A 533387-nucleotide genomic window follows, 5' to 3' on the forward strand; every position below is an offset into this window, starting at 1 on the left:
TGTGGATGGTCCCGAGTGGGGGCAGTGAGGGGCCGCTGGAAAACGTGGAAGGTCCCGAGTGGGGGAAGCGAGGGGCCGCTGGAAAGTGTGGATGGTCCCGAGTAGGGCAAGTGAGGGGCCGCTGGAAAGCGTGGACAGTCCCGAATGGGGGCAGCGAGGGCCACTGGAAAGTGTGGATGGTCCCGAGTGGGGCAGAGAGGGGCTGCTGGAAAGCGTGGATGGTCCCGAGTGGGGGCAGCGAGGGCCACTGGAAAGCGTGGATGGTCCCGAGTGGGGCAGAGAGGGGCTGCTGGAAAGCGTGGATGGTCCCAAGTGGGGGCAGCGAGGGCCACTGGAAAGCGTGGATGGTCCCGAGTGGGGACAGCGAGGTGCCGCTGGAAAGCGTGGAAGGTCCCGAGTGGGGGCAGTGAGGGGCCGCTGGAAAGCGTGGACGGTCCCGAGTGGGAGCAGTGAGGGGCCGCTGGAAAGTGTGGATGGCCTCTGCTCCCTGCCAGCGCAGTCACCTTAGCAACCCCAGTGCTCGCGCTTCAGCCTTTGCGAGTGGTGTTCCCGAGACCTGCGCCTCCCTCGTGATGACTCCAGGCACGTTGCCTAACATAGCAGAGCCTCACTCTCTTCCTAAGGGGGGCTCCTCGTTCTGACGGCGACACACGGCTGTGATGACCGAGAAGCGGACTTGACAGGCACCTCTGTTGGTCTTGCTGATTCCCATCACATCTGCTGCAGTCAGGCCCTCTCGGGCTAGAAATCCAGAGCAACATTTTAGAGGCAGAAAAAAATTGGGACCAAGCTGCACAGCAGTATTTGGGGTCCGGAAAGAGCAGATTCCCCACTCAGTGCGCTCAGTCGCATCCAGCTCTGCGTCCCCGTGGGCAATAGCCCACCAAGCTCTTCTGTCCACGGGATTTCCCAGGCAAAAACACTGGAATGAGTTGCCATTTCCTACTCCAGGGGATCCTCCTGACCCAGGGATCGAACCTGAGTCTCTTGCTTTCCCTTCACTGGCAGGCAGACTGTGCCACCTTATCATTTATTTATTCTTCTTTTAAATTTCACGTAGAGGTGATACACACAGTATGCACTCTTTTCTGACTTATTTCACTTAGCAAACCACCCTCTACATCCTTCCATGTTGTAGCAAATGGCAAGATCTTTTAAATTTATTTGTGCATGAGCAGTACTCCACTGCATTTACGTGTGTGTGTGTGTGTGTGTGTGACTTCTTTATCCATTCACCTATGGGTGAACATGTAGGTTGCTTCCATAGATTGCCTATTGTAAATGATAATGCTTTGAACTTTGGGGTGCATATATATTTTGGAATTAGTGGGGGTTTTGTTTCAGATAAATATCCAGAAATGGAATTGCCGGCTCACATATTAACAGCAGTTTTTAAGTTTTGAGGGATCTCTATACTGTTTTCCACAGTGGCTGCACCAATTTACATTCCTCCCGACGATGCACAAGAGTTCCCTTCTTTCCACAGCCTCACCTGTTTCTTGCCTCTTTGATGGTGGCCATTCCGACAGGTGTGAGGTCATACCTCATTGCGGGTTTCACTTGCGTTTCCCTGATGATTTGTGATTTTTTGACATCTGTATTCCTTCCGTGGAAGAATGTCTATGCCTCTGCCCGTCTTATGATGGTGTTGTTTTGATGTTGACTTGTGTGAGTTCTTTTATATTTTGGTTATTAACCACTTATTGGATATATTGTCTGCAAATATCTTCTCTCGCTCAGTAGGCTGCCTTTTCATTTTGTTGATAGTTTCCTTCACCGTGTAAATGTTTTTTTGGTTTGATGTAGTCCCATTTGTTAATTTTTGTTTTTATTCCCCTTGCCTGAGGAGCCATTTCCAAAAAAAGTATTGCTAAGACCGATGCCAAAGAGTGTACTCCTTGGTTCCCTTCTAGACGTTTTATAGTTTCAGGTCTTCTTTTAAGTCTTTAATCCATTTGGAATGTGCTTCTGTACATGTGAGACAGTGGTCCAGTTGACTTTTTGGTGTGTGGAAGTCCAGTTTTCCTAACACCATTTATTGAAGAGCCTGCCTTTCCCCCACTGTGTATTCTTTCTTGCTCCGTCATAGACAGATTGGCCGTGTAAACGCGGGCTCCTTCTGGGCTCTCTACTCTGGCCCCTCTTGCTGACCTACATGTCTGCTTTTGTGACAGTCCCTTACCGTTTTGATTACTGTAGCTTTCCAGGATAGTCTGAAATCAAGCAGCGTGGCACCTCTGCTCAGTGCTCTGTGGTAACCTACATGGGAGGAGGTCTAAAGAAGAGGGAATGTACGCATGTGACTGGCTCACTTTGCTGTGCACCAGAGACTAACACAGCATTGTAAAGCAACTATATTCCAGTAATTTCTTTTAAAAAAACATTGGCTATTTCGTCTTTTGTGTTTTTATACAAATCATATATATATCTGTTTGTTTGTTCTTATTGTTCAGTCACCCAGTTGTGTCCAACTCTTTGGGACCCCATGGACTGCAGCACACCAGGCTTCCCTGTCCTTCACCATCTCCTGGAGCCTGCTCAAACTCATGCCCATTGAGTCAGTGATGCCATCCAACCATCTCATCCTCTGTCATCCCCTTCTCCTCCTGCCTTCAATCTTTCCCAGCATCACAGCCTTTTCCAATGAGTCAGCTCTTTGCATCAGGTGACCAAAATATTGGAGCTTCAGCATCAGTCCTTCCAATGAATATTCAGGACTGATTTCCTTTAGGATGGACTGGTTTGATCTCCTTGCAATCTAAGGGACTCTCAAGAGTCTTCTCAAACCCCACAGTTTGAAAGCATCAATTCTTCAGCAGCTCAGCCTTCTTTAGGGTCCAACTCTCAAATCCACACATAACTGCTGGAAAAGTCACAGCTTTCACCACAAGGACTTTTGTCAGCAAAGTAATGCCTCTGCTTTTAATATACTGTCAAGGTTGGTCTTGGCTTTTCTTCCAAGGAGCAAGAGTCTTTTAATTTCATGGCTAGTTCTGTGAAAGATTCCATTGTTATTTTGATAGGTATTGCACTAAATCTGCAGATTGCTTTGGATAGTATGGTCATTTTAACAATATATTTTAAAAAATTTATTTATTTGTTTGTTTTTTACTGTCCTGGGTCTTTGCTGCAGGGTCTTTCCTCTGGTTACAGAGCAGGGGCTCCTGTCTAGCTGTGGTCACAGGCTCTCACTGCAGGGGCTTCTCCTGTTTTGGAGCATGGGCTCCAGGCCACGTGGGCTTCAGTAGCTACAGCACATGGGCTCAGCAGTTGCAGCTCCTGGACTCTAGACCTCAGGTTCAGCAGCTGTGGTGCACTGGCTTAGTTCCTCCATAGCATGTGGGATCTTCCCAGACCAGGAACAGAACCCATGTCTCATGCATTTTTAGGCGAATTCTTTACCACTGAGCCGCCAGGGAAGACCCATTTTAACAATATGAATTGTTAAATTAATCCATGCTCCAATCCATGACCAATCCATGCTCCAGTCCATGCTCCAATCCACCCTCCAATCCATGACCAATCCACGCTCCAATCCGTGGCCAAAGTGTATCTTTCCACTCACTTGTGTCCTCTTCGGTTTCTCTCGTCAGTGACTCACAGTTTGCAGAGTATAAATCTTTTCCCTCTTTGGTTAGATTTATTCCTAGGCATTGAAACAGAAACAGTGAGAGAATTTATTTTGGTGGGGGGGCTCCAAAATCACTGCAGGTGGTGACTGCAGCCATGAAATTAAAAGACATTTACTTCTTAAAAGAAAAGTTATGACCAACCTGGAAAGCATATTAAAAAGCAGAGACATTACTTTGCCAACAAAGGTCCATCTAGTTAAGGCTATGGTTTTTCCAGTGGTCATGTATGGATGTGAGAGTTGGACTGTGAAGAAAGCTGAGCGCCGAAGAATTGATACTTTTGAACTGTGGTGTTGGGGAAGATTCTTGACAATCCCTCGGACAGCAAGGAGGTCCAACCAGTCCATCCTAAAGGAAATCAGTCCTGAATATTCACTGGAAGGACTGATGCTGGAGCTGAAACCCCAATACTTTGGCCACCTGATGCAAAGAACCGACTCATTGGAAAATACCCTGATGCTGGGAAAGATCAAAGGCGGGAAGAGAAGGGGACGACAGAGGATGAGATGGTTGGATGGCATCACCAACTTGATGGACATGAGCTTGAGCAAACTCTGGGAGTTGGTGATGGACAGGGAAGCCTGGCGTGAGTCGGACATGACCGAGTGACTGAACTGAACTGATTCCTAGGTATTTCATTTCTTTTGGTGAAAATAGATACACTGATAAACTCTATGCCAATTAATTTTGAAAACTTCAGTGTAATGGTTGGATTCCTAGAGAAATACGTTTTCCAAAATTGACTCAAGTAGAAACAGAAAATGAAAATAGTTCTATAACCATTACAAAACTGAGTCACTAAATAGTCCACCTTCATCTGAAGTGGAGAATATTATTACACACCCGCTATCGTCTATTATACATTCGTGGGTTACTTTCATCTTCTAGGTTAAATGCCCCCAAAGGGCAGTTAACTCAGGTTTTATCACCAGAAAGAGCTGGTTCAAGCTTTGCCCATTTTAGTGGCTTAGTCAACAAATATTAATTTAATTAGCTGAAGCATCAAGTTTTTTAATAAAATTAACTAGTGTTCTCATTTCTTGTTTATCCCTGTCTTCTAGAGCCTTAAAAAACAAAGTGTTCTCTCTCCAGTCTTCAACATGGTGTTATCTTGGAAATGTCTTTGTTTAAAGAACAACAGAGGGAACTAGCTTCCTGTTGTCGACCCCACCCGCAGTCAATGGCCCTGAAATTTAACTTCAGTAGCTATTGCTTTGCCTTAATGTTTATAATTTCAATATGAAATATAAGCACACATACATGCATATTTATGCAAAAATAACATTAAAATGTGACCTTGGTTTTTATAGACTTACTAGCACTGATCTTTTTCTTTATTCTTTAAATTATTTTTTATTGGAGTACACTTGATTTACAATGTTGTGTTAATTTCTGCTGTACAGCAAAATGACCTAGTTATACATGTACATATATCCCTATTTTTCAGATTCTATTCCCACATAGGTCGTTAAGGGGCTTCCCAGGTGGCGCTAGTGGTAGAGAACACGCCTGCCAAGGCAGGAGACGTGAGAGACCCGGGTTCAATCCCTGGGTGGGGCAGATCCTCTGGAGGAGGGCATGGCAACCCACTCCAGTATTCTCGCCCGGAGAATCCCATGGACAGAGGAGTCTAGTGGGCTATAGCCCATTGGGTTGCAAAAAGTCGAATACGACTGAAGCGACTTAGCACGCACATAAGGGTCATTACAGAGTACTGAATAGTTTTATCTTTAATATTTGATATTTTGTCTGATCTATGGTATCTGTGGAACACTGATTACAATGCTGGGATCTTTCAAAGCTGTCATATTTGATTTCTAAACTTGCAAACAGTTCCTTCACTCAACTCCAGGCCTAATACAGTGAAGTGAGTATGCTAAAGTGGGTCAGAAAGGCTTGGAAAATTCTAGGCTACCCATCTGGATTTCACCATATTTTGATATTCTGGAAGTGGTGATGCTGGGTACCCAGGAATCAGAGGACTGTTCTTGATTGAGACACAGGTCTTACTCAACTCTTGGGAAGGTGCACAGCCTTTCCTAAACAAAAAGAAGCAAGAAATCAAGAGAGAACAGAGGTCCTTCTGACACCCGTGCGGGAGGGGGATCACAGAAACGACAGGTGACGCTGAGCTGTCAGGAGCATCAAGAGCTCAGTTTCGCCCTTTCTCTGCGTGAGTGACAGCGCGCCTTAGAATTACAGATGAAAGGTATTCAAATAGTCTGCAAGCCAATCTGGACCACGTGCCTCCTGGAAACGAGAAGGTGTACCCCTGGCAGGAATGAGAGGGCCTTTGCCAGCCGGTGCCCCGGGGAAAGTAGGTGGCACTCAGCGCCACGTGCCCCGTGCTCTGACTGACACCCTTTGCGCCTGTGAGAAGCCCAGGGCTTCCTCACGAGGACTGCAGGAATCCGGCTGCGTGCCCTCCGTGCCGCCCTGGCCGCCGGCTGGCCCTGGTCAGCCCCGGTCTGCTGCACACCCCGTTCTCCCCTCCTCGTCCTGCCCACGAGGACTGCAGGAATCCGGCTGCGTGCCCTCCGTGCCGCCCTGGCCGCCGGCTGGCCCTGGTCAGCCCCGGTCTGCTGCACACCCCGTTCTCCCCTCCTCGTCCTGCCCACGAGGACTGCAGGAATCCGGCTGCGTGCCCTCCGTGCCGCCCTGGCCGCCGGCTGGCCCTGGTCAGCCCCAGTCTGCTGCACACCCCGTTCTCCCCTCCTCGTCCTGCCCTTCGGGTTTTCCAGATGGCGTGTCTGGCACCCCTCTTTGTGTTTTCGGCGGACCCTTGCCTCCAGCATCGCTTCCCCGTGCACTGCATTTTATAACAGAGTTAGAGCTAGTTTAAAACCTGAGTGGAAGTCTCGGTGTTGAGCCAGAGCCAACTTTACTTCGAACTCAGGGGAGCTCAGTGGTTGCTTTAAATGTTCACGTTTGTGTTTGTACAGGACTGGGGCCTCTGCAAAATAAATCTTAAGACGGAGCTCTCAGGGTCACAGATAAGGTAACTTGGTGTTTGGACATGGTAAACTGTTCACTCCTGGGTCAGAATCTGAAAGGTCAGTTTCAGCACAGATATCCTATCTGTAACTTATTGCTGGCAATCATTTAAAATGTTTTCTTTTGTTTCTCTCTTCTGTGATCTTCCTTTGTCATCAAATCAGCTGATACATAACAAATATTTTGATGTAGAAAATTTCAGTTGTATTCACAATATTAGTTTTACTACCCCACCTCCAGTAATTAATCTACATTTGAAACAGCAAATAACTGTCTGGTCCAAACCAAATTACCTCATTGGTTTTGTTTTTATCTTTACTGACCTGACCTAGTGGCAATAGGTTCTAGAACATGCCAGGGTTCTAGAACATAGGATCCAATAATTTACACAATCACGCTTTATTTTAAGTCCCTGTTAACCTACTGACCATTAGACTATTTTCTTTTGTTATAGTTTCATTCATTTTGATGGCTAATCATAATACTCTTAAACAGCCTTTATTGCTCTGAAGCAGAGGTCACTAAGTTACCCTGGATTTACTTCTTATATAAACTGGTAAGTCAAATTAATTAGTTGAATTTACATTTTATTAGTCTGCGAATCAATGACCTCACTTGCCTTTTCCAGGATTTCTTTAATTATTATCTATTGAGTCATAGTGTTTGCTGGACGAGCACTTAACACATCTTTGTGATTTCACTGACTTCATCTCTCCCTCCCCTTCAGAAGCGCTTTGGAAAGTAAGATGAATATGTCACATATTAGTTTAGTTTTTCTTAAGTGTCTTTCACATGCATAGTGGCAATAAAAATACAGGTCTACAATCTGTCATCTGCAATTCAGGAGTCTAAAACACACTGGAAAACTATTTTCTGTGTGTTTGTTTACCTGCCATTTGGAGGCAAACCTGCCGTGCTCCCAAAGTGACAGACAGCCGCACCTGCGCTGGGCAGGTGGGAACCTCCTCCGGCTCCGCCCGCGATGCTCAGGGTGCTGTCCACACGTCTGTGCTGGGAGCTTTGAGAACTGGGGCCTCGGGAGGAGGTCTGAATTTGACACTCATGAAGTTCCAAGGGTTTGGGGTAAGGGTTTACAGGCTTATATTTCAAAATAAAATTGAATCTGAGGTTTTCTAGATGGTGATCATGTTGGGTTCGTTTTAGTATAAAAGACGAATTGCAAAAATTCGGTCAAGGTCAAAATCATTTCTTGAGCTATGATAAGATGCTGATTTACTTTTTCATCATTTCGGAAAGGGTTAAATAGTTTTAGGAATTCAGAAATTCTCAAATAAGAAAGTGTTTACTAAACAGTATTTCCCCCTGGAATTAGGGCTTTGTCTTTAACTGACAATCTTACCTCCTTTCAAGTCAGTTGATGGCAGGCACCAGAGTGACCTGCATTGCATCTGAGTCCCCAGGCGAAGCCACCATTCCAGGAACAATGGAATGTTCATAGAGGGAAAAGAAAAAGGAAGAAAATGCCCAAACAAACAATGTGTACCTTGGTTATTTCAGATCCAGAGGCGGGACTAGCCCGCGTGAAGCTCTGAGGGGGAACCTCTGACTTTAATCCCCCCAGTGCTTCTCTCCTCAGACCCAAAGCCCTGTCTTCCTCTGGAGCAACGCGATGTTTCTTAGCTGGTGACTAGTTCCTCCTGAGGGTTGCCGTCCAGTGATGATGTCACCTTAGAGAAGACTCCATCTAGGGGACACTTACAGAGTCAGACATGACTTAGCGACTGAGCAACAGCAATAGGGTGAAAGCCGATGCTTGGAGAGTCAAACACGCGTCCTCAGGGGATGGACGCGTGACGGAGGAGGGGCAGAACCAGGCGGTGCCTGTCGCTTCCTAGTGGCGCCGCCTGGCACACACGGAGCTCTGCCGCGTCACACCTGCGCTGCCTTCTGGACATAGATCTGACTTGTGTTGCTTTGGTTTTTCCCTTTATACATGCCTTAAATGTGTGTGTGTGTGTACCAAAAAAAAAAAAAAAAGACGTCCTTTTCATCATAGGGGACTGGAATGAAAAGTAGGAAGTCAAGAGCTTCCTGGAGTAACAGGCAAGTTTGGCCCTGGAGTACAGAACGAAGCAGGGTAAGGTTGACAGAGTTTTGCCAAAAGAATGCACCAGTCATAGCAAACACCCTCTTCCAACAACATAAGAGATGACTCTACACATGGGCGTCACCAGATGGTCAACACCGAAATCAGACTGATTACATTCTTTGCAGCCAAAGATGGAGAAGCTCTACACAGTCAGCAAAAAAAAAAAAAAGACTGGGAGCTGACTGTGGCTCACATCTTGAACTCCTTATTGCCAAATTCAGGCTTAAATTGAAGAAAGTGGGGAAAACCACTAGACCATTCAGGTAAGGCCTAAATCAAATCCCTTATGATTATACAGTGGACGTGAGAAATAGATTCAAGGGATTAGATCTGATACAGTGAAGAACTATGGATGGAGGTTCATGACATTGTACAGGAGGCAGTGATCAAGACCATCCCCAAGAAAAAGAAATGCAAAAAGGTAAAATGGTTGTCTGAGGAGACCTTACAAATAGCTGAGAAAAGAAAAGACTTGAAAAGCAAAGCAGAAAAGGAAAGATATACCCAACTGAGTGCAGAGTTCCAACAAATAGCAAGGAGAGGCAAGAAACACTTCCCCAGTGATCAGTGCAAAGAAATAGAGGGAAATAACAGAATGGGAAAGACTAGAGGTCTCGTCAAGAAAATTAGAAATACCAAAGGAACATTTCATGCAAAGATGGGCACAATAAAGGACAGAAACGGTATGGACCTAACAGAAGCAGAAGATATCAAGAAGAGGTGGCAAGAATACACGAGAACTATACAAAAAAGATCTTCATGACCCAGATAACCATGATGGTGTGATCATTCACCTAGAGCCAGACATCCTGGAATGTGAAGTTAAGTAGGCTTTAGGAAACATCACTACTATGAATAAAGCTAGTGGAGGTGAAGGAATTCCAATTGAGCTATCTCAAATCCTAAAAGATGATGTTGTGAAGGTGCTGTGCTCAATATGCCAGCAAATTTGGAATACTCTGCAGTGGCCACAGGACTGGAAAAAGTAGGTCTTCATTCTAATCCCAAAGAAAGGCAATGCCAAAAATGTTCAAACTACCACACAATTGCACTCACTTCACATGCTAGCAAAGTAATACTCAAAATTCTCCAAGCTGGGCTTCCACAGTATGTGAACCCAGAAATTCCAGATGTTCAAGCTGGATTTACAAAACGCAGGAGAACTAGAGATCAAATGACCAACATCCATTGGATCATATAAAAAGCAAGAGAGTTCCAGAAAAACATCAACTTCTGCTTTATTGACTACGCCTTTGATTATGTGGATCACAGCAAACTGTGGAAAATTCCTCAAGAGATGGGAATACCAGACCACCTGACCTGTCTCCTGAGAAATCTGTATGCAGGTCAAGAAGCAACAGTTAGAACTGGACATGGAACAACAGACTGGTTCCAAATTGGGAGAGAAGTGTGTCAAGGCCGTGTATTGTCACCTGCTTATTTAACTTCTATGCAGAGTACATCATGAGAAATGCCGGGCTGGATAAAGCACAAGCTAGAATCAAAATTGTTGGGAGAAATATTAATAACCTCAGATATGCAGATGACACCACCCTTTTGACAGAAAGCAAAGAGGAACTAAAGAGCCTCTTGATGAAAGTGAAAGAGGAGAGTGAAAAAGCTGGCTTAAAACTCAACTTTCAGAAAACGAAGATCATGGCATCCCGTCCCATCACTTCGTGGCAAACAGAAGGTGAAACAATGGAAACGGTGAGAGACTTTATTTTTCTGGGCTCCAAAATCAGTACAGGTGGTGACTGCAGCCATGAAATTAAAAGACACTTAGTCCTTGGAAGGAAAGTTATGACCAACCTAGATAGCATATTCAAAAGCAGAGACATTACTTTGCTGACAAAGGTCTGACTAGTCAAAGCTATGGTTTTTCCAGTACTCATGTATGGATGTGAGAGTTGGACTGTGAAGAAAGCTGAGCACTGAAGAATTGATGCTTTTGAACTGTGGTGTTGGAGAAGACTCTTGAGAGTCCCTTGGACTGCAAGGAGATCCAACCAGTCCATCCTAAAGGAGATCAGTCCTGAATATTCCTTGGAAGGACTGATGCTGAAGCTGAAACTCCAATCCTTTGGCCACCTGAAGCCCAGAACTGACTCATTGGAAAAGACCCTGATGTTGGGAAAGATTGAGGGCAGGAGGAGAAGGGGACGACAGAGGATGAGGTGGTTGGGTGGTATCACTGACGATGAGTTTGAATAAACTCTGGGAGTTGGTGATGGACAGGGAGGCCTGGTATGCTGCAGTCCATGGGTTCACAAAGAGTCAGACACGACTGAGCGACTGAACTGAACTGATATATACCTATATATTTGCATGCATGCTGAGTCACCTCAGTTGTGTCCGACTCTTTGGGACCCTGTGGACTGTAGCCCTCTAGGCTCCTCTGTCCATGTGATTATCCGGGGAAGAACGCTGGAGTGGGTTGCCATGCCGTTCTCCAGGGGATCTTCCAAGCCCAGGGATCAACACCAGGTCTCTCGTGCCTTCTGCACTGGCGGGAAGCTCTTTACCACTAGTGCCATCTGGAAAGTGCAAATATGTGCGGAAGTCCTTTAACCTTGCTTTAATGGACTGTTTCAAACGATTCAGTGAGCAAGGAGGGGGAACGGTGGTTTCCAGCAGGGAACTTGGCCATGGAATCCAGATCAGATAGGAACCCTTCCCCAAAGTTAAACTATTATTCTGAAGATCCATGCCTCACGCTGTGTGTGTGCTTCACCCAAGTTCCATCATTAGAGGAAGAGGAGGTGTGTCAGAGAAGCCCAGGTGAATATCTGACTTCTGTCACTTCCCGTCTTCATTTTCACTTGTCTTCCACATGCTAGCAGATTGCCATCTGTAGAGTCAGAGCTGCTCTCCAACCTAGTGCCAGGGTTCACTGACGCAGTTGCAAATTCAGGGCATGACGATGGCTTTAGACAACAAAAGGGCAAGAGGACATGCATGCAATGCAGAGCTTTGGATTCATAAGTTTATAAATGATGTTCTTAAACTAGTTGGAGTATTTAAAGGAGCTCCTTTATTTTTGTGTAGTTGTTTACAAATGGAATATCCAATAATTGGGAAAGAAAGACCATGTTTAATACCACGCTGTTTCGGTGGTGATCTGTAAGAAGCTGTGAAAGAGTCCGAAACTCCTAAGTTATTTTTCTCTACATAACAGGTTCACAGCATACCCATGTTTGACTTGCAGGCAGTCATAAGATACTTATAGTTTAATAGAAAAGAGAGCCACAGAAAATGGTTTAAATAACGTGAGTGACCAAATCAGAGATCTATGCTCTGTGTGCAAAGCTCAAATGAAGCCTTAGGAGGGGAGTCAGATGAGCGCAGGAGGAGAAGCGTGGGCGGCCTGCATGGAGAGGAAAGCCTGACCCCCGCTGACAGTCTGCGTGGAGACAGGGACACCCGGCCTTGGAGGGCAAGGGGATGAATTCAGCTGTTGGCCGGGGCGAGCCTGGGAAAGATCTCAGCCCCCAAGTCTCCAGAAGTGGACGCACCCTGCACATACCTTGCCCGTGTACTCATGAGACGCACAGAGTTAATAAGACATGTTAAGAAAGGAGACGTTTGGAGGAGAATAGAGGTCCCTGGCAGTATTCTGTATCAGAAAGAGTACTTAGGGTTTGTGGTGGTCACGTGAATCTCAATAGGGCTTCTCTGGTGGCTCCGTGGTAAGCAATCTGCCTGCCAATGCCAGAGATGAGTTTGCTCCCTGGGTTGGGAAGATCCCCTGGAGAAAGAAATGGCAACCCATTCCAGTATTCCTGCCTGGGAAATCCCATGGACAGAGGAGCCTGGCAGGCTACACATGCATGGGGCCTCAGAGAGAGGGACGGACACAGCTGAAAAGACTGAACGACAACAAAGACAAAAGCATCTCCATGGGACTCTTTCCACACGTGGGCAGACTGTCCTGTGGCCATTTTTCATAAAGGTGTAAATTGTGCATATTCTTATATTTCAAAAGTACTCATTTTAGCTCAGAGTAGTTACACTTTGAAATCTGATATTATCTTTCTGTGCCTTTATTTCATTTGTATTGCTTGTCACTAGACTCAGTTTATTTCAGTCTCTCAGTCGTGTCCGACTCTTTGTGACCTCATGGACTGCAGCACACCAGGCTTCCCTGTCCATGACCAACTCCCAGAGCTTGCTCAAACTCATGTCCATTGAGTCAGTGATGCCCTCCATCCATCTCATCCTCTGTTGTCCCCTTCTCCTCCTGCCCTCAATCTTGCCCAGCATCAGAGTCTTTTCAAATGAGTCAGCTCTTCGCATCAGGTGGCCAAAGTATTGGAGTTTCAGCTTCAACATCAGTCCTTCCAATGAACAGCCAGGACCGATCTCCTTTAGGATGGACTGGTTGGATCTCCTTGCAGTCCAAGGGACTCTCAAGAGTCTTCTCCAACACCACAGTTCAAAAGCATCAATTCTTCAGCACTCAGCTTTCTTTATAGTCCAACTCTCACATCCATACATGACCACTGGAAAAACCATAGCTTTGACTATATGGACCTTTGTCGGTGAAGTAATATCTCTGCTTCTTAATATGCTGTCTTGGTTGGCCATAGCTTTTCTTCCAAGGAGCAAGAGTCTTTTAATGTCATGGCTGCAGCCACGATCTGCACTGATTTTGGAGCCCCCCAAAATAAAATCTGCCACTGTTTCCACTGTTTCTCCATCTTTTTGCCATGAAGCGACGGGACTGGATGCCATGATCTTAGTTTTCTGAATGTTGAGTTTTAAGCCAGCTTTTTTCACTCTTCTTTTTGGGCTTTTTAGTTCCTCTTCACTTTCTGCCATAAGGGTGGTATCATCTGCATATCTGAGGTTATTGATATTTCTCCTGGCAATCTTGATTCCAGCTTGTGCTTTTTCCAGTCCAGCGTTTCTCATGATGTACTCTGCATATAAGTTAAATAAGCAGGGTGACAATATACAGCCTTGACGTACTCCTTTCTCGATTTGGAGCCAGAATGTTGTTACATGTCCTGTTCTAACTGCTTCTTGATCTGCATACAGATTTCTCAGGAGGCAAGTGAAGTGGTCTGGTATTTCATCTCTGGAAGAATTTTCCACGCTTGTGATCCACGCAGTCAAAGCATTTAGCTTAGTCAATGAAGCAGAAGCAGATATTTTTCTGGACTAGAACTATGCTACACTAGACTGCTGCTGCTGCTGCTAAGTCACTTAGGTCGTGTCCGACTCTGTGCGACCCCATAGACGGCAGCCCACCAGGCTCCCCTGTCCCTGGGATTCTCCAGGCAAGAACACTGGAGTGGGTTGCCATTTCCTTCTCCAATGCATGAAAGTGAAAAGTGAAAGTCAAGTCGCTCAATCGTGCCTGACTCTTAGCGACCCCATGGACTGCAGCCTATCAGGCCCCTCCATCCATGGGATTTTCCAGGCAAGAGTGCTGGAGTGGGGTGCCATTGCCTTCTCCGCTACACTAGACTAGAAATATTCTAAATTGGAAGAGATGGAAAATTAGAGACTGACCCAGGTGAGTGAGAAGGAAGCCCATATTTTGGCAGAAAATGAAGCTATTAACATAAACCTAATTTTGGCATCTTCAACATGTTATTTAGTCTTTTTAATTTTATCAAAATTATACATTCACTTAGATTTTAAAAAATCAAGCAGTTCTCCAAGGTGAGGAAAATTATATTCATTAGTTATCCCATCCTTAGAAGTCGCCACTTACAAGTTTAACCATTTGCGCTTATGTTTGGCTATAATTCTATTTGCCCTTCTGTTTCTGAATTGTATTCCTATTGTGCTTTGTTTTTGGTTTGCTTGTTTCCGGCTGAGATTCACCGACTGCCTTTCCAGATTTGAAGACTAGGCTTAGCCCTCTCATCCACATTGTAAACACAGCAACAGTCCCCACCCAAACTCCAAAACCATTAGACCATAATTTTGAGGAAAAACTGCCCAGAGTTTACTTTATAATTGTTACAAAAAGTATTCAAGACTGAGGTTTGTAGGTACAATGATTTCATGCCCTTCTTGCACACTTGTGTTTATTAAAACAGTAGCATAGTCATTCTCTTGGCTTGTTTACACAGCTTGTTCCCGTTTATGATTCAGGTCCCAGCACTTAACAGAGGATGCTCTCCCCATCAGGCAAGCCCGGCCTCCCATCCTCCTCTTGGAATGCCCCGTACAGGGTCCAGGTCTTCCTGATCCGTCGTGGGCCACCTTCCCTCTAGGCTTGAGGCCCTGAGGTTATCCATGGAGCTGCATTTGTTATTCTGTTGTGAACTCCTTTATCCTCTTCCTGAGTCAAATCCCTTGCCCTTCTCCTTCTCTGGTTACCACTTCAATTTGGATGGAGCCCATCCTGCAGTAGCTTCATAAGAAAGAGTGGGTAGAAAGAGGCTAATCATTGGCACTCGATCAGGGTTGAATTTGACTGCTTGTAGCAGAAAATACACTTCTCCTCTTACACTCACAGAGTTGAGGTGTTATTTCTGGATGTCACACGGCAAGAAGCACAGGTTTGAAGCTCAGGTCTGGCTCAGGTCTGCTATGTCGTCAAGGAGTCCAGTCCAGGCTGTGTCTCCATCACGCCTCCTCTGCTCTGCCTCCAGCCTCAAGTCTGTGCTCTGGGATGACGGGACCCAGTCTTGTCCTCACCAGCTCTGTCCTTTCATCTGGAAGGGGGAGGAGAAACCTCTCAGCAGCAGACTTCGGCATGCATGTCACTGGCAGGTATACGCAACATAAACATTCCTAGTGCTGGGGTTGACTTGGGGGCGCTTCCCTGTTAATAAGGAAGACAGGGGATGGGCAGAGGCTTATGATCAATGAGGCCGACTGCACTTGGCGTGTTTACAATTGTTTCCTATTCTTACGTGTGTTAGGTTAACTGGGTAGAATTCGAGGCTGGAAGGCGCCTTTCTTCAGAATTTTGGAAGCGTTTTCTCTTATGCTGCCGCAGAAAAGCTTGCTGGGCGTCAGGCTCCCGGGGCTTCTGTGTGAGCCCCAGTGCCTTCCTGCGTGTTTTGGAGTTCAGGGTTGTGTGTCTTCCTTCCGTCGGTTTGGGTCCTCACTGCAGCTTCCTCATCTGTGATTCAGTGCCCTCTATGTGTGCGTGAAAGTGTTAGTTGTTCAGTCATGCCCAGTTCTTTGTGACCCGTGGACTGTAGCCTGCCAGGCTCCTCTGCCCATGGGATTCTTCAGGCAAGAATACTGGTGTGGGCAGCCATTCCCTTCTCCAGGGGAACTTCCCTGACTCAGGGTTGAACCCAGGTCTGCTGCATTCTAGGCAGATTCTTCATCATCTAAGCCACCAGGGAAGCCCCTTCAAGTGTGGGCATATGTAATTTTAGTTCTTGAATAATAGACTTCTCTGTTATTATTCTCTTTTTCTGAATCTCCTATTAGCCAGGCATTGAACTCCATGTATGAATCTTGTAATCATCTTATCCTTTTTTCTTTTATTTTACATCTATTTTTTTTAGTTCTACTTTCTAGGAAGTTTTAGAAGATTTTCTTCCAACTCTCCTATTGGATTTTTCGCACATGCTATCAAATTTTAATATGCAAGGGATCTTTCTGGCTCTTTGAGTCCCCTTCCTTTTCATACCAATTCTTATTCTTATTTTAGGTAAGCATCATCTTGTCTTATTGTCCTGAAAATATTATTTCTTGAACTTTTCTTCTGTAACTTTTGTCCTATAAGTTTCTGAGTTTTTCCTTCCTTGTGTTTGGTTTTGTATCTGCTTTTCATATTGGAGGCTATTCGCAGACGTCTGGAAATCCTTGCCCTTGAAAGCTGATCTGAAGGTCTGCGTGGATGCACAGGCTTGTGGTCGCCCAGCCACACGTGGGCTGGTCTGGATGAACGGCTTCCAGGGAAGGTTCAGAGGTGCCGTCAGCGTGTCTTTGGAGACTCTCGGTGTCCTTAGGGAAGAGCCTACAGAATTCCACCTGCGGTGTTCCGGTCCATCTGCCTTGCTTCTGAGAAGGCAGTCGGGGGACTCACTTCCCGTGTCTGTTCTCCTCCGGGCCCCCAGGCTGTCTCAGGTCTGTGCCAGCCCCCTGAGACCTGGGGCTCAGCCTCTCTAAAACAAGCCTCCAGGTCTCTGACTCGCTGGAGAGTGGCCATCGGGGAGGAGACAGAGCTGCATGAACACGACTGCTTCTCAACTCAGACAGACTTCCGGGAGATGCCTCGGACCTCAGCCCGCTTCTGCCCTGGCTTGCAAGGTGCATGGCCCGGATCCCTCCAGTCTCTGGGTCCCACCTCTGCCCACCTCTGCGCTGTCTGTGGAGGGTCGTGGACCGTGGGTGTGGGTACCGCTGCCCTTCATCCACATGCCTTTCTGCTTCTGAAACCTCATTGTCTTTTCTTCCATTTCACTGATTTGTTTCCTTGGGGTTAAGCCTTCACATGATCCCTTTCTATCACTTCTGTGGGCTTTCAGAGGAGCCCACAGTCAGCCTGGTTTAACAGGGTCCGGTGCTGTGATAATGTTAAAATACACAGTCCTTGTTCCCCTGCTTCCCCCCACCCTTGGCACGGGGGACAAACGTGAAGCATTTACTGACATAAGAACCATTTCTCCCAGCTCCAGCATACAACCAGCAAGCCTAGGAGACTGGAGAACAGCACTCAGACGACAGTCCCCAGATCAGGAAGCATCGCCGGCCAAGTATATTGAGAAACGGTGGCACTGAACATAACAAAAAAACGTATGACGACAGAGGATGAGAGGGTTGGATCGCATCACCGACCTGATGGACATGAGTTTGAGCAAGCTCCGGGAGTTGGTGAGAGACAGGGAAGCCTGGCGTGTTGCAGTCCAGGGGGTCGCAAAGAGTCAGACACGACTGAGCGACAGAACTGACCTGACCTGAAAATGTCATTGCCTACGAGAGCCTGACTGCTGCCATTCATCCTCAAGAAATGAGCATCTCCTGGGCAGTCTAAGTCTGTGGGCTTTGGTCCACCTTCAACCCTGGGACCCGCTCCTCTTTGCCTTCCAGATCTGCGGTTCTAGATGTTCCTGGCTTCACATGTCAGCTCTTACTGTTTCCAGGAGGTATACCCACCTACCAATGATCTGAAAGCACTTTAGACACTTCTCAGGTGATTTAGCAGATTCTACCTGAGGAGCGAAGGCCGCCTGGAGACTCACACGAGAGACAGCCTGTGACGTTTGTCATAGTGTTTGCTGTCACACGAACAATAGGTCAGACTGCTGCTGCTGACAGATCTATTGTTAACAGACAATTAACAATAGATCAGACAATTAGCAGACTGATCAAACATTCACTCATGTAAGTTCTGAAGAGATGATCTGAAGGAGTCCTGAGGAGTGGTAAACTCATTTAAATAGAAAATCAAATAGCATTTCTGATAGTAGAGAACTGCTCATTATCTACCCTAAAGCTCACATGATGGTCATAGAGGACCTGCTTGCGGCTGGGCTGTCTGCCTGCTTCACTTGTATAGAACTTAGCTGAGGACAGCTGGGCAGACATGAAAGCCCTCCAAACGGCCTCCTGAAATGGTAAACATGTTTATCTGAAGCTTTTAATCATAAGAGGGTCTTTCAAACTCCCACTTGGAGTCAAGTCTCCTTTATTTGCACACAATTCAAACACAAATGTTTATCTTATTCTAAAACTGTATAAATGGGAAGAGAAAAAGTGAGTTGCCACAGGTAACTATTTTAATAAGAGAAATCTAAGTGGCTAGAAAGACAGAACATGTATCCTAAAATGAAACAGAAGACCAGGGAGGACCAGGTGGCACTGAGCTAGACTTGGAGACGTCAGCGCGGGCTCGTGTTTGCTTTAGCACAGCAACAGACGGATGCATAGAGAGGTAACTGTCAGTATGTGTTCCATGAGGTCTTACAGCAAAACCCAAGCAAACTGTGTTGGCCGACCCAGTGCTTTCAGTTAGTAAACGTAGCGCTCGTTTCCTACACTGTCAGCTGGGAGGGTCTAGAAGAAGTGCTGCCCAGTAGCAATGAACTCACCCAGGAGGCAGGCCTTGGCTTCTGACACTATTCTCCTGAAAGCTTCCCTAGGAAAGTCGCTGATTCCAGGAGTAGGGCAGGGAATATACAAGATAGGCTTGGAAAATCTCATGGTTCCAGAAAAAAAGCACGCACTCAAAGAACACAATGATGGGGGCACAACAGAGGAGCAGCTGAAAGGCTCCCAGTGGCCAAGGGCAAGAAATTCAGCAACAAAATGCATAGCATAGTATTGGGTTAAAAACCCCCAATATAGAATAGTGAAGAGTTACACTTACATGAATAAAGGATTCAAGAAATAAATGAATGAAGAACAAACAAACCTCCCATGCACGAGAACTCCAAATAAATGACACAGACAATCCAGGCTCAGGAGGTGGGGCACAGCCTCCACTGTGTGCGTGGGCTGAGCGTGGTCCTTTCCTTCCAAAGGGGATGGAGGTGGGGGTGGGCATGGATGTACCTCATAGCAGAGAACTGGACAAGCACCGCGTCAGCCAGGTGGTCAAGTTCACCCCCACCGGGCACGAATCATGTTGACAGCAAAGACACTTGTTTTGGGGTAATGAGGACGGAGCCTTATCTCTGGGGTCTTCTCCCAGAAACACATTACTGTAGCCTGACTATGAAGGAAGCATCAGGCTAAGTTAAGCTGAGGGGCATTCTACAGAATATCTGATTACTTCTCAAAAGTATCAAGGTCATCAAAAACAGGGACGTCTAAGAGACCAGATGACTGTTCTGGCTCTTCAGGGTCTTTTATGTTTCCGGACAAACTCTAAAATTATTTATTCTAGTTCTGTGAAAAATGCCATCGGTATTTTGATAGGGGTTGCTTATCAGTGTTGGTGAAATTGCAGGGTACAAAACTACTATGCAGAATCTGTTGCATTTCTAAACACTAACAGTGAACGACCAGAAGAAGAAATTAGGAAAACAATCCTATTCACCATTGCATTAAAGAGAATAAAATGCCTAGGGATAAACCTGCCCAAGGAGGTGAAAGCCCTGTATTCCCAAAACTATTAAGACACTGATGAAAGAAATGGAAGACCACACAGACAAATGAGAAGACATACCATGTTCTTGGGTCGGAAGAATCAATATTGTCAAGATGACCATACGACAGGACCATCAAAATGTCGGTGCGATGCTATTAACTTAGCTGCAGACCTTCTTCAGGTTCTGCCCATTTTTCTCAGCACTTCATGCTCTGATGTCCAGCCATCGCCCAGGTCCCTGTGTCCCCCAGGTCCCCTCTGATTGCTGACAATTCTCCTTCTTTCCTTGTCCTGCACTATCCTGATGAAAATGAAGGTTGTGCCCACAGACGTGAGATTACTGACTGTTCAGTGAAACAGAACATTTCTCTGAGGTCATGAACGTATTCTTAAAATCATCTTTTCTCTCCTGAATCCAAGTGTCCTTGTGCCTGTAGAAAACATACAGCAATCAGTGCTATTGTGCAGGCTCTGATGGCTGAAGGAAAACTTCACAAACAGTTGGAAGAGGCCAGTTTTGTTTCACTGCCATCAGACAGTTTGAAGAAGGAACCCGATTAAATCACAGAATCAGCTAATTCTTTACTGTCAGAGATGAAAGACCTGGCTTGATCGTGGAGTTCCTGGTCAGTTTGGTTAAGAAATCTGACACTCAAGATAAAACTTTATTTTTGCAATGAGATTAAGAAGACACATTTTGATGGAGCCTGGCGTCGTGGAAACAGCATTTGCCCTAAATTAAGAAAAGCTTTAGGACAGAAGTTCATCTGGAATTACTCGTGGCGGATGCAAATGTGATTGACACTTCTGTCCAAGCACACCGTGACACACCACAGGAGAGACAGAAAGCATTTTCAAGTTCACACACACATGCGTGGAATAAGTGAAATACAGAATTGTGACGATGATGTTGAATACAAAAAGAAAATGTGACCACCCACAAAAAGTAGATTTAATTTGTTGGAGAACTGCTTTATAAATAAGCCTAGGTCATTTTCTGAAAGGAGAACTTTAATAGAGTTCCGATTTTTCACTGGATGAGTGTATACTCAGTGAAATACTCAAAAATATTGTGAATATGTAAACATTATTCCGTCAGTCTTGTCCTAGAGAAATGTTTATGGAAGCAACAAAATCCGCGTGGAGCTTGTTTTAGAGGAAGGGCTCAGTCTGAGCACGGGTACATTCACAGCTTCCTGCTGTGTCTGCGGGTGGTCATGTGACTGACCTCACAGAGCACGAGGCACTTGCAGTGAGACAATCAACATGCGTAAAGCTCCCATCCTACCGTGCAGCGTGCAAGGCTGTCCTGTAAGCAGTTGCTACTGTTGTTCTTCCAGGTCTTATCTAAGTATCTGGTCCATTAGAGGGGCTCACAAGTTGATATTGTCAGTCAAGTTTGGTAGAAGCACTGACTGGGTGAGCGCACTACCAAATCGCTTTTGCCCCCCCTACAGACGTCTACAGATCGGGAAGTACTTTCTTCTCTCCGGCAGGGCCTAGATTCCATCTTCTGGCCCCTGTTACGATAGCAGTCACAGGGCAGCGTTCTTATTGCAATATTGGAGCTGCTCCCTTTTCAGGAGTCTGGTTGAAATCAAGCAAGGACCCTTGCAGACATAGGAATGTCACGGGAATACAAGCAGTAGGGGAAACTGTCTTGATAGGTAATCATCTTTAGCGTTATTACTATTATTTAGATAGACAAATACAAGCTATTAATGAGCAGCAGCCTGGAAAATGAAACGGGGTAGAAGTTGCTCGCTGACTGATCACTTCCTCTAAAACAAGCTCCACATGGATTTTGTGGCTTTCATAAACATTTCTCTAGGACAAGATTGACTGAATAACGTTTACACAGTCACAATATTTTTGAGTATCTCACTGAGTGTACACTCATCCAGCGTAGAGAGATGGATTCAGAAGTGCCCTTCTAAGTTGCTGAGATGCAGAGAGATGCAGAGAGAGGGGACATTTCTGTCTAGGATGTCGGTCCCGATGCTCGTGACTGCAACCTGTTATTGAAAGAAGTGGTTCCTGACAGCTTTGCCCCGACAACGCCCGTCCACAAGTGCCCAGCTTCGAGGGCAAGCACTCTGCTCCACTTGCCAACAGCAGACAGAAGCATTGTTGGGTTCCTGAGGGTCCTGAGACCTTGGGGAGAGGCACTCTGTCGGGTCACCACGGGACCACCTTCCACAGCGGAGACATGGACACAGGCGGGGGTACGGGCGTCCACTGAGGACCAGGAGTCAAACCGTAGGTAAGAAGGCAAGGCGGCATGCCCTCTGCGTTCTCTTTCCTCACTCTGTACGGAAAGCCGTGGACGCCTGGAAGGCAGGTTTTCTTTGAAGGACCTGGCTGGTGGAAAGGACACCGTGTACTTGAAATGGAATATATAACAAAAATCAGATGGGAGGCCCAGTGAAAACCAAGGACGGAACCTGAAGAAGTATCATCACTGCCAAGCAAGGCCGACGATGGGCCCGAAAGAAGAGCTTGGGGGAGGCTGGCAGAGGTGACAAAGCCCTGTGGCAGGCAGTGTGGGGAGGCCTCGCGGTCAGAGGGGGAGTGACCGCTCACCAGGCCCAAGAGACGGCTCACTAACAGAATATTGTGACAGTCTTTTCACTCTGGTCAAAAAATAGATGAAGAGAGAGAAGACGCCTGGACCCCAGAGGCGCTACAGTTAGCAATCAAGAAAGGCTGCTGGTCCCGGACGGCGTGAGCTCCAAGTCTGAGAAGCAGGGAGTGCTCACAAGGGCAGGAAAGTCATTGCGCAGGAGGCCCCTCGACAGGCAGGAGGCCCCGTCAGCACGGACGCGTCTCTGTGATTTTCAAGACTTCGGGGCAGTAACTGTGAATGTAACACACAAGAAAAAGTTTTAATAGTCATGTTTCGTAACTCCAAAATGTACTTTAGAAGTTACGCAAGATAAAGAACGTGGGGGAAGTTACTGAGAAAGTGAAAAAAAAAAATTGGAGAAACAAATTTCTCTTCATTGCTGTGTGTCCTAAAGTTTTAAGAGTTAGGGAAAAATAAGTACTTAGTATATCTGGAACAGAATCAAATTATACTTCAACTACAAAAATATAAGGCCTAAATCTCGACAGAAATTGATACAAAGAGAACAAATCTACTAAAATATAGGATATCCTGTGGCTGTAGGTGAATTCCATGCCTGGACGCACTTTCTTTCGGTGAAATTGATCAAAACAACCAAAAAGAATAATGAAAATAAGGTTTGCTGTGTGTCTGGTGACTCAAATAATACAAAAAACCCATGATACAAGAGGGTCTTTGTGTTTAATCGAATGTTTATTATTTTGGAGTGGGACAGAATGTGTCAATAGTTAACTTGGGCATGGACACTCAGTACTGTATTTCTCAGTCTTTTTGCCAATCTACTTCTGACATATTATAGGTATTTATTAACCTTCCCCATAGTTGGTCAAATATGCCCTCAAAATAATAATTTACCATAGATCAGCACCAGCAAAATAGCCATATCGTTCAAGACTAGTAGTAGGCTTGTTAAGATAAGGGGTTTTTAATCTTTATTTTCTTTAAATCATTTCTTTGGTGTTCTAATTTGGTTTTATTTTTATAAGATGTTTGTGTCTCGTTTTCGAAGGAGGAGAAGGGGACGACAGAGGATGAGGTGGTTGGATGGCATCACCGACTTGATGGACGTGAGTTTGAGTAATTTCCGGGAGTTGGTGATGGACAGGGAGGCCTGGCGTGCTGCAGTCCAAGGGGTCACAAAGAGTCGGACACGACTGAGCGACAACTGAATTTTCGAAGTGGGCCCACTGGAGATAATTATTTAAATGGGACCCAGTGGACAGTAGAGGACCCACATTTTCCCTTAATCTCCATTCAAATCTCATAACCCTGAGAAAACACCCCTTCTGGTTTCAGGGCTGTTGAGTGTCTGGAGAGGGTCTCTGTGCATCCTCGATGCTTTAAAGTACCATCTTCTGTGTGTGCACGTCTGAAGCCACGCTATCAAATCTTCTAGTCAGCTTGCCACACTTCCTCAAACATATTAGATCTTCTAATGGTAGTGTGACAATGCGTAGGGTGAGAATTTTCTCCTATTCGGTGTATCTTTGAACACTTACTTTGTGTAATAGATGACTCTCGGGTTTGTTAAGGATTGGAGATGCAGCACCCCTACCCTGTGGGGAAAATCAGGTGGCTGTGAAATTGTTCTAGTCCAGAGCGGCCTGTGTGCTGGGCTTAGTTGCTCAGTCATGTCCGACTCTGTGCGACCCCATGGACTGTAGCCTGCCAGGCTCCTCTGTCCATGGGGATTCCCTAGGCAAGAATACTGGAGTGGGTTGCCATGCCCTCCTCCAGGGGATCTTCCCAACCCAGGAATTGAACCGAACTCTCCTACATTGCAGGCAGATTCTTTACCATCTGAGCCACCAGGGAACCCCAAGAATACTGGGTGGGTAGCTTACCCCTTCTCCAGGGGAACTTTCTGACTCAGGAATTGAACCAGGGTCTCCTACATTGCAGGCAGATTCTTCACCAGCTGAGCCACAGGGAAGCCCCAGAGTGGTTTAACCCTATGGAAAGGGTTAAACCAGAAAAATGACCTAAAAAGTTGACAAGAGGGAGAGGGTCTGGCAGACCTTTGTGAAATTGGTCCAGAGCCTTGAGAATGCTTAAATTCTTTGTTTACAGGAAGTTCACTTTCCTCTTCATTTTCTTTGGAAATTGAGAACCCAGAGGTGAAGAAAAAAAAGTGAATCAATTAAGGTGGATTAGAATTAAAATTAGGATTCTAAAATCTATTCATTTGAAATAGGTACTTCAATACCCGTCTTTCTGAGTGTGAACTTGTATCAGGATGTCATGCAGTGAGAATCGGCCACCTGGATGCTAAGTCACAGTTGTCAATGCCAGGGGCTGTTCTTACTCTGAAAAGTATTTTTTCTCCCTTCTCCTTTTCTTCTTCAGAACTGTTTTAGTATCCAGGCACTGAAAAAGCCTAAAAACATTACCAGCCTGATGGCAAAGATCATCCCTAGCACCTACGTGCTGTTCTAGAAATATCTCCACGTAGAAGAAACCAGAGTTTCTAAGAAAAACGAAGCAGCGAAGGTACAGAATGAATCTGGAGCATCTTGACACACCAGAACAGAGAGCTCTCGAAGGCGACGTGAGCCGTATCCAGAAGACTGGAGATTCAGCTTGAACAGGCTCCTGCTGGCTGAAGGTGAACAGGCTGAACTTCAGTAGAGACAGTGATTATAGTCTATAGAAGCCTGTTAGATATGTTTAAATCTGCTTATTAGCAAGAAATTTTAGTAAACCTAATTGGTCCCCTTTGGAGGATGATAGGGAACAAATTAATTATTTTGACAACAGTAAATAAAAAGATAACATCAAACCCTTACTGTGCCTCCACGAAGCCTATTGTGAGCTTCTCCTCATGAAAATATTCTAGTAAAGCAAAAATGCACTGTAGAATTAGAACACTGGCATTCTGTAGACTTCACTGAATCCCTGGATCTAGTCACAGAGCAGCATCACCTGGTAACATCACAAAAACACAACCAGACTTGAGGGACTTCCCATCAGGGCCACCACAGGCACAGGCCCCGATCTGCTCCAGACCTGCCGGGCGGAGGCAGTTGGCAGGATGCAGGGGACAGTGCTCAGTCATGTCCAGCTCTCTGTGGCCCCATGGGCTGCAGCCTGCCAGGCTCCTCTGTCCATGGGAGTCTCCAGGCAAGAATCCTGGAGTGGATTATCATGTCCTCCTCCAGGGGATCTTCTCGATCCAGGGATCCAGGCCACATCTCTTGCAGCAGGGGAGAGAGGGATACGCTGGACTCCACCACGTGTGAGGTCAGGCAAGCTGTGGAGGCTCCACAGGACAGGCTTGAACACGGGGGAGGACAGAGGTGACCCGCGTCGGAACAGAGCGCCGAGAGGCTTCCGTGGCTTGGGGCCCCAGCCCAGTCGTGGGCTGGGACCTGGGGGTCCACACTGCTTTCCTTGTAATAATTCAGGAGCTTCTTTCTCCTTTGTGTCATTTTACTGTATCTTAGCTTAGATTTTTGAAAAGTAAAAAGACAACCAAAAAAAACAACCTTTGTGTATTAATATTGTTACGTTTGGAGGGGATAACAATTGAAAGAAATTGGTATTAGGCAATGCTGGAGAGAGTTATCCATATTTTAAATTATGATCAATTTCAGACATGTGGGAAAATGAAGGAACACTCTGACACCAAGTGTACGTCAACCTAGATTGCCCGATGTAATCATGTCACCCTTTGGTTTCAAGCTTTAAAATATATAGAGTACTGGCTACAAGTTAAGGTCTCTTTGCTTCCCTCCAAAGTCTCATTCCCTTTCCTCTCTCCCCATTCCTTCCCAAAGGAAATCACTGTCTTTATTTTCATTCATGCAAAGGGTAGAAAACATTTTGACAGGAGTTACTGGCTCGTAGTACATGTTTCACTGATGCTGGAGAATGATACTGTGCAGGTGAGGCCCGGAGTGGTCCGGGGCCCAGAGCTAAGGAGCAGGGGGGCCAGGACTCAGCATCTGTAGGACAGCAAGGGACCAAGGGGACTTTAATGTACCGGTTAGCATCTCGATTATTGAAAAGCGCCCAGAAGAGGCAACACTCTTAATTTACTGGGGCCTCCATCTCCTCAACTGTAAAGGTAAGTGAGACATTAATATTGTAAGATTCTTTCAGTTTAAAAGTTCTTTGATTCTTCAATCTCCATTTTTTTCAAATATTGTTGAATAAATATGTGATGGTTCAGTTCTCTTAATTTTTGGTAACTAAAGACTAAAAATTGAAGAATAAAATAGGGATCCTCAAAATATAGAATCAGATTAATGTATTTTATCATTATATGATTAGAATGCAATGTTTAAAAATCTGTAGGCATGGATAGCATAATGCTGATGGCATTAAAGTTGCTTGGTAGAATTTTACCTCATATTTCTTTACTTCTATTGTTTATCTGCATTTTCTAATTAATGACAATAAGCGAATAACTTGAAAAGTAAAATAGAAAATAAATCTATGATGCCTTAAGTGTGCATACCACACTGTCTGTCCCTGTGCACCCCTCTCTCTCTGAATCCCTTGAGCCATGAGGCCAGGCCAGCTGTCTGCTCTCCTTCCCTGGAGCCTCCGGGCCGTCCAAGCTCTGCACCCCACCTGCCCCTTTGGGGCCCCCTGCTGTCTCCCCCGCCCCACGCCGTGGGCCGGCCCCAGCCGCCTAGCAGCCCTTCCCGTGGAGCAGAGGAGGGTGGTGGAGGGCGAGCCCCACGGAGGAGCACCTCCTGCGCGTCCCCTCTGGACGCAGGTCTCCGGCACAGATGCTGGCTCCTGCTGAAGGCAGTGCTGGCCGATCCCCTCTGGGCCCTGAGGCCCGTGCACGTCCCCAGCCGCAGCTGTGTTCCAGCCTGTCTCACGCCGGCTCGGCTCTGCTGGTTCTTTTTTGCCGAGGATGCATTTGCTTCACCTGCTCTGGTTTCCTCCACGACCCAGGGGCCAGGGAGCCCCCTCCTTGGCAAGTGACCCGATGACCCTCTGTGCTCAGGTCTATGCTGGCAAGCACCTGTCTGATGGCCTTGATCGACATGTGTGACCTCGTCTTTGAGATCTGTGTTTTGGAGCCAGTTTGCAGATCTTTGGAGATCTCGTTTTTTGGAGATCCTTGGCAGACGATGTTTTGTCTGAGTTCACGTCCTAGTTTGAGCCCTATAGGCTCACAAATAAACAAATGTTTAATTTCTTGTTAACCAAATATTCTTAGATGTCTTTGAGATAGCGTGTGGTCTCCAGTGAGCAGCTCTGTCTTATCAGAAGTTCACGTTGGTGTCAGATTGTGAAACCTGCATGGTCTCAGCCTCACTCCCCCTGTCTCCTGCCCCATCATGGAGAGTGAGCCACTCCCCACTACGCGAGGCTTCAGTTTCCTAAACTATGACAGTAACCGTTTCTAATGTGGCCTTTTTACTTCTAATTTGGTGAAGGAAATGGCAACCCACTCCAGTACTCTTGCCTGGAAAATCCCATGGACGGGGGAGCCTGGTAGGCTGCAGTCCATGGGGTCGCTAAGAGTCGGACACGACTTCACGACTTCACTTTCACTTTTCACTTTCATCCATTGGAGAAGGAAATGGCAACCCACTCCAGTGTTCTTGCCTGGAGAATCCCAGGGACGGGGGAGCCTGGTGGGCTGCCGTCTATGGGGTCGAACAGAGTCGGACACGACTGAAGCGACTCAGCAGCAGCAGCAGCAACTTCACTTTCACTCTTTCTAGAATTTTAATATCAGTTCATCATATATGTTAATATCAGCTTCAAAATGAGCAACTCCTTTAAATCAATCTAGACAGAGGGCATCCAGCAATTTCTCTTTCTCATGGCCTCCAGGTAACAGGGTGGTATTCAGCTCCAGTCCTTGAATTCCTTCCTGGGGAAAGTGAAAGCAGGTTCAAGGAAAAACAGCCCTGCTCCAGGACACTGCGCTCAGAGGGGACTCTGGAAAGCCCGCTGACCCTCCTCCTGTAAACCTCACGTCACCCACAGTACTAAGTCAGAGCAGGGAGAGGCTTGGAAACCAATGCTGGAAAAGGCAGATAAGGAGGCCTAACACACGCGGCTGTCCACGCTGGACTTCTGGGAAGGTTGGTGAGCAGATTGCAGGCGGAGTCCAGCAAGATTCAAGCCCAGAAGCGTGGGCATGGCCAGGCGCTGCAGGGAGCAGGTGAGGAAGACCAGAGCCCACTGGGAACGGGAAGGCTTGGCTGAGTTCCCCACACCCCAGCGTGCTGCGCCGAGTCTCCCTGCCCGGCTTGTGTGACACGTAACGAAGCCCTGCAATGGGGTGAGAGCCAGAGGCCTGTGGAGGGACAGCGACGCCCATACTAGATCAGAGAAGCGACCAGAGGTCTCTCGGGGCCTGAGCAGGGCTGAGCAGACATTCGTCCCTAGTGAGCCGCCAACTGTTTATTACTGCTGACACCCTGGTGAAGGAAACGGCCACCCACTCCAGTATTCCTTCCCGGGGAACCTCATGGACAGAGGAGGCTGGTGGGCTACAGTCCATGCAGTGGAAAGAGTCGGACAGGGCTGAGCGACCAAACCACCGCCGCCACGGTCAACAGCTGCGTGTGGAAACGTGCTGGGCCTTTGGTTTTTACCATCGTCACCTCACGCTCCTCTGCGAGGACTTCCTCTGAATTCTCTGGACTGGGGGTTCCCACTGGACCCGTGACACCCCAGGGACGGGAGAGGAAAGTGGTGGATCCTTGCTGGGAGTCTGATTAGCAGCCACAAGACAACCGTGGCCCCTGAGCCCTGGAGAAAGGGCTGACTCCACGCGTGATTCCCGGGCACTGAGGAGCTCTTGCCTGCGGTGACGGGCTTACTGTGGTGACCACTTCACTGTCCGTGCAAATATTGAATCATTACATTATGCTCGAAACTAGTACAAAGCTTTGTGTCAATGATATCTCAGTAAAAATAGAAACACAAAAATATGCAAAATATCTTTTAAATATACCTTATGCTGATTGTATTTCGAAATAATAGTATTCCAGGTGTATCGGATTTAATAAACTACGTTATGAAAGTCCATTTTCCCCATTTCTGTTTTCTTTTTATTCGGAGCAACTAGAAAGCTTTCGGTTGCATTTGAAGCTCATGTTGCACTTCTGGAAAATGTGATCTAAGCCCATCTTCCTCGAACTTTACACACAAACCATCTGGGAATCATGTTCCAGTGCAGATTCTGATTCCAGAGGTCAAGGTGGGGCTCCCAGGAGATGCCGTGTGGCCGGTCCTGATGCTGCTCGCCTGGCTTCTGCGTACATTTCGAGAAAAGCAGGAGAGAAACAAAGGCATCTTCACTCTAATTGGGAAGCAGAACCCCTGCTGTGGAGTGTATTAAAAGATTAAGTGGGAATTGTCCCCTTCCTACAAATTAAGGAGATCGTACATCAGAGATAGGTTGTTAACATGTCTCTCCTTTCGAAATCCCTCCCTTCTTGATGCTGTTGTAGGCAGGGAGAAGAGTCGGGAGAGGGGGCTTCACGAGCTTAGTTTCCAGCTTCATTCCTGACATGATGTGGACTCTGGACCAAAGGCTGCCCTGTCCTGATGGATTTTCTCACGCAATTAGAAGAGAAACCATGGTTAGAGCTTGAATACCATGGAGCCTCGGGTGGAGAAGAGCCACCCCACGTGGAAGGCTGAGTGGTGTCCTGATGCGGGAAAGGGAGAGAGTGATGGATGGACACATGGGTAGATGTGGTGCTCCTCGCTTCCCAGGCCCCCACGGACACTCACCCCCCACCTGCCCGCTGTCCCACTTTGTCTCTAGCCACACCCCTGCGGGGCCGGGCCCCTCTCCCAGGAGTCCCAGGAGTCTCCACTGCGAGACCGGAGCCTGAGCATCAGTCTGCGTGGGACGGCCCTGGTCTTCCTGCAGCTGTTGGTGTTAAGCCTGGCGTCATTAAAAGGTGCCCAGGAATGCCCCACCCCCACCCCCCCACCTCACCATTGCGCGTCCTGGGCTCCCTGATAATCAGGATCAAGCTCCTCAGCCAGTGACATTCCCCACCTTGTCCTGTCCTCCCAGTAACACAGAGACGCAAAACAGGAAGCCCAGAGCCCAGAGCACAGCATCTTGTCCTGGTCTGTAGACAAAATCCAGACACGCCCAGACAATCAGCCCCCACCGCTTCCTAGGCTGCAGGTCCCCGCGTTTTTACTGAATGAGCCTCCAGGCCCCTGGTGAGACTATTTCTTGCCTAGAATTTAGAGGCAACCAGCCCCTCCCCTCGAGCCCTTTCAGCATGCTGTCTTTGCCTCATGTCCTGTGTGGGAAGATGAGCCTGTTTTCTGCAAGGCTGTGGAATTAACTTAACCTGAGACAGGACCATGCAACATATTACTGCTCCCACTACACAAAAGGAAAATCTACCTGGGCCCTTTTCTTGTGGGAATAAAACCTTTTTCCATGGATGTTGACTTGCTTGAGTGAAGTACATTTGGAGCAACACCCCTTGACTAAAAGTGTTGCTGTTCGTCATCGCCAGCGTCTGGGGGCTCCTCTTGTACTGGCTGAGTCAGTGAACAAAAGGGCAGGAGGAGCCTCCCCAGGCTGTGTCTTTCAGGACTACAGGTATGATTTCTCCAACAAGACTGCGATGATTTTGATGTACTATGTTGAGCCCATTTGTTAGGGATAGAATGTGGAGATTCCCAAATCATTGAATGTCTTCTTCACGTCTTCCCTTAGAAATCTGGAGGGAAAGGCAGGGTGTAAGGTTCCCTGAGCTAATGTGTCATGAGTCCTCACTTACCCAGTGGACCGCATGATATTCTATGTTCCCAGGAATTTGTCCTGGGTCCAGCGACAGCCACCGCCCCCCTCCCTGTATGACACACCCTGACAAGCAGCTGCAGGGTCATCTAAGAAAGATCGCTTATTTTCATGATGTTACGGCAAGGTCTTTCTCCAAAGATATCCTTCATTCGAAATGTCCACTCATTTCTAGGACAGGATGAGGACATGGAGTCTTCATGGAGGGCCTCATAGTGGACATATTGTCACAGATATCCAAGTCCTCAGTTCTGCAAATCCAATAGAACCTTCTTTTCAGCTCAGCAGATCATCACCTGTGGCCATGGCTGATGGCTTAACTGCTTTGCCCTCAGGTGCCATGACAGGCAAATTCCTAACTTGCCAGATTCCCTCTCCCAAGTGAAGTAAGGAACTTTCATTTCTGCCATTTCCCCTGTTTTGACGTGTCTGCTACCTCCCAGGCATCAGCACGCGCATCACGCCGTGTACGCAGTCACAAGGAAATGTGCTGGCTGCCGAGGTTGAAAAGACAGAGCTGCCAGGGCATCGCAATATCAGATTCCGGGCCAGCTCAGTGAGAACAGTCCCGAAGTCTGCAACAGGACAGGGCTGTTCCCACCATGAGCACAAGACCCTCTGTTCTTCCTCCAGGGAATTAGTGGTGATTCAACTGCCATGGTCACCATGGAATGATCTCCGAGGGCCGTGCTTCTTGTAACCACCCTGCAGTTCGCCATCTAGGGTGGTCGTGTCACAGTGGTGAATCATGTTACCACGCAGCTCATGGGACCACATCTCAGCCATAAGGAAAGTCAGAAAAGTAAATGCCTAAGAATTCTAATATCCTAGTGAGAGACAGTCCCTACCTTTTGAACTAAGGAGACTCAAGTCTTGGGGTGGTCCTGGGTACCGGAAGAAGGTTCAGATGCTGCAGACTCAGAAAGAGTGAGAAAGTTCCCTGCACTGTGAGGGACAGAAAGACTGCCAGGCGTGCCACCCTTCTCCTCTTGTCAGCCTCTCGTGTCTTCTCTGCAGCCGTGTTTTTTCTGAATTCTTTTTTCCAAATGACTTTCAGTACTGAAAGTGTTCTAGATATGCATGACACTTCACACTGTGCCCAGGACACAGGAAGGTCTAAAGTGTGTCTACAAATACATATTGTTACGTTTAGTGATGAGACCCATAAGCAAACGGGAAAAGGAATCGAGGCTGTTTCAACCAGCACCTGATTTTGTACCAGCACTGTTTCATGTACTCATAAGCTAAGATGCATCCGTCCGTTCCCTTCATGTAACTCGAAAGGTTGCAGAGACATTAAACAGATGATGCAAGGACAGGACTATGTGATGGAAAGACTCCAGACGCCAGATTGTTCAGAGACAAGAGAGCAGGCATCCAGAGGGTGGTCTGGAAAGACTTGTCGGGAGACCTTGGGTGTCTGGATTTATTGGACTACCAAAGATGAATTGAATATTTCTTGTTTCGGTAAAAATGTAGATCATGTTCTTAAAATTATGAACCTAGGGATGAGATAAATATATTTTATAGATTATCCTAGTTTGCTGGCTTTAGTCACCCAAACCTTAAATTCTCAATGGTCTTTTAGAGTTCAGAATCACGCTTGATACAATTTATATCTATACGTTCTGCCAAAAAAATGACCAGTTCTATAAAATCAGACCAGATCTATACAATCATAGGTTCTCTAAAAACCTGAATATGAATGCTTTATTACTCCAGACTCCCCCGATATCGATTAACATGCAATGGGATAGTCAGTCCAAGACAGATGCAAAAGCATTTCCGCAAGCCCCTCTGAGTTCAAGGCCAGTCTTTTCGAATCCAGCGCAGACATGAGCTCACACAACCAACTTCCTTCTGCCCATAATGTACTTGACATGCCAGCTCCTCCTTGCGAAGCGACCCCTAGAAGTTATTCATTCTTCTGTTTTCAGTTAATCACCTAAACCTTATTCCTTTTAATCATTTACTCATCAAGACTGCTCAGATGTTTTGACTAGTTGAGGTCAATTATTTGCAGTGAGAATGGGTTTCCCATTTTTATCATTGTTGAATACACAAGTAAAACAGCCCTTATCACACATATGTCTAACTCTGCACGTTTAGCTTTGGGTGGAGTAGGTTACGTTAAGTGCCACATTTTTCATGGTGTACACTGGGATACAGAAACATCTGGATTCTGGATTTTAACCGTTGTAATGACTTTATTTTATTTGCTGCTGTTTTTTGTGTCTAACAATCCTCTGTGCATCACGCCACTCTGTCACTGATGCAGACACAATTCTGAAGCAAAGCAAAGAAGGTATTTACAGACACATCAGGAGCTTCCCGAGCCAACACTTGATGGGTCACACCTTGACCTTCATGTGAACCACAGTGTGGGAGGGAGTGGAAGGGTCCCTGTAGAGACCAGAGACCCGTGTCTGCCCAGAAGCCCAGAACTGAAGGGAAGAGACAGTCCTCCTTATACCACGAGAGATCCATCTGTTGTTGGAGAGATCGGAACGTGCCTCTGACGGTTGAAAATCAGCCTAGGGTATGTTCTGTGTGTTTCATGATTCAGGACACAAGAGCACCTGGGGACTTTTGTGTGTTAAACTGAAGGACGTTCATTAGAAGGGGCTGCATACTCCATTTCTATTCTCTTACTAATTAATTAATTATGGATATAAGCTATGAATTTTCTAATAAAAGCTTTAATCTATACAATCTATACAATGAACTTCTAAGGGCAGCATAAAGTATATTAGACATAGTTTAAGAGTTTGAAAGATATTTGAAATCAAAAAATGTTTTGTTTTAAGGTTTAATTGCAAACTACAGAGAGACTTTTCCTCGCAACAGTCTTTGAGGTGCTCCAATCTCATGCGTGCCCTGAAGGGTTTACTTACTGTACCGTTCTGCAGAGGCCCGGGCTCCGTTTTTTAATAAATCATAATTTATTAGGTGCATCTGCAAGGTAACGGCAAGATGCCGACTGCAACGCTGCGCTGCTGCGTGTTCCAAGGCTTCATGACTCTTTCATTTTCCCCTCCTCCTAGCCATCTGAGTGCTGCAGGCTCAGTCTCAGAGGGCGGCTGGAAAGAGGACGAATGCGTGGCGTGAGCCAGATCCTGTGTGGGGCAGTCCATGTGCTGGCCGCGTGGAGAGGGCAGGCGTGTGCCTGCTGCAGGGCCCTGCATACCCCCCTGTGAGGTGGGAACCCAGGTGCTGCTCCCGTCATTTCAGTGAAATGCACGTGCAGGTTAGGTACCACAGCTTGTGAAGCAGGGTTGTGTCTGTGTGTGCGTGTGTGTTTGTGTGTGTGTGTGTGTGTGTTTGTGCGTGTGTGTGTGTGTGTGCATGTTTCTGCATGTGGGCAGGAGCCCAGTATTTAATAGACAGTGCATCTTTATAGACATGCACACGTGTAAGAAGTACACTCACATATGTAAATTTGTGGTTTAAAATACCATGGCTTAGTGTCGTTAGAGATTTCTTTTCTACTTACTGTAAGATGAGATATTGGAGGATGAAAACTGAACTTACTGCTAACACAGCTAAGACAAGGCAGAGAAATTCACAGGCAATAACTACATATGTGTGTATGTATTTGTGCACATATATGCACTTTTCATTTGCTCTTTATTTTTAAATGTGTATTTGGAAGTATTTTTAAATAATCACATATATTCAAACTCTTAAATAGAGTCCTGGAACTCACTATTTAACCTAAACATCCATTCTTTTTCCTGTAAATTTTATTCTGCCTCTTATTCCAAGGAAGCCTTTGTCCTTTGAAAAATGGAAGCCATTCCCATTGTGTGTGGTTACAGGTCTGCGATGGGTGTGGAGTCCTCCTGGACTCCATCGTGACCACACAACCTGCAGCATCGTCCTTTATCAGCACGGCTGGGTGTCTGGGGGGCTCGGGATCAGGGTCTTAGACACAGGAGAATACATGCTCCCATTTTTTTCCACCGACTATAAATGATGCCTATTCTTTGCTCCATGGAACATCCGATGTGGTGCCCAATCAGCTGAAAAAGCTGCACAGACGTCATTAGTTCTCTGGGTGTGAGAGGGAGGAGGGAGAGGGAGGCAGCCTGCAGCTGCTCGCCGAGTGGAGTCTCCATTAGGGCAGCTCTATTGATTTCTGAGTCACAGCCGCAGCAGCAGAGCGGGGTGGGGGCATGGAACACATTCCCGAGACAGGAGCCACTGGAGGCAAAGAGGCGCGCGTGTATACGAACATAAGCATGTATGCAGATCATCGCACAAGGCGGTCATGCATCTGTTACCAAAAGAAACCAAAATCTAACATGGCACATTCAGACAGCAAACTGAAAGATCGTTAATCAGGTGGACTGAAATGGATGAGAAACGTGGAACAGAATGGATTCAGAGAAGCCCTTCCTTCTAATTTTTAAGGCATTTTTCTGAGAGATGATAATGATCTAATTTCCAGAATGCCTTTTTTAAAAAACCTGAAAAATTTGACAGAGATATTGAAAAGTATGGTTTATCTGAGGGCAATCTTAAAGCTATACCCAAGAAAATTTTTCAGAAGTCAGAGATTTACTAAATTTTGTTAGATGATTGCATCTTTCATTTTTCTATTTTTGGTGCTTTCTGTTGCATAATATCTAGGATACAGTAACAGGCTGGTTGCAAATGCTTGAAACAGAAATAGGTTTCTTTGGAGGCTGCATTTCAGAGCATCCAACTGTGAGCCTGGGAGGCAGCATTAGAGATCTCTCAAGGTCTGTTGCCCAGGATTCGGTTAGAAATGATCGTATCTAGGTGTGAAAAAATGTTGTCTTGGTCTCTTAGGCAGCTTGAGTTTCTAACTGGCTGTTTTACCCCGAGACTTATCAGCTGCCCCTCTACCCAGAGGAAAGACAGAGGTAAGTGCAGCTTCACGGTGCTGGTATCAGAAGGCAGGCAGTCTGTGAGCCAGCAGCAGAGATACAAAGAATCGAACAATTCATTGCCACCTCCCCCGACCACACACACACACACACACACACACAAGCACACACACAAGCGCGTGCACACACACACAAGCACACCCACAAGCGCGTGCACACACACACAAGCACACACACATACACAAGCGCATGCACACACACACAAGCACACACACGCACACAAGCACACACACACAAGCACACATGCACACAAGCGTGTGCGCACACACGCAAGCGCGTGCACACACACACACACACACACACACTCCAACACCAGTCGGTTGAGGCGGGGAGAGGGCGATGCCTTTTTTTTTTTTTTTAAAAACCCGAAAGGCAGTAAGCCATTATTAGCAAGAGCTATATTGAGCATGCTTGCCAGACAGGCAGCAGAGCTGAGCTCCAGTTCCGCCCAGACATGTGCCTTGCCATTTTCATTTTAATCAGCCTGCTCAGGACGGCTGCTGATTCATTTTGCAGGATGTCCCCCTGGGAGCCAAGGTGGAAGCCTGAGGCAGGCTGCTACAGCCTCCGTGCAGCCACGCGTCCGCCGGGGTGGGGGCGGGGTGGGCTGCACCCGCGCAGCCCCTTCAACATGGCCGTGGAGAGGTCCTTCCTGAGAGCAGGTCCACTGCGGGCCACAGCACAGAAGGGAAAGAAAAAAAAATGTCACATCGCCATTTGATTATCCAAGTACACCCCAACACGCGCGCGCGCGCACACACACACGCCCCACACGCTCACAGACTGCTGCACAGAAAAGCTTGAAATTCTAGCTCCTTTGTGGTCATTGTGAAATGCAGCACACGCATATCTATCGCTTTACCTGGAAACTGGCTGGGGAGGTGTACCTGATTTAGCTGGAGACTTTGATTTGTGGGACTGACAACCTTATTATGCAGTGAGCTTATTATTGATATTATTCTGCTCTCGGTTGCCATGGCCACCTTGTGAGAGACATTCAATTTTCTCTCTTCCATCATCATTATCTATGAGGCCATCTGTTGTGGAAAATGAATTCAGGCTCATTTGCATGACTGATAAGCAATTTTTTTTTATCTATTTAACAGAAGGTCATATGCCGGGGATTTGGAGCTCGTGAAAAAAATGTGGAAAAAAAAAGCATATCGAGAGGATGAGTGGGAGTGTGCGCCGGGGTGTGTGTGGAAGGGAAGCGGGTCCCTCAGGCCCGCGAGCCTGGCGTGCTGCGTCTGTCGTTCCTGCCTGGGCGACATTTTTTTTCCCTAAGCTACTGCACACTAAACAGGAAGAGAGCTTTCCTCGCAGTCTTCTTCAAGCCCCCTGGTTTTTGTACTCGTTGTTGGTGGGTGTCTTTTAATTTTTTTTTTGATTCCCTGGACAATGGGTTATGATATCAATATTCACTGAAGACAAAAAGCAGCCTTTTCTGCGTCTCGGTGGTAGGCATACTCCTCATCATCCTTTCAAACTTGGGGTGGACGAGGGCTTGCTTGCTCTCTGTCTTTCAAGCCAGCTCAGTCACCAGCCCTGAGCTTGTCTCACTTGTGAGCGGCTGTGGTCATGTCGTGAGGTACGTGGTCTTCGTTAGGTTAATTCTGGGGACTTAGTGGCCAGGATCTGTTTTTACCGGAGTTCAAGGGCTGGGGCTGTAATGCCTATTGTTTGCTCCTGTTTAAAGTTATTTTTATAGCATGGCTGGTAGCTGACATGTTCCCTGGCTAGGAGTTTGTAATCCACACAAGTCTCTTTTTAAAGCAAAATGGGTATTATGTTGCATGCTCTAACCATGATGATGTTTATAAAAAAGACCTTGCTGCATGAACTGTACTTGGATGATATGCAGATATTGAAACAAAAACTTCCCAGAGACTTTACTGGATTACTTTACGTTGCAAATAAAACAAGTCATTTTTTTTAACAAAGGCTGTTAAAGCATTAGATATTCTGGATGTCATGTTATATTGTCTGAATGGTAAGAAAGTTGACTTAGCTGATTCAAATTGAGAAACTCAAATAAAAAAATTTAAACTATAAGTGAAATGTTTCAAGTTCATGGTAATGAAACAGTGTTTCATTTCTAACAGAAATATGCCTTTAACACCACTTAAATTAATGCACTAAAAGTTCAAGCTGTAAATTTTATCTTCAAACTAGATAAGAATAAAGCCATAAATATAGACACATAAAAATATGCATATAATGGCTAGCTATTCAAAATATACAGCTCTGATTTTGAATTTAGTATTTATTTAACCATGATAACTTATTGTAGCTCTAAAATGATAAAAAATTAGATAAAAATCTAATTTTAAATTACTTATTTAGTTAGAGTAAAACTGTTTGTGATAATAGGAGACTTTAGGTGTAAGTATTTGTATTTTTTACAGAACAAAACTAACTTCATAGACAAAAGCCCCCTAGTACCACCCTTACAGTCATAAAGGAGGCTTTCTTTCTAATTGTTCAACTTCATGAAAGTCATGTGGCTTTTTAAATGATAAATAAAGGCATGTTTTCCCTAGATAAAACATAAACAGATAGAAATGGGATTATTTTAAAATTAGAAAAAGGGTTTTTGCACAACACTCTTTTCTGAAAAAACATCACCACTCATATGTTAATACCTGTAAGTTTTCACCTCTTAAGAACTTTGAATCCAAAGTGTGGATTGTATATAATACATGCTAGTGATATCTTCTAGAAAAAAAAGGAAGTTTGTTTTTTCTAACTGACCTAAAGAGAAGCGTATGATTCTATCACCTCAAGAGCAATAGGTCAATTGATCAAAATTCTCCATAAAGTTGTAGATAGCAATACATTTTCTTTATCAAATACAAGAGACCAGAACTGATATGTTTGTATAATAGCTCTTTACTTGGTGGCACTTTTAAAACTCTCCCTACAGTATCACAGACTTCTCAGAAGCAATAGTAGCTGTTATATAATCCTCCCTTTTTTAATCAGCCATTTTTTTTTATTTTAGCTTGAGTATTAGAGAAATTCTTTTTAACAACCAATTTTACATTTAGAGAATTCAAAACAGTAAAAGCCTGATAGTTTATGAAGATTATTTAAAGTGACATCACTTTTCTCAGAAGGCTGTGTTTTAAGCATCAGTAATATGATACCTGGATTTATGTTATAACATGAAGGATTATGTTGTTGCCTCTTGATCAGTACATACAGTCTTCAGATTTGTGAAGCAAAATTGTCAACTTCTGAGAAACCTATGAGGTAGCAAAGTTGATTTTTTTCTCTAATACCCTCCCCCCCCCAAAAAAAGTTAATTACCAATCTTGGTTGGATTCTTCCTTGCCTCCCTGACGTTTGACTGCTGCTAATTCACTGATTAATCTCATTAATGTGATTATAGTAGGATTTGGGGTTGGCTGCCATTGTTCTGCAGACAGTGCTATTCAGCCAGAGCACTTGCCACCTCATTCAGTTTTGCTGTGATTTTTAAAGGCTGTTGAGTGAGCCATTGTGAGCAAAGCTCTGGCCCTTTCCCTTTCAGCACCAGGAGCTGTCCGCTGCTGATAGCAATTACGATCAGCTGGGACTGACTTCCTCCCAGTTTACTGGCAGTGGAGAAAGGGCTCAGTTTCATCACCTTAATGACTCTGTTCATGGAGGTGGAAGGGGGAGAGGGCTTTATGGTCACAATAGGATGTTCTGAGGAGTGGGGCAGAAGAGATTGGCAATCTCCAGACCTTTATTTTGCACATAAAATTTTTACCCTACTTTTCAAATTACCAGACAGGATTTCATCAAAATTACTTGCATATATGCAGTTGTGAGCTGGAAAACTGTGAACAATGTGGACATGTTTTTCAAATAGAAAACTATTATATACTTATTGATAAAATTTCATTTTTGAAAAGATGAGCCAGAATTACCAAGATGAACCAGTACGGCAGAAGTACAGTTAAAACACACATTTCAACTCCTCTTGAGTTAGACTTGCATTCTCCAGCAGAACTTAGGCCAGTTTCATGAATCTGTGTTAGATCCTGAAATCAAGGTTGAAGGCCCAATAATTTGTGACCATGTGTGTGTGGTGTACAAAAATTCCTACAAGAGTGTGAGTATATAGTTTCCTTTGGATTTTAGGAGCATGATTTTAGGAAAATATGAATATTTTTCAGAGAATGGACTTCTTCAATATTGACTTTCATTGTTCCTGTCATATTTTCAACCCAATTTACTTTTCACCCAACATTTGTTTTTTTCACTCTCAAAAATGTTTATATTTCATAATTCATGACTGAATACACCCAATTATTTCACTGTCTGATGCTTTGCAACTCTTTTATACACCAGCTTTCTGTAGATAAAGGAATGAAATGAGCTCTTTTGTGGCCTCAAACCTTTTTAAAGTTTTTCTATTTGTTAAAACTATATTTAAAATTCAAAACTTAGAGTTAATAATCCGATTATTTGGTGATTTGCTTTTAGAAATACTTTACATGTCTGATAGATAATCCAACCATTTCTCTGAGGAAGATTCATTTTGTTGTCTAAAAAATGCTTTCAAAGTCACATGTATAAATTATATTTCCAACTCTACCTGTGGGGCAATCTAATTTCAGTGAAAGATATTGTCTGTAGAAATATATCATCTGAAATACTTTTACTCATTAAACAATTTGGTGGCTATATTTTTAACTTCAGACAACTTAAAATTGTATTTCCTCTTAGAAATTTTATATTAAGAAACCCATTCAGTGGGGTAAGAGGGACTAGAAAGACACTTTCCTATAATGACTCCTCTGCCTCGATGCTGAAATGTGGCATGGCTAGATAATCCCTGAAGTCCAGGACTATGATTTCCAATCAATAACCAGTCTTTCAAATGCATCGAGTACTTTACCATAAAGTCTACCTTGATGCAAGGTCTCACCAGAACTCTGCCTAAGAAGCAAATGAATGGCAGATTCAAAAAGAGATTTTCAGTTTTCCTAAATTCTAATAATCAAATTGTTTACATCATAATTTGATTGCAATAGTATTATGCATGTTCTTATTTTCAAGATTTAAAAACATTTTCTCATAAATGACTTTTTTAAATTTTTCTTTGAAAAGAAACATGTAGCATGCCTTAGAAAAGGGTAATAGAGGATAAACTTGAACAAAAACTTGAAAATAATTAACATATTTTTCACCAAATAAGTTTCATCATAGTGCAGTCTTTCTCATAACTCTTACCTGACATTGATTTACACTTAGTTCAAACTAAAGAGAAAAGATAGCACAAACTTAAATAAGAAAATATTTTAAGAATTTTATTTTGAAGTTGTAAAGGTAAATCACATGCGTACATTATGTGTGACAGATATAATATATGTATATATTTTAAATTGGCATACCCCACAAATGAAAAACATTGCCTATAATGGTCATAACTTGTACAAGGAATAATGGCAAATACTTTTGTAGTAATTTATTGTATGATTTTTCAATGTCAGGTTAGCTTAAGGTGGCAGACACACATTTTTCTCACATCAGGCTGTGCTTCGATGCTGGGTGGCTTCAGCGGGAAGCGGCTTTGTGTCCTCTGCGTCTCTGCCTCTCTCTGTCTCTCCAGCCCCCTCTCCCCACCCCTCCTGCCCTCTGTCTCTAACTCTGTCCCTAGCTGTCTCTCCGGCTGCCCTCCCTTCTCGCTCTGTCTCTCTCACACCTGCATTGTTCAGGCACACACAATGATTTTTCTATGCCTGTTTTCACAATGAAACTGTGTTAAGCTTTGACATCATAATGAGTCCTTGGGGCATCTATATAAGTAATCAGAGACGGCAGAGAAAATGTAAGCCAGGTGCTATCAAACGAACTAGAAAGAGCGCGTAAATGCTTATTTACTATGTGAGGAGACACTGGTCAGCATTGCTGTGTTGGGCTGCTGGGTTAGGAAATTTATCCTAAAATATATCTCTTTAAAAACAACCCCTGCTCCCCACGTGGTGATTATTGGAAACGTTGGGAGGGGGAGGAAGTGTTTCAGCTGAAGCGTGAGGGGCGTTGTGCTGAGTCTCTCGCAAGGTGCCTGCCTCTCAGACCACGGTGACTTCCAGCAGGGCTGGACGGGAAGGCAGTCACAATCCCTGTGCTAACCAGGATGTCTGGTCTCCAGAGGGCAGGCAGGAGGCTCAGGACTGGGAGGAATCCCCTCTGAAAGCCGGAGGGAGGTGTTCTCGGGGACTTGGGACCTCTGAGCCTCCTCCCACAGAAACCACAGTCAGCGCCTGTTCCGGGGAGCTCCTGCAGTGGTTTATCGGAGGTGGCTGTGCCCTCCCCTCTGCCGGGGAAGGGCCCGATGGAGTGGCCTCGTGTAGGGGAGTGGGGTCAACATGGGCCCCGGGCTCTCCAAGGCAGACTCAGCCCTGCAAGTGCGGAGAAGTAGGCTGCGGAACCGGGCTGTGCTGAAGGGCCCCGACTCTCCGACCCAAAGGTACCTCTTTCTTCTTCCTTAAAGGCTGCCTAGGATGTGTCTGTTTGGGGCCACTTGCAGCTCTTCAGAATTATTTCGCCTGGCTTCTTAGGTACTCTCACACATATTTGCTTCCTTGCTTACCTGGCCATCTGCAGCTCTTATTTGATGACAAATGGTAACAGTTTTTAAAATCGCCTGGTTTGGTGTCCAGATGAGCCCACAATGGACCCTTTCTCCAGTGGAGCTTCTTCTCCAGCACAATGTGGTTGTGGGCGCCGGGCATGTGTGCAGGCTGCCTGGAGTTGTTGTCAAACAGGAGTCTGTGTATTCGAGGCCAGTGTCCAGGGAGGGTGGGAGGGGCTAAGTAGCCGCTATGATTTCATATGGCCTTTCAGAGTGGGGAGTGTCTAAGAGAGACGCTTGTGGAGAGGGCAGTGGTGTGGTTACCCCTGGAGTAGAAGAGTTGTTGCTAGACCCAAGAAGCCATTTATAAAACCAGCACTTTTTTTTTAAACCGGAAAGATGCTAATGAAGTCATGTATCTCTGCTCCCTTTTGTGTTGTGAAATCTTATTTGCTCTTGCCTTCTCAGATAAAACTTTTCCTGGCATTTGTTTTCTTCCAGCCATATTAAAAGCTTGACAATATTTTAACTTTCTTAGAAGAATAGTTCTGTGTCTTTTGTTTGAAAAGAACACGAGAGAAGAAGCTCACCCTGAAACAGAGCAGAGCGCGGTTGGCAACCCAGAGGGATTTTAAGAGTCCATTGGTGTTAACTCTTAGGTCACTGTTCTCTCACTTGAAGTGCGGGGTGCGGGGGTGCGGTGAGCAGGCTTGGCGCCTCTTTCTGTGCTGTTTTGGTGCTCAGAAGCAGGGCCGCGGAAGATGCTGTTGGTTCAGTCGACTTTCTGAGGTCTCTTTGGACATAGCGTGTCTTGACCATAACATCGGTGTGTGTGGGGTCTTTACCATCAGTGTGTGTCTGTGTGTGTGTGTGTGTGCGCGCGCGCGCTGTGTGTGTGTGTGTGGGGGGGGTCTTTACCATCAGCGTGTGTGTGTGCTCTGTGTGTGTGTGTGTGCTCATGTGTGTGTGTTCTCTGTGTCTGGGGGGGGGCGGTATATTTAGACACACGCCCCCCCCCCGGGGGGGGGGGCTGTTCGCAGCCTGACTCGGGTATTCCGCTCTCGTCTATTACATGAAATACGGCACTGCACACGCTGCGCACTGCGCCCCGGAGACCCAGGGGCCTGTGGGCGCCGAGCAGGGAGCGCACAGCGCGCACCCCAAGCCCGCCTGGCTGTGCTGCAGGCTCAATCAACAGTCAGGCGAGAACCCCGGGTTGAGCCACGGCCCCAGCGTGAAGCGCACCTGGCCGGTGACGGGTCCCCCGGACCGGGGCCGGGGGCGGGCGGTGCCCGCGCCGAGCTTAGCGGAGGCGGCCGGAGGGGAGGCGGCGGCCCCGCGCCCCGGGCCCTGCGGATGGCGCTCGGCGGCCCCCGCCCCGGCCCCGTCGCCCCGCGCTGTCAGCTCACTGGTTTGCATCTCCGACTTCAGGCCTGCGAGCTTCCCGTCCGAGGGCACCGCCACTTGTGTCCAGGTGGCAGAATGATTAGCGTGCCGGGGAGCCGCGGCCCCGCGTGCGCGCGCCGCTAGAGCAGGGGCGCGCGGCGACGGTCGGGGCGCGCGCAGAAGCGGGGGAGCCGGTAGTGCTGCAGCAGCTGAGATCTTCTGGGTGAGTCCCCGAGACGGAGGCGGGGTGGCCGCGCCCGCAGCCGGCGGCGAGGCCGGGGAGCCCGGGAATGCCCTGGGATGCGGGCGCGGGGCGCGCGCCTGGACCGCCGGGTTGGCCGCTGGCTCTCCGGGTCCCTCCTGGCCGCTCCCTCCAGGTAAACGCGTCCAGCTCTCCCGGTGGCGTCCGGAGCCTCGGCCCGCTCCCCAAAGTGCAGCAAAGTTCAACTCCTTCGCGAGCTGGCCAACAAAAGGGTCGGGGCTGCTGCTGGCTGGGGGCAACTGCTTCGTCCATTTTCCTGTGCATACGTCTGGAGCGAACATGAACTGTTCAGAGATTATTGTTTTCCGAAATTTACAGCAGCCATTATTCAATGTGTTTAATTAATATTTTCTGAAGCAGTGTATCCAGACCAGTAGAATTAGCAAATGTTGTTTCAATGAAAGCCCAGACATAATTAGTTTTGACTGGTATATATTTTTCCTAGCTGGAAGAAGATTTTAGCTAATTTAACCAGCAACTTACTGGAGATTTTGCAAATCGAACTGAAGTTTCTGTTGATCTGTAGGATCTACAGATAGGAAACAGAAAAATTAGCACAAGTTGATACTTTCAGTGCTTTTCGGAAAAATGGAGACTTTTTACAACCAGTCTTCTGAGTTGAGAAATAAGTAGAAAGCCTGCAGGAATTCCGGTTTTCTATTGTCATCACTGACACACACTCCTTATATAATTCTGTGATTGTAGTGCTGCAATATGGGTGTTTTACTATTTAGTTAAATATACTTTCATCTCAGGGAAATCACTGGTAAATAGTTCTATCCTGTTTTCACAATCCCCACTCTCCTTAAAAGGTAAGGTTTTCATTTTGACTGACCTAATTATTTCATCTGCTTTTAAGGTAGAACTTAAGTAGAAATTATCATCATTTAACTGTCTTTTTGTAGTTTCTTAAATATTACAAATCACTTAAGAATTTTATTTTGAGGCTTTTTTTTTTTACAGAGTTGCTTTACTTCAGCTGTTTGCTTTAGACAATGACAGCGAATATTTGACCAAAAAAAATGCAACTTTTTGGAGGATTATTCCCTCTGTTTAAAACAAAACAATGGCTTTCCAGAAAAGGTGAAAAGAAAAGAAAAGAAAACTACCTTCAATGAATCTAAACCTCCAACATAAGATATTGGAAAACATGTTAACCCTTTATATGCCACTTCCAACTGTTGGCTTCTCACATTTTCCCACTCACACTTGAAGTTTCTGCTTATTCACACTGAGCTTGTTTTTGTAGAACAGGTGAATTTTCCATTTTTATGTCAATGAATATGTATGTATACATATAATACTTTTCTATTTAATTTTTAATTTGCTGGTGTTTTGAATTGAGGCTTTGTTTTTTTAACTTAACCCAAACAATATTAGATACCAAATTATTTCAAAATAAATTAATAAACTCTTAGCTAGACAAAAATGATATTTCTTTTATTTTTCCATTGCTATATTTTATTTTAGAGTTGAGCTGAACCTTCTAAGATTAAAATAATTCCTTTTAGATTTATGATGGGTTGTAACTTTCTTGGGGCAAAATATCAGCTTTTAATTTTTAACCTCAACATGTCTGTTTTCATCCTGACGGGAACACTGGAGTGTTACCTACCACGTTGGTCTCTTTGTGCCTGGCTGCCATTCAGAGGAGAGTCTAGCTCTTTTTTAAGGGCCAAAATTATGTCATATTAGTTTCCACTTGACAGAGTTACTTTATGCCACTCTCTGTCACACTGGTTCTTGGGCATGCTGTCTCTACGGGCTTGGAAAGGGCTAGCCTTCAAAGACAATGAGAGGTCCCAGGGCTGGAAACGTGGTGCTGTGTGCCTAACCGAAAAATGTGGTTTCCAAGAGCATTTTTCTCTTTTCAGTTTAGCTCTAAGGTTGCAGATCAACTTTGGAAAGAAAAGCAGCCTTTTATAGCAAATTTCTTAAGTTCAGTGAGCCAAAATATTAATCTGAAATCAGGCACCTTTGATCCCAAGAGGAAGAGTGGTCTCTGTGCCCAGGGTGGGGGGCATTCCTCAGTGGGTTCCTGGTGATGGGGAATAAAGTGGGGCACCAATATCTTCCCTTTCGAAAAGTTATTGACCTGTTTGTTTACAATTCTGTGCTATGATGTCCCAGGGGTACAGCAATTAATCTCTTCAAAGGTTCTGTTAAGTGCATGGATATATGTGTTTTTAAAATGCCAGTGTGGAAATGTGTGCAGGCTGACCATATTTGAGCCATTGGATTAATATGTATGCCATGTAGACCTCTTTTGGGTGCTCATTAATACAGTTGAAAGGAACTTTATGACAATGTTACGTACTGGCTGCTTCTTTACTGAAGTCTGGCTGCTTAGATGGTGCAATAAAATGGCTTTAAAGAAAATTATCCCAAGATTGTTGCACATTTGCTTGAGATGCTTTCAGGTGTGGGATATTGGACTTGGGTTGCTAAATTAAACAACTCACGGCTTAATCATTTATGGGGTGAGTGGTTCTTTTTAGCACACTGACAAAGATTAAAAAAAATTTTAATTTTATATCAGAGTTTAGTTGATTAACAATGCTGTTAGTTTCAAGTGTGCAGCAAAGTGATTGGTTATACATATGCATATATCTATTCTTTTTCAAATTATTTTCCCATTTAAGTTATTACAGAATATTGAGCAGAGTTCCCTGTGCTATACAGTAGGTCTTTGTTGGTTTTCTATTTTAGATATAGCTGTATGTACAGAGATTTTTATTGGGGGATTTCTAGCTCAGACACTGTTTTGAGTAGTATCTTCATGCCTGGACTCAGTGTATTTTAATGGCAGTCAACAGAATGGTTTCTTATAAGTCAGAATTACCCCCTTGATCACTGGACCCTGAAAGAGATGGTTGCTCCTTAGAGACTGGCTTTAAATCTGGCCCCCTCCCCTCCCTGGTACCCGGACCCACTCGTGCCATCTGAACAGAAGCTGAGAACATAGAGCGTGGTCGCCATGAAACAATGCTAGCCAGACTGGTTGTGGAAATAATCGAGTCTGCAGGGCACCCCATAGAGAGCCATCAAATCGAGTCTGCTCTGGAGCTGTCTGCTGGATGGTGAGCGTTCAGAAATCGATGCTGCATCTGCCAGGGGACCCTCCGGCCCACTGCAACTCCCACCTGCCTAATGCATCCGGGCAAGAGCTTTGCAGAAGCCAGTTTCCTTCAGGATAAATTTAATACGTCTTGAGGGCCAGGCGCAAGCAAATTGATTCTCTCTCTGCGCCAGGAAAACTCATAAACACCCGTAAGAACACAGATTTTCCACAACCTCAGGGTTCAGGGATGCTGTTTCGTGGGAGATCCCAAGCCTACCCTCTTTGTACCTCATGCCAGCATGGCAGTTTTTAATTAGGAAGTTGATTAAAGAGGGCATGGTAGACCACGGATGTATGGTCCTCTGGCATGCTTCCAGCTGTTTGTTGTCTGGGTCGTGCTCATCACCAGTTGCAGGCAAGAGGGGGACTGGTGATGAGGCTGAGGGCGGGAGGACGGAGCTGTCCTGGGGTGAGTGCTCGTGGCAGCTGGCTGTGGCTTCCTCCTTGCAAGCCTTCTCTGCAGACACCCTTGCTGGCCCGTGTGAAAGCAGCGATCCCTGCACTTTGAGCACACGAGTCCGGCCTGCCTTGCACACTGATTCCTCAGTGGCCACTGTGATAGGTCGCAATTTATTTGCATTTTCTGGATTCAAAAATCTGACCTCATGTCGTGGACTTTGGCAAAAACATGGTCCCAGTTCCCGGAAGAGCGCTGTGCTGTTTATCTTTAAGAGTAACTGGTTTTCATTTCTTTCCTTTCTCTTTCTTTCTTTCTTTTTTGAAAGGGAAGCATCTTTCTTCACTGGCTGTTTTTAGGGCAGTGAGCATCTGATCGGAAGAACAGATGTGGCCCTCGCGTTAGTGTCCCTGTGGCCAGTGGGATGGGGACAAGCGCCACGTGATGAGTGACGCCCTGCCCCTCCCGTGAGCGCTTTGTAGAGCTTCTCTGCCCAGAGCCCAGAGAGGCAGGGAGAGATGACCAAGGATGACCAAGAGATGACCAGGGAGGGGTGACCAAGCGAGCGTGGGCCATGGGCTGGCACCCAGGCCGCTGTGTCCAGGACAGACACTGGCTCAGGGTTCAAGGTCAGGGGAGTGTGTCTCCCTCCATGGGAATTCCAGCTGCTAGGATAGAGATTCTTTTTTGTTCTCTCCTCTCAAGCCCAACTCGCACACTTATGAATTATGTTTAAATTCCGTGTTTTTAAAGTTTCTTAACAGTCTAGTTAGAGTCAGTAACGAGGATGGGCAGTCCAGGGGCTCCTTCACAGTCTTCCCTGGAAGAAAAAAAATCAAAGTCAGTGGTGAAACCTAAACAGACAGCTCCCTAAACTCAGCTCCCCCTTCACTTTCAGCACATTAGTGAGCAATTCACACATCCTGCGTGCATTGAGTACCTACTGTGTACAGACCCAAAAGAGGCAGCAGTGAGACAAATCTCTAACCCACAGTGAGTCAGGATCGTATGGATAAAATCATATATATATTTATGTACATATAAAATAAGTATATATTAATATATAATATGTAGCATGTATTTATAAATATAATTTATATAAAAACTGCAAATAAATTTATATATATTTATATATTTGAATACTTCTGTAAATATAAACATATATAGCAATTATGTGTATGTTATATTATACATGTAAAATGTTATATTACATATAGCATACATAATATTTTATATTTATATACTATATATAAATATATACTTAGTCATCACAATTCTTCTATATCTACTTTTTCTTGAATACGTTTTGAATTAGATTAAGCCATTTTTCTTACTTAATAAGAGGAAGATAATCATTGATGTCCATTTCTTAGATGATTAGTACTTCAGGGATCCAGGTGATCATTCTGAAAATTAGCTCTCAACTGCATGGGACTGTATTCCCATTTTTCTCTCTGTAATTGAATATGTGACTTGAGTCTATCCCCTTCTTACGGAATCTGAACTCTGGGTGTGGGAGGGCTCTCGGCGGTTGGCCCTAACTCGTCGTGGTTTGTATCAGTATCTGTGTGGCTGTGTGTGTGCGTCAGTCACCACTCGTGTCGACTCTTTGCGACCCCCTGACTGTAGCCCACTGCCCCCTCGTGATTCGTAGTTACAGCTGAGTGAGTCTTTGCTTGCATAAGAAGGCACAGAACAGGAAACGGATTTTTGTTTTGAGGAAAGAGTGTTGGTAAATGTCAGGTGTCTGTCTTGCAGTTTCTGGACATTTTAGAGCTGTTGATCCCAGAGACCGGGACCTGAACCCTTGAGGCAGGCCTGGTGAACACAGATCGCAGCGGGGCAGCGTCGCAGGGCAGCGCCTTCTGACTCGGGTCTGTGACGTCAGCAGTCAGCCCGGACACGGGGAGCTGGGCAGGGCGGCCACGTGGGCACCCACAGGCTCGCTGCTTGGCTGGAGAGACCTGGAGAGAGGAGAGGAGAGAATTCAGGTCAGAACCTGCCTGTGCCTTCAGACCCTCAGATGCCTCACCACGTTCCCAGGGAGGCAGGTCTGACCAACATGCCTGTCTGTTCAGAATTTTAAAACTCGTGTAAAAGGAAAGTTAGATTAGAATTAGAGTTGTATACCCTCTCAGGTCTGGAAATTTAAGTAGCTCAGACCTCAGAAAGCTGCATGTCTGTACTTCCAAAGGGAACTCTGAGACTGCATAGGAGTGAGAAGTGCTGGGGGCTGCTAGATGCTTGTGGAAGCCCTAGTAGGTTCGCTCAGATAAATTTCAGGCCCGTGTGTGACTTGTGCTCTGCTGAGCACGGCACACTTGGTACTGAATTAACACTTGGAATTTTCCACGAACTTTGTGTTATGGATCTGTCACTGTTCTTTGCAATTCTTTCCATAGTCCCGAGAACAAGAATGGAGGCAGTTTCACCGCCCAAATGTTCTTCAGTTAATTTGCCATTACTGTGATTTTGTTAGCTCAAAAACAACCCTTTTCCCTAAGAGACCCACACCCACAGTACAAGCCAAGAAGTGTTGTGTGTGTTCCCCAGGGCCGAGTTAACACACCTGTTTACAACTGGGCTGAGCCACCTGTTCATCTAGTTAATGATCAAAACAGTGTCTGATCAGTGGGGTCAGCTGGATGGGAAGGATGATGAGGTTTGTGAGATTAGATGCGACTTCTCATTTTTAATACGTAGCCTTTCGTGTGTGTTACATTTTGAAGGAGTTAGAAAATACACTCGGCCTGTGATAAATACTCATGGCTGTCAGCGTCCAGGGGTCGAAGGCAGAATGTGTCCAAGGCTTTGTTTGACCAGTTCTATCCTCGGTGCTTTACAGCTTCCAAATTCATATGCAGATGGAGTCATTTGTTTTAGCTTCAGAGGTATTCCTCAATGTGAGGGGTGCTGACTGGGCGATCAGCATTAGCAAAATAGGCCTCTGTGTTTATATTACAAAAAACACAAGCTTCAGCACCACATGTCCACAGTCCTCTCCCCGCACAGCCCAGTTCCTCGCCTGCTCCCCGCCAGTCCTCACCCCGTTCTCCCGGATGGGGACGTGCCCACTGGCTGCACAGCAGCATCCGACTTGCTCCTGCCCCTGGGTGTCTAGGCAACCAAGGGAGGACCACTAAGAGACCCTTAACTGATGATCAGGGCTCTCCCAGGGCCAGAAGCTCTGCTCTCGCTGGGTGATGTCAGTTAGACTGCACTTGTCTTACTGGTTTCTGACTAATTCTCCAACGTATTAAAGATAACCGGTGACACTCAGAAAAGTCTCTTTCCCATTTACTCCTCAGAGGGAATTTTCACCCAATATTATCCATTTTGGTCATCCTTAGTCATCTTTTCCTTTTTTAAAAAAATGTTCCTTTTTACTTTCTCAGTGGGATTTTCCATCCCTAGCTGACTTGGCTGTGATGGTGCTCACACAAAGGCCGCCTCATCCTGGTCCAGCTCCCCCTGTAATTCAGGGGTGACTCTGAGCACGCCCTTTCCACTCTCCCTGTCTTGTGTGTGTGCTCAGTCGCTAAGTGTCCGACTCTTTGTGACCCCACGAACTATAGCAAGCCAGTCCGTGGGATTTCCCAGGCAAGAATACTGCAGTGGGTTGCCATTTCCTCCTCCAGGCGATCTCCCTGACCTAGGGATCGAACTCACATCTCCTGCAGTGGCAGGTGGATTTTTTACCGCTAAGCCACCAGAGAAGCCGCCTATGTCTTGGGATCCTTTCTTAAAATGGAAGGTTGAACTTTATCAAGTCTCAGCTCCCTTTTGGTACCAATACTATACGTCTCTGTATATGCCACTCCTGGGCAGGGCCTCCTGGGCAGGGCCTCCTCCGCAGAGCTGTCAGTGTGCAGTGTAGGGCTTCAGGCTGTGGACCGTGACCCTGCCCAAGGGCAGTGCCTCCTCCTCCTTACCTGGGGTCATATGTAGGGAAGAGCAGGAAGCAAGCCAAGGCCAACAGCTGGATGGTTTAGTGGAGGTCCCATTAGATTGATAGTCTCACCCAGCATGCCTCAGGTCAATGGAACTGACATGGGATCCATCCAATCAGAGGCTTCTTGGTCGCATGGAGAAGTCACCGGACTGTGTGCGGAACTCAGACATGTGGCTGACAACCAGCTTCCTCTTCAGTTCTTCCCCCTCTTCTCTGTGACTGTGATTTCATCTTGCTTTGGCGAGGATCCCATCACGGTGACGGCACATGGCGAGTCGTCCTGGTGGAGCTCACGCGTCCGCGGGGTGTGCGGGCTCCATCACTCCTGCTCTGCGGCTCTGCACGTGACCCTGGTGTGGCGAGTCCTCTGCACCTGCCACGGTGCGGGCAAATAGAGCGCCCGGGTCAGCATCGAGGGCCCTTGCTGCACGACACGGCCCCGCTGGCTCTCTGCCTCGCCTTCTTTTCAAGAAGCACTGTTTAGGTAGTAGTAATAGCCCGGCTACACACAGGCTAATAACAGCACATTTTTAGCAGCTAGCATCCATTATCCAATGCATGTCCTACTTCTAGTAGCCTGAAGCACCCAGAGTGACAAACGAGATCCTGTGGGCGCAGATAAATACTGGGTTTTCACCACAGTAGCCAACGGCACGTCCAGCAGTTTAAAAGAGTGGGCTAAATATTGTCCTCAAAATACCCCTGTGAAGTCGAGAAGAGCCATAAGTCCATCGTGGGGGAGGAAACGCGACGGGGACTCACCCCACGGGTGATGCTAGACAGCTCTCCCTGCGCCTGCTGAACCGTGGGCTTCCCCCGGAGTCACAGAAGGCTTTCCAGGTCGCTGTTACCAAGGAGGCTCCTTTGGGAAATTTTAAATGAAGATGTGTTTCATTTAATACAAAACCCGCTCTATCCAGAGCGCAGAACGCATATGCGCTCCGAGCGCTGGGACGTGCTTCTCACTCCAGAGGCAGAGGAGAGGGGGACAGAGCCAAAGGGGGGGCGTCCACACAGAGTTCAGAAATGCTCAGGACATCCGCTTTGGCTGCTTCCAGCTCTGAGTCACAGCGGATGGTGTAAACAGGGCCAGCTAGTGAGACCAGCCTTTTAGTTCAGTACTGGGACTTTCCTGGCAACCCAGGGCTTAAGACCTTGCCTTCCAAAAAAAAAAAAAAGACCTTGCCTTCCAATGCAGGAGTTGCCGGTTCGATCCCTGGTCGGGAAACTAAGATCCAAAACATAAAACAGGAGCAATATTGTAACAGATCCAACACTTTAAAAAATGGTCCATAGCAAAAACACCTTTTAAAAAAGTTCTGTGTTATATGAGAAACTGACAAAAATATCAGGAAAGCATTCTAATGACTAATCTTAGCTCATATTAACAAATGCACAGCACTGAATGCTTTACTTGAGGATTTTATTTGAAGTTCACAAGAACCTATAGGATTACAGGTACTGGTATTATCTCTATGATTGGAAAAGGCAAAATAATACGCTTATTAAAGTGTTCAGGTTATTATGTATTATATATTAAGCATATATACCGTATTGTTTACGAAAATAACCCCCCAAATGAAAGCTTTTTATTAAACATGAATGTAATTGAAGATTCTCCATATGTATAATTCAGAACTTGTTTGGGCCAACAATCCTAATTTTAAGTAGACTCAGCACTTATTTATAGAATATGATCTAAATATATGACTATCTAGAGGTTTATCATTTCTACTAAATGATTAACTAAAGTCTTATGACATTCAAAAATAATTCCACGAGGTGTTTTATAAAATAGTTAAAAGACATCTAACAAAATAACAGGAATAGTTATTTCTTCTTTGCTCTGGAAATCTCTATGTTTGAGTGAGGATTTTTCTTTTTTCCACAGGGAGAGGTATGTTACAGATAAATTATAATGAGTCCTTTAACAGGGTAAGGGTTGTACCCCAAACATGTTCATAAAAATTATGAAGCCATGCAATTCAGGATTCATTATGTCTTTCAAATTAGTAATACCTGCTCCTCTATGTTGAGATCAACTTTGAGCATGACTCATTCTTAGAGTGAAAAACACACAGCGTTCTCCCTCCTGTTCCTGCAGCAGAGGATGGTGTGGAGCCATGAGCCCACCCTTTGAATCTCTCCTGTGAACCCATCCTCCTTGTTCCAGAGGTTCTCTGAGCTCCAGCAGTACCTCAAATAGAGTCTCTTCCTACATAGGCTCTTGGAGGAAAGACATTCAGCCTTCCTCTTATACTCTTGCAAAATTTTTCAAAAAATAGTTATTTCAAACTAGTTTATGAACCGATGCCACACTTCTCTGAAGCCTTCGGGATGTCCAGTTTGTCATCTGCTCTCAGGCCCTGCTGAAATGGGGCAGACAGCTGCCCAGTGAGCTGCAGGCCCTCCAGAGGGCCCATCCTGGAGTCTCCGCCCCCACCGAGGGGGCTAGGCAGGAGTGTTCAGGGAGCTCCTTCCCAGGACCTGTGGACCTTGGATCTCTCTCTGCTTCCAAAGTTTCGTTTCTAGACCAACTGAGATTTTCATAAGATGTGCTAGATGTCACTAGTTTATTATTATTATTATAAACATGGCATTACTGAGCCAACCACTGAAATAATGAACTAGTCAACAAGCAGCTACTCCCCTTCTTCACTGATGCCTTAGTGTCTGTGGGTGTAGAACATGTGTCTTATCACTTACGTGTGTATGTTCTGAAAAGGAAAGGGAGTAATTTCTCAGGCACTGAGTTCATGCGATCCCATGCTTTTGATTTCGCTGCGCTCCACGCCCTGGGCACCCACAACGTGTGTTTTCCCTGCTTCGTCCGTTCTTCTCCAACAAGGCACCGCGACCAGCAGCTCACCGGCCGTGTGGTGAGGAGGTGCGCTCCTCTCTCCTGCCCTTCCCCAGCTTGGTCCTCTTCCCCTCACCCCCTTTCTGACCAGAACCTCTCATGCCTCCATTTCTCAGGGTCCGGGCTCTCCTGATGGGCTCGCCACAGGGTACAGGTGAGACAGCCACGTGCGGTGGTGTTCTTGCACACCGAGGTGCAACGAACATGGTCTCGTCAGCTCGTGTTTGTCTCCGTCCTACCTAAAAATAGGAAGAACGGACAATGGGATGAAACTATCTGAAAAGCCGCCTGTGCTCTGTTGTTTCAGTCGTGTCCAGTTCTTTGTGACCCTGTGGACTGTAACCCGCTAGGCTCCTCTGTCCATGGGGTTCTCCAGGCAGGAATCCTGGAGGGGGTTGCCATGCCCTCCCCCAGGGAAAAGCTACCTTAGAAAACCTCAGAAGTGCTGTATTCTTATGCAGGGAGAGTAAATTGTGGTCTGTCCTTTGTTGGTCAGAGAGAGGACCCAACCAGGTTAGAAAGCCAAGGAAGAAGCGGTGGAAATGCAAGCAGTGTGGACCAAAGCTAAGTGGGGGCAGAGAGAGGGGAGGAGGCGCGAGGAGGCGCAAGTCGGCGCTGGTGACCCGATGGGACGGGCTTCACCCACTGGGGCCCGTTAGCTCCGCCCCTTCCGCAAACTCTCTCCATCTCAGCCAGTGGTCCGGAATTGCACTCCCATCACTGCCAGCCACAAGCCCGAGCTTCACCCGAGCAGCGTGGTCTCACATACACGGTTGGAACCTCAGTACTCGTGTCCCAGCCCCGCGGCTCACGCGTGTCCCAGGCTAAGGCATGGAGTCACCGCAGGACCTCAGGATGGTGAGGAAGTGCAGTCAGCACACCCCAGTAATGGCTTGAAGCCGCTGCACACACGGTCACTGGTGTTCCTGACTGGCCCAGCAATCCCAGGGCAGAGAGTCAGCTCCTTGGGTAGAGTATGCCTGTTCTCAAATCCTGAATAGCAAGTGTCTTAAGGGAGATCGCAGGTTCGAAGCACAGAAGGCATGCAGCGTGTTTACTTGTACTGAGCTTCTCGTGGGTGCGGACACGGGGCTCACTAGGCCTCCCCGTGTGCTCCTGCTCCCCTGACCAGGGTCAGACCCGCCGGCAGGGAGGGGCTGGGGGTCGGCCTTGTCTGAGCACCCTCGGCTCCAGGGCGCACTTTCACATCAACCTCGTCCTGCGCGGTTCCCGTCGCCTCCCCAGACCCGCCTGAGGCCCGCGGCCCTGAGCCTCTCGCGTCCTCTGCCCCTTTTCTGTTACATCAGCGGAGTTGGAGAGGCTTTATTAGAAGAGGCAGGACAGCTACCTGATCTGGGCTGCGGGCCCCGTCCCTGTCTGGACGCATCAGCACCGACGCACAGGGTGGACACAGCGTGTGTGAGACGTGTGCTGCACGTCTGTGGGCTCACGCTCCGTCGGCCAGGATTTACCCGCAGCCTCCTTTTGATCAAAGTCATAAGGTCCTCACCCGTCATCTGCAGGCTTGAAACCGGATCCCTCTGGTCCTGTTCAGATCAGACCCGGGTGTGGCGGCGGCGAAGCAGAGATGAGCTGGGCCGGGAGAGGAGCTGCAGCGTTTCTGTGTTTAACCCAGGGGGATAGTGCGTCCATAGACCGCAGGCCTTTGTAGGAGGTTCCTTCTGTTTTCTTATTCGCTCACTCTCGCCTATTGGTAGAGGACGTCTCCTGGAAGCTCCCTTCCATCTGAAAGCTGTTCACATAATTATTCTCTCACCCCTTTCTTGAACCACCTCTGTATTCGATTAGGTGTTGCGGTTGTAAGAAAATAAATCAAAACTCCTGTCTGTTCTCAGGAATTTTATAGACCAATAGGGAAGAAAATACAAATTTATAAATGACTCCAGTGTGATGTAAAATTTGATACAAATGGTAAGGAACCACAAATTACATGTTACGATTTTCTCAAAGAAGAGGGGACTGTGTCAACAGGGCTAGAGTGGGATAACGTGAAGAAGGTAGTATCGGAGACAGTCCTCGAAAGGAAAGGAAATCTCAGCAGATAATTATAGGAGAGGGGAAAATTCAGGCAGGGAAATAAGGTGAGGAGATCGCCTGGGAAAGACACACGTGGCTTTGCCGACAGATGACTTGGAGGCTGCTGCTTGCGCAGAGGAGAGACCTGAAGCCAGGTGGGGCCGTCCCGGAGGGCCGTGCTTCCCAAGAGTCTTCCTGCGCTGAGATTATGACTTTGTTCTGCAGATAATGGGGGAATTACTGGAGGGTTTTGTGTGGTTGAGTGACAAGGCCAGCGCTATTCTCCGGGATAATTAATCTGGCAGCCAATCAGTGGCTACTTCCTGCCAATTCTGTCTCGGAAATAGCTCTCCCAACTGTTTCTTGCCTTCCATTCCTTGCACCGCTCTTGCGGAGTAGACTGGCATTATCTTCCTCCTGGACTCACAGTCCCCTCCGAGGCTGCTCGCCCAGCCCCACACGTGCGCTCACTCACGCTTGTAAATGCAGCTACGTTCCGCTTTTAGACGAATTATTCCAAAGTTCAGCTTTGGCATTTTCATGCTTACAAAGCACCAGGGGCTTCCTATTTCCTCCAGGATTAAGCCCAAACACTCAGCTACCATCTGAGGCCATTCCCTGCCCCTTCTCAAGTCTGCCTTCCAGCCCAGGGCCTGTCCTCATCGGTTGGGTATCTTCAGGGCGGTGAAGAGTTGACTCTTCCCCAGCCCCCTTCCAACTGTTCTGTTTGTTCCTGGTGTCCACGCAGGCGCACTCTGTCCACCCATCAAAGGCTGATTCTCAGGCTCCCTTTCCTCAAGTCCTTCCTGTTTCTCCCAGAGGAAGTCCAGCCCTCTCCCACTTTACAGCCTTGATCTTCATAGGCTTCCCACTTCCTCTCCGGTATGGACAGCTATTTAAGTCACAGTTCAGCCTCCCCTGTGAGCCTCTGAACGCTGCCCTTCAAGCCCATCTTCCTACCGGAACACTGGACATGGCTGGTGCTCAGCAAGCCTGCTGGCGGACGAGAGGCTGGTGGGGAGACCTGGGGCACAGCACCGTCTTTACTGCTCTCAGTTCAGCTCAGTTGCTCAGTTGTGTCCGACTCTTTTCGACTCCATGAACCGCAGCACCCCAGGCCTCCCTGTCCATCAGCAACTCCTGGAGTTCACCCAAACCCATGTCCATTGAGTTGGTGATGCCATCGAACCATCTCATCCTCTGTCTTCCCCTTCTCCTCCTGCCTTCAATCTTTCCCAGCATCAGGGTCTTTTCAGAGGAATCAGCTCTTTATATCAGGTGGCCAAAGTACTGGAGTTTCAGCTTCAACATCAGTCCTTCCAGTGAACACCCAGGACTGATCTCCTTCAGAATGGACTGGTTGGATCTCCTTGCAGTCGAAGGGACTCTCAAGAGTCTTCTCCAACACCACAGTTCAAAAGCATCAATTCTTCCGCACTCAGCTTTCTTTATAGTCCAACTCTCACATCCATACATGACCACTGGAAAAACCATAGCCTTGACTAGATGGACCTTTGTTGGCAAAGTAATGTCTCTGCTCTTTAATATGCTGTCTAGGTTGGGGCTTCCCTGGTGGCTCAGATGGTAAAGCGTCTGCCTACAATATAGGAGACCTGGGTTCGATTCCTGAGTCAGGAAGATCCCCAGGAGAAGGAAATGGCAACCTACTCCAGTATTCTTGCCTGGAAAATCCCATGGACTGAGGAGCCTGGTGGGCTACAGGAGTCACAAAGAGTTGCACACGACTGAGCAACTTCACTTTCTTTCTTTCTTTCTTTCTTTCTTTCTAGGTTGGTCATAACTTTCCTTCCAAGGAGTAAGCGTCTTTTAATTTCATGGCTGCAATCATCATCTGCAGTGATTTGGGAGCCCCCCAAAATAAAGTCAGCCACTGTTTCCACTGTTTCCCCATCTATTTGCCATGAAGTGATGGGACCAGATGCCATGATCTTCGTTTTCTGAATGTTGAGCTTTAAGCTAACTTATTGCTCTCAGAGTGATCACTATTCCATCTTTTGTGGGGACCTTGCAAGTCCCGGATTTCTGCCCTGATTCAGTGTAGAGCTATTTATGCCAGGAGTGGCAACCACCTCACTCTGGTCTGCATTACTACATTGTGACCTTGAACTTTGGGACAAGTGTGTTGTCACTGCAGGGAAGTTCTTTCACAAGGTGCTTAGGACGTGTGGATGGGCCAGCGTGCCCTGACTTTCCCTGAATCACTAGGAGACTTCCTATGAAAAGGATACCTCTGAACTCCCTGAAGAAAAATTTCATGAGCTAGGTCTACAGACTCCTATTGAAAACCTTAGCCGTCCACACACTTTATTTTCCTTCATCTACTTATTCAATATAAGTGTGTTCCCATTCGGACCATTTGATACCTCTTAAAAAATAAATAGTTGTGTATCTGCCACTTGAGTTCAAGCTGTTGAGAAGGACCCTCGAAAACCCAAACTCCTAACGCTTATTCACAGCGATCGATGCTAGTGCCAGGAGGGAAGTGGAATTGAGCTCCTGGAAAGGAAGAGCCCTTCCTTTTCCTGAATTTATCCTCCACCAGTGCAGGGTCTAGGATGGACAGAGGAGGAGTTAGGGGCTCAGAATCCCAGGAGCTGTGTGCCCTGAGAGAGTGCTCCCCAGCAGGGGAGCAGGGGAGCCTCTGACCTTTCTGTCTAGGCTCTGAAATGTCACCATTCTGATCCTGAGAAGGAGGAGCCTGGAAGTTAAGTGGGGCACACTCATGCCAGGCCCGTGAATGCTGGCATTTCTCATGCTGGGTCATCATGGAGAAACCCGCTGGATGCCTGGACCAGCTCTGTCTGCAGAAGTGACCTTAGGATGGAGCAGTCTCAGTGACGCATCTGCACCTACGACAGTAAGAATCCTCTGTGCTGTGTAATTCTAGGACCAAAAATTTGGTTTAGTAATTTAAATAGTGTGTGAAGGTATTAGTCATTCAGTCAGGTCTGACTGTTTTGTGACGCCAGGGACTGTATCCCACTAAGCTCCTCTGTCCATGGACTTCTGCAGGCAAGAATACAGGGGTGGGTTGCCATTTCTTTGGGGATCTTCCTGACCCAAGGATTGAACCCGGGTCTCCTGTATTGCAGGTGGACTCTTTACTGTCTTGTACTGAAGTGGGTAACAATCCCTTTCTCCAGGGGATCTTCCCCACCCAGGGATCAAACCTGAGTCTCTCACATTTCAGGCAGATTCTTTACTGTCTGAGCCAGCAGGGAAGCCCAGTAAACAGCGTGGCTGTGCTGAATTAAACTTACCCAGGGCAAGTAGCCGTGTAGGCATTGAACTTTGTTTCTATGTGTTTTAACCAAAAGCTGGTTTGAGGAGTCCATTTCACCATCTGAGGTGGGAGAAGCCGAACCTGTGCGGTCCCCGTGGGTGAGGTGTGCCCGGGGCGACACCCTCTGCCCGTGCTGTTTGCCCAGAACTTGCAGAGTCCTTTCCTGTCACTGCTGGGCTCCGCTGAAACGGTGGTGGTTTTATAAATGGGGCAGGGGTGTGTTGTGTAGCGGCACAACCTTCGTAACTGAGCCCATCTCATCTCCGAAGCAGGTCTGAGTTCCCAGTGACACAGACTGAGTCCGCCCAGCCTCTCAGATGACCCGCGGTGCAGGTGCCAAGCGGGAACTGGCTCTGTGGCACTTCCTTAGCAGGAGTGGGATGAATGGATTAAACGATGAAGAAGGAGAAGAAAAACAGTAGCGAGTGCTTTGCGTTAAGTACACGTGACGAGGATGGGGAAGATCAGTAGTGCAGAAGCACAGATGCGGCGCCCGGTGCGGGCCGGGAGGCGAGGTGCAAGGCAGCACCCTCTTTCCAAAGTTCAGGCAAGGGTCCTCCTGCGCTGACCTGCTTCATGCTTGGGACCTGGCCTTCCCTTCCTGGGGCTGTCTGAACCGCGCGCCAGCTGATACCCAGGACACTTAACTCTCAGGGGACATGTTAGTGGACGTGTTCATTTCCCACCCAAAGCTGGAGTGTGTCTCCTCGAGAAAGTGCGTTATGCCTCAAGGGTGTCAGTCCCACCATATGGGTTTTCAGGCACCTCACACACGTGAAAGGCGCTCAGCAGATTCTTGTCTGGGGATGAGACTGGGGTGCAGACAATGCATGTTGTTAACAGGTTTTAAATCCAGTATGACCGCGACCTCTTGGTGTCTTGTTTTGCTTTCTGCTTCCATGTAATTCTAACTCAAAGTTCTGTTCTTGAACAAAAGAGTCTTCGAGAGACCCTGCAAAGTATGCAGAAGTATAAAGAAGAAAGCCTGTCATAACTGCGTGCACCAAGCCTGTGTGAGCGGGGGTCCCTGGTGTGGTTCACTGTGCGGCGGCTCCTCTGTGGGCGGCAGGGTTTGGGGGCGATTCTTGAGTGGGAGATCTAGTCTCCCACTCTGTTCTCCTGGGAAGGAAAGTGGCAAATATTGTTTCAGTTGACGATGGTGTTTATTACTCACACAGCCCTGAGCTGTGGTCACTTCCTGACAAGCTGGCTTGTGTTTTGGTTCCTTTTATCTTCATTCAAGATTTTAGAATTTTTGTTGCTTTTTCAGAGTTTTTATTGGAGTATAGTTGCTTCACGGCATTGTGTTAGTTTCCACTGTACAGCAAAGTGAGCCAGCTACACGTGGACAGGTGTTGCTTCTTTAAGATTTCCTTCTGGCTTAGGAAACCGCAGGGGCAGGTTCCCATTAATTGTCTGTTTTATACAAAGTATCAGTAGTGCGTACATGTCAATCCCCGTCCCCCATTCATCCCATCCCTTCTTTCCTGTCTTGCTGTCCATACCTTTATTCTCTACACCTGTGTCTCTATTTTCTGCTTTGCAAGTAGGTTTTATCTGTACCATTTTTTCTAGATTCTACATATAAGCAATATTTATGATATTTGTTTTCTCTTTCTGACTTACTTCACTCTGTATGACAGTCTCTAGGTCCAGCCACATCTCTGGACAGTTTTATTCTTTTTCATGGTTGAGTTATATTCCATTGTACACATGTACCACATCTTCCTTTTATCGATTCCTGTTGATGGACATGTAGGTTCTTCCAGGTTCTGGCCCTGGTAAATAGTGCTGCCGTGAACACTGGGGGGCATGTGTCTTTTTGAGTTACTGTTTCCTCCATGTACACGCCCAGGAGTGGGATTGCTGGGTCACATGGTTCCGTTTTCAGTTTTTTGAGAGGCGCCTGTACTGTTCTCCATGTGGCTGCAGCAGTTCACATCCCACCCACAGTGTGGGAGGGTCTCTCTTCTCCACACCCTCTCCAGCATTTATTGTTTGTAGATTTTTTTGATGATGGCCATTCTGACTGGTGTGACACGGTACCTGTATGATGCTTGGCCGGCCCAGTGAGAATTGCTGAGAACTGTGCTGATTCGGGCCAGACACCACCCAGGTGTTCTTTCGGCTGAAACAAATCTGTGAGCCTGCTGACCACACTGCAGGGATGGGATCCCCCCTCCTGGCCCCAGCCTCACTAAAGTGGGTCTTCCTTCAGAAATAGGGGCACTTGATTTTCAAATTTTGACTATGGTGCTTTTCAACACCTTTTGGTAAACAAAAGTCATGTTGATGGGAATTTACTGAGGCCCTAATCTGTGCTGAAGGTGGTGCTGGGTAATTTGAGGATGTGAAGGAAGAACTGGCCGTGACGAGAGTGAATGAAAAAAGAAGGTGCCCCAGTGGGGGAGCATGAGTTACCAGCTTTGCCCAGTGAGAGCGGAGCAATCATATTCCTGCCACTCTCGCTTCCCTCGTCCACTTTCCTGACAAACCATTTAACGTCTCCACCTACAAAACAGAGCATTACATAAAGACATCATGTCCATCAAGGGTCCTGGGAGAATAAAATAAGATTATGTTCATGAAATGTGAGTTTCACACACTCTGCTACCATGATGATGGTCTTAGTTTTCCTTTTTTTAATCATTTTAAAACTAAAGTTACAGATGGAAACTGACTGCTTCCTCTCTGGCACGTAGTAGATGCTGAGTGAATGCAAGTTGAATAATTTATTGAATGAAAACACAGACATGTCCTGTCCCAAAAGGGACTCGAGGCCGATGATGATGGAGGGGCGTTCAGAAGCGGCCCAAGAGGGACTCGAGGCCGATGACGATGGAGGGCGTTCAGAAGCAGCCCCTAGTCAAGACATGTCCTGTCCCAAAAGGGACTCCGATGATGATGCAGGGGCGTTCAGAAGCAGCCCCTAGTCAAGACATGTCCTGTCCCAAAAGGGACTCCGATGATGATGGAGGGGCGTTCAGAAGCAGCCCCTAGTCAAGACATGTCCTGTCCCAAAAGGGACTCCGATGACGATGGAGGGGCGTTCAGAAGCAGCCCCTGGTCAGGGCGTTTTTGCCCTTGCATTCAGAGTCCTGCTCGTAAAGCCGTCAGCTGGCCCTTCTCTCAAGGACCTTGTTCACATGTCCGATGATTGCATAGTGCAGTGTCTGTAATCTGATTAATCATTTGGGTTTCTGCAACGTGTTGGATGAGACAAAAGAGCCCATTTACATTCTCCACGAGCTACAGGTATTTGATGAGGTTTCCCCTTTGTGTTGGGTCCCTGCCGTGTGAGCACACAGCGCTGTCTGCCTGCCCAGGGTCGGAGGGAGCGCCTTGTTCGCTGCGAGCAGACAGACGCCAGCACACTCAGTGTGGGATGGGCGGTGAGCGCTGACGTCTCTGGAGTCTGAAGTCTAGCAGCCCCTCCTCCTCTCAAAGGAAGAGGGTCCCACGTTGCCAGAGCTCACCTTTTATAGACAAACAGAAGCACATGAAGGAACAAACCAAGCCCGAGTCTGAGCATTTGTTTTACCAATTTGTGCAAAACAGTCTGAATATTTAGACAACACTTCCTGACTAATCAGCTCATGATTCACTCACTTATTTGATCTGCCTAAAATTTCACCCTCAGGTCTGGCTGAGTACCTGTTCACAGAATTAGTCTGTTTCATTGTTTTATATTTGTGACAATATTGATGCATCAGTTTATTTTCCTGCATTTGCGTATGTGTTTTCTGCAGTAGTTATGAAACGTGCCATTGTTAATGTTCTTTAAGGATAATTGATGGAAGCAGTTTTAACTCGTTATGAATAGAAATTTGGGGTAGACAAAGGACTTTTTGTGAGCCTGACTTTTATAAGATGTCAAGACATTTTTCTTTGTTTTTGTGTCAGCATGGTTTAGTTCAGGGCCTGGACCATAATGTATATGTAAAAGCTTTTGTTTGATCCTAGTCACAAAACTGAAAATCTGGGCAGTATGGGGGATTTACATGATATTCCCATATTTAAGCATTCGGTTTAAAAAACCTTCTAGAACAGCTACCCTCACCAGCCTTCAGTTGTGCTTTATCCTCTGATACACCTGGCTGTTGGGAGTGGAGCTTAGCACGGAATAGGGTTCAGAAGTGTGAGTTAAGTGATGAGAAAATAGACGTGTCTACCCACATATGTGAAATGGGACGGATCGGAGTTCAAAAGGAGCCTTCAACTTGTCTGTTTCGAATAAAGTTTCCTTATATAGAGAGAAAATGAGACAAAGAGGAAGGAAAAAAGGCAGAGACATGGGCGGGCAGAGACTCGGAAACAGAGAAGAGGGAAAAGTCAAGTGAGATGAAATGCAGAGGGCAGAAAAGGAACGTGTGGAGTCAGGAAGAAAGGCGTCGGAGCTGGCCTGCGGAAGGCGGGCGGGGTGTGGGCTCAGGTAGACCCAGGTTCCCCTGTTGCTTTGAGCAGGGTGGGAAGACGGGATCGGTGCCCGGCCAGGTCCTGCCGCTGTGGCCAGTTCCTCCAGGAGGAACAGGGCTCTGCTGTCATTCCCGGAGCAGAAGGCCTGACCTGGGGCTGAAGGTCCCTGCCCTGCGTTCTGCTGACATCCGCAGATGTGCTGACACCCACAGATGTGCTGACATCCGCAGATGTATCATCCACTGCTCTGGGCTCTTTGTGAATAAAAGCAACTTGTAGAACATGTCTCCCTCCGGGAGAACACCCAACGCTCTCCCCACCTACCAGTGAGCTTAGAACCCGGAAGGAACAGTTGATAAGATTCTTTTAACTCATCGCCTTACTGAGGACAGACTACCTACCTCATTGTTTTTGGAAAGATGTGCTTTGTTTACGGTGTACTGTTCACCCTGGGAGATGCCACCGTGTACGTATCTGGGAGAAACACAGGCCCCTCACTGAGGATGCAGAGAGAGAGGTCTGGGTAAAGTCGTGTGTCATTAGATTCCAACAGGACTGGCTTATGGAGAACTTCGTGTTGTCTAAAACTGACTATACTGGGGGTTGACTATTAGAAGTATTATACTGCCCTGCATAAGTAGTTCCTTATGAAACAAGGAAGTTAGGGATATTTAGATTACAGGGTCATGTCAGATGTTCTAGAATAAAAAATACAGAGTCCAGAGGCAGTCAGAAACTAAACATCTCTAATCACATAAACTTCAAACTGTGTATTTTGAATATTTTATGTATTGTTCGCATGTTTGAAACCCACCATATCAATTTTACCCTCAATGGCTTGCAAATAATTATTATACACAAAGAAGTGTTTATGTAAAATAATTTGAATTTCTGAGTGAATTTAATTTCCTTTTATGTTGTGTCTTGATGTAAAACCATACTGATCATTCTAGTGTTTCAAAATAATAAACTGACTTCAGGCCAGGTTAAACGGCTTGGGAATCTCTCCAAAGTCATTGACATACCAAACAATATTGATTTTTTTCCTTTGCTTTAAGCTTAATTAAAAGGATGCAATACATCAGCAAGCTGGTAGAGAAGCATCCAGAGCCAAAGTCTGATTGAGAAATCTGACCAGTGAAAGGTTGCAATGGCTGGAAGAAGATTATGATGAGACTGGATGTTTTAGAAAAAAAAAATCTTGAATGAAGCTCTCCTCCAGTCAGTGTGTATGGGGGACTCTCACACTTCGTTTTAAAGAGTGGGTGAGTCAGCATCAAACGGAGCTGAAGAAAAACAGATGATTAACTATTCGGATGTTTGAAGTTTTCAGTTTCACTGATAATTGTGCTTTTATCTGAAAGGAAGAAACGCGGTCGTATATTGTTTACTTGGTGAGCACCGAGCCCTGCAGTGGGTGCCCCTGGAGCCCCGTCTTGAATGCAAGGGTCCCCGCACCCTGAGCCAGCCCACCCCGCCTCCTCCTCCCCGGGGCGCGAGCCCTCCGATCGCTGCCGCGCCCGCAGATCCGGGCTCCGCTCCGCCCTGGTCCACAGCCCTGACCGTGAGCCCGGGGCGTGGCCGCAGTGCGCGGGGGCGCTCCGGGAGCCTGTGGCCTCATCTGTGCCCTGCTTGGGGCGGGGGGGACGCCCGCACATCCATGGCGACTGTGCCTGGGTCAGATGCACTGTGTCGGGCCCTTCGAGACGAGCCTAGTGACCACGTCATGCCCCCTTGAGTAGGCTCGGGGTTCTCACGGCCGGAGAAGAGGCGCCGCACCCTACAAGCCGCGGTGCTGTGAACGGCAGCGGCGGGCCACCCGGCGGGTCTCGGCGTTAGGATGCTAGAACCTGCAGAGCTCACAGCTCTCTGATGAGGACGGCCTTAACTGACACCCCCTGCCAGAACGAGGATTTTTATTCTCGATGGCAGAATCCGAAGTGTTTATTTCTAAAACACAGAGGAGTACTTACCGCATTAAGAAGTTTGACTCCTTTTTTTAGAAGTCTTTAAATGAAAGTCTACAAACTTTATCCTGTCAGGGTCTGTATCTTAATTCCAGCTGGGAAATTGTTACTGCAGAAGCATTCTTTAAATTAAATCAGAGCTCCTTCATGAGGCTTTCCTGACAGACCCCATCCCAGAAGGAATGCTTGTACTGTAGCCTCGTGGAATGAGTTCACATCTAATTGTTTATCACATAGGGTTTCACTGTTTTATATATAGTTATATATATATAATTCTGTCTTGTCTCCTCAGAAAGAGATCTGATCTTTGAGGGAAAGATCTGAATTTCCCTAGCTTCGGGAGTTGGTGATGGACAGGGAGGCCTGGCGTGCTGCGATTCATGGGGTCTCGAAGAGTTGGACACGACTGAGCGACTGAACTAACTGACTGCCTGACTGACTGACACAGGGCTTCCCAGGAGGCGCTAGTGGTAAAGAACCCACCTGCCAATGCAAGAGACATAAAAGATGCAGGCTCTATCCCTGGATTGGGAAGATCCGCTGGAGGAGGGAATGGCAACCTACCCTAGCATTCTTGCACGGGGAATCCCAAGGACAGAGGAGCCTACAGTCCACAGGGTTGCAGAGCTGGACACTGCTGCATCGATGTTACACTCACGCACGCATGTAGTGTAAAGAGTTACTCAGAACTGTGTGTGTGTGTGTGCTTGGTGCTTTGGAAGTTGAATGTCCCCTTATATTTCAGATCAGAATTAGAAATTGGGCTTAATCAAAGATCAATCTAATAATAGTCCTCAAAACCCATTGTTACCGATGAGCTGATAGGATACTTGGGGGACTGAACGTGCTGAAATTATTTCGTGGGTGTTTGTTTCACTTAGTCTCTTGCAGAGTTCATCCAGATTTCCCAAGCCCTCTTCTCAGGGCCTTCCCCCAGGAACTGAAGGTTTGTGGGCATGGGCCCTGGAGTGAATGTGAGAAAGTAGAAAGGGGAGTAAATGATGGATATGGGGTTTGGGGGGAGGGAAGGGAATAGGTCTTCTGGCTTGTTTGTTGTTTAAATTCTGGTAAAAACACATGAGAGTACCCTCTTAAACGTTTAGTGCAGGGTGTAGAGTTGTTAACTCCAGAACAACTACGGGAACAAGGCCGTCCAGCAGATCCCTGAGGTTTGTTTATCTTGTATAAATAGAACTTACGGACAGCAGCACCTCATTCCCCAGTCCCAGCAACCATCATTCTACTCACGGTTCCTAAAAGCCTGACTACTTTAGTCATTTTGTGTGAGCAGATCATTCAGTACTTGCTTTCCTACGTCTGGCATTTCGCTTGGCGTAATGGCCTACAGGCTTTTCCGTATTGTCATTAATCCTTTATTGTATGTATATCCCGTATTTTTTTATTCATTCGTCCATTTATGGACATTTATGCTATTTCCAGTTCCTGGGTGCTCTGAATAGTGTTGCAACAAACACAGCAGATATCTCTTTGAGATCACGATTTCCATTCTTTTGCATAAATATTCAGAAGTGGGATTGCTGGATTCCATGGTGGTTCTATTTTTAATCGTTTGAGGAGCCTTCGTCCTGTTTTCCACGACGGCTGCACCAACAGTGCACTAGTGCGGAGAGTGTGCAAAGGTGGTTTTTTAATAAAGCCATTCTGACAGGTGTGCAGTGGCATCTCACTGTGGTTTTCACTTGCGTTTCCCTGAGAATTGGTGAAGCTGGGCGCCTTTGCATACGCCTGCTGGCCGTCTGTGTGTTTTCTTTGGAGGAATGTCTGCTCAACACATTTGCCTGTGTTTCCTTTTGTTTTCTTTCTGTTTTATTGGGTCTTAGTTGGGTGTGCTGGCTCAGTTGCCCCAGAGCGTGTGGGATCTTAGTCTCCTGACCAGGGATCAGACTTGTGTCTCCTGCATTGGAAGGCGGATTCCTAAACCCTGGACCACCAGGGAAGTCCCCATTTCCCCATTTTTAGGTTGAATTCTTTAGCGGGTTTTTTTTTTTTTTTTTTGCTGTTGAGTTGTAGGCTTTCCGTATATACTTAGAATGCGGCTGCTTCATCAGGCTTGCAAGCATTTTGTGGCTTGCAAGCATTTTCTCTTCCTTGGTCAGATCAGATCAGATCAGTCGTTCAGTCATGTCCAACTCTTTGTGACCCCATGAATCGCAGCACGCCAGGCCTCCCTGTCCATCACCAACCCCCAGAGTTCACTGAGACTCACGTCCATCGAGTCAGTGATGCCATCCAGCCATCTCATCCTCTGTCGTCCCCTTCTCCTCCTGCCCCCAATCCCTCCCAGCATCAGAGTCTTTTCCAATGAGTCAACTCTTCGCATCAGGTGGCCAAAGTACTGGAGTTTCAGCTTTAGCATCATTCCTTCCAAAGAAATCCCAGGGCTGATCTCCTTCAGAATGGACTGGTTGGATCTCCTTGCCGTCCAAGGGACTCTCAAGAGTCTTCTCCAACACCACAGTTCAAAAGCATCAATTCTTCGGCACTCAGCTTTCTTCACAGTCCAACTCTCACATCCATACATGACCACAGGAAAAACCATAGCCTTGACTAGACGAAACTTTGTTGGCAAAGTAATGTCTCTGCTTTTGAATATGCTATCTAGGTTGGTCATAACTTTCCTTCCGAGGAGTAAGCGTCTTTTAATTTCATGGCTGCAATCACCATTTTTAGGTTGAATTCTTTAGCGTTTTTTTTTTTTTTTTTTTTGCTATTGAGTTGTAGGCTTTCCTTATATACTTAGAATGTGGCTGCTTCATCAGGCTTGCAAGCATTTTGTGGCTTGCAAGCATTTTCTCTTCCTTGGTAGGTGGTCCTTATTCACTGATGGCTCCCCTTGCTGAGCATACATGTAGGCTGATGCAGTCTCACTTGTCTGCTTTTTTGTTGCTGCTGCTGCTGCTAAGTCGCTTCAGTCGTGTCCAACTCTGTGCAACCCCACAGACGGCAGCCCACCAGGCTCCCCCGTCCCTGGGATTCTCCAGGCAAGAACACTAGAGTGGGTTGCCATTTCCTTCTCCAATGCATGAAAGTGAAAAGTGAAAGTGAAGTTGCTCACTCATGTCCGGCTCTTAGCGACCCCATGGACTGCAGCCTACCAGGCTCCTCCATCCATGGGATTTTCCAGGCAAGATACTGGAGTGGGGTGCCATTGTCTTCTCCGTTTTTGTTGCTTAGTGTTGTTAAAATGTCCATACCATGCAAAACGAGCTGAAGGTTCAATACAATCCCTTTCAAAATCCCAATGGAATTTTCTACAGAAATAGAGAAACCAATCCTAAAACTTACATTCAACCAAAAGATACCCCAGATGACCAAAACAATCTTGAGAAAGGACCCCACACTTCCTGATTCAAAACTCTATTACAAAGTTCTAGTCATTTAAAGAGCGTGGCCCTGATGTAAATCCCGTGGGACAGAATCAAGTCCAGGAAAAACCCACCCACGTATAAACTGTCAATGGACTTTCGACAGGGGCGAGGAGAACGTGCAATAGGGAGAGGTGGTCCCTCCGGTAAATGGTGTGGGGAAAACTGGACGTCCCAGTGCAAAAGAATAAAATCCGATGCCTGTCTTACACCGTGTGCAAAGTCAGGTCAACATGGAGGAAAGGCTTAAACATAAGGCTTGAAAATGTAGGACTTCTAGAAGAAAAAGAGGGTTAAGGCTCCATGGCATTAGCCTTGGCTGTGATTTCTGAGAGCAGCTTCGCTTTGCTAAAGCCTGGGGCCCGAGTCTGACCTCGGATGACTCCTGAAGGCACTTCCTCCATCCTTCTGGCCCTTCTTCCTCCCGGGAAAGTGCTCAGATGGCGCCAGGGAGGAGGAGGGGGAGGAGGAGGAGGACAGAATTTCACTCTGTGCAAAAGGGTCCATTTGTTCTTCCCTGAGAATTCCTGAAACCCTCCCTGGAGCGCTGAGCAGCAAACGCGGCTGCTGCTGCAAGGTGGGAGGGGAGGGTGGGGAGACGGGAAATGGGATGAATTGTAAGCGATGTCTCTGGGGGGACATTGATGGGAATGCTTTGACCCATGTACAGAAAAGCCTGCCTTTGTGGAGGAGCTTCTCCGAGGACAGCAGCACGCGGTCTGCCCGTTGCAGGGGGACATGCGGTCCGGCAGGCCTGGCACGGTCCTGGGTTACACCTGCCATCTGGCCACCCCGGCCCACTTGTGCCCCACATGGGATGCCCCAGCTGTGCCGCCCTGTGGGTAGGGTCATGCAGATGAAATGTTTGAGACGCTCCTGCCTTGAGCACAGAGGGAAAATGACTCAGGCGTTTCTAGGATGCGGGGGCTTCTCTGGGAGGCCTGTGGGAAACAGAAGCAGAGAAAACCCATGGAACTCATGTTCCCAGCAAGGCTTGCAGGGACCTAACGGGCACCCGGCATGTCCACATTGCAGGAGATCCCAGCGTCTTTACAGGGTCCTCCAGGCTGGGGCGGGGGGGAGCCAGCCTGAAAAGGGCAGCTTGGCACCCAGTGTGGGTACCACCCTTCCACGGCAAGGGTCGCTCTTCTTTGCATCGGGGCTGGCGGTTGAGGTCCAAGGAGGCTCACGAGGCTAAGAGCCTGCATGCACTAGGCCAGGCTGGCCAGCGCGCTGACCTCTTAAGGCTCACCAGGACGAGCTGAGGCTTGCTCCTGGTGCCCCCGGACTGTGGGTTTCTTAAGGAATGCCAGGCCCGCCCTGGAGCTAGGGGGCAGCTGGGCGATCCTGCTGCGCCCTCCCCACCCCCCGCTGGTCCCCTCACCTCATCACTAACTAGCCACCGGCCTCTCTCTCCACCCCGCCTTCTCTCCCTGCTCTCCTGGAGTTGATGACCTTAGTGAGACAGCATCTCCAGGAAAAAAAAAAAAAAAAAACATTGCTGCAGAAATATCAATACAAAGAAAAAAAATCACATACCATCCATGCGCAAAAAAGCACTTCAGTATTAATCACAAAGCTCTAATGTTTTAGTTTCGTAAAGAATAAAACCTACAAATGGAGAGATTTGTAATGAACCATATCCTTACTCTTAAAATTTAAAAAAGAATCATCTAAATGGGAGTAATGGCAGTTCAGTAAGCAGCAAAAGCAGTCTTTATTGGAGAACTGGTCTCTTCTCCTGAGTAACTCTTTTTCTTCCGTTTGTTTTAAAAGGCGTGTTTCCTCTTGCCTCTTAAATGTCTTGTTTCAGGAGCAGCAGCAGTTTACTTGCATTTCAGCTGATTTTTATGTCGAAGCGTCTTGGCCACTCATGGTTCCTTTTGACTTATTGTGGCTCAGTTACAGGCACCTGCTGGGAAAACAGAATGAGATTGTCTGTGTTTACCCTCCCAGGTAACTCTGCTCTTGAATTTCTTGCTGCTGTGCCTGGGGGTTGCCATCTTTTGAAATAAACTGGTTTTGAGGGGGGAAGTCTGTCTGGATCTCTGTGTCTCCGACGATACTCCCTCCTGGTTGACCTTCTTCCCTCTAACATGAGCGTCGTGGCTCCGGGTGAGCTTCGTGTGGCGGTTGGATGGCAGAACGCCCATGATGTTTGTGGTCTTCTGCACCTGATTTATCAAATGGATGGCACCCGGCAGATAGCATACTGCTCAGCGGACTTCGCATTCAAGGTGGAAGCTGTGAACCTGGCTTCCCACGAGGTGTGACTCCAGTCCCCTCCGTCCCGACTGTGCGTCCTGGAACCTGCTCCTCTGGTTCACACTCGGGCTTCAGAGGCGTGCTGCTGGGCCCGCCCAGCCTGCAGTCGCCCTCCTCTGAGCTCAGGTATCTCTTCTGCCCAGACTTGGCACAGTTAGTATCACAGCATCTCTGACAGGGAAGGGTACACCTCCGTGCCCTGTGGTCCAGCCTGTCCCCTCATCCAGGAGCAGTTCTTCCTGAAACCTCCCTGCTATGTGTTCATCTGCGGATCCAGTCTCCGCTTGAATTCCTACCACAGTGGGGAGATCACTGCCTAACAAGGAAGCACTTCATTTTCATGGCATGTGACTGACGTGGTTCACAGGCAGTGATCGCTTCTGTTCCTGGGGCTCAGCTGCTCGAGCTGGGACTGTAAATATAGGCGTGCAGGGACGGGTGTGATGTAGACTTAGAGCACAGGAGCACAGAGATGCCCATCCCATGATACCCTACAGTGCTGTACACGTGGCTCTCTTTTCAACCAATACTTAATGATCAATTTCTTCTACAGGGTGACTAGTGCAGTGACCATCAGGTTGTACTTGATGAATAATAGATCCATATTTATTTACCTGTGAGTTAGACACCCTTACCCTGTCTAATGAAAAGACATAAAGAGAAGCATAATTAAAACAAGCATATTTCGGTCTCATTTGTAACGTGAAATGACTACTCTCTAAGCAGGAATCCCTCCATTTGTACATTAAAAGGAAAACCAGCTTCCATCCTTAGTTCAGATTTTACAGTCAGTCCAGTCTTGGCTGCTTGACCTCAACACCATGTGAGGTGAGGGAGGGAGGTCTGACTTTGGAATGATGAGCTCAAGGCAAAGTTCATATGATCTGGGTCTTCGCTGACTCTTCCCGAATTCTTGCTGAGATGAAACCATTCTCAGTATGCAGTGGGTTTCCTATACTGGAGCCTGCCCAAACTCAGAGGCAGCAGGTCCCTCTGTGAGGACACGGGCTTTCCAAGCTCAGTCGGATGGCCTGAAGGGGCCAGTTGCCAGAGGCACTTGTGAGCCAGTGCACTGGCCTCCCAACCCTGTCTTCACCTGTGGCTGGAGGTTTCGCACTGAAACCTGGAGCTAGTGATAGCGTGTGACCGCATCTGCACCTTCAGCCCACACCCCACATTTTCAAGCAGCCCATCCTCTGCCCGCAAGGGGACCCTGTGAAAACTGCCTTCTCCCCCTCATGCCCTTCTGTGAGCCCACCCTCAGCAGCTTCCCAGGAAGCCTGGTTCCTTCCACGGGTGTCCTCCCTACACCACCCCCACCACCTTTTTGCTTCTGTGTTTGAAAACCCGTCTGTCTCCTGACAAGCCTGGAGGAGGGTGGTGTCCAGCTCCTGCCAGAGGCTGGCTTGCCTCCTGGCTTTCTCCCCCAGGAGAGAGCCCTGGTGGACGCACTGTAGACTGTCACTTCCTCGTAGGCGTGCTGTATCCCCTCCCTGGAAGGCTCTGCCCTCTTAAGCACCGTCTCAGTGGCTCATCCACATCTCATTGTGGATGAGCGGGGTCCACACCCGCTCTCTGTGAGCCCGTTGCTCCGACTCTGTGCTGTACCCTCACAAGGAACAGTCGCTCCGGGGGAGAGGAAGCCCCCTCACTTCTGTGACTCCTGGTCTTCGGGAGAGTGCCCTGAGGTCTCCCCCTCTCCGCCGAGCTCCTGGCAGACAGCGGCTCTCTCCCACCCACCCTGGGGCCCTGACCCAGGCCCCCCTCAGCCCTCAGGGCTAGGTCAGGAGACGGACCCAGCGCCCAGGACGCCCTCCCTCCTGTGTGGGGTCCTGCCCTGCCCCCACCGCTTCTGGGACCCCTGCCCAGCCATAAGCATCAGCTCCACTTCCTTCATCTTGCCTCTTGTGACTTAGGGTCTTTCCCATGAGCAGGACTTGGGAGCGACATCGGGACACATAACACAGGGGAAAGTGCTCCTTGCCACTCACGTTTCAGAGCAAAGAAGACACTCTGCTCCTCCTCCCTGCTGATTCACACCTCTGTGTCTCACGGGTTCTCCTGCCCTGGAAGTTCTTCTTGATTTGCTTACAGGCTTGAGGTTAATAGAAGAAGAATCAGTCAGGCAGAATACTTTGTTGGGTATTAGTCAGTACATCCAATTTGGTGAGAGCAGGTTTTCTTGTGACACACAAATGCAGAGCTGCCTTGTATTTTTTGGAATTACAAACATAAGCTTCACTCCACGGCTTGAGTGCAGGGTGCCTGCGGCTCAGTGTGGGGCCGGGCTGGGCCCGCGTCCAGCCGTGTGTGCCCACCAGTCTGCTCAGGGCTCTGTGCTGAGCCCTGGCCCCAAGCGCCCACCCTGCCCCTGCGTTTGCAGCATTTTGGATTTCCCTGGGCTCTCTGAGAATCACCCTTTTTTATATTTCCAGAAATGCCCCAGTGAAAGCTGGAGGGCTGTGTACACATCCTGGGGCAGTGACATTGCTGTCCTTTCCAGAACGGGGGTGTGGGATTGTCTGGCCCGAGGGCGATCCTGCGGCGGGGCTGGGTGTGCACCCTCACGTCTGACTCCTGGGGACGTGTCACACCTGCAGCAGCGAGTGCACTGCGGTCCCCAGGCACAGGCCAGGATGCCGAGCCTTGAGACCCTGCCCAGTGGCCTTGTCTAAATAAGACAGCTTCTTCCCTGCGCCGTTAGTGACCACATCGTCTTGTGTGGTCATCTTCCAGTCTGCGAAGTGAGCTCGTTTAGGGCAAGGACATGGAGTCCTCCTCCTGGCGTGGTGCCTGACTCACATGCCCCAGAGTCCCCATCTCAACTCTCAGCTGGATTAAATCTGCTAAATCACTATCTCCGGACTTCCTGTGTCAAGTCCAACATGAAAATCATGGGCTGGTTACTCACTGTCCTGATCCAAGAGAAGGGCATGGCAATCCACTCCAGTATTCTTGCCTGGAAAATTCCGTGGACAGAGGAGCATGGCGGGATACAGTCCCTGGGGTCGCAAAGAGTCGGACAGGACTGAGCACACTGAATGTAAAGGGGCTTAAACTCAGACCGCGGATCGCCGGTTTCATCGTCAGGAATGGAATGCCACTCCACAGGTTGTAGCTGACACCCAAGGACATGACCCCCTTTTTTTACTGATTTTTGATCATTCTCACTGCCCTGTCGATTCCGTGCCTTGCCCATGGCTTTTAGTTTTACTTATCCGGGTCGTCCTTAAGCAAAAATAGAAATTGCATGCAATTGTATTTTTACCAGGGCTTTTCCTTATATTTCCACCTTGGTTTTCATAATAGCCCCATAAAGTGAGTGGGGAAGGTGTTTCTACCATTAATGTTTTATCTTTTTCTTGTGTCCCTAAGAGAGAAGCCAGTTGAGTGGTGACGTTCACACTGCTAGAAAGTTGCAGAATTCAGCTCACACGTGGGAGGCTTCAGCTCCATGAATTTAAGCCTTTCCTTTAAGCCAGTGTTCTCAGCCTTGGCTGCTCAGAAGGGTTACCTGGGGAGCCTTAAAAATACTGACACCCAGGCTTCCCTGCACGCGGATCTCTGCAGGCGGAAGTCACCGTGTCTGAAAGCTCCCGGGTGGTCCTAACACGCGTGCAGGGCTGAGGACCATGCTGGGTCCCAACCTGCCTGTCAGAGGACGAGCGTGGGAGAAAGACAGTCACTTGTGTGAATGGGCACAGGGATAGCTAACAGGATCTGGCAGGTTGGCCGTGGCTCCGGAGCCTCCCGGTTGTATGTGCTTGTTATAAGGAGATTCCCTTCCTCCACTGCTGTCTTCATGCCCAACATGTAGGGGCTCTGCGTCCCCAGCTGGTCTCTGCCCCCAGCCTCTGAGCCCTTAGGAATATTGTTCTGTCGGGGCTGGATGTGAGCTGGGTGACTTGGAGGGAGAGAGCAGGGCTTGGAGACAAGTCGAAGGTTCTCGTTTTGCCACTGAGGAGTGTGACACTAGACGGGGATTCAGGAGCAAGCAGAGCTGGCGGCGCTTAGGATTCAGGAGCGAGCGGAGCAGGCGGCGCTTAGGATTCAGGAGCGAACGGAGCAGGCGGCGCTTAGGCCCAGAGCCCTGGTTCCCCCTTGATGTGCACTCTGCGCCGTGACTGTGCAGCTGATTCCGTGACTCTCGAGCACGGTGCTGTGATCGTGGGCTGCCAAGCTCGTATCAGGACATAAGTATCCTGACTCCCACCGGGGTCCTAAGCCGGCTCGGGAAGGTCTTCCCCAGGGAGCAAATTTCCTTTCACCGCACGCCCTGCCTCCTTTCCCCCTCCCGGGACCTACCTCCGGGCCCGATGGCGCTGGGCTTACACTGAGGCTGTGTTTGTGTGGTGACACAGGTGAGCCTGGGCTTTGGGGACTGTGGCTCTGCAGGCGATTAATTGGATCTACATCTAAATCTCGTTCTTTTGTCTCCTAAGATGCTAAGAAAGTCACATCATTTCTCAGATATCACATGCTTAAAAATACCAGTCGTGTGCCCATACCATTTAGAGAGGATTTCAGTTCTGTGCCAGGCAGCCTGCTTTTATTCCACTGGCAGTACCACTGGGTTGGATTTCCATGGCAGAGCATCAGGCGATGAGACAAGGGGTCTTCTCATCCTAGCCTTGCAAAAAGACGGCTGTGGAAGTGAGCACAGCAGTTGGCTGCTTGTCAGGATTGTTTATTATTTTTGCTATATGTTGTTATATTTTATATTTACTTCTCACAGTCCAACTTTTCTTGTGGGAATTAGCTCACTAAATGAAACTAGTCTGGCCTGGAAAAAAATATTAAGCGAATGCTAACTGCTAAGTCACTTCAGTTGTGTCCGACTCTGTTCGACCCCATGGACTGCAGCCCACCAGGCTCCTCCGTCCCTGGGATTTTCCAGGCAAGAACACTGGAGTGGGTTGCCATTTCCTTCTCCAATGCATGAAAGTGAAAAGTGAAAGTGAAGTCGCTCAGTCGTGTCCGACTCTTAGCGACCCCATGGACTACAGCCCACTAGGCTCCCCCGTCCATGGGATTTTCCAGGCAAGAGTACTGGAGTGGGGTGCCACTGCCTTCTCCTATTAAGGGAATAGCGTACTTTAAAAGATTGAGAGTACGGATCACCATGCTACTCCCAGACTTGAACTGTGAGGGGAAACACGATAAGCCTGAAAACGACGTGCATAAATGCCCAGCAGATAAGAAGCGAACGTTCAGGCCACGATGCAGGAAAGCTCCAACCTCTCCGCCCCAAGAGCTGGCACACGTTCTCGTGAGCCAGCAGCAGCACCGACCGGGGCTTCCTCAGTGAAGGGAGAAGCCACCCCTCACAGTGGAACTCGGCCTCCGGGGGACGATTCTGTCTGCAGACAGGCCTCCCCACTACCGCTTCCGAGGGGCGCCCTCACAAGACAAGGAAACTCCACCCGCCTCTCCCATCAGGAGCCCTGGAAGCCTGCAGGAAAGCAAGGGCGTGAGCCCATGGCTCGTATCACGATGTAGAACGTTTTTAAAGCGTACTGACTGGGACTTCCCTGGTTTCCAGTGGCTGAAACTCAGTGCTTCCAGTGCAGGGGGTGCAGCGCTGATTCCTGCTGGGCGAGCCAGCTCACTTTACACTCAAGTGTGGTTATCTTCCACGTTTTGGATCATGGCGAATGCAAGGGAATTCCAGGAGAACATCTACTTCTGCTTCATTGACTGTGAGAAACAACTTTTAGTGATTAATTAATTTTGAGATAAGAGCTATGAATTTTAAGAAGATACACACCTAACATTCCTGAGGCCCTGCCATGTGCGTTAAGTTGAACTGTAGCAAGAATGCCTTCCCTCTGAACACTTGTATTTGGCTCAACTCTGATAAAAAATCCAAGAGGCAGCTCATTGTAAAATGCCTTATAAGTGAGACCCTGGGTCAGCCCTGTCCAATGGGAATATAATGTGAGCCACAAAATCACATGTTTTGTAATATTGCCTTTTCCTGCAAATATTAAATGCAATAAAGATAAACAGAGGGAATTAATTTTAACACTATATTTGTCTCACCTATAGTATCATATCAGTAGGTAGTCATTGTATATTTATAAACATGGTATTTTACTTTCTTTTTTTTGTACCATCATTAAATCCGGTGTTTTGGGTTCATCCCACCTTAAAGGGACCGTGTTTAGCACCCAGTCGCCCACATGGCTAGTTTCTGCCACACTGGACATCAGGGTTGTAGATGATCCAGATAACAAGCAAACTTTCATTACATTTTCCCTAGGACTTTGCTGTGTCTAGATAATGATGGGTTTATTTTTTAAAAGTGACCTCTAATTGCACTGAGGACTTTGTGTGGTGTTGAGCACATGCTGAGGATTTAGAATGCTGGGGTTCAAAGCCAGGTCTGCTATTCACAGATTAGTGATCTTAGGCCAACATCTGTGTGCCTCATTTTTTCTCTGTACAATCAATATTAAGATGCACCTACCTTGCTGTGAGCTCCCCTGATGGCTCAGAAGTAAAGAATCCGCCTACTGATGCAGGAGATGTGGGTTCCATCCCTGGGTTGAAAAGATACCCTGGAGAATGAAATGGCAGTCTGCTCCAGTATTCCTGCCTGGAGAATTCCTTGGACAGAGGAGCCTGTGGGTTACACTCCATGGGTTACAGAGTCAGACATGACCAAGCCACTGAGTGTGCACATGTGCCTTGCTGTGAGGGCTAAAGGCAGCAACACATGCTCATTATTTACCCCACGTGTGCCCACTCAGCCACTCAGTCGTGTCCGACTCTTTGCGACCCCACAGACTACAGCCCACCAGGCTCCTCTGTCCATGGGATTTCCTAGATGCGAATATTGGGATGTGCTGCCGTTTCCTTCAAATCTGCATCTCCTGCATCTCCTGCATTGGCAGGCAGGTTCTCTACCACTGCGTCAGCTGGAAAGCCACTTAGCACATAGTAAGTCTCCATTTATAGGTTATTACGAGTTACCTTTTCTTTCTCCAGAAATGAATCATAGCACATCAGAAAATGAGCTCTATCTAATGATAGACCATATAAAAATGATGTCTGTCTGGGGAAGGCTGTAGAGAGGAGCCAGTGTGTACTCTACATGAGCCATCTGCCTAGCAGAGTTCCTGAGGGCAGGCCTTCAGTTCTTCCATCACTCTACTTCATCTCCATGTGTGCCGAGTTCCAAGGTTACACTTGCGGAGTTGTCCAGGTTATTAAAGTTTTAATTACACTGTCGTTACTATTTCCATGAAACTGTATTGCTTCTCTTCTGTTTAAAAGTGGTAATGTTGTTGCAGAAATAACCGCAATCTTATGTGTGTAAAGCCTATGAAATAATTATTAACTAACTTAAGTATTTATATAAATTTAAAGACCGATTTCCCTAACTTTCTGATGACTAAAGCTTAGTTGTAGAGAGGAGAAGGAATCTTAAAAATTATCAAATCTGCCAGCCTCATTTTACAAATGGAGAGGGTCACTCTGCTTTTGAAATCTGTTATTTTTCCATCCACAGTAATTAGATTACTTATATTTTTGGATAGCTGTTGTTGGTTGGTCACTAAGCTGTGTAGCCCGCCAGGCTCCTCTGTCCATGGAATTCTCCAGGCAAGAACACTGGAGTAGGTTGCCATTCTCTTCTCCAAGGATCTTCCTGACCCAGAATTCGAACCTGGGTCTTCTGCACTGCAGGCAGATTCTTTGCCACTGAGCCACCAGGGAAGCCCATATTTTTAGATAAACTTAACAAAAGATTGGGACTGGCCTATGCTAGTGGACGGTTCTTTGGATCACTTAGCATTCAGCCTTTGTCTAAACCTTGAGTTAGACGTGACTGCGTTAGAGTCGGGGTGCTGGTCGCGTGGGATTTAGCAAAACGCATAAAGACAATGGGCTAAAGCATGTAGCGTCCATTCAGCTTCTGCCCGTGTTTTCAAGCTCAGTGCTCTGTTCTTATAAACCTAAAATCACGTAAGCTTCTTTAGACTTACTGAGTTTTTAAAAGGGAAAAGTACTTGACTAAAGCCAAATCAAAGCAGGAGCGACTTCAGATGAAATAAACGTGGCACATGTGCGTTCTGCTTGCTGGGCTCCTGCCCCGTTTCCAGGGCGGCCCTGCCTGCTCCACCCAGGGGCCACTTCAGCCGTTAGGATATTACTTCTGACTCACAGCAGGCGAGCCAGTCTCACCCAGGCACAAACTCGATTTACTGTCATTTCCAAAGTGAGATCCCAAGGCCTGAAACCCTCTTAAGTGTCTTCTAATGGGTTCTCTGTTTTCTTTTTCCCATTTATTAGAAATCATCAGAAACTTGAGATCTGATTTACTTCCACTAAAAGCATACATATATTTCCTCTGATTTTGAGTGATCCAAAATGGTCTCCGCATTTTAATAGCAATGATGTTGTCTTAGAAGGGTCGTCAGTTCTATCTGCAAAAGAGGATGCTTCTGCTTGTGAGCCAAAGCATGTTCACAGTTACTGAAAGTCTTCTTTTAAAATACTGAGGAACTCAAGATCAATGTGTTAGAGGGGCTGAGGGACCGCAGGGCCGCCTGGAGATGCAGAAAGAAGCCTCGTGTCAGGGCTGGTCTTGAGTCCTAGCTGTGTGTCTCAGCGAGTTTCTTAGCATCTTGAGTGGATATGAGAACAGTGTTCCCTTCCTTTGAGGCATGAATGAGACCGCGGGCCCCAGGTTATTCTATTGAAGTACAGTTGCCTTACAGTGTTGTGTTAATTTCTGCTGTACAGCAAAGTGACTGCTGTACGTGTGTGTACGTTCTTCTTTACATTCTTTTCCATTATGGTCGATCCGGAGTTTAAATATAGGTCCCTGTGCTATACAGTGGGGCCTCGTTTGTCCGTTCAGTGGGTCGTGGTTTGCATATGCTAAGCCCGGACTCCCAACCACAAGTCTGCTCTCTGTGTGAATCTGTTCCTGTTTTATAGCTAAGTTTATTTGTCTCATTTTTTTTAGATTCTGTATGTAAGAATATGGTATGATATTTGTCTTTCTCTGTCTTACTTCACTTAGTTTGATCATCTCTAGGCCCATGCACATTGCTGAGATGGCCTTCTTCCATTCTTTTTATGGCTGAGTAATAGTCTGTGCCACATTTTCTTCATCCATTCGTCAGTCGATGGTGCTTAGGCTGCTCATGAGCGGGAGCAGTGCCGCTGTGGGCGCTGGGTGCGTGCGTCCCTCCACTGGGTGCATGCGTCCCTCCAACTGGGTGCGTGCGTCCCTCCGCTGGGTGCGTGCGTCCCTCCGCTGGGTGCATGCGTCCCTCCAACTGGGTGCGTGCGTACCTCCGCTGGGTGCATGCGTCCCTCCAACTGGGTGCGTGCGTCCCTCCGCTGGGTGCGTGCGTCCCTCCAGCTGGAGTCTCTTCTGGACGTGCATCCAGGAAGAGGCTGGCAGGAACAGCACCCAGCTTCTGAGTCGGGTATTCCGTAGTGGGAGCTGTTTTCTGCATCATCCTTAATATGGAGAGTCTTACTTTCCTCACGGAGTGGGAACTGTGGTCTGGACAGGTGTGTGAAGACCCAGAGAGGGAGGGCATCCCAGGTAGACTGAAAAAATGCAGGCAGAGTTGAGTGCGTAGAATTTCATGTTTCATATTCCCTCCCACGGAGCTGCTAAAATTGGGATGAATAAGGTTGGTGGTTAGAAAAAAATTTGAATTCATTTTCCAAAGGAATTATTTTCCTTTTCTTCAGTCACCCCATTTTCCACATAACCTAGAAAACAGGAAATACGAGAAACTTCCTGCCTTCCTTCCTCTTCTCATCTTTCTTTTAACTTTTTTTTCGTTTTTAAATGACGTCTGTTGAGTCTGTCCTGACGTGGCCCTGGGTGAGCAGTCTCACTCTGAGATCCTCACTTGACCCCCAGCACTGCTGTGTGTAAATCTCGGGCACACGGCCTGTAGCCCAGAGCCCTCTGGGGGTGAGTGGCTTGCACCTGCCCAGAGGGCGTGTCCTGGCCTCTGAGTTCACCTCGGACTCATCTCCCTTTGCAGGAGGTCTCAGGATGGAGGCCGGAGACCTCAGGACTGACTCAAACTCCACACACCTGACCTTGTTCCTTAGTTTTTACTAAAGAACTGACTTCTGTCTCAAAATCACCACCCTCTTGAGGCCATACAGGAGGGCTGTGTGTCAGGGCTCAGGACGACCCTGGGCACAACTGCGCAGCCTGCACTGATCCCCGGAGAGCAGGCTGTGCGTGGGGAAGCCGTCCAGGCTCGCTGCCGCTAACCGTCTCCTGTCCTCTCTCCCGCAGAGAAGCTCACGTGGGGGCCGAGGTGCATGCAGCTGCCGCCCGGACGTCCGTCTGACCCGCGTGGACGTCTGCAGAGTCCGTGAGCGCGGTAGGTGAGCACGGCTGGGCTGTGCTCCTGCTGGGGCTGTCGGGAGTCTTAGCTGGGAACAGGTAGAACTTGGAATGCAGTGACGCCTGGTGTCAAATCAGGCCGGCTGAGCAAGGGCTTCTTAGTGTTCTCGCTATCCGGATGCCTCAGTTTTACTCTTCTGCTTAGTCGATTAAATATGCACATGTTTAGTGGTCCATCGACTCTGACTTGTTCTGATATCTTTACACTGACGAGAATACAGTGTGTGATCCAAACATTCCAGGAACGAGCCCAGTGAAGCCAAGCAGACATTCACGGACAAGCGTGTTTAGATTTCCACACAGTGGTTTTCGCTCCTTCGTTTTCCATTCATGATACTCACACGCATGGGGTTTTATAGATTTGGGGCTGTTTCCACTCAGATTCTTTAATGAGGCCTCAGAGAAACTCCACAGACTAATCGGTGGGGTGCTGAGCAAGCCTGTGACCCAGGACCCACGGTCCTGACACCCCTGGTCTTTGGGGTGAGCGAGAGACAGGCTAGAGCTCGGGGGCAAAGGCGACGCTTTGTGGACTGCTCCTTTGCTGAGTTCCTCCTCACTGCTGACGTGCACGCAGAGGCAGACTGAGCGCGCGTGCACTCTCACACGTGAGGAGGCCGGTGGTCAACAGGGCCGGTCGGCCGCATCCTGTGCTGCTTTGCTTTGGGCCTCGGTGTAAACGTCTGACCTGTTGTTTGCGACCCTCGCTGCCCCCTTAAAAAGCAAAGATCGTTACCCCCTTGTAACGTGAGGCTCCTGTGCCCAGGGAGGTGGACCCCTGGCCCGGGGTCACACGGATTTCAGAGAATCCGCCCAGCCCTTCAGGCCTCGATTTCCTTTTCCTGGGGTGACATGTCCCAGGAGATCACGTGTATCCCTTTCACAACTTGTCTTGAGACATCACTTCATTGACCTTCAGCCTTATCAGTGGAGAGCATTCCCTTGACCAGAGGGCAAGGGAGACCCCTGCCCTGTCCATGACCTTGAAGCATAATCGGGGCTTCTCTTTTTCTTCTGACCGTGGGTGGCTGGGTTGGGAAATGTGACTCTTACAAATAAGACAAACTCAATCCCCATCAGGACTGTGAAAAATGAACCAATATTCTCTATTTGCCAAATGATTTTTAATTGTTCAAACATTATACGTGTTTCAAAGCATCATCTCTTTACTCTCCCTGAGGTTTCTATGGCACTTCTTCCAAATGTGGTCATTCCCACTCATACCGAACTGCCAGAGAAGGAGGTTTTTCAATTTTGGTTTTCTTCACCTAGTTAGTGTACACTTGTATAAAAATTAAAATGTTGGAATGTATTTGTATGTAAAATAAAATCACTGAATATACCAGAATTCAGAAGTAATTACAGTTAATATCTTGGTTTAAAACCTTTGCGATTGTTTTCTTTGCATGTGATTTTAAAGTAAGACAGCTCAAACCACACATTCTGTTCTTTACTCTTCTGCCTGATGTATCACACATATCTTTCTACTGTGTATCAGCAGGTACATTTCCATAACATCATGTTTCTTGATGAATAGTATTCCACTTCATTCCTAAGCTGAAATGTATCTGTCTATTGTAATTTTATCAGTTGACTTTTTAAAATTTTGCTAAAGTTTTGCAAACAAGTTTTATAGCCAATATTTTACCTAAAATTTTTACAATGTTAATTATTTCCTTAACAGACATTCATAATACAAAACCTGGTCAAGAGACGTGTACGTTTTAAGGCAGTTGAAAAGGACAGCACCTTTAAAATCCTCCTTCTTTTCGTGTCTTGTCACATGACTGCATTCCTTTGTGGTCGTGAATCAGTGCTTGAATGGTCCCCCGCTCGTAGGTGACTTTATGAAATCAACTTTAAGAAAAAGTAATCTCACAGTGTGATATTTAAAGTTTTGTTTCTGTATATGGTCTGAATTCCCAAGAACTCAGTTCCAGATCCTACATGCTCATTCTCCTCTACTTTGACTGACTGGTCATACGAAGGGCCCGCCGCCTGCAGAACGTAAGGGAGACGCTGTTGACCAGTGAGTGGCCAGGCAGCCCCGTCTGAGGACTCCATCCGTCAGCAGCGGTGGGGAAGGACCACCTGCCAGGGCAGGAGATGCAGGAGACGTGGGTCTCATCCCGGGGTTGGGAAGATCCCCTGGAGGAGGAAATGGCAACCCACTCCAGCATTCTTGCCTGAAGAACCCCACGGACAGAGCCTGGTGGGCTACAGTCCCTGGGGTTGCAAAGAGTCAGACACGACTGAGCGACTGAGCATGCAGACACATGCTCTCATTCTTAGCCAGCGGACACGTAACCGTGATTATTCCTAAAGGCCCCCCGAGCCTTTCTAGGTCCACATCATTGGAAAGAGCGGTGCCGTGCTCGCTGTGCTGTTCTGCGGAGGGTGCTGAGCGGACCCTTCTCAGCCCGTGGCGCCAGCCCTCGGAAAGGCGCTTCCCTACTGCCCAGTTGACCGCGTCCAGGACTGGACGGCCGACTACCCAGCAAAGTGCCACCCCGCCGTTGGAGTGTCTTAGTGGTCGGAGTGTTATTCATGATAGGTTGAGGCGAGATGACCCTTTCATGTTCTGGACCCATTGTTTCCAGTTTTACCTTCTGGAGAGATGAAGTTCGGCCCAAAGATGCTGTTGAAGAACCTGCTACAGGCAGGAGCGGTTCCAGCTACAAAGGGCGACTCCTACTCCGCGTGATAGTATTTTGAATATTCGATGATAGTGGCCGTATTTAGGAAAATTCCTAAACAGACACGTGAAACAACTCTCTTCTCAAGATGATTTCAGTTTAGCTACACTAACCCTGCTAAGTGTCTGTAAAGCAGTAACTCCTGGCCTGGTTTCCTGACCACACTTCTGGGCTCCCTGGGGAGCTGAGGACAGCTGTGCACCCCCACCTTCCTAAGGATTACCAAAGGTTTCGTTAAAAAGGAAACAAGAGTCGTTTCCCCTAAGCTGCTGGTAAGTGTGACATGAGAACCCGCTCTGCGCGTGGAGCCCACCAGATAAGCCTGGGGGGACACTGGAAACCCCGGGGCTCTGTCTGACACCTGCCTCCTCCAGCAGGCCCCACGGCCACCTAACCCCCAGGTGAAGGGCATTGTCACCTCTGTGGGGGCTCTGGCCCCCAATCATGGGGTGCCTTCCACGCTCAGGAAACTCCGCCGCTGCTCAGACTGGCGTCTGTTTTCTGGAAAAGTCCTCTCACACAGGCCAAGTGCCTGCCGTGCTGGGGCGGGCACTTCCGACAGCTCTCTGAGGTAGGAAGGACGACTGTCCCTGTTTCAAAGGGGAGGATGCAGAAGGCTGGTGCTGGAGGCCCCCAGCATCGGCTGGACGGGGCGGCGCCCGGGCTGAGGGTGCTGCAGGTGGGGCGGAGAGACGTCCCTGCCCCAAACCCTGACCCCCAAGGAGCTCCTTGACCGCCCAGGTGTCTAGAGACGAACACCCACACGCGGGGTGGCTTCCATAAGCATAAATGCAGAAACCACAGAACATCGAACCACAAACAGTGAGCCGTGCTGTCGTGTAAACAGTCTTCAACCAGTGTTTCTTTTTAATGTTAACATTTTTTAATTTTATTTATTTTTAACTGGAGGATGATTGCTTTACAATATGGGCTGGTTTCTGCCATACATGAACACGAGTCAGCCGCAGGCATACGAACGTCCCCTCCCTCTGGAGCCTCCGTCCCACCCCGCCCACCTCTCTACGCCGTCAGCGAGCGCTGGTGTGAGCCCCCTCACCATCCAGCGAATCCCACCAGCACTCCATGCAACACACGGTAAAGTGTGCGCTTCAACGCTGCGTCCTCAGTCTGTCCCACCCGCCCATCCCTTCATGTGTCCACAGGCCGTACTCTCTGTCTGCATTGCTGTTACTGCTCTGTGAGTACGTTCATTGGTACCATCTTTCTAGATTCCATCACTCAGTTCACTTCAGTTCAGTCACTCAGTTGTGTCCGACTCTTTGCGACCCCATGAATCACAGCACGCCAGGCCTCCCTGTCCATCACCAACTCCCGGAGTTCACTCAGACTCATGTCCATCGAGTCAGTGATGCCATCCAGCCATCTCATCCTCTGTTGTCCCCTTCTCCTCCTGCCCCCAATCCCTCCCAGCATCAGAGTCTTTTCCAATGAGTCAACTCTTCACATGAGGTGGCCAAAGTACTGGAGTTTCAGCTTCAACATCATTCCTTCCAAAGAAATCCCAGGGCTGATCTCCTTCAGAATGGACTGGTTGGATCTCCTTGCAGTCCAAGGGACTCCCAAGAGTCTTCTTCAACACCACAGTTCAAAAGCATCAATTCTTCGGCGCTCAGCCTTCTTCACAGTCCAACTCTCACATCCATACATGACCACTGGAAAAACCATAGCCTTGACTAGACGGACCTTTGTTGGCAAAGTAACGTCTCTGCTTTTGAATATGCTAGCTGTGCTTTTTTATGTATACCAGGAATTATTCGCACTTGAGACTACAGTCCCACTGAGAAGTAGCCCTGAAATACAGGAAAAGTCAAGACCATTAACTCTTGCAACACACCAAACCACAGAACAGAGGGACTTCTGTCTCCTGTGCCCAGACCAGGGGCCCAGGGAGGCCCTGCAGGGTCTCCACTGCCCAGATTCTAAGAAACGTGAAATGACCAGAGAGGCCCACAATAAGGGATTCACCTGGCAGATGGCTTCTTTAATCTTCAAAAACTGCATGTCAGTGGCAAGGGTCACAGAGGACAGAGTTGGAGGGAGGACAGAGAGTAGGAGGGGAGGATGGAGAGTGGAGGGGAGGGCGGAGGGGAGGGCGGAGGGGAGGGTGGAGGGGAGGACGGAGGGGAGGGTGGAGGGGAGGGCGGAGGGGAGGGCAGAGAGCAGGGTGTCCCCAAGCCATGTGCCCAAGTGACACTCGAGTCACAGTGACTGAGAGTGAGGGGGAGGGGACCCAGAGGGGCCTGAGGGAGCTGCCCCCTGGTGAGTGGCCAGCACCGCTGGGAGCCCCCAAAGCTGGGCGAGGAGGAACCACGCAGGACGAGAGTGGGCCAAGCGATCAGAGGCAGTGACGCCAGAATGCGGGTAGGGGGCACACCCGTGCATCAGGCAGGCTCTGAGTGAGGGTGTCCGTCCTTCTCCATGGCCTGCTCTCTGCATCCAGGTGACACCACTCTGAAACTTAAATTTTCTCCACCTTATATGTGTCCCTTTACATGAAACACAGATATTAAGATACAGCCAGAAGAAAAACATATTTCATCCTATTAAAGATTGTGACCTCATACATTAAAATCTGAACTATCTAGGCTATTTAAAATATCAGCTCTACAGTATTAAGGAATTACTGGAAATCTCCCTGAGCTTGCTCAATCTCATATTCATTGAGTCGGTGATGCCGTCCAACCATCTCATCCTCTGTCGTCCCTTCTCCTGCCTTCAATCTTTCCAAGCATCAGGGTCTTTTCTAATGAGTCAGCTCTTTGCATCAGGTGGCCAAAGTATTGGAGATTCAGCTTCAGCATCAATCCAGTGAATATCCAGAGTTGATTTCCTTGAGGATTGACTGGTTGGATCTCGTTGCAGTCCAAGGGACTCTCAAGAGTCTTCTCCAACACCACAGTTCAAAAGAGTCAAATCTTCGACGCTCAGCTTTCTTTATAGCCCAACTCTCACATCCATTCATGACTACTGGAAAAACCGTAGCTTTGACTAGACAGACCTTTGTCGGCAAGGTGATGTCTTTGCTTTTTAATATGCCATCTAGGTTTGTCATAATTTTCCTTCCAAGGAGCAAGCCTGTTTTAATTTCATGGCTGCCATCACCATCTGCAGTGATTTTGGAGCCCAAGAAAAGAAACTCGGTCACTGTTTCCACTGCTTCTCTTTCTATTTGTTGTGAAGCGATGGGACTGGATGCCATGATCTTAGTTTTCTGAATGTTGAGTTTTAACCCAGCTTTTTCACTCTGCTCTTTCACTTTCATCAAGAGGCTCTTTGTTTCCTTTTTGCTTTCTGCCATCAGAGTGGTATTATCGGTATTTCTCTGCATATCTGAGGTCATTGATATTTCTCCCAGCAATCTTGATTTCAGCTTGTGATTCATCCAGTCTGGCATTTTCTGTGATATACTCTGCATGAGTTAAATGAGCAAGGTGACAATATACAGTCTTGATGTACTCCTTTCCCGGTTTTGAACCTGTCCATTGTTCCATGTCTGGTTCTAACTGTTACTTCTTGGCCTGCATACAGATTCATCAGGAGGCAGGTCAGGTGGTCTGGTATTCCCATCTCTTGAAGAATTTTCCGCAGTTTGTTGTGATCCACACAGTCAAGGACTTCAGCGTAGTCAATGAAGCAGAAGTAGATTTTTTTTTCAACTCCCTTGCTTATTCTATGTTCCAGCGGATGTTGGCAATTTGATCTCTGGCTTCTCTGACTTTTCTAAATCCAGCTTGTACATCTGGAATTTCTCAGTTCATATACTGTTGAAGCTTGGCTTGAAGGATTTTGAACATTACCTACTAGCATCTGAAATGAGTGCAATTGTATGAGAGTTTAAACATTCTTTGGCATTGCCTTTGTTTGAGATTGGAATGAATACTGACCTTTTCCAGTCCAGTGGCTACTGCTGAGGTTTCCAAATTTGCTGCTGTATTGAGTTCAGCACTTCAACAGCATCATCTTTTAAGGTTTGAAATAGCTCAACTGAAATTCCATCATCTCCTCTAGCTTTGTTTGTAGTGATGCTTCCTAAGGCCCAGTTGACTTCACACTCCAGCATATCTAGCTCTAGGTGAGTGATCACACCATCATGGTTATCCAGGTCATTAGGACTTTTTTTATATAGTTCTTCTGTGTATTCTTGCCACCTCTTCTTAATATCTTCTGCCTCTGTTAGGTCCTTGCCATTTCTGTCCTCTATTGAGCCCCTCTTTGCATGAAATGTTCCCTTGGTATCTCTAATTTTCTTGAAGAGATCTCTAGTCTTTCCCACTCATTTTTCTCTATTCGTTTGCACTGATCGCTGAGGAAGGCTTTCTTATATTTCTTTGCTAGCCTCTGGAACCCTGCATTCAGTTGGGTATATCTTTCCCTTTCTCCTTTGCCTTTCACTTCACTTCTTTCCTCAGCTATTTGTAAGAACAGTATGAATACTATCGTGGCTGTGCTTTGAAATAAATTTCTTACATTTTAGAGATGCATACTGAAACACTTCTAGGCAAAACTGTATGATCTCTGGACTTACTTTGCCGATAATATAGAATGGTTACTGATGGTTGTATGGATGAAGCGTCATCAGCCAAATGACATTCTTACAACTGATTGATGGGTAAGTGGGCTTATTATACTCTTCTGTGTACTTCTGTATTTGTGTAACATTTTCCATAGTAAAAGGTTTCAGTGAACAGAAAGTTGAGCGGCATCACGTATCACGCACCAACTTGTAGGAAATAAGCCAACTTCTGACTTGTGGAAACTGGGGGTAAATGTTCTTTCTGTGCCTCAGTTTAGTTGGTTTTAAACAGTGGATGTTAATGGCGTGGACCTTCACAGGGTCGCCGTGGAGATGGCGTGAGCTGTGGTGTGGAACAGGGTGCACGTGTGCTGCATGTGAACCCTCCACGGGGCCTCAGACACGGCAGAGCCCTCCACAGACTGCGGTCACTACCGTCAACTCTCACGCAGGCAGAACCTCCGTGCTCATTTTCCACCGAGGACTTCTTACATTGGCGATTGCTCTGTGGAAAAAGCCCTTAGCTTTGTATGTGAAAGCATTTTAGAATCAATAGTTATCTTTTCTATTTTAAAATCAAAACTTGAATCGATTTAGTAATTAGTGACTTCTGTGACTTGTGCCATTGAATATATTTTGAAAAGTATTTCAAGAAATGATATAAAAACGGGTTTAAAACTTGCTGGGACTATATTAACATATTTTTTTTTTCCTTCAGGGCAGGAGAGCTTAGATTAGTAGATTAGATTTAATTGCTTTTCATTTCTTTTTTTTTTTTTTTTGGTGCAAAGCATAAATAACTACATTTTTTCTCTAAATACAATTGTTGAAGGGCCACTTATGTTCTGTCCTTACCTAACACTTGAGCTGTAGTCTCTGCAGTTGCATGATTAATCGTACACTGCTCTTTTCCAAAGTATTTAAATCCGGACCCATAGCTGTGCTACAAAAGGAAATGGGAATTTGGACAGTTGCCTTTTCTTCAGAACCCGCGTTCCCTGCTACCGTTTTGGAGGTGGGAGGGCTGTGGGATCAGGCGCTGCATCATCCACATCCTTTCTCTGTGTGCCGTCTGCTCTTCCCTTCCCTGCACCTTGGAACTAACACCGCCACCAGGGAAACCGGCTGCATTTCATTGGTGAGAGATGGCAACAGTGGTTTCCACAAGGTTGACCCGCCTTGTACACTCACTGTGCCTGGCGAGGAGGGAGGGAAAGATGAGAGCAGACCGAGTTTTGGTGACAGCAGGTCAGGATTTAGCAGGTGAGCAGGAGCAGTGAGCACTCAGTGCCACATGCGAGAGCCAGGTCAGCTCTGGGGAGGGTGCGTGCATTCTGACAGCAGAGCTGGGAGGGCTTCCTGGGCAAGGGGTTTAAACAGGCTTGGCATCTGGTGCCGAGAAAGGAAGCAGGCATGCAAAAAGAGATAAGAAGCTGTGGAACACACACAGCATTCTCTGTGTGCATCTGGAGAGAGGGCGAGGTTCCATTTAGACCTGTTGGTCTAAAATAAATAAATACTGAAATTTGCCTCTCACGCCTGCCCGTGTGGTCGCCCGCTCTCAGTTTCACTGCATGAGGAGACCCCAGTGTAAGGAGCTTGGAGGGCAGGACCCTGTGCAGAGGACCAGTGGGAGCGGACGACAGCGAACAGCATGAAGATACTGGTGTCTCCTCCGTCCCCGTCCATCCTCCCATCTCTACCCTCGTATTTGTGGAGTTACCTCCGTGTGCAGTTGCCAAGGGATTTTTCAAATGAACTGACACGTTTGTAAACCTCAGGAGGCCTGCTTGACCCAGACCCTGAGTGGACTGGTGCGGGACGGGCTGGTTGCCCAGACTGCATGTTCACGCAGCTGGACAGGCAGGTCTGGGCTCCGGCTGGAGGGCTAGTGTGAAGGTGCCCTGGTTTTGCAGGCGGGCACCCTGCTTCAGGACCTGGCTCCGTGTGTTCAGTGGTCCCACCTTCCTGGCTTCAATCACAGACAACCCTCCCAGAATGAAAAAGCTCATTCTCTGAAAAGGAAGCTGGAACCAGGTGTGTCCGTGTGAGCCCCGGAGCATCTCCTGCCTGGGAGTCACCGCTGCGTCCACGCTCTCACAGCCCACAAACCACCAACGGCAGCTGATTGCTGGGCCCACGGCGGTGGGGAGCACGAGCTGTCGGGGGGCGAGGAGAGGTGGGCCCACGGCGGTGGGGAGCACGAGCTGTCGGGGGGAGAGGGGAGGTCAGCAGGGAGGGACGGGAGAAGCCTCATCTGATAAGGTGCTGGAGGGTCTTCCCGGGCAGAGGAGGGTGGCCAGAGTGCTCCTCCACGGGAAGTGGAAGGGAGGAGGCCTGAGGTGTGGGGAGCACGCCGAGTCCTCGTGGGATCTGCTGATCTGAGGGTCCCAGGACTGCCCCCACTGCACTGTGGGAATTGATCTTATGGGCGACAGAGAAGGCTAGCGCGTGTGAGTGGGGATCATGCCAGTACAGCTGAAACCAGAGGAGAGGGTGCCCGGCCACCCCGACCATGTGGCCACCTAGAGACCCAGAACAGGAGCATCTCTGTTCCATGACGATGCCAGCCTGGTGCAGGAAGTGCACTGGCCCAGTGTCCCAGCCACGGGCCTGGACCTGTCCTCAATGAAGCCACCCCCCGGCAGGCTGGCCACTCTCCAGTGCCACAGCTGGACCCAGAGCAGCACCCCTGGCTGGGGTCTGGTGCTCAAAGCATCATGCAGACAGGACACGGCACCCTGTGGCCAGAGCGAGCACACAGGGCAGAGCGGAGAAGCAGGTGGAGCTGAGAGGAGCGAACTTCCTGGGATGCCTGTGCCACAGGGCGCTGGGTGGTCTCAGCTAGATGGTGCTCCAGAACATGCAAGTCACGTGCACACCCCACTGCATCTCACACACACACACGCACACACACATGCATACTCGTACACACGCACACCCAGGTGCACACACATTCACATATATGCACATGCACGCACGCACACAGGCACACACAGGCACACATGCACACATACGCACACATGGGAGCATGCACACGTGTGTGCACGTGTCCACGCACACACATATGCACACACGTGTGTGCACATACACAAACACAGGCACACACACTGCTTTACATCCTCTTCACATTCCCTTTCCCAATGGCCCCAGGCACTCAGGCCTCCCAGTGTCCACTCCTGGAGACACTATCTCCAGTGACTCCCATCCTGGCCCCACCCTGTGCTCTGGCAGCCATTTCTCACGTCCCTGGGACAGTACTGACCTTGCCTCAGTGGACTCGCAGGATGACCTGCTTTCCCTGTCCTGGTCTCCTCGTAGCCCAGGGCAGGACCATGGCCCCCACATGAACCCGGCCCAGCAGGGGCCTGCCTGAGTCTGCCCAGGACTCACTCTGGCGGCCGTTCATAAGGATGCACCCGTGATCTCTTCTTGCCTTGTGGTGATGTGCTCTGTGGGTTTTGTGAGACTCCGTGAGGAGACTTTTGAGAATATGCATGCAGTGATGTCTCTAAAGATGTCCTGTACCCAGCACTAATAGTTCAGTTCAGTCACTCAGTCGTGGCTGACTCTTTGTGACCCCATGAACTGCAGCACACCAGGCCTCCCTGTCTATCACCAACTCTTGGAGTTTACCCAAACTCATGTCCATCGAGTCTGTGATGCCATCCAACCATCTCATCCTCTGTCGTCCGCTTCTCCTCCCGCCTTCAATCTTCCCCAGCACCAGGGTCTTTTCCAGTGAGTCGTTTCTTCACATCAGGTGGCCAAAGTATCGGAGTACAAATATTTACTGTCTATTTAAAAACATTTTAATCACAGACACCTTCTTTCTCAGACTACTCCCTTTTGTCTCAGAAATTAGTTTAGAAAATAATCAAGGCCACACCTCCTAGAACATAGAGACAGTTGGGATTACTGCCATTAGAAGCTAAGAGGGTTCATATTGTAAGAGTGACAGAGGTCATCCTTTTTCCCAATTCCTCTTGATTTTGGGAGGAAAACTTTTAATTTCCATTGTGATTAAACGATGGCATCTGAGTTTGCCTTCCTGCCTCCTCTCCTCCTTCCGTGTGCCTTGTACGAACATATGACGTGAGTGCAGGGAGACTGTTCTCCACACTCATCTCACAATTATCTGGTTAGTGTTCCCAGAGATCTTTATATCATAATTTTAATTTAATGAAAGTGGTAAAAGGTTTAAAATTCCCCAAAGAGCATGGATGAGAGTTTTCATCCACAGCAGTGTTCTCTGGGTGGATGCGGGCCATGCTCTCACGTAACCCCGCCTCCCGACATGCGCAGAGCGGTAAGAGCCATAGCCCGCATCTCCTTCCTGTAACCCCGTCCCCGCCTTAGAAACCGTTCAGGCTTGCAGCCGAGCAGAGCGCACGCTGGGAGCTCCCGCAGCACAGCTGCGTGCCGGCTGGGCGGGCTGTGCCTCAGCTGGTCCAGATCTGCGTGTTCCTGCAAGTCCTGGGCCTCCACCTCCTTGAGTGCAGCGAGATCTGGCTGCAGCGCCGGAAATGGGGCTATTTTCTGGGAAATGGAAAGCTTTCCAGGTGGAAAACCTAGTCTTTCTGGGAAGAGCTGCGAAGTACTGTCGCCCCACGTTCTGCAGGGACGCATGGGCCTGAAAGGGCCTCTGTGACCCCATTTTCTGCGCTGATCGCTGCTGTCTGCGAGGGCTGTGTTTACTGATGGTTGTCTTTACATGTGCTTCAGTCCTGGCGTGGTCTGTCTTCTCATTGATTTTTTTCCTTTCGTTTAATATTTGGCTTTTTCTTACTGACTGCTATTGACTAAGATGTACAACTTGAGAGTTGAGAATTAAGTTGTATTGGGCAAAATGACTGCAACCTGGGAGGTTGCGTCTCAGATAGCTCTGAGAGACTGCTCCAAAGCGACAGTGGGGGAGGGTCAATACAGATGGTTTTGGTGAAGGGGAGTTCAGCACCATGTGAACCATGAAACGCTCGTTTTACAAAAGGCTTTTTTTGTGAGTCATGAGGATCTGATGTCACCATGAAGGGATTTAGTGCTTCTCCAAATGTGAGGAGATACAGGGATTGAGATCATAAAGTCTGTCCCTAAAAACATCCAACTATCTAAAGACCCATCCCACCAGATTCCCCGGAGCACAGAGCGCCTCACTGCACCCTGAGCGCCCTCAGGGATTACTCAAGGGCAGCAGCTGTAGCAGCGCAGCGTTCAGTCTCCGTAGAGGCAGATGGCAAATGCCTCTGTTGTTTGGTCGCGGGCAGTGCTCTTGGCAAGTGCCAATCTGTAGTTGACACTGTGTGTCATCAATTTTAGACTTCCCTGGAGGCCCAAACGGTAAAGCGTCTGTCTATAATGCGGGAGACCCGGGTTCGATCCCTGGGTTGGGAAGATCCCGTGGAGAAGGAAGTGGCAATCCACTCCAGGACTATTGCCTGGAAAATCCCATAGACAGAGGAGCCTGGTAGGCTACAGTCCATGGGGTCGCAAAGAGTCGGACACGACTGAGCGACTTCACTACACTATCATCAACTTTATATTATTCATTGATTTCCTCAAAAAACTAGTGATCACATTAACTCCAAGGATAGAGTAACAAAACAAAATCCTTGCCTTTAAGGGAAGAATGTCTTAGTGTGTGTGTGCTTGGCCATAAGCAACCAGGTAGAAGGGCTTCTCTGGTGGTTCAGTGATCAAGAACCCACCTGCCAATGAAAGAGATGCAGGTTTGATCCCCTGGAGAAGGAAATGGCCACCCACTCTAGCATTCTTGCCTGGAAAAACCTGTGGGTGGAGGAGCTTGGAGGGCTACAGTCCACAGGTCACTAAAGAGTCGGACAACATTCAGTGACTGAACAACAGTAAAGCAGATGCAAATGTTAGAAGGGAGGCAGGAAGAGGGAGAGGCAGAGCTGGGGCTGGAGGAGGCAGGCGCCCCTCCATGTGCAGCCTTTGGAGGGTCCAATAGGTGACTCCGGGTAGTATCAGGAAGCAGCCCAGCAGCGGGAGGGTGGTGCAAAGGCCCTGAGGCAGTGCCTGAGGCACTTAGAGATACTGTCAACAGGCCTCTGGGGCTTCAGAAGACTGGAAGAGGAAGAGTTTTAGGGAGGAGGTTGGAGAGATAACAGGGCAGGAATCAGATCCCAGATGGTTCAGGGTGTGCGTATAACACACAGGGTGTGTATGTGTGAGCTCTGGCTCCTACCTCCAGTGTGACAGGAACCACTGGCAGTGCTGGGCGGAGAGATGATGCACCTGGACAGGCATTTTACGAGGCTCCTGGGGCTGTAGGGGGAGAAGGACTGCGGATGTGGAGGGAGGGAGCGTGGGGGACCTGGCTGGAAACCCTGGGAGTGAAGAGCTGACGGGGGGACCAATGAGATGCTGGTAGAGATTGGGGGGTGTCAGGTCGCCACTGGGACAGGGGAGGGCTTTTGCTGTCTGCTGGGGCTGCAGGAGGACTGGACTCGCTGCGGGTCCAGCAGGTGCGTGGACAGGCCATCCTGTGTCCAGAGGAGACACATCCTAAACCCCGCCTCCCAAGACCGTCTATGGCTTGGACTGTGGGTGGGCCAGGGAGCCTTTCAAGTATTCGAGTTCTCAAGTCCTGTCATTTCTAACGTGTGCCAGTCTTCTGCTGTGAATGCAAGAGGCTACCTTTATCGCCTGGAGCACACAAGTGAAGAGCGGCCCTCCCGGATGATGACCTCGGGTGGGCCTTCTCAGCCTGTGTTGGTGACGGACATTTTACATTTAAGGGTTCTTCAAAGTTCTGATTCAGAAATCTATACTCTGGGTGCTGTGTTCACTTGTGACCTGATCATCACCTTGGGAACAAAGCAAACAGAACAAGATTACCGGCTCACCTCCTGCTACAGGCAGAGGCCTTCAGTGTCAGGATGGCAGGGATCCTCACACACACATGTACACACAGGCACACACACACACAGTGCGCACACAGGCACACGCACACACATGCACACACAATGCACACAGGCATGTGCACATGCATGCACACACAATGTGCACACAGGCACACACACATGCACAGTGCTCACACATGCGCACATAGGCACACACACATGCACATACAATGCACACACAGGCATGTGCACATGCATGCACACACAATGTGCATACAGGCACGCACACACATGCACAATGCTCACACATGTGCACACAGGCACAGGCACACACAGGCGCACACAGATGCACACACACATACATGCACACACATGCACACAATGCACACACTGGTGCACACACATGCACACGTAGGCACACACAATGCACAACCAGGCACACACTTGCACACACACTATGCACACAGGCACATATATGCATACACCTGCACACACAATGTGCACACAGGCACACACACACATGCACATGGGCAGGCATGGGGGCCCTGAGTGATGTCCTCCTAGCCCCCTGAAGTGACTGCCCCTCTCCTCCGTTCTCCTTGGGAGCAGGAACAGAAGCCAAAGCCTCAGCATCCTTGGTCGGGAATCTGTATCTGACATAATAAATCCAACTGGATGACCAGGAAGGCCAGAAATATCAAGTCTGTTCACTTCAGCTGATGTTAAGGGCATTAAGGTCTGTATTAAGGGGACCCTGGGGTGCTGTGTCACATGCTCCTTGCTGTCTCCTCAGTCCTGAGCTGGCCTGGCAGGCGAGAGGCCCAGAGTCCTGGCCAAGCTCAGGCGGGGCTTTGAGCCATGGGAGGTTGTGCTCTATTTTCTTTATTAATTGATTTTTCACAGTTTTATGTGCTCTTTGTGAACCTAGAACTTCCAGATGTACAAGCTGGATTTAGAAAAGACAGAGGAATCAGAGATCAAGTTGCCAACATCTGTTGGATCATAGGAAAAGCTAGAGAATTCCAGGAAAACATCTATTTCTGTTTCATTGACTATACCAAAGCCTTTGATTGTGTGGATCACAACAAACCATTAGACAATTCTTAAGATATGGGAATACCAAACCATGTGCCTACTAAGAAACCTGTATGCAGGTCAAGAAGCAAGTTAGAACTGGACATGGAACAACAGATGGCTTCAAAATTGGGAAAGGAGTACGTCAAGGCTGTATATTGTCACCCTGCTTATTTAGCTTATATGCAATGTATATCATGCAAAATTCTGGGCTGGGTGAAGCACAAGCTGGAATCAAGATTACTGGGAGAAATATCAATAACCTCAGATACGCAGATGACACCATTCTAATGGCAGAAAGCAAAGAGGAACTAAAAGTTAAAGAGTGAAAAAGCTGGCTTAAAACTCGGCATTCAGAAACTAAGGTCATGGCATCCAGTCCCATCACTTCATGGGAAATAGATGGGGAAACAGTGGAAACAGTGAGAGAGTTTATTTTCTTGGGCTCCAAAATCACTGCAGATGCTCACTGCAGCCATGCAATTAAAAGATGCTGCTCCTTGGAAGGAAAGCTATGACAAATCTAGACAGCGTATTAAAAAGCAGAGACATCACTTTGCCGACCAAGGTCCTTCTGGTCGGTTTTTCAAGTAGTCGCATACGGATGTGAGACTTGAACCATAAAGAGAGCTGCGTGTCGAAGAACTGATGCTTTGGGACTGTGGTGCTGAAGACTCTTGAGAGTCCCTTGGACTGCAAGGAGATCAAACCAGTCAATCCTAGAGGAAATCAACCCTGGATATTCACTGGAAGGACTGAAGCCGAAGCTGAAGCTCCAATGCTTTGGTCCTAATGCGAAGAGCCAAGTCACTGGGAAAAAACCCTGAGGCTAGGAAAGATAGAAGGCAGGAGAAGAACGGGACAACAGAGGATGAGATGGTTGGATGGCATCACCGACTCAGTGGACATGAATTTAAGCAAGCTCCAGGAGATAGTGAAGGACAGGGAAGCCTGGTGTGCTGCAGTCCATGGGGTCACAGAGTTGGACACAACTGAGCGACCAAACGACATCAAAATGTAGTCCTGCGATGTCCTTTGATTGATTATCTTAGAGATTGCCTGCACACGTGGAGAACCAATTAGGGACACGCTTCTCGTTTCTTCTCTGCTTGTCTGTTCCTTTTGGGCTCACCTCAGATGTGCCAGATGTATGATTAAAGGACAGGCCTTCCCTTCCTATTTATCCCATCCGTAAATCTGCCACATGGTAGGATTCGGGAACATCTTTTCCTGGGAGTAAGTCATTGTATGTGAATGCAGAACGTGCCACGCTCATAGTGAGAGAAATGTGGTGAAGCCAGCACAGGATGCTCACAGTGGCTGCCGTCTGTACACACAGACTTCTCACCGGGGACACCTATCGTTTCTAATATTGGGGTGAAGGCCACGGGTGCCTTTGCAGGCACTGGTGAGACCCTGAGTGCTGTGGGGGCAGTAGGCGATGGTTCTGGCTGAGAGAACCACAGAGGACGCGGTTCCTGCAAATGTGGAGGGGTGGGCATCCAGGCAGAAGGTGCTGCAGGGGCAGAAGGTGGAGGCGGCCAGAAGCACAGGATTGTTCAGACAGCTGCGGTGCCAGACGGAGGGGAAGTGGAAGGAGAAAGTGCACCATGTGATGAAGAGCTCCGAAGGCCACCTAAGCGGGGAGGACTCGCCATGGTGACTGGCTGCCAGGTCATCATTGAGCTGGGATAGGACAGGGCTTGGCTTTGAACGCAGAGGTTGGTTGGGATCTCCATGCAGCCTGCAGGTAGAAACAGAGGAATCCAAGTGAGAACGGAGAGCGAGGGAACGAAAACCCAACTGGCAACAGCAATGAGCCCGCGCCTGCCTGGAACAAAGCCTCACACCGTGGTCTCACCTGACTCTCCCAGCATCTGCTACGAGATGGGGCAGTTTTCCCAGCATCTGCTACGAGATGGGGCAGTTGTCAGCCCAGGCCAAGGCCACACACAGAAAGTGACGAAGCCATTTAGAAAAGCCTTTGGCCACTGGGCACTGATGTGACACTCAAGTGCGCGGTATTTTCCTAGAAACTCTTTTCTATTGTATTTTACAAAATAATTGAGTTGGGTTTTTAAAAACCTTCTGCTGAGCCTCCGGATGTTTGGGAAGCACCGAGTGATGCTCCACGTGGGATCGCGGTGTTGGCTCAGCAGAGCTAAGACGTCACAAAGCCCTAAAGCTGGGTCCTTACTGATGGCAGACAACACAGTCGGGTCTTGACATCTCTTTGCTAAGATTTCAGCTCACTCTGTAGCCATCCCACCGTTCTGTGTGAACTGAGAAGAGCTGAAGGGTCCTTTCTATTTACCTTGTGGACGGATTGTTTGTCCCCCCTCCCCCCCACCCGGCTGCCCTACAGATTTATCTTCATAATTATATTTTATATAGGCCAATAATTAAATCAGTGTGAATTCCCTCAACATATCATGGCTGATTTCGAGGCAGAGGTGATGTTAACATGTGAAGGAAAGACAGTCCAGGATGGAGAGCTGCAGGGTGTCCTCCAGGCTGAACACAGGTCAGGAGGGAAGATGGTAGTACTTTGGAAATTCATGACAAAGAGGATTTTTGGAGGAGTTTCTGTTATGATTTCCCAGGACCGTGGGTACGTGCCTAGGCACTCATACTGTGTCTGTCTCTTTGGACCGTAGCCTGCCAGGATCCTCTGTCCGTAGGATTTTTCAGACAGGAATACAAGAGGGAGCTGCCATTTCCTCCTCCAGGGGGTTTTCTCAACCCAGGGATCAAACTCGAAACTCATGTGTCTCCTACACTGCAGATGGTTTCTTTGCCCACTGAGCCATGGGGAGAGCCCAGCTTGATCACCACTGGTTCCCATTGGTCAATCTATTATTCACCATCATGTTTCCCAAATGTAAAAAAAAAAATTGTTTAGTGTTAGTGTTAAAGAGTGATTTTTGTTATACCTCTGGCTGTTTCTCAAGTTAAAAAAAAAAAAAAGGTTTGTAGGCTGTGTCGTTCAGTTGCTATGGCTTGGTCTAAATGTGGAAAGCTGGGCCTTAAAATGATAAATTTTGTGTTTCAACCAGAAATTTCCCCATTTTTTCTGCTCCTTCTCTTTTCTGCTACTTCTATGTGGGTAGCTGGTTGCCTTTTGTGCACATTAACTCAACACTGGCTCCACCCACCTCACTGGTTCTTTATGCAAAATGTATGGAAATTAAGTTTTTGTGTTTCAAAGGGGGATTATATTTTCCATACTTTCATCACTACTTTTCATTCCTAGTGAACAATGACAGAGAAGCTGATCATTTGCAGTTCAGAAAATAAAGTATTTCCATCCAAAGTAGGCATCTACAGGAATGAAATATATCCGGGCTTTGGGAAAATTGGAAAATGACCTCTTTTTAAACTCTGCTCCATATCTCACAGGTCTATTTCTAGCGCTTTGGAATTCCCATCTGTTATCCCCCCAACTCTCACCCCTGATTAATATTAATCAGAAGACTGAATCAGAAGTGAATTTTCAAGCCGGGCCTTCAGAGCAAATATTAGATTCACGGACTCAAAGGGACTCGAGTGAGGCGGGAGCTCCAACGCTGTCCTGAAGGCTCGTCCTTGGTCCTCCTCCCGTCTCGTTTTTTCACGCCTGCTTCGAGGGTGGTGTCTGTCCCACAGCCTCATCTCCCATCTTTGCAGCTGAATCTCAGATCCCTGTGCAGGCTTCTGGGATGCAGATGCCCAGCTGGCCCCTGGCCGGATATTTCCATGTCAGTGACCCTGGATACCTCGAGCTCAGCATCTCGCAACCACAGCCAGACTCCTCCCACCAGCATCTCCTTGGGCTGAGTCCACACCCCTGGGTCATGTCTTCCCACTCTAGCTGGCCAGGTGCAGAGCGCAGCACCGTCTGCTCGCCCACACCCTCCCTGAAGGCACAGCCACCTGGCAGCCCTGTTTCCTCCATCCGGGGGGCGTCTACCCCCGGTTCCCCCTGCGGCCCTTGTTTTTCACAATCTGCTCTAGAGTTGCATTCACTTCTCACACGGCTTCCAGTATTCTTTGTAAAACAGAACGTGAAGCAGGTGCTTTGGATCATTCGCGTGGGTTCAAACCCAGTCTGTTTGGAGGCTTTGGGAACTCACTGGCCTCTCTGAGTGTCGACGTCCCCATCTGAAATGATGGAAATGATAGCTGATATGCAGGCTGCTGTGAAGATAACCGGTGTGGCAAAGCCCAGGTGCCGTTGGGCAGGGGCTATGGAGGTATACGCGAGGCAGCTTGTGGAACGGTCGCCGCGGGCACTCCTCCCCGCTCACTTTCTTTCCCGCACTGTCTCGCATGTCAGCTGGACTTGGGGCCACTGCTCCCCTAACCTCACCACACGACTTTCATGGTGACCTTTAACCCCGCCCGGCCACTCCCCTTCACCCTGGAGGCAGGACAGTGCCACCTGCCTAAGGCGCTCTCCCCAGACCACTCTCTCCTCCCCCGCCGCCGGCACCCGCTCCTCTGGTGCCATTCCTGCACTGTCCCGAGCATCGTCATGTCGGAGGGTTGAGCGTGCAGCCCACAGACTCTGGCTCAGTGTCCCGCCCCTCACCCACCCCACCTGCCAGTGCCTCTGTGGAGCACTCCTGGGGCTGCCAGATGTGGCCCTAAAACCTCCGGGCTCTTAGACTTGCTCATCTTTCGTGCACAGTTGGCGGAGATATTCAGGTCTTACCATGTGAACCCATCCAGGCTCCCAACGCAGGTTCCCAGGATTCCATTGTCCCTGGGGTGGATTATCCCCTTGGGGAGCATTGTCACATTTTAGGAGAAGCACAGACGTTGAAGTCAGAGAGATCTGAGTTTCCAGCCTCACTCTGCCATGCTTTAACTCTGTAAGCTTTTATCGAGCTCTGTGACTTTGCTGAGAATCACCTTATTAATCTATAAACTGGGCGCAATGCTACAACCTGCCTTGCAGGGCTGCCAGAAGATTAGATGAGACACTGCTTGTCAGGCTGTTATAATTCCTGAGGCATAACAAGGTGGTTGAGGGCTGGGCTGAGTTGCTGGACGTGCGATAGGTGATGCTCTCAGCAAACCCCAGCATGCCCGGGCCATGTGTGTGGCACCCCCAGAGCCAGACCCCGGCTCCAGGCACACCCAGGATCGCTGCGTGAACCACTCCCGGCGCGTCAGCTGAAGGTCTCGCATCCTTCAGCGTCTCACTCCCTTCACCGATGCCTTACTGAGGTCTACGATCCCATCCCCTCATGGCCTTCGTGTCCTTTTCATGGTCGTTGTTAAAGGTTAATGCATTGGTGGCTTTCTGTGTACCGGGAACCACTCTTCATCTTTTGTTCCTATTAAACTTAGTGCTTACCCTACCCTCTGAGGTGTGGCCCCTCCACGATCAATATTCCACAGATAAGGAATCATCACTCAAAGGTTAAGTACTTTGCTGAAGTTCACAGAGCTGCAGAGCGCAGGCTCTTACCAGATGAACTTCTTCATGTGCTGAACTTGTGGGAAAGTCACCGGAACCCCCACCTGAGCACAGTGACGTGAGCTCATCTGAGTCCCCAAAAGCCATACTCTGCACTTTCTGTACACCTGCGCCTACTGTGTACTCTGCACCTACTGCATACCCTGGGCATACTCTACAGCCTGCACCTACTGTATACTCTGCTGCTGCTGCTAAGTCGCTTCAGTCGTGTCCGACTCTGTGCGGCCCCATAGACGCCAGCCCACCAGGCTCCCCGTCCCTGGGATTCTCCAGGCAAGAACACTGGAGTGGGTGTATACCCTGCACCTACTGTATACTCTGTACCTACTGGATACCCTGTGCCTACTCTATGCCTGCACCTACTGTGTACTCTGATTGGATTCTGCTTTGACTGCTATTAGATCTCTCTGAACCCCAGGGACAAGATATTACTAAAATAAGAAAAGCCCACATTTATCGAATTTTCTTTGTATTAGACAGTGTACTGAGTCTCTCACTTACACCATCCCATTTAACTCTAATGACAGTTTTCAAAGGTGGATGTCATTATTCTCATTTTCCAAGAAAGAAGCTGAATTCTAGTTGCCCAAGATTTTATAGGCATGAAGTGATAAAGCAGGAAGTTTAACCCAAGTCTGACTGACTACAAACATCATGATTTTACTTATTATCTCTTCTTTTTTTTGTCATCTCTGCATCCCCTTTAGCATTTGGTCTGGCTTCTTGCACCTCAGAAATGCCCCGAAGAAATCCTTCCAGGCTGGTGTGAGTCCACTGTGTGGAGATGTTCACACTGTGATCAGAGAGCACAGTGACGCCACCCAGTCATCTCATCCTCTGTCATCCCCTTCTCCTCCTGCCCCCAATCCCTCCCAGCATCAGAGTCTTTTCCAATGAGTCAACTCTTCGCATCAGGTGGCCAAAGTACTGGAGTTTCAGCTTTAGCATCATTCCTTCCAAAGAAATCCCAGGGCTGATCTCCTTTAGGATGGACTGGTTGGATCTCCTTGCAGTCCAAGGGACTCTCAAAAGTCTTCTCCAACACCACAGTTCAAAAGCATCGATTCTTTGGCACTCAGCCTTCTTCACAGTCCAACTCTCACATCCATACATGACCACTGGAAAAACCATAGCCTTCACTAGATGGACCTTTGTTGGCAAAGTAACATCACTGCTTTTGAATATGCTATCTAGGTTGATCATAACTTTCCTTCCAAGGAGTAAGCATCTTTTAATTTCATGGCTGCAGTCACCATCTGCAGTGATTTTGGAGCCCAAATAGTAGTCTAACACTGTTTCCACCATTTCCCCATCTATTTCCCATGAAGTGATGGGACCAGATGCCAAGATCTTAGTTTTCTGAATGTTAAGCTTTAAGCCAACTTTTTCACTCTCTTCTTTCACTTTCATCAAGAGGCTTTTTAGTTCCTCTTCACTTTCTGCCATAAGGGTGGTGTCATCTGCATATCTGAGGTGATTGATATTTCTCCCGGCAATCTTGATTCCAGCTTGTGCTTCTTCCAGCCCAGCATTTCTCATGATGTACTCTGCATAGAAGTTAAATAAGCAGGGTGACAATATACAGCCTCGACGTACTCCTTTTCCTATATGGAAACAGTCTTTTGTTCCATGTCCAGTTCTAACTGTTGCTTCCTAACCTGCATACAGGTTTCTCAAGAGGCAGGTCAGGTGGTCTGGTATTCCCATCTCTTGAAGAATTTTCCACAGTTTATTATGATCCACACAATCAAAGGCTTTGGCATAGTCAATAAAGCAGAAATAGATGTTTTTCTGGGACTCTCTTGCTTCTTCCATGATCTAGCGGATGTTGGCAATCTGGTTCCTCTGCCTTTTCTAAAATCAGCTTGAACATCTGGAAGTTCACGGGTCACGTATTGCTGAAGCCTGGCTTGGAGAATCCTGGCACTTTCGATCGCTGCCCCTGACTTTGGGTGTAGGTAGCTCCTCTTGGCCGCGCTTCTGTGCGGTCCGTTGCAGCCGCCGCGCTTCTACTGTCCTGCAATGTAGCTCCCTAGAAGTCAGCAGCATTCAGGAACTCAGGGAGATCTCGGGAACAAACGGTGAAATTAGAGTCAGGACCAAATTAAAGGGTGACAAGGCGTGCTCTGTGCTCCTCCCAGGGTTCTGGGCTGTGAGCTGCTGTCGGCTCCTGGGGACCCGCATAAAGGCCCGGCTGCAGGTCCCGCTGCTGGCTGTGTTCTCCTAATCCAGGGCCTGCTCAGTGTCTGTGTGCAAAGCGCTTCTTTAGAGGTGGGGCTCCAGGCATGCTGAAGTCCGTATGCCCCACACGGTTCAGCGTCCGTCCATGCTGCATCAGGAGGATTCCCGTCCTCCTGCAGGATGACCTGGGGTCAGCGTGAACATGTGTGTTGACCCCTCTTTCACGGGAGCAAGTCAAGGACCATGTGGGTCTTAGAACCAGGACGTGACATGTGGTCCAGCTGGTGCCTCAGGCCAATGAGAGTTTCTGCTCTTCCATTTTCAAGGTGCATGTAAGCATGCTATTTTCTCAAATACTGAAGGAGAGACTATTTATGGGAAGTATCCTATAATTAGCCAAAAACAGGAGTTACATTGGTGATTCAGGTAAAAAAATGAGTGTATACACCCTCTTCAAGGGCCATGGTGCATCTGCTTTAGAAGTTATTAGTTTCAATATGTTGTATATCTAAAAACACATTTGTGTTTTCCATCCTACCTTTTGAAAAAACTTGTTTGTTCACATTACGCTCTTCTCAGTTGAAGAGAGAGATTATTTATCATTCAGTCCCTCAGTTGTTCTGACTCTGTGACCCCACGGACTGCAGCACGCCAGGCTTCCCTGTCCTTCGCCCGTCTCCCGGAGTTTGCTCAAACTCACGTCCTTTGAGTCAGTGAGGCCACCCAACCATCTCGCCTTCTGTCGTTCCCTTCTCCTCCCGCCTCTGTCTTTCCCAGCATCAAGGTCTTTTCCAATGAAATTATTTGTTACCTATGATTTATGTATTTGTGTCCTCAATAGAAGTGGGACATCAAAATCCTTCTCAATTCATTGAAAATAAAAAAGACCTCTGTCCACAGCATCATTTATGAAGGAAAAACATGCTGTGAACTAAAAAAATTGTCTTTATATAAATTAGAGCAGAAATCATTTGGTCACTTAATTTGCTAGAAAATTCAAGTGAGTAGCAGGGGCAATCAGATCAAATGTTACAGTCGCAGCCACCACAATTATTAATGAAAATGTTTATTTGTTGATAGTAAAGAAAATTGGAAACTTTATGAAGAATTTCAGAAAGTTGGAGCATGTGGGAACTACGTGATCCCTGGAGCAATGCGGTCACGAGTTTGTCCCAAAGTTACCCTCCCCTCCCTCCCTCCTCTCTCCCTCCCCGCTTCCTTCCCTCCCTCCCTTTCTTTCCTCCACAAAAACAATGCATCCGGGGCCTACTACGTGGCAGACCCCACCTGTTCTAGGTCAGAATCCAACAGTGACTGAAGAGAAAGAACACACCGCACAGAGACTACCGCCTCCTGAGCTGTCGCTGGGGTGGCCCAGTCCACCATCGGTCGCAGTCACCACTGCGCCACTCTGAGTGACCCATTCTGTCACGCTGCACTGTTACTCACCTCCGTCCTTTAAGGAGCAGACCTCGGCTAGGGTATTTTACAAAGCCTGCATGTGAGTCAGTGTGCTTGAACTTTGCTTCCAATTTGCTTCCATGTGAATTTCTGAAGTTTATTTTTACTATTGTAAGAAATGAAGGATGTTCTAGGTCCATATTCTTTCTGGCTGCCTCCAGAAAAGATTATTATACCATCTAGCATTAGTTTCCTGAAGTAGATTTTATTTCAGTCTCATTTTACCAGAAGTGCAACATATCCAGCCACTCCTGCAAATTTAATGGTTTTAACGATTTCCATAACTGTTATATTTTAATTGTAGAAGTTGTGCTCGTATCTGCACAATGTTCTTATTTATTTTTAGTTTTCTTCTACCATAAGTATGCTCTGTACCTCTTTCTGCTTTCTGCCTAATTTGGCCAGATGTGAAGTTCCTCATCAGCCAATGTCCGATTGATAACAGTGTTGAGGACTCGGCAATGGGAGGTAATTCCATCTCATACCCAACTAGGAGACAGGGCTATGACCATGGCTCCCACAGGTGTTTGGTAAATTACCTTCTTTGTTCCATTCAAGTGATTCTGTGTCCACTTAACATTAGAAGGTGATACAGTTATATTCCTAGTGTATGCTATCCCATCATCATTTCTGATTTGTCTAAAAGATTGTTATCACATTTATCATTAAAAGGAGCAAAACTATCAAAAGACATATGTATAAGAACATTAGAAATGTCGTTTTCTGTTTTGATTTGATAATTTCCAAGAACAACGCAGTGGGAACAATCTGTAAAGAGCAATGTTCGAAAAATGAAACAAAAATCAAAAACTAAAAAAGCTTCTGGAGACCCATGCAAAATATAATTTGGAAAGACCAAGAAACAAAGCATCAAACAAACACTCGCATTTGGGAGGAAGTTCGCTGGAGCAGTGCTCGCACTGCCCCGCCGGCTTCCTTTGGCAGGATGCGGCGAGGCACGGTTTTCGTGAGTGGCAAGTACACGGAGCGAGGGCACGAGATTATCTTAGGATGACGGACGAAGTTTTAGGAAGGAGATCATAAGACCACGGCAGGGCTCCTGAGAGCAGCATGTTTAGAATCTGGTGGATTTTCTCCAGAGAACCAGGAGGAGATGTCCCAGTGCTTCAAAATGAAACAGGAGGCATCATCTTCCCTCTTCCCCAGCTCACCTGACTGGTCTGGGGAGGGTCTGGTTCCTGGTTCTGAGAATGCTCAGCAGGTGTGTTCTGAGAACACTCACCCCGTAGACGGGAAACTGTGTCTCGACTGTGAACATGGAGCTCAAAACGACAGGACACCAAAGGAAATTTAGGAAATTTATGTAGAGCAGGGTCTCAATGTCATGTACCAAAAAAATAGAATTCTACCACAAATTAAGCTGGTAAGATATGAAGAAAGCTCCAAGATAAAGAGAAATAAGGAAATTCTACCTGAATCCAGAGAGCTTGGGCTGGTGATTGTTTCAATTACTCAAAACTAGAAGCACAAATGATCTGAATCTGTGATAAGTCACAATCATTGCATTCAGTTTCTGGTTAGAAGTTATGACTCTGACCAAACCTATTACTTTCATTTGCGAGACAGCTGTGCTTCTCAGCAGGCAGTACTTCTCAGAGTCGCGATACAGCAGGACACTTGGAAGTCTGTGTCTGCCCTTCATATTTCAGTAAATCACTCGCAGACTTGATGGAGTTCAATCAGGAAAATGTTAGAGCTCGAGCGCCCACTTTGCAGAAGGGACCCCAGAGGCACAGAATTGGACAGTGATTCCCCAGGATCCCGTGTCAGTGAAGAAGGAGCCAGGAATGAGCCCAGCCTCTGTGCATCCCTATAGCCTCCTCTCCTGCTCATGAATTGGACTTGGGAGCATGGAGGAACAGAGAAGGCAATGGCACCCCACTCCAGTACTCTTGCCTGGAAAATCCCATGGACGGAGGAGCCTGGAAGGTTGTAGTCCGTGGGGTCACTGAGGGTCGGACACGACTGAGTGGCTTCACTTTCACTTTTCACTTTCATGCATTGGAGAAGGAAATGGCAACCCACTCCATTGTTCTTCCCTGGAGAATCCCAGGGACGGGGGAGCCTGGTGGGCTGCCCTCTATGGGGTTGCACAGAGTTGGACACGACTAAAGTGACTTAGCAGCAGCAGCAGCAGCAGCATGGAGGAAAGCAGCAGGTACGGCTGCTCGTTTCGGATGGAGGAGGGCCTGTGACCTGAGACGACGGCGCCAGGGGAATGGTCTCCCCCGCTCTGTGCACCTGCCTGCCCAGAGCCACGCTGGAGCAGGCCACAGGCTGGCACTTGGCTGTTTTCAAGCATTTTCCTCATGGGCTGACTCATGTTGTCTCCAAGACACCCCCGTGTGGGCTCAGTTGTGTCCGACTTTTTGCGACCACATGGACTGTAGCCCACCAGACTCTTCTGTCCGTGTAATTCCCAGGCAAGAATACTGGAGTGAGTTGCCATTTCCTCCTCCAGGGGGTCTTCCCGACCCAGATGGTGTTATTAGCATCTTTTTAGATCAAAGAAGTTGGGGCTCAGAAAGGTTAATGACCCTGACCTAGCACACCCAGACAGATGTGACATGAACAGACTGTGCAGAAGCCCCCCACTCACCTGGCTTTTAAGCCCCACACGTGTGGGGTGTGGTGTGATTAGCACTGCATTGAAATGATCAATGCAGGACGTGTTTCCTGTCAGGTCAGTGGCCGGTCATGATGTAGAATATCTTTCCATTGATTCTAAAGATTTCCCAAAGTCTGAATTTCCGCTTTGGGGATGCCTTCCTGATTCTTAGTCTTTAGAATGTTGCACTTTAGCATGAACGTCAAATAATGAGATTACACAGCTCCTCAAATGCTCTACCCAAGGGAAACGACTCCTGACATTTGGCATTTCTCTCCAGGACTTGCTCCTTTTTTGGCTGAAATGATTTTCCTGCTTTCCTCGTGAACATGCCCATAGGTGGGACAGGCATTGCTGGGTCTTCCAAACCCAGGAGGCCCACGGAAGTTTGGAAGTTTAGGAGGTAACATTCTGCAAAGTCTAGTCCAAATATCTAGAAAGAAGAAAAGTCACTCTGTGCAGGAGGGGGTGTCCTCTTAGTAGATCATTTCCTGGTTCAAAGGTCTCGTGTGATACCTTAGTTTTTACTTAGGGAGACTGGTTCTATGTTTCTGAAGAACACCTCTTTGGAGAATTTTCAGGTATTTTTCACTGGGCTTATAAGTCTGGAAAATAAATTCAAAACCATAAATTCCTTCAATTACTGTAAGGACCACCTGATGCAACCTTTGGTAAAGATTTACAATTTCCTCATTGATTCAAACTGTTTGATTTTGCAACTATTTCTTTACTATCCCTGTGGGCTGCAAATCGAGAGTCAATCACCAAACATGACTTCAGATCTGATCGGTGCCCTGGCATTAATTGGAGTAGAAATAAACATCAGAAGACATGAGAGTTTCATCTCAGCAGGAGCAGAGAGTCAAGGAGAGGTGTTACTTTCTCTTGTTAGATTAACCAGGAACACTTTCATTTATACCAGCTTCAAAGTTTGATCTTTGTGGAACATACTTTGCAAATGCAACCAAACAGAGAAGTTCTTTTTCTTAAGGAATAAAATTATGTAAAGTAATGGAAATAAGTCATGAGTACAAGGTGGAAAGACATTTTAGTTTAATCAGGGTTTCTATGTATTTTCTTTTTTTTTTTTATTTTTACTTTTTGTAGAAATCCTGGATATGTCATCATATAACCTGTTATATACAAAACATGCTGCTTTAGAGTCTCTATCTATCTGCTAGATGTAATATACTGGACTTTTCACAATATGGCACCCACCTGGTACCCATGAAGACCACAATCAAGCCGTGAGTGTGGCATGGACATAGAACAGACCTGGAAAAGATCTTAAATACCTTCCCATTTTTGAAAGAAAGGGAAAGTGAAGTCGCTAAGTTGTGTTGGACTCTTTGCAACCCCATGAACTGTAGCCTACCAGGCTCCTCCAGCCATGGGTTTTTCCAGGCAGGAATATTGGAATGGGTTGCCATTTCTTTCTTCAGGGGATCTTCCCGACCCAGGGACCAAACCCTGGTCTCCCACATTGCAGGCAGACGCTTTACCATCTGAGCCACCAGGGAAGCCCTCCCATTTTTAGTCATACAGAAAAACTTGATGACAGTTTAAAATATGAACGCTGAAATCAAAGTCATAATCTCAAATCCCAGGGGACTTTTTTCGCTTGAATTAATTCCTGCTCTTCCTGTAGGAAGCGGGGTGGGGGTAGTGACTTAAGTTAGTAGCGGTGACTCTTCTTTTAGGCCGAGTTCTCAGCGGGGTGCCCACATCACCCTCAGCAGCAGCAGCACCTGGAAACTTGCCAAGAAAGCGCATTCTGGCCCATCCTACATCCGCAGACACAGGGACTTTCTGGTGGGGCCTGGTAGTCTGAATTTAATCATCTCTCCAGGTCCGCCCGCAATGCGGAGACCCGGGTTCAATCCCTGGGTGGGGGAGATCCCCTGGAGGAGGGCATGGCAACCCACTCCAGTATTCTCGCCTGGAGAATCCCATGGACAGAGGAACCTGGCGGGCTACAGTCCTGAGTGTATGACTAAGTGACTAAGCACAGCACCAGGTGAAGCAAGGTGAAGCTACCTGAAAGTAGATGAGTTAAGAATGATAATAAAAAGAGTAGGTTGGGAATGTAGACGTGGGAGAGGAGGTGTGGATGCGAGAAGCCGAGCCAGAAGGTAGGGCCCGTGCAGCAAAGCCTGAGGTCGAGGACTGCAAGGAAGACGGAGACGGGGGCGGAGCCTGGCCGGGCGGGGCGGGGCCGCGGGGCGGGGGCCGTCCTCAGACGGAGGGAGGGGCCGCGCAGCTGCCCTGAGTCATGGCTGCAGGGGGAGGCGCCCGCAAGTGTTTCCACCAGGAAGCAGTGGAATCAGATCAGATCAGATCAGATCAGTCGCTCAGTTGTGTCCGACTCTTTGCGACCCCATGAATCGCAGCACGCCAGGCCTCCCTGTCCATCACCATCTCCCGGAGTTCACTCAGACTCACGTCCATCGAGTCAGTGATGCCATCCAGCCATCTCATCCTCTGTTTTTTCTCCTCCTGCCCCCAATCCCTCCCAGCATCAGAGTCTTTTCCAATGAGTCAACTCTTCGCATCAGGTGGCCAAAGTACTGGAGTTTCAGCTTTAGCATCAGTCCTTCCAAAGAACACCTAGGACTGATCTCCTTCAGAATGGACTGGTTGGATCTCCTTGCAGTCCAAGGGACTCTCAAGAGTCTTCTCCAACACCACAGTTCAAAAGCATCAATTCTTCGGCGCTCAGCCTTCTTCACAGTCCAACTCTCACATCCATACATGACCACTGGAAAAACCATAGCCTTGACTAGAGGAACCTTTGTTGGCAAAGTAATGTCTCTGCTTTTCAATATGCTATCTAGGTTGGTCATAACTTTCCTTCCAAGGAGTAAGCGTCTTTTAATTTCATGGCTGCAGTCACCATCTGTAGTGATTTTGGAGCCCAGAAAAATAAAGTCTAACACTGTTTCCACTGTTTCCCCATCTATTTCCCATGAAGTGGTGGGACAGGATGCCATGATCTTCATTTTCTGAATGTTGAGCTTTAAGCCAACTTTTTCACTCTCCACTTTCACTTTCATCAAGAGGCTTTTGAGTTCCTCTTCACTTTCTGCCATAGGGTGGTGTCATCTGCATCTCTGAGGTGACTGATATTTCTCCCGGCAATCTTGATTCCAGCTTGTGTTTCTTCCAGTCCAGCGTTTCTCATGATGTACTCTGCATAGAAGTTAAGTGCTTTGAAATTCTGTGTCTCTATCACTTTTCTGCGAGCTTAAGCCAGAGTAACTAGATAACAATAGTGATGAGAGCTGAGCTGTACTGACCTAAATGCCAGTGAGGGCTCGCAGGATTGACCACCGAGAATTAATTCAGCCGTCGTAACGACCTGTGTGAGAGCGGGAGCGGAGGTCGGGCGGCCCTGATGGGGGTGGGGCTCCCCAGAACCCACGCCCCCGCGGCCCGCTCCCCTGAGGGTCGCCACGGTGCCCCACGTGCAGCTCTGGAAGCAGCCGCCCCACAGCCTCCCCGAGGCCCCGCTGCTGCCCAGCGACTGGCTCATCCCCCGAGCATCAGACGACGCGCGTGTGGACCACGGTCCTGAGGGAGTCTTCCCACCGACTCACTCGCAGGAAAACACGGTCTGTTCAGCCATCAGTTTTGTGTTTGGACAGGTGTGCACAGGCATTCGTGTGTTCGTCAGCAGAGGGCGCCATGTCAGACGTGATATACACGCATTATGTAATCAGTGGAGTGGCCACCGTGTGGTCCGCGCTCGTGCACGCGTGTGTGTATGTGTGTAGTCTAGAACTTTTGCCTGAGACGTGGAGTCTTCTACCGGAAAAACTGTCCTGAGGAAGGTTTTGCTGTTGTTCAGTCGTGTCCGACTCTCTGCGATCCCATGGACTGCAGCACGCCAGGCCTCCCTGTCCATCGCCAGCTCCCGGAGCTTACTAAAACTCATGTCCATAGACTCGGGGATGCCATCCAACCATCTCATCCTCTGCCGTCCCCTTCTCCTCCCACCTTCAATCTTTCCCAGCATCAGGGTCTTTTCCAACGAGTCAGTTCTTTGCATCAGGTGGCCAAAGTATTGGAGTTTCAGCTTCAGCATCGGTCCTTCCAATAAACACCCAGGACTGCTTTCCTTTAGGATGGAGGTTGATCTCCTTGTAGTCCAGGGCACTCTCGGGAGTCTCCTCCGGCCCTGCGGGAGGCTCAGGCGCACTAACCCAGCCTGAGATGGGGAGCGTCAGTCGGTGACCGGGGGTCTTCTCGGTGTGCCCGGCCCCGCCTTCTCCGCTTCCTCCTCTGGGGGTCTGCTGCTCTGACCCACTTCTCTGCTGCCGCCCAGAGAGGTTCTTCACGGGCACTCTTGGGGACTCTTTTTCACAAACACGTTTGCAGTCCTCCCTGGTAACCCCGTCCCTCTCTCCCCGTGGACACGAGGCGTGAGCGCGCGATGTCTCGGCGTCTCCGGGTGAAGCCGGTATTCTGCGGCTCCCTCCGTGCCGCACTCAGTTTTGATGATCGCCCAGAAGTTTCACGCGCTGACTCAGGCAGAAGTGGAAGGGGCAGGAGGCTGATCCGGAGGTCACGTGCCTTAGCTGGTGGGTCCCCCCCTCCCTCCCTCCCTTCTTCCTTCCTTTGGTGCCAGAACAACACAAGCCAGGTTATTTTTTTATAAATTCTTCTCTTTGATTGACTCTAAAATGTTGCACAAAAAGTCACCTTTTAAAGTAAGGCATGAAAAAAAAAAAGTAAGGCATGGAAATTTGGTTTGGATATGTTTTCTTTTCTTTTAAAACCTTTTAAGACATTTCTTTGACTGTATATGTAAATGAAAATTTAGGATGTGTGCATTAAGCATTTTGGCCAGAAGGAGGGACTGGTCTGGCATGTGTATTTTTTAGGCGGCAGAATGTTCTAGAAGGTCCAGATAGAAGAAGGAGGGGGAGGGAAGAGAAGGAATTTTGGAACCTTGGGCACACCATGGAGCCCACCCGGAAATCACCTTGGGGGTGGGGGAAGCCAGGGAGGGACCCTTCCTCTGTCCAGCGGACACTGCCCTGCTGCGCTGGGACGGACACACGCCCTGTTCTTCAGCTCACGTGTGTCCTCCCTTCATCCCCCATCCAGTCCACCTGTGGAAACCTGCCCTTGAATGCCTGTTCTTGTGTGCAGGAATTTAGGAATCAGCTGTGGGACATGTTGTTGACCCTAGGTCGCAGGATTGAGCAGTGCAGGCCCATCCCTGAAGGGCAGGAGCGCCACCAGGCCCAGTGTGGACCAGCTCACCTGGGCGGGGAGACGCCTGAGAACGTCCTCGGGCTGGGAGGAGGCCCTGCAGGGGGCGGTTCTGGTCCTGGAGTCCTCGGCCTGTCCTGTGCTGCAGTCGGAGGTGGTGGGAGGAGGCCGGTGGGGGCCGGGCATGTGGGCATGGCTCGTGGAAGAGGGCTGGGACCCGGCAAGGCCGGGCTGGGGGCCCCCTTCCAGGCAGCTGACACAGGAGGGAAGTACTGCTAAATACAAAGGCTGGGCTTTAGTTTGCATTTTGCTCCTGCCTGAGACTAGGCTAACTTTAGAGAATTTTCTTCCCATGCTTTGTATTTCTTAGGGGCCTCCTATGCTCCCTGGTGGCTCAGATGGTAAAGAATCTGCCTGCAGTGCAGGAGACCCTGCTTCCATCCCCAGGTTGGGAAGATCCCCTGCAGAAGGAAATGGCAAACCACTACAGTATTCTTGCCTGGAGAATCCCATGGACAGGGGAGCCTGGCAGGCTGCAGTCCACGGGGTCGCAGAGTAGGCCACGATTGAGGGGTTGAACCCCACCACATTCATTAAGTGCCAACCATTTCCTGAAGTGGCTTTCTTTCTTCCTGTTCCCATATTGACCCTGGCTCTTACAGATGCTTCAGAAAAGCTCTTGAATTGGTCAGAAGTAAGTTCGCTGTAAGGTCAAGGCATTCTGGCCCACGCTCTCAGACCCTAGTAATGTGTCTTTCACGGCTGGATCGATTATTCACCAGTGGGTTCTGGATGTCCCGAGTCACATGCGCTGATGGAGACAGAACATCCCGGGTGTCTGATGTGCACTCTCCATCACGTCTTGGTTCCTCCTGAGTGTGCCCCTTGCAATGACCGGGCTTCCTACGGACGGACAGAGGAGGCTTGTCTCAGAAGGCAGGTGGGTCACCACTGACTAAAGCTTCTCTTGTGATTGGAGGCCTGGTGTGGGTGGGCCTCCATGCCTGGAGGTGAGGGAGCCCCGGGGAGCTTCTCAGGGAACACCAGGCTCAGAGCAGGAGGCAGACCTTGGGGTGGGGTGGGGAGCAAGGCCTCACAAATCAGGCAGGTTTCTATTTCTAGTGCATTTAGAATTTCTGCTTTATTTCTGATGAGAACAGGAATATAGGCTCATTGCAAGAAAATGGCAGAAAATAAGGAAAATATAGGAGAAAATAGAAACCGCCTCTAACTTCACTATTAGAACAGCTTCCAACATATATTATCACTTAATAGATTCTGACACTTCGCCTTCTATTATGTTCCTGTCTGGTGGCTGTAGAGTCCTATGTAAACAGTTCTTCTCAGAGTCTGTAAACTGTTTTATTTCCTTCAGTTCAGTAGCTCAGTCGTGTCCCACTCTTTGCGACTCCGTGGACCATAGCACGTAAGGCCTCCCTGTCCATCACCAACTCCCGGAGCTTACTCAAACTCAGGTCCGTTGAGTCGGTGATGCCATCCAACTATCTCATCCTCTGTCGTCCCCTTCTCCTCCTGCCCTCAATCTTTCCCACCATCAGGGTCTTTTCAAATGACTCAGTTCTTCGCATCAGGGGGCCAAAGTATTGGAGTTTCATCTTCAGCATCAGTCCTTCCGATGAATATTTAGGACTGAATTATTTAGTATACTTACCCTAATTTACCGAACTGTTTTCTAAGTTAAAACATGGTATTTGGCCAGTGATTTTCAATAATAATTAATGCTATGATTTAGCTTTTTCTTCACATTTTTGTCCCGTGCTCTTTTAGTGTGAAAGTGAAGTGTGTTAGTTACTAATCATGTCTGACTCTGTGACCCTGTGGACTGTAGCCCGCCAGGCTCCTCTGCCCATGGGATTCTCCAGCAAGAATACTGGAGTGGGTTGCCATGCCCTCCTCTGGGGAATCTTCCCAACCCAGGGATCATACCAGGGTTTCCCGTGTTGCAGGAGGATTCTTTTCAGTCTGAGCCAAGCCGGGAAGCTCCTATTAGAATGGGATGTTAAGAGGAGAATAAGGAGCTTGGATGCACTGGGTAAATGACTCAGGTAACTTCTGGAACGGCCACGCCAACGGTATGCCCCTGTTAGGCAGTGTGTGGAGCTGCCCCAGCGGGATGAGCCTCCGGGAGGTTCTGACTCCCCTCCAGGCTCACCTTGGCCGTGTCCTCGCTTTCACAGACTCTCAGGGGAACGATTGCCCAAACCTTGGGCACTTTGGCTGCTGCTAAGTAAGCGGTTGATAAAACTGAGCAGCTTTTACCTGCAGGGGTAGATCAAGGTGGACATTTTTTTAAAACCTTCAGCCCTCACCTGGCCCAAGAGCTCAGCCTCCTTCTGGCTGATTCCCACTGGGTCACTGGGGATCGCTTCACATCAGTGAGTAGGAACGCTCTCTGGTTTCCGAAGGGAGGCTGGAGGGGGCTGGTCACACTCACACTCCTGCTGCGAGGCTCTAGAAGCTTCCTTCTCCTCCGGCCGATAGGACGGTCCTCCTCAGCCCCCTGGGGTCCATCACCTCCCCTGTCCCCACAGCCGCACCCCAGCAGCCTCGGGCCGGGGAGACAGAAGCTCCTTCAGACTGAGACCCCCAGACCCGGCCACCCATCTCCCTCCTGACCCTGGATGCCATCCGCCCCCGGGATGACGTCGGCGTTGCCCACAGCCTGCTGGGTTCATGATTGCTGTCACGCTCTTCCTGGCCCTTCTTGACCGGCTCGGGCCACACAGAGATGAGCCAGGTGCCCCCAGGTGGACGACGCTGCACTGAGAAGCCGGGGACTCTGGCTCGGTGCCCACGGTGGCCGTGGCAGGGGGCCACTGACTCAGTGGATAAAACAATGCAGATTCACAACCTCACGGTTTCACGGGTCAGAAATCCCCGATGACTCCAGCTGCGGGGCAGATGGGGGAGGCAGGGCGCCTCCTCCTGGAGGCTCAGGGCCGTGTCTGTTTTGTGTCCCCAGCTTCTCGCGCGCCCGCGTCCGTGGTCTGGGGCCCCTCCTCCACGCTCCTGGCCAGCAGCTCCTCAGCTCCTCCCGTCTCTGTCTGACTCTGGCTCTCCTGCCTCCATCCCTCTCTTGTAAAGACCCTTGTGATGACAGAGTCCAGCTGGGAAATCTGGAAAACCTCCCCACCCCATCAAGGACGGTGACAATCCGAGGTTCCGGGGGTGACAGTGTGGACACCTCTGTGGAGGCGGGGGGTGGGTGCTGACCTCCTGCCACGTCGTCTCTGCAGCCCACAAACGTGGTGCGTCCAGCAGACGTTCCCATCAGGTTGAATGGTGTGAAACACTCAGAGTTCATCTTTGCCATCCCTTTATGCAGGTGTTTTGTATGCGTCTTCCTCGGGTCCGTTTCTGCAGTGACTTTCAGAATGTTTTAACGTCAGCGTCCAAGCGCACAGAGGAAGTGCTGGCATTCCTGTGCCTCCCTCTGTGAACTGATACTTTTGTCAAACGAATATTGTCTTCCTGGGCTGTACGCTGGCTCAGAATCTCTGGGCCTCCTGCCCTGTGAGGGTGAGGACTCGGGACTCTCGTGTTTACTGCTGCTCTGAGTCCTGAATTGATCTCAGAAACACCCCTAGGTGAGAAATCCACTGGGGACGGTTGGAATTGTGGAAATTTGGTGAGTATGTTTACAGTTTGCTCACCGCAGTTTCTTCTTGACGTTATCACAATAATCACGACAGTGAACGCTTTTTCAGGACCGTCTTCCAGGCACTGAGTTAGGCATTCCCACCCATCACTTTGTGGGAGATTCCCGAGACCCTGTGTCGTGGGAACGGGGGCACAGAGCCGGTGCCCGCAGCTGTGTTTCTGTCCCTGGTTCCCTCTTTGCCACCCCCAGCCTGTGAACTGACCCTCACCCTGGAGGCTCAGGCGGAGACAGAAAGGGCCCCGCGTGATCACCAGGGCACGTGCCCAGAGCTGCACCAGGTGCCCCCTGCCGGGACCTCCCGCCTCACCCCAGGAAGCCTGACCTTTGAGACTCGGCGTCTGCATCTGGAACCTGGCATCTGGTCGGTGTGCCTGTTGTACAGACGTCGGAGGGCTCGTCCACATTTGCCCGGGTGAGCGGGCTGTGGCCCTTGTCTGTCTGTGAGAACTTTCTTTACTCCTTACCTGTCCCCAAGCCAGGATACCTGCAAATGTTTACTGTTTAGTTTTGCAAATGGAAACAGACAGAAGCCTGAAGGACGTGGATCAGACTTTGGGAACCACCCTCCATCCGCAGAGACCGTGGCTTCCCCCCGATTTCGTGCGCGTGTGTACCAGGACACACGGACAGTGAAGGAGCGCGAATGTTGTCTTATGGACTGGACACGCAGCATCAGAAATAGAAACGAATTTGAAATTATAATCTCCAAGCTCCTGTGAGAGTTCTGTCACGGAGACTGTGTTTAATTGCTTTGGGGCATGTCCAAAAGGTAGTCACTGAGACACCGGAGCCTGTCAGGCTCTGCTGCGGCTCCTGCATGTAGGCTTTCTGCGGAAACCACCGCTAACAAGGCTGCCAATTAGGGAGGATGTTTTTCTGTGATGTGAGCACTTTTTCTCTGGAAACTAGCTTGAGAGTCAGAGCTGGTGCATGTACTGAAACAGCCAGTGTAACCAGGCTGCTTGCAGCTCTCACCAGAGTCCAGAAGCAACTTAATCCCACTTAGGCTCCTCACAAAAGCCAAAGGGCAGTCAGTCATGCAGGAAACACGCCTATTTCAGTTACTGCATATTCTACCTCGCGCGTCTGATGCATCCTGTACACAAAACCAAGCTGGAAAAGGATATGCACAGACCAGGGGTCTCTGAACCTCGGCGTGGCAGCTTCAAGTCCCAGTGTCTGCCCTTCTCTGCACCTTAGGCAGCTGGCTACCAAGGACACTGGGAGTTCCCATGACGCTTGCCAGCTTTCAAAACCTGCCTCTCCTTAGGCAGCTGGCCACCAAGGCCACCGGGAGTTCCCACGACGCCTGCCACAGCCAGCTTTCAAAACCTGCCTCTCAAGGCCTGAAGTTTGCGTCTCCCCGTCTCTGTGTCCATGTCTGCGTCTGTCTCTCTGGCCCAGAATCCAGCTGTCCTGATTATGGAATAGGCTGTGTGAGTCTATGGTAGTGTTTAAGCAATCATCACAAGATAAAGTTTGTGGAGTGGATTACTTTACAAAAGAATTATTTGCAAAAGAATTCAGCAAGAATGGTTTAGAATTCCATATTCTCTCTTTAGGGCCTTCAGAATCCAATTAGCCTGCTGGAAGCTCAGTTTTAAGCTTGTTCAGGAAATGATGACAAAGTGTATTTTTACGAAACTGCAACATCATTTGTAAGGTCAGCCTGTGTGTCTTCTCCCTTTTATCCACTGATTGTGTGCAGACCCCTTCACACCTCCTCTGTGGTGGGACCCTCACTGTCTCTCCCCCTCGGGCCCCTCCTTTATCCTCTTCTACAGGTTTTGGGGGTCTCCTGGGTCCCCAGACACACCTGGGCTTCAGGCCCATGGGCACCTCTCCTGATGCCGTGACCCCAGCCTGGCTGTGGACCCCCTGTAACTGCATTCTTCTCCGCTTCACCGTGAGTTAAGATCAACCCGCCCCTTAGACAAGATCTCCCGGAGGCCCTGGAGCTTTCTGAACCAGGCCTTCCTCCTGGTTTCATGGTAGGAATAGTAATTACAGTGGGCCACGAAACATGTTAGTCTTACTTCTGTGTCCATTTCAGAGGTGTTTACTGGGTCTCTGCTCCTCGGGCATTGAGCTCACTGAGGATCACAGGGGCAGGGGAGCAGTCTGGGCATGGAGCTCATGCATGTCTTTGTAGGAAAGCTCTGTCCACTTTAAACTTCCTGATGGCTCACTCTGAGCTTCCAGTTACTCAAGTGGTAAATTCTGTACTTGTGACGTTCTTCCTTCCTTCTTTCCTGCCCTCTTTCTTTCAATTAACCAATCAATGCGCATTTCCCCAGACTCAGTGAAAGGCGTGGTTGTTGTTGTCTAGCCGCTAAGTCGTGTCTGACTCTTTTGTGACCCCATAGACTGTAGCCTGCAGGCTGCTCTGTCCTTGGGATTCCCCAAGCAAGAACACTGCAGTGGGCTGCCATTTTCTTTTCTCAGGGAGCTTCCTGACTCAGGGATCAAACACCCGTCTCCTGTTTGGCGGGCAGATTCTTTACCACTGAGCCACCAGGGAAGCCTGGAAGACACTGTACAAAGATGCATTCATCTTTGCCCCTGGCCCCAGAGGAGCGTGGGCGGCTCAGAGGAGGCAGGGGTCCTGCTCAGGAGCGCTGATGCCTTCTGGGACGCGGTGCAGCTCCCGGGGTGAGTGACAGGCAAGGGCTGTCTTCTTTCTTTCTTTTTCCCTCTGTATCTCTCCCAGATACGTGTAGTGTTAATCGTCGGACTTTTAAGTTCAACCCGAAGAGCAACGTGCAAATCTATGAATGAGAAATTGGACGTTACTCTGATCCTGGTTCTTGGCAGCATACCTTTATATATATATATATATATATATATTTGAAATAGACTTGAGTCCCAATGTTGTGTTAATTTCTGCTGTACAGCAAACTGACTCAGTTTTCTGTATCTGTATATATATGCATATGCGTCCTGTTTTTCACACTCTCTTCCATTATGGTTTATCCCAGGATATTGAGCGCAGCTCCCTGTGCTGTTCAGCTGGACCGTGCTTACCTCCTATGTGTACCAGTTTGCACCTTCTGACCCCAAATCCCAACCCCTTCTCGCCCTCGCCTGCCTCTCCCTCGGCAGTCACAGGCCTGTTCTCTCTGTCTGTGAGTCTGTCTCTGTTTTCTAGGTAAGTTCATCTGTATTTTAGATTTCACACTTAGGTGGTATCATGGGATATTTGTCTTTCTCTTTCCGAATTACTTTTGACAGTCTAGTATTTGACTTAAACATCTAAGTTGTTAAATAACTCCATGACAATGGTAGGAAAAAAGAAATATGCTTTCAACCGCGGGCTGAGGGTCTCCTGCCTGCAGAGACTGCCCCCCCCACCATGGGGGGGAGGGTGCGGCCCTTGAGGAAGATGACATTGTCCCTGACCTCCAGATGCTGCCTCTGAGGGAGAAAGTCTCCGGTATGTTTAGAGGAGGCTGTAACATCCAATCTCGCTTTCAAATACGTGATTCAAGGCCATTTGGAAGTAAAGGCACATTCATGTTTTTCTTGTTTTGTTTAGAGACTTATGTAAGGAGTTATACATATATTTCATTTGTTTGCTGTGGAAAAAAATCTAATTATGTAAGATTTTCAAAGTAGCAATAAAAAAGAGAAGCACTCTGAATCTCTCCTTCTAGAAAGAAGCACTGCTGCCATTTTGGGGTTGACCCAGCCCACCTTTTCCATACACATATCAGACTTAAAGTCAAGACTGCGTTTCAATCAGTTTTTAGAGCATGACTGACATACTTTACTCAAGAAAAATGTCACAGGCTAAATCTACACTTTGGTTAATAAGGTGACCAGTTAGTGGAGGAAGACAGGGGAAATGGAGGAAAAAGTGGGGAAAGAATGGAGAGGAAATGTCAGAAAAGGAATAAAACGTCAGAAGAAAGAAGAGGCTGAATGTGAAGGGATGCGGGGAGAGAAGGGGCGCCTGCCAACACCCGGCTCGGGCGCGGAGGTCGTGCGTCCGCTTTGTCCAGGAAACAGCCCGTCAGCTGAGCCCCAGGAGCTCTGCCCTGACGCCGCCGCCGCTGCTCGTTTTGGGTGGCTGTGCCAGAGAGAGGGGAGGGGAACCAGCCCACTGTGTGTGTGTACGTGTGGCATATGTGTGTGTGTGCGTGTGTGTGTGTGGCCTGTGTGTGTAAGTGTGGCGCACGAGGGGACAGTCTGGGCCATGAGGGGAGTGGAACCAGCCCAGTGTGTGTGTGTACGTGTGGCATATGTGTGTGTGTGTGCGTGTGTGTGTGTGGCGTGTGTGTGTGTGGCGCACGAGGGGACAGTCTGGGCCATGAGGGGAGTGGAACCAGCCCAGTGTGTGTGTGTGTGTGTGTGTGTGTGGCACACGAGGGGACAGTCTGGGCCGTGAGGGGCACTAGAGCGCTGACTCCCGAGAGGGTGGATGGAGACCAGCTTCTCCCCCGACCCGCGATGCGGGCCCGTCTTCTGAGCTGAGAGCGAAAGGGGCCCTGCCCACCCCCAGCACAAAGCTGGGGTTCTCCTTCCCGCTGGGACTCATCTGAATCTCTGTGTCTCTAGCGCGCTGTTTCTTCCTCTGGAAGCTGGTATACTCGCTTCTCTGCACCCAGAACTGGAGCTGGGTGACCAGCCGGCGGGTGTGTGGACCGAGGCGGCCCGTGGCAGCAGGGCAGTGAGCGTGGGCAAGTCTCCGCTGGCGAGAGCGGAGCTCTGTCTGACCCGGTGCCGCGGGAGGGGCGCGCGCCTTCTCTTCGCCTCTGCGCATGTGCCTGGATGGGCGGATTTGGCGCATTTGCACAGAGTGTTCCGTGTCCCCTAAACTGGCTGGGGATGCTGCAGGGAGGGACGGACACGTTGGTTCTAAACTAGAAATAGTGTCCTGCCTTCACGTCCTGCTCTCGGGTTAGCACGGCTCTTACACGCACGTTCTCAGGTCAGAAGGTCTAAGTGGGGTGTGCGGTCATCCCCGACTTTGGACTGGGGAGCAGTGTCTGAAAGGCGAGGCCCTGAGAATGATCCTCTCTCCACGCCCGGGCCGTGCCTGTCCACCCTGTCCCCTGATACTCCAGATCACAAAGACCAAGATGAAGGTCAGCCCTGGCTGCCAAGAGATGGGGGCACCCCTGGCTCTGGGGGTTCCCTGAAAGGGGCTCTGGGGCGGAGGGTAGGGCGGCCCTGTGTACTCCACGTGGAACCATGAGTGTGTGCTGTGGCTGGGATGTCTGTATTTGCAAGAAGCCCAGCCGTCACAAGCCAGTCTGCAAGTCTTCTTCAACATGGGGCTCTGATGCAGTGATTCAAGGCCGGAGCCTTCAGCTGTGTGCTGGGCGTGACTCCTGCCCCAGGCTCTGATTTTCTCTGAAGATGTTAAGCCCCCAACTTCTCCAGATACGAGAGAGGGGCCCCCCACAAGTAAAAGTGACCGTCTCGCTCCTGTGACCCAGTGCACTGATTTCAAACACTTAGTCAACAGTCATCTGCAAACCCTGTTTCGCGAGTAAATATTTGCTGAAGTCGATACCTGTTACAGGGAAGCCTGGAGCCCCACCTGGAGCTCCACTTTTGTGCACCCCTGATGCCACCTCTTCCTGATGAAGGAGTCGGTGTCTCCCCCCGAGCCCGGCATCCACACTTTGTGTTTCGGGAAGTTGAAGTCCAGAGGCACAGGGCAGCTTCATCCGCATCAGATCTTGACCTTGATTAACCTTTGTCCCTTTAAGACAAGCACTGCAAATTAGATTTTCCCTGGATTCCGCAGCCAGGAGAAAAACCTGAGACCCAGCGATCTAATGAATAGCTCAACTAAGAACCCTAAGGCATGTCTCCTTCAGCATTCAATGCCCCCAGCACGCTTTTGGTCAGGAGGACCTGGAAGATGAAAACAAAAAGCTGTAGCTGCTTGCCTCCATGCCCTGACCTTTCCACGTGCAGCTGTCGAGATGGGGTGACCTCTCCGAGCTCTGTCCAGAATTCAGGCTTCCGCAGGACACCCTAACTGAGTGAGGTGGGACCCAGCTTTAAAAATCACCACGGCCCTTCCAGAGCTCACCCACGTGACTCCTAGAAACGGCTTCCACTCATGCTCTCCCCCTCTTTGGGGGAAGGCCTCTCCGTCCGTCCATGTGCTGCACGAGGCCCGGCACGCAAGTCACCTCCACGTGGCAGTGCTCACCACCGGCACTTCCAGCCTTCCATTCTCCCTGACCTTCTGTGGACATCTAGAGTAAAGGAGTCATTAAGAGAAAGTTTAGAGAGACTTCCCCGCTGGTCCAGTGGTTAAAATTCCACTCTCCTAATGCAGGGACCCAGGTTCCATCCCTGGTCAGGGAACGAGATCCCTCATAACACAAGTAAAGATCCCGCATGCCACAGCAAAGACCTGCACATCCAGAAAAAAAAAAAAAAGAAAAGAAAATGAGCCTTGTAACCAAGAAGAGAATAGAGTGAAGTGAAGTCTTAAAAAATAAGAGTTTGATAAAATGGGGCATCACAGTAACAATTTAAAGCACTTACCAGAATTGCTTTGTGTTAGGAAAGAAAGTGATGCTTGAGGGACTGGGTTGCAGAGTTGTATTCCTCAGTACGCTGTTCTCTGTGCAAACGGCCAGAAGTGCCATGTGAGGGACATCTTTGGTGCTGACTGTGAACTTTGACTGTGTGGATCCCAGCAAAATGTGGAAAATTCTGAAAGAGATGGGCATACCAGACCACCTGACCTGCCTCCTGAGAAATGTGTACGCAGGTCAAGAAGCAACAGTTAGAACTGGACATGGAACAACAGACTGGTTCCAAATAGGAAAAGGAGTATGTGAAGGCTGTATATTGTCACCCTGCTTATTTAACTTTTATGCAGAGTACATCATGAGAAACGCTGGGCTGGAAGAAGCACAAGCTGGAATCAAGATTGCCGGGAGAAATATCAATAACCTCAGATATGCAGATGACACCACCCTTATGGCAGAAAGTGAAGAGGAACTAAAAAGCCTCTTGATGAAAGTGAAAGAGGAGAGTGAAAACATTGGCTTAAAATTCAACATTCAGAAAACTAAGATCATGGCATCCGGTACCATCACTTCATGGCAAATAGATGGGGAAACAATGGAAACAGTGTCAGACTTTATTTTTGGGGGCTCCAAAATCAGTGCAGATTGTGACTGCAGCCATGAAATTAAAAGATGCTTGCTCCTTGGAAGAAAAACTATGACTAACCTAGACAGCATATTAAAAAGCAGAAACTATCAACAAAGGTCTGTCTAGTCAAAGCTATGGTTTTTCCAGTAGTCATGTATGGATGTGAGAGTTGGACTCAGAAAGTTGAGTGCCAAAGAATTGATGCTCTTGAAGTTTGGTGTTGGAGAAGACTCTTGAGAGTCCTTTGGACAGCAAGGAGATCCAACCAGTCCATCCTAAAGGAGATCAGTCCAGAATAGTCATTGGAAGGACTGATGCTGAAGCTGGAACTCCAATCCTTGGGCCACCTGAGGCAAAGAACTGACTCACTGGAAAAGACCCCGATGCTGGGAAAGATTGAGGGCAGGAGGAGAAGGGGACGACAGAGGATGAGATGGTTGGATGGCATCATTGACTCAATGGACATGAGTTTGAGCAAGCTCTGGGAGTTGGTGATGGACAGGGAAGCCTGGCATGCGACAGTCCATGGGGTTGCAAAGAGTCGGACATGACTGAGTGACTGAACTGAACTGAACTATGAAGCTCTGGTCTTATCCTGGCTCAGTTGTGATGAGCCATTTGTCACAGATGGCATCCCCCACAGCAGGCTCTGGATGGTGCCCACGTGTGGTGATTAATGGTTGGGTAAAGAATCCACCTGTCAATGCAGGAGACCCAGTTTCGATCCCTGGGTCAGAAAGACCCCCTGGAGAAGGAAATGACCACCCACTCCAGGATTCTTGCCTGGGAAATCCCATGGACAGAGGAGCCTGATGGGTTACAGTCCACGGGGTCACAAAGAGTTGGACAGGACATGACTGAACGCACATGCGTGATGGGAATAACCCAAGGCTGGGAGGAAGAGGAGAAGAAACAGGAAGGGGTTGGGGCAGGGCAGGCAGGAGGGGGATGCAGGATCCAAAGAGGGAAATGAGGGATGAACACTTCCTTCTGGAAGCACCTGCCATCATAGACAGGAACGCTGAGAGCCTTCAGCAGTTTCAGGAGACTACGGGACAGTTTAGAATCCGCCGCAGTGGTGAAAGGGCTGTGGGTCACCTGTGGATTCCCAGGTCCCTTGAAGGATGTGGGGAAGCACAAGAATGCACTGGACCAGTTTGCCTCGTGGGCTCAGAAACAAGGCAAACGGAGTGAGTGGTCTTTCCCTGCAGAAGAGAGCGTCTGCCCCTCTCCTGTGAGCAGAGAAGCCCATGCACGGCCATGCCCACCTGGCGCTCAAAGCACCTCACTTCACTCAGGATAAGGCCGTGTGGTGGGGGCTGGGGGCACACGGAGAAGCGGAAGTCAGCTGAGCAAAGTGAACTCACCATTCCCTCCTGGAAACGAGCCAGTTACAGGAGGTTTCTGTGTTGCCAAGGTGTGAGGGGCTTCACTGGGTGGACGGGGGCTGGAAGGGGCTGCACCCTGAGCCCCTGCCCCCCTCCCCAGGTGGATATAGGCTCCCAAGGGTCCAGAGAAGCGAGGAAACGAGCATGTGTGGGAATGCTGGTCATGAGGCATGTCAGTAAGAGGATGGGGAGTCCAGGGACCCGGGGCCAAGGGTGGCGTTGGCCAGCTGAGAAATGCACCTCCAAAGGGAAGGTGTTTGCCCACAAACCCAGTATGAAAGGACGAGGAATCCATGGGTCCTGACGGATGCTGTGGGGGGCAGACAGGAGACGAAGAGGCAGGGGCAGACACGCTGGAGCAGGTGGCGTCCAGACCCGGGACCCCAGACACAGGAGACCGGGCATCGGGATGAGAAAGGTGCATCCAGACAGGAGGGTCGGTCGGAGGGAATGAGACGTGTCCTGAACGTTCGTTTTCCTTCCACGTACAGATGACAAAACAAAGCCTGCTCTGAACACCATGGAGATTACACACTGGAGTCTCCCAAGCTCCCAAGGCCCCTTATTTCGTGTCTTCTGCCAGGATCTCAACCTTGGAAGAGACACCGTGACTTGAGCCAGGGAACCCGTAACTCTTTTGGCGTCCTTGCCCCTCAGAATCCACCACCCTGAAGTCCTGGGGTGAAGCGGACCCTCTGGGGACAAGGTGCCCAAGGCTTTGAGGATGGGGCGGAGCAGTGCTGCAGGCTCCAGCATCAGAAGCTCCATGCCATGCGGGCTCTCCCCATATCTCAGGTCCATCCATCTCAAGCACTAATACACAGCAGATGCACATGTTACAGACCCAGAGGTCATCTGGAAAGCTGCTCGAGGCTTGCCCCCTTGAGAACGTGTTGTCCTGGGTCTCTGCAGGGCTGCGGGAGCTCGGTGTCCAGCACCCCTCAAGTCCTCCATCCTGGCCTTCTGGAGGCTGCATACTGGGATCTCCGCCCCTCCCCTGACCGATGGTCCTCAGAGCAGGAAAGCCAGGATGAGTGTGAAACTGTAAGCTCATCCATCACTATTATTTTTAATTGAAAAGATCTAGGAAACAGCAGCGTGCATGAATTGTGTCCTCATTCCTTAGTACGCGCTTAATTCCAATTTGCAGTGAGCAGAATGATGTGAGCAGATGAAAGTGACAGAGATGCCCTTGCATCTCACAAATCTGGCTTCCTGACCTGATAAATATAAGCAAGCTGCCAGTTAACACGTAGGGAGTAGGCTTCCTTGGCAGACTGATTTCCCATTTTCTTATATAAAACACGCACGGGCTTATGTGAAGGTCAGAAGCCTGGTTATGAGGTTGGTGCCTGTGTATGGCCACCGTTATCACAGCCTCATGCAAAAGAAGAAGACCAAAACATAACACAAGTATTCCTGAGCAGCAGCGCTTCCTCCTGTTTTTCTGGCTGTCGTTTTATGCAGCGAAATGCTAAATTACTGACATGCTAAAGCAATATGAGAATCTGGACGCCTCTTGGCAGCCCACTATGGATTTCTTTCTGCTCAACAGTTCAGTTACTAAAATTAACTTCTAACTACCCAGCACAAGTCACCACCTTTTGAGCCGGCTTTTGGCCTCATGAGAGGCAAGTAGGAGCTGTGGCTCTGAGGTGTTCACTCTGCTGTGTGTGCCAAGGCTGCTACTTTCCCTCCCTTCTTACATGCCGTGTGCACACCACTGGTCACTGAGGCCAGTGGTCATCCAGCTGAAGCCCAGTCTGCACGAGACGTGCAGATACTGCCAGAAGCCTCGAGGCTGAGGGAATGCCCATGGAGGCACCACAGTGAGGTGACTCCTAAGGAGACAACTCCATGGGAGTCACAGAATTCTCAGGTGCTGTCTTTACAATCCCCAGGAACAAGTCAGAACACTGTTTCTGCAACCATTCCTGCCCTGGGGCCCGGGCCTCCTTCTGGGACTTCTGCTTGCTTTTGACTTGGGCGTAGGTATGAGGGCTGCTCTTATGCCCAGCATGATACCCCAGCTGTGCCAGTTTAACCCTTTAGTGCAAGAAAAGAAAAAGGTTGCACAGCTCCATGTCAACGTCTGACCCCCTTTTGCCACTCTTTTTAACATTGGCTTCAATTTAATTAAATGCAAAACCAACATATTCCAGTGAAAAGAACACAGGGTTGGAATTAAAGTTAGTCCAAACACTGTTACGAGCTCATTAAATGACCTTGAGAAAGCTCAACTCTGTAAAATAATTTCTCTGACATTTCCAAGACATGAAATGTGAGACCCTTTCAAATTGTTCATTCATTCATTCAAAAAACTGCTTATTGAGCACCTAGTACATTTGGGAAAGGAATAAGTGCTATTGAGTGAATGTGAATGCAAGCCAGGCACTAAGCCAAGTGCTGCATAAACATTATCCATCCCAATCAGCATCGTCATTCTGCAAGCTGAACTCTATTGCTATTCCGTTTCACGGAGGCACTCTGAAGGGCCCAAGGTAGAAAAAAATACAGCTTAGGAGGAAATACAGGTCAAGAGGCTGTACAGATAGAGTCAAGGAGAGAGCAGAAGACAGGGCTGGAGAAGCGTCACCTGCGGGTCACGGTTAGTGAGCAGTGGTGTCAGAACTCACGCCCACCTCCCCTGCCCCGGGTCCTGTCTCCGCCTCATCGCAGGGAACCACCTTCCCATTTAAACGCACATTATCCCCTTTCAGTGCTCCTGAAAGGGGACACTGCACCCCTCCCCTCACCCCGCTGTGGGGAAGCCTAGTAATTCACAGTCCACAGTGCATTTGGCTCCGTCTTCTCTTTCCTAGGGGTGTTTGCAAAATAAGCCTTTGGTGCAAGTGTGCAATGAGAATTCCCCCTTGTGCTAAGTGGAGGGGTGGCATCGGTTTTCAGGTATTCCTGGTTCAGACAGAACGTGTGCAAGCCTCTGAAAAGAATCACTAGAACCAGGTGCTTCTCCCAGTTACTTTTAAGGTCAAGCGAAACCAGAAGGTAAAGGACAAAACAAAAGCAAAAGACTGAATGTGAGACTAACGGGTGAGCAGAGGAGGTGACCAGAAATACGCTGTGTGGATCCTCAAGTTGGTTATCACTGCTTTGCTTTTGTTTTTATTTGTATTGTTCTTCCCTAATGAGCTTTGAACATCTTGGATGAGTCAGTCAGCTTATAAATGTTTAAAGTTAGTCAGTAGAAGACAGAGATTAAGAGAAATAGGTGGCAAATAGGTAGGTGGGCAGCTGATTGACAGACAGGAATAGAGAGGTGATGGCTTCCCAGCTGGCTCAGTGGAACACACCTGCCAAGGCGGGAGAAGCAGAAGGCGCAGCTTCGATCTCTGGGTCGGGAAGATGCCCTGGAGGACAAAGTGGCAACTCATTCCGGTGTTCTTGCCTGGGAAATCCCCAGGGACAGGGGAGCCTGGTGGGCTACAGTCCAGGGGGCCACAAAGAGTCAGACACGACTGAGCACACGCACACGGTGATGATAGAGACAGAGACACACAGACGCTGAGATAGAGAAGCCGACTTTAGCGAGCCAGAGAGATGCGGCGGCGTGTAGATGACACGGGAGGAGGGGACGGGTGCACGCACACACAGAGGAGACCGTCTCCCTTCGCCGCTGCACCGTGCGGAGCATCGCTCTGCTGCTTGCACTTCACCTGTTCATCTTTTCCTCCCTGCACAGTTCACTAGCCCGGGAACCACTGAGGTGGGAGAAGGGACTGGCTCCGTGCCCCGCCCGCCGCCCCGGAAAGGGTGGAGCCTCACTTTCCTCTGTGACGCCCTGGAGAAGTGCCTTTGCTGAATCCTTGCGTCAGGGCAGAGTTCGGTAATTCCTTCCATAGAGCAGTGGGGGCACGAGCCCTGGACTTGACCTATGAGTGAAAGTGCACTTCATTGTACAGCTCACGAAACGAGGCACCTCTCGGGGCGTGTGTGCGTGCTAAGTCGCTTCAGTCGTGTCCAGTTCTTTGCAATCCCATGGACCAAGCCCACCAGGCTCCTCTGTCCATGGGCTTCTCCAGGCAAGAATACTGGAGTGGGTGGCCGGGCCCTCCCCCGGGGGATCTTCCTGCCCCAGGGATCGAACCCGCGTCTCCTGCAGTGGCAGGTGGGTCCTTGACCACTGGTGCCACTTGGGAAGCCCTGGAGGCTCGGGCGCCTAGTTTTTTGCTGTGAGGATGCACAGAGCACTCTCAGGAGCGTTTCTGCGGGTGCTGTCCTCTGCCCCTGGGCCATAGCAATATGCAGCCTCTGTGCGTGATGGAGCCGAGGTGGCGTCCGGCCGTCAGCCCGGCTGTCCTGTGCCCCCACGACCCCGCGACCAGCTGAGCCTCTGGGAGGGAGTTTCCACGCTCGGTGTCCAGGCCTGGAGCCAGTTTCCTCTGTCACTTGTCACCTCCCAAGCACTGGGCTCGCGGGTGGAAATGGACACAGCTTGGGGAATTTTCCAGTGTTACCAGCACAGCACAGTGAGCAGGACCCATAAATAGTCACGTAGGAGACTTCTGTGTTGCACATGGAGTGGAGGTTTGCAGCTCTGAACTCAGCCTGTCAATTAACTCCCAGGGAACGAGAAACACAAATCACTCAGCGTGCGGGCTAATGAATTACCTTCCGGAATCAGGGCTAGAAATTCAGTCCCTTCCAGGCAAATAAGACCCTGTCTTCAAAATGCTCCTCGGTCCATCGAATTCTCCAGCAAGAATACCGGAGTGGGGTTGCCATTCCCTTCTCCAGGGGGTCTTCCAGACCCAGGGGTCAAGTCCAGCTTTCCTGCGTTGGCAGGCAGATTCTCTCCCGTCTGAGCCCCAGGGAAGCTCTTCAAAGTACTAAGAAGTGGGAAAACCATGCTGCTGAGAGCTGAGTTCACTCAGCACCCTCTGAGTTGTTTTTCGCCATTATCACAGGCTCAAACAGCTGTCTGATTTTCCTTATCATTTCTATAAATATGGTGTTCAATTATAAAACAAAGTCAATCGCCTGATTTTTCAAGTTGATAAATCACCATATAAAAGCGTCCTAAGAATCACAAGGCTCCGTCTGCTGGCGGGTCACTGTAGAATCCAGGATGGAATTTAGATGAGGACAAAGGGAAATCGTCTCGGAGTCAAAGCTATGCCCAGCAAATAAACAGTTAAGTGAAATAAACAGAGTGCTGGGCCCGGGTCCTTGCTAAAGAACACCAAGGACTTTAAAACAAATTTTCTCCAAAGGAGTTTTTAATTCACAGGTTTGTAAGCCTGGTTTTCCTGTTTTAACTGAGATAATGCATCACACTGTTGTGAAAAGACAGAGGCTCCAGAGGCAGTAAGCTTGGGTCCAGATTCAGATTCCACTCCTCCTTAGTGGGACAGATGAAGTCACTGGGCTTCCAGGACAGCTGAAAACAGGACTGGCTGTGCGCACCCGGTGGGGCTGGGTGGCGTTTGCAGATGCTGTGGGTCAAACCCATGAGACAGCGCCTTGCCTGCACCCTTCACCACTGCGTGAGTGAGCGCAGCACGGGAGCTCCTTGCACAGCGAGCCTCCTGTCAAGAGCACAAAGGACTTGCGAGCCGAGGTCCTGCTTGTGGGGGTGCGAGTTGGTGCAATCTGTTTGGTGCTAAACTGGTAAACGTCAGGCGAATGTCAAATGTGAATGTGGCGATTTCACCGTTCTGTTGACAAAAATTCATCTCATGGACACACCTTCACAATACCCAAGGATCCATGGCTAAGGATGTTGGTTGTGCTACATGGATAGTAATAAGACCACGGAAACCACTGCTGTGTCCACACGGAGGACGGAGGATGACTGAATATCGAGCCAGGTGCAGAAGGGATGCTGTTCATTGGGGGGAAATGAAGCAGATCTAGAAATGCGAATAAAGATTGTGTGTGTGTATATATCAATTATTTACATATAAAGAACTCAATTCAACCTTACTGGGTTGTGGGTCCTTTTGTATATAAAGCCATGCTAAACACGTATCTCTGTTGGAAACATTTCCCACATTAGAAATAGGAAATATCGCTCACATAGACCTGTGCACGTGTGGTCTCCTGGTTTTACAGGCACACACACCGATGTGTTTGCAAAGCTACAGCACATCCCCAGCCGCGTTCCCAGCGAGCTGCTTTCTGCAGCAGAGTGGGAACAGGCGCCTACCTGGGACTTCAGAAGACGTCACGTTTCACTCAGCACCTCTGTCCACTGCTTTCAGTTCTTGGTATTCGCTTGCACTTGCCGGAACGGTTTAAAAGCTGTGTGGTTAATCTACACAAAGACCGGCGCAGCTGCCCTGTGATTTGCTAGTGTGATTGGTCGCCTAAAGCTCTGGCAGGCCTCTTTTTGTGTGCGCCGGGTAAACATTGAATCCTGACCGCTTACCTTCCAAAGAAGTGACTCAAATGACACAATATTTTGTGACTCTTAAGGCATTTTGCAGAAGATGATATGACGTATTTACAACTCATCTACGTAATATTAAGACTGAAACCACTTTTTTTGCACAAAAGTAAATTACATAAATGGAGGCTATTTTAATGTTTTGTGACGATACTGTGTTCCCAGACTGTAATGTATATTCTTAGCTTAAAAGGATTTAATTTTTTTTCAACTCAAAAAGCATTTATGTAAAGATTAAATATCTGTAAAGTAAGATTTAACCAAAAAAGTCTCTAAGCCCCCTTTCAATTCCAAAATTCTCTGTCTCTGTGATTTGGGCAAAGAAATCTTTTGCCAGTGGACAACAGTATCAGACGTGTCTGGCATCATTTAGACAAGACACCATTCCTTGGTTGATACTGAGTTTCTTTTCCATTTGACTATTAAAATGGAACTCAGCGGTAATTGAACTCTGCCCCCACTTAAGTCATTATTTTAAGCCTATTGCACAAATTTGAAATATATCACCTTTGATGATTTGGAAGTCTTAGGATAGACTTCTGCATGGTTTTACTCTTTTTTTAAAAAATGTGTTTTATGAAAAAAATATATTTTATGGAAGTATGCTTGATTTACAAAGTTGTGTAAATTCCTACTGTGCAGCAAAGTGGTTCAATTATACACATACATGCCTGTCCCATATACTTTTCCGTCATGGTTTATCACAGGATATCGAATATAGTTCCTGGCGCCATAGGGCTGTGTTGTTGATCCATTCCATATATAATAGTCTTCATCTGCCAATCCCAAGCTCCCAATCCACCCCTCCACCACCCCCTTCCTTAGCAACCAAAACGCCCAGCCCATCCCTCTCCCGCCACCCCGGTCTTGGGAACTGCAAGTCTCTTCTCTCGCATAGATGTCTCTTAAGCTGATTATGAGGCTAAAACACCTATCACCATATCACACCTGCCAGGCCACATGCAGACTGCACCCTGCCCTGTCTCTGACATTTAGCGCTGGCTGTACCGGCTCCTGCCCTTGCCCAGGGATGGACCAGGTGTGCACATCAGCGGCGCTGGGCCCTATCCTGAGGGTTTACGGTCTTGCAAGCTGTGTGACACCGGGCGGTTCCATCAGTGTCTCTGAGGGCCCATCTTCTCAGCTTCAAGATGGAGTTAGTAGAGTATGCCTTCAGAGCACCTGGGGGTTCAGAGAGCACACAGGGGTCAGAGGGCACAGTGCCTGGGGAGTGGGCGGGGCCAGCACACACCTATGCCCTCTTCTCGCGGCCCCACCCTGTCCTAGACCCTGGTAGGCTGCTCGGTCAGACTGGCCTGGCAGCTGTGCGGGAGGCACGCCTCTGTGGGACACCAGGGGTCCTGGGGTGGACAGTAAGGTCTGAGATGTCACTTATGTGCTGAGCGCAGATGCCAAGGGGGTGGCCTGGATTTAAGAGGCAAGGGCCAGTCTGGAGCAGTGCTTCTGGGAGTCAGTGGTGTAGAGATCGCATTCAGTGCCCTGAGACCAGAGGAGATCGGCCAAAAATAGGAAGTAGAGAAGGAGAGAGGTCTGAGCGCTAAGCCCTGACGCAAGGTCAGGGCTGAGAAAGGACCAGCGCAAAAGCCTGGGGCAGCACTCCTTCAGGTGGAGGGACCCCGGGACCCTGCGACCATGATGCCCGGAAATGAAGGATGGGGGCACTTCTGGGAGCAAGGACTGACCTGCTGAGCCAGAGGCTGGTAACCAGTGAGGCTGGGGCGCTTACCATTGAGAAAAGCTCTAAGACAAAGAGGGTTCTGAGTTAACACAGGATGACCTCCATTTTTATTCAGGGTGGGAAGGACATCCTTTCGTGCTTTCTGGGAAGATGCAAGGTGTTACATTAGGGCCTGGAAACCTACCTCCAGCTGAGTGGGCCTCTGGGCAGGCCTCAGGAGGTCACGTTGGGCAGAGCAGATGCTTCTGACCGTAGAGAGAGGCCACGGCCTGGAGGCTGGAGAGGTCCACGGGGAGCTCTCTCCGCCCTGGCTGTGGGGACGCTCACACAGCAAAGGTCCCCCGCAGGACAGACACTCGGGACGCACTGCCTGTAGGCAGCATGAGGACTCGGCTGGAGATGCCCGCAGCCACTGGGTGAAGCTCTGGGACAGACACTCGGGACGCACTGCCTGTAGGGGAGCGTGAGGACTCGGCTGGAGATGCCCGCAGCCACTGGGTGAAGCTCTGAGGACCTTCTGAGGACTCTTGAGTTGAGCGCTTGAAATGGGTGCATTTTGTCGTGGGTAAATTGTTTTTCGTTAATCTTACATTTCATTATGTAATTCATGTATTTTATTACTCATGATGTATGATGTTTAAACAGCACTGAGAATGTGCCTGTAGCTATTCCTGATTTTCACATGTGATGGGCAGACTGACACTGACAGCTGTCCAAACAGCCCTCACAGTTGTTGCTGAGCAGTTTGGGTGTAATCAGTTCAAGCAGCGGGTTCTGGCCTCGATTTGGGGCTCTCCCAATGGCACCCCACTCCACAGTACTCTTGCCTGGAAAATCCCATGGACAGAGGACCCTGGTGGGTTGCAGTCAATGGGGACCCGAAGACTCAGACACGACTGAGCAACTTCACTTTCACTTTTCACTGTCATGCATCGGAGAAGGAAATGAAGGCCCACTCCAGTGTTCTTGCCTGGAGAATCCCAGGGACAGGGGAGCCTGGGGGGGCTGCCGTCTATGGGGTCGCACAGAGTCAGACACGACTGAAGCGACTTAGCAGCAGTAGCAGCTGCCCTGTGGCCCCGGGGGCCTGGATGACAGAGGCACTGATAAGACAGATGATACGCTAAAAAGCCCAGGAGGGCACCCAGCGTCAGTCCCGCCAGCTCTCACCTCGGCGTGACTGAGTGCACAGCGACCGCAAACCCGGAGTCTGGAGCCAGCCAGCGCACGTCCAAGCCCTCCCCACTCCTCACTCTCGGAGCGGGCACGCGGTTTCCCTCCCGGAGGATGCGGCCGGGAGGACTCCTGCCTCCCAGGTTGTCGCGAGGACCCGCTAAGCCCAGACGGGTGCTTGGTAGGGAGCGGGCACCTCAGAAGGCTGGAGAAACAGAGTTGAGCCTCCCTCTCGTTTTCAGAGACTTACCCTGCTCGATGCGCTGCTTTGGGGACGTTGTTCTGCCGCGAGCCTCCCCTGGGACTCCTTTAATTCGTGTCCTTAGTTCGCACGTGCTGGTCCAGCACCTGCCTCAGACGTTGCCTCGGTGGGGGACGTTAGCCTGGAAAACCAGTGTCCGCGAGTTGGGGAGCACCGCGCTGGGAAGAAGGAGGGTTCAGCACGCAGACCCTGCAGCCGCGCGGGCTCCTGAGCAGATGACGGGCGGGGCGCGTCCGCTGCGGGCCGCGCCCCGAATCCCGAGGCCGCAGGCTTCTTGTGACCTGTTGATGGCCCTGCGCGGCGCCGAGAACCTCGCGGGACCCCGCGGGCCTGCGGGGTGCCTGTCAAACCGAGATCAAGTCTCGTCTGTCACCCTCACCCACCAGCCGCCTCCCTCCAAACCCCGAGTCTCCTTCTCCACTGACGAGAAAGAAATCGCCTGTTGTGGTGCCTTCAGGCAGGCGGTTGGAAAGAGATCCCAAGGTTAGTGTGAGCCCCTCCAGCCCCGCAGCTGGCAGGAAGGCGGGAGGCGCTGGCCGAGTCACTCAGCTTTTATCTAAATTGAGTCTGGGCTGCTCTTCGGGGCGGAGCCCTGTGCTCCCTCCCGCCCTGGGTTGCATCCTCATCCCGGGGTTTTTCACACCTCGGGACCCCTCTGTCACCCCGTTCCCAAGGCTGCTTGGCGCCTGGCAGCAGGCTCTGGGGGCCTGTGCTGTGATGCCCTGCTCTGCTTGGACGCGGGCACAGAGAGGCTGTGTTTGTTCCCACACCGGCGACTGTCGGTGCGGAGACCCAGGCTCACCAGGACTTGTGTTTCCTTCGCTTGCACCCAGTGAGCTGCTGCACGCTCGGTAGTGCTCCTTCCGGCGCGGTGCTCCAATAGATGCCTGGGCAGAGGGACCCTCCTTGTCCGCGCCTCCCAGACTCTGCCTCGGTGACAGGGCTCTGCCTCCACGGGGGGGCACCTCCAGTGCCGGGCCAGCCCCCTGCACCCGCCCCTGACAGCCTGGCACCCGCCAGAGCCCGAGCTCCTCCCTGCCTCCAGGTACCCCCAGCTCCGCCTCCCCGCCCCAGGGTTCTCTTTCTCTCAAACCTGCACAAACTGCCTCTGAGCCAATTTGTCCCTGGGAAGGCTGTATGCCAGCTGTGTGGACACTCAGGTCTGCCGTGGGGTGTGAACACACGTGTCCATGTGTGTCTGTGTGTCGTGTGCGTGGCTGTGGGTGCACATGTGTGTGTTGTGGTGTGCCCGTGTTGTGTGGACATCAGTGAGTACATGTGTGTGTATTATGTGTACGTCTGTGACTGCATATGGGTGTGTGTGTGTGACGGCACATGTGTGTGCGAGTGCACACGTAAGCGCACCTATGTGTTGTGTGCAAGTGTGAGTGCACATGCGTGTGTGTTTTGTGCATGTCTGTGAGTGTGCATGTGTGGTGTGCATGTGTTGTGTGCACATATGTGACTGCACGTGTGTGTGCACACGTGTGGTGGCAAGAGGGAAGGGCAGGGAGAAACAACAGCGCCTGCTCCATCACTGACCTCTGACCTCTGACCTCCGCCTTGGCCAGGCCCCACCACCCAGGAGCTCACTTTCTAGTGAACAGAGCTGTCTCCCCTGAGCTCTGACCGCTTCCCTTCCTCGGGTTCTATGAGAACTCCGGATGTTATTTCCTCCTGCCACCAGAGAAAGGGCAGCATGGAGCAGAGGGACTCTTCATAACATCTGCGTTTGCAGTTATGGGAACAAGTCAAGGAAAGTCATGCTGGAGCTCCCAGATTCCCCACCAGAAAGGAGGGCGAATGGCTGGGGCTGCGGGTGGACTTGGAGCTGGGAGTTGGGTGGAAGGAGGCTGGGTGGCAAGTGCCCAGAGAATACCTCTGGAGCTTCCAGAAGTGGGAGAGTCCTGATGTCTGCTCCCACCTGTCACTCAGACACTTGGCAGCGAGGGTGGGAGGGTGAGCCTGCCTCCTTCCCGGGCTGACCACCCCCGACGGACAGGCGAAGCAGAGGGGGGCCTCTGGCTGATCAAGGGGCTGAGGGAGGCTAGGGCAGGGGCAGACCCGGGCGTCAGCTCACGGCCAGAGGGCAGATCTGGTGCGAGGCCAGGAGACCATGGGGAAATCTTTCAGCTTTAACAGAAAGAGGAGGATGCCTGGGCAGGGCCAGCTGCGTGGTCTGTGGGGCCTGATGTAGCACGGCAGCACAGGGCCGCTGGTCTAATCCTCGCTGAGGAATCCGAGACAGCGACCGCAGAACCTTCCACAGGGGCAGGCCCTGAGCCCCGGCCTTCTGACCGAATGATCTGGGACCTTCCTCAGTGCTTTCAGGCGTGTCCTTACCGATCGTGGTGGAGAAGTAGATGACGCTGCCCCAGCTCCCTCCCTTCTCACCTGCAAACGTTTAAAATTAGAAAAGACAGCGCTGCAGTCACCTACTCCTCTCCATCTTTCAGGGATACTAATTTTGCACAGTGAGCACGGAGCCCATCAACCTTCATCCTTTGCTGTCTGTTAAGAGTCTGGGCTGGACTCCTTTTCCGGGCTGCCATCTGTTGCTATGACGCCTTCTATTTTTAAATAAGGAAGAGCGCTGACGGCTCTGTGAGAGGCAAGGAGGGAGGGACTTTGCATAGAACGTTTCCTTATAATGAAGGCAGAAGATTCAGTTCATTGGGATTTTGTCTCGAACTGGCTTGTTCTCCTTAAATGACTCTTCTCCATTCGCTACATTTCCTTCCCAAAGGCGTATTTAGGTGATAGTCATCTTACAAGAGCATCACATGTCAGACTCGCCTCACCTCTCAACTCAAAGCCACAGAACTCTGCTAGGGTCACACCATCCTTGACCTGATCGACGAGTCTGACTTGCATCAAAGTCTTCCATCATAGACCCACCTGGGGTAGGCTGATGGTAAAGGAGTTTCAACGGCGAGCTTGTTTTCATATGGAGCTTTCCTGTGTTGGCAAAGCTTTTCCTTAAAGCCTTCTTTTTTTTTTTAACTAAGAAAGAAACAAACAAAAAAACAGAAACCATTCCAAAATGAAAATAAAGAAACAAAATCGGCAGGGTCGATACCTTTCCCCTCTGAAAGCTGAGTGCAAAATAGGCTTCGGACTTTGAATTTCTAGTTACTTTTTGAATCCTGTCTTGCAGAGATAGAAATTTGCCTATGAAGTCTTGCAAAAGTGCGTGAAAGAATATGGTTGAACATGTGGGGAAAATAATTTAAAAATTAAAAATTTCCTGTAATTTAATAAGTCACCTTTTTTTTTTTTTTAGAAATGCCTAATGCCACATGGCATTATGGAACCAATTGAGAATTAGTTTTTAAAACCACAAAATGTTGAATACTCATTGTAGGAGAAATGTTAAAGTTTATAAATCTGACTTCATTTGTGCCTGTACATTTAAATAAATAAATGCATTAAATAAATCCATTTAAAATAAATAAATGCACTTAAATTTCTTTTTTCAGATTATCTTTAATAGAGGAACTTTATCTTACACAGCAGCCTGAGGGAGACCTGTATTAATGCAAAAAGATCTGGAGGGGCTGCCACTCGGTCTTGTTCACCTCCTCTGACACGTTCATCCATTGTTCTCTTCACTTGTCTGGTCTCAGCTGTCATCTTCAGAGGGGGCCCACAGTAGAGGCTGGAGACGCAGGGGCCGCCAGCTCAGCCCAGACACCTTCCCAGGGGCTGGCTGTCCTCCGCCGGTCACGGGATGGGGCAGGGAGGCCACGTGCCGCCCACCACGCCCGCCCTCGTGCTGGGGAGGGCGTGCGGACCGTTCCCTCCCGGTGGCCGGGAGGAAGCCCGTAGTCTCTGTACAATGAGAGACACTGCTTTTTAGTTCTGTACTTTGTCTTGTAAATCTGCCTCATTTATGACCATTTCCAACAGCATTTTTAAAATGTCAATGGTAAGAATTATTTTGGGGAAAAAACCTGATGTTTTCCATTCTGTCGCCTTTAGACCCCATTAGGATTTCGGCATGACAAAGTTTTATTTGAAAGTGTGAGTGGGTGTCATGGAGTGTGAGGTCCCTCCTCTCAAGAAGATGGGGAAACTGAGCAAAGCTGTGTGTCCCTGTTCAGGTCTAGCCCTTCCTGACCCGTCACTAAGGTGGCCTCACGAGCACAGAAGGGGCCACTGCAGCACTGTCCTCTCTCCTTACAAACATCTGTATAAAATACTTAACTCAAGTTCATAAATCTATAACTTGAAGAAAATATAGGATACAGAAACATATTTCTAAAATGATACTGAACTCTTTCTCATTAAGTTTTGATATTCCAAAATGTACTATAATCCTATATAGCCTATGTACTTTATATTAATATTTTATTTATATAAAATATGTTAAATATTATATAATTTTAAATATTACACAAGGTATTATATAATATTAAAAGTTATATCACTGACTCAATAGACATGACTTTGAACAAACTCCAGGAGATAGTGAAGGACAGGGAAGCCTAGTGTGCTGCAGTCCATGGGGTTGGAAAGACGTGGGTACAACTTACTGACTGAAAAGCAAAAAGAACAAATATATTGTATTTCCAAACATGACAAAATCTGAGCTGCATGTTTGGCCAACCCATATTCTATACATATGCATACATGTGTGTTTCATAACCCCAAAGTTCAGTGGCCCTTAAAGTACAATGGGAAGAAATCGTACAAGGCTGTATACTGTCACCCTGCTTATAACTCATATGTAGAGGACATCACGCAAAATACTGGACTGGATGAAGCACAAGCTGAAATCAAGGTGGCCAGGAGAAATATCAACAACCTCAGGTGTGTAGACAACACCACCCTTATGGCAGAAAACAGAGAGGAACTAAAGAGCCTCTTGATGAAGGTGAAAGAGGAGAGTGAAAAAGTTGGCTTAAAACTCAGCATTCAGAAAACTAAGCTCATGGCATCCAGTCCCATCACTTCATGGCAAATAGATGGGGAAACAATGGAAACAGTGAGAGACTTTATTTTGGGGGACTCCAAAATCACTGCAGATGGTGACTGCAGCCATGCAGTTAAAAGACACTTGCTCCTTAGAAGAAAATCTATGACCATCCTAGATACCATATTAAAAAGCAGAGACATTACTTTGTCAACAAAGGTCTGGATAGTCAAAGCTATGGTTTTTCTAGTAGCCATGTATGGATGTGAAAGTTGGACCATGGAGAAGGCTGAGCATCGAAGAATTGATGCTTTTGAACTATGGTGTTGGAGAAGACTCTTGAGGGTCCCTCGGACTGCAAGGAGATCAAACCAGTCAATTGTAAAGGAAATCAACCCTGAATATACATTGGAAGGACTGATGCTGAAGCTCAAGCTCCAATACTTTGGCCGCCTGATGTGAAGAACTGACTCAAAAGACCCTGATGCTGGGAAAGATTGAAGGTGGGAGGAGAAGGGGACGACAGAGGATGACATGGTTGGATGGCATCACCGACTCAATGGACATGAGTTTGAGCAAGCCCTGGGAGTTGGTGATGGACAGGGAGGCCTGGCGTACCGAAGTCCATGGGATCACAAAGAGTCAGACACAACAGACTGACTGAACAGCAATAACAGCAGTAAAAGTTTAGGAAAGGCCTCATACTGTCAACGTCAGAGAAGACAGCACAAAATGTTACCTGACTGACTTCAGGCAAAGTTAGAAGCCCCAGTTTGTCCATCATATACTTCTCTGTAAATTTGTGTGCTGTTCATGGGCTTGCCCACTGCTGCCCTGGCATGTAGGGCAGAGTCCACAAGAAGTGCTTGGCATTTTACCAAAGGGCTCTAATGCTTCTCCCAGGAATTGTTTTTAGACCTCTACTCTTTGGGAAATTTAAGGCTTTTTCATCTAAAATTTCTCCTTTAGTGCATATCTCCCTAAGCTGTTTATATTTCAAGGTGTGTTTATTGTAACAGGGCTTCCCTGTTGACTCAGATGGTAAAGAATGAGCCTGCAATGCGGGAGACCTGGGTTTGATCCCTGGTTTGGAAAGATCCCCTGGAGGAGGGCATGACAACCCACTCCAGTATTCTTGCCTGGAGAATCCCCATGGACAGAGGAGCCTGGCGGGCTAGTCCATGGGGTCGCAAAGTTGGACATGATGAGTGACTAAGCACAGCTGTCTTATCACCATTTAGTTAACAAAGGAGAAGGGGTTACAGGCTACACAGTTGTAGAAACAGTTTCTGTCTCAGGAAAACTAAAGATGAGCGAACTTCCCTGGTGGGAGGCATCTGGCCTTTGCCTGCTCTCTGCCCGCCTCCTCCTCTCCCCACGCTGTTATTCAGTCACAGTACCGTGTTTCCCATTCTACTACTTTTTTGTCAGCGGCTGTGGCTGGACACGATGGCTTTGGGACACGCCAGGCCCCAGACAGGGGCCTCAGAGGCCTTCTGAATCCCCTGCAAGCTCTGAACAGGATTTTTCTCCGCCCGCATCAGGCTTATGGTGCCAATCCTTATGAAAATCTGAACCTGAATTCAGTTAGCTAGAAACGGTCATCAGGCTTAGACTGCACAAAAGTGCCTGTGAGATTAGCTGTTGAACACATCAAGAGCTTTTGCTCAGAGCCAAACCCTAAGAAGTGTTCTCACATTGAGCCAAACCCTAAGACTAGTTTCCAGGACACGCAGCCCTCCGCTTACCTGGACACTTCCCAGTGGGATGGCGCCCTCCTGACTCAGCACTGAGATTAGAGGTCTGATTTCCCTTTGATCACGTTTCTTCTGTCATGCCATGATGTTGTCTCTCGGGGGGTCATGTCTGCGTGCTTTTTATCTCACGTTATGGAGGGAAAGGCCTCACCTCTTGGTCTGTAAATTTACCCAACCTCTCACCGACCAAGACTGTTAGAGGAGCTGGAGCTCTACCATACCATGCCCAGCATGAACCCTCGCAGCAGATGCCTCAGGTCTTTGAAAGGAGAGGAGGGACAGGCCCTGGAGACACAGCCAAGCGTCCACGCTGGCTCTTCCTTTTGCTTGACCGACTCCTCTTGTTTCAGCAGATCGGTTATCGTTGATGTTACGTAAACTCCATGCATCCTCCATAACAGAGACTTCCACGTACTCATTTGTTATCCACATGTCCCTTTTGGTAAAGAATCTGTCCAGATCATTTCCTTTTTTTTAATTGGGATGGGTGCTTGTTACACTGAGTTAAGAGTCGGTCATGTATTCTAGATACAAGACTTTCATATGATCTGCAAATATTTTCTCCCAGATTGTGGTTTATCTTTTCTTTCTCTTAACTGCGCCTTTTGAGGAAACGAACTTTTCATTTTAATGAAGTCTGAATTAAGAAGGTACTCTTTTATAGATTGTACATTTGCTACTCTAACTAAAGATACGTGCTGACTCAGAGGAAGATCTTGTGTTTTCTTCCAGAACTTTCCATGCTTCATACTTTACTGTTGGTTTATAACCTATTTTTATTTATGATGCAAGGTATGGATTAAAGTTGATGTAATTTTTATTATGGTTATTTGTGTTATGGCTATGTGGTGAAAAGAGTATCGTTTTGCCGTTTCATCTTAGTCAGCAATCAGCTGTCCTTACACGTGTGTCTTTTCCTGCACTCTCCATTGTGGCCTGTCGGTCAGCATGTCTTTATGTCAGTGATATGCTGTATTGATTGCTGTAGCTGTATAATACATATTGAAGTCAGGTGATTAGTTTCTTCTGCAAAGTTGCTTTGGCTAATCTGGGTCCTTTCCTCTCACATGTGAATTTCAGAATCAGGCTGTCAATTTCTTTGGCAAATGGTTGCTAGGGTTTTGATTGAGAGTGCACCGGAACTGGAACTATAGAAAAAATCAGCAAGAATTGCCGTATTAAAAATAGTGGATCTTCTGAACACAAGCATGATATGTTTCTGCATTTATGTAGGTCCTCTTTAACTTCCCTGCTGCTGCTGCTGCTGCTGCTAAGTCACTTCAGTCGTGTCTGACTCTGTGCAACCCCATAGAGGGCAGCCCACCAGGCTCCCCCATCCCTGGGATTCTCCAGGCAAGAACACTGGAGTGGGTGGCCATTCCCTTCTCCAGTGCATGAAAGTGAAAAGTGAAAGTGAAGTCGCTCAGCCGTGTCTGACTCTTAGCGACCCCATGGACTGCAGCCTACCAGGCTCCTCCGCCCATGGGATTTTCCAGGCAAGAGTACTGGAGTAGGGTGCCATTGCCTTCTCCACTTTAACTTCCCTAGGATAGTTTTTAACTGTCAGTACAGATTCTGCAATAAGATTACTGTCAAGTTTCTACCTACACATTTAACAGTTTTGCTTCTATGGTAGTTATTATAATTTCAGTTTCTGAATGTTCATTGCCAGTATAGAGAATTAAAGTTGAATTTAATATTGCACTTGTCCTGCACCCTTGCTGAATTTATTTGTTCTAGTAGCATTTTTGTAGATTCTATCAGATTTTCTACGTATACCGTGACGTCACCTACTAATACAGTTTACTAATACTGTTTTCCTTTCTCTTCGTCAGTCCAGTTGAAATGCCCAATATAATGCGTATTAGAAGTGATAATAGGAGGATCCTCCTTTTTCATGGTCTTAGGGATACATTAAGCCACAGATTTTAAGTAGATGCACTAGGTTGAGGAAGTTCCCTTTTATTCCTAGTTTGCAATTTTAATCAGAAATGCATGCTGGTTATTGTCCCATGGTTTTTCTGTATTTACTGAGATGATAATGTGGCTTATTTTTATTTGATGATAACGTGGTGAGTTCCTTCCTGGATGTTCAAATGTTACACTAACCTTGATTCAACCCCACGTGGTCATGGTATAGCTTACACTGTGAGTTCACATCGTTACATCTTGCTTAGAATTTCTGCATCTGTTCATGATGCTCCGTGTGTCTCTTATCACGTAATATCTTTATCAGACTTTGTAATCCACGAAATTCTGAATCATAGACGGAATGAGAGGTATTCCCTTCTTCTACATTTCCTGGAAGAATCTGTGCGTGATTGGCGTTACTTATTTCTTCATGTTTGGTACAATTCATCAGTGAAGCCATCTGGACCTGAATTTTCTTTGTGGGAAGGTTTTTAACAGCAATTTAATTTTTTAAATTTATGTATAGCCTATCTAAGATCTGTTTCTTCTTGAATAAACTTGGTAGTTTGTATCTTTCAAGGAAAATTTTTCCACTTCATCTAAATCGTTGAATTTATTGGCTTAGCTTGTCCATGATGTTCCTTTACTATATTTTGATGTGTCTGTATTTTTCTCCCTAACCATGTTTGTAATTAATTATCTACCTCCCCTGCCCCCCTCTTTCTCTCATCTCTCTCTCTCTCTCTGTTTCTCTCTCTCTCTCTTATGATAAGCCTCACTGGATATTTACCAGATTTATTCATAAAAGAACAAGTTTTTGATTTCATGTATTTTCTCCATTCATTTCCTCTTCTCTATTTCACTGATGTCTACTCTGATCTTTATAATTTCCCTTCTTCCACTGCCTTTGAGTTTCATTTGCTCTTCTTCTTCTAGGTGCTTGAGGTGGAGCTGAAACCATTGAGCTGTACTCTTTTCTGATGCGTGCGTTTAATGCCACCAGTCTCCCCAAGTCCTGCTTCAGCTGCAACCCACAACTCAGTGTGCTGTGGGCGATTTTCTTTTCTTTTTTGTCTTTCATCCAATTCAAAATATTTTCAGATTTTTCTTTTTATTCTTATTTGACCCATTGGTTATTTAACTTCTAAATATTGGTAGATTTTAGAAATAACATTCTATTATTAACTTCCTCCTAATTCCACTGTGGTCAGACACTATACTATAACTTGAACCCTTTAACATTTTCTGAGAGTGGTCTTAGGCCCCAGAATCTGGTTTACTTTGTAAATGTTCAATGTGCATTTGGAAAAAATGAAATACGCATTCTCCTGTCATCGGATGGACTGTTCTGCACATGTCGGTTCTGGGTAGCTGGTTGGTGCTGGTGTTCAAAACTATGTCCTTGCTGATTTTCTCTCTGCTTGTTCTACAGTTGAGAAAGAAGTGTTGAAAAATTGTGAATTTGTCTATTTATTGTTGCAGTTCTCTCAGTTTTGGCTTCATGTAATTTAAAGCTTGGTTATAAGGTGCATAGGTGTTTAAGGTTGCTATCTCTTTGTTAATGTATCATTATGAAGTGAGCTTCTTTGTCTCTGATAATGTTCCTTGCTCCAAAAGCTACTTTGTTTGTAACAGTCACCCCTGCCTTTTTCTCACTAGCATTAACATGCTGTATCATTTTCATCATTTTATTTTAACCTATTTTTGTCTTTATATGAAGTGTCTCTGTGTAGATAGCATAGAGTCGGGGCTTGCTTTTTTAATCTAATTCGGCAACTTCTGCCTTTTTATTTTTGTCTTTAGCCTATTTAGATTTAATGTGATTATTAATATATCTAGATCTAAATCTATCATCTTGCTTCATGTTTTCTGTTTATTCCATCTGTTCTTTGTTCCCTTTGTCCTAATTTTGCCTTATTTGGGTTGAGTATTCTACTTTATTTCCTTTTTTGTCTTATTAACTATAAATATTTTGTAGTAGGTATCATATCAGTTGTAGCCTTGAAAGTGAAAGTGTTAGTTGCTCAATCATATCTGACTCTTTGCAACCCCATGGACTAGCCTGCCTGGCTCCTCTGTCCATGAGATTTCCCAGGCAAGAATCCTGGAGTGGGTCGCCACTCCCTTCTCCAGGGGATCTTCCCAACCCAGGGATGGAACTTGGGTCTCCTGCATTGCAGGCAGATTCTTTTCTGTCTGTGGCTTTGGGTTTATACATTTTACCTTTTTATAATTTACCTTAAATGATACTGTACCGCCTCACATGTAATACACCAGTCTTACGGTATATACTTCTGTTTCATCTCACATGTAATACACAAGTCTTACAGTATATACTTCTGTATCATCCCATATGACCTTGGTACTATGTCACAAACTTTTGCATATGTTATAAATGACACACCGCATTATTATTTTTGTTTCAGTTCAGTTCAGTCACTCAGTCGTGTCCAACTCTTTGCAACCCCATGAACCACAGCACGCCAGGCCTCCCTGTCCATCACCAACTCCCAGAGTCCACACAAACCCATGTCCATTGAGTCGGTGATGCCATTAAACCATCTCATCCTCTGTCGTCCCCTTCTCCTCCTGCCTTCAATCTTTCTCAGCATCAGGGTCTTTTCAAATGAGACAGCTCTTCGCATCAGGTGGCCAAAGTATTGGAATTTCAACTTCAACATCAGTCCTTCCAATGAACACCCAGGACTGATTCCTTTAGGATGGACTGGTTGGATCTCCTTGCAGTCCAAGGGACTCTCAAGAGTCTTCTCCAACACCACAGTTCAAAAGCATCAATTCTTTGGTGCTCAGCTTTCTTTATAGTCCAACTCTCACATCCATACATGACCACAGGAAAAACCATAGCCTTGACTAGATGTACCTTTGTTGACAAAGTAATGTCTCTGCTTTTTAATATTCTATCTAGGTTGGTCATAACTTTCCTTCCAAGGAGTAAGCGTCTTTTAATTTCATGGCTGCAGTCACCATCTGCAGTGATTTTGGAGCCCCCCAAAATAAAGTCTGACATTGTTTCCACTGTCCCCCCATCTATTTCCCATGAAGTGATGGGACCGGATGCCATGATCTTCCTTTTCTGAATGTTGAGCTTTAAGCCAACTTTTTCACTCTCCACTTTCACTTTCATCAAGAGGCTCTTTAGTTATTCTTCACTTTCTGCCATAACGGTGGTGTCATCTGCACATCTGAGGTTATTGATATTTCTCCTGGCAATTTTGATTCCAGCTTGTGCTTCCTCTAGCTGTCATTGATTGTAAGAGCATTTAAATAATGAAAAAACTGTTATCAGTAATAGATAGAGAGATGATAGATGATAGCGTTTCTGACACTCTTTGTCACCTTGTGGAGACACAAACCTGGTATTAGATTCCTTCTGCTTGGAGAGTTTCCTTAATATTCCCTGCCGGTCCCGTCTGCTGATGATATATACTATTTCAGCCTTTGCATGTCTGAAAAAGTCTTTATTTTATCTTCATTTTTGAAAGACCTTTTCCCTGGGTAATTCTAGGTAAACAGAATTATTTTTCCTTTAAGAATTTAGAGACGGTGTTCTCCTGTCTTGGTGAACTTTTTGGGTGCTGTATATAGAGCATTTTTCCCTTTGCCTTTAGAGTTTGCCTTTAGAGTTTCCCTGTGCATCACTGGTGTTGAGCACCTCGACTCTTATTTAATGTATGCGATTCTCTTCATGTTTCTTGTGCTTGGATTTGGTTGGGTCTGTGGGTTTGAGTGGCCACACTTGGACAGTGTTAAATCATTAACCTCCCTTTTTCTGGTTCCCTGTCTCTCTCCTGTCCTCTGGTTATCCCGGTTACACGTCTGTTAGGCCACTAGAAGTGTTTTGTGTACGTTTTTAAATTCTTTTTTCTCTTTTTCTGTGCTTCATTTTGTATAGTTCTCATTACTGTCTCTTCAAAATCAGTAAGCGTTCATTCTTCAAGGACAATGTGTCGTTTACTCCGTCCAGGACACTTATCATATCTGACACTGTAGCCTTTATGTGGAGAAGTATGATTCAAGTGTTGTTGTTTTAATCCACTGCCTCTACTTAACTTTCTAAATATATGGAACGCAGTTGTAATTATTGCTTATCATCCTTGTCTGGTAATTCTAATGTCTGTGTTAGTTCTGCAACAGTTGGACTTGATTGACTTTTCTCCTCACTATGAATTTTACTTTTCTACTTCTTTCCAGGCTCAGTAATTTTTAGCAAAATCCTAAATATTGTGGATTTTTGCCTTTTTGAGTGCAGGATACATTTTCATTCTTAGAAATATTTTTGAGCTTTACCCTTGTAAACAGTAAAGTTACTCTTTGATCCATCACAATCTAGCTTTTAATTTTTTTCAGGCACCGTCTAAGCAATATGCAGTGTATGATCGATTATTCCTCACGATTCAGTCAACATTTTTTGAGTCCTTGACCGGATGTCCGTGAGGCCTGCCGTCTGACACTCTAGCGGACGGGGCAGCCTCACTTGTACCCTGAGTGTGTGCTCCCCCTTAGCCTCAGGGTGTTGCCTTAGACTTGCAGCAATCACCCCCTTAGTGAGCACCCTGGGGGCCCCTCTGCCCAATTCCAAGGCTCTCTGGGGGGCTCCCTCCTCCCCAGGGCTCTGTCCCAATGACTCTGACCTTCTTGGGGTCCCTGGACTCTCACTCAGCTCTGTCTCCTTGACTCTGAGGATCCCTGGGCTCCTCCTGGGCCCCTCCCCTCCAGCACCCTGCAGACTCTCTCAGGACAGACGCCGGGACGCTCAGGACCCGGTCTTGTTCTCCTCTCAGGGCCGATGCTCCTCGAGTGTCTAATGCCCGTGTCTTGAGAGCCATCTGTTGGTGCTCTTGTTCTTGTTGTTTCTGATGAGAAGGTGAGTCCAGGCTCTGTTACCCCGTCTTTGCTGGGAGCGAGAGTCCCCTTCCCTTAATTCATGTTTTAGTTCTTTTACCCCAAAGTTTCCAGCTGATGAGAGTGTAAAGCCCACTGTTCTCTACTCTGTTTGCCATGTGTGAAAAGTGGAAGTCGCTCAATCGTGTCTGACTCTTTGTGACCCCACGGACTATACAGTCCATGGAATTCTCCAGGCCAGAATCCTGGAGTGGGTAGCCTTTCCCTTCTCCAGGGGATCTTCCCAACCCAGGGATGGAACCCAGACCTCCCGCATTGCAGGTGGGTTCTGCACCAGCTGAGCCACAGGGAGGCCCTGTGTATTTGCCACATGTGTTTCCCTTCATTCCCTTCACAGAAGAGGGGTCAGAGCAGATAGACAGTAGATCTCACCCGAGGACCTCTGCTTCCCCAGACCATCCAGCACTGGGCCTCCTCACGGGGTGCAGGTAACTCCATCAGCTTTGGGGGAAGAAAGAGACATCAGCCCTTTGGTGGAAAATTGCAAGATCTTTGTGCTTTAAATTTTGCTGACCTCGGAGAAGGCAATGGCACCCCACTCCAGTACTCTTGCCTGGAAAACCCCATGGATGGAGGAGCCTGGTGGGCTGCAGTCCACGGGGTCACTAGAGTCGGACACGACTGAGCGACTTCACTTTCACTTTTCACTTTCATGCATTGGAGAAGGAAATGGCAACCCACTCCAGTGTTCTTGCCTGGAGAATCCCAGGGACTGGGGGAGCCTGGTGGGCTGCCGTCTATGGGGTCACACAGAGTCGGACACGACTGAAGTGACTTAGCAGCAGCAGCAGTGTATGATAGTCTGTGAGTATAACCAGAGACTGCAGTACGTGATACTAGAGAAATTTTGACTATTAATATTAAGTGTCTGAGCGACTGAAATCAACTGAACTGAATATTAAGATTACTTATAGATGATGGGAAAGTTAAATAGTGAGAAGGGAAAGGTAAATATCTGATTTATCCAAGTATGGTATTACTGACTAATACCAATTCCACCCATGAAACTTAAATAATAGTTATACTTACCAAGCAACAGGGGAGTTGTAGAAATTAAAATTAAAGTGTATGAAAAAAAAGTATATGAGTATATAAAAATTTTATATACATATATAATATTATATAGGGCTTCCCAGGTGGCACTTGTGGTAAAGAATCTGTCTGCCAATGCAGAAGGCATGAGAGACACAGATTCGATCCCTGGGTTGGGAAGATCCCCTGGAGGAGGGCATGGCAACCCACTCCAGTATTCTTGCCTGGAGAATCCCTGTGGACAGAGGAGCCTGATGGGCTACAGTTCATAGGGTCACAAAAAGTCTGACGGACTGAAGGGACTTAGCATTCATGCCTAATATTATATATGTACATATATATATATAATTTTAAAATCATGCCTTTTGTTCATAACTTAAGAAACAGTGGGTCAAACTGGGCACTCACTAACCATCCTGAGTTATAAACTGATCCTTGCTTATGGAGGAGGTCATTTTAGGGGAGTTTGAACACTGATGTGGGAATCTAGGAATTGGTGTTCAAAGCAGAATGCCTGTGTTTCAGAGGACTCACAAGGTGCTGGACTGTAAGAATTGCATTAACATCAGTAACTGCACTCAGCTCTCCTGGCTGGGCATACGCACAGCCCCTCTCCCGTACGTCGGGTGTTATGAGGGCCCCAGAGGTCCACGTGTCAAGCGTGATGTCTGCAGACAAACTGAGCAGCGTGAAATGCAGGGTGTGGAACTGGGACTCTCAGGCTTCCATTGGCTTTTGGCGTTTTTCTCTGTGAAAATGGAGCACTAGTATGAACGTTGCTTGTACCGCAAAGATGTCTGCTTCCTTTTATGGTCAGATTCTGAATGTTGTCAGCCTTGAAGTTTCACTAAACTGTTCTTTTATAAAAGGACACGTGCTCCAAACTTGTCATGTATGCGTGAGGACAAAGGCTGAGTAAGCACGGGACCAGCCGCTATTTGTGCAAAAACAAATACGTTTAATCTTGCTTGAAAGCAAAGATGGCATTCTAACAATTAGTGAGAATCTCTTTAAATAGAGATGAGAAGGACATGGCAACTCACTCCAGTATTCTTGCCTGGGAACTCCCATGGACAGAGGAGCCTCACGGCTATAGTCCATGGGTCACAAAGAGTTGAACATGACTGAGCAACTAACACTTTCACTTTTCACTTGTACTTTGGAGAGAGTATTTGAAAGTGAAAATTCAGAAATGTTGTCATTGTAATGTTATTTTAAAATTTTTTCCTGTAAATTATATATGAAATGTTAAAAACTCAAGTTTACCCTCTTTAAAAATTTGCAAACAAAAATCATTAAGCAATCTTTTTAATTTGTCAAAATAAGTCACTTCAGTGGGTTTTGAATTCATCTATTTAAATATATATTTAATACTTCCTGATTGGTTTGCAAGAGCAAATTATGGCATTTGGGATCAATGGAAATTGATCAATTGAATTTCATAAAAACCTTGGCATACCCCATAGAAATAATTGAAAAATAAGTATCATGATTTAGGTACAGCAGCCAATATAGAAGTTACTCTTCCATTTTTAGATGAGTGTCTTTGTGATGTATCTTTTCAACTATGAGAGTTCTTAACATCAAGTATCAATATAAATTGAGCTAAGAAATAGGCTAGATTTTTAAAAATAATGTCATATTTAAAGATATTTTCCTCATTTTAAAATATCCTTAATGCATTTCAAAAGAGAAATTCTGTACTGTTTGTAGATAAAATAATTTTAGACCCTGCTGGATTGACGTGCCACTGTAGCAAAATGGGCATGAGCGTTTATGACGTCTTTAGTTATTGGGCTTCTCAGGTGACTCAGAGGGTAAAGAGTCGGTCTGCAATGCAGGAGACATGGGTTCAATCCCTGGATAGGGACGATCCCCTGGAGAAGGGCATGGCAGCCCACTCCAGTATTCTCCCCTGGAGAATCCCATGGCCAGAGGAGCCTGGTGGGCTACAGTTCACGGAGTTGCAAAGAGTCAGACACGCCTGAACAACTAACATAGATAAAACAAGCATTTTTTAATTTATTTTTTTATTATTATACATGTTCCACACTTATTATATGTCAGTATATAATAGTGAATATATATATATATACGTATATATATATATATAAAATAAAGGATCCTTCACTTAAAAAAAATAAAGAACTTGCTGAAAAGGTGGCTGACCAGCGAGGGTTGAAAGGCTGCTGTAGACGGGCTGCGCAGCACAGCCCCAGCTGCCTGTGGGGCCGGCCGCTGACAGAGGGGGCGGCCTCGGGGCCTGGACCACAGCGGGCGCTGCGCACACGCGTCGGCTCGCGCGGTGCTCCCCGCAGGTCCTCCCCGGGCGTCGTCACCACGCTCCGTCAGGAACCCTGGCTGTCAGGCAGGAAGCCGGGCTCTCACTGCGAGGGCAGAGCCTGCGGCAGTCAGGCCCCGTCCTGCGCTGCCCGCAAGCCAGGCGCCCCCTCCCGTGAGAGGTGGCGGGCTCAGCGGTGAGGCGGGTGCAGGCTGGTTTGGGCGGCTGAGTGTCTGCAACCTGCTCCCTCAGACCACGGCCCTGGAGCCCCGTGAGCGTATATAGCTGAGGACCCCGCTGGATCCTCGTGATGAGAGCGGCGGCCGCGGGCCGGGGCTGCGCTGCGGTCAGCCGGGGTCCGGTCAGAGGACGACGCGGAGCACGCGGGGCTTCCGGGGCCAGGCCCGGGCGAGCGGGGCCAGAGCGGAGGTCCGTGCGCCCGCCTTCCTCGGCCCTCGCGCTTCTTACTCTGGATTCAGGGCTGCTTCTAAGGGAATGCAGGTGCTTCGGGCACGTTATGATGCTTCAGAAAATGTGTGTAAAACCGCGTGGGTCTGTGCACTTGTGTGTTTAGACGAAGAAACCCATGGCCTTTCCCAGACCCTGACGGAGCCTGGGACAGAAACTAGCCTCTCTCCAGCCTGCGGTGACGGTCGTGTTCATGCAGAGGACTCGTCCCTGCTCCAGGCTCGTAGACGGACCTCAGCACAGAGCCGTGTTCGGTGCTGCTCGAGGAAGAGCAGCCTTCAGCGACGTAACTGGTTAGCTGGTTGTGCACTTGGAACAGAGGTGAAGACCTAGTACTAATCTGTGTGTTATGCTGGGCTTCCCCGTGACTCAGCAGTAAAAATCCTGCCTGCAGTGCAGAGGACGCGGGCTCAACCCCGGGCCGGGTGGACCCTGAAGAAGGAAAGGGCAGCGCACTGCTGGATTCTTGCCTGGAGGACTCCATGGACAGAGGAGCTACTAAACGGGTTAACCAAGGGTAAGCCTGACCCAGGCTGGGGCTGCCAACCTAGTGTAACATTTCGAGGTGCCTTTCTCCTTCACAAGAATAAAGATGGGAAACAGAGCCATAAACAGTCCTCCTCAAAAACGGGTGGGGTTTTAGGTGGGAAAGGACATCGTCATGTTTGTCTTGTATGTGTAATTCGTGTGTATATGAAATTATACGTGACGCGGTCGAGTCTCTTCACAGCTGCTACGTGTGTCTGTCGCTGTGGATCCTCACTTAGCAAACCCTGAACCCCTGTGACTGTAAGAATCAGGAAGGTAGGGTCCTGCCAGCGTCTGGTCACATTTTCATCAGCCGATCAATACACAGCCTTGTTTTTGGTGTGAGGTTATTTCTGTTTAAAGACACCTTGTTCAACGTATATGGTTTATTCAGGAACACTGAGCTCGTGGCCAGCAGCCCACAAGCTGGTCCTGAGTGAGGTTTCTCCACTTCACGTGTTCTCTTCATAAGGCACATCCCAGCCTCCTCACACTCAGGAGCCAGGCCGCACTGCAGTCCTGTGCTTGGAGCCATTCTCAACCGAGAAATCGCATCAAAAGCACAATGATGCGGAAAGCGTGGCACCAAATAGACCACCAGAGAGGACGTTTATCTGCAGAGAGTGAAGCAGGAGGCGGCAGCGCCTTCCTCAACCCCAGCTGGGACCGTGAACTTCAAGTGACTCCAATTTTTTGCTGTTCTGTTCAAGCCCATGGAAGATTGAGAAAGCACAGCAAGTATTGAACTTGAGGTTACAAGAAAACTTTGGCAAGCAGGCAAATTCACAGACCTGGAGTCGCAAACGATGAGCACCAACTGCGGACGCGCTCCAGCGGCTTTGTGGCTGCGTCATCTGCAGGGAAGGATGAGCCAGGCAGCTTCCTACACTTTCTCTCACTCGTTGCCATGCTTCAACTTGGCTTTTGAGTCCAGAGGTTGTACCTGGTGATGAGATAGAAAGACCCGTGGGACACAAGTCCTCCTCCTTAGAAGTTTACACCCCAGGTAGGGAAACAGAAGGTAAATTCAGTGCAGTGCGAAGGTGAACTGACGTGTGGACCAAACGCCACCTTCATTTCTCATCAACACCAGAGAAGTCTAACTAAGAGAATTTCCAAAACAGGCTGGATTTTTAAAGATGGCTATTCCATCTTTAGAAAAACAGCAGGAAAAGGAAAGGTAAATCGTGGGGATGGATGTTCACAGACATGAAGCTACGACCCTGCTGAGTATGTCTGGACGGTCACGTGGATGTGCCCTGGCCATCATGTCAGATGCCGGGTGGGGATGGAGGCCCTGGTGCAGAAAGCATCGGTGAGAACCCACTCAAGGGGCTTGGTTGACTGCCTAAGGAGTTTGGAGTGACTCTCGGGGAGGAGAAAGGAGGATGGAGCTACATCATTAGGAAGGTGCTTTAGAGAGGAAGCTCCAGTGGCACTGAGGAGAGTGCGTCACTGGCTGCCAAGAGAGCTGGCCGTGGATGCCCTCGAGTCTGCTCTGGCCCCTGCCAGAGACGCATGGTAGACACCTGAGCTGAGGACCTCGTGGCCATGGATGGAAGGAGGAATCCTAACAGAGCCCACACTGAAGCAAACAATCTAGAAATCAGAGGACGAGCGTCCCCCAGCTTGGACTCTCCTCTCCACATGTCACAGGCATCACTGCATGCATCGTTCACAACGTTTCTCCTCTTTTTGTCAATAAAGGGAAAGCAGACATGAAGAGTTTAGGGTACATTAATAACCTCTATTTGACTTGAATCCATAAAGACGCAGGTTAAGATTTAAGTTGTACATGATAAGAAATGAATAAAATAGAAGTTAAAAACGAGAAAAGCAATCACGGTGTACAATAACTATTTCCTGTGCCTTGCATATATGAATGTTTACTTTTAGCCATTCCCTTCAATAAAAAGCTCCGTTTCTTGCTTCTGAAGTAATGACCCAATGCCATTAAATACAGGGCTGCAAGGGAAGATTGTGGAGGGTTTTAGTATTTTCAAAATGTAAAAGTTAATTTGTCATTAAATTTTTTTAAAGTTTAAAAAAAGCCTAGCCATTAATGGCAAAGATGGAAGATTTTTGAATAAGAGATTGGATCATATTTAAGTTGGAAAAATGGCCTGGACCATCAGGACTGCAGATCCATCTCAGCTCCTCTGTGAGCACCTGGCTGGGTGCCTCACCTGACTCAGACAGGAGCCTCCGGGAACAGCCGCTTTACTCACCCACGCACACCGTCTGTGTTTCGGAGTCAGGTGTTGTCGGAGTTTGGGCCTATTTATTCTGCTTCAGTAATTGGGATGGCAACGCACCCAGCTTAGTGCAGGGCCCTCACAGGGGGTCAGGGCACTCACGCGTAACACACAGCCTGCCATGTCTTCCTGATTAAATATTAATGTGCTCTGTTCACTTCTCCAAAACACACTGGTTCGGAATGGCTGGCGCCTGGCGGGAGTCTCATCTGCTACAGCCCAGGCAGGAACTGAGGACCCCGGGTCACACAGAGACTCAGCCTCCCGAACTCAAGGCCTTCCCCACGCGGCCCAGAGCGGGAGAGCTCTGTCCTGTCAGCATATCTGCGCTCAGCAGGCAGGCGCCAGGACCACCTCGCTTTCCACTGTGGTTACTGTTGTTTGTGGAATTCTCTCTTCAGAAGAGACATCACTGTAGAGTGGAAAGACTTGACCGCCTTAGAAGGCTCAGACTCCCCCCTCGATATTATATATGTGTATATAAATTATATATATAGCTCAGATTCCCCGTCAATATTATATATACATACATACATATATATATATATATATATGAAATCACTGCGTATCATGACTGCAGCAATGAAATTAAAAGATACTTGCTCCTTGAAAGAAGAGCTATGACAAACCTAAACAGCATATTAAAAAACAGAGCCATTACTTTGCCAACAAAGCTCCTTTTTGTCAATACTATGGTTTTTCCCGTAGTCACATATGGGTGTGAGAGCTGGACAACGAAGGCTGAGTGCCGAAGAATTGATGCTTTTGAATGTGGTGTTGGAGAAGACTGTTGAGAGCAAGGAGATCAAACCAGTCCATCCTAAAGGAAATCAACCCTGAATATTCTTTGGAAGGACTGAGGCTGAAGCTGAAGCTCCAATACTTTGGCCACCTGATGCGAAGAGCCGACTCTTTGGAAAAGACCCTGATGTTGGGAAAGATAGAAGGTGGGAGGAGAAGGGGACAACAGAGGATGAGGTGGTTGGACGGCATCACCAACTCCATGGACATGAGTTTGAGCAAACTCCAGGAGATAGTGAAGGACAGGGAAGTCTGCGTGCTGCAGTCCATGGGGTTGCAAAGAGTTGGACACGACCGAACAACAACAACTATATATATATATAATATACACCTTATATACCTGACGTGAAGAGCTGGCTCATTGGCAAAGACCCCAATGCTGGGATCCTGGGACTGAGTAGCTGAGAAGGCTCAGACTCTCCTCTCGATATTACATATATGTGGAAGGAAGAGCAGTGTCACCCCAAAGATGCCCACGTGCTGACCCAGTGCTCCCCGGGACACACAGACTCTGCAGATGTGACTCGGTTAAGGACGCGGTCCTACACTGTTGGGTGGCCCTGTGAGGTCCCGGGGCCTCCTGTGAGAGGCGGCAGGAGAGTCCAGAAGGAGATGTGCCCTGGGAAGCAGCGGGAGGAGGGAGGCAAGGGGGGCACCAGGAGCCTGGAAGTGCCAGCCCCTCTGGAAGCGGAGAGAAAGGAGGAAAAGGCTGCTCCTGTGGAGACTGTGTGGGGAATGCAGCCTGGGTCTGGGGTTGGTTCCTAGGGCTTGACCTCTGGAGCCAGAAGGTGTGTGTGTCGTCTTCAGCCAGCTGTGCTGCTCACTTGTTCCAGCAGAAGGAAACCAACACTATGAGGAGCGGCCACCTCCGTGGGCCCGACCCCGCCAACATCGGGACTCCTACCCTTCCCCAGCACACCCCCGTAGGAATCAGAGGACACGTTGGACACGCGCCGTCATCGCCCGTGAGGTCCTGCACGCTGTGAGGCCGAGGCCTCCGAGGCACGCCTGCAGGGGCTGCGTCTCAGCTGTGTCCACGCAGACACAGAGCTGTGCAGAGAGCCACGAGCCGCTGTGGACGGGAAGCGGGCGCCCCTCTGAGCTCCACCTTGTATTGGACATCCCCTTCAGCACCTCTGTGCCCTTGCCCCTCTGTGACCTGCGGGGCTGAAAGCCTTGTGCCCGGCCGGCTGCTCCTGCCTCTGAGCGCGGGCCTGCCCTAGGGGGGACCGCTCCACTGGGCGCTCTTCAGAGAGAGGGGGGCAGGCGGGTCAGAGCAGAGCTGAGCAAATGGACCCGTCGGGAGGGGAGCGGCTCTGGCTGCCAGAGCTCAGCCCGACACGCAGCAGCTTGTGGGGAGGGCATCCTGCTCCGCGGTCAGTCTGGGTCCTGCCCGCCTTCCCCAGGGCCCGGCCGTCCTTCGCGGTCGGCGGGTGGAGCGACGGCTGAGGTGGGTGCCTGGGGTCCCCCCTCCATGCTGGCCTGTGCTCCGTCTGTGGCCGCGGGCCCCCAGCCCTCAGATGCCGGCCGTCCGGGGCCTTGCCTCCCGTGGGGTCAGCTGTGTGGTAGGAGGGCCCAGCTGGGCACCTTTGCCCGTCTATCTGACTTCAGGTCCAGCTTCCTCTGGAAACTCCATTACCCGGAGAAACTGGCATTTCAAGATCTCTCAAATCCAACGCAGTGTTTGCTTTCAAAGCAAAGGCCGGGCGTCTGATGGGACGCAGGCCCGCAGTTTGCCCTGGTGTGAGGACGCTGTTGGCAGAGGGCTCACGGTTGTGTGCCCCCTCCTTCTCAGCCGGCCTCAAGCCGCTCTTTTCTTGATGATCTAGACAAAAAAATCCCTTCATCTGTGAAGACTAAATTTACCCTTCTTCCACTACCCATCCTTCACTTCTCCAGTCGATCTTTTATCTTGTCCCTTCTCTAAGTTGTTTTTTTTCTCTTCTCTCTTGTTTTATAGTCGTTTCTATACATATATACTTTTTATAAGTCATGAATTAAGGAAACATACTTCATCGTTTAGCGGATAGTAGCTTAAATGCCTGACGAATCCCAGGGACGGGGGAGCCTGGTGGGCTGCCGTCTGTGGGGTCGCACAGAGTCGGACACAACTGAAGCGACTTAGCAGCAGCAGCAGCTTAAATGCTGAATAAATGAGGGTTGAAAGGATTCTGACAAATAACTTTCTCCTCTGACCTCAGTTTCCTCTTCGGTAAGACGGGGTCACTGTCGCAAGCGTCACTGTCACTGGCTCACCGTCGGCGTCTCCGCCTGTTTCTCGGCGGCACCACCGGCGTGGGGATCTCAGCTCCCCTCCCAGGGACTGAGCCCGTGCTCCCGTAAGTTAGGTTGCGCTGTCTTAACCACTGGCCAGCCAGTGAAGTCCTGTCCTATGCACTTTTAATACAGTTACATGTACCCCAGGCAAGACTCCTAAAATCACGATAAACTCAGACCTCAGCATCCAGACGTTTTTAAAACAATGCCTAGGAGGTTATGCTGGTTACACTGTATGTGATTCTTGAACCCTCTGTACCCAGTCCTCCTGGGCCCTTCATTTAACGTGGGGCTCTTGAAAGCAGCAGTCTGTTGACTTTTGCGCTTGGTCCATCCGACAATCTTTGACTCTTGGTAGAATTTAGTACTCTCACACATCAGTGTGAGCCAACGTTGTTAATGGGCTCCATTCTCCAACTTAACCGTGGTTTTCTATTTTTTTCCCACTGCTTCCATGGCCGCCTTCCTAACTTTATTGGCTTTAGTACTCTATGCTGTTGCTTTTTGCCGCTGGTAACTTGCTCGTCTTCCTTTCTGCTGCTGCTCCTTGCTGGTTGCTCTGGAGTCACAGTGCACTCCTGACCTGGGGAAGTCTGGTGTCAGCTGTGCTTTGGTCACTTTCCAAAACTCAGCGACCTTGTGAACTCCCTCAACCCGTGTACTCCCCTGTTTTACGTGCTACTAAAGGGGAAGTAATGCATCTTATCGGGGAAGGCGATGGCACCCCACTCCAGTGCTCGTGCCTGGAAAATCCCGGGGACCGGGGAGCCTGGTGGGCTGCCGTCTATGGGGTCACACAGAGTCGGACATGACTGACGTGACTTAGCAGCAATACATCCCATAAATATGCATTAAACATTTTATTTCATTATAAATCACATTATTTGATTTTGTTCAGTCAATGATCACTTTGATTTATTCATGTGCACACTGTTTTGATTGATCTTCATTTTTTTATGCATAAATGAGCTACAATCAGATTATTTTCCTTCTGAATAAAGAATTTTTTAAATATCTTTCTTAATGTAGATCAACCAATGACCAAATTTTTTACTGTCTATTGGCCTGAAAATATTCTTTCTTTTGGAGAAGGCAGTGGCACCCCACGCCAGTACTCTTGCCTGGAAAACCCCATGGACAGAGGAGTCTGGTGGGCCGAAGTCCATGGGGTCGCACAGAGTCGGACACGACTGAGCGACTTCCCTTTCACTTTTCACTTTCATGCACTGGAGAAGGAAATGGCAGCCCACTCCAGTGTTCCTGCCTGGAGAGTCCCAGGGACGGGGGAGCCTGGTGGGCTGCCGTCTGTGGGGTCGCGCAGAGTCGGACACGACTGAGCGACTTAGCAGCATTCTTTCTTTACCTTCATTTTTGAAAGATGTTTATTTATTTATTACAAAATTGGAATTTAGTTTTTCATTAAGCATTTTTAATATATAAATTCACTGCTTTCTGAATTCAGTTCTTTTTGTTAAAAAGTTAGCTGTAAGTAATTGCTGGCAATTATCTTTTCTGTTCTCGCTGTGGTTTCTGGAAGTTTTACTGTGAGGGGCCCAGGTGTAGCTTTGTGTTTGCCCCATTTGGGATTTCCAGTGACTCTCGAATTTGTGGGTTGGTGCTGTTCAACACTTTGGAATATTCTTAGCCTTAATTTAAAAATATTGTCTTACTATTTTTGTTATTTTATCTTTGAACAATAATTGTGATGTTGTCTTATGATTTACTGTTCAGCTCACTAATTTTTTTCTCTTCATCCAGACATAATCAGTTAAAACCATTCATTAAGTTCCTAATTTCAATTATTATAGCTTTTACATCTAAAATTTCCATTTGATTTTTAAAATACCTTCCACTTACCTCCTGAGAGCTAACACTGTGTTCAGTTGCTTTGCTGTAGTCATCACAACTGATTCGGAGTCTTGTCATGGAATCCCAGCCTGTCTGCCTCCGTCGTTGTTTTTCCCTGGGTTCTGGTCGGATCTGCCTTGTCGTGCGCCTTGTCTGTCTTGTTTGAGCAACAGTGTAGGTGAAAGTTGCAGCTGTGTGTTGAGGCTGTGTGTCGGGCCACCTTCCTCCAGAAAGCTTAGTCAGGGCTTCCTTCAGGCATCTAGATTAGGGGAAAATCACTTCCATAAAAGCAGGAATTGAAATGGTTCCAATGCCCATGCAGACTGCATGCATTTGCTTCATTTTACCAAGTTAAAAAGCCAGAAATATAGTCTGTAGTGAACCATGTGCAGCAGTAGAAGGGGGTTGGGACTCGGGATGCATTATCTCACTGTGTTTTCAAGCATTTAAACATTTTCACGATTCTTAGTTATTAGCACATTTTGGCAAAGGCATGGTTTTCATTCTCAAAGTGCAGGGAGACGAATGATTTTCCAATCCGGATACTGACTTGGAGGTATGGGAGCACATGTTTCTTGGGATGAAACTGGCAGATCTAACATTAGAAAATGGATCAGCAGTCTACACTGGAGTTGAGCCGTGGTACTCTGGCAGCTTGGGTGGATGTTGAACGACTGGCTTCCTGAGATCTGGGCTAATCTACACTGGGCCCCTGGGCCCAGTGAAAAGCCAGTGGCCTTTACTCAACAAACTCAGACCTGACCTAGTCTTATCTTTTTCTTTGACCCTATTCTTTACAACCTACTACCTACAAGGGGCCCAAGATGCTCAAGATGGCTCCTGGGCTCCCGCAGTTCATCTGTCCATCCTAAACCACCTAAGGGAGCATCCACCAACTCCCAGGGTTTCCAGAAGTATCCTCTGGCACGACACAGCCTCCAGTCACCAGAGAAGACCCCACTTAAAGCATCTTAGACAAGAATCTGCTACATACTTGGATGTGGACAAACAAGCTTCTGAACACTTACTGTAGTATCTATTCTGAGATGTGGCAACCCTTCATCCACTTGTACGCTGACTTTTCACATTTTCACTGGGCACCTCCTATGTGCCAGGCATGGTGAAGACACCAGCAATTAAGTTAGATAAGGCTGAGGCTTCAGTGAACTTTATTCCCATAAGAGAAAGAGGAAAAATAACCAATCAAGAAAAATAGAACTTGATATCCTAAATAAAGGAAAATTGCAACACTGATACAGAGAATGAGGCAGAAGCCGATGCCAGAGAGGGATAACTTTTGGGGCTGGAGCAGATGTTCCCAGCAGAAGAAGCTGCATGTGCAAAGGCCCCGAGACAGAGTTTAGTGCATGTGGAAGTGCTTTAGCTCGAAGAATCCATGCTGCAGGTCAATGATGCCCAGGGGTTGTGGATTCAAGGCCCTTTTACACCCTTCATGCTCTGAGGCTCTCATAGAGACTTCATTTATGAGAGTTATATTTACCACATTAAAAATTAAAACTGAGGCTTCTTAAAATGCATTTATTTTCAAATTACAATTAAAAAGCCATTGCATGTTAAATAAGTAATATAATCTTATGAAAAATACCTGTATTTTCCACAACAAAGAAAAATTATCAGAAAAGAGTCAGTGTTTCACATTTAGCAAATCTCTTTAGGAGCAGCTGAGTTCTTTGAATCTCAGTCAACAGGTGACATTAAATCGTTTGGACTGAAACACACAAGATGATCCAGTCGCAGGTGACATCATTGGATGAGGGACAACTCACAAATTCTTTGAAAGGGCCTCAGGACCCCCTCCCCTGCCCACCAGGGTACTTTGAATCCCACTTTGAGAACTGCTACAGTCAAGAAGAATCAGTTCTTATGACACGTCATAGGTGAGATAGAGTGTAGGATTAGGCCTGCGTGTGACACCCTAGGAAATCACTGAAGATCCAAGTGGGGAGAAGCACAGAAAAATTGGAGGGGGAAGGAACGGACTTGGAGGACCCGCGAGGGTCTGTCCCTCGTATCCTGACTATGATGTGACGAGACGCCCTCCTCACATTCATATCTTGACTCCCTGAGGGTCTGTCCCTCGTATCCTGACTGTGATGTGATGAGATTCCGTTTCCATGTTCATATCTTGACTGTGTGGGATCACGGGGCAGTAGCCCAGATGGATCTCCTCTCATCGTTGTTTCCAGAAGTCAGCCTGTCTGCTTTGGGGCAGGGGTGGAAGCATCTGCAGAGAGAGGGCGCTTCCGAGGTCTGCAGTCACCAAGGGTCCCAGGGAAATCAGCTGTCCGTCCACAGCAGAACAAGGCTTTTGTGTTTTGCTTGCCTTGGAGATGGGTTACAAAAGTCACATCACGCAGCAGTCTGACTCCCCTGCCCCGGGCCAGCTCACTGGCAAGAAAGCTCTTCACTTGAGTTTCCCTGAGCCCCCGTGTCTGCCATAAACAACGCACTAGGAGCAGTGAGCATCTGGCCGCCCCAGCCCGGGAGGATGGAAGTCAGGACGAAAAGGGTGAGAGGAGACGCAAGGAGCTGGGACGTCCCGTCGTGATGGGGCCCCGTGCAGGCGCACAGGGCTGACCCTCCAGGTCGCTGAAAACAGGTCAGGAAACGTGGGAGCCCTGGGGGAGTACCTTGCATTGAGTGCCGCAGCGCTCACGGGTCACTCCAGTCCGAGGGGCCTGCCTCTGGTTGTCAGCAAGCCTGAGGTGCATCCCGTCCGAGGCCCTGACACGTGGAGCCCACGCCTGCAGCAATGGGTCCCCACCATGTCCCGGTGACCCCGCTACCAAACACTGGAATCTTTTTAGAACTTGAGACACAAGAATTCTGGGTCACCTGCTCGTGTGGGGCTGTCAGTATAACAATGGAACTCTGGTGATACTAAGGAAAACACATTTTGTGTTTAGTTAATACATAAATATAAGTGCATTGATATACGAAGTGTGCCTGTGCAATTCTTGTCAGTAAATAGTCCCTTTATTTTTAATGCATAGGCTTTATTCAAAGATGATTAGGCTTGCAATTAAAGGTTAATATCCCAGTTTCTAGAGGATATTTTGAACTGAACTTTTGATATTTCAATGTAGATACAAGCATATATACTTAATAAAATTTTAAGTAGTAAAATATATACAAATGATATACAGAGGAGTACACTGGGAACTTGTTCTGGAATGTTCTCAAGTTGATTATAAGAAAATCAGAAATAGAAGCAGTGCACTCAGTGTATTTGAGTTTGGGGAACCTTTGAAGAATGCTGTTGGGAAAGAAGGGGTTCAGGAGGATGGACAGGGGGCACCATGGACTGAACACCGCTGGCCGGAGCAGGTGCGATGGTGTTGAGCCAAGCGATGGGCTCTGGGTTGAGCGGAGCGACTCAGGGACTTGTTTTCAGCCGGCGCTCAGGTACCGCCCCTCTTCCTTCCGAGTTATTTTTATCCCCAGAGCCGGTGCCCTCTGCCTGTTCCTTTCCATGGGGCCAAGCCGGCTTCCTCTCCCCACAGCCCATCAATACGGAGCTGATTTGGAGCTGAGCTGTGTAATAATCAGCCTTTCAGCAGCCAGCCCCACGATCGCCTTGTAATTAAGGCTTGATGGCTGTGTTGACGGCAGATGAGAGGAGACGGCTTTGTTCTGGGTGCCCAGGCTTGATTGCCGGTGCTCGCGCTCACCTGGATCCGACCCGCTCCGCGTCGTGCTGGTAATTGCAGTCCTGGAGGATGACATTTCCACGAAGCGCGCTCTGTGCGGCTCCGGAGGGAGCCGGCGGGATTGATGGCAGGCAAGCTCATCAAACGTGGATTTAGGGAATGCCTGGGAGAGAGCGGGAGCCCACGACCAAATATCACAGCTTCCCCTCTGACATTTGCTCTTACATGAACGACTCGTGCCTGCAACCTGGCCTGCCTTCTGTCTGCCGTCCAAAAAAGGCTGGATTTGTGACTATGAATTCCCTCTTTAGGTTCATTAAGGCCAAGTCTGGGCAGCGTCTTTTAAAGAATTCTGTCTTCTCTGTTTCTCAGGAGGGGGATCAGACGCAAATAAGAGTAAATACATAGAAGGGACTTGTCAGTAAGGAGACGAGCCGCTCTATTTTGTCTATAACGCGCATTGCTTAAAATGTGTGCAGAAGTTTAAATTATCTTAATCAAATGCCATTATGCACGTCAGAACTCACTATTAAGAGGAACATTTTAATCACAGCTTCAATTATTTAGAGCTGGTAAGGGCCATAGAGACCGTTCCATTGAACGTGGTATTTAAGCTTGAATGGAGTTGCCCACAAACTGGAACGTCTGTCTGAGGTCACCAAGGTCACGAGGAGCAGAGTCAGGTGCGGGACGGCGTCTTCCTGACGCTGAGTGGCCCCGGCGCCCCCTGTGCCCTCCTGGCGTGTAGATGACTGTCCCGGGTGCCGCACGGGCTCTGCACACACAGAACCTCACTGGGCTGCCACCCTTCAGTAGTTGGCCTGACGGCGCCTCTGCTGTTCACGCGTCAGTGCAGACGTGCTGGCCGGGTGGGGAAGGGGGCGTCTTGCCATCTGGGTCAGACCCCACTGAATGGCCTTCGATCGGTCCGTCCTTTACCTGTCTCACTTCCGATTTTTACTCACCATAGAAGGAAATTTTAGGTGTGTGATGGCACAAACTGGTAGTCACGATTTTGATGTTTTTCTTTTTTTTTTTCACAAATTTACTCAGAAGCTCTACATTTTTCATTGGGTTTTATTATACAAGTGGACTTTTAAAATAGTTGCAATAAGTATAACACAAGAATTCCACAGACTTATTTACCCCCTGATGGTTGACGCACCAGAATGCGGCCAGATTCTGATTACTATTGTGACTGAAGACATGCGTTCTCGCTTCCACATCCGTGCGTGGAGGACCAGTCTGTGGAGCACACTGACACGCAGAGAGGCACAGAGAGAGAGACCCACGGACACCCCTGCTCAGGGACGCCTACTCCAGGAGGAGCCAGACGAGTGTGGTCACGAGGGGCCTCAAAGCCGACCCCCAGCCCCCCACCACTCGCCACGCCTCGGTGGCGCCAGAGCAGACGCACAGGGGTCCGTCTGCAGGACCCCGACCTGCCCGGGGCCAGGCTGGGCCCTGTGAGGCCGTGTGGCCTCGGGCCTGCCTGCGCTTTGCGTGCTTACCCGTGGATCCCACAGTTAGCGCTTACCCACTAACTGGCTGCTGTGGCTGTTTCTTCCCTTCTTTCACGTGAGAATTACTGAGCTTGGTCACTTTTGTGGTGGTTTTCCTGCTGGGCGAAACTGTAAGTTGATGGAAGAGGGAGCAAATCACCTTCTGAGCGCCTGCCTTCTGGGCGTGTGTCCTCAGAAGTTTTTTAACAAAAACTTCTAAACATTCAAAGGGCAGGGGCAGAATGCCTGTTTTGCTAAATTGTTTCGATGGAAAGATCACTGCTCTAGGGAAGCTTTGCTTCATATAAGGTAAAGATCTTTCTATCAGTTAATGAAGAGCAGGTGGAGACCATTTTACATTATAGGCTCCAATGTCCATGGGATTCGGAAAGAATACAGGAGTGGTTGCCATTTCCTGCTCCAGGGCATCTTCCCGATCCAGGGATCAAACCCTTATCTCTCACATCTCCTGCACTGGCAGGTGGGTTCTTTACCACCTGGGAACCTGCAACATCTCAGGATTGGGATGTAAGACTTCAACTGTTCGTTGTAGAAATTTGTAGCCATCTGTTTATATGGACTTTGCTCCTGTGATGTTTATACAATTATCACGTGAAACACGAACAGGTTTAGAAGGCAGGGACGACCGGAGGCTCTTCCCCCCGGGCGGGGTGGGTGGTGCAGTTGCTGCAGCTGCTGTTGTACAGGGACCGCCTGGGCCTGTGCCCGCCAGGCGCGGGAGGGGACCTCACGGGTGTGAGCGGGCTTCCCAGGCAGGACGCTGGGACCTGCTCCGTTTCCGGGTCAGGACCCGTGCTTCTCTGCATGATGCACATGGCCTTGGCTTCCGAGGACCATGACCAAGTCCTTCCCGGTGAGGAATGTGGAGTCCAGGAAGGCTCAGGGTCACCCCTGCCATGTGGGCACCAACTAGATGGATATATTTGTTTGCAAGAGATAGAATTTTATTCTGAGCCCTTCACTTTTTATGGAGCCTTTAAAATACAGGGAAGTAAAAAAACAAAGTACTGAGTAATCTGTACATTTTAATTACATAACACACAAATGTTGTGTAAATGCTGTGTGTCAAACGTGCCCTAATCTCCACTTAAGGGCTTCCCTGGTGGCTCAGCAGTAAAGAATCTGTCTGCAGTATAGGAAGCCCAGGTTCGATCCCAGGGTCGGGAAGATCCCCTGGAGAAGGAAATGGCAACCACTCCAGCATTCTCGCCTGGGGAATCCCATGGACAGAGGCTGGCAGGCTACAGCCCACGGGGTCACACAGAGTCAGAGACGACTCAACGACTGAACAGCAATGGCAATCCCCGCCTCAGGCCCTTTGCTGTTACTGTTTTTAAAGGCCACGCCTTTCATGAGGACCCCTGTAAGAGCGAGATGCCTGCTAGGTGCTGCTACAGCTTGAGTGTGGTGTCCTCCCAGAATTTATCCCTGGAACTGTAACCTCCAAGCGATAGGGTTTGGAGACAAGCCTTGGGGGTCGAGTGGACAGTGAGGGTGGGGCCCGCGTGGTGGGATCAGCGCCTTGGTGAAGACACAGGACCCGCCGAGAGCCCAGCCCTCTGCGACACTCTCGTGACCCGAGGGGCTGAGATGGGAGGGGGCGGAGCGCGGTCCCGGGATGTGCCCGAGCCTGCGGCTGAGGACCCGGGCCGCCGAGAGCGTGCGGGGCTTCCCGATCATCTGGCCATGTCTGCTTGGTGCCTCCTCCCCACAGTCCTGCCCACGTGGATGCAGTCACTACCGACAGCATACCCCCCTCGCAGAGGATGGAGCATGGGTCCCCGGACCGTGGCGGGCGGGCTGTGACCCCGGCACACCCGCCTCCAGAGCCTGGCACCGCGGGGCTGAGCAATGCCGCCTCCCCGGGGCTCCCCTGGCCCGCAGGAACCTCAGCCCCGAGGTCTTCAAGGTGAGGAGACGCCCTGGAGTCGGGCGCTCTGCACAGGGCGCCGGGCTGTGCCCCAAGCCCGCAGCCAAGGCAACCCTGCAGGACCCGCTTGGCTGGCCTGGCCCCGCGGGGCCACGTCTGCGAGGTGGGGCGGGGGTGCAGGCAGGAGCCCCGCCACCCACACCCCTCTCACTGCCCAGAGATGTGCCTCCGACTGGACACAAAGGGCTGGGCAAATTGGAGCCTCTGGAGGCTTTTGTTATAAATCATCCTGTGAAACAGCCTCACACTTTTAAAGTTTTGTAAATACGACGCTGCCCCCTAAGAGCTCCATTTTAAATAGTGTGTACTTAAAGAGGGCTTTCCAGGTGTCTAGTGGTAAAGAACCCTCCTGCCAAAGCCGGAGACTCAGAAGACTGGAGTTCCGTCTCTGGGTCAGGAAGATCCCCTGGAGGAGGGCATGGCAACCCACTCCAGTGTTCTTGCCTGGAGAATCCCATGGACAGAGGAGCCTGGCTGGCTACAGTCCACAGGATCGCAAAGACTTGAACACCGCTGCGTGACTTAGCACACGTGCACGCACACGTCAAACGTGCCTTTGCGTGAAAATCATCACCAGGCGGTGGGAGCCAGGTCGGCCCCTCGCCCCTCCCCTGCCCTCTGCTGGGACGCTGGAGCCTCCCTGTCCCCATCCGCGGACACTGCCGCCTTCTGCTTGTCGACGGCCGTTTCTCGTGAACAGTTACAGGCGTTTACGCTGAAAATGTATCTGCCGCTTTGTTTACTATTGTTAGCGATTATATATTTGATAATATCAAAACATGATTTACTAGTGACTCTCCTCTAGGTAGATAGTCTCAGTGTTTCCCAAATTTTTAAAGTATTTGCAACCTTCCCTTCATCTGTTGTGCGTGTTTTCCTCCTTCCAGCCTCTCTTCCTCCCTTCCTTCTTAACTTCCTTATTTCCTTCTCTCTTTCTTCTTACCAAAGAGGTGAAGTTATTTGACAAAGAACTAGCAGCCATAGACATTTTTAAATCAAAATTTATCACGAAGGAATTTTTACCTTTGTACTCTTCTGTAGATTTTTTAACTGTTTCCAAACTATTTTTTCTAGTATGTATTCTGAAAGAAAATAACTCTAGAATTCTGAATGGCTGTATGTTGATAATCTTTGCGGGCAGCTTCGACTAGTCATAACCTCATAAGACACGAAGTACGGTGTGATTTCAAAAGTCCAAGACATTCCTCACTTTCCAGCTTTGTGAACTCGAGGGGATTTTCCTGTGTATGGTTCCAGAGCCACGAAAATAGAGCAAGGCTGCAGCACAGGAGATCCGCCTGGTGCGGGGAGCGGGAAGGACACCGCCCCAGGGGCTCTCCGAGGCCTGGGGCTGGACGCCTGGCCTCAGACTCCCTCCCCCGGGACCCTTGGCCCACTGCGTGGCCCGGAGCGGCCTTTCCATGGCTCCCGCTTCAGCCCTCCCTGGGGCTTCCCCCTGCCCTGCGCTGCTTCCCACTGCCCGACCAAGGCGCGAGCCTGCCCATTGCCCCAAATGAGCCGTGGCGGCCTCAGGACCGCTCTCCTGGCACACCGTCCTCTCTCATCACCCCTGCCTGGGTCCCCAGGGCTTCCTCCCCCGAAAATACCCTCTCCTCCTTATCTCGGGATTGTGGGAGCCACACAGGTCAGCCACTCTCTCTCCAAGAGCCCCGCTCCTCTGGGTGGCCATGCATGCCTCATCTTGGCCTTTCTGGTTGGAGCATGACGATCTGCCTGTGACTCTCTCTCGGCTCCCGGTCGCCTATCTCCTGGGTCCCACTCCTGCACCTCAGGTGGAGCTGGCCCTGGGTGCTCCTCCTCGGTGCTTCGCCACAGCCAGGGAGTCCCCAGCCACCCACCATGCACCCCCAGCCCCTGACTCGAGGAACTGTCCACACAGACCAAAGCCACGTGCTGAGCGGGCCCGCCTCTTGGGCAGCGCAGAGCACTGAACACAGCATTGCTGGGCTTTGATAAGTCTGGGCAGCCACCCGCGGCTCAGCCCCAGCTCTCCCTAAATCCTGCGTCCAAATCCCCATCGTCACTGAGCTTGGGGGTCTCCGTGGTGGAAAGAGAGAGGTTGAAATCTGGTGTGAGTGAGTGAGTGAGTGTGTGTGTGTGTGTGTGTGTAAGAGGAGAGACAGACTCAGAGAGAGAAGAAAGACAGCTGACCCCCACTAGCCCTACTATCCTCCCTGCTGTGTGAAGAACAAATATTTTTTGAATCAGTGGTGACTTTAAGTACTACCCATGGCATGACTATTTGCACTTTATAAAGACAAATTCTTAAAATCAATGGTCAAGGGAAGGGATTTCCAGTGTGTAGGCTTGGGGTTGGTGTGGGCACTGGTTTAGCCATCTGGAATGAAGGCTTTTCCTAAGCTCTTGAAATGCCATCCCACAGGCAGGTGAGTCCAGGTGCGTCTTCTCCACCTTGCACACAACACCCCTGATTCCTCTTCTTGGTCACAGTTCCCGAGGTTCACTGGAGTCAGATCCAGGGATCAGTAAGTAGCCCCTCCTGAAGGGAGTCCCCTCACAGTCTCAGGGGAAGCTGAAAGTCTGGGGATCTGTAGATGTCCATCTGAAAAGTGAAAGTGAAAGTCGCTCAGCCGTGTCCAACTCTTTGCGACCCCATAGACTACACAGTCCATGGAATTCTCCAGGCCAGAATACTGGAGTGGGTAGCCTTCCCTTCTCCAGGGGTTCTTCCTGACTCAGGGATCGAACCCAGGTCTCCTGCACTGCAGGTGGATCCTTTACCAGCTGAGCCACCAGGGAATCCCAAGAATACTGGGGTGGGTAGCCTATCCCTTCTCCAGCAGATCTTCCTGACCCAGGGATCGAACTGGGGTCTCCTGCATTGCAGGCGGATTCTTTACCAGTCTGGGGTCTTGGGCATATTACCATTCTGAAAATGAGCTTCTCTCTGAAAATAGAACTAATAATAATAATATATCTTCTTTACCCTATTCTCAGCATTGTCTTGAGGAGCAAATGACATAATTAGCTTGCCAAAGCTTCCCCTGGAAAGGTCTTCTCTTGTCACCGGGGAAGGCGTCTGTGGAGGAAGTTCTGATGCAGAGAAATCTCATTCCTCAGTCTGCACCCTCCCCAGCACCCCAGATGAGCAGCTGCCAGTTTGGGGGGCCAGCAGCATCACCAGGGTTCAGCACTTCTCCAGGTGTGCTCAGGCCCTAAGCACTAGCTTCCGGTTAGACCACGGTGAAGCAAAAGTCGCTCAGTCATGTCCGCCTCTTTGCGGCCCCACAGACTGTTGCCTGCCAGGCTCCTCTGTCCATGGAATTCTCCAGGCCAGAATACTGGAATGGGTTGCCATTTCCTTCTCCAAGGGATCTTCCCAACCCAGGGATCGAACTGAGGTCTCCCCCACTGCAGGTGGATTCTTTACCATCTGAGCCACCAGGGAAGCCCAGGAATACTGGAGTGGGTGGCCTATCCCTTCTCCATGGGTTTGGTTCAAGTTGAACCAATGACACGTTCAAGTTCACACTCTGTGATCACAGCCCATGACAGACAGTGCTTCATGTTCATCCTAAGAGGAGGGCTTGCTGCTGCAGTTCTGGCTCCCCCTGCAGATTCTGCGGAGTCCGGTGAGCGATCAACAGCACAATTCAGCCCCTAGAGTCTCGGCATCTCAGGAACAACAGGTGTGAGAAGGACTCGGTGAGCAAACACCTCCATCAGGTCACCTCCCGGCCACGTACACTCGCTCCTGAGACAGACTTGACTCAGAGGGGTCCGCTCCATCCTTGCCTTTCATGACGAGGCTGTTGGTTGTGTTTTGAAAGATGGTGCTGTGTTCTCAGTGTCTGCATCCCGCACATGCACATGCTGAAAGCCTAACAGCAAGGTGACGGTGTCTGAAGATGAGGTCTTTGTGGGGGTGATGAGGTCCTGGGGCTGGAGCCTGTATCATGGGATTTCTGCCCTCACGAAGAGACCCCAGGGAGTTCCCCCACGCCCTCCACCCTACAGGGACACACGGAGCATCTGCAGGTCAGAAGAGGGCCCTCACTCAACCAGGCTGGCACCTGATGTCAGCCCTTCAGCCTCCAGAGCCACCAGAAGTAAATTTCTGTTGTCTATAAGCCACAAAAGGCCTGTGGTCTTTTGTTAAAGTATCTCAAACAGACTGAGACCAAGGGCTCACTCTTTCCCAGTTGGCCAGTAAGTATTTAGGAGCACATCATGGACATTAAGTTGAGTAAACTCCGGGAGATGGTGAAGGACAGGGAAGCCTGGCGTGCTTTAGGCCATGGGCTTTGCAGAGAGTTGGACACAACTGAGCGATGGAACCACAACATGTGATACTGAGGAACCCACAGAATAGAAACCATCTTCGATACTGCCCAGGAACCCAGCCAACTGAGCGACGGAAGCACAACATGTGACACTGAGGAACCCACAGAATAGAAACCATCTTCGATACTGCCCAGGAACCCAGCCTCCTTATTACTACTGTTCTTAAAGTTCATTCATTTAGCCAATCCCCTCTGTTCTCACACCTGGTGAGACAAAGGTGAACAGATACGACCCCTGCCATCAGGAAAGAACATCTTTTATAGCAGTAACAGCAGCAGCCAAAGCCAGAAAATGAGGAAAAGTCAGCCAGTGGTGTCAGACAAGAAGTGGACACCATCCACACTCGTGGTCGGGGACCCTTGACAGCCGGCTGGGGGCGGCCAAGTCCATCCTCCAGAAGACAAGGCCTCCTTCTGAGGGCTCGAGTGACCTTGGGGTCTGTGGATTTGACATGAGGCTTGAGGAGTCTTTGGTATTTAAATAGAGGGAGAGAATGATGTGGACCACAGTGAGAAAGTACCTCTGTACTCAAGGGACAGTGGGAAATAAAATGCCTTAAGCTAAAGGTCACACCAAGCAGGAGTGAGACTTAAGACCTGTGATGATCTGTAAGTGAGCTTTACAAGCCCTGGAAGCCAGGCGGGCACCTCTGGGGCAACTGCTTCCAGCTCTCGAGAACAGGTGCAATGCTCTCTGAGCTTCACTTTTCTCACTTGTACAATGGCCATAACTTACGGGTTTGTATGTGCAATACTTTTAACTTTGACTTGTGGTACCTGCGTCAGACCTAGACAGCATATTAAAAAGCAGAGGCATTACTTTGTCAACATAGGTCCCTCTAGTCAAGGCTATGGTTTTTCCAGTGGTCATGTATGGATGTGAGAGTTGGACTGTGAAGAAAGCTAAGCACCGAAGAATTGATGCTTTTGAACTGTGGTGTTGGAGAAGACTCTTGAGAGTCCCTTGGACTGTGGGGAGATCCAACCAGTCCATCCTAAAGGAAATCAGTCCTGGGTGTTCACTGGAAGGACTGATGCTGAAGCTGAAAATCCAATATTTGGCCACCTGATGCAAAGAACTGACTCATCTGAAAAGACCCTGATCCTGGGAAAGATTGAGGGCAGGAGGAGAAGGGGACAACAGAGGATGAGATGGTTGGATGGCATCACTGACTCAACGGACATGGGTTTCGGTGGACTCCAGGAGTTGGTGATGGACAGGGAGGCCTGGTGTGCTGCGGTTCATGGGGTCGCAAAGAGTTGGGAGTGACTGAACTGAACTGAACTGAACATGTGTCAGATGTTACAATGATAATGATGGTTGTTAACATCATTGACTTATTTACTGAGCAGTGGTATGATGTAAAGGAATCATTATTAACAGAGGAGGAGGAGCAGGATTCGAGGGGCAGGCTGGGAGGTGAAGTGAGCTCAGGTAAGGGGCACTGACATCTGGACCAAGGGGGTTCTGAGGAGAGAACGGAGGGCAGGCTGATGTCTCTAGGTCTCCTGCTTGGGGATTATGTGGACATCCCCTCATGGGAAGCTCTAATTTCAGGGCAGACTTCTTGTTTCACTGGCAGGCAAAGGGCTTGATCCTGAAAGCCTTAGGGGGTGGGTGTCCCCAACCCTGGGGTACAGTCCTGTAGCCACCCACAGGGTGTGCACAGGTGGGGTCAGTCCTTGTGCAGTAAATCACCCCAGACACATGATGCTGTAAAATGAACCAAAGAGCCAGAAAACCGCTCTGCGGTTGGGTGGTCCCCAGGCTACACCCACCTCACCACACGGGCAGGGGTCCTGACTCTAAACCCACCACACCACATGAGCAGGAGTCCGCACTCTACATGCACCTCAAGACTCAAGCAGGGGTCCCCAGGCTACACCCATTCACCACACGAGCAGGGGTCCCCACGGTTTACCCACAACACCACAGGAGCAGTTGTCATACCCTGAAGACAATAGCTTGCTGTGATTGTTGATGAGGTTAACAGAAGCACATTCTTAGATTTCTCTGAGATAGTTTTCCTGCAGCTGGAGTCTGGGAACAGTCCCCTAGGCCCGGTCCCGGACACACTGCTGGCTCAGCTGCTGGGGCTGGGTCCTGGGTCAAAGCAGCCCTTTCCTCCCAGCCCAGATTGGCCTTTCTTTTAATTACCTCCATGTTTCTATACTATTTTGCTTAATCTGTAAGCTAGATTATGAGCTAGAATGATATAATTGGGCCTACATATGATTTCCTTGTAGCATTGTTTATTGGTGTGTAAACAGCAGACCCCAGAACTGCTTATAAATATACTGTGAAGCAGTGAACTGTTGGCTTTTGGGAGAGTTCAAGTTGCTTCTAATTGTTATGTGACTTGGAAGCAAAATTTCCTAACCTGAATTTATTCATCATTTTTTGCAGCAATTGATCGGTAACTTTGGAAAATAGTGATAGATCTATGAGACAATAATCATATATATTTTCCTTTCTGTGACACAAAATGTTACATCGATTTGCCTTGGCAAAGAATTAGAATTCAGTTAGAGCAATTAGAATTATTTAAGTTAAAAAGTGAAAGTCTGTCTTAGTCTTCAATTCCCCATTCCTTTTCCCAAAGCTAATCCTTGTTGGCCATCGGGTCTGTGCTCGTGTAAACGCTTCCTGGGCTGTGACGCATGGGCACGTGGGAATGGACAGCGTGTCACCAGGTCTCTGAGCTGCACGGTTGTGGGCGGATGGAATTAGCTGTATCTGCTGCTCTGCGCGGTTCTGTATCAGGCGGCTCTGCCCCACACTGACCCTGCTGGTCGAGACACACAGGCGACCCTAGACTCTGACGGTGATCTGGCCGGTGTGCCGCTGGCGGTGTCTCCTGTTTGATCATACGCCTGTGGCACTGGGCTGCTCTCTGCAGGCCTCTCTGGCTGCCAGGAGCTGGGCTTGTCCTCACACTGCTCAGCTCCTTACTGTACAGAGCCTGCTGCCGGCCCCAGGATCCGCAGGCCGGGCCAGCCTCCAGCCCCTCTCTTCTGTGTAGGAGTCCCGATAGCTCCCCTAAAAGCCCGCACCGTGAGAAGCGAGTTTCCTTTCCAATGTGCATTTTGAGAACCGACGAGATGTTAGCTTTAGATGGTGGTGCAAGGCTGGGAACAGCTAGTGGCAGACCCGACTGTGCTTGTGACGTCTGTGTCTGAAAGGCTCCAAACCGCAGGCTGCATTTGCTGGGATCCTTCTGTGGTGCTGGTGCTCATGCTGGAATCAACTCTATTGCTGAGAGCTCTAGATGAAGGTCATGCTCTGAGAAGCGACGTGGCCCAGGAGACCTGAGAGAAACAGGGGGATCCGAAAGCCCAGGCACGGGCGGGAGAGTTGACCTTCTCAAGTCAAAGTTACACCCCAACCCTCTCCGTCGTGGACGTCATCAGGCAGATAGCTAGGAGAGTCAACTCAGGACACACAGAGAGAGGGCGTGTCCTCTGAACGTGAGCGGAAGGAGGATGAGAAAGGCTGCACCATTTCCCCGGTTTCCTGCCATCTCTTCCTAAAACATCTTCACTCGTGATCATGCGTTTCCCCTTCCTCATCCACCTCCGCAGCTCTGTCTTCTGAACGCGATCATATTCTCTTCTCTGAAAAGCAGAATTAGACAGGAGGTTCACAGCCGACCTGGAGCTGAGCTGTCCCCTGAGGAACATATTCTTGAAGGAAGAATGTGAGCCAGGGAGGGCCACAGACACTCCTTGAACTTGGCACGGGGGGAAACAGGCCTTCTCTTAAGAGCTGCTGCTCCCAAGTGACGGCTCGTCTCAGCCTGGCTGCTGAGCGATCGTCTGATCGATCAGCTTCCACTGATGGTTACACACTGTCAGCGTGTAACAATTACACACTCATACACATGAGGTGCATGAGCAGAGTGTCGAGGGCACCGTGACCAGGGCCACACCCAACCTGGGGCTGAGACACGACTCTCTTCCGACCATCAGCCCCATGCACCATCCCCGATGCACCCACCAAGCTGCATGGAGGGCGTAGAGGGCAGCCCTCCCACTCCGCCAGCCCAGGCGAGGGTCCTGAGAGCAGCAGGGTCTGGTGGGGCCTTCGGTTCCTTCCTGAGCCTCCGAGTCGGCTCCTGGAGAAGGATTTGCATCTGACTGAGCCGAGCAGGGCTTGTCTGGCTCTTATGACTCAGTGTGGTAAGTCTGGGGAAGAGGCTCTGTCAAAACATGCCCGTCATTTTTTACCCAATCTCATATAGAAATCTTAGAGAAAGAAAAAAAGGCAAGAAGCATTTCCACTGGCACAACCCCACAACCGTGACTCAGGGTGCCAGGAAGTTTACCCATGTGTCATCTGAGCAACACTTAGGATCCTCAGGAAGGCGTCTAGAGCAGGGACCTGGTGTTCCCAGCTCAGCGTGTGGTCCCTGCAGGGCAGAGAGTGGGGCAGACGGGCCCGCATCTGCCATCAGCTGAGTCATGCTCACGCAGGAGCACTTCGGGGCAGAAAGGCACCTTCAGGGCCACTGAAGTCCTGGTGGCCCTCGGGCGGCATTCAGAACCGCACAGGCGCACCTGCAGTGCAGACAGACAGAGGAGACCTGAGTGTGCTCACAGGTGAAGGAGCACACGGCCTGCGTAGACAGTTCTCTGGCCAGGAATTCATTCCCAGGGCCTGACAGCAAGGGGCTGGAGACTGTAGGCATACTGATACCTGCAGCTAAAGGAAATATTCTACATTTTTAGTTCAGCTCTGTTATCAGAGAACGTGAACTTCAGGGAGGTACATGAATGTTCACACCACTGTGGGTTAAGATGGGTCTGGCTAATGTAGTGATAACACATCTGTTTACTAATATTCCATAAAAAGAGCAGTTCTGTTTTAACCGTTGTATTACGGTTTCAGCATCGGAAGTGTCAGGTCTATATGGAACTGCCTGAGTAGGATCTGATAGAGATGAAGAGGGCAGGACCCTGTGGAGCCCCGGGCAGGAATCCTCTCGGTGCCCCGCCAGCCTCTGACCTTTCCTGAGGTCCACAGGACAACAATACAAAAATGACCTTCACAACCCAGATAACCACGATGGTGTGATCACTCACCTAGAGCCAGACCTCCTGGAATGCGAAGTCAAGTGGGCCTTAAGAAGCATCACTACCAACAAAGCTAGTGGAGGTGATGGAATTCCAGTTGAGCTATTTCAAATCCTGAAAGATGATGCTGTGAAAGTGCTGCACTCAATACACCAGTGAATTTGGAAAACTCAGCAGTGGCCACAGGACTGGAAAAGGTCAGTCTTCGTTCCAATCCCAAAGAAAGGCAATGCCAAAGAATGCTCAAACTACCGCACAATTGCACTCATCTCACACACTAGTAAAGTAATGCTCAAAATTCTCCAAGCCAGGCTTCAGTGGTACATGAACCATGAACTTCCAGATGTTCAAGCTGGATTTAGAAAAGGCATAGGAACCAGAGATCAAATTGCCAACATCCATTGGATGACCAAAAAAGCAAGAGAGTTCTAGAAAAACATCTACTTCTGCTTTATTGATTACGCCAAAGCCTTTGACTGTGTGGATCACAACAAACTGGAAAATTCTTCAAGAGATGGGAATACCAGACCACCTGACCTGCCTCCTGAGAAATCTGTATGCAGGTCAAGAAGCAATAGTTAGAACTGGACATGGAAAACCAGACTGGTTCCAAATTGGGAAAGGAGTACATCAAGGCTGTATATTGTCACCCTGCTTATTTAACTTATATGCAGAGTACATCATGCAAAATGCCAGGCTGGATGAAGCGCAAGCTGGAATCAAAATTGTTGGGAGAAATATCCTCAGATATGCAGGTTACACCACCCTTATGGCACAAAAAGAAGAGGAACTAAAGAACCTCTTGATGAAAGTGAAACAAGAGAGTGAAAAAGCTGACTTAAAACTCAACAAATGTTGAAGTTCATGGCATCCGGTCCCATCACTTCATGGCAAATAGATGGGGAAACAGTGGAAACAGATTTTGGGGGGCTCCAAAATCACTGCAGATGGTGACTTCAGCCATGAAATGAAAAGATTCTTGCTCCTTGGAAGAAAAGCTATGACCAACCTAGACAGCATATTAAAAAGCAGAGACATTACTTTGCTGACAAAAGTCCATCTAGTCAAAGCTATGGTTTTTCCAGTAGTCATGTATAGATGTGAGAGTTGGACTATAAAGAAAGTTTAGCCCTGAAGAATTGATGCTTTTGAAGTGTGGTGTTGGAGAAGACTCTTGAGAGTCCCTTGGACTGCAAGGAGATCCAACTAGTCCATCCTAAAGGAGATCAGTCCTGGGTGTTCATTGAAAGGACGGATGCTGAAGTTGAAGCTCCAATACTTTGGCCACCTGATGGGAAGAGCTGATTCGTTTCAAAAGACCCCGATGCTGGGAAAAATTTCAAAAGACCCTGGGCAGGTGGAGAAGGGGACGACAGAGGATGAGATGGTTGGATGGCATCACCGACTCAATGGACATGAATTTGGGTGGACTCCAGGAGTTGGTGATGGACAGGGAGGCCGGGCGTGCTGCAGTCCATAGGACATGGCTGAGAGACTGAACTGACTGACTGAGCTCCAAAGGGCAGATTTGAGCAGTTTCTAATCAGGGGAGGGAAGGGAGGAGGGGGAGGATGAAGATATAAGGAAGGGGCAGCCAAGAAACAATAATGCAGCCTTCGAGCAGTGCCCCCCTTGCCTCAGGGGAAGCACATAACAACGTCTTTAAGCTCTTTAAGATGTCGGCATTCTTCATGCCAGAGAAAGCCCACCTGAGGCTACATTGAAAGAACCAGAGAAGCTCAAGAAGAGTTCCTGAGACCAGATTGGAGGACTGGAGACCCCGGGCACACACTGGTCTTATCGGCAGCCCCTCCCTTGAGCAGTTGCTGTAAACTCTTCAGCAAGGCCCCCTCCCCACTGGGCTGGGACACGGTCTTCCAGGACAGGAGCCCACTGTGCCCCCTGTGCCCGGCAGAGCCACAGGGCCGCTCTTCTCTGCTTCACCCACACTGTGCCCCCTGTGCCCGGCAGAGCCACAGGGCTGCTCTTCTCTGCGTCACCCGCAGCCCGTCCCAGGGCTGCTCTTCTCTGCGTCACCTGCAGCCCGTGTCCAGGCTTCTGTCTGGCGCTGGTGCAGACGCCGAGCGTTCGGCAACGGAAGGCAAGCTTGCATTTCAGAAAGACAAGTGACGGCCGGCCGGCAGGAAGTGTGCATCGAGCACGCACTGGCCTTTCCCAGGCTCGGCGCCTGGACCCAGAACAGCCGTGAGCGCTCAGCCTCCAGCATGGGAGGCGGGCTCTGCACTCTGAGCTCTGGAGACCAGAGTGCGGGACGGCGGGTGTGGAAGACGTGGGTGCTCATCCCGGATGGAGACTCTGAGTCTTTGAGCCCAGATGACCTGTGGGTGTGAGCTGACAGGAGCATGGCTGGTGCACCTGCCTCTGTCACTAAACATTAGGTTTATAAATCATCCTGTACATGGAAGAGCCGCTGGAGTTGAAAAGGAACCTCTGTACTCCCAGCGTGTGTGGGCATGTGTGCAGGTGTGTGTGCAGGGGGGTGTGTATGTATGTGGGCGTGTATGTGTGTGGACATGTGTGTGGCTGTGCACATGTGTGTGTGCATAGGTGTGTGCGTGTGTATATGTGTGTGGATGTGTGTGTGCATGTGGGCATGTATGTGTACATGTGTGGGTGTGTATAGGTGTGTGTATATATAGGCACGTGTGTGGGTGTGTGTACATGTGGGCCTGTGTGTGGGTGTGTGTGGGTGTGTATAGGTGTGTATATATGTGGGCCTGTGTGTGGGTGTGTGTGGCCATGTATGTGTATGTGTGTGGGTGTGTATAGGTGTGTATATATGTGGGCACATGTGTGGGGGGGGTGTGGGTGTGTATGTGTGTGTGCACGTGTGCATGGGGGTGTGTGTGTACATGTGGGCCTGTGTGTGTGTGTGTGTGTATGGATGTGGGCATGTGTGTGTGTGTATCTGGGTGGGTGTGCATGTATGTGTACGTGTGTGGGTGTGTATAAGTGTGTATATGTGGGCCTGTGTGTGTGTGTGTGTGGGCGTGTATGTGTGTGTGCATATGTGCATATGTGCACGTGTGTGGGTGTGTATAAGCGTATATATGTGGGCCTGTGTGTGGGTGTGCAGGGGCATGTGTGTGGGGGGGCGTGTATGTGTGTGGGCATGTGTTCATGTGTGTGTGTGTGTACGTGTGTGGGTGCGTATGTGTGTGCACACATGTGCATGTAGGGAGGTGTATGTGTGGGCCCGTGTATGTGTGTGTGTGACAGATGAGCATTGGCCACAAAGCAGATTTCCTCAGACTTTTCACTGTCATTAGCTATAAATAAAATCACAAATTGCAATTTGTATTAAAAGCAAAATATATATTAAAATATTACAGGGTAACTCCAAATTAATGAGTCTAGACTTTAATACACACAAAAATTTACCAATTCTCATGCTAATTTTCAAACCTGGTTTTTCAGGGTAATTTTAAAACCTTTCTAGCTCCATGTGCGTGTTTCTGAACCGCTCTGTTCTTTATGTGTTTGGGTAAGTTCTCACTAGAGAAAACAATGAAAGCCGCATGGCTGCCTGAGCGTCCCGAGGGAAGCTGTGCTGTCTTACTGTGAGCCCCACTTGCCAAGCCCCTCAGTGTGTCCCCGTGTTGAGGTGTGACCAGGAAGCAAGGACAGTGTGTTCTAGAGGATTTATGGTAATGCCGTGGGAGGCGCCCGGGGGTCTCTCCACTCGCCCGACACACTCCACACTCAGCTGCCACCATTAACACCTGGGCTGTGGGAGCCGCGGACTGGGCTTAGTGAGCATCCCTGAACTTGGAGGTTCGCTCCAGAAACAACAGTGTTGACAAGGACACTCCTAGTTCTCTCCACTTTCTGCTATTCCAGTTCAGCCTTTTTTGCTTAAACAAAATACATTCTCTCCTTGACAATAAGGATTATCTTGAAATCACCTTGATATTTTCTTTTCCAACTAAAACTGTCCCTCACACTGAGACACTCTTGCAGAAAAGCTTGATGGAAAGTTGATAGATAAATTCTAAATTTACATCAAATAAGAAAATGTATTTTGTTGTTGTTCTTTTAAAATAAAATTGACTGGACATTCAGAAACATCCTTGTCATCAACAGACCCTATTTGGTTATGAATGAAGTGACATTATTTCTAGCAAATACTTACACATCTCAAATATTTTTCACTTATTAACTTGTTTCTTATTTGCATCTAAATGATAAGAAAAGATAATCTTACAAGGTTGGTGATAATTGGTCAATTTAAATATAAAGTGCACTTGTTTTACCTTCAAAACCAGATGTGTATTTTAAAATATTAAACATCTTAGATTTCAGAATAAGTTAATTCAAGATTTAGAAGCACTTTCTGCTTGTCCACCATCCCCCTCGTGTCAGGATTTCTGCGTAGAGTCCTGTGCGGCCCCCGCGTGCAGTTGGCTGCTTGTAAAGGTGTCCTTGTGAACCCAGAGAAGAGGGCTCCTGTCACTCAGCTGCTCTTGTGCTGTTGTCTTGCCCTCTAGAAAATGAACCCAGAGGAGAACTGGTGAGATCGCGTCCTCTCCGGACCCCGATCGACAGAGGGAGAGAGTCAGACCCACAGAGCACCTGCCCGGCCGCTGAGTTCAGGTACCGGTCGTCCGCTCTCGAGGGGCTGAGGACAAGCGTCTCCTTTCCCTGTGCCCCAAATTGCCACTGAGTCACCACCCCCATCTCAGCTTCCTGGTGCTGCCAGGCTTCTGGGAGGCAGATGAAATCCTGTCATACACCCTTTCCAAACAGACACTTTGTGCTAAAAAGAGCCCTTGGCAGTGAAATGAGAGGGTGCATGCCTTGTTCTTGCTCCTGAAGCCACACAGATGCCTGCATCCCTTGGGGTGCTTTGAGGGGTCCCTGGGACCCCCAGGGTGGGGGACGTGGACTCTCAGATGGAAAGGCGTCATCTTGAATCATTGCCCCCAAATCTGCGTTGGTCAGTAAGGTTTACTGATTATGGCTCGGAGCTCGGGGGTGGGTTGGCAGACGGCAGGGGGAGGCTGTCAGGCAGCACAGCTTCCGGGGACTCTCGCCACCCAGAGTCCCCACGCCCGTCACGCCAGTCAGTTCCCGCTGGGGCAGAGCTCAGCCTCAGAGCGTGTGCAGAAACTGGCCTCAGAAACGCTCGTGGTATCTTTTCTATAACCAGACTCAGGATCCATTTACCACCTGGGACTTCGCTGGGGGAAATGGGAAGGTTCTGGCGCGCTGGTGGTTTCCGAGAACTCTGGCAGCTTTGAAGGCTCAGCGTGTGATGGCAATTTGTCTTTCTGCTGGCTCCCCATTTGCCTGTCTGATAACAGAGCTCCTCACTGTGACGTGGAGTGAGAGGCTGGGACCGGCTTCCAGACGCTCCAGCCTCGTGGGTGCTGCCGTCTTCAGAGCTCTGTGAACTGGAACAATAGGTCACGCTTGCTGTAATTATTTTCTCGTCTATATCTCGCTCCCTTTCCCTAAAGAAACCATTCGCTGGTTTAGTTTGGGAAAGGCATTATGTTTAATCATCATTTGCCTGGAGTTAAAAAAAAAAAAGCTATACACATTGAGCATTAAAGTAACAGCTGACTTTAAGGTCAGTTAAAGTTTCTGAACTGTAGCTGTTTCACACAGAGCGGTTATGTTGTCTGATCTCCTTGTGCTTTGGTCACGAATTAAAGAATATTTAGTGGAATATTTCACATGGGTCTGAATTGGTGTTTCTGGCATGGAGTTAAGTGTTCAATGTTTAAGTGATGGTTATCAGCGTGGTGTACTGCAGAGCATTCAAAGACCAGTCTCAATGGAGATTAGACAAGAATAGATAAGTAAAGAAACAGATAAATAAGCTAGGTTTTGAAGAGAAATCCATGTTTACACTCAACTGTGGCTTGCGTGGGCATCTTGGTGGAGGCAGGATGTTTGATTCTGAGACCTGTGCATTTTCAAGGCAGGTGGTTGGACGTGCTCAAAAAAGGATTAAAAATTCTAGCCTGCCCGGCCTCTGGCCAAGTGTCACGGGCCCTGAAGGTGGTGGACTCTTGTGGGTGTGACGCACGCTTGGAGGCCCCGAGGCCGACGGGAGAACAGTCACGGTGACGGCAGGAGCACGACCAACACTCACACCCGCCCTGACCGCGTCTCGCCCCCGTGGGCTCCGGTGACGTCCAGGAGGCCCTCGGGGCACAGCGCCAAAGGCAGGGCACCCACACCTGCGCTCTGATTCCTGGATGCGGCTACCTGTTCTCTTACCCTTCGAAGATCCGTGTGTGGCCCTTGGGGGATAATCCATATATATTTGCTCTGAGTGTGTCACACTTAAGTTCCTGGGCGATGAAATAAAACAGTAGATTGACGTGAACAGATTAGCATTTTAAAATGGGAGCATGTGTGTGTCATAACAGGAGTTTCTGGGACAAAGGGTAAATCTTCACATGCCTGTCTATAAGAGGAAACGGTATAAATCATCAGACAGCTTAGATCGGGGGCCAACTTTTAATACGAAGGGCCAGGTGGTAAACACCTTAGTATTAGCAGGTCCTGTCATCTCACCACTGTTGTGAGAAAGGAGCCAGGATGACAGTCAGCAAGAGCTCGGGGCCGTGTCCCAATAAAACTTTATTCACAAAGTTGGTGGCAGGTGGCTCTGGCCCTCAGGCCAGGATTTTACTGGCCTCTCAGTTCAGTTCAGTTCAGTCACTGAGTCATGTCCGACTCTTTGCGACCCCATGAACCGCAGCACGCCAGGCCTCCCTGTCCATCACCAACTCCCGGAGTTCACCCAAACCCGTGTCCATTGAGTCAGTGATGCCATCCGACCATCTCATCCTCTGTCGTTCCCTTCTCCTCCTGCCCTCAATATTTCCCAGCATCAGGGTCTTTTCAAATGAGTCACATCTCCGCATCAGGTGGCAAAAGTATTGGAGTTTCAGCTTCAACATCAGTCCTTCCAATGAACACCCAGGACTGATCTCCTTTAGAATGGACTGGTTGGGTCTCCTTGCAGTCCAAGGGACTCTCAAGAATCTTCTCCAACACCACAGTTCAAAAGCATCAGTTCTTTGGTGCTCAGCTTTCTTTATAGTCCAACTCTCATATCCATACATGACTCCTGGAGAAACCATAGCCTTGACTAGACAGACCTTTCTTGGCAAAGTAATGTCTCTGCTTTTAAATATGCTATCTAGGTTGGTTATAACTTCCTTCCAAGGAGTAAGTGTCTTTTAATTTCATGGCTGCAGTCACCATCTGCAGTGATTTTGGAGCCCCCAAAAATAAAGTCTCTCACTGTTTCCACTGTTTCCCCATCTATTTGCCGTGAAGTGATGGGACTGGATGCCATGATGTTAGTTTTCTCAATGTTGAGCTTTAAGGTAACTTTTTCACTCTCCTCTTTCACTTTCATCAAGAGGCTCTTTAGTCCCTCTTCACTTTCTGCCATAAGGGTGGTGTCATCTGCATATGTGAGGCTATTGATATTTCTCCGGGCAATCTTGATTCTAGCTTGTGCTTCCTCCAGCCCAGCATTTCTCATGATGTACTCTGCATATAAGTTAAATAAGCAGGGTGACAACATACAGCCTTTTCGTATTTGGAATCTTTTGCAATTTGGAAAATTGTCCAAATTGTCCTATTTGGAACCAGTCTGTTGTTTTTCTTTTCCTATTTGGAACCAGTCTGTTGTTCCATGTCCAATTCTAACTGTTGCTTCCTGACCTGCATATAGGTTTCTCAAGAGGCAGTTCAGGTGGTCTGGTATCCCCATCTCTTTCAGAATTTTCCACAGTTTATTGTGATCCACACAGTTAAAGGCTTTGGCATAGTCAATATATCAAAAATAGATGTTTTTCTGGAACTCTCTTGTTTTTTCTATGATCCAGCAGATGTTGGCATTTTGATCTCTGGTTCCTCTGCCTTTTCTAAAACAAGCTTATAGAATGTGGTCCACTGGAGAAGGGAATGGCAAACCACTTCAGTATTCTTGCCTTGAGAACCCAAGAACAGTATGAAAAGGCAAAATGATAGGATACTAAAAGAGGAACTCCCCAGGTCAGTAGGTGCCCAATATGCTACTAGAGATCAGTGGAGAATTAACTCCAGAAAGAATGAAGGGATGGAGCCAAAGCAAAAACAACACCCAGTTGTGGATGTGACTGGTGATAGAAGCAAGGTCTGATGCTGTAAAGAGCAATATTGCACAGGAACCTGGAATGTCAGGTCCATGAATCAAGGCAAATTGGAAGTGGTCAAACAGGAGATGGCAAGAGTGAATGTTAACATTCTAGGAATCAGCAAACTGAAATGGACCAGAATGGGTGAATTTAACTCAGATGACCATTATATCTACTACTGTGGGCAGGAATCCCTTAGAAGAAATGGAGTAGCCATCATGGTCAGCAAAAGAATCCGAAATGCAGTACTTGGATGCAATCTCAAAAACGACAGAACGATCTCTGTTCGTTTCCAAGGCAAACCATTCAATATCACGGTAATCCAAGCCTACTGGCCTCTAGTAAACATCTAGATAAGAGCTCCTGAATGGTTGCTGTTGCATGTGGGAAAGAGGGTATAACTCTGACTCTCTCCTCAAATTTTATTACTTGCAAACTCACCCAGTAGAGACTGCAGGGATGACACTCCATAGACAAGCGCTTGGCTGGCGTGTGAGCCAGGGAGTCAGGGTGGAGCCTACCCAGAGTCTGCAAGAAGGCGGAAGAGCAGCTGTCACGCCTGCCGCAGGCGGGGCAGGCCCACGAAACCCGTGGGGTTTAGAGGGGACAACACTTTCTAGTGATTTCGTCCCTTTATCAACTGGCTTGCCAAGAAATATCCTGAAATCATCCTGAAAATCATGTGGGTACAAAGTCAAGTGAAAACAAGCACTGGACCTGTGGCCCCCTCTGTACACACACGGGCTTGCGTGTGTCAAGCCTCACAGCAGGAGAGCTGTTGTGTGATGTAACCAGTGACGCCCCTGTGGCTCCGCGGCACTGTGTACCGGGCCGGGCTACGGGACAGGCAACACCGCACAGGTTGGTGAAACGTGGGCTTCAGTTTGTGTTTCCAAATACTCTGTAACTCCAAATATATAGTGTTCTAGTCGTTCAGTTGCTAAGTCAAGCCGAATCTTTGCAGCCCCATGGACTACAGTACGCCAGGCTTCCCCATCCTTCACTATCTCCCAGAGTTTGCTCAAACTCATGTCCCTTGAGCTGGTGATGCCGTCCAAATACACGCTGTTGTTGTTTAATCGCTAAGTCATGTCCAGCTCTTTGCCAACTACGTAGACTATCACCCCAGAGAAGGCAGTGGTGCCCCACTGGGCACCCCACTCGGCACCCCACCCAGTGCTCCTGCCTGGAGAATCCCATGGACGGGGGAGCCTGGTGGGCTGCAGTCCATGGGGTCGCTGAGGGTCGGACATGACTGAGCGACTTCTCTTTCACTTTTCACTTTCATGCATTGGAGAAGGAAATGGCACCCCACTCCAGTGTTCTTGCCTGGAAAATCCCAGGGACAGGGGAGCCTGGTAGGCTGCCGTCTATGGGGTCGCACAGAGTCAGACACGAATGAAGTGACTTAGCAGCAGCAGCAGCAGACTATAACCCACTAGGCTCCTCCGTCCATGGGATTCTCCAGGCAAGAATACTGGAGTGGGGTGCCATTTCCTTCTCCAGGGGATATTCCCAACCCAGGGGTCAAACCTGCATCTGTGAATTGGCAGACGGAGTCTTCACCACTGAGCCACCGTGGAAGCATGTATATATTTACATGTTGTGTCCCAACATTCTTGTAAGAAAGGTATATATATTTACTGGGGGTCAGAGGTGGAAGGAATATTTAATTTTCACTTTATGCCATTATTTTCCACTGAGTTTCCTGGAGTGTGTGTTACTGTGTTAAATGTGATTCGAGGCGTTCAGTCCTATGCAGCACCTTAGGCCTTTTCCGTGAAGCACCACACTGCCTGGGGCCTTCCTTAATGCCATCTTTTCTTTGCTTGGCCCCACCCCTCCTGCAAAGCTGATGTCCATAAATCTGCAGACACTAACCCTGCTGCCTGGAGCCCATGTGTTTTCTGGAGTGTTTCTGAGCCTGTGTTTCCTACAGGTACCAGTGAAGGGAATGTATTTAACCCACATTTAAAGCCAATACATGCCAATTTTTTCAGCATTTTATTTACTTTTGGCTGTTATGTGTCTTTGTTGCTGCGCCACTTTCTCTAGCTGTGGCGAGTGGGGGCTACTCCCTCGTCCCCAGCGCCAGCCCCTCGCTGCAGCGGGATCTCCCGTCACGGAGCCCCGGCTCCAGAGGGCGGGCTCAGTGGCTGCAGCCTGTGGGCCCAGCTGCCCCTCAGCCTGTGGGCTCTTCCCAGGCCGGGGGTCAAACCTGTGTCGCCTGCGTCGACAGGCAGATTCTTAACCACTGGAGCATGAGAGAAGCCCCTTGTTTGGTTGGTTTTTTAAATTATAAAAAAAGTTAAATAAATTACTACAAGCATCATCCATACACATAACTGTGCATTTCTGTAACATTTTTGACTCAGCTGCTCCGTACAAACAGTAGAATTAGGGAATTCTGCCGCATATCTGTTCACATTTAACCCTTTAATGGTAAGGGGGCACATATACCCCCCAAAACACACCACAGACTGTGGAAAGAGCTGTAAGAGGGGTGTGCAGAAAGTGATAAAGTCTAACTCACCCTAAAAATGGGAGAAGCTCAGTGCTCCTGGGGAGGTCGTGTGGATTCCTGGAGAATTCACACACACTTTGCAGACAGACGTGGGTGTCATAGACGATGCTCCAGCTTCTGCAAAGACCGAGGGGTCTGAGGGTGGGGCAGGAGGGGGCGTGGCCGCCGTGAGTCGGGGGCGTGGCCGCCGTGAGTCAGGGGCGTGGCCGCCGTGAGTCGGGGGCGTGGCCGCCGTGAGTCGGGGGCGTGGCCGCCGTGAGTCGGGGGCGTGGCTGCCGTGAGTCGGGGGTGAGCTCTGCGGTGGTGAGGAAACCTGGGCGAGTCTAAACACGGCCGCCGGGAGGGCACCTGTCCTCGACAAGACGGTGAGAAGGACCGCGGTTCAGAGGTCCACGCGGTAGGCCGAGGTCTCCCCCAGGGCAAGGCTGCTTGGGAAGAGGCGGGGACAGTGGCCGTGGAGGGAGGCAGGACGGTGTGTAAGGCCGGGTGAGACGCAGACAGCACCGCACGGGACGTAAGGGACAGAACAGCCCGGACTTGAAAGCAGGAAGAAATGACACCCTCAGTCTTCCGGAATCTCAGTATTTCCATCCATAAAAAGGCTGGATGTCTTCTGCTTCGTCATCTGTTGAGGATGGCCTGAAACCACGCCCTTGACACCCAGGGCTGAGCGCCTTGGGCCCCGCTCACCCTCCTTCACTGTAGTCATTGTGATTATTATTCATAAAGAACCGAGACACACTCGCTTCGCCATCAAAGATAAGGCACAAGTAATCTGACTTACATCTGTGTTGTGCTTTCTGCTCTTCCAATCAAAGTGCCTTCTCTTGCCATGCAGCTGTGTAAAAATGAAGAAGCGCTCCACGAACTGATGCAGACAGATTTCAAGGATATTTTGTTAAAGAAAAAAGCAAGATGCCGAAGAGAAGCAGACGTCTGAACTGCACGTCTCTTTGCTATATTTGCATAGAAACTTCTGGATGGCGGACAGGAAGCCAGTAGAAGTGTCTCTGTCGTCACCGTGCAGAGCAGGCAGAATCCAGGGGGGTCTCCATTGTTTGTACTCATTCGTTTATTCATGTTTTACTTATTTTTGAGCCACACAAATATAAAGGAAGGAAGGGAAGGAGGGCCAGGAAGGGGTGGTGGAGGAGAGCAAGGAGGGGGAAGGGAGGAGACGGATGGGAGAGGGGAGGTGAGTGAGGAAGGGCAGGACCCAGCCCAGCAGCCTGTGCGATGCTGGGGACATGCGCTCAGCACCTCTAAGCAACCGCATGTCTCCCGTGATCCTACACTCCACGCACGCCCCTCTCCCTAAAATCCTGTAACTAAAAGTTTGTTTTACAAAGTATGAAACAGGAAGCTATGTCACTGCTTGTCCACCTATTCAGTAATAAAATTATAATTTCAAGGTCAGCTTTCAAAATGATTCAAGTGTTTTCTAAAATAACATTCAGGAGATAGCTATGTAATGACAAAAATTGGAAAAATATAGCAACATACTCTTTAGAGATTCTTTAGAGTATAAAAAGAAGGTGATTTTATATCTTAGCTTCATTTTTTAATACGGCAAAAGAGCTACGGAAAATATATGGGAGTAATGAGGGCTGTGAATGTGGCATGCACGTTTTCTGAAGTGATTGAAACAATAGTAACTTTCTTTTTTGTTAAAATTACTATTGGGTTGTGTAGAATAATTTTTTGCTCCCTTAGAAAATGAATATTGGAGGTTTAGGCCTGAGTAAGTGTGACCCCTACAATCCACTTTCAAAAGGTTCAGGAGAAAAAAAAAAAAAAGGTTCAGGAGGACGTGTGAATGTGTGTCTGTGTGTGAGAGAGAGCACATGTGTGTGTGCATCTGCTTAGGCCTGTGTGTGTGTGTGTGTGTGTGTGTGTGTGTCTGTGCAGGCCTTGGTGTGTGTATGTATCCGTGTGGGCTTATGTGTGTGTGTGTCTGTGTAGGCCTGCGTGTGCATGTATCTGTGCAGGCCTGTGTGTATGTATATGTGTGTAGACCTGTGTGTGTCTATGTAAGCCTGTGTGTGTGTGTATCTGTGTAGGCCTGCGTATGTGTATGTGTATCTGTGTAGGCCTGTATATGTGTCTGTGTAGGCCTGTGTGTGTATCTGTGCAGGCCTGTGTGTGCATGTGTGTCTGTGTAGGCCTGTGTTTATCTGTGTAGGCGTGTGTGTGTGTGTGTGTGTGTAGGCCTCTGTGTGTATCTGTGTAGGCCTGTATATGTGTCTGTGTAGGCCTGTGTTTGTCTCTGTAGGCATGTGTGTGTTTGTGTGTGTGTGTGTGTGTAGGCCTGTGTGTGTGTGTGTGTGTGTGTATCTGTGTAGGCCTGCATATGTGTGTATGTATCTGTGTAGGCCTGTGTGTGTGTGTGTGTGTGTGTGTGTGTGTGTGTGTGTGTAGGCCTGTATATGTGCCTGTGTAGGCCTGTGTTTGTCTCTGTAGGCGTGTGTGTGTGTGTGTGTGTGACTGTGTAGGCCTGTGTTTATCTGTGTAGGCCTCTGTGTGTGTGTGTCCATGTAGGAGTGTGTGTGTGTGTGTAGGCCTGTGTGTCTGTGTGTCTGTGTAGGCCTGTGTGCGCGTGCGTGTGTGTGCATGTGTGACTCGCACGCACCAGTACTAGGCAGTGGGCGTGACATGGCCCATGGAGGCACGAGGGAACTTGGCCGCATCCGTTTTGCTCAAGCGTTCATTTCTCCTGTGCTGTGCTGAGAGCGGAGCTGGGCAGCCCTTTACTACTTGAGTGAGGATGAGCTCTGGGTGTGGTGTTCTGGGCCGGCTCCCAAGCCGCCTAGGGAAGCTGGTCCCTGTCCAACAGAGCTTCATCCTGGGGCCACCCGACTGGCCGTGACCCCCGCCCACTGGGGGACTTTCCAGGCCAAAGCCCGTGCCTGTCACAGAGCTGCCAGTGAACTCCAAGTCCGAGGCTCCTTCCTCCCTTGGGCACTGCGTCTTCTTGTGTGGTGTCTGACTAAGGGAAATAACCGGACCTGCATCCTCAGTGTGATAATGTGTATTCGTGGGACTGCAGTTGGAAAGGCCCACGACGACACAGGAAGTTCCTCTTTGTGAGAAGCAGTGTGTGTGCTCTCGTGAAAATTCCGTCTATCATCCATAAATAGTTTATCTCTGTCTTTCACATGCTCTGGAGTTCTAGGCAAAATGTCAAAGCTGTGTGAACCCCGTCTTTAATTCATTCTCACACAGAAAGCAGAAGAGACTGTTAGTGTCTGAGCGCCCCGGGCACTCATGGCGCGGTTGAGCTGGGTCTCCATCCCAGGAGCGTGAACAGAGCAGGGAGCCCGGCCTCCCCGGGGACAGACGTGGGGTCGCGGTGAGCGTGGGCCCCGCTGCTGCCCTGAAGCCCTTGCACTGGTTCCCTGGCACATGGGCCGCTGCAGCCACGGGGGGCGCAGAAAGAGGCACAAACAGCCCCAGAAGTGATGGCCTGAGCAGTTTATTCAAAGGATCTAAAAACCAAATGGAAGGAAGGAAGGAAGGAAGGAAGGGGGAGGAGGACAATAAAGATCAAAATACAGACCGAATTCTGTAAGAAACAGCCAACTAAACCATTTACCTGAATGGCCTTCAACACTCAATGTTATTGCATCATTCTTGTAAAGTAAAACAAACATCCTAATTAGCCAAATTTATCAAGAAGGGCTGGATTGTGGTCTCTGTTCTTTGTCCAGGGCTCCCCTAGGTGTAAAGAACCCACCTGCCGATGCAGGAGATACAGGAGATGCAGCTTTGATCCCTGGGTTGGAAAGAGCCCCTGGAGAAGGATATGCAACCCACTCCAGTATTCTTGCCTGGAAAAGTCCATGGACAGAGAAGCCTGGCAGGCTCCAGTCCATGGGGTTGCGTAAGTGGGACACACCTGAGTGAGTGAGCACACACACACATTCTTTGTTTTCAGTATCTGTAAGAAAATTATATTTATATGAAATATAGGTTTATATCTCTAAATTACAAAAATAGGTGCTATGCTGTAGAAATATGCTGAGATTATATTTGCTGCATTAAATGTTAGCCCACCTATGAAAATCTGTGAGGGGAAAAAAGCGTCTCTCCATGAGCAAGATAAGCTACAGTGTTGCTTTTTCCGCTGATACTGTGAAATCCAGGCCAGGCACCTTGTCTTCTTGGCTGGACTCCTCCACTGAGCCCTGGACAGGCCCAGCCGCAGGGTGGTGGCCAGGATGCCACAGTCAGTGTGTTTGTTTGCATTGCTTGGTGTTTTGCTTTTCACGACGACAAGGAGATGATATAAATTCTATTTCAGTTGTAAATCTTTAAGATGCTGTTTCAGAAATTTCCCACTAATGATTTGCTCTTACAAAAAATGCAAATAAGTGTAGCTGGGGCAAGTGGGAGGGTGGTCAGGAAGCCCTCCGCCCCCAGGAGCTGGGAGAGGCTGCAGATCAGATCACCCTGAGCATCTGTCACAGTAGAAAGAGGAGGTGCCGCCAGAGTGGACCTGGGTGTGTGCAGTGTCTGAGCAGCTCACTAGCGTCTGAGTCAGTTGGGATGGCCCGGCTGCTTAACGAGGGACCCCGGAATGAACTCAGGAAGTGTAACGTGTACAAGCGTGCTTCCTGCTCTAACGTGTGCAAGTGTATTTCCTGCTCACACCACGGCCCTGCTGCAGCTGGGGAGCCTTGTCCTTCCTCCAGCAGCTCTGCCATCTGAGCTCACGGCTCTAGAACACGGCAGGAGGAGGTCAGTGGGGAGCTGAGAAGTACAGGGTGTGTGGGGCCGGAGTGAACCTCCCGTCTCTCGGAAATGAGGTTCCAGACCCAGTCCTGCCTGGAGGGGAGCTGGTGAGCGCAGACCCCCTGACAGGGACCCCGGCCCCAGACCCATGTCCTCCTGGAACAAGTCGGCAGGGCTGAGTCACCTGGACCGCCGTGCGTCCAGACCACGGTGCATCTGTACAGACCCCCGGGGCATACGGACACACGCGTCCCACGGCCCCCTTCCTGGTTCCACTCTGTCCCCGTAAGGTCACGGGTGCCATCTGGCCCACAGGCCTGCCTCCCAGGGAGGACGTGGACTCGGCTCTGAAGGTCATTTCTGTTCCCCTCAGATGCGCTCAGGCTGATTCGCCCCTTAAACACCGTCTGTGAACTTGGAACTTGCTCAACGCGGGTTCGTCCTGGGGATAGACCATCACGAGAGTGTCTGTTTCTGAAACAGCAGGCCTGGCCCTAGCCTCGAGCTTTTCAGGGCAGCTCCAGGACCGCCTACCTGAGCATCACCTGGGGTGACTGTTTTCTCCATAAATTTGTGATCACCATCTGTGACCTATTATATCAGTGAGGGCCCGAGTGTGAACTTTTTCAATAAATACCCCCCAGATTCTTACTGCGTCAATGAAGGCTGTTTGTCCTCACCATGGCCGCTCCTCAAGCTGGTGAACCCCTGGCTCCCCACGCCCCCTTCTGCACCGTGACCCCTGGAGGCTGGCTGCCCACCTCCACCCTCTTCATGCCCGCGGGCCTCGCGGGCCTGGTCCTTCTTCTTTCCTTAAATCTCATTACCTGTGATCTGCGACCTGGCAAATATAATTACTTGTCCTCTCTTTAACATTTTCTAAAATCTTTTTATTATGGGTAATTCAAAGAGTAGCCAAACTCACTTTTTCTACACCCCACCAGCCTTGCCTCCCAGACGTAGGTTACTTTTGAAGCAAATACACATGTTGTGTGTAATTTTATCTAGAGATACAGCAGTATAAATTGCTAAAATATGAAAGTTCTTTTTTATAAAAGCATAACCACCTACCAAACCTTAAAAAAAAAAAAAAAGGCTTCATTATCATCAACTATTCAGGCAGGACTCAGAGTTCCAAGACTGTCTCACAAGCTTCTTTGTGGAGTTTGAGTCACACTCGCGCTCAGGGCCTCTTGCCGGGTGACTGCAGCACCTCCTCTGCCCACACGGGCGCCCCCCTCTCCTCCTCCCATGTAACCGCAGCGGCGAAGCTGCCCGCTCGGCCTGCAGAAGGCCCGCCAGCTGGACTGGCCGATGTCGTCTCTGGGTGTCACTTGCTGTATTCCTCTGGCCTCTGCACCTCTGCAAACGGCTGGATCGGAGGCGGCGTGAGGCTCAGCTGTGACTCGTGTGTCCCTGCTTCATCAGAAGGAGAGGGAAGCCCGTGAGGCCTGCTGTCCCCGCCTGCATTGCTACGCTTGCGCGGGGGTCACGCGTCACCAGCCTATCCATCTGTTAGAAAGTCCCCCGCCGTCCCTTTCGGTTGGTGATGTTCATTACTGCCCCCAGAGCTTCTTCAGGTTACAGAGCGCCCTCCCCCACTTACCCTCACTCATTTGCTGGAGCACTTGCAAAAGGAGACGCTCCCTCCTCTGCTGTGGGTCTCCTTTTCTGTAAGAAAACACAATAAATCCTTCTGCCCCTTGACCCCTTTCCCAAATAGTCACATCCCTTCTCTTTCTATGAGGACTGTAAACTCTAAGTGGGAAGGCATTTATTTGAGAAAAAGTTGGTATCTCAGGAAGTTTTCCTAGTTCTTGTTAAGCTTGCATCGTCTGACTTTTGTACACGTTTATACTGACGAGGACAAAAAGGGTGGGCCCATCACAAGCCTTATGTGCTGTGTGGTTGGCACGTACAGTGTCTCATTAAAACCCCTCCACAGCCATGAGGGTGACGCTCCGATTCTTTCTGTCTGCAGTGAGGAATCCAAGGTGTGAAGTGAGTGGGTGGGGTCTTGTCCACGGTTGTCCACCTGTGAAGTTGGAGCCCCAGTTCTGAGAGCTGGTCCAGCTCCGAGCATGGCAGACTGTGAACTCATGAGCGTCTTCCTGCATGTCTGTGGGGCGAGGGGAGGACAAGGAGGCACTGCCCAGAAGGATGTTTAAGGAAAAGCCACTCCCAGCCATTCCCTGAAGGGAGTGCAGGGGGTTAAGGGGGTAGCGTCTGGGGTTTAGGGTCATCTGGGTGGTTAACTGGGCTGGAGGCTGCTGGGGGCTCCAAGTCCAGAAGTTGCTCCTGGCTTCTCCATCCCACAGGTATACTTGTTTACACAACAGAAGGTCAGGGGCCCCACAGATTTGTGCAGGGGACACATGCCCACCTGCTGAAGCATGGCGTTAAGTGTTGGCTTTGTTGGCAAGCGGGCATGGGTGTGTGCAGGAGGGGAGCTGGCCCGAACACAGGCAGCACCTTCGTCCCTACTTCCAGAACACCTGAGACCTGGAAGGGAAGCTCAGGCCACACACACACACCTGCTGTGCAGGTAATTTCAGGGTGTTTCCAGCCCTTCAGGAGGACATCCCCCACCACCTCTTCATGCACACCTGTGACCCTAGTGAGAGCAGTCATGTTGTATGGGGTCTGCTCAGTCTTGGTGCCAAGCGTGCAGAAGAGTCCCGAACCCTGGACTGTTGAAGCTGCTTGGAGCCAGCAGTCACCCTGGGACTCCAGCCTCAGCTCCAGCCCCCTCGCTGTGCCCGTAGTTCAGGTGAATGGCCGCTCCATCGGCACCATGCTGGCCCCGCTGGCTTCCCCGGGTGTTTCCCAGGCCTGAGATGCTGGCTCGGCCTGACTCTGGGACACAGGTCCCAGGAGCATCTGCTGGCCCTGCCCTGGCCGTTCACTACAGCCGTCTGTCCTTATTAACTTGAGAAACAAGCCGGAGGACTCCTATCATGCTCTTAGAAGTTCTTTCAGACGTTAGATTACACTTCTTCCACAATTATAGAGTGAAAGTCACTCAGTTGCGTCCAACTCTTTGCCACCCCATGGACTATATATTCCATGGAATTCTCCAGGCCAGAATACTGGAGTGGGTAGCTATTCCTTTCTCCAGGGGATCTTCTCAACCTAGGGATCGAACCCAGGTCTCTGGCATTGCAGGCAGATGCTTTGCCAGCTGAGCCACCAGGGAATCTCCCACGATTAAGGCCATTTATCTCCCTGCCACCAGTCCCAGGGCTGCAGTGAGCAACAGAACAGCCTGTAGGTTAGGGTGCAGACTCCAAACACTCTGTCCCCTGACTCCCAGGGAACAGATGCTCTGGCTCCACCTGTCACGGGAAGACCGGGAGATGACTCACTGCCATTGCTGCCTGTGGCTCCATGTTGATGTTTATGAGTGGTTTCAAGTGTGTGCACACGTGTGTGTACGCTGCGTGTGAGCCAGTGTGCCTGTGCGTTCATGTGCACGTTATGTAAGGACAGAGAGAGGGGGCAGGGAAAGCAGAGCCCTAAATGAGAACGGAGCCCCGTACACTCATCCAAATTCAGTTGGAGTCAGCACAGCGATGGAGGCTGGCTGGGCTTCGGCTCTGGCTCGCGTGTGAGGGGGACCGGGTTCTCACCGGGCCTGTGGGTTTTGTGGGGAGAAGCCCAGGGGTGACGGCCTGGAACACACACATTCCCGGTGAGGTGACTCCCTGCTGGGTGCTGCTTCACGGCTCCCTGTGCACCTGCCAAGTCTTCCCTTGCAGATCTTCTCCCAGGAAACGAGGACAGGGAATCAGAAGCTTTTTTACTTAAATCTGCCTGCAAGAGCCAAGGCGTATTTAAGATTCATCTCACTGACAACACTCCAAAACCCACTGGCAGGGCTCCGGTGTGATCTGGGCGTGCCGTTCACTGCTTTGGCTCACAGGACAGATGTGATGCAGGAGAATAGAGCTTTAGGGACCGAAACCACCTCAATGCAGCCTTGAGAGCTGCCAGCCCACCCAGACGGTGAATACAATCTTCTCGAGGTCACTGGAGAGAGAGGACTGGGACCCAGAACAAGGACCCAGGTGTAAAGTCCCTTTCAGGGCTCAGTGTGTAACTCACATCTGAAGTCTTTGAGATTCTGAAGATCTGCACAGCAGTTCCTTCGTCTGCTTTGGTTAAGGTTTATGGAAATAAGACCCAATCTAGTCCTAAGAGAGGCCCTGACTACTGTTGACAAATCTCAAAGACTAGCCAGTGTGATAACAAGCTCAGCATGAAAACACATTTCTATAGCAACAGACATTTTCTCTTAAATTAAATGAAAGCAAAAGCAAAGCATCCTATCCTATAAGAAAAGCATATAAAATTATAAGAAGGAAAACCATGGCATTTTTGCTTTCTTGGAATAGTCAGGAAATGTGTATGGTTTTCTCAATTTCCATCTGGTGTCTTTTCTCATATGTCCAATGCATATGTCATCCGAACTTCTCATGAGTTCTGACTTTGTCAATAAAAAACATATTAAAAATGGTGTTCTTTGTGAAAATCATAGTAAAATTGAATGTATGAATGTGAGAGTTGGGCAATAAAGAAGGCTGAAGAATTGATGCTTTAACTGTGGTGCTAGAGAAGACTCTGAGAGTTCTTTGGATAGCAAGGAGACCGAGCCAGTCAATCCTAAAAGAAATCAACCCCGGATATTCATTGGAAGGACTGATGCTGAAGCCAAAGCTTCAATACCTTGGCCACCTGATGTGAAGAGCCAACTCATTGGAAAAGACCCTGATGCTGGGAAGATTGAGGGCAGGAGGAGAGGGGGTGACAGAGAATGAGACGGTTAGATGGCATCACTGACTCAATGGACATGGGTTTAAGCAAGCTCCGGGAGTTAGTGATGGACAGGGAGGCCTGGTGTGCTGCAGTCCATGGGGTTGCAAAGAGTTGGACACAACTTAGAGACTAAAAACCAACAGCAATGATTAAATCAATATTAATTACAACTTACTCTCACTACCTGCCATTTCCCTTAAAAGTGACAGGAAACTCTTCAGAATGACAAGATAATTTCATTAAATGCTTGTCTTATAGAAGTCTAGTCCATGGGCATATTAAGTTTGCTTAATTACTTGATAAAATGATAGGCTACTTGATATATTCTTATTAACTAAGTTATGAATAATGATAATAATGCTTCCTATCCATCTATCTATATATATCACTTTTCCTTTTAAAAGTGCTCTCACTACACTACATGATTTCATCATAGAGTTTTAAGAGCCGATGTAAAACCTAAAAAACAAAACTGATAATTACTCTTACAATTTTAGACAGTGCATTCACTATCAGGATTATTTTTTATTTTATAAAAATGTCTTCAAATTCCACGTTTCTGAATGACTGAGTAGCCATAATATCTAATTGGAGCAGTTACTTAATCAGCATTTTAGCAGAACACATATTTTGCCAAACCATTTTACCATGATCAAAATTCTGTGGTCCAAGATGGACTTGATAGAAATGGATAGAAATGAGCAGCAAAGAAAAACAGTTTTGTTTTCACTAGAAATCCTGACAAAGTTCAGTTAGAACATGCTTTCTTTTCCTCGTCTCCCCCAAGATCCTCCGACTGGCCTCCTGTCTCAACAGGGAACACTGCAGCATCTTAGTCCCCACCAGGACCATCCGCTCTGCCTTGAATGGAGTCTCTCACGTGCCGTCAGGCTGCCCCAGGGCCCAGAAGCCGGCTCTGACCCCAGAGTCCCCTCCTCTGCCCTGACCTTTGCAAAGTGAAAGCAGACGTCAGAGGTTGAAAACCAGCCTCATGCTCTTTGGGAGGGATCAGAACACTTTAACGGCTCCAGTGAATCAAAATAAACTGCAATAAATCCCCAATCTACATTTAATTTTTAAATTAGACATTTTTCACACTTGCTCATGAGAATTGAATGGTATGACATTTTTGAAAACATTTTACATGAAAACATGTAATTCTCAGTCAATTTGCATGTGCTTATATAGATATTTGGGAGTAGACTCCTTTTGTTCTGGTCAAAGCATGATTCCTTTCTTGGGGTGCTCTGGAAAACCAGAAGACCACCTTTTCAGGAAACCAGATTTCTGCCTGGTGAATCCATGCTTTGTGCTACCTTGATGTTTGAGGATCCAGGTGGTAGCCACCCTGACCTTGAGATGAATAACTAATTTCTGCCACCTCCCCCTGCCTGTTAGCTGCTGAGAACATGCTTTTCCTTCCAGGTTGCAATTGAAAACACAGAGGCCCAGAGATACATGCAGGCCTTATACAATCAAATAGATGTCCTGAATCCATGAGCTATAATTCAGAAATTATAGCTGAATTATAACTCAGAAATATCCTCTTAGGAGAGCTTTCCAGCCTCCTCATTCTGAATTTTAAAAATCATATTTACAGGTTTTATGTGCAGTTTAGAAATCCATTTTGTGCCAAGGAGCAACATATTTGAAATAACAATATTTTGAAATCTATGTGTCTATCTGTCTTCTCTGCTCCAGATACCTGTTAAGTGAGTTGATGTTTATTCTCACTTGATCACTTTTGAGGGCCTAGAGATATTAGCACCTCCCTTTGATCACTATTGAGGGTCTAGAGATGGTACCATCTCCCTTTCATGGATAACAAAGTGAAGCTTCAAAGAATGAAGTCGCATAGGTAGTAAGTGACGGAACAAGGTTTTGAACAACCAGATGCCCGAGACCAGCATCCACTGTCAGAAGTGAGAAATGACACTGACGGAAAACAAAGCTGTACAAAGTTGACATCCGAAGTGGAAAGTCAAGTAGTCTGGGACCTTTGTGAGCAGAGAAAGTGGGTCCAGACAGCTCCACGAGGTGCCAGCACAGGACAGGGGAGATGCCGTAGGTCACCGACGGAGGCTTATCCAGGGTCCAGTGCACAGTATTTGCTGAGTAAGAAGGCTTAGAAACTGAAGACAGTATATTGCCCTGGAAAGATCAAGGTTTTTGGCGTCAGACAGTCTGGGTCCAAATCCTGGCCTGGGACGGATGGCGGCAGGCAAGTGTGGTTTCATAATAACACGGGCTGACCTTAGGGAGCCTTCTTTGTTTGTGGGTCCTCAGGAAGTGGTGGGTTATCTATAGACAGAGAAAGTGTTTATTGGAATATAATTGCTTTTCACTGTTGCGTTAGTTTCTGCTGTATCACTTTGTGAATTAGCCACATGTATTATCTCACACTGTTTATCTTAAACATAGGACTCCAGAAGCACCGTTGGGTCCTATCTAAGTGTTCTGAAGGACAGAGACTGTAGCCTTGTGGACAATAAGTCCATTCATTTTAGCATCCAACACTGACACCGAGCCACTTCCAGGAGGAAAGTGACCTTCCTTGGGTACTTTTGACATGGGAGATTATAATGCAGATGAACTTTTATTATTTTACCAATTATAAAAATCCAACCCAATACTCTCTGAAGAAAGTCATCCTAAGCAGAGACCTTTGAGCCTGACTATAGCATTTCATCCTTTAGGTGATCAATCGATGCCTCGTTAATTTCCAGTGCCAGAGTGTATCACTTGTAATTTCCTAAGCCATCGAGCTAGTAAATCTTAATTAATGTAAGTATTATTTAGGCAGAGTGGCTCAGCCAACAGGTGGTGAGTGGGTCTCAAGCCCCGGGGTAAGGAAAAGCACTTTGGAAGGCTTCTTCTTCCATCACAGTCTAAGTAAAATTAAGCCCTTCCAGTATAAACGCACACGTAGGAAGCAAAGCATGGTCCTCTCACCGCGATGTCTGCTAAGCTGCGATGCCTCCACTGAAAGTTATAAAACTGAACGTGGACAGTCGAGAAGTACTCCAGACCCTCCTAGGCTGCACCCCCTTCACAGCCAATCCCAGGCCCTCTCCCCTTCTGCTCTGCCCCCCTCCCCGCTCCCCCTCTCACCCACGTGCTCCCGCCCACAGGATCCCTTTCCTCAGCCCTCAGGTTCATCTGCGTGTTCTCCTATGGGCCCCTCCTCCCACCTGGTCACCACCTGGCCCCCCGGAGCCGGCGCACAGTGGGTCCACATTGCTTTCTCCTTCAAACCTCTTCAAAAGGTGGTTTCAGCTCTTCATTTTGCCTTCAGTCTTCCACGGACTTCCTGAACCTCCTCCAGCTTCAGCCGAACTCATTAATGTCACTGAATTCTGACTTCCGAATCCAATTTACATATTTTAAATCCATCTTGATGGGCCTCCCATCAAAGTGCAGGCAACACCACTGGTCACGTTTTAGCGAGATTTCCTGTGCACCCTCCCCTCCCTCTCTCTTCCTTCCCTCCCTCCCTTCTTTCCTTCCTTCCTCTTCCTCCCTCTCCCATTTCCTTACTTCCTATGGGCACATTTCTCACGTTGGAAGCTTGTTTGTGTATTTTGCATCTTTGAATAAAAATAAGACTGAAACTGTTAAACCACTCAGATAATATAGGGAACTCCAGGTGTTGGAATGGAACAGATATTTGGATGTTATTAATGTTCAAAACAAATGAGCATTATCTAGGATGTAATTCCTAAGAAAAAATTCACTTGTAACAAAGCTGGGGGCAGGGAGGGGGAGGGGGGGCGGTTCTGAGGCTTTTTTGGAAAAAAAGCCAAAGTCACCAGGTCAGAGAAAGAGAGGGCTTGCCGACTTCACCTCCAAGCTGCGCTTTCTAAGTTAAATATTGACTTCAGTTCAGTTCAGTCACTCAGTTGTGTTCAACTCTGCAACCCCATGGACTGTTGCCCATCAGGCTTCCCTGTCCATCACCAACTCCCGGAGCTTGCTCAAACTCATGTCCATCGAGTTAGTGATGCCATCCAACCATCTCATCCTCTGTTGTCCACTTCTCCTCCCACCTTCAATCGTTCCCAGCATCAGGGTCTTTTCCAAAGAGTCAGTTCTTCACATCAGGTGGCCAAAGTATTGGAGCTTCAGCTTCAGCATCAGTCCTTCCAATGAATATTCAGGACTGAATTTCTTTAGGATAGACTGGTTTGAGCTCCTTGCAGTCCAAGGGACTCTCAAGAGTCTTCTGCAAGGTTAGGTAAGTAAACATTGACTTACTTTCCTGCATTACCAAGTGTATGCAGTGGATGGACACCGAAAATCTGAATTAGATTTCAGTTACTAGTGTTAAGAATGGCTCCATTTGCTTTAGTTTTAAAATATGTCCAAAAGTTGAGCTGAAACCTAAGTTACCAGCAGTGTGACAGGTTGGCTCATCTTTTATCTGAAGGTCTTCTCTGCTTCCTGGAGGGATGACCCAGGCCCGAAGAAGGGAGCCCTCAGGGACTCCTCACAGCCCAGCCTCGCATCTTCCTAGGGATAACTGAGGCCTTAGACCTTGGCTCCCCACTCACCCCCTCAGTCTCAGCCTCCCCTACAGGGAGGGCGGGTGGAGGGCCACAGGGTGGGAAGGGAAAGCAGGTGGCAGACGTGAACTCCGGTTATTGTAAGAAGTGGACGGTGCAGAGGCTGAGGTGAAGACGGTGGGCAGCTGGGCTGGGCTGGGTAGTGGAGGCCTGGGTGTGCACTGGGAGCACCGTGAACCCGCGGTGACCTTAGAGATAGTGGGCGCAGGTGAGCCGCACTGCAGACATGCACACGGGGGTCTGCAGCATGGCGGGGCTCAAGTCTCAGCCCCTCACCCGCAGCTCAGCGTCCTGCCAGACTGACCACGTGCTCTCCTGCTCCCTGCGGGGCTGCTGAAGGCAGACGAGCTGCACAGAACCACTCACTGGGCAGATGCAGGGTCGGGGGATGGGGGTACCTGTCACACCGGCGGGGGCTCTGAGGGGCTCGGGGTTCGGCCTGTCCCAGCCGCTCGGCTCCGGCGCCTCGGGCACTGGCATCCACCACATGCTCAGCAGTGTGAAGACACGTGGGCCTCAGCAGTGACGTCCTCGCAGGGCTATGTGTGTCCGAGCGGAGCCTCCTATCTGTGAGAACGGCTTCCTCACGCCCACTTCACCCCAGCGGCATCGCAGGGGCAACTCTGTGTGCTTTTTATACGATAATAACTTGCTCCTCTCGAGGATATAATCAGGGAACAATCACTTGTTTCAGGGAAGGGGTGAAAGAGCAGGAGGGAGGCAGGGAGGAAAGAACGAGAAAGGCAGGTAGGGGAAACACGCAGGGTACAAAGCCCAGGGAGGTTGTCTGTGGACCCAAGTCCCCCCCCGCCCCCGGTCACTGGGCCAAGGGACACATCAGATCCCAGCAGCAGAGCGAGGCCGGTTCCAGCTGCTGGAACTGACTGGACCGAGGAGGGGACAGGGCAGTCTGGGCAGTCTGTGAATGACGGGGACACCATCTGTTTTTCCTTGAATGACCCGGGTGCCACCAGGAAGCCACCCAGGGGAGCACTGACCCTTCGGTGGTCCACCTGGGGTGTGACCTTGGGACACGATCTCTGATGCTGGCACGTCCTCTCGGGTTTCCAGTGACCAGGGCATCGCAGAGGACAGACGGGGAGGCGGGCAGCCCTGCCCTCTCTCCAGCTCTCCTGGGCCCTGCCTGCTCCGGCGGTCTCGTTTGGGAGCCACGTGAATCACAGCTGTACTCAGGCTTCTTCTTTGTGCCTGTAGTGGAGACATCATTGTCACACATTTCTGCCACTCTGCTCGATTTTCTAGTAACTTACTCGGGACCGCGAGGCCCTGCAGAGTGTGGGAGGTGGACTCTGTGTCCCCTCAGGTCAGAGGGGAGCTCTCCCCTCAGTGGCCCCTCACAGCTGCTTTTGACCGATTCTCTATCTGGCTCTTAAAATGACAGATCCAGCTGGGGTTTGAAGTTTGTGATGTCTGTGTTTCTCTCTTGAGGGGGAAGGGAAAAGCAGAGTTGTTAAAATTCAAAGCTGGACCGGCTGCTGGTGGCCAGAGGGCAGCAGATGGGCCCGTGTCTCAAGCAGCAGCGATGCGCTGTCTGGTGAGGGGTCCCAGGTGGCCGGAGCAGCCACCATGGCCCCAGCGGTCCCGTTGTGACGCCGGCATCCAGCGGCCACCGTTTCCGCTCTCGGAAGAGTCAGCAGCCTGTCTGCAGGCTGTCAGCCTGTGAACCACAAACCTGCCGCTCCAGTCCTCTGGGGCAGAGAGAACCCGGAGTCCTTGGGAGTCACTGTCAGGTCACAGCTGAAATTTTCTTGGCAGGATCAGTGGCTCCCACTGAAAAGGACGTGTACCCGAGCAGACTGAGCTGCAGGTTCCTGTGACTCACTCGCCTTCAGACTCCAGAAGGCCAGACCCTGCCTGGGGTGCAGCTGACGGGCCGGTGGCCCCCCCACTCCCCCCGTGTACCCGCCCAGGGCCATTGCCAGCCTGCGGGTGCCGCTGTGCGCTGTTCGGGGCTGCAGCCTGAGTCCTGCCGCAGCTTCGACAGCCTCTGACCCTGGTGCGGGCCTGAAAGCCTTCAGGCTGCAATGGCTGCCTGACTGAGGGCTTCATTATCATCAGGAGGCGAGTGTACATCGGACGTGATTTGGTCATGGAACGTTCATCTCCAAAATGCCTCTGTCTGAGAGATTTGCAAGCCCTGGATCTTTTCAAGGCTGCTAGCAGCTGGAGTTCAGCTGCAGCTCCCGATGGGTTTTGAATGCTAATCACTGCGGTACCCAGTTGTGGCCGAGTCTCATTGCTGAGGGAGACCATCCATCGTGGAGCCGTCACGAGGCTGCGATGGCTTCAGAGGGGAGGTAACAGACAGTGTAGATCCGTCCGTTCCTGCTCCAAGTGTCACACTGACAAGAGCCTCATATCTAGAGCAGGCGGCCTTGGGGGACGTTTAAGGTCACACCGGGCCGTGTCTGGAGTTTTGTTGCAGAAGCACTGCTATCAAGCAACCGTGTGTATAATACGGTTGCTGTTTAGATGGGTGTCAGCTCACTGATTAATCTAGAGCAAACGCAGGAGGAAAATCAGAGAAAGCACGGAAACAGTGGGGCAGCTTTACTGTCAGACGTGCTGTTCACGCCAGTAGCACTTATATGCCTGAATCCCAAGGACAGTCCCTGGGCGGCTGCACCTGGTCAGGACGCAGGGAGAGCCCGCAGCCCTACAGACACCTGGTCAGGACACAGGGACAGCCCGCAGCCCTACAGACACCTGGTCAGGACACAGGGACAGCCCGCAGCCCTACAGACACCTGGTCAGGACACAGGGACAGCCCGCAGCCCTACAGACACCTGGTCAGGACACAGGGAGAGCCCGCAGCCCTACAGACACCTGGTCAGGACACAGGGACAGCCCGCAGCCCTATAGACACCTGGTCAGGACACAGGGACAGCCCGCAGCCCTACAGATACCTGGTCAGGACACAGGGACAGCCCGCAGCCTGGTCAGGACACAGGGACAGCCCACAGCCTGGTCAGGACACAGGGACAGCCCACAGCCCTACAGATACCTGGTCAGGACACAGGGACAGCCCGCAGCCTGGTCAGGACACAGGGACAGCCCACAGCCCTACAGATACCTGGTCAGGACACAGGGACAGCCCGCAGCCCTACATATACCTGGTCAGGACACAGGGACAGCCCACAGCCCTACAGACAAGCCTTTTCACCCATCTAGCTCCATGGCCACGCGTGCCTGCAGGGGTGGGTGAGCAGCCACGGCACTGCACAGGGCAGGCTGGGTGACTGCTCTCACCAGCCCTGAGAGGCGGCCCCAGGAGGGCGGGGCTGGGTCCTTGCCACCCACTCCTGGTACTCGGGCATCACTGCCAGCCCCTCTCCACCTCGGGCATGCGTGACGGGGAAGGCATTTCATTCTGACCCTAGCATCCATCACAGCCGTTTCCTTGATGTTTAAAAGAAGAAGATACCCTAATCTCTAAGCCAGACTGCATAATACATCATAAAAATTACTTGAAAAAATATGAAACACGCTCTGAACATGCTTATTCAGCTGCACAGCGTCTGTGTAACTCGGGCTGTGCTCATTAGAACCAGCTCCAGGACTGCCAAGTCTGCCTCGTGGTACCTATGACTGTTTTGTCAACATAAGAAAATAAGCCTGAAAATATTCCAGGTTGTCACTGGCTGGGTGGGACTGGACAAACATTTAGGTTTCCTTATTTTCTAGATAGAAAGGACAGAAGTCCTCTGGACAATGATTCATTTTTTGAAGTAACCGTTTTATAAAAATCCTTGCATAGCCATCTCTGTGCATCTTATTTCAACACTCCTAAATTACTGTCAGTTTTAAGCCAAACTTATGCAAATAATGCAAATTTATCAAAACTTTATATTAGATTGTATATACTTAGAATATGTAAATACTTGTATGTGAATATATAAATATTTACATAACATGAATGTATAAATATTTACATATAATTATATTTATATTGTAATAAATAGTATCTCAGAGAAGGCGATGGCACCCCACTCCAGTACTCTTGCCTGGAAAATCTCATGGATGGAGGAGCCTGGTAGGCTGCAGTCCATGGGGTCGCTAAGAGTCGGACATGACTCAGCGACTTCACTTTCACTTTTCACTTTCATGCACTGGAGAAGGAAATGGCAACCCACTCCAGTGTTCTTGCCTGGAGAATCCCAGGGATGGGGGAGCCTGGTGGGCTGCCATCTATGGGGTCGCACAGAGTTGGACACGACTGAAGTGATTTAGCAGCAAATGTATCTATTCATCTAGGGATTCCCAGGTGGCTCAGGGGTAAAGAATCTGCCTGCCAATTCCAGAGACATGGGAGACACGGGTTCGATCCCTGGGTCAGGAAGATCTGCTGGAGAAGGAAATGGCAGCCCATTCCAGTATTCTTGGCCTGTAAAATGTCATGGGCAGAGGAGCCTGGTGGCACAGAGAAGGACATGACTGAGTGACTAAGCACGCGTGCATGCGTGCGAATAGCGTCTATATATGTTTATGTGCCTTGCATTTTTTTTAAGTTTATACCCAAGTCACCATTTCTGGTCTACCTCTCTGGCAATATATGTATACATAATTAGGTTTCCTCTGCCTTTTCTTTATCATCTTCTCTTTTCGTTTTAAAGCTGTGCACCAGTCTTCCTAACCTTTCTATTTAAATCCAGCCCCGTGGAAACCTTTTTTATCCAACCAGTACGCGGCAGTGCAGTGGGTTCAGAAGCAGCAGGAAGAAAGCCATGAAGACAGGGCTGTTTTGTGGTTTGCTTTCATCTGTGCTGCTATTTAGGTCTCTGCTTCACACACAAAGGGGCTGGAGTGTCGGAAGGATGTTCTGCCCCGTCAGAGGAGGCCAGGACCGGTCCTCACGGTCAGGGAAGGACGCACTGCAGGCTCCCTTTCCTGTCCCCAGGGCCACCTTCACTGCCCCGGGCCTCTGGACATTCTGTGTTCTCTTTACATCATAATCTCCCTGAAGGTCACTCGTTCAGGCCAAGCACTGGCTGTGAGTCCGAGGAGACCACACCTCAGGGCACGTGCAGGAGCTGCCCAGGGCCTGGCTGCTCTCGGCCCACAGCCCTGGGGTTCACACAGGTTCTTGCCCTCCCAGTTGTGTGTGTGCCTCTCTGTGCATGTGGATGTGTGTGTGTGTATCCTTTTTTAAGACAGAAAATATAAAGCTAACTACGATCCGAGATATTATACTCATAGAATTATCTTATTTTCTCAGTTCAGTTCAGTTCAGCCACTCAGTCGTGTCTGACCCTTTGCGACCCCATGGACTGCAGCACGCCAGGCCTCCCTGTCAATCACCAACTCGTGGAACTGACACAGACTCACGTCCATTGAGTTGGTGACGCCATCCAACCACCTCATCCTCTGTCGTCCCCTTCTCCTCCTGCCTTCAATCTTTCCCAGCATGAGGGTCTTTTCCATTGAGTCAGTTCTTCGCATCAGGTGGCCAAAGTATTGGAGTTTCAGCTTCAGCTTCAGTCCTTCCAATGAATATTCAAGATTTCCTTTAGAATGGACTGGTTTGATCTCCTTGCAGTCCAAGGCACTCTCAAGTCTTCTCCAACACCATGGTTCAAAAGCATCAATTCTTTGGCACTCAGGTTTCTTTATAGTCCAACTCTCACAGCCACACATGATTACTGGAAAAATCATAGCTTTGGCTAGATGGACCTTTGTTGGCAAAGTAATGTCTCTGCTTTTTAATACACTGTCTGCATTGGTCATAACTTTTCTTCCAAGGAGCATCTTTTAATTTCATGGCTGCAGTCACCATGTGCAGTAATTTGGGAGCCCCCAAAATAAAGTCTCTCACTGTTTCCATTGTTTCCCCATCTATTTGCCATGAAGTGATGGGACCGGATGCCATGATCTTAGTTTTCTGAATGTTAAGCCAACTTTTTCACTCTCCTCTTTCACTTTCATCGAGAGGCTCTTTAGTTCCTCTTCACTTTCTGCCACAAGGGTGGTGTCATCTGCATATCTTACTTTCTATCTAGTACATTTTATTTTTCTAGAAAACATTTACAGGGATGATTACACAGTGAAAGGTGTAATTCATTAGGATATTCAGAGTCTGCCAAGCAGGAGAGGCACACACGTCACGTTTACTCTGCACCGAGTGAGCTGTGGCCTCAAGACAAGGCTCCCCCGTGAGTGTCAAGGAAACATTAAAAATGCGAGAGCATATTGTAAACAGTCTCCCTCCTCTGGTCCTTGAAAACTTATTCCAGCAGATCTAAGTACACGACCAGGGCATTTCCAACCTCCAAGAGCATGTCAGCATATCATGTCTTCCCAAGTCACGGGGAAGGTCATCGTGGGATTCAGCCAGAGATGCCCCATCACATCTCTTACCTGCAAACTGTTATTTCCTGCTTTTCCTCCCCAAGCTGATTAAGTCCTAGCCTTAGCGATGAAGTGTTAGAGTTTTACTCTCTAACCTTCCTACTCACTCCTATTTCTTGAAATAATTACAATGGATTGGGTTGTACCGTGAACAATAAATTGTTCCTCTATTTCTTGCTGCAGAGTACGCAGTGTCCTCTGACGCAAGGAATGGAACATGTCCAGACAGACAGACTGGCAGCCCGCCTGCTTGCCAGGCGGCAACGAGTCAGAGTCTGTCCGAGGCTTCCAACCCGAAGCTTGTCCTTCCCTGAGGTGGTGGGGTCGGGCGGCCGTCGGGGACCTGAGGGGCGCTCCCCTCAGACTGAGGTGGGGCGGCCACCGGAGGACGCTCGGGCCAGGCATGTCCTCACCCACAAACGCCAGCCAGGCTGCAGGCTCCCCTGAGGCAGCTGCAGTGCGTGTGGCGGGGGAGGGCGTTAGGTGCCCACCCCCACGCGTGTCCCCTCGAGCCCTTTCGTCCCCAGCTCTTCTCACTCCCGAGCAGCCGCGCTGGGACCCCGCCGTCGCCTCAGCCACCCACACAGGCGCTGGCGGAAAGCGCCGCCTCCGCCCAGCGCCCAGCGGGTCTGGCGGTGAGGCGGGGCGGAAGTGGCGGTGAGGCGGGGCGGAAGCGGCAGTGGCCCCGGAAGTTGTCCGTCCAGGGCCTCCCTGGCGGGTGGGACCACAGGAAGCGGAAGCAGGCAGGGTCAGCGGTCAGGCCCGGCTTTCTACCTCAGAATCGTCGAAAGTGATGAGGTTTGGGTTTGCCCTGTGTGAGCTGGCAAAGCGGCGGATGAGGCGGCCGCAACTCTCGCACGTGGGGCCCTGTAGGATTTGGCTCACAAGATGGAGCAGGACCACCTGGGCACATCTCCTGACCATGAGTCCCCCATGCCCACCTGCCACCTTCTCTACACGGAGACAAGGGTGTGTTCCCCGTGATCCCTGCTCAGGCAAACGAGCGTTCTTACAGCCTCTGCAGAGTGAGCGATGTGCACATGCGCGTGCCCGTTTACAGCAATGGGACAAGCTGCTGCTGCTAAGTCGCTTCAGTTGTGTATGACTGTGCGACCCCATAGACGGCAGCCCACCAGACTCCTCTGTCCCTGGGATTCTCCAGGCAGGGAGACAAGAGTGACAGCCAAAGGTTGTTCACGGAGGAAGACGGGCCAGCCAGCACACTGTCCCTCACCCTCAACCGTATCCTTGTTCATCTGAGGTCAGCGATTGGTTCTTTAGAAGAGACGGCTGCAAGGAACAGCAGATGACATGCTGAATCTAGAAAGGAATTCACGTCATCCTGAAATAGAACTTAAACAGGCAACTGAGAGATACAGTGATCACACCATATCTGTGCTGTGCAAAGAAAGCATCAGTCAGTCAGTTCAGTCGCTCAGTCGTGTCCGACTGTTTGCGACCCCATGAATCACAGCACGCCAGGCATCCCTGTCCATCACCAACTCCCGGAGTTCACTCAGACTCACGTCCATTGAGTCAGTGATGCCATCCAGCCATCTCATCCTCTGTCGTCCCCTTCTCCTCCTGCCCCCAATCCCTCCCAGCATCAGAGTCTTTTCCAATGAGTCACCTCTTCGCATGAGGTGGCCAAAGTACTGGAGTTTCAGCTTTAGCATCATTCCTTCCTAAGAAATCCCAGGGCTGATCTCCTTCAGAATGGACTGGTTGGATCTCCTTGCAGAAGCATAAATGACATTAATTCTGAACTTTTGAGAAAAAATAGACAAAAACATTTTTAAGGAACGATTTTATTTTCCTGTAATGCCTAGGGGTGGGGGAAGCATTTAACTTTCAGTAGACTAAAACCAGAACTTCACAGTAACAGATGAAAACATACTTAGGTTTTTTGTTAACTTTTAAAATTCTCTGAAGTGTGTCACTGATTCCAGAAACTCTGTGGCGTCTAAAAGTTGTTCTGTGACCTTTCGAGAACAGGCTTCTGAATTCAGACTTCACTCTGGTTTATGGGGTGCTTTCCAACATTTAACTGCAAACTCTGGTTCTGAGTTCTAACTCTTGACTTACTCGACTGTCATGGCTATTTGTGAGAAATCAAGCAAGACACAAAAATCCTCAGAGGATGAGGATTCATGACATTCCAAAGGACATGATCAGCCCTGGGGGATTTCTAAAACTATTTTAGGAGCTGTCTCTTGTCCCCGTGTTGGGGTCAGTGGGTGTCTATCCGGGGAGTACTTTGCCTTCTCCGTCAACAGTAAGAAACAGGACATCCCAGAAGCTCATTCGTGGCTCAGAAGCTGGATCTCTGAAATGTATCTCACCGAGATTCTAAAAAACACATGCATATATTAGACAAGGGGATGCATTCTCCCTGGTGGTTTACAGTGCTGTGTTTATTCCAGTTATACAACAGGGTGATTCAGTTAGATTTATGTGTGTTTTTTCATATTCTTTTCCATTGTAGGTTATTATAATATACCGAATAGTTCCCTGTGCTATGCAGCAGGACCTTGCTGTTTGTCTATTTTGCCTGTAGCAGCTTGTATCTGCTAATCCCAAACCCCTAGTTTATCCCCACCCCTCATTTCCACTTTGGTAACCATAAAGGAGGGTCTGTTTCTGTGTTGCAAATAAGTTCATTTTTATCCACTTTTAGATTCCACACATAAGTTATATCCTACGATACTGGTCTTTCTTGTCTGACTTACTTCACTTAGTATGATAATCTCTAGATCCATCCATGTTGCTCTGAGCAGCGTTATTTCTTTTTTATGACTGAGTAGTATTCTGTGTGTGTGTGTACTAAGTTGCTTCAGCTGGGTCTGACTCCTTGTGACCCCCATGGACTGCAGCCCACCAGACCCCTCTGTCCATGGAATTTTCCAGACAAGAATACTGGAGTGGGTTTCCATGCCCTCCTCCAAGGGATCTTCCTGACCCAGGGATCAGACATACGTCTCTTATGTCTCCTGCACTGGCGGGAGGGTTCTTTACCAGCAGCACCGCCTGGAAGCCTCTCTGTCCACTCACGGATGTTGGACGCGCATGTTGTTTCTGTGTCTTGGCGATTATGAACACTGGGGTGCATGCATCTTTTCAAAGTAGAATGTACTCCAGATGCATGCCAGGAGTTGGATTGCTGGGTCATGTGGTGGCTTTGTTTTGTTTTTTAGAAACCTGCATACTGTTACCCATAGCGGCTGCACCAATTTACGTTCCCAGGATAGATCACATGCTGAGCCACAAAGCAAGCCATGGAATTAAAAAAAATTGAAATCACATCACACATCTTCCCTGATCAGAACACTGTGAGTTCCTCACTTAATCTGGATTAAATTTTCAAATGTCTAAGGACACATTTTTAAAACATGTAATCCAAGTTAGAGATGACTTTACACGTAGCAGTGATATCCACGAATGTGTGCCAGCACCTTCTTGTTTTGAAGGCCTTAGAGGAGTCTCTTCAATTAGGATTTCAATTTGCAGATACTCGTGTGTTACAGCAGATCATTGACTATTAGGGAGCGATGAGCAAGGTATTTTATTTCCCCTATAAGAGATTCCTTCCCAGTCTGGTGTATATTATATTTCACATTGTACTTTACAGTCTGTATCACATGATGGAGAAGTTTGGACTGATCCTGTCTCCCTGATCTGAAATGTTACACTTAAAAACAGAACAAAAATAAAGAAATAAAATAACAGATCTGAGATGATTCACACATGTTTTTCCTTCTTGAGGATACAAGTGGCTTTAATCAATAAAACAGTTTTTTTCTTTTTTTTTTTCTCAAAATGATAGTGCTGTTTGCCATAAAGATAGAAGGAAGGTCAGTATTTCCTGCTTGTTCTATTTTGCTTGGTCTTAAGCCTAACATTACAAGTTATTTCTCTTCTGTGTAACGCTGGATCCCCCTGGGCATTATCAAGGTCCTCTACATGTGCGTTATTTTATATATGCGTGTTCTTCACCTGTGTTCTTGTTGGCTCAGCTGGCTACCATTTGAATAATGACAATGAAAATTTTGGCCTAAAGTGAAGACTAGAATCCATACTTCCCCTTCCAGACGGTGACATTCTAAGGCCTGGACACGTAGAAGAAGAGTGGATACCCTGTAGCCCGCTCCACTGCAGGAAGTGCCCCCATACACCCACACCTCCTGGGCAGACGAGAGCGTGCTCCCTGGGCTGCATCCTGAGTCCTGGGCTGTAGTAATCCCCCTCTAGAATCAGCCACGCTCCTGGATAAGAGGAGCTGTTGACGCTGTACTTGCTTTCACAGCCACCACCTAGGTCAGGGGCCTGCACACTCAGCAGTGGCCGTGTCCACTGCTGTCCAGGCAGAAAGCCTGAAAGAGGCTCTGGGAAGGGGGACAGCTCTGATCTCTAACCATCTTCATAAGTATTGTGTGATAAATTAGTGATTTCTTTGAACACTGAGGAAATCCTAAACAGTAAAAATTACATGGGTTGACTAAAATTGAAGGTTTCATGACTAGAAATGAATAGAGGAAGAGCACATATTGATTTTAAAGCAAAAAGAAATCGGTGATGCTGACAGACAGGGACTCCCCCACGACTGACTCGCAGGTCCTCAGAGTGTGGAATCAGCTGCTGTATCTGAATCTCTCGGCAACTGTTACTTAGAGCTGAGAAACGCATCTGCCTGTCAGGAAAATTTTCATCCCAGGCTTGAAGGCTTCAACAGTTTCCTGCATATCAGACCTGATCTTGTTGGTGGAAAGCGGAAGAATTTAGATTCTTCACTCTTTGGTAACACGTTAACTCTTTCAAACCACAGCGCGGTCTGAACTCCAGAGACTGTGGCTTCAACAGGGGTGGCTAAGAGACATGCAGTGGGGAAAATGCTCTCTGGGGAGAACAGGTTCCTCTCCGAGGGTTAGATGTAGCACTTTCCCCACTAGAGTCACAGCTTGTAAACAGCCTCCACTGACAAGGAGCTTGGAGACGACCAAGCCTGCTGGACCCACACTCCACTGGTGATGGTGGAGTGAAAGAGATTTTTCTGGCCACCTTTTCCCTTTCTCTCTGGTCCTTTTAAGGTGTACTGATGACTGCACACTGCCAGCACTGCAGTGTGGAATACACCTTTTCCCCCAGAATAAAAGACCCACATCCCTGTCTGTCGTTGCCTATTAATCTGTCCATCAAGCCGTCCACTCATCATCCATTCATCTTTTCCTTTGTATATTCTTCCATTCATCCATTCATCTGCCTATTCACTCATTCATCTCTGTACTCAATCAACAAACATTTTTTGGACTTGTGTTATATTTGGGAGAGAATGGTTAAAAAAGCAGGAAAGTTCCCTGACCCTGTCAAGTCAACACATGACTAGATGACACAGACAGCTTGATAAATAATTGGAATAAACTCATAAGTGTTGGGCTTCCCTTGAGGCTCAGCTGGTAAAGAATCTGCCTACCATGTGGGAGACTGGGTTCAATCCCTGGGTTGGGAAGATCCCCTGGAGAAGGGAAAGGCTCCACACTCCAGTATTCTGGCCTGGAGAAATCCATGGACTATATATATAGTCCATAGGGTCACAAAGAGTCAGACACGACTGAGCGACTTTGACTCACTCACTCATAAGTGCTGCTCAGGATGAGAACAGGGCACTATGATGGTGTGGTTGGAGGGACCCGGACTTGTCTGGTGGATTAGAGACGTCCTAGAAGTCGTCCGGGAGCAGAGGAAGCAGGAATTGAGTGTGAAGACTTGAGAGAGCAGATGGCACTTGGAAGGAGGGAGAGAGGTTTGCCTGGGCCAGACAGCCGCTGTGACAGGAATGCTGAGGGATGAGGCGCCCCTGGGGAGTCCGTGTGAAGGGGTTTGAAGGTGTGGACACAGACAAGGGAAGAGGCGCTGACTTTCCTCAAGTCAGGGAGAGGCACGGTCTCCCGTCATCCAGTGACGCGCCTCCTCTGGGGAGGCGGTGTCAGGGCACGGACTGCAGAGAAGGTCTTGGGGACTTGACAGCACACTGGACAAGGCACGCAGGCGGTGCTGACTGAGCTAATAGAGAGGGAGAGGGAGCCTGGGCCTGGGGCAGGCATGTCAGGGATGGCGACGCTCTGATGCAGAAGCCCAGCCCAGGGGAGGCATGGCTGCTTCCCAGGCGGAGCCCTGGGGGCGTGGTGACCCTGCACGGACAGATTCTTGGGGGGAGGTGGCCGGTTGCTCTTGGAGGTGCTGACTCTGAGTGTCGTCACTGCACAGAGAGCAGAGGGCTTTCAGTGGCTGGACTGAGGGTCTGGGTGGCCTATAGAGCCCTGAACAATGAAAAATTTCCCCCCAAACTGAAATGTTTATTATTCTAGTACAAAGAGATGAAACTTGTGATGCAAAATTTAGAGAAATTCTTCTTTGTTTTCTTAACTCTCAAAGTAGTAATTTTGTGTCCGTGGGGGCCCTGAGTGCATCCACATGCCCGGGCACCTCGTGAAGGGTTGAGAAGAGCAGCCTCAGGAGCCGAGGGCGCTGGACCCACGGGGCAGTTTGTGAGGTCAGGGCCCCTCCTGGACACAGCACGTCCCTGCTTCTTCACTAAGTCACATCAGCACCAGCTTAGAAAACGGGAAGTCTGTTGTGATTCTCCACGTAACTGAAAATTCTTGCAGCTCTTCGTGCCCTTCCAGACTGTGGCTCAGTGGGGAAAGAATCTGCCTGCAATGCAGGAGATGTCGGTTCGATCCCTGGGTTGGGAAGATCTGGAGAAGGAAAAGGTAACCCATCCCAGTATTCCTGCCTGGGAAATCCCATGGACAGAAGAGCCTGGTGGACTACAGTCCATGGGGTCGCACAGAGTCAGACACGATCTAGCAACTAAACCACCACCACCAAAATTAAACGTCTTCTGTGTCAAGCTAAGAATACAGGCCAAGACATCTGGGGCTTAGCATATCTGTGTGCTTTTGACTTACACTGGGGTGATTTAAGGAAATCCCTTTCCTTGGGATTTAACCAAGAGAAATGGCAGAAATAACAGCATAGAAGACGTACATTTGACAATTATGAGGGAAGCGACTTCTGTTTCCACTGAATTTTTTCCTTTTTTTTTTTTTTGCTAAATTCTCTACTGTGTTGTGTACCTCATCCCACTTTTTTTTCCTAATTTGAGAATGTCGAGAGAAGCTGGCTTGATTAACATTAATTGGATGTAGGAGGCTCAGGCTTGTGGCTGTAATGAGCCCACTTAGGACTCACTTTATATGATGCACTGTGATCTTCTGAAACATATAGAAGCATCTTTGGAGATGAGTTCATTTGGGTAAGATTTAGCAGGCTCACCCTCATCCTAAACATTCAGAAAGCACCATTTTCTAATGTGTGGATTCTGTCCCTGAAAGAGACGGTAATCGCAGGACAACATGAGGCAGGGAGAAGGCCTCTCTCCTGTTATGATATTTTTCATTAATTAGCTGCTGCTGCTGCTGCTAAGTTGCTTCAGTCGTGTCCGACTCTGTGTGACCCCATAGACGGCAGCCCACCAGGCTCCCCCATTCCTGGGATTCTCCAGGCAAGAACACTGGAGTGGGTTGCCATTTCCTTCTCCAATGCATGAAAGTGAAAATGAAGTCGCTCAGGAAGTGTCCGACTCTTCGTGACCCCATGGACTACAGCCCACCAGGCTCCTCTGTCCATGGGATTTTCCAGGCAAGAGTACTGGAGCGGGGTGCCATTTGTCGGCAAACATAAAGAAAGGAAGCTGAGGCCAAGAATAAGGACTGAGGATAGTTTTAAGCCAAGTTATCAAGAACCCCACTCCCGATTCAGCCATAGGGAGTACTTCGGGTGACAGTAGATGCTTTGAAAGGGCTTAATCTTTCCTTCAAATAGCTCTCTAGACTTAATCTCTTGATATTACATAGATTGGCTCCTGAGTCCCTTACACTCTGCCAAAATATGACACACACTCAGAGTCAGTAAGCTCCAATACTTTGACCACATGATGCAAAGAGCCAACCCATTGGAAAAGACCCTGATGCTGGGAAAGACTGAAGGCAAAAGGAGAAGGGGGCAGCAGAGGTTGAGATGGTTAGATGGCATCACCGATTCAATGGACATGAGTTTGAGCAAACTCCAGGAGATAGCGAAGGACAGGAAAACCTGGCGTGCTTCAGTCCATAGGGTCACAAAGGGTCGAACGTGATGTCACAGACTGAACAACTTAGAGAGCCATTCCAGAATCTGAGGCCTGTACTTTCTGCAGAGGGCGTGGTTTCTACAGTATCGTTTCTCACATGGGGAAGCAGGGAGCCTGGGTGGCCCCGACATCCAGGCTGGGTAGATGCTGTACAGGCACACAGTAAATTCTGACATCGCTGCCGTTGGAAGCCCTGCCCACTGCCCTGGAATAGACAAGGCTGTCTGGTTCTGAGCAGAGTCTGTCTGTCCCCCGACCACGCCCCGTGTCATAAGCTGAAGCCATACCTTGGCCTAACTGCAGGTTTTGTCACCTCGTCATCCTTATGCCCAAAGGCTAACAGCAGGCATCGCGTTGATAAATCTAATCAGCAAGTAAATAAACTCTCCATGTAGCTTCTTCACCAATAAAATGTCATCTTTCATTAAAAAAAACTATTTTAAAAAGATAATGTGACATCTGCACTGAAAATTATGAATACAGTTGAGTTAGGCTTTTGTGAGCTAGTAATTACCAGTCTAATTTTGTCCTGACTGTGATGTCACAGGCTGCTGATTTATCTCTGCTCTGAGCGAGTCTCAAACAGTGTGCACATAACACAAAAGCTGTGGTCTCTTCAGAGCAGCCACGTGTGGACTGCTGTGGGCGGTGGATGAATGAGGTCCGTGATGAGTGAGGTCCAGCCCCTCCGGTTTAGGATGAGGCAGGCTCGGAAGGGCTCTGCCCCCGTGGTCGGCTGTTCTTACTAAAGACACTTCGTTCCTGCTTACACAAGGCTATTGCAGCACAAGCTGTCCATCTTTAAGCTCTGACTTCAATGAATATTTAGAGGTGACACATTTTCCCGTTTAAATATTGACTAATTCTTTTTAGCATTTTTGATACTGAACTTTCTGATTGGATTCATAAACATTAGTGAAGACAACTTTAAAGGTTTTTTTTTTTTTCTTGGATTTGTTTTTTGAATTTTAAAAAATAAGATTATAACAAATCAAACACAAGCCTATAAAGACAAAGCTAATATTATTCTTCTCATTCTGTCTAAAAGTTCAGGTTTAATTGTGTTCACTCACAATGGTATCTATGTAGATAGAAAACAGGTTTTTTCTTGTGAAAAATGGGGCTACTATAAACTTGTTCTCTGCAACTTCCCTTTCTTACTTAATTGTGAATCAGGACATCAGTCTGATCAAAATATCATGACCTATCACATTTTTTTACATAGCAGAATATTCCACGGCATGGTTTAGCTTTAATTCATTCTACCACTCCTTGGCCAGAAGACCTTGGGTTGAGCCCTCTGCCTCTCCAGAAGGTACCCTTGTGCTGCTGTGCCTGGACACCTGGCTTTTATTTCTCCAGGAGGGATCTCCACATACTGGGCTGTTGGGTTGATGGGAACATCATTCAAAATTTGAATCAATCATATCAGATATCTACCAACTATGTTGTACGGATCTCTTCTCTCACCAACAGCTGTGGATACTGTCGATCTTTTGAACTTTTTCCAGTTTCATTGGTGGAAAATGTATTATTTTAAGGCACGTGTGTGTGTGTGTGTGTGTGTGTGTGTTCAGCTGCTTAGATGTGTCAGACTTTTTGCAAACCCGTGGACTGTAGTCCACCAGGCTCCTCTTGTCCATGGAATTTTTCAGGCAAGAGTATTCAAGTGGGTTGCCATTTCCTTCTCCAGGGGATCTTCCCAACCCAGGGATCTAACATGCATCTACTGTGTCTTTGCACTGGCAGCTGGGCTCTTCACCACTGAGCCGCCGGGGTCACAGCTTTTACAAACGTTGATCTTTATTCAACACGGACTCCACCTCTGTGCCCTGCAGCCTCAGTCTGTCTGTATTTGCCCCCAAGTGGAACGCGACTCCGCGGGCGCCCTTGCTGAGTGAAGCCGCTCTGCTCACGGAGAGACGGGCCATCTCTGTCACTGTTTTTTGCTGTATGTGTTCGAAACTGTTTCTTGGCTCCTAATTCCTTGTAGATGATCTGTGGTCTTTTTCCATTTCATTCTATTTGCATTTTCCCTAATCAGTGCCATCCTGATTTGATGACATTAGCTCTATAGTGAGTTTTAACTACCAGTAGAACATGATCTTTATATAATTATTTAACAATTATCACATTTATTTTTTCAAGTGAACTTTAAAATAAATTTATCTAACACTCCACCTGCCCAGATTAACCTATCTGGGGAGACCGGGGATACATGGAGCTGTGCTCCTGGGTTCGGCCCCTCTCCTCCTGCTCCTCTTTGCTCCTGGGTTCGGCCCCTCTCCTCCTGCTCCTCTTTGCGCGTGGATTTGGCCCGCTCTCCTCCTGCTCCTCTTTGTTCATGGGTTTGGCCCCTCTCCTCCTGCTCCTCTTTGCTCATGGGTTCGGCCCCTCTCCTCCTGCTCCTCTTTGCGCGTGGATTTGGCCCGCTCTCCTCCTGCTCCTCTTTGTTCATGGATTTGGCCCTTCTCCTCCTGCTCCTCTTTGCTTGTGGGTTTGGCCCCCTCTCCTCCTGCTCCTCTTCACGGGCTCAAGACAGACTCTATCAGCTTAAGTCTGCCTTCAACTTCTATGTCAATGTGGTCACCACCAATGAAGCAAAAAGCTGTTAATGATGGTGTATTTCCTTGAATCTGACTGCCTCAGTGAGTTCTTACTAATTTTAATATTTCTTAGAAAAGTTTTTCTCCTATTTCCTTGGCATGAAATCCTTTCAACTGTGAATAAGCATCCTCTCTTTTAACATTTACGCTCGTCCTGTTGGGCAGCGAACTCCCATGTTGACCTCTAAGTAATTTCACTGCCACTGGTGATGACACCTTTTCCTGATCTTGGTGGTGGTTTAGTCACTAAGTCATGTCGGACTCTTGTGACCGCATGGACTATAGCCTGCCAGTCTCCTCTGCCCGTGGGAGTCTTCAGGAAAGAATACTGGAGTGGGTTGCCATATCCTTCTCCAGGGGATCTTCCCGACCCAGGGATTGAATCCAGGTCTCCTGCATTGCAGGCAGATTCTTTACCAACCGAGCTACAAGGGAAGAACTTCCTGATCTTCATTCAGTGCTGTTAACATCTTATCACTGAGTCTGACCTATGCTCTTGAGCTTTGGTTGCTATTTGTGTTTATTCTATATTAAAAGTTGCCATAGAATTTTATCTATTGCCTTTCCCTCATCTATTAATATAGTTTAAAATTTATTGGTATAAAACTGATGTTGGTAATTTTATTTAAATGAATGTTTTAATGAACATATACAATTCAGATATATTAGCTAGATTATGGTTTTTTACACAGAACAATCCCTGACGATGGATCTCATTTTCAGAGATCATGTCTGTTTTGATTCTTGCACAGTCTGTAAAGTTAGGCACTGAAAATAATTCTCTTCCCATTTTGACGTGAAAGATTTAGAAGCCAAGAGACTTTACTGAAACATCACAACTAGAGAACTGGGAACAAACTCCAGATCCGGTAATTTTTCTAATTTCTGCTACTGTCTGCTAAACATCCAGAAAGGGGAGTTTTTGTTTGTTGGTTGTTTTTTTAAATACTTAGAACTTTTATGATACTTTTCAACTAAAAATAATTTCATATATTATTTCATCAAATTACAATAAACCACAATAGATAAATTAGGTATCGCAATTAGTACAATTATTTTGAAAGACTGAGGATTAGTGATTCACTCTATTGCATGAGACTTGTACATGGAAAGCTGAGCTTCAACTCTATTCTCTGAGTCCGAAGTCCAGAATCTTCCTGTTACATTCTAAGCAGGTGTGAGTTGTCACGTGGATGCAGGGGAGTATTATTACAGTTCTCACCTCCCGACCCACAGATGCTCACACTCGCATGTGCTCATGTGTGTGTCTGTCAGTCTCTGCTCAGTGCCCACTGACCCGGTGGGACACCACTCAATGGCAGAAGCACAGACTACTGGTATTTGAGGAGCACAGCTCAGTCTTGCAGAGGTTATGCTGCGAGAAAGAGTCAGGACACAAAATTGTGCACATCGTTGTTCCCATCGTATAAAGTTACAGAAGAGAAAGAGTGATGGCTGCCAGTGGAGGTCTGCGGTGCTGGTCTCCTGGGAGGAGGAGGAATGTTCCGGAATGCTGACAGGGTTCCCTGGTTGGATGTTCTCTAGGTTGACCGGTGGTAATATGGGTGCATGCATAGGAAAACTTCATGGAATCCTACATGAAATGCTAGATCATGCTACCCAGTTTGCTGCATGGATGGTAAATCTGGGCAAAAGAGCTTTTAAAATTTGTTTTGTGTGTAAATAAAAATATTGCCTTTGGTGAGAGGGTTCTTTGACTAGGTGTGAAAGAGATGTTCCTATGATGTGTGTGCACATGTGTGTACCAAAGTCTGGTGCTACTGAAATACATATACGATTTAATTTTAAATATAATTTAAGTACATATACTGCTTTAAAATAGGCAGAATCCACTTATTTGGTAACTGGTACATGGCAATTTAGCTCTTTAGAAGCGTATAAACAGAGTCACATGGGCCACGGCATGCGGAAGGCCCCCACACTGCTGGCCTCGAACGTACGAGATCTATCTGATGTGTACAGCAGGGACAGCGGTGCCTGTGGGCCCAGACCCTCTGAAGCGCACAGAAAGGGATTCTCGTCGTCATGAAGACTTGCTTGTTGGGTGCTCTGCGCTCTAAGAGAACTCAGTACACAAACATGTGAATTTGTAAAACACATAAATTAAGACGTCATTTCAGACACCCTCACAGCAGTAGGTCCAGCCCTTGCCCAACAGTGTCCAGTGGGAGGGCAGGTCATTTCCAGAAGGAGCCTCATCAGGGTGAGAAAGCCCGCAGCACACGGCTCGTCGTTTTCCGTCGGCTCAAACAGATCACACACCCCCTTCTGAATCACTCATTCTGATCAGGACAAGGTCTCTGCAGATTTTCTTAGGCCCACCTCTTCCCGACCAGTTCCACGAGCAGGAGAGGAGGTCATCCTCGTAAACCGTCCATCAGGCACACTGCTTACTCTGGACCCTGATGGAACAGACAGGACCTCCCCTCTCCCCTCCAGTCACTTCAGAGGGCACGTCTTCCAGGAGCAGAGGCGCTGCTCACAGCTGGGGTTACGGGCTCACCTGTTGTCGCTGTTTAGCCCTCAGTCGTGTCCAACTCTGCGACCCCATGGACTGTAGCCCGCCACCCTCCTCTGTCCATGGGGATCCTCCAGGCAAGAACACTGGAGTGGGTTGCCATTTCCTTCCTTCCTTCCCCTTCCCAGGGGATCTTCCCAGTCCAGGGATCGGACCTGAATCTCCTGCATCGCAGGCCAGTTCTTTACCACCGAGCCATCTGGGAAGCCTGGTTCCTTTAATTCAGAGCAAATCAAGTGAAAGCATCGACATGGCTCTTGTGTGACATTGAGCGTGATTGTGTGTTGGGCTCCAGCTCGCTGTCTCTGAGTCTCAAGATAACCCACGCAAGGAGGCCTTGAAGTCTGAGAGCAGGTGGACCAGAAAGACAGTGAGGGGCTTTCCTCCCAGGGGAGCACTTGGGAGACCAGGAACAAGAGCGGAGCCAGGGTCCTACTCTTCCTGATGAGTTAGAACCATTGTCCATGGGGAAATACTGTTCACCCACGTCCTAGGGGCTGGACAAGAACCAAACATACACTTCATATGAAAATGCTTCATAACTGAGCATTAGCCACTGCTCTGATTCTTGATTCTTGATTTGTGGTGTTGTTGCCAGAACAGATACGTCTCTTGGGGTGTTTGGAAAGTCAGTGCAAACAGCATCAGATTCTGCTCTGGACTGGCTCCACAGCACTTGAGGTTGTCTGGGTTTATTCGTGATTTCAGTGGTCTTCAGCACCTTACTTCCTCCACGCTTTCCTTCTGCATTTCTCCTCTAGCTGCAGCACAAACATGCATTTTACAACACTCACAATTATTTCTTTTGAAAACTAAAATGTTTCGTAATATTTCTAATTACTTTCTATTCATCTTCTTTGTTACCCTCGGATATTTGTTTTCTGGAGGGAAACCCAGGGTGGGGGGCTTTTCAGAGTCTGAAGACTCTGCAGGATTTCCTGCCCTCCGCTGGATTTCCATTCTCCCCCACATCTAACCACCCTGGACACTGCCCTCCTGCTTCACTCTCTGCTCTCCCAGCAGCTCTCCCCTGCCTTCACTGCGGCCTCGGCCACCTCTCTCTCCTCCCTCCCAGCCCCACAGCTCTGCCTGAAAGTCCAGGCACTCACTTGACACAGGATCCCCAGATGCTGGGGAAGAGCAAACCCAGAATTCTCTTGGAAGAGGAGGAGGAACAACTCTGAGCCCTCTGCACATTTGATTAGTGTTGTCCATGTCCCAGAATTGTACAACAGCCCACGCACCATTAATTCACATTTTCTTAAATATTCTATTTTGTTTAGAAGTTGGGGGTTTTTGAAGACTTAGATCTTGTACACGAGTCACTTTGAAAAGCTCAGGGTGTTGAACAAATGCCGTGTCGTCACTCCAACCATTATGCAGAGGAATGCGGCCTTATTTTTCTATCTGCCCAATGGGCATACCGCCTGGCACATGCAGACACTCCGCGACAGCCACAGCTCCTCACCAGGCGCGTTTGCCGTATTCTAGGTATGGTTCGGTGCTGCAGGAGTGTCAATGCTTTGAGTCTTCAGAGCCCCTGTGGTGGAAATCAGGGGTTATTCTCACACTACCGGTGAGTAATCTGAGCACAGAACGGCCACATAAACCACCCTGGACAACATTTAGAGAGTGAGGCGCCACCCGCGCTCACATGTAGAGGGTCTCCGGCCAGCGTCCGTGTTGCTCCTTCCGCAGCAGACGCTGACCGCATCACAGCATCAGAGCTTCGCACAGTGAGGTAACACGGGTACTGCAGACACAGCCAGGTAAATCCGGTCCCAGAGAGAGAGGGGAAAGCTGTTAACAGGAGGAAAACTGGAGGAAAGTGAAGCGAGATCGCACCTCTTCTCACGGGGGTGCTCCCAGGACCGCAGGCACTGGTCCCGCCGGGCGCTCCTAACTGTTCCTTTTAGTCTCAGGAGGAGGAGCCTCAGGAGCTGAGAAAGAAGCGGGTTGAGACACGCACTGCCATCTGCCCTCCGCGGCGCCGGGGCAGCTGGGGGTGGTGTGGGGACCTCGTGGTGACAGTGTGCCCGCCAGAACCGGAAGTCGTACAGGGAGACTTGATAAAAACGACTGTCGGGCACATCGTGTTTAATGCAAATAATTTTCAAAGAGTTAAATTATACAGTGATAGCACTTTGACAGTAAGTCAGTTGGACTTGATCAGAGGCAACTTGTCTCGGGAAATCAACAACTCTACAGGGTCCCCACCGTCTGTGGAGCCTGGCTGGATGTGGCGGTTACCGCCACCTGGTGGCCGAGGGTCTACAATGCCAACAGCTCAGAACCGGCTTCAGGTAGAATCAGTAAGAGGGGTCAGCGCATGAAACACCAGCCAGGCGGCCGGCAGGCAGCGGGGTGTTCCCAGCTCAGCTCGACCAGTGAGAAGGGATGATAAGGTGTGTGTGCGTGCCTGTGAGATGCAGTCTTTTCCCCAAGCAGGGAAGGAGCAGCATGGTGTGATCCTCCACAGCCTACAAATACCCGGATTCTAGGTTATCAGCGCCTGTTTAAGCTCCAGGCCGGCCGGTGTCTGTGCGGAAACCACTCCGGAAGCCACTGCCTCCCCTCACTCTTCGCACAGCTGCACAGGCAGACGCACCTGCCTTCAGGGCGCGATCACTTAAGAGGCTGAGATGGAGAGCAGCGCTAGACTGACTTTGCAATTATTTCAGAGCATAAAAATAAATAACGGAGCCCCTGGTGGAAAGCTTAATGTAGTAGAAAGAGGAGACAGCGGAGAGGTCAGTGCTCTTTTTTGAAACGAGTTAGGTTGTGGTCAAGCCATTGGGCACCTTTCCAGCAGGAAATGAGTCAGTCCTTGTACCTGCATCGCCCACAAGGAGATGGGTCCATGTGGACCTGAACGTTCCCAGATAGAAGTAGTGGACGATGGGCGATCTGCGAGGGGCTGGGTGTGCAGGGGCAGACCACCCACAATCAGGGCCAAGGTGAGGAGAGCCGAGAGCACAGTAATCAGCTTACGTTCTTCTGAGACCACAGGCTTATGGAACTGAACGTGATTATTAGTAAAATGGTATGTTAATGAGAGTGAGGGCTTGCGGGAGCAGGTGGCTCCGCCCGTGGTGAGCGTAATGTCCTCCCAGATCCGCGATGAGCTGGGCGGTTCAGCAGATCCGCTTCGTTTTCTTATCCTGTCTTCTCCTTCACACAGCCCTCCACCACTCACACACACACACACACACACACACACACACACACACACACACACACATGATTCTCCTCTTGGTCATGAATTCTTTTAACGTGCTTCTTATAGTTAATATGCAGGAAGGTTAATGTAGTTTAGCTTAGACATTCAAAATAATAATTTACAATTAGATTGAAGAAAATGCGCGTGTAGAAAGGTATCCGCTCATGGGTCATTTCCAAGATGAAGTTCGTACCAGTGTGTCCTGTGGCCAGGCTAGTTGTCATGTCCTCCTCTGTCACCAAGGAGGGACAACTAAGTGGTCACTTGGTTCTCAGCCCAGGCCCGCCTGGACAGGGGCCATGCCCCCAACACCATGCAGTGCTGCCCCTACTGCCCTGGTGAGGATGCAACTTGCCTCACACTGCAGGGAAAATGCCCATTTAATCCCTGAACCATGTGTTAGAATTCAAAGCCATAATCCAGTGCCCTGCACTGAGATAAATTTTTAATATATCCATTACACAAAAACCAAATTTTTAGTTTGCCTTAATTGCTTGGTGGTTAATGACTTCCAAATAAAATATTTATGAGTTGTTACCTTCCAGCACATCTTTCAGAGGTTACTGTTTATTTATGGTAAGCGCGAATCCCTGAGTGTCTCTCTATGCCAAGAGCACTTGGGACCATTTAAAGCACCGTCACTACGGCATCATGGTTCTTGGTTACTCCCAGCAATTGTTCTCATGTTACTCTTATCCACTGATACTTGACTGTGTCAAATATCCCTTCTTTGCAGCTGAAACATGTGCGTGATAGTTTTCTCTTAGTACAAGGCCATGACTGTGGGTCAGCAAAGGCCTGACCCGGTGGGACGACAGCCCACCCACCTGGCGGACACATTATGCTCACCCAAGAATTCGTACCCTGAGCAGGCGGCTGACAGTGTAAGCTACTGGACACAAGGGCGAGGAAACGGGGGTGACTCAGCACCCTGAAATCTACTCCCTAGTTACACACAGGTCTCCTGACTCCTGCATCTTTCTCCCAGACGATGGCTTGTCATCCTATTAACCTCCTTTTATTTTATTAAGAAAATGCTGGTGTTTTTGAAACGACTGCTGTAGAATGTGTACTTGGAGTTTTCCGTGGTGGTCGCTTTGGGGTGCAGAGGGAGTGGTATCGGATAAATATTACTGAATGTAGATGATCTTCCTTCTGTCATAGCAATTCAAGTTTCATTTAAAAAGGAAAACCTCCCAGAAAAATGGAGGAATTATTTTATATTGACTGGTAGTATCCTGAGGTCTGTGCTTGACAGAATTTGTTTTCATTTCACTGTAGCATTTAAAATGTGAAGAATGTTGCAATATTTCAAACAGCAGCCCACCATTACGCCAATTTATGACTCTGCTTTATTCAAATTATTGTTGCTGTTTAGTCTATCAGTTATGTCTGACTTTTTGCCATCCCATGGACTGTGGCACGCCAGGCCTCCCTGTCTTTCACTATCTCCCTGATTTTGCTCAAACTCATGTCCATTGAGTCAATGATGCCATCCAACCATCTCATCCTCTGTCGTCCCCTTTCCCCCCTGCCCTCAACCTTTCCCAGCATCAGGGTCTTTTCCAATGAGTTGGCTCTTCACATCAGGTGGCCAAAGTATTGGAGTTTCACCTTCCAATGACTCTTCAGGGTTGATTTCCTTTAGGACTGACTGGTTTGATCTCCTGACTGTCCAAGGGACTCTCAAGAGTCTTCCCCAGCACCACAGCTCGAAAGCATCAATTCTTTGGTGCTCAGCCTTCTTTATGGTCCAGCTCTCACATCTGTAACTACTGGAAAGACCATAGCTTTGACTATGTGGAGTTTTGTCAGCAAAGTGATGCCTCTGCTCTTTAATACGCTGCCCAGGGTTGCCAGAGCTTTCCTCAACACTCACCATGTGTTGCTTCCTTGGGCCACTTGGGCGATGTCAGGAACAGACAAAAGCGAGACTCTTCTGGAATTTGCATCCTGGAGGTACTCAGATAATAGCATTGTAAATAGCTGAATAAGACAGTTTCCAGTGCTGTGAAGAAAGTAAGGCAGATGACGAGCAACAGTGTGTGGGGGCCTAGGGGTGGGTAACATCCCCTGTGGGGCTGGCGTGGAGGCGGGCGGCCTCGCAGGAGAGAGTGGAGCAGGTAACATCCCCTGTGGGGCTGGCGTGGAGGCGGGCGGCCTCGCAGGAGAGAGTGGAGCAGGTAACATCCCCTGTGGGGCTGGCGTGGAGGCAGGTGGCCTCGCAGGAGAGAGTGCAGCAGTGCCGACCACAGGCAATGCCGGGCCCGAGCCCCAGGCGAGGCCCAGGAGGACCCGGGCCCGAGCCCCAGGCGAGGCCCAGGAGGACCCGGGCCCGAGCCCCAGGCGAGGCCCAGGAGGACCTGGGCCTGAGCCCCAGGTGGGTGAGGAAGGCAAAGGAGTCTTAGAACCAGGGAAGGCTGTGCATATGCTGCATTTTTTGAAAAATGAAGTAGGAAGAGGCTGGTCCCACAGGCCGGACAAAGAGAGCAACAGCCAAGGAGGTGGAAAGGACTGTGATCTGGGCACAGCGTGAGGAGTCTGGAAACCAGGACGTGACCCAGCGCCTGAGCCGAGCTTCACTGGTGTCTCCTGGCCCTGCTCCTGTGTTCTTCAGGGGCCTGGGATCTGGGCACCTCTGTCCTCCACTCATTCGCTGACTGTCATTCATGCTCGGAGGAGGACTATGGAGAGCCTCAACATTCCAGAATGTGGATGATGGACTCGATGCAGGGCCCTGCTTTAGGAACACATATGGTCTCGTGAGATAAACATTCATCAAACACCGGAAGTCAGCCAATGTCTAGGTTCTGAGTATGAGCGGGTCCTCGAGGGAGAGAGGGCAGCCCAGGCAGAATGTCAGGGAGCCCGTCTGGGAGGGAGCCTCATAAAGCCTCCAGTGGAGGCAGCGTCTGAGGCCTGAAGCCAGGGGGACGAGGGAGGCGTTCCAGTCTCTCATTTACCAGCGTGAGATCGACCTCCAGGAGAAGTGGCCACAGCCTCACAGTGACTGTCAGGAGAGGAAGAATGCTTTCCCTGAAAGTCCGAGGAACGGCACGGGGATGCTGAGGAAGAAGAGATCGTCCATCCCACTTGTGATACAGAGCGGAGAGTCCCTGTGAGGTCACACGTGGAGAGGCTCCTGCTGCCGGCAAGGTCAGGGTCCTCATCTGATCACACGTGGAGATGTCCCTGCAGCTCCAAGGTCACGGTCCTCATCTGGATGGTTGTACAACCTGTGTGAGGGTTAAATGGAACGAGGTCTGTAAAGCCACCTCACCCAGATCGTCAGGCAGGCTCCCTGATGTCATTCAGCGTGACACGGCTGAATCTTACCAGCTCTCACGAGGCCGCGGGCCGGGGCGCCCACCTCCCGCACCCTCGCCTCCACGGGACTGCCGTGGGGAGGCCTGAGCAGACGAGCCTCTGTGCGGTGAACTTGGAGAAGCGCAGTGGGCCTCCTGGGGCAGCACTGCCTCCGCAGGGAGTTAGGATGCCGCTGTCTCCTAGTCTCACAGGAGGGTGTGGCGGGCACTCGCCCGTCCTGCCCCAGAGCTGGAGCAGAGGCTGGTCTCCAGTATCCGTCTCGTCTCGTCTGTGACTGGGCCGCAGACTCGGGAGGAGGAGTCAAGACAGAGTCTGGCGGCCTCAGTCCACCGGGGGACGGCGTCACCGCAGCGGTCACCATGGTGACCGTCCTGTGACCGGGCAGGGAGTGTGGTCACCCCCTCAGCCCCCCTCGGCACGGCGTGCAGACGAAAGACCAGGCGGGCCCCCTAGGGGCCGGCCTCCCCTTCTCCCTGGGCCTTTCCCCCGCTTACACGAGACGTGCCTGAGGGCGGACCTTCGCCCGTGGCCCGGCCCGTCTCTGCTCCCCAGTTTGACGCCCCCACCACCTGACAATCCGTGCTGGGTGCCTGTGACCCAGGAGGACGCCCACGCACACGCGTGCCAGGCCAGATTCCTCTTTGCAAGAACGGGCTTTCCACGCCCGTGCTGATGAGTCGCACTTGCTTTTCCATCCGCTCTCCAAAGTCATACACGGACAAGGCTCCCAAGGCCTCAGGGAGGCGTCTTGGCAGCCCCACCCTCCCTTCACCTCATCCCCCCTCCGCCGGCTCTGGGAGCGAGATCCGGGCGTGGGGTGTGAGGGGCTGGACGGACGCCCCTGCATGCCCTGTTCAGGTGGAGGCGTTCGAGAGGCCACGCTCCACCAGGGCAGGAGCTCCGAGCTGCTGGCAGAGCTGAAATGTGCCTCGTGGGGGACTCATCCTTTAAAGGCTCTCAGTGGCCCCGACTGGGTCCCGAAGGAGCTGACACAGCGGTGCTGGGCTCTGGTGCTGCCCAGAGTCCACTCAGCATCGCCTCCCCGCTTCCAGCTGCCCAAGGCTCAGAGCCAGCCCCCCAGGGACCAGTCCTTGGTCAAGGGCAGTCGTCAAGGCTATGCCCCCTCCCGGGGGCTCCACCGACTGACAGAATGTCCCTTCCAGCAAGTGTGTGCCGCTCGGCGCGTGGACGGTTCGGGGGCATCCTTCCGTGGACTGCTCCGTGGTAAACACCCCACAATGGTGCTGGCGGACCAAGCCTGAAAGCTGAGCTCACAGCTCGTGAGGACTCTGTCTTTGTAATGAGGACTTTGCAATCAGAGCTTTCCCCTGATTACTGTAATTATCTCTGAGGGACTGTGTTGGCATCAGTGAGGTGGAGTCCACAGCCTTGCAGCAGTTAGCACGTGACTGAGGCGACCTGCCCTTGCCCATATTATGACCACTGCAGTGTAGACAGGGAACCACCGCGTGCGTGAAGGAGAGATGGGAGGAGGGGCAAGGGCTGCGCAGGCCACGTCTGCAAACTCACACACTCGGTCAGCAAGACTCGACCGCGGCCGTCCATAGTTCATTGTGCGCCTTCTCCCAGCGCAGAGCAGGTGCAGCAAGCCCACGCCACAGGTCTAGATAACAGAACAGGTTTTCAACATCCAGAAAGAAAAAACAGTTGCTGCAAGCCCTATAAAATCTGATGGCTTACACATTTCAGTTCAGTTCAGTTGCTCAGTTGTGTACAACTCTTTGTGACCCCATGGACTGCAGCACGCCAGGCCTCCCTGTCCATCACCAACTCCTGGAGCTTGCTCAAACTCATGTCCATTGAGTCAGTGATGCCATCCAACCATCTCATCCTCTGTCGTCCCCTTCTCCTCCTGCCTTCAATCTTTCCCAGCATCAGGGTCTTTTCCAATGAGTCAGTTCTTTGCATCAAGTGGCCAAAGTATTGGAGGTTCGGAAATAAGGATAATATAAATCAATGAGAAGTGGCCCTTCCCCAGCAGTCCTGTGGTTGAGACTCTGTGCTTCCACTACAGGGGGGCAAGGGTTCTAAGGTCAGGGCACTAAGATCCCACATGCTATGTGGTGAGGCAAAAAAAAATTAAAAATAAATCAGTGAGAAGTAATAAGAAAAAAAAGGGCTTCCCCCGTGGCTCAGTGATAAAGAATCTGCCTGCAACGCAGGAGACTCGAATTCAATCCCTGGGTCGGGAAGATCCCCTGGAGAAGGAAATGGCAACCCACTCCAGTATTCTCACCGACAAAATCCCATGGACAGAGAAGCCTGGCGATCCATAGTTCATAGGGTTGCAAAGACTCAGACATGACTTAGTGACTAAATAACAACAACAATAAAAGCTGCTGACTTGGTGCAGCGATGTTTGCGGTAATTCAGGTCGGTCCTACCCGCTGCTGCCTTTGCCAGGGAATGGCTTCTGCGGCTTTGGCATCACAGACATAGTAAGAGAAGGTGAGGGTGTTGACACTGCCCACCCACCAAGCCCTCTAGGAAACTGGGATCAGGGGCAGGGGACACAGTCCTGCTGAGACAACGCGGGTAAACCAGCCACAGGAGGCGGTAGGATGCAGCTCCGTGGAGGAAAGTGTTTGCAGAATCAGATGGTGTTTCATAAGTCAAGACCCAGGCGGGGCACCTTGTTGAGCCAAGATGCTCAACATCCCTAAACGCCGGCTCAACCTCTGCTGGTGCTGAGCCAAGTGCAGACCTCAGGGCCAGGCTCTCTGTTCCTGCACCAGGCCCCCTTCCCGGGTCAGGGAGGCCCTTCTGAAGGGAAGCCCTGCCCTTCTCCATGTCCTGGGCATCCAGACCACAAGCCAGCCTGGGGGTCACATTGGCAAGAGTGAAGCTCGGCCACGGCTGACAGCGCCCGCTTCCACACTGCCCCCGCACCCCCTAGACCTGCGGCACCGTCTCCAGGAAGGAATCCAAGGTCGGATTCCGAGAACATTCAGGATGGCAAGGCTGTCTGGATAGCATGGCTCGTCAGGGTCAGTAGCGGATATCCGGGGACCCCTGGGAGAGGCCTGGTCATCACGGGTGCCAGGGGTGAGGCCACCCTCCCCCCGCTTCCCCATCACCATCACCCGCATGGTGTCCAGTGGGCTCTGAAGGTCCTGCTTCCCTCCAAACTGGAAATAAATTAATACAATTCTTTGTTCTTGGGAAACTAGCTCACAATCGATGTAGTTTTAACATATTGTTATTGTACAATGGCTGCTATCATTTGTCAGTACAATGGGGGCAAAATAAAAAATGCTGTGAAGACCCCATGGACTGAGGCGCTCCTGAAGGTCCCCGGGATGAAGACCCCACGGACTGAGGCACTCCTGAAGGTCCCCGGGATGAAGACCCATGGACTAAGGTGCTCCTGAAGGTCCCCGGGATGAAGACCCCACGGACTAAGGCGCTCCTGAAGGTCCCCGGGATGAAGACCCCACGGACTGAGGCGCTCCTGAAGGTCCCTGGGATGAAGACCCCATGGACTAAGGCGCTCCTGAAGGTCCCCGGGATGAAGACCCCATGGACTAAGGCGCTCCTCAAGGTCCCCGGGAGTTGGTGATGGACAGGGGAGCCTGGCGCGCTGCAGTCCATGGGGTCGCAAAGAGTCAGACACGACCGAGCAACTGAGCTGAACTGAACTGAAGTCTGTCCCATGGCTGGAGATCAGCTCCTGCCTTTCAAAACCAGCGGCTCCAACAGGCTGTTCTGGCGGCCTTGCCTGCTCAGCTCTTGACAGAGGCGGCAAACTTCTTTAAGGGTCAGATGGCAAATATACGAGGCTTTGCTGGTCAGACAGCCTCTGATGCGACTGCTCACCTGTCCCTGTGGCATCAAGCAGTCCGTCAGCGTGGTGATGAAAGGTGCACTGTGTGCCAATAAAACTTTATTTATAAAAGGAGACTTGTGGGCTGGCTGTGGTCCCCGGGCCACTGTTGCAGAACCCTGGGTTACTGTGCATGAGGTGTTTGATGTCACTGGTGGGTTTCCTGGTGATTTGACTCCCTGCCGTAGCCTGCATCATCAGCTTCAGTTCAGTTCAGTCACTCAGCTGTGTCCGACTCTTTGCAACCCCTAGACTGCAGCATGCCAGGCTTCCCTGTCCATCATCAACTCCTGGAGTTTACTCAAACTCCTGTCCATTGAGTCGGTGATGCCATTCAACCATTTCATCCTCTGTTGTCCCCTTCTCCTCCTGCCTTCAATCTTTCCTAGCATCAGAGTCTTTTCCAATGAATTGGTTCTTTGCATCAGGTGGCCTAAGTACTGGAGCTTCAGCTTCAGCATCAGTCCTTCCAATGAATGTTCAGGACTGATCTCCTTTAGGATGGACTGGTTGGATCTCCTTGCAGTCCAAGGGACTCTCAAGAGTCTTCTCCAACACCGTGGTTCAAAAGCATCAATTCTTCAGCACTCAGCTTTCTTTATAGTCCAAGTCTCACATTCATACATGACTCCTGGAAAAAACATAGCTTTGACTAGACAAATCTTTGTTGGCACAGTAACATCTCTGCTTTTAAATATGCTATCTAGGTTGGTCATAGCTTTTCTTCCAAGGAGCAAGGTCTTTTAATTTCATGGCTACAATCACCATCTGCAGTGATTTTGGAGCCCCCCAAAATAAAGTCTCTCACTGTTTCCATTGTTTCCTCTTCTATTTGCCATAAAGTGATGGAACCAGATGCCATGATCTTAGTTTTCTGAATGTTGACTTCTAAGTCAACTTTTTCACTCTCCTCTTTCACTTTCATCAAGAGGCTCTTCAGTTCTTCTTCACTTTCTGCCATAAGGGTGGTATCATCTCATATCTGAGGTTATTGAAATTTCTCTGGGCAATCTTGATTCCAGCTTGTGCTTCATCCACTCCAGCATTTCACGTGATGTACTCTGCATATAAGTTGAATAAGCAGGGTGACGATACGCGGCCTTGACGTCCTCCGTTCCTTCAGATTTTATTCATGTGTTTCCCGCTTCGCCAGCACTGGCTGTTCCTGGCCCATGTGCCAGACCCAGGGCTGGTGCTTCCTAAAGGTGGTTTAGTGGACTCTGGCTCTCAGCACGGCTGTGTGGCGCAAGCCTCGTGGTCTCTGCTCTACAGACGAGGCTCCTCACGCTCCCTGAGGTCAGCTAAGCAGCACAGACCGTGCTGAGCCAACCCAGACCTGCTCCGTCTGACCCCACGGCCACGCTCACAGCCACCACGGCTGAACTCTGGGCGGTGAAAGGCCCTCCCAACCCCAGGGAGACCACTGGCTGCAGGATGTGCGGCAGGTTTAGGGGCACACAGTAGACCCCACTTCCGGACATAGTGAATTTGAAGCATCAGGAAAATGCCTGGCACTGTTTCCAGAAGCCGGGAGGTGTGTACTGAGGACTTCAGTGTAGCTCTCTAAGCTGTCGACCTTTCACCCCTGGGCGTGAATTTTATTTTAATCAGAGTCATATACAAATGCTATACTGAATGTCCCACACAGTAAAGGGAATAAAGGCAACCAATTACCATAGACTCTTTACCTGACTGTCTCTAGCATATTCCCCTAAAAGAGAAGAAGCGAGTTTTCCCCAGAGAGCAGGTGTGCACAGAGTGCTTGCTCAGGGTCAGGCCAGCGCCGCGAGCGTTTACAGTGGCCCCCACAAGGCAGCCACATGGAGCCTCACGGGGACACAGGTTCCTCAGCGCACCAAGCAAGACACAAGTCACAGAGCTGATTCGGTCGGAATGTGCTCAACTTTGGTTTCAACCCGCGATTGCTTTAAAGTAATGTGCATCCCGAGTTATCTTAATGATTCCTGTGTCCTTGGTATAAAAATGCATCGCCCGTTAGCCTAATCTTTTTATTGAAATTCATTAAGTTGTTTGTTTGTTTTCCTCAAAACGAACCACAGAAGGCACACAGAAGACTGCCTGTCCTGTGTTGCTCCCTAAGGTGATCTGTTGGAAGCCTTGGCTCTGGCAAGAGTCTCTAAACAATTTACCTCCCAAACATCTATTCATTCTGCAAATACACAGAAGTGCAACAGTGACTCGTGAGGAATCCTTGAGCGTGTATCACACCTTCCTGTTAGAAGATGTGAACGCTCTCCGAGGGACATGTCATCGAGGCCCATTAGCTCTGTCCCCACTGATACAGTCTTGCTTAAGAAAAAAATAGCATCCTGTCAGAGGGGAAAAAATCCAAAAATAACAACATAGTGAACACAGGAAAGAAGGCAATTGCTCACATGCCCAGCAGAAATGAAGAGGGGAAAAAGAGGGTATTAACAAAGTCTTACTCTCCCTCCAAAGGGGAGGAAAACAGAAGCAGAAGGGACGGAGGCCGTCCTCCAGAAGCAGCCTGTGCGTGTAAATAGGCCTCTCTTCTCAATGCCGCTACGCTGCAGCAGCCCCTCCTGCTGTGGAGACTAAGCCCTCCTCCCAGCCCTCTGCAGCCCTGGTTTGCCGTCTCCCACAAGTGGGTCCCAAACGGACCACTGAGCTCAAAGCTTCAGACCCACCACGGGCCACAGTCACACGTTTCCTTCCCTCCACTGACGTCACACAGGAGCTTCTGCAAAAAGACACCATTAAGTCACATTTTCTGAAGATTAACTGAGCCAGTCTTGTCTTAGGTATAGCATGTGCTACTGCTAAGTCGCTTCAGTCGTGTCTGACTCTGTGCGACCCCATAGACCGCAGCCCACCAGGCTCCCCCGTCCCTGGGATTGTCCAGGCAAGAACACTGGAGTGGGTTGTCATTTCCTTCTCCAATGCATGCAAGTGAAAAGTGAAAGTGAAGTTGCTCAGTCATGTCTGACTTTTAGCGACCCCATGGACTGCAGCCTACCAGGCTCCTCCGTCCATGGGATTTTCCAGGCAAGAGTACTGGAGTGGGGTGCCATCGCCTTCTCCGAGGTATAGCATGTAATCATCAACAAATACAAGAGATGGCATTACAGAGTAGGAGAAAATAAGTGGGTAATTTACTAGTGATTAAAAGGGTTACAGCTATGACCTAATGTATTGTTTTCGGCGTCCCCCACTGAAGAATTTTATTATTGTGCTGACTGCCCTGTGAGCCCACTCTGGACGGGTAAGTCTTCTCCAGTGATGATGGCTATGGATTGAGAACTTTGGATGGGAGTAAGGAGCCTTATGGACTCCCAGGTATGGCAGCAAACACCCTTCGCTACCTGCCCTCCCTGGTCTGAGAATGAAAGTGAGAGTTGCTCACTTGTGTCCGACTCTTTAACCACATGGACTATTTAGTCCATGGAATTCTCCAGGCCAGAATACTGGGGTGGGTGGCTGTTCCCTTCTCCAGGGGATCTTCCCAACCCAGGGGTCGAACCCAGGTCTCCCTCACTGCAGGCAGATTCTTTACCAGCTGAGGCCTGAAGATCCCCAAGTCTCCATCCAAGCTGGCCCTGTCTGGGTACCCAGTGGAAGGAGCCAGGGAAGGTGCTCCCCACGTTACACTCAAAGTCTTTACCTCCGTGACTCGTGGAAGACGACCCCAAAACCACAGGAAGCAGCAGGAGTCGCATGAGTGACCGAGCACAAAGACCTTCGGTGTCCGTGATGGCCGCTCAGGCCCCAGGCAGCCAGCCCCGGGTCAGTGCCGCTGTAGACGGGAACCGGCCACTGCTGGACGGGCCCCTGGGGTGTCCCATCCACATAATGTGTGCGCAGGGGCCGCTCACTCAGAAAGATGCCTGTGCTCGCAGCTCCCCCGGCCCCCGCCCCAGAGAGTACTGCTCAATTCTTATTTGAAAGTGTAACCTTCTAATTCCACCCCCAGCGTGGTGTCTGGGTGCAGTACCTCGACATCACTCGGGGCGGATTTCCTCCCACCTTCAGAGAGCGGTGAGTCTCCGGGAGGACCCTGCCTCCGGGGGTCAGGTTGCCCCATACCTCGACATCACTCGGGGCGGATTTCCTCCCACCTTCAGAGCGGTGAGTCTCCTGGCGACCCTGCCTCCGGGGGTCAGGTTGCCCCCTGCAACTCCTTTTGCTGTTGTTCTTGGTTGGCCCCTTTTTTTCTCTCGTGATTTCATCCGTATGGAGCTTACGATCTGCCCCGCTGCACCCATATGGAGGATGTGAGGTAGTTCCAGCATGACCTACACAGAGCCATTTGTTCTCATATTCAGAGTGTTTTAAAAGTCCATCAGTGACTCACAGGAGATACCAGAATTGGAAAGCCTAACCTCTCTTAAAAGGAGTCTCGCACCTAATTGAAAAGGATTGGCCAGAGGTGATGGCAACACGTCAGTGTCTGCCCTTTCCAAGGAGCTGGGAAGCCAGTTCTGTATTCACAGCTGCTGTATTTACAGCACCGGTCTGTGCCAACTTCACTTCCACCCCAGGAGCCACCCCTTTGCGGCCCTTTTACTGTACCCAGAAACCAGTGTGAGATCAGCTTTTGTTCCTCCAGGAGGAGGGGGCCCAGTGTCTGCAGGGCGGGTGCCCGCAGGGGCAGGAGGGGAGAAAGGGGGCAGGAGGGGAGGGAGGGGGCAGGAGGGGGTGGCCAGGGGAAGGGACAGGTGGGCCTGGGCTGGCACACTGCTTGACCGGATGCGGGGGACACGCTTGTGCGCGCACACACGGGAGGCTGCAGTCATCAGGACTCAGGCTGCTCGTCCTAATTGGTCCAATTCATCCAATATGGCGGCTCTCAGCATCGGGTGATGCCCTAGTCGTCTCACTGGCCACTGGCCAAGCCATCACTCAGAGGCTGTCCCCCTGGGCCCCGCCGTGGACTCAGAGCTCGGGGCTAACCTCCTTGTTTGGGGAGCAGGAGGCCGGCTGCCTGGGGGTGACGAGCCGCTGCCTCACTGTCTCGGGACCTGCTGCCTGACTTTGAGGACAGCAAGGATGAAGCCCTGCAGGGCGCCGGCACAGGCAGGGCTCAGCGCGTTGTGGCTGTCGAGGGGTGATTAGTTTTTTAATGTGGGTCCTTGTGGAGGACATTGTAAATATATTTGTCTCATGGCTGCTTTGTTGCCGCGGCGGGTGAGTTTTTTTTCACCCCAAACATTGAAATCCTCACATGTAAGCCACCCCATGCAGAGATTTCTTTGCGAATTAAAGGGAAATATGCAGACTTGTGAACGTGCAAAGGAATTTTCTAAACCTCCTCTTGGGGATGGTGTCCATAGCAACAGTAGGCTCTGCGGTGGAGGAATTCTCAATTAGCACTAAATACACCGAGGCTGGGACCAGGTTTCCATGTACAGAGCATCCATCTTTACAGGGATTTCGAGATATTTTGTTCTTTATGACATTACATGATATTAAAATAATATACTTTCGCGCTGTTTGCATTTATTATGTGCAGGACTTCCGGCGTGTATTCAACAGGAGAGCTGTCGTAGATGCTCTGGGTGGATGCGGTTAGATGCAGATCAGGACAAGGGCTCCTACTGAGATGAGAATCTGGGCTCCGTTTGACCTGGACAATTGGCTTAACCTGCACAGGACCCGGTGCTTGAGGGCTCAATTAATTAGATTATATACATTCCAAGAGGTATTGTCTTGTGAAGAGTGAAGAGTCAAACAGAGCAGTGCAGAGCAGACAGACCACTGTCTCTGTAATAAATGCGAGAGGATGGGAGGCTTTGTGTGTAGACATGCAGAGAATGTCTGAGGCTCCCTCAGAATCCGAGGACAAGGTTTACAGGCACTGGGGGGCTAGAATCCGGCAGACGCTGAGAGATGAGCAAGGAAAGATGTTTCACAGTAGATCCTGACTGCCGTCTGGTTTTAAACCATGTTAACACTTTGCCTGTAAAAATTTAATTTAAAAAGAAAATACAGATTTGTTTCATCCATGGCCCGAACCAGTCCATGGACGATAATTCTCATAACAGTGCTGTTCAGGCATTCACAGCTCACAGAATATGCACATGGCTTTCTGCCAGGATTGTGCACAAGCAAGTCAGGTTTCCTGCAGGGGAGGTCTAGGAGACCGGGGCAAGCTCGAAAATAACTCAAACAAGTCCACGCGGCGGTGCTGTGTCTCCCGGCAGGGATTCAGTGAACTAGAATGACAGTCGGGGCGGGGGATCAGAAAGGTTTCCTGTGTACGTGATCTGGGAAAGGACGCAGAGGATAAGGAGAGGGTGCTCGATTTGTCTGGAATCAGGACCCACACAGGCGCTTGGAATGGAGACGCTTCATCACAGAGCCTGCTTTCTGAAAAGGTCGTGACTGCTGATTCTCTCAGATGAAGTCATCCAGTAATAGCTGCCATTTCACAATTTATAGAACAGATGCAGGATGAAGTATTTAAGTGCATTATCTCCTTTAATCTTTAAACCCTATCAGTGGATGGGTAAATGGATGGATGGATGGGTGGATTTAGCATTTGGGGAAATTCACTTTGCTTTAATGTTACAATTTCATTTTACCGATATTAAAAATAGTGCTTAGAGGGGTGAAACAACCCACACGAGGTTCATGCCGAGCCCACGGTGGAGGAGGATCGGGTCCTTGACACGAAGCTTTTCACATCTGAGCACTTGGAAACCAGGCTCTCACCCTGCCCGTGGGGGAGAGAGAATACCTCCCTCATAAAAGTGATTTTATAAAATGCTTATTGCGAACTCACGTTCTTTCAAGGCCTATCCAGAGACATGTAAATAGCATATAAAAGATCAATCAAACGTAATCAAGAATTATTTTAAGATGGCGGTGACTCTGTGTCCAGCTCTCTGGAGGGCACTGGACAGTGCTGCCGGGCAGCTGTTCGCAGGAGGGAAGGCCCTGCTCTGCCCAGCCCAACGACAGGCGGCCTGTGTGTGTGTGTGTGTGTGTGTGTGGCGGGGGGACCTGGGCTCCAGGTGGGCCTGGACTTTTGTGTTCATGTACTTACACTTCGTGTCTTTAGTATCAAAAGTGTGGCAGAATATTATTGAATTGTGTCAGCGTTTATGTTAGTCTTCGGTTCAATGTGGAGATAAAAGGTGATATTTCATTTGTGCCTCCCTGCCATGAGTTTGGAGCCAGGGCTTAGCAAAGAGAGTCGTGAGCAGGGATTGGTTGAGCAGAAAGAACAAATTTAAGAGCCAGGACAGACGTGCTGCAGAGGAGGTGACCCACCCAGAGACAGTCGCTTCTGCGAAGAACCAAATGAAAGGTCCCACCAGTCGGCCCCTCTCTGTGTGTGCTCTCATAGTTTCTCTAAAATGTATCTGAATTATTTCCGCCTCCCACGCTGCCAGCTCCTTCCTTTTCTTGGAGATTTTTATCTGAGATCTCAGGGGCTCATGTGTATGCGGGCAGGGGCTGATGAGGGAGCGGAGGCCCCTCCAGCCCTGACGTCATCAGCAGCGTGGATGATGTCATCAGCAGCCTGGGTGACGTCACCAGCAGGATCACCGGGATTCCCTGAGCTGTGGTCAGCCGTGGACAAGGGTCCACCACCCTCCGATCAGGCCGGCCTCCTCGAAGGGTCCGGGTTTGGGGTGATTTCTCCTGAACTGGTCTCCGCAGTGAATCCTTCCCTGATCTACTGCAAGTTTTGGTTCAAAGCCTCGGGGAGATTTCCCCTGTCTTCTGCTGACCCCTCTCTTCCCAAAGATAAAAGCGTGAAGCCCGGTCTCCCGGGTGATAGTGAGACCTGGGCCAGCTCAGAAGCAAGGGGGCTTGGAGCCTCGACCCCTCGGCAGACACTGCTGTTTCTTTTTGATCTGAGGTCTTTCCCATTTCCTTCAGCTTCCCATTTCCTGTCTATGCTCATGGATCACTTGCCTACTCAGAGTCTCTGGAAGGAAACAAGATGGAGTGACCTGAGCGCTACTTAAAGATCCTAGCCTTTCTAAGGCCTGTGTCGGTTATGAAGCTCACGACGTCCGCTGCAGGGCTGCACAAGTTGCCTTGCAGGGAGGTGTCCGTGACCTTGGCAGGCTGTCTCGCGAGCTCAGGTTAGTTGCAGACAAAGGCTGCACACAAAGGCTACAGTATTTTCACTCTTTGTTAGGATATTTTGGTCAGCATTTCAAGTGAAACAAAGTGGATTTTGACGAGTAAATGTGTGGGCTCTACCTCCTCACTGCATTAAGTAACAACCAGCTCTTACGTAATGATATAAGTGACGTAATGACAACCTGCCTGGAGAAAGTGCTGGAGGGACTCTGCTGGTAGCCCAGTGGTCAAGACTGCGTTTCCACTGCAGGCACACAGGTTCTATCCCTGGTCAGGGAACTGAAGATTTGGCATGCCGCACGGTGCAGACAAAAAAAAAAAAAAAAAAATAGCAAAAAGAAACAAACTGCTGGATGTCCCTACAAGCCTTTCTTTCTTTGCACTAATTCTTCGAAGGAGATTCCATTTTGAGATCTGTTTGCCATGAACCTTCCACAGGCTTTTGTGTATTAGCAGCCAATGGTTCCCTATTTTTTTTAAATCATCTCTACTTTTTTTTTCCAAAAGTGAGAAGAAGCAAATGAGTCCAAAATTGAAGCATAAAATCCTCTGTCAGGACTGCAAGCAAAATGCTCAGCTTTATTTTGATGGAAGCAGACCCGATTCCCTGTTGAAAGTCAAAGTGTTAGTTGCTCAGTCGTGTCCAGCTCTTTGTGATCCCATGGACTGTAGCCGCCCAGGGTTCCTCCATCCATGTGGTTTTATAAGCAAAAATACTGGGGCGGGTTGCCATTTCTTTCTTCAGGGATCTTCCCAATCCAGTGATTGAACTCCAGTCTCCTGCATTCCAGGCAGTTTCTTTACCGTCTGAGCCACTAGGGAAGCGCGGAAGCTGGTAAGAGTCAGAGAAAATGACTGGGTGAGGGTCAGCTGTGTGGCAACAATGATTTAAATTTTGGGAGTGTCATCTCAGCCAGAGGACCATGTCGTGCGGGGAAAAGCGGACGAGGGTAGGTTTCCGGCCTTTGGGAGAGTGAGGTGTGCTGTGCTGCAGAGAGCCCATGTCTTTGCCTCCAGATGAAGCTGCTTTCCATCCCAGAGGGCTCATGCTGAACCTCATGGTCCTGCCAGGATGCTCTGCTTTCTGGGATCCAGGACATGTTCCGGTCTCTGCCCCATGCCGCTCGAGGCTGCTGGGGAGCAGGTGTCCAGTGGGTGGTCCGGCTCCTGCTGTCCTCCCTGCAGAGGTGACCGGTGCCGTGTAAGCTCACCCCAGCATCAACGTGGAGGCGGAAGATGCCTGCAAACCCGCCTTTCCTGTGACCTCTGCTTCTCTCACGACTGGCATCTTGGCCCCAAGAAGCCAGCTGTCAAGTCAAGTCTAGCTTGGTTCTTTGTTTTCCCAAAGGCCACCCCAGGTTCTGCCCTGGAGGCTGCTGGGCCAGATGATTCTCTGTCGTGGGAGCCGCCCTGGGCTTCCTAGGACACTGGGCAGAAATCTCAGTCCCTCCCAGCAGACCCCGGAAGCCCTCCACTTCCTCCGGGGTTGTAACACGCTAGACGGCTCCACATCACTGTCTTCCGTGGGGGGTGTGGTTGCCTGCTAATCAGGAACAGGGCAGAAGTCTAACGGTTCAGGATGCTCCAACGAGTCATCGACGTGAACCCCGCCTCGGTCACGTGACTCGGGCCTGGCTGAGGGGTTTAGCCTCCATGTCATATTCTTTTATGTTCAGACTCTTAAAAAAAGCACAAAATATTGGTGTGACTGGAAAGACAATAGCTGTCTCCTGAAGGAGAAATCATTTCTAAAGGCCAGTAGTTATGCAGGTGTCTCTGATATGAGAAGGAAATGGCAACCCACTCCAGTGTTCTTGCCTGGAGAATCCCAGGGAAGGAGAGCCTGGTGGGCTGTCATCTCTGGGGTTGCAGAGTCGGACATGACTGAAGCGACTTAGCAGCTCTGATATATGGGCTTATTTATCAGAATAAATGTGATTATTTAAGTAAAATGCTTATTATGTGTCCAGTGAATGTGAGGGAGAAGTCAGGACTCCTGCGTCCACTGTGCTGTGTCCCTGGAGGCAGAGGTGTCGCTCAAGTCTGCAGACGTGGACAGGCACTAACTTGCTGGCTGCCGGCCACCTCGGGTCACTTTGAGGAAAGCCACCGTCAGCTGGGAGCTCCGCGTGGATGGCAATGTGTTCAGAGTCCCTTACTGGCCCTGCCAGTGGTCCTGATGACCTGAGAAGATACATAAGCTCCGCATCTGTCCTCAACAAGCCTGTCCTCACGCGGAGTGAGAGACAGGGGCTGAACGCGAGCGGGACAGCTGGACACCGGCTGGACGCCAGGGGCCCTGGACCTACAGAGGCCTCTCAGGAGCCGCAGACATGGCATGTCTGGCGGGTATTTGAATCAGTTTCACAGCCCGCGCTGTCCAGGCATGTGGGTCACTATGACAGGGGGACCCCTGTCCCAACCTCTGGTCCAGGAGAACACGGAAGTCTCTCCTTCCCTTTGGGATGTCACGGATGCTGGAGGCGGCTGCTCCCCCAGCCCTGATGGAACCTTCCTCGAGGCAGCCCGACCCCTGCCTCGGGGCCTCCAGGGTGAATGCCCAGCTCAGATCTGCCATCGACCTTGAAAGGCTGATCTTCCCCTGACATTGTGGACACAGCTCGAAAGTCAAGGTCCTCCCAGAGAGGAAGTGGCAGCAGAGGGCGCATGGGAAGGAAGCGGGAAGACGCGGGTGCGATCAGGGCTTCCCAGGGAGCGGGACCTCAGTGCGGACCGCACGCAGGCCCCTGTGCCCTCCCGCTGCACCCACCTCCTCCCTGCTCCGGTAACCGGGATGTTCTCAGGCCCGGGCCAGGCTGACCACCGCCCCGAGACACCCCGGCCACACCCGCTGTGAGGTCAGCGTCCTGAACACAGGGCTGCGAACCTCATGACCGAGTGTCTGTTACAACAGCATTGTCTGCCTTGATTTTTCTGTCTTGGTTTGTCTGGTGAACTTTCTGGAGAACAAAATCTTATGAGGGTCCAGCTGCCTGTTCCATGGGCTCCTGGACTGATTTTCCGATGCATTTTCCCTGCCTTCTAGAGAAATCGCAGTCACACATCACCTTACCTTGGGGGTGGGGGCAAAGGAGCCACCGCCACAAACACCAAGTCTCCTCGGAAAGGGCCTCTTCCCTCCGGCCTGAAGACAGGCTGCACACGGCCCCGCTCGGCCGCCACGGTAAGGAACGTTCCTTACTGCTCACCGCGCGCCCGCAGTTCTGCTCTGTGCATTGAGGATCTTTATTCCTCCTTCACTCTTCATAAGTGTCCTGAAAGTTGGATATTTCTTTACACCTGCACGTGGAAACGAGATTGTCTGAGATGCCATCAGAAAGCTCAGGCAGAGGTCCACCGAGGTGACTGTGGCCACAAAGCTGGCACGTGGCCAGGGCAGTCGAGGAGGCTGAATAGACCTGATTTTGTGCGGCTGTGGCTTCCGCACGAGGGGCGCCTGGCCTCGGGGCCTGGGGACCTCTGCTTGCTGGAGCTCTGGGTGGGGGAGGGGCTGCTCCCCCGGAGCCTGGAAGCCCGTCAGGAGCAGCCTGCGCCCCTCCAGCGCCCGGGGTGCATTGGAAGGCAGATGGCTCTCTCCCCAGTGACCTCCTCTCACAGTCCTCCTCCGGGTCTGTGGTCTGTTGCCAGGTAACAAAGCCCAGCAGCTCTCAGAGGCTTCAGGGAGCTGCCCCCATGGTCTCTGGCGCTGCATGTGGGGGAGCCAGGCTTAGCTGAGCGGGACCCCGTCTCGGGCTCTCCCAGGGGGCGGGCAAGCTGTCAGCTGGGACCAAGTCTCCCAGGGTCTCCCCTGGGGCTGGAGCCACAGCCCAGAGGAGGCACCAGTGAGGATCGGGCCCTTGGGGGCTGGATGAAGCCTCCACTCACTGCTGGCAGTTGGCTCCGGGCTGCTTGGCCCTGGAAGAGCCCGAAGACGACCAGAACCGGGGACCAGCGGTGGAACCCTGTGTGCCTGAGGCTCAGCCTGGAAGGGACAACTTGCCCCCTTGGCCGAGTTCTGTTTGGATAAGTGAGCCCCCCATCACACCCAGAGAAGGGCGTCCCTCCTCTCAGTGAACGCCTGGGTGGGAGCCAGCCGCCCTGAGGGCAGGGGCTGGGCCTTCTGTCATGCGGGTGGTCGTCACTCGGCTTCTGTACTGAACCACACACAGCCCCGCCTGCCCCCCAACACACACAAGCTGCTGCTTCCTTGGCACCAAGTCTGGGCATCTCTTCTCTGATCCGTCCCATCCTCCTGCCAAGGGGTCCCAGCCCTCCTCCTCCTTGGGGCTGATTCCGCGATATTTTAGGATTCTAGGTGCTGGAGAGGTGGCTGGCGGTTGCTGGTGAGGGGCGAACGGCACCCAGCTTGACGTTGTCAGTTCAGCAGCTGCAGACGGCGCTACGGTGGAGGCCTCTGCCCAGGGTGCCTGTGGCTGTCCCCCCAGAGGGCGGGGACGACAGGGGTGTCCGCCCACTGCCCACCCCAACCGCCACGCACAGAGCACCCCTCTGCCAACCAGGCCATGACGTGGCAGGAGCCTAAGAGGCTGGCAGGCCTGTCAATCATCGGGTCTCAGCTCAGGTGGAGCCTGGCAGGGCTTGGCACTCGGAGCCTCCCAGCCCTGAAGGTGTCCTGAGAAAAGTGGCGGCAGGTGGGGAGGGGGGTTTACTGTGGAGCCCCTGCCCCTGGACAGCGGGGCGTCATGTGAACTAGGAGGACCGTCCACACCGTCCCCACAGCACGGGCAGGTCTCCGGGGAGGCTCACGGGTGCTCCCGAGCCTTACCTTCAGGGGTCCCGAGACAGCCCAGCAGCAGACCCCTAAGGCATCCTGATGGGGGCCGGGGGGCCGGGGGGCCACAGGCTGCTTCCTCCCGGCAGTCCTCTGCTGCAGGCCCGGCCGGGGGCTGGTGGGGGGAACTGCTTGGGGTGGTGGGCACAGAACTGGAGATGACAGCACCTCCTGACGCCGCTGGCTTTATTCCTAACCATGAGGGCACCCTCCTTGGCATGCAGGGACCTCTGGGAGAGCTCCCCCAGTGTTCTGGAAGGTTGGAAACCATCTGACTCCAGCGTGAACTCGGCCTATGCAAGCAGCCTTCTGATGAGGTCATGAAGCTTTATTTCTGAGACTCTGTCCCCTCGTGAGCGTGACTGTTGGACGTTAAGTTCCAATAAAATGCTTCCGTGTGATCATGTCACTATAAACGGTAGAATGCTATACACCATACTGGGGGGAAGCCTGTTCTTTCACTGTGATTAATTATAAAATGATTAGTTCCTAAGTTTTTGCTAAAAAGAAACATTGTGGTCTAGTGGCCGTAGAGTGGTCAGAATTTCTGATGTCTGGTCTTGCGTTCACAAGAGATGCTGGCCACTGACGTGCTTGTCTGTGGAATCATTTGCTGATGTAAAAATGGGTGAGTGTTCAAACAAACGGCCAGCAGGAAGCCACGGTACCAGATACGCTAACTTTATACCAGACACGTCAGGGCCCCTCTGGCTGACGAGCCTGGTGCGGGGTTCGGCTCCTTCGCCCCCGTGGGAGAGCTTCCGTGCGGTCCTGTCTCCAGTTTGTGGGTCACCCACCCCCCGGCAGGTGCAGCACTGATTTTATCCCGACTGCGACCCTCCTACCTCTCTCTGTGGCTAATTCTAGTCTGTGGCTGGGGGGGGGTGGATCTTTTCCGGTAGTTTCCAGCGTCTTTTTCTGTTGATGGTTGTTCAGCAGTTGTGATCTTGGTGTTTTCGGGGCAGAGCACACGCCCTTTCATTCTTCCGTGTTGTTTGGGACTGAGGTGTACACTCTGTTTATTGCTAAAATAGGTAATAAGCCAGCACCTACTTTGTAACACAGGGAACTCTGCCCAATACTCCATCGCGACCTAAAGGGGACAAGCGTTTGAGAAAGAATACATACATGTGTGTGTGTAACCGAATGTACCGTACTCCTGCATCTAACACAACTTTGTTATCAACTATACTCCAATATAATTTTTTTTAAAAGACATTAAAAACCCACATAAGAGCCAAAGGTTGAGTCCCACGCTGAGCCCATCGGTGTTGACAACCATGCCACCCAGGAGGCAGCTCTGCAGGACACCTGGGATTGGCCCAGATCCATCTGAGGGGCAGCTGGCCCGGTGGGAGTGGGAGCCAGGAGCACTGCCCACTCCAGGAGCACGTTTACGGTCACTGACGGCATTTAGAAACCGAAGTGAAAATGCCGCTGACTAGAGAAAGGGCCCACTGTATCCCGGGCTTGCTCTGCCATGGAAATGCGCGTTCTTGATGCTTTTACTGAGAGTTATTCCAGGTGCCCTAAAAGTCCCCCATTAAAGAGCGTGCAGCTCAGCGCTTCAGCGGGTCCACAGAGCTGTGCAGCTCTCACCTCGACCTCGGCAGGACTTCAGCTCCCCAGCAGGGGCACTCCCCTCAGCCCACTCCCCTTCCTCTCTCCCCAGCCCTTGGTAACCGGGAGCCTGCTTGCCATTTCGAAGGACTTACCTCTTTTCTGCTTCTTCCGTTTCACATAATTGGAATCAAACAATACGAGGTGGTTTTGTGATCTGTGTTTTTTTCATTTAGCATTATTTCCAAGGCTCATCCCTGGTCTAACACCTATTGGAACTTCATCCGTTTCTATGAATGAGCAGCGTTTCTTTGGCTGCATGTATTACAGTTCATTAGTTGATGGAAATTGGAGTTTCCCTGTATTTAGGCTATTAGAAATCATGTTTCAGTGAACACATACATACACGTTTTTGTGCGGGTATGTTTTCATTTCTCTTGGATAGAAGTGAAATTGCTGCTGCTAAGTCACTTCAGTCGTGTCCGACTCTGTGCGACCCCATAGACAGAAGCCCACCAGGCTCCCCCATCCCTGGGATTCTCCAGGCAAGAACACTGGAGTGGGTTGCCATTTCCTTCTCCAATGCATGAAAGTGAAAATGAAAGGAAGTCGCTCAGTCGTGTCCGACTCTTAGCAACCCCATGGACTGCAGCCTACCAGGCTCCTCCATCCATGGGATTCTCCAGGCAAGAGTACTGGAGTGGGGTGCCATTGCCTTCTCCAAGTGAAATTGCTATCATACGTTAATTCTGCATTTAGTATTTTTAGAAACTGCCAAGATATGACCAAAGTAGCTGTAATATTTTACATTTCCACCGCTGATTTCTTCACATCCTTCCTACCAGTTTTTATTTTCCTTTTTTTAAAAAATATATGTAATAGGCATCCTATTGTATATAATAGATATTGACCATAAGTGTTATGGTTTATTTCTAGATTCTCAGTTTTTTTCTGTTGATCTACAGGTCTGTTCTTAAACCAGCATCACACTGTTTCAGTTACTTGTTTTTTGTATAATTTTATTTGTTTGTTTGTTTAATGATTTATTTATTGACTGATGTATTTTTGACTGTGCTGGGTCTTTATGGCAATGCGGGCTTTTCTCCAGTTGTGGTGAGCAGGGGCTACTCTCTTAACTGTGGTTCATGGGCTCAACAGTGTGGTTCCCGGGGTCTGGAGCGCAAGCTCAGTAGCTGTGGTGTGTGGTCTTTCTTGCTCTTCGGCAGGTGGGATCTTTCCAAACCAGGGATCAAACCCGGGTGCCCTGCACTGGCAGGCGGATTCTTTACCACTGAGCCACCAGGGAAGCTCTCAGTTGCTTCTTTAGTTTTTTTTTTTTTGTAGTAGTAATAGTAGTAGTTTTTGAAGTTAGGGACTTTGATTCCTCCAACTCTGTTCTTCCTTTTCAAGCTGTTTTGCTTATTTTGGGTTCTTAGCATCACCATATGAATTTTAGAATCAACTTAGTTTCATTTAAAAAACAGCTGGGCTTTTGTTAGGGTCTGTTCTGAATCTGTAGATCAATTTTGGGAGTGTTGCCAAAATGGACATGGGGCATGGGATGGCTTTCCATTTAAGTTCTTACAATAGTATTTTGTAATTTTTAGTTTATGTCTCTTGCCCTCTTTTGTTAAATTCTGTACATTTTTTAAATCTTGCATTGTGTGCCCTCCTGCACAAGAGCGGAATTTATCAGGCTGACTTTTCATCTCAATTATTGAGAGTGTCTTCTCCTTCTAAACAGCCTTTTCTGTTCTTCTGGACACCACCTCAGCTGTCTCAGCACTGGCTCCTCAGGGGCACATCTGCATTTCTGCCTGTTTCTGCACGTCTACACATTCCTTTTAAATGGACCATAACTGATATCTCCTTTATTTCTAACCATGCCCCACCCACCCTATGAGTTTCTCCAGGCCTTGACTGAAACTCTCATTCCCAGGAGGGCGGGCATCTTTGTTTCTGGATTTCTCTGCAGCACAGACGTCACCTCTCACTGTATTTACTGAAGGTGCTAGCATGGCCCACATGTATTGCAATAAACTCAGACTCGCAGTGGCCATGAGTCTCAGGCCAGCTGATAGGAAAACTCAGTGGAGTGTTTGTTATTTCTATTGACTGAGGCTGAATAGCACAATTCAAAGGAAAGAATATAACTTTTGTGTGAAGCTAAAAATAAAACAGTTGGCATGTTTTAAAAATAAAAAATTGCTTAAGAGCAAGGATTGTTAACTGACCCAGGTTACAGAAGTAGGAGAGATTTCTACCTTGATTTATAGTTTCTCAATCACCCACAAGATAAGTGAAATGGTTATAAAATTGGTTTATTCTATTTCTATTACTCTGGAGTTTTTTAAACAGTATAGCTTCATCAACATTCACTGAGTAATTTCTTTTCATTAGCCTGGGCCTTGCTTGGAGCGTGTGAAGCTACCACAGTGTCCAGACCTTAAGACCCTTGTTGGCGAGACGAGGGATTCCGGTGGAGGTTGTGGGGAGGAGGTCAGAGGTCAGGGGGTCAGAGCTGCAGGAGAGGGGGGAGCCCTGCCTCGGCCCACGGGGACCGGGAAGGCGTGAAGGGAGGCTTTTCTGGAAACAGGGTGACCCCTCCTCTCAGGCTGGAGGACAAGTTAGGAAGAAGGATGCATAACCACGTGGCCGTGTGCGGGTGAGAATCGCTGAGATGTGTGGCCTGGGTCACAGAGGCTGGAGGGAGAGTCTGAAAAGGGGCTCCCGGGCCTGCAGAGGGGCTGGGGTGGCCGCGGAGCAGGGCCGGTTGGTGTTTGTGGTCAGGGGAGCCAGGGAGGGCGTTTAAAGGTGGGGGAAGTGGGTGGTCACTGAGACACTTCGTGGAGCCGTGCATGGGGAGGGTGACACACAAGGGCAGCGAGCAGCGTGGGGGTCTCTGCTCCCCTATGGAGGGGGGCGGGCCCTGGACTCAGGCAGGAGCGAGAGGACCACAGAAGAGGGGGTGGTCTGGGGAGGTCTCAGTTACAGCAAGAGCCAGAAGGAGCAGAGAGTGTCTCTGATGCCTTTGGTGGGGTGAGGGGAGTCCTCTGCCGGAGGAGGACCCTCGGGGACCGGCAGGTCCTTACCTTAGCTCGGCTGGCATGTGGCGAGTCTGGGGACCTAGGAGACACCCCCCGGGTGGGTAATTTCAGATCTGTGGACCCACAAACTTGAAATCCACTCACATGCTCAGGGCACACTTGAGAACTGTCTGCACAGAGATGGCGCGAGACTCTGAGGGCAAGTGCTGCCCAGGGAGGGTGAGAAGGTCGGCCAAGGCGGCCGCCCGAAAGAGGAGCCTTCATGGTGGAGGGCAGAGAGGGGGACCGCCCAGGGCTGTCCCGGGTGCTGCCACTCGTGGATTTCACAGGATGTGTCCCTTGGGAAACTGTGAGAATCTTCCAGCGGAGCTGATGCGAAGTGTGCTGAGGAGGGCAGCATCTGATGACGGGGCCGGAAGCCCCGATGCTGAAATCTGCACTTGCGACTCTGTACTAATGCATGTCTCCGCCTGGAAGTCCCAGACTTTGGCCAAGCCAAACCAAGCAGAGATCACCTTCCTCCTGCTCCCTGTGACTGTCCCTCCTCCCCGCCCGAGCCTCGACCCCACGCCTCCAAGCTAGCCTGCCTTCCTCCAGAGTCATGTCCCTCATCAGTTCTTCACATTTCAGCCAGAGCGAACTTCAGGTGATGCAAATTCTCTGATCTAGGATCCATACTTACAAATCTTTCATGGTCCGCCTGACTTGCATTAGAACAAAGTTCCATCACCTTCTCCACCCTCTTTTTCAGCCTATCCCAGCTTACCCGGTAGGTGTTAATATGGGAAGTCTCCCCCCTCCAGAACTGAGAAATATGTCCTTCCAGGGTGAGCCTGCAGCAGCCTGTGGTCCCTGGGTCACAGCAGCGTCTGTGATCTGTTGGTGACGCCCCTTTCACTTGTCAGCATCCCCCAGTGGATAGAGAACTCGCTGAGGACAGGCCAGTCCCCTGTTTCTGTGTTTATGCCCAGGGCTGCCTGTAACTCCGCACACAGCTCTGCGTAGATACTTGATTGAAGTAGTGAGTCAGTGATGGTTAAACATTATCCTACCCTCATTATGAATGGAGACCTCACAGCACTTTTACCAACCACTGGCTCCTATGACTATATACATTTTAAAGAAATAGAACTACACTTCTTTTAAAACCTTTCAGAAATTCAAATTGGCTTTCCCCCAATTAGCCAGGATTTGTGAGGTTTTACTACATATTAACGTTTTTATTTCCGCCGCGTAAATCGGAAGGCCACCGGAGGATCGGATTTATCTGCGCATTTCACTCTGAAGCACCACTCTTGCGTCCATTCAAACTTGAGCCCGAATCTGCTTTTCCCACGGGTGTTATTATTAGCATTACCCCTAGCATTAATCCTTCCTACATTGTGTTAGTATCATTCCGTACTTCCTAAAGTGTTCTTACCACTTTTGTCCCATGTTGATCTTCAAAATAATTCATTGGGAATGCAGATAAAGTATAATTATAGACATTTACCGCAAGTACATATTCAAATAGGGGTTAAATGACTCTTTCAAGGACAGTCAAATAAATGATCATGCAGATGAAACCCACATATCCAGTGCTCATTCCATTCATGCAGCTTTGGTCTTTTCCTTAAAATCCACATGAATATTAGCGATTATTATTGATTTCTTACTTCCGAGCTAGTGAACTATTGTAACTCCTGCCTGTCTATCCGAACAGCTGAGTTTGAGAGAGGACTCTCAGGTCCGTGCATCCTGGCACGGTTGATACAGTGGACGTGAAGATGTGTTCAGCACAAGCACGGTTCACAGTTCTCTCTCACTCTCCAGGGCAAAGTGAGCTGAACCTACCTCAGATTCCACGAAGAGCAGACTGGCTCCATGCCCGGCCCCCTTCCCCAGGACCGCGTCCGCGCCCTCTCACGCTGCGGGCAGCCCGCCCCGTCGGGCTCCGAGCTTGCCGAGGGGCCGGACGGCGCGTGTGCGATCCTGGCGCGCCCTCCCAGCGCAGTCCCTCTGCCAGCGGGCAGGGCCGGCAAACCACTCAAGGGTGGACAGAGAAGTGGGCGGATGGACGGACAGCTGCAGAGGAAGTGGCAGCCGGACGGTGCCTTGCAGGGGAAGAAGCAGAGTGAGAAGCTGCCAGTCTTACTCGGATAGCGTTCCCTGCTTCTCCTGAGAGACGGTGGAAGGGAGCAGCAGGCGAGGGCGAGATGGGTTTTCAGTTCAGAGGGGAGTCTTCCTCCCTGGCCACCGAGGGGGTGGGAATCGTCAGCGACCGTCTCTCTCCTATTCTGTGTCTCCGTCGCCCCGCGTCTGTCTCTTGGTCTCTCCATGACTGTCTCTGTGTGTCTGTCTCCCTGTCTCCATCTTCCTTTCTGTCTCACACACCCATAAAGAAGGCAAAAAGGACACAGGTATTCATCTCTAAAACGGTCAGTAATTGTAGTGCTGGATCACAAAAGACCGACCATGATCTCTTAAGATGTGAGGTGGGCCAGTCTGGCACCATTGTAGGAATATCTTCTTCCCCCGTGAAGGTAAAACTAGGGGAAAAACACAAGAAAACAAGTACTTTCAGAGCAAGCACAAAGTTGTTTCCTAAAAACCATGTACTTGATTCACAACAGTGGCTGAAACTTAGGCCGGTCCTTGCCAGAGCGCGAGCCTGGGGGGGCCCCCAGAAGCACCTCAGAACATGCTGGGGGTGGGGGGTGGGGAATCTCCTCTGTTCATTTAAGACCATTTGTTCCATGGTGCCCTGGAGATCTTATCCCCCAGTGTTCAGAGAGCTGACATTTTTTAAAAGGCTGTTTATTGAAGGCTTTTTTTTTTCCTATTTTTACAAACAGCATTTTTTTGGGAGGCAAAATACTTAGAGCCCTGACTTTATAAACAACTTTATTAAACACCCTTTTGTTACCGAAAGGAGAGGTGGTGAGTCCAGCTGCTTGGCACTCAAAAGCTAGGCGGGTGGAAAGGAAACTTGGCTTTATTCCAGATGCTGGCAAGTGGTGGGGAAGGTGGCGGACACCCGTCCAAAGGCTGATCCCGCACCCTGGGCCCCCGGACCAGCTGGGGATGAGAGCCTTTACAGACAGAGTCGGGGGAAGGTTACATGCAGAAAGAGCGCCGTCATCTCCCACAGTCATCTCCAAAGCTGGTTATCAGTGGCGGGGCTAGCGTCATCTGCGTTGTCTGCGGTGCGTCAGCGGCCGGACTAGCGTCATCTGCGTTGTCTGCGGTGCGTCAGCGGCCGGACTAGCGTCATCTGCGTTGTCTGCGGTGCGGGCAGTGTTCAGTTCCGGGTGCAGTTGTTCCCATTTCCTTGCCGTCAGTTCTCAGAACTGTGGCGGCTCAAGTGCTGGGTACAGTCTGCTCATCCAGCACTTCACTTCTACCTGGGGTTTCCGTGTCTGTAAGAGCTCACAGGAGGTGGCTCAGAATGTTATCTACAGCCCTTGAGAAAGAACTAAAAGTCCTTGACTATGCGTGATGACTACATTATCAGTATTTGGTCTACTTTGCTTTCCTGTTTCCACATTTCTCCTTTCTCTGATTAAACTTATTCTTTGACTAAAGTTTCCCACAGGCAGAAGGCAGGTAGAGGATGTGGGGTTGGGGGCAGGGACCATATTCACTTGTACGGAATACGGAGGCCAGAGAGCTGACGTGGAATCACTGCCTAAACCTCGTCTGAGAGTTAGAAGCGTCCTCTGGCTGAGCAGTTTCCTCGAAGGACACAGTTCTTTGTCCAGTGTTCCACAGCTGGCTCCTCCCCGCTCTCTCGTCCCACCGTCTATGCTCCATGAAGATGGTCCCTCCACAAATCCAGCAGCCTCTGTCTGGGAGGAAAGGGCCCGGCTGCCCAGACACAGAACCGCCCGCTCTTGCATCGCCCCGTGTCAGGAAGGGTGGAGCCCTCAGCGTCTCTGAGACCCTGTGCTCCGCGTGGGAGTGTCTGTACTTGACGAACAGCTTGCCAACTGGAGACCATCTCGTCCACTCCAAATCGCCGTTCTCTCAAGTGCTTGACTTGCTGGCATCCCGGTTTGACCTCAAAGCATGGGTTCCTCTTAACTAAATTTGAAGATGAGACTCTACTCTTTATCTTGAGATTATTTTCGTGGTCTTGTGGTACAACAGGAAAATGCTATTATCTTTCAGATTCCACTTTAAGGTAAATTGTTCAGAAACATGGTTATGTGTGGAGCTTCCCTGGTGGCTCAGTCGGTAAAGAGTCTGCCTGCAATGCAGGAGACCCAGGTTCGATCCCTGGGTTGGGAAGATCCCCTGGAGAAGGAAGTGGCAGCTCACTCCAGTATTCTTGGTGGGAAATCCTGTGGACAGAGAAGCCTGGCGGGGCTGCAGTCCACGGCGTCTCAAGAGTCGGACACGACTCGGCCACCAAACCACCAGCACCCTGTTTAGGTGTCGAGCAAGCAGTGCATTCCGTTTATGTCTGTTGAGGACACAGAGCTCACACTCCAGCATTTCAGGGGCTGTGCAAGTACCCAGGAATGTTGTTCGCTCCCTTCCTGGACTCATCCCGGGAGGCAGGCAGGACTGCCTGGGCAGCGGCGGGAGGCCGGCCGGGCAGTGCCAGTCCCCGTGGCTGCCCTGCCTGCTAGTGGCTCCGCTCCGTCTGGGTCTGTGTTTGCTCGTCCGTGCAGGGAGGGCGCTTTTGTACACGAACTTTCGAACGTTCTAGCCGCAGGACTCTCCTTTCTGTTGATGACCCAGGAAGCTCTTGCTATCAGGCTGGAGTGGGCTGCTTTGGTCAGCATTAGGCATACTCATGGGATTTCCCACTCACCCCTCCACACCAAGGGGGCATCAGAGCTCACAGGTGAGGCCACTGGACCCAGTGCCTTCTCAGATCCTTCCAAGTGCAAGCATTCTCTGACGCTAATCTCTTGATAGGAAATTAAGCCTCTAAGAAGACACTGGCCGTCATTTCCCCAACACTTGGCATCATCAGACTTTTCAAGACTCTGTCAAGAGCTGGGGGAATAGGATCTCATCTTTTCGTATCTTTGATAAATAATTGTTAACAATCTCTCCATACATGGATGTGTTTCCTCTTTGTCAAAATGCTTATTAATGCTTTCTGCCCAATCTCTCATTGCACTGAGTGTGCTTTTCTTATTTATTTTTAGGTCTTTATATATTCTTTATGAAAATCAAGAATATGTCTTCCCTGAGTTTGTAATTTGACTTTCCACTGTCTTTAAGGTGTCTTTTATAGGAAGTTTTTAATTTAATATTGTCAAGTTCATCCATCTTTTCTTTTATTGCCAGTGCTTTTGTGTCTTACTTTTTTTTCTTACTTTTCCAAGATCTAAGAATATATTAATCTACATTTTTAAGATGAGTTTTGAGGTTTTAATATTTAACTCCTCACTCCACTTTGAGTTTACTTTGTAGAAGATATAAGAATCCAACTTTATTTTTTGCCATCAGATGATCATTTTTTTTATCCCTTTTGTTGGGGAGTGTCTCTTTTTTCTCTTTTGACAAGGCTTCTCCACCCCGAAGTCCTCCCATGTAACAGGTGCTGACCTGTTTACAGACTCTACCCTATTTCATAGGTTGATTTGCCAAGACACAGCATTATCCCCTGGGCTTGATTGCTACAGCTTCAGAACCAATGTCTAGTTAGCAACCTGCCCCTCTCTGATAGTCTTCTTCACAAGACATCCCTGACCCGTGGCTGTTCCATATAAAAATATCAAGCTTCTTGCACCACCTGTTTGGTATTTTGGTTGCAAGTGCGCGATCATGAGTCTGAGGAGACCTCAGACTGACCTCATGACAGTGTGGTTTGTCCCTCCGCTGACTCAGATCTCCTTTGACGTGTCTCGGTTAAGCGTTCTCATCTTCCCTGCAGAGGGCCTGCACTTCTTTTGTTAAACGTATGGGCTGTTTTTTTTATCCTCTAATACTGATCTGAACGCTGTCCTGAATGACGTTCCTGTAAACGACACAGTCTGTGCAGCCGCCTCACCGCGCCCTGGTTCCGCGTCTGTCGGTCCTCCTGAAGACGAGGCAGAGAAAGTGGGAGCAGACTCTGGCGGCTCCTTCTCCCCCTGTCCTCCCACACTGAGGGCCGCTCTCACCGCAGACGAGACCACCCCACGCAGGCCCCTTCTGAACGCCCCCACCCAGCTGTCGTCGTTTCTGGGTGCCGTCCCTAGAGTGCTCCTGGAACTGGTCTTGCTTTAGACTCAGTGGCCTTCCCAGTTCAGCACTTGGGTAAAAACGAGAGCCAGGCATGGCTTAACTTCACGCGTAGAGAACATTTATGGACAGCACCATTGATGTTTATGGCGGAGTCTTCTCCAGGATCCGTCTGTGGACGGGATCTCCATCCTGCCCCAGGGCTCGTGCGGCTCCTGAGTCAATATTTACGAACCACTGAGAACATACGTGGGGCAGAGCACACAGGCTGTGCGCCTCTCTGCTGTCTTGATCGTCACCTGACTCTGTACTAACCCCCTCTGACCACGAAAACCCAGCTTAGTGAGATGAATAGGACGTGGCTCTAACCCCAGGACGAGGCATGATTTTTCTGTAACATGAAAAAATGTAAAGGTGTTTCGGTTCTTTAAAAACTCTAGACTTTAGAAACTATTTGGGGAGTTGAAAGGAGGTTTTGGGGATAAAGTGACAACTGAGCTGGGCCTCACTGAGTGAGTAGAATTTAAGCTAGTGAATTTAAGGGCAAGTAGATGGATTTACAGGAGTGAGCTGGCCTGGGAAATGGCATGAGGCAAGACGGCAGGAAAACAAACAGTTTGCAAAGAATACAGCGTTCCCTCAGAACGTGGGAACACCAGTTCTCTTGCTGTGCTTTGGTGCCGAATATCTTCTTTCTGTTGTAACTTCCAACTAGGGTTCTAGATTGTGTGAGTGTGTGTGTGTGTAAAAGATAAAATTTAACAAACCTTAGCAAATTATTAGGGTCTAGAAGAAGCAGAAATTTTAAGTTCATTAGGAAACAGTGCCACCTGATCCAATGAGGTAAATAAACACAGGGTCAGGTTGGCACAGACACAGCAGAGACAGGCTTCTCCAGAATGATGGAGGAGAGAGGTGCTCACTGCTAAGCCAAGGGGCACCTTTCTCTTCCTTTATGGAAAAGTGCAGAAAGACTCACAAGGTCATTGCTGCTACTGCTGCTAAGTCGCTTCAGTTGTGTCCGACTCTGTGCAACCCCATAGACGGCAGCCCACCAGGCTCCCCCGTCCCTGGGATTTTCCAAGCAAGAACACTGGAGTGGGTTGCCATTTCCTTCTCCAATGCATGAAAGTGAAAAGTGAAAGTGAAGTCGCTCAGTCCTGTCCGACTCTTAGCGACCCCATGGACTGCAGCCTACCAGGCTCCTCCACCCATGGGATTTTCCAGGCAAGAGTACTGGAGGGGGTTGCCATTGCCTTCTCCGCACACAGTACAGATGTTGGTAAATTCAAGCTGGTGGAAGGTGGTTAAAACCCAGGCCGCCTGGATGAAGGTTAAGATGTGAAGACAGTCTGAGGCAGGCAATCAAACCCCATCCGATGGCAGCTGCTTTAGGAAGGGCTGCCTCACTGAAGGACCGATGCAGGCTGACAGGACGTGATAATGTCAGACAGAGACAGACATATACTGCACGACCTCACCTGAACGTGGAATCTAGAAATACAGCAAACGAGTGAACATAGCAAAAAGAGCAGACTCACAGATACAGGGCTTCCCAGGTGGCGCTAGTGGTGAAGAATCCGCCTCCCAGCGCAGGAAACACAAGAGATGCAGGTTCGATCCCTGGGTCAGGAAGATCCCCTGGAGGAGGAAACGGCAGCCCACTCCAGGGTTCATGCCTGGAGAATCCCATGAATGGAGGAGCCTGCTGGGCTACAGTCCACGGGGTCGCAAAGGATCGGACACGACTGAGCTGGCTTAGCACAGATACAGAGAACAAGCCGGTGGCGACCAACGAGCTAAGCGGGGCTGACGGGTGGGGGTGGGGAGGCCCAAACCGCCGAGTGCGAACAGCGCGGAGCCGCGCGGGTGAGGAGCGCAGCCAGGGGTTTGTGGGTGTGGTTGGAAAGCAGTCTTTAGAGTGCGCGAATTGTTTTAATTCAAAAGATGTATACACAAAAATAAATAAAATATTTACCTGAAAATACACACTCAGCAAGGTGGCAGTGACAACCAGTGTTATGGTTTACACTGAAGCTCTACATTTTAGCTTTGGATATATTTGTGGCTTTGTACACGTGTAACTCTGAATTTTAGGATCATAAGTGGTTCTTGTTAACCTTTGATTTGAATCTTGTAGCTCTCTACAATTTGATGGGTTTTGAGAAATGTATCAGTTTTATAATTTTGATTATTACAGCCAACAGTCAAATATTTCAATCTAAAACTATCTGACATCTTATAGTGAAAGAAAATGGGGGAAATTATTCAACTGAAAAAGTTTACTTTTCAAGACGCTTCTCTAAAATGTACTTATTTTACTATAAAGAAATAGACGTGTCTTGTTCACCTGGACCCTCTTAGATATTTTAAGTGCTCCATTATCTTGTCAATAGTTTCACCTCAAAAGGTTTAAGGTTATCAAAAACTGAGATTACATCTATCATTCAAGATTTCAGAGATTATCGGGTTGGAAAAGAGTTGAAAAGTCAACCTCCTGATATGTCCGGGTCCACCTGGACATATTTAATCACCCCATGGCTGTGACATCAATGATCTCTTCAGCATCCCCATTGTGCTTTTCATAATAGTAATATTCTTATTATTAAAAAAGAGGAAAGCACTTGTGTGCTTTAACTTAAAAAGTTAACGCTGAGTTTGCACATGGTTGGTCCCAACTACAAATCTTTGAGCAGAAATTGGCAACTGTAGCTGTGATTGTGCAATAAATACATATGTGGAAGGTTTGCCCAAAAATGAAATAAACCTCAATGGGAGTTGATGGGGGAACATCATCACTACAATACAGATACATCCATGGGACTTGAATTTTAAAATGTAAATTAAATGGAACTGGTGGGGGAGTGGCTGCGATCCGTTTGCAAATCACCAAAATTGGGCAAAAAGCCGGCGGTGCGCTCCGTCTGTAAGCGTGAAGGGTCCGGGCGAGGGTGTGGGGGAAGGGTCCGCTCTGGCGGCCAGCGGCGCCCCTCCGCCCGTTCACACCCTCGCAGTCCCTTCACCCCATGAGGATGCGCAGACCCGCCACCCGCAGGGGTCCCCGCTTCTCCAGGGGCATCAAAGCCCTGCGGAGGAAGCAGCAGGGCTTGGAGAGGTCTGGGTGGAGGAACTGGGGGGGCAAATTCCAGCTCGGCCCCGACTGGACCGCCCCACAGAGCTCCTCCCACCCAGCTCCCCAAAGAGCCCTCAGTTTCCCCCATAAACTGGAAACGTCGGTCTTTGCCAGAAGCCCTCCATTCACCGTGGAGACCGTGCCCTGGGCAGTGAACCTGAGTCACCTGTGAAACAGACCCTATTTCCCAGGACCTCTGCTGAAATTAAACCTGTTCTCTTCCCCACGCACCTCAATTCACATTTTTGAGAAAAGTCATTAAACTTATCCCACAAGCCTGTGCCATTCCTCTGTCCCAGCTTCCTGTTCAAAATCCATGTGCTTGAGTCATCAGTCCCACCTGAGGCAGACGCCCTGTTGTGATCACGCCGTGGGCTCCCACTAACCATCACCAGAGCCCCAGGAGGCCAGAAAACTGGGCCTTTCGGGGCACAATCGCCTGTCCGGGGTCAGTGTGTCTGGGGTCCCACTGTGTCTGGGGTCCCCGTGTGTCCGGGGTCACGGTGTATCCGGGATCACTGTTTCTGGGATCCCAGTGTGTCTGGGTTGTGGCTCCGAGAGCATGCCATCCATCTTATCCTGACTCCCTCCAACCCCAGCCTTTCCATGAGCTTTCTCTCCTTGGGCTCCCAGAGACGCAGACCTGGGAGGGCTCCATCGCTTCCCACGGGATGCACAGCTCCATCCGTGCTCCCAGGAGGGAGGTGGGGCAGTGCTCCAGAGGGCGGCCAGACGCAAGGGCAGTAAGCCCACATGAAACCAGAAAGTCAGCCAGCAAGGCCGAGGCTGTGGTTCATTGGGGAAGCGTGTGCTTTCCCTCAACCCCGACGCTGAGGACGAGGAGGGACCTGGGCATTACTTCTGAACCCCCTCTAAAGTGGGGCAGACAGTCAGGTCAGTGGCAGGGAGGACACAGCCAGGATCCTCAGGAGGAGGAGGGCAATGGAGGGACATGTTCCAGCATCCTAGGGAGAGTTGCTCCATCTAGATTCTTCACTCAGATAATTATTGTGGAAATAGGGAAAAAGAAAAAAGACCTCCCAGTGTCTTTCTTGGGGCGCGATGGAGGGAACGCAGAATTGCGGCTCTGAGTCTAGGCTCAGGAACCCGACAAGCAACTGCACGGCAGCAGGTGAAGACAGAGCATGCTGGGTGCTGCCGTGCGAGACCCCAGAACAGAGCGGGGAACATGGGAGCCTGGGGGTCTGTAGCAGGTGAAGACAGACGTGCTGGGTGCTGCTGCGTGAGACCCCAGAGAAGAGCAAGGGACACGGGAGCCTGGGGGTCTGAGGGAGGTGAAGACAGAGCGTGCTGGGTGCTGCCACATGAGACCCCGGAGAAGAGCAGGGACACGGGAGCCTGGGGGTCTGCAGGAGGTGAAGACAGAGCGTTCTGGGCGCTGCCGCATGAGACCCCAGAGAAGAGCGGGGGACACAGGAGCCTGGGGGTCTGCAGGAGGCCACGGGGCTCGCACTGCACATACCAGCTGTTCGCTCCGCAGGGCCTGTTTTTTTCCTGTGTTCTAGAGACACAAATGTAAGTGAGCCACAGTCCCATCAGGGAGGAAGCCTCCCGTCACTCCCAAAGGAGAGGCTTGTGGAGAGAAAGGCCTTGACACCAAAAGGCAGAACTGATACGGAAAGCTGGCAGACGTGGGTCTGGAAGGTGTGGAAAGAGGACATTAGGAGGGAAGAGAGAAGGGACTGGAAAAAGCTGGTGTGTGATGGAAAAGAGATGCAATCAAGGGGAAATCACTGTGGACTAATCATCTGGGCAACAGACAATTGAAACAAAATGAAAAAATTTTACTCGTTGGTCTCAAAACCAGAGACATTACTTTGTCAATAAAGATCCATCTAGTCAACACTATGGTTTTTCCAGTGGTCATGTATGGATGTGAGAGTTGGACTGTGAAGAAAGCTGAGCACCAAAGAATTGATGCTTTTGAACTGTGGTGTCAGAGAAGACTCTTGAGAGTCCCTTGGACTGCAAGGAGATCCAACGAGTCCATCCTAAAGGAGATCAGTCCTGGGTGTTCATTGGAGGGAATGACGCTGAAGCTGAAACTCCAGTACTTTGGCCACCTCATGTGAAGAACTGACTCACTGGAAAAGACCCTGATGTGGGCAAAGATTGAATGCAGGAGGAAAAGGGGACAACAGAGGATGAGATGGTTGGATGGCATCACTGACTCAATGGACATGAGTCTGAGTGAACTCCGGGAGTTGGTGATGGACAGGGAGGCCTGGCGTGCTGCAGTCCATGGGGTCGCAAAGAATCGGACAGGACTGAGCGACTGAACTGAACTGAACTGAACAGGCATAAATGCTTGTACTCAATACACGAATCTAGTTAGAGTCAACTCAAAATAAAGATGGGGTTCTAGATGACTGTTTTCTAGGAGGAAAGGATTAAAAAAAAAAAACCTGCTGTGTTGTCTCTGTGCTCCTCTCAGAACGTAGCTTTCCTGTGAAGAGATGAACAGGTGTTAGACTTTTCGTGTTCAGTAAAAGATGGCAGATTCAAGAACGTTGGCTTCTTCTCTTACCTCAAATCCCACTAAAATGACAGAAGAGTCATGTGCATTAAAAAAAAAGACACAGAACAGAGGGGAGCCGATGGCGACCTGTCCGAGGCTAGAGGGCAGCGACAGGTGAGGAGGGAGGTGCAGGAAGGGGGGTGGGCTCAGACCCTCCCCAGGACGCTCACACCTCCAGGACCCGCAGGTTCAGGCCCCACGGGAGGTGAGATGACGCTGCACTCTTAACCGGTGAGTTGGTTGAAAGGTTAAAAGCTGTGTAGACCCCAGGGATCTTTTCCTTCCAGCATCTCTGCTGGTTTATTTATTTATTTCCTTCCAGCATCTCCAGGTTTATTCTCTGGTGGAACAGAGCAGAGAGCTCTTGGTGGGCTGAGGCTGGACACTGTGCTGAAAGCCGGACCCAGAGGAAGGGCAGAGGCTGAGTATTCAGCCTCTTGCGGTCCCCCTGATCTTCTCCCAAGCGGGTTCCTCGGGTGAGAGGTGCCTATTTATCAACTGACTGGTTCAAAACACCCTCTGTAGCTCTCACTCTGTAGCAGACACAATCCAGTGATGTGCCCCTTTTTGAAAGTTTTATAAACTCTTTATAAGCTCTTCTGTGGTGACCCCTTTACAAATGAGGAAACTGATGCAGAGAAAAAATTCCATAACTCACCAAGAGCACTCAGGCACGCAGCGGAAGCCTGGACTCGAAGCCCATGCCGCCCGGGCACAGCGTCCACTCACCGCACGCGGACCACACACCTGACACAGACGCCCCAGATCCAGGTGCATCACCCATGGCAGCGTGAGCAGGGCATCCATCCAGGACACGCCAGTGCTGCCCAGGTACGTGCTAGCAACCGCCAAGGATCCTCAGACGCCTGCGAACATCCTCTAATAGGAAGGAAACCAGAACAAGCCAACAAACAGAATGGAAAAGAGACAAAACCAAACTGGAGGAAAGAAGAGTCTTGAGAGTCCCTTGGACTGCAAGGCGATCCAACCAGGCCATCCTAAAGGAAATCAGTCCTGAATATTCACTGATGCTGAAGCTGAAACTCCAGTACTTTGGCCACCTGATGGGAAGAACTGAATCTTTGGAAAAGACCCTGATGCTGAGAAAGATTGAAGGCGGGAGGAGAAAGGGACGACAGCGGATGAGATGGTTGGATGGCATCACCAACTCAGTGGACATGAGTTTGAGCAAGCTCTGGGAGCTGGTGGTGGACAGGGAGGCCTGGTGTGCTGCAGTCCATGGGGCCCAAAGAGTCGGACGCGACTGAGCGACTGAACAACGACAGTAGTTGATGTACAATGGTGTGTTGGTTTCAGGTGTACAAGAAAGTGACCCAGTTCTGTGTGTACACACATCCACTCTTTTTCAGAGTCTTTTCCCATAACGTTATTACCAAGTATTGAATAGAGTCCCCTGACCCAACCGAGGTCCTTGCTGACCATCTATTGTTGACTATTTATGTACACTAGTGTGTATATGTTATTAATAATCCCAAACTCCTGCTTTATCCCTCCCCCGCTACATTTGTACGTCTGTGCCTCCTGCTGTTCATGGTGACACTGGTCTTTGCAGCCTACGGACCACAGGAGGTCTGAGTGGAGGCTGAAGGCTCTCAGGTCCTGGGACGAGGGGAGTGCTGCACGGAACCTGGGTCTCGGTTGAGCTGGACGAGGGGGTGAGCAGGAGCTGTGGCCTGGCCCCCAGGAGGAGAGCATGGCCAGCCTCCTCCCGCCGTCCTCCCCTCCCCACCCCTCTGCCCCACTGGAGACCGAGAAATGCGCACCTCCTGAAAATGGCACGTCCCCACAAGAGCTGACCAATTCCCAAGGCTTTCAAGGCTCTCTTAGGGGTCCCTGTTACCAAAGGTGCTGAACACAGCTGTTCCAACGTCTATATTTAACACTAGCCAAGTAAAGACACTCTTGGTTCCCAGCAGAACCATTCTTCGAGGCTCCAAATGGGCCCTGAATTGCCGGGGGTTCCGGTGGTCCCCGGAGGCCCCCAGGAGCTCAGGGCACCTCTTGGCCGCGTGGCTCTCGGGCCTGGGGCACTGCTGGTGTTTCCGTAACGCACGTGAGCGGGGAGCCACCAGGAGCCGTTAGCAAAAGCACGAAGCAGAAGGGGCACTAATTTACAAATTAGCAAGGAGCAAATCTGCCTCAGAGTGGCCCACCCCGCTCTTCACGTCACATTCACAGGGTCAGAGTCCTCAGACTGCTCGTCACAGTTTCTCTGATGGTCTTTTTAAAAGGTTAGAAGAAAAAATTAGAGAGAGTGAAAATTATATCAAAGTAGCTTTTTAAGCACTTTATACACATAATGAGACTAAAGGTGACCCTGTTTATGATTTGTTATATATGGAGAAGTGCTTCCAGATTCCTGCCTGGAATAGCCTCTCCTGCCTCATCCTCAGGAAACACATTTTAAAAATAACGAAAGGAGGGAGGAAGGGAAGGAAGAAACAGAGAAACTTGGTTTTCTTCTGTCCAAAATGCAAACGTTTCAAAGAAAGGGTCACGTATGTCTCTTTCATGACAAGACTGAATTTCAGTCTATCTCTTAATATATAATCAGTCTAAAAACCAAAAACGAAGTTATCAATCATCCTTGAATTGGGGACAAAGAATGCTCTTTATTCACTACATGACTCATCTAAAAACTAAGCAATACCTAGTCCTCTTAAATGGAGAAAGTCAAAATCTGTCCTAGGTCATGAATGTTAACAAAGGTAAAGTTAAAATGAATTTTATAATACAGCCATTTATGACGCAGTGGTCTAAAACTGAGCGTCTACTTCAGATCGCTTCTTTACTATGTACTGTTTTAAGAGGAGACAGTGATGTGAGATCCTGGGAAGGGAACCCCCCACCCACATGAACCCCTTCCTCGCCACCACCCGCCGCCCCAGATGCCCGGGGCGGTCAACCCACGGCATGCTGGGCACAGGTGTGAGCGCTGGTTCACTCTCTGCACCATTCTTTCAGCTGCGTGTGGATCATCCACGATTATCTCAAAGCAGGTAGTTTAAAAGGAGGTGGAATGAGTGCAGTTATTTCATGCAATGACAAACGCCATAAGGAAGCCCAGAGCCCCACCTGAGTGACGGTGGACGCGGGCAGCTGAGGCAGCGGGACTGAACGCCCGCAGGCGCCCGCTGTCGGTGCCGTTTGGGTTTGGCAACTAAGCTGCTCACTAAACGCTTCGGGAGCTCACCCTGGGAAGTCCATCTCAAATCACCACAAGCAGCCCGGGTGGCAGGGGCGGAAGCAGGCAGGACCTCGGGGCGCGGCGCTCCGTCGGCACCCGAGTTCCCGGAAGGCCGCGTCTTCCGAGCGCACGTCCCTGAGGGGCTCTGTCGTACAGAGGCTCCGTCGTTTCTTACACAAGGAGACGCGTTTTGTTCAAAGAACTGGCTCAGGAGCCTTCATTCTGTTTTTTGAACTTCTGCCTTAACTTCTGTTTTACATCTCAGTCATCTTAAATCAAAATAGACATGCATTTAGTCAGAAGCATCAAATACACTTCAAGGGCATTTAGCCTGTAATCCATCTGTCAATGAGTTTTTAATCTACATCCGACACATGACTAGGGGGTGAAGACCCCTCTAGGGGAGACGTGGTGTCTCCTGCTGACAGCCACCCTAACTTCTGTCTGTCTTCCAAAGGGGGACAGGGTGTCTCATGTTTGTGGGGAACCCCAGCTCCCTGTGAGCCTGAGGGAACCAGGGAAGTCTGTCACCAGGGTGGAAGAGCAGACTCAGTGGTATTTGGAGGAGCGGGTCCGAGAAAGGCTCAGAGCCGGCGGCATCTACATGGGAAGGAGAATGTTTTCTCAGCCCGCTGATGTATTTCTGAATGTGGGAGTGGAGAACAGAGCATGCGCCAAACGAAACGTTGTCCACAGATTAGGGTCTCACAGATCCTAATTGCGCTCGAGGAGACCCTATCCTTTTCCTGACGGCCCCTCAGGGTATGCTTTGTCCTTGCAGGGTAGAACCTCACAGATTCCCTGAAAAGAAGGGGAACCGTGGGATGCTCCCTTGGCCCTTTAGGAAATGCTTAGAGCCGTGGAGGTGACTTTCTGGGATTACCAGAAAAGCGAAATGTGTAAATTAGTTGCTGAAATGTGATTTTGAGCAACGTGTTGGCGATGTATCGGATAAAGTGGCTTTGATCATTAATAGATCATCCTTTTCACTCATTTTTCAATCACGTAATTGTTTTGCTTTGTGTTGGCTGATTTATAAGATTTATTTAAATTTGTCTACTTTGATGTTCTTCATATGATGAGAATTAAGATGCATTTTCATAAAACCATTGCCTCGAATGCCATTCAAACCACTGGTAACCAATTTAGTAACATCTCAGAACATCTTCAGAATAACTGTGCCCACTATGCAAATATTCATCATAGAAGATTATGCACAAAGGCCGTTTTAAACACTACATTTGGTTGTTGCTTTATAGTTACAACAAATACAAATTTTTAGTGAATACTTAAGAGGTAGTACTTTCTTTCCTTTTTCATTAGCAAAGAGTGTGTCCTTGTAAAGCCTTTTCTGTGGGAAGGACTGTAGCTTGTTTGCTGTCTTTTGAATGGAGAAGATGAAGAAACTAAAGACACGTCTGACGGCCTATGTCAGCAGAAGCTCTGTGTTGACACAGACACGTTGTTCTGCGTCCCAACTCGCTCCTAAATGTTTCATACGGCCTTTATGATTTTCAGACTCAATCAAAACTAGCTCTTACACTTGGTTTTAGGAGAGTGTGGTTGCAGTTTTGTGTAATCTTGACATCACAAACAGTAGTTTAGTTTTCTAAAGAGATTTTCCTATAAGGAATTACTGATGGAGAATGAGTCCCCGTGACACTGTCCCCAGGGCCCCCGGAGCGCTGTGGCATGCCCCCGGAGCGTCCCCGCGTGTCCGTGCGCCAGCTGGTTGTCATCAGCTCTCCTCCTCAAGGCGAGCCTCCCTGGTGTTTGGACCCCCAGGTAGGACCCTTCCTGCACTATGGAAATCGGCTTCACTCCTCTGCCCTCTGCTTCTTCTCTAGACCGACTGCACCTCGTGGAGGAGGAAAAAATGTAGTTATCGAGTCCAGTCAAGAGTCTGTGTCTCTGGAATTATCCACAACATCCCGTCGGGGAAGGGTCCAGGTGGTCCACAGACGCATGGCGATCCAAGGGCCACGTAAAGGTAAGGATCCGCGCCCGACTCCAGGCTCCGCGTGCAGACATGTGTGTGTACTGCCTCAACGTATACTCGAGAAAGCACAAAGTCAGGTTTGTGATGGAGGATTCTGTATTTGATCAAGGGTAGAATGTCCCTTAACCTTCATAAACTCAGTACAATGTCAGAAATTATCACTATTACTAAACAGAGATTCAAATGGTTTTGTATCCAATTACAACATTATCTAGAAAATAATTTCACAGCCAGATTAACAGCTCTGTTCAGCCTTTGTCAGTTGTGGGGGCTTCTTTGTACAGCATGCCTGCTCAGCTGCTTCAGTTGTGTCCGACTCTGTGTGACCCCATGGACTATAACCTGCCAGGCTCCTCTGTCCATGGGCTTCTCCAGGCAAGGATACTGAAGTGGGCTGCCATGCCCTCCTCCAGGGGATCTCCCCGGCCCAGGGATCAAAGCCGTGTCTCTTGGGTCTCCTGCACTGGTAGGTGGGTTCTTTCCACCAGCGCTACCTGGGAAGTCCCTTTGTACAGAGCTGCTTTACAATTAGATCTCTCTTTCCACCGCTAGTCCACTCAGGGACTCTGTCTTTAAGGAAGTTAGACGTGTCTTTAGTGAGGGCCTGCGTGCTCTGTCCGGGGTCATCCCAGGACGCTTCAGTTAGGGATGATCAGCCTCCCTTGGTGCTGCCGTGGCCCATGAGAGTCAGGTCCTTGGAAACGCCCAGTTATGGCTAATGTTCTTCCTTAAGGGTTTTTAAATTGTGGTGAAATACACAGAATGTAAAAGTGACCGCCTGAACCATCTCTAAGTGCACAGTTCACCAGCATGGAGCACATCCACAGAGCTGAGCACTACCGTCTCCGCCCGTCTCCAGAACCTGTTCGTCTCCCCAGATTTAAACTCTGTCTCCACTAAGCACTCACCCCTGCCTCCTCCTGGCTTCTGGAAACCACCAGCCACTTCCTGTCTCCCTGAATTGACCTGCTCTAGGGGCCCCGTACGAGCGGAACTATACAGTATCGTTACTTTGGCAGTGGTTCAGTCACTAAGTCGTGTCTGACTCTTTGCAACCCCATGGACTGCAGTCCACTAGTGACTGGTTATTTTAACAGCGTGACATTGTAGCCGGCATCAGAATCCCCTTCTTAAGACTGAATAAGATTCTGTGGCAGGCAGAGACCACATTAGCTTTATCCACTCTCTGTAAATGGATGTCTGGGTTGCTTCCACCTTTTGGTTACTAAGAATAATGACGCTGTGAAGGGGTGCACAAATATTTGTTTGAATCTCTGCTTTCAGTTCTGCTCATGGATATACCCAGATGTGAAACCGTTTGATCGGATGTTAATTTTTTAAGGAACTTCCCTACTGTTTTCCATCGTGGCTGCTGCATTTTGCACTCTCACCAGCCATGCACAAGGGTTCCAGTTTCTCCACATGCTCAGCAGCACCTTGCTTTCTATGTGGGTTTGCTTTTGCCATAGCCATGTGATGGCTGTGAAGTGGTATCTTGCTGTGGTTTTGACTTACGTTTTCCTGATGATAGTAAGGCTGAGGACCCTTTCATGTACTCACTGGGCCCTTGTGTATCTTCTGTGGGTAAATGTCTGTTGAAGCTTCTTGCCTTAATCAGAAAGCTTTGTTGTTGTCACTGAGTTATAAGAGTTATTTATATATTCTGGCTATTAAGCCCTTATTGGATAAATGGTTTGCAAATGTTTTTTCCCGTTCTGTAGTTTGCCTTGGCGTTTGGTTGGCAGTGTCCTTTGACAGCGAAACGGTTTTAATTCTGACAGAGTCCAATTTATCCTTCTTTTGTTCTGTGGCTCTTGGTCTCATATCCAAGGAATCATTGCCAAGTCTAACATCATGAAGATTTTCCTATATATTTTCTGTTCAGAGCTGTATAGTCTTCGCTCCTATGTTTGGCTCTGAGTTTTGACCCAAATGGAGTGACTTTTTGTATATGGGGTAAGATAAGGGTCCAGTGTCATTCTTCTCATGTAAATACCCAGTTTCCCAACACCATTTGTTGAAAGGACTGCCCTTTCCCCTGAGTGGTCTCGCCACCCTTGTCAGGAGCCATCTGACCGCATGTGAAGGTGTATCTACGGCTGTCTGTTCTGCTCCGTTGTGCTGTCTGTGTCTTTACACCGGTGCCACACTATTCTGGTTACTGTAAATTTGTAGTGAGTTTTGAAATCAGGAAATACGAAACTTCCAAATTTGTTCTTCTTTTTCAAGATTGTGTTGGCTATTTGGGGGTTCCTGGAGAGTCCATATGAATTGTAGGATGGATCTTCTTCTGCAAAACAGTGACGTTGGACTTTTGATGGGGATTATTTTGAAATTATAAATTGCATGGCCAAGTTTCTTAATCAGACAGAAATAGAGGATTTCATACTTTATGGTAGTGAACTTTCCTGTCCAATTTGAACATGCAACATTACCGTAAATACATGTTTTTTCAGTTAAAAAAAATAAGATTTTCTTTTCCTTTTTCTGATTCTGGTCTGGAAAACAATAAGCAATTATATAGGAATGATAAATATAAACTTTTACACAAATCTGCACTGAGAATGAAGAGACAGTTTCTGTTAAATTTCTTAAAACTCAGAATTTTGAAATCAGTAGTTCCTTAGTAGAAAACCACCAATGTCATGGAATATTCCACCTGGTCTCTTCCATCAGGGTAAGCTTTCTGGCATTCAGAAGCTGTTTATTCATAATTAGAATCTAGAAGATACAAAACTTAGGTATGATAGGGCACCACTCAAGACCACGGTCAGCGCTAACAGTGTGGAGAGGTGCAGTGCATTTGAATGTGTGATCAGTGGCCCTCCTGTGTAATTTTTGACCAACAAAACCTACCAGTGCCCGAGCCTGGCCCTGGACATCAGCACCGGGTAAGCAGTAGATTCCTCCCAAACCCTGCGAGTCTGAGTGATTACTCTTACCACTCAGAGCTCAGTAAAGGCGAGATTAGAGTCCGTAAGTGATTCTGCTAAAAAGCTGTAGTTAATAAGTAGCCAAGACCACACAGACACCAGATGTGGGTGGCCAGTGATAAGATAGAAAGGAATTTTGTTCAGAGATCTACATTTTACACAAATCACTAATTCCAAGGAGCCTTCCCATTTCAATCACTAATGCAACTCTATTTCCAAGCCCAGTGAAAGTATTTCAGAAGTTAGCAGTAGAGTAGATGACAAACAAGGATGCAGAGGAGAGGGTTTGTTCATAACTACCCTTTCTGTCCCAGGTACCAAGGGATAACTGTGTATGAATCACTGTTTTCACATGGGCCCCATTTTTTCAACAATGTTGAGTACCTGTTTTGTGCCACGAACCCTTCTAGGCTCAGGAGATATAAGATGAATGAGGCATGGTCACAGTCCCCCGAGGGTCCCCATGGCAAGGACCACAGTAAACAGGCCTGAAGCTCCTTCCTTCGGGGCAGGGCAGAGCCTGGTCATTTCTGCTCCCAGCCCCTGCGAGGAGCTCGGTCACTTCTCATGGCAACCAGAGACCTGGGGAAGATGATTTAGGAGGATGAAAAAGAGATCTTCGCTCTGATTACAGATGGGAAAGATGTCTTTGCAGAGGACGTGACCCCAGAATTGGGTCTTGCAAGGTTAAGTCATTAGACATATGAATTGGGAGTGAGCTTCTATGCAGGAGAAAAACACAAAACCAGAGATGAAGTCGAGGCACAGGAATGGATGCCAGTCACTTGGCAAGTGCAGCTGCTTGTTTGGACAAAGGATTCGATTCCTCCTGGCTTATGTTTGGTGTTGGTGAAACAGATGTGACTTCTGCAGTCTGCGGGAAAGAATGTGGGATGGCTCCATCTCGGGGTGCTTTTGGAGGGAGCCTCCAGAATGGTCCGATCCAGTGCTCTTCATCCCAGAAGCTGATGGCTAGTTGCTCTCACTCTGCCCACCACCCTTTCCACCTCCAACGCCCAGCGTGATCACATTCGGCCGTCCAGAGTCTTATCACCTGCTGCCCTGCAGTTGTTTGAGCTATAGATTCCCAGGAGTGTTCTTGCATTGGTTCTACTCTTTAGGTTACAGCTCAGCGTCAGAAGGGCACAGGGTAAGGGTCCATGGTTCCATCACCATTGCTCAACTGGCAGTGACCCCCCAGTACTCCGTGGACTTACTTCCTGTCCACACCCCCAGTTTCCCCGAGCACCCCCAGTCAAGAAGGACTCTGGGGCTTGCTCTTATGGAAGAAGTGAAAGTGCCACTCCACGAGGTTTAGATTTAGGGCATTTTCCGTCTCTGTGGCCCAGTTACCCACCACGGTTGCGAGCTGGGCACCTGTGGCTGCCCGCAGCTGCTACTCCAGGAAACCGAGTCTCCTCTGAGCCAGGGCCCAAGGAGGAGATCGCACTCCCAGCCAACGTCCACACTAAAGATATCACTCAAAATGAAATCAATATCTACTTCCCCCAAAAAACTCCATGAATTGTGTTCCGAATGGTGCCTTCTTTAAAGAAAAGTGTGCTGTTCATCCAGAAGGAGGAATCCGCTGAAATAACTCCAGCCTCATATATCTCTGCTCTCTGACCCTTTGATGCAGATTTCTTTAAAACAGCTGACAAATACTGTTAGTTTCATCCGAGCCCTGCCGATTAACAGTTGTATTCCTCTGGGCAAATCCCTTCAAAGCCTTACTTTCTTTTTCTGAGAAATAGGGATAAAGGGCTAGATCGAGTGCAGTGGAGCCCACGACAACACTGCAGACTGCAAATGCTGGTGGTAAGTGCTAAGGGCTCAGCGTGTGTGCGCACCCAGTCGTGTCCCACTCTTTGCAACCCGTGGACTGAAGCCCGCCAGGTTTCTCTGTCCATGGGATTTTCCAAGCAAGAATACTGGGCTGCCATTTCCTCCTCCAGGGGATCTTCCCGACCCAGGAATGGAAACCGCATCTCCTGCATTGGCAGGAGTATTCTCAGTATTCCCACTGAGCCACCTGGGAAAGCCCATGTTCCTTAAGTATCTGCTAGTATCAAACTCTGCCCTAATGATATCAGCCAAGTGCAGAAATCTAAGAAAAACTAAAGAGCCTCTTGATGAAGGTGAAACAGGAGAGAGAAAACGCTGACTTAAAGCTCAACATTTAGAAAACTAAGATCATGGCATCTAGTCCCATCACTTCATGGCAAATAGATGGGGAAACAATGGAAACAGTGACAGACTTTATTTTCTTGGGCTCCAAAATCACTGTGGATGGTGACTTCAGCCTGGAATTAAAAGACACTTGCTCCTTGGAAGAAAAGCTGTGAAAAACCTAGACAGCATATTAAAAAGCCGAGACATTTTGCCAACTTTTAAAGGTCCATTTAGTCAAAACTATGATTTTTCCAGTAGTCATGTATGGATGTGAGAGTTGGACCATAAAGAAGGCTGAGCACCAAAGAATTGAAGCTTTTGAACTGTGGTGTTGGAGAAGACTCTTGAGAGTCCCTTGGACTGCAAAGAGATCAAACCAGTCCATCCTAAAGGAAATCAGTCATGAATATTCATTGGAAGGACTGATGTTGAAACTGAAGCTCCAATACCTTGTCCACCTGAGGCAAACTGACTCACTGGAAAAGACCTTGATGCTGGGAAAGATTGAAGGCAGGAGGAGAAGGGGACGACAGAGGATGAGATGGTTGGATGGCATCGCTGACTTGATGGACATGAGTTTGAGCAAACAGAGAGATAATGAAGGACAGAGACCAAGCTCTGCTCTCAAACTACCTCTCACCACATCCCATTCAGTCCTCGAAACACCTTGTGTTCCTCTTCCATCTATCCATTGTTTCTATCAGAGGAAACATATGTATAGAAAAGTTAAATAAAATGCCCAACATTGCACAGTAAATGGCACAGACGGGATTCAAGCTTAGGTGGGCGATTAGGCTCCTGACCTAAGAGCTGGGACTAGCCTTCCCACCATGTCCCTGAAGACCTCACAGGGCCGCTCGGAGCTGTCTGCAGGGGAAGCAGGCAGAAGGGACCCGGGGGCTCCTGGCCCCAGGAGTTCTGAACATCAGACTGTATGTTATAAAATTCCAGAAACACCCCAAGAGCAGAAGCGCCCCCAGAGCGGGTGCAGCACGTATGTGTGATGGTGCAAACATCACACATGACTAGGGTGTCGGCTCCACATATACTCACAACAGATATTACCTGTGTGCGCATATATTGTGTGTATACGAGCTTGCACACCAAGAATTTGTAAAACTTCTAGGTGGCCACTAAAGCACACAGTTTTGCCTAACGGGGCGATGCTGTTAACACAACTCGGAGGTCACCGCTTTTGTGCACCCTTCCCAGAAGACAGCCCAGTAATTTCCCATTGTGTTTCGTCGAGATCATCCCTAATTCACCACATAATGCTTTTCGATCATTTTCATAGTGGCTCGTCATTATTGCTTAAATCATCTTTATAACTTTTTTATCTGCCATTATAAAAATGTCTATTAAATGTGATGTTATAAGGTACTGCTAAGTCACTTCAGTTGTGTCCGACTCTGTGCAACCCCATAGACGGCAGCCCACCAGGCTCCCCCGTCCCTGGGATTCTCCAGGCAAGAACACTGGAGTGGGTTGCCATTTCCTTCTCCAATGCATGAAAGTGAAAAGTGAAAGTGAAGTCGCTCAGTCGTGTCCGACTCTTAGCGACCCCATGGACTGCTGCCCACCAGGCTCCTCCTTCCATGGGATTTTCCAGGCAAGAGTACTGGAGTGGGGTGCCATTGCCTTCTCCATATAAGGTACTACAGATAGTGAAAAAGAAATAAAAGGGCTTTGTTTTTTTCTGAAATTTGGGCGATGGTGGAACTCTGCTTTCTGGTGACTTGTCTCAGCGTCCGGGGCCACCGCTGTCTTGGAAAGCAGGGGCGAAGTGACTAATCGCTCCCGTACCCCAGACTGTGACGGGAGCATCTGATCTGACAGTCCTCTCCTCCCAGCAGAGAGGATCCGCCTCTGGCCGTGGGCGTTTGCTTGGAGCCGGCGTGGGGCGCAGGCAAGGCTGCGTGGGTGGGGGTGACGGGGGCCCCAAGTCCCCCTGCGGGCCCGGGGTCACCCAGGGAGTTGTCCAGGCTCCACGGCAGTCCTGCTGCCGGGAGCGAGGTCGGCTCCTGACCCGCGGCCGTGACCTCGCGCGCCTCCTGACCCCCGCAGGCCCGTGAGCGCTTCAGGATGGCGTGCTTTTCCACGCAAGCTGCAGAGTCGGGATGCCCTGCCTCCCGTTTCCCCAGAGCTGAACCCGGGAAACCTCAGAAGCCCGAGGTGGCCAGGGAGCCCAGGGCTGTGCTGCCGGCGCCCTCATGCTGGGCGGGCTGGCCCCGACCTCACAGGGCCGCTCGGAGCTGTCTGTAGGGGAAGCAGGCAGAAGGGACCTGGGGGCTCCTGGCCCCAGGAGTTCTGAACATCAGACTGTATGTTATAAAATTCCAGAAACACCCCAAGAGCAGAAGCGCCCCCAGAGTGGGTGCGGCACGTATTGCGTGGCCGTGCCCTCCGAGAGCTCCTGGTCTGCGTCCCCCACACCCAGGGTGCTGGGGGCGCCCCTCACCCATCAGGGGCTGCACACACCCCCGGGAGACTGAACGTCCACAACGGGCGAGGCACGTGCCTCCCGAGGCCTCGCTGGGGCCCTGTGTGGCGCTGGTCGAAGCTAAATGCAGACTTTGTTTTAATCTTCCTATTCCCTCCCTGATAACAGTTCGCCCCCTCTCCTTGGGTCCGAACATTTGTTCACCATTTTATTTATCAAGCTCTACCATCGGTTGTATGTTTGGAGAGACACATTCTGCTTAAATAGCTGGCAACATCTTCCATGGAAGAGGTTTTACCATCAAACCTCTGAGTCTGCTAATGTCAACAGTCCCTTCTGTATGGAGTTAGTGGAATGTATGTTTTCATAAAGTAGTAATGTGCCGAGCTTTAAAATTTCCTGCCAGACAATGGAAACTTGTAACTCAATGTCATAGCCTAAGCCTTGTGCAGTAGGTCCCGAAGGAGGAATGTTGACTGATGTTCCACTTCCCTCTCACACCTAGAAGGGGATTTTCAAGGAGCCACATCCCAGAGAAGGTTCTAGAATGGCCACTGGAGGTTTATGTATTTTTTCTTTGGGGGAAGAAATACAACTATCCTCTCTTGTATCATTTTCTTTCACCTCGTGGATATGTTCTCATTTGACCAGAATAAAAGTCATGTTAGCCCTTATCTCATGGGTGGCTTTCATGCACAATTTAAATCCAATGTAAAATTCGTGGGTGGGAATTGACAGACACTTGCTGTAGTGAAGAGCGCATTCCAGTCTTGAGAGTGGTGTTAAATTTAAACGCAGATAATACAGAAGTTAAACGAATACATCTTCCCTAATCAAAATTACTTTCCAAAGATGGAAATGGTAGTGCATGCCTTGTTTTAAGGTTGCATTAATAAACAAACAAACATAAAAAATAAATAAATAAACACACAAGGAACAGGCCCATTAGAACCGAGCAGCGACAGGCAGACGGCGGCACCAGCACGTTAAATTTGACAATTATTAACTACACCTGGGAAGGACATGGGAGGCTATTTCAGGGAAGATGCAAGTGGCTTTTCCGTTGGAAAAGGCGTTCAGCTTCAGGAGTATCATCCACGTGACAGAGTCACAGGGTCATGGCATCGCACCCACCAGCCATGCTCCAGCAGTGCTGAGGAGCGTGGGTTACAGACACGAGCAACAGCAGCGAAGCTTAGAAGGACCTCGCCTCCGTGTTAGCTCCCCCACGTCTGTGGACTTGGTGCACAGACATGCTCAGGAGCTGCGTGTGTGTGTGTGTGACGCTGTGTGCGTGACGCTGCAGTGGGCAGTGCCTGCGGGATCCACGTCCAAGCTTGACCTTGGACAAGCTGTGTTCTCTCAAGTCTCCATCTCCCTCTGGAAGTCAGGCGTGACCGCACCGCGTTGACCTTAGAGCCTGGTGGGCAGGGCTGGATGAACCTAATGGCATTTGTCATCTAGTCAGCGTTTTAGAAGACCTGGCTATTTTTCATTACACATTATAGACTTGTTTGCAAGAGCAGGATTTTGTACACAACTATTTATCCACAAAGACTGCTTAAGTGAATATCCTGTATCCCTGCAACGGAATGCTAAGAATTAGTTTTGAAAGTGGGAGCCTGTATGAACTGCGGCCCAGCACGTGTTGTGAAATGAAAACTCAGGGCGCAAAGCCCCTGAGTGTCGCTGTGTGTACTCTTTGAAGGCGTGTTTCTACACAGAAGCTCGTCGGTGTTGGAGGAGGCGGGAGGACAGGCAATGCTCCTAGGATGGGGGGAGGAATTTCTTCTCCACGTCGTGGCCTGGGGATACCTAAGGATCCTGCCCTCCTTGAAATTCACTGTCTGTGTTTACATCCACCGAGCGTTCATGGAGAGCTCGCAGAGGCCATGGCCAGGCGGAGCTGACACTCCCAGCGCAGGACAGATGTCCTGCGAGGCCGGCAGAGAGGACCCAGTGTGGATCCGTGGGAAAGGATTGGGCAGAGGGACACTCGGGGGAGAGGAGAGGCGTCCTGGGGATCAGACAGCCCTTCCACCCGGGAGCCTGGCGAAGACGGAATCTCCTCCAGCAGAGATGCCTGGAAAAAGGCAACAGGTCTCCTTCCCGGCGTGTGCAGAGCCTGGCAGGACGCTGGGGACAGTTGGTTGCTGGGAATGCATCGTCTGTCCTCCTGAGAGAAAGTGTGGAACTATGATGGGCAGAGAACCCCTCTGCGCAAGGCGGGTTATGGGTCTTGTTTTGCTCGTGCTGTGTCACGAGCAGGAGGGGGGGTCTGCCTGCGATCTCTGAATCCTGCCCACTCGTGCAGATCAGCCTCTGCCCCCGCCCCACGCCGTGTGGCTCCGCAGGGCCCCCTCCTCCCCAGGCCTCGCCAAGCTCTGCTGCCTCAGCACTTTAAGGGGAGGCAGTCTGTCTGCTCGAAGCCTCCCAGAAGCCACGTCTGCACGGTGATGGATGGGGCTAATCCCCTGTCGTTTCATGGGAGATTTACATGCATAAGTCTCATTAGTGCTAATGGGAGTTTCTTGCATAAATCTTGCATGCAGAAGGTAAGGGGAAAACGGTTTTCTTCTGTATCGGTTTCCTTGCTGAAGGCTTCTCCCTGTAGTCTGGGGCTGGCTTGGATGTCTTACCAAGTGCCTTGCACAGAAGCTGCAGGTGCTTTTCATTTACATGGAAATGGACCCTAAACGGGGTTCTGAACTCACAGGTTTAAACACCTCCCCCTTGCGCCATCATCCTCCCAAGTACAGATACCCAATTAGTGCCACTGAGCCAACACATTTCCATGTGTCAGTGGTACCTGCTGTGAATGTCATTCTGCTCCCTGCTAACAGGGCTGGCGTCCCAAAATAGAGGTGGGGGAGGGAGAGGAACACCAAGTGCTTGTTGTGAACTGAGTTATTTTTAAAGAGACTGTGGATCGCGGTCCTTTTTAAAGAGCCAGCCCATCCCTGCAGCCAGGCTTGGGTTTGGAGGGCGGGAGACCAGACTGGTCCCTGTCGCTCAATCACCGTCCTTGCCTTCAGGTCTGTTAAATCCTGGGTCCCTTTACAAAATGAAGGCAAGAGGACATCGGAACTGACAGACACAGGCTTAATTCCACCCTGTGTCTGAGCAGGAGACTGGCACTTTTCACAGCCTGTTGAATAGTTTCTGTTATTATTTTGATCATATGCTGGTTGCCCATCATATTCACACCCAGCTGTGCATTCTGTTGTGGGAGGTGGGAGATTCTTGGCGGGAGTTTTAACATTATATAGTTCTCTTTATTTGTATTTAAACACTTGCATATGTAGCTGCTGACAAAAATTAACTTCGGGTACATCTAGTTTTGATGGTGAGTCACAGGTATGGTGGCTTTAAGTTACAAAGAAAAACTTTAATTGCGCATGATTTACACACAGATGTTAACAGCAGGCATTGTCACTGTTTCCTTATCTGTTCATGTGTATGTAAATGCGTGACACATTGATGCACAAAAACAACACATATGTGGGTGGGACAGACTAATAGAAGACTGGCTCAGTGGTGAAGAATCCACCTGCAATGCAGGCCGTGTGGGTTTGATCCCTGGGTCAGGAAGATGCCCTGGAGAAGAAACTGGAAGCCCACTCCAGTGTTCCTGCCTGGGAGACCCCATGGACAGAGGGGCCTGGCCGGCTGCAGCGCATGGGGTCACAACTAAACACCAACAACAATAGGAAAAAGAGATAACAAAATAATAACTTTAAAATTCTCATCCAGGAAACCAGTACTTCAGTTAGTTAAATTAACAGCACAAGAAAAATGCCTGTCTGGGCTTTTTCTTCATCCACTCATTTTCTAGGGAAAAAAAAAATTCTGCTTGATGGAATCCTTCTCTGTGAACCAAAATGGTAAAAATACGTCTTCCCGTCTAGTCCCACGTCCTTATTCCCATGTGTCCAGTCAAATTCCCCTTCAGTGAAACTGTGACCTCATCTTCTCTGGAGAGTACTTATAAATTGAAGTTCATTCTTACCAATGTATGGATAACTGGGTACCTTTTGTGTGTCCACAGCTATTTATTCACTTATTTAACATTTGTTACTGAGCACCCCTGAAGGGACGGGCACCCCTAGATGCCAAGGACCCCACGGAGAGCAGAGCAAAGCCCTGTGCTCACTGAGCTCGATTTTACAGAAGACCGGTGCAAAGGGGAGGGGGGCAGGGCAGGAAAGGAGGCTGTCTGGGGTGGGGTCTCCTGACAGGTGGGCACGGGGCTTTGCTACAGAGGGAGAGCAGCTTCGAGGGGCAGACATGGCCCGGCAGGTGCAGCTGCAAGGCGGAGGGGCAGGCAGGGCGCAGAAGCTGGGGAACAGGGCCACTGTCTGGAGCCGTTTCTGTCTCGCTGATGAAGCGCTCACTTCAGTTCAGTCGCTCAGTCGTGTCCAACTCTTTGCGACCCCATGGACTGCAGCATGCCAGGCCTCCCTGTCCATCACCATCTCCCGGAGTCCACCAACCCATGTCCATCAAGTCGGTGATGCCATCCAGCCATCTCATCCTCTGTTGTCCCCTTCTCCTCCTGCCCCCAATCCCTCCCAGCATCAGGGTCTTTTCCAGTGAGTCAGTTCTTTGCATCAGGTGGCCAAAGTATTGGAGTTTCAGCTTCAGCATCAGTCATTCCAATGAATAGTCAGGACTGATTTCCTTTAGGACTGACTGGTTGGATCTCCTTGCAGTCCAAGGGACTCTGAAGAGTCTTCTCTAACACCACAGTTCAGAAGCATCAATTCTTCAGCGCTCAGCTTTATTTACGGTCCAACTCTCATAGTCATACATGATGAGGTGAGGCCAGGCCATTCCTGGGCTGGAGGGGAGGAAGATCTGGGTGTGGGGAGGGTCAGGTATGATGGAGGGAAGAAAGGAGGGATGGAGAGCTTGAGTCACCAGCAGGGTGTCAGTAACTACAGGTCACCTGAGATGGGGCTGGAGGGCACAGGGAGGTGGAGGGCAAGCTCCCAGCCGAGGGACTGCAGGGGGCAAAGCCTGGTGGTGGGGAGCACTCAGGATGCCCAGTTGCCTGGCTTCTAGCTCCAGAGGCCGCCGTTGGGGTGCTTTCCAGAATGAGGCAGGAGGGGGACAGTGGCCGGTCCGTGAGGCTTAGAGGCTGAGGGAGGGTCACCTGAGAACCTGGAGGGCGGTGCCGACCTCAGGGACGCTGGCAGGTGAGGTCGGAAGGGCAGAGCGGCAGGGGCCTGAGAAGTCCACTTCCCCCAACAGTGATCACGGGTAAGGAAAGCACAAGCAGTTTCACCAAATGACCCTGGCGATTTAGCACCAACTCTAGCTAATATGCTAGAGCTGAGCTCCTAAGAAGGTCCAGAGGTCGATGTGGCTAAATGTGCGATGTGTAACCTTGTGGTTCTGGGCACTGAGTCAGCTGATGACTCAGGAAAGTGTCATGGGAGTCACACCGCTCATTCACGTCGTCTGTCCTTCATGTGTCCTCAGAGTCTACACCTGTCCTTCAGAGGCAGTACAACTGCCTTGAAAACAAAGTCCACAGTTCAAGTTAACATAAGCAAAAGTGAAAGTCGCTCAGTCGTGTCTGACTCTTTACAACTAACTCCATCAACTCTACAGTCCATGGAAGTCTCCAGGCCAGAATACTAGAGTGGGTAGACGTTCCCTTCTCCAGGAGATTTTCCCAACCCAGGGACTGAACCCAGGTCTCCCACATGGCAGGCGGTTTCTTTACCACTGAGCCACCTGGGATGCCCTGGATGTTTGGTAACAGAGCTAAAGGGATGGAGCCTGGCTGCCTGAAGCGGGTCCTTACAAGAACTTAAATAAAGGCAGTCTTTGCACCCTGAAATTTCAGCAGAACGCAAGAACTTTCCTTCTGTCGAGATTGTCAGATTGAGTCTGAGTGAACTCTGGGAGATGGTGATGGACATGGAAGCCTGGCGTGCTGCGATTCATGGGGTCGCAAAGCGTCGGACACGACTGAGCGACTGAACTGAACTGAACTGAGCTGAAGCGACCACATACGAGGGCTCCAGTGGGAGCACTGATGTTGAGAAAGATGTTGGCTGGACCAGTGGCTGACAACTCCCTGACACCAGCTGCTTTGGCTGCAGGACACAGGTCCCCAGAACCCAGCCCTCCTCCAACAGCCCACCAGCCTGCCACGGGGGCGTCCCCCTCCGGGAAGCAGGGGAGCAGATCCACGGCAGCCACGCTATGTGCTCCTGCTGCTGGGGGTGCGGTGTCCCGCCCCCAACCCCCTTCCCCGGAGCGTGAAGACACGAGTATGCTGGAGGAAACGTTTGGTAAAAGACGAAGGACGTCTGTAAAACTGAGAGTCACCAAACCATGATCCAGCAGTAACTGCCATTCAGCTCATGAGCAGAGCAGGCTCTCCCCGCCATCCCAGCGTGAAGCCCCAAGGTGGGCCTGCCCCACAGGGGACGCTGGGCTGGGTGGGCAGGTGTCCCCGAGGAAGCCAGGCGGCAGAGGTTCCATCTTCACCAGCAGCCACCAGTCACACACCAGGATATCCATGCGCGTCTCAAGTCCTGCCTTTACTCAAAGCTTTAACTGAATTAAAAAGAACAAGTTACCAGCAACGAAACTATGAATGCAACAGTGGTGTGTTTTTACGTTCGCTTACCACGTGAAATTTTTGTAGAATGAACCCCAGGTCCTTTTGATTTTTAGATAAGTGCATTTTTATAAGCAAACATATCCTTCCAGAGAAGGTAATACCATCAAAACTGTGTTCTTTGGGATGACTTATCCTGTTTTTCCTTTCGGCTCATTGGACTGTCCCCATTTTTTCCTGTTTCAAAGCACATCTGTTACTGTGGATATGTAGGTTGTTGGCATTAGTGATTGAACAAATGCAATAAAAAAAATCAGCCGATCATTGAGTGGTTTTGACCTGAAATTGATAGAATAATAAGTGAAATAGAAGATATTTACATCTAACAGGAAAAATTTTTACTTCAGAGTTGCAATAACTACCCCATCCCATGACCTGCCCCTCACAAATGACTTACTCTTTAGAAATTGACAGAAAATAAAACATCAGTATTTTTCTCAAATAACTATCACAATTTTGATAAGCTCTTTGAGAAGAGGTTAATTGATTAAAAGGCCATGTTTCAAGTTCCTTCCAGAACTTGAAAATGTGAATAAAAAATTCATTTGCAATCAATTTTCCAACCTGGATGCACACAGCTGCACATTATAAATGCCTGGCTCACTTCTGGGCAGGATGACGTCCCAGACCGTCAGCCCCTTCCCTGGACCCTCTGACTGCAGAGGCTGTGTGGAACCGAGTGGGGAGGGTCCTCTGCAGGCTCTTCTCCTGGCGCCTCCCCTCCAATCACCCTGGTACCTGTGCCCAGGGGACATTTGTTCACAAGGACTTGCTGGATGGGCCAGGTGTGTGTAGGTGTGGGTGTCAGATGCACATGGACTTTCGCTCCTTCCCCACGAGTCCAGCAGAGGCAGGTGAGGTGCTAAGGGAGAAGCTTACCCTGCAGGTGGACCCTGGTCCCCAAACGCAGAGCCTGGTGAGGGCAAACCAACCGGAAAGCTGGGCGAGCACGGTGAGCTGCCGTCTGCACAGGTCGCCTGGTGTCAGCAGCTGGTCCTGCAGACAGGGGCACCCCACAAGGTTCACTCACAGCCTCACACTCACACTGTGACTCACACAATTGCACACACTCGCACACACTCACACGCACACACATTGGGTCCAAAGTCCCAACTATTCCTCATCGACAACCACGCTCATCCTCAGTGAACCATGTTTGCCCCATCCGTAGATCAACTTTGAATCGTCCTTCAGAAGCTGAACTTCCAGTTTCGTAACAGTAGCAAGTCAATACACTGACTGACTAGCGCATGGAGCCAGGAGTTTGTCCATAAACAAGTAAAGGTCATACGCAGATTTTCATCAGATGTCACTATGATGCTGGGAGGACTAAATGCCACAGTATTTGAGAGAGAGACTCATGAACACAGAGTGTTCCCCAGTGGTACTAAGAGCAGGAAAAGCACTCAGTGAAATGCTGTCCCCTCGACAAGTGTTCCCTGGCCGCCGGCCCGGCAGGCGGGGACCGTGAGGATGGACGGCGCATAGAGCAGAAGGCCCTGCAGTGACCGCGCATCTCGGGCAGGGCGGACAGCTCAGTGCAGGACGCTGGGCAGTGGCGCAGGACGCTGGGCAGCGGCACAGGATGCTGGGCGGCGGTACAGGACGCCTGGCTGTCCCCACCCTCTCTTTCCTGACCCCACCTTATTCCCGGGGGGCTGCCCAAGCCTCCCTACCCCCGCCTTTGTGCTGGGTCCATTCTCCTCTGCTGGATCCCCCGGGAATAAGACAGGGTCAGGGAAGGGAGGGCAGGGACAGCAAAGGGTCCTGGAGAGCTGGCGGGTCCTTCAAAGCAGGTGGATCCGAGGGGGAGCTGGGCCTCCTCACGAATGACCCTGTAGGCACGTCGGAGCTTGGACTGCATTGTGAAGGTTGCCCGGGCGTACACGTGGCCGGCATGTGACTGAGGCCGCGGCAGATGAATCAAAGAGGGGGAGATGTAGCCGGTGGCAGGACCAACAGCAAGACTCACATGGGAGCGCAGATGGATGAATATGGCCCCTGACACACGGCAGGCGGAGCCCGGCCGCCTGAGAGGCCCCTGGGAACCCGGGAGGGCGGGGCGGCGGGGGTTGGTGGGGGTGGGGGGGTAGGAGGGGATGGCAGGCATCCAGGTCCTGGGAAGAAGGCTGGCCGGCCGCTCGTGCGCGTGGGAGTCTCCACTCAGCCAAGGCCACTCTTCAAGTCACGCACTTGATGTGAGATGTGTTTGGGAGGCAGAGCTGTGCAGACTGGTTGTTGTGCGGACTTGACGGGAAGGGAGGAAAGGATGGTGGCCGTGTTTCCGACGTGAACAGGTGTGTGGACAGAATCGGCTCCCTGGGCACAGAAGGCGTTGGGGAGAAAGGACAGGGCGGAAGCCGGGGGCTCCAGGCCGACCCAGGAAGCCTTGAGTCCGACGTCAAGTTCAGGGTATGTCCTGTGTCTAGATATCTGAATCGTGTTGATACTGACATTCTTCTTTGAGCGAATTTCCGCTCAGTGTTTGTCGGACTTTTAGAAATGGCTGTGAGAGAACGTAGTAAGCTTTAACCCTCTGTCTTGTCTTTAAGATGAGAGGAATTGAACAGCTCGCCTGCAGGCGCTTGGAGTCCTGACCAGCCCTCCCAACGCCCACCTGTGAGTGCTCCCTGCTCGGGTCCTAAAGGAGCCAGTGCAGTTATCTGTCAGGATTAACCCCTCCTTACCACGATGTGACTGTGCGCAAAAGTCTGAATGGGACATTGAGTCGGGGAGGGGGTCCTCCTGGGCCCCCCAACGGGGCGTCCAGGGTACACACCCCCTATCAGGGCTTGGTGAGCTGTTCAAGTCTCCACATCTTCCAGAATGTCTGGATGCCGGACAAAGCAGCCAGGACAGGGAGGCGTCTTTATCCCGAGACCCCCAGTCCCTGTCATTTCTGTTAGAACATGAAAGTGAAAGTTAGTCGCTCAGTCGTGTCTGACCCTTTGCGACCCCATGGACTGTAGCCCACCAGGCTCCTCTGTCCTTGGGATTCTCCAGGCAAGGATACGAGAGTGGATTGCCATTCCCTCTTCCAGGGGATCTTCCTGACCCAGGGCTTGAACCCAAGTCTCCTGTGTCTCCTGCATTACAGGAGGATTCTTACCCACTGAGCCATCAGGGAAGTCAAGAAATACTCAACACGTAACCAAAATAGTGGAGAAAGCCACATCCTCAGCACGTGAGACACTGGAAACCGATGCTTTCATCAGAGTTTAATATAGATTTTACAAATCTGATTTAATTTTGAAAAGTGAAGACATTTGGGCCAGGTACCCATTAGCGCTGAACTGTATGGTCACTCTGGTTAGTAGTCAAAACAGAGACATAGCTTAAGGCCAGCTGAAACGTATAACTAAAATGATACCTAAATCATATTGGTTCAGACTGCTTCTTCCTCTCCCATTAACTTACACTGTACTTTCAGGGGCCTTATTACACATTCATGATCTTTCACTTCAATATACTTTTGAAGAAATCCTCATCTGTAACTCCTGCATAATTTCTACGGATACACATTCAGCTTACAAATACCTTTCTAATAAAGCTAGGAAGAAAATATCTTAAACTGATTTATGTTTGTTTAAATTATAGGTAGGCCAGTTGATGTCTCTTATTCCTTGACCTGAATCTTTAGCATTAAGAACAACAGCTGGCAAATAGCAGACCTGCAGTTGGTATGTAGAGAGTGGAGACACAGGAATGAGTGACCGAGCACGTAAGAGGTGAGGGGCAGAGGTTAGAAACAAAATGTGAACCTGCACATTCTAAGACATTCTGAGCCGCACACTGTGACTGCACTCCACCGGAAGGTGGTCTGTGCTTGGTACCCTGCCTCAGAAGGAAGAAGTAACTTTAAAAAATTATGAAATATGCAAATAAGCATGGATAAATGTTAGATGAGCAATTAGGAAGTCATGGTGTGATTTTGTGTATTTACTTTTGTGTCCTCTTACACCTAGAAATAGGTGTTTGGTCAGGATATGTGGACACATCAACACTTGTCAGATGCCAGTAATTTTCTAAATTATGTGCAATTCTTCAGTTGGCAGTTTGAAGATAATTTATTAGATCTATTTTTAATGAAATACAACCTGGATTATCTCATGCACAGGAAGGTGATTCCAGCACATCATAGCAAGCACGGTGAGCCTGTTGAGTGAGGTTGTAACACACTCGCGTGTGTGCCTGCGTGCACAGCTGTGACGTGGGCGTGGTCATACGTGTGCCAGCCATGCATTCACGGAACTTGCCGTCACTTTAGTCTAAAGTGGAAACAACTGCTTGGGTCATTACACATCTTTACAGAAACCCCCTTTCGCCTTCTGATACATTTAGAACAGGGTCCTTCACTCTGAGCTGTCGAATACCTAGAAGCTTTTTCAAACATTCCAAAATGTTAGAGCTGAAAAAAACTTTAAAAAAAACTTCCATTTTACAGATAAGGAAATTGAGGTTCAAAGGGACTTGCTCAAAAAAAAAAAAAAATCCATTTAATCGCTCTCCTCTCAGGAGGGGTCTCTGACTGCAGACTGCTCTAGACGGACCACCAGTCGTCTCGGGGCTGCATTCGAGCCCTTCCAGGAGCCTGGGCCACTGACATGGCTTCTCATCCCGGCCGCGCCATTCCACAGTGACAGCAGCGTCTCCCCGGGCCGTCCGCACCGCGAACGGGAGCTCTGGGCTGGCCAGTCGGGACCCTTGCCTGGCTTAGCCACGTTGAGCCAGCCTCTGAAGGGTGTTGCTGGTGATTATATGGTATCTTTCCTGTACATTACACTCTTAATTTGCATTGCTAGATATATGAACATAGCTCGTATCTGACCGCTGCTTTCTGTCCTGTGATGTTGGCAGCGCCGTTTAATAAGCTGACGTAGTTCACAGACGCCTACTTAGCAGACCCTCTCATCAGCATGTTTGGCCAGCTGTCAGGTAGCTTCTGTCCTTTCCACCCAAATTTCTGACTGCTTCCTGGTGATGCTGAGGCCAGCTTGTCTGTGTGTGGATTTCCTGCACGACCCCTCCCTCCGGGGTCCCTGTTTCCTTTGCTCGTGGCTTGACCATTCCTGCTCAGTGAAATCCACTCACCCTTCGTGAGCAAACCCACGAGGGCTGACTCTGCCCTTCCTCGGGGAGTGGGGGTGCTGGCTCCTCAGCGGCCACCCCCAGGGCTCGGCCAGCAGCCACATGGGCGGACGTGTGCGCCTCTCCTCTGGGGGTGGCCGTGTTGGGGGCAGGGGACAGCCAGGACCTCCCCCTCCACAGTAGCAGGGCCGACACAGAGGCCACCACGGAACCCAGAGGTCCCCCCACCTCCCAGCATCAGGTCAGGAAGGCTGACCTCCGTGATCGGAGATGGCCAACCGTGGCCCCTGACCCAGGGCCAGAAGACGGACCTCCGAAAGCAGCTGCAGCAGTCCAGCGAGAAGCTGCATTTTCAGTGAGGCCAGCACTTTGGTGGGCGGTGAGAAACCAGCGTCTGTGGTCACCCAGGGGCTCACGTGTACCTGCTCCCCCAACCCTTCCTGATGCTTTCCTGCCAGCTCCTCCAGCTCCCCCACCCCCAGGGCAGGTGGGATGCGGGGTCCGAGATCAGCATGGCCCCCAGAAACCCATCCAACCCTCCTCTGACCTGGTCAGGTGAACAGCAGAGGACACGGACGTGATCTGACTGTCACCCACAGGGCGCCTGGAGAAAGGCTGGTTCAGATTGACAGAGGTCACGTGTGGCGGGGACGGGATACGGGGGCTGGCCTAGTTTTGTTCTGTCAGAGAAACTGGAAATCAGGCGTTAAACCCAAATGCAGAACCCAGCTCACTGTGGTGCCCAGTGAGGTCTAAGCACGGGGGGGGGGGGGGGGGGGGGGGGGCAGGGCACTGCCCTGTTTTAAAGCCCCAGGTGTGAGAAGACATGCCCCTCACCCAGCTGCAGGCTTCTCCGTCTCTCCCTGAGGCTCTGCCTGTCTTTGTCCTAATCAGGCTCGTAATTGATTGGTTTAGATTTTTGTTGTGCTTCTGGTATCTTGCTCTGAATATCGGGTTTGAATATAATTGCCATAGGTCACACTATCTAATCCGTATGCAGGCTTGGGAGCTGGGTGACAGGAATGCTGTATGTAAATGGGTGTGAATGGATGCCCTTGCCCCGTGGCAGCAGCGGGTGAGGCAGGTGGCGTCAGTCCTCACAGGTCAGCCCACTGGGAGCCCCAGAGCTGCCGGCTCAGCAGCCTGCTGCATATTTATGCACCCATTGAAAACAATCTGATAGCTGTTCTCAAGAGATCTCAAAATTCCCCCAGTCTGTTCCCCTTGATGAGAAAAATCACGCTGCTGATCTTCCGAGTTATCTGTGCCTTCTTTTATGTAGAAGGCAGACTGGATGTCTCTTACATGTGCTGGGTTTTAAGGTGGTTTCAATTCAATAGATGCCACGGGGCACTTTTGGGTGTGAAACACCATGCTGGGTAAACGCGATGTGGAGCACGTTCAGGATCCCGCAGTTCAGGAAGCGGCACTGCCGTGGGGTTGGAACTCAGACCTCAGATGGGGGGAGTTCCGTATTCACGTCGGTTTGGGGGTGGACCACCCCAGGACTCTGAGCAGAAGGGACTTCTCATCTAAACTCTGCTAGGCCTCAACTGAGAGAGCCAGTGAGACCCCCCGTCCCACCTCACTTCATCCTGAGAGTCACTTCATTTCCAGCTATCTTATAGGTGGGGTTTCTGGACAAGATTTTTAAAAGTTTTCCCATCGTGAAAACAATAAAGGGCCGAGGATGGTTGAGACTCGGGGTGGCAGGCCCAGGCAGTGCAGCCCAGAGCCCAGAAGGGGAGGGGGTGGGTAGAAGGAACAGGGAAAGGCCAAAGGGGAGCTTGAGAGTCATCTCAGAGCTGAGATGGAAAGACTTCACAACCTCGCAGCTGACTGAAAGTTCCAAGGGGCGTGGAGAGAGTGAACGGTGGTTTTCTGCTCAAGGAAAGCGACCGCGAAGGTCAGGATGGTGTGGACAAACCTGGGCGCTAAGTCTGAGGAGCCCCTGGATTTCTGGGTTGAGGGGTGGGGCAGACACTTGAAGTTCAGGAGATACATGATGGGAAAATAGGCTTGGAAGTGGAACTTTGTGTTGTTTAACTAGAGGTAAAAGTTAAATTCATGCGGTCAAAGAAATTGCCAAGGATGAGACGAGAGGCTCAGGAACAGAGTCTTGGGGGTGTCTCAATTTGGGGATAGAAAGCACAGCTTGGAAATTAGGCGGTGAGTTGCATCAGCCGCAGAAAGAAGGGGCCCCCAGGCCAGTAAGAGGACCCACGTGTCCAGGGCTGCCTAAGACTCGGGGTTTGGTGGGCTTGAGAAAACACCTCAGTGAGAGCAGACGGGAGACACAACATGTTAATGCTGTGTCTGCAGTCAGGATCAAAAATTTCAGAATTATTTGAAATTGGCATTTGTTTTGAGGCAAGTATTTTTAAATCAATGTAAAATATCTTCTCAGTAGAGAGGCCAAGTTTGCCAGATATAAGGAAAGCAAGTTGGCAAGAAAGCGTTTGCCTTGAATTTTTGTTTTAATTGAGAGACTTTAAAATTAGGTGGTTTCGAAGATTCCTAAGGCAGCCAATCATGTTTAATCTTATCAGAGCTTCACGTTTCTCTTCAAATGACGGTCTCACCTCAGGAAACATATCCCGTGTTGATTCTAACGCCTGTGGCTGAAAGCGCGGGTTGATTGTGAGTCTGGACGCTTGTCCGAGGGTCCCCTAACCTCCAAGCAGGAGGAGCGCTCACTCGGAGCTTTCTCACCTGCCGTCCGACCGGGCTCTGCCCCGCTGGCTGAAAAAGAAAGGAAGCCTTGTGTCTTCAGGGGCAACACCCCGTGGTGACGGCCGAGGGTCTCCTCTCCCCCAGGTCGTCTGAGCCAGGCGAGCCTTCACACGCGGGCCCGCATGGGCGGAAACAGAACACCGTCCGCACAGTTCTGCGTAGAAGCCCCCCAGCTCGGAACACAGACGGACCGCGGGTGTGGGGAACCCATAGGCGGGACCCAGGCCGCCCCGGGGGAGACGCTGTTTCTTTTACTGGCGATCCGCGCCGGCCGAGAACCTGAGGGCCGCTCCGGACACGGGCGCGGTCCAGCCTCTCCCAGAGGCTCGCACCTGCACAGAGCTCGCCCGGGGCGCAGAGATGCCTCAGGCCCTCTGCCCTGGCGTCTCTGCCAGGTGCCCCCGAGGCCTTCATCCCCACCACCTCTGGGGACCTGCGCCCGAGCGCCTTCTCTCCACGCCGAGACCCGGCTCTGAACCTCAGGGATTCACTGCGGAAGCCGCAACTCCTGAGTGCTGCCCGACAGGACTTAATCCTCCTTCGGGTCATGGAGAAGGCTCACTGACAAGGAACTGAGGGAAAGACAAAAAAATGATACTCCAAGATGTACTCTTTGCAGGTCACATCCCACCATTCCGCAGAGACAGCTGGACAGTTTCTGGGGCCTGATCTGAGGGTTAAAGGGCAATCTGAAGTTTGCCTAAAAATGCCCCTCAGCCTGGAAGGTGGAACCAGGGTCATGGGCCTCATGGTTGGATGTGACTGTGACCTTTGACCTTTAGCTCCATCAAAATGAACAACCCTCAAAGGGGATCGTTGGTGGTGGCTTTGAAGTAAGAGCCAGGAAGGGAGTGAGGAAGATCAGGTGGGGTAGAGCCACAGTCCCTAATCCCAGTGTTGGCGAGCCAACCGAGGGGCGGGGCCTCCGAAGGGGCGGGGGCCTCCAGGGGGCGGGGCCTCCGAAGGGGCGGGGCCTCCAGGGGGCCGGGCCTCCAGGGGGCGGGGCCTCCAGGGGGGCCGGGCCTCCAGGGGGCCGGGCCTCCAGGGGGCGGGGCCTCCAGGGGGCCGGGCCTCCAGGGGGCGGGGCCTCCAGGGGGCCGGGCCTCCAGGGGGCCGGGCCTCCAGGGGGCCGGGCCTCCGAAGGGGCGGAGCAAGGAGACCCGTGCCTCTGCTCAGCAGCTGGGGCAGCCCTGGGCCTAAGCAGCACAGTCAGTGTCTCACGGTTTGGAGGATGGACTCGCACCCATGGCCCAAGCTCAGGCTGGGCTGGTTCCTTCTGAGGCCGTGGGGAGGAGGGGGTGCCCCAGGCCCCTTCCCTAGCTTCTGGGGCTTTGCTGACGACCTTCAGTGTCCTTGGTTTGTAGATGCATCACCAGAGCCCTGAGTAACGGTCACAAGACCCTCTCCCTGCCAGCATCCCTGTGTCCAAGTTCCCTTTTAGCAGAACGCCAGTGACGCTGGAGTGGGCCCCCCCTATCCTGTGTGCCGTCACCCCCACTTGATCTGCAGCCGCTCTAGTTACAGTCAAGGCCACGTTCCCAGGTCTGGGGATTAGGATTTCCACCCACGACCTTTTAAGACCCAGCTCAACCCTGGCAGTCAGGCTGGGTGAGACATCGACAGACCTTGATGCTGATGGTGATGATTCCACAGCCCAGGAAGCTGGTCCCACGTGGGTCTGGTGCTGGGCATCTTAGCCGTCACCTCATTTAATTTCCCACCACCTAATGGGCAGGATTTGGACCCACGTCAGGAAGAGAACCTGGGACTCAGAGCAGCTGGGTCCACAGACCTCAAGCCTGGGGGGCCGCTGATCAAGGCAGAACCTGAGGCTGTTTGACAAAAACCGACTCACTCTCCCCACTTGCTCTGGAAAGAGGGTGAGTGAGAAACCCACTGCCTTCCGTGTTGCCAGGAATTAGGCTGCTCTCTCATTTCCACCGTCCCGGGGACGCATGCCAGGAGAAGGTGGGGAGTGGGCGGGAGAGCCACGGGGCGTGTGTCGGATGTGCTCAGGGAAGAGAAGCCTCAGGGATGCTCCCACGGTGACTCTGCGCTGAGTCCTGGGGCCTCGGAGCCGAACAGCAGCTGCTGGTCTTACTCCTGGGACATGGACTCGGCTCGGCCCGCTCCTCAAAGGGACAGGGGCAGGGTCAGGCTCCTCAAAGCCCCCCCCCCCGCCGCCCTGCTGGGGGCCTGTGGACTCTTTATCACCACCCCCTTCAGATCATTTAAGCAGGTAGATGCTGCGTAATTGCCATCTGCCTCCTGAAATCCACACCAAGACAGGTAGGGGCTGCCCTAACCCGAGGTAACCTGGCTGCTCATTGAGAGGCAGGAGGGGGAGTCCCCTGGTCCGTCCGAGGTTCCCAGGGGACCTCCCCAAGGGCTGTGCCCTCCCCTGCCCCTCACTCTCCTTCCCCAGCCATCTCCCCAGCCCTCTCCCCGCTCCAACATCCCACCGCCCAGGGACTGACGGTCTGTCCCGCCAGGGTCCCCTGAGCAGTGATGCTGCCTGGCTCTGTCCTTGCTGTCCCCAGCACTCGACAGACGCCTGATGGGACACACTCCCCACATCTTGTTTCTGAAGGATCAAGTCACTTAATCCTCACCAGGCTCCAGCTGAACCACAGTAAGTGCGAACGCTTCTTTCTCAGTTGGTATCCTGGAAGGATGTGCGGTGCGTCCATGTCACCAGCCTTGTGGCCATTTTGTAATTCCTCCTCTCGTCCGGCCTGGTCGGACTTCAGTGACCACACTGATGCTGGGGTCCCCACGGGGCTGCTCCGACCTTGTCTGGTGGAGCTTCCTCGGCAGAAGGGACTGAAGATGCTCCTTCAGAGGACTGTTGAGAAGCAGGGGCGTTAAATGTCCTCGGTGCACTGTTTCCTATAAATGTCCAAAATGTGAAAGGAGGGTTCTGCACCACTTCAAACAGATGAGAAAGCAAGCTGTTACACTACCAAGTGGTAATGTATTTTTTGTCAGAAATAAGAAAAGCCACAAAGGAGAAGACATGAATGAGATGAGTGAATGTATGATGTAAGTTGTGGGGTAAAAAGGATCACGAGATGCTGGGGGAGCACAGTGAGGACCCCTGAGCCACCTAGTGGTGGGACTGCCCTTGCTTCACCCAGAGGGGACAGGGACTGCGTCTGAGGAGAGAGATGGTCCTCTTGTGAAGACAAACAATCACCAAAATAAATGCAAACATGTAACTGAGACAAAGCCAATTTGGGCATATAAAATAGGACTCTTGAAATTTTAAAATGCAGTTGAAGAACTGAAAGATATATTTGGAAAAACTTTCTGAAAGATGGAGAAGAAAGATAAAGAATGAAAAAAAAGAAAATGAAAAAGCCAAGCATAATAAGATCTACTTATCAGCAGGATGCGTGAGTGCTACGTGCTAAGTCGCTTCAGTCCTGTCCATTTCTTTGTGACCCCATGGACTGTAGCCCTCCAGGCTCCTCTGTCCATGGGATTCTCCAGGCAAGAATACTGGAGGGGGTTGCCAGGCCCTTCTCCGGGTGATCTTTCCGACCCAGGGATCGAACCTGGGTCTCCTGCTTGCAGGTGAATTCTTTACTGCTGGGCTACTGGGAAAGCCCTGCCAGGACGATACATAGGACAATTCAAATGCATTTAGTAGACATTCAAAACACACGCACACACAGTAAAGACAATAAAGGAGAAGTTAAAAAGGAAGGAAGAAGCACTTTCTCAGCAACCAGCAGGTTTCATGTCGTGTGTGCACCGAGTGCTGAGCAGCAGGAGCGGAGAATACGTTTCCTCAGTGACCCGCATGCCCGGAGTTAGGGAGAGGGTGAGGGCGAGGGCAGAATGCCCGCGCTGCTGGCAACGAGATGGAGCAGAAACCCAGGGAGCTGCCCTCGCCCCGCCCTGGTGTCCCGAGGGCGAGGGGCAAGCGATGCCTTGAGAGCCCCCTGGGAGCTGCGTCTCCTCCTTGCACACGCTTGGTGCAGACACGTGTGATGTGTGATTTTCAAAAGCAAAAAATAATAATAATCACTCTGAGACTCTGATTTCCTAAATAAATGTCCCAGAGAAAATGTCTGCCACTGACTTTTACGCTTGATCTTAGGGAAAAGACCAAAAAGCGATGCCGTTGACTTTTAATGTTAAAGAAAAAAAAAAACAAGCTCGGCTTCCACAAAGAGGGAATCGGTTCGGTTCTGAATCCTGGCGGCACCTGGGCAGGACACCTGACCCAGCCGTGGCTGCAGGGGTGGGTGTGGGTGGAACTCAGCCTGTCCCTGGGAGGGAACCTCTGTCTTCCTGCAGCAGAGACTCGGGTCTGGCCACAGGGAGCCGCCTCCTAGTTTAATGACATCATCATGCGCCCTCCAGGGGCTCCCTGGCCTCGTGGCCTCTGCTCTCCCACGTCCTCTGCAGCGTGACTCTGGTTTCCAGAGCATATGCCCGCAGGTGTGCCACGGGTTTATGTGACAATTGGAGCAAACCAGAATCTCAAACCCGGTATAATTTACGCTGAGAATAGGAGTTGATCCAGAATCTCAAACCCGGTATAATTTACGCTGAGAATAGGAGTTGATCCAGAATCTCAAACCCAGTATAATTTACGCTGAGAATAGGAGTTGATCCAGAATCTCAAACCCGGTATAATTTACGCTGAGAATAGGAGTTGATCCATAATTAAGTTTGCTTGTCACTTGTTCATATATAACTTAATTGTTTAATTTTTAAATATTATGAGCTATTTATATGTGTATTTCTTGATAATGTTACTCACACTGAGTTGAATATCTGCTGCTTGTAAAGTGTTCTTATAGCTACAGTTTTAGAAAACAATTTATTTTAGAAAGGCCAACATCCGCATATTTCATAGTATCAAAACTGAGTGTTGTCCATGTACTAACTTGTTTTAATCTGTGTTTTAGTAGATTTGAAAAGTGAAAGTATTACTTGATTGGTTGTGTCTGACTCTGTGACCTTATGGACTGTAGCCTGCCAGGCTTCTCCATCCATAGGATTCTCCAGGCCAGAATACTGGAGTGGGTAGCTATTCCCTCCTCAAGGGGATTGTCCCAATTCAGGGATCGAACCCATATCTCTGTGTTGAAGGTGTATTCTTTACCATCTGAGGCCACCAGGGAACCCTTCAGTGGATTATATTCTGTTTTCTCAATCACTGGTGTTACCAGTACCTATTGTACTGATAGGTATGGGATTTCTATTTTACCCAAACCTACTGTTTTAAAGTTTTGGGGGATTTTTTTTTTCAGTTCTTTCATCCTCTCTTTTTCTTTACACCCCAAATAAACTAGTTTTTGCATATTATAGGTACCACTGTGCTGATCTAACTCTTCATTGTTCTTTCTTCTGTTGTTCCCATACACTCACATAGCAATGTCGTTTCTATCTTGTTTTATACTGAATCACTCAAGTCTAGCAGAGTGCAGGCGAGTGACCCCCCTAGAAATGCTAGTTAATTAAAGACATCCCCATTTAGGAGCTATTTACATCACCGTGGCTGTAAATGAGAAAGTGGAACTCAGAGATGTTATGTAGGCATATTAGTAAATATATATACAGTGATACTATGTAAATTTGCTACCATTCACTGAGCCTTTATGGTTAGCTAGATCCTTCTTGTATATTATCTAATTTAGAGATTGAAAAATTCCAGGAGATTCATGCTTATGAACAACGAGCTCAGATTACGAGGAAGTAAGTGCTAGTGCTTTTGTGAGCCAAGTCCATCTGACTTCAAATCTTTTAACCATTAAACATTTTACTGGTCACTTGTATAACATAATCTGCCCGGTTAGATTTAGGATTCATCCTGCACCAGTGCACAGGAGCACTATCTTCCTTTTGCCTTCTCTCGCTTCCTTTTTCTTTTCTCTATCAACAAAGCCGTTTTAACCAGCCCTGGGTGCAGCACCCAAGACAAAGACGGGCGATTTGGCTGCTCCAGAGTCTTGGGGACCCGAGTGCTGAGCCCTGGGACAGATGAAGCAGGAGAGTTTGGGGAAAGGTATTCCGAGGAGGAGGTGGGGGGATGTTCTTTTGTTCTAAATGGCAAAGTCGAAAAGAAGGAAGACAAATCTGGTGTAATTCCTTTCTCTTTCTGGGAATTTATGAGTTTAAGTCCTCTGGGTCTGTGTCCTTGCAAGACACGCAGGTGCGGACTCAGTCCCTGTCTGTGTGATGAAATCAGGCCTTGGGAAGATTAAGTGTAAAAGGGAAGGATTTACAGCTCAGCTCTAAGGTCAACAGAGGCAGACAGGGTGACGGGCTCCCAGGTAACAGGAAGGATGGCTGAGTTCCAAGGACAGTGACCCAAAAGCCTCTGACTCTTTCTTATTTGACTCAACTACCTAGTTGCCTGTTGTTCAAAACAGGAATTACAAAGCTAGTTGATGTCCCACTTGAGCATTTTGCTGTTGTCTATGACAAATGGGTTAGTGTGCTGAGAGGTTTTCAGTTCCTATAAAACAGGAGTGAGCAGCAGTGGGCCCTTTAGAATGGCAAACCAGTATGAGGGAGTGTCCACGGCACCTGTTGGGGTGAAACATTTTTGGGTGAAAGTCACCACCCAAAGGCTCATCTGGGACCCCAGGACTCAGATTCCTTGTCCTGGTCTCAGTTCTTCCCATGGTGGGGGGCAGAGAGGGAGCAGTGTGAACACCCAGCAGCCCTGGGATAGTCCTGCCTGGTGTGGGGAGGGGGATGGTGTGAACACCCGGCAGCCCTGGGACAGCCCTAGACCTTCAAGCAAGAGTGCGCAGATTCTCCATGGCTCTCCCAACAGCTAACTATTGAGCTTTGAAAAAAGAGTCTCAACCTCTGAATGTGGGTTTCTTCACTCCGGAAGTTAGGGTCATTTGGTTGACAGGTAAATGATGTAATGGACAAGAAAGTGGTGTTGACCAGAGTCCCCTGGCTCCACAGACGTCACAGAGACCAGCCGTGTCTGATAGCCCCTGAGCCCCCTGGAGAAGTCACAGACTAAATAAACAGGGTCACCCTCAGATTCTGGTTTGGAATGACTTTGCTGTGTGCCGGGGCCTGCTCCTGCCCCAGACGTGGAGAGGAGAATCCAGTAAGGAGGTCTGGAGGGCTCAACACTCGTCCCCCGGACCAGGAGTTCTAGAACCTTCTCAGTTGGCGAATGTCCCCAGCCTGCACGATGACTCGGCTAGCAGGGAACAAGTCTTCCCAGACAACCCAAGGGAGACCCTTTCTCGGAGTCTGAGCAGGAGCCCCAAGTCCAGAAGGACACTTCTCTCAGGGATCATTGTCCATCGATAGGACAGCAGACACGGTCCCTCGGGCAAGCTGGAGGGTCCGTGGTGACTGCAGAGGGCACACTCTCTATCCACGTGTCCTCCTGGTGTCATCATGAAGTCACTAGGTGCTTTACCATGTGGTCCCTGTTTTGTAGATGGAGAAATCGAGGCACAGAGAAATTAAGTGACTTCGCCACAGTTGCAGGCTGGGGAGAACCCGGACCAGAGCAGAGAGACCTGACTGTGGGCCTGTGTCCTGCCCACGGAGTCACGCTGCCTCCATTCCTGGGAGAGAAGACTTCCTGCAAGGTAACCCAGCTCCCCCAGCAGCTACTCAAGGATGCCTACATCCATCATCTCTGATTCTCCCTGATCTTTCCTGATAGATTTCTTATGAACCCAAACTTCCCAGAGTCTGCATTGAGATGAGGAAGCAGCTCCCATCATGTGAAGCTGTGCGTGGAGCTGGGTCTCAGTTACCTAGGAGACGGAGACTGGGGACAGGGCAGCTGGCAGGAACGGCTCTACTCAGCTTGATCTGCAAGCTTGGTGGTGCCAGAAGCGCCTCGTTTCTCTGCATTACACCTTCCCTGACTATCCCACCGCCACACAGGTCCCGCCGCTGCCTGCTGCCTCCTCCCCGCCTGATGATACTGGAGCAGTGAGTGGCCGCAGGTTGGGAGCAGCGGGTGAGAGGCAGGGCCGGCTAATGGCTGATGACAAAGCAGCTTCTGCTTGTGAGTGGCCAGGGAGTGGAGGAGGGAGCTGGGAGCTCAGGCTCTGGGTCAAGTCTGAGCTGCCCACGGCGGAGACCGAAGCCCCAGGGTTCCTCCTCCCCGTCTGTGCAGAGGGAGAGCATGACGGTGGGGAATGCGGGTTAGGAGGACAATGGTCTTCATGCTCTTGGACCCCACGTCCAGCCCCTCCTGGGGACACGGTTGTGGCCTGGAAGCTGCTCAGCCTCCAAAGCTTGATGGAATCCATGAATGTGCAGCTTTTTGGTGCAGTTAATATTGTTATCTTCAGTACAGCTCAGCCTGACCAGTGCATCTTTTACCACGGGGATCAAATAATAAAATAAGTCCTGCTCCAGATGTAAAGTTAACAATTTACAACACAATTCACTGAGTCGTTCTATGGCTTTCATTGGTTCAACAGCAAATTTCTTACATTCTAGGCTTTAAGTATAAAACCATTTAAAGCTCCCCCAAAACCCTCTCTTTATTTTTAAAATAAACATTGGGCTTAAATTTTTTTTTAATGTATGCTGAAATAGTTCCTTCATGGTGATTTTTCTAAGCATGATTCACTAGAGAGAGAATCAGAAACCCAGGCGGTGGTACCCGGTTGCACCTTCCCCAGGCCCAGGGGAGTCCAGAGCCCATACATAGGTCAGAAGCCTGCATACCGCCACTCCTGTGTCACCAGCAAAGCTCCTACAGCTCAGGTCTCAGCCCCACCCGAAGGGCAAATTCAAAGCACAGCTTGCCTGAACTTCCGATGGAAAAGGCCGGGTGACCATCAGCAGGGTGGGCACGGGGCAGGGGCCTCGCCTGCACTCCTGGTGTAAACCTGGGCAGTGCAGACCCCTGCACACCTCATGCCCTGAATTGTGCGCACCTGGCTGAACCTGAGCCTCTCCTGGAGTTTCTGAACATTGAAACTTGTGTGAGAGGGGAGTGTGCCTCTGTCTCACGATGTCACTTGGCGGCCCCACTGGCTGAAAGGGGAGAGACTCCCCCAGTGCTTCGTTAGGCGTGGTCTACAAGTTATCTCCTGCAACCTTCAGAGAGGAGGTTTATTCTTTTACAAGAATGTATGAAGTATTTATACAAATAGATATATTTATACACACACACACACACACACACATATATATATATATATATTATTTGAACTGAAATATAGTTGGGGCTTCCCTGGTGGCTCAGACAGTAAAGAATCCGCCTGCAATGCAGGAGATTCAAGTTCAATCCCTGGGTCGGGAAGATCCCCTGGAGAAGGGAATGGCTACCCACCCCAGTACTCTTGCCTGGAGAATCCCATGCACAGAGGGGCCTGGGGGTACACTGTCTGTGGGGTCACAAGGAGTCAGACGTGACTGAGCGATTAACAGTTTCATAGTTAATTTACAATGTTGTGCTAGGAGTGTACAGAAAAGTTACTCAGTCGTACGTAAATCTGCATGTGTTCTGTTTCAGATTCTGTTCCTTATGTGGAATTCAGTTCCCTGTGGTATGCAGTAGGTCCTTGTGGGTTATCCACTTTATATATAGTTCTGCATATATGTTTATCCCAGTGTTAATGGAGGCTTATTTCTCAGAGAGCACAACACACTACAGGGCCGGGAGCTCAACCAGGGCTGGCCCTGGAATAAACAGAGTGTCCACAGAGGGACCAGCGGGGTGGAGCCTTCCCACAAAAAGAGACGCATGTTAGTGGGGGCTGGTGTTCATTAATTGAGGGGTTAGTTGCAGGCTTAACTATCCACCTAGAAGAAAATAAGTTTGTCCCCAATATATACGAAGAAGGATTAAAACCTAAATGTAAAACGTAGAACAGTTCTTAGGCAACCGGCAAGTGAGCCAGGGTTTTCGACTCCATCTCACGGAGCGATGGCCTCCACACCCTGTGGTGCCAAGTCCCCAGCCCAGGTGATGCCCAGGCTTATTTCAGGTACAGCAGGAGGAAAATGACAAGGGGGAGTCTCCGCCTCCACGGCGTGACCGGCCGTGCCCCTCTGAGGCTCTGAGGTCCGCACCCCCAGTAACCCAAGCGCCCAGGTCCCCTGAGCTGCCCAAGGCCTTTGCACATCCTGTTCCCTCGCCCGAAACATCTGCCCCAGCCCTTTTTTTAACCTGAATCCTGAAGTTTTCCCTTAAAGCTCAGCACACATTTCAAACACTAAATGAGCTTGTGCTTTTTATTATATGTATTTTTACTACTCTGCACACAGAGTGATGAGTAGGTATTTGTTGGTCGGTTGATATGAAGGCTCAGGCCAGAGATGCCCGTTCTCCAGGGATTCTCTGCAGAGTCTCGACGTGTTGAAGCTTTGCTCCAACAGCAGGTCCACCGGGTCTTTCTGTAACATCAGCTAGCAGAGTCACAGGAATCTAACTAGTCTTCTCCCAGATTCTGATGTTTCTTGTCATAAATTGTGGAGGAGGTGAACTCTGCATCCATGGTATCTCTTTTTTATTTTAATTTTTTAAAAATTGTGTTAGAGTACAGCTGAGTTACTTGTATTAATTTCCTGTATTAATTCTTGTATTAATTTCTGTTGGTGGTGGTTTAGTCACTAAGTCATGTCCGACTCTTGCAACCCCATGGACTGTAGCCCACCAGGCTCCTCTGTCCATGGGATTCTCCAGGCAAGAATACTGGAGTGGGTTGCCATTTCCTCCTCCAGGGGATCTTCCCTACCCGGGAATCAAACCCGATTCTCCTGCATTGCAGGCAGATTCTTTACCTACTGAGCTATGAGGGAAGCCCAATTAATTTCTGCTGTAGAGCAAAATGAGTCGGTTATAGACACAGATAAATAGATAACAGACTGTTTTTCACACTGCTTCCATTATGGTTTATCGCAGGATACTGAACAGTCTCCTGTGCTATCCAGTAGGACCTTGTTGTCTATATGTGCCTATGTTAGCGCGACAGTTTGCATCTGCTAATCCCAGACTCCCGTCCTTCCCCCCCACCCCCCTGCACACGTGATTTTGCCATGTCTGTCCCACCTAGAATACAGCTCTGGCCACACTGGCTGTGTGTGCTCAGTCACTTTGGTCGTGTCCAACTCTTTGCGACTCCATGGACTGTAGCCCGCCAGGCTCCTCTTGTCTATGGGATTTTCCAGGCAAGGATACTGGAGTGGGTTGCCATGCCCTTCTCCAGAGGATCTTCCCGACCCAGAGATTGAAGCCCCATCTCCTGCTGGACAGGGTGACAATTGACCCAGGCCAGAGTGGGATCTGGTGAGAGGAGCTGTCGTCTTTACTGCTCTTCTCTTGTCGACCCTTCTGATGTGCTGAGTGGAGTTCTGCAATGAGCGGTTTTGCTGTGTTTAAATTACTTGCATTCACCCGTCCAGCAGTGTGTTTTTAACTCAAGGAGGAAGTGTAGACAGTGGCGGTTTTCGGGGCCCTGCACCAAAGCTGCCACACGGATGATCTTGGGCAAGTCCCGGGTAAAGGGAGCAGAATATAGATGCCACCCTTACAGAATTGTGTGAGGATTGTGCAAGGTAGTAGATGGAGACACTCTGCGACCTCCAAGTGTAAGTCCTGCCATGACCACCAGGAGGGGCCATGATCCTGGAAAGCACCCTAATGGTTCAGACCAAGGTGGCCGCCAATCGCCCCCAGGGCTAGACCACAGTGAGAGTAGCCGCCAGGAGAAAGCATGTCCTTCTGACACCCCCTGCTTCCCACATAGGTCCCTGACCAGGTTAAACACTTCAGCTACAAGGAGATGGCGGACATTATATGTGGATGTTTTTCCTTCCTGCAAACCTCACCGCTGTCTATTGTATTCTCCGTACAAGTGCAACTCAGGTTGACTGACCCGCATGTGTCCTCATCAAAGTCTTCCCCTGCAGGGCCCCTGCAGGACCAAGGTCTTGCTTGTTATTTTTAAACATCGCGGGTAGACTGCCTGGCCCTTCCCCAGTGGCCGACCCCCACTTCACAGAGGGACACTGTCCCTAAGACCCAGCAGGGGAGCACGCTGACCGCCTTCTCTCCCTGCAGATGGAGGTGGACGCCGAGGAGAAGCGGCATCGCACGCGATCCAAAGGGGTCCGAGGTACGTCCGTGCCTCCCGGCCCCCGGCGCCCTGCTGGGGTCACCTCCGTCCTGCAGAAGCCCTCCATCTGGACCTCTGGGGGGTTGTCTGTGGCAGGTGGGGTGGAGTAGCGGCGGAGGGGGGTCTAGCGATGGAAGAGAAATGAGCGTCTCTTTTCCTCTCTCTGCAGTTCCCGTGGAGCCGGCCATCCAGGAGCTGTTCAGGTCAGTGGTCCGCACGTGTGCCCAGCGGCGGTTCAGAGAACGCACCCCTTGATAGAGAGCGGGCTTCCGCGCTCCCCGGGCCCGGGCCTGCCCCCGCCCCCCAGTGTCCGGCCTTCCCTGTGAGTCCGCACCCCCGCCCCCGGCCCGCCATCCAGGGGGCACCTGAGTGACCGTCCGTTCCTCTTGCAGCTGTCCCACCCCCGGCTGTGACGGCAGCGGCCACGTCAGCGGAAAGTACGCGCGACACAGGAGGTAAGGCCGCCGTCTCGGCGCGGAGCCGCGCGAGTCGCGGGCGCCGCCTTGGCGAGGCTCCCCTGTCCCCCGGACCTGGGGCTCTTGGAGTCGCTGCGACGCCGCCTGGGGCAGCGTTTGCCCACCCGCGGGGGACAGGCGGGGTCCGCGCGGCCGCCCCCGGTTCGCGGCGGCCGGGGTGTCTGGTCCCGCTTTCTCCTTCTGTAGCTCAGGATGGTGACCCTCGGGTGGTGGAGTGAAGGACGGCCTTCCTGGTCTTTCAGCGGGAGCTCGACCGGTCCGGGGGAGGAAGGCCAGGCCCCAGGCGGCTGCGGGGGACGGTCTGGGCCGGAGCGGCCAGGCCGGGCCAGGCTCCAGGGGCTCAGGGGCTCCAGGGCTCAGGTGATGTTGCCCGTCAGCCCAGATTTCAGGCCTGCGGCAGAGACGAGGAGGGGACACCGGGAGCATGGAGGGGAGGGGCTTGTGGCGGCAAGGCTTCACGCCAAGGCTGCAGGGCAGGGGCAGGTCGGCCAGAAGGTTCTCGTCTCGTGGGCCCCCGGCCCTGTGGTAGGAGGCAGCTTCCCCTTTGTGCGGAAGGTCGCGGCCCCGGTGCGTCAGAAGCGTGCACCCGCCAGGGCTCACCTGTGGCGGACTCCCAGACCCAGGCTGAGAGCTGTCGTCCGGCCAAGCAGCCTTCGGGCCGGCCGGGTACGCGGGCCCAGGTGCTGCAGCAGGTGCTCCAGCCCCCAGGCGACAGTCCTCGCGGCCTCGCTCACTATTTCCTTTTCAGCTGAGCGCTAATTTACCGGTGAAATCAAGCAATTATGATGATTGTCCTTCAGCAAAATCAAGGGAAAATTACAAATTACTCCAAAATCCCCCATGCTAGCATTTAGGGAGGCAGGGAATTTTAATGGGCACCCACGAGGAAACGGTTTCAGACTGGGGGAACAGCTAGCCATGGTTAAGAGAATTTTGTGACTTAAATTATTATATTTAATGTATTATATTATTATCTTACTGTGCAAAATTATCGAATTATCCGATTTAAATATATGGTTTATTTCAAGTATTTGCTATTTGATGAAGGAGTATATATGTAAATTCTTTTTGTAAAGTCCTGTTTTTAAAACCTGACTGGTTTATGTTTACGATGGAGAAAAACAAGTTAGCCAACTGGGATTCTCCAGGCAACAATACTGGAGTGGGTTGCCATGTTCTCCATGGAAACTTCCCGACCCAGGGATCGAACCCAGGTCTCCGGCATCCCCTGTATTGGCAGGCGAGTTTTTTACCACTAGCTCCACCTGGGAAGCCCAGTCATCTCATGATTAATCAATAAACTTGATTATATTGCTACTAGAAGGAATGATTAAATTTGGCTAAAAAGTTTTAATTAGATGTCAGCTAGTTTTAGTTAGGTGTCATAACCACACTTTTGCAGGAATACTCGTGAATTTCCCAAAGAATTGACTATGCTATGCTAAGTCACTTCAGTCGTGTCCAACTCTGTGTGACCCCATAGACGGCAGCCCACCAGGCTCCCCCGTCCCTGGGATTCTCCAGGCAAGAACACTGGAGGGGGTTGCCATTTCCTTCTCCAAGGCATGAAAGTGAAAAGAGAAAGTGAAGTCGCTCAGTCGTGTCCGACTCCTAGCGACCCCATGGACTGCAGCCTACCAGGCTCCTCCACCCATGGGATTTTCCAGGCAAGAGTGCTGGAGTGGGGTGCCACTGCCTTCTCCGAAGAATTGACTCAGGCCTTTGTATTTCTACCCACAATGCACCCCATGATTGTGGACCCCATGATGAGTCCTGTGGGATTCGGGCTGTGTGTACAACCTCCCCGGGGTCCTCTTCCTGTATAGAAAATGGTGCTTAGGCTGAGGCTGGGCCAACTGAAGACAGCCAGGCTCCACCCTCCTCTGAGACTCAAGGCTGATGAGAGTGCAGAATGCCCTGAATTGTGCAGGAGCGAAGTAGATGAAATTTTAGAGAATATTCACAGAAGCAGCCAAACTGGAAATTTTTAAAACAAAAATAATTTTAATTTTTAAATTTAAAATGGCGTTATTTTCACCATGAGTCATAATGTATACAGTTATTGGAATTTCCACTATTTTACTAGTGGAAAGTAAATAGTGAATCAGGAGGCATATTGGGGGTCCCAGAACACAGTCTTCCCTTTGCCACTAGTGACCCAGGGCTTTGGGTGAATTATTTAACTTCTGTATGTCCTTAGTCACTCAGTCCTGTCCGACTGCTTGTGACCCCGTGAACTGTAGCCCACCAGGCTCCTCCGTCCCTAGGATTCTCCAGGCAAGAGTACTGGAGTGGGGTGCCATTTCCTCTTCTGAGGGATCTTCTCCACCCAGGGATCACATGCTCGTCTCTTGCCTCTCCTGCATCAGCAGCAGATTCTCTACCAGTAGCGCCACCTGTACGGGCTTCAGTTTCCTTGGTTTTAAAACAAGAAAGTTGCGGACTTTGTTGCGTGCCTGCTGAGTCACTCAGTGATGTCCAACCCTCCGCGCCCCCATGGACTGCAGCCCAGCAGGCTCCGCTGTCCATGGGATTCTGCAGGCAAGGAGACTGGAGTGGGTTGCCATTTCCTCCTCCAGGGGATCTTCCCAACCCAGGGATCGAACCCGAGTCTCTGACATCTACCTTCACTGGCAGGCAAGTTCTTTACCACTAAGGCCACCTGCGAAGCCCACAGACTTTGTTATGTAAAGCTGATTACCATTCAGAATGCCATGTCAGAGGTAAGATTCTCTCCCAGGAGTCTCACTGAGGTGTCAAGTAAGGCTTTCTACGTTCTGTTTGTCAATGGCTATATATTATCAGTAATTTTAAACTAAGAGGTGACATTTGAATTTCTCAGACTGAAAAGGTGGTCCTTGTAGTAGGTAAGATTCTTGTACACATCAACATCTTCTGACTGTAGCTATTTCAAATTTGTGAGATTTCAATTATATCTGGCTTTGTCTCTTTCATTTTGAAAAGACAGTTTCTGCGCTGTGACAGCTGCTCTCATGCACGTAAACGCCTGCACCCCCAACACAGGTGTCACCTTGCCCCCTGCTGAGGCTCGGCGCACCTGAGACATCATCAGATAAGACCAGTGCGGCGGCCTCAGTTTGGGTCTTGATGAAATTGCCCATCATTTCAGGTTTTTACTTGGAGAAGGAAATGGCAACCCTCTCCAGTGTTCTTGCCTGGAGAATTCCATGGACAGAGGAGCCTGGTGGGCTACAGTCCACGGGGTCACAGAGAGTCGGACACGACTGAGCGGCCAGCACTCAGGTTTTACTGATGCACTTTTCAATGAATGTACTCCTGTTAAGGCTACAGTTTCATTGTACTCACTCATCATGTCAGTTTGTAGCTGAGTATAAAAGACATTCTTTTAGTAGATTGATATCTAGCTATTTGAACATGTAAAAATTGAGGCAGGTGAAGGGAATCAACAATGTAAAAAATAAAATTTTTTGGAAATTTGATTTCAGGTAGTAAAATGAAGTCTACCAGGTAATCTTTATTTTAGCATAATTCCTAAGAGAATCAGATACTGGTCAGAGTTTCAGTGCGCCATTTCACCGCTTTGGAGGGCCTGCATGGCGGCGGTGGTGGCCCTGGGCGGTGGTCATGGCCCTGGGTGGTGGCTGTGGCCGTGGGCAGAGGTCATAGCCCCAGTCAGTGCCCGTGTCCCCGGGCAGTGTCTGTGGCCCTGGGCGAAGGCCATGGCCCTGGGCGGTGGTCATGTCCCTGAGTGGTGGCTGTGGCCCTGGGTGGTGGTCGTAGCCCCAGTTGGTGGCTGTGGCCCTGGGAGGTGGCCATGGCCCTGGGTGAAGGCCGTGTCCCTGGGCAGTGGTCATGTCCCTGGGTGGTGGCTGTGGCCCTGGGCGGTGGTCGTAGCCCCAGTTGGTAGCCGTGGCCCTGGGAGGTGGCCTCAGTTGGTGGCCGTGGCCCTGGGTGGAGGCCGTGGCCCTGAGCTATGGTCTTGCCACTTCAGTGGGGATTTGGTTTCCTGTGGATGCTGAGATGGGTGACGTTTTCCCTTGGTAAGGAAGGCAGAGCTGTGGGTTCCTAAGAAACCAGAAATAGAGGGCAGAGGAGGACCAACCGCTGGGTGATGCTTGTGAAGTTCATCAACAGTCTGAATTCTCAGGGAATTCACGATTTACAGTCTTGGTTAAGAACGAAGGGGTGGGACTTAAACTTCTAATATCATTTTATTGGATGTTCTGCCTTATCCAAAAGCCGTATCCTTGAACTACAGATAATCGACTCGGCATTTGTTTGTGTCAGTCATTCACAGTTTGAGCTGCCTGATAAGCATACACACAACTGCACAAAGGCTGAGTCAGAGAGAGAAACTGGGGAACACATAAGGGAAAGGAAAACACAGTTTTACCAGAAACTCCAGGCACCTCAGGGGCTTGGGCGTAGCACCCCACGTGGTGCCGAGTCGCCGAGCAGTCAGGGTGAGAGAGGAGGAGCAGTGCCAGGCCCTGCGTCCAACGCAGGCGCCACACCCCTTCCTCCTCCGGGCCGCCCTCCTGGACCTGAGGCCCATCTCTGGATCCCTGCACACTGACCACAAGGGCCCCAACTCAGTCAACATTTTCATGCCCTGCTGCGTGTGGTCAGCGTCCCTCATGGCTCAGACAGTACAGAATCTGCCTGCAATGCAGGAGACCAGGTTCGATCCCTGGGTTGGGAAGATCCCTGGGAGAAGGAAATGGCAACCCACTCCAGTATTCTTGCCTGGAGAATCCCATGGACAAAGGAGCCTGGCGGGCTACAGGGGGTTGTAAAGAGACACAACTGAGTGACTAACACTTTCACATGCACATGATCAGGGACAAAACCACCAGCCTTTATCTTCCAAAACATTGTTAGTATCCAGACACATGACTCCGATTCTTCTAGGCTCTATATTATTAGCACGTAATTATGACAAAATCACCATGGAATCTGCAATCAAGGCTGGAAGTAATTCTTCATGAACCAAAATGCACTCTCAGTCTCTGTCCACAGCAAATCCTGTCTCTTCCTTTCCACTCAGTCTTACATCTCTTGCACACCTGACTCTGCACACTCCACGGCTCTGAGTACACACGGCTTTTCGAAAATGGTATTTATGTGAGAGATGCTGAAGGTAGCATCTCAAACGTGATGCGGGGGCCAATCCCAGAGCTGCCTTTGCAGGTGCAAAACTAACCCTCCACCATCTAAGTAAGTTCCCAGAGTCTGGTTCTTAGACACCCAGGTTCAGGGAGAGGCGCATTCTGGATCCCTGCTCTCCTCCTGGGACCACCTTGTTCCTGCTCTGCAGGCAGACAGGTGACCGTAAGCGTCTAAAACAGCTGTGGGTGATGGGTGAAAAGAGCATTTCCAGGCCTACAGCCTGGGTGGCAGGAAGAAAATGAAAGACGTGGAGGAAGAGTCCGTGAACCTGGAGTTGAGAAGTCGCTGGGCTCTGGGTTGGTTGGCTGGAAGACTGCCTGTAGGGAGGGGAAAAGGACACAGAGCCAGCCCAGGACTGGGGCCCTGAACCAGCAAGAAAGCAAGTGCAGGAAGAGCTGCCTGGTGCGGGACCCCGGCTGCCTGAGCGTCTCGGGGGCTGGGGTCTCTGCCTGGCCTGGGTGGTGTGCGTGCTCCGTGCCATCCCACCCTTTTGCAACTCCGTGGACTGTAGACTGCCAGGCTCCCCTGTCCACGGGATGCTCCAGGCAAGAGTACTGAAGCGGTGCCATTTCCTACTCCAGGGGATCTTCCAAACCCAGGGATCAAACCCGCGTCTCTTGTGTCTCCTGCATTGGCAGGCAGATTCTTGATCAGTAGCACCTCCTGGGAAGCCTGAAGATAGGTATCCTATGGATAGAGATGTGGGGTCAAGAGGCCCCAGTCCACTCCATCTGTAACTGTTTTAGTATGGTTCAAATACCTGAAAAAGACGTTGTTCAATAATCCAGAGAATTATATGACCTGTTACTAGGATAGCCAGAATGTGGGACGTGAAAACTTTCCTGCCAAAATTTACTCTTGAAAATTTGTCTGAGATTGAACATTCTAATGCCTTATAATCACAATCTTCTGTCCCCAAGTTGATATAAAATATTGTGTTAAAGATACAGTGCAACTTGATGTTACAAAGGGGTAAATAAATAGATACTAAATTCATTGTCAAAATCAGGGCTAGTTTATTGTTCTACCTCTACGACTGTAAGTATTTGTTAGACGCTCAGTCGTGCCTGACTCTGTGCAACCCCATGGACTGAAGCCCGCCAGGCTCCTCTGTCCTTGGAATTCTCTAGGCAAGAACACTGGCGTGGGTTGCCGTGCCCTCCTCCAGGGGATCTTCCCGACCCAGAGATTGACTCCGAGTCTCCTGCATTGCAGGCAGATTCTTTACCATCTGAGGCACCAGAGAAGCCTTATTGTTTTAACGTCTTTATAAAATTTCCTAGTAAAAATTAGAGATGGGAATGATATTTATTAGTATCTATCACAGATTGGGACTTCCCTGGTGATCGGTGGTTAGGAGGTCACCTTCCAGCGCAGGGGCTGAGGGTTCAGTCCCTCCTCGGGTAACCAAGACCCCATGTGCCTCTCAACCAGAAAACCAGAACACGAAACAGAAACAACATTGTAATAAATTCAATAAAGACTTTAAAAATGTTCTACAGCAAAAAGAAATCTGAAAAAAATCTATCACAGATTAATAAATATTAAGCAATGTAGAGGAATTCGAAATTTTAGCCTTCCTTTCAGCAGTTAGATACATACTGGACCATTGAAATTAACTGGTTTTACTTACTTCTTTCTGAACAGCAATTTTTATATAAGTCTCCAACGAAGGAGAATGTGTGTGGGGCTGAGGGAGTCCCTAATGTGGATTTATTCTCCACGTGATCTGGTTGGTGAACCCTCTGAATTTACTTCTGACATTTAATGGATTTTATTCACATTTGCCCTTCACAGCTGTTTTGCTGAGGTTATTGTTTGTTGAGCACAGGATTCTGGTGAGATAGTTGACCTGAAATCTAGCTGTAGAGTCTTGCAAAAGCCAGTTGATGGCCTTGGTATTACATTTAAATCCTTCCCAATTTAGAAAATTCAGAATCAAATCAATTTATCCTGAAACTTTAAAATTAAAAGCTCCAAACGGTAGATTTCTTTCCTATTAGAAAATTATTGGATTCTCTCTGGCTTGCGGTGCGTGTTCCTCCTTCAGATTTTTCCCATCTCATATACCTTTGCACCCACCAGTGTGACTGCCATGGCGGCAGCCGCGGGTGAATAATTGCCTGTCTTCACGGGAGCCTGTTCTGGAGCTGGAGCTGAGGGCTCCTTCCTGATACACGCACGCCTCATTTGGAGGCTGCCGGCAGCCTGGGGGCTGTATTATTCATGCCTTGACAGAGAGCTCTCACTAAAAGCCTTGGAACGGAGCCAGGCACCGGGAGAGACAGTGGAGCATGGCGACGTGCAACTGAGAGGAGCCTGGATAATCAAAAAAGAAAGAAAGAGACAGAGGAAGAAGGAAAAATAGGGATCCTATACTTTCCGTTTACTGGTTTCACATGGATAGAATTTGTATTTGCATTAAAATAAAAAAACCCTAAAAATAATTGCATTTTTTTCTAACCACGCTTGAAAGTTTAACACAATTTTCCACATTTAATTGCAAAGCTGATTTTAATTAGTAGGGCCCCGCATGTGAAAAATGAAGATCCACTTGGGTGCATGGCAACACTGCAGTATCTGTTTATGCTCTAATTAATGTATGACTGCTGTGCAGCAGGGCGCACTCCTGGGCGTGGGTGAAGAATTCCGTGCACGCAGCCGCCCAGCCAGGAGCCAGGGCATCCACAGCCCCTTCATTCCTTATAAGACATCGCTGGGCATCGCCCATCCCTGAACTTTACAGCGTGCTCATCCTTCCTTCTGTCACTAATATTATAAATCAGGAGCCAGGGCGTACCTATTTTACCATTTATTTGATAGCTTGCATGCATGGTTGCAGAGAAGCAAAAAGGTGGAGTTCCAGGGACTGGTCTGTATGAAGTGAAGATTCGGAGCTAGTGGGTTTCCCAGACCCGCCGTTGATCGACGCCTTATGACGAGCTGTCTGTGTGCAAACACAAACTTCAGGGCTGTGGTGGCAGTTCGCCTTTATTGTCACAGTAAATCCTCTATTAAAAAAAGAAAAACAAGCTTCCTGGCCATCACCCTGAGAAAACAATGTGTGTGCTGCTCATCTCCAGCAGGTCTGCCCGAGTGGGCACCTCGCTGGCCCTGGCCACGTTTGTTACATATTCCAGAAGACAGTGTGACTGATTCGGTGTGTTTAAAACTGTCAATAAAACAGGTAATGCATTTCAGGGGAGATGTTTGACACTGGATAAAATTAAATATACTTTTTAAATAACTCTGCATTCAAAGAGAAGGAATATAGGTATTTTCAGGCAAGGACTTGGAGACTCTCTCATATTTACAATCTGTATTGGTTAAGATGAAACAAAGGAATTATCATCTAGGCCTGATTTCTTGCCTGATGATTGCTAACGTATAACCATGGCTTTGAAGCCGCTCTGCACATACAGCAGACGTGGGTGTGCGGTGGGGCTCTGGTCAGGGATGACGGCTCCCTCCACCGTCTGCGCTGGGCTGTGGTGGGTACCCGGCCGCCACATTTCAGAGCTGGTGATGTGTGGATGGTGTCTTGGCTGAGGCTGGGGCTGGGGGCTGCGGACCCTGCCGCGGGATGACGAGCCAGGAGCCCTGCGTCCCTGCCAACGGCGGGGTCCACGGCCCCAAGCTGGTCTCCAGAAACTATCTAGTGTTTGTTTTTAACTTTTCCGAGTTATAGATCGGGTGGGATAAGCATCTTTGCATAGTTTTGTGGCTGCTGGCCCCTTCCTCGGGGTAGACTGTCACAGGGAGGAGAGGAGCTTGAAGGACGTGAGGACAGGACCGGTTTCAGGAGTGTGTTTCCGGCAAGACGGCCCGTCTGTGTTTCCAGGAGCGGGGAGGAGGTGTCCCTGTTGCCTTCAGCAAATAATATGAGATCATTGTTTTTAAAGCACTTCCTTCTTATTCAGAAAGAAGTTTTTTTTTTTGTAAAAGGATAAGTTTTTAGAAGATTGGGAATTTTTTAAACAATGCTATTGCTAGAAAATTCTGGGGAAAGGAATGTTGTGAAAGGTAAGCCATGCTTTCCTCCTCTTAAATGAGCTTGCTCTTGTGAGCTGGACTCCAGCATCCTCCCACCCCTGAGACTGAGCCTCCGCTGAGACCCTCCAGAGCTCAGTGAGGAACAGGTTCCGGGCGATGCTCAGGGCCAGGCGGAAGGTGAGAGGCTGTGTCCTCTGTCATGGCCACCTGCCCCCCCTCCACCACCCCGAATTCCAAGCCTGGGGGCAGAGGCCTCACCAGACCCACAGCCAAGGGTGTGAGGAAGGGTTGGAGCCCCTGAGGGGGACGCTGTGCCTGAACGTCGTAGACAAGCCTCTTTAGATTTCAAGATAAAAATGCAGGTCTGCAAGGACAGCAGGGTGGGCATCAGGGCCCAGCACCTTCACTGCCCGGGGCTCCTCCAGCCCAGGTGGGGCTCCAAGCGCGTCCGAGTCTCTCTGGCCCTCCGGCAGCGGGTATCAGTAGCCCCACCTGACCGAGGGGGTGCTGGGAGCCGGGAGCAGCGAGCAGACACTTCTGCGGCCACGCAGAGGCCCTGGGGCCACCCGAGGGCTGCATTTGACTCAGCCCTGCCCTTGGTGACCATCCCTAAGCACACAGGCCGATGACACAAAAGGCAAACGGACGCTTACCAGTCACTGCACAGCACGGACGTGTGGGCGTGTAGAAGACGCCCCAGACCAGGAACGAGCGAGCAAGTGCTCAGGCTGGATTTCAATCTGGTGTGGAGACTCGCTCTGCTGCGTATTGCAGAGATGACAGCTTAGTTAAGGGATTGCACAGAGGTAGGTGTGCAGGGGTCACCTCTGTGGCCAGGTAGAATACGACACTCCAGGCCGCATCGAAGATGCTCTGTTTGTCTAACTGCCGAGTGTTCACGGCACACACAGTCATCCAGCAGAAGGGATATCTCGGGACACAGGGACACCCACCCTTTGATGTAAGGCGTGTGACTCGTGACAGCGACCCACACGTGCGTCCAGACGTGTAGGGTGCAGGGGAGGATGTGCCCAGAGAGGCAGCAGGAGGGGTCCTGGGAGAACCCTGGACACACAGACACTCACGAGAGCCCGCAGCGTGGGGGCCCCAAAGCGCTGAGCAGGGGACAGGGCCGGAGCAAGCGTCTCCCTTCCTTCCCGCCACTTACAGATGCCACAGGCACAAGACGCTGTGAGGGTCCTTCTCGAGCAATGAAGCCGAGGCCCCCTCAGCCACGCGTCTCTCAGCCTGGAGACCGTGGTGACTCACAGGGGACCCACGCGCGGAACCGCCGCAAGCTCCCAACGTGCCGGAGGTCGAACGCCTCATGGCGTCTCTTTCTGATTTCTGAAGACATGATGAATCCGTGGTGCGGCGGGATTCCTACAGAGCAGAAGGCGGGGGACAAGCCCCTCCGGGTGGACGGTCCCGCGGGGACCCTGCATCACGCCCTCAAGGCGGGCAGAGTCGGCTGGCGGACCCCGGGTTCCGTGGCCCAGCCCCATGTGCAAACCGAGGGAAGCCCAGCCACTCTGCACGGCTTGTCTTCAGGGCTGACTCCACCAGCTGCGGGAGTAGGACCCTCAGCAGGGGCACAGCCTGCAGCGCCTGGTGGGATTCCTCGTCATCCTTGCGTCCCTTTAGGGAAACCAAACCCCCGTGGGCTGTGGGCCTTCAGGAGGCACCCTCCTGGAGGTGGCATGCCTGCTGAGCTGGGCCTGAGCCCGAACTCGGGGAAACCCCCCCAGCAAGGCTGGGCTCCCCGTCACCGTCCTACTCCCGAGACAAGCAGGGGGAGGCTGGGGCTGGGGCCGGCTGCCTCTTCCCTCTCTGGACCAGCCTTAGGGTCGGAGTCCTTGGCCCCAGGGGGAGAAGGGGGCACAGGGTGGCGGGGGAAGGTGGTCCCCTGCGGGAGCTGCCGTCAGCTCCAGGCCATGCTGCAGGGAGTGGAAGGACCTGTCCTGAAGGGATCTGCCTCTGGCCTTCGGTTTCCCGTCTGTGGTTGCTGCTTTTCCATAGGACGGCCACGTGATACCTTTGAGCCGTTGTCCTTCAAATGCTGAGAAGCTGACACCCCCAAAGGGGTCCACGTTCTCTACACCAGTCCTTATTCATTTCTTTCCAGTATCTGATGGCTTTTGATTGATGAGAATCACCTATTTTTAAAAAAAATACGAGGAACCGGATGGCAATAGGCACCGTGAAAGGAAGCAGCACAGAATTCTAGAATGAGGAGCCTTAGCAATAAGGCTGACACCCCCAAGACCCCTCCCCACAGAAGCCTTCCATGGGCGGGGGCGCCCCAGGGAGCAGAGGCCGCACGACTCTTGGGTTCCAGAAAACGCCCTTGGAGACCCTGGGGGATGGACTGGCCTCTTCCCCCTGCAGACGAGGAGCTGAGACCCCCCCAAGGTCACACAGTTAGCAGGAGGCTTCACGTCCAGCTCTTCTGGTCCAGACCTGCGTGGAGGACTTCCGCATCTGCGGGACTAAGACGCGTCTTCCTGCTTGACGCTGGGGAGGTGGGTGCTCTCGGAGAAAACTGAGAGAAGAGAAGGAAAGTCCTCGTCCGCGTGGTGTCAGTGAACAGGGAGACGGATACACAGACAGCATCTCTGCACCCGTCAGCAGCTGAGGGGTCTGACTCCCAATCAGGGAGGTGCCCCCCGGGGCAGTCGGGCACGGCTGCATCCCCTCCCAGGCCCCTCGCGGACCTTCCGCAGGACGAGATCGGGGCAGCTCTTACCCTCGAGCAGGGCAGGCCCCTCCACGGGCTGTCAGACCAGCTCACAGGCCTGCGGGGGGCAAGGCATGGGGAGGCGGGTTAGCGCCTTCTCGCAGGGACAGGTGAGCCGTGTCCTCGGTGGGGGCCTCACTGAAGGATCCGCGGGCTGGGCCACGCAGCCTCTGAGCAACCAGAGAAGCAAGCGCCCTCGTCTAGAGCTGGCGTCAGGGTCAGGGAGAGGAGCAGACCGCACGCGTACGCACGCACGCACGCGAGCACACTCAGGCCTCCCAGAGAATGGCCTGTGGGACCCCTGCCCACACCACCGGCTTCTGCCACGCCCTCTCTAACGAGAGGGTCACAGCCTCTGTCAGAGCCGGGCTCGGCATGCCCCCCGAGGGCACCCCCGTCATCCTCGTTCAGAATGAGGGTTGTGGAGCTGGGAACAGCGGGACCCAGTCCTTGAGGGTGGAACCCTGTGCCCAGGGCCAGCCCGGCAGGGGCGCTGGGCCCTGGTCACGTCTGCACACAGGGCGCGTCTGAGAGCCATGCGGCAAACACAGTCAGGGAACCTGTTCTCACAGCGGGACCTCACGTTTCCAATGGCTGTTAGAAATGAAAACGACTGCAGTAAAAATAGCTGAGTCCAGGTGAGCTGTCATCCGAACCCTGAGTGGGAAACCATACAGACCGGATCTGGTTATAAGTTGATGCGTGGGGGGATGTGGGTGTTAGTCGCTCAGTCGTGTCCAACTCTTTGCAACCCCACGGACTGCAGCCCTCCAGGCTCGTCTGTTCATGTGAGTCTCCAGGCAAGAATCCTGGAGTGGGTTGCCATGCCCTTCTCCAGGTGATCTTCCTGACCAGAGATCGAACCCAAGTCTTCTGCATCACAGGCAGATTCTCTACCATTTGAGCCACCAGGGAAGTCCCTGTAAGTTGATGCTTCCGTCAACAACAATGAAAAAGTGCAGACTCAACCGCTTGTAACTACCCATTGCCAAAAAAAATTAAAAGCAAGGCCGTTTTGTGGAGAAAACATACTGAATCCTCTTGATGATGACCAGATTTTAAGGCTCATTATTTGTAGCCTGATGCCCATTAAACTACAGTCTAGGCCTGTAGCACCCTGAGCGTGGGTGATCGCATCTGACCACAGACCACAGGACAGCTCTGAACATCTATGTGGGGTAGGAGCTTGCATTTCTCTTGCAGTGCTGCTGCTGCTGCTAAGTCATGTCAGTCGTGTCCGACTCTGTGCGATCCCACAGACGGCAGCCCACCAGGCTCCCCCGTCCCTGGGATTCTCCAGGCAAGAACACTGGAGTGGGTTGCCATTTCCTTCTCCATTGCGTGAAAGTGAAAAGTGAAAGTGAAGTTGCTCAGTCGCGTCCGACTCGTAGCGACCCCATGGACTGCAGCCTACCAGGCTCCTCCATCCATGGGATTTTCCAGGCAAGAGTACTGGAGTGGCTTGCCATCTCTTGCAGTAAATGATTAGAAAATGCATATTTAAGAAGCTTCCTAATTTCTGTAAGAGACGGATGTTCCCCAGATTGAGTTTATGCGTGTGCATATTCTGCATGTTTGTGCATATATTACATGATGAACAGCTCGTTGTGTTTCTACCAGGTGTTTACATACGAGCCCAAGAGTGGTCATATTTATCTGAGCTAGGAAGGTTCACGTGCATACCCTCCATCCCAAGCTGAACATGTAAACAGCTCCATCCTTCAACTACCAGAATTTTCACTTTTCCACAACTGAATAATTTCTTACCAGCCCTAGAAAGACAAAGTACTGTGTCCTGAGCATCTCAAGGAGAACTCTAGTATATATTTAAGGGAGAGTAAGAAATCGTTAGCTTTGCATTTGCATATATTTGCTTGTATATTTGTCCCTGGGGCAAAGACACCACTGGCAAAATCATAAATCCTTATATAGCCTGATTCTTGGTTCTTCCTATCAGTCTTTTTTATAAGTGAAGTACAGCTGATTTACAATGCTCTTTTGATTTCTGCTATACAGCCACGTGATTCAGTTACGTGTTTTTTCTTTTTCTTATCTCTTTCCACGATAGGCGGTTACACGACACTGAATGTAGTTCCGGGTTCTGTACTGTGGGTGTTCACCTGTTTGTATACAGCACTGTGTATATTGCTTATCCCTCTCCGTCACCTTTCTCTTTGGGTAACCAGAAGTTTGTTTCCTATGCCTGTGAATCTTTCTGTTGTGGAAATAAGTTCATTTGTATCTTTTTTTAGATTCCACATGTAAGTGATATCATATGACATTTGTCTTTCTCTGCCTGACTTGCTTTATTTAGTATAATAATCTCTAGTTGCATCCAAGTTGCCAAAAATGGCATTATTTCATTCATTCATTTTTACGGCTGAGTAATATTCCATTGTGTATATGCACCACATCTCCTTTGTCCATTCATTTGCAGACGGAATATTCATTTACAATGGAATATCAAAGACAGAGCCTCCTGAATTCTAGACTGACCTGGAAGGACTTTAAGGAGAAAGCAGATTGAGATGATCTTGAAGGGTCAGGAATAGAGGAAGTAGATGAGGATGGAGGGGCGGGGTGAGGACCGAGGGAGGTGCGGGGGAGGACGAGGCGGGGCAGACGGGGGAGGGGTGGGGAAGATGGAGGGGCAGCTGGGGAGGACGGAGGGGGAGGGGTGAGGAGGATGGGGGGAGGGGCGGGGGCAGGACGGAGCGGGGCAGCAGGGAGGATCGAGGAGCAGGGGGGAGGACGCGGCGGGGGCGGGGGCAGGACGGAGCGGGGCGCGGGGAGGGCGGGGGCGCTGCTGCACTCACAGCAAGGCTGCTGCAGTCCAGTCCTTTGGGCTTTGGAAGAGCAGAGATACACAAGCTAACCCAGGTGAAAAGAACACGAAGGGGAGCGCACTGTAAGAACTTCAGGAAGTGTTTAAAATACGAGAAACAATCTCAGCAGCCAGATAACCTCATCTCCTGGAATGGGCTTTGGGAAAAGCGGGCCAGGTCCTGGGCGCCTCCACCCACCCTCCCCCATGGGCCAGGGACCCACCAGGCTGCTGCCTTTCCCTGGGGAAGCGTTCTTTTTGAGTCAAAATAAATTACATAGTGATTGTGTTTTATTTGAATCTTTAAGCTGCCATTCAAGGCAATAAATATTTAATAACAGGCTACATCATTTAAAATTATATAAAAAAGTAAAGCAAATCTCTGCCTTCCAGAAACAGATTTTTTTAATTCTCTAAAGCAATAGGGTCAAGAAAACATTTTGAAAAATTCTTCACTGAACGTCTTAAAATTCCCAGAATATTTGTGTCACGTTTAACTTAAAATATATATACTTTTCAAATCAGTCTGGCTCTTGCTTACAAGAGTATACAGAGAATAAAAGAAAAACATTAAGGAAATATGTCAATATGTAGTCAAAACTGAATTGGTTTTATTAATATATATGTTCTTGGAAAGATATCAGACAGACATCTGGTATGCTAGCCACTTAATAATTCAGTTAATTAAATTACTTCTGAAGTATTCTTAAATGCCTTTATATATTCTAAGGACATGTAGGAATAACCATTCAAAAATTCAGTGGTGAAAAGGAATGTCAGCTGTACATAAGACAACAAGAAGAAGGAGAGAATGACAAAATGAGAGGCCCTTCCACACGATCAGAAGGGATCTTATATATTTTTTATATTTATCATTTGCTGCCAAAAGCCTAAAATAGTAATTACTGTGCCCGTCTTACAGATGGAAAAGTTGAGGCTGAAAGGGATTAAATTAGCTACCCAAAGTTGAATAGCTGTGTGATCTTGAGCAAGTTACTTAAGCACGTGTTCTCAGCAGACTCACTTTTGTGTTGATGCAGCTCCGATGCTGCTCACAGACTCTCCACGTGCGTGATGGCTGGACCCTCGCTGTCTGTGTAGACATGGCCCATCCTTCCAGGCCACATCAAAACCCAGGTCCCAGTACAACACCCGTCCTGGCCTGGTCACTCTTCTCCTGGTCACTCTTCTCCTGCTCTGGTGGCCTCCCAGAGGCTACTGAGCGCTGTCCAGAGCTGCAGGTCTCTCCACGGCCACCGCTCCAGCAGACTGCAACTGCTGGGGACCAGCGCAGACCTCCTCAGAGCCCTGGGCACTTGGATGGTTCCCTGTCCTCTGCATCTCCTTCTGCTGACCCTCCTCCCCTCCCTCGCCTCAGACACCCCTGTTCCCGGATGTCTGTCTAAGCTGTCTTCTCTCTCCACCCTCCCGAGGAAGCCAGCTCTATCCCACTGAACAGTGACCCCACAAACCAAAGATGCAAGCCAGCCCGCCCCTGAGCCCAGCCCGCTCTCCTGAGTCCAGTCCCCTCTCCTGAGTCCAGTCCTCTCTCCTGAGTCCAGTCTCCTCTCCCGAGTCCAATCCCCTCTCCTGAGTCCAGTCCTCTCTCCTGAGTCCAGTCCCCTCTCCTGAGTCCAGTCCCCTCTCCTGAGTCCAGTCCTCTCTCCTGAGTCCAGCCCCTTCTCCACACTGCAGCCTTAGGAAGGGTTTTCAGTGAGCCCACCGCTCTCCTGATCTCGTCCCAGTGCCCCCAGGAAGCCGCTGACCAGCATGATGGGCGCCTCTGTGTCCAGGGCCGTCTCTGTGCCTCTGAGCAGCCGCACTGCACTGTCTCTCTGTCTCTGTCTCTCCTGCCCCCTCCATAGAGGGCCCTCTGTGAAGCTGTCCGACCCCCATCCTCTCCAGGAGGGTAGCTCTGTCTACTCCTGTCCTGAGAGATGAGGGCCCTCTGCGCTGCTCAAAACGTCTCCTGCACAAATGAATCACTCAGCCTAGTTATTCAGCACAACCTGTGGGGAGCCCAGAAACGTCACCATGTGAATGAGGCCTCGCCACACCCCAGTAAGAGAGGCGGGCGTGTGTCTCCCTCTTTGGAGACCGGAAAACCGAGACATGGTGAACCGTGCCTGGGCAGGGGGTCAAATACCTTGTCTGGGGTTACTCAGCCTTGAGATTTTCAGCATATATCCCCGAGTATCTGTCTCTTGAAAACGGAATTAAAAGAGCACCCGTCCCCGTGGGTCACTGCAGGGTTTACTGGATCCATATGTGTAAAGATTTTGGGAAACCAGGCATGGAATACATGTTCTGTGAGTGCTGGGCTGACAGCAGAACCCAGCACTCCAGAATCATGTTTACACAGGATGTCCATCATTCCAAAATCCACCTCATCCTAGACCTTGGGTCTCTGCCAGCAGCTGTGATGGGTGAGCTGGGCACGGGGCACACCCGGCAGGTGTGTTCTTCAGTGTCAAAGCCCCTGTCCCCATTTGTATGAAAACTGGAGAAGTGAAAATGTCAAGGGAAAATACCATTAAAAGCAGCATGGAAACCAGCCTTGAGAGCATGTCGTACACCGTATTTTATATATGTGTGTTCACGGCGAGGTCTTGTGGCAAGTAACCAATTGTCTAGAACAGCCTTACACAAAAGACTAAACGTGGTTTAAATCAAGTTAACATCAAAAGGACTGCAAACACTACAGCGACTGCAGGATGTACGAGGTGCCCAGAAGCACAGAGTAGCTGAGCGTCAAAGCCTGGGTTCACAGGGCTCGGGCTGCAGCCCTCCGTCCGTGACTTCCAGTAGCTGCTCGCACGCAGGACGCAGCTCGCGGACGCAGCTCGCGGACGCAGCTCGCGGACGCAGCTCGCGGACGCAGCTCGCGGACGCAGCTCGCGGACGCAGCTCGCGGACGCAGCTCGCGGACGCAGCTCGCGGACGCAGCTCGCGGACGCAGCTCGCGGACGCAGCTCGCGGACGCAGCAGCACGTGCTGTCACGACCCTCAGTTATCACATCTACTGCCGCTCTGAAGTCTGCACCGTGCGGAGGACACGCAGGGTGCATTTGTGGTCATCTCCGGGTGCTGTGTGTGCTGCAGACTGAGGGGGTGCAGGGGCATGAGGAGCAGTCCTGGGGACCCTGTGGACAGTGCCCAGGCCTCGGCTTGCCTCCCAGCTCAGACAGAGCCTGGGCAGAGCCTGCAGGCCTGACCTGCCTCCTGCTGAAGCATCTCAGCTCTCGCGTGGTGCCCTGTCCATCAGAGCTGCCGAGTCTGCTTCTGCTATGGTTATCTGCTTTGTTCCCGCGAGGGACCAGACCGGAAGGCTGAGCTTTCCTGCTGTCGGCTTTTCAGGACACTGAGCCGCCCCCTGAAGCTCAGCCCCACTCAGTGCCCAGGTCCTTCCCACAGGGCTCTCACTCAGCAGATATTTACCCAGAACTTACTGTGTCCAAGCTGGCATAGCCACAAGCCACCCATGGCTCCTGGACTCTTGAAATATGACAAGTGCATCTGAGCAGTTCATTTCAAAATCTCCTTTAATTTTCTTCAATGGCTATGTGTGACTAGTGGCTACTCTATTAGACACTGCAGCTCTAAAAATAGAACAAGCTGTTAACCTCCGGCCGACGGCTCAGTCCTGCAAAGGAGAAAGACAGTGTGTCAGTCAGCCATAATCATGCCAGGATGTGGTAAGTGCTTTCACTACTAATAAGTGGAGAAAACCTTTATTTGTTCATTCAACGACATTCCTCGAGTAACGCTCACACCCGAGGTTCCCTCAGCAGCTGTGGGAAAGGCAGCCGATGCCTGGTGGAGGCTGATGGCAATGCTGATAAACCGAAGTGAGGGGCACGATGCTGACATGAACGCCAAGCCCTGGAGGAGCCCAGACCTGCCCGCGGGTGGTGAGGGTCAGCCCTGGCGCTGGCCGCATTCATACCTGGGGCTTCCTTTTGGCACCAGATTGCCACTTTTCCCTTAGACTCTCCTGCCTACTCTGTCCTGCTGAGACATTCCAGGACCACGGAGGATGTTGTTTTTTAGAAAGAACCGTATGTATTGTCAGACGTGAGCCCAGGTGAGTTTGGAGGAGGCAGCAGCTGGGAGGCAGTCTGGCTTCTCCAGCTCTTGGACCACAGCCGCCACAGGTGAGAGAGAAGCAGACATCGTGCTTCCCCAGCTGGGCGTGTCCTGTCCTGCCCCGCCCCTCAGCAGACACGGGGTCCACGTGCTGGCATAGGAGGCACCATGCTCCCCTGTGCGTGTCCCAGGGTTTCCTCCAAAGTCTTCACTTGGAAATATTTCAGACCACTGGGTATCGTCGATCAGAAGGTGTCTGCTGATCACAGAGGGGTCTTCATCCTGGCCCATGCAGCCACAGCGTCTGGGCTTCCCTCGTGGCTCAGACAGTAAAGGCTGCCTGCAATGCAGAGAATGCACGTTCCATCCCTGGGTCGGGAAGATCCCCTGGAGAAGGAAATGGCAACTCACTCCAGTATTCTTGCCTGAAGAATCCCATGGACAGAGGAGTCTGGCAGGCTACAGTCCATGGGTCACAAAAGTTGGACACAACTGAGCGACTAACACTTTCACTTAATCCAGGAGTTGTTTGACACAAGTAAAGTAAAATCTGGCCTGGGGGCTTGATTGTCATGTCTAAAATCGATATCAGGAACTCACAGCCTGATTTTGTTTGTAGGTGGAGCATAATTTTATTTATAGTTTACATTAGTAGCTATAAAGAAAAAAAAACTGAGCATCAAACCATGTTAAACTGGCAGAAGACACTGGAAGCTTGAGGCCAACTAATTCCAGAAAGTTGGAAAAAATGAATCCAGATGGTTTACAAAATGCAGGAGAAAGAAATAAAGCCAATCCAGGTAAAAAGAGAAGGCAGTCTCATTCCCATGCTCTGAACTTTACAATCCCACCATCTCAGGTCTGAGCCTCTGCGGGTTTGGGGTAGCAGAGGGGAGAACCAGCAAGAAGTCCAGTCTTGCTGGGTTCACACTGGTGTGCTGGGTTGACACCGTCATGCTTGGTTCACACCAGTGTACTGAGATCACACCATTGTGCTGGGTTCACACTGGCGTGCTGGCTTCACACCGGTGTGCTGGGTTCACACCGGCATACTGAGATCACACCATCGTGCTGGGTTCACACTGGTGTACTGAGATCACACCATTGTGCTGTGTTCACACCAGCATGCTGGGTCCACACCAGTGTGCTGGTTCACACCATCATTCTGGGTTCACACCGGTGTGCGGAGATCACACCGTCATGCTGGGTTCACACCATCAGCAGACCTTCCCATTGCCCAGTGGAGGTGGGCCATTCTGAGTAACATCAAGGTTAGCTGGTTTCCCATCATTTGCCTGCATCAGAATGAACCTGAGGGTGACAGCATGTTGGCTGGTTGTTCCGGTGAACACCTGGGGTGCATGTAACTTTGATGCAGGGCAGACGCACTGAAAGATTGTTGCTGAACCATGAAAGATGCCAGGATTCTTGGCCTCCGGAGGAGAAAAGTTCAATCCAGGGCCAGAGACGAGCCTTGATCTCTCTGCCCCCTTCTGATGTCTATGTCAGAAGCTTTCTCTATCTCTTTTATACTTTAATAAAACTTTATTACACAAAAGCTCTGAGCGATCGGGCTCATCTCTGGTCCTGGATTGAATTCTCCTCCAGAGGCCAAGAATCCCAGCATCTTTCGTGGTTCAGCAACAAACTATCAACACCCAACAACTTGTTGATGGACAGAGACAAGAGAGAGGAGATTTGGGGAGGTAACAGTAGTCCTCGTGAGCCACAAGTTCACCAACAGAGCCCAGAAGGACAAGACTCCTTATTGCTACACTCACTGACTTATTCAGATAAACACAGAGTGAATACATCAACAAGTCCACTGAAATCCAGGACCGCATCTGGAAGACGTGGGTTGGAATGGAAACTGGACCTGACCAGTTGTCAGGGATGGAAGCCAAGAGGATGTGGCCATTCATGCAATGGAATGTCTGTCCCAGATTATCGACACAGCTTCTCCCCAAATCCATGTAAATATTCCCATAAGAGAAATCTCAGATAGCTGTTTATTTCCTATTAGCAACACTCTCTAGACCAGTATGTGTTTCCTTCAGCTTCTCTGATTCCAATAAATATTATCCTGGGGTTGACTGTTGTGTTTTTAAGAGATGAGAACAGTCAAAAGGCAGAAGGCCCATCACACTGGGCTCACGGGGAGGCTCTGCTGCCTTCTCCCATCGCATCCCTCCTGCCCACCATGTCCTCCCCACCGAGCCTGCGTCACCTTCCCACATGCAGCCGTGATCACGCTGCTGATTACATGAGAGAACTCAGTAGCTCCTGTTTGCTGCACTCAACCCCGAGTCCCTGAGCAGCCCGCAGGCTGCTCCGACCCCACTCAGCTCTCAGATCCCCGTGCTCACCCCCGGGCACCTGTGTGTGGCCCTCCAGGCCCGTCTCCTGTGTGTGGCCCTCCAGGCCCGTCTAGTCACTCGACAACCTCTTGATAAGTGCCCCTGCCCTCGGGTGCCCCTGCCCCCGGGTGCCCCTGCCCTCGGGTGCCCCTGCCCCCAGGTGCTGGGTGCACCGTGGCAAACAGTGATCAGAGCTCCTGAAGCAGAATTCCCGCCAGGGCCGAGTCCTGTCGGACCAAAAGTGACCTGAAAGGTGGATCTTCGCCCTTGACCTCTGAGTCTGCTGCCAGCACAGGCCAGCACAGAGGGGGCTGCCAAGAAAATGATGCACTGGGTGGGTTATGACTGAATGAATTCCTGGGCCCAAAAGTAAGCTGATCATGGTCTGTGGGAATCCCCTGCCACAGTGTTCAGCTATTAGTGGGGGTCACACTCCTCATTCTAGACACATGGAATAATCACCCACAGCAGTTTCCCTGTAAGTCTTCTCCTCATTCCTTGTAGTATACATACACACACACACACACACACACACACACACACACACACAGGGTTTCCAGGAAGAAAAGGACTATATTTAGCACTTTGGAGAATTTTTTTTTCCAAGGAAATGTCATGAATGCCTATCCTAAGGGTCTCACCCAAGTTTGGGCAATTTCAGCATGATCAGTGCTGGATGCTAGATAAGCCGAGTGCTGTCTGCAGTGCCGGGGCAGGGCTGACAACCTCTGTAGACTTTGAAACTTGTTCTCATCGATAAATGTTATGGTCTGTGTTCTCAAAGTGGTCATTCTGTCTACACATACAGTGTTATCTTGAGAATATTCAAATCCAAATATATCCAGAGCTTTTCCACAACATATATATTTTCATATTTCACAATAATGTATATGTATTAATGCAACGTGCAGAACTAATTCTTATTTCTAAATGCATGGGCTTCCGTTGTGGCTCAGCTGGTAAAGAATCTGCCTGCAACGCGGGATACCTGGGTTCGATCCTTGGTTGGGAAGATCCTCCGGAGGAGGGATAGTCTACCCACTCCAGTATTCTGGCCTGGAGAACACCATGGGCTGCAGTCCACGGGGTTGAAAAGAATCCGACATGCCTGAGCGGCTTTCACTTTCAGAATGTGTGTTACACTCGGGTGCACTCGGGTGTATTTGGAGAGACAGTAAACTCGTGTTGTCAGTTACGGGGTGATGCGCACGTGCTTCGTAATGTTGGGGACGCTGCGAGGGTCCCCGGGCGATCACAGGGATGGTGCTGACGTCTGAGAGAGGAGACCCTCGCCCGCTGGGTTTCTGTGTGTCGCTGCTCCGTGCACAGGTGCTGCACACGTGTGACAGCCCGTGTGCACGCACCCTCTCTGCACTTGTGCTGAACCTCAGCCTCTCCAACCACGACTCCCGAAGCCCCAACCCTCAGCGACAGTAACTCAGGTCTTCTCTCTCTCTGTCTTTTTAACAGTGTGTACGGTTGTCCCTTGGCTAAAAAAAGAAAAACGCAAGACAAACAGCCCCAAGAGCCTGCTCCCAAGCGGAAACCGTTCACGGTGAAGGCAGACAGCTCGTCGGTGGACGAGTGTTACGATAGCGACGGCTCGGAGGACGCAGATGAGAAGGAGGAGGACGAGGACGAGGAGGACGAGTCGGACGAGGACGAGGAGCAGAGGGAGGATGAGGAGGAGGACGAGGACGGGGACCGCGAGGACGAGGAGGAGATGGACGAGGAGGACGAGGACGAGGAGGACCGCGAGGAGGAGGAGGAGGACGAGGACGAGGAGGACGAGGAGGAGGACGAGGACGACGAGGACAACGGTAACCCTCTGTGGGCCCTGGGCTCAGGTGGCTGGGCAGCGCTGCAGGCACAGCGGGCTGCCTGACTCTCACTCTCCGTGTAGAGAAGTCTGTCAAGCACCCCTTAGACCTTAGGTGCCGTTTCAGTCAAGTCGTTATTCAGAGTGGTCATCCCTGAATTTGCTGAAACGTCTGTGGTGTGCTCGTTTGTTTAGCTTGGCCGCTTTCATCCAGAAAGCTCAGTCTGCGTTTCCCCAGGTGCTCCCCCCGAGAGGTCCTGTGCTGAGCCACGCCGGGGGTGGTGGGGTGGACGTGGCCCAGCCGCGGGCCTCCACGGGACCTGGAAGCTCGGTGTGACCCCTGCGCACGAGCTGGTGAAGCAGGCTTTGTCCTGCATCTGCCGAGGCTTTGTGTTAGTGACCATCGGGCAGGGGTCGGGGAGGAACACAACTCTGTGAAGTGATGGATTAACCCGTCGTCTGCTTCCGTGTGGGAGAACTGTGTTTCTAATCTGGTGAGACGGACAGGTCAGAAGCCCTCTGTGCCGGGCGGTGGCATCTTTGGAGCCATAAATTTCAGATGGCTTTGCTTTTACATCCAGCTTTCTGTTAGTGTCAGACTCAGAAAGACCAGAGTTCAAACGCCAGTCCTTTCTCAGAAGTTGTCTCTTTTCTAGAGAGAAGCAGGAGGCTTCTGAAGAGTCTAGTTCTAGTCCTTACTGCCCTGGAGTTTGCCTCAGAGAAATGGCAAACCGCTTTAAAAAGTGAAAGAAATCTTTTTGTTCCCCCTTATGCTTCTTCCTTGGGGTCAAATCTCTTCGAGAATCTGAATTTGGAGAAGCGCTAATTTTCCGACACGAAGGACAGTGGTGTCCGTCAGTGGAGGGAGATTTTCAGGTCCTGTCGATGTGGGCAGGTTATGGCTAACCCTCGGTGTGGACACAAATCAACATTCCTCCTTCACAGGTCATACGGGTTAGTTCCAGGAAACCTGACTTTTGTGAAAGAATCCTCGATTGCTGTCATGAGTTAGGTCCTTATGAAAGGAACTTATGAAAACCATTAGACACATTTACATGGATAATGCAGGCATACCTACAGGTACCTGTACACACACACACACACACACACACACACACACACACACGAACCTCATGGATTGAAGCAGCGTCTCCCCAGCTTATTCTCCTTGTCTCGTGGTGCAGAGGCAGCCTGGGCATCAGCATGAGGGCACCCCCACCTGCAGACACCGCGCTCTGCTGAGCAGACTGTGCTGTCATTGGTGAGAAGATGGAACTTCCATGCTGAGAATTAAAAACAGCAGCTCTGGGTAATAAAACTGTGGAATGGGAAAGTTGGAGATCTGACCAATTTGGAAAATCATTTCTGGACGCTGTATTCAATGTGTACTGTTCTGGGCGAAACCATCCATTGTTGAGGCTGATTCATGATTTGCAGCTTAACCACGGCTTCGTATGAAGATGGTGTAAAATACTGCTCTTCCCTACTGTCTCTCTGTGTTTCGAAAGCAGTAGACATGAACATCTGAAGCTGCAAAAGTTTGGGTGCTTGATGGATGAGGGTGGGAGACATGTGCACACACGGGAGCCTCATTTATCCAAGTGTCTTAATCAGAGTGTAGATTCTGCCCTCCGTCTGCCAGAATTAGACTGACAATTTTAGCTTACTTAGGGCTACAGTTTAAATAATCTACTTTTAAAAATGCAAAGTAACATATTTTGCAGAAGTGAACAGAGCCTTATTGAAACAATAGGCTTCAGCTTGTGACTGTATTGGGTTTGTTTGCTCGGACTTGAACACTTAGAATTGCTTTAAAAAGTGAGAAAGCAAAGCTAGAGAGAGTTTTCTAGGAAAAGTCAAGTGGGCGTAAACAAGGTTCATGAAGCAATTGCATGGTTATAGCGTCTGAGCACGCGCCGTCACCTGGCACCCAGCACCCAGTCAGTGTTCTGCAAACATCGAGTCCATGGCAGAGGCATGTAAGGAAGTTGGTTCCAGAAAGAAAAGGCCCAGCAGAAGGATAAATGATTGCCTGCCAGCTCCTGGTGTCAGAATTCATGCTCAGCTCTGGATTCCCCAGCTGAGCCCCAATTAGAATCATTGATTACATGAACTTGAAAGGAATCAACTAGAGCTACTAATGAGAGGTTCAGCCAGGCTGCCCATCCTGTGGATCACTGGGCTACCTCTTCTGTTAAACGACAAGTATGTCAGTGTGACCAAATAGTTTGACAGTAAAGTGTAGTCAGTTACTCCCTCTTGGACAGGCTTTCATCAAATCCTACGTCCCAAAGAGTCAATACCTCAAAGATGGCCCATTTGACGGACCTAGCACCAAGGTTCTGATTTACACTAAGCTCTGGGCTGGGGGCGTCACAGGCTCGCCTGATTTCTAAGTCAAACAAATGCATCCCTCCTAAGAAGAGCCCACTTCCGAGGCCTGGTTCCTGGAGAACGTTCCACAGAGCTTCTCTATCCTGGAGAGAAGTCTCCACTGCAGGAGCCTGTGAACAGGCATTCCAAGACCCCGTCTACCCCCATGAACACCTGCCAAGTGGACTGAACAGCAGGAATTCCCTAACCCCAGGGCCAGGAATTTTCAGGAAGGTTAGACCCCAGGAGACATAGCCGGGCTGATGAACCGTGTCTTTCACGTGATCAGACTCCTAGCTGTGGCCACTTAGGACAGGCAGGCTTTGAAAGGCGTGTGCCCGCCTGCTCCTGTTTTTCCGTCCTCCCCACGTGCATTTTGTTTTACTTGATAGCTGAGTTTGCTGCCAGGATCACCACCAGCCAGTGTGAGTTCTGCCCCCACGGCCACGTCTGTAATGTGGGAAGCTCGGTGTGATTGCAGGGCACCCCCACAGAGCGTGCGTTCCTCCCCTCCGTGTATCGGCAGAGACTGGGCGTTTCTGAAAACCTGGGCAAAGTGCCTCTGGTGTCTGGTGACCGGAGCGCTGGGTCAGCGTCTCGAAGGTGCTGTTGCCTGTCCTGGTGGGCACTCTTGGTGACTGTTGCATCGCCGGCCGTCAGCGGATCTTCTCTGAGGGGGGCCTAGCCTGTTCCTGAGCCAACAGCGCGGACAGTGGCCAGTGGTTAAGAGAGGAGGTGGCAAGGCAGGCAGCGTGTGGGGCCAAGAGGACTGGGGGGCACCATGGGGCTGCTCAGGAGGCCCGTCCACACCAGCGAGGGCCCCCGCCAGAGGGGCCAGGGCTGCTTGGGAGCTGCAGGGATGAAGCCGAGCTGCCCTCGGCCTCACCGGGGATGTAAAACCTCAGGCTGTTTCTACCAAAAGGATGCTGTTTTCTTTCCCCACCTCTATTATAAATTGAAATGTGGAGTTTACTGAGAGGTTTTGTTATAGAGAAAACAAATGTATACAAACCACCAAATTATTACATAGGCACCACTGATTACAGAAGAACTGTTATAACTTGCAAATGAGGTGTTTGTTTTAGTTCTGAGACTCCTCCGGCAGTGCAGTCACACAGGAACCAAAATATCACTAATAATGTGCGTTTCCAGCGAGTGCAGTGACATGCGTGCTGTGCTTGAGCTTCGCCGTGGCTGTGTAAGAAGACGGGCGGGGTGGAAACTGCTTCCCTGTGGGTGCACTGATGAGACAGACACTGAGGCTCAGAAACACTGGATTGTTTTCCGTAGGAGGCAGGTGTGTGCTTGGATTCTGTTGGTGGTTTCTCTTTCTTCAGAACTTATGTTCTTTACATCACTTTTTGCCTGTTTCAACAACAGGAAAGGCTATCTGAGTAATTCATTTCAGATTACGTTAGATTCATAACTAATTAACCAAAATTCTATTTTGTCCAGTCGACCTACCATAGGCTGGACTTTTGCATGAAGAATTTTATTTTCAAAATGCATATGGTGTTTAAGTCTGTAATTATCAGATTAAAGTTCCCTTGTTATCCTAAAGTTAAGAAAATGATTATCCAGGGGTTGTAGATTATAATAGCAGATTTTGTGCATGGTGTAGTTAGTACCTTTTCAAAGTCTCATAATTTGAGAAATACAGATTCAGTGGTCATTTAATGCCTGGTAAGTCACGGTCTATTTTCATAGTATAGCCCACTAAAAAGAACACATCTTTAAATAATAGATACACACATATATGTGTGTAGAAAATAAGCATGTGCGTCTGTGTCTCCTTGGGGGTATATATTGTATCTGCCTACTGACAAGAAAGGAAATTCCATGAGGAAGAATATGGGAATGTACTGTCCAGACTAGAGAAGACCCTCACGTCCTCTGCCATCTTTAACACTTAGTTTCTTAATATACTTTGTTTCTGAAATACATTTATAAATATGTAAATCCTTTCTTTGCTTACCCTTTACTTGAATCTGGGGCTGTCTTGACAGTTCAACTTTGAGAACAGTTGATTTGCCCAATTGGGTCAAATGAAGTGAAATTGCAAACACCTTCCTTTTCTAGAGATTTCCTGGCTTCATGTTCTGTGTATGAATCAGCCAAAGACGTGTATGCATGCCCGGAAGTTCACATCTGAGAGGAATTGAGTGGCTGGAAGGGAGTGTGGGTCATCACGCCGAGGGTGTACGCATACGCGGGCTGCTCTGGGCAGGGGGATGAGCTGGGTGCCGGGGTGGTGGTCCGTGCAGAGCAGAGCCCGGTGAGCTGGCGTCAGGCGGCACCCCTCACCCCTTCTCCCACCAGGGGCCCCTTCTCAGGGGGTGGTCAGCGCCGGTCCTGTTCTGACTCTGGGCTCTGTGTGCACTGCCCACCCCCGCAAGCCATCCCCAACATCCTCCAGCTGCTCAGCAGACACGCATCTGTCTTTGAAGGGAATTCAAGACAAAGCCCACCCTCACAGAAACAACGTTTTAAATTGCCCGGTTTCCAGGGTATTTTTTTTCTTTCATGCAGGGTAATGTACTGGGAGTCACATAATTAAAACGTCGTGACAACTTGTAGTCAGTGGGCTTGAGTTTGGGGCTTCCCAGGTGGCGACGGTAAAGAATCCGCCTGCGATGCGGGAGATGCAGGAGACCTGGGTTCGATCCCTGGTCAGGAAGATCCCTTGGAGGAGCAAACGTCAACCCACTCCAGTCTCCTCGCCTGGCGCAGCCCATGGACAGAGGAGCCTGGCCAGCTACAGTCCGTGGGTCACAGAGAATCAGCCCCGACCTAGCAACTGAGCACACAGGCACACGCAGGCTTGAGCTTCCCGAAGACGAGGACAGATGAGGAGGCGAGGGTCTCCCGCTGTGGCCCCTGAACCTCCCTCTTGGCGTGGAGTTCGCACTGATTAGCCAAGTACCCTCTCACATCCTTCCCAGGAAACGGCCCTGATGAGGGAAGTGAGTTGGAACGCAGACAGACTGTGAACATCAGAATTAGCCCACCAGCTTTCTCCCGCAGTCAGCAGAAAAAAGCGTTCTGAGATCAGCGTGGAAACCAAGATGTGTTTAGAAGGCAAGGTCTCAACTATTCACAGTTGGGAGAAAGAATATGATAACTTTTTATCTTAAAAATTAATCTCTCCCTTCATCCATGAACATGTCATTTTAGGAAGTTTAGTATTCAAATATGGCAAAGCGTATGGCTCTACCACTTAGAAATGAGTGAGGGCAGAATTAGACATTTCTAGATATCTGTCTGTAATAAAAGTTAACTTTCTCCTTTCAAGCTAATTTTACAGAATTAGAACATATAATTATATCTTATATTTCATGAATTTTCAGATGCTTCAATACAAACCAGAAAATTTGCTAACAAAGTGAAGTCATGTACGTTTGAGTTGCCAGCAACATGCATAAAGTATGGGAAAAATCTTTTTACATAATAATGAGAAATGGTCGATGTAAGAGAGTAGATCTAACATGTCTTTACTTGATCTGTTTTTAAAGTCTACTTGGAGGGATGACCAGGTTCCGTCTTTGTCTTCAGTTCAGTTCAGTTCAGTCGCTCAGTCGTGTCCGACTCTTTGCGACCCCATGAACCGCAGCACGCCAGGCCTCCCTGTCCATCACCAACTCCCGGAGTTCACCCAGACTTGTGTCCACTGAGTTGGTGATGCCATCCAGCCATCTCATCCACTGTCGTCCCCTCCTCCTCCTGCCCTCTGTGTCCTAATTTAATTTTTATTCCACCTGCTAGCCTGGCGGGATGTGGAGCAAGGTGGGAAGGCACGTCCTGACACTCTAGGCACGTGTCTCTCTCTCCCTGGAGTTCAGTCTGGCGTCCAAAGGTCAGGATGATAATACCAGCCCTTTGCTCACCTCACTGCCTGCTTGCGAAGCCTAACGCAGGTGCCGTATGGACTGAAGCTGGAGACAGGTGAGCGGTCCAGAGTGGCTGTGTAGCAACTGATTCAGGTAGTTTTTGCAAGAAACTGGGCTCCCAGGCACAAACTCGAGCCCTTCTATGATCCTGAGGCCAAGCTCCGAGGTGAGGCTAGCAAACATGCTGTGTCCATCAAGGCTGAGTCACCTTAAAGACTCAGAGCTCAGTGACAGCTCAGCTCAAAACGTGGGGTGAGTTTTCTGTGCACACAGAAGCGCACGGGGCTCTGTGGGAACCAAAACCTAAACAGGCACCATTCTTTGCCCCCAGAACATAGTATAGTGTGGAAGAGGAGCGTGTGCTTGAAAATTTGTACATAATAGTTCTTCACAAAGGGCAGAATTAGAAGCCATAAGCCAAGAAGGAGGATTTAAAGATTGGAGTTGAAAGCAAGAACTCAAGTTTTCAGATAATGAAGACTGGTGAGTTTCATCTTAGGTTTCTATAGAAAGTGGTAGTGTTCCTGAGAGGTCTTTTCTGTCTGATACGGATGGAATACGCTTGAAGAGAAGGGGGTTCCCGCACCCCCAAGTTCCTCCCAATCATACTCCTAGGAACAGCCACATCAAACCTGTCTGTCAAACAGCAGGACCAAAATCTTCAGACTTCTCTGCACCCCGGAGTTTACAGCATCAGCAGCAGTCTTGTTCTACTGGATCAGGGTGTTAAAGTTCAACCAACTAGTTTGGAAAGTCCCCAAGCGGTGTGTGTACATATGCACGTGTGCATGTGTGTGATACACGTACAGACACGCAGAGCGAGAGAGGCAGTTGGTTAGTGTACTCTTGTCTGTCTCAGTCTGAAAACTACTGATTTCAAAGCAGCTCTTGTCTGGGTGGGGTATGACTATTCTCTTCTGTAGTCCCCAAACATAGGTAAACCACAAACCTAAAATGTCAAGTAGAAACGTTCTCAAAGCAGTGAATAAATAAAACTTTATTCACCCACATTTCTAATGAAGATCCCTAACGAATAAAAGCTTTAAGAAGCATAATGTGCATGACCTACACTGAAAAGTATTATGCGACTTGGATCCCTCGTGAAAACCGTTATTTTTCACTTCAGTTTATCTCATTTAGCTTGAAAGGCATTTTAAAATCGTGCTCCAGCCTAGGAAATGGACAGTATAGAATCAATAAGCCAATGGAGCTCTTCTGAGCAGCTGTAGAGACGAGATATTAGCCTGCTCTTTGGACGCCATCAGTCAGCTGTCCACGCATGAGGTCTGATTGGAGTGGAAAGAGGGGATGCGAAGCCGTGGGCAGGTGACAGGGAGGACCACGCTGCAGACGCGGGGCAGCCTCCCCTCCCTCGCTGCAGCTCTGGGCAGCGGGCTGCCCCTGGAGACAGGCCTTCTGCCCTCGGGGCGCCCTTCCATCTGCCCCAAGGAGTTGAGTCCACACTGTGGTCAGGACCAGAGTGTCACCTCCAAACCAGGCCAGCTAACCAGTGCCTGCTGCCAGACCCAGACCTCCTGGAGCTGTTCCCAGACTGCACAGGGATCTGGTGGTGGGCGGTCCTGTCAGTCCATGTCGGATTTACAGTTCAGTTCAGTTCAGTCGCTCAGTCGTGTCCGACTCTTTGCGACCCCATGAACCGCAGCACGCCAGGCCTCCCTGTCCATCATCAACTCCCAGAGTTCACTCAGACTCACGTCCGTTGAGTCAGTGATGCCATCCAGTCATCTCATCCTCTGTCGTCCCCTTCTCCTCCTGCCCCCAATCCCTCCCAGCATCAGAGTCTTTTCCAACAAGTGTAAGTTAAATGCGCACATAGGTTATCAAAGCCGGAATTAGCACTCAGCTCCCGCTGCGCTTCCGTGTGCTGGCACTGCACTAGCCAGCCTGGCAGCCCCTGGCCACGTGTGCTCATTTACATATAAACACCCTGAATTTGAATTTAAGTTAAGGAAACTGGCAGCATGCTCTGTACCACTGGCTCCCCACCGCCACCGCCTGCTCCTGGGGTGCACGCCCCTCATTCTCCAGTCTCGGCCCCGAGGCCAGCTCCCAGCCAGCCAGGCCTGACTCCGCCTGATGTGACCTCTGCCCGGGTCTCCTGTCCCTCACGGCCCAGGTCACCACCCGACCGCACACTTTATGTCGACTTCGTTTGCTTCTCTTCCGGCGCTGACGCCGCGATGTCCCTGCTGCCCACCCCTCTCCCCGGGGTCACCCGTCTGCCCCAAACGCGGCTCAGTAAGCAGTGATGGAGGGAAGACACGGCCGTGTCCGTGTTCCCCAGGCCCATCAGATCTGGGACACTTGGGACCTCAGCTGGGAACGGGACACAGACGTGCCCTGCAGTGTCCTCTCTGACCTTTTTGAAGCTGGAGGAAGCCATCTGGAAAAACAATACTTGACCCAAGGAACCGACAGACGGAGGCGCCGCCACACCCGCACCCCAGCCTCATCCAGAGCCGCCCCTTTCCACCCCCGTTTGTGCCCCGAGGTCACTCTGGCCCCCCACGACAGAGACAATGGGGACAGGCCGTGCGGGTCTGTCTCATGGGGTCCGTCTCGGGCCAAGGAAGGCTTCTGGCAAGGTCAGGAGCTGACATGGTGAACGTGCAGAAGCCCAGGGCTCGGGGGGAGCCCGGCATGTTCACCAGGGACCCGGTGCCCGGGGTGCGCCGTGCCGAGCCCGGGACAGCGGGGTGTGGAGAAGCGTGTGTCCACTGCAGGGACGGAGCCTCCGCAGCAGACACACAGCAGGAACGAGTCTGGTCCCGCGAACCGCTCCTTCTGGGAGAAGCAGGTCGAGCCGTTGGTGAGCAGACAGGTGCGCAGAGGAGACCGCAGCGAAACAGCCATGGAAGCGGGAACGCAGAGCTCCGAAGGGAGGGCTGCAAGTGCGTTTCGGGTGATTGCGCATAAATCACCTCCGCCGGGAGGAGCTCCGGTGAGGACAGAGAAGCTGCTGTCTGACGTGAGAGCAGGGACAGACAGCTCAGGACCAGGGGCAGCGGTGAAGGCGAAGGACGCTCCTCAGGGGACCTGTCTGTCCTTCCCGATCTGCAGGGGCTCATCCCGGCGGGGGCCCGTCTGGCTGTCCTACCTCTGAGCATCGCCTGCATCCCGGCAACTTCGCAGCAGCGGGCAGGAGACGAGGGGACAATGCCCCGTGAGAGCAAGGCCCTCAGGTGTGGAGGCTGCCCCCCAGTAGAGCACCTGCAGAAGGAGGACCCCCCTGTCCAGGCCCTGGTGGGGACCACTGTGCCCCTGAGGAGCCTGTGAGTTGGTCTCTGGGCATCAGGGGTCCTCTGGTGCACACACTGCAGGGAGACTCTGACCGGCTGGCATGCAGTATTCTACTTCCTTAACCAGAAAACAGTCCCGGGGAATTCTAAATATTTTTTCACAGTCAATAGGGAAGTCTTGTGCCAGATAGCAACCATCCATCTTAAACAACCTTTGAGAGATGCTGAGTATTTTATTAACGTAACCCAGGCATCAGCCTTCCCTGGTGGTCCAGTGGGTAAGACTTCCAGGTCCACCGCAGGCCGTGTGGGTTCCATCTCTGGTCGGGGAGCTAAAATTCCACCCACATGCCTCACGGCCAAAAAACCAAAACATAAAACAATACGATAATGTAGTCAGTAAAGACTTTTGAAATAGTTCACATCAATAATAACAATGTTTTAAAAAAAAAAAAAAAGGCAACTCTCCAGTCCACGCTTGTGGTCACTGCAGTCTGTAGCTGCAGGGCTGTGCCTGGCGCCCTGGGGCAGGTCTGACGTGTACTAGTAAATGAATAGCCAGCACTGGACGCTCTGGGGCTGCACAGGGCTGGTGCTGGTGCAGAAATGCCTGTTGTTTGGAGGAAGAAGAAGAAAGGGGTTGTATGTCTGCATATAAGAAGAAAATAAGAAGCAGCGGGTTCTGGGGGAGAGGCCAAGGGGGCCCTGGGCCAGCTCTCAGAGGCTGATTCGTTGCTCTGCCCATCGAGAACCCACCCCGAGCTCTCGGAATTTGAACTCAGGAACCCAGGACACCCAGGAGGGGCCCTTCCACTCTGCAAAGGGGACCTCAGTGTCCACCCTGCCCCGTGCAGTCCTGCGCTCCCCTGGGTGCTCAGTACAGTCGGGGAGCTGGGGGGGGGCCCTCAGTGAGGTCAGTGGGCCTCTGGTCCACGAGGCCTGCTCTTCCCAGCCTCCGCCCTTCTCACCACCAGAGGAAGGGTGATGCCCAGGAGTGACCTTTCCTACATGAAGGGCTGCAGGAAACTGTGGGCTTTTGTGATTTGCAACCCATGGAGGGTGGCCTCTTAGACCACGTCTTCTATGACCTGGCAGACCTGGAGAATTTCTGCTGTGAAGAAGTGTCTCTTCTTCCTGTTCTTCTACGTTTTTGTTTTAATCTGTTGTCTACTTGAGAGGTTTTAACGTCTGGAAAGAACAACAGCAACCTACCTTTTGATTCTAGATGCTGAAAGAATCAAAAGGTGGGTCTCAGACTAACCTTTGGAGACAAAATGCTCATTGAAGTCTGCACTTGGTTTTAAAAGATTATAATCCACAGAGTTCTAACCACATCAAATTCTGGTTATGGGGATGGAGAAGAAAAATTTTCCTACATGGCTCCATTTTTTAGAGAATTTTTTGTTGCTGTTTTCTAATTGTAGCTTTGAGCATAAATTGTTTTTAACAATCTGATTCAAAAGATGAAGTTCAGACCTACAACATTTCACAAAGCTCACATTGGAATCCAAAAGATGCATAGAATCCGAACAAAGATCCCGGTGGACTCGATGAGGAAATGCTGTGGAGGCCCAGTGGGCTGAGCTCCTGAACCGCCTACGCTTCCTGGGCGCAGGGCCGTCCCCTGGAGTGGCTGGATCAGCCCTCCTCCAGTTTCCAGCGGCGTGGACACACTGGGAGCCCCTCCCAAAGGCAAGCCCAAGGCTGCCCGCTGCACATGTCCTCCCCGTGAGTTACCGCAGCGGCTCTGCTAGAGAAGAGCCTCCACCCGGGCAGAAAGGCCACAGAGATGCGGGGCCTTCTCCTTAACCTCTCAGTGGCCGTGCTCTTTTGTTTAGAATGTGGACCTGAACTATAAAATAATTTTCTGGTAAAACATCTTTTCTCATCGCAAACACACTCTCCCTGTTTCCTGGATCATTCATCACATGAAGAACTACCCCCACTGACTCTTGAATCTCTTTGGATTGAAAATTCAGTTTGTGGGCCATGAAGACCACGTTGTTAATGCCTAGCTGGCCCAGAGACTTCTGGACCATCTCTCACTGCCCACTTCCACACGTGGTCCTGTTCATCGTGAGCCTCAGCGAAAACACAACTAGAAGGGTAAACTGCCTGAAAGCACGAAATCAGAGACGGAATTCCAAAAGCTCACTGTGAGTGACCTTGAATTCTGGAGGCTGAAGCTTCGAACCTGCTTGTTGGCAGGTTCCTGATGGACCCCCTCCATCCGTCCACATCATTAAGGCTTGACTTTGTCTCACATGTGTTTTTAAAGAGTTAAATACTGATACCTTGAGAAAGTCCGTTACCCACAAGGATCTTTCGCGCCTGGAGCCGTCTCTCCTGCCATCCCCATGCTCACGGCAGGGGTCAAGCAGCCTCGAGGACACAGAGGGTGGCCTCTCGGTTTTGAGAGCCTCACCCTGGCCGTGAGTGATGTACTGTTAGCTGAATGCTTCCTCGGTATTTCTGATGTGTTCACTGGTTTTGTTTTCCTTTGGCTGCTCTTTGGAAAACACGTATGCTCATTCTCAGGCTATCGACTCCTAGAAATTATCCAAAGCAGCGACAACATTTATTTCATACAATTAATGATACTCTCTGACTAATATATGACAATTTTGATTTGCTGATGTTTAGAGAGATGTTAAATTTCAAAAATGTGTTGGTTCCACGTGTGGGCCAGCAAGGATGTTACTTTCTGTTACTGACGTGTTGATGTCCAACCCCGTTCACCAACAAAAACCTTTTCTAAGGAGACAGCACAGAATCCATAAAGAAAACTCTTGGGCCCCCTGACTCAGCTCTGAATCACCCAGTATGTTCTAGCAATCAATACACCTCATTTCCTCACTAATACACTTTAAAAATTCTTCTTACTCTGGCTTGTTTAATCATAGAAACAAGGAGTATATTTGAAAATGGCAGGCAGTTAACCAAATCCAACCTAAAATGGGTGGGGGAATCCATTTGCAAATCCATTTAGTATTATCTATACTTTGCAATATATGTGGTAGTGACTGTGTAGCATGAGGGGAACGATGCATACTCTACAAATATCCCTCTAGAGTTAGAATATGTTTCAGATGAAATACAGGGGTTCAGGTCAGTTCACTCCCTCAGTTGTGTCCAACTCTTTGCAACCCCATGGACTGCAGCACACCAGGCTTCCCTGTCCATCACCAACTCCCGGAGCTTGCTCAAACTCAGGTCCATCGAGTGGTGATGCCATCGAATACAGGGGTGAGTGTAATTTTTAACACGGTCCTTTTTAAAATGAGTATTCCCGAATTCTTGTGAGTGTCGACATGACATTTATCCACACGTTATATCCGCCGGCTCAGATGGTCACGCACACGGTGTATCTGCCAGCTGGCCACAGGCTTGCCGAGGCACAGGATGACCCCAGCAGTGCTGGATGGTGTGCTATTGGTGCTAACCCACCGCACTCCTGCTTTTAATGGGCGTCTGGCCACTGTGTACTTCTCCCCACCCACCATCTCCAGCCCACTGAGATACAGTGAATCAGAGTACCTTCTAAGTTTTGCTGGGGCTTGTTGCTTCACAGTGTATCTTGATAAACTGGCTCTAAGGTAGAAAATTCAAAGCCACTCTCAACCCTAGCATGTGCTCTTGGTACTGACTGCCCAGGGTCGGTGTCGGCACAGAACCCACCAATGTCGGGATGTCAGCACCCCGGCAGGACCCACCAATGTCGAGATGACAGCAACCACAGGACCCACCAATGTCGAGATGTCGGCAACCTGCAGGGCCCCCAATGTTGGCATGTCGGGACCCCAGCAGGACCCGCCAGAACCTTGGGCTTTCTTCTGTGCTGCCCAAGCATCTCTATGAAAGCATTTTAAAAGCAATTGTTGTGAACATCTGCTTACAAGGTGACGACAAGTTCACAAACTCTTAGAAAGCCTAGTCATACGATGGATATCATTATTATGCACGTGGTCAGGCAGTAAATAAATCCAATTTTAAAAGCAATGCTTAAAATGTAGAAGTAATGACAAAGTAATATTTTAAAATTATATTTAGGCTTCCCAGGTAGCTCAGTGCAGGAGATGGGAAATCGATCCCTGACTCAGGAAGATCCCCTGGAGGAGGAAATGGCAACCCACTCCAGTATTCTTGCCTGGAGAATCCCATGGACAGAGGAGCCTGGTGGGCTGCAGTCCATGGGGTTGCAGAGAATCAGACACGACTTAGCAACTCAACAGCAACAAGACTATGTTTCCGCTATCCAGCGGCTTGTCTGTCAGCTCCGGAACTCCTAGTCGGTAGCAGCCCCCTGTGCCCTGAGCACACGCCCCTTTTATGTCCCTTCCGCCTGCGGACCTGCAGGGGGCCTCCAGGTCCCAGCCGGCCGCGCCCCGAGCTTGCCTTCCGCGCTGTTGCAGCCACAGTTCTAGCCGCTTTCCCTCTTGTTTTCTCGTGTGTCCTCTTGTCTGCTCTCTTTGCAGAAGACCACCAGCTGGGCTGCCACGGCGCGCGCGCGCTGCAGGACGCGGAGAAGGACGACAACAACAACGAGGAGTACGACAACTACGACGAGCTGGTGGCCAAGTCGCTGCTGAACCTCGGCAAGATCGCGGAGGACGCGGCGTACCGCGCGCGCACCGAGTCCGAGATGAACAGCAGCACGTCGCACAGCCTGGAGGACGACAGCGACAAGACGGAGGTCCCCGGCCGCAAGGGCGAGCTCAGCCTGGACCTCGACAGCGACGTGGTCAGGGAGACGGTGGACTCCCTGAAGCTGCTGGCCCAGGGCCACGGCGCCGTGCTGGGGGACCACGCGGGCGACCGCGCCTACGCGGACGCGCTGGCGCCGCCCGACGGCCGGACCTTGAGCTACGGGCTGCTGGGCAAGCCGGCCAACAACGGGCTGGCGGACAAGCTGGTGGAGGAGAGCGACGAGGAGGTGTGTCTGAGCAGCCTGGAGTGTCTCCGCAACCAGTGCTTCGACCTGGCGCGCAAGCTGAGCGAGGGCAGCCCCCAGGAGCGGCCGCCCCCGCCCGGCGCCGGCCCGCGCGCGCACGGCCGCCCGGAAGACGACTTCCCGGGCCGGACGCCGGACCGCAGCTACTCGGACATGATGAACCTGATGCGGCTGGAGGAGCAGCTGAGCCCCCGGCCCAGAACGTTCTCCAGCTGTGCCAAGGAGGACGGCGGGTACCGCGAGCGCGACGACGACGCCGCCTCCGTGACCTCCGACCGGTCGGAGGAGGTGTTTGACATGACCAAGGGCAACCTGACCCTCCTGGAGAAAGCCATCGCCCTGGAGACCGAGAGGGCCAAGGCCATGAGGGAGAAGATGGCGCTGGAGGCGGGCCGGAGGGACAGTCTGCGGTCCTTCGAGGACCAGTCCCCGCGGCCGCTCCCTGGGGAGGAGAGGAAGCCTAAGTCCGCTGACAGCCATGTCAAAAAGCCATACTATGGTAAAGGTAATATTTCTACCTAACGTAAGTGGCCTCGTGGAAGCGGGAGCTAGGGCGAAAGCTGTCAGGCGTAGGCTGCCGCTCACGGAGGCATCTCACCGCGCTGCATCACCAGTGCATGCTTCTTGTAGGTGATTCCAGAATTATGCCTCATGGTTATGTCTCCAAAGAGCAAATAACATATCTGTCTGAGAAATGCACAAAGCAGCTTAATAACATGGTATTTCAGGGGAAGACGCATGTCTTGGAGATCCAGGGTGAGAGCACACGCCGGTCACGTGATAGAGAATCTTAGGATGAGTCTGTTTTCTCGCAGGTGAGCCACAGGCCGTGTGGAGTGGGAAGGGTTTAGGTGACAATTAGCCAAGGGGGGTGAAGTGTGCATTTCGAATTGCATTGAGTAGGTGGCGTCATGATTTATGAGAGTGAAAGTGAAGTCGCTTAGTCATGTCCGACTCTTTGCGACCCCATGGACCGTAGCCCACCAGGCTCCTCCATCCATGGGATTTTCCAGGCAAGAGTACCGCAGTGGGGTGCCATCGCCTTCTCCAGGAGATCTTCCGTACCGAGTTTGAGCCCGGGTCTCCCGCCTTGTACGCAGAGGCTTTACCATCTGAGCCACCAGGGAAGTCCTTGATTTATGAAATTATTGTCCAGTGACCGGTACTGATGGACCCTCCCCCAAGGGAAGCATCCCCGCTAGGCCTGGACGGTAGCAGCAGAAAGACCACTGACGTGAGGCGAGGGCAGTGGCTCCACGTCCATTGTCTTAAGTCCCGTCAGTGACGGGAGCCGTGTGTCCCCAGCGGAGACCAGTAGTTGTCCTTTGGGCGTACCCACCCCTCTCTGTTCCCAGCCACCGCGGAAGCAGTCACGGTGCTTGCTTTATCAGGAAGCACTCAAAACCATCCTCTGCCATAGCTCCAACCAGGCTTCCAGTTGTGAAGTGTGTGGGTGCACATCTGCGTGGGTCTGTGCATTTAGCCACATGCATACACGTTTGCTACACCTAATACGTGTAGGTGTATATTTCCAGCCTGAACGGTCGACGGCAGGTTTCCAGTAACAGCCATGTTCGCTTTCAGTATGAAGTGGATTATAATTTGACCTCGTGTAGGAGCTTGTGAATATTTCAGTTTCAAGACTCTTTCAGAACCAAGTGAGAAGAAGCAACTTCAAGAATGAAACTGGTGATTCCCTGAATCCTTCCCTAGTTGTGCCGGAAAGGCCTTCTGTCTTGGGTGCGGTCCTATTCCTTATGAATATTGTTTCCTTATAACGAGGTTCAGATTTTGCTTTGGAAATCAGTTGCTAGGGCAACGTCACACAGTCAGAAGCCACTTCTGTGTGGACACAGGTGTGTTTTCTCCTCTCGACGGGCATGCACCCCCAGGGGCGCATCGGGCTTTTCTTTAACTCCACTGGAGACGGACCTCAGCCAGGCCTGCTGGGTCCTGCATGTGCCAGGTGCTTGGGTGCTGACGGCCGTTTCAGTAAGGCAGGTGTAGGCCAGACCCTGTGAAGGGCAGCGTGTGAAGACCATGGCATGGAGCTCAGGGGATTGCCAGGCTTGCTTTGGGTGTTACAAGACCCGGAGATGCAGCGACTGTGTTATAACGAACAGTCTCTTAGAAATCCGTAGTTGGATATTTGAGACTCCCAGGTGGCACTGGTGGTAAAGAACTCGCATGCTAATACAGGAGACGTGAGGGACGCGGGTTCGATCCCTGGGTTGGGAGCACACGCCAGTGTTCTTGCCTGGAGAACCCCATGGACAGGGAAACCCGGTGGCCTACAGGCCACGGGGCTGCAGAGCTGAACACGACTGAAGCGACCTACACACACACAGACTCGGAGCACTTGGGAAGAAACGGTGTCCTTCCCTGGGGACTGGGTCGGGACAGACACGACAGCTCTCTGCAGAGTGTTTCAGGCCTGAGTCTGGTTGCGAAGGCAGCCGCACGGGCTCATGCACGCGGGCTTCCTGTGCCTGTGCTGGTTTCTGCAGCCTCTTCCAACCCAGCAACCCGCTGTAGATTTTCACTCACTTTGTTTTGTTATCGTTGTTTTGTGTTGTTTTGGGGAAGAAGTGGAGTTCGGATCACTTGTTTCCCCTCAATAAACAGGGACAGAATGGAAACAAACACTAAAATCCCCAAACGGAGATGCGCTTTTTCCCTGAAAGGGGGAAGATTGGGGATTGGACTTCCCTGACGACTTCCGCCTCTCCCCAGGTTTTCCACATCCTCCCCCTCTGGTCAAAGCACACCTCCATTTCCTCTCAGTGTGTTCCATGTCGCTCCCAAATTTCTTTTGAAGATGTCGTAGTTACATGCAGAACCAAATAATAAAGCCAAGGAAGAACACCAATGTGGGGAGAGAGAGAAAGTGTCTCCTATTTTAAAAAAGCTATCTGCCCTCCTGGGCTTCCCTGGTGGCTCAGGCAGTAAAGAATCTGCCTGCAATGCAGAGACCTGGTTCCATCCCTGGGTCAGGAAGATCCCCTGAGAAGGCACTGTCTGCCCACTCCAGTATTCTTGCCTGGGATATCCCATGGACAGAGGAGCGTGGCAGGCATGGCCAAGTGCGTATCAACAATCTATGGTCAGCTTCTCTGCTGCTATATTAAACATGGAGAGAACACTCATACCAATTCTCATTCATACACAATCTCTTCAAAATGATTTAAATTATAGATGAGTAACCTTTCCAAAAGCTTAAGCTAAAACAAAAGTTCATCACAAAACTTTTTCCACCTTCTCCTCAAGTGTCTACTCCAAAGGGAGAAAGGGAAGGGCTAGAGCCAGCACGCAGGTGTTTCTAGATGTCGTTGCGAGCCTTTGGGGTAGACTGTTGGCCGGTTTTGCTTGCTTGGTTGTTTTGCGTTTGCTCAAAGATTTGCTTTCAAGATGAATTGGGGTTGTGAGAAGGGAGAAAGCAAGGAGGTGGGGGTGTTGGTGAAGGCAGACGTGACCGCCCTCCCCCAGGACACAGGCATCGAGAGGAGAGTACACCCGGGCGTCTCCAAACCTGCAGTGGCCAGAGACGCATGGTGTTCACACAAATCTGCTCTGAGCTTCAGAACACTTTCAAGGTCGTGACATAGTATAATTTGTTAGGAAACTGTAAAAACTCATGGAAAAGAGTCACATAATGATTCCTAATAGTTATAACTTATGTTTTTATCCTTTAAAGTCATTTATATCTAGTTTATTATTTTAAATGATATCTTTAATTTATGATCTTAAATAATATTTTCCTTTGAAATGGTTACTTGCACTTACTATTTTATATTTGCATCCATTCAGTTATACCACTATTATTATGAAATTACTCAAAGGCAATAAAGTGCTGAGCCTTTGGTTATCAGAGAATCTCAAATTTAAAGATACTTGGAAATTGAAGTCACAGAAGCATAGGTTTAGATTTGTTTTCAGAGTTGATTATCTGTAAATAAAGGCAGAAAGTAGCTGACCGTTGTATCTAGGACATATCTCTCACTAAGAGATTCCAGGACCTGGAAGATATATTTTAGAGAATAAAATGTTAGCTAAACAATAAAAGGAAGGATTTTTATGCAAACATAAAAGTATATATATATATTCCTGTGAGTCCTATGTCTATTTCAAGTTTACATAAATGATTAAGAAAAAAATTTTATAAAAGTTCCAAAAATTTTAGACCAATCCTCTTTCTTGATATAAAATGAATCCTTCTCCAAAAGTAAAACATCTGTTTTCTAGATGTTTTACTAGAAAAATTACTATTGGCCTGATTACTGCAGTATCAATACAAAAGCATTAAATCCCGAAAGATCCGTTACCTGTAGCTTCCCCGGGCCAGACTTCTAGTGGTCGCCATCTGTGGTTCATCTGTGCATCTCGTTTTGAAAACTGGTTCAAAAGCAGTGTTTCGCACACTGATGTTACTGTTTGGTCTGGGCTTCATCGTAGAAATAGGTTCTGGGGTTATTTTCTGCACATTTATGAGCTGCGGCCAGTTCTGGTCTAGGGTTAATTTTGTTGGCAATGTCACCGCACTCTGGCATCTGGCGTCCACCCCGTGGGCACCACAGCGCCCAGGCTGCCCAGAAGTGCCGCCCCGTAGTCTGGTGCATGCTCGCACAGCTGTCCAAGCCTTCCTCTGGCTCCAAGCACAGACGAAGAGATCAAAACAAATTACTGCTGCAGCAGCTTCTGAAACGTTCTTGATTGCCCATCACCTCTGTCAGGTGGGAGTCCTGCCATTTCGGTCATTTGCTTGCAGTGCCTTCTGAGAGTTCAGTCTGTCTTGAGAAAAGCACTGAATTTGTGTCCTAAGAACAGTGTTTCAAGAGAAGACATTTCAGTACCAGTAAAATTGTGCAGTTAATGGCGCATACGATCAGAGAATTCAGTAAGAAACTCTGCTGCAGAGTGCTTAAAAGATGTTATGTTTCCTGGTTGGATGTCACGAAGCAGTTGGTGAAGGATTATGGAGATGTCTTGTTCTCTGAGAAGGTCACTGTCTCATCATTATTTATGTTGATTTCTTTGAGCAACAACTTATCATGTAACACACGGGAAATGATTAATCAAGAGTTCAGATAGGGAGAGCCTTTTTTTCTTTAGCATCGAAAGTAAAATATGATTCATGATTACACCGTTTAAGGTTAAAAAAAAAAAAATCACCTGAAACCAGAGAACGACCCAGGATGTGGCAGTGTGCCCCCGACACCTGCTTTACGTCTTTATGTATCAAGGTCTCTTCAGATTGTTAAATAATCACATTTGTCTTCGGTTGGTTGAAAAAAAAATTCATTCTCTTGACACCTGTTATCGCTTTTAGATCCCTCGAGAGCAGAAAAGAAAGAGAGCAAGTGCCCCACCCCTGGGTGCGATGGAACGGGCCACGTAACCGGGCTTTATCCGCATCACCGCAGTCTGTCCGGATGCCCGCACAAAGATAGGGTCCCTCCAGAAAGTAAGTCCGCGTTTCCCCAGCGCCCTGGCGCGCACACGCCTGCCCCTCGTTTCTGCGTCCTCTCGCCTGTCATTCCATCTCCGGTCAGTGCCGCCTGGCGCGTGTGTCCTCCTTGTCCGAGGGGCAGCTCAGCCAGGACCCCGGCCCCACCACCGTAGCATCCCCTCGGTGCGGTCCCTGCATACCCACCTCGGACCCCAGTTCCATATCAGTCACCCACCGTGGCCCCCGAGCAGACAGCCTGGTCTTGCCTTCATCTCGAGCTCGCAGCAACCCTCGCCAGGCACCTCCCTCCTTTCCTCCCCACAGATCGCAGCCCTGAATCTAGACAGTCTCTGAGGCATCCACCCCGCGCCCCACGCGCTGACCCCCAAAGAAAAGGGACTCTGAGGTGGCTTTTGCCCAGTTATCCGCACTTCTCCATCCACGCGAACCAGTATTTATGTGTACCTGCATCTCTATGTCATTATGTCCCAACAGTTCTACACTGTAAAATCTTAAGGAGGTTTAACTCGAGTTGGTTTCCATCTTACAAATCTGTTTGAATTAGTTAGGTTCTGAGAACATGCACTCCATCTATGAAAACAACTAAATTTCTTTTAGAACTGAAATGATATACCTTTTTTTGCTTATCTTTTCTCCACACATAAAGTGTGCCAACTATGAAGGTACAGTTAGAACTGATGGCTCAGGAAAAAGGCATGTTTTCAGGAATGACTGTGTCGGCCCCTGATTTGGGGTCTAAGGTGGTGGGGGTCCCTCATCCTGTAAGACGCGGTTTCTAGTGGGGACCACTCGTCGCCCGGCTGGAGAAGCGGCAGTGGCCAGCTGGTGGTTGAGGGGGCCCTTCTGGGGACTTCCCCATCACAGCGGCCAGCTTTGGAGGAGCAGAGAAAGCTGTGCAGCTTAGAGGACAGGTTGAGCTGAGTGTTTTCAGATGACGTATTTGTAGAAGCTGCTGTGGCTGCAGGCTTGCAGGTGGCCCCTGGCAGTGGGAAGCCCAGTCTCTGGGAACCGTCCTGTGAGCGAAGGCGCAGGGCTGTGGCCGCAGCGGATTGCAGAGAGGCTGCGCCCGTGTGTTACATGAGCAGAAGCAGCTCGCTTCACCCCGGCCGCTTCCGCCCAGCACCCCTGGGTCAGGCACCCGCTCGCACTCATCCAATCCCCAGTACACCCGCAGGGGCATTGGCCCTGTTTTCAGATGAGGAACGGGAAGGCCAGGCGCCTCCTCCTCCCCCCCTGGGAATCGGCTCAGCACCTGGCGTCTGAGGATGCGTGCCGCTTTCTGAGCTCCTCCGAGCAGAGAACTAGAGCTCAGACCCAAACCCGCCTCTGTCCCAGCCCCGAGCCAGCTGTCTCCATGGAGACCTGGGGTCGGCATTTGGGTTCAGTCCTGACCGGCTGTGTTGTGGGGCAGGAGACCTGCGCTCTGTACCACTCGTCCTCATCTGCAAACAAGGCGGGAGGACCCAGCACTAACGCCTGAAGAACAGGGAGCTTCTCTGTGCGCTGTTTCTTTGAGACGTCCAAGTAGAGCATCCGTTACTCTCACGCCTGAGCGATCCTCCTGACTCCCCATGTCCCCAAGAGCAGTCTAGGGCAGTCTCCTCTGCACCCCAACGCCGCGGCAGTCTAGGGCAGTCTCCTCTGCACCCCGATGCCGCGGCAGTCTAGGGCAGTCTCCTCTGCACCCCGACCCGCGTCAGGCCGCACCTGGCTGTGCCTTTTTCACGTGCCGCGGACTCAGCTCTGAACCAGGGTCACCGCCACTTTCTCGGGTGCCCCCAGGAGGTCGTTTCCACAAATGGGCTTGTACGGGAGTGTTTCCGTAGAAATGACAGAGTCAAAGCGCTCCACAGAAGCATGTCTTTGCTACTTTTGATTTGTTAGCTTTTTCTGGGCCAGCACACCCTAACCACTTTCCTGTCCAGTTGAATTCCGTAAAGTAGACTGTACCCCAGCTTTTGACACACCTTAGAGACACAGAGGACTCACGGAGAGTAACATGAGACACAGCTTTGCTCCAGGAGCCCCCAGCCCGGCGTGGCAGGGGTCAGCCATGTGCACGAGACAGTGTGCCCACCTCACCACCAAGTTCCAGCCCTGCTACGGGCATCAGGGCCAGGGCCACCGCGGGCCTCACACAGGTGATTCTTGGGCCGTCCTGTCTGAGAGGGAGCCCTGGGAGTTCTCTAAGAGCTGTCGTGATGGTCCATGTGGGAGGCCCGGCAGGAAGGAGGTGGTGCCAGAGGGTCGGGTCCAAGGAACGTTCCAGAGACAGGCTGGCAGGACAGGACGTGAGAAGGAGAAAGGAAGGCAGGTTGAGAAGACGCCCAGGAGCCTCCCGGGGTCGACGGCGAGTCTCCCCCCATCACCGAGGTGGGGAATCCAGAACAGGGCACATTCAACAGGGAGTCTGGTGGCCTGGACTCTCCAGCTGAAGCTGAACGCTGTGTGTGACGTTCCCCACGGGCCGGACGGCCAGCCGGGACTCTCAGATGAGGTCAGACACACAGGGGGCCAGTCCTCTGGGCAGCGTCAGTAAAATCAGGATGAAGCTGCTCAGAAAGGAGGTTGAACAGGAGCCTGGACTGGGAGGTCTGGACACAGGCGTGTAGGAAGGTAGGCAGAGGAGGGGACACAGGAGCGGAGACACTCCAGGGGCAGAGGACGGGGCAGAAGGCGGTTTTTCTGAGAGGCCCACATGTTTAGGGGGTGCCTGAGAAAAAAGTCAGGCAGAAGGTGATGCAGAGGGCAGCGAGTTTGCCGAGAGAGGCTGGAGCTGACCCCCGAGAGGGAGACTGGGCCCCGGAGGAAGCCGAGACCCCTGCAGACCCAGGGCAGCACAGACCCCATCCCAGGTCAGGCTGGATGCGGAGGACGGAGCAGGCGTTGGCAAGAGAGGGTGGCCCACCACGCAGGCAGGAGCAGAAGGCGTGTGCTGTCTCCAAGGGAGACTTAGCACTCGGAGGGTTCAGTCTCGGGGAGGAGAGGAAGCTGCATCACGGGGAAGGTCGAGAGCAGTGATGAGAAGGTGACCGGGCGTCAGTGAAGGGCCAAGAAGCAAGCCAAGGAGGGCGGGTCAGAGAGCGGGTGGCAGGGGGCAGGGTCACGCCCCAGAGAGGAGACCCCGATGCCTGCTCAGGCCGCGTCCTGGCAGAGTGAGCCCCCTGGCCGCCCTGCCCGGATGGAGCCTGAACCGCTGGAACAGACAGGGCTGAGGGGGCACAGGGCCCTGTCGGGGGGACACGAGGGGCTTCGGGGAAGCAAGGGAGGGTCCCTGAGATGAGAGGGGCTTCGGGGAAGCGAGGGAGGGCCCCTGAGATGAGAGGGGCTCTAGGCAACAGGGACACACGGGATTCGGGCGGGCCGTGTTTGCCGGGTGCCAGGGCAGCCTCGCCGTGGAGGGTCAGCACGCTCGCTGCACCGGTCCCACGGAGCTCAGGGACCCTGGACGGGGGGCCGGGGCGGGGGCGGTCACGGCACTGCTCATCCCCGGCAGACCCCACCGTCCAGGGCAGCGATCGGTCAGTGAGGACCAGAAGGGAACGCACGAGCGACAGTCCAGGGCCGTGACCTCCTCGGGGAAGCTCGGGCTGGCTCTCCGGACAGCGTGGCCTTCTCCACCCTGTAGGCCAGGCCCTGCACCTCCCTCCTGGTGTCCCCTGGGCCCGCATAGCTCTTTCTTCCTCGTATAATCAAGAATAGGATACCCAGTTCCTAAATGAGAAGTCATCATCTAACTCACTGTATGTACATTCGGGTTTGGGAGTGCCTGGTCACGCACGCCCCCCTCGCGTGTGTTTCCAAGGCAGAGGCGTGTTTACAAGCTGCCGATCTGCGTGCTGGACACGGCTGACCCCCGCCTCGAGCTTGCGCCTGGAGGCCACACGGGGACCCAGGTTTCCTGCCCTGGTGGGAGCGGCCCTGTGCTCCCACTGCTCGAGCCCCCACTCCCGCCCAGCGCACCCCGCTTTGCATGCCGGTCAGAGTCAGGTGGAGACCACCTCCCCTTCTTCCTACCTGTGTCTCCCTACCCATGTCCATCTCAGACGTGTGTAGGACTGTCTGTTGTAAACTAACCCAGCCTTTGTTAAAATGACTGCATTTTCTTGTCTTGGGACCGTTTCTGTGTTTTAACGCTGGGCTGTTTTCTCTGCCTCTCCTTGTCAAGTTCTTGCCATGCATGAGAATGTTCTCAAGTGTCCCACTCCAGGCTGCACGGGGCGAGGGCATGTAAACAGCAACAGGAACTCGCACAGAAGGTAAGCAGAGCTCCTGTGTCGCTGCAGGGAGCCGATTGCGGCAGCCCCTCCCTGTGCCCTCAGGAGGGGGCGCAGCCCCGCAGGACAGGGGCCTGGGCACTGCCCTCAAGAGAGGGAGCTGAGCCGGCCCAGGGTGCCCACCAAAGCTCAGGGCTTAGACCCCGAGTCTGCAGGTGTCTCCCCAGCTCGTGATGTAGTGACGGTCCCCCAGAAGGTGTCCTCCTTGAGGTCAGACCCCACATGGAGCCATAACCATCTTCAGTGACTCCAAGGAAGGCAGGAACCTCTCCCTTAGCTTCCAGGGGTCAGGAGGTCCCCTCCTGTCCCCATCAGATGGGATGGCAGCTAGAGATCACAGACCGAGCACAGTGTGACCTCACTCGGCCACCCCGTGACCCCTACTGGCACCCCGGTCATCCGTGTGGGTGTCATCAGGTGCCAGCACGTGTGCAAAGAAGCTGGTGAGGGCACATGCCGGGAAAGGGGCCCAAGGAGACAGGCCCCCCTGGCTGCAGCTGCAGAGCCGCACTCTGCTCGGGACAGACCCCGCTGTCTTTCATGCCTGGTCCCGACTTCTGCTAAGTGACCTCAAACTCAGTTCCCAGCAGGCCCTTTTCACCCAACAGCCTGAGAGAGATTCCCTCACATTGTTTTTGTCCTGCCTATCGTTCCAGCTTCACGAAGTTGCATAAAGTTATATCTGAATGGAGGAAGCTGTTATCAGTTTCACTGTCATTGTTGCTCGTCTGATAAACTTGGTTACTTGTGCTAAGTTTATAATGAGTGAGGTCACAAACTTGTACCCCTCGGCAACGTTCCTGGGCGTCCTCTGGAGGACCATGATGTGATGGCTGGATCAGCCCCCTGATGCCTGATTACAGGGCTTACAGCATCAGCTCCTCCGTGAATCCTCACCAGAACCACACCAATTCCGGACTCAGTGTGTATGTGGGTGAAGCCTCTGCTCTGTGAGCAGAGATGCACAGAGCAGACACCAGGGTTTCACGAAAAATCAGCTCAAACACAGAAGAGCACCCTGCTGTCTCTTCCTGTAAATACTTAGGTTCAGAAAACATTTTACAGGAGCCTCAAGATCATTCTCCCTTCCTCTCCCTTCTGGGTCTCTTTCTGGGGATGAGGCAGCCAGGCTGGTCAGCCTGTGTCCACCGTGCTGAGGTCAGCAAGTGCCAGAGGGCCCTGCACTTGGGATTTTCAGAAACCCATCCTACCCAGTGGTCAATTCCCCAGCGAGCATCCCAGAACGGACACTGTGTCTAAGATTCTGTGTCCCTTGAATGATTCTGCCTGTTTTGTCATCCTTGAGAAGGGCTGTGCATTCGCTGACGTGACACAGCCATTAGCATGTCTGATGGAGCTGGGGGGCAAACGTGTGAAGCCCCTTCCCGGTTCCCTCCATCCCTGAGGCTCGGGAGCCTGATGCTGCGAGAGGGAGGGAGGGAGGGGCTGATGGGGTCGATGAGGGGCACTGCCCGCGGAGGACGCTTAGAGCCCTGTCTTTGCAGCCTCTCCGGATGCCCTATTGCTGCGGCAGAGAAGTTGGCCAAGGCTCAGGAGAAGCACCAGGGCTGTGACGTGTCCAAGTCCAGCCAGGCCTCGGACCGAGTGCTCAGGTACCGGCCGCGCCGTCGAGACCCTGCATGGCCCTCCCACGGGACAGGCGCCCGGACGCCCCGAGGCGTGGCCGTGCTTGGTGGGGGAGCCGGTTCGCTTAGGAGATCTCACTGGGGCCGCGACCCCATGCCCCGGTGCCATGCAGCACCCCTGGGTCTCCCCGAGCCCCGGGAGTGCAAAGGGAGCTGTCTCTGGTTCTCCTCTGGCCCTGATGCTCCAGGCTCTGGCCGGAAAGGCAGCTGGAGAATTCACGGGGTGCCCAAGTTACTGCATCTTAATCTGGGGGAGAAGGCAGCACCCCTGCTCCGACCTTTGCGTTCCAAGGGCACCCATGTCCAGGGCAGAGAAGCCCGTCCTCAGGTGCCCCCAGGAGGCGGGCGGGGTGATGTCACCTGTGTCCTCGTCCCCACTCAGTGGGTGAGGAAAGCAGGGGGCAGGGGGCCGAGGACTTACCTGAAGCCACTTGCTCGCTGGCCTTGAAGACAGAGTGGGGGCAAAGGTCAGCTGGCGCCCTCCACTGTGACACTCAGGACGGCTCCTCGCGGCCAGTGAGGAAGAAGCCTCGCTTCCCTCGACACTCGTTTCCGCATGCTCCCTTCCAGCCCTCACCCAGGTGCGAGCTGGTCGCCCTCCATATTTAGGCAGGGGCACAGCAGCAGCCTCCCCGTCCTTGTGAGAATCGCACTGTGATCCCCACGGCTGCTGGTGCCCACGGTGGGGGCACACCTGTGCTGGAAGGGCTTCTAGCCTGGCACTTAGGGCAAGACCAAGCTGACTCCTGAAGGGCAAGCAGTAAGCACACATGCACACACACACACGCAGACGTAAAAGCACACACGTGTGCACACACTCGCACCTGCACAACACGCACATCCGCACACGTACACACACACACACACACGACATACACAGAAACACGTGTGCATGCACACAGTGCCCACACATGCACATGTGCATACATGCACCTGCACACAGACGCCTGCACACACACACACATTTGCACACACATGCACACCCACCTACACACACATGCACAAATACACACGCCTGCGTGCACAAACACAGAAACGTGCACACCCGCCTACCCGGATATACACTCACACACACACACACACACACACGCATGCAATTTTGCTTCTGTTAAATTATTTCTTTGGGATAAATCACCTGGAAAAATCACTAGGCAAATGATACAAACACCTCCCTGGTTTTGTCATGTATTACTTCCCATTTTCCTGAAAGGATTTTACCGTAGTCATTAAACTCCTTTTTATCTCTCAATAGAAAAGTTAAAATCTTTACAGAAAATGAGAAATGCTTCACTGGACAAAATAAGAAAATAAAAGCCTTCTATGATCCTGCTGTTCAGAGAGAATGCTCAGTAAATTCTGGGGTGCGCCCTTCTAGGCGTCTCTCCTTGAGGTCGCTGCCCACCCAACGTGCCGCCAGGTGCCCGTGACCCTCGCTGCTTACACGCGCGTCCACACCAAGGGCGTCCCTCCCCGAGGACCGCTCAGCGTGACGGCCCCCGCCCCGGAACCCGGCAGTGCACAGTTGAGAAGGATTAACCACAGGAGAGTTTGAGCAAAGGGAGAGGTTGGGGCGGGGAGCTTCTGTTCAGGCCCCTCCCCTTGCACAGGCCCCCCAGGGCTGGACAGGTCCCATGCCCACCTCATTCCCCCGTCCTGGGCTCAGCTCCAAGCTTGCCTCTCACTGAGGCACTCGCTGGCCGCATGGCACAGGTAAGACACATCGGAAGTGGCAGACGTCGCCTCGTTCAGTAGAGGCCTCCTTTCTGACCCTGAACCCGGGCGCTTTCTCCACGTCGGGTGACAGGAGGCTGCGTGAAGTGACGGTGAAACAGCAGGCCCTGGGCCGGCCCCTCTGCAGCGACGACCTGCCCCCCAGCCTTGGGCAAGGAGTGAAGAGGCAGAGCGGGGAGGAAGCCTGGGGGCAGAAGCCCCCTCAGCGCTGCGGGAGGCATGGGGCTGGCCAGGCTGGGCTCAGCTCTCAGCCCCCAGGGGCGCAGCTCGCCGCTGATGGCTCGGCTGTGAGCGGGGCTGGAGGCCCTGGCCCGTCCACGCTGCTTCACGGTCCCCGAATGCCTTCACAAGGGGCTGCGCATTTGGGGCGGCGGGGGGACGGGAAGACAGGAAGGAAGGAAGAGAATTTCAACCTACAATCGTTCAGCTACTTATGCTTTTAAGAGTCTCGGGCAGGTGGCCTAACAGGTCCTTGAGACTTGGGTGGGGGGCTGCAGCCCTGCCCCACGCACCTGCCCCACGCACCCCACACACAGAGCCCTGCTCAGGCCCCAGCACCTGCTCCATCTCGTCACCAAACGTCCCTCCTTGATGCCTCTGCTCCAGTGCACCCTCCCTCAGAGCTGCTCCTACCTCCTTGGGGCTCAGGGGTCGTGCCTTCCAGGCCCACGTCCCTTGTCCTGGACGAGTGGACAGTCCCAGCCTGGGCCCGCCCACCCTGCCTCCTGCTGCCCCCAGAGAGGCACGGGGCTTTCTTTTTCCTTATCGCTCAATGTTCCTGGTGTGTTTCCTGCCCCATCCTGGATCTTAACTTTGACAAACGCCACCTTCTCTCTTAAAACTGAGTGGACTGTCATGGTCCCGGGGGTCCTCCGTTCCCCAGGACTCTGCGAGCCCTTGGGCTCCTAAAACAAGGTCACAGTCCAAGTGGCCTTTGAGGGCAAGGCCTAAGCTTTCGTTCATTTATGACCCACCCCACTGCCTGCTAAAAGGCCCCAAATAATAGACATTTCACTAACTGTTACATCTTTCTGGTGATTTGAGAAGAAGCAAATAAGGTAAATTATAACATCAAGGTAAATGTGTCGGTGATTTGATAGATAAACTTGTTAACATACAGAGAAGTTTGGGGCAAAAAGTCTAAGGGAATTCTCTGCACCAATTTCCTGTAAATCTAAAATTATTTTTTTTAAAGTCTAAAAGGTCCTTTGAGACAGATGGACACACAAAAAGCAAGATGGAGTATTCATGAATATGTAACTGAGAGTTCTTCCATTTAAGTACTTTATTCCACAGTGTAGAAAAATGGGTGACTGCAGGGGACGGCATTGAAAGCGCACGCTGATTGTCAGAACGCGCCAGGACGCGTTCCATTCTGTCGTCCAGCTCTTTAGCGTCTTCTCCGTCCACATCCTTGAGACTGTTTCCCTCACTCCTCACATTTTGTTAAGGGAGCTTCTCTCGCTTCACCGTGCATGATGGTTGCAGCACTGTCTGAAGGCCCCGCAAAGGAGACATGGGGTCTGCGATCCCTCCCCACATCCACTTTGCATGATCTTCTCCACACTTTCTTAGACTCTGAAAAGCAAAAGGGGGGCTCAAAGGTTAAGTATTTTATTTTCTGCTTGTATTTCCAAAAAGTCGGCATCTTGGCAGAAGCCAGTTGGTGTTGTATCCTTACAGCACGCTTGGCCTTTTCTCGAGAAAACAGAACTGGGATTTTAGTGCGAGACCCGGTTCCTTAACAGAGCTCAGAAACACCGTGTTCTCGTTTTAAGATGAACCGCGTCTCATGCGTGGCCGTGAGAAAGCAAGCTGTCCGTTCTCTCTCTCTGCTTCCAGGCCCATGTGCTTTGTAAAGCAGCTGGAGATCCCACACTACGGCTACAGAAACAGCGTGCCCACCACCACGCCTCGCTCCAACTTGGCCAAAGAGCTGGAGAAATATTCCAAGACTTCGTTTGAGTACAACACTTACGACAGCCATACTTATGGCAAGCGGGCCATAGCTCCCAAGGTGCAAACCAGGGACATATCCCCCAAAGGATTCGATGGTAGGAGGTGCACCCTCTTCTACATGAGCGTCACGCTTGCCGTTGATAATGTTGTTGTTGTGCATATCCATTGCCTACAAACCGACCGAGCATGGGGTCGCTCGCTGGGCACCAAGGAAGGCACGCCCGCAGCCTAGGCGGGTTTCCTGCGGCCCCAGGTACCCGCAGGTGTGGGCGAGCAGGTCCTGGGAGAGGGAGGGGGCGGGGAGGGAGGGAGACCCCTTCCCCGTCATCCCCAGGGCAGAGCATCACCCAGGCGCCGGCAGGTGGTGGAGACAGACAGCCGTGGGCTCGTCTGCTCCACGGCGCGGCTGAGGCGTGTCCTCATCTGCACCAGCTTCCTCTGATAGACGCCCCGACACAGACAAAACCAGGAGAGCTGGGGTAGCTGCCCGAAGTTCCTGGTCCTTCTGAGGGTTCTGTGTTCCCTGCCTGTTCTCAAGTCGGGATGCATGGTGCATTCGTTGGGGAGATTTTTAAATTCTCATGTCTATGGCTTCACCCCAGACCAGTTAAATCTGACTCCCCAGACATGGTCCCTGTGGGCAGCATTTTTAAAAAGTCACCAGTGAATCTAACATGCAGCTTCCACGGGCCCCACCAGCCTCCTTCCAGCAGGCTTGGACCCCAGGGTGGGGCCTGGGGAGCGTCCTGTCCTGGCTTTGTGACTCTGTCACTGGCCGCACTCGTGGCTGCCTCTGTGTCCACCAACAGAATAGAGCCCAGAAATAGGTAAACGTGCTTCAGGGGGAAAGGTCGTTTATTTTCACTCCTGCATATCTGAACCCACAAGAAGGGGTGCAAACGCTAAACAGACTAGTTCCCATGTCGTCACAGAGCTAAGTTGGTAAGTAACTGGAGCACAGCGGGGAGACTGCGTCCTGTGACTTTCCGTATCTGTCTAACCACGTTTCTACTTGCAGTTCTAGGATGTATGGACCTAGTTGGCAGACGTTACCGATGGGGACGTGGGTTGTGTACGCTGGGTGATTTAGGAGTCTTATCTTGGCGTTCTCCAGCAGAGGCCAGGAGAGAGGGTTTGGAAGATTTCGGAGCAGCTCTCTGAAAAAGATACTTAATTAAACTCACAGCACACCAAAAACATCCATTTAAATTGAATGCTTGGGGAGTTCCAAAACCGTTTAACAATTCCATATGAGTTGCTGCACATCTTTCTACATTATTTTAGTCATTCTTTACATTAATAGCAATTAGTTTGCACGGTGAATGAAATGTAATATTTCTTTGATGTATCTCAGATTGATTACCCTTGCGTGTATCAATTCTAAATACACAGGAACAAAGATGGAAGCGGAGAAAAGGGAGTGGCTTAGGGTATAACATAATAATTGAGGGTTTTGTAGTAATTGCTAATTCAGGCTTTGTTGTAACTTCATTCATTTGATGCAAATGAGGGGTCTGAAGAACCTGAATTCTTCAGGCCACACGACTAAGGTCTGTCCTTGTGGGGCCCCAGGTCACTGTTGTTTCACGGGGTCTGGTGGCCACTTCTGCACACGGCCTGTGGCTGCTGTCCCCCGAGACCCGATTTCCTGTCCTTTCCTTGCGCTGTTCTGGTTGGATCTGGGAGGTCCTGACCAGGATCGCCACGCCCTTTCTCAGCGCTTCCTGTTGTAGCCTAGTGGTACTAGACACGCGAATCCCCCCATGTGCTGGTTTCCTTGAAAGCAGAGGGAGCAGTTATTCCAGGCTGCTGGCTGACTAGGTGCAGCTCAGCCAACAAGGCTACGGAGGGGAACCTACACCTGTTCGTGTCATTGGCCCCCCAGAAAAGACCCCTGCTGTTGCCCTGCTCTTCAGCTGGTCCCCACATTAAAAGAACACAGAAGAGGCACGTCAGCACCAGGTCTTCTAGGAACTGAGGGAAAGGGAAAGGCGGCCTTCGTGGTGTGGCCGGCGTCTGCGGCCGCCCCCGAGACGGCTGTCTCCAAGGCGTGCCCCGGGTGCACGATGGCTGGGCCGTCGCCCCAAGAGGCAGCGGAGGGAGCCTCCGCTGCGGGAGGGGAGCATAACGCCTAGGCGTGGGGCTCAGGGTCTGGGTGCACGGAGGCTGGAAAAGCAGGACTCCTGCCGCAGGCTCTGGGGTCGTCCCTCACATTCCACCAGCCATGGCCAAGAACAGTCAACAAACATCGATTTATTCACCCGCGTCCTTCCAGACTCTCAGTAGTAGCTATCTGTGTGTCTCATCTACCTGTCTGTCTATCCCCCTCTCTCTCCATCCATCTGTCCATGGGCCCACCTATCTGTCCACCATACATCTATCCATTTTCTCCCTCTTCTTTCTTTACAACAAGCTTTAAGGAAGAGACTGTGTGTAAACAGAAGACAGTGAAACGCACCCAGGCACAGTGAAGCAAGGTGTCCATGCTGCCTGAAGGAATTAGCAGGAGTTTTACCGAAGTGGTGAATTTTAAACTTGCTCACGAGTGGAGGCTACCAGAAGGCAGGAAACCCACAAGTGAGTGGAAGCTTCCAGCCAGCTGGCGAGGCAGGACTTGAGATGTGTGAGAGAAGGGACAGGATGACCCGTAGGCGGTGAGGAGACGACTTTGTGTCGTCTGTCTCGGGCAGGAGGACACCGACGTCGGACAGCCCAGTGCGGAAGCGATACAGGAGGGAGCAGGCCCTGCAGGCTGCCAGCCCTGCGCCTCAGCATCCCCTGGCTGGCGTCTCCCCGCCTCCCCCCAGGCCTGTTTTATGGGGAGCTAAGAATGGCATTTCCACTTTAAATAGATGGGGGAAAAACAAAGAAGAATTCAAATGTCAGTGTTCAGAAGCAGTTTTCCTCACCCGTATCACCGGTGGCTTTTCCCCAGAACAACAGCCCGACGTGCGCTTCTGGCAGAGACCTCGTGACCGCCAAAGCCTCCACCACTGGCAGGCCCTTGGCAGAAAAAGTTTCCGACTGGGTCTAAGCCATCCCGCTGTGTCTCTGAGCAGTTTATCACCACCCTCAGGCTTTGTTAAAACCCTACGTTCTCAGCCCCGCACGAGCCCCTCTCATGAGCCTCCTTCTGGGTTATTCCCAAATTGCACGTTCTCCTGACCATCGTTTAACCACTCTCTGTTCAGGAAATCAACTCTGAATTTTCATTGGATGAACTGATGCTGAAGCTGAGGCTCCAATACTTTGGCCACCTGATGTGAGCAGCCAACTCATTGGAAAAGCCCCTGATGCTGGGAAAGATTGAAGGCAGGAGAAGGGGATGCCAGAGGATGAGATGGTTGGATGGCATCACCGATGCTATGGACATGAGTTTGAGGAAAGTCAGGGAGATGGAGAAGGACAGAGGAGCCTAGTGTGCTGCAGGCCACGGGGCTGCAAAGAGTCAGACACAGCTCAGCAACTGAACAACAGCTGCTCTTCAAAGGCCTTGTCGCTGATGCGCCCACCTCCCCATCGCCTGCCCTCCCCTGCCCAGGCCTCATCACTGGGGTAGGGAGGGTCCCTGGGCAAGCCCTCCTGTGCCTCCAGGCCCCATTCTCTGGGCCAGGCCTCCCGGCCTCCACCCCCACCCCCAGGCCAGCCTCTCCCTGGAAGACTTGCCTCCCCATTCTCCTGCCCCCCACACTCACCGCCGCTTCCAGAAGCTTCTTCTCCAGCCATATCCTTGGGACAGATCGCGCCTGGACTCAGAAGCCTGCCCCTAGCCTCCTCAGACCTGCTCGTGCAGAAGGAGGGGTCCAGGCCTCCCCCTGCAGCGCTGGGTCCCATGTCCCATCTCCCAAGACCCAAACCCCACCGGCGGGTGTGACCTGGGCGGACAGGAGCCAGGCAGAGGACGCCCAGAGCGAGCGAGCGAGCAGGCGGGAGACCACTGAGAATCCAGCCCTGGTTTAGACGTGATAAACTCTAAACCACGTGAGCAAACTGCCTTCAGGAGGTGCCGCTGTTCCCCTGAGGACTCTGCGCGCGTGTCTCGGCTTGCTTACAGGAAAGTACCGCCAGGAACCCACATGACGCCTGGGAGTCAGGGCTACGAATTAGGGGGTGCAGACCCCTGAGTCCAACCAGACTTGACAGGGGCACAGGCCCAAACTTTAGGGGGCGGATCCTCAGGAAGCATATCTCCGTCTGTGTTCCATTTTGTCTGATTTTCACAGAAATTCAGATCGGAAGGCCACAGTGATCTACTCCCTACAGAAAATGATAATTCAGAAGGGCAGCACACCCACGTCCTAAGAGTCTTTCAGGCAGAGTAGACTAAGTTGGAAGGTGGTTGGTTGGTTTTCTAATTCATCATCTTTAATCACTGGAAACCCCAACCTGTTTTTCCTTCTCCTGCACGAGAGGACAGGGCACTTGAAGAGATCCTTCTCAGCACGGGGTAAGATCACATGGGCTCCTGACATTGTAAATGCGAGGGCCTCTCTGTGGAGTAGAAGCTGTTCCATCTCCTAAGTTCAAGGATGCGCTGGCATCAAGGAACAGGAATGCATTTGTTTGCCAGTTGATTGGGAAAAGCTTTGGTGGAAAATAGCTTTGTCAAAAGAAAAAGAAAGCAAATTTTTACTTGGTTAAAGTGGAAGGGGGGCTGCCCCAGGGCTGGGAGCGAGGCAGAGTTGCACCTGCTGTGTGGCACCCCCTGGTGTCCATGCAGTGAGCCCCAGAAGCTCTGAGTGTGCTGTGGTTCAGTTGCTAAGTCGTAGCCGAGTCTTTGCGACCGTGTGGACTGCAGCACGCCAGGCTCCCTTGTCCTTCACTGTCTCCTGAAGTTCGTTCAGATTCATGTCCATTAAGGTAGTGATGCCATCCAACCATCTCACCTTCTGCTGCCCTCTTCTCCTTTTGCCTTCAATCTTTCCCAGCATCAGGGGCTTTTCCAATGAGTCGGCTCTTCGTGTGATTGGTCATAAAGATTACTGACACTAACAGCTTTGTAAATATTTTACAAATAGGAAGTAATGACTAAAACCAAAGAGCTTCATTATCTGAGAGACTTGAAGTACACAGACTCCTATTTGCATTTGGAGCAAAGAATACATGATTGATGGCCCACAGTGAAAGGATGCTTGTGAAACAAATGTTCTGCGCGCCTTCCTTCTGGGTCATGTGAGCTGACAGGCACATCAACAAATTGTCCAGTTCCATCAGCTGCTAAAATTCTGGACGAGGCCCATCAGCTTGGCATAATCCAGGGGAAGTAGAGTCTTTTGATGTAAATATTTGGTAAAGTCAGTGCCTTTTACCAGAAGTTGAGGAGTGCAGTCTGTTGCGTAGAGACGCGTATGCCATTTACTTTGTTTTAGAAACTGAAATCCCCTCGTTGCAAAACAAAACTTTGTTTCTTATTTATGTGGACCGTATTTCTTTTCCTGAACCAGAAAAAAAAAATCCCTCTTTTCACTAGGGGGAAAAAAATCCCTCCTAAGTGGTATTTCATTTCTCCCAGTTTCTAATATTCATGTTTTTATAACAAAATTGTAAACAACGTGAAGCCACAAACTTGAGTCTTTTCGGCGAGTCTTGTGAGCCGCCGAGGGGCTGGCTGCCCTAGCTTGTTTATAGAATCCGCTGGAGGTGCCCCTGAGCGGCCCCAGCCTCCCCATCTGTGCTCAGATGGGAGACCACGGCCCCCCTGCTCTGTCTGCTGCGTTGAGTGTGCTCATGGGGGAGAGAGGAGGGAAGAAGGGCAGGCACACACACAAGTGTGAGGGCTGGTCCTCGGGCTTGACCAAGTCTGATGAGCAGGATGGAAGGCGTTCCTCGCACTGGGCGGGTGTGAGGGGGTGTGAGGGTGTGGAACTGGGCCCAGGCCCACACGCAGGGCTTCGACAAGGCCAGCAGCTTCCCCGAGGCGGCTGCACACGCAGAGCCTCCCCATGCCGCGCCCTTGGGGTCAGGAAAGCTCAGTCTTCCGTCCCAGGTCGAAAGGCGTCGATGGTGAAAGTCAGTGCTTTCATTCCTGTTGGAACAGGGCGCTTTGGGGCCGCTCTTGGGGGTGCTATGATGACCAGCAGTGGTGGCTGTGAGGTTGCGGTCACTTGCTGACCACCCCTGGGCAGGGCGCCAGGTTGCAGGCACCAGGATGGCAATGCTGAGGACGGGAGCGGCGTCCCCACCCTCTTTCAGAAGAGGTGACTTGTCTGCCAGAATGATCTTGATGGGGCTCTCGCGTGCACACAGGCAGCCTTGAGCAGGGCTGGAGCCCCCTCTGGGCTCCCCCGCACCTCGGCCTCTGTCAGGGTGACGGCTGAGCTCCCTGCAGGAAGGGGCCTGTGCCCTGTGAGGGGGTGGCACCCTGCAGACCCTGCAGTCAGTTCTCCTGGCTCCCTTGGGGCTCCCCTTGGAGTAATTCCCGCCCCCTCTGCAGGGTCAGGTGAGCTGCTGACTCCTAAGCAAAGGGCATCCTGTGTCTTTAATGACCCCGGACACATCCTAATCAGTCATCCATCGGTCATCTTCCCGTCCTTGCGCTAAAGGAGGTGCAAACAGCTCCGGAAGCCACCCTTGCCCTGAGGGCTGGAGTGGGTGGTCGGGAGGCTGGCTGGTTGCTCAGAAGGATCCCTGAGCGAAGCTGGTGGCGGCTGGGATGCACACGAGGGCAGGGCCCGCCCTTCCCAGAGCGCGGGTGCTCGCAGACCCACAAGAGCCCTGCCTGTGCATCTGGGCCATCTGCACAGGGCAGGACGCCCCAGAGGGCTGCTGCCGCCTCGCCGCGCGGGACAGGCCATCCCATCTCTAGAGGGATGTGTGGGCTGCACGGTCCTCGTCTCCCCGTGAGAGTAGATGAGCAGCCATAACAGAAACCAACCGTGGGCTGTGGTCACGCTGGTGTGGCTAGTAGCTGCCCGCCCCCGAACCAGGGCTGGCCTTTAAGGGATCAGTTCCAAAGCGCCCCTGCCCTAGGCACCTGCTTGAGAGCCTCGGTGCTCTTCCTGCGGGCTCCCGGCTCCGCCCACACAATGGGAAAGAAGGAAAAGGCAGGAGAAGCCAGGCTTCTTTCAGGGAGTTAGCTGGTGGGCAGACGCCCTGTCCCCCTGGGCACCGACGCACAGGTGTGGGCGCACAGGGCGGGCGGGCGGCGCGGGGCGCGCTTCTGCGGCCGCGGGCCTGGGCGGGGCCCCCGAGTCACCGCCGCGCGCTGTCTCCCCAGCGAAGCGGTACTGCAAGGACGCCAGCCCCAGCAGCAGCACCACCAGCACCTATGCGCCCAGCAGCAGCAGCAACCTGAGCTGCGGCGGCGGCAGCAGCGCCAGCAGCACGTGCAGCAAGAGCAGCTTCGACTACACTCACGACGTGGAGGCGGCGCACATGGCGGCCACGGCCATCCTCAACCTGTCCACGCGCTGCCGCGAGATGCCGCAGAACCTGTCCACCAAGCCGCAGGACCTGTGCGCCGCGCGGGTACGGGCGGGGCGCACCTGGCGGGGCGGGCCTGGCGCACCTGGCGGGGCGCGGCCCCGGCCCACCGCACCCCCACCTCCCTTCCCGGCCGCCCAAACCCGGAGGTCCCGCCGGGCGCGCCCCGCGGCCCCGTAGACGCCGGCGCAGACCGCCCTAACCCGGCTCTGCTCCGAGGAAGTCTGGCTGCGCAGGGCCCTGGGGACACATTTTCCAGATCAGTCTTTCAGATTCACCTGTGCCTTAGGAGCGCCGCCCCTCCCCCTTTGGGGACCCACACCTCGCTCCCCTCCTGGCGATCCCGAGGGCAGCACGGAGACCGGGAACCTCGAGGGGCCTTGCGCCCCGGCCCTTAATCAGAGGAGGGTGTGCAGCGCCGCGGGCGGAGGCCTCCGCGGGCGGGCTGGACCGCGCCCTCCAGCCCAGAGCTGGGGAACAAAGAAAGGGCAAAAATCCCGTTTCCCCGCGGGCTCCCAGCCAAGCAATTACAGTCAGCTTCCATTAGTTTAGAGCACCAGATGCCGAAACGGTGAGCAGGGCCAGGGCGGGTCTTCGTCGAGCGGCTCCTGGCAGGAGTGGGAATCGCTCGGCCCCGCCGCGCCCGGAGCTGCCCAGAGAGGCCGCCAGGCGGCCAGGGACCCGGGCGCGAGCGCGTCCTGCCCCCGCCGGCGAACGGGCGGCTCTCGTCTTCAGAACAAAGGGCCGCCCCGTCGCCCAGCGCTGCTGGGCACGCTCCTGAGCACACCACATTGGCCGTAGTTGTTAGAAATAGGTGTGATTTGTGTGAATGGAGAAAGGTCAGTAATTTTATGTCTTGCAAATGCTTTCTTCTCTATTAATATTTTTATTCCTGGATTTTGGAGGAGTGTCAGGGGCATGCAATTTCCATGGTGATCAGGACTGCTAAAATGCCAGGAGGAAATTCTGTGGCAAGGGGAAAAACAAAAGACAATAACCCCTTCGATTTTTTGTTCGCTTTGTTAAATATAAACTAAGACCGAGGGAATTACAGTCCGACATGATGAAGGCTATATTAGTCTGAAAGCTGGAAACCAGAGGTGCACTTTCACAAGGAAGGTTCAGGCAGCATAACGTGCTGGGATTTACCCCGGTAACAACCCAGAGGTGGAGGTTGGTTCCAGACACCTTCCCTCTGCTGTTACATCCCCGAGGAAAGACACGCCAGACGTCTGAGTAGGCAGCGGCGTTCATGCCAGCTCTGACATCAAATTGCTGAAGAGAGTATGACTCTTTGCGGGGAGGGGGGAATGGAGCACTGTCGGGGATATTTTGATTTTTCCTTCCTCTGTCCTCCATCTGCCCTTCCTCCTCTCCCCATTCCCGAGAGGAAGATTCTCAGGGATTCTTGATCTGTTTAAAGCATCAAGAAAAGAAAGAAAGCCCTCACCCTGTATCTCTTCAGCTTTTGTAAAACTGGGTGACTACATTGCAGGTTTGCTGACCCTTGAGCAGGTCAGCCGCGATCACTGCTGTGGAAGCTGTTGTACTGTGATTGCACATTTCCCTGCCTTAAAATAGAAAATCCTCTTTATCGCATATGATAAGCTTTTGTGTTGGAAAGTAAGTTCTGTGTAGGGAGGTTTGTTTTGTTCACTACTATATTCCCAGAGCCTGTACCCGATAGGACTCAATTTGATCTCCCTCACCAAAAAAAAAAACAAAAACAAAAAAAGGAAGTAAATTATAGTTCCTCTCCTCCATCCCTCTAAATTCTTGTATTTTCTTCATCTCCAAGTCTGAGAGTATTAGCATCCGTGAAACTAAAGGAGAATTTTAAATCTGTGTACATGTTTACGTATATATCTATAATTTGTACACACATCCATTTCTGACCTCTTAAGAGGTCTTTGAACTGTGATAGAATTGAAATCAGGCACTTGTTTTTCTTCTGGTGAGGCTTATTTCTAAAAGCAGAGACATATTAGGGGCAAAAGATACAGATCTATGATAGTTAAGTGAGAGAGATGATAGATTCGTGGATAAGAGACAAGAGATTGAGAGGTGGTCCACAGATAAGCGGACAGACGGGTGCCCTGCGCACCTGTCAGCGGGTTTCACAGCCACACGTGGAGACAGACGGATGCCCTGCGCACCTGTCAGCGGGTTTCACAGCCACGCGTGGAGAGCGGAACGCAGGAGGGGCCGCTTCTGCTCACCTGGGGAGCTTTTGCAAGTGAGACTGCCGGGAGGAGTTTGCAGCTTGGGTTCTGTCCTGGCGAAAGGACTGTGGTCTGGGGGGGGATGTACACGGTCACCTTGTCCTTCTGTCTCGCAGAACCCTGACATGGAGGTGGATGAGAACGGGACCCTGGACCTGAGCATGAACAAGCAGCGGCCGCGGGAAGGCTGCTGCCCGATCCTGACGCCCCTGGAGCCCATGTCCCCCCAGCAGGCAGTGGTGAGCAGCCGGTGCTTCCAGCTGAGTGAGGGGGACTGCTGGGACCTGCCCGTGGACTATACCAAGATGAAGCCTCGAAGGATGGACGAGGACGAGTCCAAAGAGATCACCGTACGTCCCCTTCGTGGACCCCCACCCCCACCCACCCAGTCTGCCAAGCGGGCACCGCTGAGGGAAAATGCCCTGGGTGCACGCCTTAGTGAAAATGGTCTTTTCCCTTTAAATATGACTTTTAGCTGACTGGAGCTTAGAAGATGTTTTTGGTTAACCCAGGAGAGGTTTGGGAGTAACATTGATGAGAGCGAAACAAACCACTGACTCCTTTGAACGATGAATTTTATTTTCCAACAAGTGTGTTTTGTTGCAAACGATTTCTCTAAGAAAATGTGCGAACAGCTTACCAATCCATTTTTCTGGGTGATAAATTGATAGAATGCAGGGTTTTCCTTGCAGGTAAGGAATTATAAGGAGACTCTTAAATGCTTACATGTTTAATTCTGTGTTGTTAATTAGCTAGCTCCTTGAAGCTAGGGACAGGGAAGTGAAAGTGAAAGGCGCTCAGTCGTGTCTGACTCTTTGCAACCCCATGGACTGTAGCCCACCAGGCTCCTCTGTCCATGGAATTCTCCAGGTCAGAACACTAGAGTGGGTAGCAATTTCCTTCTCCAGGGGATCTTCCCAACCCAGGGATCAAACCCAGGTCTCCCACATTGCAGGCGGGTTCTTTACCATTTGAGCTACCAGGGAAGGACAAGGTCTGTTCTCCAAAATATGCAGAAGAGTGCCCTGGAGCCTAGAATAAATTATTTTTGTATAGTCACCCAAATCTTTGTTGACTACAACATTACCAAAACACCTACGTCAAGACCGTATTTTTGAAGTAGTTACAATTTTCAAATTCAAATCATTAAAATAGTTACAATTTTCTTTAGGCTAAGAAAATAAATGAAAAAAGAAGTGTTCTTTATTAGGCTGCCTTTTTCTCCAGTGTTCAATTCTGAAAGTTAGGACATCTCCTTTATTCCCTGGAAAATGAAAATTCTTTTTGAACACAATAGGGAGACCACCATCAAAGCCATAGCATCTTACAGAAACAGAGAGGTGGATAAAAAGGAAACATTAGCTATTTGTAGGAATTGTCAGGGAAGGTACCTGTTTATAAGGCCATTACATCTGAAGCCTGTTATGTTTATTCTTCAAATTGATTTAAGTATCCAGGAGAATAGAATCTGAGTGGCAAGCTAAATTCCAAAGGGCTTTTTCTTTCCTACAACGTTAAATCCTTACTACCAAATAAGGCATGGTAGTTGAATCTCCGAATTTATTTTAATTAAAATTAAGCCCCCATAAAAAGACAGCAGCTTTGCCCTCCTTAAGTGTCACACAAGTGAAACCCTGCACTCAGGAAACACGTTTGCTGAACATCGCCACCTATAGGAATTTCTAGGTTACTGCAAGGGGCCCCTCTTGGCCAAAGAATATTCTATTAAAAAAATTTTTTTAATGCTGCCTAACAGTAATTTTGGAGAAGGCAATGGCACCCCACTCCAGTACGCTTGCCTGGAAAATCCCATGGATGGAGGAGCCCGGTAGGCTGCAGTCCATGGGGTCACTAAGAGTCGGACGCGACCGAGCGACTTCACTTTCAATTTTCACTTTCACGCACTGGAGAAGGAAATGGCAACCCACTCCAGTGTTCTTGCCTGGAGAATCCCAGGGACAGGGGAGCCTGGTGGGCTGCCGTCTACGGGGTCGCACAGAGTTGGACACGACTGAAGCGACTTAGCAGCAACAGCAATTTAAACTCACAGCATCAGTCTATGTTGGTCTTCCGTTGCCTTGGGACTTCAGCGTGTAGAGTACTTCCACAGTGTAGAACACTTGGCGAAGATTGCCAGACGCCCCAGGTATCTTTGCATGTAAAGCTTAAGCTCTGCCTGTCGGTGTTGGATACGCTGCTGTAGGTCTTGAACCCGGTGAGCGAGGTCCACTGAGTGGCTGGTTTGGCTGCCTGGCCGCTTCTCTGCCCTTCCTGTCCATGCAGCTGCAGGAATTAGAATTTCCGCACTGAACTAGGGGTTTAGAGCAAGTGGTGAGCAACAAGTGCCGTGTAGACCACAGATGCTCTTTGGACGAAACTGGGTTTGCATCCTCGGAAGGGAGTGTGTTGTGATTTTAAGGGTAAGGTTGGGACACGGGGTGGGGGGAGGGAGCGGGACACGGCGGGGGGTGGGGGGGCGCGGGACGCAGCCTCCGGTCTGCGTGTCCAGTGTCTTCTGTGGCCCTGAAGCTGTGTTTCACCCGCAGCCAGAAGACTTGGACCCCTTCCAGGAGGCCCTCGAAGAAAGAAGGTACCCAGGGGAGGTGACCATCCCAAGCCCCAAGCCCAAGTACCCCCAGTGCAAGGAGAGCAAGAAAGACCTGATCACGTAAGCACGGCGCGCGGCGGGACGGTCGCTCCCCCGAGCCCCTCCTCTGGCTCACCTCTACCCGGGTCTGTATCTGCCTTGCCGTCTGAGCATGCGACACGCACAGCGCACAGATGTCCCCAGGGGCCAGGCGGGTGGGCGACAGGCCAGCCGTGGACGCTTGTTCTGAGCGCTGCTCTGTGCTATGGAGACGCCATTTCCATGTGATCCTGTGCATTTGCAGCTTTTCTTCAGGCAGCTTAAACCCCGTGCAGACATTGCAGCTAAACTGGAAACAATGAAACTTTTTTCAAGTTTTTTTTTTTGTTTTTTTTTGGGGAAACATGCTTACTACTTTGGCTGTTTTTGTTTTTGTTTGGTGGCAGATGTCCAACACCGAGGTGTGATGGGAGTGGTCATGTGACTGGTAATTACGCCTCGCACAGAAGGTGTGCCTTCACTTTTCTCATGGTGGATTCTGTCTTTTCAATTTATTGTTTTCAGCTTACCTCAACAATGCTGTCCCAGTACAAACGTTGACTTCTGTGTCACCCCTTTAAGTGCTATATGTTGACCTTCAAAAGCATGCTAATCGACGTCTTCTAAAAAGTCTTTTATCTCAAAGCAAGCTACCTCAATTTGGAATATGATTTACAGACATTGAGACCAAAGAGCCCAGATATTTGAATCTGACTTTTCAAATGGTTTCCGCAAAGACATGCTTCCTTAAATTTCTATGGAAACATGCATTGGTTCATTGCACCAACAAAATTCAATATACAGCACTTGCCCCATCGCTTTTCTGCATTCAACTTTTTGGTTTCAGTTTTACGTTGTGTCTGTCGGGGATGTACGCTGGGCCTCAGGGCTTCTCACCGGACTCTTCTGGCCTGTCTTACAGTCTGTCGGGCTGCCCGCTGGCTGACAAAAGCATTCGAAGTATGCTGGCCACCAGCTCACAAGAACTCAAGTAAGATTTAACGAAAATCCTTCTCTTTCTAAAATCTGTTCACTTAGTGGTAACAAAAGGGGTGTGTCGTTTGCAAAGAAACATGTGTTTACGAAGCCACGTGTGTGCGCCAGCGCCTAAACTCAGCACACGTGAATGTTCTCGAGGATTTTGGTCACCTGTGTGGGCAATCCCTCTGCCTTTTCCCTCTCGTTTACCTCTAGCTTTTTCATATCGCATCCTTTCCATCTTGAATTTTCTAAAGCATAGGTATTTTCTCTCCAGATATGCACACATGTGGAAGGGGAGTTTTACAGTGTTACTCAGACTTTAAGGAAGTGATTGTCCTGTGAAGAGTCAGAAGCTGATTTTTGTAAGCCAGTGCTTAATATGATCATTTTTAGAATGGATATCTAAATAGGACAAATAACCAAACTCCACCATGATCCTAGCTAATTCCCTCAGTGCACTGTGGTCGTAGCTACAGATGCTCACCAGGGCAGCCGTAACCCAGCTAAGGCTTCACCAGCACACACGGCATGGCCCCCTCTCCTCTGCGCCTGTAACTGTCTCTGGGTTTTCAGCGTGGGTCTGGTCAGCCGCATCCACACCGCCAGACTAAGGGTTCTCTTCTCTGTGTCTCTGTAGATGTAAGTAGGTAGATGGATGTATTCACATTCAGCTCCTAGGCAGGTTTTGGAAGAAGTCAGGCCAAGCCCCAGCCCGCGTATTATGACCTGCTGTCATCTAGTTGGAACGGACATTCGAGTATCTGTCAGGAGAACAAGGGCGAGACGAGCTTTCCACAACCTGATGAGAACCAAGATTCTCCAGTCATCGTTTTTAATTACCTGGACTTTTATAAAAATCATCGCATCAAATTGCTTGGCTTCCATTTCGTTTGGAAAGGGCTTTCCTTCTGATGCAGAGAAAATTCTGCGTTCAGACCCCATTGGGCTCCCTCCCCCAGGACCCCCCCACGACAGAGCAGGGCGTCAGTCCGCTGGGTGCAGGCTCTGTTTCACTCCGTGTCGTTTCTTACAGGACCCCTGTCCAGGGCCCTAGCGCCATAGACCACCTGCTCATGTTCAGTGACCTCCTGAACTAGCCCTCCCGCCACCAGACCCTGGAGTTCTCTTCGTGGCGTGTAAACACCGGGAGGGCGGCCTCTTGCTTGATGGCTGTGCGGTCTGTAGCCGTCCACGCAGTGCCTGGCGGACACGTAGCTTAGGACCTCAAACGGACAGCATTAGCAAGAACCATCCAGCCCGCTCTATTAAGACCTCCTTTTCCGTGGCTTGAAACCATGTTCCCCTCACGATTGAAATGGGGTTAACCGTACTCGGACCTTGGCTAACACGGCGGCACACGGCAACTTCCGTCTGCCTCTCGCTGAGGAGGGCGTCTCCAGTCCCAGCAGGCCAGCTGTAAACGGGACAGCCTGGGGACAGCTTCCTGGGAGCGCGGCTTCTCCTTGGCGGCCTCCACTCGGAGACCTGAGCAGGCTTCCGGCGGGTCTGGCTCTCCTTGGTTTGCCTCCGTAGCCTTTGGGCTTAGACGGTCGTGTTGATCTCAAGCTCCAGGCAGACCGGCTTCTCCTCCGGGGTTGGCACTTCCTTTTTGCCGCATCTCTCCTTGGAGGCCGGTGTGATATCCACACCATCAGCATCTTCAGAGGGAACCCGCCCTTCACAGCCTCCTGTGCAGGGTGGACATCCCTCGCCTCCTCCCTGGCCCTCCTGGAGGGGAGGCCACAGCGGCCTTTCCTGCTTCCAGCTGTCTAAAAGCCTCCGTCACCTGTAACTTGTCTTTGCAGCAAGTAAATCCTGTTTCGACTGACCCTTTTCCCAGGAAATCCAAACTTGACAAGTTTTCTGAAATGCTCTGTTTCACCTTCATGTCTACTATAAATAATCTGATATTTAAACAACCATTTTTCACTTGATGATAGGTCTTTCTCAGCTGAGGATACCTTAGATTATACTGTGGCTTTTTCTCGTTAATCTTTTAATGGATGACACCCCTCCATCTCTGGCTTTTTCCTGCAGCCACAAAGGCTTTCCCTGCACAGAAGCAGAGATTAATCCTTTTAGGATTTGCAGCTGCTTCCTCTAGAATAATTCACGCATGTGCCCCTTTAATAGCTTGTTCTTTCCACGTATATTTTCAACAATCTGGTCGATTCTCACTGCACAGCTTCTTACCTGGTTAAGAGTGTGTGAGTCAGTGGTCACCACCTCTTTATACAGACACCTTTGGGTCTCAATTGCCTCAAAATTTGTTCTCTCTTCTGCATCAGCTAAGAAACAGAAGCTTCTGAGAACATTCCTCTTGCCACTTCTAACGTGGACTTTTGTTAGTTGGCTGTTAACAGAACATTCTTGATCTCAAACAGGCAACGAGTTTTGCCAGATACACTCTGGGTCTTGGGTCACCCATCCTCTTGAACTTCCTGAGATGACACTTACCCAGAGCAGCGCACATGGGATAGTCTTAAGAAGAAGCCGATCATTTTGTCGACTTGTGTACAATATGTAAACTGAACGTGTATTAAAATGTAATGTGTCCTTGAATATCATTCAGATTCTGCAGCTATTGCTTTCTCGTCCCTGGTCCGTGGGCCATAGAGGGCAGGTCGGTGACCAGGCAGTGAGGCAGGTGATGGCACGCGCGACAGGGGCCGGAAGCAGGCGGGATTCCCTAGCCTCCCAGGCCGGCGCTTACGGCCGAGCGTCCCTCTCACCGCCCCGCCTTCCGTGAGAGGACCCCTGACTGTGACAGTCTTTGAGACCCCAGGCAAGGGGGAAAAAGGGGAAAAAATCGTCCAAACAAATGTGATTTTTTTGGTGAGAACTCCACCTAATGTAAGTCAGCTCTGATGCTCAAGGGGAGTTTCTCCCCTAAAACTTTTCCTGGCTGAGATCACCTGAGCGGTAGCCACAGACGAGACCGTGTAAATCACTTCACATCACCCTCAGTGTAGTTTTAAAGAAACCACATCCTCCCAACCAGAAGTTCTTTTTCCTACTCCCCAATGCAAGATCAGTGCAGACACGGGCATGATGTAAGTGTGTTAGCCAGCTCCGTGACCAGTTTAAGCTGATTCACATCAGAAGCAATTATCTCTAGAAATGGGCCCCCAAACTGGCTCCTGTTTACACTTGGAGTTGGGGGGACACATTAGACCCCCTTGTTGCTTGAGTCTTTGTCTTCCAGACCCAGAACCTCTGTGATTTATGCAGGTCCTGGCAGGAGAAGGAACTGTCGACCTTGGTTCCCTTTCCTGCTGAGTCTGAACTTGGACTCAGTCCTCGGGGGTGGGGGGGGGTGAGCCTTCCCCTTGGTCTCTGCCCTTTAAAACATCCTCGTGTGGTCTGTCCTTCCGAGGCACCTCCCCCAGGTATTTTCACCTTAGACACAGGAATTTTAATCACGTACATCACATAACGTTTTTTAAAACCTGGTTACATTTATTTAAATTGAAGAATTAGAATTCTGAACTTGAGCCAAGATACAACTTTTCTCTAAAGGTTACTTGTTGCTAGAACTTTCGAGGATTTTCTCATCGGCTGTGGATGTCGTGCAGGTGTTGGGAAGTTACTGGCAGAGACCAAGCAGAGCCTCGGCCCCTAGCTCCCATTGTTCCGGGTATAGGAAGTTCACCCACCTTCACCGTAGGCCGAGTTCTGAGAAACGGTCCTCACTTCTAGCATCTTCCGCCCCCTTGGTTCCCAGCAGTATTTCCAGGGAACTTTGTGAATCACTCCTGCTGTGGACTCGAACCATGGCCTGCACAGAGGGTGTGTGTCTGTGTGGAAGGAGGCACAGGACCCCTTGGACAGTTAGCTCCCCTCAGCAGAAGTCGTCCTGAGGCTTCAGCTCTCACACTGGGGGAGACAGGGAGCACCCCTCGGACACCCTTCTTTCAGTTAGAAAATCATTTTATTCTGCAACAGCAGGGCCACCTGAGTGCCCCAGTGTATGCATGAGGGTCTGTACGGAGCCGGCCTCAGGCCCCTGGGGTCACATCAAACCACAGACGAAACCCACCAGGACCCCGTGAGCCCAGTGCACCCTGAGATTTGCAGGGCTCCCCGCCCATAGCAGTATCATGGATGGTGAGGCCCCCTCACGAGGGTGGGGTGGCTTATACCCTGTGAGAAGGGGGAGACTTGGACCCACCTTGCAGATGTGGAAACAGGCTGGGTGGTCGGCGGCTCAGTCAGGAAGTGGCCCAATTGCCTTTTCCACACTTCACGCTGCCTTTTCAAAATGAGTAACCCTGTCCTGGGTCTGGCTTTGGATGAAGAATTAAAAGTTTGTGCTTAACTGCGTGGAATGCAAGCTCTGACTTTCTTCTTTCTTCGGAAGGTTTCATCTGTAGAGCTCATGCAGTTTTCTCCTGACCCACAATGGGGACTAAACGGGGGTCCGGCCCCAATGGGGACTAAACGGGGGTCCGGCCCGTGAGGCTAAGCTCCAGGTGGGGCCTGGCAGTGGTTGTGGGAAACCCTTCCCGGGGTCTTCTGTCATCCCTGGAGGAACCTCCCCCCACCGTCTGTGTCCCTGTGTGTGTAGAAGGTGATAAAGTCTGTGCGGCGGCAGCTTCTAAAAATACCCCAGGAAATGCAGCTTGTTGCAGGTGCACTTGGTTTTTACCGTAAGGGGGCCAGTTTAAAGTGCTTCACATGGGAACTGAGGGGAGCACAGTGTAGGGAAGCTTCCGCAGTGAGAGTGCCTCAGGACGACGCCAGTTACACACAGACACACACATACTCACACACTCACACAAACGGACACACACACGTACTAATAGAGCAAAGCCGCCCTGCTCAGCTGAGGGTCCCGGAGGGAGGCCGGGCTGCTGTGTTTCCAGAGCAGACTGCCCCGGCCACAGTCAACCCTGGAGGGCCCGCCTGGGGGACGCTGGCCCCGCGGACAGGCATCATGGGACTGTTCACGCTTACGACCAGAACTGACTGGCCATGAGAACTCACATGTTCTAAGAGCCTCCCTCCTGTTCCTTCTCTTTCTGATGCTGCTGTTAGGCCTGGGTTACTAAGGGAGAGACCCAGTGCTTGGATTTGGGATTCTGTTTTAATCACCTTTAACCATGCTCATGCACAAGTCAACCAAAAACAAGGCGAAGTGAAGAAAGAGAGAGAAATGTGTTGATGTTTCCTTTCCTTTATAAAGGGATCTTCACTTTGTAGAAGCACCTGTAGTCTCTCCGGCAGGGTCTGAGATGCAGTCTAGGTGTGTTTGTTTGTTCTCCAGCATCTGCCAGGTCTGGAGGCAGGTTATGAGGAAGGCTGCAGCCTGAAAAACCAGACTTAGGTTATCAAAGGAAGACACAGATGTAGCAGCAGACTCTGAAAACAAAGCACCGAGCGCTGCCTCTCCCATCCAAGGCGTCAAGTCCTCATCTGTGAAATGGGCGCGTCTGGCACATGGCTCACTGTAGACGCTCAGTGATCGTCATCATCACCATGGCAGCACACACACGACCCACAGTTCAGGGTGAACTGCTGGGCGTTCTCACGACATTAAGCAGAATGCGAAGGGAAATGTAAGCGCAAATTTAATGTTTACCAAATGACTTTGTGACCTCCTTGGAATAAGGAGAACTTCAGTTCACTCTGAACTCTTCTGAGCCTCCAGCTTTGGAGAGCTTTATAGCAGTTTCTTTAATTTCGAAAGAAAAATAATGAGAGGAAAGACACTGCAGCAGTTACACCTGTTGGAACGCCTGGGGTTAGGGATATTGCAGATGGGGCTGCCCAAGGGCTGGGTTCTCCCTGCCATATTCCTGTGTGTGTGCCTGTGTATGGGTGCTGTGCACGTGTGTACATGTGTGTGTGCACGAGCATGTGTGTATTGTGTGTGCATGGTGTACATGTACATGTGTATGTGTGAGCATGTGTGTACGAACACATGCACACGTGTATGTGTGGGCATGCGTGTGCGTGCATGTACATGTATGTGTGTGGGTGTGTGAATGCATGTGTGCCTGTGTGTGTGGGGGGGGGTGTGCATGAGCATGTGTGCGTCTGTGCGGGTGTGGACATGTGTATGTGTGCACAGGTGTATGCATGTGTACCTGTGTGGGGGCGTGTACATGTAGTATACATGTGTGTGATCATGTATGCATCTGTGTAAGTGTGTGTGTGTGTGAGCATGTGTATGCATGTGTGCCTGTGTGTGCGCGTGAGCATGTGTGCATCTGTGTGAGTGTGAACATGTGTATCCATGTGTGCCTGTGCATGTGTGGGTGTGTACATGTGTATATGTGTGTGCGTGAGCATGTGTGCATCTGTGCATGTATGTGTGTGTGTAGGGGCATGTGTGCCTATGTACCTGTGCGTGTGTGCTGTGCACGAATGCATCTGCAGGCCAGCACTGCAGGTGTTCTCACTTCCGGTTGTTGCCATCATCACGTGTGCAGCCTCCTGCTGCCCCGAGGCCCTCTGTGCTCACATCCCCTCAGTAAAAAGGGATGTTGTGCAAAGTCCCTGAGCTTCGAGGCGGAAGCAAAAACCGGGAGAGGGCATTTCCTGGAAAACCATAAACCAAGCTGGTCATTCTTTCATTTTAAAAACTTGTAACCCACATCCAGAGATAAGACCCCCCTCTCTGCCCTCAAGGCACCCAGGCCTGTGTTCTCAGCTGCCAAGGAGAGTGCGGGGAGTCCTGGCAGATGGAATGGGGGCCCGGTGGGCAAGCCTCCTGGAAGACGGGGGCCTAGAGGAGGCCTTGGGGGCATGGGGGCAGGGGGGGCTGAGGGGCTGGGCAGAGCTGAGGGCCTGAGGGCCCGGGCAGGGAGACTGGAACCCCAGGCCCCGCAGTTCCGGGGGAGGGGGGCAGAGTGGAGCCAGCCATCAGGCTGCCCTCCTGGGAGCCGAGTGGATGCCCCTCAGTGGGCCCTGGCCCAGCTGGCAGTCGTGGGTTCCATCCAGGACCACACTTGAATCAAGGCTCATCACAGACAGTCGTCAGGAGCCCGGCCCCTGGCCTCCCAGGCACCTTCTCCGTCACAATCAGGGATTTGCTGGACAAGCCACGAGGCTGCCCAGAAAATCTGGTCTTGTCAGCCCTGAGAAATTGAATCTTCAGGCTGTTTCTTGGTGTTTCATCATCCATTTTCATCAAAACTAAATGAAACGTGATTAATGAGGCTAGATCCCCAACCTCCTCTCTGCTCAGTCACACAGTAATTAAAGTCTTGTGTGGAAGCTCTGTAGGTCTGAATGGGTTTCATCAGGGCCCCTGGTCCAGGGCTCTCGTCGAGCAGACCCTCACCCCTGCCGCCACTGGGATGCAGTGTCCTCTTCTGTTAAAGGGAGGATGGGTCCAAGGGCCCCGCATTTCATTTCACCTTCATCCTGCTGTGCGCTCTGTCTTCCAAGAGGCCAAACCAACTTCTTCTGCCCCCTGGACAGCCCGCTCTCTGGCTGTCCACAGACCAGCTGGCAGTGACCACTGAGTCTAACCCGAGAAACAGGAGCCCTGAGGGACAGATCCCCCTCCTGGGGAGGGGGCTGAGTTTCTAATGGCAAAGCTAGCCTGGAGCTTTTTATGTTTTTATTGTGATACACTTGGGGAAGTGTTAAGTCCAGAAAAGGGCCATGAGGAAGACCTTCCTTAAGACATATTTCTGAACATTCCTTTCCTCCATTTTGAAATGGTAACATTTTAACACAGACATCAGACTGTACTGAATGATGTTAATTATTTCTAAATAAATAGAACACAATTTGTAATCTAAGCTAAGCTAAAATAGCCCACGCTATACAATCTATTCGGAGAAGGCAATGGCACCCCACTCCAGTAGTCTTGCCTGGAGAATCCCAGGGACGGAGGAGCCTGGTGGTCTGCAGCCCATGGGGTCGCTAGGAGTCGGACACGACTGAGCGACTTCACTTTCACTTTTCACTTTCATGCATTGGAGAAGGAAATGGCAACCCCCTCCAGTGTTCTTGCCTGGAGAATCCCAGGGACGGAGGAGCCTGGTGGGCTGCCATCTATGGGGTCGCACAGAGTCGGACACAACTGAAGCGACCTAGCAGCAGCAGCAGCAATCTATTTAAAAATTCCTCCTTGAATACATTTAATTTTTAACTGCAAGATTAATCTTTGTAAAATTAAGAATATAAAACATACAGCATATTTGGTGCATGTGAACAAAAGGAAAAAAATGACTTTCCTTGTAATTTCAAATACTGCAGTTTTAAAATACGTATTTAAATACACTGTGTGTCAGTGCGTGAACACACACGTGCGTGAATACAGGTACGTTGTCTGTGTCGTTAGGCCAGGATTCAAGGCCAGACGCATGGCCCTTCATGAAGCATGCTGGACTGCCTGCATCCTCCTCGTGCGTTACACCTGGTTAGACTCGGCCTCTCCTAATTATTGGGAAGCTAGTCCCATTTTCATCTCACCCCGGCTCCTCTGGCAACTCTGAGCCATGACCTTCCTTCCCGCTCAGCGGCTGGCCCGCCCCGACCCCAGGCTGCCTGAGAAGCTGCTTCTGTGCAGGAAAGGAAGGTCTGACCAGGGAGGTCTAGGTTGCGTTGGCCTTTCACTGTGAATTTGAGGTTTTATTCCAGTAAACACTTCACTAATTTATAGCTCCCCGGAGCAAAATGAGCAAAATTGGAAATAAAGTAGATGTTCCCTCTGGGAAATCATCGACAAGGATTTTGGAGGGCATTTTTCCTGGCAATTTCAGGAGAGAGGACCATTCTCTTCAGGTCTCTTTCTTGATCGGAAAGACCGACTCTGAGGAGGTGAAGGGGGCGTTTGTGGGCCAGGGGTGCCAGTGAGCAGAGATGCCCGGGAGCAGATTCGCCTGTGCATTTGTTCCTAAATGCGACCCTTCATCTTCCAGGAGCTACAGTTCAAGGAAAATCACATCCCTTCTAGTCTAGTGTCTCTTTTTTGCATTTTTACAAAGAGAGACAGGTCCCAGGTACCCATGGGTCTTGCTTAGTCATCTCCAGGTGGTTCAGGCACTTAATCCTGTTGTCTGCCCACAATAAGAGATGGAGACACCCTACTACCTTCACAGGGGATTCGAGAATACTGCGATAGTAGAAAGACATGAGAACTGCCTCTCTAACCTGACCTTTTCGAGAAAAAATAAACATTAAGTGCAAATACTTTCTGATCATTAAAACAAAGGTGTGATTTGGCTTTATAATGTGAGTTTCTACAAGAGTGTCCAACAGAAGTCTCTGGGGCTATGAAAGTGTCCAGTCTGGCAACCATGGCCACGCGTGGCTCCTGAGAGGGTGATGAGGCTGAGGGACTGCCTCATTTCTGCTGGTATTCTGCGTTATTGATCCAGATTTGATAGCCACACCTGTCAAGCGCACAGTGCCGCGTAGAACCTTGGACTTCACTGGCCTGTTCTTTTTTAACGTTTGCTTCTTTGGCTGCACGGTCTTCATTCTTCGGGGGGAGGGCTCTCCCTAGGTGCCGCACATGGGCTTTGTTGCCCCTCGACTTGTGGATCTTAGTTCCCCGACCAGGGATCGAACCCAAGTCCCCCGCACTAGAAGGCAAATTCCTAACCAATGGACCGCCAGGGAAGTCCCAGTACTGTCCTTTGTATATAGTTTTACTGTATTTTAATACATTCAGGAATATTTTATTCCTGCAACCAAAAGTTTACAAATTTTTAATCATCTGTGTCCTAAACATTTTTGTGGTATTATTAAGACACTGACAAATAGGTTAGTCCTTTTATATTTACATTCTGTCCTCTTTTTAATTTCATGACATTTAGATTAAAACTAAATATTATACAAGCTTCACAGTGTTTTTTTCACAATAGAATATTTGCACATCGCACCAACACCTCCTCGTTTTGGACCAGTCAGGCAGCGTTCAATACAAGGTGGTGGAGAGCCTCTGTTATTTTTAAAATATGTTCGACTTTATTACTTTCAAACTTGTACAGAAATTCAAATCTGGTTAAGCAGGTGTCATCAAAGAGCACCTTGGGCTGCTTCTGTGGTGACTAAATAAGCCTGGCTGATAATTCACATATACATTATTAGTACCTGGGGCGAGGAAGTGGTCAGAAGCCTGCTCTCTGTTCACGGCTGGAATCTTCCTCTTGCAAGCTTGCTTACTTATCCCCCTAATTAGCCTACCTGTCAGGAGAGCTGCTCCATGGAGGGCACCTTCAGCCCCTCCCCATCCCAATTATCCTTGGCGTCTGTCTCCTGAAGATGCCACCACAGAGCGCAGGGCAGAGTCTGGGACTCAAGACCATAACTTGATTTTGCTCGTTTTCAACCCCAGGGCCGCAGAGAGCAGCTCCGTCTCGGCGTCCACGCTCAGGGGCGTGTGGCTGCGCGGCCCCTGCTCCGTGAACCCTGCCCTGGCCTGGGAACATCAGCTTTGGGTCCCTCTGCTCTCGTCATCCTGTGGGCAGGGGGCTTTGGTGCTGTCTTACTCCTTCCTTTGGTTGAGGTGAACTGTACTGGGGTATGCAGTCAGCCACCACAGGCGCGTGTGAGTGGATCTTAGCTGAGAGGGGGCACCGTGTGCTCTTAACAAGACCAGGGAGTTTTAAAATGACTTTTTGGGAGCAAGGCTACTATAAGCTCAAAAAATTGAGAATGTAGGGGAAGAAAAATTACATATAATGTCATCTCTCTACTAGATACGAATTAGCTTTTTTATTAATCACATCTATTGAGGATCTTGAAGGCTGCTTCTTCATGTACCATACAGGTTATGGAGTCTTTAAAAGGTGCATCATATTCCTGGGGGTGGGGGTGGTGATTCTGTAGCTTCCTTCTTGACACAGAACTATGATCAACCACAGACACCCAGCCCAGGAACGAAGGTGGCTGGCGCGTCAAGGTCCACCCGTCCTCGTTGCCAGCAGTGGACAGTTAGACAGTGGGTGGAAGACAGATGGAGTGGCGCCCTAAGAAGCCGGGTGATGAGCTCCGTGCACATACGTCTCATTTTATAGACCCGCCAGCTCCTGTAGTCAAGCCTTACACACGGACGACAGGCCAAGGGTGTGTGCTGTTCCCTGGATTTGCATGTAAACCCCTGTGTGGACTCTGGGGGCCAGGGAGGAGCAACCGGTGGAGGGTTCTAGAACATGAAGCAGCTCATCAGGGCTCAGACCCCGTCAGGCCTCCAGGACTCAGAGCTCCAGTCCGAGGAGGTGGGTGTCAGTGCAGTGGGGGCTTCACCTGAATCTTACACCCATCACACTGGCCCCAAATGAAGGATGGCTTGCAGGTTGGCAAGGGTGGGGTGGAGGCCTGTGGGGAGGCCTTGGTGACTGCCAGCGTTGGAGGTGATTCCAAAGACGAGGTCAGGAGCAAAGCTGGCACCAGGAGCGGTCAGACTCTGGGGGTCCTGCCAGAGGAACCTGATGTGAGTGGGTGGGCACCCCACAAAGGCTCCCCCACCACCTGCATTCCCCCAAAACAGGAAGCCTGGGGGGAGACTTGGAGCTGGTGAGGGTGCAGCTGCGGAGAGCTGACTATCCCAGGCAATCAGAAGAGGGCCCTGTGAGCGCGAGAGGCGCTCAGGGGAGCCTGGGGCTGGAAACCTGGTCGTCCGCATATATGTGGCGACTAAAGCTCCTGAACTATTAGAGTGAGTCACCAGGAGTGCTGCTGATGGAGGAAGCCAGGACTGCCGCGGAGCCCCGGGGTTGCCTTCTGTTCAACTCCACTGGAGGAGCCCAGGGCCACCCGATCACTTCCTGGAAATGGACATTGTTACAGAGCTTCCACTTCCCGCCACAAACAGGTTCCCTCCGTGGCCGGCCGGCCCTGAGCTCAGTGGCCCGCGGGTCCCCTTAGGACCGGGCAGCACAGACGTCTCCCGCTCAGCAACATGGCGGCCAGCGGCCACGCCACGGGCGGCCCTGCGAGGATGCGTTGTCCGGATATGACTGATGACGCAATTTCCCCTCACACGTCATCAGAGCGACAGGACTCCTCCCGAGCCAGCGGCTTCACTGCCGCTTTCCTGGACGCTGGCTTTTCCTGCCGAGGCTGAGCGGACAAACCGGTAGGAGGTGGGAAAGTGTGATGACGCGGGTCCTCCCCCGGAGGCCGTCCCACCTACCATCTGATCATCTGGCAGAGGCGCTCCCACGCGCCGCCCTGAGGACGGCGGGCCCCGCTAGGCCGGACGACCCGGCTCTGTGTCCAGCAGCGGGGAGGGCAGTGCCGCTCACCAGTCTTTGCTGGGAGAAGAACCTCGGCTTCACCTCAAGCATAGATTTACAGACTGTTTCACCTTAGGATTCCCTGGTAACTCTGCCTGCAATGCAGGAGACCCAGGTTCAATCCCTGGGTCGGGAAGATCCCCTGGAGAAGGGCATGGCAACCCACCCTAGGATTCTTGCTTGGAGAATCCCATGGACAGAGGCGTCTGGGGCAAAGAGTTGGACACGACTGAGAGAGACTAACACTTTCACTTTTTGTTTTTCCGCCTTGAGTCCTAAAGATGGGTTAAGAGACCCTGAGACGCACATACCTCTTAGTTCTTCGGGTAACTGTCTACCGTGTGTGTGCGTACTTCACGCTGCAAGTTTTCTGGCACTCTCCCTTGCCTGGCCCTTTGCCAAGCCCTGGAGCTGGCCTTCCCTGACCCTTCTCTCCATCCAATCCCAAACTGTCTCCAGGAGCCCAACCTCGGAGCTGGGTTCGCCCTTCACAGAGCTGGCCGATCGATCCCTCACCAGGGTTGGATTCCCCCGTGAGCCCAGCACCCCGGCTCTTTCTGCAGCGGTTGTTTGGTCTTGCACGCGGTCTGTGTGGCCGTGTGGCCACCTGCACCAAGCCCAGGACAGAGGCTTCTGAGGGCGCCTCTTGGGGCTCCAGCATCTGCCCGGTCCTCAACAGCACTTTGCACTGCTCTGGGGACACCAGCTATTTGAGTAAACAAGCTAGTGAATGAATCGAAGTAAGTTGATTTGTGCAATGCAGTCGTATAAGGAGCCTACGATCCTACGGGGGACGCATTGGTGTCAGCAGGTAGGCTGAGCAGGGGACCCTGGGTGCAGGCAGCCACGCGCCTGAGCCCTAGGTTTCCCCTGGGATGGGAGGGGATTTGACGGATGATCCGGAAAGTTCCAGTAAATTCATAAACGTTGATGCCCTGGGTGGGAAGGAGACAGTGGTAGAGGGCGCGCTCTACAGGGTCAGCCTGGGACAGGGGACAGAGCTGTGCATGGACGGATGGTCTTGGTGACAGCCACATGGACCCCTGGTGGCTCGCGCACGACCTGGCTCCAGCCTCGCTCTGCTGTGTGGTGTGCGGCGTCTCCTGCACCCGGACCGTGATTTTCCAAGTGGAAAGCAAAGGGGTGGGAAGCTGGGGCGGAAGCGGCATCACCGTCCAGCAGGAAGCCAAGTGGCCGGTGCACTGTGCCCAGCGCCCGAGCAGACAGGCAGCTTGCCCTGCAGGCAGCAGGGATGAGCCCCAGGCCCCCCAGGGCCCCCACAAGTCAAGGAGCTGGGCAGTCTGAGCTCGACTCTGAAAAGATGAAGAGGAAGCCCCTCTCCCCCAAATGTAGCCCCCTTGGTCTACGGCAAGGAGGGCCGCACACCCCCGTGCAGGCGGGGACCCACAGGCTTGTGGGAGGAATACTTGCATCTTTCCACTGCTTCCTGCCCCATGTTTAAAACTCGCCGAAGGAAGGGAAAGTGACCTCAGCCTGTTTCCAAGGCTTGGGCTGTCTGCGGAAGCAGTGAGAGGCTCATCCTCTCCCCAAGGGACTTGGGGTGCTACCATGGGTCCCCTCTGTCCGCTTCCTCCCTCCCGTCGTGGCTCCTGTCTTCCTGAACCGCGCCATCCTCTGCTGTCTCTGGCGCTCCCTGTCCACCACCCCGTGACATGTTACACTGGAGATGTTAGTCCCTTCCGGGACTTTCAGTTCACACATTTTTAGGCCATGTAGCTTTCCCGCATTCCCTTCTCCAAGGTGTTTGTCTCCCGAGAAAGGGGGTAACTATCCCTTGGGTTTTCCATTCTGTTGGTTTGTTCTCCATCGAACGTGTGGTGCGCTCAGTTCAGCTCTCGCACCGCGTGGGGTCAGGGCTCCCAGGGCAGCTGGCGTGTGGGCAGAGGGGTCGCGCGTGTGGGGCTCAGCACCAGGACCGGGCCTGGCCCCCACTCAGCACTGGACATGCCCGTGGGGAGTCTGAGCGAGCTTCAGTCGTTTCTGTCAATCCTGGCCTTTCCCAAGGGAAGGCTCTTTCCGCTCGTCCCATCAGGATCGTCCCAGCAACTTGGCCTTGTTCCCTCTTGCTCTCTGCTTCTCGCTGAGGTGATTCTGCTTTCTTCCCCTTTCGCATCACAGTAAGACCTGTTCACCCTTGAAAATGCGTGTTTCTGGCTTTTAGTCCCTCAGGGAACTAGGTGGAGCCGGCTCTTAGGTTACGTAGAAATCATTTAAGATTTTGTTTATCCCTTCGTTGCGAGTATTTGTGATCCATCAGCCAGCTTCTTTGGAAAATTCCTTTGGAAATCTAGTCAGGATATTTCCATTGCACTAATAAGGACCACCAAACACCTTTGGGTTTCCAGGAGTGCGATGTAAGGAGGGCAGTAAGCGTCACGAGACGACCTCTTCTACCTCCGGGGGTCCGGGGCGGCTCCTCCAAGCCCCTTCTGGGGAGTCAGAGCAGGGCCGGGTCTCGGCATTGAGGGCCCCCGCGTGCCTCAGGAGGCAGGTGACCGCTGTAGTCCTGCTGCACGCACGGCAGGCCGAAGCTGGCGCCCACACCGCGGTTCACTGCAAGGATGAGACGGGCTGTGTCTCTCAGGCGCCGGCTCCAGACTGACTGAGAGAAGGGCTTTCGATGAAGGACCGGGGTCTGCAAAGAGACAGGGAGGTGCAAACGCTCACCTGGGCCTGGTGGGCCAGGCCAAAGGGGCTTCAGCAGGCTGGGGGCCAGCGGACTGCAGGGGGGAGGTCAGGAGGAAGTCAGCACCTAAAGTCTGACCCAGTTCCAGCACCACGTGAATGAAACGGAACTGCTTACACTCGAAACCCCAACACCCGAGATCAAAATATTTCAGAGATAAAAGGACTCCATTTTCCTAATATATCTTTTTCTGCCTCTTGTCTAATATGGTATTATTTTAAAATGCTCATATCAGACTTGCAAATCAGGTTTAAGATCATCAAATAAAAATGTCCATCAGCCCATCAAACCTTCATCAGATCTCATCCTCGCTTACTAATTTCACTCTCTTCTCCCCGCTTTCTGAATTCTAAAACATCCTCCCAACTGGCATATTTTGATCATCTTTTGCTCTGTCATTTCTTAGCTTTCAGTCTGCCTTGAATACTTGCTTCAGTTTCTTGGCCTTTTTGGGTGACGTGTTTTTCAGGTGGAAACAGAGGCATTTTCATTCCCGGTGCCTTGTCTGAGGGTCAGAACAGCACTGGAGATGTTGAGAAACCCTCTCTTTATTCTCTGCCCGTCTCATAGCTCCAAGCAGACCAGACCCTCACATCCTAGGCGGTCTCGTCTAAAACAGATCACATTTTAACGTTCCTGGTCACATGCTGCGCCGCCTGCAAGAGGCTGAGCCGTGTCCCCTGGTCGAGTTGTCAGCCCGTGTACTGGGGGCCACGCTGTCATTTCCCCACAGATCTCGTATCTCCTGCAAAGCCCCTTTTGATTCCATGAATTTCTGAATTTTGATTCCCGAGTTTCTGTCTCGGGAGTGACCTTCCAGGAGCCTCTGATGCTAACTTCCTGGTATCAGAAATGACAATCTTGCTTTAAATCTTACATTTCATAGTTTCTGAGGCCTGTGGCCCTTGAGTCCCTTCAGAAAACTCTGTTGCTGTTTCACCCACGTGACTCCCTGGCCACCTGCCTCGGCTTCGCGTGGCCTCAGGCCCTGAGATGCTGAAGGCAGACAAGGCAGGCAGCTCCCTTGTACCAACAAGCAGCTCTAGCAGAGGACAGGCTGAGTCAGGTGGTAAGGCCCACGGAGAAGAAACGACCCTTAAAGCCCGGATAACTGGCTGGCAGGAGCTTGCGGGCCTCCGCACACTGGAAAGCATTCTGCCAACAGGAGACATTCCCAGCTCTGAATGGCCTCTCAGAACGAGTATGAGCTTCAGCTGAACTTCCAAGCTGCTCTTCACACAGACCAGACTGCAGCCCCGTCGTCCACAGACCAGAGGAGAAAATGACCCAACAGGCATTTCTGCTGTGTGGTAGGCACTGATAAATTGCATAAGCGAACATGAAAATCACAGAAAACGCCTCCTTCAGAGTCCAACCAGAGCGAGTGATTCAGGGCCGACAGTGAACTTGCATCTGATGAAGGCTGGTGTCCCGGTCCCAGAGAAGAAACGTGTTCGTCGTCTTCTGCTCCAGGTTGGTCTGGTCCAAAGACGGCTGGGAAGACGAGGGGCACAGAGGCACGGTCTGAGGATGCTTCTGCAAGGTGGACCCCGCCCAGCAGCAGGGGAGCGGCCAGACTGCGCAGGGGTCCCCAGAACGGGGGGCAGCTTCTGTAGGGGCCCTCAGAGGCAGGGAGGCCGTGACCTCTCTGGGACCCCATCAAACATGGAGGTGAGAGCAGCCGTGAGAGGGCAGTGCCCAGGTGGCCCATAGTGTGGGCTCTTAGGGATCCATGGTACCTTTCTGGCTGAAGTGCATCTTCTCTGGACCAAGAAATAACTTCATGAACAGCCTCAGCGAAGAAAGTCTCACGATTGGGCGTCAGCACCCCCAGGAGCCTCTGTGAGAGTTGACATCGTACGCGTGCAGAGAACAACCCTCGCTTGACTCCCCAGCCTCGAGGACGCACCAGCCCCCCAGCCCCTCTGACAAGCAAGGATGTGGTTTTTTTACGTTTGATGTCCTTTGAGTTTCAACAGCTTGTTAGGTCAATCGCTCTTTCCGTGACATGAGAAATGAGCATCCTTGTCATGAGGCAAACGCAGGCCCCGGGTCCTCATGAATTAGCGTCCAGCCCGGTGTGGCCATGTGCTAACTGGGCGCCTGGACTCATCGGCCTCCTTCTCTCCCATCTCTGGGCCTGGGGACGTGGCAGCTGAGAAGCAAGTCTGGGGCAGGCTGACAGGAGGAGCGTGTCAGGGCCTGGGGTCTGCCGTTCCCCTCGACAGCACCATCAAAGCCCGGGGGCCCCGAGGTCCTCACCTCTGCAGAGTGAGCCCCTGGGCCTTGAGTCTGTAGACGTGTTGCACTCACATGTGCACACCCTGCCCAGCGTGGAGAGGGTGGGGCTACAGCCCCAGGGCCCTGACGCCCAGCACAGAGTCCTTCCCGAAGGGTGACCCAGCGGGAGTCCCCAGGCCATGCGGGGCATGCTCTGTCCCCAGGAGCATGCAGGGAGCATGTGTCTGCAGGCAAGTCTCCAATCTGTGTCTCGGGACACAGCTGTGTCAGCGGAGCTTCCAGGCGCTGTGACTCAGACTATCCGGGTGACCCCAGGGGAGCCTGGCTGCGGGGTGGCCTCTGGTCCTCCAGGCTCTCAGACCCATGGTTCCTGAAGCTCTGAGGACCCAATGGTGTGTCTGTCCCAACAGTTCCTGACTCTGGTTGTGCACCACTGTCCAGGCAAGAGATGGTATGATTGAGCCCTGCTGTCCGTGAAAGGCCTTCCCTGCCTGCCTGGGATGCCCACCCCTCCCTGCCAGTTCCCCCTGATCAGAAGCAGGCTTCCCCAGTTCTTCCACACATCACAGAATCAGCAGCACCAGGGGGGGTGTCTGAGGGAGGAGGTTTCCATAGCAACCGGCTTGCTCATCCTGTGGTACCTCCCAGCATCGGGCGGCCCTGCAGTGCCATAGGGTGGGGGCAGGATGTCCTCCCACCCGGCATGAACTGCCAGAGAGCCTTCCTCCCAGGGGGGCAAAACTTGCCCTGTCTTCTGGGCCAGAGAATGGGCCCCCACCCCAGAGATCTCCCCAGGCGACTGCTGATGAAACGTGAGAATCACAGATCACCGCGTTCCTCTCCTCCTAATTCCTAATTAAACATGTTCTTTCCTTTCCTTCTTCTCTTTTTCCTTCCTTCCTTCTTATTTTTCCAGAAAATGGTTCTCCTTTACGGCTAATGTAACAAAAATCATTTTTAAATGTGATCCATTTCCTATAAACTCATTTGTGGTTTGCGATAAGTGAAGTTTTTATAAAATATGCTCTGGGGTAGCCACGTTTTAAAATGATTTCCTTAAAACTCAGATCCAGGTTGGTTTCCGTTAAACACAGATAGTGCTGATATTTAGCAGACTCCACGACGTGGTTTTATTTGTGAGAGTTTCCCGCACACTTTGAGATGGGGAGCCCTCAGTGGCAGTGTGTCCACGGCGAGTGGAACCCCGGGTCTGTTTGTCTCCCTAACAAGCCCATCTGCCCCGAGCCCACCGCCCTGCCCACAGCCCCATGTGGCATCCTGGGTGGAGCTGAACAATCCACAGAGCCCCTGCCACCTGAGGTCCGCTCCCAGGACACCCAGGCACCACCTGGGACCCTCCGTGGGCAGAATGTCACAGCCCAGGACAAGGACCACAGTCCCCACAGAGGACCAGAAGCATCTGAGCCAGACTTCATGACAGGAGGACACAGGACGCTCTGCAGTGCTGGGATTGTCATGAGCCAGGCAGAGGAGCGTCCAGAGCCAACGCCTGTCGGTGGCTGTCATGGTGCCTCTCCAGGGCCACTGCCCACTGTCCATCAGCCTGCCCAGGTTAAACCCACTGGCCCCCCAGCAGGCAGTGGCCTCTGAGCCGGCTGGGGGCACATCTTGGGCACCTCTGTGCCTGCTTTGTCTGCGAGATCAGCCAAAGAGAGTAGAACCCAGCACCCAGGGCTGCTGGAGAGTGTGGGTGAGCAGTTAGCCCACTGCTGCTCAGAGGCCTTTATGGTCACTGGCGCTCGCTCTCGGATGGCCTGGGATGCTGGGTGGCCAGGGACAGTGGCCATTCTTAGGAAGCACCCTGCACAGAAGCCTAACTGGGCTCCAGGCCCGTCCTCTGTGCTAGGGGGAAAGTCAACAGGCTCCCTGAGATTCAGGATCTCCGCGAACCGGCCCATCTGGAGAGAAAAAAAAATAGCTAAGTCATATTCTGCATTTTCATACCGTTCATGGGATTCTCAAGGCAAGAATACTGAAGTGGGTTGCCAATGCTTTTGAACTGTGGTGCTGGGCTCTCTTGAGAGTCCCTTGGACAGCAAGGAAAACCAACCAGTCCATCCTAAAGGAAGGCAACCCTGAATATCCATTGGAAGGACTGATGCTGAAGCTGAAGCTCTAATCCTTTGGCCACCTGATGCGAAGTGCCAACTCACTGGAAAAGACCCTGATGCTGGGAAAGATTGAAGACGGGGAGAAGGGGACGACAGAGGACCAGGTGGTTGGATGGTGTCATTGACTCAATGATCATGAGTTTGAGCAAGCTCCGGGAGTTGGTGAAGGACAGGGAGGCCTGGTGTCCTCTGTCTCAGAGTTGGGTCTTGGGGTGGGGAGGCTTAGGAGGGCCGGTTGCCAGGCTCACTTCATCCCTATGATCACAGAGTCCCTGTGATCACACCCAGCTTCACACATGCAGATGCTCAGGACCTACGACTTAGTCCATGCGCAGCCCCGCTGGTCAGCAGGCTGACACCCACCCAGAAAGCATCCTTAGCCCTGCCACCCACAGAAGTACCCAGGGCAGAGGAGCAATGCTGGCCCACTGACCAAGGACAGGAAACGGCAGCTTGCCAGCTCCAGCTGGGAGGAAAGCCAGCACTTGGGTGGAAGACCAGATCACTTCCCGGGACACAGATGGACCGTCCCCCAGGCACTGAGACCCCCTGAGACCAGGAAGGGCCCCGAGGACAGGCCCCTCGAGAGCACACACCACCCACCGAGGCGTCCTCACCGGCTTTGGGTCACCTGGCACCTAGCTTGCTGAGCAGAAAACGGAGAAGCACAAGCTCTGTGAGCACTGGCTGCCAAAGCCCAAGCTTGGAGGGAGAAGCCCCTCCTCCATCTGCTCTGGGACGGGGGGCCAGGCAGACAGGGGCTGGCTTCTGGGCCCTGAGACCGGCAAGACACTCAGGCACAGAGGACAGCGCCCTGCTCTGCCCAATGGGCTGAGGGCATCCATGGAGAGGAGCGAGCAGCTCTTGGCCTGGGTGGCCGGGAAGACCCATGGGAGGGAGAGACCACGGGGGCTTGGGCCCTGTGATGCCCGGTTCTGGAAGGGAAACAGGACCTGGGGGGGAGTTTTTGGGAAGCAGAGGCCCCCATGGGGGTGAGACTGTGGCTCAAGTAAACAGAGGGGGTGGTGTGGGTGACCCAGGTGGGGACAGGGGGCTGCCGGCAGGGGCTCCGGGAGGCCTGGACCTGCCTTCTCTCCCCAGGGGCCTGCAGAAGGCCTCCCCTGAATGTGCCATCACCTGGAGACAGGCTGGGCCTCCTGAAAGGCCCTGCAGAGGGCTCCCAGTCCCTCCAAGGGGTGGACACTTGGTGCCCCTCTGGGCCATCCCAGGCCGAGGATGAAGCCTGGGGCATTAGCCCTGGGCCTCCAGGAGGTCACGGGCAGGCCTGGCCCCATCCACCCACGTTGCCCTCTGTTCCCCACAGTCACCCCGTCCCCGTGAGCACCTGCGCTTTCCTCCATTGGGGGTCCCCGAGAAAGCTCTTCCTGAAAGTTTGGGACCAGAGCCCCATCCTCCTCAGGAGAGTCTCGGGTCCAAGGCAGCGCTGTTTCCCTGAGTCTTTCCCGAGCTCAGTGCTTCCAAATGCTTTGTCCTTTTCCCGAGTGACCTGGCTCCAGGCCTCAAGTCGTCTCCACCCATGGAGCACACAGGACGCTCCCTCCGGGAGGCAGAGCAGCCCAGGGCCTCAGGGTGTGGGAGAGGGGGTGGTACACGGCTGCCCCACAGCCTGGACTTGCAGGCAGCAACCTGTGGGGCCTCAGGTCTCAGGGGTGACTGTGGGGCCTCGGGTCTCGGGGGTGACTGTGGGGCCTCGGGTCTTGGGGGTGACTGTGCGGGCATTGGGTCTCGGGGGTGACTGTGGGGGCATCGGGTCTCAGGGGTGACTGGAGGCGTCAGATCTCAGGGGTGACTGTGGGGGCATCAGGTCTCGGGGGTGACTGGGGGCATCAGATCTCGGGGATGACTGTGGGGCATTCGGTCTCGGGGTGACTGTGGTGTATCAGGTCTCGGGGGTGACTCTGGGGCATCGGGTGTCGGGGGTGAATGTGGGGGCGTCGGTTCTCAGGGTAACTGTGGGGCATCAAGTCTCAGGGGTGACTGTGGGGCGTCAGGTCTCGGGGGTCACTGTGGGGGCATCAGGTCCCGGGGGTCACTGTGGGGCGTCAGGTCTCGGGGGTCACTGTGGGGCATCGGGTCTCGAGGGTGACTGTGGGGGCGTCACTCCTCATGGTGAACATTCACTCCTGGCCTCCTCACCCGTCGGCTCATCTCATTCCACTTCTCTTTCTTCCTTAGCCCCTTTCTCTTGCTTCACTCCGAGTGCTTCTCCCAAATTGCCCTTTAGACATGTCCACCTGGGGGAGGCCTTGCTTCTCTGCAAGGGTCCCAGCGAGGACGCCTGCTCGTGGGCTCCGTGGCCCTGGAGAGGTGAAGGATGTCCCTGTGCTCTCCCTGCAAACAGTGCGCTCCCCAGGGTCAGTGACCTCCAGCTGAGGCTCCAAGGGGCCCCACGGCAGGCAGTCTCCACTTCAGCCCACCAGGGACCTGCCACAGTCACAGAGGGGACCAGGTCCACCCTGTGCCCAGCGCCCCCGACCCGGCCCCCTGCGCTGGCGCCAGGCTGATGCAGGCGTGTCCAGGAGCCAGGTCCTTGGTACCTGCTCTCGTATCTCCTCCCTTCTCTGCCTTCTCCCTGCCTCTTCCCTGCCTGTCGTCCCCGCTGGGTCAGGCCTCTCCTTGACCTTCCTGGGCACCTTCTGGCGATTCCAGGCTCTTCCTCAGTGGAAGGAACCTTTCCGAGTCCAGACCTGCTCTCCGGGTTGCCACATCTGGACCACGCAGGTGGTTCACGTTCTGATGCCCCTCTGTGCCCTCGCCCCTCCCATAATCGGAGGGAAATCAGGACCATCGGTGACTTTTGGACCCTGCTCGGGGCCATGCCCTCCATGCAGGAATCACAGAAATGGGTTTCTATTCTCTCCCACTTGTGAGACACCCAGAGGGCCACGAGGGTCAGTAGATCGCAGACAAGAACAAACCACCTTCTGTGTCTTTGAACTTCCCCCAAACGAGGGCTAGACCACACAACAGGGCCGTAGGCTCGGAACTGTTGGTGAGAAGAGGACGTTTACAGAGTCTAGTGGAGCGAAAGAAGCACCACAGGAGAGGCTTCTGCTCTGCTCTCAGCAGCGTGCCGCCCGTGTGACCCTAAACACGGAGCTCACCTGTTTGGATTCACCTTCTTGGCTTTAGACAAGGATATCTGATGAATCTATTTCTAAAAACTTCTGCAAAACTCAGCATCTATGAAACCATTGAAAACTTGACAAAAGAAAGACATGAGACAGGGAAAAGGCAGATTCCATAGAGGAAAGGAGGACATGCCAGAGACTAAGGTGAGAAACCAACCTGGAAAGTGTTCAAAACCCAGACATTTGTGAACAAGAGGCTCGAGCAGGAGGCTAGGCGTGGGGCAGAGGGGTGGGGATGGACAGGAAGAGAAAAGACATGAAACATGAGAGTTTGCAGAGAACCCCAGGATTACTCAGGTATAAGATGGACAAAGAAATCTTTTTAATTTTCTCCTGTTTAGAATAAAAGACACTTTCTCTGAGAAAAGACGGGGGCTTCAAAAAATGAAAGATCCACAAGTATGACAAGTATGAAAAATAAGAGAAACAGCAGGAGCAGGAACGTAAACAGGAGGCACAGGATTCCAGCGGAAAGGGACGGTGTGACTGGTCCCAGTGCCCCTCGCTCCTGGTCCTAGACTGTTCTTTCCTCTGCCCTGGGCAAACTTCCTCCCAAAGGCTTGCTGTGGTCAGCAGTTTAGGAAGTGGACTTGCTTTTAAATGATGTAACCTCTGTCCTCCGCTGCCTCGAGAGGGACTCTGCACTGCCATGGACAGAGCAATGGAGCTGGCTCTGCCAGTCCCTGCCATCCTAGCCACTCCCCTGTTGCTGGGCGTGCATGTGCTCCTGCAGCAGCCACAGCCAGCTGGCCCCATGGCACGTCTGCACCAAAGCCTGTGTCCACCCGGCAGGCGGCACTGCGCCTCGGGTGCCCGTGGGTTCGGGGGGTGGGCATGGCCCGTGCATGCCTGCCTGGAGTGTCCCTGGCATGGTGACCCTCAGCCTCCTCCCCGAGTGCAACCCCACTGACTCTTGGTGTTGAGAAGACGGGCCTGGATGAGCTGGCAGCCCCCTCCCTGCCCCCTCCTAGTCGATGACCTTTGCCCACCATCCGTTCACCAGCCCAGGGTCCACTTCTTACCACTAAAGGCCAGCTGGATGTGGTCACAGATGCTGCCTCACCTGAGAGGCAGGGACGTGGGTGGGACGCTATGAGGGCAGCAAAGGGCACCCCCCTCCATCCCCCTCCTGCTCCGTGGTCGGTGAGGGTCCCCTCCCAGTGGGCACTCGAGTCCCTAACGCCCGTCTTCCACCCCGTGTAAGTGGTGCGGCCGCCCTAGCGCTCCGTGCAACCGCGGAAGGTGAGTACCCCTGGGCGGCCCTGCCGGCGTCCAGCCCCCAGGCCCAGCATGCCCGTCACAGGCACAGCGAGCGCGGCGGCCCCAGGACGCGGGGACGGCTGGCTGGGGTCAGCGGCGGTTTCTCCAACAGTCACCTTTCTGTATGTTCTTTTTTGCATGGGTCCTCCGCGTCCAATTCCAATTCTGACCGCGGCTGCCGCAGCTCCGGCCTAGCCGCTCCCCTGCTGCTGGACGTGCATGTGCTCCCGCAGCAGTGCCCCAAGGACACGCCCCGTTATTGAGAGGGACGCCAGCACTGCTAGGTAGGTCGGCCACCCTGGACAGGAGCCTGTCCGTGATCACCTGGGGCGCTGGGCAGCGGGCAGCGGCTCAGAGCGGCGCCTGGGGTCCGAGCCAGCGCCCGGCCCGACGGGGAGGCCTGAGAGCAGAGATGCATGATCGGAGGATGCCGGAGAGCATGCAGCATGAACCGTGGGACTGCCGTCGCAGGCCCTGCCCACCCCCACGCTCCCCAGACCACCAGATGCACCCCGAGTGTCCCCCAGGGATGGGCCCAGGAGAGGGCCAGGCCCGGCCCAGCTCCGTCCAGGGCCCTTACGCCCAGTGGTGACAGCCAAGACCTGGGCAGCGCCCACCCTCGAAGGACATCCAGGGCCTGAGTGGGGGATGAGCAGCGGGGGGTCTCAAAACACTCGTTAGAGGTGACCCCAGGCTGATGCAGGCGTGTGGGCCTCTAAGTCAGAATTTAAACCCATGAGGACACGCCGTTTACCAACGGGTGGCAGGGTATGCATGCCACCCAGCTGGGCTTTGCAGACTGCAGCTCTGCTGTGGTCAGTGCGTCACTGGGCATCACAGCTCTGGCGAAACCTGCCCCACAGGCCACCACCCGTGCCCACCTGCTGCCCCCTGACCACACTGGGCTGTGGGCAGTCAGCAGCCTGGGGGCCCCTGTAGCCACAGCTTTAAATTTGATCTTCAAGACCACACTTTGCTCTTAGTAACCTGAGGTCTAACCCATTCCAAAACGCTATTTGAATCATCAAAATGAATGTTTTTGGAAAATCGTGTGAAGGGTACTACATTTTATGATTCTTTTTCATTGATTTGTTTGTGTCTGAGTGTAATCTAAAAAGAAAAGTGCTTGGAAGCAAAAGAAAAAAGTGGTTTTGGTTCACATGTCATGTATGAAAGCAAGGCTTTCTCCCAAAGTCTGCTAACACCAGGGCTCGACATGTGTAGACATTCAGGATGCCAGAAGGTCAAGTGTGCAGGATAAAGGTCCTCTCGTGACTTGGGAAGGGCGGAGAACTGGGGATGGGGAACGCTGGGGTGCGTCCTGTGGACAGGCGCAGGCGGAAGGCCAGTCTGCAGACGCCTCCGCCAGGCCTGGGAGGGAAGGGCACCCACTCGCCCCTTCTGCAGGCCAGCAGGGGCCGTGCAGGTGGCATTACAGGGGCCGGGACCCGACCTCGCCGAGCCCCCCGCCCAGGAAGTTGCCTTGGCATCAGGGCTTGTGTCTGCAGTGCTCCTGTGTCTTTTAACAGGAGGCAAGAAGAAGGACGAGGTGAGACGGGGTGTCCGGGCGGGCCCAGGTCGGGTGGGAAGGTGGGACGGTTCCCAGTGAGACGGGCCAGGCGGGGCCTGGGCGGAGAAAGGTCAAAACTTGTCTCCTCCATACCAAATTCAAAAGAAGAGAAAATGACTGGCTGTCACGCAAACTACAAAGGACTCAGAAGATCCTTGCTTTCCGCCCGTTTCAGGAGATAAACCCAGGAAACTGGGGAGAAGAGATGGCTGTTGCTTTTAAGTGACCTGGTTTCTTTCTGTTTGGGGAGAAGATTTCAAAGTCAGTCTATGTCAGCTGTCTGTTTTAAAACACCTTTATTTTGCACTCCTCTGCATTTCTTTATTGTTTCCCATTTATATGCCAAAAAATTCAAAATAAAGATACACATTTTTAGAACCACATCTCTTTAAGTAAAAAAAAAATGTTTTTGAGTTTTCACATAAATGTTTTTGAATTGAACTTTTCATATAAATGGGACAGATCTTTTATAGAGTTGACATCAATCATTCCAATTACAGTTTACTCTTATAGATGAGGCCTAATTTTGCATTTTCGTGATTTCATTTAAAACTGAGAGTATTTTGTGTTTTACTTAACAAATGCCCCTGGTAGGATGGGTGTGAAAGCAAGGGACAAACAGGGGCTTTTATGACGGGGGACACATGTACACCCATGGCTGACTCATGTCAATGGATGGCAAAAACCACCACAATACTGTAAAGTAATTAGCCTCCAATTAAAATAAATAGATAATTTTTTTTTTTTAAATAAAAAGGGCTGTTACAGAAGCACGCCACGAAATTCTTCAAAAATCTCCTGGAACCTGAGTCTAACTTTGACGCTGTCATCCCATGGGTCCAGTGAGCGTCTCTCTGCCTGCTTTGCTGCTGCTGTCAGAGCCGAGGCCTGTCTGCAGTCTGACCTCACAGGGTGGCTCACAGGCGAGGTGAGGCCCAAGGACAGGTCAGAGCTGCCGGCAGGGCTTTCGCCTTTACTTATAAGATTTTTAAAACTAAGTAACCGGTTTTATCAAGATGAGAGACCTGAGTATCCTGAGGACGCTGTCCCTGCGGACCGGCCCTGGGGAGGTGGCGCAGCAGACGCTGGGCGGACTGGCCACACGGCCCTGCGTGGCTCCTGCCTCCCGCCAGCGAGGGCGCCTCCCTCGCTCAGGGGCTGCAGAGAGACTGGCTGGCTCTGGGTCCTCACCCGCATCACTTCCGGTGGCCTTGATCCCTGAGAACAGGCATCTGAGGCTGCGCTGGACGCCTGCCTGGCCATCCGCTGCCCCTGTCGAGGGGCCGATGAGACAGCTCCCTGCCTGAGCCCAGGGTGGGCGGCTGCACAGACTCAGGGCCCGTCACTGACGGGGCCCTCCTGTCGCGGAGAAGATGCCCTACTTTAAATGTCTCACTCAACAGAACTACTTATCAAGCCCTCGAATTTCTTTACAGAAGAGAGAGAGGATAAACAACAACAAATACAAAAGAGAGAGGATGACGGGACAAGAGGAGATGCTTTAAAGATGTCCATCGGAGTAATTAAGTGACACAGCACAGCTTCAGTCAACAGATTAAACCACTTCTTTTCCTGCTACACCCTGCGTCAGGGTCCCAGGAGGAAAGTCACAGCAAGGGGTGACATGTCTGCAGAGGATGAATCAGAGGCAAGGTGAGGAGGCTGCCTCTGCCCCGTTTGTGATGTGCGGATCAGAGGATTCTCCTGATACAGGCCGTGACGCGTGGAGAGGACCTCTCCTGTGCTGGTGGGACTACCGACCCAGGGAGGCGTGAGCTGCAGTGGCCCTTCTGGGGCCGGATGGTCGAGAGGAAGTCAGAGTACTCAGGCCTTACGCCTTAGATTCACAAAAGCCACAGAAACCTCTTCTGTCCCTACTGAGATAGGCTAGTTCCAGGAAATCCAGGAGTTTGTGAGTGGTCCTGATTTTTTTCTTAAGACTTTTGCCTGAATTTTGCAAAACATAAACGTGGTTGAAAGATTTTATTATGATTTTTCCATATACCTTCTTAAATGTCTACACAGGACCAATTTCTTCAGCCAGATAATAATATGAACTACCCCGAATTACTTTCTCTTGATGTGGATTAAATCCCAAGGCAATTCAAGATCACAGATAAGGCAGAGGATCACGAATGTTTCCGTTGGGAACAGAGATTGTAGGATTATGCGTTCGTATCTCCTGCCTCAGAGTGGTTTACCCAGGGTACCTTTGGACTGGAGAGAAAAAAATGAAGAAGCTAGTATTTTATTTATCAGAAACTTACAGCTCTAACCACAGGCCTGTAAAACAGACCTGGTGGAGCGTCGGTGACAACTGGCCGGACGCAGGGAGGACCTCTGGCTGGGGTGGCCTCACCCAGGTGCCGGAGCACCAGCCTTGCGGGGAGTTTCCATGGAAACCCAGTCGCGCTCTGCTGCCGTTTCCAAAGCCAAGCTGTGCGGCACAAGCAGCCCGCCGATTCCATCCTCGGGGTGTGGGTGGTCCCACACGGCCTCCCTTCGCGGAGGAAACGCGCCCCTCCCGGCGGCAGAAGCCCATCGAGCTTCTGTGCGTTGATCGTGCAGCAGCCTGAGCTGCTGCCACCGGAGCTGATCCGCTGAAAAGCAGAGACGCCTTTTGTTACACGAATGGCCGCTTACCCATTCACCAACTTCAGAAAACAGTGTATTTTTAAACGCTGGGATGTATTAAAGCGAGGAAATCTGTATGCGAATCTCAGAGTTTGTAAAAACCTTAAAGTCTTGAGCAGTAACACAAAAATGAGCTCCGCAGCGCTGTTAGAGAAAGAATAATGAGTCCCCACCCCGGACTGCCTCCTGCAGCTCAGAAGCTCTCCCTAAAGAAGAAAACGGCAAACCACCGCCCTGCGGAGAACCAGGGCGGGCTGTTTCTGGGGTGGGTGACCGTGAGTGTGAATTCGCAGCCCCCACCGGCCCGTCTTCTTCCCCCGGTGAGGGTGTGACCGCGGAGGGCTTAGCTTCTCCACATTCGCACAGCCCACAGCAGCAGGCCAGGTACTGGATCTCATCTACCTAACTTGAAACCCTGAAAATAAAACAACAAACCTTTCCAGAAAGCCAGGCCGCTTTCCGGAAATGTTTTTTTCTTTTTTGACACTGTGACAGCTCTGAAAATGACCCAAGTCAACATTTTCTTTGCTTTCATGGTGACAAAGCGTGTTTTAAATACATCTTTTTTTTCAAATGACACTTTCATAAATGGTTTAAATGCACAAAAACGACTCCAAACTCCTCTTTTTTATAATTTGTAAAGATCTCGTTTTCGCTTGCAGTCTTGCTTGTGACGCCTCGATTAAACTGGAGCAGCGTGTGTCAACCTCCTCTGCCTCTACCAGAAACAGTCATTAAAAATTTCTACTTGTGCTTAACTGAGTATATTTTAAATGAATTTACACTGAGCTTAGGAAGAGTTGAAGGGTTTCTTTGCCCACAAAGCAAGGCCACGTGTACATGATTGGCTGGCAGGAGACGTTCCTGTTTCTTGATACGTTTTCAAAACAGAGCCGTGCATGGAGAGCTGCTTTTCTTAGGATGATTTTTACTGCTTCAAAATGTCCTCCCTCTGGGGTTGGGGAGGTCTCTCCACATGAGGTGCCATTTGGGAAATCAGCTAGTTAAATTCAGTCACTCACATTATTGATCGAATAGTCTTGTGATCAGACTTGAAGTTCATGCACAGCTGTTACTCTAGTGACAGTCAGGTCTACAGTCTGATCCGGGTGTTGCTTTTGATGAAAGTACAGCATCCTTCGGCCTCCGACTCCAGTTTTTACACCCTGACTCCACTTACACACGTCGATGACATCTCCTCGATGTTTGCCTTCCCCGCAGTGCAGGCGGTAAATTAAACTTTCGTCCTTCAGAGGACACACCAGCCCTACGCTCGAGTTCGGTGACTGTGCTCCTTTCCCCAGGACTAGATGAGAATTAGGCAGTTCCTAAACATCAACAACGGACTGGACATCTAAGTGTCAAGATATGACATTCGCACCCCTGGACTCAGCCGGGTCTGTGTGGGCCCGTCACACACGCCCTGACACGCTCACTGACCTTGAGAAGGTCTGTAAGCAAGTAATTTGCTGGCCTTGGCCCAACAGCCAATACCCAGGTGTCTTTCAGAGCGGAGAGCAAGCTGAAATCACCCAGAAAGCATTTACACTTACTGACTGTTTTATATTCGTGATCTGTATCCCTGCCAGGGATTCAGATGCTCACTGAGTGTGGATGTTGGCACAGGGCCCCCTCCAAGAGTCCCTCCTGGGCAGTAACACCGTTATCATTTCATCCTTGCTTCTTGAGAGCTAACATTTAGTAAAAAGAAAAGATATGTTTCCCTCTTTTGGCCTTTATTCTCACCCTCCTGGCGGGTACAAATGCAGCTGATGTAGCTGGAGCCAAAGCGTCTTTGCAGGACGGCTGGTTCCCACGATGGTGGATTCAAGGCAGTCCTCGGAGGCAGGACTCAGGGAACTCTTCACACACAGCGTCTGCCACGGGCGCAGCTCTGATGTGGCAGAGAGACTGCAGGGAGCTCCCGGGAAGGTTTAAGCACGGGCCCCTAGGCGTCCGGACCCCTCTCATGATCTCAGTTGACTTGACCTGCGGACCAAGAGACCTTGGTGCCAAAGCAGAGCTCCCTGAGTGCCCACGGAGGGTCTGAAAGACCCCTGGTCCCACTCCCTGGCCTAGCACGGGGGTACCTGCACCAGGCCCCGCAGTCGGTCAGGGGCAGGGCTGGGAGGGGTCAGCGTGGCCAGGCCCCTGTAACGTGTGGTTTTGAGTTTAGACACAGACCAGTCTCGGGCCAGTGTGTGTGCCTGTTCATGTAAAAATTCTCACATCATGTGTGGAAGGTGCAGCAACTCGCCAGCTGTGACTGGCCCACCAAGCTTGAATAAGAGACGGGGCGGGCACGTGGGGCGTATGGAGGTGGGGAGACTGCAGGCTGAATATCTGGGGACCAAGGTGCTTCCCCAGGACCTCCGGCCCCCGGGAGCGCCGCCGTGCGCAGAGGGAGGCGGGGTCTGGCCGAGCCCGGAGGAGACGGGGATGGGGCTACTCCGTGCACCCGGGGACCCTCCAGCTCTGGCCCGCCTCCTTCACCGAGGGAGGCTCAGCATTTAAGAGACTCAGAAACTAGATGCATAAGGAAGCTACTTGTTCGGGAGATTGAAGCTTTCCAGTGACCCCCGTGTGTGTCTGTGATTGCAGGTGCCCCACGCCTGGCTGCGACGGCTCCGGGCACATCACGGGCAACTACGCTTCCCACCGCAGGTACGTGCCTCGGGCTCGAGACCCCACCCCCGCCATGCCCTCTCAACTCAGGCTCCACACATGCTCAGGTGGCTCCATCGGGGAGCTGAGGGTCTAGAGACCCTCGACCACAAAGCAGGCTGGCCCCAGCCAGTGGCACCCTCACTCAGAACACCAGCTCTCGGGCCCACAGGCCCCTCGGACGCCCCCGTCCCCCCGGCAGTGGTGCCACCAGCTCCATCTGCAGGAATCCTTTCTCAAGTCATGCAGGAGCACGCCCTTCTAAATTGACAAAGGATGAGAAGAAGAGCCAGGATATTATAAGCTCCCTGAGAACAGCCACTGAGAGGCAAGCTTGCTAATCCCACTGAGAGCTGATCTCCTAAATATTGAGATTAGAGCCACAAAGCTGTTTGGTTATTATAAGCAGGGATCAGCAGAGCTGAGCACACAGAAACGCTTGACCTCACAAATCCGGGCCCGCCTGTCCCGGAAGGCAGGGACTTCTAAGGGCAGCGTGGAGATTCCATCGTCCAAGACGATGGGGACTCCAGGCCGCTCGCACACCCTAAGCAGTTTATGAACCTCCGTTCTATACCAGGAGCCTCCCAGGTGGCCAGGGTAAAGAGTCTGCCTGCAATGCCCGAGACACAGATTTGATCCCTGGGTCAGGAAGATCCCCTGGAGAAGGAAATGGCCACCCACTCCAGTATTCTTGCCTGGAGAATCCCATGGACAGAGGAGCCTGGAGGGCTGCAGTTCGTGGGGTCCCAAAGAGTCAGATATGACCTGGCAACTAAACCATGACAGCAGCAGTTCCACGGCAGGCCCTGTGTTAGGAGCGCAGGGACAGAGACTTTCAATACAACGTCTGCGCAAAGAAGGGTGTAGACCCCGAGGCCCTGAGCAAGAATGCCTTGTCGAGTGCATTCAGGATCAACAAGCCCGGTCAGGACAAGAGCCGGTCTGAACAGAGACCCTTGTAATACAGAGTCTCCCACGAAGGGCGCAGAGCGGCCTGTAACAGATGAACAGGCAGCAACACAGCTGTCAGCCTACCATTCTCCGAGATCAGATTATAGATTGGGCAGCGGATGAGCCCTTCAGTTTCCCCCATGAAAACTGAAGGGAAAGGACAGAGAAGAGACAGAGAGGGAGGAGTCAGGAGAGTTGGGGGTCACCCTGAGGCCCGTCGGATGCAAACCAGCAGACTGGGCCATGGGGGGCAGGGTGCGGCCACGCCATGTGGCTGCAAAGCCCCCGGGACCACGTCCCGGGGCTCCGGTCAGGGCCGCCCCCCGCTGGCTGGCTGGGCTTGGCTCAGGGACACAGCTCGCCGGGGAGGCTCTTTCCTCATTAGGGTCCTGCTGCAAGTTGCATGCTTCTGTGTCCACTTCCCATCCATTTGAGAGCATCCTTTAAACAGCGCGGATCTGGGGACTCAGGCGTTAGGAAGCCCCACTAAGAACCGAATGACGGCCAGACTTCACACTCGCTCGACGGAAACACCTCAGTCTCTGTCTGGGGCTGTCCGCCTGGCACTGTGGACGTTTGGGGTCTGACCCTCCTTTGCCCTGGGACCGCCCCGTGCACCGTCGGGTGTGGGAAGCAGTGCTAGCCCACCCACTCGTTGCCGTGGCACCCCCTCCCCATTCCTGACGACCGGGCGTCTCCAAACACACCGGACGTTCCCGGGGCCACTGCCACGCACCTCAGGGTCCAGAGGAGTCTTGCCAGGTTGTCTTGCCGGGTTTACCAGGCCGCCCAGAGCCAGCTGCTGCATCATGAATGCAGAGCAGAGTGAATACCTCCAGAAGGGATCTCCACAGCAGCCTCACTGCTTTAGGGAACATGAAGTGAAATCAGATCAAGCTCAAGTTCAATATCTAAGCCAAGCACACTCTGCACTACTCTTGATTTTAAGTTAGACTGTATCTCAGCCCTCACGAGGCCACAGCTCCCAGTACCGAGCAACGCCTGCAAACTAAAAGCGAACCTTTCCTGGTCATTTCATGTCCACCTGTCTGCTTTTCTACTTTTTTTCTTTTTGGTTTGGCATGACGTAAATTTATTCAATTTAATTTTAAACATGTGTATGCGTTCACTTACATTTTAGAACAGGGTTAGTTAGTATAGTGTAAACTTGTGAGTAAAATGTAATTAAAGCTTGACTTGAAGCCCTTCTCTAGGGCTGGAGTTAACAGTACCAGGACTAGTCCACAGAGCTGAGAAGTAAATTTGACTGGGTTTTCAGCCACTTGCGGGCTATACACAGCCCTGCGGGGTGGCATGTTCCACAGCGTTGTTCATCGGAGAAATTCACTCCGTGTGTGCAAGTCAGAGCGGGCTCTAGCCCTTGGCTGGGAGGAGGGGCCCGCGTGACAGCTCCTGTGCACACTGGGCGCCAGAGAGAGACAGAGGCCCAGTGACCCTCAGAGGTCACAAGTACACGTAGAAACACGCCTTTCGGGGCGTCCCTGGGGGCTCAGCTGGTAAAGAATCTGCCTGCAATGTGGGAGACTTGAGTTCGATTCCTGGGTTGGGAAGATCCCCTGAAGAAGGGAAAGGCTACCCGCTCCAGTATTTTGGCCGGGAGAATTCCACGGACTGTATAGTCTATGGGGTCGCAAAGAGTCGGACACGACTGAGCGACTGTCACATCCTGGGAACATGAGGTGGTGTTCCCTACTTGCAAACCTCGGGGAAATTCCTACCAGGGAGCAGACCCTCACTCAGCCTTATTCTAAACCCTGCCAAGATTCCAGCCTGGCACAGGCACCTCAGAGATACGGCGGATTCGGTGGATCCGGGCCACTGACTCGAACGCTGTGAACACACTCACCATCATCTGAGCCTTCAGCGAGCTGTAGTTATTTTGTAGTATCAAAGATCACAGGGCAGCACAACAGATGTAACAATAATGGAAAAGCTTAAAATATTGCTAGAGTTTTTAAAAATATGACACAGAGACATGAAGTGAGAGATGCTATTGGCAAAATGGAGCCTGTAGACTTGTTGGACTCAGATCGACCGCAACCTTCGACTCGTGAAACATGCAAGGTCCGCAAAGCACACCGCGAAGAGATGTGCGTGCCTCTCCCTGGGCTCCAGGGAGGAGAGGACTGACCCTCGGGCCCTCCAATGCCCCCACCAGAGGCAGGTGAGGTGCTGGGCTCCAGGGAGGAGAGGACTGACCCTCGGGCTCCCCGACGCCCCCACCAGAGGCAGGTCGTCTGCTTTCGGACATCACCTCTCCCCAGGGCTGTGTCCTGGACGCTGCCCCGGGAACCAGGAAATGTGCCCCCCGCCATCCTCAGAGCACCCTGAGCAGCGGGAGGATCGTGTCTGTCTCCGCTGGAGGAAACAGGCTCTGAGTGCTTAGCTGTAGGAAGCAGGACTTGGCTGAGAGGCCACCGCCGATGTCCCGGCTGGTCGTGGACGGACCGCCCCTGGACGGCCTGAGACGCTCCCTCAGGGAGAGGCAGGGCCGCCCTCCCGCCCGACACAGGCTGTGACTCTCGTTGCAGTTAGGATGGTGGTGTGACTTGCTGTCTCTCTAGCACTTCTGAAGCTTTCTTAAGCTTACTGTAATCAATAGTATTGACCGTCTCTGATGTCCTATCAAAAAAACACAACCCATCATCAGAAGCTCTGTCTCCTCTGACGTCGGCAGAGAGACCTCGCTCTGCAGACGGAGGAGCTCAGGCCACGTCCCAAGTGTCCAGTCTTCAAACCACAGCCACGAGAGCCCTTTCTTCAGTTCTCCGGCAAAGGCGCTGTTTCCAGGCACCGCCTTCTTTCCCTGACCCTGCTCCAGGCTGGCTCCTTTCGGCCGTCTCCAGATGCGCCGGCACAGCAACGTCTCTGGGAGGTCCTCCCCGCAGGCTCCCCAACACCACCCCCCCCACCCAGGACTACAGTCTTGTGGCCCGGAGCACGCGCAGCAGGAGCCTGAGTCCCCGGGACCCTCCCGCCTGGGCAGCGGCACCCTGCAGGCTCCAGGCTGTCCACCAGGACGGCGCTGCAGGAACCCATCCCTGGACCCTCCCATCTGTGCCGAGAGCATTTCCATGAATCGCTGCACTCTCCTCCAGGGCTGCTCTGACCCTCGGGGTGTGAACACAGGGCACAGGGCCCCTGCAGCCCGCGAGGGCTGGTCCTGGTTCCCAGGCACCTTCGATCCGCTCTTTCACAATAAGGACACAACCTGCCCTCCCTGGGGACGGGGGAAGCACGGGGCCGAGATGCGTCACTTGGTCCCCTGAGCTTGGGGAGACCAAGCTAGAGCCCCATGTCCTCCCTGCCCCGAGGTGGACGTGTCCCCCAGCCCGGGGAGGCGGGGGAACCAGCCTGAGGAAGCGCAGACACCAGCAGGAAAGAGAGCCCCCTTCCAGGCTCCCCGGTACCAGCACAGATCAGGACTGGCAGCCTTCTGGGGGGCACTGGCCCCATCCAGAGGCTCTCACGTGGGCCACAAAGCTCTGCATGCAGACGGCCACACGCACAGCTTCTCAGGGCAAGGGCCAGCATGCAGGACCGTCACTCAGACAGAGCAGCGCCCCTTCCTGCCCATAGGCTGGCCTCGCTGGGCCTGGCAGAGCCTCGGAGAAACTTGCCGAGCCTGGGAGAGCCTGGGAGAGCTGGCTGTGGGCTCTCCCGCCTTGGACGTGATGCCAGGATCCCAGTCCAGCCCCTGTGTCAGAGCCAGGTTTTCCTCGGAGTCAGAGTCACGTCCAGACTGAGCTCCCTGCGGCACCACTTGCTCTGCTTTGGTTCTGTTCCAGTTTCTCTTCACTCCCAGCCCCTTCTCGGCAGCGGGGGCCCAGAGCCATGCCTCCCCCTGAAGTTCAGGGTGGAGGAGGGAAGGCAGGACAAGAGGGAGGCAGGCAGGACAGGCCGACACCGCTCAGCCCCAGGGCGCAGGTCTGGGCTTCAGACCAACCTCTGCCAGGAGGTGCGGCTTCCCAGAGAGGAGCCAGGCAGCTGCACAAGCGCGGGACACGGCTAGGGAGACGGAAGTGATGGGGTGAGGGGCTGAGGACCAGCGTGCTCGGGGGACGCAGCCCCGACAAAGTCAGGACGAGGGTCAGAGCGGCACGCCCGCCCAGACCCCGCCGGGCCCCGCCGCCAGCCCCCTGGGCAGCTCCAGAGACCGCCCGGGGCCCGGTTCTCTGGTTCCTCACAAAGATTCCCTGTCATTCTATATAATTTCACACTGAAAAGCCTGGTATTAGCTACTGCTGAACAGGAAAGAAAAATCATATAGACATTCCAGCTGGAAAATTTCCTTTAGATAATGGGAGCTGTTCGTTCTCCAAATTCCAAAATTAAATAAAATCAGCTTGGTCAGTCTGCCCCGCGTCTTCCAAAGGTGCCACAGGAAGTCGTACATCAGGTAAATGGGGCCGGACGGCAGGCGCACACCCCTCCCAGGTTCGGGGGCTCTGTGATGCGTCTGCAGGCACGGCTGCAGAGAGGAAGAGGGGCCTGTGTGTCTCCACACTGTAGCCCCGCTGTTCTGAGAACACCCCACCGCCACAAGCCAGTCCCGCCTCTCCTGGGGCTCTGGACCGCACAGGGGCCAGTTCCCCCCACCAGGCTCTGGGTGCCCTTCTGGGAGACCTGCAGTGTCTGAAGCCCCCAAGGTTCTCTTGCGCCCGAATGGGCCCTCCCCCGGGACTTTGTCTTCACTCCAAGGAGCACCAGTTTCCAGAGGAAATTGGGTCAAAGCACCATCAACGGTGAAAGGAGCTTGAGGGTAAAGGTGCAGGCCAGCTTCTGAAGTCACCTGTCTCCTTAGCCTTTCAGGTTGCCCAAGAGCCAAGAAGAGCGGCATCAGGATAGCACAGAGCAAAGAGGACAAGGAGGACCAGGAGCCCATCAGGTGCGCGGGCCGGGGGCAGGGCTGGGGGCTGCCGGCTGGGGCAGGTCAGGCTCGGAGCGGCTGGACGAGGGCGAGGTCACAGCTTTGAGAGCAGAACCACGCACAGCACCCTCCGAGTAACAGACGAGGTGACAGCCGAATGTCCATCCATCTGGGGTGTACAACCGGTTACAAGGAACGTCCCTCTACCACTCACGGGGAGAAAGAGTTAATTTACTGGGTGTATTTGCATACATACTGAGCATATTTACATACACTGTCAGATTCATGAGCGAGTACGACGTTATTAACCACAACACCCAGCATACGGCTAAGTCTCCCGCTTATGCAAGTCATTCCGCTGTCCGTCCTCTGCTTCTTGCTAAGGAGGATGGAGGTCATCGGGGGTACAAGGCCAGCTCCCCACCCTCTCCCTGCAGGCAATGGCCCTGAACCTCTTCCCAGTGAGCCTCAAAAACCTGTGATATAGGTCCAATGCCACTTTCCTGAAATTTTAATCTCACTCAGTGTCTTTGGAGAAAAGTTTTGATGAAAACAAACCAAAAAATTAAAGTAAAAACGTGCCTGTGGTTTGGCTGTAAGTCCCGGCGCTTCACATAACCCGTGACAGAGAGGTTTCAGAAGCACTGCTTGATTAGGCTGTTGCTGAACTTTAGCTCCAGTTGGTGAGCTTCCCATTTATTACAAAAATAAAAAAGTGCTCCTGGAGTACCTTGTAACTAAACCACCTCTGCTGCTCACACCCCTGTCTGGCTGGAGGGGAATCCTGTGGTCTAGAAAACACGGCCAAACAAATAGGTGTTCTCCAGCTCCTGAGAAGAATAGGAGCTGAGAAGCTGAGAACAGGTTTATAAAATAATCATTAAAAAAGAATCCCAAAGTCAATTTCCCATTGAGTTTGCACATCTCCTGCCGAAGGCTGAGACCCTGTCTCAAAGCGGTGCCTCTCAGACAGGCACCCGCACCCCAGCTGCTCCAACAAACGAGTTCTCTTCCTCCCGCGGTGTGGGCATCCCTCCCCAAGCCGGGACGCTCTACTCCAGGAAAGCTTCTTGGACCTTCCCTGGACCAGTTTCCCGGAGGGTGAACTACCTCACGTCTCCACTAGGTGGTGCCTTTGAGTGGTTTTGTTTTGTTTTAATCCCACCGGAACCGGGAGTAGAAGATGCTGGGTTTTCCCTCATGTTAGGTTACTTTGACTTGGCTGCGGGGCGCCCGGGCACCTGGGGGCGAGACAGTCACGTGCCCCCTCTGCCCCCAGGTGCCCGGTGCCCGGGTGTGATGGCCAGGGCCACATCACCGGCAAGTACGCCTCGCACCGCAGCGCGTCCGGGTGTCCGCTGGCGGCCAAGAGGCAGAAGGACGGCTACCTCAACGGCTCCCAGTTCTCCTGGAAGTCGGTCAAGACGGAGGGCATGTCCTGCCCCACGCCCGGCTGCGACGGCTCGGGGCACGTCAGCGGCAGCTTCCTCACCCACCGCAGGTGAGTGCACCTGCCCCCCTGCGTGCCAGCGTGGGGGAGCGAGGACTTGCGAACCCACACCAGCTCACAGCATGCCGAGGCGCGGGGAAGGAAGAAGCAAATTTAGACCCATTTTGCAGAGCACACACTCGTCCCACCACATCAGTGTATACGGAGAGGCTTCCCAATGCCTTTGATTGGGATCCACAGAAACAGGTTGTCATTTTACACATGCACACACACTCACAAGAGTATCTGTGGGTTTAATTATTCGTTTTGGCTGAATATGGCCAACAGATCCCACTCAAGGACAAGGTGGCACGTGGTTACAGGAGCCTCATCAGATACATCAGAAAACCTCCAAAAAATCCAGTCACCCCCCCCCCCCGATTATTATTTGCTTAATTTTGAAATATATGTATATACAATTACATTGACTCAGAAGAAGAGGCAAGTGGCCCCCCGTAGGCATCAGGATGAATGACTGATGCGGACACATCTCAGCCACCCCCAGCTTTCTGGGAGCGAGGCGGGAGACACAGCACCTCACATATGACATAAACCCACGGGGTCTCATGAACTCTCTAACCTCAAACCCCGGGCACCTCACCTCCATCTGCAAAACCACATCAAACACAGAATAAGCCAAAAGGAATGATGCGGCAATGAGCCTTAACGTTCTTTAGGAAGTTTGGTTTTTATTGTAAAGAAGTTCCTGCTCAGGTAGAAACTCAGGGGCCAAAAGAGACAGATGAGTGTCTTTCCCTGACTCTCCCCAAGGCGGGGTGGGGAGTCCCCGCATCTCCCTTCAGAAAGCGCCCTTGAACAGAGAGGCTTGCATCCAAAGACACAGAGGCCCCCGACCCGCAGCACACACTGGCTTCTTCCTTTGGGCAGAAACAGATCACAGTGCTCATGGCTGTGTGCGTGGGGTGGGGCCAGCCCTGCACCCGGACACCCGGCCAGGCTGGCCACAGCAGGCACTTGGCAGGACAAACGTCTCACTCTGCTCAGAGCTGCCCTCCCTGCCAGCGGGAGGGCTTGGCCTGCGCCCCCAAACTCCACTCTAGACGGGGTGCTACCCGAGAGAACTCCCTCTGCTGGTACCTGTGCACCCTTGTTCCAGGGCGTCTTCAGGACACAGTCCCAGAGGCGGAAATGCTAGTTTTCACGTGTTGATAGGAAGTACCAAAGTGCCCTCCAAAAAGTGCCTGCTTCCTTCAGTCTCTGGCAATCAAAAACATTTAAAAAAATTTTAAGTCCTGCCTACGTGACCTATGGGTAAGGGTCACAGATAAGCCATAATCAGACACAGATGGGAGCAAGCTGCACTTCTCTGATGACATGTAAGCACTGGGGTACCTGGAGAAGGGCATGGCAACCCACTTCAGTGTCCCTGCCTGGAGAACCCCATGGACAGAGGGGCCTGGCAGGCTATAGTCCATGGGGCGGCAAAGAGCTGGACACGACTGAGCGACTTAACTCACACACACACTCTCGGGTACCAGAAACATCACCTGAGGACATGAATGTAACTGCTCCTCGTGCTGTTTCCAAGCCTCTGACTGAACTGTTGCCCGAGAATCACAAGAGTGACCTTCGCGGGGAGCCACCCAGCAGCGTGCACCCCTCACAGGCTGGTCACTCAGCGCCCCTTTGGGGCCTGTGGTGCGGACCCGGGCCCCTGACTCTGAGGCGCTCCCACCCGGCGGGACCCTGGGCCCCTCCGCGCACCCCCAACGCCTGCTTACCCTCCGGCTTGACACTCAGGTTCCCGGACCCAGCAATCGCATAAAGACGCCCCGGCTCTCCTGGTCTCTACCCTTCCCGCTCTCTTTCCCCCTAACCGACACTCCTCCGCACTGTGTCTGGCCAGGCGGGGGCTTCCCCCGTCTTGGCGGGAGGGAATCTAGGGGCAGGTCTAGTGAAGACAGACCCGTGACTGTGCTTCCGCAGAATCTCTCCGTCCAGAATCCCCGTGATGCACCCTCGGGTCTGCAGACAGCTCACCCAGGGCGCCGAGGGGGTGCCAGGAGGAGACCCTGAGTCCAGGGCAGGAACCCTCAGCCCACCCGGTCTAGCAGCGGGGGCAGAGCTGTGTTCCGGGGCTCCACAGTAAGACAGAGCCGGGGGGCGGAGCCACTGAGGGAGGAGCCTGTGGGAGGCTGCTCCACGGTGGGCGGGGCCCTGCCTGTGGTGGGCGGAGCCGAAGGGGCGGAGCCTCAGTATGGGAGGCTGCTCCACGGTGGGCGGGGCCCTGCCTGTGGTGGGCGGAGCCGAAGGGGCGGAGCCTCAGTATCCGAGGCTGCTCCACAGTGGGCGGGGCCCTGCCTGTGGTGGGCGGGGCCGCGCGGAGATTTTAATACTTCATTTCTCTGTGACGCTCACTCAGCGGTCTGACCCACTACCTCTGCCCCCTCTGAGGAGGGAAGGGACGTGCATGCTGCGTGGAGAGTGGCGGGAACCCCCAGGTGGCAGGTGGCGGGCGTCCTCCTTCTGGGTATAAATGTGTCTTGGGGGACAGGGTGCAGGGGGTTAGGGGGTGAACAGGACCCTGGGAGAGCTGACCTGCACTTTTTCAATTATGGTAAAAAGCACACAACATGACATTTACCGTCCTACCCACTCTTAAGTGTCCCGTTCGCGAGCGATAAGTAGAGTCTCACTGTTGTGCAGGCACGTTCACCCCCAGAGCCCTCACCTCCAGAGGGAAACCCTGTGCCCACTGAACGCACTCTCCCAGCCCCGCTGGCCCCTGGCACCGCCGTCTAGCGGGTCGGACTCTCTGGTCCTCAGCTAGGGGGAATCACAGGCTGTCTGTCCCATGAGCCTTTATCTCCATCAGCACAGCTCCCGGGTCCCGCCACACTGTAGCCGGCATCAGGCCACCTTCCTGTTGAAGGCTGAGTCGTGTCCTGTTGCATGCTGGCCTGCACCTTTCAGCTGTTGAACAAGTTTTCATTTGTTTCATTGTATAGATGGAATGTTGTTCCCTGGCGGTGTGAGAACCGCAACCCTGGCTGGCACCCAGCTGAGGCACAAACACGGGCTTAGCAGAGGGTCCTGATGCCTCCCCCCGTGAAGTCCTTGGGCCCGGCCAACTGTCTGGAACCCACTGACGGTTCCTCAGACTTTGAGGCCTGGGTGTGGACAAGCATCCCAGAAAGACACAGGTAGTGGCTTGAGATTCAAGCTGTTTATACAGCCCACATGCCACAAGAGCAAAGCAGCTTTTAGAGTCAGAAGAGTAGACAAAGACAGAAATTCCTGTTTGGTGCTTTCTTACCTCCAAGCCATGACCACCCAGTGAGATGATGAAGGGCCACTTTCTCAGGGGCCATAGATGAAAGGGGGGCACCTGCCCTGGCTTCCGGTCCCAGGACGCCCACTTGCCCTGCTTTCCTCTTCAGGGAAGTGACCACACCAACACACCCTCTGCGTGCCCATGCCCCCATCTGCTGTGAAATCGTTTCCATTCATGTCTTCCCTATAAGGATGCGGAGGGCCTCCTCCTACCCCCTTTCTCCTCAGCAGAGCTTCTGTGAAGCTCTAGGAAGTGCTCACTCCATCGTTAGGACTGGCTGAGTCAAGGCAGCTGAGTTAGGCAGCTGAGATGAGGAACAAGACCTGGGAGTAGGTGTAGCCTCTCAGGAGCAAGGGAGGGCGTTCTTGGAAGGGGCAGCTGGAAGTGAGCCTTATCTGAAGGAAAGAAACCAGGCAATGGAAAGAGTTAAAGGCACAGGGCAGTCGCAGGGACTTGATGGACCGGATCCTGAGATGCAGACTGACCAAGGCACCAGGATCTCACCAGACACGTGACGAGGTGGTGCCTGGAGTGGTTCTGGGTCAGATTCCAGGATCAGGGTCAGAGGTGTCAGGGGAAGGGCTGGAGAGAGGACACTCTGGCAGGGTCTCACCTGCCTCCGGGGGGTGGGGGCAATGGCTCAGCTGACTGGAAAGGCCCCCCAGCCTGAGTGGGGGTGTCAGGACTACGCAAACTGTGGAGCCTCCCATGCAGGAGAGACAGAGGCCGTGAGGGAGGGGCTGGGGAGGGTTCTGTGCCTGTGGATCCACTGCTGTGTGTGAAATGGCCGCACTGTGCACTCACCTCAGTCTCATTCCACTTGACGTAGAATAGAAGATTCTCTAATCCTAATGAATAAATAAGTAAGTGACTTTAGAAGTAAGTCGTCCCTCACTGGGCTTCATCTAAATAATTTTTTAAAAAATTACCTCCCAGACCCTCTTAAACTTCTTCCCACCTGGACCACATGACCTAATTTATTTGTTTTCAGTTCCTCTACAATCCTTTATGGAGAAGGAAATGGCAACCCACTCCGGTATTCTTGCCTGGAGAATCCCATCGACGGAGGAGCTTGGTGGGCTACAGTCCACAGGTCGCAAAGAGTTGGGCGCAACTGAGCGACTTCACTTTCACTTTCACAGTCCTTTATAAATGCACAGATCACCTTTTTTAGGATATTTATTGTGTTTGATGTTTCCCAAGAGAATTGTGGTAAAAATGTCACCATAGTGAGTGACTTCTATGAGTTACTTTTGTAATCAACCTTCTCCTTTAACGTAAATGTGAGCTGGATACGCAGCCTTAACAACCACTCCAAACACTGGAGGTTCCTTTCTTGCTCACAGGACAGAACAAGATGAGGGGACACCAGAGAAGGGCTCAGTCACCTTCAGCACCTTCTTCAAGGGTGGTCTTCATTCCACAGCCCAAGACGGAGAGAATGCGAAGGATCCCCCTGGGAGTCAGGGAACACAGATTACTTCCTTCTTACCCCATGGGTGGAACCTGGTCCATAGGATGCTGGGAAATGTAGTCTGCATGGGATGCTGGGAAATGCAGTCCACTTGGGATGCTTGTGAGTCCAAGAAGACAGCCTTTATGCACCTGCCTTTCTGTGATGTGGAAAAGCCGTAGTTTTTGTTTTTTGTTTTTTTACCAAAATTTATGTCAACAAGCAGCCACAGCTCCCTGAGGTCTGCATAGTTCCATTTCAGAGATGCCAGTAAGGAGAAAGCTGGACAACCAAGGAGTGTCTGGGCACACTGTCCGTGCACCACCAGCATCTCAGTCTGTCTGTCTGTATTTCTGCAAGACCAAGGCCAAGGCTGCCATAGGGCAGGTACGAAAGAAGCCTGGTGCCATGGGATGGACCCCAGGGAGAGGGAGTGAAGAGGGCAGACCTCTTCCCACCCAGCCATCCCACCAGGAGGAGCGCCCACCACCCTTGGCCTCGGCGGATGGGTCGCTGTCTGCCCAGGAGCATGGAGGTGGGCTCCCTCTCAGGTTGAGACCATGGCCACACTTGCCCAAACCCCACGTGTGGACAGGGGACACTGAAGCAGCCCCAGGGTTCCTGGCTCGAGACTGGCTGGAGGTAAATCTGGACTTCACAGCATTGCAGCCCTGGCGTGCTGGTCTGGCCACAGGCCAGCCCTGCACCCGCTCCTACTGGGCTCTTGTCCAGCCCCTGGACACTTGCCTCTCCCCAGGGCCATCATGCACCCCTTCCCACCTTCTCCGAACCTCGGCTCCCACTGTCTCCTGGCAGCGGGGTGGAGGGAACAGAAGGCGTGGCAGGGCCTCCAGCCCAGCTGGTAGTTTTCTGTTTGAGGGAATGATGTTGGAATCATGGCAGCTCACTTACGAGAGGAGACTCCTCCATTCTGGATTCTCTGAGATCTGCAGGAGGTGAGGAGGGCGGAGGGTCCCAGGCCTCTGGAGGAGAAGATGCTGCAGGCGTGAAGATCATCTCCCTGGAGCAGACCCTGTGCTGACTCACCGTGATTGCGGTACTCCTCTGGGGGAACCAGCCAGGCCCCCGTTTCACGCTGTAATCAGAGTCTTCCTCCTTGGGAGGAGAGAAGGAAGCCAACAGGCCCTGTTCTCTGGGGCAGGCCTCACACTGGCCACCTCGGCCCATCCCCTGTCCACCCACCTTGCACTGACTGCTGCCCCTGCAAGCTCCTCAGATGTATGAACTCTTTTACTCCAACCTCCACATTTCAGTACTTGCGAGAAAGCACTAAGAAGGGAAAAACTCAGATCCAACATCTGTTCCAAACCGCGAATCCCACAGGGCCGGTGAATGTTAGCTGCTGGGTCACAGCGCCGGCCTCCTGGGCCTGAGACCACATGGGCTGGGGGCAGGCTCCTGGGGAGATGCCACCATGCTTGATGTTTTCAGACTTTCTCCTCCTGAAGCGTGTGCATGTCCATCCATCCGCTGCTGCTCCGTTTGCAGGTCCGGGGTCACTGGATGTGCGAGGCTACTCGGCCCATGGCTGATGCTCGGTTACCACGATGCAAGAGCCGAGGCTCCCCAGTGCTTGGTTGAGTCAATGCAGGCCCACATGTGCGCAGCACACGGGTGGGGGCTCCCACCTGGGACGGCGCAGGGCCGAGCAGCACCCAGGGTGCCCTGCAGGCCCCATCCGAACCCCAGTTCCCTTGCTGAGCTCCGTGGCCCTGGGTCCTTCAGGCTCACCCTCTGCTGCCCTCAGCACCTGCCTGCTGGGTCCTCACTCTGGGAAGGCACCCTGAGCAGCCCTCGTGGGCAGCCAGGGGCCCAGCTGGGTGAGGACACGCCCAGCCACACTTGTCACCTCCTGCCAGGAGCCCAGGCCCCGTGTCCCCACTCCTGCAGCACCTCTGCCCTACATCCTCAGTGTCGGGGGCCCCCTGCACTCTCACCTGCTCCCCGAGATGTGCCCCTGAACTCATGGCAAGAAAAAACCACACTCACAGAACAGTTATGCTCATATCTGAAAACAGAAATAGTATAGGAAAATGGGAAATGTGGATGAGGAGCCCAGAACTGATGAACAGATACGATGGTGTCAGTTTCCTACGCTGCCTGACACACACCACGACCTGTGTTTCGGTGTTGAACAGAGTTTGTCCTCTTGGTGTCAGAGGTCAGAGGTCACAACATGGGTGGGCTGCGGGTGGGGAGGGCAGTTTGGGGCGCCGCCTTGTCTCTGCCCTTTGTCACATGTCCTTCCTCTGTGTCCGGGTCCAAACACCCCTCTTTTCCCTCATGAGGTCACAGGAAAAGCCCCCCAGCCCTCCAGCACCACGTCACCTTGACTCAAGGGTGCCTCACAGGCCAGTTTCCCACTGGGTCCTGTCAGTTCTGGACTCAGGGCATCAGCGTCCTCTGGGGACACGACCATCCACAGCGATGATTTATACCGGATGAGCTTATGGGAGACAAGCATCCAGACCTCCCTGCAGGGGCAGCAGCCACACTTTCATAAACAAACATCACTCGCCCACACCAGCGGGGCACTTGCCCAAGAGAAGAGCGCCAGAGCCCCTTCGTGAGCAGTACGGTCCCCACACTGCCAGGGAAAGCATGCCTGATCCCCCAAAGGCCATCCCTGTGGGTGGTCTGACTCCACACCTGCCCTCAGGCCCCACAGCAACTCCGGGCAAACAGTGGGTCAGAACGGCATGATAACAGCAGTCCTCTCCAGGAGGGTGTGCAAGCCCCTCAATTCCCCGTCCTTGGAGAGAAGACCCCAGCAATCCTGTTATACCTGCTGCCCAGGCCCCTAGACCCTCACAAACAGCTGATTCCCCCGTGATGCCATCAAAATGCACGTGGGGAGGGGCACCAAGCCAGGGAAACACTGTGATTGCGGAGCCTGCCACTCTCCCCTCTTGCCCACAGCCCCCTGCTAATTAACGCCGGTGACCGGGACACCCCAACTGCCCCGAGGCCCTGGTGTCTGGGTGCAGAGCCTGCTGCTCCAACACTGCCCTCTCTCCAAGGCTCAGGGCACACATTTGGCACCAAATGGTTTGGGAGAAACTCAAGAATATTTGGGGGAAAAAACTCCAGATCTGCATCATGGACTGGGAAAGGACCGCAGGACAGCCCTTTACACTGAAACGGGAGCAGATCAGACAAGTAAGGGGAGGCAGGGATTCTCTGGGGGTCAGAGGACAGCCTGTGCCCCGACACCCGCCTTGAGGTCCCAGGAAGCCAATGCAAAGCCGGCTGCTCAGCGGGTGTGGCGCGCGCCCTTGTCAGCGCCGCCCCTGTGTCTGCCTGCCGCGCTGCACTCCCCGCCCTCGAGCTCACAGGTAGCACAGCCCCAGAGTCACCTCGTGAAGGCGGCGTTAGCGTGGGAGTCCGTGTGCTGTACAGGGAGGTGTGGGGTCCTTATGAGGACTTTAGCAGCAATGGTGAAATCACAAGCAAGGTGCCAGAACTGCAAACCTGCGTTTCCTGGGACAGAGACTGTGTCGGGGCCTTTCGCCAGGCCAGGGCCCGTGGTTCCCAATTCCCAGCCACTCTGGGCCGTGAGCAAACCTTGGAGCAATACAACCCCACTGCCCTGTGTCTCTCTAACCACCGCCCCACCCTGGGAATTTCATGGCGATGTCCTCCTGAAGGGAATGCGTCTGGTGGGCGGGGGTGGGCTGGGCTGGGGGTTGTTGTTCTGTTGCTCAGTCATGTCCGGGTTCTTTGCGACCCTGCAGACTGCAGCACAGTGGGGGCGAGTCCTGATAAAATGCCGGGCTCCCCACCCCCATGCCCTCCATCCCTTCTGAAGCCCTGGCAGTGTTTGCCTAGAGCCCTTCCTGGAGTTCCTGCTGGAGCCGCAGCCAGTCTGGGGCCCAAGTGCGGGCCCTGGGGCAGAGACCAGTTAACTCCTTGCTGCTGGGAATCTGGATCCTGGACCTTTCTGGGCCCCTCCAGGAGAAGTCTGGCTTTCATCAGCGACGTCTCCTTAAGGGCTGCTGGGTCTCCCCCCGCCAGGACTCCACCCGCATCGCACTGAGACCCCCAGAGTCAGTCCGCAGTAGGACTCCATCCCCATCGGACTGAGACCCCCAGAGTCTCCCCAGCAGGACCCGCCGCGTGGACTTGAGATCCCTGGACCAGCTGGGACCCTGGCATCTGGTGAGGTTGGCGCGAGTGGCCGCTAGATGGCACTGCGCCCTCGCTGGGGACCCAGCCACCCAACACCCAAGCTGAGGCTGCCTACCCAGGGCACTTCCAAATTTGAGCCGCGCTGGGATGCAGTCACAGGATCGGAATGGGGCAGCACAGAGCGGGCTTGCATGCACAAAACACGTCCATCTCTGGGCCTCTGTCTCCTAATTTAGTTCCCAGCTCCGGCTGCAGGGCGCCGTTAGTTTGTCACTTCCGGGCAGTGGCTCAGTTAACTGGAAACTAGGAGAAACCACTGCAGACTGAAATCGGATTGTGACGCTCTGCGTGGGTCCAGGAATCCCTGTGTGAGACTGTTTGCAGGTCATCCTGCGGCTGGGCACCATCCACCTGCTGACAGATGCCTGGGGACACCGCAGCCCTCCCTGGCTTCCGTGTGGCTGGGCCGCCTCCGTTCTGTCCACCCTCGCTCTGTCCATCGCTCCCTCTGCGCTCAGTGTTCGGGTGGGAGGGTCGTCGTGGACGGTCACCCTCAGCGCACAGCTTTCAATTCACGAGCGTCCTGGAGCCCCGGGGACATGCTGGCCTCCGATCAACGGGCCTGGGGCTGATGGTCCCAGGGGTGCAAACAGGAAGCAACCTGTTTGTCCTGCTGCCCCTTCCCCTGTGGATCTAGAAGCTTCCTGAGCGAGTCTGGGGCCCAGCGAGGTTCCTGGAGAAGCAGCGGGCGGGGCAGTCACCCAGCCTCCGTGGGGAGAACCCTGCACAGTCATCAGAGACAAGCGTCCCCTCGAACCCACAACTGGGACTTGCTTATTGTACGAAGACGCATCCCCCCACCAAACACCTGCCGAAAGCACATTGGGAAAGTGTTAGAGAAGGCGTCAGAGGAGACGTTCCGGAAGCTCACGGAGCCGAGGCAGACGTGTTGCCTAGCAACTCTGTGCTCTGCCTCTGGGTGGGGCGGCCCTCAGCATGGACCCAGAAAGTGAGAAACAGGGAGAGGCGTCCTGCAGAGACACAGTTCGGGCCCGGGGCCCAGCCCAGGGTGCAGAGTACACAGGGGACCTGGGCACGTGTGTGAGGACACAGCCAGGCGTCAGACCCCGATGGTCAGGGAGCGCACAGGTGTTTACACCTCGTGGCTGGGAGGCGGGCCCTGGGTTTCTCCCAGTACCTGTGGGGAGGGCACCTGCTGTGTCAGCATGAGTCTGGGGGCGCCTCACTCCACCTTTCACTTCAGTACGTTTTGCAACCAACGCTTGTGCGGGTTTGAGACTTTCTGTAAGGAAGTTTTTAAAGAAGGGGGTTCCTCCGTAAGCGTCCCGAAAACCCTCAAAGGCGGACACGGCCTGAAGGGGCTGGTCTGCCTCCCCGGAGCCTGGTGGCCAGACCTCGGCCCAGCCATGCCGCGGCCCTGGGCTCCAGGCCAGCCCGAGCTTCGTGGTCCCCACCACGCCTGCCCGCGTCCTGGCTGGTGACCCCTCTGCCAGGCAGGGCCCCGGGCCACTCTCCCTGCCGCTGGGATCCCCAGCGCATGACTCACGCAGTCTCCTGTCTCGCCCCCAGCTTGTCGGGATGCCCGCGGGCCACGTCCGCCATGAAGAAGGCAAAACTGTCGGGAGAGCAGATGCTGACCATCCGGCAGCGGGCCAGCAACGGTAACGGCGCCCCCCCGCCCCGCCTCCCCCATCCTCCCGCCCCGGCCCCTCGTGCAAGGGGGTCTCCGGTCACTCCCGCCTGTCCAGAGCCAGTCCATGGGGGTGGCCTCCCAGGGAGCCGAGTCAGGGGTCCCCCGGCCACATGCAGCCCGCCCCCACCCCACTGTCCTCTGGGGCCTATCCTTGCGCCTGTCTGTCCGTCCACACAGCCCTCCTCCAGATGCTGTCCTGCAGGGGCACAGAAGTGCCGGCGGGAAGCCCCGGGCGCGTGCCAGGGCACCAGTCCAGTCCCGGTCTGTCCTCGCGGCCCCCAGATTCCACAGCAGTGGACTCGCCTGCAGAACACTCAAGGCTGTGTTCTGACCCCCAGTCAGCCCTCCGGGTGCTTCCAGGCCCCTGGGGTGCGGGCGCGGGCGGGGGGGGGGGGAGCCCCCGGTCAGTTTCTTGGGGGGCCCCGTCTCGGCCTCCTCCTACAGGGGGTCCCTAACCAGGGCCCTCTTCCCGCACGGCCCCTGCTGCTGTGTTTTTCCAGCTTGTGTGTTGTCCTGTTGGAGACTTCACGGTTTAAGAGGCACCAGGCAGGGCTGTGGTGCCATCTGGGGTCCTGGGTGTGAGGCTGCGACGGGCCCTGGGGAGAAAGCGTGCGAGACCAGCTCCGTCTTAGGGCTGCGGGCGAGAGGCCAGTGTTACTGGACCAGCACGTGCGTTAAACAAGGACATGTCTGTAACAAACACACGGACGGACGCGCGGACCACAGCCAAGTTGCCAAGGCTCGAGGAGGGTGACCTCGTGTGTCCCCGGGAGGGGCAGTCCTTGGTCACCGGGGCAGTGTCTGTGTGTGTCCCCGGGAGGGGCAGTCCTCAGTCACCGGGGCAGTGTCTGTGTGTGTCCCCGGGAGGGGCAGTCCTCAGTCACCGGGGCAGTGTCTGTGTGTGTCCCTGGGCGCCAAGGTTCTATGTTCATTGGTGAACGGAGCTCAGCGCAACTGTGATCGGGAGTCAGCAAAGTGACCCGAGAGAGCCTCCCCTTCCAGACCCCTCGGGGGGACTCTGGGGAGCGGGGCTCGGGCAGAGAAGGTTTTCTATGAAAGTTATGGATCCAGGCTCTGGGCAAGGTGCCTCCCTGACTCTGTGTCCCCAAAGGCGCGGTCACCCCGGTCTAGAGGCCTGGGCGCATCACAGGAGCCCAGATCCTCCTCCCCCACTTCCTGGGCTGGGGTCCAGGCAGACCAGGATCCGGCCCTGCCACGTGCTGGCCTGATGGGGCTGGGAGCCCTAGCCACCATCTGGAAGCTGCCGTCGCTCACTGGACATTCATTTTTGGTCCTGAGGATGGCTCAAGGGGCGCAGAGACAACGGTCCTCAACATGGGCCCCGTCACCCACCAGGAAGGCAGCCAGGGCCACGACGCCTCACTTCAAGTCCTGGTCCCACGAGCCCCACGTCTGTTCAAGTCAGCTGGGGGCTCAAGATGCAGGACCAGTTGGACAGAAGCCTTCAGACTAGCCCACCAGCCTGAGGAGCTGGTCTAGAGACTCTAAGGTCACCAACACCCCCTCTCACTCAGCCATCGAGGGGCACATTGCCCTAAGGAAAGCCATATCCACTGAGCTCTTTTTGAAATGTTTAGCATGACATCTCACCTACAAACAACCCTGGAGCTAAAGTAAAAATTCTTCTGCAAACTGACGTGAGCCCACACCAGCTTCTGAATCTGGATAGATGGAGCAGTGTAGACACAGCAAGAAGTGGGGTGAGCAGGTCTGCAAACGAGGAGGAGCCTTCCACCGGGAGGGTGGCCGGAGCGTGGGGAGGCCCCGGCTGGCGTCTCTCCTGTGGGACGTCTGACCCTCAGAATCCTCCTTCCATGTCGGCCAAGCGCAGCTGGGAACCAGAAAGGGTGGGTGCCACGTGGGCGAGGAGCCCAGGCTTCATCTGGCTGGACGCCCAACTACAGGCCCAGCCCAGGTCAGCAGGGTCACCCTCGAGGGTTGCCATCGGCTCATCTCTGCATCTGAGCTCAGCTCCATGACTCCAGGTTTCGGAACCTGTCTTCCTGCTGTAGGTTCTGTCACACACTTGTCCACAGACAAGGACCCTGGGAGCCCAGGTCACCTGGAGATGAAGCTCCAGAGTCAGGTCAAACCCGGGTCTCCCCAAGCCCAGTCCGTGCCGAGCCCGGCCTGACAGTCCCCTCGCTCCACACCTGTCGGGACTTTTCTGCCAGGACTAGAGGCATTTCTTACTGAACCCAGAGCTGAACACGTCACTCCGCGGATAAATGGCCTCATCCCTGTGTGTCTGACCCAAGGGCAGGACTCGGGAGATTCGCTCCTCTCTTTGGGGGGCTAGGGGTCAGTGGTCACTGCCCACGTCAGCCACGCCTGCCCTCCGCAGTTGAAGGCATGTGTGTGAGGAAGAGACAGCCTCTCACTGTCTTCTCTTGAGCATCGGAGGGTACGCCTTGTCCAAGGTCACTCACTCTCCATGACACCCTGTCCTCTACGGTGGTGGAGCTCCGTGGCCAGGCCCGCCCAAAGCCCTGGGCTGACTCGGGCCGGCAGCTTTGGTCCTGAGTCTGGGCGTTCTCCCCCAGGCGTTCACCTGAAAGGGAAGGAGCATGTCTGAAGGTCCCGAAGCCTCTTTCTGGTTCTAAAATCCAGTGTTCTCTCTTTTTCTTTCTGAAGTTTAGAGAAGAGCCTGCTCTGGCCTCGTCCCCCAAAGACCCTCATTGTTCTGAGTGTCCTCCGAGTGACCCCCTATCGTCTCCGAGCAGCTGGGGCCCCGCACAGTTATCAGGGTCTCCTCTGGGACCCCCACGCACACATTCACTGCAGGCCTGTGAGCCTCCCTCCCCAGAGCGGCAGGGGCCTTGGGGCTTTGGTTTTTCTGTTGTTTGTGTGTGGTTTTGGTTTTTTATTTTGGTCAAGTGTTCAGGAGAGAAGGTGGAGGAGGGCATGGCAACCTACTCCAGCATTCCTGCCTGGAGAATCCCCATGGACAGAGGAGCCTGGCGAGCTACAGTCCATGGGGTCGCAGAGTCGGACACGACTGAGCAACTAACACACACTATCAGGAGAGAAGGGCATGAAAGAGCTCCCCGCCGTCTTGTCTGCTGTCAGGGAGCTGAGCTGAGTTGAGGGAAGGGCCCCCTCCCCTGCCTGCAGCTCTGTCCGGGGATTTTGTGCACCGATTCATTTATATCATCAACAGCCTGAGCCCGGGCCCTGACGTTCTCCATTACCTAGAAGGAAAAGGAAACTCAGAGAGGTGAAGGCAGAAGCAAAGACAGGCGACCTGTGAGGGAACCAGAGCCGGCTCACTGCCGGCCAGGGCCCCGCTCTACCCAGTAGGGCTGAGGGGACCTGGCCCTCTCTCCCCTCCGGGAGGGGGCTTCAACGCTGGGGTCTCGTGCCCTGGGGTTCTCAGGGGTAACCTGGGCTCTGAGGGATGACCTGGGCTCTCATGGGTGACCTGGGACTCTCATGGGTGACCTGGGCTCTGAGGGGCGACCTGGGGCTCTGAGGGGCCACCTGGGGCTCTGAGGGGCGACCTGGGCTCTGAGGAGCGACCTGGGCTCTGAGGGGTGACCTGGGCTCTGAGGGGTGACCTGGGCTCTGAGGGGTGACCTGGGGCTCTGAGGGGTGACCTGGGCTCTGAGGGTGACCTGGGCTCTGAGGGGTGACCTGGGGCTCTGAGGGGTGACCTGAGCTCTGAGGGGTGACCTGGGGCTCTGAGGGGTGACCTGGGCTCTGAGGGTGACCTGGGCTCTGAGTGGCAACCTGGGCTCTGAGGGGGGACCTGGGCTCTGAGGGGTGACCTGGGCTCTGAGGGTGACCTGGCTCTGAGTGGCGACCTGGGCTCTGAGGGGTGACCTGGGCTCTGAGGGTGACCTGGCTCTGAGTGGCGACCTGGGCTCTGAGGGGTGACCTGGGCTCTGAGGGGTGACCTGGGGCTCTGAGTGGCAACCTTGGCTCTGAGGGGTGACCTGGGCTCTGAGGGGTGACCTGGGGCTCTGAGGGGTGACCTGGGGCTCTGAGTGGCAACCTTGGCTCTGAGTGGCAACCTGGGCTCTGAGGGGTGACCTTGGCTCTGAGGGGTGACCTGGGCTCTGAGTGGCAACCTTGGCTCTGAGGGGTGACCTGGGCTCTGAGGGGTGACCTGGGCTCTGAGGGTGACCTGGGCTCTGAGGGTGACCTGGGCTCTGAGGGTGGCCTGGGCTCTGAGGGGTGACCTGGGGCTCTCATGGGTGACCTTGGCTCTCAGGGGCGACCTGGGGCCCTGATGGGTGACCTGGGCTCTCACAGGTTACCTGGGGCTCTGAGGGTAACCTGGGCTCTGAGGGGTGACCTGAGCATCTGAGGGTAACCTGGGCTCTAAGGGGTGACCTAGGCCTTTCAGGGGTGACCTGGGGGCCCTGAGGGGTGACCTGGGCCTCTCAGGGGTGACCTAGAGCTCTGAGGGTAACCTGGGCTCCGAGGGGTGACCTGGGCCTCTCAGGGGTGATCTGGGCTCTGGGGGGTGACCTGGGGCTCTAAGGGGTGACCTGGGGCTCTAAGGGGTGATCTGGGCTCTGAGGGGTGATCTGGGGCTCTCAGGGGTGACCTGGGGCTCTCAGAGTTAACCTGGGCTCTGCAGGGTGACCTGGGCTCTGCGGGGTGACCTGGGCTCTGAGGGGCGACCTGGGCTCTGAGGGGTGACCTGGGGCTCTGAGGGTGACCTGGGGCTCTGAGGGTGACCTGGGCTCTGAGGGGTGACCTGGGGCTCTCAGGGGTGACCTGGGCTCTGAGGGGTGACCTGGGGCTCTGAGGGGTGACCTGGGCTCTGAGGGTGACCTGGGCTCTGAGTGGCGACCTGGGCTCTGAGGGGTGACCTGGGCTCTGAGGGGTGACCTGGGGCTCTGAGTGGCGACCTTGGCTCTGAGGGGTGACCTGGGCTCTGAGGGGTGACCTGGGCTCTGAGGGGTGACCTGGAGCTCTGAGTGGCAACCTTGGCTCTGAGTGGCAACCTTGGCTCTGAGGGGTGACCTTGGCTCTGAGGGGTGACCTGGGCTCTGAGTGGCAACCTTGGCTCTGAGGATGACCTGGGGCTCTGAGGGGTCACCTGGGGCTCTGAGGGTGACCTGGGCTCTGAGGGGTGACCTGGGGCTCTGAGGGGTGACCTGGGCTCTGAGGGTGACCTGGGCTCTGAGTGGCGACCTGGGCTCTGAGGGGTGACCTGGGCTCTGAGGGGTGACCTGGGGCTCTGAGGGGTGACCTGGGCTCTGAGGGTGACCTGGGCTCTGAGTGGCGACCTGGGCTCTCAGGGGTGACCTGGGCTCTGAGGGGTGACCTGGGGCTCTGAGGGGTGACCTGGGCTCTGAGGGTGACCTGGGCTCTGAGTGGCGACCTGGGCTCTGAGGGGTGACCTGGGCTCTGAGGGGTGACCTGGGGCTCTGAGTGGCGACCTTGGCTCTGAGGGGTGACCTGGGCTCTGAGGGGTGACCTGGGGCTCTGAGGGGTGACCTGGGGCTCTGAGTGGCAACCTTGGCTCTGAGTGGCAACCTTGGCTCTGAGGGGTGACCTTGGCTCTGAGGGGTGACCTGGGCTCTGAGTGGCAACCTTGGCTCTGAGGGGTGACCTGCGCTCTGAGGGGTGACCTTGGCTCTGAGGGTGACCTGGGCTCTGAGGGTGGCCTGGGCTCTGAGGGGTGACCTGGGGCTCTCATGGGTGACCTTGGCTCTCAGGGGCAACCTGGGGCCCTGACGGGTGACCTGGGCTCTCACGGGTTACCTGGGGCTCTGAGGGTAACCTGGGCTCTGAGGGGTGACCTGAGCATCTGAGGGTAACCTGGGCTCTAAGGGGTGACCTAGGCCTTTCAGGGGTGACCTGGGGGCCCTGAGGGGTGACCTGGGCCTCTCAGGGGTGACCTAGAGCTCTGAGGGTAACCTGGGCTCCGAGGGGTGACCTGGGCCTCTCAGGGGTGATCTGGGCTCTGGGGGGTGACCTGGGCTTCTCAGGGGTGACCTGGGGCTCTAAGGGGTGACCTGGGGCTCTAAGGGGTGATCTGGGCTCTGAGGGGTGATCTGGGGCTCTCAGGGGTGACCTGGGGCTCTCAGGGGTGACCTGGACCTCTCAGAGTTAACCTGGGCTCTGCAGGGTGACCTGGGCTCTGAGGGGTGACCTGGGCTCTGAGGGGTGACATGGGCTCTCGGCGGTGACCTGGTGGCACACCCCTGTGGAGGCCTTTGGGAACTTAATTACCAGACCCTCAAGTTCCCCCTGACGCTCCAGAATCTGACAGACTGAGAACCCACCAGTCATGGGCCAGCCCTTCCCCCTACCGCAGTCCCCACTGTCAGCTAGCTAAGAAAGGACTCAGCGGAACAGGAAGCACTCCTGAATGCTGGGCTCATGAGGGCACATCCCGGGAGGCAGAGGGTAGGGCAGCGGGGGAGCAGGGCTGAGTTCAGCAGGAGACGGGGAGGCAGCCTGTGCGCCGCAGTGCATCCGCACATCCGCCTACCCTCTCATCCATCCACCGTCCATCCATCCACACGCCTACTGACCTCCTAGACCAAAAATTAGGGGTACGATGGTTGTCATGGGGGCCCAGGCTAATGTTTTTATTGGATTTAAAGTGATGATGACCTCCATTGGAAGGTTGATCTGATCTGCAAATTGTTTTGATAATGAAGCCTGATTTGCCACTTAATTTACACAGTAGATTGTTTTCATAAATTAAACACTTGACCCAAGGCTTTGATGGAAATATATTGAAGATACTCTGCAACATACAATTTTCTAGAAATACATACATTTTTGACAACTATTTAACGTCACAATAAAAAGCTTTAAGTGACAATTTTAGGACTTGTGAGGAAGAGCTGTGTCTTTTGCTAATTTTTTAATTCAAAGTATTGAAGCCCACTGCACAAGAGCACGGAGAAGGCGATGGCACCCCATTCCAGTACTTTTGCCTGGAAAATCTCATGGACGGAGGAGCCTGGTGGGCTGCAGTCCATGGGGTCTCGAAGAGTCGGACACGACTGAGCGACTTCACTTTCACTTTTCACTTTCATGCATTGGAGAAGGAAATGGCAACCCACTCCAGTGTTCTTGCCTGGACAATCCCAGGGACGGGGGAGCCTGGTGGGCTGCAGTCCATGGGGTCTCGAAGAGTCGGACACGACTGAGCGACTTCACTTTCACTTTTCACTTTCATGCATTGGAGAAGGAAATGGCAACCCACTCCAGTGTTCTTGCCTGGACAATCCCAGGGACGGGGGAGCCTGGTGGGCTGCCGTCTATGGGGTCGCACAGAGTCGGACACGACTGAAGCGACTTCGCAGCAGCAGCACTAGAGCAGATGCGGTATTTTTTCTTTTAGCTATTTTAGCTATTTTTTTAGCTCCCATGACCGGGTCAGCAGGACAAAACCAGTCTGTGCTACTTTCTAGTCAGAGCAGAGACGTGCCTGCAGGGGCCTGGCGCTGGCGGGCTGCTCGCACAGCGGCGTCGGACGCTTTTCTTTGGCCCTTGTTTGGCGAGTCTCGCTGAAGTTCAGGCATCTGACCTACAGTTGATTTCTTAGAGCCACTGTGTCTGACAGGGACCTTTTGTGATGCAGGCATTTGGGGTTTTGAGAGATTAAGGAGAGTAGTCATCACTGGACGTAAGTAGCGGATATGGATTCAGATCCAGGTCTGTCTGTCGTGTTTGGAAAGCTGGCCTTAAATCCCAGACTGCTAAACCTCTCATCAGGGCAGCTCAGAAATACTCCAGACTTCAGGACATCTACTGGTCATGTGATCTCTGTACCCTGCGTAGACGCTGGTTTTCCATGAAAGTCAAACAAAACATGATAATTGATGGACGCTCTTTGATGAAAGTTCAAAACAGTGAAACGGGCTCCTAAGATTTCACCTATATTCCAGAGAGACCACATTCTCATCTCCTAACTTTATCAAAATTCTTATAGTTCCCTTTTGTCAGAATCTAGCCCCAAGACTCTTTCCTTGGGCTCCAAAATCACTGCAGATGGTGACTGCAGCCATGAAATTAAAAGACAGTTGCTTCTTGGAAGAAAAGCTATGACCAACCTAGACAGCAGAGACATTTTGCAGACAAAGGTCCATCTAGTCAAAGCTATGGTTTTTCCAGTAGTCATGTATGGATGTGAGAGTTGGACTATAAAGAAAGCTGAGCACCAAAGGATTGATGCCTTTGAACTGTGGTGTTGGAGAAGACTCTTGAAAGCCCCTTGGACTGCAAGGAGATCCAACCAGTCCATCCTAAAGGAAATCAGTCCTAAATATTCACTGGAAGGACTGATGCTGAAGCTGAAGCTCCAATCCTTTGGCTACCTGATGCGAAGAACTGACTCACTGGAAAAGACCCTGGTGCTGGGAAAGATTGAAGGCAGGAGGAGAAGGGGAGGACAGAGGATGAGATGGTTGGATGGCATCACTGACTCAATGGACATGAATTTGAGTAAACTCTGGGAGTTGATGAAGGACAGGGAAGCCTGACATGCTGCAGTCCATGGGGTTGCAAAGAGTCCGACATGACTGAGCGACTGAACTGAGCCCCAAGACAAAAGTGCTGACACGCTGGGGTATCTCACAGGCTTCGCTGTATATGAAGTACCATTGATGGAGCATCCTGACAAGCTAATCAAGGCAAGTTCAGTGGAAATCTGAGGCGTGTTAGTCTTTCCGCCGTTCCCTAGGTCTCATAACAGTGCCGTGATCTTCAGACTGCCAGCCCCGAAGTGGATTGTTCCACTGACAGTCACACTCACACACTCACGACTCAAGGGAAACATGAATCTTGGGTTGGATACAGGCAGACGCGTAGCGCATTTTTCACCCTTCCTATCACGAATTATCCAAAGCCTGGTCTCTTGATCAAGCGGCTCTGAGGGTCACAGAGGGCAGTTCCCTGGACAAGCTCCAATGGCTTCGTGTACAGACCCCGGCATCAGAGACCTTACAATCCCAACGAAGATGGCGAAATCTGCAAAGGCAGCTGGCCCTCAGGGGTCGGGGAATAGAGGCGGATTCTCTGTGCTTCTTAGAAAAGTGTGATAACCACTCTTCACATGGCTGGTCTTCAGCTGAAGCTGCAAAGCACACCTGGAGAAGAGAAGGCTTTAAGTCGTCCAGACCCAAAGAACAAGAAATACGACCTGGGGAGCTTGTCCAGAAGTCTGAACAGAAACTCACTGAGAAAACCTCACCCTCACAGCCCAACGATCCAGGGGGCTTGTGACGTTTCCGCAGGTTTCACACGAGATGTACTCACTGCGCCTTGATGGGTAGGGACTTAGAGGAAGTGAAACTGTTCGTCGCTTACTCACATCTGACCCTTTTCAACCCCATGGACTGTAGCCCCCCAGGCTCCTCCATCCATGGAATTCTCCAGGCAGGAATACTCAAGTGGGTAGCCATGGCATTCTCCAGGGGATCTTCCCAGCCCAAGGATTGAACCACGGTCTCTTGCATTGCGGGAGGGTTCTTTACCACCTGAGCCACAAGGGAAGCCGTTTAAGGAACTTAAAGGAATGTCGTGGCAGATCCTCACTACATGGTAAATTAACTCATGATTTAGTTGCTTTACAAATCAGGGTTTTTATGCACTTATCTTGATTGTTTTTATGCATTCTTACCTTGAACTGTACCTGACCTTCAACTGCAGAATAACAACATTGGCCATCGCCTTGATGGAGACCGCCCAAGTGGTTGCTTTTGTATACACTAACTCAGTTGACCCTAGCTCCTAATTTTGAGGGATTTCCATAAAGGCCTGGTCACAGATACAGAGGGGGAAATAGCGGTCCACCGCTGAGAAAGGGTAGACCTCGTTTCAGTGCTGGCAGTATCGTCTATTGTATCCTTGGGCTGCTTTTCGGGAGCATTTGGTAAAAAGGCAAATTTTGTTGCTGGGCCTCTGGACCCTGTAAGAGGCTGCAGAGAAGCGCCTTGTGGACCTAAGGGGCTGATCAGGGCCATGCACACAGGGTCCTCCAGGCGACGGCAGGAGCGTGGCCGAGGGAGGGGGCACTCGAGACCACCTCACCCATGAGGCTGACTTTCCCACCTGAGATCCGTGGGAGAAACAGTTCAGAAGGAAGGATAATTAAAGGGAAATCAAGCTGAGCGCAATGACACGTCCTGCCCGATCACATTCACAAGGAAAGGTGATGTCCTAGAAGAAATGGGCTTCTCTACAGGAGGATGTGTTACTCTCTTGAGTTTTTTTTCTTCATTTCACTACAAACAGCAGTGAAGACTGAAACCCCCACTCGCTGTCTTCTCGATTCCTGGGCGCTGGCGCCGGGTGTAGCGTGCGCAGGGTTTCTGGGTTGTCAGAGGCCCTCCGTCTGGGGCAGACTGGACCCCTCTCTGCAAAGCTGGACAGCGGCCCCCAGTCTCCCCCAGTTGCCGGGCAAGTGACGGGAGCGGCCGTCCCGCACCTGCACCTGCAGCATTTCTGTTCTTCCCCTGGGGACTCAACCACAGGAGGCCAGGGCGAGCACCGCGAGGGCCAGGGCCTTTCTGACCCCGGCGAGGCCTCGCAGCAGCAGCCGGCTGGGAGACCTGGCCTCCAACGCGCCCCTAGGCACCCCGACGTTCCTCCCTGCAGCCCACCCGGGCCCCCTCAGGAGCTGGTGCCCACAGTGCCCTCCTGGCCCCCCGGAACTCCACCCCACAAAGCCCCACAAGCTGGCCTTCAGATGAGGGGTGTGCCCATCAGTCAGGGTCAGTATTCCGGGAGCTTCTGAGACCACCACCTGGAGCCGGTCTCTGCGCCTCCCACAGGAGCGCCCGCTCAGCGCCTGGCAAGTCAGGGCTTTGGTCGTGTGTGTGTGTGTGTGCGTGTGTGTGTGTGTGTGTGTGTGTGTGTGTGATAAGTCTCATCTGCAGAACCCCAGCTTGGTGGGGGGCACCCTGCTGTCTTCTTTTCAGATACATTAGCTGCCTGGCTCCTTCTGAGAGTAGGGGGAGAAGGCGGTGGGGGGGCAGAGAGGCAGACCACACACAGAGCAGACAGGTCATGGCCAGAGTCGGGGACACCCACGCCCAGGACACGGGGTGACCGCCGGGTTCAGGGGGCACACTCGCAGGCTCTGGTGAACCGTCTCAGGTTTCGCTGAAGACGAAACCTTTCCGTTTGTGAGGGTCCGTGACCCCCAGCTGATTCTCGTTTGTAGGTGCCATCATTGTGAGGATGGCAGTGGGGATGAGAAGACCCACAACCCACGACCGTTTCGTTTTCATTCAAGAGCCTGTTTTCCCAGCAAACCGGGCTCCCCATCCGGAGGAGTGACAGTGCTCCCGTCCTCCCCGCGGCGGCCCCGGGCCCGGCGTCTCTGACCCCCCGTCCTCCCCGCGGCGGCCCCGGGCCCGGCGTCTCTGACCCCCCGTCCTCCCCGTGGCGGCCCTGGACCCATGTCTCTGACCCTCCTGTCCCCACAGGTATAGAGAATGACGAGGAAATCAAGCAGCTGGACGAGGAGATCAAGGAGCTGAACGAGTCCAACTCTCAGATGGAGGCTGACATGATCAAGCTCAGAACTCAGGTAACAGTTTCTGCGGCCCCCAACCGAGTGGCCCCGGAGCCTCCAGGCCCCCAGCGGGCATGTCTCCCCTGGTCTTCGCCCAGTCTTCCCTTTACTCTTTCACCCTTTTCTTGGTCTTCTATCGAGGTGATTTCAGCGGCAAAATTTGCTGTCCCCGCGGGTCCCCAGAGGGACTAGTGTTCACTCGAGTCAGTTTCAGGGAAGCACGGTTCCCAGTGGCGGGTCCTGAGGGTCTCCTGTCCCTGCAGGGGGAGAGCTCGTCCCCCGGAGGCCAAGCCTGGGCTGCCTGTCCCCTCAGGGAACACCGAGCCCGTCCCTGGGCTCCAGGCCCGCCTATGTCCACGCAGACTCCTGGCGAGGCTGCTGGGTGGGCCAGGTCCGGTCTCCACTGAGCCCCTGCCAGAGGCCTGAGCCCAGGCGCCTCGTCCTGACCCCACGTGCCTGCAGCAGCCACCAGGACGTGCGCGCATCGGCCACACGTGCGGCCTGCAGCGGCTGAGCCGAGGCTGCAGAGCCGCAGGTCCAGGGCATCCGACTCAGCCGTCCACAGGGCTGTGCCTCCTGATGCTCTGGGGTGGGACATCCCTGGTGTGGTCTCAGGTGACACCGGGCCCCCATCCTGCTTGGACCCCCCTCCCCATGGTCAGATCCCCCCTCCCCAGCCATGCCCCCCGGTGTGGTCTCAGGTGACATCGGGCCCCTGTCCTGCTTGGAACCCCCTCCCCGTGGTCAGATCCCCCCTCCCCAGCCGTGCCCCCCGGTGTGGTCTCAGGTGACATCGGGCCCCTGTCCTGCTTGGAACCCCCTCCCCGTGGTCAGATCCCCTCTCCCCAGCCATCCCTCCCAGTGTGGTCACAGGTGACACTGGGGGTCCCCATCCTGCTTGAACCCCCCTCCCCGTGGTCAGATCCCCCTCCCCAGCCGTCCCCCCCAGTGTGGTCACAGGTGACACTGGGCCCCATCCTGCTTGGACCCCCCTCCCCGTGGTCAGATCCCCCATCCCCAGCCGCCCCTCTGGGACGCTCACAGCCTTTCTGGGACCCTGCCTATGGGCTCAGGCATCAGGGACAGGCTGCTGCTGGTCCTTGCCCCCTGGGGGCACAGCCCCTCCAGGGTGGGAAGGTTGGAGACCCCACTGCCTGGCTTTCTGGTGCCCCCCTGCCCTGCCGCCCCCACGGTGCCAGTGACACCCAGGGAGGGAGAGGGCCTCGCTGCTGTGCTATGACCGGAGGTGCAGGCAGAGCTCAGCGGGGCCCCCTGACCACACTGGACACCCAGTGATGGATACGAGGCAAAGGTCATGGCGCCTGCCACCCCACCCCCAGCCTGGAACCCAGACCACCTGAGCCTCACCCTTACCTGTGTTAACTGCGGGTTCCGTGTGAGCTTTCAGTGCAGAAGCAGGCTCTGGTTCTGCTGCCTCAAAGGCATGAATGTCAGGCTGACCCGCGTTTTACTCCTGCAGAGGCTGCGGGAGACCAGGGTCCCCGCAGGGTCCTGGATCCCGAGCTCAGAAGAGCTCAGTGGTCTCTCCATCAGAAGTGCTCAGGACGGTGCTTCCCTGGCGCCAGTGCCGGGACTCGGCATTTCCAAGGCAAGGGGCACAGGCTCAGCCCCTGGCCAGGGAACCAAGAGCCCTAAAGCTTTGTGGCTTGGCAAAAACACATGTTTTTTCAAGTGTAGAGTTATGTATACTTTTTGTTTCATCAAATCAGTACTTGCTTAGCTCTGTGTACGTCTCTTACACGTCTCAGCTCTATCGTGAGCCCGGGCGAGAGGTCATGTTCACAGGCACACACGGTCCTCGGGTCCTCGTCCCTCCGCTGCAGGAAGCCTGCTGCTCGTCACACACGTAGACGAGGATGCTCCCAATAGCAGGGGGGCCTGTCCACCACACCCCCTCCCTGTCCACCGCCGCCCTCCCCAGGCTGAGGACCTTGAGCTGACGGCACGGGGCTCCTGACCCGCAGAACAGGCTGCCTCCAGCCCCTCCCCAAGCCCCGGGTGCCCCGGACAGATGGCCGGGCCATTCCTCCACCAGAGCCAGCCTTGGCCTCTCCTGGGCTGGATGATGCCAGACGCCCAGTACCCACGGCTGCCTCGGGGTGGGCTTGAGAGGAAGGTGCCGGCTCCGCCCTCCTGCTGGGAGGCCCGTGGGAGCGCGGTCAGCCCTTCCACCCCGAGGGGCCAGCCGCGGGGGACGCTGACCCCCTGGCAGCACTCTGCCCGCCCCCTGTTCCACCTGTGCTCCAACTCAGAGCAGTTCCTGGGGTGCTAGGTTTTCCTCTGAACCCTGCTGGGTCAGAAGCCCAGGACAACGAGTGTCCTTCCATGGGAAACACTCTCACCTAGAGACGTGCCTATTGACAAGTGCTGTTGCTCCTGATGGAGAAGGAAACGGCAACCCACTTCAGTATTCATGCCTGGAAAATCCCATGGACCGAGGAGCCTGGTGGGCTACAATCCATGGGGTCGCAAAGAGTCGGACACGACTGAGCGACTTCTGTGTGTTTGTGTGTGTGTGTGTGTGTTGCTCCTGAATCCACAAAGAGCCAGATCTCGCCTGGCGAACCTGGGAAAGCTGAAGCCAGGGACTCCCTCAGACCCCAGCTGCTTGGGATCCTTGGATGTGGGCAGGGACACCATATATGAGAAATCAGAGTTTAGAGCTGATGAGCAGAGATTTGGGTAATCTGGGGCAGTCGATGGGTGCCATTTGGAGGCACCAGGCTGTGAGCTTGGTGTCCGGCAGACAGTCCTGTTCCCATGCCTCTCCTCTGAGGCCAGTCTGGGGACCCATGGAGCCCAGCACACATGCTGTGACCTCCAGGAGCTCCCTGTTCGGTTCCATCGCTGGGTCCCTCCAACCTTCACAGAGCAAGCAGCTCTCCAGCCTTCTTTGCAGTAAGTGAGGGCTGGTTGTCTGGTGGCAGGCAGAGGCCAGGAGGGTGCACAGCAATGGTTACATTCTCTCTGGCAGGTTAGAGGAAGGGGGGGCGGTCAGGAAGCCATGCCAGACCCTTCTTTGAGGCAGGGAGGCAGTGACACCATACAGGCCGCTAGGGACCCCTGCCTCATGACTACGGAGAGGATCAGTTCAGTCGCTCAGTCGTGTCCAACTCTTTGGGACCCCAAGGACTGTAGCTCCCTGTCCATCGCTAACCCCCGGAGCCTGCTCAAACTCATGTCCGTTGAGTCGGTGATGCCATCCAACCATCTCATCCTCTGTCCTCCCCTTCTCCTCCTGCCTTCAGTCTTTCCCAGCATCAGGCTCTTTTCTAATGAGTCAGTTCTTCACATCAGGTGGCCAAAGGATTGGAGTTTCAGCTTCAGCATCAGTCCTTCCAATGAATATTCAGGACTGATTTCCTTTAGGATGGACTGGTTGGATCTCCTTGCAGTCCAAGGGACTCTCAAGAGTCTTCTCCAACACCACAGTTCAAAGGCATCAATCCTTCGGTGCTCAGCTTTCCTTACAGTCCAACTCTCACATCCATACATGACCACTGGAAAAACCATAGCCTTGACTAGACAGACCTTTGTTGGCAAAGTAATGTCTCTGCTTTTTAATATTCTGTCTAGGTTGGTCATAGCTTTTCTTCCTAGGAGCAAGCATCTTTTAATTTCATGGCTGCAGTCACCATATGCAGTGATTTTGGAGCCCAAGAAAATAAAGTCTGTCACTGTTTCCATTGTTTCCCCATCTGTTTGCCATAAAGTGATGGGATCAGATGCCATGATCTTAGTTTTTTGAATGTTGAGTTTTAAGCCAGCTTTTTCACTCTCTCTTTCACTTTCATCAAGAGGCTCTTGAGTTCCTCTTTGCTTTCTGCCAAAATGGTGGTGTCATCTGCATATCTGAGGTTATTGATATTTCTCCCGGAAATCTTGATTCCAGCTTGTGCTTCATCCAGCCCAGCATTTCTCATAATGTACTCTGCATAGAAGTTAAATAAGCAGGGTGACAACATACATCAATATACAGCGTTGATGTACTCCTTTCCCAATTTGGAACTAGTCTGTTGTTTCATGTCCGGTTCTAACTGTTGCTTCTTGACCTGTGTACAGATTTCTCAGGAGGCAGGTCAGGTGGTCTGGTATTCCTATCTCTTGAAGAATTTTCCAGTTTGTTGTGATGCACACAGTCAGTCTTTGGCGTTGTCAGTAAAGCAGTAGATGTTTTCTCTGGAGAGGATAGTGACTCACAAGTAAACAATATTTCAGGACTTCTCTGCGCAGCATTAGACTCAGCCTAAGAAGAAGAAGTGTTAGCCCCACGTCCTAAGGCACTAATCCAGACAGATCGTCCTGTCATGCCAGCAGAAAGGCCCGGGTGGCACAAGGCCGGTCCTCACACGATCGTTTGTGCTCAGTGGCCAGAAGACCTTGTAAAACCTGCATGAAAGCTGAGACGACCTGGCAACCTCGCCCGCCCTCATGCACTGGTTCCTTTTCAGAGAGACCAGCTGTTAGGGTCCAGGTGCCGAGGGCTCGAGCGTGAGGACTCAAAGCACACCAAGTGACCCCTTCAGCGTCCAGCCCTTCACACGGAGAACTCTGGATTTGAGCAAAGAGGCTACATCCCCGCGTGGGCCCCCGAGGCCTCTCGCTGGGGGCGGCTTGTGTTACATGTCGCGTGGTCTGTGCGTTTCAGATCACCACCATGGAGTCCAGCCTCAAGACCATCGAGGAGGAGAACAAGGTGATCGAGCAGCAGAATGAGTCGCTCCTGCACGAGCTCGCCAACCTCAGCCAGTCCCTGATCCACAGCCTCGCCAACATCCAGCTGCCGCATATGGTAAGTGACCGGCGCCGGGCGGAGGCCCCTGGGGGCCGCGCACAGTGCTCATCCTAGCGTAGCTGTCTGTCTGTCTGTCCTCGTGGTTCTCAGACCTCAGATGCTTGCGGTTACCTCCCCCAAACCGTACCGTGAACCGCTCTGGTGGGGCTGATCGGTAAATCCCCTAAGGTTAAGTTGCTCTGAAAGGCCTTTTAAGTAAGATAAGGACAGTGGCGTTAGGCTGGGATACTATTTTATGCTGATGTGAATATCCTATTGAGAAAATAAAAGTTGCATATGAACTACTATTTAATATCTCGTAGGATCCAATCAATGAACAAAATTTTGATGCATACGTGACTACTTTGACGGACATGTATACAAATCAAGACCGTTATCAGAGCCCAGAAAATAAAGCTCTACTGGAAAATATAAAGCAGGCTGTGAGAGGAATTCAGGTCTGAACAGCTGCTGTAGTGGTGGAATCTTGCTTAAAAAACGATGCCTCTTGTTCTTTGCTGCTGTAATTTACCAGAAAGTGTTATATATTTATTTCTGTTTGAAACAGTGTTATGCTTACAAGACTTCATAATGATTTTATGTCTTGCTTTAAAGATAGTACCTGCAGAATAGTTTTGGAATACATTCACATTTTTGTACGTTTTCATATAAGCTGACATAGTGTGACATGCCATGTAATGTTTATAGCTGCTAATGTATGCACATTTGGGGGTATATATATTTCTGAAGAGGTAAGCCGATCAAAATAAATAGAGTGTACATTCTTTTTAATGCTTTAGTGATTAAATGTTTAGTATTTTGAACTGAAATGGACACACACACACACACACAAACAGCTCTGAATGATCATTTGGTGGCCCTGCAGCCACTTTTTAGATGTTATCGTTTTGCCTCATGTTGGAGGATCTTACGGAATTTAAGAAATACATTTTGTGTGCATATTGTTTCATAGCAAGAATTGGTTGCAAAAAAATGCTTTATTTTTGAACAATGCTTGGAAATATTATGTGATTTTTTTGTTTGTTTGTTTTAGGAGGATGGTGTATGGTGGGGGCAATAAATGAGGTTTTTTGCATTCCAAGGAAATGGCATATGGATTAACTGTAAGAAATGAGATAAGTAATTTATTGTAAGACAACATCAAGCCATGGAAACTTGGCAGAAGATTCAAAGCAGCTTAAACAGCACTTTTAAATTAACTCCTGAGCGTTACATGGTGTGACGGTGGGACCTTCAGCTAAGACAGGGGCAGAGTAGAGGTGGACGACCCGAAGACGCCTCCTCCTCTCTCGGGCGCTTTGGAGCAACCTTCTCCTCCCTCCCCGAGGGCTCCTCGCCCTCGGAACCGTCTGTTACCCGACAGAATCCGTGTGTTTTCCTTTGCGCTCAAAGATCCTTTGAGACTCTTTCTCTCCCCTCCCACCTTATCCAGTTACCATTCCTGTTGTCGCTGTCGTGAGTTTCCCGTGGGGGATAAAGGCAGACGGTGCCAGTCCTCGCGTGACCGGGCTGAGCGGCGGGCCGGCCTGGGTGGGAGAGCGGCGCAGACCGGCGCCCCGCCCGGCGCTGGCCTCGGGAGGCCGCGTCCAGTCCAGAGGCGGACGGCGCTCCACGTGCGGCCGCCCCGCGGGGCCCGCGGGCCTAGGACGTTCGCATAGCCTTGCTCGGTCGGTGGCGACCTTCTCTAGGAACGAATGCCAGATGGTGGGAGTAACTAAATGCCCTTCAGCACTTTTTGCTTTACACTAGATCATCTCAGACTCTTTCCACCCTGCAGACTGACTGTTCCCCCGACGACTGCACTCCGCGATGCGTAAGACCGCTTTCCACCGCCGCGCTCCCCTTCCTCGCGCGTCCCCGGGACGACCTGTCGTGTTTTCGATCGCTGTTGACTTGATTTACATGTGATAGCATTCTTCCTTCCATGTCTTGATGTTATGCAGGAAGTACAAAAGTACTTTAAAATTTTGTTATGAAAAAAAAAAAAGATGGGTTTTGTAAAAATTAAAAAAAAATATTTTTAGCAGAACAGGACTTACAGGGTCATTGTCCCCACAGCGTGCCAGTCGACTATTTGCACTTACCTTGTCCTATATATCCGTACGGAGGTGTGCAATTCCCGTGTCAGTAGCCTCGTGACTCTGACCCTGGAGGAATCCGAGGAGGCCTCCCCGCTGACCTGATGATGCTACGGGACATTACAGGGACCTCACCACAAATACTCTGATACAATACTCAACCTCGGTATATATATATGTATAAATACATGTACATCCCAGCGGCACTTTATACTGTTCACTGTACAAAAGCTTACAGTTTTCCAGGAGGACTTTAATAATTAGCTGGGAGAAGATTGTGTGATGACTCGGGCGCCGCGGCACCTTCCCTGCGGGGCCCTCTTTCTGTTGTGTGATTCGTTGTAGCTGCCCTGCTCAGAATTGCCTTTTTGAGAGCTGAAGCCAGGTGCGCCTCGCCACCTGCGGCCACATATCCCGTCCGGGGCGGCCTCTGCGCGGCCCCCGTTGTTCATATCGGCACATGCATCTCCCCGCCCCGTCGTTGTCTGCAGCTTCTTTGCCAATTATAGTGATGCTTTTCGTAGCGTAATAGGTAGTATCAGTTTGGGATTCTAATTGTTCTCACCTATGTACAATGGAAAGGGGTTTTAAGCACAAATCTGCTGCTCATCTAACGTTGGTACATAATATCAAATCAAAGTTATCTGTGACTATTATATAGGGATCACAAAAGTGTCACATATTAGAATGCTGACCTTTCATATGGAATTATTGTGAGTCATCAGAGTTTATTTATTATAACTTATTGTTCATATTCATTTCTAAGTTAATTTAAGTAATCATTTATTAAGACAGAATTTTGTATAAATATTTATCGTGCTCTCTGTGGAACTGAAGTTTGATTTATTTTTGTACTACACGGCATGGGTTTGTTGACACTTTAATTTTGCTATAAATGTGTGGAATCACAAGTTGCAGTGATATTCATTTTTAAATTGTGAACTTTGTACAAATTTTGTCATGCTGGATGTTAACACATCTTACTCTAAATAAAAAAGGTGTTACCACATTTGTAGCACGAAGGGTCTCTAGCTGCGTGTGCATCTTCACTGAGTCTGGAAGCGCGTGGGGTCTGGGGCAGCGGGCGTTTCTCCCCAGCCACGGCCGCTTCTGCGACGACGTTGCTGCAGGCTGACCCGTCTACCCTGAGGTCCATGAGTACAGACGGGACTGTTCCTGGAAGCACTGCCCCTGAGCTTGTCCAGAAGCCACGTGACACCTCTTGCCGTCACCCCTACTGTTTCCTCTTGAGGTCACGTCTGATGCGGGTGTCCCCCCAGAGCAGGGACATCCTCACAGATGCAGACGCCCCTCCCGATGGACACAGTCATCATGCAGCATGCATCCAGGTCCCAAGGTTCGCACCCGTCACAGATCTCCCCGGGCCTGGGGTGCAGAGGCTTACAGCTCTCCCAGCTGCCACAGGGCCACCCCTGGCCCCTCGGCGCCGAGCGGCTCCCCGGCCTTCCTGGAGTCCCAGCAGCACTTTGTGCTCCGAGATTCCACGCCCTCTGAGCCCGTCTTTCAGCAGGTGTTGCCCATATCTTACACCTGGCACTGGGTCAGCTGCACCAGGGTGGATGGAGTGTGGGGTCCTGGGGGGCAATTTAGGGTCCCGCCACCCCGTCTCTTCAGACCATGGGGCACACCTCCGTGAAAGGGCGCGTCTTCAGGATCACGGAAGTTCAACAGATGGCGGAACATCGAGGAGCTGCTGTCGTGACTGAAATCTTTCAGCTTGGTGGTCGAAAGCATCTTGCCCTGAAAATCAGTGTAAACATGACGGAAAGCAGGTTAGCAAGAAGGTCAGAAATCTTACAAAATTCTTGACCTGGTGATTCCAGATGTCCCTCCTAAAATACCAAAACAATTGAAAATGCACTGAAATAAGTGAAACCAACCCCCAAAGTCCTAGTACAGAGGGAGGCTGGAGCAGATGAGATAAAGGCACTTTATGGAACATCATGGTGTTACCAGAAATGACGGTTACAAATCCACACTAACACGATGCTTGTGATGAAGGGAACAGCACAGAAAACAAAATGATGCAGCGGTTAAGAAACAGCTGAGTGGCAACAAGGTTGGGTCAAACCAACGTGTGTTAGTGCTTCCGGTGGTCCTGCCAGCCCCCTGAGCCTGGGGAGGTGGGGGGTCTGTCCAGTCCTGCTCTCCTCCTCGGCCCCGAGTAGCAAACCAAAGCCGGGGAACCATGGGCCCCTGGGAAACCAAAGTTGGGGGTGAGGAGGCGGGCCAGAAGCCAGGGTCCCTCTAGTGAGAATGGGGTGACGGGGCAGCAGCCACATGGGTCCTGGGCCTCTGGTCTGAAACAGCCCTCCTGATGGGTCCTGCCAGGCACGTACCAACAGAGCCGGCTGCGACCACACTTTTCTCACCCTGGACCAGGCGCGGTGTTTTAGAAAGTAAAGATCCGGAGTGTGCATTCCAGGGTGTTTGGGAGAAGAGGCTCCAGGGTTACTCCACATCTGCAGCACGTACCCCCCGGGGTCACCCCACACTCACCACGTGCCCCCCGGGGTCACCCCACACTCCTCACCACGTGCCCCCCGGGGTCACCCCACACTCCTCACCACGTGCCCCCCGGGGTCACCCCACACTCCTCACCACGTGCCCCCCGGGGTCACCCCACACTCCTCACCACGTGCCCCCGGGGTCACCCCACACTCCTCACCACGTGCCCCCCGGGGTCACCCCACACTCACCACGGGCCCCCCGGGGTCACCCCACACTCCTCACCACGTGCCCCCCGGGGTCACCCCACACTCCTCGCCACGTGCCCCCCGGGGTCACCCCACACTCACCACGTGCCCCCCGGGGTCACCCCACACTCCTCGCCACGTGCCCCCCGGGGTCACCCCCCACACCTCACCACGTGCCCCCCGGGGTCACCCCACACTCCTCACCACGTGCCCTCCTGGGTCACCTCCCGCACCTCACCACGTGCCCCCCGGGGTCACCCCACACTCCTCACCACGGGCCCCCCGGGGTCACCCCCCACACCTCACCACGTGCCCCCGGGGTCACCCCCCGGGGTCACCCCACACTCCTCACCACGTGCCCTCCTGGGTCACCTCCCGCACCTCACCACGTGCCCCCCGGGGTCACCCCACACTCCTCACCACGGGCCCCCCGGGGTCACCCCCCACACCTCACCACGTGCCCCCGGGGTCACCCCACACTCCTCACCACGTGCCCCCCGGGGTCACCCCACACTCCTCACCACGTGCCCCCCGGGGTCACCCCACACTCCTCACCACGTGCCCCCCGGGGTCACCCCACACTCCTCACCACGTGCCCCCCGGGGTCACCCCACACTCCTCACCACGTGCCCCCCGGGGTCACCCCCCACACCTCACCACGTGCCCCCGGGGTCACCCCACACTCCTCACCACGTGCCCCCCGGGGTCACCCCACACTCACCACGTGCCCCCCGGGGTCACCCCCCACACCTCACCACGTGCCCCCGGGGTCACCCCACACTCCTCACCACGTGCCCCCCGGGGTCACCCCCACACTCACCACGTGCCCCCCTGGGTCACCTCCCGCACCTCACCACGTGCCCCCCGGGGGTCACCCCCCCGCACCTCACCACGTGCCCCCCGGGGTCACCCCACACTCCTCACCACGTGCCCCCCGGGGTCACCCCCCACACCTCACCACGTGCCCCCCGGGGTCACCCCACACTCCTCACCACGTGCCCCCCGGGGTCACCCCCCACACCTCACCACGTGCCCCCCGGGGTCACCCCCCGCACCTCACCACGTGCCCCCCGGGGTCACCCCACACTCCTCACCACGGGCCCCCCGGGGTCACCCCCCACACCTCACCACGTGCCCCCGGGGTCACCCCACACTCCACACCACGTGCCCCCCGGGGTCACCCCACACTCCACACCACATGCCCCCCGGGGTCACCCCACACTCCTCACCACGTGCCCTCCACCCCGGGCAGTGAGGAGGCCTGGATGATGCGGATGCTCTGCGCGCCCATGACTCCATTGGCAGCTCCCCTCTGGAGCCCAAAGCAGCCTCCTGCCTCCTCCCGGGAGCCCTGTCACCAGGAGCAGCAGAGCCCTTAGTGAGCAGAGCCTCTCGGCTCCCTGGGGCCTGGTCCCTGGTCCCTGTCCCTCTGCGGCAGGAGGCCCGGAGCTGTCAGGGTCCTGGGACGGTCCACTCCCTCCACACTCAGCTCTGGGGGTGCGGACCTTTCAGTGCAGCAGAGCAACACGGGGGAGCCCCGGGCCTGAAGCAAGTTAAAAGGTACATCGAGGAAAGCAAACGTGACTCTTTGTCCTTTCTCCTTTTACGTTTGCACAGCTTTAGATCTGGAAGTTTCTTCACAAAAACCATCGCGCAAAGTCTCTCTGAGTGACCAGATTAGCAGCCTCGTTTCCTTGTGTGTGGTTCGTCCCTCCCACCCCAGTTCTACTGGGAGGCAATCGACATGCAGGTGTGCATGTGATGGTGGGACATCTGCCCTGTGAGCTGCTCACGTTCAGCAGTCGTCCCCTCGCACAGACACAACACAGAGAAAGGGCCAGAAAGAGGCCACAATCCTTTCTTTCCTCTGGGATGAGGGCTCATGGAACCCATGGTCCTCAGGCCCTACAGCAGCTTGAGCTCTGCTCCCGGCTCTGTGGTCGTCCCAGCACCAAATCACCCTGTAACTGGGAGTTTGCACCTTCCTCCCATTACCTGGGTTGGGAAGATCCGCTGGAGAAGGGACAGGCTCCCCACTCCAGTATTCTCAGGCTTCCCAGTGGCTCAGCTGGTAAAGAATCTGCCTTCAGTGCAGGAGACCTGGGTTCGATCCCTGGGTTGGGAAGATCCCTGGAGAAGTAAAAGGCTACCCACTCCAGTATTCCTGGGCTTCCCTGGTGGCTCAGCTGGGAAAGACTCCACCTGCAGTGCAGATCCTGGTTCAATCCTGGCTTGGGAAGATCTGCTGGAGAAGGGATAGGTTACCCACTTCAGTATTCTTGGGCTTCCCTTGTGGCTCAGCTGGTAAAGAATCTGCCTGCAATGAGGGAGACCCGGGTTAGATCCCTGGGTTGGGAAGATCCCCTGGAGAAGGGAAAGGCTCCTCACTCCAGTACTCTGGCCTGGAGAATTCCAAGGAGTGTATAGTCCCTGGGGTCGCAATTGAGCGACTTTCACTTTCACCAAAATGCCCCAAAAGTTATTGGTCACTGTATAAGCTGAATGGAATGTAAAAACAACATGAAGATCAACTCCCACCAGAATCAATGCAGATAAGGCAACCCTGCCTGATATGAGGAAGCCAACACATCCCAGCTCCTGGGGGCTCCTTTTTCGTGTCCAACGCAGCATCCTGTGCCAGCACCTCTCAGCTGGTCTGAAGCAGCCCTGGCTCATGTCCAGCCAAACGCTGTGGTCTCCTCTCTATCTTTAGAGTCCTCTCCAGGCTCTGATCTCCGCCTCAGTTCTTAATTTTCTAATGACTTCTTTTCCTTATCTACGTGTTTGCTTTTTCTTTCTATGTAATATAAATACTCCTTAAGTTGCCTCAAAATGATTTTTTGAGTAAGGAAAAATTTTTGAATTGAGCTTGGACACGGGAAAAGATTTGGGATAAATGACAATCCAGTTGATTTTTCAGTTTAACAGAAGTAGGTTCTTGATTATAAAGGAGCAAGAAGGTAATAGATTATCTGAGAAGATAATAGATTATCAACAGGAGGATCTAGAAAATAAGAAGTTTAAGTTGATGAACAATTAATCAGTCAATCTAAGAAAAAAACGGAAAACTTTATTTGAGCCAGATTCAAGGGTTATGACCTGAGGAGCATCTCAGAAAGCCCTGAGAACTGGTCCACCCACCAGAAATCAAGGCACAGTTATGAACGATTTTTGAGCCAGGGGACTGTACGTCAAAGCAATGGTACATAGTCAGATGCAAGCGTCATCATTGCAGTGGTTCATGTGACCTCGTCTGAGATTACCAACAAGTGTTCTCGATAAAGAGTCGTCTTGCTGATGCTGGCAGAAGGCTGCTCTTTAGCTGAGTGGGTATTCCTGCCGATGTGGTGGTCCAGGCGATGCCTAATGCAGGAGAGGAGGCCAGAGGGCAGAGAAGACTTTTCATGCTTCACTTTTCCTTGTCTTGTCATAAGACATGAGTTTTATTTCACATCGATATTCACAGGTGTTGCTGCTCCCTTGCCTGCCGGTGCAGACTCCCACGTGTCTCCCTGAAATCTCCCTTCCTTGCCCGGCTTGTGCTCTACCTGCTGCCTCACTGACGGGGCCGGACCGGCTGGTTAACCGGAAGCAACCAGACTTCCTGCTCCCGCCTTGCGTCTCCAGGGCTAGAGGAGCTGGAATTCTGCAGTTCACTTGTGCTGGGAATCACGTCTTATCATTTGCTGTACTGCCAAAATACAAAAGTATTTCTGGGAATCCAGTGAAGTGTTGATTTGAAAATGTTCTTAAATACTTTCGGCTTATCTGATAAAAGCTCGAAAGATTAGCTCATGGGCACATTTTTGAATTTTTTCTTTTCTGCAGAACAAGGGGTAGAATTCCTTTCACTTTCAAGAATGAGAGCATGTCTCCTGAGTCTGGATCTGAATCTCAGCCTGTCTCATCCTTGATCCACGGACGGGCCCCGTGTCTTAGCTCCTCCCCACCCACCTATCCTTGATCCATGGACGGGCTCGGTGTCTTAGCTCTGGGGGTGTCTAGTCTCCCCCAGAGTCTGGTCCTGCCTCGGGCTGGGGTCCTCCACGTGCTACCGAATTGATTTGAGGGGACCCTGCTCAGGCCCCGGCCAGGCCGCGGCTCCCTGCTTTGGCAGGAGACTTTCCTTTCTCATTCAGGCTGGAGCAGCTAAAACCAAAGTCGAGATCAACACAGCGCAGTCTTTATTCAGTGGCCAAAGAACGGAAAAGCAGGAACCAAGTTCATGGAGCAATTCTTGCCCAACCCGGAGAGGGCGGTTTAATTCCCAAGAGTAGAGACAGAGGAGGAGCAATGCTAATGACGGGGAGGCATCGGGGCTTTTCCGAGGGAGCCGGCTGCCACCCCGTCTTGTCCTTTTCCAGTCTGCATCCTCCCACGGCCGCTGGTAGCTTTGTCATCTAGTATCTAAAGTAGTAAGACCAGCTTCGAGTGAGACTTGGGCTCTGCTGGAGGTCAGGCTTGTCACCACCATGGTCCCCGCTGGTTCCAGCTGGGCTTGTTTTGTTGGTGTGTGGCTTCCACTCTCATCTCTGGACACTTTAATTCAGAGTTTTACATTCACTCCTGCCGAAGGTGAGGGTTTCCAGGTTCTGAGCAAAGACCTGCAGCAGCTCTGGCAACGTGAGCTTTGTCCTTGGCAGCCCACCCCCCTGGCGCCAGACTGGGCTTGCAGGGCTGTGAGCGAAACATGCTGCTGTGTATCAGCCTCTGCAGGTGGCGCCAGTGGTAACGCCCCACCTGCCAATGCAGGAAGATGCCCGGAGGAGACAGGACAACCCGCTCCAGTGTTCTTGCAGAGAATCCCGTGGACAGGGGAGCCTGGCGGGCTACAGTCCATGGGGCCGCAGAGTCAGACATGACTGAGCGACTAACGCTAACATGAGTAGACCAGCAATGTTGCAGCCACCCAACCACCACAGCTGCCCTGGGAAGTGAGTCCTGGGGGGACTTGGAGTGGAGACAAAGGGGCCGCAGCCACCCCGGGGCAGAGGGGCTCAGGGTGAGAAAGCCCAGGACACTGGCCCGGCAGGTCGTGAGCTGCACATCAAGGGAGTGGTGTCAGCGAGCCGACTCTTGCCTCTTCCCATTCATAGAAAGGGGCTAAATTCACCAACCTGAGATGCTTGGTTTTCTGTAATTAATAGTGTCTTCTGATGCTCTGACCCCCTGGTCTTTGTTGCAAAAGCTCTCATAGATCCTGGCTCCTCCCTCACCTCTTCAGAGCTCTCCCTGAAAGCCATCTGAGAGACTTACTCCCGGCAAGTCCTCAGCAAGCCAGCCCAGCAAAGCATCACTCTCAGCCCACCCTGGGAGTGTCCTCATTCCGGGCTCCCTGGGGTCTCACCACCAGGGTACAAGGGCAGCTTCAGTGGCCGGCTGTCTGCAACAATGTTTACTGATATGGCAGAAACGCTTTTTCATCCACAAGGGAAATCTCTGTTTGTAAGGGAGTCTCCTGTCTGAGTCAGGAGAGAAGGCTGATAGCAAATCACCAGAGACTTAAGTCTGCACAACAACCGAATCTGTATCTGTTAATTATTCTGAGTCCCCTTCCTACAGCTGGCCTCCACACACTCTTTCTCAGCCTTAACTGAAGATGGTGAAAGTGTTAGTCACTCAGCCCTGTCCGACTCTGCGACCCCATGTGCTGCAGCCTGCCAGGCTCCTCTGTCCATGGGATTCTCCAGGCTAGAATAATGGGGTGGGTAGCCATGCCCTCCTCCAGGGGATCTTCCCGACCCAGGGATCGAACCCTAATCTCTGGCATTGCAGGCAAATCCTCTGCTGTCTGAGCCCCAGGGAAGCCCAGTGGAAGACGGTACTTAGACCTGAACTCCAAGGCTCCTCTTTGAGATGCTCCCCGCCTGGGCGCCTCCGCTGTGGAGTTTACCCCCATGGGTAAACTTTCAATTTCCTCTTGCTAATCATTCATATTGCAAGGCCCCCAGCTGACACCCCAGGAGTGAAAACGGTCAGGACCCTGTGGGGCCCTCTCAGGTACGGAACCATTCTGGGTTCCCCCATTTCTTCCTGGAAACAGTCTTCAGCCTCCCAGACCTTCTTTTTGCTCCCAAGCACAGATTCCAGCAGTAGCCAATCAGGGAAGGGAGGAGCAGCCAGCAAACAAAGGCGCAGTCTTTGGGGTTGCAGAGTCCCGTCCCCCCAGGACTCACACGCCGGACACTGTGAGAGCCCCACCCCAGAGGACGGGCTGCAGGCTGAGCCCAGGGTCCCGGGCACTGCCCTGATCTCCCACCACCCACCCCCCCACTGGAAGGAAGGCACACACCCCACAGCCCCGCCCCACATCCTGCCCCTAAAACTGCCCCCTGAAGCCCACTGGGGAGTCTGGGTCTGCCGAAAAGAGCTGCCTGCTCCTCTGGCTCAGCCCCGCGGTGAACCTTCCTCTGCTCCAGGTTTGGTCGTTCTGATTGGCCCAGCCTCACGTCGGGCGCAGGGCCTTCAGCAGGAGGGCAGGAGCAGGCCCCGGCTTGGGAGCCCAGGAAAGCGGTGTTGAAGGGACACCAGGGAAGCTCTGACTCCTTGGAAAAGACCCTGATGCTGGGAAAGGCAGGAGAAGAAGGAGTTGACAGAGAATGAGAAGATTGCATGGCATCACTGACTTAATGGACATGAGTTTGGGTAAATTCTGGAAGTTGGTGATGGACAGGGAGGCCTGGCGTGTTGCAGTTCATGGGGTCGAAAAGAGTCAGACACGACTGAGCAACTGAACTGAACTGAACTGACTGAAGGAAGTTCTACTCTCAGCCTGGCTCCTCACAGCAGACGCTGACCCTGCTGGGCTCCGCTAAGATTTTCTCAAGGAGACCTGAAGGTCGGCTGACTCGGGGAACGCTGGTAGACATCCTGCTCAGGGCTCCGTGGGCGTCCAGGTCTGGGCCCCCCAGGCACCAATGGTCCAGCAAGAGCTCTCCAACCTCCCCTGCTCTGCGCCCACACATGACATTCCTTCTGGAACATTCCTCAGGGGACCGGAGCTCCAGTCAGTGCAGGGGAGGGGGCGGAGGCTCACCTGCCACTAGTGGTCAGTGACCGCGGACACAGCCCTCTGGAGTCTGTGCTGGGAGAGCCCAGGGTCAGGGAGCACGGTGGAACCACAGGCTGAGCTCGCCTGCGGAAGACGATGACGTCCTGTTTCCCGTTTCTTTCGGACGTCTGTCCCAGGCCTTTGCACACGTGCATGCACCTTCTTCATGGTGGCAGGGAGCCCAGCACCTGAGAGCCCCCCTCTGGCTGTGACCCTCTGGACCCGGGCCTGCCATCCAGCCCCCAGGCAGGGGACGGGCCTGCAGCCAGCAGACCGCAAGCTAGAGCGGGTGGCACGCGCTCAGACACTCTAAGCGGAGGGTCCCCGCCTCCATGGTCTCCGGGAGTGTTGCCTGCGAGCCATTGCCTCGGGGCTCAAAGCCGTGGAGGGCGGGAAGCTGGGTCCTTGACCCTGGCGGCTCCGAAGACCAGCCTGTGAAATGGGCTGACTCCAGGCGGGGAGGCAGGAGAGGAGGTGCAGAAGTCAGGCGGGGGTTGGGAGAGTGTGCACAGGGGTCCCGGGAGAAACACAAGGGCCCCACCCTGAGAGACAGAGTGCGAGCAGATTCATGGGGAGGGGAGGACGCAGGCCTCGAGGGGCCTTTGCAAGAGAGCCGGTCTTGGAGGCGGGGTGGGAGGGTGGCAGCTTGCAACAGTCTGTCAGGGTGCGGTCCTGTGACAGCAGCCATCTGGGCGGTGAAACCCTTGGGGAGGGGGCCCCTGATGGTAGAGCTCCTGCTGGAGGACCTGAGCCCAGTGCCTGCGGGGCTGTGGGGGGCGAGCATTCCAGGAGAACACAGGAGCCCTGGAGGACACGGCCCCAGGGAACCTGGGCTCCAGGGCCAGGCCCACTGCCGGCCAACCGCCACCCCTGCACCCATGCGGGCCCAGCTCCGAAGGGGCGGCCGGAGCCCCAGGGCCGAGCCCACTGGGGCTGCATCCATCTTAGGCTAAAAAGACTCTAAGCGGGTGTATTTAGTCATCTGGCGTGCTTCGATGACTGTTCTGAAGCAACCAATGTGAGCTTGAGCAAACTCCAGGAGACGGTGGAGGACAGGGAAGCCCGGCATGCTGCAGTCCATGGGGTCGGACACGACTTAGTGACTGAACAACAACTCCTTTCTTTTTTTAACGTAAGAAAAGAGGCTCTACCTGATGTAAGGACAGCAGCTTCTCAACAAGTGGGTGCAGGACAGGGAAGCCGAGTGGGTTACAGTAAACACGGGCACATGTCAGCCGGGAGGGCTGTAACTGGCGGCAAGCTGACCGCAGGCCCATTTGGCTGAGAAGAGTCTTCTAGTTCAGGACAATAAAGGGACGCCACGTGCACAGGGCTGAGCGCGCGCTCCCGGGGTGGGGGATTCAGGTGGCCCTGAAGCGGGGACAGGGCCCAGCGTGGCCGACGTCCTTGTCTGGGGTGAGACACAAGCGTGCAGGTCCGCGGGTCCTCCCACGCCCGCGCGTCCTCCACAGACAGCCCTGCACTCCGGCTAATGCTAGATGCTAAGTCACTTCAGTCCTGTCCGACTCTGTGCGACCCCAGAGACGGCAGCCCACCAGGCTCCCCCGTACCTAGGATTGTCCAGGCAAGAACACTGGAATGGGTTGCCATTTCCTTCTCCAATGCATGAAAGTGAAAAGTAAAAGTGAAGTTGCTCAGCTCGGGCTTATCTGCAGATGTTTCTGGAGCGCAGAGCCCTGCCTGCGCCTGGGACGGAGCCACACCTAACCCGGCATGACCCCGCCCCCTTCATCCCCATAGGGAGCTCCCTGTGAAGCAGGCCCCTGTCTGTTCCTTCCCTTTCTTCAACGGGGCAGCCTGGGGTGGGAGCAGCGGGGAACAGGGCCCTGGGCTCATCACCACCCTGCCTGGAGGCCTCTGTCTCTTAGCGCCCAGTCCTGCCTGTCATCACCACCCTGCCTGGCTGTCTGTCCAGCACCCAGTCCTGCCCGGAGCTCGGGGCGTGACCTGCTCTGGAAACGGGCCTGCTGCAGACGTGGCCAGCATCAGGGGGGAGCACCCCGGGCCCTAAGCCGGCACGTCCCTCCAAGGACAGGGAGATGGGGATGAGGACAGACCGGGGGAAGCCCTCCTGGAGACGGGCCGTGGCCGGCCGCCCGGTGCGGCCCCGCTAGCAGCACTAGGGGCTGCAGAGGGGCGGGGAGGAGCAAACCTTGACCTCTGGCCTCCAGGACTGTGGGGTCAGCCTTCTGCTGGCCACCATGCCGCCCGTGATGCCCTGGAGCACCTCCCCTGGAGCACCTCCCCAGAGCACCTCCACGCCCTCCCCGCGGGCTGCCAGTAAGTGGGCTGGCGCCGGGCAGGAAGATGCCGGCGAGGCCCTGGGGAGGGGGGCAGTCTCAGGCACAGCCAGGTTCTCCAGGGCTGACTCACCGTCTGGGAATGGCCCCCCAGTCTCCAGACCCGGGAAGCCTCCCCGCCAGGAGGACACTCGTCCCTGGAGGGGGGGCGGCCCCCACACCTCTCGCCAGGCCCTCAGCACTGCCTGTGAGTGTGAGACGGCCTCCTCCCATGACAGACGGGAGCCCGGGGCTCCGAGAGGGTGAGACGGTCACCAGAGTCATGGAGCTTGGGAGGCCGCTGCCCAGTCTCTCTTGTTCTAAACCCCATGCTCCCTTCCTCACAGACTCCTGAGGAGCGATGGGCAGACAGAAGGCAGGTTTGCCCTGGAAGTAGCAGGAAGTGCAGACTGTCCCTGGGGGCCCCTCGGGCACTTGGGTGTCTTCTCAGCACAGCCTGGGCCCCTGGGGGTCGGGGGGAGGGTGGCCCCTAAGCAGGGAGAAACTGGCCATCAGTCACCTCTGCCGGCTTGGGGCTGTGGCTGCGGGGGGGCCCGGCGTCCCCAGGAGGGTGGCCCCCGTGGCCCTAGTGAGTCTCCAGAGAAGGCCAGCAGGGACCAGCGGGGCACAGGCTGGGCCCAGTGACCTGCAGGAGGGGGCCCCCACCACCAGCCAGCTCAGTAGGTGAGGTCAGGGCCTGGCAGGGGTGATGCCAAGTCAGCATCCCATCCCCTCCCTGCCCGTCATGAGTGATGGGGCCTGGACAAGACATGCTCTTCACTGAGCATCGGGTTTTGCATTTGCAAACTGGGGATACTCACATCTCTTCGGGATGTCACCGAGCTTAGATACTCAAGTATGCGGACAGCAGTCACGTGCAGGCCCGGCCCTGGGCGGGTGCTCAGACAGCAGGCGGGCGGGCGACCCACCCTCACGGCCGCGTGACGCTGCAGAGCTTGGGGTGCCGCTCACAGAGCACAGAGCATTCCACGGGGCTCCTGGTCTCTCTGAATGCACGTCTAAGCAGGCAGCACAATCACACCAGGAAGGAATTGTTTACTGCAGGACAGATAACAGGATCGCGGGCAGATAACGAGGCTCGGGAAGCGGTCTGCAGAGAGAAATGCAAACAGTCACGTGGGCTTGGGCAACAGAAAGCCTGGGAGGCTTGAGGGCCACAGTGAAGGGGAGAAGGTCAGGATCCCCGAGGTGCAAGGCCTCCCTGGGCCTCTAGGGGGCGGATGTGAGGCCTCCCTGGGCCTCTAGGGGGCGGACGCGGGACACACCGCCCAGGAGGTGCAGAAGCAGAGACAGCCCAGTAGGAAAGAGTGTCCCTGCTGAACTGGGAGGAGGGGAGGCTGGGAGGGGAGGGCGGGGGAGGGTAGGGCTCACAGAACCCCTCCTGCAGCATGGGCACTGCTGGAGCACGCTTCAGAGGCAGGCCAGGAGGCTGGGAATTCAGGGGGCAGCGCATGCTGAGGCCGTGAGGCGGAATCTCTTCTCCAGGAAACCTCAGTGGTTTCTACTCTAAAGACCCTCAACTGAGTGGCTGAGGCTCCCCCACAGTACGGAGGGAGCTCCTCTTTGCCCAGGCTCACCACTGTCAGTCTCACCTACAAAACACCTTCAGCACAACACTGGGACTCATGTTTGATCAAACCACTGGGGGCGACAGCCCAGCCTGGACACGTATGAGCCACAGTGGTGCTGAACCGGACGTGTGCTGCTGCGGACGCCTGCTCCTGGGGTGGGTGAAAAGCGGCCTTTACCCGCTGAAACCTGGGGGGCCTGGAGACTTTGGGCTTGGGGAGGGGCGGCAGAGTCCAAGCAGCCGCACATTCTCTGTCCACTGCAGGAAGGGGGCCGGCAGGCCCAGGTGGGGTCCTAGCGGGGGTCCAGGGCGAGGGCCAGAGTTGGAACTGCTGGTGGTTATGGCAGGGAGGACGGAGAGCAGAAATTGACCGAGACCCAAGGAACAACTGGAATCCACAGGGATTTTCAACTCACACGCGTAGGTGAGGACCTCAGGGGTGACTGCTGGGGTCTGATGAAACATCTTAGAGGATCTCATCAGAGATTCAGAAGAAAAAAGGACAGTGAAGTTTGGAGTTTCTGACCTAAGTTTGAAAATCATGCGGGGCAATCAGACAGCATTTGAGAAGGAGTGTGAAGCCCCAGGGGACTTGTGACTGTGAGCACACAGGCCGCCTGGCTGGCGTGTCCGAGCCCCTGGAGACTGGGAAGGCTGCTTCCAGTGGTTCCAGAACGCCAGCTTCGGGGGGGCCGGGCCAGCCCCCAGCTCAGCTCTCCCAGAGGCAGGCCCTGGGGACCACGGAGGGGCAGCAATCTGCTGACACAGGCAAGCGTCCGCCGCCCCATCCCCACAGCAGCCTGGGGAGACCACCTCTCTGCCAGTAGTCAGACCGGCCACCAGACAGTGGGGGTCAGAACAGACCCAGGCTCCTCTCTGACGCTGGGACGTGGTGACCGTGGGGCTTTGGACTGGACCTCCTCAGCTGTAACTGGACCCTCAGGAGTCAAGTGTTAGAAAAGAGGGTCTCGGCCCAGGGCCCTTGCTGTGTCTTCTGGGGGCTCCAGCAAGGCCCCCTGGGGAGGCTGAGTGGGTTCCTCCAGCCGTGGCCACAAGGGAGGAATCTAAAGGACACTGAGCGTCCACCTGGGCCAACCCTAAACACAGACCTCTACCCAAACGTCTTCTAGGCTTCTCACCGTGCCCTGGGGTCCGCAGTGCGCAGGACAGGGCTAGGGCTGGGGCTGGCGCGGGGGCGGACAGGCCTCGTGGGCCCAGGCAGGGAGCCCGACCCTGGCTCTGATCCCCAGCGGCTTGTCTGGAGGCAGGTCTCCGAGAGACAGCCAGACAGAAACAGAGAGACGGAGAGAGACGCAGTGGAGGCAGGGGGCGAGAGAAAGGCAGAGAGGGGAGAGAGAGAGAGAGAAAGCGCTTGGAATCCTGCCTGGAACTTGCTTAGTCCTCTAACAGTGTTTTCTGAAACAACAAAAGCTCCTATTGCACACGTGTGGCAACGGCCGCTAGGCGAGGCCCCAGACCGTGAGCGCGGACCTGGGACTGGACCCCGGAGGCCCAACCTGTCCTCCGCAGCGGGGGCCGCCGGGCCGCCGCGCTCCGGGCAGGAGGTCCTCGCCCCGCCCCGGCCCTCGGGGAGGTGGGGGCGGGAAGGGCGGAGCCGCGCGCATGTGCACAGCTGGCGCCCCCCGCCCCCGGCGCACAGCTGGGAAGTGGGCCGCGCCTCGGCGGCGGGCGGGCGCAGTCCGGAGCCGGCGGTGGACGCGCCGGGCCCTCGCTGTCGGTCCGCGCGCCCAAGCGCCCCGCACGCCGTGGGTCATGGCCGTGCGCGCCGCGCGCCCCTGCCTGCTGGCACTTGTTCTGTGCTCGTGCTGGGGGGCGCTGGCCGAGGTCGCCCCCAGGCCGAGCAACGGGTGTCCGAGCCGCTGCCTGTGCTTCCGCACCACGGTGCGCTGCATGCATCTGTTGCTGGAGGCCGTGCCCGCCGTGGCGCCGCAGACCTCTATCCTGTGAGTGCGGCGGGGCGCGGGGCGCCGGGGGCAGGGCCCCGGGAACCTGGGCGCGCCGGGCGGCCGGGGACCGGGTCGTGTGGCGGGGCGCGGGGCGCCGGGGGCAGGGCTCCGGGAATCTGGGCGCGCCGGGCGGCCGGGGATCGTGCGGAGGGGCCTTTGTCCTCCGTGGCCGGACGGGGGGCGGACCTGAGCGCAGCGCGCGCCGCCTCCGGAGCCGCCTTTGTTTGGAGCTCGGAGTCCCCGCGGCCGGGGGAGTCGTCGGGGCCGCCGGGGAAAGCCCCCCGCCCCGCTGGCCCTGATGCTCGCCCGATCCTCCCCCGCCCTGCTCGGGCCCCCTGCTCCCGGAGCCCGGCGCCCCCCTCTCCCGCGTTCCTTTCCCCTCCCCCTCTCCTCCGACTCGGCGCTTCCCCCTCCTGCCCCAGGCGCCGTACCCCTGTCCCGGCTCCGGGGGGGCCCTCCTGACGCCCCCCTCTCTGACCCGCGTCCGGCGGGGCGCGGAGAGCCGGGCCCGGGTGGGCGCACGGCTCTCTCGGGCTCCCCTGCGCCGCGTTCCAGGAGGGGCCGCGCTCTGAGTGCGGGAAGGCGCGGGCGGAGCCGGGTTCCGAGCGGGTGTGCGCGCGGGGCCCGTCCCCGCCCTCGTCTCCAGCTGGGGCGCCGCGGCGGGGCCACGGGGACCCGGCGCTCCAGTTGGCACCGTGCGCCCACCCCCGCGCTCCCCTGGGGATCCCGCCCGCGCTGCCGCCGAGTCGCCCGAGGCCTGTTCGGATGCGCCCCTGATTAGAGTTTCAAACTCCGAAAAGGCAGTCCGCGATCCAAGCGCCGACTGCGCTCGGCGGCCCGCAGCCGCCCTTCTGGATGCCAAAAATAGTTTCCACTCTTCTCTGAGCCCGAGTGCTTCTGGCACTGCCGAGGCGCCTGCAAAAGTTGTAAAGTTTGGGGTGAACTATTCAGGAAGTGGGCGGTCAATGTTCTTTCAAAACCAAGTAGGCGGACTCTCCTCGTGGTCGCCCGCCTGCCGGCCCTTCCTCGGAGTCCGCGGTGGGACTCACCCCAGGCCTGGAAACCCTCTCCCCGGCAGCTTCCCCGGCCGCCCTCCGAGGATGGGGCCGGTGCGCAGGAGGCGTCGCCACAGGCCGACTGAGGGGCTTCTGGAGGCCGTGATTTAACTCTTCGGTGAGTCAGTGGGAAAAACGCGGACCCTGAAGCCGTTTTTTCACGTCCCGCCAGAGTCAAATACATGTACTGTGCTTTGCCCTCACGTCTTAATTGCTTTTTTAAAAAGACAGTATTTTTAAAAGATGACTGTGGTAGAGCCAGAATGGGCCCACCAGCGTCCTGCGGGCGGTGAGATTTTCCACAGAACCTCCGGGAGTTTCATGGTTGTCAATTCTTTCCATCTTCCTGACCCAGGGATTGAACCCTGGTCTCCAGCATTGCAGGCAGACTCTTTACTGTCTGAGCCACCAGGAAGTCCTAAATTGGGCTTCCCTTGTGGCTAAGCTGGTAAAGAATTTACCCGCAACGTTGGAGACCCAGGTTATATCCCTGTGTTGGGAAGATCCCCTGGAGAAGGGATAGGCTACCCACTCCAGTATTCCAGCCTGGAGAATTGTGGTGTGAACACACACCTGTCTTACAGCTGTGTAGACACAGGCACCTGGGGAGGAGGCTCCCATCCGTGCCAGTGTAGACCTGGGACGCGGGAGAACTGAGTCCTTTGTGAAGGGTTCAGCTGGGGGTCTGGGACTGCGTGCCCAGAGGGAGACAGTGGTGGTGGGTGGGGTCTCATGGAGGAGCCGATCCTGGCGGGAAGGCCCACTGGGGAGGGGTGTTGCTCTGGGGTCTGGGGTCCAGTCTGGAGCCTTCTTGGGGGGCTGCTCGTTGGGACGCAGTGACGTCACCGGCTCCGCCTGCGCAGAGGTAGCCCGTGCTTGCTCTGAGCTCCTCTCCCAGGGCTCTGCTCTCCTGCGGCTGCTGTTCTTCTCCATCCAAAGTATGATCTGGGAACAATTGGGGACTGAAAGGATGTGAGGGTTAGGGAAGACTTTGGCCCCGGAGTCCGTTGGCCTGTTCAACCATCACTTATCCCTTAGCTTTCAGGACTCTCTCCTCTCCCCCGTCCCCTCAGCCCCCCTGGAAAGACTGACTGAGAATCACCAGGAGCATCAGACTTGTCCCCCCATCATGGTGTCTCAGGGGTGTGCCTGTGTGGGGCCCTAGAGAGGATCGTTCTGCTTCGTGGTTGGGGGTTAGAAATCCTGGTCTGAGAGCAGACCCTGGTCCAAAGCATGTGATTCTAGTTTGACTGGGAACCGTAGAAGAGGGATCCTGGCCACCCCGCCGTCTGGGGTCCCCGCGCTCTGGCGCCGCAGCGTTTCAGAGCCCTTCAGCACCGGGTGTCATACGCTCAGCTCGACTGAATATTTCAAAATACTTTTGAGTATTTCACTCTGCTCATCATGGTGGGGATTAACAGCTGGTGACAAACATGCACGGTGGCATCCTCACTCTGCCCACTTTGTCCTCCCCTCGGCCCGGGCCTTTGGGGGATCTCCTTCTATACCTGCTGCCTCACGAGTCTCCCTCTGCCCCTCACCCCCCTTCTAATCTGTTCTTGTCGCCTCCTCTGCGAGGTCATGGGAATCACCCCCATCCCATAGTCCAGGCCACTTCAAAGCCACCATCCACGTGACAGGAAGCCCTGGTGTTGGAGGGGGCCTGGGGACGTGGGCTGGGGGAGTGCAGCCTGGCCCACAGCAGGCAGGGGGCTGCTGAGAGTGCCTCCCCGGGGTCAGGCCGCCAACCAAACAGCTGGCCCCACTTCCGCCTGCTTCTGATGGCCTCTCTGTCTGGGCCCGAGCCGCGTTCCAGCCCCCACCTTGCGGGGTCCCTGGTCCACGAGGGCACCAGGGAGGGAGGCCCCGCAGCCCTGTGATGAGGGTGACCACTCAGGTGCGCCTGGCCAGGGGGACTGCAGGAGGCCGGGGGCACCCATGGTCTGCGCCTTCTCCACACTCGGAGAAGGTACTGGTGGGGCCCCCAGCATGGGTCGGGCCCCTGCCTTCCTTTTGGCCCCGCACTGGACCTGGCTGATGGGAGAACCCAGTTTCTTACGAGCTCTTCTGTGCAGGGCGCTGAGGTCTCTGCCAACAGGTGGCAGGAGGGAGGAGGGGGGGGTCCCGTCAGGTCAGGAGGGGCCTGGGGTCTCCAGCAGGGAACTGCTGACCTGCCCCGTCTCCTGTCTTCCTGGGGCTTGGGGAGCTCCCTCTCTCTCTGCTGACCTGAGGATGCACTTGGCCCCGGGCTGGGCTGGCCTCTCCTCCCTGGCGGGGTGGGTGATGGACCCAGTCAGCAGATGTGAGCAGCTGTGACTGGGGCCGTGGTTCCTGCAGGACACCCATGCCAGCCGGGACCTTGACTGCAGCCTGAGGCTCACCTGAAACGGATTCCTGCTTTAGATGGCCTGCTGGATGAAGTCAGAGCTTTTACCAGTACAGCTCAACTGCGCTTCAAAAGCACCATAGGAACATTTTTTAAGTACATGCATGCTGGTGGTTTATTTTTCCAAAATGGTGGCGGACCAAGTACCTCCTCCCACCACTAACAGCCCTGCGGTATCCAGAGCCCTCAGCTCCGTGGACGCCCAGCCCACTGTGGGCAGAGGGAAGACCTCAGGCACTGAGGAAGCTTCCAGGGGGCCCGAGACACCGCAGGTCGGGAGCAGGACCTGGGTCCCTGCTCAGTTGGGACACAGCTTGACTTTGGCAGATGCGCCTTGGGAAGCTGCAGCCGGCAGGCGGTAGGAAGCCCCCCTCCTTTGTGTCGTTAATGGGTCAGGAAATAGTTGTAAAAAGACAGCACCGCACAGGCTGCTGACCCTGGAACCAGAGGCAGCTCTGGCCTCGTCCAGGTTCCAGACGCCAGGACTCGTGGCTTCTTCTGCCCCCTGTGCTCCCGGGCCCCTCGCTCCGTCCTGTGACTCAGCCTCTCTGCCTGGCGACACCCTGGCCTCCTCCCTGGAGGCCTCAGCGAAGGGGACGAGCCTCGCTCACAAGCAGGGGCCTGGGGACTGTGCCAACACATGCGTGTGTGCCCCCCGGACCCCCGCGGTGGCAGGCGGGGGCCCAGGAAGGCTCTGCCCCACCCGGCAACGCCAGGGCTGGAGGGGGGCGGGTCCCTGCCTGGGGAACGCGGGCCTCTTGTTCGAGAGGCGGCGGCTGCACAGAGCCTCTGCGCACACGTTCCAGGTGACAAATTCAAGTGTCAGCAGAACAGACATAGGATCCCCGTCTCCAGAGCTGCTTCTCATCAGGTTGAAAAACTGGGTGAAAGTTGGAAGGCCCTCGCCCATGTGCCAATTCCCACTGGCCAGCCCTCGCCCATGTGCTTATTCCCACTGGCCAGACGGGCTCTTCCGGGCGCTGGTCACAGGAGCACGCTGTGGTGGATGCCGTGGTGAAGGCCTGGGGGCCGCGGCCCCGGGCAGAGCTAGCAGGTCGCCCCAGCTCCGGTCGGCCTGGTCCCCCGCCCTTCCCTGCGTGCTCCCAGGGAGGCGCTGGGGCCTCCAGCGCCCGCGTGTCAGGTCGCCCAGCTTAGCGTCCAGGCTTAACGAGCATTTTAACTGTGACAGTGTCGTAGCTTTGGAGTACACAAGAAAATGCAGTTTGGGCTGGATCCCATCTAAAAGCAGTGGGCAGTGCTGGGCTCGCCGCTTCGGGGCCACGCGGGGCTCCCCGTGGGCTACCGTGTGTCTCTGCGGCTGACAGCTCCCTGGGGCTCCTCCTTGGACGTGGACTGGTAACCACACACCACGTGTCGCCTGTCAGTGGGTGAGAGAATGCTTTTAAAGCAGCATCATCGCTAACTCATGACCTTTCTAAGTTCCTGAGTCCAGGGATTCGCGTTTCTTTTGCTGCTGTTCAGTCACTCAGTTGTGTCCGAGTCTTTGCAACTCCATGGACTGCAGCACACCAGGCTTCCCTGTCCATCACCAACGCCCGGAGTTCACTCAGACTCCAGTCCGTTGAGTCGGCGATGCCATCCAGCCATCTCAGCCTCTGCCGTCCCCTTCTCCTCCTGCCTTCAGTCTCTCCCAGCATCAGGGTCTTTTCCAGTGAGACGGATTTTCGCATCAGGTGGCCAAAGTATTGGAGTTTCAGCTTCAGCATCAGTCCTTCCAGTGAACACCCAGGGCTGATCTCCTTCAGAATGGACTGGTTGGACCTCCTTGCAGTCCAAGGGGCTCTCAAGAGTCTTCTCCAACAGCACAGTTCAAAAGCATCAGTTCTTCGGCACTCAGCTTTCTTTATAGTCCAACTCTCACATCTGTACATGACTGCTGGAAAAACCATAGCCTTGACTAGATGAACCTTTGTTGGCAAAGTGGTGTCTCTGCCTTTTGATATTTAATTTTATTTAATTTAACCTTTTATTTGGAGTTAATGTGGAAAGACAGAAATCACACTTGTCCCTCTCTTGGTCAGATGCCACCTGTCCGCAGACAATACAGGGAAGCCCCGAGATAGTTCAGTCCAACAATTACTCACGTGACTGAATCAAAACCGGCAAAAAGTTTAGGTAAGAATGTGTCAGTTGTTTCAGGACTTAATTCTCGGCGCCCCTTCCCCGCTCAGACACAGGGTCAGTTAACCCTGCAGATTTGATTAGTTCCTCTATTCTGGACACTGTTGCGTCTTCCCCTTTGCTTTTCAGCTCCCTCAGGGGTAGGGAGGAGGAGACGCCGACCTGAAGAACTTTCCCCAAAGACCCTGGGTGGACACTGTGTCCCCAGGCTCTGCGTGCCCTTGCCTGATGTCCTTCAGATGCCTGTGTTGATGGGGGCTTGTCCCGGTCTGGTGGCCGCTGGGTGACCAGCTCTGTTAGGAGAGGGGTGGCGTCTGGATGCTCAGCCCTGGGGGAGCCGGAACCAGGTTGTGGGTGGGGTGGGAGCCCGCGGAGCTCGGAGGCGCACAGGCAGCCCCCTGGCTCACTGGTAAGTCCACGGTGGAAGCTTAGCTGGTGACGATGGCCCCCTTTCTGACTGCTGTCTGGGTGAATTTTCACTTGGAAAGGGAAAAGCCTCCTGGTGATCCGGCCGCAAGCAGCCGCTTGTGCTGGGGGTGCGCACCCAGGGATCAGCGCTCTGCAGCCATCGCCACAATCGGGATAACGAGCCTCTGCGCCCTGCCCCCCGCGTCCCCCCAGCGGCTGGACACGCCTGCGTCTGTTCACCAGGGACTCGGGCTTTGTTTTCCTTTCCTGGAATGTCTTTGTCTGGTTTGCATATCGCAGAGGGAGTGCAGGGCACGGCTCCCGTCGGGCTCTGGGGAGAGCTCGGGTGAGTGGAGGGGCTTAGCGGTGCTTAAACGTCTGGTCCTGCTTCCCAGGGAAGCCCCCGGCTGCGCTCGCCGTGGCTTTGTGGGAGGGTTTTAAACCGTGACTTCAGATTCTTCAGTAAACACAGGCCTGTCAGGGCTGTTCCTTCCCCGGTGAGCCTAGGGAGAGGGGAGCTTGGCCACGTCACACGGGAAAGTTGGCCTTCATCATCGTCTCAACACCGAGGGTCTGTAGGGATCAGGTCTCATTCCCAAAGTCAGAAATGTGTTTTTGTCCTGATCAGTCTGCCTAGAGGTTTTTCAGTTTCATCGATCTTTGCCAAAACCCAGCTTTTGGATTCACTGCTTTTTCCTCTTTGGGTTTTCTGTTCTCTTTCTGCTGCTCTCTGCTCTGGTTTTACCATCTGCACGCTCGAAGCCCCGGGTTCCTGGTGTCTGCCCCTGGACCTCAGTGTCCCGGAGTCCGGGTTCTCCGCAGACAGCGTGCCTCCTCTCCCGGGCGGCGACGCGGGCCGGTTCTGGGCTCGCCTCCTGTGCTTACGCCGTCGGGACTCTGTGTGTTGCCGTTGGGACCCTGTGCTTTGCTGTCGGGACCCTATGCGTTGCTGACCGACACACGGCATCTCAAAAACTGTCGTTTTATGTATTTTGTCGGCTCTTTGGCTGTTTCAGACAGAGAGTGAGTCTGGGCCCTGTTCGCCCACCTTTTTCAGAACTCCCTGTTGCTTTTTGTAATTTCGTAAAAACCTTCATTAAATGTTTCCGCACCCATGTCCTACAAAGCAAGTAATCAGATAATGCATCCACAGGCCCGAGTCTAGAGTTTATAAAACTGAGAGTCACTCAGCCCCGCTGTCCCCATCTGCCTGTGGGTGCTGTCGTGCTGGGCGGGGCCTCAGCCCGGGGCCGATGAGCAGGTGCAGGATCTTGGGGGATTAAACCTGCCTCCCTCACCAGGCCTCTCGCTGGGGACTCAGCTCCGCCCAGGTCTGCAGAGCCCGCCCATGGACAGTGGCCTGGGGTGTCCACCACCCCTCTAGCTAGAAAGGCAGACTTGCATGGTTGTGACACAGCAATGCCTTTCCTGTCTGGCCCTTTAAGGCAGCAGCGCTCTACCAGCAACCCAGGACCCAGGCCTGTCCACCCCGGATCTGTGGCTCTAGGCTGAGCCGGGGGACAGGGGTGGGCCAGGGCAGGCGGGCGATGACGGTGAGGGGCCAGGGCTTCAGCTGCCCTCGGGACTCATCACGGTTGCCCAGTGGGCTCTGGGTGCCCTCCGCACCTGGTGTGCACGCTCTGGGGCTGCTGTTCGGGGCCTCTGTGCCCGGGAGGACCCAGCCTCTGGGGCACCTCCCGCTTCCCTCGAGCCCGGGCTGGACAGCGGCTTCTGGCTGCTGCCCTCGCCGCATTCTCCTCTCCGGGCGCCGTGCCTCACGGGGGGCCCCTGGCTCCCTCACTTGGGGAACAGAGAGGTTGCTCTCCGTGCCCTCGGTCATCTGATGCTTCCTCCTCTGTCCCCCTTGGCTTAGACCCCGCTGTGGGCTGCAGTGGACGCCATCACAGGTTAACAGAGGTGGTGGTTGTTCAGGTGTTCAGTCATGTCCGACTCTGCGACCTCATGGGTTACAGCACGCCAGGCTTCCCTGTCCTTCACCAGCTCCCAGAGTTTGCTTAAATTCATGTCCACTGAGTCGGTGATGCCTTCCAACCATCCCATCCTCCATCACCCCCTTCTCCTCCTGCCCTCAAACTTTGCCAGCATCAGGGTCTTTTCCAGTGAGTCAGATCTTCGCATCAGGTGGTTAAAAGCTTTAATTTCCTTCTTCTGACAAGGGTTTTGTACATCTCTGAGTTGCCCCGTGTAACCATCATGGCAGGTGGTGAACAGCCTCAGCGCTGTGACCCATAGATCATGGCTGGATTGCTTGGAAGCCAAGTCCCGGACCCAGGGTTTCCTCCCAGGATGAGGCAGTGGGTTGGTGTGGGTCCTGGGTAGTTCCAGGGGCAACAGGAGAGGCAGTAAAGGGGCTGACGGGTGGAAATGGGGGATCCCCCATCCTCAGGGTGGATCCTCCACCTCTGGGCTCCAGGAATCAGCCATGTTTCTGAGGTTGTTGCCCAGGATGCCAGCGGCGTCTCCCGCCACTGGACACCAGTCTGACGGTGCCCGTGGGTGCGCCCTGCCCTCTGCCCGGAGGCGCAGTGTGCGAGCGGTCGGGGTCCTTGGAAGCTCGCTGGCCGCCTTCTCTCAGGGCCTGCTGTCCTTGCGGGTGGAGGTTGGCCGGAGGCACAGCGGTTACCAGCCGGGTTGGGGGTACCCTGTCCCCCCAGGAGGTGACAACAAGAGTTGTGAGAGCTGCCCTCACTCCTCCTGTTTACTTTCCCTTTACTAGGTGCTTTTGAATACTTTTATGTGAGCTACACGTGTTCATGGCAGAAAAACGTGAACATACAGACAGAAACACCAAAATAAATGACTCACCTATTATTTGAGAAAAGTGTTAGCCTGTTGGGCTCCCTTCAGATACATGAGCAGTCGTGTGAGTGTACACGGACAGGAAGTCACGGGGTGTCTGTGCATCTGTCCACACCTGCAGCTCTGTCCGTCTGTCCGCCAGCTCTGTTCTTGGGTCACCTGTCGTCTGTGCGTCTGTGGGCCTGTTTCTCTGTCTGCATGTCGTCGTCTCTCCATCTGCGTATCCATCTCTGTATCTGCTCCCCCACCTACTGGCCATCTGCCTGCCAACATCAGATGGGGATCTGTGTCCAGCTGTCCACACCCACTGCATGCGGTGGCCCTGTGTCTGCAGTAATTAGAGGTCTGCACTGTCCTTGTTAATGGCCACTCAGTATTTATTTTTTGGAATTGCCAACTTTATTGAATCAAATTCTTTCTGCAGGTCATTTCTTTGTTTCCACTCTTCTGCTGCTGCACACCTACCTCAGAAGGCCTCTGTGTGCCTCGTGGGTTATCTTCCTGCTGACTTCGGGGCATGTGTTAATCTGATGACTTTGGGGCACGTGTGTAATCTGCTGACTTCAGGGCACGTGTGTAATCTGCTGCCTCTGGGGCACGTGTGTCATCTGCAGGCCTTGTGGGTTATCTCCCTGCTGACTTCGGGGCATGTGTGTAATCTGCTGCCTCTGGGGCATGTGTATAATCTGCAGGCCTCGTGGGTTATCTCCCTGCTGACTTTGGGGCACGTGTGTAATCTGCTGACTCTGGGGCACGTGTGTAATCTGATGACTTCAGGGCACGTGTGTCATCTGCAGGCCTCGTGGGTTATCTCCCTGCTGACTTCGGGGCACGTGTATAACCTGCTTGGTCTGCATGTTATGGGCTTCTCCTGCTCCAGCCCCTCCCTGGACACAGTCCATGTTTCCGTGACTTTGGGGCACGTGTGTAATCTGCTGACTTCGGGGCACGTGTATAACCTGCTTGGTCTGCATGTTATGGGCTTCTCCTGCTCCAGCTCCTCCCTGGACACAGTCCATGTTTCCGTGACTTTGGGGCACGTGTGTAATCTGCTGACTTCGGGGCACGCGTATAACCTGCTTGGTCTGCATGTTATGGGCTTCTCCTGCTCCAGCTCCTCCCTGGACACAGTCCATGTTTCTGCGAGGACAGGTGTCCCCTGTTTGCACCACGGCTCATCTCCCACTGAACCAACAAGTTGATGCCAAGCCAAGCATGTGTCTGTGGAGGGAGGAGGTTCCCGTGGCACCTGGTGGGGACCGTGGTCTCCAGGGTGCCTCTCACACTGACCTTGGAGACGCGGTGTGCACACACGTGTCTCCTCGCCCATAGCCCTGCTTTGACGACCATCACTGATTCTCTCTCCGGAGGCTTTGGTCTCAGCACATCCCGAGAGCTGTGCCCTTCCCTGGGCTCCCTGCCTCACGTTGGGTCTCGGCTGCCCCGGCTGTGGCGTGTCTCTTGCGGGGTCTGAGGTCTCTGGCCCGAGGTTGGGCGTTCCTGCTGGGCTGTTGGTCACCTCAGGGCCCTGAGATGTGCGGAGGGAGGAGCTGGGAGAGTTTCAGGTTGATTCTCATCATTCTTGGAATTGTGAGAGTTAGCCACCAGGAAACCTTGCTCCAGCAGATGCAGGGTCAGGGTCCAGCCAGGCCCTGGTCACAGCGTGGTCACCACTTGATCTGTGGTTTCCTGAGCTTCCTTTTTCAGACGCCTGTTGAGCATCTGTTGTTGACGCATCAGCATGGATGGGGCTCAGGACAGAGCACACAGCTTGTGCCTGGAGGAGGCGCATCCCCTACACAGCGTTTCTCCATGACCAGATGTCCTTCAGCACTATGATGGGGGAGGTTTTAAACAGCAGAGTCACCCACAAAGGGCACAAAAATGCAAGCAACACGGCACCAGATAGACCCTGAAAAGGACACTAGCTCACGTCTCATCTCTGAGCTCCCTGACGATAGGGTTGCTCGAAGATGGGTGGGCGCACAGGTGGGCTTCAGCAAGTGGGGACCTTCTCAAGGCGGGAGTCTGGGGACGACGGGCACACAGTGTTCTCCATGCTCCAGGTGGAGGCACTGTGACCTCAAGGCCTGGGGACCTGCTGCCTGCCAGGCAAAGTCCCCCTCGCGCCTCCAGGCCCTCCTAGGGGTCAGGGTGTCAGGGCTTATGTGGTCGGTTAGGAACAGCCAGTACAGGACTCCTGCAGTCCCCATCTGACCCTCTCAGGGGAGAAAGTATCTTGCCTTTGAGGTTCCATCAAGTTCAGAGTCATTAAATTTAATTTTTCTCTGAGACATGCCAGGAGGACCCTTCAGGGTGGAGGTATTGCAGGCCAGGTGCTGGGCGTGGACATGGACACGGCTGCCTTTGGTTTGGTCTCCTGGGCAGGGAGAGGGAGCTAGAAGAGCCACAGTTTTAATGACGGAGGCCAAGTTTGGGGGGACGGACCCACGCGGGGGGTCAGGGACAGCTCGGCTAGTCCTGCGGCCTTGCAAGATGTGGCCTGGGGCCGTGGCCTGTGGGGAGTGATCTGTGGTGTGTGGCCTGCAGGGCGTGGTCTTCGGGGGCGTGGCATGTGGGTGTGGCCTACATGGGTGTAGTTGGGGGCGTGGCGTGTGGTCACAGGGCCTCTGACGTGGGGCGTGGCCTGTGGGCGTGGCCCAACCCTGCAGGGTCTTATCCCAGCTTTCCGCATGCGCACTCTCTGGAAGGCAGGTCCACACCTGCACGGGCGTCCTGGGCGTGGAGAATGGGATGCACCTGCATCTCCTGACACAGCCTGCACGGTGGATCCTCTGCCGTGAGAGCCATTGTTCTGGTCACATCTGGGTTCATTTCCCTAAGACAGGAAGGTGACTGTGCCCCGGGAGTTCTGGGGAGAGAGCTGGGATGCTGGGGCTCGCGCAGAGCTAGCTAGTTATCGTGGGCCCTGCCTTTAACTGGAGCAGACACGTGTGATGCAGACAGGAAATACTGCTAGGCTAGTTTCCTGTGCGTTTTACACAGGCAGCTTTCTCTGAGGGGCCAAACCCAAATGTTTAAGAGGCACCTACAGCCCCCTTGTGAGACAGCAGGTGGAGGGTGCCTCTCCTGGTCCTGGAACCAGGAAGCCCTCTGTGATTGTGAGTTCCTGAGCTTCCCCACTTTCCTAAAATGTCTTTTCTGCACAGCTCTGATGTATTTGTTGAGAAGTAACGATGTGAATGAAAATTCAGTTACTTTAAACAAATGAAAGCCTGTTGTTGGTAGAGATGGGAAGATTTTGCCTCTGCACTGTTTGGATTGCTGTTTTCCCTTTTCGCGGGCAAAAGGGAGACCAGGCACAGCGCTTGGGCGGGAGTAACCTTTATGCAGAGACAGGACTGATGCAGGAGAGTGAGCTTTCCCCCGGGAACGCGGGCTGCCTTATTTGCAGCACTAGTGAATTTATGCTTCTCTTCCTGGTTGCAGCTTCCTTTAGGGGAAGAGCCCGGATTAGACTTGTCACTTCCTGCAGTGGATGGTATTTCTAAAATTCCAGCTGAGCAGCTTTTTAACTTTTAAAAATAGCAGTTAAAGTGGATGCAGTTAGTCATCATTGTTACTTATTCCGATATGTGGGATGCTTGCACTGGCGCGGCTCACGGGGCCCATTGTTAATCCTGAGTGTGTGTTTTCTTGTGCGTGTCATTGTGTTGTGTCATTTTCTCGGGTCAGTGCCTGTGTTGCTCCATCTGTCCATCCATTCATCCATCTGCCCTTCCATCCATCCATCCATCCATCCGCCTGTCTGTCCCTCCACCGCCCCCCAACATTTTGGTGTCCTTGGTGAGTATCAGGCACGCGTGCTGAGTTGAGTAGACCCCACTGCCGTGAGACATGCTCCGTGTTGTAGTCATTGCTCCTCTATCTCAATGCAGATCTGTCCCCGGTCCTTCCCCTCTCCACCCCCACTCCCCCTGGTTCACGGGTGGGATTGGAAGTCCAGCGGAAGGCTATAGAAAGGAGACAGCCAGGGAAGAGATCTTAGACTCAGGTCTCTTTCCTCCTAAATTCGGATGCACTGATTTTAAAGTCCAGCTTCCTCGTTATTTTCCTTAGCCCGAGAGAAGCCCTATTCTCATTTTCTGCAGTTTCTCAGAGCTCTGTGTCTGGTGGCCTTGCTCAACTAGGTCTGGGGAGAAGGAAACCCAACAGGAAATGATCAGAGTGATTCTTTTCTCCGTTCTTTTCAGGATCCTGGTGCTGAGATAACCCAGTTCTTTGTATACAGTTGGCACTGCAGTAAAGCTTCTCGATTTCTCACTGAGAAGGACTTTGAGACCGTGAGAAGTCTGAACATCATGCACTGGGAGGACTAGGCCAGCATTCCTGCAAGGAGACGCCAGCACTGTGGGTCAGGCTGGCGTCGTGGTCCCTGGAGCAAGACTGGAGGGTCCCCGGCTGAGACTGGAGGTCCCCTGAGTGAGTCTGGAGGGTCCCCTGAAGCTGGAGGGTCCCCAGGCTGAGACTAAAGGTCCCCTGAGTGAGTCTGGAGGGTCCCCGACTGAGACTGGAGGTCCCCTGAGTGAGTCTGGAGGGTCCCCTGAGGCTGGAGGGTCCCCAGGTGAGACTGGAGGTCCCCCGGTGAGTCTGGAGGCCCCCGGCTGAGACTGGAGCCAGGCTCCAGGAGGGACCGCCTCGCCTGGGGCCGAACTCTGTGTCCGTCACAGGGCTCCTTTGCATGCCCCTCCTTCAGAGCCCCTCCTGACGACTCACTGCAGACCCAGCCCTTGTCAGCCCTCTTGGGTTTATTTAGCTCCACTCTTCTGTTTTCCTGTGCTATTTTCTGACTGATGAGATGACACATTTGCTCCCTAGAGTGTGTTCTCATTCAGTAATTGTCTGGGGTTGCGTGTCCTGTTTTCCTGAAGACTTAAGTTCTGTGTGTGCAGGAAGCCGCCTGGGTGAGATGTTCCCGAAGGCTCTGGGTGGAGGGTAACTGATTGGTGCCAGGACTTGTTGATTGCGTGTTTGGTCCGTTTCCTCTGTGGTGTTAACTGCAATAGCAGGCGAAGGTCAGCCTGTGTGGTGGAACCAGAGATTCCCTTCCCGGGCCTGGTCTGTGCAGGGGCCCGTGACTGTCCGCTTGCTGGTCAGCCAAGTGTCGGGTGAGCGTCCGGCAGGATAACACGATGGATCCGTTTACTTTGCTGAACTCAAAGGCGCGTCTGGCTGTCTCTGTGGGAACAACCTCACCCGTTCCCTTGTGTGAGTGATGGCGCCTGCCGTAGCCAGCAGGCTGTGTCTCACGCCTGGGTGCCTGTGCTGCTTAGTGTTCTGGGTCATCCTGCTGGGACACAGTCCCCAGATGCTGGGTCGAGTGTTATCCTAGAGGTTTCTGTGAAAATGCTTTTAGAGGAGATGGATATGTACGTCAAGACCTTTGAGAGACCTGGAGTGCCCTCCACAGCACAGGGGGGCCTCCTCCCGAGAGCTGAAGGACTTTGGGGAAGAGACGCAAGCTGGGCCTGGGGGCAGACAGTGGCCCTTCCCCGCATGTCCAGCCCCCCGGCCTGCCTGCAGACTGTGGACCTGCCGGCCTCACTCCACAATAAGTCTGCCCTTAGCGGTGGTCAGTCAGTCCCAGTCTCTCCCCACACACACATGCACACACATGCTGATGGGGTCAGGTTGCATTGCTGGGGGCTGACAGGCTGGGCCAGGAAGCGGGGTCTTAGGGACACGTGGTCAGCGTGGAGGATGAGGCCTGATGCCCTCCTGGGCTGCCTGGTTGGGCCGTTTGGTTTCAGGCCAGTGAACTCCCTTCTCTGCGCCTCTCCTCTGAGTGTGAGATGCAGGCTCCCCCACGTGCAGCGGCGTGGCCTGTCCCTGTCCGCGGGCATCCCTGTGACCTGTGCCCCCTCCCTCGGCCCCCCTCCTCCCCGTCAGGTCAGCGGCCAGTCTCGCGCTTTGCCGGTCCCAGTCTCAGGGAGTGGTGTGGCCCCCGTCCCCTTCCTCAGTGATGAGCAAACTGCGGATGGGAGAGGTCAAGGCTTGGTCCAGCAGAGAGCAGGGCGGAGATTCGGACCTGGATGCCTGGGCTTCCCCTGTGACCCCGCCTGCTGCCAGACTGGGACACCAGGGCACCCCCTCAGCCTGGCTGTCGGGGGCATGTCCGTGGACACACGTGTGCACACCTGCTCACAGACTCCTCCCGACTCCCACGCGAGGCCTGGATGAGCCCCTGGACAGGGCTCCTCGGGCGCTAAAACCACACAGTCCCGCCAGCAGCCCAGGAGGGCCCCGAGGCCCGCACCCAGCCCCGCGTCTTCAGCCGCGCAGACTCGGGCTTCCACAGGCCCAAGCGGAAGCCCCAGACTCTGCAGGGCGCCACGGCGGGCTCCTCCCGCGGGGAGACGCCTCGCCCGCCCCTGTTTTCGAGGCAGGAGGACCCTCCGCCCCGGCAGAGGCAGAGCGGAGTCCGCTTCCCACGCCTGGGCGGACCTGGCGCGGCTCTGCTGTGAACCAGCCGTGCGCGCTGCTCGCTGGGCTGTTGCTAATCAGGAGGAGGTCGGGCCGCCGTGTTTGCTCTGACTCGCTGAGCTGGGCAGCCCGGATTTCACGGTTGTCCAGGCCGCTGCTCCGGCGCGCCATGTGCGCGGGAGAGGGGCGGGGGGCGGGGGGGGCCCTTACCCTGATCACACGCTGTCCTCGGCTTCACCCTGCTCCGGGGGCTTCCTGGGACGCGAAGACTCGGCCCTGGGAAAGTCTCTGGTAGATGGCGCCGGCCAGTTTGGGTCTGGAAAACAGAAGAAATACTGATTTCATTTTTAAACAGTCGTGGGAGAAGCTTGGGCGAAACCCAGAGGACTGGCGTGCGTGAACCAGCAGACGCGTTCTGTTCCTTTGTGAGGCGGGGCCGGGGCGGGTTAGGATTAGCGTTTGCACTAATCCTAAGCCTGAGAACAGGTCCCGACAGTGAGGTTCATCTCCTGGGCCGTCACCACACCCCCTCCAGACCGCGCGCCCGTGGCTGGCCGGCCCTTTCACTGTCCTGTGAACCTTGCATTGCACGTTTTTTAAAAATAAATTAATTGACTTGTTTTTGGCTGTGCTGGGTCTTTAGTTGCGGTGTGCGGACCTCTCGCTGCGGTGGCGACTCTCCTTGTGGAGGGCGGTGGTCCAGGGCGTCCTTGCTTCAGCGTTTGCGTCTCCCAGAATCTGGAGCGCAGGCGCAGGAGTCGTGGTGCGCGGGCTTCTCCCGACCAGGGACTGAACTCGTGTCTCCAGCCTTGGCAGGTGGACTCTTCACCACCGAGCCACCAGGGAGGCCTCTTGCATTTTTTAAAACGGTTGAAAACAGAAGAGTGATGTTTCCGGACGTCGTAGATGCAGACCATGGTGCGTGAACGCAGGTGTCCGCGAGAAGACAGGGGCCCTTTGCTTCGGCTCCGCCCTCGGCTAGTGGAGAGGTCGCCATGGAGACCACGTGGGCCGACACCCGAGCATCTTTCTGCCTGGCCTCTCGGCGGACAGTCAGGCACACCTGTCCTGTGGGGCCTGGCCGTGGAAGTGCCCGGCGCGGGCTCTGCCAGAAGGAGGTGGTTTCCTGAGCCCGGCAGGTGCGCCTTCATCCGGGGCTTCCCCGCGTCCCGGGGTGGGAGGAGCTTGGTCGGGCCGAGGGGTCGGTCCCTGCGCGTGCTCACTGGGGGCCCGGTGACGGTGACACCACGGAGATTTGTAACAAATGACACAAGCACATGAGTGCACAGGCAGGTCTGATGATGGAGCTGGTCCAGATCTGAACAGTGAGCTCTCCGCTGGCTCCGGGGCGGCTGCGGAGGTGGCAAACCTGGAGTGTCCACTCTCCTGGACTCTTTTTTTAGTTGCCGAGGGCTGTTCTCGGAGCCCCCATCTCTAGAACCACCCTAGGTCGTCAGGATCAGTGATATTTTCAGGGTGACAGACGCGATTGCTGCGCCGTGGTCCTCGCAGGCTGGCAGGTGGAGACCCCGGTCCTCCCCACGCTGTGAGCTCTCCTCTCCCCTCGTTTGCTGAAGCATTCTCAGCTCCTCCTGGCTGCTCTTTCTAGCTGCTGGAACCTTAAGGCCAAACCCGAAGAAGCGTGTTTATGTATGTCCTTCCTGTGAATGAATCAGTACCTCGGTTTCTTTCCCAAAGTCAGTTTTCTTTTGAAGTAATTTTCTGTCCTGTGCTTTGAATCATTTTTTCAGTGTTTTTAAAAAGTCTCTGTCAGAAGAAAACCGTGGCTTTTTGCCTTGCTCTTTATTCATAGATATTACCCGGTGAACCAAACCTGGCCGAATTGATGGGTTTTCTCCTTCAGGACCCTGAGCTGAGGCGGTGGGCCCAGCAGGGTGGGGACCCTGCCCCAAGCAGAGCATCCCTTTCTTTGTTGAAGGGGCTGCCGTCTTGTCGGAGCTCTGAGCCCTGTGTTAGCCTGGAGTCCTCGGGTGGGGGGCCTCACAGGAGGACCTTTCGGCTAGGAGATGGTGATGGCTCGGGATCCATCCTGGGTCCTTCCAGGAGGCTGTGCACCCATCAGCAGAGCTGAGGGAGCCCCCCCACCCCACAGCTCCCCGAGCGAGTTCTGTGCCCATGAGCTGAGAGAGGGCCCCTTGTTTCCTGAGCTTTAAATTCTGGATGGGGAGACGACAGAAATGAGGCTCAGCATGCCACGTCCCGCATGCCTGTTCTGCCCCCGCCCATGCGGCCTTTTCCTGGGAGCTGAGGTTCTGGATGGAGAGCGGACACGGTGGGAAACTTGGAGCTCTTCCTGGGGATGGAAGGACCCGCCCTGGTCACCCCCAGGGGCCTGCATGTTGTCCACCCCTGGGAGGGCTCCAGGGGGCCATCCTCTGGGTGACGGTCAGCGGAGACCTCGACACCTGCCCTCCTGGCGGGAACCACCAGCCCTCGGGGAGCACAATTCCACTGGGCCGTGCCCCCTGGCCCTGCGGGTTCCGTTGGGGAAGGGCCTGCATGTCCTCCGGTGCCCTAGACTTGCCCCGCCATCTGCACAGCTGACCCCGCGAGGCCTCTTTGTCCCCCAGAAACACCCGCGCTCTCCCTGCAGACAGACACTACTCCCACGTCAGACAAGGCTCTCTGTGTTTTGCATAAGTCTGCACGGCTGGGGGAGGAAAAGCAGACTTGGGAGCCTGGCCTTTTGCTCCGCTGGCTGGACACCCCCGACCTCTGTGACTCTGAGCCCGTCTGCTTCAGGGTTGGCCGTGGGTCACCTTGTGCTACGGCGAGAGGGACAAGGGTCGGAGCCTGGGTAGCCAGGACTCCCCGGCCTGGGACGGCTCCATCTCTGAAAGTAAAGCGGTCTTTAACAGGTGTGGGGCTGAGAGGTGTGCCCTGGGCACTTGGGAGAGACCGCCCGTCTCGTGGGGCAGGGGACACTGAACTGCCCCGTGTATGTGTAGGCCCTGTCCCCGCAGAGACGGCGTGTCCAGCCCCCCTCAGCAGGACTGTGCCCCGTGACGGGCGCAGGTCCTTCCGCCCCTGCCCGCCTTTCTCAGCCTTCGTCTGCCACAGCCTTGCCCCAGCCCCGCCACAGCCCCTCCCCAGCCCCGAGCGCTTCACCAGCAGACGCTGCTTCTGCTGCTGACCTGCACTGTTGTTTTTGTTGGTTTGTTTATTTTACTTGAATTTTTTTTTTTTTTTGGCTGTGCTGCAAGGCTTGTGGGAGCTTAGCTCCCAGACCAGGGATGAAACCTGTTTTCTCAACAGTAAAAGCTGGAGTCCTAACCACTGGACCACCAGGGAATCCCCTTTTGAGTAATTTGGGTACAGAAGGGGAGTGGGTGCCTGTTGCACCTGTCGGTCACACACTTCAGGGGGATTAGCGAGTCCCTGACACAGATCTCGTCCAGGGAGCCTTCTAAGGCCAGGAGGACGCACTTGGGTACACAGGGTGGAGCTTTGGAACTGCTTCCCCGGGCCACGCACTGAACCCTTCTGCCGTGTCCAGGGCCGGGGGCGCACCCGTGCAGGGGCTGGGGACCTGTGCTCGGAGGGTACGCGTGCCGCCACGGTCCACAGGCTGCCCTGACCTTCTCCTCCCACGTTTCTGCCCTCCCCCAGCTCTGGGGGTCCCTGCCCCCTGCCCAAATGGTGCAGCTGCCCTCAGCCGCCTGGTCCGCAGGCTCTCGTGTGTCAACCTCTGGCTCCTGGGGCCCTGGCTGCTCCGCATCCTGCTGGGGGCAGAGCCCAGGTCTGGACCCTGAGGGCCATCTCCCGAGACATTGGGCAGATTCTGAGAGTGGGCTCCCGAGGGCTGCCTCCCTAAATGTTGGGCAGAAACCTCCCGAGACATTGGGCAGATTCTGAGGCCGGGCTCCCGTGGCACACGGGGTGTGTGGCCCATGGGTGTTTGTGGATTGATGGGCGCTTAGCAAGTGCACGGATGTCAGCAGTCAGGACGTGCATTTATCCTTCAGCCTAACAGCTCCTCCTCTAGGAGTCAGCCCTGTGAAGACATCAGTGACGATGTGAGTCTCTGAGCCTATTGGGAAGCGATGGGCCACTTGTGAAGGGATGGGCCACTTGTGAAGGGATGGGCCGGTGGGGACTGATGGGTCCGTGGGGACGGGTGTGTCTGTGGGAACGGGTGTGTCCGTGGGGACGGGTGGGCCGGTGGGGGCCGGTGGGTCAGTGGGGAACCAATGGGCCGGTGGGGACTGATGGGTCCGTGGGGACGGGTGTGTCTGTGGGGATGGGTGTGTCCGTGGGGACGGGTGGGCCGGTGGGGACCAGTGGGTTAGTGGGGAACCAATGGGCCGGTGGGGACGGGTGGGTCCGTGGGGACCGATGGGCCAGTGGGGAACCAATGGGCCAGTGGGGATGGGTGGGTCGGTGGGGACCGGTGGGTTAGTGGGGAACCAATGGGCCGGTGGGGATGGGTGGGTCCGTGGGGACCGGTGGGTCGGTTCAGTGCTGAGGATAGCTCGGAGTGGGGGCAGGGAGGAGGGGGTGCTGGGCAAGGTCGCGGTCACTCCCTGAAAGGACGAGGGGGCGTGTCCAGAGCTCTGAGGTTTGTCCTTTGAAGAAAAGCGTGTTCTCAGCGAGCAGCCTTCTCTGCAAGAAAGGGAGGGAAGTAGACACACGTTCTTGTTTGTATCTTCAAAAAGGATCAGTGGGAGGTTGAGGAAGCGCAGTCTCAAAAGGGGAGGAGGTGAGCTGTGGGGGACAGAGCGGGGTCTCGGGATGTACCGTCTCTGATCATGAACCACAAACACCTTCACCCTTTCTATGATGGAGAAAACGTGAACAGGCGTTAATGCTGGCTGCGGGACTGCCCTGTGGCCCAGTGGGTCAGAATCCTGCTGCCAGGGCGGGGCACACGGGGCTGATCCCTGGTTTGGGGCGATTCCACATGCTGCGGACAGCCACGGCCACTACGGCTCAGCTGCTGAAGCCCGAGGGCTCGCCTGCAGGACTGCAGAGCCTCGCCCCTGCTGCTGAAGCCAAGCCCCTCAGCAGGAGACGCCCCCGCATGGGAATCCCGAGCTCCAAACCAGAGAGAGCCCCTGCTCCCTGCCGCTGGAGAAGGCCCGCCCCCCGTCGCGGCCAAAACTGAACAGTTAAATTGGTTAATTAGAAACAATAAAGCTGGTTATGCACTGCACTAGGAGCGGCTGCCCTGCACGGTCCGCTTACGGAGCTGCGGGCTGCAGGCCTGGTCAGGGGGCTGCATGTGGCCTGGGCCTCAGGAGGGCTACGGGCAGCGTGGGCCTGGTGGGCTGGGCAGTCACAGACGAGTCGGATCCCAGGTCCAATTTGCAGACTCAACCGGGCCCTCGGGGCTCAGCTTGGAGGAGTCAGGTCTTGCCAAGTGTCGATGGCGGAGGAGGTAGAATCAGCGCTGTGACTCGTCTGCAGGACCCTGGGGCCTCCTGAGGCTGCCTGGGGGTCGGGGCCTGGGGCAGGGCCGCCACGGGCTGCGCTGAGCTTCTGGAGGATGCTGGGGCCTCCTGAGGCTGCCCAGGGGTCGGGGCATGGGGCAGGGCCGCCATGGGCTGTGCTGAACTTCTGGAGGATGCTGGGGCCTCCTGAGGCTGCCCAGGGGTCGGGGCCTGGGGCAGGGCTGCCACAGGCCGCGCTGAGCTTCTGGTGGACGGAACCTGGCGACGGTGGTGCCTCTCCAGCCTGCTGATGTCGAGAGAATCACTGGAACCTTGGGGAAGGTTGGGGTCCCGGAGAGCTGCTCCTGTCTGCCCCCAGCTCCTCCCCAGGGAGCCGCCCATGCTGGTCTGAACATGAGTGTGAATTACCGCTTATTAAAGCTCAAGGCTGTCTGTGCAGGGGAAGGGGGCTCCTGGGGAGCATGTCGGTGGTGACAGGGTCATCACGGAGCCTGAGCTTGGGAGCGGGTCCATGCTGGCCGTGGTTGCCCGGGTCCTGAGAACTTGACCCAAAACCCACAGGCAGCGTGCTTCACTCGCTGCCCAGTGTGGACAGAGGCGGTTTCAGGGGTTCAAACGCTTTCCCAAAAGGCCCTTATCCTGCCGTGAACTAGAACCTGTTCTGTCATCAGTTAGAGCTATAGAACCGATGAGATTCTTGCCAAGATTGTGAGCACTGCACGAGCTCAGCCAGTATCCCAGGAGAGCTGCCCCAGAACCCCGTAGTCCCTGTGGCCGTCCTAACGAGCACCCATGACGGGGAGGAGCAGGGCTTAGACTGGAGCCTTCTCTCACTGTCCCAGAGGCGTGCACCCAAGGTCAAGGCTGGCCCCTTCTGCGGCCGTGGCGGGGCCCTGAGCCAGGCCCCCAGTGCTGGAGATCTGCAGCAGTCCTTGGCCTTCCCTCGAGCCTGTCTGCAAGGACACCAGCTGCCTTGGAGCAGGGCCACCTCAGTGACCTCACTTTAACTCGGTCACCCCTGTAAGGACGCCTTCTCCAAATAAGGTCAAGTCTCAGGCCCCGGGAGTCTGGCATCAACACGTGAATTTGGGGGGACACGGTCCAAGCCGTAATGGAAGAGGTAGGACCAGCGAGTAAGGAATTTTCATGTTTCTAAGACTCTTTGGTAAAGAAAGCGGTCTTTGTGTCTCATTTCCAGGGCCTCTCTTGCTTGTTCAATTGATAGATTTTTAATTCAGGCTGGAGAGGGTGGGAACAGGCAGCTTAGCAGACCTGCGGCCCCTCACGCGGCCCCGGGCCCGACCCCGGCCGCTCTGCGTTCGCATCTGACGCCACCCACTGGCTCCCACCTGGGGCCCTGGTCTCTCGGGCCCTCGGTCTAGCCTCTGTGCTACTCATGCATTTATCTCACACGCTGAGAGGTACATGTGAAATAGCCTCGTTTCCCAGTTCGCTTGCTGAGTGAGCTCTGTGACTCTGAGTGTTGGGGCCAGACCCCTTCCTGGAGCAGCGAGTTCCAGCTCAGAAGTTACAGGAGGAACCGAGAGTCTCCACGCCTGCGCGCTGGCGACTCCCTTCTCCAGTCCCTGCAAATGTGTCCTGTTTGTTGTCTTAACACAGACCTGAGCATTCCCATGGGCTGGTGGGGGTGGGTGGGCGGGGGCGTCTCTTATCTCTCCAGCTGAGCTGTTTAAGATCCTACAAGATGATGCTGTTCAAGAGCTGCAGTCAGTACGTCAGCAACTTTGGAAAACTCAACAGTGCCCACAGGACTGGAAAAGGACCAGGAAAAGGTCGATTTTTATTCCAGTCCCGAGGAAAGGCAATGCCAAAGAATGTTCAAATTGCCATACAGTTGCACTCATTTCACATGCTGGCAAGATTATGCTCAACATCCTTCAAGCTACCTATGGCTGATTCATGTTATGTACGGCAAAAACCAACACAATATTGTAAAGCAATTATCCTTAAATTAAAAATAAATAAAATTCCTCAAGCCGGCTTCAGCAGTACATGAACTGAGAACTTCCAGATGTTTGGCTGGGTTAAGAAAAGGCAGAACAATCAGAGATCAAATTGCCAACATTCGCTGGATCATAGAGAAATCAAGGTAATTCCAAAAAACGTCTGCTTCATTGACTACGTGAAAGCCTTTGACTGTGTAGATCACAACAAACTGTGGAAGATTCTTAAAGAGATGGGAATACCAAACCACATTACCTGACTCCTGAGAAACCTGTATGCAGGTCAAGAAGCAGCAGTTAGAACCTTCCATGAAGTAACAGACTGGTTCAAAATTGGGAGAGGAGCACAACAAGGCTGTATATTGTCACCCTATTTATTTAACTTGTATGCATAGTACATCTTGCGAAATACCAGGCTCACAAACTCACAAACTGAATCAAGATTACATGAAATTAAGATGCTTGCTCCTCGAAAGGACAGCTGTGACAAACCTCGACAGCATATTAGAAAGCAAAGACATCACTTTGCCAACAAAGGTCCATATAGTCAAAGCTATGGTTTTTCCAGTAGTCACATATGGATGTGAGAGTTGGACTATAAAGGAGGCTGAGTGCCGAAGAATTGATGCTTTTGAACTGTGATGTTGGAGAAGACTCTTGAGAGTCCCTTGGACTGCAAGGAGATCCAACCAGTCCATCCTAAAGGAGATCAGTCCTGAATATTCATAGCAAGGACTGATGCTGAAGCTGAAACTCCAATACTTTGGCCACCTGTGAAGAGCCAACTCACTGGAAAAGACCCTGATGCTGGGAAAAATTAAGGGCAGGAGGAGAAGAGAATGGCATCACTGACTCAATGGACGCGAATTTGAGTGAACTCCAAGAGATGGTGAAGGAAGGGAAGCCTGATGTGCCGCAGTCCGTGGGGGTCGCAAAGAGTCGGACACGACTTAACGACTGAACGCCAACATCTCCCCGTAGTTACCTTTTAAACAAACTGTAATGTGAACAGGTTCGCCTGTTATTCAGACAAATATTTGGGTCTTTATCAGTCTTTTCCCAGAGCTGATTCAGCCAAGGATTGAATTGGGAGATTTAATTTCTTAAATGCCTTATTGCTGTTTGGAAACTGAGTGTTTAGAGATGACACAGAACCAGTGACACTGGCGGATTTCTCTGTAAATAATCCACTTCTCGTGTCTTCACAGGGATCTTCGCTTTAACAGAATCAGAGAGATCCAGCCGGGGGCCTTCCGGGGGCTGAGAAACCTGAACACATTGTAAGTCCAAGCATTTCCCTGGGAACTGGTAGGAAAAGATGCACAGCCCATTGCTGCTTTCCCCTGTGGGCAGATCCGGAGGGTGGGCGTGGTGAGCGGGAGAGGCCGAGCCTGCCAGAGGGGTTTGCACGTGGAGGTAGGTGCCCAGGGGCGGCTTTGGTCCCTGTCTGTCTCGACTGACAGCCGTGATCCTGTCCACCCTCTGGGTGTGGTGCAGGCCTGTGCTGACCACGCCTCCCAGGGCGGCCCTCCTCCCCGGCCCGGAGCCCCCATGGCCCCCGGCGGGGGCGGGGTGGGGTGCCGTCCACCTGTGTCCCAGTGTTTAGACCCCGGGGTGCACAGAGGGAAGGGGCCCGACTCCAGGCTGCCGCGGGCTGTGCTGAGCGCTGTGGGAGGGGGTTCTGGCTCTCCCCCAGGAGGGGACTGGTCCGTGCAGGGCGCCGTGCCTGGGGGCTGTGAGCCTGGTGGGGGCACGTGTGGCTCCACCCCTCGCTGTGAAAAGGCTCCCTGGAGAGAGACCCCCTTGAGGACCCCCTGCACCTCCACAGGGGCCTCCCAGCTGGCCGGAGGGGAGGATGGGAGAGACGCAGGAGAGGGCGAGCCCTCTCTGTGCAGAAGCAAGGGGATCGCGTCTCCACGTGCTCGGAGCCGCTCCGGTGTGCGGGTGTGAACACCGTCCTGTCCACACCCACACTGCTCTTGGTTGTGTCCATTTGCGAGTGTCAGTATTAAGGCCTGCGGCTTAATCCTTGCGTAACCTTCTCCAGGGCAGTGGAAATGACCTCCGTAACACAATTCAGAAGTGTCGTTGTTTGTAAAACTCTTACTGAAACGTTTTTTTCACAGGCTTCTCAACAATAATCAAATCAAGAGCATACCTGGTGGGTCGTTTGAAGACTTGGAGAATCTGAAATACCTGTAAGTCGTGACCAGTTTTCTACACCAGAGTCTGCCGTCTGTATTTGGACTGTTTAATCATTGAGCTAAGTTCCATATTGTTATGAATTATTGCAAATACATTCAAGTGAAAAAGAGGTTTTGTTTTCAGAAGGTGAGTGAAATTTTGGCTGGAATTTTTTAAGTGAATTGGTACCAGGGTCAGGTGCTGCTCTGTGTGATTTCTAGGGTTTATCTGCTAAGCCTTAAGTAAATCGGTTGGATAAAATTAAAAACTGCAGTTCTGAAAAGCACCGTCTGGTAATGGTAACCCCTGTTGAGCCGTGCAGCTGCTGCTGTGAGCAGCTGACGCGTGTTTTGTGGGTCTGTGCTTTCAGGGCAGTTTTGGGTTGTCTTCAGCTGTGGCTGATGGAAGCTGGAAATGACGAATCCCTTTGGAATGTCACTAATTCGTGAATAACTTTCCCATCTTCGCTGAGTGATTTCATCTCATTTTTCTGTAAAGTTTATTTCCCTTTTGAGAATTTATTTGACTTAATGAGTTTCTTAGCACTGAAGGCATTTGCGTGTTGAAGTCAGTTTTGCAGTTAGAAAAGGACCCACTTGCTTCAGTGCTTTTACAGGCACTGTTTCTGAAGTTGAAAACTTTATCAAAACCCTGGGCACATTCCTGGTTCTAACAGATCAGAAGTCAGTGTCTTGTGCTTTGAGGAAATTACTCTCAGTTTTAGGACTTTAGAAGACTGTTCAGCTAGAGCCCTTTTAATGAGGGATCTGTGTCAGTGACTTTGGGAAGACGTGTAACTCGCGTGAACCTGGGTGTCTTCGGTCCTGTTTAGATGAGGGGGTGCTGGTGATCGAAAGGTAACATTAATTCCTTATTAAATGCATTTTCCTCCACAAAGCTTCCTAAAGTATTGTGTTTACACAGTTTTTTCTATCACTTTAGTGGCAGTATGTTAATTTTTCATTAGCAGGGTTCACACTAAGCCTTGTTGCTCATTTTTAAAATGAGGGAGAGTTCTCTTATTTATTCTTGAGTTTTCATCTGTTTACTTTTGTTTTGGGTTTTAATTTTAAAGCACTGTAATCTCCTGAAGGGGCTTCCCTGGTAGCTCAGCTGGTAAAGAATCCGCCTGCAATGCAGGAGACACTGGTTTGATTCCTGGGTTGGGAAGATCCCCTGGAGAAGGGTTAGGCTACCCATACCAGTATTCTTGGGCTTACCTGGTGACTCAGATGCTAAAGAATCCTCCTGCAATGCAGGAGACTTGGGTTTGATCCCTGGGTGGGGAAGATCCCGTGGAGAAGGGCGTGGCTGCCCACTCCAGTATTCTTCCTGGAGAATCCCCATGGACAGAGGAGCCTGGTGGGCTACAGTCTGTGGGGTCGCAAAGAGTCAGACACAACTGAGCAACACAGCCCAGCACAGCACAAGCTCCAGAGGAAAGCAGAAGCAGAATCCGTTAACTGATCCCAATATTTGTAGTGTGTGTGCAAGTTTAGTCTTCTTTATTTTTTAATTTTTAAACTTTTGGGGGGTTTGAATTACCCAAGAGCAGCTTATTATTTACTCTGTGATTACATTTCCTGTTAAGCAGTTTGGGATACTCCATTTTTCACTTAAGATAATTTTTAGAAATAACATGTTTAATCCTCGTCTGTTGGCGGGATCCCTCCTCAGGTGTCCATGTGCCAGCCTTTCCCCCCCTCCAACCCGAGGGCATCTGAGACGCCCACAGCGGCGGGTCCTGGGCTCACCAGGGGTGGGCTGAGCGGTGTTTGGTGGTAACAGAAGGAGGTAGGCCAGGGCTGGGCTGCAGCTGTGGTGGGAAGGGGTCCCGTGACCCCACCGTCTGGCTCCTGGGGTTCCTGCCTCCTCCCCCAACTCTCTGGACCTCATCACTACAGTCCATCTTGACAGGCACTGACCTAGAAAACTGGGCAACTTGCAGTGTGAATGTTTAAGAAGCTTCCAGAATTGATTATTTCATCCTTAGTTTAGTTCAGTCAGTCAGTTGTGTCTGACTCTTTGCGACCCCGTGAACCGCAGCACACCAGGCCTCCCTGTCCATCACCAACTCCTGGAGTTTACTCAAACTCATATCCATTGCATTGGTGATGCCATCCAACCATCTCATCCTCTGTCATCCCCTTCTCCTCCTGCCCTCAATCTTTCCCAGCATCAGGGTCTTTTCAAATGAGTCAGCTCTTCGCACGAGGTGGCCAGAGTATTGGAGTTTCAGCTTCAACATCAGTCCTTCCAATGAGTATTCAGAACTGATATCCTTTAGGATGGACTGGTTGGATCTCCTTGCAGTCCAAGGGACTCTCAGGAGTCTTCTCCAACACCACAGTTCAAAAGCATCAATTCTATGGCACTCAGCTTTCTTTACAGTCCAACTCTCACATCCATACATGACTACTGGAAAAACCATAGCCTTGACTAGACGGACCTTTGTTGGCAATGTCTCTGGTTTTTAGTATGCTGTCTAGGTTGGTCATAACTTTTCTTCCAAGGAATAAGCGTCTTTTAATTTCATGGCTGCAGTCACCATCTGCAGGGATCTTGGAGCCCAAAAAAATAAAGTCTGCCACTGTTTCCACTGTTTCCCCATCGGTTTGCCATGAAGTGATGGGACCAGATGCCATGATGTTCCTTTTCTGAATGTTGAGCTTTAAGCCAACTTTTTCACTCTCCTCTTTCACTTTCATCAAGAGGCTTTTTAGTTCCTCCTCACTTTCTGCCATAACAGTGGTGTCATCTGCACATCCGAGGTTATTGATATTTCTTGTTCCAATCTTGATTCCAGCTTGTGCATCCTCCAGCCCAGCGTTTCTCATGATGTACTCTGCATATAAGTACATATTTCATCCTTGGTATTTATTTAATTGGTGAGTGTTCCTCACCTGCTGGAACCCCAGTGATTTCTGGTAAGGAATAAACCTTCCCCTGCACTAAGATTTCCTCATGATGAAATGAACCCTTGAGACAGAACTCATAATCAAAGGGTAAACTCTGTGATGAAGTAGAGAATTGTTTTTGCTTTCTTATTAGCTCATGACCAATACCCAGTTATTCTTAGAAAAAATGGATTATCCCTGATGTCTTTACCAACATTCAGTGGTTCAGCTGTTGCTCATGTTCTTTGAAAGGATTTCTTTACTCTCATCTTTCTGAAGTTCATGCAAGGTGATGTCAGTGTTGATATTTTGCTTTGCTTTTGAGTTGTTTTTAAGAAGTGGGCACAGAAGCCTCCCTTCAGACATACCTCCTGGAGGAGTCGCGATAGGAGAGCTAACGCAGATCCAGACAGGCGTCGCCGCGCGTGGGGCCGTGTTCCAGAGCCTCTGGGTGTCTGTGCAACTTCAGCGACTGATCCGGAAAGACCGCAGTCCCCAGCCTTTCTGGCACTAGGGACCGGTTTTGTGGAAGACAGTTTTTCCCCGGGTGGGGGTGGGGGTGGTCTCGGGAATGATTCGAGTGCGTCACATTTGTCGTGCAGTTTATTTCTATTTTTATTGCATCAGCTCCACCCCAGATCATCAAACATCTGATCCCAGAGCTTGGGGCCCCCTGCTGCAAGGCACTGCCATTCCCTCCATTTTACACAGGAAGAAACGGAGGCAGAGAAGCGTGCATTCTTATTTAAGAATCAGCATTCAGTGGCAGCCCAGGGATTCAAATCCCCAACCTGGAGAAGCAGCGTCCTGTCAGGCTGGCACCAGGCCTCCAACTGGGGGCCTTCTGGCTGGTTTAGGTTCAGGCTTGCAGCTCCGTGTGATGTGGCCTCCGCAGGTTGGTGCCCAGTAAGAGGGGAGGGCACGTCCTGGGAGTGCAGGACTGAGCCAGAGAGGCGCTGCTCGCCAGGCGGGAGGACAGGAGCAGCCCAGCCACGGAGGGTGCAGACAAGGCCTACCCGAGTTACTCTGCAGGGAAGTGTGGGATTTGATCATCCCTCAGGGAGTGTGCAGAGCAGGGCCTGTCTGAGTTACTCTGTAGGGAAGTGTGGGATTTGGTCGTCCGCAGGGAGTCTGCAGAGCAGGGCCTGTCCGAGTTACTCTATAGGGAAGTGTGGGATTTGATAGTCCGTCAGGGGGTGTGCAGAGCAGGGCCTGTCCGAGTTACTCTGTAGGGAAGTGTGGGATTTGGTCGTCCGCAGGGAGTCTGCAGAGCAGGACCTGCCCGAGTTACTCTGTAGGGAAGTGTGGGATTTGATCGTCCGTCAGGGGGTGTGCAGAGCAGGACCTGCCCGAGTTACTCTGCAGGGAAGTGTGGGATTTGATCGTCTGTCAGGGGGTGTGCAGAGCAGGACCTGCCCGACTTACTCTGCAGGGAAGTGTGGGATTTCATCGTCTGTCTACCCGCAGCAGCGATGGAGGGGCGCCCTGGGCAGGTGTCTCCACGTCTGCAGGTAGCCACGGTAGAGATGTGTTCTGAGGTCCTGGGCAGACAGGCAGACTCAGCGCACACGGGTTTGCAGGGCTGGGGAAGCAGACACTTCAGAGTCAACGTCTTCATCCTCTATGGGCCCCTTCCGGAGCTAGCAGACTCCTCCTGAGAAGGATGGGGCAGCGAAATTGAGTCCCTGAGGACCACGGGGGTCGGTGTCCAGGGAGCACGGTGTTAGCCACAGGTGACCATAAGTGAGGTCGTGTGGCCCTGGGCCAACACAGCTGCATTTTCCAACACTGAGATTTGAATTTCATGTGATATTCACATGTCGACAAACATTCTTCTTTGGAAATTTTCAGTCATTTAAAGACATAAGAACCGTTCTTAGTCTGCAGGCCATATAGAAATAGGCACCAGCCTGTTGCGTGGTTCTTCGATTAGCCTTGGTTGCTTCTGTTTTAGAAGAATGGGATTTGAGTGGATGACTGGGTCCAGACGAATTTAGTCTTTACAATTCCTATTCCCTAGATTATTTCTGGGCATTTGAAAGTGGGCTTCCCAGGTGGCTCAGTGGTAAAGAATCCGCCTGCTGATGCAGGAGATGCAGGTTCGATCCCTGGGTTGGGAAGGTCCCCTGGAGGAGGGCATGGCACCCACCCCAGTATTCTTGCCTAGAGAATCCCATGGACAGAGGAGCCTGATGGGCTACAGTCCACGGGTCATAAAGAGTCAGGCGCGACTGAGCACGGACGCGGGCTACAGTCCATGGGGTCGTAAAGAGTCAGGCGCGACTGAGCACGGACGCACACGTTTGAAACTGTATCGTGTTGGTTGCAGAACCTTACCTTCAGTGCATTTTACCTGTTTGTCAGGAAATTTTATTTTCTTCGGGCTCTGAAGCATGTGCTCTGTTCACTGTTCATAAACTGCCCTCCACCAATCCGTGAGTCTGGGGTGTGGTGGTCTGACGTCTCCAGTAGGAGGTTTTCCCCAGATAAAGAGAGGAGCCCCCGTGGAGGAGCTCTCCTTGCTCTGCAAGCGTTCTGTTTGTGTCCTCACACGATCGTGAGCGTGGACACTGTCTCCAGGCCCCAGCGGAGGTCTCGTCACCCTCCGAGTGCCAGCCTGGCGCGTGCTAACCCCGTGTTTCTTGTTGCAGCTATCTGTACAAGAATGAGATCCAGGCGATTGACCGGCAGGCCTTCAAGGGGCTTGCCTCTCTTGAGCAACTGTAAGTGTCCCCTGCTCTGGGTGTCTTGGACTTCACCTGCCCCTCGCCTCTCGCCCGGAGCGCGGGCCCCGTCTGCTGCCTGCACGATGCATGCTGTGCGGGGGGGCACGGGCGCTGCATGCAGACCACAGAGCCATGGGGCCCCCTCCACCCGCCCCCGCCCATCCGGGCATCCGCGTGGCGCCCTGGGCCCTGCGCTCCCAGACAAGGGCCAGTGACACCGGCTGACCTCTGCCCCTCCGTGCTGGAGACAGCCTCGCAAACAGGTCTGAGCAGCTGGAGGTCTTCTGGGGAGAAGCAGGGACGAGGAGGCGGTCGTCCTTGCGCAGCATTTCCTGTTTGTGAATCTGCACGTTGAGGCTACTTCCCTTGCTCATGACATCATTATTTTGGAGAAAATAAACTTTCCTCCATGTGTTTCCAGTTAGGGAACACCGGATGCCGTTTCTGGGGCCTCATATGAAGTCCTGCTCTGCTGTGAAGTCAGCCTGTCCATTTTAAGCAGAGTTCGTGGTCAGAGGCGTTTCTCTGACCCGCTTATTACTTGGCCAGTCCTGGGCTGTCCAACACTGGGCTGGCGTCACCATGTGCAAGGCAGTTTCGTCCCGCGTGCCGCCGTGGGGGAGGATGTCTTCGGTGTTTTGTCGGTTGGCAGGACGGAAGCTTCCCCAGAGACCTCGAGGCGGAACTGGGGAGGCCTCACCCAAAGCAGGAGCTTCCGAAGCACACGCTGGGCTCGTGCTTAAATACCTGTTTATTTATTCGGCTGAAAGCTGCTTTCCCAGCCCGCTGTGCTTGGTGTGGACTGGACTGGGCGGGGGAGGTTGGCCTGAGGGCTGCGTGCACAGAGGTCAGGCCATCGCAGGGACCCATGGGCATCTGGAGAGGCGCTGGGGAGGGAGGCTCCCCGGGAGCATGTCCCCGCATCCCTCTTGGTGTGAAGGGCTCGAGCTGGGCAGGACACACTCTCAGGAGCCAGGTGAGGCTCTGGCCTTAGGGTTGGGGGAGTGATCTGGGTTGTTTTGGAGGAAAACAGAGTGGGTGGAACAGGGAGGAAGGGAGTGGCACCCCCGAGGTGAGGTCTGCGTGGACACTGGTGACTAAGGCCCTGGGGCGTGTCCTGCAGACACCGGGGAGGTGCTGGGCAGGGGTCTCTGCTGCTGAGACTTGGGGGTGAAGAGGCAGGCGGCTCAGACCCAGGCCCACCCGCGCGGAGGCCCCTTGGGAGAAGGGGCGTGTCCCCAAGGAGAGCAGGCTCAGGTCCTCCCCCAGAGTGTGCCCAGCCCAGGGACCTCCACGCCCCTCGGCCAGAGGCAGGGCTGGTGGAGGGGGAGGCAGAGGCCCTGTCTACCCAGCAGCTCTACCCTCTCAGGCCTTAAAGGAGGAGGGCACGACTGTGCGGTGCGAGTGTTTAGACTTTATTTGACTGAATCGATTGTTGGGGGGTCTCACTAATGGGCCATGTGCACACACACCCCGCCCCACTCCCAGGCTGGGCAAGGCTCGTGCAGGGGTCTCACTAATGTGGCCCCCCGCCCTGCTCCCAGGCTGGGTGAGGCCGTGGAGCCGGTGCAAACGCAGAGCGAGAAACCTTGTGAGGGCCTGCGTCCTCAGGTCGCCAGCTGCCTGGTGTCCTTCATGCTGGTCTCTGCCCCTCCGTTGGAGCCGCCCCGGGCTCCCTGGAGGCCACAGGCTGGTGTTGGGCACTATGCCGGGTGGGGCCCCCTTTCCTGCCCTGGGCCCATTTCCTCTCTGTCGGGGGTGGCCTCGAGGCAGCACCCATGGCTGGCCACCTGCGGGGCCGGCTTGTGGGTTTTTAAATCCAGCTTCCATGTGGTCCCTTCTCTCCCCGTTGTCCTCGCCCAGGACTCTCCCTGGGCCTGGCCGGCGGGCTCCCCTGGTCAGCCCGGCTGGGCCGCCCACGCCGACTGCTGGGGGCGCATCCTCGGTAGTCAGGACGGAGCTCTCCCCCCCCCGCCTGCCCCGGCCACCCTGCCCTGAGGTCCCCATGCAGGCGGGAGGGCGCTGGGCACAGCCCAGCCCCACCAGGCTTCCAGGGGAGGCAGCCCAGCAGCCCGGCACCCGCGCGGTCACCGTGTATCCTCCCAGCGTCTGGCGGGGTGAGAGCAGACCCCGGCGGGCCAGCGCGTCAGGAGGGGCTCCTGTGGAGACACCCGTTAGAAGGTGACTTAGCCGTTCTTCTGAGGGAAAAACCCTCCGGCTTTCACAGTGAGAAGAGCAGTGTTTAGGAAAACCAGAAGAACTTCGTTTTACGGAAACTGTGTCCGTTGTAGAAAGCAAGGGCTCGTCTTGCGTGGATGGCTTCTGGGCCGTGAGGCTCTGTGCAGTCCAGGGGCGTTTGAGGCGGCGCAGTGTCCGCTCGGGCAGCTTTCTTCTCTTCTCTGTGTGGTGGTTGTTTCTGCAGCTGAGAAGCAATGTTCCCAGCGCCCCTTTGAAGCGTGAGTTAGGCTCCTAAATCCATCTGTGAGTTAGACGGTTGGAACTAAGGCGTTCCCATACCTGCGTGTGTGGTGAGGTGAAGATTCTGTTGGGTTTTCTAGAAAAGTCCGTGGCTGTGGAGCTGGGCATCCCTGGTCCCTCCCCCTTGGGTGGGGAAGAGGCCCGGTGGGCAGGCTAACCCTTTCTCTCACCGCTCCGTCCGCCAGTTACAGTCTGCACCCAGTTTTCCGCGGTCTTTAACCTTCCTGCTGGATGACTTCATTTGATCCGCATACAATGTAGGAGCTCTAGAGAGTTATCTATTGATGTGTGGATTCGAATGACTTAGAGAAAACATGTGTTCAGTGAAACTCTGTAGCTCTGTAGAAACACAGAATTGCTTACAACTTGTTTCTTGTCCCCTTTTTTGAAAACTTCTTTAGATACCTGCACTTCAATCAGATAGAAACTTTGGACCCGGAGTCATTTCAGCATCTGCCGAAGCTGGAGAGGCTGTAAGTCTGGTCTGCCTCCTGCGGTTCTGGAGCTCCTGGCTCAGCCCTTCCCCTGTGACAGAAAGAGCACCTCCCCTGTTCAAACTCTGCGGCATCTCAGCAGGGAGTCTGTGCTTCTCCCCTGACAGTCCAGGAGTGGAATAGCGATAAGATGGGGGGATTATTTTCTCTGCTCAATGGCATTGCTCCCAAGTTCATTTGTATTAAACAAAGGCAGTCACCGAGACAGTCTTCTCAAGCTGGTTTACTTGACTGTGTATAGTCTTTTCTCCACGTCTAAGCAGCATTTTAAGGAATCTCTTCGGTTTATTCTCTCTTTCAACAGGTTTTTACATAACAACCGAATCACACATTTGGTTCCGGGGACATTTAATCACTTGGAATCTATGAAAAGATTGTAAGTACACTGACCTTTATGCCGTCTTTCCGGCAAAGACAGCTTCTCCATGCCATGCATTCACCTCCCTCTTCACTGGGTATTTCAAGGATTTCATCACATGCTGGATGTGACTCAGGAAGGGAGGGTGGATTAAACCATCAGAGCCACAACCCGGACCTCACTGACTCAGGAAATGTGCCTCAGGTTAACACAGTAGGCAAGTAAGACTACCTTAAAAATCAATTTTAAATGCTTCAAATTAGTTTTTTATTCCATGTTAACATATTTTATTGATGGAAATAAAATCGGCCTAGAAGGAGTCTCTAAGCTATATTCCGTTCCTTTTCTTTAGTCGTGCACACAACTGAGTTCCGTCCATTTTCAGATCTCTGAAAAGAAGCTGTCTTCACACTGATCACTTCTGACAGGACCGATGACAGAACCGAGGTGTTCTCACAGAACCAAGGAGTTCTGACATGACCGATGACAGAACCGAGGTGTTCTCACAGAACCGAGGAGTTCTGACATGACCGATGACAGAACCGAGGTGTTCTCACAGAACCAAGGAGTTCTGACATGACCGATGACAGAACCGAGGTGTTCTCACAGAACCGAGGTGTTTTGATAGAGCTGAGATGTTCTCACAGAACCGATGACAGACCAAGGAGTTCTGACAGGACCGATGACAGAACCGAGTTGTTCTGATAGGACCGAGGAGTTCTGACCGGACCGAGGTGTTCTGACAGGACTGATGACAGAACCGAGGTGTTCTCACAGAACCGAGGAGTTCTGACATGACCGATGACAGAACCGAGGTGTTCTCACAGAACCGAGGAGTTCTGACATGACCGATGACAGAACCGAGGTGTTCTCACAGAACCGAGGTGTTTTGATAGAGCTGAGATGTTCTCACAGAACCGATGACAGACCAAGGAGTTCTGACAGGACCGATGACAGAACCGAGTTGTTCTGATAGGACCGAGGAGTTCTGACCGGACCGAGGTGTTCTGACAGGACTGATGACAGAACCGAGGTGTTCTCACAGAACCGAGGAGTTCTGACATGACCGATGACAGAACCAAGGTGTTCTGACAGAACCGAAGTGTTTTGATAGAGCTGAGATGTTCTCACAGAACCGATGACAGACCGAGGAGTTCTGACAGGACCGCGACAGAACCGAGTTGTTCTGATAGGACCGAGGAGTTCTGACTGGACCGAGGTGTTCTGACAGCACTGATGACAGAACCGAGGTGTTCTGGTGCTGGTGGGAGACGCTGACTCATGTCTTCTGTGCGCTTTTCTCTGAGGTCTTGAAGGCCATTGTTTCTCAGTTAGATATTACTCAGTGTGAACAATGAACTAGATTTAAGAAAGAGACAGAAAGGTCAGATTGCCGAGCCTGGACCCAGGGTGGACTTCTGTTTCTCTCCTCAGTGAAGTAAAACACAGCTTTCCTCACAATTTGTAGTCTGTTTCTTTAGGATAAAGAAGATAAAGAAATCTCTAGCCAAATGTCAAGGTGCGTTCTAGGGGGCAGATAAGATAACTGCTGCCTCTCTGACAGATAAGAGAGCAGGAAAGAGGTTGCCGGGCGTCACCTGGACGGGTCAGGCAGGCAGCGCCTCCCTGAGTCCAGCCCAGGCTGGCAGGGTCTGTCCCCCGCCTTCTTTCTGCCCCTCGGTTCCGCCCTCTGGGCCGTGGCCTTTGCCCGTCTGCGACACACCTCAGACTTCTCGGCTCCATCGAGCTCCCCCTGACCCCTGGGTGGCCGAGGGGAGCGTGCAGCCGGGGGCTTCCGGCCAGTGTCACCTACTGGGCCCACCTGCCCACCCACTGTCCTCGGGGCCCGTCGTCAGTACAGAGGTCCTGGTATTTTCCCAGCGGGGCTGAGGGGCCAGTGGGCGCCGGGCAGGTCCCCGTGGCCGGGGGAGCTCTGGCGGGTCTGCGTGGAGCCCCTTAGACCCCGCTGGCTGTACTCATCAGAGCTGACCATCTGGAGAGGGGCCAGCCCTACCTGCCGCTCCCCCCAACCCCGAGCCAGCCTCAGAGAGATGCAGGTGGGAGGTGTGACGTCGGGCTGGCCTCCCGGGGAGCCCTGGCCTGTGGGGGTGCTGAGTGGACGCCTGCGAGCAGCCCCCCAGCTCTGGTCCCAGGGGCCCCCTGCCCAGCGTGGCCAGCCTGCAGCGGGGGTCTGAGCAGGGCTGGTTTCCGGCCTCTTGCCAGCACGTGTCAGGTCAGGCGGCCGTGGCTTCGGGTTCCCCTGTTACACCCCTCAGCTTGGGCTCCGCCACGTAAACGGCCATCGTCCCGAGGGCGGAGGCGATGCCCTGCCTGTTCCACTCTTGGGAGGGTTGTGTCCACCTTCATGGGCCCCCTCCCTGTGGGCTTGCAGGATCATTCAGCCCCTGAGAGGTGCCTCTTGGGGGTGTCAGTCACGTGAGGTAATCCCGGAAGACGACGGGAGTGGTGCTGGGTTGGGGGAGTCCCTCGTTTCCCGTCTCACACGGGCTCCTGTCCTGCCCTGCCTCCGCCAGCCCACGTTGGTCCTGCGTCCACCCTGCATCTCACGCCTTTGGTTGCTCTCAACACCACCCTTTACTGTGTCGCTTGGGCTCCCTGCTCCCCGGCTCTGGTTCTGCCGAGTGTGGGTCCCGCCAGCTCAGGTCCTGGTCGGGCAGGACCTGCTCAGATCCCACTGTCTGCAGCCCCCGCGCCACGGGTCCGTCTGGGCTGGGTCAGCCCTGCGCGTCCACGTCCACGTCTCACGCGCGGCCTCCTCCGTGCAGGCGCCTGGACTCCAACGCGCTCCGCTGTGACTGTGAGATCCTGTGGCTGGCGGACCTGCTGAAGGGCTACGCGCGGTCAGGAAACGCGCAGGCCGCGGCCACCTGTGAGTATCCCAGGCGCATCCAGGGCCGGTCGGTGGCCACCATCACCCCAGAGGAGCTGGACTGTGGTGAGTGCCTCCGGAGGGCGGGGCGCCTGCAGCCCTGTGTCCATCTGTCCCTGGGAACCCCACAAAGCGAGTCTGGGTGGGCCTCACTGGTCCCTACTCAGAGTGTGTCTCTGCAGTGCCTGTAGGAAACTACTTTGTAATAAACGTGGATTTTATTGTCAGGTTTCCCTGCAAAAAAAAAAAGCAACGTGAAATGCATCAGGTCCTCTGTTGCTCCTTCTGACCGTCTGCCTTTAGAGGCTGCAGCTGCCGGGCGGCAGGGCCCGTGGTGGGAGGGGGCGGCTCCTGGGGGAGGGCCTGGGGCTGCCAGCTGGGAGCTGGCCGCCTCCTGTGTCTGGATCTGGGCGGTGGCCACTCGGGGTGGACGGGGCTGGGTTCGTCCAGCCAATTCCCCTGAGTGCTGCCTGCAAGTGCGTGACCTCTCACCACAAACACAAGAAAAGAAGCAGTCAGACCCCACAAGGCAGAATCTCCCATATAAGTAAATGGCGAGGAACTCAGCTCCTCGGTGTACCGTGCCATAGGAGTGGGAAAATCAGCTTCTCCAGAGCATCATCTTTATATTCATATATTAAAAACAGACTTGACTGCAGTCGAAAGTCGCTGTGTTTCCTGGTAACGCGGCAGCTGCGTCACTTCGCTGGTCACCTTTTGTGACCTTTCGTAGACGATCCCTTTGCAGTTGGGCTCCTGGCCCTTCGAGTGTGCAGGCGACTGGTTTCAGCCCCGGGGGTGCCCTTTGGCCTCTCCGCGTCCTGCCCTCATTGGTGAGGGCCGGGCCGGTGGCAGGGGTCCCGCGGTGGGCCTCAGGTCCTGGAAACGCTGTGTGGTTCGGCTCTAACACCGTCTTCTCCGTGGAGAAGCCCACTGGCTGTTCTCACGGGAGTGTGTTTGGTTTGAACATGTGCGATTTTCTCTTGAACCAAAGGGACTTGCTCTGGGTTCTTGTTCGCACGGTGGTTTACGACCAAGACAAAAGGGTCTGCTTTCCTTTTGGCGCAGAAAGGCCTCGGATCACGTCGGAGCCTCAGGATGCTGACGTCACCCTGGGCAACACCGTCTTCTTCACCTGCAGGGCTGAGGGCAACCCCAAGCCCGAGATCATCTGGCTGCGGAACAAGTGAGTGCTACCGGACAGGGTGCCGGGCGCCGGGTCCCAGCCGTCAGAGGGGTGCTGGGCGCCGGGGCTGAGGGCAACCCCAAGCCCGAGATCATCTGGCTGCAGAACAAGTGAGTGCTCCCGGACAGGGTGCCGGGCGCTGGGTCCCAGCCGTCAGAGGGGTGCCGGTGCCGGGTCCCAGCCGTCAGAGGGGTGCTGGGCGCCAGGTCCCAGCCGTCAGAGGGGTGCTGGGCACCAGGGCTGAGGGCAACCCCAAGCCCGAGATCATCTGGCTGCAGAACAAGTGAGTGCTCCCGGACAGGGTGCCAGGCGCTGGGTCCCAGCCGTCAGAGGGGTGCCGGTGCCGGGTCCCAGCCGTCAGAGGGGTGCTGGCCACCGGGTGCCAGCCATCCCTGTACCCCAGAAGCTCCAGGGTGCCTGCCCACCCTGACCTTTCCTCCTCCTCTCACACAACCCTTTCTGCTCCTCCGTGGAGGGAATGCAAAGAGGAGAAGACGTTTCTCTGGCACCTCAAGTGCTCTGTACCTGGAGGCCAGGGTCCCTGGGCTGGGACCAGACATCCACAGAGGACTGGATGTTTCCTGTGCTTTGGGGGCCTGAGCCAGCCAGGTCTGTCGTTATAGCAATGAGCTGAGCATGAAGACGGATTCCCGTTTGAACTTGCTGGATGACGGGACCCTCATGATCCAGAACACGCGGGAGACGGACCAGGGCATCTACCAGTGCATGGCGAAGAATGTGGCCGGGGAGGTGAAGACGCAGGAGGTGACCCTCAGGTACTTCCGGTCTCCAGGTAGGCACAGAGCTCCTCGGATACTCAGCACCCCCGAATCCCCTTCCTCCCGTCCACCCCCCTCTCTCTTTGCACCTGGTGGCGAGGGACAGACACCAGCGTCCCGGCTGGAGCACCAGCAGCAGGGTCAGCTCAGGGTCACAGATGACCCCTGACCGTTGCTCTGGCCCACTGCAAACCCTTAACCCAGGTGGTCACTCAGAGTGGCCGTGGGTAGCCACTGCTGGGATCACTGTCCAGAGGGCTGTGGACACCTGGGGGACAAGTGTCCCCGCCCGATACCTCCACTCGCGGTGGTCCCAAGGGCATCTCACTGGCTGCCCCCTGGCAGTGGGCTTGCTCTTGTGCTACAGGCCCTGGCTACTTTAAAAGAAACCCAAAATCTGAATTTGGGTGCAAAATTCCCATATCTATAGTATTGGTACCTGATCTGAAAAGACAATTGGAGCCAAAGGAAGCACAGCTGTGTCCTTGGATTGGCCTGGGCCACACCAGGTTACAAACCCCACTCTTGTCCAAGTGTTGACCTTGGGACTTTGGCCAGAAGAGGAGCTGACTCTTGGAGAAGAGCCTGGGGGTGACCCTGGTCCCAGGGCTGCTGGGCACAGCACCTGTGGCCCTGGTGCCACCACGGTTCTGGGTCGTCCTCATGTGAGTGCGCCTGGTCTGTGTTTCTCTCGTGCTGTGGCATTCAGGGCCTTGCAACACCTTCGGCTGCAGGATGAATGGTTTCTGTGTTTGTTTGTTTAGAGTCTTACTATGAGAACTTTGTATGCCTCGGTATATCCCAGCAGAGACATGTCCAGATTTACTGATGAATGAGAATCCCCAGCTCTCAAACACCAGTTTAGAGGAATGCGCAGGGCAGATAACTGCAGCCAAGTCAAATCCCTTTAATCCCAGGTTCCCCAAGTGGAGCAAGGCGTCCAGGATTTCTGCAGAGCCACACGGCTGTGAGTCTGCCAGACAAGACAGGGCTCCTGGTCATGAAGGAGCTTGTGCTTTGTTTGTAAGGACCAGGGAAACCCACACAATGTTGACCGGAGTGGTGCAGTGCTGGAGGGACACGTCAGAACAGAAGGGAACAGCAGAACGTGAAAGGGCCAGTCCTTAGCACAGTTGCTGTGTCAACAGGGCCGCTGATCCCTGGATGGGAATAGTAGTCTCTCTCTGGCCCGAGAATTCCAAATCTAACCTCTTTTGATCCGAATCTTGGTTTGTTTCTCAGGAACAAGAGCCTTCCTTAGTGCACCAGTCTCAGCTTGTTGGCCTTGCTCCCAGAGATGCACGTGAAGCGTCTCCTACAGGGGGGTGGGGAGGTCACTGCAGACCAAGGGCTCAGCCAGTGGCAGCCGCCCAGCCTGGACCGGGGGCCGCCCGGCCTGGACCGGGGGCCGCCCAGCCTGGACCGGGGACTGCCCGGCCTGGACCAGGGACTGCCCGGCCTGGACCGGGGGCAGCCAGTCAGCCTGGACCAGGGGCCGCCCGGCCTGGACCAGTGGCAGCCAGTCAGCCTGGACCAGGGGCCGCCCGGCCTGGACCAGGGGCCGCCCAGCCTGGACCAGGGGCCGCCCAGCCTGGACCGGGGGCCGCCCAGCCTGGACCACTGCCTGGCTTTACAAGATCTTTACACTAAGAATGTGTTTTGCCTTTTTTATGTGATTGAAAACACTTACGAATAGCAGTTTAGAATACATGATGAAATGAAGTTCAGATTTCAGTCTATTGATTAGGTCTTTTTGGAACATAATCATACTCAAAGATTTATGGCCTGAAAGGCCCAAAGTACATGCTCTGTGCCCCTCTGTGGAAGTCTGCCAGTCCTATGATATAGATGACGATGGCCTGTGAGTAAGTTTCCATGAGTCACAAAGGGTAAATGTTCTTTATCTATTTTGAAGCTCTGTTATTAGGGACATATTAGTCCACAGTGTTTATCTTCCTCATGAATTAAACTTTGATTATTAACACTTTCACCTCTCTCAGTGTTTTTTGCCCTAAGATGGGTCTGATTTTATACAGAGGCAACCATTTTTCCTTTAATTAGTGTTTATCACCTGTACCTTTCCCACCATTTTGCTCTGCTCTAAACTGTCACAGAATCTCAAATAACATCATAATCAATATATAAAATCCTAGCCAATCCTGTGAGTGTTCAGTAAGTGGAATAGATGAAGGCTGTAAGTAGCTTTGGGCTAGATAGATCAAGGTTTGTAACCAAAGAAGTTACAAAAAGATTACTTATTTTTGGAGCTTTTTCGGTTGGAAAATCGTGAATAAGGATGTCAGCCCAAAGAAACAGCACAGTGATAAGTCCTTTTTTAAAAACATGTATTGTTCTGTAAGCCTATTAAAATACCTATGGGGTAAAGTCCTAGCAGAGTAATTTCTGAGCGGAAGGGTGAGTGAATTTCCGGATTTGAGATGCGCAGCCACGTTTCTGTCCTGGTGGAGCAGGGCAGCTTGCGCTCCTGACGTGTTAGAAACATGTCTGTTTCTGTGCATACTCATCTCAAGAGCTCAATAATAAATATGTGGATTTTTTTTCTGGATTTAGAGTTGAAAACTGAGCAACTGAACTGAACTGAACTATTATCATGCTATTCGTTTGTATTTTCCTTTCTGTGAGGGAAAAATTTTTTATTTCTGTATGTTCTAAATACCCTTTAAAAACAGTGTTTTATAACCAGTAAGAACTACTCGCAAGGTTTACTTACTAACAAGACTGACAAAATGCTTTTAGAATCATCAAAAGTGAGACTGCACCAGAATTCAGTCCATGTTTGAAAAAGGAACCGGTTCTAACTGGTCAGCCCTGCTGATGCTGGCTTGACCTGACGCCGTGCGCTGTCTTTGTGGTCTGCACGTTTCTTTGAAAAGGAGAGGAGATAAAGCGTGCAGTTGTGTTGAATTGGTTCTACTCATTTTAGACGTCAGTAGGTAGAACGAGTAGGAAAGGCAAGCAGACGGGTCTGCTAAGCTGGAGGATGTTGATTGCACATCTGTCTCCCGCGGCAGCTCGCCCAGCATTTGTCATCCAGCCCCAGAACACAGAGGTGCTGGTCGGGGAGAGTGTGACTTTGGAGTGCAGCGCCACGGGCCACCCCCCGCCTCAGATCACCTGGACCAGGGGCGACCGCAGCCCCGTGCCCACGGACCCTCGGGTGAGCATCACCCCGTCCGGCGGCCTCTACATCCAGAACGTGGAGCAGGAGGACAGCGGGGAGTACGCCTGCTTCGCCTCCAACACGGTGGACAGCATCCACGCGACGGCGTTCATCATCGTCCAAGGTGAGGCCCGCCGGTGCGGAGCCCCGCCTCCCTGGCGTCCCTGGAGCGCCCCGAGCTCCTCCTGGTGAGGCCGGCCCGCGCGGAGCCCCGCCTCCCTGGCCTCCCCGGAGCGGCCGGAGCTCCTCCTGATACCCCGTCCCTGCAGACCCTCCGTGGGACTGCTGACACGTTGATTTTCCGCCCGGAGGCATCAGGCGGCCAGGGCTCTGTTTTTCTGCCGTGTCCTCCGTGTGAATGTGGGTGTGCGTTTTCTGCCGTGTCCTCCGTGTGAATGTGGGTGTGTGTGCCGATTCACCGTTGTCTAGAAGGCTGGCACACGTGTTGGAATTTCCTTAGGGTCGACTTCTGAACTCGGAGCCTGAGAGTATATATAGTTCTAAGACTTAACGTTATGTGTTTCCGAAGTCCTTGACTGGTTAGAATGAGTTTATGAATAGTTTTCAAACTTAGTTGCAAAGCGGGACTTGGGCTGACAAGGGCTAGGACGGCGCAGGAGTGTGAGCGCAGAAGACGAGTTTCCCTCCTCCTGCCTCCCCGTCGGCTTTTCCGGCCTCCGGCGGAAGCAGACTCACTGGACGCCAGTGACTTTTCCTCTGTCCTCCGGCTCTTTCTCTGCACGCACGCCCGTACAGTCATGTTGTTTGGTTTTGATTGTGGCTGTCGTGTGTGTGCTGAGTCGTTTCAGTCGTGCCCGACTCTTTGTGACCCCATGGGCTCTAGCCCACCAGGTCCTCTGTCCCTTGGATTCTCCAGGCCAGAATCCTGGAGGGGGTTGCCATACTGTCCTCCAGGGGATCTTCCCGACCCAGGGCTGAGCCCCCGTCTCCCGCGTCTCCCGCATCGGCAGGCCGTTTCTTTACCACTAGCGCCACCTGGGAAGCTGGCTTGATGCTTTTATAAAAATGGAATTACGTTGGATATATTTATTCTGTAATTCGCTTTTGTCTCTCTCACCCAGTAGTAACAACATAACCCCTGTCACCGCACATAGTTGCACTGGATGACATTTATCCATTTGCAAATATATTGGTTTAGGCTGAGGAGATGAATCTGGGCCCTTTGCAGGAACCGAGGTTGGTCGTTAGTGAGTTCTATGCTGTTGGATCAATAGTCTCCGCACACGTGACCGTGTGATGCTGAGAAGCACCCAGGGTGTGGTCTTCTTCCTACTCCGCATCCTTTTCTCTGGCCTCTTCCTCCCTCCCTGGGATGCCGCACCAGCAGAGGGGTCCTGGTGGGCCCTCGGGGCGGCCTCGCTCCGGGAAGGAGACTGGCTTTGCACCCAGAGCTGTCCCCTTAATGCCTCGTTTCTGCGTCTTTCCCCCCGTAAGCGCTTCCTCAGTTCACCGTGACGCCCCAGGACAGAGCTGTCATCGAGGGCCAGACGGTTGAGTTCCACTGTGAGGCAAAGGGCTACCCGCAGCCTGTCATCGCCTGGACCAAAGGAGGTGAGTGGCCCACAGGGCAGCCACCCGCCCTGCCCCTCTTCGCTCCCTGGGGCACGGTGCCCTGGGCAGGCCGCAGCAGTGGAATCAGACGTGACTCAGCGCCGCGGCGCATCCAGCCGGACCTATCCTCACCGAGGACCAGGGCGGCAAGCCCGCCTCCGGGAACACAGACCTGGGGACAGAAGCTCCTCGATCCTTCCATCCCTCAGTCAGGCCTCTGCCTGGCCCCGAGGAAGGCTAGGCTCCTGCCCCTGCGTCCGCATCGCTGAGAGCGTGTCTCAACCTTGCAGGGAGCCAGCTGTCGGTGGACAGGCGCCACCTGGTCCTGTCCTCGGGGACGCTGAGGATCTTGGCCGTCGCCCTGCATGACCAGGGCCAGTACGAGTGCCAGGCCGTGAACATCATCGGCTCCCAGAGGGTCGCTGCACACCTGACCGTCCAGCCCCGAGGTAGACGGTGGTCCTCACCCTCCCCCAGCAGACCACCCTGGACTTGCATCATGAGGCCTTAGTCATAGCTGGAATCGTCCATGTCAGCCGTGGGGACCCTGCTCATGGGGGGCATGGGCATGGTGGGCTCCTGCGGTTCAGTGGGCTGTGCGTCCACTGCTAGTCTGTGGCCCCGTGTCGTGGGTGGCCTGGCCTGGGGGAGGGGGCTGGAGGCTCTGCCTGCAGAGTGTCGATAGGGGTTGAGGCCTGGGTCTGATCCGGCCGATGGGCTTTGGGTTTCCTTCCAGTCCTGACCAGGCAGGACAGTGGATGGCCCGTGAGTGGGGCTGCTAGCTGGTGCCCTGCTTCCTGCCTCATCACCAGTTCCTGGGGGTCGAGGCCTTGGACTCGCACGCAGGGCAGGAGCCACACAGACAGGCGGGCCACTGCCCTGAGGCTGCCGCTCACGGGGAGGCTGGAAGCCCCAGAGGTCCTGTCTGGCTTCTTCTTAGCAGGAAACAGGGTCACGGCCCGGCCACAGCGAGGGCACTCGGTGCCCTGGGCCTGCTCAGACCGGGGGCGGGGCATCTGCTGCAAACCTTGAACTGCCTGGGTTCTGTGCGCGGCAGCCCCTGTCCTTGCCTTGCAGTCACCCCGGTGTTCACCAGCGTCCCCAGGGACATGACGGTGGAGGTGGGCAGCAACGTCCAGCTGCCCTGCCGTCCCCAGGGCGAGCCGGAGCCCGCTGTGACCTGGAACAAGGTAAGGGCTGAGGCGTCCGGCCCTGCCTTCGTGGGGGAGACAGCCACCCTGAACAAGACCGACTCGGGACATTTGCCCGTGCGTGTCCTTGGTGACAGAAGCGAAAACGAAGTCCCTCTGCTAGGTCCTCGTCCAGCAATCACTGGAGAGATTTTCTGGTGTCCGTTTCACTGTGTTGTTCTTACTGAGCCCAGCACAGAAACGCTAGTCTGTGTTCAACTGTGAGCAAATTGTTCAATACAACCCACATTTCTGGAGGTCGTGAAGTGGTTCCCTGAGAGGGAGGTGGGGTCCTCGGGGCCTTGATGCCTCCGCCTGCCTTGCTTCCTCCTCGTCCTGGGGGGTCACCTGCCTTCCTTGGCGACACACACCTGCCCTGGCTGCTCCCACACGCTGGCTGCCCCGCTGTGCACCGCCAGCCCAACACACGTCCCACGAAGGTCACCTTTTGTGCCCTGGGATCCTGCAAAGTCCCACACAGCGAGGTTTGTGTCTTAAGCTTTCTGGGTATTTTGCCAGCAGGTAGGAGGGGCTCCTGCCCTTGAATCTGCAGTGGGCAGGATCGTCCCAGTGTCTGGCGGGTCTGAGAACAGCCATCAGGAGCGCTCCGTTCGCGAGGCCCTGGCACGTGGTGCCCCTCCCCCAGGAGAGACCCTTCGGGTCCTTAGTCTGATTCCCACCATCCTCTCCGCTTATTTTGCTCCAGGATGGGGTTCAGGTGACAGAAAGTGGGAAATTTCACATCAGCCCCGAGGGGTTCCTGACCATCCGCGACGTTGGGACCGCAGATGCTGGCCGCTACGAGTGTGTGGCCCGGAACACGATCGGGCAGGCATCAGTCAGCATGGTGCTCAGCGTGAACGGTGAGGCTACGGAGTGGATGCCCCGCGAGCTTGGAGGCAGTTAGAGAGCAGGGCACGTCCACTTTGCAGAAAGGTTGGCGCAGCCCAGAGGCACAGCCGCCCCCCTCCACTGCCCCAGGCTCTGAGAGCGCCGTGGCGGCCCGCTTGGAGGGCCTCCTCGCTCTGGGTTTTGCAGTTGGTTTAGTGGTTGCCCAAACCCTCTCGAGTTCTGCAACATGTAATTTGCAGCCACCATTTGGCAGAAGCACAGACGCAGCTCCTGCTGTGGAGTCCGGGCCCCTTCGTTCTGCGTTCTGTCCATTCTGAGCGTGTGTGGCCTCCTGTGGCCCTAGGGTGTGCTCAGCCCTCATCTGAAACCCACACGAGGGCAGGGGCCGTCCCCTTCCCTGAGTCTGGTCCTGCCCCAGGGCCTGGCGGGCCCGCTCTATGCCGACGGGCAGTGCTTCCCATCCCAGAGCTGCAAACTTCGGACGTGCTCCTTGGTTCCAAGCAAACAGGGTAAAATGCAAGCCTGTAGCTTTTTGTAAGTCTTACAGCTCCACCCAGACCTGCACTTGGTAAGTTGCATTTGTTTTTTCCCAAGCAATAGTCTTAGGAAAGTAATTCAAAAACATACGTACCTTAAAAAAAAAAGGGTAAAGGAAATTCACTAAAATGTGGTTATTTTGGAGATCGTGGGTGTAACTAATTCATGTTAAAGCAACATTATTTTTCAAGTATAAAAAACGTGGAAGAAACACCGTTGTTTATATGGATGCCCCGGTGGCTCCTTGAGCCCGTGGGCACCTGCAGACCGCGGTAGAGGCACATCTGCATGTCTCTTTTTTTTTCTTTTTTTTTTTTTTTAATGTTAAATGACCTTATTTTCCCATTATATTAGACTGGAGTGATTATAAATTAAATCAGTGAATTTCCTGATTTAAAAACAAATTCAACTTAAGTCATTGGTAATAACGAAATGTTAGGTGACAAAATTATGTAAGATTGTCCTGTCCGTTTATCTGACTTGTGGCATTAGGTGCATAAAACCTATAAAAATATTAGGCTCTAAAAGTTACCTAATGCAGGGGCTTCTGGTTCAGGATGGCAGAGTAGAAGGATGTGGGCTCATCTCCTGTGAGGACACCGAAATCACAGCTAGTGGTTGAATAGCCATTGACAGGAGAACACTGGAACCCACCAGAAAAAGATGCCCCGTGTCCAAAGACTAAGAAGCCACAGCGAAGTGGTGGGAGGCGGGCAAGCACAGGAAAGTCAGATCTCATGCCCCCAGGGTAGGCAGCCCGTGACAGGAGAACAATGATACCAGAGACGCTCTCCCGCTCTGGGGAAGACCCTGAGCCTCACGTCAGGCTTCCCAGCCTGGGGGTCTGACAAAGGGACTGGGCGTCCCCCGGGAGCCTGACCCTGAAGGCCAGCGGGGTTTGCTTACAGGACTCCCACAGGCCTGGGGGAAGCAGCGTCTTGCCCTGGAGGGCACACGCAGAATCTCGTATGTGCCAGGATCTGGGCAAAAGGAGCAGTGACCCCACAGGAGACGGAGCCAGGCCTGCCGGCCTGTGTGGGGCCTCTCCTGAGGAGGCGCCGGCCAGCAGTGGCCCCTCACAGGGACGGGGGTCCTGCCGGCCTGTGTGGGGGCCTCTCCTGTGGAGGCACCGGCCAGCAGTGGCCCCTCACAGGGACGGGGGTCCTGCCGGCCTGTGTGGGGGCCTCTCCTGAGGAGGCGCCGGCCAGCAGTGGCCCCTCACAGGGACGGGGGTCCTGCCGGCCTGTGTGGGGGCCTCTCCTGAGGAGGCGCCGGCCAGCAGTGGCCCCTCACAGGGACGGGGGTCCTGCCGGCCTGTGTGGGGGCCTCTCCTGAGGAGGCGCCGGCCAGCAGTGGCTCCTCACAGGGACGGGGGTCCTGCCGGCCTGTGTGGGGGCCTCTCCTGAGGAGGCGCCGGCCAGCAGTGGCCCCTCACAGGGCCGGGGGTCCTGCCGGCCTGTGTGGGGGCCTCTCCTGAGGAGGCGCCGGCCAGCAGTGGCTCCTCACAGGGACGGGGGTCCTGGCAGCAAGTCCTGGAAGGGGCCCCTCGGCCTAAGTCCCCGTGGAGGTGACCACTGACCCTACCACAGAGCCTGTAGACCCCAGGCCGCGTGACTCACAAGGTGGGATCAATGGGTGACTGGATTAAACTTTTACTGAGCAAGACCCAGTTTTTCCCACCACCCAGTCCCTCCCATCAGGAAGCTTATACATGCCTTGTGGCCTCATCCACCAGAGGGCAGACAGAAGACGCAAGAAGGACCACAGTCCCGCAGCAGCTGGGCCCAAAACCACATCACAGAGGCTTAACCATGAGGAAGAGTTTTCGTCCCAGATGAAGGGATAAGATAAAACCCCAGAAAAGCAACCAGATGAATTGGAGATAGGCAACCTTCCAGAAAAAAATTGAGAATACTGATAGTGAAGATGATCCAGGATCTCAGACACAAAATGGAAAAGATGCAGGAAATGTTTCCCAAAGGCCTAGAGGAGTTAAAGAACAAACAAACCGAGATGACAGCGCGCTGGAGGCAGTCAGCAGCACTTAGCTGAGGCAGAAGAACAGAGGAGTGGCCTGGAGGACAGAGTGGTGGGAATCACCGCCACAGAGCAGACTGCAGAAAAAAGAGTGAGAGGGAATGAAGGTAGCCTGAGACCTCCGGGACATCAACGCACCAACACGTGCATTACGGGGATCCCAGAAGGAGAAGAGAGAGAGAAAGGACCCAAGGAAGATTTGAAGAAATAGCTGAAAAGTTCCCTAACGTGGGAAAGGAGATAGTCAACCAGGTCCGGGAAGCACGGAGTCCCGGGCGGGATAAACCCAAGGAGGAGCACACCGAGACACATAGCAGTCACACTGACAAAACCCAAAGACAAAGATAAGCTGTGAAAAGAGCCAAGGGAAAAGCGACAGGTGACATACAGGGGCGCTCCCGTCTGCTCAGCGGAAACTACAGGCCAGAGGGCAGGCGTGGTACATTTAAAGTGATGAAGGGGAAGAGCCAGCAACCAAGAACACTACCCAGAAAGACTCAGATTTGATGGAGAAATCAAAAGCTTTCCAGACAAGTGAAAGTTAAGAGAGTACATCTGTACCAAACCAGCTGGACAACAGATGCTAAAGGGATTTCTGTAGGCAGGAAACACAAGAGAAGGAAAAAGACCCACACAAAATAAACCCAAAACAATTAAGAATATGGTAATGTCATGTAATTATCATACGTACCCAAATTGCCTTAACCGTAAGTGGATTAAAGGCACCAGACAGGCTGGGTGGCTGAGCACGTGTGCACAGATGCACCTCCGCGTCGCGCTGCTTAGCCCTAAACTGTGCAGGTTCTATATTGTTAGGGTGATCGTGTTTCCTTTAGGGCTTGCAAGTGTAATTATGTTTTGTGTTTTGTCTGGCTGTTGATTGTGAACACTGATAAACAGCTGTTACTATTATATTTTTGCTGGTTACAATAATTATATCACAACTGTTCAACAGAAAATAATCGAATTTTATATCATTGAAACTACCATTTAATAGAAAACTTCTGAAAGTGAAAGTCGCTCAGTCATGTCCAACTCTTTGCGACCCCATGGACTGTACAGTCCACGGAATTCTCCAGGCCAGAATCCTGGATTGGGTAGCCTTTCCCTTCTCCAGGGGATCTTCCCAACCCAGGGATCAAACCCAGGTCTCCCGCATTGCAGGTGGATTCTTTACCAGCTGAGTCACAAGGGAAGCCCAAGAATAATCACTTTTTAAAATCCAGATGCATAACAGAATTATCTTGGATTGTTTGAAAACCACAAAGGCCCAGGCGTCACTGTCCTTCTCCAGGGCGCGCTGTGACTGATGAGCAGCTGGCCTGGCCTTGCTCTCTCCAGTTTGTTTCCTTTTTCCTGTTTCACACTCAGTGCTCCCATTTCACTCAGTTTACATTTCTTCAATTTTTCCATCTTTTTTTTTTTTGCTGTCATTCTCTCTCAAGCCTTTATGAAGCATACCAGAAAAGCTTTTGTGTGTATATATATTATGTCAATATAGTATTTGTTTTAGAAAATTCATGAGTTTTTGCCTAGCTGAAAAAATTATGACATTTTGATTCAACTCGTTTGACTTAGTATGACTAGAATGTAGATTTCTAATTTATATTCACTCAAAACTTTGATTCAACTCCATGTACTTTGGCATCTAGTATTACTGCTAAAAGTGATTAGTGATTTAAAAATATTTGAATGAGACTTGAAACTTCCATCCCAATTCTGAGAATATGAAAAAATACTGTGTTGAGAACGCTGTGTTTCAGGCATCTGCTCAATGTTAAGTGGCAGCCTGGATGGGCGGGGAGTTCGGAGGAGGATGGATGCATACGTGTGACTGAAGCCCTTTTGTCCACCTGAAACTACCACGCGTTGTTAATCAGCTGCAAGACAAAGTCCAGTCAGGCTGCATTTAAGATCAGTGCCTGGAGGAGGGGGTGCGCCCGGAGGAAGGGGTATGCCCGGAGCAGGGGCTGCGCCCGGAGGAGGGGCTGCACTCGGAGCAGGGGGTGCGCCCGGAGGAAGGGGTGTACCCGGAGGAGGGTGTGCGCCCGGAGCAGGGGCTGTGCCCAGAGGATGGGGTGTGCCCGGAGGAAGGGGTATGCCCGGAGCAGGGGCTGCGCCCGGAGGAGGGGCTGCACTCGGAGCAGGGGGTACGTCCGGAGGAGGGGCTGCACTCAGAGCAGGGGCTGCGCCCAGAGGAAGGGGTGTACCCGGAGGAGGGGCTGCGCCCGGAGCAGGGGGTGCGCCCGGAGAACGGGGTGCGCACGGAGGAAGGGGTGCGCCTGGAGCAAGGGGTGCGCCCGGAGGATGGGGTGCGCCTGGAGGAAGGGGTATGCCCGGAGCAGGGGCTGCGCCCGGAGGAGGGGCTGCACTCAGAGCAGGGGGTGCGCCCGGAGGAGGGGGTGCGCCCGGAGCAGGGGCTGTGCCCAGAGGATGGGGTGTGCCCGGAGGAAGGGGTATGCCCGGAGCAGGGGCTGCGCCCGGAGGAGGGGCTGCACTCGGAGCAGGGGGTACGTCCGGAGGAGGGGCTGCACTCGGAGCAGGGGCTGCGCCCAGAGGAAGGGGTGTACCCGGAGGAGGGGCTGCGCCCGGAGCAGGGGGTGCGCCCGGAGGAAGGGGTGTACCCGGAGGAGGGGCTGCGCCCGGAGCAGGGGGTGCGCCCGGAGGAAGGTGTGCGCCCGGAGGAGGGGCTTCGCCCAGAACCGCCGCATGAAGGCAGCATCTCACCAAGGGCATTTTCCACCACGTCGAGTTTTCTAGAAGGTTTGCGTATTTTGAAGGAAAAAAGTTACTGTTTAGTTTGTTAAAGTGCACGTTCTTGGTGACCTGTCCTGAGGCGTTTTTAAAGATAAAAGCTTGGTTGGAACAAAGCTGTTTTGTTTAGCAAACTCTAAATGCTGGTAAGTTGAAAAGGAATGAAGAGAGGACAGTGGAAAGGAAGCCATAACTTCAGAGGTGGCAGGTTCAGCAGCGTGTGCGCGTGTGCGTGTGTGTGTATGCGTGTGTGTGTATGCGTGTTTGTGTGTGTGTGTGCGTGTGCGCGTGTTTGTGTGCGTGTGCGTGTGTGTGTGTGAGCACAGTGCGCAGGCACCCAGGCTGGCTGTGGGATGTCTGATCCTCCGTGAGGATTAGGACGGGGGGCAGCAGAGCCTTGGGAGGCGAGTGGGCTGAGGTCCAGCAGCAGGAGGACTGTCTGTCCCTCGGCAGGAGGCGTCACAGCACCCACTGGAGGTTAAAGCCCAGCAGGGCAGGGCGGCCACTCAGCGGACCTGAGTCGGCCTCCCCGTCAGCTGATACTTTGCTAGAAGAACTTCGGAGTTTTCAGTTACAGCTTCTTTGACCCTTTGTGGTGAATCCTGTGATTTTAAAGTGTCTGCATCTTTCATGCAGTTTGAAAACTGCTTCTAGTAGAATTTGTGATAAAGACACTGAAGGTTTGGAGGGAAAAATAGAAACAGCACTGGAGCGGAGTCTGCGCCGTGGTGTCTGGTCTTTGTTCTGTGACCCGTGTCTGTGTGTGTGCTGGTAACCCACGACCTCCTGCCTCCTAGTTCCCGATGTCAGTCGGAACGGGGACCCGTTTGTGGCCACGTCCATCGTCGAAGCCATCGCAACAGTGGACAGAGCCATCAACTCCACGCGGACACACTTGTTTGACAGGTATGTGCAGAAGCAGTCGCAGCTGTGACCTGCTCGCGGACTGGGTTTACAGAGGGCGTGCGCTTCTCCCACACCAAGCTCTCATCTGATTCCTGGCATAAAGCAGTGTTCTAATCTGCAAATCGTGAACAGCGTTGTGTTAGCTTTTCTGGGGGCTAACAGAAAGGTGTGTCCTTTCCAAGCAGAAGCTGACCTGTGATTCACAAATAGAACATTTCAGAAAACTTTTGACTCATTTCTTGGGCTTGTTACTCAGTGAGTTGGCAAAAACAAAGTATTTCTTAAGCCATTCATGCGTTTGCTCATCTTGGCAACCCCCAAGTGTTTTTACTGCGTTTGAATTAAAATAGACTATCTGTGTTTTCTTTCTATTGACGTAATGAATCACTTATTTTTAGCGTCTTTTGACTTTGTTCCTTTGCTTTGTTGCCTTCCATGGGATGAGTGAGGTACGGTGCTTCCTGTCCATGGAAATGTAGCCGTAGAAACAGTTAACTGCGGTGATTCTTGAGTGACTTTTGTTCTCGGTCATCTGTTCCACTCTTGCCTCCTCGCCCCACGCGCCCGCCAGCCGCCCTCGCTCCCCGAACGACCTGCTGGCCCTGTTCCGGTACCCGCGGGACCCCTACACAGTGGAGCAGGCCCGGGCCGGGGAGATTTTTGAGCGGACGCTGCAGCTGATCCAGGAGCACGTGCGGCACGGCCTGATGGTGGACCTCAACGGAACCAGTCAGTACCCGCAGCGCCACCCTCACAGCCCCTTCCCGGGGCGGGCCCCTTCCCAGGGCGGGCCCAGCCCGCCTGGCGCCGTGTCTGTGGCGAGCATCGTCACTGCGGTTAGCCTGAGCGGGGACAGTGGGGTGGTTCTCACAGACCTGGTAGGAGAGCGGGTGGGGACGAGAAGTGTGCTCAGCTCAGGGGCTGTGCTGGCCCGGCCCTGGGCCCTGACCCTCAGGTCCTCTGGGCAGAGGGGAGCTCTGGGAGGCCCTGGGTGCAGGTCAGGGGTGCTAGGAGGGTGCTGGTGGGGCCCCAGCAGGTGCTGTGTGGACGCCACCCTCCCCCTGCCCTTGGCATGGGTCCCCCCCACCATGAAGCTCTGTAGGACCCAAGGGGGTGAGTGCTCAGGCAGCGTGTGGGAGGCAACGCTTCCCAGGCTGGCTCTTGGGCTCAGGACTGGGCTTCCTTGGGGCGGCTGTGACTGAGCAGGGGGCCACCCTTGCTTTCTCTCTGGGAGGTAGGAGCTGCCAGAGTTTCGGGTCTGAGCCTGATGCTGGATGCCAGCTGGCGCTGGGAGCCCAGCGTCCTGTCTGATACTGGATGCCAGCTGGCACTGGGAGCCCGGCGTCCTGTCCCTTCAAAGCTCCTCTGGCACAGCCCACCTCCCGAGTGTCTGATCGCCTCCACCGGCCAGGACAGACTCACCCCTGGGTCTTCCCACCTCCCCGAGTGTCTGATCGCCTCTCCCGCGGCCAGAACAGACTCGCCCCTGGGTCTTCCCACCTCCCCGAGTGTCCAATCGCCTCTCCCCGGGCCAGGACAGACACCCGTGGGTCTTCCCACCTCCCCGAGTGTCCGATCGCCTCTCCCCCGGCCAGGACAGACTCACCCCTGGGTCTTCCCACCTCCCCGAGTGTCCGATCGCCTCTCCCCCGGCCAGGACGGACTCGCCCGTGGGTCTTCCCACCTCCCCGAGTGTCCGATCGCCTCTCCCCCGGCCAGGACGGACTCGCCCGTGGGTCTTCCCACCTCCCCGAGTGTCCGATCGCCTCTCCCCTGGCCAGAACAGACTCGCCCCTGGGTCTTCCCACCTCCCCGAGTGTCCAATCGCCTCTCCCCGGGCCAGGACAGACTCACCCGTGGGTCTTCCCACCTCCCCGAGTGTCCGATCGCCTCTCCCCCGGCCAGGACAGACTCACCCCTGGGTCTTCCCACCTCCCGAGTGTCCGATCGCCTCTCCCCCGGCCAGGACAGACTCGCCCGTGGGTCTTCACTGCCCTGTGTGTGGGTTTTTAGGACCCTGTCCTCTGCAGAGGGGCTCTGGCTCCCGTTCCCTGTAAGTCCGGGTCTAGTCGACCCTGCTGGGCTCTGAGATGCTCTGGATGTGTCCAGCCAGAGTGTGGACGAGCGTGGAGCCCTGGGCGTCTGGCCCGGGAGGGCCTGCGGCGGGAGCAGGCGCTGGTGCGTCAGGTCCGCTCCTGCTGGAAGCTGCCCACCTCCCTGCCTTTCCCCTCCCGGGTCCCTGCACACGTCGGGTCCAGCAGGCCAGCCGTGGGTCGCTGAGCCATGTCTCCCGCCCCCGGCCAGGTTACCACTACAACGACCTCGTGTCCCCGCAGTACCTGAGCCTGATCGCCAACCTGTCGGGCTGCACGGCCCACCGGCGCGTGAACAACTGCTCGGACATGTGCTTCCACCGGAAGTACCGCACGCACGACGGCACCTGCAATAACCTGCAGCACCCCATGTGGGGCGCCTCGCTCACCGCCTTCGAGCGCCTGCTCAAGGCCGTGTACGAGAACGGCTTCAACACGCCACGCGGCATCGACCCGGGCCGGCGCTACCACGGGCACCCGCTGCCCATGCCCCGCCTGGTGTCCACGGCCCTCATCGGCTCAGAGGCCATCACCCCGGACGAGCAGTTCACGCACATGCTCATGCAGTGGGGCCAGTTCCTGGACCACGACCTGGACTCCACGGTGGTGGCCCTGAGCCAGGCCCGCTTCTCCGACGGGCAGCACTGCAGCTCGGCCTGCAGCAACGACCCACCCTGCTTCTCGGTGGCCCTGCCGCCCGACGACCCGCGGGCACGAAGCGGGGCACGATGCATGTTCTTCGTGCGCTCCAGCCCCGTGTGCGGCAGCGGCATGACGTCGCTGCTCATGAACTCCGTGTACCCCCGCGAGCAGATCAACCAGCTCACGTCCTACATCGACGCCTCCAATGTGTATGGCAGCTCTGAGCACGAGGCCCGCGCAGTCCGCGACCTGGCCAGCCAGCGCGGGCTGCTGCGCCAGGGCATTGTGCAGCGCTCTGGCAAGCCTCTGCTGCCCTTCGCTGCCGGGCCGCCCACCGAGTGCATGCGGGACGAGAACGAGAGCCCCATCCCCTGCTTCCTGGCCGGCGACCACCGTGCCAACGAGCAGCTGGGCCTCACCAGCATGCACACACTCTGGTTCCGCGAGCACAACCGCGTGGCCACTGAGCTGCTGGCGCTCAACCCGCACTGGGACGGCGACACGGTCTACCACGAAGCCCGCAAGCTGGTGGGCGCCCAGATGCAGCACATCACCTTCCAGCACTGGCTGCCCAAGGTGCTGGGCGAGGCGGGCATGAAGATGCTGGGCGAGTACCGCGGCTACGACCCGGGCGTCAACGCCGGCATCGTCAACGCCTTCGCCACGGCCGCCTTCCGCTTCGGTCACACGCTCGTCAACCCTGTGCTGCAGCGGCTGGACGAGGACTTCCGGCCGCTGGCCCTGGGCCACGTGCCGCTGCACAAGGCCTTCTTCTCTCCCTTCCGCATCGTCAACGAGGGCGGCATCGACCCGCTGCTCCGCGGCCTCTTCGGCGTGCCCGGCAAGATGCGCGTGCCGTCCCAGCTGCTCAACACGGAGCTCACCGAGCGGCTCTTCTCCATGGCACACTCGGTGGCGCTGGACCTGGCCGCCATCAACATCCAGCGCGGCCGCGACCACGGCGTGCCGCCCTACCACGAGTACCGCGTCTACTGCAACCTGTCGGCCGCCCACACCTTCGAGGGCCTGAAGAATGAGATCAAGAGCCCCGAGATCCGGGAGAAGCTGCAGCGGTGGGTGTGGGGGCTGCGTGGGGCGGGGGGCGAGCTCTCGGGAGCTGAGGTTCTGCCCGTGCGGGCCGAGCCCGGGAGGGTGGGGTGGAGCGTGGAGTTAGAGACGGGAGGCCGCTGGGTGCGCCTGCTGTGGCCCTGGAGCCGGCAGGACGGTGAGTCCTGAGCCCTGAGGTTTGTCCACGTCCCCAGGGTCCCTGCCCCGTAGGTGGCAGCTTCCACTCTTCCCGGGAGAGACGTCCCTGGGCTGGGGGGACAGAGGTGTGAGGAGACCTGCTGCATGGGGCAGGGGCCCCGGGAAGCCCTGGGCAGCCCGTCCTCCCGGGAGCAAAGCAGCAGCCAAGCTTGGGCTCATCAGGCCTGCTGAGAGGGGCTTCCCCCCATGCCAGCCTGCTCCCCGGGCCCTGTGCATCCAGACCGTGCATTGACCGAGCTCTCAAGACCCACCAGCCTCTCTCCTTGTGTCCAGTCTACTCTGGCTCCTCCAGTCCTGTGTTTCACATCGTTTATTCCAGTGTTTCTGACCTGGTCTTTAGTGGAGGTGACCACTCACGGGGAACCCTCGCAGCCGCTGGTCAGCTGGTCCCTGTCCGTGTGCAGTAGGTTCTCTCACGTTTGAAAGAGTCTTTTAGAAAGGAAAACGATGCTTTCTTGTAAAGGCTCACTCTGGGTGTGCTCCGGACTCGCCTGTTCTGTACAAGGTGGGCCGCTGGCTCCTAAGTTACAGGCTTAACCCTGAGGCTCAGCTGTGCTCCCCTGGGGCCGGGCCCGTGCCTTCTGGGGGAAGTGGCGCCTTACTCATGATTCACTGCAGGTTGTAAGTAAGTGAGCACTGTCATCCACTCAGTTCAACATGCTCGTCTTGGTTTAAATCACAGTGTCAGATGGCCGGGTTCGTAGACGATCACCCTCCTGTCCAAGACCTTGCGTCCCAGGGCTGCTCAGCTCGGGGGTGTGGACGGTCAGTGTCTTTCACGCTTGAATATCCCTGTTGTTCTCGTCTAGAGGGACAAGGTCACTTCCCCGGGGTTTGTCCCTTGCCCGACTTACATCACCACCGTGCGAAAGACCTGCTCTCCAGCCCAGCCCTGTTGGGAGTTGCGGGACCCGGGCCAAATGCATGACCCGCCCACACGGGGGTCCCACTTCTCCCTTCCCCTGCGTCAGGCCCCACTAAGAGTGGGAGTGAGAGGGGTGTCCCAGAGGAGAGGTGACGCGACAGCGGGTCCCAGCCTCGGCCCCTGAGCCCGCCAGGGGAGGGAGGCCTCTGGACGGAGGAGCAGGAGCGAGTGGTCCCCGCTGTGTTGGTGATGTCTGACCAGATCCATTCCCAGCAGCCTGGTGTGAATGGAGGAGTGACCTTGCCTGGGGGCTGTGATCGTCCAGGTGCCCTCTCCATCTGGGTCTGCGCCCCCAGCGTGGGGGCGTCCCGTGCAGGCCAGTTGTTCAGGTTGGGGCAGAGGGGGAGCCCCACCTGGGAACGGGGTGTCTCCTCTGGGAAAAGCCCCCTCAGGCAGAGAACCAAACTCTCCTGGCTCTTCCTGATGATTGCCACCTGAACCGAAGTTCAGCGTGAACTTGCGGGCGCTGAGGGCGGCCTCACGCTGACCCCGCTCCCGAGATGAGCAGCTCTGCAGACGGCCCTGCCCGCCCTTGCCCAAGGTCAGCATCCCAGGTCCGAGAGGGTGGAAGAGGCGTCTCGATTACAGGATGCGTAGGACTTGGAAGAGTTTGACGAAAGGGCTTGTCCTTGGACGTCTAAGCCTTGCTGACTTAGTCTTTTGTCCCGTGTCCGTTAGTGAGTGGGTTCCTCACAGGAGACCCGTGTCCAGTGTTGGGGAGACGCCTGCGTCTTCGGAGCGTGTGCCTCCAGTGGTTCGGAGCTTCGTCTTCGTGTGCTTCTGCGACGGGGGCTGTGGAAGGTTCACACTAAGACTTCAGGTTGTCTTTGAGCAGTCAGGAAGATTTGGTTTTAATTTCCTTCCTTGTGTTTTCTGGGCTTCTCTAAACTTTGTATAATAAACATCTCTGTGTGTGTATTTTACCATGTGTGTATAAACAGGAAGCAGGAATGTTTCTTGAAAATACGGCTGAGAGATGCTTTAAAGAAGGAGCTGGATTGTCATGGTTAAGTGAAGGTCTGAGTCACGTCAGACGGTGATGGAGGGCAGCACGAGGCTTTTTCCGTTCCTGCCGTGCTCTGCACCATGTCAGGATGGCCGAGCCGTCCAGGGTGCGGGTTCAGGTCGCAGCCTTCCCTGGAGGCGTGGGCTCGAATCCCACTTTCGACAACGCTCGTCTTGGGCTTCCCTGGTGGCTCAGATGGTAACGAATCTCTCTGTTATGAGGGAGTCAGTCCCAGGTTCGATCCCTGGGTCGGGAAGATCCTCTGGAGGAGGAAATGGCAACCCACTCCAGTATCCTTGCCTGGAGAATCCCAGGGACAGAGGAGCCTGGTGGGCCGCAGTCCACGGGGTCGCAGAAGGTCGGGCGTGACGTGCGCCTGGCGCTCCCCGGGCCCCGGCGCTGAGTCTGAGGTTCCGCTCCTTCTCGCAGGCTGTACGGCTCCCCGCTCAACATCGACCTGTTCCCGGCCCTCATGGTGGAGGACCTGGTGCCCGGCAGCCGCCTGGGACCCACCTTGATGTGTCTGCTCAGCACGCAGTTCAGGCGCCTTCGGGACGGGGACAGGTAAGCCCCAGGAGCTCAGCGGGCACCCCGGGCAGGGGTGTTCCCAGAGAGTGGCCGGTGCTGGTTCGGCAGTGACTGCTGCTGGTCTTAGCGCGGACTTCTCCTCTCCTCGGGTTGCTCAGAGCTCTGTCACCTAAGCACGGGACTCTCAGGTCTGTGTCGTGAGCAGAGCTGAGCGTGAGGACGGTCTTAACCAGCTCCTGGGGCTGCGGCCTCGCCAGGCTCTCTCTGACCCCACTCTCGCTCCGGGGACGCAGGCTGTGGTACGAGAACCCGGGGGTCTTCACTCCCGCCCAGCTCACCCAGATCAAGCAGAGCTCGCTGGCCCGCATCGTGTGCGACAACGCCGACAACATCACACGTGTGCAGAGGGACGTGTTCCGTGTGGCCGAGTTCCCGCACGGCTACAGCAGCTGCGACGAGATCCCCCGCGTGGACCTCCGAGTGTGGCAGGACTGCTGTGAAGGTGCGCGTGGCTTCCCATCCTCCGCTGACAGCTGGGTGGAGCGTGGGCTGGGGTCAGCACAGCAGGGGAACAGGCGGAGACGGGGGCCTGGGGGGCGGTCAGCCTTGAGCGTCCCCGCTGGGCAGCGCTGTGGAACCTGGACGTGGTGAGTGACTGTGACGAGTCTGTAAAGCCAAGAGAAGGAGTTAGTATGAGAGCTGAGACACTCAGTGAAAGAAACAGAGGGCACAGCGTTGACGCAGGAAGCCTAGTGTTCCTTGAAAGCCTCCCACGCGCCTTCATCTGACAGCCGCCTGCTTGTACCTGTGGTTCCCTGGTGGCTCAGTGGTGATCTGCCTGCAATGCAGCAGAGTCCGGTTGGATCCCTGGGTTGGGAAGATCCCCTGGAGAAGGGATAGGCTACCCACTCCAGTATTCTTGCCTGGAGAGTCCCACGGACAGAGGAGCCTGGTCTGGTGCCTGCCGCCCACGGGGTTGCAAAAGAGGTGGACACAGCTTAGCAACTAAGCAACTAAGAAGTCCAGCCTAGGTCGTTCCCATTAGTAATTGGTCTTAATTCGCTGTTCTTTTCATTAGTAAGTATTGAAATCTGGGTTGATATGTGTGGGTGTTATGTGAGTGTTTGTAGCCTCTCTCTGCACGTGTATGATGTACGTGTAACGTATAATATGCTAAATATGTATGTGTATGACAAATGTGATTTACAATGTTGTAGAATTCACTTAAAATTTAAAGTTTTGCTCTGTGTATTCCCAAGTTTGCAAAGCATTTAATTCTTATTTTTATAGCTCTTGGGAACTTGGGATCTTGTTTTTCTTTCTTAAAAAAAATACTTTGACTGGTTTATTAAGGTTGCAACAGTTTTCCACATATATGGCAAAGAATTTCATTTTTTGTGTTCACAGAAAGCAGTTCTATTTGAAAATCATAGGGAAAAGCCAGTTCTTTTTAGATACAGAAACTCCATTTTCTGATAGCTTTACCAGACTCCCTGTAGTTGTCGAGGAAGGGACGAATTCAGGTTTGCTGTTTTTTGCCCCAAACCCAAGTCCTCCGAGAGCCTGAGCCCTGATCCAGACTTGTCCTCTGTCCATCCCCAAGCCCCTTCAGCTGGACGGCAGAGGTGTAGGTGCTTGGCGTAGCTCTGACCTCCTTTCTTCTGGATTCCTCTCCTCTTAGCTGTCTAAGGCACAGCCCTGATATGACACAACTTAGAAGAGTTGCTTTATGAGCTTTATCTGTTTTTCTTTTAGTCCAAGAGTCGTACCTAAAAAGCGGCAGGAAAAAGAGAGCTCAGTTTGACAGGACCAGATGTCAATTGCTGTTAACGTTTCACTTCCCTGAGTATGAAAGGGCCGCTTGACACAGCCTTGAGCTGCGTCTCAGTCATGTTTTTGTTTGATCCAAGTATGGAAGTAGCACGTGTGGGAAACCCAAGGAGCTCCATCTGGGAACATCTTTTTCTTTGGATCAGAGTGATGAATTTCAGCTTCTCTGTGGGCTGATGAGTCATAGAGAGGAATCCATTCCCGTGTGCCGTTTTGAAAGAATCGTAGAAATTACTGAAATAAAGTCTCCTGGGTCGGGCAGGATGGCGGGTGTGTGCCCCACTCGGGGGCTGGGCTGTGCCGGGGGGAGCGTGGGGGGGCCACAGGCTCCAGGCCCCTCGCCCGGGGTAGCAGAGAGCTGAGTGCAGGGCGCCTCCGCCCCCTGTGATGTGAGCACCTCTCGTGTCCTTCGGGAGGGAAGGTTCTCGCCCAGACGTCCTTGACGTCCTTCGTGAGAGTCACCAACCCTGACGTGTACACTTTGCCCACAGACTGCAGAACCCGCGGCCAGTTCAATGCCTTCTCCTACCACTTCCGAGGCAGGCGGTCTCTTGAGTTCAGCTACCAGGAGGATGAGCCAGCCAGGGAGACGGGGCCCGGGAAGGTGCCAAGGTATGACCGAGCCCCTGGCTGGCCCTCGAGCGTGCGGGGTGCCCCACGCGTCTGCCCGTCCACGCACCTCGTGCTGCAGCCTGGGAGCCCATGCCAGCGGCTCCATCCCTGAGTGCCCCTTGCCTCTCTGAGCAGAGCCGGGAAGCCCCGGGTACCTCCCAGTAACACCACAGACCCCTCCTTGGAGCAGCCGCAGGGGGCAGGGACCACCGACTTCCGGGAGTTTGTCCTGGAGATGCAGAAGACCATCACGGACCTCAGGAAGCAGGTGGGCGGCTCCCCATCCCCACCCCACCCCGGGCCCCGGCCCCCTAGCCTCCCTTCCAGCCTGCGTGTCCCTCTGCGGCTGTGAGGAGAGTGTGTTCCGGCAGCCCTTCGTCCTCGGCCCTGGAGCCTCAGCAAGGCCACATCTCTCTCTCTGCTTTCAGCCCGGCTCCGGCCAGGCCTCACGGAGTCGCTCTTGGGCTTATGGGACTGGGGGTCCTCGGCATGAGAAGGGGCAGAGGGTCCCCTAGAATGCTGGCCAGAGCGGCCACGGAGCCCGCACACCACGAGTGGCTCAAGGTCAGGGCCACGCAGAATTGAAGCCTTGAGTCCTGCCCAGAGCGGCCCCTCCAGGGATGGCAGTTAGGCCTCTGCTCCCAGAGCCACAAGGTTTGACGGAGGTCAGATCCCCTTGGATGGCGGGGTAGGGGGCGCTACACATCCCCAGGCGGGTCCTGGGCCCGTCCCCGAGGCCTGCAGAGGGCAGCGCCCCACCCCACCCGGGCACACGCGGGGGTCTCTGTGTGCATTCACGTAGCGGGATGAGGGCGTGAGGTGTCAGACTGAGAAGTCTGCAGATCTCAGGTCGTGCTGAGGCGGGTTTGGGATGCTGGAGGCCCCTCCCGCCTCTGGGAGCCTCGGTCCTCAGCGCGGGGGACGCGGCGTCTTCTGTTCAGCCCCTAGTAGAGGCATGCTGGCCACTCTGCAGCCGCTGTGTGTCTGCCCTGCGGCGTCTCCTCTGCCCGGGGGGCCCTTTGTGCTAGCTGAGTGGGCCACAGGCGGGAGGGAGGGGTCATGGAGGGCCCAGCCCGGCTCAGCACCCTGCAGGGTCAGGGCCTGGGCGGGAAGCCCCCCTACCCTGCGCCTGGAGCCGGAGACGCAAACCCTCACAGGCCCTGAGCCGATGGCACGGGGCATCCCGAGGGCCCAGCCATGGGGGCTGCACCCACCGTGGGGTTAGTACCTGTGTCCAGGTGGCCGGACCCCCGACCCCCAAGAAGGGGTGGAGGGCAGGGTGGGGGTCAGACCACTCTGCTCAGACGGGTCAGGCTGCCTGAGGAAGGAAGGAGGCAGGCGGGGCAGCGAGAGCCCCCCCAGCGCCTGTCCCAGGCCTCAGTCTCAATGGTCGCCCCGCCCCCCCGCCCAGGCTCCTGTCCTGGATCTCAGTCTCAGTGGGGTGGGGGTTCTCCCCTCTCAGGTGCCCCCGAGGGAGCCGGGCCAGGGCTCTTGGACTGTCACGACCAGGGCCCAAGGGCCCCCAGCCTCCGTCAGCCTCAGCACTGCCCCCAACAGGGCTGTGTGCCTTCGGGCTCCAGGGCAGTCCCAGCCCAGCACTGCTTGGAGAAGCCGTTGAGAACGTTTTTGTTGCCCAATCCGGCATCCGCCTCCTCTTTGCTCCTGTCCGAGGGTCCTCTCCTCCTCTTCACGCACCACTGGGCCGCATTTCTGGCCCAGGCACTTCTGGCCTCAGACACGGGGGTGGTGGGGCGTCAGGCAGTTGTCATGCAGGTTGGGACGCGCTTGAAGCTCCAGGAAGGGGCTTTGGGGTCTCTCTTAGCCCCGTCGTCTCTCTCGGGTTTGGGGTCTCTCTCATCCGTCCTGAGACGCTATCTCGAGTGGCAGAGCGGGAGCGGGCGCTGAACGGTGTGCAAGCACCCGCACGTCTGCTTTGCTGCAGATAAAGAAACTCGAGTCTCGGCTCGGCACAGACTGCGTGGACGCAGACGGCAGCTCGCACGCGGACGGGGCTGAGTGGACGCGGGATCCCTGCACCATTTGTGAATGCCGCGTGAGTGTGCGCTCGGGCAGGCCCCGGGGGTCTGAGCTGTCAGCTGCAGGGTCCCCTCTCTCTTCCCTCGGGAGCTGGGGCTCTCCCCCGCCCAGAACCATACGTAAAGGTTGACAGGCTCTCCCCCAGAACCATACGTAAAGGTTCACGGGCTCTCCCCCACCCAGAACCCTACGTGAAGGTTGACAGGCTCTCCCCCCAGAACCGTATGGGGACCCTGCCACGCCTGGTCAGCACAGGAGTGTCCACACAGGCGAGGAGGGGCAGCTCCCTGTCTCTGAGCGAATGGACGGAGCAGGCAGCAGGGGCCTCGGGGGTGGGCCTGGCAGCGGCCCAGCCCAGGAGGGACTTTGCAGTGGAGTTGGGAGCCAGCTGGGGATGGGTTTGTCCCCTGGGCGGGCAGAGCAGCGGTCTGGTGTCCCTGCTGTTGTCTGGTTTGGACACAGCCCTGCTGCCCAGCTCCTCTGTAGCCAGTCTGGTCAGCATGCAGGGATGTGATCCCCGGGGCCCCCAGGGCAAGGCTGACAGCCGGGGCCAGCAGGGAGCCTCTGGAAGGAGCCGGGTGTCTGCTGTAGAGGGGAGTCAGCTGCCCTTTTAACCCCAGAATCCCCCCAGGAGGCCAGCCCAGTGGGCCAGGCACACCTGGGGCGGCTCCCAGGGCTGACGGCTCCATGCTCTCCCTTCCAGGACGGGCAGGTCACCTGCTTCGTGGAGACTTGCCAGCCGGCTGACTGCCCAGCGCCCACCAGGGTCGGCGGGGCCTGCTGTCCCGTGTGCCCAGGAGACTCCACGGGGACGCAGCCCTGAGCGTCTGCGAGCCCGGAGCTTGTCCCAGCCCTTGGGAGCGAGGCCGCGTAGGCGGCGAGGCTGGGACGCGGGGGCCGCGGCTCGGGGAACCCCGGCCTGAGCGCTCGCCAGCAGACCACGGGGCAGACGCGTGCCTGACTCCATGTTAAGGCTTCTCAGGGTTCTATTTAATTTTTTTTAATGAAAAATTGGTGCTACTATTAAATTGCACAGTTCAATCATTTAGGCTCCTAATTGATTTCACCTAGTATCACCGTTTCTTCTCAACTGAAAGTTAGTCCCGCCGGTCCCGGCTCCAGAAGCGTGCAGAGCGGAGCAGGCGGAGGAGGGACGCAGGATTTGAAAGAGAATCCGTCCCTGGCAAACAGCAGTCGGCATGGACGTGTGGCGGCAGCACGGGCGGCCAGCGCAAGCCCCCTGCGCCCGCGCCCTCCCTCGGCCCCTGCAGCTCCGCGGGCCCTGCCGTGGAAGCCGCAGCGCTCCCCTGTGACCGGCACACACGCTGCTGGGTGTGGACCAGGTGGGACGGCGCCCCGTCCCCACCAGCATCGCCCGCGGCCACGCTCGCCCTGCTCTGCCGCCTGGCTTCGCCTGCCAGAGTCCACGGACGAGCCACCACGCTCTCGATCCCTGTTCCGACGGGAGGAACGCGAGTGTCGGGGACTTTCTGACTTCAGGTTGTGAGAGTGCGTTCAAGAAAAGCAGCCGGTCCCTATACCTCATTCGTTTCCCCGCCGCGTGTGACGTTGGATGAAACTTCACCCACGTTTTAGCTTTAGATACGGCAGAAAGAGCACGTCCACTCCGCTCGAGTTCTCGTAGGATTCAGTGAGAAACAACTTCCATACCTCACGGTCTCTGTCTTTTTACTCGACCAGAACCTCCTGTTTGGTTCCAAATGCAAAGTGGTCTGTGTTCTGAGAAACAGGTCCCTGGGTCTCCTGCTCAGTTCTCAGACCTGAGTGTCCAGCGCCAGCCGGGCCCTGTGCTGGGTGCAGACACGGTGCCCGCCCGCGCTTCCTGGGAGCCCTCTGGGGACCCGGCCACCTCGGCCATGTGGGCGAGTCCGGAGCTGGTGGTACCATGTGCAGCCTGTCACGGGCGCGGGGGAGAGGAGGCAGGTCTCCAGGAGGAGTCCAGCAGGTGCCAGGCACGTTGGAAGCCTGGTCCCAGCGCAGCCCGCCTTCTCCCCGCAGAGGAGACCCCAGTGCCTGCTGGGTCGCATTCCAGCCGGGGGGCGGGCAGCGGCTCTACACACGGTCGGCTGGACTTGTGAGCGCACATCACTGGTGATCGGATAGTACAAGCCCCAGTGTTCCCGGGCACAGGGCTTCTCTTCACACAGCAGGCAGATTGGGTAAACAATCAGGCCTTGGCACCCATCTCTGCAGACAGGAAACGGTTCGCTTTGTCTGAGGTAGATGGTTATGTAAGTTGCTCAGGTATGAGATCCCGCGGTCTGGAGCGTGTGGAGTCTGAAGGCGCCCTCGTGCGGAGGACGTGGGGACTGGGGTGGCTTTGTCCTGCCCGCGGGGCGGCCGTCTGGGGTGGGCCGTGCGCGCCGGGCAGCAGCCCCACGAGGACGCGGTGCGTGCGTGCCCACTGGACGCGGTGTGTGTGTGCCCACTGGCCCTTCCAACCAGATGTTTGCTGCCAGCAAGTGCCCTCCTGCTCACTGTAATCAGCCCATCACCAAAGAGACATTTGCACTATGTAACGATGCCTTCGGTTCCAATAAACGGGCCACGTTCCCAAACAGAGCACGGGTCTTCCTTTCATAAGCCGATTGGGAGGCGGGTCCCCGAGGGGCTGGGCCCTTCACAGAGAAACGGGAAAGGGGAAGGGCAACTCGGGGGTATTCAGAGACGGCTCGTCTCTCTTCCCCGCGGCTGGGTGCTGTCCTGGGGACCCAGCTGGCCACCTTGTTGAGAGTCTCGGGCAGGTCGGGGTGAGCTCCCAGGAGAAAGCTGCAGCCCCTGCCCCACCCCCCAACGTTTCTGGCTCTGGCTGGAAATGCTGTGGACAGCTGTGCAGCCTGTGGTGCCCTGGGCCCAGGCGGGATACAGGATGGGGTCCTGAAGGGACCTGGAAGTCATATGAGGGGTCTTTGCAGGAGCATCATGACTATCCATGGAAATACCATGAGAAAATAGATCGGGAAGATTAAGAATTGATTTTTTTAAAGTTGCCAAACCTTTCAGAGCTTGTAACGAGACCCTTTGAACTTTCACAGCTGTGCTGAGTCCGCATCACTGATGGTCTCCTGGGGGTCTCATGGGTCATGGAGGGGATTGGGGAGAAGGACTCAGCTCTTCCTTCCAGTGACAGATATCACGTGACATTTCTGTGTGAGGTGGAAGACACTTCCCCGCACTTGCGCTTGGGTGTTTCAGAATCTCCGGGAGCTGGAGCCCCGAGACCCGGGTAGGGAGGCTGCAGAAGGGCGTGTGGGCAAAGGCCGACAGAGATGGTGGCCGAGGGGGATGTGGGGGCTGGGCTGTGGGCCTGGAGCCCGGCCAGCCGGACATCCCCCTGCTTCCCCGAGACCAGCCCCATGCTGGCTGCGTGCAGCCGCCCCGCCGTGCCCACCAGCCCTGGGGGGGACTGAGGCCCCTGGCCGTGGAAGGACAGCAGTCTGAGCTGGGGTTGAGGGAAGAACCGCCTTCGGGCAGGTTCTGAGCAAGCCCAGGGGTGGGGCACCTGGGTTTCAGGGTCAACGCTGCACACCTGGAAGCTGCCTCAGCCAGAGGATGGTGCCTGAGGAGAAGGGGTCAGCTCACCGGCCCACCTGAGCTCAGGTGCTCGCCACCGGCAGTCGCCAGGAGACAGATCAGGCCCCCGCCTGGTCAGTGGTTGACACGGAGTTGAGCGCCATATGCCATTTTAACAGAAAGAAGACGGATGCTGTAAAACCGGCAAAAGTCATTTGTATCTTGCTTTAGAAAGTAAGGAGAGAAATATAAAAAAACCAACAAGGAGATTAGATTATAGGCGGAGATTGAAAAGAGGCACATGGAGGGCTTTTGAGATGATTATGAAAAGTGAAAAAGTGGAAGGGTTGGTCACTCAGTCGTGTTTGACTCTTTTCAACCCCATGGACTGTGGCCCGCCAGGCTCCTCTGTCCATGGGCGTCTCCAGGCCAGAATACTGGAGTTGGTTGCCATTCCCTTCTCCAGGAGATGTTCCCGACCCAGGCATCGAACCTGGATCTCCTTCATTGCAGGCAGATTCTTTACCATCTGAGCCACTAGGAAAGCCCTTTTTTTCACCTTTGAGATGATTATGACAACATCTATTTCCTGATCTTGGTGGTTTTCATGAGTTTCTTTATAATAATGTATTAAGCTGTCAATTGGCTTTTAGGTATTTTTTGCATATTTTATTTCATAATAAAAATCTGAAGTCATTAAATATTACAGATTTAAGCAATTTCAACAACTGGGGAGCAGGGACGTCTCTGTACTTTCAATTTTCTTGTAAGCCTAACATCTCCTTTAAAATATAAGGTCTTCATTTAAAGAAAAAGGAGAATGTATGGAAACATTCCTAGTGCCTTCTTAAAATATTTACAACTATTTCCTGTGGGGGAAAATGTGTGCTCAGGGCCGTAAATGGGGCTTCCTGGGTGTGTCAGTGGTGAAGAACCTGCCGGCCAGCGCAGGAGACACAGGTCTGATCCCTGGGTCGGGAAGGTCCCCTGGAGGAGGGCGTGGCAACCCACTCCAGTGTTGTTGCCTGGAAATTCCATGGACAGAGGAGGCTGGTGGGCTGCAGTCCACGGGGTCGCACAGAGTCGACCGTGACTGAGTGAGCACATGCTCAGTGACATAAATATTTGCGTTCCATTTGCCAAATGATTTGCCAGAAGATTCCTTCATGTGCTTAGTGAATCACATGCATTTTTAATGTATTTGGGGCAAAAAAAAGTATTTTCTGACAGAGTTTCAGGAAGGCATCTGAGGTTTTTCTGGTTTTACCCCCTCATCACCTCCCGCAGCTGTAGCCACAGGACGCCAGGACTTTTGAGACAGGAAATGAGGGAGCAGGACAGTGATCGGGGTGGGTCTCCCCAAAGTTGCCAGAGCCCTGGACTCCCTGGAATCCCTACCGTGGACGGTGGGAGCCCTGGCTTCAACAGTGGCGCGGGTCAACCTGTAATTGCAGAGGAGAGACAGTGGGCAGGAGGCGGGGGCGCGGGCCCCAGGCCCACCCTCGCGGAAGGAGCCCTGGGGGACCCAGATCTCAGCCCCCTGGGTCCCTGCGGCCCGGCCCGAGCCTGTCCTCTGTCCCGTCCCGTCTCTCCTGGTCCACGTCTGTCCTGTCCCGTGTCTGTCGTGCACCATCGGCTCCTCTCGGAACATGTTCCTCCTTTGCGGGCGCCCCTTTGGGGACCATCCTGAGTCTTGAACGTGGCTCCTGTGACAAAGGCCTTGGGCAGACACGCTCTTGCTTCTGCAGATGTGGAGTGCTAAGCCTTCCGCTGGAAATCTTGTGGATTCTCCACCTTTTATGTTTATGATAACAGATACTCTCAAACCCAAACCTTGAGCATTGACAGTGAGGTCAAATGTTTGAATTTGGAAGGTTCCAGAAACTCCAGAGGTGCCTATTTTAATGTCTGTGAAATTTGTTAAAAGTGACTCAGTCTTATTTTCTCCTTTAGCGTCTGAAGTTTTTTGTTCAGAGGCAGGAAGCCCGGCCAGGTCTCAGGGTCGTTCCCCAAATAGCTCTTCCTGGTATTCTAACTTAACAGAGTGGCCTTGGAGTTGGGGTTTGCCCCTTAGTGAGTCTGACCGTCAGCCCAGTGCTGGCCCAGTCACCGGTGCCAGGAAGCCTGTCTGGCAGAAACAGCTGCTCTGTGGGCCTGCGGTGTCACAGGGGTGGAGCGGGGGCCGGGGGGCGGGGAGGAGACTGTCCTTTGTCGCTGGCACGGGCGGTCCGAGGGTGGAAGCGTGAGCCCCAGGTGGCTTCCCAGTCCTGGAGGTTTGGAGGAGAGGGTGTGGGGTCGTCTGATTGTCACTGTAACCTCCCTTTCCACTCACCGAGCATCATCTCAGGCTTCATAGAAGAGATCCTGCTGGATATGTTTTACCGAAGCTGAATCTCAGCCATGGGCTTGGATAGAAGCCCCGAGTTTCGGAGCTGAGACACCCGCATCCCTCGCTTTCCCATCACCCTCACCCTTCCCAGCACAGAGCCTCTGTCCTGTTGCTTTGTCCTCTTTGAGCAAAACAAAACGGGGACCACGGACGGAGCCTCTGCTGGGTGACTTAGTTTGCAGCTTTTCTCACGGGAAGTTCCTGGAAAACACTGCTGTTTGTGTTCTTTAGAAATTACGGCACCAGAAATTAACTCAGAGAATAGCCAGGGTCATCATTTCTTGTAAACGTGCTTCGGTGTCAGTGGGATCAGAGGGCCGGGACGTGGTGCCACCCTGGCCTCTTGTCCATGGAGCGTCTCCGCCAGGCTGGGTCGCCCTCTGCGCCCGCGACCCCCGACACTCACAGATGTTGGGAACTGGGGACCCGAGACTCAGACCCGCTTCTTGAAATGCTGAGGCCAGAGCTCTTCATTTCAGCAGATGTGGGGACCATGAGCACGTATGCTAACCCGACTTCCTGCTACGCTTCCCCCAGATGCTGCCAGAAGCCCCGAGTTGCCTGCGTGCTCCGCACACATCGCAGTTCTGTAACTTCAGGAGGCTGGAGGTTTGAGACGTGACTTCTGGTTTGTGCTCGACTGCAGTTGTAGCTACGTTTCTATTAGCTTACCAGAACGTTGTGCCCAGGCCGTTTATGTATATAGTTTAATTCCACACCACCTGTTCCTGCTGTGCAGACAGCGGGGGTTCAGGCCGAGCGCCTGGCACGGCCCAGGCTTTGACACATGCATGAGTGTGGCTTTCACACGCGTGAGTGTGGCTCCCCTCTGGCTGAGTGTGCACAGCCACGCTCCTGGGGCCGCCGGGCTTCGAGACCTACCCCGTCCCGCCATTAGTTCTTAGAATAGCGGTCAGCGCTGACCCGTTTTCCTGCAGACGGGGGAGGGAGAGGGTGCTGAGGTATTTCAGGGGCTGCTTGAACTGAACGGCAACAGAGTTTCAATGAAGAAATGGCCCCGTTTGACCCAGAGAAACGAAACAGGAGGCCGACAGCGGACCCCAGCACTCGCCAGGGCCAGGGGGCAGGTGCTCCAGGCCCGCCCCAGCCTCCTCCCCGTGGGACTGAGTCCCGGGCCCTCATGCCCCTGCCCCGCGTTTGTGTCTGCCCTTGTTCACATCCTCATTACCTGAGCTATTCTTGTGACCCTGCACTCCTCTGCTCCCTGCCTCAGCCCCTGGCAACTGACCGCTCTGGGAAAGTACTCCGCGTGGCTGCCCTCCACTCCCTACGTGTCTTTCCTGAGCTCTTAGGTCTCGGCCAGTCACAGACTCCTTAGGGGCCCCCCTCCCTGTGTCTCCATGAATTCCTACTTGGCACAGATACACTATGGCCACTCCCCAGCCATAAGAAAGAAGGACACAGTGCCATTGGCCGCGACAGAGATGGACCCAGAGATGATCATCCTAAGAGAAATAAGTCAGACAAAAACAAACATCATAGGATATCATTTATATGTGGAGTCTAAAAAACAATACAAGTGGACTTACAAAAGAGAAAACAGCCTCACCGGCGACAGAAAACAGACTTACGGTTGCCAAAGGAGGACGGTTGTGGGGAGGGGTAAACCAGGAGGCTGGGGTTTACATACACACACTACTGTATCTGAAACAGATAACTAATAAGGACCTACAGGGTAACACGGGAGTGCTACTCAACAGGCTGCAATGGCCTAATCGGAAAATGGTCCAGATGCCCTACGTGCGAGACGATGAGGCTGCTGGAACTGTGCAGAGGCCTAAATATGGTGCATAGTCGAATCACTTTGCTCCATACAAGGAGAAGGCAATGGCACCCCACTCCAGTACTCTTGCCTGGAAAATCTCATGGACCGAGGAGCCTGGTGGGCTGCAGTCCATGAGGTCGCTAAGAGTCAGACACGACTGAGCGACTTCACTTTCACTTTTCACTTTCACGCATTGGAGAAGGAAATGGCAACCCACTCCAGTGTTCTTGCCTGGAGAATCCCAGGGATGGGGACCCTGGTGAGCTGCCGTCTATGGGGTCACACAGAGTCAGACACGACTGAAGCGACTTAGCAGCAGCAGCAGCTCCATACAAGTATTGTAAATCAACTATACCTGCGTGCGTGCTAAGTTGCTTCAATCCTGTCCAGCTCTGCAACCCCATGGACTGCCAGGCTCCTCTGTCCATGGAATTCTCTAGGCAAGAGCACTGGAGTCGGTTGTTATGCCCTCCTCCAGGGGATCTTCCTGACCTACCACTCCATAAAATAAAAACTGAATTTACGAAGTCACTGCTAATTCTGCTCTTCATTTTTCATCAGCAGTGGCTCCACTGCTCTTCAAGGTGAAGATCTTCACCAAGAGGCTGATCGTGATGATCTTGTTTTTGCAAATAACGTATCTGAAGACAGAGGTGAGACGATGAGGTCGCTGGACAGGGTTAGAGGCCGCGGGCCTGGGTTCGGGGAGCAGGGATCCCGCTGCCAGCCGCCGCGTGGCCGTGGCACCCCCCGTGGTCACTGTGGCTGCCATCCTGGCCCCCGGGGTGGGATGGTGCCCTTTTGCCATGTGCCCTGATGCCAGCAGCCCTCCTCCAGAGGGGCGGGCTTGCCGCCCCTCACTGAGCAGACGAGGAATGTGCTTCCTTCCAGCTTCCTCTTGGCCACAGAGACAGAGACCTGGAGAAGAGAGACCCCAGGTAGGTCTTGCAGGGCCTCCCATGATTTTCCTAAGAATGAGTTGAAACAGCCCCACCATCCGTTCTCCTTAAACATTCTGTTTTCAGGTCCAGGAAAAGCCCTAGAAACTTCATTTTCTTCTCTAAATCTTACAACGAGTCCACTCTAAACTCCAGCCTACCCACTGGATGACCAGGCACAACCCCTGGAGTCAGGCCTCCGCTGGCTTTCTGGAGCACAAGGGACTCCAGACCTACAGATTCGTGGGAGCTGGGGAGGCAGCTGGACCGGGTCAGCAGGTGCGGACCATGGGGAACGTGACCGTCCGGGCCTCGGTCTGGTCCAGCTCTGCAAACTGCCCATAAGCCCCTTTCTACCCCTGGCGAGACCCTGCAGGGCCTGGGGGAGCCCAGGTGCTCTTGGGCTCTGGGTCCTTCCCTCCCCCCCGTGACTCACCCATGGCCGGCAATGCTGCAGCCTCGTGGGGTCAGAGAACAGGAAGGAGACCGGCTCTCGGGGACGATGTAAGCTTCACCTGTGGTTTGGGTATTTCAAGGACTTCCCTAGTGGCTCAGTGGTAAAGAATCCGCCTGCCAGCGCAGGAAACATGGGCTCAATTCCTGGGTCAGGAAGAGCCCCTGGAGAAGGAAATGGTAACCCACTCCAGCATTCTTGCCTGGGAAATCCCATCGACAGAGCCTGCAGGGCCACAGTCCATGGGGTCGCAAAGAGACAGACACGACTGAGGGACTCGACAACAACACAAGGGTGTCTCAAACATCACCCTTTCGTCTCTGGGCCCTGAGAGTTTCTTTGATTTCTTTCTTGTTCGTTACAAGAGTCAGTGTGCTGGGGGGAAGCCAGCTCGCTCTGCGTTCTTCTCCTGACACCTCCATTCCACCTGCCTGACTTTTGGCCTGGCCTGACCTCTCCGGGTTCCCTTTCTCTTCGTGTGAAACAGGACAAAGAGCGCCTTCCTTGTGCAGTGAGACGTCCCTGGGTGTGGATTTCCTCTTCACGTCCACCCCTGGAGACAGACACTGAGTCTTGTTGACGCCAGGAGATGTTTCAGAGACTGAGCTGACACCCTCTGGCTGAAACGCAGAAGGTGTACGTGGAGTCCCAGCATTATAGCCTAGAGCCGTTAGAATCTCGTTGCCAATGATGAGCATGGAGCTCAGCCCGCGGAGGGGACATGAACTTCCCTAGGAAGTCCGTGGAAAAGCAAGGGCACTGGGGGAGGCCGGCCGTGGGCGAGCGCCTCTCTGCGTCCTCTCACAGCTGCCCTGACTCAGCGGAAGACGTGGATCTCAGTGGCCTCCAGGGCCCCGTCACTGGCTCCCCAGAAAGACGAGCGCTGTGCCCCTGCACCAGGCACCTCACGGCTGGGAAACCGCTGTGATCAAGTGGCCGGGGCAGTGCCCCCTGCCGGGGCCGCCCCCGTGGGCTGAGGACACAGCCCCTCACGTGCAAAACCCCTCCTGGGGAGCGAGCCGCCCTCCAGCAATAGGGGTCTTTGGGAGGGGGTGGGCATGCTGGCCACACTCAGAGCCAGGGTGCAAGCTGTCATCACGCCCGTGTTCAAGTCCCTCACGGGCAAATCACGCCTTTAACTACAAGGGAGCCGAGGTCCTTGGCAGGGACAGCCGGCAGCCATCGGTCACCTTGCCCTCCGTTGGGGTTTCTCATCTCAGGGCAGCGGTCGGTGAAGCTTATGAAACTCAATGTGCTTCCTGCAGATTTGCCCGCGGTGCCCTCGTGGGAAGCTGGTTTCCTGGCATTCTTGTGATCACTGGTGCGCAGGAAACCATTAGCAACCTGGATTGTCCATAAACCGGGAGCGATGGCTTCAGGCCCATGCAGGCTTCTGGGATCTCCCAGCCGGGGCCGCGGGACCTGCAGTGCCGTTCCGTCAGGAGGCTGGGCGCTGGGGCTCTGGGAGGCGTCCCCGGTGTTTGGCTGGAGTTGGAGCTGTCGGCGCTAAAGATTAGTCCCAGAGCCACCGGTGCGCGCTGTCTGGGCCTGACCTTGCCCAGGGCTTTCCTCTCAGCAGACGGAACCTCCTGACCATGTCCATCCCAGCCTTCTGGTCCACCTGCCGCCCCAGCCCAAGGCTTCATCCTGCAGGGATTCCCGTTCCCGGGACACGGAGCCACGAGAGACACTGATCCAGGCAGAGCGGCCGGCGTCCCGGGGCTGCATTTGCTGGGTCCTCATCCCGCATCCTGAACTCCCTGCAGCGGGAGAACGGACCGCCAGACAGACCTATGTCTGCTGGGGGCAGGCCGGCGGAGTCCTTGTTCCACACGCTGTCGCATCAGTCCGTGGATTTCAGGCCCGCAGCTGGCCCCGCCACGTCCCGGGACCCTCGCCTCCTCCTTGCTGGCCCCGCCTCCACCCCGCCCCTCTCTCGCCCTGTCCGCTCTGTCCAGGATGGCAGTGCATCGGTTTTGAACTTGGAAACTGGTTGATGTCTCAGACGACAGGGACATCTTGGGGGCGGGGGGAGATGCTGGCCATCCCACCCAGCTCAGAGCGGCCCCCAGCATCCCAGGCAGAAGCCCCCATGCTGGGCAGAGGCCCGGTTGGATCTCCAGTCTCACCTGAACACCCTCCGGGACCTCTGTTTGCCCTTCGCTCAGCTCGGCGACCTTCTCGGTGACCCGGAAGCCCCGACTGAGGGGCTCTCCTTTCCGCAGCCTGCCCCTCCCGCCACCCTGCACTTGGGGCTGTCCATCATCCTGCTTCTGCGGCGGAAAGTCGAGCTGGCCGAGGCTTCTGCCTGTGCCTGGAGGGCGGGCCCGCATAGTGGGTCCGGGTGTCTCGCACACCCCAGCTCGACCTGCCCCGACCTTCAGATCCAGAGCGCCTTCTTCTGGCCCCGGCTCATCTCCATCAGTGCCCTTCACACTCACATCCGCCAGCGCGTCTCCCTGGTTCACGCCTGTGTCGTGGTGACTGGGTCCGCCTGCCACATTCCCAGTAAGAGCGCATCAGTGAAGTCAAAGCCGCTCAGTCATGTCTGACCCTGTGACCCCATGGACTGTACAGTCCATGGAATTCTCCAGGCCAGAATACTAGAGTGGGTAGCCTTTCCCTTCTCCAGGGGGTCTTCCCAACCCAGGGATCGAACCCAGGCTTCCCGCATTGCAGGCGGATTCTTTACCAGCTGAGCCACTAGGGAAGCCCATGCGTGCATTCGGGCAGCAGGAACCTAAGCTGGAGTCACATTCTCTACAGATCGGAGCCTCTGGAGCGGGGCAGCGTGAGTCCCCCTCTCTGCTGCGCCGGCCTGGTGGTAGGGCCCTTGTCCCATGGGCAGGACCCTCCTTCCCCACCACATCGGCCGCTGCTCTGACAGGGGGCTGCCTCTGTGTGAGTGTTTCTGGGTTTATGCCGAGTCCCTTTGCTGCAGCCTGCACCAGTGCCCACTGTCCGAGCTGGTGCAGGGGTGCGAGCATCTTCTCGACACCTGGGTGGAAGTGACCCAACTGAGTCTCTTCTGCAGGACCCTCCATGTCCACAGGGTCCTGGCCTTTTTTGGTTTCAGCCTGTTGACTCCCTGCAGCGGTTAGGGCTGGCATCGCATTGAATCTAGAATTCAATCTCAGTTCAGTTGACTTTGTAAACACTTAATCCTCCCATTCATAAACATGACATATTCCTACATTTTTAAACGGCTTCTTTAATAGGCTTTGGCAAGGATTTATGGTGTTTTCCAAAGATTTTGCACATTTTTCTTAGGTTTTAGATTTTCTACACATCCAATCTTTTTTTTTTTTTTTTAATAAGGACAGTTCTGTTTGTTTCCTTTCCATCTTCGATGGCGTTGGGTGCCCTGCTTGGTCTTGGCCTGGATGGTGATCTGTAGGTGGTCAGCCTCTGTTCTTTTTTTTTTTTTTTTTTGCATAAATAGAGTTGGTACTCAGAAACGGTTTGTTGTTTGGGAATTTTGGAATCTAATTATTACCGTAAACTCGGGACCGTTTTTCTGCCTTCTTTATGCCATTTTGAAGATACTACTTTTGCAATGTGTAACCACACCAAATTATCTAATTGAGCAACCTCATGGTTCAAAGTGTCGAAAGTTCACAAATGCTAGTTTTTGCGTGTATCGCTGGACTGTTAAGCCTGGACAGTACAGACGGCTTCCTTTGTGTTAACAATAGCTGTCTTGGTAACAACACGGCTCAGTCTGAGGGCCCCGGTTACCTTCCCAGTCTGAACGGGTCTGTAGAGTCGCCTGCACTGAATCATCAGACTTCTGTCCGGAAGTGTGCAGCCTGCTTCCTGTAGCCCGTCGCTGACTGCCCGGCGCAGGACGGGGTTGGGGGTCAGAGAGCAGGTGGCACCCGTCTGCAGGTGAGCCTCCGACCTGGCGCAGGTGATACACAGGCTCAGCTCCGTGTCTCCCTGATTCTCGTCCAGCCAAGCAAGCCCAGCCCTGACTTGGCAAGTGGCCTCTGTCTGCAAACTTCAGAGGGGCCGAAGTCTCGGGGTCCCTGGGGCGGGTGCTGGTCCAGCCCCACTGGATGAGCTTTGTTGTTTGTTTCTGTTCTTAGCCTCGCCAGGACAGAGGGTGTTTGAGTCACCATGGGAACCTCCAACACAAGGACGAGGGGTGGGCCCCGAGGCGGTCACTGCTGTCAGGAAGGCTGGCTGCTCAGGGAACAGCTCGCAAAGCACTCTGACCCAGCAGGAGGTCAGCAGAGCTGTGCGTGCACCCCAGCGGGTAGATAGCTGACTCTGCTCCCAGGGGTGCGATTCCTTGAGCCTGAAGTACTTGAGTCATGGTTTCCTTGTTCTCTTTGGCCCTGCAGACGCAACTGAGAATGACCGTCAGGGCGGCATGACCAGCCCTGGACACACCCAGGGGACAGCCCGCAGGGCTGGAGGCTGTGAGGACAAAGGACAGGTCCTCAGAGCTGCTGAGGGCAGGCTGGCCGCCACAGGGCTGGCCAGGTATTCCCAGACCCTCTGGGCTGACTGACCTGCTCCTACCTTCAGGCCAGGTGCTGGGGAAACCTGGACATGGCTCCCGGAGGTGATGAAACAGAGGTTGGTGGTTCTGCTCCAGCTGACCTGGGGCCAGCCTGGGGTCACTCTGGTCAGCAGAGGAACACACAGCCTCGTCCTGTGCTTCTGTGCAAGGACGCCATACTAATACAGACGGCTGAGGGACCATGCTCTCTCGGCCAGCAGCCCGGCACCTGCAGGACGCTCAGCTGACGTGTGTTTGCTCCTGAGGCACGTCACTGCCTCCTGGACCACGGACCCCCAGGCCGCCCTGCCGCGCTGTGCTCGGGTCACTTTAAATAGAGACATCACCCCGAGCACAGAACTACGACAGCACCCAGCGGGGGTGAGGGAGCCCCTGTGCCCAGGCCAGCCGGAGCAGAGGCTGTGCTCGGACCTCGGCCGGGCGCGGAACACGCCCAGTGATGCCCGTCGATGGCCTTGAGTCTCAATTCGGGGTCACGAATGCGTCTCAGAAAATAGGTGATTTGCAGACGTGGAGGAAACCGAGGAGGGAGGTGGCTGACCCCATGGGGGTCAGGGGGCGGTGGTCCTGCCGAGTCTGGCGCCCCCTGCTGGCCCCATCAGGGGGCGATGGTCCCAGCAGGGGGCGGTGGTCCCGCCGAGTCTGGCGCCCCCTGCTGGTCCCGTCAGGGGGCGGTGGTCCTGGTCGAGTCTGGCGCCCCCTGCTGGCCCCGACAGGGAGCACTGGTCCCGTCAGGGGGCGGTGGTCCTGCCGAGTCTGGCGCCGCCTGCTGGCCCCGCCGAGTCTGGCGCCCCCTGCTGGCCCCATCAGGGGGCGGTGGTCCCAGCAGGGGGCGGAGGTCCTGCCGAGTCTGGCGCCCCCTGCTGGCCCCGCCGAGTCTGGCGCCCCCTGCTGGCCCCATCAGGGGGCGGTGGTCCCAGCAGGGGGCGGAGGTCCTGCCGAGTCTGGCGCCCCCTGCTGGCCCCGCCGAGTCTGGCGCCCCCTGCTGGCCCCATCAGGGGGCCGGTGGTCCCAGCAGGGGGCAGTGGTCCCTGGTCGAGTCTGGCGCCCCCTGCTGGCCCCGACAGGGAGCACTGGTCCCGTCAGGGGGCGGTGGTCCCAGCAGGGGGCGGTGGTCCTGGTCGAGTCTGGCGTCCCCTGCTGGCCCCGACAGGGAGCACTGGTCCTGTCCGGGGGCGGTGGTCCCGCCGAGTCTGGCGCCCCCTGCTGGCCCCGACAGGGAGCACTGGTCCCGTCAGGGGGCGGTGGTCCTGCCGAGTCTGGCGCCCCCTGCTGGCCCCATCAGGGGGCGATGGTCCCCGCAGGGGGCGGTGGTCCCGCCGAGTCTGGCGCCCTGGCTGGCCCTGTCCCCTCCGTGCAGAAGCTGAGTGCGGGGATGCATCTCCGGTTCCTGCTTCATCCAAAGGAGCCGCCCTGCTGGGTCCCAGGGCTCTGTTCGCAGCCCCCCAACCCCCTGCTTGGCCGTCTCCACGGAGGACATTTCACCTGGAGCGGAGGGACCACGAGCTCCCCAGCGTCTGAGGGGCCAGGGACCTGGCACGTCCCCGGAAGCAGGTCTGGGCTCCCTGAGCTGACCCAGAAGCTCCCATTTTCCCACGGAGCTGCTGCAGGGCTGACCGCCTCCCAGGCCCTCCGGGGTGGACCGTCCACCTCCCAGTGCCTCACGCTCTGAGTCAGAGCAGGAAGCGCACACATTCTGGCTGGAAACGAGCAAAACCAGTCAGCGCTCCACACACACGGAAGCACTCCCCCGGGCGAAACCGCAAACCCCGGGAAAGATCGGTCTCGACAACCATGTCAGCCCAGGCGTTTCCAAACGAAAATTGTTTTTCCAGTTTGGGGGTTGGAGAAAAGTGGATTTAAACACTGCCAACAAAAAATAGTTCACATGGCAGTTTGAGACAACTCTATTTTCTCAAGAAGGATTTTTACAGCCCAGAGCCTAACTTAGAGAGATTTAAATGAGCTTGTGCTCAGCGTCCGAGGTGTTTGTAGAAAAGAGAAGAGAAACTACCGCCAGCCCACCAGCGAGCTGGGTCCACCTGCACGGAGACTCACGGCAGGACCCCCAGGGTTGCCATTGTCACCAGTTAATTAATAATTTTATACTGGTATATAGTGGGTTTACCATAGTGAATTGCTTTCATAAGCACAGCACAGTGATTTGGTTTTATATATGTGTGTGTGCATTTATTTGTATCCCTTTCGATTATTTTCCATTTTAAGTTATTACAAGAGGCTGAATCCAGCTCCCTGTGCTATGCAGTGTGACCTTGCTTATCTATTTTACGGTGTGCATACGTTAATCCCAAACTCCAAATTCATCCCTCCCTCAATTGTCCCCCCAGGTAACCATACACTTGTGTTCTCTGGTCTGAGTCTGTTTCTACTTTGTAAATAAATTCATGTGTACCTTTTTTTCCCTAATATATTTTACATGTGAGTGATACCACATGATATTTGTCCTTCTCTGTTTGACTTCCTTCACTTGGTATGATAATCTCTAGGTCCATCCATGCAAATGGCATCATTTCATTCTTTTTTATGACTGAGTAACATCCCCCTGCCTGTACCTAGCGCATCTTCCGTCCCCATTCCTCTGGTGATGGACACAGGCTGCTTCCACGTCCTGGCTGCAGTGAACACTGGGCTGTGTGCATCTTGTCAAGTGTATTATCACCATCATCACTGCAGTCCCACTGAGCCTGAGAGTGACCCAGGCGGCTGGAGGGGGCGGAGTCTGGGCCCCATGTGGGACACCCAGGCTCAGAGATGGGAGCGGTGTTCAGGGAGGCTGCTCTGAGCGTCCCTTTGACAATGGGCAGGGGAGTAGAGCTCTGGGACCAGCTGCTGTCCGCTCTGGACCCGCGACTACCCACCTGCTCTCTGCCTTCAGTGCCGAGCTGCCGGAAGCAACTGGAAGGCTCCTGTGAAGCCCGGCACCGCCTATTCCCCTCGCCAGCGGATCTGCAGGTTTGTGGAGTTCGGGGGATGAAACAGCAAGTTCTCTGTCCTGAAATAACCTCCCAGGCCCCAGATGGAGTCGCTCCTCCCGGGACCCTCAGGAGCGTCCATGTAGAGGTTCTGCTGCCCCCAAGCCCAGTGCCGTGGTTGGCACACCCCATGCGCCAGGCTGGCACTGGGCTCCTCACCCCAAACAGGGCCAACAGGCACCCCAGACGCTCCCTTTCTGTTTCTCTTTTTCAGTCTTTCTTTTTGCAAAACGGTTCCTGCCCCCAGCCCACCCCTCTGCCAGTTCTCCCAAAGCAGGCTCTCCGCTTGGTGCCATGCTGAGTGACCTTTGCTGCCGTCACTTAAGCGGTCCCTCGACTTCACTTCCTGTGACACCCCCAAGCTTTGCCGGCCAGGGCCTCTCTGCACACCTTGCCGAGGAGGGGGTTCTGTGTTTCCTGGTTCCCGCAGGCACCGGCGGATCGCGTCTATCCGTCTGTACTGAGCCTGTGCAGTGACAGACAGACAGAAGTAACTGCTGAGGTGGCCGGGCTGCTGATCGCAGGCAGGCCTCGGAGGTGGTCAGCCTGCCCCCACTGATGAGGCCTGGGGCCCAGGGGAGGCCAGTGTGGAGCCTGGAGGGCAACTGAGGACCCCAGACTCCCGCTCTCGAGGGGTGGGGCAGGGTGGGGGAGCAGCTCTGAGACTCAGAGTCCACCAGACTGGGTAATTTTCCTTATAAAGTTCAGTAACACACAACGGCAAATGTAAGTGACCCTCTTAGCCCTGGTTGGGTCTGTAACATGAGAGGAAAGTCATTTATGAATCTGCAGAGACGGATTCCGGCTGGCATGCGTGGTAAAACTGCACAAATCACCTCGCGTTCTCTCTGGCAAAGACGTGAGCCGCTGCCAAGCTCAACACCCCACCCTCCTATTTCCCCCAAACCTTCGTTTTCTGGCAGTAGATCGTCGCAGCCTCAGCCTCCTCCCCTTCCTCTGAATTTCTGTGGTCCGCCCTGGCAATGGAAGCTTCTGAAGGAAGCATTTCTTACAAAGAGTACCATGTCCCCCTGGCGATGAGCTGCCCCAATGCAGGTTGCTGTAAATCCAGGCCTCAGGACTGAGAGTGGCCGCAGACTGCCGTCCGCCCCAGGAGTGCAGATGGCGATGGTCAGGGAGACCGGGCAGTGAACGCGGGCCGGGAGGGCCAGGAGGGCAGCACCCCCCCACCACCGAGCACAGGCCCAATGGGGAGACCGCCTGGGTGCCGTCCACAGGCAGGGTGCCCCGTGAGGGCCCCGGGGCCGTGGCCAGAGGACACAGCGGCACACGAGGGCCATGCCCCGTGGGGCTGCCTGCCTGCACTGGGAGAGCACGCTTGCCGTTTCTCTGGTGGCATTTAGCGCACCTGCTCGCTCACCTCCGACGTGTGGGGCTGGGTCCTAACGCTGCGCACCCCGGGAGAGGCCGGGAGAGGCCTCAGTGGATGGGAGCCCCGGAGAGGCCGCAGCCGCAGGCGGTCCATCTGGCGGCCTGCCGGCGCCCACGGGGCGGGCCCGCTGCGCTCTGGATCAAAGCGCCGCGGCCTGGCCCCAAAACAAGTTTCGGAAACTGGAACCCGCTTCCTTACGTCTGCGGAAAACATCTCCAGGAGCGCCTCCACCCACTAAGAAAATAGGTTTCCCAGCTGAGGTTTCCACTGCAGCAGCAGGGCCAGTGTGGAGGGACCGTCTCCGGCTTCCCAGCAGGCCAGCCTGGGGGTCTGTGGGCTGACCGGGGGAGCCGTGCGCGGACGCGGTCGAGCCTGCACGTCCGCACCGTGCGGCGCCCCCCGCCCCGTCCCTGCCGGGCCTGGGGGACGAGCGACCACCCTCGAGAAAGCTACTCCCACCCCCACCCCCACGGCCGTGGGGCCAGAGGCGCAGCCTTGAGGGGAAGCTGGGACAGAGTTGCCTTTCTCCAGCGCAACTTCCCGACCCAGGAATCAAACCAAGGTCTCGGGCACCGCAGGTGGATTCTTTACCAGCTGAGCGACCAGGGAAATGGGCAGCTTAAAGTGCTACCCACTTCTTTTGCAATGAAAGTAGTAAATGCAAAACTCTAACAGAAGTCATAACAGAAGTCGCCCGACCCTGGGCTGAAACATGCGCGGCCCTGGGGATTTCCGGGCCCCGCGGCCCTGCCTCTGAGCATACTTTCTCGCCTCCATCCTCCCAAAGCAGCGGGGACACATGAGCCGGGGCTCAGCCGCGTATATGCGTCGCAGGACGCGGGCTCTAAAGAGGGCGCTGCAGGGGGTGGGGCCCGTGGGGCGCGAGGTGTGTGGATGGACTCTGGGGTGGCCATCCCTGGGGGGAGCCCCACTTTCATTCTTGGAGATTTTGACGCACTGTCTACACAGTCTCGATTCTGCTGTGCATTTACTTTTTTTTTTTTCATCTCATGAGCTCAGTTCCAACCAAGCCGAGTGTATTTCACTGCAGAGGGTCCCTGGACACAGATTCCCCTTCACCCGTGGGGGAGGCCGGGGGTAGGAAGGCTTCGTGCAGGAGGGGACACTTGCGAGTATTTCATTTTGTCTTCAGACCTCCAGGTAAGATGCCTCCTGCAGTTTATCACTGATTAAAAACAACTCTTAGAATGTTCGCAGTGAAATAAACTCTCTGACTCCCACAGGAATCTTTCTGAGAACATCCCCTCTATGGGAAGTGTGTTTTGTCCCGAAGTTGGGGCACCTGGCAGGGTGGCCCTCACGGTGGGTGCATGCCTGTGGGGTCCCTGGAGGACTGGGTGGGATGGAGGGGTTTGGAGCAGAGCAGAAGGGCGCTGACACGCACTGGCACCCTGCCTCATTCTCTGGGCCTGTTTCCTGTCACTTGAGCCCTGCTCTTCAACAGCCAAGTCAGAGAAACGCTGCTGTGTCCAGGGACACATTTCACGGCTGAAACTCATTGTGGATAAGTTCGCTTTCAGCCTAGAAGCCTTGTGAATAAGCAGAGAAGGCGATGGCACCCTACTCCAGTACTCTTGCCCGGAAAATCCCATGGACGGAGGAGCCTGGTGGGCTACAGTCCATGGGGTTGCTAGGAGTCGGAGACGACTGAGCGACTTCACTTTCACTTTTCACTTCTATGCATTGGAGAAGGAAATGGCAACCCCCTCCAGTGTTCTTGCCTGGAGAATCCCAGGGAAGGGGAGCCTGGTGGGCTGCCGTCTCTGGGGTCACACAGAGTCGGACACGACTGGAGCGAGTCAGCAGCAGCAGCAGCAAGTGTGGAAAAGCGCTAACAACCCAAGGGCTTTCGGGATCTTGGACCAGCCCCCAGGAAAAGCAGAAGGGCACGGACGCGCTGTGCGTCCTTAAAGGCTGCGGCGCTAAGAGTCTGCCCCACACATCCACCCCCTGTCCTGAACCCTCCACTTCCCCTTTGCTTATACAGACGAGCCTGAATTCCACCCCAAGTTCAGATGGTTCTTCAGGATGTCGGTCCACCTTCCTCTCAGTCTGCTGGCTTCTGAGTAAAGCTGCTATTCCTTCCCCATCACCTCACCTCTTGACTTGCTGGCCCGCTGTGCTGTGACCCCAGTGGGACCTGGCCCCTCGGGGTGACAGCTGACAGGGACGGTGGTGACACGGGAGTCCCAGGAGAGGAAGCGGGTAGAGGCAGAGGCCGCCCGTGTTCGAGGCACAGATTGGAAAAGACCCTGATGCTGGGAAAGACTGAAGGCGGGAGGAGAGGGGACGACAGAGGATGAGATGGCTGAGTGGCCTCACTGACTCAATGGACGTGAGTTTGGGTAAACTCCGGGGGTTGGTGATGGACAGGGATTCCTGGCGAGCTGCCGTCCACGGGGTCGCAAAGGGTCGGACACGACTGAGCGACTGAACTGACCTGACCTGACCCCAGAGAGGTGGTCCTCTCAGTGGACACCTGGTGCCGCTCGGGCAGAGCCGCGGGCAGAGACGCCTGGTCCCCCAGCAGGTGGTGCCATCCGCCCACAGAGCGGGTGGCTCAGGGCCCAGCTTACTCTCAAGGGAGGGTGGGCGGGGGTCTCCTGTGGTGGCCCAATCGGTATGTCATTAACAGGTCTTATATCAACAGTAAGAGCTTAGGAACGCGGGGCAGGCTGGCCCAGGACCTACGGGAGGCTGTATTTTCAGGTTACAAAGAGTAACAGCTGCTTCTCAGCGCAGCAC

General features: G+C 52.4%; 2 protein-coding genes, 2 long non-coding RNA genes and 1 other non-coding gene across 30 annotated transcripts; 3 read left to right on the top strand and 2 right to left on the bottom strand.

Annotated features, from left to right (window-relative positions):
• Positions 1-37245: 37245 nt before the first annotated feature.
• On the top strand, positions 37246-435399 carry MYT1L (myelin transcription factor 1 like). 24 transcript variants are annotated; one of them, XM_070795423.1, is made up of 27 exons: positions 37246-37404; positions 82248-82335; positions 182242-182347; positions 266991-267133; positions 296578-296731; positions 301174-301228; positions 301398-301431; positions 301621-301683; positions 324323-324672; positions 338667-339647; positions 344469-344603; positions 348778-348868; positions 350392-350499; positions 354106-354317; positions 361439-361689; positions 363983-364216; positions 366413-366534; positions 366900-366962; positions 367415-367483; positions 397974-398036; positions 403816-403899; positions 405161-405382; positions 415858-415949; positions 427408-427517; positions 432166-432309; positions 432615-432749; positions 433346-435399. In XM_070795423.1, exons 6-27 carry the CDS (start codon positions 301174-301176, stop codon positions 433370-433372), a joined length of 3645 nt encoding a protein of 1214 aa, XP_070651524.1. In that variant the 5' UTR covers positions 37246-37404; positions 82248-82335; positions 182242-182347; positions 266991-267133; positions 296578-296731; the 3' UTR covers positions 433373-435399. The 24 variants fall into 24 exon arrangements, with proteins under 24 accessions (XP_070651524.1, XP_070651525.1, XP_070651523.1 ...); XM_070795424.1 differs by lacking the exon at positions 37246-37404 and adding an exon at positions 37424-37632; XM_070795422.1 differs by lacking the exon at positions 37246-37404 and adding an exon at positions 42092-42507.
• On the bottom strand, positions 196387-209538 carry LOC139184669 (uncharacterized). 2 transcript variants are annotated; one of them, XR_011568249.1, is made up of 3 exons: positions 207189-209538; positions 203532-203742; positions 196387-200272 (listed from the first exon to the last, which is right to left on the bottom strand). It is a non-coding gene; the product is annotated as an uncharacterized lncRNA (long non-coding RNA). The 2 variants fall into 2 exon arrangements; XR_011568248.1 differs by having other exon boundaries at positions 196388-200272; positions 202932-203742.
• TRNAC-GCA (transfer RNA cysteine (anticodon GCA)) lies at positions 254299-254370 on the top strand. The gene has a single exon. It is a non-coding gene; the product is annotated as a tRNA-Cys (tRNA).
• Positions 435400-449734: 14335 nt separating the features above from the next.
• PXDN (peroxidasin) lies at positions 449735-515189 on the top strand. 2 transcript variants are annotated; one of them, XM_070795446.1, is made up of 23 exons: positions 449735-450013; positions 473855-473926; positions 474773-474844; positions 480379-480450; positions 483333-483404; positions 483730-483801; positions 486570-486739; positions 487742-487859; positions 488483-488652; positions 491671-491943; positions 493275-493391; positions 493682-493840; positions 494469-494581; positions 495288-495444; positions 501559-501667; positions 502239-502396; positions 503972-505475; positions 508029-508163; positions 508421-508629; positions 510449-510569; positions 510705-510837; positions 512512-512622; positions 513310-515189. In XM_070795446.1, exons 1-23 carry the CDS (start codon positions 449823-449825, stop codon positions 513427-513429), a joined length of 4428 nt encoding a protein of 1475 aa, XP_070651547.1. In that variant the 5' UTR covers positions 449735-449822; the 3' UTR covers positions 513430-515189. The 2 variants fall into 2 exon arrangements, with proteins under 2 accessions (XP_070651547.1, XP_070651548.1); XM_070795447.1 differs by lacking the exon at positions 480379-480450.
• Positions 515190-520026: 4837 nt separating this feature from the next.
• LOC139184672 (uncharacterized) lies at positions 520027-526366 on the bottom strand. The gene is made up of 2 exons (XR_011568250.1): positions 521690-526366; positions 520027-521233 (listed from the first exon to the last, which is right to left on the bottom strand). It is a non-coding gene; the product is annotated as an uncharacterized lncRNA (long non-coding RNA).
• Positions 526367-533387: the final 7021 nt, after the last annotated feature.

This window comes from Bos indicus, chromosome 8, assembly GCF_029378745.1.
Source record: "Bos indicus isolate NIAB-ARS_2022 breed Sahiwal x Tharparkar chromosome 8, NIAB-ARS_B.indTharparkar_mat_pri_1.0, whole genome shotgun sequence".
Lineage (NCBI taxonomy): Eukaryota > Metazoa > Chordata > Mammalia > Artiodactyla > Bovidae > Bos > Bos indicus.

Bases quoted from the DNA above. Each gene is read 5' to 3' on its own strand.
- MYT1L (XM_070795423.1), top strand. From the start codon at position 301,174: ATGGAGGTGGACGCCGAGGAGAAGCGGCATCGCACGCGATCCAAAGGG. The intron at 339,648-344,468 runs GTAATATTTCTA...TATCGCTTTTAG, and splicing joins AAAGCCATACTATGGTAAAG to ATCCCTCGAGAGCAGAAAAG. The intron at 364,217-366,412 runs GTACGTCCCCTT...TTTCACCCGCAG, and splicing joins ACGAGTCCAAAGAGATCACC to CCAGAAGACTTGGACCCCTT.
- PXDN (XM_070795446.1), top strand. From the start codon at position 449,823: ATGGCCGTGCGCGCCGCGCGCCCCTGCCTGCTGGCACTTGTTCTGTGC. The intron at 486,740-487,741 runs GTGAGTGCCTCC...CTTTTGGCGCAG, and splicing joins CCCAGAGGAGCTGGACTGTG to AAAGGCCTCGGATCACGTCG. The intron at 487,860-488,482 runs GTGAGTGCTACC...CTGTCGTTATAG, and splicing joins ATCATCTGGCTGCGGAACAA to CAATGAGCTGAGCATGAAGA.